This window comes from Pipistrellus kuhlii, unplaced genomic scaffold (assembly GCF_014108245.1).
Source record: "Pipistrellus kuhlii isolate mPipKuh1 unplaced genomic scaffold, mPipKuh1.p scaffold_m20_p_5, whole genome shotgun sequence".
In the NCBI taxonomy this organism is placed as follows: Eukaryota; Metazoa; Chordata; class Mammalia; order Chiroptera; family Vespertilionidae; genus Pipistrellus; species Pipistrellus kuhlii.
In genome coordinates, this window is record NW_023425551.1 from 43,514,312 (window position 1) to 44,091,027 (window position 576,716).

Consider the following 576,716-nt stretch of genomic DNA (forward strand, 5'->3'; position numbering starts at 1 on the left):
CGTTAGACTGCCTCTGATCTCAATCCTCAAGATTTCTTCTCTTCCCCACCCATGTTCCCAGATTCTCCATGCTGATGACACACAGATTTCTATCTCTAGTCTGGACCTCTCTCCTAAAGTTCAGATTCCCATGTCTAATTTCCTGTTCAACTTTTCCACTTAAATGTCTGATGGGCATCAGAAATTTACTATATCCAAACCCAAACACTGGAGCTTTCCCCTCTTACCTGCTCCTCCTATCAGTAAGTAGAATCGCCATCATCACCTATTTAGGCCAAAATCCATAATTTCCTTTGACTCCTCTTTCTGTCATATCCCACAAGTGAATTAATACGTCCTGTTTGGTTTATTTTGAATGTATATCTAGATTCCATTTACAATTATCATTGTAGTCCAAAATTACCATCACCTCTCTTTTAGTCTATTTCTATTCCTCTGTCTGGTCTCTGCACTTCCACTCTTGTACTTCCTTCCACTGACCACACAGGATGCTCTTTTAGGAGTCAAGGCCAGGTCATGTCTTTTCTCTGAAGAAACCCCTATAAGTGTCTTTCATTTTCCCCTAAAATATAAGCCTGTTGGATATCCCTCTGGCATCGTTTCCTGCTAGCCATCTTCTAGCTCTTCTGCATTAAACACAGTGACCTCTTTGCTGTCCCTGGAGCATGCCAAGTTTAACCTGCCTCAGGGCCTTTGCACTTGCTTTTCTTCATACCTAAAAAGATTTCCCCCAGTATAGCTACAGAACTTGTCCCATAACTTCATTCCTATCTCTGCCCAATGTCCTCTCCCCTGGGTTGTCTTCCCTGACCCAAACACCCCATCAAAAAATAGCCCACCCCGTCACTCCTGAGCTCCTTGCTTTGTTTTCACAGCTCCCTTCACCTCCATACTCTACATAGAATCTACACGGTATGTGATAACATATCAGATAGATGATAGATAGATAGATAGATAGATAGATAGATAGATGATAGGAGACTCGGGTTATTGTCTGTTTCCATCCTCATCCTAGTGTCATCACTAACTTAAGAATCCTACATCCCACCTTATAAAACAGCGCCTGCTACATATCAGGTGGCTCAATAATTGTTGAACAAATCACCACCTGAAATTATTCAAATTTCATCCTTTGTTCCAAGTGTCAACAGTGCCGTAATAACTGAGGTTTTATGGCTAAGGTACACCTCAAAACCTCTGGGTTTTAAATAATAAAACCTTAGTCATAATTCTGAGGAATTTGTCCAGTGAGTAAAATTCAGTTTCTTCTTAACAGAACTTCTGTCACTATGTTGGCTCCTCCTGGCTTTGGCATTCTCTCTCTAGCCCTCCGACTCTGATCTCTCCCATTGATTGCTAACTTTGCCCTGTTATGTCTTACTCAAGGTACCATATTTAAAATTCTGCCTACGATTCTGCCTTACATCATCAAATACTGTAACAGGATGCCGGAGAGCAAGAAAATTGAAGACCCCAGAACGGCTTGCTTCTTTTTTTTGTCTTCCTCTCCTCCTCTTTTTGTTTCCAGGATATTTTAATTTTTCCTATTCTATAAAATCAAGGTGATTAATAGAAATAAAGTTTACAGACTTCAATGCTATAATACAAAGTTATTGTCTTGGAAATTATATTCTGCTTAGAAATGTATTACAGATGAAGTCCGTGTTCTGGACCAGCAAACACATGTAATTATGCAGGAAAAGTATATCAGAGAAGGTTGACTGTTGCAGGCATGGGAAATAAGTTGACCTCTACTCAAGTTACTGCCGTGAATACACAGAAGGAAGGACCTGCATCTGTTTCTCATTGTAAATGCCTGCAGTGCCCAGAGCAGCACCACAAACCCCAGGAGTGGCCAGCAAACATCCTCAACGAGGGTGCTAAGGCTGACCACAGCCTCATCCCTGTGGTCATATTGTCAAAACAGTGTCCAGTACTTGACTTGCCATCCTAAGTTCATATAATTCTGAATAGGCTTTACAGGATTCAACTCAAATAACCCACTTCTAACTTTGAAAATAAAAACTAAAGCATTAACCCCCTGCTGGAGTTTAAGCTCCTCTAAGGCAAAGATTTTGTCATATTCCCAGCCACAGAGGCACATGACTGCGGTACTGGATGTGTCTTCAAGGTCAACTAGTCCTAATTCAACCTCCTTGAATGAGTAGATAATACAACCTATCACGGTTGCATTCCTTGTTTGTTCGTTTTTGTTTTTTTCATCTCTAATTGCTGTCCCATCTCATACTTAAGGATTTCAAACTGAAAACGCTCCAGCTTGCATCTTTGGCAAGTGAATTGAAATGACCACATGCATAGCCTTTGTCATATCCACTTGGGACCAGAAACAAGGTGGTAAGGTCAGCTTGCAGCAGCATCTCCCCCCCTACACACACTCCCCTTTCCCCAATGCTGATGTGCCTAACTCCACTCACAGCCAGGCAGCCATGGCCTGCTTGAAAAGAAATGAATTTACATGACACTCACTCTTAGGGATCTTCTCAAGCCTGGCTCTTGTGAGTAAAACATGTAGCGGTGCTTATTACAATGCATAAAGTTATCGTGTTGACACTCACATACTTAAAAGAATGATGAATACAGAAACATCACCTTCCATCAGATTATGGCCTCACCAGGGCAGACCAGGGATCAGTATTCTCTGTTCTTGTCAGGAGGCCAGACAGGGACCTCAGAAGCAGGGTGTTCCATCAAAAAGGGCCTCGGACCCCCAGCCAGGGCACCTAGTTCTGAAGACTGGAGAGGCTAGCAGAGAAAACCACCCGGTGGGAGGGGACTGACACACGGAGGCTCTGCTATGCTGTTAGAAACAAGTGAGCTTGCCCCCTCAGCTTCCTTTCCACCATCCCTTAGCTTTCCACACAGACATTCAAAACGGGGCCTTTTATTTTTTAAAAATATATTTTATTGATTTTTTACAGAGAGAAAGGGAGACATAGAGAGCTAGAAACGTCAATGAGAGAGAAACATCGACCAGCTGCTTCTTGCACACCCCCTTCCGGGGATGTGCCCGCAACCAAGGTACATGCCCCTGACCAGAATTGAATCTGGGACCCTTCAGTCCGCAGACCTACGCTCTACCATTGAGCCAAACCGGTTTCGGCTTTTTTTAAGGTTTTTTTTTTTAAATTATTATTATTTTAATGATTTTTTACAGAGAGTAAGGGAGCTAGAGATAGAGAGCTAGAAATGTCGATGAAAGAGAAACATCGACCCAAAACGGGGCCTTTTAAATCTGTCTTCACAGGAAGGTGGTTCAGCGCAACACTTCAGCTGATAGCACAAGGCTCCCAGGGCAGCGCTTCGCTGCCTCCTCAGCATATGCCAGTGCCCATTTTACAGGGGGGATTTATGATCCTCCTCTCAGTAGAGCGAGTCAAAGTTTTATAATATTCATTAAAAAATCAGCACCACACGTAATAATATGGAATACTGCCTGCACACAGGGGGGCCGGGTTATAGGTGTTCGGGGGAAACGTGGCATAATTTCCTGGCCTTGGCGGGGTAGATTTGCAGGCACCAGCATTCTACTAGCACAACCGTCTTTTTATTGCAAATGTTCGTTCCGTCTAAGTCCTAATTACTTTCTGTAAAACCTTAACCACACCATCAGGCTTTCTTCTGACAGGGCAGCCACACGATGGCCTTCAAGTGCAGGAGCAGCACCAGGGCAGCCTCCGGATGGAGAGGCAGGAGAGAGGCTGGGTCCCTGCAGAGGTGGAGGCTGAAGCTGGGAAGACTGGCTTTTCAGGGATGCTCCAAACTTCTGGCTCCCCCCCCCCCCCCCAAAAAAAAACACAAAAAAACCCTGGTGTGGGGACTTAGATGCTCCCTCAGTGGGACACATTGAGACCCCTCCACAAGGACCCAAACGCCCCCGTCCTAGCCAGGAGCTACCCTTCTTCGCCCCATCCCCACCCCAAAGGGTCGGCTTAGTGGGGGGCCCGTATTGCATCTTTTCTCGCCCCTCCTGGGAAACGCTAGACAAGGCAGCAACCCTCGGAGGGACTGGAGGTCCGGCTCCCCTCCCAGGATGTTGTGCCCAGAATTCTGCCCCCTTCGTACTTGCCACATCGGCCCTCTCCACACTCCACACTCCACAGGACCCCAGCCCTTGCCTCTCAAGGCCCCGGAGAGTCCCGGGCCCGGCTGGACAGGGCCTGATGGTCAGCCAGGCCTGGAGCAGCGGGGGGCTCTCCGGGCCGCGCGGCCACACAAAGCGGAGAGAGCGTTGGCGGAGGAGGCGGCGGTGCGAGGCGCGCCCCCTCCCGCGAGCCGGCGGAGCGCGCGTGCCCGCCCCCGCCCGCGCCCGTGCCCCCGCCCCCGCCCGCGCCCGCGCCCCCGCCCGCGCCCCCGCCCGCGCCCCGCGCCCCGGCCCTCGGAGCGCCATTCGCGGAGCGCCTTACGCCGGCCGCCGGGGAGGTGCGCCGCCCGGCTCCCGTAAAGTTATTGTGAATGGGGAGCGGTGACGTCAGCGCCCGAATGTCAACAATGTAGCGATTGAGAGTGTGGGCGTTCCGGGGAGAGCGCGAGCCGCGCGGAGCCAACAGCGCCGAGCCGCCGCCGCCTCAGCCGCCGCCGCCGCCGCCGCCGCCGCCGTGCAGCCCGGGCTCCGATCGCAGCAGCAGCGCCCGCCGCCCTCGCCGCCCGCCCGCCCGCCCCCGCGGCCGCCGGGCTCTCGCGCTCCCCCGACCTGCCCTCGACCCCTCCCCTCCCCTCCCCCCTCCCCCCGGCACACTCTCGGGGAGCTGGGAACCAGCTGCCATGTGATGCGCGTCCCCTCCTCGAGCTTTTGGTGACCCCCGAACCGCCCACCGCGCCGGCCGCCGGGAGGGGGCTGCGGGCTGGGAAGACGCCGAGGAGAGGAGGCGGAAAAGGGCGCAAAGTTCTCCGCGGAGGTGAGTGCCCGGGCCCGGCCCCGGCGCCGGGCGGGGTGGCGGGGCGGCGGGGCAAGTTTGAGGGGGGCGGTGGGTGCGCGGGGAGGCGTAGGGGGGCGGCGCGGGGAGGGAGCCGCTGCCCCCCCCCCTCCTGGCGCGCAGCGGCCGGCCGGGCGCCCCGCCGCGGTCCCGGCTTTTTCTAGGAACGGGAAGGCGGTGGGAGCCGATCGTGCGCCCTCTCGCCGGCTGTTTACGAGGCGGCATTGTATTGGGTTCGCCTTGTCGACGACGGGTGTTTTGGAACGGCCGGGGGAGGAGGAGCGGAGGGCGATAAGTCAGGCGCGGGGAGGGCGGGCTGCAGGGAGGCGCGCTTCTGCGGGAGCCGGAGCAGCTGTCAGACCCACGGCCCGGCGAGGCCCGGCGCCCCGGCCCCCGGCCCGCGATTTCCTCGCGGGGCCGGACGGCCTCCAACCTGCCCGCGGCGGCGGCGGTGCCCGGGACTTGCTCCGGGAGCCCCGCGGCCGCCGCGCTCTTTGCGCTCAGCTGTCAGTGGCCGCGGGGTATCCGGAGCCACTGAGCCCGGCAGCGGGGCATCAAAGCCCAAGTTTAGAGTTCCCGGGAAGCGTCAGGTTGGGGTCCCCCAGCGCCAGAACTCGGACTGATCGCTGGGTGGGACCCCCTCCTAGCCAATGGCCAGGTTATCGGGATGCGTCCCTGGGAAGGCAGAGCGAGAGGCTCCTGCTATCCGAGAGGGGGATCTTGCAAGATTCTGCATGAAATCAAAGTGCAACACACACCCCCTTCTCTCTCCCCACACACACCCGTCTACAAGCCCCAGAAGCTCCATCGAAGGAAAGGGGTTTATCCAGGGGACACCTCTCCGTCTCCCCCCGTGGAGGCGCGGGGTGGGGGTCTCCCCCGGCGGGTGCTCACTCAGGAGCCGAGCGCCCCCGGAGACAGGGCGGTGGGCGGCGCTCATGGACTACCCCGGCTGCCCACGAGAGGGGACTCTCGCCAGCTTCTCGGTGACCTCCGTCTGGCCAAGGATTTGCAGGAACTCGGACCGTGGGAGGAAGCAGGCAGGGCCGGGGTTTGTGTGTGTGTGTGTGTCTGTGAAAGCGGCCGCGCTCTCCTGACTCGGTGGGTCGTGGATGCGCGGGGTGTCCCCGGCACGCTTTCGTGTGTGTGTGTGTGTGTGTGTGTGGGCGAGTTTGACAACTTGGGGGAAGTTGGAGCCCGGCGCTGTCAGGATGGTTGAGTCTGTGTAGCTCCTTGCTGCTCTGCTCCTCGGAGACCCGCGGCCCCTGGGAAACGATGGGAACGAAGACTCTTCACAGCCCCAGACTCCCTCCCGGGGGAACCGCGGAGGGCGAGAGCGGCGTTCCTCCGTTTTCACTTTCTGTCTGGTGCTGCCGCCCCTCCCTCGCTCTCGGTGTCAATGTTATCTGTTGAGTCTTAACTAAAAAGGGTAATTGTTTTTAGATAAAAATCCTTTCCTGCCTGGTGGGAAGCTTGGCGGAGATGGTGCCTAATGAGATATTTTGCTTTTGTCTTTTTTTTAAGAGTAAAATTAGAGATGTTAGCTGATAACGGTTTTCTCCGGTCATTAAAATGTAACGTGTAGGAAAGGCATGCCGGGCTGCGAAGGCTCCGGCCGACATGAAAGAGGCTGAGGAGCCGGAGAGGGCTGCTTTTGGTGAGAAAGGAAAAGTCTCACTTAAAATGTGAGGTTGCTCCACCCTGCTTCTTCAAGCTGCTCCCCAGCAAGCGGCATTTTTCATTCTTGCAGGTAATAATAAACGGGGAGTCAAAATGACATCTTGTTAGAATTAGTCTTTAAGTCTGTAAGAGCGATTGCTAAATTACAGTGTTGCATTGAGACTGCTCCCGTGAAAGGTCTGTCAGCGTTTTCATTATACATTCAGTGTTTAGGAGTTTATAATTTCACCACAGAACTTTGAGTGGCTGGATTTTTTTTTTCTCTTCTAGTGTTCTGGTTTTAAAAAAATGCATGGGGGGAAAATGTGCATTGATTGCCCACTTCCATCCTATTTGCTATTCTGGAAACTTCAATATCATTCAAACAGGACTCCCAGAAATGGCATACACAGTCATGGAATAAAGTACTTTTTGTGAAAGCATCCTTTATTTGTGTAGAGCAGTAATTTCATTCTGGATTTTGGAAGGCTTTTACGTTTGCCATTTGGTAATCATAAATGTGTTGAGCTAATTCTTCTGGTATCTGTCGATTCTGCAGGTGGATTGAAATGTCAGTTCAGATTGTATATGCCAGGGTTATATTGAGGAACAGTCTCCTCATATATGTGTATGTCTGAACTCATGGCTAAATTATGAACCACTCCTGTTAGTGACTTCTCAGTGCTTTGTGTGTGTGTGTTGCCAGTGAGGATCTGCCATAGAGAAGGAATAAGGCAGAACGTGAGGGAGGGAATCTGGACCCCCCCCCTTTTCCTCTCCCCCCTCTCACTTTCCAGTATTACTAGTGCCTGGGAGGAAGCCATTTATTCTTTCTATTGAATTATGCCTCTAAGTCAGTGTCTTCAGGCAAGTCCCTCACCTCTGGCTGCTGTGTGCAGGGCTTAATTATTTGCAAACTGCCTTGAAATCCCTGGATGAAAGGCGCTGCCTAAGTGCAGAGTATTGTTATTCAGATATGGAATTTAATGATCCATTACAGTTCATCAGGAAAATGCACTTTGCAGGGATGGTAGGAAATGTTTCTACCTGATAGAGGGGGTACTAATAACTGCTTAAAAGTAGGCTCAGATTACGGATGAGACAATTAACTCCAGCCATGTGCTCTTCAATTTGTTGCAATTCATTTTTGTGATCAAAGTGAGTCGCAGAGAGAGCCAGATGGTCAGGTTCACGTTCAGATTTCTCCTAGACCAGCCCTTCACTTCTGGGCTCGCTGTCTGCAACAGCCGAGGGGACTTATTCATTAGCGCTTGTGAATTTGTGATCAAGGCTCCAGGGGTGCCAACAAAAGGGCTCAGATCAATCTGTATTGTTGGGCGCAGTTTAATTTCACTTGGATTAACGTGTGCTTGGAGTCCCTCCTATGGGTCCAGCCTTCGCCAGGGAAGAGAGAGCAGCTGCCAGTGCCTCTCCAGCTCAGTTGTGCAGGGGACCACTGCCCTACATTTTGTACCTCGGATTCCAGGTGTCTGCTTGTTGTAAATGCTGGCTGATGCTGAATGGAAGACAGAACACCTAGGGAACTAAATACCTTTCCTGTTTGGCTGAGAGGGTGGGAAGCGGGACCAGCTTCATGGGCATGTGACCTGCACCATTGCACAGAGCGCGCCCCCCCCCCCCCCCATCTGCTCAGGAGGACCTCACGCTGGGCTTAATCTTCTGCTGTTGCCTTCTTGAAATCTTTGGTAATTCTTGAGCATGGAGCCCTTCATTTTTATCTTCCACTGGTCCTGGTGAGGGAGGGGGCATAGGGTGGAGTGGCAGGTAACGGAGACCCTGTCCCAGCTTCTTTTTGTTGACTGTTGCCAGGCAGGAATGGGTTGGGAATACTGGCTTTGTGTTGCTACGTTGACTGATTTTTCCAAGGAAAGCTGGGTGTCTAGATTTTTATGTGGAATCCCCTAGTTTTTAAAAACATTGGATCAACATTTTTTTTTTTTAATGTGGGGTGAGAACATGAAATGGGCTAAGGCATCTTCTTGTTTAATATTTCTGTATGTAGCCATTTTCTAAAGGCCTGGCACATAGTAGATGGTTTGTGAGTCTCCACCAAATGAATGACTACAGCTATTGGGGAAATTGAAAGATATAAGAAAAGCAAAACTTGAGTCCCACTCAGGGATTGGTAGCTTTCTCTTTAACAGAGAATATGAGTTGAAAGACCAACAATTAATACCAGAGGTGGCACCATGGGGTCCTCTGCAGGTAAATCACTCATTGCTTATGAACCGTCTGCCCTCTATTTAGTTGTTATGGGCCAGATGGGGCACCTTCGCTATTTAATGCTTGAGGACCTCCATGAAAATGTGACATTTGAAAGCGCCCACTAAAACAATAGCCGTGATTTATTGAATGCTCGCCATGTTCCATGTAACTCACTGACTCCTCACAGGAAAGCTGTGACGTAGGCGTGGCGCCCATTCTGCAGAAGAGGAACCTCCTCATTTTTATGTTGAAAAGAATGACATCAAAATGGAATGAGTATTTTCTTGACTGTCTAAGGGTTATTTGTCATCCTCTATACCCAATCTAGCCCTGAGGTAGTAATGACTGAGCGTAGGGTAGAGAACATAGCATACGGAGAACCTAGTCCCTACCCTCCTGTACAAGAAACAGAACAAAAAAGGTGTACAGGTTTGTCAAAATCTGTGATTCAGACAGCAGTCACTCCTTCCGCCTCCCTATGCCTCTCCTTTCTCTTCTATATGGATAGCTCCAGTGACACACGACCCTGTCAGAGACACCAGCAGCTCAGAAGTCAGGGCTGGCTGCCAGAATTGGCATTTCCCCTGAAAAAGAGGTAACTTTTGGCACACCTGGAGCTGTGTTAGGAAAAGCAGCACCGAGGCCTTGGGGGACAACGAAAATTGCACCTGGATTATCAGTGACAGTGTGTGACCCATTCCTGCTCCAACTTTACATTTTACGTAAATATTTACAAATTGTTCAAGGCCCAACTGAAACCTGATGCATTCTGTAAACTCAGTAAGATTGCCCAGAATATTACTCCTTTTGGGGGTGGGGGGACCCAGGGTGACATTTAATAGAAAAGTAGTTCGTTCTTTGTCAGTTCAAGGTTTTTCTTTTTCCTTTTATTTTTCCCCTTCCTTTTTTTTTTTTTTTTTTTTTTTTTTGTTAATTTCAAATGTCAGTCTACCTGAAACAGAAACTTAACCTTTCCATCAGCATGCTACTCAGCTTTCCTTAACGCTGGAAGTATCCTTAGAATCACCACCATGTCCTTTTCAAGGACCATTTCTTTTCTAAAGAATCTGGGAATTGAACCTTGTCCTACTAGTGGCACTGCTTCAAAAATCAGCAGGAATGTCTCCTTTGTTTTTCTTGAGCTATTCCCCCCCACACAAAAAATAATAAATCTCCCCAATCTGAAAGCATTTCACGTACTCGTTCATTGTAGTCATTGGAATTACAGCCAAAATGTCTCAGTCTTCCCCAGTGACTTCATAATCACCATTTCTCCAGCTTATTCCCTGGTTAACTTCTCTTTTGTTCCTTAGCCCTGATAATAAATTGTCCTTTGGTTCTGAGACGTGTGCCTTTCCTCCCTGACCCTTTTGTTCCTCTCCCGAAGGATGGAGGCTGTAGGACACACTGTGGTGCCTCTGAGAGCGGGCTGTGTCAGTGTTCATTTTCTTCTGAGCTTGTAAATCCTCCGCTTTCCAGGCCTCCCCTATTTCTTGTTACTGTCTTGATTCCTTCCTCAGCCTGAAACTGGCTCCAGGTCAGTCTCAGAAGAAAGGTTTTTGTTTTGTTTTTTTTGCGTTTCCAGACCCTCCATCAGTTCGTCTCCCATCATCCTTCTCCGTCCCATCACTTTCAGCAGATGCACCAGGAGTTAGTTAGTTAGTTTCTTTCTTTCTTTCTTTCTTTCTTTCTTTCTTTCTTTCTTTCTTTCTTTCTTTCTTTCTTTCTTCCTTCCTTCCTTCCTTCCTTCCTTCCTTCCTTCCTTCCTTCCTTCCTTCCTTTTTTTTAAAAAATATATTTTATTGATATTTTACAGAGAGGAAGAGAGAGGGATAGAGAGTTGGAAACATTGATGAGAGAGAATCATCAATTAGCTGCCTCTTGCACACCCCCTACTGGGGATGTGCCTGCAACCAATGTACATGCCCTTGACCGGAATCGAACCTGGGACCTTTCAGTCCGCAAGCCGATGCTCTATCCATTGAGCAAAACTGATTTTGGCTCCAGGAGTTTCTTCAGGAGTCCACACATGGCTTGGACTCTCACCTTGGAGTGTAAAGAGGAGAGAGCCCAGCTTGCTTATTCCATTCAATAAGTAGGAAAGCAGAGAGAAGGAACACACTCAGCAAGTGTCCTTAGTATCCCCGTATCCACAGATTATTGGCTGTTTTTGTTTCCTTCCCATCATGTATTCTCCTAAGCAGCGGAAGTTAATGGGCACCACCAAATGGGCCACATGTCCAGAAATGCCATTCTTTAGAGCACATGTGTCAAACACAAGGCCTGCGGGCCAAATCCGTCCCGCCAGGCCTTGCAATGTGGCCCGCACCGCGCTGTCATCACTGCACTCCGCTGCGTTTCCATCACAATGACAGTTTATGACTGTTCAGTAAACCATTCGGCCCGCGATTTAGGCTGGATTTTAGATTTTGGCCCCTTCTCTGATTGAGTTCGACACCCCTACTAAGCAAACGTACACTGACTATCTCTTTTGTGGCAGCCATGGTGGTAGCCAGTCGTGGGCTGGTGGGGAGCAAACCCATTCCTGGTCCCTGTCCTCAGGAAGCATACCGTCTAGTAGGAGAGAGGACGCTAACCAGATAGCAACAGGTAACCCATTGCATGTTCCCTGAAGGAAAGGTTTCTACGCAGCAGGGAGTGTAATGGGGGCATGTGAACTGGCTGGGAGGTTGAGGCAGCACTCCCTGAAGAACTGTAGAGTCAGCTGCCATTGGGGCCCATCTAAAACTTAGGGCTTCCTCTTTCTCCATAGCCTCCTGGTCCTATTAATTCGCTGCTGTCTTTGGCCCTTTGGAGTATTGCATAATCCATGATATAACCCTTCGGGCCAGTTTGGCCAAAAAAATGGTTCTTGTATACAGAGTCCAGAATTGATTTATTTACCTGTGTCTTTAGAGCCTGGTAGAAACAGAATTGTTAATTGCCAAGAATACTGTTCACTTTCATACGTGGAAAAACATGCGAGTTAGCATTCTGATTGTGAACATATTTAGGGTCCTTTTGACAATGTTGGAATGACTAGAGGCTACACAGACATTCCCTCCCAGGTGGCTGGTATGTTAGCACCCAGGCTAGGATCTTCCTTCCGTGCAGGTGTGAGTCCAGCTTCCTGGGAAGCCCCTGCCTCCCCCAGGGCACTAGGGTCTGGAGGCTCTGCAGACCAAGAAGATTTTTTAGGCTATTCTTAGCACAATGTAGGAGTGCTGGCAGTGTCTATTTAAAACAAATTTTGAGTATGTGATAATTAAAACACCTTCATTTTCTTTTTTCTTTGATGATAGCTAACCTGTGTTGGGAGCTTCCTGTATGTTACTCAGATTAATTTATTCAGTCCTAGAAACAATCCAGAGCTAGGTGTGATCATTAGAAGCCAAGGGACAGATGTCGCCCAGCTAATGAGTGGTGGAGCTGGGATTGGAAACGAGGTGTTCGAGGGCTGCAGCCTGCTCTGTAACCACAAGGCCGGTCCGCCCCCTCTCTCCTCTTCTTCACTGCTCTCCAGCAGTTCTCAGAAGTGGAAATACAGGCCAGTCCACGAAAACATTGGCTGTTTTGTTGATGTCTCTCTGAAAGATAAAATAATTTCTCAGTGACCTTGAGTGAATGTGTCTCCTATCTTTCACACGGCTCACTTTCTAAAATGACATTCCTCAGGTCTAAGTGTCCATTTGGGGATCAGAAAGTGGAAGTGATGACATGTAAAGACAAAAGAAGAACTAAGTAGAACATGAGTCCCCTGGCTCTGTTCCTGAGGTTTTCCTGTAGTTCAGACTCCTTCCCCCTTGTTACGTGAAAAATCTGTTTTTTGGTTTTTTAGTTGTGTGTTTTTTTTCTGATGAGGTAGAAAAGGTGAAAGAAACCATTCCCTATAATAGGTTGATTATTCTACTGCGGAGGAAGAATTGCATTCAAACTCAATTCCATTAGAGCTCCTAATAAGAAATATTAGCCACTAGTAACAGATAAAAGCAGGTAACCTTTGCTCTCATTCTAGTCAATTTCAGGAAGAGATTATCTTGCCAGATTAGCATGTTGCAACTCTCAACCAGAGATTTGAATGGTTTTGGAGGACTCAGCTTTGGCAGTGACCCCAGTTACCTCGAGGTTGCAGGGTCACTGTTTGGAACACTGACTGAGCTCTGTCCTGGGCAGACACCCTCATCTTCAGTCAGGAGGCATTTTTCTTGGGAGCTGCTGGAACATTAAGTGTCCATTTGTAGCTCCACTTAGGAAAAGATCGAGTGTATGAATGGACTGTGCTTATTTTTTAGTATTTAGTTCAACTTTTGGAGATGGCTAAGTGGGGGGATGCTTAGTGTGTCACTGTTGGAAGTTTTAAGTGATTAAGAAATCAAGCAGATGAATGCATAAAGATATCAATGCAAACAATGATGAGCTTAAATTAAAGCTGCTGATTTAGTACCAGCATTGCTTGCATTGATTTGTGGAATGTCTACATGGGTCAAGGTTCCATATTGTGCAAATGAATGAGTCCTGAAGAGTCAAACTCTGGGAGGAAAAATTAAATGAACTCTAAAGGATATTATTGCCCATTCAGCCAGAGGACAGTGTAAACACACTTAGACTTAACTCTTAGTTTTCATGTATCTTCTTGAGAAGATCAGCATCAGGGGTGATGATCTTTGCTGCGGGTATGAAGAAGCCAGGCAGGGTTTGCTCTCAGCCCTCCCAGTGGCTTCTTTCTGTCCTTCCTCACTCCGCTCGTTGCTGCCTTTTGACCACCCAGTGCCCTTAACATGTGCCCCACTTCTCTTTCTCCCCCCCCCCTAAATATATTTTATTGATTTTCCACAGAGAGGAAGGGAGAGGGATAGAGAGCTAGAAACATCAATGAGAGAAACACATCGACCAGCTGCCTCCTGCACACCCCCTACCAGGGATGTGCCCGCAACCAATGTACATGCCCTTGACCAGAATCGAACCTGGGACCTCTCAGTCCACAGACCTATCTACTGAGCCAAACCGGTTTTGGCCACTTCCCTTTCAAAAGCTATCTCAGGAAAGGATTTATGAAAAAACGTTTTACTAAAGTATAAATAATGAAACATATTTAGTGAATTACTTCTTTGTGAAAAATCGGCATATTAATAGGAGACAAAGGCAAAGGAATAAAATGCTAAAAATAGTAAATAGTAGAATTGCACACCCTGGTAGCCTGGTGATGGGAGAACATTTTTGAGCGGAGAAGGGGCTGTTTATAAACCCAACCTTGGACAGAGAATATAGGCAAGCAGATTAGAGGATATCAAGCACTGTGATATTAAAGGTATAAAGGGCAGATGCTTTTTAATGTAATGATATGTTTGTTTGTCAGTGATGTACTCACATAAACCTGTATGGCAAGATTGTGTGTTATTTGACATTTAAACAGAGCTTCAGGGGAAGTCACTGGGTCTATAATTAGGAATTTTTGTCTGTTAGTCAGTAGCAGTGAACCTGAAATACTCTATTATCTTTAAATGTTGAATTTTAAAAGGGTGGTGGTGGTGGGGGGGGGAGCATTGGCTCTCACTTATCTTCATCCTCAACCCACAGTTTTATTGATAAAAAATGAGTTGATAAATTAATTTCAAAATTGGCATGCCCCATCTTGTGGATGTTGGTGACATCTGGACATTTGCAGAGGTTGATTGATTAATGAAACCATGCTTATTTTAGGTAGAAGCGTTGCCTGCTAAATAATACCCCGTTGTGGGGAGTCTGAACTGCCTTCCATACTACCCTTTGCCCACCTCGAATGTCTCCAGCAACCATGCCATGTTGAGTTGATGGCGCCATCTAGTGCTAGTCTCTGGAACTGTCCTAATTGACTCCCTAGCTAGCTCATGCTTCCTTTGCTGTGGGTCAGATCACTGAGCTTCTAGCCTGATGAAAAGAGTCTCCCCTCTCCATTCTCCCCTCTCTGGGGGTGAATTGTCTAATGGGGGACTTCTCTCAATTCCTACTTTCCCTCGTCTTCGTAGTTTAATTATCTCCCCCATGCCTTCCTTCCTGCCTGACCCTATTTCTTTCTGTTCCTCTCTGGTATCCCCTCTTTGTAGCCCATCTTCCTCCCTTTTTTTCTCTTCTAACTTGTTTAAATTTTTTTATCTTTAGACCTAGCTGGTTTGACTCAGTGGATACAGCATTCGCCTAAGGACTGAAGGGCCCCGGGTTCGATTCTGGTCAGGGGCACATGCCTGGGTTTCAGGCTCAATCCCCAGTCTGGAGCATGCAGGAGGCAGCTGATCAGTGATTCTCTCTGATCATTGATGTTTCTCTCTCTCTCTCCCTCTATCTTCTTCTCTGAAATCAATAAAAGTATAATTTTAAAAAAATGTTATCTTTATTGTTGGAAGTATTACAGATGTCCCCCTTTTTTCCCCATTTTCCCCTTCTCCACATACCACCCTCCCCTCAGGCCTTCACTGCACGATTGTCTATGTCCATGGGTTATGCATATAAGTTCTTTGGTTAATCTTCCCCATCCCCTACACACACATCTTCCCTCTGAGATTCCTTATCAGTTCCATGCTTCTATGTCTCTGGATCTATTTTGTTCATCAGCTTTCTTTTAACTCTTAAAAATATATATGTTTTTATTGGTTTAGAGAGAGAGAACGGGAGAGAGAAATGTTGCTGCGAAACATCGGTTGCCTCTTGCACACCCTCTTCATTTTTACTTCTCTTATCGATACTTTTGATCCATTTTTGGGGGGGGGGGAATCACAACTGATAAATATGAAAATTGTCTAATGATATTAGGGGATGCCATGCATTTTAAAGTGAAATTAACCATGAAGTCCTATTAAAGAACCAGAGTGAAGACGACCTTGTCCACAGTCTCACTCAGAAGACCATTCTCATCTTCTTCTAGATTAGGGGTGTCGAATTCAATCAGAGAAGGGGCCAAAATCTAAAATCCAGCCTAAATCGCGGGCCGAATGGTTTACTGAACAGTCATAAACTGTCATTGTGATGGAAACGCAGCGGAGTGCTGTGATGACAGCGCGGTGCGGGCCACATTGCAAGGCCTGGCGGGACGGATTTGGCCCGCGGGCCTTGTGTTTGACACATGTGTTCTAGATAGACATTTTCTCAAACAGGCCATCAATAGTGTTTTCTTTAGTTTTGGAACTATTGTTAAGAGTATCGCTTTTCTTTTTAAATTGTAAATTTAACCTCTCATATTTTAAAATTTGAGATACTTTCAGGAAATATCCCTGGAACATCACGTCATTGGCATGGCGTCGTTTCTATGGGAAAATGTGTTCTGAGTTCCAGACACAGTGTTCCTGCAGATATTTTGGATTCTCTGTTAAACAAGAGAACAAAGATGAAAGACGCGTAGGTTAAAGCCTGAGATGTCACTACTCCATAACGTTTGTGGGATCTGAATTAGTGTACAGGTTTCAGTCTCCCACATCAAACAATAAATTTTAAATTTCCACTTATGTTAAGCATCTCGATATTGTGGGTTTGAAAGTAAGTCCCCTCTGAAAAACAGGAACTGTGCTTGTCTGTTACCGGTTCTTGTGGTCGATATGGCAACTATTTTGATTTTTTCAGAAGGGAGGAAAAACAGTTAAATCCAGTTAAAATTAAAGCCAGTTAAAATTAACTAGCTGTGAGATTCGAACACAGCTGTTCCACACATCACAGCACAAGAGTTGTTTGTTTATGGCCACTACTAATCGCTATCTGTTGCTTCTACTACTTCTTAGTCACATAGATTATTTATATTTTTGGTTGAACCTTGGAGAATAGGAACTATGCAAGGGTAGAGAGGCTCCTGTTTGCTCATTTGCATGTACCTTGTTTTTGTTTTTGCCAGGTAGGTGTGTGCACTTTCTATATGCAAGAGTAATTTAGCCTGTCAGCAGTTTCCTACAAGAAGTGCCTGCTGACTCATGCGGCTGGTGCAGTGCTCAGCTGGCCTGACTGTCAACTGCCCACAGCGCCAGCGCTGCCCTGGGAGAGCACCAGGCGGTTTAGCCGCTGGAAGGCTATTTTCAGACCTGTGGTCACTGCCGAGCTGGGTTCCCTTCTCCCAGCAGCCAGACACAGCCTTCTGGTTGCCGGGTAGAAACTGGACATACATCTACCTTTGTAGAGACTCTGCATTCGAATCAGCACTTCTGGAACTCTCTCGGGAAAATCGATTTTTACTTCATTTTAAGTTCCTGGAACTCTTTAAAGGGGAGAAGGGAAAGGAGAGGTAGTAAGGGAAAGGGGCGTGCTGCTGTTTTCTTCTCAGCACCTGAAGGAACTCTCATGAACCTTTAACTTAGGCTTTCTTGGTGTAACCGAAACCTGACCCACTTCTCCCTTGGGTGAGGAGAGTGCGTCTTGAATAGGGAAGCAGCAGAGTGAGTGCCGAGTGGCAAACCGGACCTTGTTTTGTGTGGCTCCAGTCCTTAAGCAATGACAGACTTTGTTGGTGTCCGTTGCAAATTATTAAGGTTAAGAAAAACAAACAAACACCTGACCTCGGGTCATTTTGAAGCTGGCATCTGATTTCAGAGATAGTTTTGCTGTTGCTTTTGGAGTTCAGTTCTGTTTATTTTCATTGGTCAGTGTGAAATGGAACTTTTTTGAGGTTTCTCAATAAGCTTCCTTTTGTAGTTACAAACTGATCAAGTCATCCTAAACTGTCTTGAGCAGTGAGGTCGGCTGGGGAAAAAGCTTTGCACACCCTAGGGAGTTCTCCTTCTTCGTCTTTTTCTTTTTCCTTTTCTTCTGCTTTTTTTTTTTTTTTTTTTTTTTTTTTTTTTTTTAGCTTCAATAAGCATTCTGCAGCCCCCTTTTTGACCAGTAATAAAGAAAAAGCCAAGCCACAGTGACTGTGTGTAACATGATGTTGATGGAAGTTCTTGGTTTCCGCCGATACAAATGACTCATCAGTATCAATAGAATTGTGACTTCTAATAATAACACAGTGCAAGACCTTCAAAACATGTGGTTTTTAGCCCTAGCTGTTAGTGAAAGGTTGGAAAATATTAGTTTAAGCATTTTTTTTTCTTCTGATCTCTTGATAGCACCCAAGTATAAAGTTGTTTTTTGTAGGTGTGATGCTCACAGTATTGTTTTTTCATCTTACTGTTTTTAGTTTCGTTATGACTACGGAGCCAAACTCAGATCATTTCATCATTTAGAAATCTGTGCAGTAAGCATGTCCTGACACAGGGATGTGTTTTGAGGGAAATGTGGCTGAAAAGCAAATGCTCCCTGAACAGAGAAAGGAAAAAAGCTGGTACAGATGACAGTCCACTGAGCGGCTTGCCTCCTACACAGCATCGATTGCGGAGGGCTGTGGTATTGCTGACTGGCCCCATCGCCCCGTGACTCATTGCCAGAGGATCCCAAGAGGAAGGCTCACAGAAAGTTCGAGTCAGAGGAGAAGGCCGGGTGGAGACGGAGCCGCTATCACAGGAAGGGGGGGGCGGTAGGAGGTGCAGCCTCTTTTCCCCTGCTGAGGGGCTGCCGGGAGAGCCTGAGCCTCACCAGGGCGTTAGGCGTATGCCCCTATTTTGCAGCCTGTTTCCTTGCGTCTCCATATGGGAGCATTCTTGTTTTGTTTTGTGTTGTTGTTGTTGTTTGTTTAGTTTTGGTTTGTTGTTCCTGCAATTTGGCCATACCATTCAAGATCATTATCTTCGCTCTGTACCACAGCAATCTTACCCAAGAGCCTTTTTCCTTTTTTGCATTCTGTAGTGAAAGCAACCAAATTTCCAGAACATGAGACCAACAGATACGTTTACATTCATAAAGGTGTTTTTTTTTTTTTCCTTTTTTTTCTTTCTGAACACTTCACCTTTAGCAGGGTTCTGTTATTTGTTTCCTAGCTACTAGGGCCAGAGGCCTTTGTGTCTTACGCGCTATGTTAGCCTTGATCTGGGAAATAAAAGCTTTAAAGGGAAGCTGAAAATTAGAATTGTGTACCCTGAGAAGGAGTATATCTGCCAAGAAGGACTCCTTGTGGTTAAGTGGGGCCCAAATTAATAACCAGAGGCTAGCAGCCAGAGCTGATGGAGGCCTTTCCGATGTACTGCATCTCAGGGAAAAGTCACAGACTGAGCCACCAAGCCTCCTGCACTGTATTTCTGTCATCCGGCCCTCATAAAGAGGTTCTTGGAATCGTCTTTCAACCAATGGGCTGAGACCTGCCCCTTCCAGTCAGAACTGTGCAACCATCTATACTGACCAATCAGAATACCTGATTCTGGCCAATCGGTACCATAATATTTGGACCAATTAGAACTGTGTGATTAGGATTCCTCATTTGCATAGAAATGGACCAATCAGAACCAGGGCAGGCACTTTTTCTATAAAAGTGGCCTCCCCTTTGTCTATGGGGAGTGTACTTTCGGTTTCCTCCAGAGCCTGCATTTCTCTGGTTTGCAGATTCTTCACTTGAATAAGGTTTCTCCTCTTTTTTACACCTCAGGTTGGGGACATTTGTTGACAGAATTTTGTTAGTTCAAATTTTATGTCAGTCTTGCCTCTCACACTTTTAGATGGACTTGATTTTTTTTTTTTTTTTTTTTTTTTTTTTTTTTTTTTTTTTGTCTTGCTGTCATCTCAGCGTTTGGGATTTTTTTGGTGCTCATCCTTCCCTGTTACTCTTTTGACCCTTGTTTCTTGCTGCCTATTAGAGTTCCTTTTCTAGGTGTCTTTTCCTTTTCCCTGTCTTGCATCATTTTTTTCTGTTCTCTTAGATTCTGTTGGGTCCTGCCTGCATGCCCACACCCTTCTCACTCCGTTTTTGGACAGATTTGAGCATGGCACACACATGCACTTAACTGTACATACGTACGTGTGCACCCAGACAGTGCCACTCTCTGACCCAAGTCTCTTGCTCGTGAAGATACTCCCTAACAGCCTCAGCTGTTACTGTTGCCATCCCTGCCAGCAGCCAGTTTCTAGAAGGGGTCCTTCAGGTGGGAAAGAAACCAGAAGGAAAGTCGGACTAGCTTCTGGCCTGAGACTGAGAATGCATCCTCAGACGGAGGCTGGATTCTGAGGAACCAGGAGAAGGCCCAAGAGAGGTCTGGCTTCAGAGGCCAGGTTGGGGATGAGGCTGGGCTCAGGGATAGCAGCAAAGGAAGGTAAGACGTTGAGATGGTTCTGCCATCCAGCCTGGAGTTGGAGATCCTGTCAGACTTGCATTTGGATGGCATGGGGTGGCTGAGGAGAAATTTGGGGGAGAAGGAGGCTCAGAACCTAGGGTGGGAAAGAGGACTAGGGTCTTTGAACCGCCCTCTGGAAGTTAACATGTACTGACAGCCTGGTAGGTCCATGCGAACAGGCGAGAGAACCCACAGGACACAGTGAGGAGTAACACTTTCCCCAGGAGGCCTTCCCTGCCTGCCCTGTGGAGGTCAGGGACTTCCTTCCTTCCCCAGGCGCCCCACCCCTTCCCTCTCCTTTCTTTTCTCTGCAGATTTTATACCCTCTTACATGCTATATGTGCTGCTTGCTTGTTTATTATCTGTTTTCCTCACTGTGACTTCGGCTCCAGGAGCCCAAGGGTGATGGTTTCCAATGTCTGGCACTGAGTAAAGGTGCTCAGTCCCAGTAAATATATATTTGTTGAATGAATAAATGAATGAATGGATTCATTGACTCTCTTTAAAAATCACCTATGCCTTCCTGCTGACCACAGAAGTCTAAATTTCTTTTTGGCAGAATATTTAAAGCTCCTTATAATCTGTTCCCACGCTGTCATTTCAGATTTATTTTTCACCAGTGTTTTCTTCTTATTGAACTTCAGTTTAATTTCTCTTGAACCAATTCATGTTTTTATTTTGCCCGGTTTCCTAATGCGTGAGATGTATACATTGAAGTTCTTTTAATATATCATAAGATTATTCTTGGATAAATCAGTTGGAATAGAATACCAGAATAATTGGTTCCTGTCTATAGGGAGATTGTTGTTTTATATTGGCGATAATGTATATAAAGGGACATAAAGCATTTGAAGTACAGGGCAGGGCAATATGTCTTCAAAAGCCAAGATGAATAGTAGAGGTAAGTATTGCAGGAGTTGAAAAAAAAAAAAAATACTCAGCAAGGTTTGGAGGACTGGGAAGCTTTAAAAGGAGTTAGATCTAGTATATGTCCTCAAAATAGGATGGGATTGGCTAAATTGTCCTTAATTTCCTAATTGACACTCTTCATGATTTATAGATGTCAGTTTCATCTGCTTTTTGTTCCATATTAATCATTGTCAGCACAATGTGCCTGGACCTTTCTTTTTTTTCTTCTTTTTCTTTTTTCTTTTTATTGATTTCAGAGAGGGAGAGAGAGATAGAAACATCAAGGATGAGAGAGAATCATTGATCTGCTGCCTTTGCATGTCCCCCACTGGGGATGGAGCCCGCAACCCTAAGCATGTGCCCTGACCGGAAATGGAACCATGACTTCCTGGTTCATAGGTGGACACTCAACCACTGAGCCATGCCAGCAGGACCCTTGCCCATCCTTAAGATGCCATGAATGGAGGGATATGTACATTCTAAGTGCAGACTTCTGAAATGCTTTTACAATATAATAGGATCAAAGGTTTAAAATATATGAGAAGTCCTTCACTTTCATTGTTTGAAAATTATATGAATAGAACTGTTCACTAAAACATGAAGAATGAGAAAACAAGCCCAAAGTAGTGGATGAAATTTGTGGCACATATATAGGACTGGCCCAGAATATGTAAAACAAAAAACAAAAAACAGACACAATCTAGTATATCAGTAAGAAAAAGCCAGATAACACGACATGATGATATACTTAAGCACTGCATCAAATAAATCTAAATGACTAGTTTAATAATCAAATGCATCCAAATTAAAATCACAATAACATACCATACACATTCTTTGATTGGCAGAAATTAAAAAACCTAACAATACCATGTGTTACAAGGATGTAGATGGATGGGAGTTCTTGTATAGAGCTGGTTGATACAATTACATTGGAAAACAGTTTGCTATTACCTAACTAACACAAGTTCAACCTGCTAATAACTTAAGCAGTCTTACTCTTAAGTATACATATAGGAAAAATTCTTAGCCATATGCTTAAGAAACATGGACAAGGATATTCAAGGAAGCATTGTTTATAAGAGCAAAAACCGAAAACAATCCAGATACCCATCAACATTGGATTGAAGTATATTGGAATACTATTTGTAAGTGAAAAATGAGCTAACACCATGTAGAGGAGGTGGTGGAGAGGGAGCATGCTTGGTGTTTAAGAGCAATGATTCTTGCCTGTGTCCTGGATTTGGTTCTGCTACTTAGTTTGTGACCTTGGGCAACTTTTTAACCACAGTTTTCTCATCTATACATTGGGGAAAATAATAGTGTCTACCAGAGAAGATTGTTAGGAGGATTAAATGGGTTAATACTTGTGACATGCTTAGAAGAGTAACCAGCATGCAATACTGTTAAACAAATAAAAATACATGCATCAGTATGGATGAATCTTACAAACTGGATGTTGAATGAAATAAGCCAGACAGAATAATATATACAACATGATCCCATTTATGTAAAGTTCCAAAGCACACAAAACTAAATGTATTATTTAGGCTGCATATGTAGTTGGTAAACTAATAAGAAAATTAAGAGAATGGTTTGTCATACACACACACACAAACACACACACACACAAAATGAATATAGCTGTGAACTCCCACAGGTGATGGACTGAGGTATGGGGAAGAGGTTCCTTAGGTGCTTTCCAAGGTCCTGGCAATGTTTTGTTTCCAACCTGAATAGTAATCCCAAGGATGTTGTTTTTTTAAAATTATTTTTTAAAGCTGCATGTTTTTTTTTGTTTGTTGTTTGCTTGTTTTGCATATGTATATATGCATGACGTATTAGGTAATTACATGCTGGTCACTCTCCTAAGCATGTTACAAATATTAACCCATTTAATTCTCTTAACAATCTTATCTGGTAGACACTATTATTTTCCCCAATGTATGTATGTGTGTGTTATATATATATTGCTTTCAGAGAGAAAGGGAGAGGGGGAGAGAGAGAAACATCAATGATGAGAAATAATCATTGCACTCCCCATACTCGGGATCAAGCCCGCAACCTGAGCATGTGCCCTTGGTCAGAATCGAATCTGGGATCCTTTAGTCTGCAGGCCGATGCTCTATCCCCTGAGCCAAACCACCTAGGGCCCCCACGGTGCAATTTTAAAGGTTTTTGTACGTTGTTATTTTCTGAAAATATTTCTGATTTGATCTGTTGTTTTAAAATTACTTCAGAGACTGCCAAGCCCAAAGCAGCAAGATGACATTTAACAGGAATAAATGTAAATTTCCACATTTGGGTTAAAAAAGATATTCAAGTACAGAATTTGCACACACCTGTTTGGTACCAGTTCCCACACAAGATTGTGAGGCGCTAGCCCAGCATGGTTCTTTGGTTCTTATGGGAGGAGACATCTCCTTAGAACCTCAGGAAGAAAGCTGTCCTCTTTAAGTCGGGCAGTGCAGTGATTTTGCTCAATTATTCTCAAGCCTGATTTGTCTTGTGCATGGAATACTGTGTCCTCTCCCAAAGGGCTGTTTGGGGAAGAGAGATGCTGACCATAGAGGGAGCATCCTTTGTGATCGAGATGTTTGGGGATCTGGAACTGGCCAAGGAAGCTGGGATGTTTACCATGGGAGAGGAGATGTAGGGAGATAGAGGGTATCTTCTGTCATTAGACAGACTTCCTTTGTTGCTCCACAAGTAGACCCCTGCCTTGTCTATTGGTGGAGGCAGGTTTAGCTCCTGGTCCAAGCTGAGGCACGGGACCTCCCTTAGGCTTGAAAAGAGCCTTGCTACCTGACATACAGTCCCCAGACCAGCAGCATCAGTGTAACCTGGAGATTGTTAGAATGCAGAATCTCAGGCCCACACCACACTTCCTGAATCACAATCCACATTTTTATCAGGATCTCCTGGGGCTCACATCCACTGGGGTAAATGTTTCTTAGATCCCTCTTCATAATTCTTAGGATTCAGTTATTTTATTTAGTAAACTGAAAATTACCAGTTCATTTCTAATATCAACATAAAATGCCTGGCTGTTGTTAATTATGCCGTGATGTATATTTGAAAGTTTCTAAGAGAATAGGTCCTAAAAGTTCTCATCACAAGAAAATTAAATTTGTAACTGTATGTGATGACAGATGTTAGCTAGACTTATTCTAGCAACCATTTCACAGGGATGGGTAGCAGTAGGTTTACAGTTGTGAGTATGTGAGTTTCTTCTTGCATTATTACTTAATAGTTATTATATTATTTCCCACATGAACAACTATAAGCCTACTTTTGCCCAGCCCTGTATATGCAAATATCAAATCACTGCATTGTACATCTGAAACTAATATGTCAATTATAATACATCTCAATTACAATTTTTTTAAAAATAAAATGACCGAGTATATGTGCATAAACCCAAATAAGTATTTGTTGCTCCATTAATTAGAAGGGGATTTGTCCATTCTCTCCCTAAAGTAAAAGTTAGGTTTCTTATGTATTTGGTCAGCTTATAGCAATTAAAATATGTGTTTTTTTCTTTTTAACATTTAGTACTAAATTATTGCTTAAAATTGTATTAATTTCTTCAGTTTTTTTCTTCTCTATTCATTTTTAAAAAAATATATTTTATTGATTTTGTACAGAGAGGAAGGGAGAGAGATAGAGAATTAGAAACATCGATGAGAGAGAGTCATCGATCAGCTGCCTCTTGCACACCCCCTACTGGGGATATGCCCGCAACCAAGGTACATGCCCTTGACCGGAATCGAACCCGGGACCTTTCAGTCCCCAAGCCGACGCTCTGTCCACTGAGCCAAACCGGTTTCGGCTTCATCTCTATTCATTAAAATTTCTAGATTAAGATTAAGATTCTGAGTATCTGATAAGAATATTCAAAATAGATATTTAAATAATAATAACTTCTCATTATACATTGATTTGATACTTAGCCTGTTTTTTTTGTGTGTGTGTTTTTTTTCTTATACTTATTCCACACTTTGATATTATGGGAACCTTTGAAGTATTTTATAGTAATTCTCCACAGTAGCGCTTATCTTTTAGATTTTAGATCTGAGATCAGGCAAGTAAAACAGTTTTATCTTTTTTCCTCTCAAAATACCATGACTAACTTGAGCTCATCTCTTTTTTTCCTTAAATATTTGCTACTTATCCTTTTAAGTTCAGATGGAATCCATGATTCATTTCATATTTCCCCCTTTATGTAATTAGTCATTTATTCTTTTGATGTTTATAGTAAAACTAACATTTAACATGATAATTATAAAATTCCAAAATAGAGAAGTTCTTAAATGACTTGTAGTCAGGATATAAAATATGGCAAAAATGAATGGGGAAAACTTTTTATGAATAAAAGATGTTCTTTAAGGCCATGTAACCATGCGTTATTTGTTTTACAAACATATTTTCATCTCTGTTTTCTTTTGTCTTATAGAACAAAGAAACTTTGCTCTGACAGGTGGCTTAGATAATATTTGGTTTATTTATGTCATCTAGATGAGATAATATATGACAAATGGCCTTATAAAATAGTAAAGTGCCATAGACATTTTCATAACTCTTGTACATTATAATTATATTTTAATTTTAGTTTAGCAGGGTTTTATAGGACTGACTTTTTTAAAAAAAAATTAGTTTTGCCTTAGTGAGAGTCTTCCTATTTTGATTTCTTAATTCATAAATGATTATGAACAAATGAACCATGCTCTATCATAACAGTAACTGGCTGTGAGGTGGAAGACTAGGCTTTTTCTGCCAGCTTATTTGCTTGCTTAACTTGTTCATTCATTCATTCACTTTCTCTGTACAAAGCTCTGGGCTGAGTGATCTGGGAAGGACATAAAATAAATAAGACAATGTTGAAAAATTTCATAATTAATAAGTTTATTTTTAATAACTGTAGCACCTCACCAAATTTTAATGATTAGATCACCATTTTGAATATTGAGTAAATAGGAGGTTGATGTTGAGCTACATAGCTGTTAAAAATTGCTTGAAGTACAATTAATTTTTAAGAGTGAGGTTTAGGAATATTATTACATATCCCTATAAGGTTTTTCCAGAATGGTTTGAAATCACATTTTTCAGTCTAGACTCCAGTGTGTGTGCTATCCAGTTTGAGAGGCACTCCCTACATGCATTGTGGCTTTTGAGACTTGAAATGCAGCTAGTCCATATTGAGATGTGCAGTGAGTACAAAACGTATGCTGATTTCAGAGATATAGTATACAAAGAAGAAAAAACACACACATTTATTGAACAAATTTTCAGATTGGTTACATGTTGAACTGCTAATACTTTGCACATGTAAGGTTGAGTAAAAATGTTATTTTTACCTGTTCCTTGTTTACATTTAAATGTGGCTACTAGACAATTTAAAATGGCATATGTGGCTCACAGTATGTTTCTGTTGGGAAGTGCTGGTCTAGACTGTCAAGTGTGGAGTGACTGAGAACTCTCAGGGAAGAGATCAGAGCTTAGCAGAGCGCCTTAGAAATGAGATGCCACCGATAGGATCCACTTATTTGAAGAAGTCCCAGTCTGCACCTTTGCCCTACTTTCAGAGATGCTTGCTTTCCTGAACCCACAAAAAGAGCATATTTCATGTAACAGTGATAAGCATTTGTATATCCTTTTTGCTAAAAAATTCACTGTTATGTCATTTAATCTTCGTTGTTCGCTTCATTTTATCAGAGTGAAAGCTGGAGAAGCCAAGATAGCATAATTAGCAGTAAAATCTTGAATTTGAGTTCAGCTCCTTAGCTCCATTTTGCTATACTGAGTCACTGTAATTTTCACACCTATAAATCCATTTCTTGAGAGAAACAGCTAATTTCATTTCATTTGAAATTTAAATTAAATATATTCTACATTGAGAAACGTATATACTTCACATACATTCATCATATTGATGAGTTTTCACCAAGTGAATACTGATCTAACCAGATCTCAGGTTAAGTCACAGAATATGACTAGTACTTGCCCAGAAATCTCCCCCGATCCCTTTTTAACTACCCCTCCCATGGTAACCACTATGCTGACTTTTAAAAACATAGATTTGCTTTACTGTTTTTAAATTTTACACAAATGGAGTCATATTGCATGCACTATTTGGTGTCTGGCTTCTTTCATTCAATAATACGTTTGTGAAATCCGTTTATGTTGTTGCGAATAATGGTCAATTTTTTATTCTAAGTACCAGATTGTATTCTATTGTGTTACTGTACCATTATTTATCCATTTGTGTAGTTTTCAGGTTGTTTTGGTCATTATGAATAGCCCTGCTATTGAACATTCTAGAACATGTTTGTATGAACCCACATGCATTTTTGTTGGGCATATATGTAGGGATAGAATTACAAAAGCAGCTTACTTATTAAGTTATCTTGTATTTGAGGCTGAAATTTGGCTTTATGAAATTCTTTTGAAGAAAAGAAGTAAAATTTTTACTTTTGGTACCTCAAATACTGTGCCAAAATAAATATTAAGGCGGCCATTACAACAGGATGCAAGGAGAAGGCATTTTACTGCCTTACACATTTCAAAAAGCAGAATGAAGAGGAAACAGTAAACTCCTTCATCAAGATAGAGTTTGAAAGGTTAAGATATTGAAATACAGGCATACTTTGGAGATATTTCAGGTTTGGTTGGTTTCAGACCTCTGCAATAAAGAGAGTATTCATAATCTTTTTTGCTTCTGGAGGGTTTGGCTTCAATTTATAAGAAACAAACAAACAAACACACACACACACAAATTGCAACATCTGTGAAGCACAATAAAATGATAGTGCAATAAAACAAGGTATGTCTTTACTGAATTTGTATCACTCAGTTTCTCTTACAATTATACTTTTTTTTTTTTCCTCCAAGAGAAATTCTGGCAAATGATAGAGAAAAATTAAGATGAGATTGTTACCAAGATGCCATTATCCATAGACTAAGGGATGAATAACAGGTTGTCTTTATTAGGGGAATGAAGAAATGGAGGTGAGGTACATGGTTGGAAATTACATCCCAAAATCTATAATGAAGGTTACAGCTTTCAAAATTTTACTGAACTTTCCTCCATCCCTTTCTCTTTTGTTTAGGGTAATCTGTAGGCAATCGAATCTGCATTCTTGCAAAGAAAGCAATTATAGATTCTCCAGCCTATTTTTAGAAAAAAATGTTGGGGTGCCTGTTTATCCAGTGGCATCCTGTGTGAGGGAAGTGTAGTTCCAGGATTTGCTAACAGAGTCTACCTTTGTAGTTCATTAACATGAATGATCACTTAAAGATGTGTATCTTATATTTAAACTTAGAGGAGTTGTCTAACGTAAGCACACTGGGCAGAGGAAGAAATCTTCCAGTTTTCCTCACTGGGACTCAAGATGGCCCTAGGCAAGATACTTGGGAAATGGAAACAAGGGGAGAAATACTCTGATAGTTCCTTTGGCCTCCATGGACAGAGAAGGTTTTTGCTATTATTAGTGGTAAAATAAACTTATTTTATAGTGGAGAATGTTACATTAAATTAGGACATAGCTCTTCTAGACGGAGAGTTTTGTACCCGTATTGCTGTGGTGGCTCTTCCTTGCATTTATAGAAAGCCCTTCCTTTTATTGTGAGGTCAGCATGATTACCCCATCCCCCAAATACTGGCTGAACTTTGGGTTATGGGTAGATGCTGAAAATCACATTTTCTTTAATGCCTGTTGATTTCTTTAAGATTATAAGTTATGGGTCCACATTTTTGCATATTTAATTTTTCTTCTTGCTTTCCAAATTAAATATAAAATGAGAGCATGGGGGAATCAAATTATTTTTAGGTTATATCTGAAGAGCAGGTGTGTTCTCTCATGATTTACACTGCAGGTGCATTTTTATTTAACTGCTTAAAATTACGATTAAAATACTATTCAAGTGGAGCAAAGTAAAGTTTTAAAAATTCCTTGAAAACAGTTGCTTTAATTATTTTTCTGTGTTTTTTTTTCTCCACTTGACTTAAATAATGTGAATTTCTGAAGCAGCCCCCTTCAAAGAATACTGCTCCCAATGTTTGAATTACACTCATTCAATGAGATGCAGCCTTTTCATCTATAGGACAATGTGGGATCCCGGGCCATGAGTCTCTCCTTTGTCTAGCCTGATTCTAAGGCAGGAGCAGTCCTCTCTGCTTTTTAACATATTTTCAGTTGTCATTGAACACCAGGGGGAGGAGAACTATAGCCCACAACATGCCCACCCTGGTCCCTCTACCCCCTACCAGAGGATTTGCTGCTTCAGCCTGTTAAGTGCCCCCAGAATTTCATCTTTGGATCGTGCACTTGTGTAGCCAGTTCTCAGGGTTGTGTGGGTGTGTGTGGAGGGGTCTCCTCTGAGCTTAACTTCTGGCCTTGGTAACAGAATCTAAATAACACAGGTTACTCATCAGGAGCTGAAGATTTTCCCCTTTTCATATTGATGCTTCTGATACAGTTTTATACGTTGGCTGATTCTGTGTGCGTACTTTGTGGCTCCAAGATGCAGCTGGAAAGTGTGTGGGGGTTGTCTGCTTCCTCTGAGGCTGCTCCAGGTGGTCAGGTGGGGGCGGCCATGATAAAGGTACAGCACCCACTTCCGTCAGCTAGTCTTGTGCTGTAACCCACTGCCTGAACCCGAGCTGCACTTCAACCCAGTTCTCTCCTGGGTACTTCATCTTTCACTGCGTCTGATTTGCCTGGTGAAGGTTTATGACTAAGGTTGTGGTTAAAAATTCCCTTTTTAGGTATGAAAAATCTTTCAGGTTACTTTGTGTTGCAATTTGCTCTTTCTTCTTTTGCTGTGGACTTTCTGCATTTTGTAAAAACGAGTCCTAAGTAAAAACAAACAAAAAAAACACACCTTAATATTATGTAAGAGTTAGATAAAGGTTAGGTGGATAATATGTTCCCTCATTAGAGCAAAAAGAAAATCAGTGTAGGTTCTTGGCAGATTGACTATGTGAAAATTGTTTTATGATTTACATTTTATGATATGGAAAAGCCCATTTCAAAATATCGTCATAGACTCCTTAGATTTGGAATGAGTTTATTTCTTCCGCCTGCCATTCACCTGCCTGTGTTTAATTCCTGCATAGTGCTGTCCTTGGAGCTGAGAGAATTGTGAGCTCGGGTTTACAGTCTCGCTAGAAGAGAACGACATTTATTAATATGCCCGATGAAGTGATAGGAACTTGACATGATCTTATTCAGTCTTTGAGGAAGCCTTCTGAATGAGATAATGTTATAACTTTTTCAGAGAAAGAAGCTGAGGTTCAGAGACATTAGGCACTCACTTAGGGGAACCCATTGTCAAGAGTCAGGCCACTGGCTCCAACACCAGTGCTCTCTAGGGTGTGGGCTGCCTCTCACACTTGCTAATTTAAAGAACAGCCTGATGTAGGGACATCCAATAAATAGGAGTTCAGGGGCAGGAACGATGGGTTTCAGTGGGAGTCCCTAGAGACAATGACACCACCAGGTACCCTCCCAGCCCTAGATCAGAATTATTCCAAATTCGTCACATCTTTCAACGAATCCTATCTTCACAGCAGGCCTCTGAGGGCAATATTGTGATGATCAGCTCTATTTCATGGATGAGGAGGCCTAGGCGAGCAGTCACTCGGGGGTGGCATTGGGATTCAGAGCCCAGCCATCAGGCTCCAGAGCCTGAGCTTGAGGGGGCTCTGCTCCACTTACCCCTCATTACGTGGGTGGTGGTGAGGGCCCTTGAATAGTTGGGGACGGTGATGGAAAGATAAAAAGGGCAGGGATGGTGATAGAAAGGTCAGAATGGCAGCAGCAAGCTGGCCCATTTGGAAAGAGGAAACAGGAAAGAAGAGAAGCAGTTACTCTGAGCCTAACAGGGCCTGGTCAGGGCAAGTAGGTAGGTGAGATTTAAAGCATCAACATGCCTCAAATGATTGGAATTAAAGATGAAGAAGAGGCTCCCTAGGTGGCTGGAAGGACAGTGCTGCTATTGAAAAAATAAATGGGGTCAAGAGGGGAACTCTTTTGTACAGGCTGTAGCACCAGGGCAAGAAGTGAAGGCTTCTGAGTGGGTTACATATGCAGTAGAGGCACCACATGCTAGAAAAACTGTTCACTGGAGAGTTGAATATAAGAGAGAGTCCAAGGGAGAGGAGATTTGCAAGGAGAGGCATAATGAATGGTTTCTGAGAGGGATTGATGGAGGGACAGAGAGGGGGGAGGGAAGGGAAGGACATGGAGGGGAAGGGGACTGAGAGAAATGTGTGCCCTTGGGAAGTGCCCTTGGTCAAGCAGAGGAAGGAGAAAGGAGAAGGGAACCATGAAGGAAATGGGAGAAGCAGCTTACCGGAGGAGAGAGGATAATTAAAAGAGAAAATAAAAAGCTGCTGAACAGTATCCAATGCTGCAAAGAAGTCAAGGGGAACAAAGACTGAAAAGGGCATTGGATTTGACAAAGAGGAAGGCCCTTTGTGCCCTGCATGGGAGGCTGGCGGGATGGGGAGGGGAAATCCATCTGGACTGTACAGATTTGGGTGTTGCTGAGTTCTTCCTCAGTGGGTCTTTTCTGAATGCTTAGTAAATACCACTTAGTTGACTGATATTGCAGTTAGTTACACTGAGCTACCTTACCTAACACCTTGTCATTCACACAGCTCCCAGGTTCTGACTGTGGAGGTGTTTAATTGATCACCACCTATTGAAGACATCATTTCAGGGTCAAGTTGATGAGCCCTTGAAGCAGAGGAGAGGTAGAAGACCATCAGTTTTGAACCACGCTTTCGAAGTTCATATAGCGGCCCAACCCCACAGGGCCATGGGCTCATTTGTTTCTAAGCCTCTTTTTAATACACTGATTGTTACTCGGCATCCAAATGATATCATACACCACCACCTCACACAGGATTCCTTTTTGTTTTCCGGTTTCTTTGTCATGTAAAGTCTAACTGATATGAAAATACCGACAAAATAAAATGTTTCCCAACTTCCCAGGAATCCTCAAAAGACCAAAATGTGTTATAGATCCAATGCCTGCGTACCCTTTGGTGAGAATCCAGGACTCCCTTATTTCAGCCCACAGCTGTGGACAGTGGCACTCACAGTTGCTTTTATTAAAGCTGTCAGATTTGGAGATGCACCCCACTTTCACATGAGTTGAAACATTTTAGTGAGGAAAAAAGAAATTTGCATTTACAAATGATCATATTTTTTTTTATTTTAGCTTTTGGCTAGAAGCCTTTTCAGTCCTTTATTGTTCCAGCCAGTTTTTGTTGGTAATGATAACTTGGTGCATTCTGATTTTAGAAAATAGGTCACCACGTAGAAAACTCAGAAGACTTGGGAGAAGGTAACTTCTTTCCATCCCCTTGGCCCGTCCCCCCAGCAGAGAGCACTTGTAAGTGAAACTTAAAATGCAGTCAACGCAGGAGAGCTCTCAGACCCCACCTCCTGCCCCATCAGGCCCCCTTGCATCTCTTTCTTACTGTCTTCTGTGGCCATTAGCATCTTGACTCAGAAGTATAATAGGGGAGAGAGATAAAAATCAAGTTAACTTGTTTTTTTTAACTATAGTTTTAACAAAAGTTAAAGTGTCTCTGGCTGAACCCTTGGTAAGTAGTTTTTGTAGTTGTCTGGGGTTCCATTTATTCTCCAGTCTTCATTTGTAAATGAAATTTGGAGTTCATTGTTCCTAACAAGAGAACCAACCAGCTTAGCCATTTACTTAGAGTAGTTAAAAATTAGTTCTGATTACCAGAAAGTTTTCATTTAATCTATTTGGTATATTTTTGTATTTGATTATCTTAATAGAGTCCAAATATGTTTAATAAAATTTAATCTTCTGTTATTAAAGTTCCTAATATATTGCTATATTTTGTTACTAGGAACATCAATTCTCATTGTTCAAAATTGTGCTTCTCTGTTTTGTTAGAGTCATGAGCTGATAATGTTATAAAACACAATAAAAATTAATTAGTAGAAAAACGAAGTTAAAAAGTCATAAAAACATAAGCCTGATTCATTTTTAAAAATTGTTACATTCAATGGACATAAAATTACTCTGGAAAACTGCTTTAAATGTCTCTAAATATCTACTCTCAGTTTCTGGATTGGATCTGGGATGGGTCTGCAGGTCCCACTCTGTGGACAGAATAGACAGTTTAGGAGCCTGAAGATGAATCTCAAACATGTATGCAAGAAATAGTGACAGTCCCCCAAAAACCTACTCTGAGAGTATGTCCTGAGGTTAGTTATCACTCATATAAGTCAAATGCAGAAAAATGCTGTTTATTTAAACTTTGTCTGTTTTAAGAAACATCACAGGACAATAATGATTATTGCAATGTTTCAAACAATATACAGATGAATATAGAAAAAGCTCATTGTGTTTCTACTTCTCAGATTATTTCTTTTTCTTGCTCTTTATACAATATATACACAAACATATATATAATAATTTTTCCTCCTTCTATAAAATAGAATGGAATCATAAACAATGCTCTGCAACTTTATTTCTTACTTAATAGTTTGTCACATCTTTCCTTATCAACAAATATGTCTTTTGAAAATATAAATGTATGTACCATGGTTTATTCAATTATTTCTCAGGTGATGGGCATTCAGGAGCATTTTAGGTTTTACTATTCCCAATCACACTACAGTTAAAATTCTTATACTTGTATTCTGATGTATGTACTTTGATATTTGAAGGATATATTCCTAAAAGCTGAATCAAAGATAATACCAGATGGCATTTCAAAAAAGTTGAAGTACCTGCTGCCTCCTGCAGCTAGGTATTAGGATTTTTTAAAAAATTTCCCCACTCCTATGGATGAAGAGTGATTCCTATTTGTTTTAGTTTGAATATCCCTGGTTACCAGCAAGATTGTGTGCCTCTTTTCATATGTTTAAAAACCTATTGTATCTTTTTTTTAATTTGGAGGGAACAAACCACAGCAGATTTCATTTTATCATAAGGTCTTTTAAGTACCAATTTTTCTGTATGTGATGCACTCTGTGCTGGAGTTTATGTTTGTTTTTGTGGGATGGAGGAGATAGGAAGGTGACAGAGTTGAATGTTGAGTTTTGTTTTGTTTTGTTTGAGATGGCTTAGTTCTCATTTTCTTTCTCTAACATTTTTTTCCTCAAGATCAGCTGACTTACAGGAAATCCGTCTGTCTATTTGCGTGTAATGTAAAAAGAGCCCAGGGTGGGGCACCTCTATGGCTTGGCACACGGTGCATGGTTATTCAAGACTGCCCAAGGACTGTGCATTCATACTTGTACATCTTGTACTGAAGTCAATCATATAACATAACATTAACCCTCTTAAAAAGTATACAATTTAGTGTTCAACAATCTCTTGTCTAGTTTCAAAACATTTTCATAACCCCAAAGGAGGCCCCATACCCCTTAAAGCAGTCACTTCTCATTCCCCTAATTCCTCATGCCCTGGAAGCCACCAATCTGCTTTTTGTTTCTAAAGATTTACCTTTTCTGGATATTTCATATACTTGGAATCCTATCATATGTGATTTGTTTGTATCTGACTTCTTTCATTTAGCTTAATGGTTTTGAGGTTCATCATCTTGTAGCATGCACATATCAGTACTTCAGTCTTTCTTGTGAGTGGAAAATATTCCATTGTATGCCACAAATATACCACAGTTTGCTTATTGATTCATCAATGGATAGACATTTGGGCAGTTTCCACCTTTTGGCTCTTGTAAGTAGTCACACATGTAAATTTGGACCCCAGTTAGTCATACAGAAGGATGGACAAAGGACAAGAAGGCAGGCAGCTGAAAAGAGCCTTTCAATGGTTCTTTCTAGAGCTCTCTTCTCTCTTGGTGATTGGTCATTTACTGGATCTATAGAAGGCTGGTTCAGTCTTGAGGTCAGATTGAGGATTAGTGTTCAGTGGCGTTAAGATCTAGGTTAACCTGCAAGCAACACAAAGCCTCCCAATTGATCACATCCTATTTATTTATGTATTTATTTATTTAATTTTAACTTAAAAAACATTCTCACCTGTGGATATTTTTGTCATTGATGAGAGAGATTGAGAGAGAGAGAAGGAGAGGGAGGGAGGAAGGGAGGGAGGGAGGGAGGGAGGGAGGGAGGGAGAGAGAGAGAGAGAGAGAGAGAGAGAGAGAGAGGAGAGAGAGAGAGAGAGAGAGAGAGAGGAGGAGGAGGAGGAGGAGGAGGAGGAGGAGGAGGAGGAGGAGAGGAGGAGGAGGAGGAGGAGGAGGAGGAGAGAAGAAGAAGAAGAAGAAGAAGAAGAAGAAGAAGAAGAAAGAGAGAGAGAGAGAGAGAGAGAGAGAGAAAGAGAGAGAGAGAGAGACAGACAGACAGACAGACAGACAGACATTGATGTAATGTTTCCATTGATTGCCTCCCCTACACACCTTGCAACCTGGGTATGTGCCCTAACCAGGAATCAAATTCACAGCCCTTAGATGCGTGGGACAATGCTCCAACCAACTGAATCACACCAGCCAGGGATATATCTTCTGGATTTAAAAAGGAACTTACTTGCCACATGAGGGATTATTTTCCCCACCCAGGCACTGGGTTGCTTTAGCCTCAGTGTATTCATTGGCTAGGAGGTGATATTCACAGCTGCTCCAGTTAAGGTGGGCACCTTCACCTCCAGCTTTTGGTTTGGAGCTTGTGGAATGTGACCAGAAAGAGGAACTGTGCCCATGTTGTGCTTGACATAGGTGGATTCAGTTCCCAACTCAGCAATCTAGAATCTCGATCAAGTTTTGTACCTCCCAATTCTCTCCTCTGTAAAATGGGGTTACTGATACTTAGGTCTTACGGTTGTAAAGAGAGCTAAGTGGGATGATGTTTAGAGAGCACTGCTACAGCGCCATATACTAGTGCTTCACAAACGTTCTTTTCCCTCTCAGAGCTTCCTTGTCCTCTCCTCTCTAATGCCTACCTATCTCACTGTGTGGTAATAAGAATAAAATGAGCTAATATGCACAGATTGGTTCCTAACTCCATGCCTGCCACATTAAGTAAACACTCTGTGTAGATAGATGGAAAGATACCTTACCTTGCAATTTGTGTCTCTCATTGGAAAAATACTGTCCAGTTGATTATAAGCCATTTAAACTGCTTAGATGGTACAGATTTCACCTGGGTACACTGAGTTGTTCTGTACTTTTTTTGGTCTTTATTACCATAGTCATATCAGGCTAATTAAAAGATAATCATACTCTGGGTATATGGACTCCAGCTAAGATCCTGATGTGTGAGTTAGGAATTTAGCATCCTACTAGCACAAATACATTAAAGAAAGCTATGTTAATATCAAATTGTTGCATCCCAAAGAGAATAGCCTGTGGATAGTGTGAAATCATCTCTTTTAGAAGCTGACACAAGACCTGGACTTAAAAATGGTCATTTAGCACCCTGTTTTGAGTACTGGTTTTGGTGCTGCTATTTCAAAATCCTGTTTTAGGGCAAATGAAAAGTGATTTTAGAAAAACAGTTGAAGAGGAAAGGATTAGGCCACCCTACCTCTCAAACTGTGTAACAAGCATGCTCTGTAAGGTTGACATAGACCACCCATCTTTCCTGATGTGAGGGCGTGTTTATCATGCTTCTTTTCACAGGTGCCAGGGTAATTGAAGGAGAAAGCTCATGTTTTGTCAGAAATAAATTATTTCTGTAGTTACAATCTTTAGTTTGTTTGACCAAGCCTATACTGATTATAATAGCAGATTGCTTGCACAAAAATTGTACAAATAACTATTTGAAAAAGCATGTTAGACTCAGCTGAAATTTTGAAAGCATTTAAGAATATTTATAATACAAATATTTTAAAATTAGTAGGTCTGACATTCAGTTATTTATTTGGCATATATGTCCCAGGTCCCCTTAAATCCTCACTGATTTCCTAGACATTTCCTAGGAGACACTGGTGAGCACTGGAGAGAGGGCGAGTGGAACAGGATCTCACCAGGAGATAAGAGACCAAGAGACCCTGCAGCCCCAGCTCTCTGGGGCCTTTTGGAGGGAGATGCCTGGATTATGGATACATTCATCATGCTTTTTCACCTTCATCTCACACTCAAATCACAGCCACTTCCAGAAGGTGCAAATTGAATAAGGTTGTGCCTGTAGAAGACAATCAAATGTGTCTTTTATTGGTCCGGACATATCTTTAGAATAACTTCCCCCAAGTTTTAGATTTGTGATGCTAAAGACATGCATTTACAATTTGAAAAGCTGGTACTTGTTAAAGTAATTCTTTTACAACTTTTTATTTCTTTTGAAAAAATTCAAACCTAGAGGGAAGATGAAAGTATAATACTTCTACTTCCTCAGCTTACATTCAGCAATCATTAACACTTGCTATTTTATTTATGTGTAGTTTTGTATATTTGTATTGGGGAAAGAGGTATGTATTTTTAGAACCATTTGAAAGTAAGTTGCATACCTCGTGGTATTTTATCCCTAAAACATTTCAGCATCATCTATGAAGAATAGGAACATTTTCCTACATAACCACAGTACTATTATAAAGGAACTAGGGGCGAAATTCCTATGTGTGTGTGTGTGTGTGTGTGTGTGTGTGTGTGTGTCCCTCAGCCCAGCCTGCACCCTCTTCAATCTGGGATCCCTCTCACAATCCTGGACTGCTGGCTCCTAACTGCTCACCTGCCTGCCTGCCTGATTGCCCCTCACCACTCTGCCTGTCCCCTCCCCCCAGCCTGATTGCCCCCAACTGGCCTCCCCCTGCTGACCTGCTTGCCCCCAACTCCCCTCCACCCTCTGCCCGCCTGATCACCCCCAACTACCCCTCCTCCTGGCCTGATCGCCCTTAACTGCCTCTGCCTTGGCCCTGCCACCATGGCTTTGTCCAGAAGGACGTGCGGAAGGTCTCCCGGTCTAGTTAGCATATTACCCTTTGATTAGTCTGAATTCTTCATTGAAAACTACAGACACAGAACAAAAAGGGCAGACATTGAACAATACTGAGACTGAGCTTGAAATGTATAAAGAGAAATACAGGGAAGCCATTAGAATTCCTATTTGGTTTGTTAAAGAATAAATGTTGTATATACCACTGAACCACCCAGTTGGTGCAGAATTTTCCAATATATTTATTTAGTTCAAGGAGTTCCTCCTGACTTTCTGAAGTCGTTTAATGTTTTGACCAGGGTTAATTGCCTTTTGGCCTGCAAATGAATTTCTTTAGCCTCATCAGTCTAATACCTGAGAAGCGACATCTACTTAGACTTGTGGTTTCGAGCAGATTCTAAATGCCATTGCATTGAGAACATGGGCCCTTCAGTGATTACAGTCAAAACTGTTTCCTAATGGGTAGTAGGAGTAAACATGGAAGTCCTTTCCTGACATTTTATTTACGTTGGAGTAAAAGCTGATGTATTAGGACACTATTTTGAGAAATAATTTTACTAGCCTGGCAAAATGTTAAGCTTCATGTCATCACAGACCTTTTGCAGGTTTAGGCCTTAGGAGTCAGTTCTAGGAAAATGCTACTCTTATGAAGCTGAACATCAGGGACTCAGTCAAGTGGATGTTACGTTATAAGCACCACTGAATTGTGTATTTTAAAACAAGAATATATATTTTCTTGATAACATTAGCTCATAGAACATTAAATAAATTAAAGGCTTTCTTTGGACTGGTTCCCTGAAGGCATCTATCTTTAGCAGAATTTAATATTTTATAAGAACTGTTTGGGGATTTTTTTTTCAAATTAAAAAAAAAAAGCTATTTTCTCTACACTTTGATATGGAAACTATGTTAAGCCACCTCTTTGAATACAGGAGTGGGGAAAAATGGGTTTAAAGTTATAATGCAAATAAATAACAAAGTAATTAATAAATAATTCAAGAGTAAAATGTCATGTACTCACAACTGTAAATCTACTTTTTGTCTATATGTAAGTACATCAAGCATTATCATGTTAAGAAGGAGAAGAAAGCATGATTCCTTTATTTTTATCTGTTTATTTTTAAAGATTTTTAAAAATATATTTTATTGATTTTTTTTACAGAGAGGGAGAGGGACAGAGAGTTAGAAACATCCATGAGAGAGAATCATTGATCAGCTGCCTCTTGCACACCCCCTACTGGGGATGTGCCGGCAACCAAGGTACATGCCCTTGACCAGAATCAAACCGGGGACCTTTCAGTCTGCAGACCGACACTCTATCCACTGAGCCAAACCAGTTTCGGCTATTTTTAAAGATTTTTTAATTGAATTTTTTTAGAGAAAGGGGAAGAGAGAGAGGGAGAGAAAAAACATCAAAGTGAGAGTGAAACATGCTTGGCTGCCTTCTGTTATGCCCCCTACTGGGTATCAAGCCCGAAACCCAGGCATACGCCCTGGCCAGGAATTGAACTGGCAAACTTTTGATGCATGGGATGACACTCAACCAACTGAGCCACACCAGCCAAGGCGAAAGCATGCTTCCTTCAATAGCAGTATATGTCATAAAGTTGTTGGACCCACGATTTTTCATGAAAAGGTCCATTTTCAGTAAACTCTCATATTTATCTGGTGCATTGAATTTATTAACTGGCCTCCTACTGATCAGGCACGTGGGAGATGCATCCCAGAGGGTTAGAAACTGTGTATTTTATCTTTCATTTCCTCCCCCACCCACTCTTTTTACTTTCAGTGGCCATGGAGATTTCTAATTTTAAATTCCTATTTACATATCAAATTTACAGGCTATAACTTTTAGAATAATTTTTTGTACTATATTCTGTGAACAAGTTACAACAGCATTTAATGTAAAATGCATGTGTGGCTTCTTGTGTATCAAAGCCATGGTTTTCCTTTGCCTAGCTTAACGGTCCCATTTCCAATTTATGTTAGAAAGTTCCCTGTGAAATGTGAACCCTGGTTTATACAGTTACTAAGAATGAATGCATGTCCCTTGAGATGATAGCCCTTGAGCTATCTTTGTGGCAATCTTATGTGGAATATTTGAATCTTTCTCCTCTAATGCCAAGTGCTTACTTTTCACATGTAAATTGAAGATGTCACTGCTTGAACTTGGCTACCGGTGCATGCATATAATGTTGATTAGCATCATAATGGTTTTTGGCCACTCTGTGAAAATTTTTGTTTTTAAGAGGCACATTTTATCATGCCAAACTCAAGATAGTAGATTGGATTTGTTCATCATTCATTCTTTCAGTCAGTAAACATTCATTAAGTACCTACTTTGCATTATGCCATTCGAAAAAGAAACAGGATAAAATTGCTGTCCTGGAATAATTGTGGCAGGTGCCATGAACAGATACTAACAAGATACAAGAGCCACTTGAGGAGTCTACGGTGGAAGTGTGGGGATGGGTAGGGGCCACATAGAAAGGTGAGATAGTCAATAAAGACATCACTGAACAATGAATCTCACAATAAATATTGAAAGAATGTGTTGTAAATTCCCCCAGAAGGAGAAAGATGGAAGATACATTCAAGGCAAAAGGTATGTGCAAAACCATAGAAGCACAAAAGCACAGATGACAAAGTGTAAAATCAGTTCAATATGACTAGAGTATGGGGACATGGAGAGAGTAATGGAGGTAGGATGGGCTAAAACATAATTGGGAGTCTGATTATGAAGGATCTTATATACCATTCTAAGGAGATTGCCCTTATTCTATCCACAGTGAGGAACCATTTCTGGAATTTTAATGAAAACATGATTAAATTTGTGCTTTAGAAATACTGTCTTAGAGTTATGTGGAGATGCGACAAAGGAGAATGGTTAGAGAACCAATTACTATGCTCTATACATTCAGTCCCATCACAAGAAAAGTGATGGGACTGAATGTATAGAGATTAGCAGATGATGGTGGTGAGAGCCAGTTAAGAAGTAGAATCTTCAGAATTTGTTTTGAAAGAGCGTAAATAACTGAGGCAACTCCCAAGTTTCAGGTTTGGGTGAGTGCCTCGGTGACAGTATCAGTGTATGGGTATTCAATTAAGTCATGAGATTGGGGGGTGAGAGATGGAGAACAGAGAGAAACTATGGTAGAAGCTCTAGGAACTGGACATTTAAGGAGCAGACCAATAAAAAGAAGCCTAAAAGAAATTATCTGTGGGGAGGAGTAAAACCTAAGGATAGGACCCAAAGCAGTAGTTTCCAGAAGAAAGGAGTGGTCGGAGTGTAAAACACTTCAGAGAGGTCAAGCAGGGATTCTGAGATATGTCAGCTTATGGGTTCATGTAATCCTAGTGAGAGCAGTTGTTACACAATGAAAAAGAAGAGACAGTCCACTTTACACTGCTCTTGCAAGAAGCTTAGATGTGAAAGGAAGGAACATGTTTTTTCATCTTAGTTTTTTTGTTTTGTTTTGGGGTAATCTTAGTTTTTAAGGTTGAAAATCTTGAGCATGTTTACTACAGAATAAATAGGATCCAAAGAGAGGAAGAGGAAGGAGATAGCAGAATAACATCTGTAAAAAGATCTGAGGACATAATAGCTGGAACACAGCAAGAGATTAGTCCTGTCCTCTCGGGCTCAAGTCAAGATGATACCTCCTTCATTATTTCCCCTCATTTGCCGGAGCAGAGCACCTCTTTTCTCCTTGGCCCCATGAATCTTGGCTTCACCATTCAGGTGCCACTTGGATGCCTTGTGAGCTGATGATTGTGTATGAGTCTTTTACCTGCTAGTAAAACTTGTTGATGATTGGACTACAAATTTCTTGTGCCATCTGTCCCTATCACAGTGTCTTATACAGAGTAAAACTTTAATAAATAATTTTTGAGTGTCAGTGAATAGATTTTTATGATTTTGGAGAGGCAGATAATGAGGTTCAATTTGGAAAACCAGTCTGTGTGACCACAAATCACATGAGGAATATAAAACTACTTATAAACCCCTTCAAATAATGTGTTAGAAGGGAGGGAATGGCTTATATTGATTTCTTACCTCTCTGCTGGTTATAGAGAAATAATTTGTCTTATTTGTGGGGCTAGGCAGGAGACACATTATGGTTTTGAAGTATGAATTCTATATGCACCCACCTAATAGTGGGTAGGTACAGTATAAAAGCCAGTCAGTTGATTGGGAACCCACTATTTTTATAATCTTCACTTATTTTAGAGTGTTAATGGAGGCAAATTGAGATTTTGCTTGGCTGTAGGGAGTATAAGGTATATTAATGCTCAAGAGAATAGTTTTGAGTTTGAAACATTATAACAGCTCCTTCAGTACTTTTAAAATGTAAAATACTTGTAAGTGGAAGATAATGAATTGACAGGAGACCTCTTTATACTGCTAGACAAGATCAAGTTGTTACTTTTCTATAAATTCCCCAGCACATGGGTTTTTGCTGGTACTGTTTTTGTTGTTTCTTGTAGGTTAAAGATCCAAGAAGAAATAGTTCTTAAATAAGCTATTACTCTAAATATAAAATACAGACACCGGTTGTAAGGAATGCCCTTTCTGCTCCAGGTCATTTTTATTTTCTCAAAGCCAAACACATTGTGGGTTCAAAGAGGTGGAGAGCAATTAATAAAACCTGGCTTGAGATCACCTTTCCCCTATTAAGTATAAGGACATTACACCTTTGGGTGGTCCAGCGCTTATACACAGCAGAGTATTATTTTATTGCTGCTCTTATAGAACGAGTCAGTCTACTTCATTTTATCAGTGTGCTAATGTATCAGGTGTTTTTTTGTGTTTTTTTTTGTTTTGTTTTTTTAATATTTTTAAGTAATTTAGAAAAGATCTAGGAAGTCTCACATACTCAGTTATTTTTCACAAACTATGGTCTGTGTTTAATTGAAACTGTCAGTAGGAAGCATTTATTTCTATTCACCAACTGTTTGCCAGGCTCTGTTGGATATTGAGATTACGGTCTGTTGACTTGCTTTTCTCCAGTTTTCTAATGCCTTATCTTTTTGGATTTTTTTTTCTTTCTGGCCCTAGATTCTTTTACTTAAGCTCTTTTAGCTGTTTGTGATTTCTTGCATTTAAATTTTTAAAATGTAGATATTTTAAAACTATTTTTTGTAGAATTGTAAACAGTAAGACAAAATAAAGATAAATTGCATTACTGTGTACATATGGTCTTTTAGAATAAGAATTCTTTGTATGTTAAAAGCAACTTATTCAACGATAGCTTCTAAAACTAGTTATCCATGATGTTTTTTATTTATTTATTCCTATGTACACATTGTGTGCTTGACCACAAAAGTCCTTTATGATAATTAGGGCTTCTGTGTGGTCAGTTTCGGAACAAATATGAAATATATGGTGTAGCTACATCTCATCCAGGAGAGGTATTAAAAATACTTTGACATCTTCATTTGCCCTTTCACTCACTCGCTTGGCTAGAAAAGAAGAACTCCTGCAATGCATGATGAAAGTCTCCTGGTGCACCTCCAGGCAATTCCCAGTGTTTGATTTCATGAAGAGGGTGGCACTTCCCCTCCAGGTATTTAGAGACCATTAGATTGGCCAAGACCTTAAGCCTCTTCAGGTTTAGTACCACCTAATGCAGATGCCTCCTCTAAGAGATCCTATTTTCTGCATAGTGAATAAGTCTGGTTATCAATTCACTTAGCACATCTTACGTTATGTAAATGAAGACAACATCATGACTTTTTAAAAATATATATATAATTTATTGATTTTTTTATAGAGAGGAAGAGAGAGTGATAGAGAGTTAGAAACATCGACGAGAGAGAGACATCGGATCAACTGCCTCTTGCACACCCCCTTCTGGGGATTTGTCCGCAACCAAGTTACATGCCCTTGAAGGGAATCGAACCCGGGACCTTTCAGTCCGCAGGCCGACGCTCTATCCACTGAGCCAAACTGGTTTCAGCAACACCACGACTTTTGTTAAGTCTTCTTTTTCCAAGCTGGTTATGTTCAGTTCCTTTCAAAATTCCTCATAGGATATTTTCTTCATCATTGTTTCTCTCCCCTCTGAACATTCTCCATTTTATGAGAAATTGTCTTAAAATGTAGTGGGCAAAATTTTAAGCTGTTCTCCATGAATAATTTGAAGCTAATTGTGGTGGGACTTGTTGGCTTCACTGGTCTTAAGAACAGTACATTTAGTCATGTAACCCAAGCGGGTGTTTTAGCAGCCCTGTCACACTGCCCTTGTGGAGTCAGGAGCTGCTGGGCCCCTGTGGACTCACTGTGCAGAACCTTATATTGAAGACTAATAAACTTGACCATATACATTTGGCCCATTTGTAACCTTGTAAGGACTTTTGGAATCCAGTTTCCGGCCTCCCTAAAATTGGGTTTTGATACCAATGTCTTTAGGATTTTTTTCTTCCCAGTCATTAACAAAAATAAATTAAATGCCAACCTCCATCCAAGACAATACCTACCTACTTCTGCTTTGGATAGAGTCTTACTGTTGATTATCTCTTTTGGGGGAGCCAGAAGAAGTCCTGCTCTCTGATAATTCCAAATTTTACCTCTAAGAAAAGAGATTTTTAAAAAGTTAAGCTAAGTAGGAAATTTAGATTTTATTCGCATTGTCTCATACATCTTAGGAGACCTAAAATTATTAAAGGGGAAAAAATGGTTGCTCTGGAGCCAGTTATAACCTTTCCTTTGGGGGCTCATAGCTGTGGGCTGTGGATTACAGATGGATGACTCAAAGTCCAGGTTTGCTGAGAACTATTGTCCTGAATTAATTGATGATATCCCCTTTCACTCTTGAAAGTGTTCTATTTAGAAAGTCCATTACATATTCACACTAAAGCTCTGCCTTTGTTGAGTCTTTTTAACATAGATTTTTTTTAAAATATATTTTTATTGATTTTTTACAGATAGGAAGGGAGAGAGACAGAGAGCTAGAAACGGCGATGAGAGAGAAACACCGACCAGCTGCCTCTTGCACACCCCCTTACCGGGATGTGCTTGCAACCAACGTACATGCCCCTGACCGGAATCGAACCTGGGACCCTTCAGTCCACAGACTGACGCTCTACCACTGAGCCAAACCGGTTTTAGCAATATAGATGTTTTTAACCACCTCTCTTTGGTTGGGGTCAGAGACCCAAGGAATTTTGATTACAGCGACTGATGTTATAAAGTCTTTATCAAATGTGACTGGAAAGAAGAGGCTGTTTGGTACCCAGTTGTGTGAATCTTGGTATTATTAAATAAGGATACCCAGGCATCGTAAAGCCAGTGCCTCACATTGTTTGGGCTTTAAGGTTCTATGATGTTTATGTTTGTCCAGGCTGGCTACTTCAGTTTTGTTACAACATAGTACTGTTCACACCGTAGTTGAAAGTTTGATGCTCATGTATGGGAACATAGTAAATTCCAAGTAAATTATTTCTTTTTTTCTCCTCCTTTCCCCCTTTCCCCTTCTCATATTCTTATGAAATTTATGGATTTTATTTTCCCATCCCTGGAAAAACCACCTGTATCTCCACCGTCACCTTCCCGCATCAGCACAGATTTACACCACATGTCCTCGTATCGCTTCTGTAAGTGGCAGAACAAAATTACCTTCCCATTAAAATCCCAGCAGTTGTTATAAAGAGTCCTCCTGTCTGGGAGGCTTTTCTCACGTGCTGAGGGGAAAGTTGCATCTTCATAAGTTACCCATGACTTAGTCCAGGTGTCACCTTCTGAGTTAGAAAGAGAGGGGGCCACCTAGCACAAAATGCCCTGGTGATATATTAGGCTTTTAAGGGAGAAAAAAATTGTGAAACCGAAAGAGTTTTCTTTTTTATGTGACTAGCAAAACAGTGTTGATTAAGATGAGTCAAGCAGGTGCTGGGTATGCGCTAAGCTGTTTAATGATATTCAGAGCACTGAAGGGCTATTTTTAAATGTTTCTATATTATCTCAGCCAAGTGCTGGATGAAAAGTACAAAGGGCTAAAAATATTTACAGTTTCAGTAATGTCTGTTTTAAAAGAAACCACCCTGTGTGATTTTTTTTTCCATTGGTTGGAAAAGAATATTATGGCTAAAATAGAAGTGGTAAAAGCATAATGTTTAACGCTTAGGTTTTTAGGAAAAAGAACCGAAAGAACAGTAAGTTGGGTTAAAAATCATTACGATTTTTAAAAACCAAATTGAAGAATGAAGACAGGTTGATTACAATTACTTTTACTACTATTACACTTTTAAGACGGTTTTTGCTATTCGCATACGATTATAGTTCTAGTTGAAAATAGTATTACTTCTTTTTCAAACTTTTTATGTATAGTTAAGAGACAGGTTGCTGGTGTCAGATTGCTTAGGCTTGGGCCTCAACTCCATCCCTTGGACATGTGATCTTGGGTAAGTTGCTTAGTCTTTCTTTGCCTCAGTGTACCAATCTGTAGAATAGGGATAGTAAGAGTGCCTGCCTTCTAAGTTTATTTTTTTAAATATATTTTATTAATTTTTTATAGAGAGGAAAGGAGAGGGATAGAGAGCTAGAAACATTGATGAGAGAGAAACATCGACCAGCTGCCTCCTGCACACCCCCTACCGGAGATGTGCCTGCAACTAATGTACATGTCCTTGACTGGAATCGAACCTGGGACCCCTCAGTCCGCAGACAGACAATCTATCCACTGAGCCAAACTGGTTTTGGCTAGGTTTAAATGAGACGTAACTCTGGTTAGAGTAGAACCTAGCACTTGGTAAATACTCATGTTTATTTTTGACATTTTTTTTAAAGAATTTACTTTATTTTAATTTTTCAATTGTGGAGAAAAAAAAACCAACCACAAGATAAAGTCTTAACCATTTTTAAGTGTACAGTTCAATAGTGCTAACTGTATTTACATTTATAATAGCTGTCTAGAACTTTTTCATCTTGAAAAACTGGAATGTTTATTTTTATATTTTTAAAGCTTTTTCCTCCACAACTCTGTGGGCATAAAATGAAAATGCAAGCTCCTTTGGGATAGGGATTTGAGACTGTTTGGTTCACTGCTGTGTCATCAGTGTCAAGGCCAATGCCTGGCCTTTAGCAGGGGCTCAGTCAGTGTTTGTTGACTAAATAGACCAAAGGATGGAAGGATGGATGGAGAACAGTGAGGCTTTATTTGACATAGCAGATGTGTTTTTAAAAAATTACTTCTTAAGCAGTTGATCCATTTTTATAAATGATCTTAAATATACATGGAAAACTAACTCCTTTATAAGGTAACCAGATTTTTAAAACAAATAACTATTTCTTAACTATTTACTGGGGGAAAACAGTATAGTGTATACACAGTACACTAACAAAGAGGATATATTAAATGATTTGTCTAAAATTGGAACAGGTTCAAGCCTGTTTTACTTTCTTTCAGATCTGGCCACCAGACCTACTTTTTCCTTAGGTGTATGTGAATCATCTTGTTCTTTCTTTTAGAAATCAAAAGTTCAGGTCTAGATCAGTATTTACCAAAATTGGTGGAACACTTCCTTTCCACTGAGCGCGTGTGTGCATCACCTTTTTAAAAAAGAGTATCAATTGAACATTATCTACAAGTGGCCCAAAATCCGTGGGTGGAGAGAAAGGAAGAACATGTCTCTAGTTTAAAAACCTACCACTTACAAATTGAAATATGGTCTTGTACTCTGGCGTTTTCATTTAAATGATATATTCTGTTAGGATAGACAATGTGAATTTTGTATAAAACACTCATTGTTACTTTTCATTACTTAACCTTAGATTTTATTTTTATGACATTTTATTGTATTTAGGTATTACTTTAGGCAGTGAGCACAAACTGTGGTGTATGCAGAGGTCCACCTCCCTGTCCCAGGAGAGGGGACCTGGCATTGCTGTGGACTCTGAAGTCCTGGGACAAGATGCTAGGAAGCCATGCCACCTGCCCAGATTTCTCCTGGGACTGCTCCACACACAGCTCCTGGCACAACCAGGAGCAAGAGGGCCTCTCCCTCCAGCTGATGACACTTGGCAAACCCTGCCTCTGCTCCCACGGCAGAGATGGTAGCCCGCCTTCCTAAATGTGGTTCTTGAGTCATTTCCATTATGGTTCCGTTATGAGTCTTTTTCAAAAGTGATGAAGGAAAATGCTCTTACCCAGTCATTCTTTCCCATGCCACAGGACAGTGCACTTCTGAGACGGAGACCATGAATCTTCTGAAATGCCATAGTATCTCTCAGTTAAAAAAAAAAAAAAAAAAAAAAAAAAAAAATATATATATATATATATATATATATATATATATATATATATTTGAATTTTCTGAGAACAGGAAAGTATGTAAACTCTTCTCAATATTTTTTCAATTCCCTTTTGACTTAAAGAGGAACATAGAGTGAATAAAAGGCAGTTCCATGGTCTGGACCCTGAGAAGGACAGTAGTGAGCAGTTAGCTTGTCCTGTTCCTCCTCTGCCCTAGCATGGCTTCCCGCATGCAGAGAATCCAGCATCCTCCTTGGAGCCTGTGGTGATCTGCTGACCTGGCCACAGCCATGCTCTGGGCCAGTCTCCCTGGGGCGTTTCCCCTTCATTGAGCTCACACCAGCCACTCTGACCGGAGGCCAGGCTCTTCCTGGAGGCTGCTGCTTCTACCTGAAATCCCCACTGCATCCCCACTTTTCATCTTTCTGACTTTTGCTCATCCTTCAGCCTCATCTCGGTATCACTTCCTCTGAAAAGTCTTCCTTGATCCCCACCCTTAATGAGCACCCTCAGTTCCTACTTCCTCCTCTTCTGCCTTCCATAGCCCTTATTAGAATGTTAATTACATACATACCTCTGGGTTATATATTGAGTTACATTCTCTCTCATTTGTCAGTAAACCCCATCAGGGATCCGTAGCTATTTTGTTTGCTTTTTGTAATAGCCAGGTAACATTTTGAAGCCTAAGGTAGATGATGGTGAGTAGGGAGAAAATTAGGTAGGGGTTATACTTGAAAGGAATGAAAAAGTCCTTTGAGTTTGGGAAAGGATTATTTTAATTACCTCAAATAATGAAGTGGTGATCTTAATATTGCTGTTCGATAGCTCTTAATAAATTAGTGCCTGACTGAATGCCTTGAGTGCCTGATGCACTGGAGCAGTCCTCTCTGAGTGAGAATAAAATGTTGGGCTTTTCAGCGGCTTGCTCCAGCAGAGACTGCAGGTCAGTAACTTACACACGGTCCTGTTTAGCATTTACCATAAAAGTAAAACCAGTAAAAACATTTTTGTGATAACCTGCATTTCAAAGCCCTTTTCACATTTGTAATATCAAAAACTTGACTCCTTATCAGAGGGGAAGGGGATTAGGGGGAGTTTTAAGAGGATAAAGGAGGTAAAATATAGAGTGGGGGAAAGAGACTAAGCTTTGGGTGAATAGCACACAAGGCAATATACAGATGATGTATTATAATATTGTACACTTGAAACTTAGAAATTCTTTTTTATAACCTTTATGGTTGAGATTATTACAGATGTCCCTCTTTCCACTCCCCTCCACCTGGGTCCCCTTCTGCCCCAGGCCTTTGCCATCCTATTGTCTGTGTCCGTAAGTAATGCATATGTATGCATGTAAGACCTTTGCTTAATCTCTTCCTGTCCCCGCCATCCTCCCCTCTGAGAATCATCAGTCTGTTCCATTTCCATGCATCTAATGCTATTTTATTCACCAGTTTATTCTGTTCATTACATATTTTATTCATTTATTTTGATTTTTAGATTCAATTGTTGATATGTATTTGTTGCCATTTTGTTGTTCATATTTTTTATCTTTTTCCTCTTCCTCTTCTTAAAGAATATATTTCAACATTTCATATAATACTTATTTGGTGGTGATGAACTCCTTAGGCTTTTTCTTGTCTGTGAAGTTCTTTATCTGACCTTCAATTCTAAATGATTGCTTTGCTGGGTAAAGTAATCTTGGTTGTAGGTCCTTGGTATTCATCACTTGAAATATTTCTTGCCACTCCCTTCTGGCCTGCATAGTTTCTGTTGAGAAATCAGCTGACAGTCATATGCGTTCTCCCTTGTAGGTAACTAGCTGCTTTTCTCTTGTTGCTTATAATATTCTCTCTTTGCCTTTTTCCCTTGGCATTTTAATTATTATGTGTCTTGATGTGGTCCTCTTTGGATTCCTTTTGTTTGGGTTCTGTGTGCTTCCTGGACTTATAAGTCTATTTCTTTCACCAGGTAGTGGTAGTTTTCTGTCATTATTTCTTCAAATAAGTTTTCAGTATCTTGCTTTTTGTCTTTCTCTGGCACCCCCATAATGCGGATGTTGGTACGCTTAAAATTGTCCCAGAGGCTCCTTACACTATCTTCATATTTACTATCTTCATATTTTTGGATTCTTTTTTCTTTTTTCTCTTCTGGTTGGGTGTTTTTTGCTTTCTCATATTTCAAATCATTGATTTGATTCTCAGGACCCTCTAGTCTACCGTTAAATCCTTGTATATTATTCTTTATTTCAGTCATTGTATGCTTAATTTCTGACTGGTCCTTTTCCATTTCTTTGGCATTCTCACTGAGATCCTTGAAAGTCTCACTAAGTCTCTTGGAGTTTTCTAGAACATTCTTGAGTAACCTTATAGCCGCGATTTTGAACTCTATATCCAGTAGTTTGCTTTCTTCCATTTTTTTTTCATTTGTGACACGTTTCTTTGCCTCCACATTTTAGCTGCTTCCCTGTGATTGTTTCTATGTATTGGGTAGAGCTGCCATATCTCCTTGAGTTGATAGAATGGCCTTGTATAGTAGGTGTCCTATAGGGCCCAGTAGCTCAGCCTCGCCAGTCACCTGAGGTGGACAATAGGTGCACCCCTTTGTGGGCTGTGTGTACAGTCTTATTGTAGTTAAGCCTTGATTGCTGTTGGTGTCACTAGGAGGAATTGACCTCCAGGCCAACTGGCTATGAGGACCAGCTGTGTCTACACTGGAAGAGCTTCTGGGCAGGAGACAGCCCCATGGAGCAGGATTTGCTTCAGCGGGGTTTTGGTGCTCACTGAGTCTGCCCATTGAGTGTGTCTCTTACGGATGTGAAGAGTTGTAATCTGGTATGGTCTGACTCTGACCACTGGATACACTGGCACTTGGGTCTCCAGGGAAGTACAAAGTCAGCCACTGTCTGGGGCCACCCAGCAGGAGTTATAGAGAGAGCTCGAGATTCCTCCTCTTGGTATTAGGTTTGGAAGTGCCCAGAAGAGGCCCAGTTGTGAAATAAGGCAGGCTGGTACTGGTGCTGGTACCAGGTCTTGGGCCTTTATTGATAGGTTTTGGGTTCCATGATCCAGCTGCAGCTTGTTTGACAGATTTTAGCCTAAGCAAGGATGGACCTTGCAGCACACAGGTTAGGCAGGGCTGCAAATTAGATGGGGCAGGGACTCAGGGAATCATCAGGGCTGAGCAACAGAAATGGCTGCCAGTCAGCCCTAGACCGGGAAGGTCCCAGCATAGGAACGTGACTGCTGCACGCACTTCCATCTGAGAGAAAGCCATCCCTGAGTTCCTGCCCTGATGCCAGACAACCCAGTATCTCCTCATATGTGTCTGTGTTCCCCAGAGCCTTGCCCTGGTGCTGGAGCTCAGAGAAAGCAGGACCTTGTAAGTTCAGTTTGTGTGCCAGACTTTTAAGAGGAATAGCTGGATCTCCATCAGCCTCTGTGTCACTGAGCCCCAATCTGTACCGGTTTTTATAGTCCATAATTATGGGGACTTCTTTTCCCAGATCTAGGACCCTAGGTGTGGGGCTGGAACCCTTTGCTCCTCGGGGAAGCCTCCATAGAGATGATCTCTCTCGATCTCTCTCCTATATTATGAAAGCGGCACAGGTGGGTGCCAGATCAGTTTCATCTGTGCCTCCACGTCTCCTACCAATCAGTCTCTGTGTGCTTTCTGCTTTACTTTTCTAGCTATAGGACTTCCATTCAGCCAGCTTCTGGCAGTTCTGGATGTTGGTTGTTCTGTATTTTAGCAGTAATTTTAATGTGGTTGTGGGAATCAGCAAGTACAGGTGTTTGCCAGCACCACCATTTTGATCTCCTCCTCACTTATAAATTCTTATTAACCAGTGTCACCTAGTACATTTAAAAACTTGACCCTTAATAGATATCCTAAATAGACAAATACACTTTCTATATGTATTGAAAGGGAACTTTCATAGAACTTTAATGTCAAGTTTCTTCTGATTACTGACACATGCTATACCAAACAATTTCACTGTAAATTTTCATTTTCCTGATCAAATTCTGTTTAATTGCCATGATGGTGTTTGAGCAGAGGTAGCCTGCTTTATGGAGTATCTGTATCTTAGAAAGTTTGTTACAAAATATGATTTTATAAATAAGATTGTACGATAAAATATTTGGTCACTTTTTATTAAATATCCTTCAATAAACTCATTTATACCATCAAGTAATTCATCTTTTATAAGTTCAAATTTTAATTACACATTTTCCTTGAATTGGAGGTAATCCTATAAACAATAAATGAAGTAAATGCCTTTTTTTTTTCAGTCTGTGTCTTTAAGAGAATATATTATTTTCTTTTAGGTGAATGTATGTTAGTTCATACAATGCACTACTTCAGGTAGTCAATAGGGAGGGATGGGGGAGGGGGTTTGGGAGGGATTGTGGAGAGAGGCAGAGGGAGCTCAGCACCAACACAACTGACTTTTTCTTTTGTCTGGAAGCTTCACTTCCTTAAACAATTCTTTGCAGAAATTGAAGGATGAATCTGAGGTTTTCAAATTATTTGGAGGAGATTATTTTCAGTGAATGGCAGTAATATAAAACTGGAACAATTATACTTTAAAAAGATATATATATATTTTTAAATATATTTTATTGAATTTTTTACAGAGAGGAAGGGAGAGAGATAGAGAGCTAGAAACGTCGATGAGAGAGAAACATCAACCAGCTGCCTCTTGCACACTCCCTACCGGGGATGTGCTAGCAACCAACGTACATGCCCTTGACCGGAATCGAACCCGGGACTTTTCAGTCCGCAGACCGACGCTCTACCATTGAGCCAAACCGGTTTCGGCTAAAGAAGATATTTTATTGTAACTTTTAGAAATTGATCATTTCTACTGCACACATTATAAATATACAGTCATTTGCTCTATACCTATTTTGTGCAGATTATTTGAAGGGCAAGAGAAGGTGGTAGAGGCACAGACTAAAATTAGAACCTTGGGAATTACGTATATTTAAGGTGAACTTGAACTTCGTTGTTCCTGCTTCTCACCATCCTAGGTTGAGTAAAGGACCCTCTCTGTTCATTCTGTTCCAGCAATAATCACTCAGAGTCAGCCTGCCAATTTGTCCCTCCAGTTGAACTTCCGTCTTTTCTTCCCTTGATAGCTGCTTTAGCTGTCATCCATCCCACCTCCAAGTGCCTCGTTATCCTGTCACTGCCACTGCCTGTCATAGAATGAGGCCTGGAGGCCTTTGAAACAGATTCCTGAAGAGTGAGCCTTCATAGATCTTTGTCAACTCTTCCTGTTCCCACCTCCTTTAAAAAAATTTAAATACTGCGTTTTTTAAAAATTCAGACTTTTCTTATTTCGAATTCAAATTATTTTAGGTCACCTCATAGCTAGGTCTGAAGTTCATCTCCACAGGAATGGAGGTCACTACACTAGTGCATAACAAAAATGAGTGTGTAAAGAATATGCTTACCTACTTAAGAGGACAGATTACTTTCAGCCAGATGTTCACTTACTTTAGGAAATGCATTTTATATATATATATATATTTTTTTTTTTTTAATTATTGATTTTTAAATATATATATTTTATTGATTTTTTACAGAAAGGAAGAGAGAGGGAGAGAGAGTTAGAAACATCGATGAGAGAGAATCATCGATCAGCTGCCTCCTGCACACCCCCTACTGGGGATGTGCCGGCAACTAAGGTACATGCCCTGGACCGGAATCGAACCCGGGACCTTTCAGTCCGTAGACTGACTCTCTATCCACTGAGCCAAACCGGTTTCGGCTAGGAAATGCATTATATTTTAAAGAGGAGTTTTCAATGCTTACATTTTAGCAGTTTATTTTTAAAAAAAATCACAAAAAAACTATTTTTAAAGCAAAACTTATTTTAGGCATTGTTTATTCTTTATAGTTCTTGCTTGCCTAATTTCAACGGATTGAGGAAGATTACCTGGAGCTAGAAGGGGCCTGTGAAAATAGATGAGCCAGTTACATTTTGGAGGCTGTAGAAATCAGGCAATTTGCTCAAGGCGCGATAGGAACAGCTTCTGGGGGGGAACCAAGGCCAGCAGGTGAAACATGTGATGTGCCAAATACAGTACCAGACATGGTCCCTATAGCATAGGCAGCATCTATGAGGCACAGCACAGAGGACACATATGGGCATGATTATGTGTTGTGCACAGGTGTGTGCATGGAGAGGGGGTCCTGACAGGTGGGCAGTGTACACATTGGAGACTCCAGAAGCCATTGATAGTGGTCTGTCCAAGCAGGCAGCAGTGTCTATCCACAGGAATTTTGGACCGACCCTATTACCCAGGAGCTCCTGCGAGGGAGGTTGGAGAGATCACAGCAGAGCCCCTGCTGGCCTTTTTTTTTTTTTTTTTTTTTTTTTTTTTTTCACTTCTGATTCTGTGAAATGGAAGAGATAATAGTAATTACCTAAGGGGATGGTTTTGAAGGAGAATTAAAAGAATATACATGAAGATACTAGAATAGCATCTGGTACATAGTAAGTACGTAGTAAAGGTTAGCTATTATATTTATATGAAAGTAATAAAACCATCTCTTTTTAAGTGTTCTAAAACTGAGTTTTATTATTCCCCAATTTAGTTATTTGAGTCAATGAAATTTTACTACTTTGTAGGAAGATAACTTCTGGAGGTTTTTTTTTTGTTTTGTTTTTAGGGGTGGGAAAGGGAACTATTTCAGTAGTAAATTTGTTTGTGACAAAGAAAACTAAATGCTGAAGGGGAAAATTGTTGGTTTTTTTTGGGGGGGGGAAACCCATCTGCAGTTTTGCTAATCCCTGGAGTTCTTTTCCAGTGGTGCCAGACTTCAAAGTTCATGGGAAAGAGTTCAGTTACACCAGAATATTAGGAGAGCTGTAGAAGTAAGGGGTGGACACTCCGTAAAGACCATAAGTCTAGTCAGAAAACGTCTCCAATGAAAAGTTAAGGTTTTCTTCTGCTAGCAGGACAAAACTTTTATGATTTAAAACCAAAACAGTAACAAAAACAACAGCTTAACAAATCGACATGGCTTTCACTCTCCTGATTATTAACCCTTTTCTCCAAAATCTCAACTACAATTGGTTGAGGTTTCACTGATAATGATACCGAAACAAGTTAAAAGTCAGATGAATTATTGACATCACAAAATTTATAATCACGTTCTGAGTAACTGCATAAAAATCAATAACTAAGGAACTTTTAAAAGATGATCTTCATGACTAGTTACATTTTTGAGGCTGTAGAAGTCAGGCAATTTGCTCAAGGGCAGCAGCCAGGACTCTTGAAATTAGTCAGCTTGTCTCACAAGTTTGGTCATCATACTCTGGAAATGAACTATCCTTCACTTAGATAGTCACATAATGTACTAGGAGTATTTATAGTCATATTGTGGAGATACAATAAGATGGACTTTGGTACATGGGTTTTTAAATATTACAGAAGGTAGATTGGTACAGCCACTTTGGGAGACCTCTTGGCAGTTTCTTACAAAGCTCAGCATAGGCTTACCATACAATTCAGCCTTTGCAGTTCTAGATCTTTACCCAAATGAAAGTTATGACTGCACACAAATATGTACATGAAAGTTTATAACAACTTTGTTGATAACTCCCAAAAATTGCAAGCCACCAAGGTGTTCTTCAATAGATGAATGCATAAAGTGATGCATCCTTGCCATGGAATACTACTTAGAGCTAAAAAGAAATGAGCTATTTAGACATGGAGGAACCTTAAATACATATTAGTGAGTGCAAGAAGCCAGTCTGAAAAGACTACATACTGGGTGATTCCAGCTACAGGAAAAGCAAAAGTACACACAGTGAAAAGAGGCTCAATGGGGGAGAGACAGGATGAGTAGGTGGAGCACAGTGGATTGTTAGGGCAGTGACACTGCTCTGTGAGGTATTGTGATGGATAGACACAATGCATTTGTCAAACCCATATAACTGTGTGACACAAAGAGTGAACCTTAAAGTAAACCATGAATTCTAGTCAGAAATAGTGTATCAATATTGATTCTTAGTTGTTACAAATACACCAAACTAAGGCAAAATGTTTGTAATGGGAGACACGGGGAGGAGGGGGACCTTTCTGCTCAATTTTCCTATAAACCTAAAATTGCTCTAAAGAATGAAGTCTAGCCCAGCCATGGGCATGGCTCCGTGGTTGAGCATCAACTTATGAAGCAGAATGTCATGGTTGCAGGCTCGATACTCAGTAGGGGGCATGCAGGAGGCAGCTGATTGATGATTTTCTCTCTTCATTGAAGTTTCTATCTCTCTCTCTTCCTCTCTGAAATCAATAAAAATATATCTTAAAAAAAAGAATAAAGTCTATTAATAAAAATGCACCAAAATACAATTAAAAAACTAGATGGTAGTCAGCTTCAACAGTACACCCTAGGTATAACTTCTGTTATAAAGTCTACCACTGCCAATGAATAGTTAAAAGAATAAAGAGTCAGTTTGGCCATTCCCTGTGGCAGTCATTTCAAGTTGTCAGGGGCAGGTTGTGAGCATGAGAACCGCCCACCATATGAGTGACAGGTTCTCTTCTTCCTGCCCACATCCTGCCTTCTTTTCCACTCACCCTAGCTTTAGTTAGGTTCCACCTGGCTTTTGATAGCAAACAGGAATTGAAGGTGAAAATGGGGGCTAGTAGCTATTGTGCTTTTTTAGCATTGTGCTGTATGTTTTAACCTCTCAGCAATTCCCATTTTGTAGATGAGGACATGGGATCACGGGAGGAGAGATCTTACCCATGCAGTCGGACTGCTGTTGACCACTAGGCAACATGATTGGGGCGGACTCTCTGTTGAAATCTGTCCCCCAACTGCCCGTGGGAGTAGGTGAGAACGGGAGTCATTTGGAGAAGTTGGTCCCACCCCAGGTGTCATTTAAGGGATGAGGTAGCAGGACTTGGTTGATTTTAGCTGTAAGAGATTGAAACCAACCCAGAGACCAGTTGCTGCCATTAAAAAGTATCATCTCAGTATTTTTAATCTGTTATTAAGTGATATATTATCATTTATACCTATTTAAATATAGTTTATATTATGTAAGAACTGTACATTCATTTAGTGAACTCTTAATTTCTAGTCTCATAGAGAAGAATGATAGAGTTCCACTGTAATCTATGTGGTTTTGGAAATAGCATTATATTTATTTTAGTGAACACTAACAGATTTAGCTTCTTAATTATGCTTGGCTGGACACAATATTAACATTTGATTGTCTTTTGTAGTTTGCAAATGTTTGTGATGCAGGAGATAGAGACTTGGTCCCTGGCAGGGTAAAGCAGATGTGGCAGTCAGAGCTCACTCCAGCTAAGCCACAAAGTCCGTATCTACATGCTGAGGATTAATAATTGATTTTGTGTGGACTGTGGATTTGAAAGTCAATTTGCTCTCTTATTTTGTGATAAGTATTTAATATGTGACTTTTTTTTTTACTAATAAATTTTTATTGTTCAGATTATTACAGTTATTCCTCTTTCTCCCCCCCCCCCCCCCCCCGCACCATAGCTCCCCTCCACCTGGTTTCCACCCCACCCTCTGACCTTACCGTCCCCCACCCCGTTCTCATCCATAGGTGTACAATTTTTGTCCAGTCTCTTCCCACACCCCCTACACTCTTTTCCCCCCAAGAATTGTCAGTCCACTCCCTTTCTATTCCCCTGATCCTAGTATATTAACCAATTTATTCTGTTCATTAGACTTTTTATTCACTTGATTTTTAGATTCACTTGTTGATAGATATGTATTTATTGTCACTTCATTGTTCATAGTTTTTGTCTTTACCTTTTTCTTCTTCTTCCTCTTCTTAAAGAATACCCTTCAGCATTTCACATAATACTGGTTTCGTGGTGATGAATTTCTTTAGCTTTTTCTTATCTGTGAAGCTCTTTATCAGACGTTCAATTCTAAATGATAGCTTTGCTGGGTAGAGTAATCTTGGTTGTAGGTTCTTATTATTCATCACTTTGAATATTTCTTGCCACTCCCTTCTGGCTTGCACAGTTTCTGTTGAGAAATCAGCTGACAGTCATATGGGTACTCCCTTGTAGGTAACTAACTGCTTTTCTCTTGCTGCTTATAATATTTTCTCTTTGCCTTTTGCCCTTGACATTTTAATTATTATATGTCTTGGTGTGGTCCTTTTAGGATTCCTTTTGTTTGGGTTCTGTGTGCTTCCTGGACTTATAAGTCTATTTCTTTCACCAGGTAGTGGAAGTTTGTTGTCATTATTTCTTCAAATACAGTAGGTTTTCAATATATTGCTCTCTCTCTTCTGGCACCCCTATAATTTTGATGTTGGTATGTTTGATGTTGTCCCAGAGGCTCCTTACACTATTTTCATATTTTTGGATTCTTTTTCCTTTTTTCTCTTCTGGGTCGGTGTTTTTTGCTTCTTTGTATTTCAGATCTTTAACTTGATTCTTGGGATCCTCTAATCTCTTGTTGAATCTCTGTATATTATTATTTATTTCAGTCAGTGCATGCTTAATTTCTAGTTGGTCCTTTTGCATATCCTCGAGGGTCTCACTAAACTTATTGGCGGTTTCTAGAAAATTCTTGAGTAACTTTATAACTGTGGTTTTGAACTCTATATCCAGTACTTTGCTTTTCTCCATTTATATCATTTGTGATCTGTTTCTTTGTCTTCTCTGCATTTTGGCTGCTTCCCTATGTTGATAGAGTGGCTTTGTGTGCTAGGTGTCCCATAGGGCCCAGTAGCTCAGCCTCCCTAATTACCAGAGGTGGACACTCTTTGTGGGTTGTGTGTACAGTCTTATTGTAGTTAAGCCTTGGTTGTTGTTGGTATCACTGGGAGGAATTGACCTATAGGCCAGTTGGCTGTGAGGATCAGTTGTGTCTATGATGGGAGAACTTCTGTGCTGGTGATACCCTTATGGGGCAAGACTTGTTGCAGTGGGGCTTTGGTGCTCACTAAGCCTGCCCCCTGAGTTTGTCTCTTATGGATCTGAAGAGTTGTAGTCTAGATGGTCTCTCTCTGACCCAGGATACATTGGCTCTTGGATCTCCAAGGAGAGATGCCACCCAGCAAGAGCTACAGAGAGATATACAGATTCCTCTTTTTTGTTTGGGGTTTGGAGGTGCCCAGATGAGGCCCAGCTGTGAAGCAATGCAAGCTGCTGTTGAGCCTTGGGACTTCTTTTGGGGGCTCTGGGGCTTTTTGAACCAGGTGCAGTATGTTAGGTTTCAGACTGCAAAGGGCTGGGCAATTAATATGCAAAAGCCTTTGTGTACAAATTGGGTGGGATAGGGTCTCAGGGAATCACCAGGTGGAGCAAACAGCAATGGCTGACCGTCAGCCCTGCCTGGAAGAGATCCTGTGGCTCTGTGTCCTGCGGCGCTGTGCAGGAACAATGATAGCTGCAAGCACCTCTGAGAGAAAGCCACCCTCAAGTTCCGCCCTATGCCAGACAGTCCAGCTTGTGTCGCCCTCCTGATTAAGAAAGACAACAGTGTACTCAGTTGCCAGCCCTTTCCACACACCTCTGTACCTCTGCACTTCACTTTTGCACCTCCACTCCTCCTCTGAGTCTCTGTGTGCTTTTCTTTTTCCTTCTAGTTGTAGAATTTCACTCAGCCAGCCTTCCTGAGGTTCTGGGTAATACCCGTTTTGTCTTTTAGTTGTAGTTTTGAAGTGGTGGTGGGAGGCAACAAGTTCAGGTGTTTACCTATGCTGCCATCATGGTTTTTCCTATGTGACTTCTTATTTAATATGTGACTTCTCATAAGGTTCTAATATAGAGGAACAACTATTAGTCTACCTGTGTTGTTTTTTTAAAAAATATTAAGAATTTTGTAACACAGATAATAGCAAGGTATTTCCTGGCTAAATATTGTAGTTTTAATTCTAGATCAAAGCTAAATATTTTTGAAATGTTAAAAAAAATTTATTATCACATAAATTGTACTTAACATTCATATCATTTAAATTAAAAATCTTGAATGCAGGTAGTAAACCTCCTTGAAGCATTAAACATTCCTCATATGTTAGAATTACATCACAACCAATTTTACATTTTTATGAGGCAAAATAAACTTTCAAAAAGATTAGCATGTATTAGGCTTTTTAATAAAAATTTCAATATTGAAAAAACACAGTATTTTTATTTAGTTCAAAATGTTTTGAATTAAACTTCTTATTTGACCTAGTAAATAACTAGTACAAAAGTTGAACTTTTAAAGGTTAGGACATACCTGTGACCTATAAGATTAATTTTTATGTCTTTATTTTACTTAGCAAGTCTGAAGTAGTATTAGAGGTGTACTCTGGGATTGATTCATGTATTTATTTTTCTAGTCATCTCACTGGACTAACTTTGTGTATTTGTTTGTTTTTAAGTCAGAGTATTTATATATTTAATTATTTGTATTTATCAAAGGAAAAAACCCCCACAATGCATGACCTTTGATTTCACCAGAGATAACTATCACTTCTTAGTCATATAGGAAAGACTTATATCTTAATCATATATAGCTGTAGATAGAAATATATGTCTATTGCCAGAGATTATTGGCATATATATTATTGACTATACTGTATATAGTTTTTAAAACAAAAAGAAAATCCTAATGCTCTATAGAGTGGTTGTGCTCCTTTAATCCTTTAATGTCTTGTTGGGACCTTGCTGTAATTCTAGAGCCAGGACCTGGCTCAGGTTCACTCATGACATTTTCAGTTGATCTTTCTCTTGTTTTCTTTCCTAGTTGACCTTCAAACAGAAAGTTCATAGCCTCTTCTCAGCTGTTAATGTGATTTACTTCTTATGTCTGGAAGTCAGGATTGTTGTTGAATTCATTGTTTTAAGAGGATTGAGATTTTTGGTTTAATGCCAGGATGTTCCTTGCTAACAGAAAACTGAACTCCCTAACTCCCATTTCAAAGATTGCTGGGTTTGTGGCTCAGGGACATTTCAGATCCCAGATCAAGCAGTTGTCATTAGACTGTTCCTGGCACACACCATACATTTTGGGTTGTCTGTTGATTGTAATCCAAGGGTCATTAAAGCATTGATCAGCAAACACCCCAGTGGCTTTCAGTCAGAAAAATTTAGTGCACCAACTAATCTGCTGTTCCTGTGCTTCAAAGACAGCATTTGAGTTAATGTTTGCTTAACTTAATAATTTGAATCTTATATAAAAATGTACAATTTTGTTTAAACTTTCAAAATAGTAAGTGCAGTGTGTGTTTTTCAGGGTCCTAAGGCTCACAGCAAGTACATTATTAAATATAAATGAGAAGAAGACACCCGATGAGCTCCACATATGGCAATATTACAGCTCTCATTCCTTCAAAAGGAAACATGCCATCATTTCTTACATTGTGAGAAAGAGCCATCTTGTAGAAAAACGAGATATAAGTATCAATTTAATTGAGAGCAATTTACCAGAGTTGTCACCTAGTTAGTTACCACCAATGGCTTGAAAACCACCAGGAGCCTCTCCCAAACAAGATCAAACTGGTTCCTTAGATTCCTGCTTTTATCACCCTCACTTTAGCTTTTTCCCAGGATAAACCAGTGGGGAGGTAGAGAAATATTTTTAAAAATCAGCTTATTAATAAATAATTTTTTTCTTTATGGATAGTAGTAACCTGAAAGTAGAGCTAGCTTAAGAATTTTTAAAACATATAATTTAAAGTGGACATCATCAGTTGTGTTGTTATATATATGTATTTATATATATATATATATATATTTTTTTTATCAAAAGGCACAATTTCTAAAGAAAACCTACCAACTCGTTTCTATGGTAACCACTATTGAAATGTGTCAAGCTGGTGTGTGTCTTCCCATAATTTTTCTCTGAGAGTTTCAGGGAATTTATTATATTTATTTTCCTAATGTAGGTAGGCAGGGAGAGAGAAAGATAGATATACAGTGATAGATAACATGTATATATATATATATTTTTTTTCCACTGGGGTTGTGAGACTTGTAAAATTCGCTTAGATTCATATAGAATATTAATTCTTTTTTTGCATGAATATATTGGGCTAAGGGACAAGTCCATTGTTTTATAAATTTAGTTTAAAGTAATACTGCAACCAGATAAATATTGATTTCCAAATAAAGAGATTGATCTTGCTTCCTAAACATTTTCGAGTATTTATATATGGAACTGTGGGACTCAGTACATGCTGAATTCTAGAATAGATAGTGTCCCTTTAAAATTAAAATTCATTGGGCTGTTTCTACAAGACCCTACAGGAGGTGTTAGATGTCCTCCTTCATCCCTCTTTCATCATTGTCTTTGTTACCTACAGGCCAGGGGTCTTCACCTTAATGGAGTTCTGACCTGGATTTAACTAATTCTCCTCATTACCATTCTTCCTTGTCAAAGTTGTATGTGAGAAGTACAGTGGAAGTCACTACTTATTTATTTGAAGATCTCTCCATATTTTCTAATAGGTTCATTTGGAAAAGCTGATTATAGTGTAACCAGTGAGTTAGAAGGAATTTCACTGAATTTTGTGAAGACAAAATTTTGACAATTTCCCCACCTCTTTCATGGCCTAAATGTCACAAAACAAGCAGATGTGTTCAGATATTTTTATTGTGGTGTAAAAATGCATGCTCCTCGAAGGTATTGATATTATGACAGGGCTCATGGCATTTAACTAGTTAAATTAAAAGGGAAGATATTTTGCAAGGTAAAGTGGCAAGAAATAGATACTGAGGAAATAAACCTACACTGGCCCAACAATGGGGAGATTTCACTTAGCCCCCATGGATGAAAAGAGAAGCCAGGATGCCTCTGAGCCTGTAGGCATAGTAATTAGTCTTACCACCTTTTAATTGCTTGCTGAGGAGGGTTGAGATATGGAACTGTGGGATTTAGTATGCATTGTCTTTCTCCGTCTTCCTATTGTTTCATATTGGGAAGAAGCTAAAGGGAGGGTGGCAAAGGCCCTTTAATGTAAGAGCTTTTTCTCTGTATTGTCACCCAGGTTTCTGAAACAAGAGCATTGGCACTTCTGGATCGTGGAGAATGGCTTTGCACGGTTTCACAAACCACCGACACATTGTAAGCACATGTAGTCCAGTTTTAATCTGTAGTCTCAGCTCCTTCAAGGAGTAGCTGAACACAGACGGGTCCACTATTCTGTCCCATGAGCTGGATTAGGATAGCTTTACAGAATCCAGGGTCACTTGTTCTTTGGAATGCCAGCGCCTCTCTGTTCCACTCCCTCCTGTATTCCCGCTGTGTCCAGATTTTACTCTCTCTCTCCCAGGTAAAGCTCTTTACTGACCTTCCAGTTTTCACATATGGCACCTTTGTTCATCTTTTGTACAGCCAACAAGAATGATCTTTCTAAAGGCACAATTTTGCTTAATAAAGCCTTGCAAAGACTTTTCCTTAGCAGAACACCTTCCTATGCATGGCACTTGGAATATGCCAGATTGATTGGGACCTATATGTTTTTTCAGTCTTCTTTCCTTTCCCCCTCCAATCCCTGTGCTGTAGATAGACTTTGGTTTCCCAATGCTTTGGGCTGAATACATGAATCCTCCCTGCAGGCCTGAAACTCTCTCTCCCGGCACTGTTTTCTAGTGGTTAGTTGACTTACCTTTTCACTAGACTAAACATCTTGGAGACTGTTTCTTGGATGTGTTTGTTTGTTTATTCAGCATCTGACACACAGCAAGTGTTCAATAAAAGTTTATTATATGAATGAATGAGTTAGTGGTTGTATCATATGTAAAGCAGACATGAAGGATAAGCTGTATTTAATTAGCACATAAAATAGGCTTGAGTTACAATTAATATGGGCTTCAGCGAGAGGGAGGCTGGGGAATAGCGATTGGACAAACAAGAATTTTTATATTGGTTCTTGAGAGAGGTGACTAGTGAGAATGAACATATAATTAAATTTGTGACAGATTAATTCATAACGAAGATGCTCTTGAATTCCTTGCCAGTGAGGAAGAGGATGATCTCCCGATGTGGATCGTTGCTCAGGCCACAACCTCTTGGCCAGTAAGTCCACTCAGGCGGCCAAATAGGAATGCTTGCTGAGTTCTAATATGAATAATTAAGTTTTTTCTAATTGTCCTTAGGGATTTTCCATCATGCTGAATTTTTCTTGAAGAATGACTCCTTTTATTATTGAAGTGCATTTCTCTCTAGATCAGTGACTTCCATACTGTTCTTGACAATGGGAATAGCTCTACCATTGGAATTATAATAACTAATTTATTGAATATTTACTGCATGTGTCTCACTGTTCTAAATGCTTTATATACATTTATTCAGTCCTCACAACCCTTTGATGTAATTACTATTATTAGCTCCATTTTTACAGACAAGGAAACTGAGAACAAAGATACTGAGCAATTTATCTTAGGGGTCCCTTGTGAATGAAGCTGGGATTCGAACCCAGGCAATCCAAACTCCAGCATGTCTGCTGATGTACATTGCTAGCAATGCAAGCACCGTTACTTGTGTTTTCTTTACATTATTTAAATTTAATTCTCAAAGCAGCTCTCGCAAATGAGGTGTGTCCTTTCACTGAGCTGTCTTTGTGTCTCGGGCTGGGCTGTGAGATCAGGCTCCCCAGTTGTTGTGAAAGGGCAGCCCTTCACACAGAAGTGGACGCCAGTGATGGACAAACAGAAATCACATACATGAAGAAGCAGAGTTCAGAGAGGTTAAGTAACTTGCCCAAGGTCACTCAGCTAGTGAATGGCAAAGGTGGAATGTGAAATGGGCTTTCCACTTTGAAGATAATTCTATGTCCACTCTGAATCTGTATGAAACCTATGCAGGCTGTACATCCTTCTCCCTCTCTTTCTTCTCCATGTCATGGTATCACTGACCAAGGTATTCTCATTATTTTGTTTTGGTTCTAAGGACACACCGTAGTCACCTTTGGCAAACCTTGCTGTTACTCACATGTCATGTGCATTGCTTTCTTTAATCCTAAACTGTCCTTCAGGATAATTATGTAAACAGAAATGCTCATTTAATCATTTTACTACTTTCTACTTCAGAGAGTAAACTTTTTCTCATCAGTCCCCCAATTCTAGAGAAATCTCTATTGAAGGCCTGTGACCAAACCAGAGCTCTTTCAGGCTAAGGCTTATGCAAAACATTGGCCTTCGTGGAAAATTTGGTTCTTGCTCACTTGGGTCTCAGTTCATGGAAGTGCTCATCAACCCAAGAGGCAGGTCATAGATATCCAGGAGGCAGCTTATGCCCTCTCTCCCCGTCACCTTACAGCCCTACTGTATCATTTCTTAGTAGGCAGACTGTTCTTTGGAAGATGGCATATACTTTGCACTTCTGCATCTGTGTATGAGGAAATGACAGTATTTTACAGCATTTGCACCACCACTGACTGAAGCTTTGATCCTTGATGTGTTTAGTTTTTACTTATGCTCATCTCTACATCAAAAACAGAGGAAGCCACAGGAAATTGCTGCTTGTATTTCCAGGAAATAGAACTACCTCACCGGCTCCCCAATCCGCACAGCCCAGAAGACCCGGTGCAGGCATTGGCATTGCTGATGAGGGTGCTGATAAGCAGCCGGGAGCCTTCTCGTTCTGCCAGCAAAAGCCTGAAGATGACAGGCTCTTCAGACTGACAGGAAAACTCTTAAATCTCGTTCCTTCAGCACTCAATATCTGAACATGTAAATGCTATGCATGAAGAGTAGTGGGTCCTCACCTTTTCTGCTCAGGTGTGGCTCCTCCCACCTGGTGCCCAGGGCAGTGGCCAGCGCTCCCTCTGACCACATGGAAGTGGAACCATCCTGGGAGAGCTCTCACACTCACCTGCTGATGGACTCGGGAGATAATGAAGACTATGAAGTGGTGCTGGCCACCGACCCTTCTTTAAAGAACGATTTTAATAATGATAACAACTAATATTTATTGAGTGTTGACTGTGTGGTGTGCCAGGCATTGTACTAAGGATCTAGCATGAGTTGTTTTATTTAATTCATAGAGTGTTTAATGTCTTGTCCAGGATCACATAGCCAGTAGAGAAGGCAGAATTCAAACCCAGACCCCAGTAATTCCAAGCCATCCCGTAAATACTAGTAGTCAAGTAGATTTCCCTAGGGGTAGGACTGGGCTGGCAGCCCAAGTACATGGGCAAACAGAGCAGACAAGAGCCAATGAAGCAGGCTGAAGAGTGTGCCCAGGGCAGGCTTGGTGTGGAGCTGCCCAGTAACACGCTCACCTGGAAGAAAGGATTGGGTGGCAGTCCAGTGAAGATGGTACCAAGGGGATTTTGTGCCTCTGGGTGCCAGCCAATGTCATGAATGCCAGCTTCCAAATACAAAATGGTGCCTTCTCGCTGCATCATGATTCCAGCTTCCTAACAGGACTTTCTTTTCTATTTAGTCTATAAATGCAAACTGTGATTAAAACAGGTATGGGAAATGGGTGGTGTTTCAGTTTCTCTGTGAACTGAAACAAATTTTCATTTAAGCATGAAGTCTCATATCTCACAGATTAAGGAGGTGCTCTGAGAGAGAAGTGCCCGTAAATATTTGAGGCTTACTGAAGGCTGTCTATTTAACTATACCCCACATTATTGTGAAAAGATGTAATTTGACTCCAAAGATGCAGCTTGTTAAAGACCAATAACAAAATGTAAGAACATGAGTCTAGGAGTGAATAAAAGATAACACGAAGACCATTTGTGGACTGGCTAGAGACAGGTCACAAATACCGTTTTGAACTTCCTAGCAGGTATTGTGAAGATGAAAAAGGAAGTCTAGTGGAAATGGATTTTCAAAACTGAAAAGGAGAGAGGTTCTCTTAGAATTTTTGCAGAAAAATAGTTTGCAACTCCACACAGGTGTTGGTTAAAACGTTGGTATGCAGCCCTTCTGTACATCTCTCCACATGCCACTTATTTTTAGGATAAACAAAAAACAAAAAACCACAAACCTACACAGTGTGATTTATCACATGTCTACTTCAGGATTGATAATCTGGTTTGTGTATTATCTATGTCTTCATTTCTCTTTTGGGCCTGTTGTTTATGTCCTGGACATTTCTCATTAGTATTTCTGCTAAGTGATAAGCAGGGAAAAGAAAAAATAAACACACAACTCTAGCCATCAGTTTTGTTATTTACAGAGGTGCGTTCTGTGCTTTTTTAGCTAATGGGAATTTCAAGGGAGCTCTCTCTGTTTTAGTCTACCAATAGAGCTCCCAACTGTGTTGGAGCTCAGCTGGCTTCTGTGTGTGTTTAGTGACCCCCACCTGGGCCACACGTGAAGGCCAGCAGGGCAAAGAGGCCCGCAGAGGTGGGTTTGGCCCCATTATACCCAAAGTGAAGGCCACTCCTGAATATATACAGAGTGTGAAAGGGTGGGAACTTGTACTTGTTTGCTAGAGCTGCCATAGCAAAGACACCGGGATGGTGTCTTAAACAACAGAAATTTATTTTCTTACACTTCTAGAGCCTCTAAGGTGTCAGCAAGGTTAATTTTTTTATGAGGGCCTTTCTCCTTGGCTGATAAATAGCTGAAGATCATGTAATCTTCTTTCTGATACATGTTTCTCTCTTCTCCAGTTATAAAGAATTGAAAGTCTTACAAAATACCCTGTTGTATATTTGTGTCCTTAAACATTCAGGATCTCAGTGAGGATTTACATGTATGCATATGGGTTTTTAAAAATATATATTTTTATTGATTTCAGAGAGGAATGGAGAGAGAGAGAGAGAGAGAGAGAGAGAGAGAGAGAGAGAGAGAAAGAGAGAGAGAGGGAGGGAGAGAAACATCAATGATGAGAGATGATCATTGATAGGCTGCCTCCTGTATGCTCCCTATTGAGGATCAAGCCTGTAACCCAGGTATGTGCCCTGACCAAGAATCTAACCGTGACCTCTTGGTTCATAGGTGGACGTTCAACCACTGAGCCATGCCAGCTGGGCTATGTACATATGTGTGTTTTTTCTTTTGAATCAAATATACTGTGTCTATTGAAAGTTGGAAGATCAGTGCCTTTCCTCTGGTTCAGCAAATAACAATGCCTAGCTTTTACTAGTGTCCTTTTCATCTCCAAGGCTCTCTTAAATATTGACTAATTAAAGAAAAATGGAGTAAGGCTAGCTACATAGCCTCTCTTTGAGAACCAGCCCAATAGACTTAGAATACACAGTGATTTGCTATATCTTTAAAAACAGAAGCAACTAGAAATCTTTTATTATTGGCTATAATAGCAAGTGGCATCTCTTATATGTTTGGCAGCTGACATATCACATTGCATTTTAGTTGGTTGTTATACATGAAATAGTAGGATGTGAGTAGACTAAAAGTGAGAATGTACAGCCTTGGGACTTGAATATCTGACATCTGGGAGTTACCATGACAACTCATCATGATGTTGCTCTGTAATCTTTTGGATTAGGTTCCAGGCCAGGATCACTGGATTGGAATTGGAGGGGGGATTGGTAATAGGACATGAATGTTTTACCTTTACGAAATGGTATTTGAATCTGGTCATGTTGCTAAAGTCAAGTAGAAATGGCTTTGAGGGAATATGTAAATTCTACAGACCCTAGACAAGGTCACATTTGTCAGCAAGAATATTCAGATGGAGTGGTCTGAGACTCAGCAACTGAAAGACAGGATTTCCTGTCCTTGGTCGCTGGATATAAAATATGCGCATATCCCTTAATGTACATCCCTGAACAGTTATATGTAAATGACAATTTAGGAAATTAAACCCTTTTTATAAGTGTTATAAAGTTGGAATTGAACATGCCCCCAGAAAGTGATTTGGCCACAGAGTAAACCACAGCTGCTTTCTAGTGTTCCATATCCTCCGCCTCAGCCAGAAATGGCCTGCAGGGTGTGGAATTTGTACCCTGGAAGGGAATTGCGCAGAGTGCGGAAGGAAGCGGTTAGAAAACCGGGCACCACATTCCTCAGTCCTCACGTTGGCCTTGGCCACAAGTACCACATCTCCCAGATGACAGTGTGCCTCTCAGACACATTCCTCTCCAGGGATCATCGATGGAAGCAACCTGGAAACTAAAGCGCTTGGCCCTCAGTCTGCTCCAGGGTCTGCCACTGACTCTGTGATCTTGGACAAAACCTAGTTCATCCCTGGGTTCCCCCTGGAAATGAGTTTTCTCTGCTTTCGAATCCTGCTTTTTTATCATCATGTTGGGGCAAGGACAGGTCACCACATTTCTTTGCCATTAAGCCCACATTTTCATCATCACTTTATAGTAAAACTAGCCTTCCATGGTGACTTGGGAACCTCTAATAATTAAGAGAGAGCAAAAGGATTCCTCCCTATCCCCATCATTTTTTGGGTTTTATTTCTGAAGCAAAAGCTGCCATGCAGTGAGGAGAGGATGAAATCCTAGACAGAAGACAGCCAGTTACGATTAGTTTTCTCACTACTTTGTCGTCAGCGTCAGCTTACCTAATATCTGGTGAACATTTCTATATGGAGAGAGTGCTAAGCACTTTATATACATTATACAACATATATACACGTGTGTGTATGTATTACAGTATATAAAATTTAATTACAACAAATACACACGTACGTATGTATATCGCATGGCATATAAAATTGAGCCTTTGCCGTGTGCCTTTTGTTATGTTGAAACCTCACAATAATCCATTGAAATAGATAAATAGATTGTCACTTAAGCATCACAACAAAGGAGGTGTTATCAGTTAGCTCCATTTTTACATATAAGGAAATCGAGCCATAGCTAATAACTGGTAGAGCAGGGATCTAGTGAAGTGGTATAGCCTGAGAGTCCTTCCTCATAATCTCTCTGCTGGTGGTTCTCCACACTCGTGTGACAGTAACAGCCACCTGGGGAGCTTTTAAAATGTGTGGATCCCAGAGCTCCACTCAGCATCAGTCAGATATCTGGGGTTGGAGCTGTACCTGGGTATGCGGATGAGCAGCCAGAGTTGGGAATCACTGCCTCAGATAGAACACTGGGTTATGCGGTTGGGTAGTTGCCTATACCCCACAACCAGCAGATGACCAGCCTAGACCTTACATCCAGGGTGCTTGCTTGAAAGCCCAGAACCTTGTCAGCACAGTGGCCTACATTCCAGCTATCATTGTTGTTATCAGGGCTCATACCTGCCATCATGCCTTGTTATCCTTTCCTAGTCTAAATCCCAAAGTCACAAATTCATTTAGAGTCTTTTAAAGACTATGTGATAGACCACAGAATGTTAATCAGAGAAAAGACTTCTTATTTGAACCAAAGTAGTGATTACACACATAAAAGTGTCAAACTTAACTCATCACCATCACCAACTTTAATGTTATGTTATTGTGCTCTTTCCTCATTGAATGGAACCTCCCACCAGTAGAGTCCAGGACAGTGGCTCCAAAGCCTTGAGGCATTTTTCAGTCACTTGGGTACCTTTAAAAACTCCAGCCTGGCTCCTGCCTTAGACATTCTGATTTTGTTGGTAAGTGACCTGGGAAATGGGATTTTTTTATTTTTTTTATTTTTAAAAATATATATATTTTATTGATTTTTTTTTTTTTTTTTTTTTTTTTTTTTTTTTTTTTTTTTTTTTTTTTTTTTTACAGAGAGGAAGAGAGAGGGATAGTTAGAAACATCGATGAGAGAGAATCATCGATCAGCTGCCTCTTCCTCCCTCTCCCCCCCCCCCCCCCCCCCCCCCCCCGCAATCCCCCACCTCACTGGAGATGTGCCCGCAACCAAGGTACATGCCCTTGACTGGAATAGAACCTGGGACCTTTCAGTCCACAGACCAACACTCTATCCGTTGAGCCAACCGGTTTCAGCGGAAATGGGATTTTTAAAAGCTCTCCAGATGATTCTGATGTGCAGAGTTTGGATGAGTGGTTTAAGAACTTGGTCTGTAAGGTCACAGATATGTTGACTGTAGTGTCACCTCTAGGTACTGAAATTACTTTTCACCTCTCTGAAAGTGTCTCACCGTGGTCCTCTTTTTCATTTTAGCCATCGTGATTAATTTGTATTATATTTAATTCCTCTCAGTTTACTACCTGATTAGGAATTCTACCTTGATGTCAATTGATGGTTTCTTTCCAAAGTTGTTCTTAGGGTTAGGCTCTTCAAGTGATACTGGTGACATGTCTGTGAGATATCTTTGTAAGGTTTCAGCCTCATTGGACTCTCTTATTTTCAGTATGTGATGTATTTCTTTTTAAATGGTCTTACCTTTTAAAACATTTTTATGAATATAATAAATGTCACTTTTTTCTTCCAAGGGCAAAATAAACATATCTACATAATGCTGAAGGATAATAAACCACTTAGGGATCTTTTCCCAAACCAGTTGACGAGCAGATTTGACTATTGGGAGACAGCTCACATGCCTATAATGCTTAACAGTTGATAAAATCTTACAGCTAGAAATATGGTGGAAAGTTGGAGATTCAGACTTAATCCTCAGAGAACTTAGAAATTTAATCAACTAAAAATACACTTGAGTTATTAAAGCAGAAGGGTAAATTTGTTGACAAGTTTGCAAATGTATGTGATTAATCTGGAAATTCATTTTGCAATAGATACTAGGTCTTAAACTGAAGTTTTTAAGAGGGTTTGGTTGGGTGGGTATGGGGCAGGGAATTTGCAAAATAGACCAACTTTTGGCAGGCTGGAAGACAGAGAATGGAACATTGCAGGACTGTCGGCCAGAAAGGCCAGAAAGGTATAGCTGAGTTGGAGCTAGTTGTGTGAGATTTAAAACAAGAATACTTCGGAAGAGCTGGGGGGGGGGGGGGAAGTATATTAGAAGGTGCTTCTGTTTTCCTTCTTGTGGTTGGCAAAGTTCAGTTGTCCTATGATTGTGTTGATGTTATGGATCCTGAAGAAGGCATGTCATTGGGATTGGTTATTATGTTTTTCTTGAGGGAAAGCCTTTTGAAATTCTTAGGTTTAAAAATTTCTCATTCCGAAGCCTTGTCTACATCTTGCTGCTGTAATTCCTAAGCAAAGAAGAGGGGGCAGGACGCCTCACTTTTGAAGCACACGGGTCAGAGCAGGAAGGGGGCTGTTCGGGAATTAGAACATGTGAGCAAGTGGTTCCACCCCTCACTTTGTGAGCTGTTTTCCTCCGATATTTCCTAATTTTTCCCATGACGTTTCAGCCTGTTTCTTCACAAGAGTGTAAGGCCTGAAAGACCCCATTGTTTTGCAGGAGTGCGAGCCCGTGCATATTTGCTGATCTGGCTGGCTGGGGTCTGAGTGTGGGTGGGACGTGGCGGAGGGAGAATGCAGACTGGAGAATGTGTGGAGCATATTTCTGATAGTAGCAAACACTTTCTGTTTATCAGGAGCTTATAGAGGCTCCCCCCTCCCATACTTCTAAAATATTTTTTTGTAAATGACAGTCTGCCCTGATGGACAGAAATAGGGTAAGGAACGTTTCTCAAGTCAAATCAAATGGATGAAGGCCTTATCCAAACTTCACTGCTTCTGCAGATAAATGCAAACTTTTGTTCTTGTAAACACACACACACACACACACACACACACACACACACACACTCCTTGAAGGCCTGCCCAGGATTCATGTGAGCTCTTGGAGTTTTGCAGCCCTGCATATTCTGCATCACAAATCTTAGAACAAACTTCTTGAGGGTACAAAATGTTTCTTCTCGTGGGAGGAGAAGGGCAAAATACAACAAGAGAGAAACCCTAACTAAATCTAAATAGATTTTTTTAGCAAAAGAAATTGGAGGTTAATGCTAATGCGGTCTTATTTAAATAAAATTAGAAATATATTGTCTTTATGTCAGATTTACAAAAGTCCACATCATTTAAAAATGTCCTCACAGGCAGCAGTTACCTTGACCCTAAAGTTAGTGTTGTGCATTGATGGTGCACGTCTCTTCGTAACTCCGAGTTCAGCGAGTGGTGTGGAAAGCCTGCAGTCATCCCGGGTGGGAGTATTTACACCATGGAAATCAGCAAACACTCCAAATGGAGCTCTCACCATCAGAGCCTGTTTTTCAACATTTAGCAGCCCGCCACTGCCCGGAGTGGAATTTAAAATTCAAGGAGTCTTCTCCTGAGGCAAGTTAATGTAGTATTACCACGCAACATAACAGCCCGTGTGAACCTTTTAAAATATAAACCAGGCCTTTTGGCTTCTCTGCCAGGAAACCCTCCATGGCTCCCCATTTCACTGGGAGGAAAAGTCTCACTGACACCTGAGAGCTCCCTGTGCTCTGACCGCGCTTGGCCCCTCTTTCCTCATCCCCACCGCTCTCCTCCTCCTCCTGTGCTTAGCTCCAGACCCCGCTCCCATCCCAGGGCCTCTCCTCTGTGCGTCAGAATCACCTGGAGGGCTTGTTAAAACGTACAGTTGGGCTCCACTCCAGAATTTCTGAGCCAGTAACCAATTTCCAGATTATGCTATGGTCCACTGCTCTGTTCAAGACCCACTGCTCTAACTCACCTTCCCTTGGTTTACCTCTCAGCCCCTTAAACTCAGTGGTCCACTTTTACCTCCTCACCCACACGGACCATTCTATTTAAAATTGCAGCCATCCTCCACTCCATTTCCAGTTCCTCTGTCCCCATTTTTTTTTTTTGCACCTATACATTATAACAAAAATAACTTATGTGTTGTGTTTTTGTTTGTGCTTACTGTCTGTCTCTCCCCCCTCCCCCCCCCTTTTTTTTTTACTGGATTCTAAATTCCACAAAGGTAGGATATTTTGTCTTATTTTCTTCACTAAGTATCCCAGGTCTCTAGAACAGTGTCTGACACACAGTAGGTGCTCAATAAGTATTGTGGAATGAATTAGAGAATGAACAACATTGACAAATGAATAATGAACTTCAGATCTGGGCCCCAGCTTCCTTAATTCTAACTCACTAGAGAATCTTAAAACACGTTCTGCAGTTTGTGTCATAGCTTCACTCCTATTAGGACAATGAGGGGATGGTATTTGCCCTCAGCTAAAGATTGGGAATGACTTGATGATCCTTAAATAATGGGTGCACTAAAATATTGCTCTTAGATTTAAACTTTAACCTCAAAAGCCCTAAGCGAGAGGTCTTCAAATCCTGGTCTGCACAAGTTCCCTGAAGATACTTGAGGGTCTCGGGCAAACGTTTAATTTGCATTTCATTTTTAATATATTTTAAACAGTGTTTATAGCCATAATAAAAACATGTACATACTTTAACATATTACATATCAAATTTTAACTCAGTTGGACTACCAATGCATTGAATTGGACTATCGAGTTAAGTTTGAAATTAAGTGGTTTTTGCTATTTTAACTTATAGATTTTAACTGCTCATAAATGAGTCATTGATAAAGAAGTCTTATACCAGTGTCTTTCAGCTTTCAACCTGATTAGAAAGTGAACAAGGACATACCTCCTGTTGGACATGGTCAGCACGTCCAACTATGTGCCAGGCAGGATTCAGGAGCCTCTGTTGTGTGTAGGCCTCTGTGTGGTGAGTGGCCAGTTGTACTAGCTTTATTTAATGCAGAACACATCATTCAGTGACACATGTTGTTCCAGGGTCCAGGTTGTCCACTCCACATTCTGCTTGCTCCTAATTGCCAGGTTATCATTAGTGATTAAAAATGAAATTTAAAAGATTCTAACTACTGCATTTTTGCAGACTTTTGGGTTAGTTCTTGAGGCATGTCATGAGATTACAAAATCAGTCACTAAAGAACTGTTATCATCTCCAGTATAACTATTCCTGGCTGTTTCAATCCACTCATTTCCAGAACTCAGATAGGAAATTTCCAAGAGTGAGTTCCAATAGCAAGAATACAGAGTTATTTGTGTCAATTTGATTTCCGAGCTTCAGATAGTAAGTAAGAAGAGCGGCAGATAGCAAGAGATTTATTGGAAAACTTGTCTGGATCTGTTTGATCCCTGAGTTTAGAGAGCTGGAATTCATTCGGAGAGTGATACCTGTAGTTACTCATGACTAAGGATTTTCTTAACACTGTGCAACCAAATGCAACTTCAGAAGTAAATCGTGTGCTGCATCTGTTGTAAAAGTCAGTTAATAAGCCTCTGATTATCCTAAAGTCCCTCTCTGTGCTATCTTAGAAAGTGCCATTGAATGTGTTATGGGAAATAGTTACACTTTATGGAACATTTTGTAGGCCTCCTTTCTATATCCATGTCTAGTAATGCACTTAATACTTTGTTGTTGTTCTGGCTCCCACACTATGACTGGGCTCCTTGAAAGGAAGAATTGTGTCTTATTCGTGCCCGCATCTGGCCTTGCCTGGCACGTGGTGGGTACTCAGCACATGTTTGCTAAGTGGCACTGCACTCCACTGCAGAGGGGAGCAACCCTGAAAGGGTTGGTTCAAGCTCCTATTCAATACATAGTAACTTCTCACACTAAGCACACATTGTCTCACTAAAAAACGTATTTGATGGTTCTATGGTTCCTTCTCCTTCATCCCTCATGTGCAATCATTTTAAGTTTTCTGAATTCTTTCTAGAAATGCCTTTTGACCTGACCCTTCCATGCCACCTTGCAGCTACTCCCTGGTTCCTCCTTCTCTTCATCCCTTGCCTGGACTGTGGAAGCAGCCTCCCAGCCCTCCTCCAGCCCAGGCCTCCCCCTCCCTCTCCCAGTGTGGCCGCCCTTGTCTCCTTATTAAACAAGTTCCAGCAAGTTCTCTGGCCATACAGGTATCAGCCTGTGCTGCCCAGGACAGTATCCACTAGCCACATGTGGCTGTTGAGCTCTGAAAATATGGCTGGTCCATATTTTAGGATGTGTTAATGTGGGTAGCAAACCGGCACCCTATTTTAAAGACTTAGTATGAAAAATGTAAAATATCTCATTAATAATTTTGATATTGACTCCATGTTGAAAGGGTGACATTTTAGATATATGGGGTTAAATAACATATTAAAATGAATTTGTGCTGTTTACTTTTACATTTTTAATGTGGCTACTGGAAAATTCAAAATGATGTGCATGGTTCACCTTATATTTCTGTTGGCTGGTGCTGGTCTTAGCTGCATCATGACATTGAAAGTTTCTTACAATCCGACCTCAGTTACCACTTCAGCCTCCTGTCCCAGCCCTTCCTGCCCTCCTCTGGCTGTGTTTTATCCTATATTAGGTTTGTTTATACTGATGGGTTTGTTGTTTTCCCAAATTCTGTTTTTCCAAGATTCTTCCTGAAATGTCCTTCTCTTTCTTTGTTAGCTGTACAATCCTGCCAGATGTTTAGCACCTGACTTAAATGCCCCGTGTGGTGAATTTGTGCCCTGTTCCCTCCTTCTCCCCATAGCAAGTTCTTGGCCCTTCCATTACTGTGTTTTCCTTGCCTTTCTGCCCTTACCTGTCTTCTTAACTAGGCTTCTCAAAGGAAAAGGCTGCTACTCAATCCTCTGATGACCCCTGAGAGACAGTAGCTGGTGTGTACTAGGCATTTAACTGACATTTATTGTATGTGAATTAATTTTATCCTACTGCACACATTGCTATTTTTACGTGAAACCAACCTTGATCATCTGAACCATTGGCTGTGGAAAAGTTGGGTGCTGAGTGGAGAGCCCTGGACCTCTCATTCATAGCCCCAGTTTCAGATTTTTTGTGTTCAGTAAAATGGCTTCTTTGTTCTCCCAGGTTGCCTTACACATTTGAATTTATGAAATCCATGGTGATTGTGCAGAATGAGAATATACAATGACAGTATAAATTGCCACTTCTACTATTTTGTTCATAGGTATTTCATGTAAGCTTTTGTTTGATTGGAGATTCCACTTTTAAACAAGTTTGGAATCCACTGTTCCAATCCTAAAATTCATTTACATTTTCATTTCAGAGGTTTCATTTTGGTTCTGATGAGGTGGCTTCTGGTATCACCTGCGTTCTAATAGAGCAAGACCTGTCAACTCTGGCTGCATGATAGATACACTGGGCAGCTTTCAAAAATACAGGTACCCTGACCCACCCCTAGGGATCCCCATAGAATTGGTCTGGTGGAGGAGGGCCTAGACCCCAGTATTTATGAAAAGCATGAATACTTTTTAATAAATTGATTCAACAGTGCTTAAAGAGCCAAGTAAACTATGAAAGTGTTGACATTTTGAATTGATCAATTTTCTTTCTTTTTATTAAAGATATTATGAGTACATATAATGCATTTTACTATGATTTGGGGGTTAAAAACAGTATTGAATTGAACCCGTCTTCTGTGGACAGTTTTCCAAGTTTTCTGAAATGAGAAAGTTCCTTTTTCTGCTGTCCTTTAAAACCTACATGCAACAGGATTCTGATGTCCTTCGTTGGTAGAAAGAGGTAACAAAAGACATGTTTCAGGTTATGGAAATGAGGACTGACAAGGACAGTGGGTGTAAGAAGTTTGCACAGGTAGTGGCCTTTCTGGTGTCCTTGTTAGCCAGGATAAACAGTATTCCCCTCACAGAACCTCCTAGCTCTGCCCCATTGATAAGATCTGACATTTTGCTTAATCACTTTTTAATGATATTCTTCCTTTCTAATGATATTCTTCTTCGGTATGTGAGAAACAAGTTCTGATTTTTTTTTAAAGGGAAGAATCCACTTTAATATCTTAATTCAGTAAAATGGGCTGGCAATGCATATATAATTCTTGTGAGGACAGCATGAAAAAATCGCCTAAATTCTGTTTATTAAATGTCTCATCATTTTAAAAAATTTATCTTTATTGATGAAAGAATTACAGATGTGCCCCTTTTTCCCTCCATTGACCCTTCCCTCTTTTCCACACTATTGTCTGTGTCCATGGATTACGCATATGAGAATACTAGAGGCCTGGTGCACAAAATTTGTTCAGGGGTGGTGGTGTCCCTCAGCCCAACCTGCACCCATTCCAATCTGGGACCTCTTGAGGGATGTCCAACTGCCCGTTTAGGCCCGATCTCAGGATTGGGCATAAACGGGTAGTTGGACATTGCTCTCAAAATTTAGGACTGCTGGCTGCCAACTGCTCGCTTGCCTCTGCCTGATTGCCCCCTAACCCCTTCTGCCTGCTAGCTTGATCATCCTAACCACTCCCATGCCAGCCTGATCAACGCCTAACTGTTTCCTGGCTAGCCCGTTTGCCCCTAACTGCCCTCCCCTGCAGGTCATCTTGTGATGGCCATCTGTGTCTACATGGGAGTAGCCATCTTTGACCACATGGGGGCAGCCATCTTGTGTCATGGAATGATGGACAATTTGCATATTACTCCTTTATTAGATAGGATAAATTCTTTGGTTAATCTTTCCACACCCACCCACTACTGGCCTTCCCTCTGTTCCCTGCTTCTATGTCTCTGGATCTTTTTTGTTCATTAGGTTCCACATATAAGTGATGTCATCATATGATACTTGTCTTTCTCTGACTGCCTTATTTAATAGTCTCCAGATCTCTCCATGTTGACCCAAAGGGTAGAGATACTTCTCTTTTACTGCTGCATAGTATTCCATGGTGTAAATCAGGGGTGGGGGGGGAACCTTTTTTTCTGTCAAGGGCCATTTAAATATATAACATCATTCATGGGCCATACAAAATTATCAACTTAAAAATTAGCCTGCTATATTTGGCCAAACATTTAATTCACTCACTCCCAATGCCTTAACAGGGCTAGACCAAATGAGTTTGCAGGCCTTATACGGCTTGCAGGCTGGACGTTCCCCACCTCTGGTGTAAATGTACCACAGCTTTTTAACCCACGCATCTCCTGATGGGTACTTGGGCTGTTTCCAAATCTCAGCTATTGTAAAGTGTACTGCTAGGAACATAGGGGTGCATCTATTCTTTCTGATAGGTGTTTCAGGTTTCTTAGGGTAGATTCCCAGAAGAAGTTGTAAAGGGCCTGAAATCCTGTAAAGGAGATAATCTGGGAGTTTTTTTTTTTTTTTTTTTTTTTAAGACATTGTAAGAAATCCTGTGCATGGCATGCTCCAGGTCATTAATGTGCACTGTTAAAATGCAGATGTCACTAAGCGTAGGATTTGCAAATTCTCAATCTGTTGAAAATGGCTGTGTGCTCTTAGTCTTCTAACGCGTCATCCCTTTCAGTTTGAGCTCTTTGGGGGGAAAAAAAAAAGGAAAGAAAAGGGAATAGAATCCTTCAATAATTTGGTTGCTGGCAGTTGGTATGTCTTCTGTGTGAGACTGATGTCATGCCGACTGAATGCAGAAGCAAACTTGGGGTGTGTGTGTGTGTGTGTGTGTGTGTTAAAGCCCTACACCTACCTAGAATGTGAAGTGAGTGTGAAGGGCACCACAACAACCCCTGGATCTGTCAAGAATGTACCTATTTTTAACACGCTGGATCAAGTGTCAGCACTCAATAGGAGATGAGGAAGGAGTAGAGACCATGTTGTCCGCGGATGGTAAATGGCCCTCTGGCGTGTTTACAGTACAGCTGTGCATTCTTAATGGCTCTGCCGCTGCCATGTCAGGTAAAGTTTTCTTTGCACGTGATGGATGGCAGAGAATTTTTTAGCAGAGGGAACCAAGGAAGCTGGACGGAGGAGAGGGGAAGGGGAAAACGGGGAAAGGGAGAAAAAGAAGCACGCAGCTCCGGAGGGAGATAGTCTGTGCTTTGCAGTTGCTTGTGTGGATAGAAACCAGATGGTAAGCTGGAACACCCGCTTGGCTATCTGAGGAGCCAAACATATGGTTAATGGTCGGGAGAAATAGCTTTCAGAGCCAGGGCTTTGCTGACTGCTTCATATTACAGATTGTTACAGTGTGCCATTACATTGCCAACCTAAGTGCTTAATACCCGCTGCGGGTGCTGGGCATACACTTACAAGAAGGACTTTTAGCTCTTTGCTGGCTCTGAGTGCAGAAGTGACATCATAGGGAGGCTTAAAATGCCTGGTGTTGGGAGGCAGGGAGAGGGGTAATTCTGTAGTGGAAACAAGATTTTTTTTTTTTTTAACAAGCCAAGCCTCAATCCACTGAACTCTACTGTTTTTCTGAAAACCTTTTTATATGAGATGAAGTGCTCGCGCGCGCGCGCTCTCTCTCTCTCTCTCTCTCTCTCTCTCTCTCTCTCTCTCTCTCACACACACACACACACACACACACACACACACACGCGTGCATTTTGAAACAGAAATCTGAATAAAACACAGGCCATGCTTCCCTGCTCCAGTGGACTTGACAGCCCTTTTCACCTGGAAGCCACATCACTGTGCTCACAGGCCCCGCATTTGAAGTTTCTGTTTGGGGAGCTTTGGGCAACAGCAGGCCCGTGTTATCTAAGGAACTGCTGAGCCCATTCATCTGCTTTTCACGGCCTGCTTCCTTTTATTTTTAGCCAAATCCGTCAGGCCTGACAGGCGGGTAATTCGAGCCAGAGAAAGGGCAGAGCTCCAGGTCCTTTCCACAAAGCAATTCTTCTCCTCCCTCCTGGGAGGGCTCCAGACTTGGCCTGCTTCAGGCAGATGGATTTGTTGAGTCATGTGAGATCATTTACACAAAAACACAGTGAGGCAGTGGAAATTAAAAAAAAAAAAAAAAAAAAAAAAAGGAGGGTGGGGAAGAGGAAAGAGGAGGGGAAGCCAGGGGGAGTGTGTGCTGCTGTGGCTGCTGGGGAGCGTAGGAATTTGCAGCGAGGCAGCTAGACTGAGAGGAATGCCGTAGATTCATTTGTGTATAAGGTAATGTCTAGTTTACACAGCGGGGTGGAGCCAGGCTGGAGAGGCGCCTTCAGCAACTCGCCTGTATTCAAAAGAGGAAGGGGGTGTGGGCAGAAAATTTTTTTTTTTAATTTTTTAAAAACAACACCCACCAAACAAAGACCACAGTGTTGACAGCCTTGGGTTTCAGTAGCCGTAAACTACCAACAGGATGGTTTATAGAAAGTGAGTTTGCTCTGTGATGTAATACAAGTTTGCTTTGTCCTGACTCCAGCATGACTGAGGCAGCCGCCGAGGGAGGAGAGGAAACTTGGAAAAGGGCTCTCCGTTAATGGTTTCCAGAAGATTATGTAGCTGGACTTGAGGGAGGAAAGTGGGATATTGTGGAGAATTACTTCGAGCTGGGCCATAATTGCGGTAGGTAAAATAAAGTCATTGCTGAGGCTTCCTTGCTCAAGAGGAACTGAGCAATGATTTTGAAATGCCAAGGAAGGTATCATTTTTCCCTACCACAGTATTCATTTTCCTCTAGCTTCTGGGACATTAAAATAAAAAAACAAAATGAAAAAACACTGAGTCTTGCATCAGATAAATAGTATTAGCATTTAGTGAGTCAGGTTTGTTTATTGTTTATACCACAAGCCTTTAAAACAGTCCATTAAAAAATAGCCTTCTGCTCATTCATGAAGTTCTTTTTTTTGTTTTCTTCTTCAAATTTGCTTACATCCCTGAGCTGTACTTGGATGGGGACCTGTCCTTCTTTTGCTAGAATAAAGGTGTGCACGGGAGAATAATGACTGTGTTATCGAAATGTACATTCTTACACCAAATTTACAGAAAAATACACTAGGTAGGAGAAATGGAATATTTGTAAACTGGAACAGAAAATTAGGTTGGGGAGTATTTTAAAATATACACCAAGATTATTTTCATCGTAATACATTTACACAGTTCTGCATTTATTTATGCACTTTTTTTAGCCTCCCTAAAATGTAGGTCAACATCACCCTGGTTCCTCATATTCTGTTAGTATTTTAAAAGTTAACATTTTGCCTTTTTTTTTTTCCCCCCCAGACCTAGATAGACTCAGGCTGCATGTACAATTTTAGTAATTGTGAAACCCAGCTCATAACTTCCTTCTGTTAGTACTCATCACTGGCTTGTGATAGTAAGCCCTCGGATCACACCTTTCCTTGGAATAAACACAGCACTCACAATGCTGCTGCTGATGCAGCCTCATGATGCAGCTGCTCATGTTTCCCAGGCAGCTCTGATGATCTGACTCCGTGTAGTTCAAAGGCAGCTTTCGTTTTCTTCCTCCAGGTGAGAGCTGATACATTCTTGTGGTTGTTAATTGTGTACCTTTTGATTGCATATCATCGTTATTGTAATGGGATTAAGAGTTGTCGTTATTTTAAACCTACCCACATCCTTGAGTGTTCCCTCTGCATCGGGGTTTCTTAAATTCAGCACTGCTGATATTTGGACCATATTACGGTGAGGGCTGGCCAGGGCCTGGTAGGGCACTTAGCAGCATCCCTGGCCTCTAACTCATTAGATGCCAGCAGCCCACTTTCTCAGTCTTTGAGACATTGTCTCCATACCTTCCAAATGTCCCCTGGGGGCAAAATAGGCCCTGGCTCAGAACCACTGCCCTATTCTCATTTTGTTGTGTGTGGGTTTTTGTTTTTTTTTAAGGTTCATTCTCTAGCTACCTCAGGAACTGGGCACTCAGTTACTTCTGAGATTGAATTAAAGGGCATAAAATAACATTTTTCCTTCCTGCCATTTACCCTAAAAGTGGGAACTCCATATTAGGTAAAGCTTTCCAGAGCTCAAGCAAGCAAGGATATTTAGGGGGGGAAATGTTTTCCCACCAGAAGACCTAGGGTTTTGTTACACAGAACAGTCTGCCTCTTGGAATCCTGGCGGTAGCAGGTGGACCCCTTCAAGGCTGCATTGTAGTGACTTTCCCAGAGCAGTGGAGGAGGAAATGGCCCCACTGACTGGGCTTGGGGATGTTGACATAAGAAGAGAGGGACCGTCTCTTTAGGGACAGGAGGAGCAGAGAGCCCAGGCCCCAAGCACAGCTGTGCTCGCCAGCCTCAGCACCTCCACATCGGCCCCAAGAGGAGGGGAAGGCAGCGATGACAGTCCTTTCTCTGGAACAAAGCAGACGTCCTCTCCATCTGGGCGGCTGTGGTCTCGGAAGCTGGAACTCTCCTTAAACCCGGAATGTGGAGCTCTCCACAAGCGAAGGCAGGCATAAATTTCCTCTGTTTGTTTTGAGAGGACTAGTGTCGACTGCTGTAATGAGATCAGAGACTGCCCTGGGGACGAGGCCTCCAGGTCGGCTGCCGGAGCCGGTGTCTGTGGCTGTGCTCTTGGCTGCAGTTGTAAGAACGTGGCGACTCCACAGAGCGTGGGGGTGACGTGGTGGGGTGGTTGTGCCCTTGTTTCATTCCTTGCCATTCTTGCCTCTCTGAGGCTACTAACATGTCAGCGTGCAGTCATCCAATTCTAAACCCTGGGAAAATTAATGTAAGGCAGAGTCCTTTCCTCCGAGCCGAGGACAGACTCAGTCCCGTGCAGGACGTGCAGCCATGTGCAGGGAGGAGTCTGCATCCTCGGGGTACCTTCCTGCACTGCTGAGGGGTATGGTTTTCAATGCCTGGCTACCCTTACGCTCTTCCTCACCCAGCATCCCTCTGTTAGGAGGAAGAGTTAGGGTATGAGTCACAACAATGTAGCTTATGCTACGAGGAATATATTTCTGCCTTAAGCCTGGACTACAGCTACATGGTCACATTCAGGACCCTAAATATAGCAGAATTCAGGGAACCCAAATGTGGACAGTTAAGGACCCCAAAACTAGACATTTCTGGCACCATCCTATATGAAGCTGATACAGGCTGGCCAACTTCTGACACCCCACCCCAGGCCCACGCCCGGGGCCAACCCAGTTGTTAGGTATGTTGGATGACGGAAAACAGTAAGTGCACAGTGAGCCCAAAAGCAGGAAGGGGAAATTGCCAGGTGCCAGAAGACATTGGTGCCACTGGCTCCTGAGTGATTCAAAAGCTGGCACAGGCTGTAGGTTCTCGAGGCTGCGCTGTTTATATTCACACAGGAACTGTTTGCCAAAAGGGGACAAGAAGAATTTCCCCCAGAGTCTCTGTGGGGCTTTGAGTGTGTATGTTTGGGGAGATGGAAGTCCAAAGGCGACGTTGTTCCGCTACCTGCAGGATGTGGGAACTCCGGTTATTTTGACACAAACACTAAACTGGTTCGAGAGCACGGAAAAGCCCAAGGGCCCTGGTAGAAGCAAACACTGGATCCCTGTGGGGAAGTTAACAGCCCAGGATGTGGTATGCCCTCACAAAGAGCAAGCCACACTAAGAGCCCGGCATTGGAAGTACCGGGACCCTCAAACAGCACAGGTTTGAACTGTGTGGGTCCACTTATATGAGGATGTTTTTCAATTAAGGATGCACAGTAAATACCATAAATATATTTTCTCTTCCTTATGATTTTCTTAATAACATTTTCTTTTCCCCAGCTTACTTAATTGTAAGAATACAGTCTATAACACATATAACATGCAGAATATGTAGTAGTGGACAGTCTATTAGTAGTTAACTTTGGGGCAGTCAAAAGTTATGCCTGAACGTTTTATTTTGCGGTGGGTCGGCACCCCTAAACCTCCCTACTGTTCAAGGGTCAATAGTAACAGGTCTCTACCCTCTGGAAAGCCGAGATTAACGGTGAATCCCTAAAATTACTTTCCATCAAGCCAAATGGAGCTTTCTTCTGTAGATCAATGAAAGTTTCTTTTCTGAGGAACAAGATACCACCTCCCCCGGGGGGCTTACTAAGCAGATGCGTTTGGTTGTAAGCACTAGCCCCCCAACAAGGGGACGGCCCTCATTACAGCTTGTCCTCAAGGTATTCTTGAGGATATTTAAATTCCTCACTGTAAACCTTCCGTTGGAGAAAGAGCTGGTCCCCAAGGGCTTCTTTAAAGAGAGATACCTTCCTAGTGATTTCCTTTGTCATTGCTTCCTTTTCAGTGGGTCATTCTGAAGTAACTCACTAACTGGGCTTTCTGTTGAGTTATTTTAGCTTCTTAGCAAATCACAGGAAATGTGTTTGCCTGGATTGTTCAGCAAACCCCCAAGGGAGAGGGAAGCTGAAATTGTTTGAAGGTCTGTGGGATTCTTTCAGCATAAAAAATCAAAGAAAGGGAGGGGGGGGAGTGGAGGGGGAGCTGGTTGAGAAACCTTTATCCCAGATGAATACAATTCAGCCTTCTCAATCCAGTGGACAAATGGTTGGGGATTGCCCAGGACTCTGGCTGGCCACCAAGTACACACCGTGCAATGACATGCACTGTTGGCAAACATTGCTTGAGGATGCTAAAATTAAAGCATGATTCTTTCATATACTTATTAATGGAGTGATGAAATCACTTGTGTTTATTTATTTTTTTCTTCTGAGACATGTGAAGAGTATCCAAATAGTACCCTGCTGACCTAAAAGTGATGCCATATTCCTCAAGAGAAAACTCTCTAGTATTTTATTCTTAATTTGGACCTGTTATTTTTTCATTTAGTCTCAAAATATTCTGTCCAAAAGAGGAGTAGATATTAGACATTGATGCTAAGACATCATGAGGATAGAATGAGAAGGAGTGGGCTCAATTGGTGTCAGGTTTAAGAAAGATCTGTTGTAGCATGATACCATAGATTGGGTGGCTTAAACAAGTTTCCCACAGTCTGGAGGCTGGGAATCCTAAGACCAGGGTGCTGGCCATTGTGGTTCCTAGTGAGGGCTCTCTTACAGACAGCTACCTTCTTGCTGTATCCTCATGGTGGAGAGAGTAGAGTGAGAGGGAGGGATGGAGGGAGGGGGAGAGGGAGAGGAAGGGGGAGAGAGAGAAGGAGAGGGAGAGAGGAGGAGAGAGGGAAAGAGGAAGGGAGAGAGAAGAACAAGCTCTGGTATCTGCTCCTATAATGGCTAATCCTGTCATGGAGAGTCCACACTCATGACTTCACCTAAACCTAACTACTTCCCAAAGGCCCCACCTTCAAATACCAGCACATCAGGGATTATGGGTTATAAAGGCAATATATGAACTTTGGGGAGACACAAATATTCAGTTCATAACACATTATATAATTAAAATTTGCATATTTTGAGAGCTGACTATGTCTAAAGTAGTAGGATAGGTGCTGGAGATATATATATATATATATATATATATATATATATATATATATATATATATATATATATATATATATATCTCAAACAACCAGAACACCAGAACAGCTTGTCGCTATGACACACACTATGGTGGCCAATGGGCCCTATTGGGCACTGATTGGCCTCCCAACCTTCTGCATCCTCTTTTACCCACCGGCCCAGCTCCAATCAGCCCCATTGGGGTGAGCTGGCCAGACCCCAACCATGCACAAATTTGTGCACTAGGCCTCGGGTTTAGGCATAAAACAGACAAGATCTCTTCACTTGAAATACTTACAATCCAGTAGGATGATTGAGAGGTAAATACCTATGTGCATTTACAAGCAGAATGAGGTTGTGCTGAATGGTGATGGGAGAACAGAAAAGGGGAGGTGCCTTATCTTTTTTGAACAATTCATTGAGTACTTCATATTACTTCATTTAATCTTTAAAACAATCTTAGGAGGCATAAAGAACCCCCTCTCATTTTATGAATAATGAAATAGAGACTCAGAGAGGGTTCATAATTTTCCAAAATCATGTGCCAAGAGGCTAAGTTGATATTCAGACTGATATTCAAGCTCCACCAGGCTTGATGTACCCAGTGAAGCCACTGGAGTAGGACCCTAGTAGGGCCAGGAGACAGGTTGGGAGTTCTAGCCTGGAGAATTAAAAGAACAAAGAATCCACCAACTGACAAGAAAGGTGTATGGGAAAGGATGCAAACTGGCTAGCCAAATCCAACCATTATGTCTTCCAAAGTATTAACATAAATTGCCAACATTAATAAAGCCAATGATTTTACATATTCTCTGCATTTTCTGCCTTTCTTGGATACCAGAAGTTCTGATATTCCTACTTCCCCGATGCTCCAGGCCCTTCCACTCCTCATTGTCTTCTCTGGCCTGAACATTCACTCATCTCATTCTTTTTTGACTACTGTAGGCATCTGAATTTGTGTCCCCTGGTTTAGATAGTCACCCAGGCAAGAGAAGTAGGCTGAGCTGGGTAACCTCTTGGTAGCTCTTCTCTACTGTGCCTTTAATTAAGATACTCCTAATCACTGGGAGACCAGTATTGACCTTTTAAAGAGTTATATCCTTAGACTAAATGTTAGATATCCTGATTTAAGATTTGACCAAGTAAGGGAAGCCTAAGCGTGTGTGACGGAAGTGGTGACATGAAAGCAGTGGACTCTTGACTGCTTAGCACTATTTGCCCTCCACCGGCCGCTATTCCTCCCCATCAAGCTCCCAGGGCAAATTTTTGTGTATACCAGCAGTGTGTGTCTTTATAATTTACAACCTCTCATTTCCTCTTTCTTTTCACAACTTCCTGTTGAACCATGACTCATATGCTAGTTAAAAATCAGAATATTAATTTTCAAATTGCCTAACCTACCCTTGGGAAAGATGCTGTGGATTATGCTTGATGGGAAGACACTCTCATCTTTCTGGCTTGGGCTGTGTGTTTTTCATGCCATGTGGAGCAGGGGCAGAACCAAAATGGGTCTGCAGCCAAAATGTGGGGATGGTCAGAACACAGAGGACCTGAAGAACCAGAGCCACTTGTCTGCTGCAACTTTGAGGATGGAGAGAGAGCTGCTCCAGTCCCTTCTGCTCTTCTTCAGAAAGAAAGGAAGGGGCCATCACTTGGGAGAGGTTATGTGCCTTTGAGGTGGGGACAGGATCATTTAATAAGGAATAGCATGCCCCTGATTATGGAAGGGAGGGATTGGCCTGTCAGTAATTAAATAGTTTTTTTTGTTGTTGTTGTTTTTTAAATCTGGTCTTGCACAAGGATTCCAGGTAAAGGTTGTCAGTAGTACTTCAGGGACACATGAATTGCTTCAACCCATGAAAACAGGGTGGAGGACATTAGGGTTCTTTCTCTCATCTGTTCATCTGATTTCCTAAGCTCTTAAATTTTTGATTTGGAGAATTTCTTCTAAACCCTTGTCCTCTTGCCTTCTCTCCCCTTCTCTTCAAAGCTTTTTTGTCTCTTTATAACTATTTCTTCTCCACAAACTCTTGGGTCCTCTGCTTAGGCTGCTGGATTTGGTGGTGGGGTGGGGAGTGACCTCAGGATGCATTATATCTAAAAGCTAGCAAGACCTTTAACACTGTGAGGAGTGACCTGCTCACTCTGGTTGGCTTTTCCCCATAGGAATGGCTAAGCTACCTATTTTGAATTGTATAACAACAGACTTCTGGAATGCATATCTTGGAAGGGGATGAGGGGTTTGGAGTGGTAGAAAAAGCCCAACTTGTTATATTTCATTTTATATTGGCAATAGGTATTAGTTGCATTTTCAAAGGCCAAGAAATAATACAATCCACACACACACAAATAAAACAGCTCTGTGACAGCTTTAAGCTTCTCTTTAGAGGAAGGAGAATAAAGTTGGCTTATACCTCTGTACCACATTAGCAGTGATCCAGGTGAAATAGACTTTTCTCTGTGGTAGGTGGAGGTTGGTGGTAAATAAATAGTGGTGAAACAGGTAGGCCCAGTCTTAACTTTACTCCAGCTCCCACTTGCTGACACCCAGTCCATGGAAGTGTATGATATAGAGAAGCCATAGGATGTGGCGTGGTCGCCAGGAGCTCGAATCTCTCGATCCCGTCCATAGTGAGGACCTTGCGGCTGAGGGGCACTTGGCCACAGCGCTCAACTGTCTCTAGGTATCTGTTTACTTACCTGCCCTTTACTTTTCTCCTTTCTTTGTAGCCTTTATCTTTTCATTTGCTTGATGGTCTCTTCTTGCACTTACCCTGACTCCACCTTCCTGCTTCTCCCCACCTGGAAACATGAATTACGTTTCATTAACCTTTTGGAAGTGTAAGGTTGATTTGACCACAGGTTCATTGCCCATTGAACCAAATCTGCTAGGGCCAGCTGAGTGGAAGTCACACGTTGGTTTGTGGGGCTCACTTTCTCCAGGCACCCTTTAGAGGTATCACTACTTCTTGTGTTTTGTTTAGTATCAGAAGAATTCATAGACGATTAAAAAGAAACACTGAAAATAATAAGGAAAACTTCCTCCTTAATTCCACCATGGTAACTCAGATGTCTTTTTTCCTTAATGCTTTATTTTTAAGATGTAATTTCCTTGTCTGTGTGTGTCCTTTATATTGTGTGGTGTTTTTTTTTTTGTTGTTTTTTTTTTTAAATTTAAATTCTTCATCGTTGAAAGTATAAACATATATCTCCTTTTCCCCCATTGACCTATCCCGCCTGCACCCACCACCCCCCAGTCTACTTTTTTGAGCTGTGGATTTCCGGAAGCTTCTTCATAAACTGAATTGGCTGCAAAACAATTCAGGTTCTGTCTGTTTCAAAGGAGATTGAAAGTACTTGGTCGAACAAGGCCAGTCTTTTAGGTTGCTGTCCAGAAGCGAGCTGACCCATTTTCTAAAACTCATCTGTTCACTGAGGTGTTTCTGTTAATGGTTGTCTTTGAGTGAGTGAGTGAGTGAGTGAGTGTCTGTGTGTGTGTGTGTGTGTGTGTGTGTGTGTGTGTGTGTGTGTGTTACTAGGGAAGACTTTTTGTGTGTGGTCTTTGTACATATTTTAATTCTATAGTATCTTGAAGTCATTTCTAGCCCAGTGTCTATTCCAGCATGACTAAGAATTCTTTTTCCTCTCTGTATCTAGCTTCTTAATTAAGAAAACTACCACTCAGATTGATATCAGTACTACATGAGACTATTAACATAAAGTGCATTATACAATTTCGAGCACTGTACCGCTGTATGATATTCTTAACATTCTTTAAAAGATTTGCCATCCTGGACATTAAAGGATTTGCCTTTAAAAAGAAACTGAAGGCAATCTGCAATGATAATCAACATTGTTTTGAAGACCTACATGAAGCGTCTACATCATCTTAGGCTCTGTGAGAGCAAAGAAAAAAAATCTATTCATAATATTTACTGAGAAGTTTATATGTGACCTAATATTTCCCTCAGTATTGTCTGAGTTTTTTAGTCTTGTCTTTAACACAGGACCAACAAACATGAAAATGACCTAAGAACACATGGAGGGGCAAGGAGAAGGATCCATAATTAGTTTAGTGCAATCTGTCTACCCACATTCTGAGGGAATGGGGATTGTGGCATCATTGGAGCTGGGTGGGATTTCCTTGGGGAAATTATTCCAAGAATTCTTGTCTGTTTATTATTATCTTTGTGTGCCCACCTTTCCTGTGTTGATGCCAGTGTGTACATTTGAATGGAATTCTGACATCAGGCATTTCTACAAGGCTTTTGGACAAACTTCCCAGTTACTTGCTGGGCCATAGCTTTTAAGTGAATCAACAAATACATATATTTAAAGGGAAATAACATTTATGAAGTTGTTTAGGTGTTTAGATGTCTTTTAGCTACGAAGTGAAATTCCAGGGACTCTCCCATGTTGTACATCATTGTTAAAAATGGTATTGCTATGACTGAATGGGGTATTTTCTTTGGAATCTATGTGTCTCAAATAGCCAGGGAGTGGCCTGCAATTTTCTGTCTCTGTCTTACTTATAAAAGGAACTCCATAATATTATGCTCACAGAATAGTAAATGTGCAGAGTAGAAGTTTATCTTTTGAAAATCTAAACTGTAAAATTATTTCTTAATGATGAAAGATATTAATATCTTTGACCTCTCTGTGTCCTTGACTCTGTCAGCAGTTGTGCCCGGCCCCCTAACCATTCTCCAACAGAGCAAGGATGATTGCTAACAACTAGAGGTGATTATGGCGAGCCAGTGGGATTATGAGTCCCTTTTCCTATTGAACATTTTCTATATTGTTATTATAATTAAAAAGAATAGATTTTTTAAAGCACTGTAGTTCCATTCAAACTTCCAATTCCAGTGTTAACGGAAAGGTTTAGATAGATAAATGCTTCATAGATGCAATCTGAAAAAAAATACAGTAACAAGGTGATTATAAGGAACCTTATAGTGTTTATTCTCCTCTCAAATCCAACCATAAAATATTTTTCAATATTTCAAAGTGGCTACAAGTCTAGTTAAGTAGTCAAAGATATTTTATTTATTATTTGCCTTAATGTTTGACAAATTAAGAACCCTGGAATCATACTGTTAGGTCTGATCAAATAATTGAATCAATTCCCTCTCCCCTAGGAACTGACCTTTAGACCACTTCACTGGATGTGCCCTTTTCCTTAGACCATCTTCCACTTGCTAAGACCATTATCTTTCCCTCAGGACCCACCCAGAGAATTTCTCTACCATCTTGGCCTCGTGTGTTCCTCCCTCGGCAACCCTAACACATACAATAACTGTTTTACCCTAAAATTTAATTCAAGCAAATTAAAAAACCTACCTAATGAACCAACAGCATGGATAAAAGCGTGGACCCTTATTCCATTTGAGGGGGAGCTGGATCGTCTGGTTCACTTGGCCCTTGGAAAACTGACCCCCTGATTTGCCTGATGGGATACTTCCTCCCAAGGACTTCTGTGGAAGATCTGTTATCTGTTTGTCCTAACAATGATCCAGTCAGGCTCCAGCAAATGCCTTGTCATTCCTTTAGGTTTTGTGGGCAGCAGGCAAGGCATTGAGGTCAAGGAACACAGTAGGTGCTGCTCACATACTAGTCCTTTCCCTTCCTAAGGAAGTCAAAGTCTGAACTAGAAACTCTTATATAACTGACTTCTCTGGCAGTGCCCAGACCTAATAAGTACTCAGAAAAAAGTTAGAGTGAATTAGTGCTCTTGTTTCTATGTATCTGCGTTCTCTCCGAGCATATAATATGCAGCTTTTCCTTGGCCACTTATATGCTCAGTATCCGTGGCCTAAAGACTCTTGACTTGACTCTGTAGACCTGCACCGTCCAATATGGTAGCCACTAACCATATATGGCTGTTTACCTTTAAATTTCGTTAAAGTTCCATAGAATCGATTCCGTTCCCCTTTGCACTAGCTACATTTCTATGCTCAGTAGCTACCTGTGGCCATAGTGGCCATGGAGCATTACCATCACAGCAGAAAGTCAGTCTCATTGGACACCAGACTGCTCTGTGCCTTTCTGGGCACCAGCTTATGGATCTCCATTATCTGTGTTTGCAGGGCAGCTGCCTGCTTCAGGAAGGGAGGTCTATGGGAACAAGGAGAATCTTCAAGGACAGCCTCGCATTGTGACATGCCTGATCCCTCACTTCAGGCCCTGCAGTATGAACAAGGTAAGATGCTCTCACTTGTGTCTTCTTTACGGTACCATGATGTTTAATGGGTACACAGTGTCTTTCTATGTTGTGAGGAGATTACTTCTCTTGCCCAAAGCATTCCAGAGGTTTGAGAATTGTGTGACCTGAAAAAGCAATGCTTGCAGTCTAAGGTCACAGGAGCTGGTGGCCACTCTATGGTGGTACCGTCTTCTGGAGGTGTCATTTGTGCTTGCCCGTGCTTGGCCTCTAAGTTGCAAAATATTGGTTATTAGTATTATTGTCTTGACATGAATATTGGAAGATTGAGACTCTGGAACGAAACTACCTGGGTTTAAATATCAGCTCTTTCAGAGGGTAGCTTCAGTGACCTTGGAAAAATGTTATGGTTTTCTGTGCCTCAGTTTCCCCATCTGTAAAATGTTGGTGATAATGGCCCCTGTCTCCCTGTAGTATGTATGAAATGAGTTCATGTGTGCACCAGTGCTTAATATATGTGCCTGTACTCATTGCACGCATTTGATTAAATATTTGCTGTTTGAACCATGTTTTTATTGGGACACTGTTATCCCTTAGTCATTGTTGCTAAAGAATCTTCAGTGCCTCTGCAACATTTCCATGTATTCCCTGATTGGCTCGGCAGGCAGTGATTGATTACCAGGTGGGCACGCTGGAGGCGAACGCTGAATGGGGTCTTCAGCGGGTGACAGATCATTTGGGGGTAGTGAGGCTGGTGTTCTAATGCAGCACGTACCAGAAGCTCTGGAAGTTCAGGAGAAGGCACATCTGACTCTCAGGGACCTGGAAAGGACAGTATGGAGGAAGTGACATTCTGAATTGGATCCTGGGTGATAAATAATCCTTTCTTTGGACTTAGAAGTAGGGCAGGTAAAGGAAACAGCCTGTTTAGGGTCAGAAGCACATGAGAAAGTCTGGCATGTTTAGAGAATGACAAGGAGGGCATAATGTCTCAGCCTCAACACTGCGGTCATTGGGACCAGGGAATTCTCTGTATCCTGCATGGGAGGACGCATCCCCCTCTCCTGATGTCAGTTGTGATAACCAAGTGTCCCCCTTGCGGGGACAAAAATAGCCCCGGTGGAAGATGGCAAATAGGAGCTGGAGAAGGAGGGAAGGGTCCCGTTCTGAGAGTGACTGAAGGATTTAATTCAGGGAGAGACATTTCGGAGGCCTGCAAAAGAAGGCCACCTTATCTTACCACCTTATCTCTGGGTTGTGGCAGAGTTGGACAGTGCTTTCACATGATTTGCTCTTACAAAGAAAGGTATTAGGGAATCCCTAGGCTTTTAGAAAGCACATTTACCTTATTGAGATTCTGTTACTAAGTGCCCCTTTCCAGGGGAAATTTTCCTCCTAGCCAGTTGTTTGGCCCACTCAGTGTCTGCTGCTTTACTCCATCTGAAGAGACCAGGAAAAAATAAGCAATTATTTTTTTCCAGAGGTTTCCATTTAACTGAGCCAAGGCAAAGAGAAGGAAGCCTTATGTTGACACGGCCCTCCCCGGCTTAAATACTTACTTTAAGCAGTCTTTGAGGAATGAGCTATTGGAATTCTGGAAGATTATGATTGGAGGTTGCGAATGAGAGGAGATTCATCATTGTGGCCATTGCAAACCACAGCTTGTGCTAGAGTCTGGTATACTGAAGAATTAAGACAACTCTTGGAAAGGCTCTGATTAGCAAGCACGATGTAGTAGGACAGCCCTGCCCTACATTTCTCCAGGGCAACTCAAGACTTGATGTCATGGTTTGGCTCTTGACACACAGCTGGGAACCAGACTCCTTAGACATTTCAAGTGTCTCAGTAGGTGTGTCTGTGGCTTGGGAAGTTATGTTCTGCCCGAGTGGCCCAGCAAGTACGTTATTTTATATTACAGCACTTTAATTTAAAGTGGTGATTAAGCATGGTGTGTAAGCATCACAGGTCAGCATTTTTCCTTATGGTTTTCTTGGCATTCAACAAAGACTAGGGAAGGAAACAGATCTTCTTGGCACAAATAAAACTAGAGAATCATCTCAGGAATTAGAGAATGTAAGTTAGAATGTAGGAAATATTTTTTGTGGGTGTGATTGGTTTTCTAGGGAGATTTGTTCCTAGAAAGTTAGAGACCTTTGCCGAAACCGGTTTGGCTCAGTGGATAGAGCCTTCAGTCGGCCTGCGGACTGAAGGGTCCTGGGTTCGATTCTGGTCAAGGTCACGTACCTTGGTTGCGGGCACATCCCCAGTGGGGGAGGGGGGAGTGGGAGGCAGCTGGTTGATGCATCTCTCTCATAGACATTTCTAACTCTCTGTCCCTCTCAATTCCTCTCTGTGTAAAATCAATAAAATATATATATTAAAAAAAAGATTTAAAAAAGAAAGAAAATTAGAGACCTTCGAAGTGTGCACTTTCCACTTCCCTGGAGCTATACCGTAATAACTCTCCTTCTTTCCCAAACCCCAGCTAGCTGATGGAACAGACACTTCAGTTAGGGAGGTGTCGGGATGGGGATTGGTCGCAGCGTTCTGGGGGTCAGTGCGATTCCTGTGAAAGTGACAGGGCACCTTGGATCCCATGCATTGACCGCTCCCTTTGGGGTCAATCAAAGACGACATCCCTAAAACACATAGGCATGGCCCCCATGGCACAAGGGGTTGGCAGTTGGACTCCTTTCACAGGGCTAACCTGACAGCCAGTGAACAGCTGCCCTTGAACGTCTGTCTTTGCGGGGGTCTGAGAACACACCTGGAGGGGCTGCAGCTTCGGCCCTCAGACACCGGCATGCCGGTGCCTGTGTGCTGGCAGAGAACAGAGTGAGGGCATCCCCCGGGCGAGTGCTTCGCAGGAGTCCTGTGTCCTCCCCTAAGGCCAGAGTACATGGCACATGTCCGTCTGATTTCCAACAAACACATAAGGTTTATACAGAGTAGATGCTTTCCTGGTTATTCACCTTTTTAATATTGTGAGCAGACTTTAAGGGCTGTACAGTGTGGGCTTTGTGTTCTAGCCTTACATGTTAGAGAAATTGTAGTGCACAAATTTTTCCTGGGAGCTCCTTCTCCCTGGCCCTTATGCAGACTTGAAGACCATCTTTCCAACTTCCATACTCTCCTTAGGTCTGTTTTTCAGGAGCTGACGTTCCAATCTTCACATGGATTAAGAACTTTTATCATCAGGACATAACTTTAAATTTTGTCAAAAGTCTTCATCTTTCTTGGTCATTCTTTTGTTAATATGTATAAATATATTACATTATAGATGTAATATATTGTGAATTTTTACTAGTAAGAAGGATTGTTTGGAGTTTGTTATTATGCTGTAAAGAGAGGATTTTAGTGTTACCTTAAAAATCATAGCCAAATGGGCTGAAAACGGCTTGGCTCAGTGGATAGAGCATCAGCCTGCATACTGGAAGGTCCCAGGTTCGATTCCAGTCAAGGGCATGTACTTTGGTTGCGGATACATCCCTGGTGAGGGGTGTGCAAGAGGCAGTTGATCAATGTCTCTCTCATCGATGTTTCTAACTATCCCTCTCCCTTGCTCTCTAAAACATCAATAAAATATATTTTTTTTAAAAATACAAAAAACAAGAAAAAATTATAGCCAAATGGGAGGCAGGTTGGACAAAAAGGGGTTTGGGAGAGGCAAATTGGGCAGGATAAGACACATTCATTACATACCACGATGTAAGCTAACAAACCCACACAAATAGGGACAGGCTTCCTCTCTTGAAAAATCTCTCTTCCTAACAGCAACCTTGGAACTAGGATCCTAAACTCTTTCCCTTGTGGTTCTAGTTTCCATGAAGGCATATCACATGGCATTTTCTACCTTGAATTTATGAGGACACTTCATCTGATTGAAAAAATAATTGATTTTTCTGTTATTACATAGAATGCTTCTCTTCCTCTTCCCACAGTGAAAATGAATCTTCCTGAAAATCGCTTCTATCTTGTTATGTTCAAATAAAGCCAGATCTGATTGTTATTGCTTTGGACAAATGCCATGGCATCAAGTGGAGTAGAGTGGTGTCTCTTATTTCTCTTGATGGGTGGATGCCACTGTTTTGCTTAAAATCTGCCCAACAGAATCTTCTTCTCTGAATAGATTCCAGTATTCAGCACCATATCCTACTGTGCCAGGTTTGAGGCACTTTCATCTTTACACTCAGATCAATATCTCTTCAGTCAACTAAAAAGTAAAACTGAAATTTACTGACTGCCTTCATTTGGAGGTTTTTTTGTTTTTTTTTTTTTGGGTGTTTTGTTGTTGTTGTTGTTGTTTGTGTGTTTTTTTGTTTCTTGTTTTTTTTGTGTGTGTGTGTGTGTTTAAACTTTGCACCTCCTTAATGCAAAGCAGTAAAGCCCAGAACTCATTACCTCTCGCTATCCTGCCCAACATGTAGCCTGTACACAACTCTACTTGACTAAATATCAGCTCCTCCATCACATATCTATCGAGTGCATGCTATGTGCCATGTGAACAGTACAACAGTGAACAAAACAAAGGTCTTTGGCCCTTGGAGCTTCCGTTCTGGCCAGGTGAGAAGAGTCATCAAATCCCAGAGGTTTAATATGAAAATACAAACCTTATGTTAATTTTCCCCCCACATTTTAAACTTCTTTCACTGAAAGAGCTGGTTAATTAAGCTATTGGATGCAGTATAAGGAATTGGTAAAGATTAGACATATATGATCTCTCTCTTCCTCTTCCTAGGATGCGCTTGGTAGTTCTACCAAATGATCAGTCTGCATTTAGTGAGGCAGTACTGTTGTTTTTCTGAAGGCCACAACCAAATCCCCCTTGTGGCAGACTTTGAAGAAATACCACACTCCAAAAACTGTGACAGGGAAGAAAATACAATAAGTATTAAATGATCTTGGAGTAAAGAAGGCCTTGTTAATTTCTGGTGGCAAAAATTATAAAGGAAGAAAATGTATGTAAAACCTGAAATTTTCATCAAAAGACATTCTGAACTATCCTCAAAGACAAAAGACAAAACCAGGACAGTATTTACAACATATAAGACTGAGTTAACTGAGCTAATTTAGTAAGAGTTCTTATAATTAATAAGATAAAGATGATTATTCTAACAGAAAATAGGCAAAGAACAGAAAGAGAAAACCAATCAAAGGAAGAAATAGGATCAGTAAATAACATGTAAGAAAATGTTCAATCTTGATAGTTATCAAAGAAATGCAAATTAAAATGATGAGATGGTTTTTCTACTTATACAATTGAGGATCTGTAAAATGTACTCAGTGAAGGTAGGAATGGGAACATTAGGCTTTCTCATATACAGTGAAAGAACATGTTTCACCTTTTGATTCAAAAATTATATTTCTAGAACAGTTACTCAAATGAAATGTCAAGGAATATATAAAAATTTAGCTAAGACATTCATCAATATTGCTGTAATATTGTAATAGTAATTTTTCAAAAGGAATAACCATGGTACAGCTATACAATAAAAATACCAAGGAGGGATGAAGGGATATTTAATGACATAAAAAGGTGTTCTAAATTCGGGGTGTCCCCCAAAAGATGTATATGTACTTTAACAGCTGATTCTATTACATTTTATTTTATTTTTTTTAAAATATATTTTATTGATTTTGTACAGAGAGGAAGGGAGAGAGATAGAGAGTTAGAAACATTGATGAGAGAGAGTCATTGATCAGCTGCCTCTTGCACACCCCCTACTGGAGATGTGCCCGCAACCAAGGTACATGCCCTTGACCGGAATCGAACCCGGGACCTTTCAGTCCCCAAGCCGACGCTCTATCTATTGAGCCAAACCGGTTTTGGCTGATTCTATTACATTTTAAAAATGAAATGTATTTTAATAAATATTGTTTAATAATTATTCAGAGTGTGGATACATTTTTGGGGACATACTGTGTACTGTGAAATGTCAAGTTACATACCAATATGTACAGTTTTATTATTGTTTCACTTTTAAAAATGTATATATATATATATTTTTTTTAATATATTTTATTGATTTTTTACAGAGAGGAAGGGAGAGAGATAGTTAGAAACATTGATGAGAGTCATCGATCAGCTGCCTCTTGCACACCCCCTACTGGGGATATGCCCGCAACCAAGGTACATGCCCTTGACTGGAATCGAACCCAGGACCCTTCAGTCCCCAAGCCGACGCTCTATCCATTGAGCCAAACCGGTTTCAGCTAAAAATATGTTTTTTATTGATTTCAGAGAGGAAGAATGAAGGGGAGATAGAAACATCAATGATGAGAGAGAATCATAGATAGGCTGTCTCCTGTATACCCCCTATTGGAGAATCAAACACACAACCCAGGAATGTGCTCTGACCAGGAATTGAACAGTGACTTGCTGGTTCACAGGTCGACATTCAACCACTGAGCCACACCAGCCAGTTTATTATTTCACTTTTTAAGGTACATGTCTGCCCACAGAAAAAAAAAGATTGCAGATACACATCAAAATATTAAGAGCATTATCATTTTTTGCTTGTATTTGTAAATTTTCTTTAGCAATGTACATTTTTTATGCTAAAAATTATACCTTTTATATATATAAAAGGCTAATATGCAAAGTGTCCCTGTGGGAGTTCAACCTGGAGACCGGGATTTTGATTGCTCGCTATGGTGTGGTCTTACCACCAGGGAGCGACATGGAACAAAGAAGGCACGGACCGGCAGCTAGAAGGCCCTGATTGGCCCTCATCGCTGGCCAGGTCTAGGGACCCTATCTGTTCACCAATTTAGTATACCAGTTTCCAGTTTTAAAATAAAAGACAAATTAGCTTTAAGATGTGAGCTTTACTGTATTTTTTTTTTAATCCTGAGGATTTTTTAAATCGAATTTTTAGAGAGGAAGAGAGAGAGAGAGAGGGAGGGAGGGAGGGAGGGAGGGAGGGAGGGAGGGAGGGAGGGAGGAAGGAAGGAAGGAAGGAAGGAAGGAAGGAAGGAAGGAAGGAAGGAAGGAAGGAAGGGAAAACTGAGTCATTTGCCTCCCATATGTTCCTTGACCAGGGATCAAACCTGCAACCCAGGTATGTGCCCTGCCTAGGATTTGAACCCACAGCCTTCTGGGATTGGGATGATGCTCCAACCAACTGAGCCACCCGGCCCGGGCAAGCTTTGCTGTGTTTTTAAAATAAATGTGATACAAAGCCTGGCAGGATATTACAGTGACTTTCTCAGAGGGTGGGGACATGCATTTGTTTCTTTTTTTAATAAAATATTTTTCTGTATTTAAAACTTTCCTATAATAAGTATTGTGTATATAATTAACAATCAAGAAATAGGCATTTTAGCTGTCTTACATAAGTGCAACTGGATATTTAGTGAAGATACTTGGTGGATAGATAGAGAAAAGAGCCAGAGCCTTTGGTTAAAACAGATTTGGACTCAGGAGTCCTTCTATTTGGCATATTACCAGAAAGGAACATGTTAATGAATTAATGATACCAAGACATTATTTCCCTTTTCCACTCTCCTCAAGGATATGACAGTTTTTCAAGAGGCTACATTACATACCAATGACATTATTTCTGTGAAGGCTGTTGGGATGTGTGCTTATGTGTTCCAAAGTTCCTCAGTTTTTCTTTTTAAAATGATAAGCATTGATAAAAAAACAAAAGCAAAACTGATATAAACAGAAGCTCTTTAGGGTCTGCAATAATTTGTAAGTCTGTCTTGAGACAGGAGTCTGAGGATCACTGGCTAGACTGTGCCTATATTTGGCCTAAACAGTGTTTGACCGTCCTCAGTCTAAGGAGCTGGGCCCCGGGCCCTAAGCACTGAGTGCCTGGCATTGTAGTATATCTGTTCTCGCCTTCTACGTCTTTAAGGAAAAACTGGCCTTAGTCCTTATTTTTTAAAACTTTTATATAGATTTTGTGAGGATAAGTGGAACATTTTTGGCATAAGGCCAGCCTAACTCCTGTATTACATATAAATCAAATCCTGCTGAATGTAGGGTAGATGGAAACAGCAAAGTCAGCCCTCCAGTCTCTTCCATAGAGATCACGCTGGGAAATCCAGTGCATGTTTGGAAGAAAACAAGGCTGTCATTCCCTCTGAGAGGTATAGGAGTGCAGATTTAACATAAAACTAACCATGCAGTCCAGTAGATGGTCCATTTGGTGTGAAGTAAGGAGAAAAAGACAGATTTCAAAGAATTAACAGAATATGAGAATGCTCATTTGTCTTTAAAGTGTGTGCATGTATATAATTTGTATAGTATGTGTATGGGCAAATAAACAGAAAACATACACATGCTATTGGAGAATAGCTTCTTAAGTTATTGTAGAATTATCTCTTTATCTCTTTATATGGTTATTTCTACAATAGAAGCACCAACAATGCCTCTATTTCAGCCCTAGTGTTCTCCCCCTTTCTGCTCAACCAGAAACAAAATTTAGTGGGTCCCATGTGTACACACTAACCCCTGGCCCTCAGAGCAGCTCATGATGGAGCAATGGTTGGTGCCTACTTCTCTGAGAAGCAGTCTTCATGGTCCAAGGTGTAAGTTGGAAATCTGAGTCTTTCTGTAGAGAGAGTTGGAGCATCAGATGAATAATTGTGGTAGAGTGCCTGGAAATCAGCTCTAGCCCGAGAGACCCTGTGTACCCCCTGCAGTATTCACACAGACATGGCGGTGCCTTGGTTTGAGGCGAAGCGGTCAGAAAAGATGAAGGAGAGTCTGAACAGGGCAGAGGTAAATTAAGGCTTACATGCAGAAAGGCTGGACATTCGGTTTAAGACGTAATGACCCAGAGCCGCAGAAGGGATAGGTTTTGACATGACTATAATATAACTTCACATCTGAGCGACCTCCCTGTGAATCATGATAAGCTCTGTGAAATGTGGCCACAGTTCCTGACCATAAAACAGGTCTCACTTGGAGGAAAGAGGACATGTGGTCCCATTCTGTTCTTTTTCGTGGCACTTCACACGTGTTGTGATTTAGAAATCTCATCCATCCTTCCTGAGGATTTAAAGAGGAGTGCCTAGGATTTTCTTGACTAAAACAAGTTTTGCATTTTTTTTTTAAATTGACAAAAGTCTCGGGCCAGCCTTCACGAGGAGCCTTAATTGAATGTTGACTGAACGGGTGGCTTCTCCTTCCGCATGGCTGTATTGAACTAAGCCCACACAGCCCCCCCGCATAATCAGAGGAACCCTTGGACACGTGATGTGTGCTTTGACCTCTTTCTTTGATGCGAGTTCTGGCGGAGACCCTGTAACAAAGGGGCAGTGGATTCTGCCCTTTATGCATCACATAGAGGAATGCTTCTGTCTTCCAAGTCCTCAACTCTGCCCTTTTTCTCTCAATTAGTAATCTTTAGTGGATATAACGTTACATCCTTTTTTTGTGAATTGGTGATTGGAAACATGACTAGTTACTCAGTTCATCTGTGGCTTGTCCATGTTTAGAATTTTTAACAATCCGCTTGATTGGCCTGATTTTGTGAACATATCATCTTGAACAGTGGAACTGCTGTGTAGGAAGGGAAATACGTAACAGAGAGATTGCTTCCAACCCAGCTTTTTAATTTGAATTCCTGATAGTTTCAATTGCTTCCCCACTTCCTTTTGTGCTCCAAAAGCCTTATAATGTAGCTGTTTTCTGATAGTCTTTCCAGCTATCTATTATCTTTTGTCTCTATGAAATAAGCCCAACATTATTGTTTTCTATAAGAGGTTTTCAGAGAACATTGTACTTTTGGAAATATATGCATCATTGGCTTCATTTAAAAAAAAAAAAAAAAAACACCTCATGTGATAAAATAATTGTACTAGATAGAGATGCCCGAGTAGAATATTGAAACTACACACTTTGCAGAAATTCCTCAGTTAATGTTCAGAAGACATATTTCTACTCTCTCATAAATGACAATGTTTAGGTTTAAATGAGAACATTTAGATTCGATTAATCACAGTGTATGTTCTTCTAGTTTTCTTTTGTTTTTTATGGGATAAAATAAAAAAGTCTTCAGACTTCAATAAAGTGGCATTATCTTGAGAGACTAGTCTCAGTTAGATATAAATATAAGCAATTAAATGTTGCAGCCCTAACCGGTTTGGCTCAGTGGCTAAATATAAGCAGTTAATGAAGATAACCAACACTATCCAGAAAGGTAACGCGTCATCATATGTTACAGTGAGCAAAGAGCACCTGTTAATTAGAACAATGGGCAAACTGCAATGAGTTATGAAAAAAAAAAAAAAAAAAAAAAAAGATCGGGTTTAACTTAGCAATACCTGCGTCTCTTGTTACGTTTTGACTCCAACCCATAAACAATTTGTTGTGACAGCTCTAGGCTGGGATTATGGCATTTCGGATGAGGCCTGATTATAGCTAAAAATAGACCCGTGTATTGAAGATCAGAAGAGGAATATTAAACAATTGAAATTTTGTGAAAGACTGATGCGGTTTCATTGTAATAATTTCCCCAAAAGGCACATTAGTAATGCTGCTAAATACAGACTTTAATAGACTTTAATAATGTGTACTCCAGAGGCCCTGATACACAAAGGAATAATGTATAAAACATTCATTATGGAAAATTGCTACCTTTTTTTATTTAATAAGAAATCTGTTAAAACAAAACCATTCCTCTGTCTATGGCATTACGTTCCTGGGTCTTAGCAAGATGACGAATAATTGCCACCTTCTTTTATGTTTTCTCACCTATCCTAATCAAGTTGCAATCATACTTACTTATTTGTTCCAAGAATGAAAATAGGGTTAAAAAAAAAACACACGAAAACTTGCATTGGATGGGCCCTTATTCGGTTTTTGCTCAGCCGCTCATTACCTGTGTGATCCTGGGAGAGCACCCTAACACCCAAGATCCGTGTCTTCATTTGCAACCGAGGGATTGTTCTTCAGCTTACTTCACAAGGTCGTTGTAGATGTTAAATGTTGACACAGTGGAGCTTCACATAATAGGCCCTCAATAAATGCTTCCTATTATGATCCGTTTCTACAGCTGTTTCTCTTTATGTTGCTGTTTCTATGGATGACATCGTGGGTCAGTGGTGGGGGTGGAGAGGAGCAAAAAAGCAATTAAAAAGAAGCCTCGGTAAGCAGCACCATCGCCAAGCCTTGCATTGGATTTCAATTTGATTGCAGTGTGCTGCTGCTGAGAGCCATGCTGTTGAGGAGAGAGAGAAGGGTAAGAAGCAGGTGCTCTTGGGAGAACAGAGGAGCATTTATCTCTTTTAATGAGATAACATCATTAGAGTGACAAAGTGCAGCGAATCGATACTCGAAATGGACTGGTGCTATCTTCCCAAAATGTGCCTATTGTCACACTTCCCAGCCTCAAAAACTGCTGAATCACGGATTCTGTCTTATCTGTTACTGGAGCCACTGACTTTGATCTCACAGACTGGATCCACACCGTAGGGATCTCCACAGGAGGAGGAGACGGACTAATTGGATAAATGAGAATGGTCCAGGGTGATTTATAAGTTGCCTTGTAGTCAAGGAGCCTCAGAGAAGGAGGTTGGGCTTCTTTCCCCTCCTCGATGTCTTTAAACGGCTGCGCATCCCAACGCCAGCCCCCCCACCCACTCTCCTGCTCTCCCGCTCTCTGTCTCCTTCTTGGTGTAATGTCAGAAACTCTAATCATGTCAGACTGTGACACTGGCAGCCCTGACATTCGCAACAAAGAGACACGGAGGAGAGAGGGGAAGAGAGACCGAGGAGGGGGAAGGTGAGGAAAAGCAGCCGGGGAAGGTTTTTTTTTTTTCTTGTACATAAAATCCATAGCTGCAAAATCGCCAGGGTCCTGGATATATCACACCCAAGGAAAATTAAGGAAAAGAGCAAGGTGAATTCTGATGGAAACGGAATTGGGCTGGGAAGATTTTGTGCTACTATTTTCCCCTGTAATTTTTAGATTTCATTGTGTAACTTAGATTATAGTTACTGTGGCTGTTATTTCTCCTAAAAAAAAAAAAATTAAAAAAAATGCCCCCTGCCATTACCCTAGTTTTTCTCTTTGAAAGAAAGCAAAGTTGAGCACCCATCTTAACAGGAAGGGCTGCTTTCTAAAGGGTTCCTGTGGTATTACCAGATTCCCATGGTTTAATCTGAACAATGGCTGCTGGTTCAGGAAAGAAGTCATTGCTGAGGGATGTTTTCTGTCTGTGACAAAGCTGAAGAGGGGACAGACTGTCCGGTGTCATCCTCCTGCCGCTTACCCTTGGCCTCCCACACCTACCGCTGCAGAAAGTGCTGAAGTTACCTGGCCCCTGGAGTGGGCCGGCTGTGGCCAGCTCCTCCAAACACCTCTGAGGCTGCTCTCCCCCTCACACGTTCTCCACGTGGTGAGAGGTCTCCAGTCTCCATCCTGGATCAGCCCTGGACTGAAACCTGCTGCCACATGTGTTGCATCCAGATGCTGTGATCTAAATTGGGCTCTGAGCTCAGCCCGAATCATCCTCGCTTTTCTATAAACAGGGGACCCAGCTGCCAGCTCAGCTTGTGAGGTATTGTGAATTACAACTCTATGTCTTCACTGGGTTATATTCCCTTTTGCTTTTTCAGCATGCAAGGGAAAAGAAAAGAATCAAAAAATGGAAAATGATGTATTCATCCCATATTAGTTACCCTATCTTGAAGGAAGTACTTTTTTTGGTCTATATTTGAGGGCAGAAGGTGTTTCATGGTGACTTCTCTTCAGATGGATTGAAATAATATCAACTGAAAACTTGAGAAAAGCCTGGGCCTCATAGTATGGTATTCTTGTCCTTCGAACCCAAGGGTAACTTTACACACTGGGCCACGTGGGAGAAATGCTCTTCTGAATTTGAAAAAGAAAAAAGTAAATTATAGCATGATTTGAACTATGGATAGCAACCCTGACATATGGCTTATTCAGAATTCTTGAGGAAATTCTATTTCTATTGGCAGAGGAGAGGACATTTGTATCCTGGGGAGGATTCAGGGTAATTGCCCTAAAATATAATATCTTCCTGTAAACTCAAATTTTCCTTGAAGTTCCTTTTAATCCTAAAAGTTTACAAGTTCACCCAGATAATACATTGTATTGTGACCATGGTTCTTTTTCTTTACTTTTTTTTTTTGTTTGAAATAATTTTAACAATTACTTGCCAGGTAAATTAATTAAATCTCATATTAGGCAATTTAGCTGTTAGAACGAACAAGTCTTCAACATTCAGTGGTTTGACACGATGAAAGTTGGCTTTATTGCTCAAGTGTCAATCCAATGTAGGTCTTTCTGAAGGGCTGGAAACCCAGCGAAGGGCTTTCCTGAACTCAGGATTCTCCGTCTTCTGACTTACCATCTATATTAGGTATCTAGGCTGTTATAACAAAGGACCACACGGGGGGTTGGGGTGGGATGGGGGAGGCTTTACCTAACCAAGGTTTTGTTCCCGGTTCCAGATGCTAGAAGTCTAAAACCAAAGTTGGACATGGTTGACCCTTCCGTGTGCTGTGAGATAGTCTTTATTCCAGACCTCTCTGCTTGGCCGGTAGATGGTGGTCTCCCTGTCTCTTCACATAATCTCCCCTCTGTTCTTGTTGCTATCCAAATTTCCCCTCTTTATAAGGACAACCATGATGCTGGATTAGGGCCCATCCTATTCCAATATGACCTCTTCTTAATTAATTACCGTATTTTTCAGACCATAAGACACTCCGGACCATAAGACACACCAGTTTTTAGAGAAGGGAAATGAAGAAAAAAAGATTCTGAAACAAATAGTGTCCTAAAATATTTTATGTGCATTAAAACCCAACATCACAGTCATAAACACATGTAATCAACCCTGTAAAGTAAACAGCAGCATTTAGAACCATTTTAGAGCCGGGCAAGCACACAGAGACCACACAGAGCCGGGCAAGTAAAAAAACTTTTTTTTTAAAGTATATGTGTAGGCTATATTTGGACCATAAGACGCAGGGACATTTTCCCCCCCACTTCTGGGGAAAAAAAGTGCGTCTTATGGTCCGAAAAATACGGTACATTGGTAATGGTCCTGTTTCTAAATAAGACTGCTTTCTGAAGTCCTGAGGTTTAGGATCTCAACATAGGAATTTGGTGGGTGGATGGGATGCAGGGGACACACCCAATGTAACCCAAAATGCCTCTGAGGTCTCTGATTGTCTGCATCCAGCTAGTGGGGGGGAAAGATAGCATGAAGAAGGAACACTCACTTAAAAAAAATATATATATATATATATATATATATATACATATATATATATATATATATATATATATATATATATATATCTTTATTGATTTTTTACAGAGAGGAAGGGAGATAGAGAGCTAGAAACGTCGATGAGAGAGAAACACCAATCAGCTGCCTCTTGCACACCCCCTACCGGGGATGTGCCTGCAACCAATGTACATGCCCCTGACCAGAATCAAACCTGGGACCTTTCAGTCCGCAGACCGACGCTCCACCACTGAACCAAACCGGTTTCGGCAAGGAACACTCACTTCTTAATCTTATAGCCCTGAAGTGACGCAACATACTTTCTCTTCATATTCCATTGGTAAGAAATAGTCACATGGTTCCCCCTGCGTGCAAGGGGTGTGCAAGTCTCTGGTTGAAGTAGTGATTGTGCTAAGTGGCTCCAGACACATGCATGTGCACATGAGCTACTTCGTCTTTCTAGGAAAAGTCGTCCTGTGCATCTGGTATTTGCCAGTGTTCCTGAGCATGCCCATCACAGAGCACTGAAATAGGTTTTAAGTGTATCTAAGTTTGAAAATCCCATTCTGGCATGGTGAGAAATGGTTTTCAATTAACACTCCAAGGATTTATATGTAAATGAGTACCTAAGGCTTACTGTTTTGTTTTCTAAAGAATCCAATATATTCTCAAGAGAAATTTATTTACACTATTAATGGGCACTTTTTCTCCTTATGAAACCAGTGAAATGCAAATTAAAGAAGTTTTACCCTCCACCAAAAATCTAGCTTGTGGGTAGGATTATTTCCTACAGTACATTAACTTTTCTTTGTAACATATTCTATTATTACTGAAAAATGATATACATCTGGGGGAAGGGGGGGATTATGAATGAAGAGGACAATTACGTAACCTGCTGTGTTTATCGCTAGTGGCTAGACTTTAGAATTTCATTATAAAAGTCTTGTCTCTCCTATCAGTTTAGTCATTATTTCAAAAGTTGAATGTGGGTTTTATAAGTGACTGAATATTGCTTTGTATGTTCCTTTTCAATTACAGTAACAAGTCATGAATTCTCTACATTTAGAACTACTAAAATTATTTAGATTTGCTTGCTAAATAGGTTTATTCTAAAAAAGGACTCAGGAAAAAAATTCTACTGTAAATTTTTGGCTTCAAGTAATTTCTCATGAAAGAGAAAGTGATAGCAATTTGAAAAGGATAAGTAGGTGCATTATGGAAATCTGGGTAGGTAGTGTGAAAACACATTAAATCTGAACCATAATATTTTCATTTAAGACTTTAGTCATGAAGTTCCATATCAAGAAATCATTCTCTTGCAGTTTTATTGCTCTATTAGAGGCCTGGTGCACAGATTCGTTGCGGGGGAGGGAGGGTGTCCCCTCAGCCTGGTCTGTAGGGATCAGACCAAAACTGGCTCTCTGACATTCCCCGTGGGGTCCCGGATTGCGAGAGGGCAATTCTCTGTTTCCTGTTGTGTTACCTGAGAACCGCAGCTGCCAAGTCACCACAGCTTGGCAGCTCCTGCATTGAGTGTCTGCCCCTGGTGGTCATTGCACATCATATCTAACGGATGGTCCTAACGGACTGTCGCCCAGTCAGCCGTTGGCGGGTTGCTTAGGCTTTTATCAATGTTTTCTTTGATTACAAAATCCGCATTATTAACCAGTTTTTACCTGGTAGATTACTTGAAAACACTGATGTTAGCTAATGACTTAAAACCCAGGAATAGTACTATAGATTTCCTTTGGTCAAAGTAAACAAAACAAGTATTTGAGTCATTTTAAGAATGAATTAAATCCTCATTCATTTAGATTTTATGAATTCAGATTTTGGAGAAGGGTCTAAGATGGAATTTATCCTTTGTAGAAATTTGATAAACAGTTATTACAGGCACATCTCATTTTATTGCACTTCACTTTATTGTGCTTCCCAGACACTACATTTTTACAAGTTGAAGGTTTGTGGCAACCCTGTGTCAAGCATGTCTGTCAGCGTCATTTTTCCAACAGGCTCAGATGATGATGGGCATTTTTTAGCAATAAAGTATTTTAAATTAGATATGTACATTGCTTATTAGACATAATGCTATTGCACACTTAAGCAACTACGGTAGAGTGTAATCATAACTTTTATGTGCATTGGGAAACCAAAACATGCATGTGACGCGCTTTAAGTAGGATAGCATATTTGCTTTACCGCGGTGGTCTGCCACCGAACTCACAGTGTCTTTGAGGGATGCCTGTATTTTAGCTTTTGCCATCTCCTTGGCTGCCTTATGTTTGCCAGATATTGCATGAGTTCCTTTTACAATAGATGTTATTATTGCTAATTCTCACTGCCAACTTGAAAAGTAGGTGGTACTATTCCCACTTTACAGATGGGGGAAACTCAAGAGATGCTTAAGTAATGAGGCCAATAACCCATGCTTGGATATAGGGAATCCAGTATTTGAATTCAGAATCTGTTGATTCCCAAACCCATGTACATGATCATTCTGCCGCATTGCCTCATATGAGAATATTTACTGCCTGAAATTTGAAATATATTAAATGAATTTGATAAGCCAAAAGGAAATGCAACATCCTGAGTAATGTTTTAGTTCTTGAAAGAACAAACTATTTGCAAATCAACAAATTAGTGTGGTGGTTGGAAATGATTCCATCTAATCATTAAAGCAGGTCTCAAAAACTTGCTAGCACCCTGGTGGACTACCACTTCCTAAATAAATGAGCCATCTGTGATTCAGAACACTTCCCAAACACCATTATGTGACTAACTTAGCATTCTTTAGAATTCAAGCGAGGTTCCTGAAAACTGGTTTCTAATTCATAGTCTCTCACACTTGCCCTCATTCTGACTGTGCCAAAATTATGCAGGTTTTATTGATTTGCTGAGGCAAACAGAAAGAAAAAAAAAAATGCAGCTCTCAACCGTGGGTGGGCCTGGCCTGAGGGCAAGATGAAGAAAACCTGCCTGTTTTCTAGTGAGAAACACAGCTAGAACCCTAGGATAGCAGGAAGGTATATTCCTCTCCACACAGGTCACCTTCTCACCTTTCTTAGCAACACAATAATAAGCTGACTTCTGCTGAAAAGGATGGTTTGGGGTTTTAAGGGGTGTCTGCATTCATTTTCAGTTTCACCCCCTTTACTTTGTTCCTGATTGTGCTGTGTGACTGGGGCCAAGTCGCATTCTCTGTGTGAAACTCGGGGTCTCCATGTGTGTGATGAAGCAGTGGGAATAGTTTGGGAGGTGTTAGCCTAGTGCAGTGGTCCAAAAACTCATTAGTCAACAGAGCCAAATATCAACAGTACAACGATTGAAATTTGTTTTGAGAGCCAAATTTTTAAAACTTAAACTTCTTCTAACACCACTTCTTCAAAATTGACTCGCTCAGGCCGTGGTATGTTGTGGAAGAGCCACACTCAAGGGGCCAAAGAGCTGCACGTGGCTCACGAGCCGCAGTTTGCCAACTACGGGCCTAGTGTCTTAGCTTGGGTTTTATGCCTCTAAAGAGTTCTATAAAATGGTAGGAATTGAGTCCACGATGTGATGTGCATATGCATTTTTCTGGAGAGAATGGTTGATAGTTTATATCAGATTTTTCAGGGCTTCAGCACATAAGAAAAATAAATAGGCTGGATTATTTAGAGTTTCTGGAGTTTGTAGAGATGCTAGCATACTAGGTCTTAATAAATTGTATTATTTATTAGGCTATCATGCGCAGGATAGATAAGAAAATGAATGCATTCTATCTCCTTTCTGCAGTATGACATGTCAGGGAAACTTGCAGTGTTTTTATTGCAGACAACTGCTTCTCTGTTCTCTGAGTGTTCTATGTATAGCATATGTTCAATAAATGTTTGTAGATGATGACAAAATTCTTTTTATCAGCAGATAAGCAGAAAGAGTCAACCAGTTAAAAGTTGGTGATGAATGAATATGTTCTCAGGTCTGAACATTTCTTGTAGTTGTCAGTGGTAGTTTAAATCATCATTTAAAATAGCACTTTCTTAACCAAAACACTAATTAGAAAGAATATATGCACCCCTATGTTCATTACAGCATTATTTACAACAGCCGAGGTATGGAAGCAACCCAAGTGCCCATCAATAAACAAGTGGATAAAGAAATTGTGGTACATAAATACAATGAATTATTACTCAGCCATAAAAACATAAAGAAATTTTACCATTTGTGATAGCATGGATGGACCTCGAGGGTATTTATTATGCTAAGTCAAATAAGTCTGACAAAGACAAATACTATATTATTTCACTTATATGTGGAATCTAAAAAACAGTAAATGGTTAAATAAAATAGAAACAGACTCATAGATACAGAGACTCGACTGGTGATTCTCATAGTGGTTGGGGTTGGAGAACTGGTTGAAAAAGGTGAAGGGATCCCTAGCTGGTTTTGCTCAATGGATAGAGCGTAGGCCTGCAGACTGAAGGGTCCCAGGTTTGATTCCAATCAAGGGCGCCTATTTGGGTTGAGAGCTCAATCCCCAGTAGAGGTGTGTAGGAGGCAGCCAATTAATGATTCTCTCCCATCATTAATGTTTCTATCTCTCTCTCTCCTCTTTTTCTCTCTGAAATGAATATATATATATATATATATATATATATATATATATATATGCACACACACACACACACACACACACACACACATATATATATATATATATATATATATATATATATATTTTTTTTTTTTTTTTTTTTTTTTTTTTTGTAAAGGTGAAGGGATTAAGAATTACAGATTGGTAGTCACAAAATAGTCAGGGATGTAAAGTACAGCAGAGTAAAGATAGTCATTTGTAATGACAGTCAATAATATTGTAATAACTATGTACGGTGCCAAGTAGGTACTTGAAATATCAGGGGACCACTTTGTAAAGTATACGATTATCTAACCTCTATGCTGTATACCTAAAACTAACACAAAATAATATTGAACGTAAACTATAATCGAAAAATAGAATTTATTTAAAAGAAAGAAAAATAAATAAAATAGTACTTTCTTATTTGGAGTCCCCTACATGTGGAATGTTAATACCTACAGGATGTTCAGAGTTAATTGATGTTTCCCACAGCCAGGAAACAGAGGCTCGGGGCGAGGCAATGGACAGAGTTGCTTCTGTGTCAGTTCTTCTGCTGTCGTGCCTGCAGTGTGGTTAGCATGGGGTCCTGCCAGAGAGCCTTCTCACCTGTGTCATGGCTCAGCAGATTAACCAGCCTGAAGCAAAGGTCCAATTGCTCAGCACATTAACCAATGGGAGAATGAGAAAAGCATCTAGTACCTCCCACTTTTGGTAGGGAATTAAAAAAAAAAATAGCATCCCCTATCCACCTGTTCATTTTGAATCCAATGGAAAGCCACTCTTGAATGTGACTCATGCATTCACTGTTTTAAAACAATATGCTGCTCTCCAGAAAAATCTCAATTGCATTAAAACAAACAAAACCACCATTTCTTGGATGCTTAGATATACCTTTCAAAGAGTCAATAATGTTTGCCTACATTATTACTTCTCTCCAAAAATAGTACTACTCTTTTTCTGTTGGTGGGTTTTAAAAATTTGCTTTTGACTCCTTAATATAAGAGTGTGGGTGTGGGTGTAGGTGAGTGGGTGTGATGTTGCAACCACTTACCTTCTCAACTTTGTTTAAAGTTTAAGCATCTTGGCTTTGTTCTTTTTGGAGACTTTGTAAAAAGAGAGCAATCAGGCCAGCCAGTGTGGCTCAGTTAGTTGAGTGTGGTCCCATGCACCAAAAGGTCACAGTTCGATTCCCCGTCAGGGCACATGTCCTGGTTGTGGGCTTGATCCTCAGTAGGGAGCATGCAGGAGGCAGCTGATCAATATTTCTATCTCATTGATGTTTCTATCTTTTTCTCCCTTCCTCTCTCTGAAATCAATAAAACATATATATATATATATATATATATATATATATATATATATATAATTTTATTTGTTAATGCTAAAATCATACTCAGAGAACCTCCTTTTGTTGTATTATTGTTTTTATTTTAGACTAGAGGCCCGGTACATGAAATTCATGCACAGAGATCTGGCCTAAACTGGCAGTTGGACATTTCTCTCACAATCCAGGACTGCAGGCTCCCAACTGCTCGCCCGCCTTCCTTCCTGATTGCCCCTTATTGCTTCTGCCTGCCAACCTGATCACCCCTAACCACTCCTCTGCCAGCCTGATTGATGCCTAACTGCTCCCCTGCCAGCCTGATTACTCCCTCCCTTGCAGGCCTAGGTCCCCCTCCAACTTCCCTTCCTTGCAGGCCCAGTTACTCCCAGCTTTCCTCTTCTGCCAGCCTGGTCACCCCTAACTGCACTCCCCTGCAGACTTGATCACCCCCAACTACCCTCCCTTGCATGTGTGGTCCCTCCCAACTGCCTTCCCCTGCAGGCCTAATCACCCCCAACTGCTCTCCCTTGCAGGTCATCTTGTGGTGGCCATCTTATGTCCACATGGAGGCAGCCATCTTTGACCACATGGGGCAGCCATCTTGTGTGTTGGAGTGACAGTCAATTTGCATATTTTTTATTAGATAGGCTTACCAGTCTTTATTATACATATTTAAGATGAAACTCATGAGTATAAGTCACTTTCTAGAGTTCTCTGAGCTAGATTGGTAGTATGAAGTAACTATATCAAACTTTTCTGAAGGAACAGAAGAAATAGTATAAAATATTATTAGCTCTGTTCTTTGACTTAGTTTTTACTGAGATAGGTTTACAAATTATCAGTGTCTCTTTTAGTCATGAATGCATTTACAGTATGAGGCACATGGTATTATGAAATGCATATTTGTATGTTTAATAGATATAAATTAGTGGCCAAGTAGCAAACAATGAACACCCTCAAAATTTGAATTTCAAGGAACAGTTGGCAGAAAAATATCTTCACTTGAAACTGAAACTCTCAGACATCAACATAAAAATGACCGAGATTAGCTGTGTGGAAAATTCCCAGAATGTAATCCACAAACACATCTATTTTTTGGTCTCCCATTAACAAAAGTCAAAACAAATGTTAACTAAACTTAACATTTTAGAAATTATGACATGTTAATGTCAGAAGCAGGTAGCCAGTTGCTGGTCTGTGTGGTGGCACCAAAAGGAGCTAGGGAGCCTGAGATTGGTAGAGAGGTCCCTGGCCCTGCAGGCCAGTAGCCAGCTGTTACGTGGCCCATATATTTTAAGTCCCTAGGTCTGATCACACCCACCTAGGATGTGATGATCCTCTGCCAGCACTTCTGAATTTAACATCTTCCCATCAGTGAGACCTTGGGCCTCAGCACTGGGGATTGGGCTCTCCCCGAGTCTCTGCTGCTCCTTCCACCACGTAACCTCAGCTCTAACATATACGCAAAAGTTATTTCAAAGGTTTATTGTGAGAGCTTGATGAAATCACTGATGTGGAAGTACATATGACCAATCCTACCCATGGTAGGCTTTCAGTAAACGTTTTAATTAAAAAACAACAATAATCAGGCCCCAGTCTTATGCTCTTTTGGGAAGTAATATTTGTTAGAAATTATATTGGTTAGTTCTGGTTTGTAGGACTTTGGGCAGAATGAGCCTTCTCTATGTGAAGAGATGCAAACGACTCCTCTTTTCTGCCAAGCTGAGTCCTCCGTGGGCCTGGCCTCCTGGTGATCCATGATTTGGCAGAAGTAAACCCCTCAGAGAAACTAGTGGGAGCTTTCAGCTGGCCTCCTCCATTCTATCCCTACAAAATGTGGGTTATTCTCTATCAGAGTTTTGTAGATTGACTTGAAAAGGGTGTGTGTGTGTGTGTGTGTGTGTGTATAAACAGGCCTGAAAAACTAAATATATGCCTGTACTACAGCAAATGAGAGAAATATGAATCCCACTCACAATGTATTTTTTAGATGTTGTGAACTGGGTTTATTTTTGCTTTGACAGATACTTCCGTTTAGGGGGTGCTTTCCACACACAGATTCTATTGTGCAATAGAAAATTCGGTACATTTTGCCTCTAGGTTTCCTCCAGATATCGCAGGTGACCACACCCAAGCCTCAGTATTGCCATGTGCTCAGTAAGAGACTTGAGTTATTACTTTTGCAAGTGATCTTCCCCTCAGGAGGTTTTTGTTGGCAGAACTTGTAATCTTCTTTATAGGACATCTTAATATAGAGAAGACCAACTATGTGTATGTGGCAGACTCAAATTAAAAGTGGCATAATTGTGTTTATCCACTGCTTTTTATTTCACACTTCATTAGCTCCCTGAAGTCAGTATGTGGTTAAGTTAATGGTTACGAGTTTGCACCCAGTGTTCAAATCCAAGTTCTGCCACAGAGAAACCATTACACCTTGGGCCAGCTCCCTAACCTCTTCCTCAACTTGTCATCTCTAAAACGCTGATAAGAAACACCTCCCAGGGTTCCTTTGAGGATAATGTTAGATCATGGCCACTTACTCTTAGACAGCATCTGGTGAACACCTGGTAAATGTTAGCCCCTGTGATGGATGGGGAAGGGATGATGACAGAGCTCTCAAAAGTGACTTCTCTGTTTTAGTTTAATATAAGCTCTTGGGATTTCATGTTTACCTGCCTATTTCATGATAACCTTGGAAAGAACTAACTCACTTGGGTCCAACTTTATATATGGCACAGGGTCAGGCAAAAGTAGGTTTACAGTTGTCCATATGGAAAATAACACAATAATTAACAATAACATAAGAATAAACTGTATTTCATGTAGTCACAACTGTAGACCTACTTTTGCCCCACCCTTGTGTATTTTAAATTTCTAATAAGAATATCAGCTCCAAATACTGACAATTCATAGTGTCTTTGTGCAGTTCCTGCACTAAAAACAGTGGCTTTTAAGCCGCTATTTGTAGATAGCCAGGCACAGCTTGCGCATGTTACAGTGATGCGGCTTATATTTTGGGGAATCCTTGGGAAGTGCTTCGGGAGGTCTAGAAGACACTGAATGGAAGCTGCTCCATTGGTTAGAGCTTCAGTGTTATCGGCCGACAGGTTTGGCTTAGGGCTTGGTTTTGTTTCATAAGTGGAACAATTCTTTTGTGTCTCTATATTAATTCCAGGAGCTGAGTCAGCGGTGAGTCCAGCAGTTGAATTAATATGGAATTCAAACTCTAAGATAATCCGTAGGATTATATCGGTTATGTAACACTGAAGCGGGCTAGCGCAGAGTTTCTCTCTCCACTGCACTGGTACCATGGTAGAGGGCCCGTCGTCTCGGAGAATGTACATTCTGCATAAAAGCATTTGATTTTACCCTCACACGAGGATATGTTTTACTGATTATTTTTTTGATTTTTTTTTTTTTTTTTTAGAGAGAGGGGAGGTGGCAGTGGGGAAGGAGAGAAAGTGAAACATCTATGTATGAGAGAAACTTCAGCTGGCTGCCTCTCTCATGTGCGCTCCAACTGGGAGTCGAACACTTTCTTTTCAGTGCACGGATGACACTCCAATCAACAGAGCCACACTGGCGAGGGCAAAAAGTAATTTTTAAACGGGTTTTTGAAAAGGGGAAAAAAAAAAAACCTATGTGCTTATTCTACGTTCCTGCCTAGGCATCAGTAACACTAAGGAATTTTCCAAGCCAGCTACCAGAGTGAACAAGAACCAGGTGCATTTGCGTAATCATCATAAAAATTATGTTCTATCTGCATTTTTAATTAAGCCAAACATCATCACACAGAATTAGACACAGCCTTTGCTCTCTGGGAGTAGAGAAGATAGTCATGTGTGTAGACATGAAGACAAATTCGTGTCTACATTTTATAAGCTTTATGGATGGTTCTATTTTGTGCCCTTGCAAGCTTTTCCAACCATGGTAACCATCCATGTGTTATTCATGTCAGTTTATCTATGGACTAATTTTTTTAAAAATTAAATAATATGGTGGAGTTTTTTTCTATGGGTTCATTTTAGAAAAATTGGAAAGTATAAATAAAAAAAACCCAAAACAACATATAATTTCATTACCCGGAGAAAAGAACCCAGTGTATACTTCAGTGACATTTTTACTTTATCTTTTTAAATGTGTCTGTATATTTTATAATTTTTGTTGTGCCATTTTCACTTAACATGTCTTTGCATGCTTTCATATTACATATTTTTTTAAAACATAATTTTAGTGGTGTTATACTTTTTAGGATGATTTGAAAGTTGAGAATCCAGCTTCTTGTCCCCTGAAACAGACATTTCATGTAAAAATAGTCAAAGGCTCTTTCTAACTGTTCACCCACCCATCCAGACCTGCTTCCGAAACAGAGCTATTGTTCACCTAAAGTGGAAACTCACCCAGCTCTGCATATTTCCTCAGGCAGGGCCACTGTTCCGTGTCCATCTTTCCTCATTGACTTATCAGGCTCTGTGCACACATGCACATTTGTTTATAGCAGTCTTCCTGATATGCAGCCTCGGCATGGGGTTTGGAAAACTGCCCAGCCACATACCATTCATACCGGCTGACTTCAGCTTCTGGTAGCTAATTGGATACTCTGAACTCCTTCCATCTCTGAAGAGCTCAGCCTGTAATACCACGGAACACCAAGCGAGCACGCTCACTAATTCCCTGGGTGTTTATATTCATGCGCACAAGTGAAAAGAGATGTGTTGGCCCACACATTGCGAAAGGACTGGGGTTCCTTGTAAAAATTACCATCCCCTTAGCCATACCATAAACAACTACTTGAGCTCTTACTTGTTCAAGCCTATAAGCTGATGTTTCTCGAGGCGCCTTGGAAGCAGGGTGGAATCTGAAAGGGTTTCCAAGGAGAACGGAGACCAGTTTCTGCCTCTGGACGCTAGACGTGCCCCCTGGGCTGGGGCTGGGGCTGGCTTGGGAAGAGTTATTCCATCTCCCTGAAGACATCCCTTCAGAAAATTCACCGGGGCCTCCCCTTCTTTCCAAACAGCCTGCTCGGCTTCATGCTTCTATTTCTTGTGGGGAAGGAGCATCAGAATAGAAAGCCCAGTCTGGCTAAGTGGTAGGAAGGGAATGTGAAAAGGCAGATGGAGGGAGGTTTTGCAAAGGAATAACATTGCCCATGAATATTGGACGAGGTTCAGCATCTTTTCCTCTATCTCTGCAAGCATTTATGTTATTTTTCCCCCAAAAAATGTTTACCCCCTTACATTAAACAACCTTCCTTATTATATGCAGAAATCTAGAGAGGAAATAGTCATAAGAGTAAAAAAGGGGGAGCCTAGATAAAGAGGACATGCTAAAGTAACATTTATTCTATTTACACATATATCTCCACTGAACATGCTTTAGTGGTTAATCAGAGCTTTCTTGCCTGGCACTTTCCAAAATGATATCATTATCTTGCTTGCTATTTCAGCAGTTTCCAGGAATACCTTGCCTGTGGGTCAGGGTACTCAGTTTCGTATAAACAACTCCTAAGAGCCCTTTATAATTTCAGAAAGACAAGCAAAGAGAGAAGGAATGGCTATATAAGTTATGTGGACCAAAATAAATAAATAAATAAATTTGTCAACATTCCTTTTCTAGCACAGACAACTGAGAGAAGACGCCCTCTGCTACCTCTCATGGCTAAATGCTGTTTATTTGTTTCCCCTCAAACCACGCTGAGTGTAGTCTCTCAGTAGACTGAGGCACCTTTGAAACTCCATGGGCAGGAGACCATGAGGTACATGCTTAATTGGTTCGTGCATTGTGTGAAGTCTTGGAATGAAATCTAGCCATCACCCACTAACTATTATAGCTTGGCTTATTAAACCTTGACAGCTAACAGAACTCAGCCAAACATCCCTGATTATTGCAGGCAGCACACAGAGCTCTGGGGTTGGTCAGGGTGAACTGGAAAGAAGCATGAGTTACTTCAGTTTCATCTGTTTGAATGTATCCTCCTAAAATCTAAAGGATGACAGAAGATAGATTTGCCCAATGCCTTTCTTGTATCACTGATGACGGTAGAAACAAATAATTGACCATTATCTTAATTGGAATACTGTTCACTTTCATTGTTAAAACTTTTTGGCTTGCTTAAATCTGTTTATACTAGGCAGTAAGGGATATGCATGTTATCAAGTATGTTTGGATTTCATAGATCTTGCTTCTCATGGCAAGTTCAGCTAGCATTTTCAGGTAGGGACACGTAGTCAGGGAACAAACTCAACAAATGATCTACTGCAAAATCAGTGTCAACATGTACATCAGGTTGACTGATTTGCTCTTTGCTTCATATCACAGATCAGATAATGTCTCTGAAAGTGAATACATTGAAAGTGTTAATCAAACATCAGTGACTATTATTTCTGTAAATGATTTCACACATAGGAGGTAAAGATTGGTCTGAATTAGGGAAGAAGCATTCTGAATGTATATGCTTACACACACTTGACACTCCAGGTTCAGTTTCACATCTAACGCCAGCATTGAAAGGTTTTTTTCAGAACTTTTAGCAGCTTGTCCTGCTGAGGCTGAGTTGGGAAAAGGCAAGAAGGAAAGTACACCTGTATGAGTTGTATTTTTTTTTCCTGGTAGAGACATGGATATTATTCAGAGGCAAGGGCTTCTTGGCCCTGTGCATAGAAGATTGAATGTTGATTTGCCTGCATGTTGGACCTATTGCTTATTCACTTTGTTAATTAATAAGCTCTCAACGTCACAGTTCCTTGGAACTGACATTTTATTGAAGGCCTGTGATGTGCCAAGCATCATACTAGCCACAGGGCAAAGTGAGGGTGAGAAATGGTAGAGTGATAAACCCATAATAAAGGTGAGAACTGCTGGGAGATGCCTGTCCTAACGTATGGACATGCAGAGGGTGAAACAGTTCTGCCTGGGAAAGGCAGGAAATCCTTGATGGACAAAGTGACATTTGATCTACATCTTGAAGAATGCAGAGTTTCCCAGGCAGAGAAAAAGGGGGAGGGCATTCCGGATAGAGGGAACACTACATTGGAGTTCTAGAAGAAGGAATCACATTGTTCATTTGGAGATAGGCAAGATGTTTCCACTTTCAATTTACATGAGAGAGAGGAAAATGATGTTTTTGAAAAGGTAAATAAGAATTACAATGCAGTGGTGATTAAAATTATATGTCTAGGGCCCAGCCAGCATGGCTCAGTGATTGAGCATCAACCTATGAACCAGGAGGTCACGGTTCAATTCTCAGTCAGGTCATATGCCCAGGTTGCAGGCTCGATCCTCAGTAGGGGGTGTACAGGACGCAGCCGATTAGTGATTCTCTCTTTTCATTGATGTTTCTATCTCTCTCTCCCTCTCCTTTCCTCTCTGAAGTGTGTGTGTGTGTGTGTGTGTGTGTGTATATATATATATATATATATATATATATATATATATATATATATATATATATATATATATATTAAGTTATATGTCTATGGAACAGAGGTTGTGTCAGTATCAATCAGAAGACTCACTGCTGAGGTCTGTCTGCAGCATCTCCCATGCTGCACTGTTCCAGCCTGGAAGCAAGACGTGTGAAGGACAATAGGTTGTTTCAGAAAGAGCTCCAGAGGTCCACGAGTAATGGTCTGGAGCCCCCTCTTGAAGCTGCTGGTATCAGGGTTGGTGAATCTCGTCAGCGTGATCCTCAGCCATGGAAGGTCGGAGAGCCCCGTCCTCGCTGGATCACGGAGTAGCACAAAGCCTTAAGTACAAGTTTTTGGCTCTTCTGCTGTTTACTTAGTGTGGTTACCATAGCACCCAGTCCCTTATCTGTAAAGTGGGGAAGCACATACCTACTTCCTAAGGCTATTTCAGGGAATCCTGAAGCTAATATAGCATACCATGTAGCTCACAGCAGGCGCTGGGTACGTGAATGTGCATGTGTGGTCCAGTCCCCCAAAGAGCCAGGCTGACCCTGGCGATAAAAACATGTGCTGGTCTAACAGTGTCTCCCAGAAACGCAGGGGGTGGGATGTGAAAAATAATCCTCATGGACACTCATGCCAAGATGCCTTTCGGCCAAAGCAAGTATTGATATACACAGCTCCTTGAGTAGAAGTGAAATTATAGGAAGGCTCGCGGCACTTCTAGGGGCTCTGTTTTGAGTGACAAGTTTATAAACCACAGTGAATACTTTTGTTCCTGCAGGGGTTTGATTGAGAGGAACAGCAGAAAAAACAATTCAGTTTCTCTTCCTCCAAGTGTCTTTTTTTGGGAGATGGGAAGGAGTGGTCATTTAAAACCAGTAGTGTGTGTAAACACGAGCAATGTGTATGGTTAGCGTTGATGCACAACAGCTAATAGGCGAGCCCCATAAGATGTGGCCGGGGAGACATCTATGAACAAACAGATTTTTTTGCCCTTCAAAAATGTTACAAATCTTTTCGTTTTTAGCAGGAACAGCTGCAGCATTCAGCTGTTTGTTTGTAACATGATGTCTGAGTGAGAGATGATGTTTAACTATAGTGTATGAATATCCAAAATGTCATCTTAGGTAATAGCAAGGTGGTGGTGAGGTAAGTGGAATGGAGCCAGGAAACTCAGTTACAGCTGACATTTCATCCTCCCTGAGGTTTGAGAAAGGCCACAGCTAACTTTGCATTTCCCCAGGAAGGAGGGTGGAGGCTCCACCGGTATCACACCCTGCACATTGCTTAAACACAGGGTTGTTCATTTTCTCTTCTGCGAAGAGCGCTTACCGAAAGTGTGTCTCTGGCCAGCCCCACGCCGCATGCGGCTCTTCTGGTCCGCAGTCCTGAGGGAAAGGGAGAGTGCAGGTGTGTGCTCCGGCCCAGAGCAGAAGCAGACACTTTCCTGAGCCTGCCCCCAAATGGCCTCTGGCATCCTTCCTTCAGAAACAGTTTTTCAGTAAAGGAAGAGATGCTTCAAGGCCAGTAACTAGAAGGAATACCTAGACTTATGATCCATCAGACTCTTACCAACTTTAGAAGGTCTGAAGAGTGAGTATGTGATGTGGAATCTGTTAAGGACGAGGTCCTCCCTGGTGAGGAAAGTGAGGCCCAGAGACAGCCTGGGGCAGCCAGCCCTGAGCTACATGTAACCAGAGACAGAACCGGGGAACCCGGAGGTCCTGACCCCTCCCAGCACTCGACATAGAGTTCACAGCCATCCACCTGTGGCGTACGCGGGGTGAGATGTCATATCACCTATTTCACATTTCATGAGTTATAGTTCACCAGAGGTGCACGCTGTTAACATAGGCCATGGAGTCCAGGGGACCCAAGTTCTAATCAAAATTCTACCACACACTAACTAGAGGATCCTGAGGACATTAACCCCTAAATCTCAGTTTCCTTGTTTGTAAAAAATAAAAATAAAAAAATAGGATAATTACAGATCATTGAGTTGTTGTGAGAACTCAGTGTAATAACGTAGAAAGCTTGGTCCAGGTCTAGTATACAGTGGGTGCTCAATAGATGATAGCGTTTTATGGGCCAAGTGCTGAGCTACGTACTGGAAATGTAAAGAAAAATAAGATACTGTCCCTGAGTTCAAGTAGGCTGCAGTGTCGTTGGGAAGACAGAGCTACAGATAACTAAATCAGCATGTGTTCATTGTAATGACAGCAACATAAAGAGTGTAGACTAGAGTGATTTGGGAAGCCTTCAGAATGGAGGTGTTTCACAGATTTTTGAAGATGAATAATAATTTTGAGGTAGGCAGGGTTTTTAAGAAGAGAAAAAAATATACAGTATTCTAATGTATGGGCCCATTAAATAAAACTTAATATTAACATTAATTTATCATGTTCATGTTACAGTAGAGCTGCAGTTGATTTATAAGGTTGTGGTCTAAAGCATATAGGCACTGCCAAGCCAGTGTGGCTCAGTGGCTGAGCGTCAACCCCTGCACCAAGAGGTGCTGGTTTAATTCTGGGTCAGAGCACATAACTGGGTTGTTATCTATCCCCAGCAGGGGTGTGTGCAGGAGGCAGCCAATCATTTATGTTTCTGTCTCTCCCTCTCTTTTCCTCTCTCTCTAAAGTCAATAAAAACATATTTAAAGCATATAGGCAGAGAAGCAGACAGGACAGTAGAAAGAGCACCATATTCTCAGTGGCGTAGAGGCTCTATTCTGTGTGGATATGGGTCAATACTGAAAGATTTTTAAGCTGGGAAGTAGTGGGGTAATATTTGTGTTCTGTAAAGATTGCTCTGCAGAGGGATAAATTGGAGGAGGGGCAGCATGAGGGCTGGCGGGAGATAAGCAGTGAGTCTGGCTTGGGTGACCTTGTCACCCAAGACTGAATTTGAAGGGTTAGTAATGAGTACCATTTGGGATATTTTGTGTGGGGCATCCAGATGGCTGGATCATCAATATCATCTTAATTATATTGGCAATTTTAAAACATTTTATGAAAAGGGAAAATATTTTCAACTCTTTCTGACATTGATTAGCTCATTATTTTTGTGCAAAATTTCTCTTTTAAGAATTATTCTTTAAAAGAAGGGATTAGGTCTTTTCCACTGAGAATTTGTTTTTAATATAAGAATTCAAGCCTTTTTGGCATTACTTATTAGTGAATGTTCTTTCCTTAGCATTTGTTCATTTATTGTTTTTCTTCTGTCATATGCAGGCAATTATGAAAACACAGTTATTTTGCTATGTACATTTGAACTCTATATACAAATATGAATCACTACATTATACCTGAAATTAATAAAATGTTATATATTGGTTATACCTCAATAAGATATTAAAATAAAATAGCCAATCCAGAAAAATAAATACCTGTCATGAGACTTTCTTATGATTTCAGTGAATTAGGAAAATCATTGTATGAATGAGGACTCTCAACTTTTCTATAATGTGTTAAGAAAAATAAATATTAATTTAAAACTTACATACAGAAAAATAACTTCCTAAATGTCTGTGTTTTTTTACTTGAAATAATATTGCAATACTTTAAAATGTGCATTGTGACAAAGTTCACTCAAGTTCATTTAATTCTTTAAATTAGGAAGAATGCCATACATATAGAAGGAACATATAGCATATTGACACACTTAAAAAATAATAATAAAGGAGACATCCATATCTCTACTCATCATCTCAAGAACATCTCAAAAAAAAAAAATAAATAAAGGAGACATCCATATCTCTACTCATCATCTCAAGAACATTATCACTACTATTGGAACCCATGCACACCTTTCTCCTCTTCCGAACTACCTTCCTGGATTTTGCATTAATCACTCTTTTTGCTTTTCTTCCATATTACCACATATGTATGTATTCCTAAACAATATACTATATTATTTTAACCTTTATATAAATGGAATCATAGTGATTATTTTGTCACTTACACCTGCCAAGAATTATGTTCTGAAAGTTATCCATATTGATGTGTGTAACTTTTGTTAACTCATTTTCATTGCTGTGTCATGTTTCATTGTGCTTACTACACTTCAATTGGTGTTCAAACCATTTTACTGTTGAAGGGCCCTGCATTTTACCATGTATATATTGATAGTAGCCTTATTGGCCTCTTTATTAATAAAAATAACTTGTAGATTCTTTATGGCTTTCTGCTTAAATAATTATATCATTTGTAACAAATGTTAGCTTTGTGTGTGTTTTTTTTTCTTTCCTTTCTAATTTATATAATGTTAATTCCCTTCCTAATTTGAGGAAGTGTCATTCTATTCTTTTATCACTCAGAGTTTTAATCACAAATGATTGTTCTATTTTATTGAGTGCTTTTTCTGCATCCGTTGACATCATCCTGAGTTTTCTTCTCCTTTAATCTGCTAATGTAATGAGTAACATTGGTTGATATTGAAACAGCCATGTATTATGGGAATAACTCAAACTTAGGCATGTAATTTTTCTTTGTAAATTACTGGATTTGAATTGCTAACATTTTTTAAAGATTTTTGCACTTATGTTCACAAATAAGATGGTCTTATGATCAGTTTCTCCATGAGAATCTATGAATTTTGGTTGTTTTCTTGGTGAATTACTCTTACTAATATTCCATAACCCTCTTAATCTCTTTGCCTAAAAGTAATTTTGTATGTGTTTAATTTAGCTAAACCAGATTTTGGGGTTAGTATTTACCCACAAATATCTTTATCCAATTCCTTATTTCAACAGCACAAAAGGTTTTAGATTTGAGTTTTAGAAATAGCATAACTGTATTTTTTCTTTCTTATTAGCTTTGCAAAGGTATCATTTATATACAGTAAAAGTCACACATTTTAAGTGCACAGTGGGGTGAATTTTGACAAGTGTATACAGTCATGTAACCACCACCACAACAAAGATATAGATCATTTCCGTCACATCAGAAAGTGCCTCATGCCCTTTGCAGTCAGTTTCTTTCCCTCAGCTCTGGTCCCCAGAAACCACTGATCTGCTTGTCATCACCACAGTATTGTTTTCTCTAGAATGTCATATAAATGGGATCATATAAGATGTAGACTCTGGTGTTCGACTTCTTTCCTTTAGCATAATGTTTTTGAGATTCATCCATATTATAACATGTATCGGTGTTTTATTTCTTTTTATTTTTGAGTGTAATCCTATTGTATGGATATACCACAATTTGTTTAACCATTCACCAGCTGATGAACATTTTGGCTGTTTCTAGTTTTGTGCTATTATGATTAAAGCTGCTAGGAACATTCAAGTGTTTGTGTGGACATGTTTTCTGGTTTTTAATTCAATCAGACAGTCTTTGTCTTTTAACCAGAAATTGTAGTCAATTTCTTTTGTTCAGTAGGTTGCTTACATTTGTATTTTCAGTCAGACCTAAAATAATACTGCATTTGTATTCATCTTACATTTTGCTTTCTGTTTGTCCTACTTTTTCTGTGCTTTATTTTTTTTTAATTGCCTTTGTTTAGGTTGAATGAGTTGCTTTGTTTTTGCTTTTATAATTTCACTAGAGGCCCAATGCACGAAATTTGTGCAAGAATAGGCCTTCCTTCCCCCACCGGCTTCCCTCTGGTACCTGGGACCGGGATTTCCCTTGCAGCTCCTGCTTCATCTGAGAAGGACATCAGGTCAAATTACACTTTAATTATTTTAGATGTTTTTTCTTCTACAAGTTTGGCAGTTTTATATACTATTTTTTTCATTGCTTACCCTTGAGATGTTAGTGTACTATTTACCATAATTAGTCTTATATTATACAGTCTCTTCTCTCTTCTCCCAAACAGTTCAGGAATCTTAGAACTCTTTAATTCTGATCATTCTTTTTCAACTTAGTATGCTGTTGTTATTCAGTTTTTAGTTTTATCTTATTGTTATATTATACATTATTACAATTTGTGTACAGTCAGCATTTTTAAAAATATATTTTATTGATTTTTTACAGAGAGGAAGGGAGCGAGATAGAGAGCTAGAAACGTCGATGAGAGAGGAACATCGACCAGCTGCCTCTTGCACACCCCCTACTGGGGATGTGCCCGCAACCAATGTACATGCCCCTGACTGGAATCGAACCTGGGACCTTTCAGTCCGCAGACCGACGCTCTACCACTGAGCCAAACCGGTTTTGGCCAGTCAGCATTTTTATATGGTTTACGTTTATTTAAATTTAGTTAAATATTTACTGTTTTCTTCACCCACCATTCTTTGGTTCATTCCAAATCACCTTGCCTTTTTTCTGAAGCATGTCCTTTAGACGTTCCTTTAATACATGCTTTTGGAAATAAACTTGTTATTTTTTGTTTGACTGAAGATGCCTTTATTTGCCATTGTTTGTGAAAGGTAACTTTTAGTACCCAGTTCTAGGTTCAATATTACTTTATCTCAATATTTTAAATACATCTTCCCCAGACTTCTCTTCTTATACTGAGAAATCAACTATAAATCTAATTTTCAGTCATTTGAAGGTAATCTGTTTTTTCCTTCTGCCTGTCTTGAAGGTCTTTTTTTGATGATGGTGTTCTACAGTTTTACCAGGCTTTCTTGGGGTGAAGATTTCTTTTAATGTGTTCAGTTTTCATGGAATTTACTTGGCTTCTTGAAGTTTTGGTGATTGATATTTGTGGAAAATCTCAAGTCTGATCACATTTAATGCTTCCTTTCCTCCATTGTCTATATTTTCCTTCATACTCCACTCTCTATAACTTATTATCTTTCTGTTTTCATTTTTTTTCTACCTCTGTGCAAGCTTGTGTACAATTTCTTTATCTATCAAATCACTAATCCCCTTTCAGCTAAGTCTAGTTTGGTAATGGACTCGCCCACTGTATCTCTAATTAAAAGTATTGTATTTTTCATTCTAGAAGTTATTTTTAGTTCTTTCTCAAACCTGCCTACTTATTTTTGGTATTGCAATTTTAAAAACGTGTTTAATACCATTTTCTTTCTTTGAAAACATGAACCATAACTGTTTTTTTAATTCTATATCTGATACATCCAATATCTGCATCCCTTGAGGGTTTGATCTCACTCTTGTTCATGGCGGCTTACTTCTTTGTGTGTTTGTGATTTTTTGTGTGTGTGAGTTCATTTACTTATGACTGTGTATGAAAATCCTTCGAAACTTGGATTTAAAGTCCATTGTACCAGAAAGGCTTTGCATTTGTTCCTGCCCCGTGTTTGGGCGCTGCACCATAGGGCTCTGTGGCACTGCTACCTAAATGTTTGTGTGTGATCCCAAACACTATAAGAGTGGCCTTGGAATTTTCTGAGGAAATGTTTTTCTTTTCACTCTTTCTCTTCCATCACTAAGACATAACCTTTCTTTCTTCTCCCCTGGGAGGTGTGTGTGTGTGTGTGTGTGTGTGTGTGTGTGTGTGTTTACCCACTGAGGATTTTACCTTCCAACAATATTGGCTTCAATGTTCATATCCTGTGTGGGTCTTAGGCTTGTCTCCTATCCTATAGAGTAGACTTTGTCCTTTAAATCCCTCAGCTGGGATTGGCTGATATCTCCCTGACTTCTTGTCATTTATGGCCTATAACAGCTACTGTTACTTTCTTTCACTTGAGCCATAAAAATTTTAAAAATGTTTTTAATGCTCACCCTAGCATTTTTGCCAGGTGTTCTACATGAATTTCTCATGCTTTGATATTCAGAAGTCCTCTTTACTTGAAAGTCAACATAATAAATTAGTTAGTGTCTGTAATTTGTGGATTTTAGTGAAATCAATAGTTGACTTTGATTTTCACCTCCAAAAATGTAATAGTTGGTTTGCATGAATATCAGTGTTCATTTTTAAAGGATTTTCTCTTCTTTGGTCCTCTAAAATGGAATTATAAAATGTATTTAAAAGTTAGTCACTCATTCACTTTATTTTCAACAATAACCTATTGAGTGCTTGCAATAGCCAGGCTGTTTTACATGCTATAATATATCAGTAGTTGAAATAGACAAAAAGCTCTGCCCCTTTTGGACCTACATTCTAGTTGAAGGAGATAAGATAAAGAAGTACAGTGTATGGCATGTTAAAAGGCATAAGTACTGTAGGGAATAGCTATGCAGGTAAAGGAGGATTGGAAGATCTTACTTTTCTTCATTTTTAAAAGAATATATCTAAGACTGTTAGGATTCATTTCTATTAAACTTCATGCAAAAATTTACTTGAAACATTCTACTACTGCAGCATTATTAATTCTAACTTAAATTTATAAAGGTTACGTTATATTTATAGATGGCCCTAGATTGGAAAAATAAGTTTATTTTAAGTAACTCCTTAGCCACTTCTTTAGTAACCAAGTAAATGATTTGAAAACATTGATCACAATAAAACTTCAATGCCAAAACTTTTGAATCCTCAGGTTTTAAAAATAGCTTTAAAGTGGAAAATATTCCTTTTGGGGCACCTACTCGCACAAGGGATAAAACAAACAACTAAATGCCAACGGGGGTGAAAGATCTGTTATACTCATTCGGTTCTGAAAGTTCCAATTGTTATAAAAGCCATTCATTTCTTTGGTGCGAAAACTGACAAATGGCAGAAGTAACCAGAAGGACAAAGGGCAGTGGAGGCCTTTAAAGACACAGCAGTGGACTCGGGGTGAACAGCAGCAGGCCCTGTTTCAAAGGGATCCCCATTAACCTGGAGACGGCAGCCCTGCAGACCAAGAGCAAAGGATGGCATGCAGCTGGGTTCCCACGAGGGCATGACCGTGCTCTCTTACAAGCACATCAGCTGGGGGACAGAGAGCCCATTGTTACACTATCGTAGTGGCCACCCGCAGGAAGTAGGGGGAGCGCCTGGGTTAGTGTCCCGACACCCATGACTTCACAGATCCTATCTGTGCACCAATCGGGGAAGGAGGGTTCAGCATAGTAAGAGCGATCGCACAACGTTTGTCAGGAGTGGAGTTTCTAGGATTAAGGCATCATCCAAGACTTTCAATGGTTGATGCTGTTTATGCTTAGACTTTTCTAAGAGTAAAAAATTTAGGAGAGCGTTTTAAGGACAAATCAAGTTTTCACTGCAAGAAGACAGGAAGGGGTCCTTACCAGCCACCTAATTGGCTGGGGCCTTCATCTTAGACTTCTAAGCCTCCAGAACAGTGAGGAGTAAATGTTTGTTGTTTAAGCTAAAGAAAAATAAATTTCTGAAAATGTAAATCAGTAATTGTGTAATGGTTTTCTTCATTGTGAAAAGTAAACATGTTTATTGAGAAAGGTTCAGACAATCGCTTTCTTTTTTATTTGTTATTCACTCATAACCTGAGAGGAAGTATTGTTAATATTGTTAGGTAGCAGCCATCCCCAGTCTGTGTGCCAAGGAGATTGGGGGCACCACAGCAAGGACACAAAGTTGCCACAAGGTACTTTCTATCATCAAGGAAAATACATCTAGCCAGCACCTTGCTGGAGGTAGTTCACAGTTTCAACATTAGATCATACTCCATTCTTTTTGATGAATATTTTGCAAAAGTGAGTTTTCTATGATAGCTGAGGTGTTTTGTTCGTTTGTGTTTTTTTGTTTTGTGTGTGTGTGTGTGTGTGTGTGTGTGTGTGTTTTATTTTACACATTTTTATTGATTTAAGAAAGGAAAGGGGAGGGGGCGAGAGATAGAAACATCAATGATGAGAGAGAATCATGGATTGGCTGCCTCCTGCATGCCCCACACTGGAGATCAAGCCCACAACCCAGGCATATGCCCTGACTGGGACTTGAACCTGACCTCCTGGTCATATGTTGATGCTCAACCACTGAGCCATGCTGGCCGGGCATAGCTTAGTTTTGTTTTGTTGTTTTAATGATTAAAAAGTCAGTACCATGTGCAAACCAGTGTGGAAGAGAAAATGAAGGTAACACTGTCCTATCTGATTCCAAAATCTGAAGTATGCATGCCCCACAGGTACACACATTCTATTAATAGGTTTTGGGGCAGTAACAAGGAAAAAATAGTTCAAATAGCTACTAAGTCATTAGGACATAAATATTTATTAAGTTGTTTGGACCTAACTACTTAAACAGAACTCTGTTAGATACTTGTTTTGGCCTGGAGTCACTGTCAAAAAATTATGAGACTAAGTAAGAGCTTCCAGAATCATTTGGGAACCTCTAATATATATTCCTCAGACTTTTTCCTATGTACACTACATATACTTTTTAACATAACAATAAAAAATATAGAAATATTCACATTTCAACTAAGATAGGTCTCCATCATCATTTAAAATATTAAAGGCAGTATAGATTTCCATTGTTTGACTCCATTATTTCATTAACCAATCCCCTAGTGTTAGAGGTTTAGCAAAACTTTACTTTTATAATCAATGGTGTGGCTAGGTTTCTAGAAAGAAATTTGCTGGGTCGAAGAGTATGTACATTCTTACACTTCGATGTCCAGAAAGAGAGAGGGGGCACTCCAAATTGCCCTTTCAGCGAGATTGTGCCAGTTTCTTTCTACCAACAATTTATAGGAATACCTTGCCAAAAAGAAGTGAGACATTGGAGAACTCCCAACCTTCAGAAATGAGATTTGAGAACTGACCACAGACAGGTCTTTTCCCCAACCACTGAATAAGCTTCCTTCCAGGAAGAGAGCTGGTAAGTGCATCTTGGCCCTGAGCTCTGAGAGTCTCTCCAGGCGGAAGCCTTAGCTGTCAGAGGGAACTGGCAGCAACATCCAGGCAGATGCCCACCTGGAGAACAGAAAAACCAGGTGTCAGGAAACTTCTTCAGCCCTTGGTTCACTAACTAGTTTTTCAAAACAACATTGAACTCCCCAGAAAGTCATGCTGCCTCTGTAAGGAACATAAATTTGAGCCAAATAGAACTTGACAACAGGATTTTTATTTATTTATTTATTTATTTATTTATTTATTTATTTATTTATTTATTTTTGGACAGGACAGATTTCAGGATATGATGATGGTCAAATGGGATCCTTGCTGTCCCATGGTCCACAGCAGATATATTATTCATCTATGACCATACATGTTCCACATTTTAAACTACACTTATAGTTTATGGTATTTTCAATTATAACTTACCAAGGAAATAAATATGTGTGTAGGGCCTGATCATGGAGATATAAAGATACATGGTGTACTTTGGAAATATTTCTATCTTGAGGAAACTCTGGAGTTCTTCAGCTCTCTGGGAAACCAAGCTGTTTACACAGACTCATTCCTGAAGGGTCATGAATGGCTAAGAGTTTTTGTAATTTTACATAATGGCAGTGTATATTACTTTTTTTAAAGATGAAGACCTCTGGCCAGTGTGGATCAGTGGTTGAGCATTGACCGATGAACCAAGAGTTTAGGGGGTTTACAGGAGGCTGCCAGTTAATCTCATCCATGTTTCTATCTCTCTATCCCTCTCCCATCCTCTTTCTCTAAAAATCAATAAAAACATATTAACGAGGAAGACAATATCTACTTTTGTTCTCTATAAAAATTTTTAAGTTTTATAAATTTATAGTTTAAATACTCCTGTTAAAATAGCACTCTAGATTAAAGTTGTTTGAAAAATTAGTTCTTAGATAACTAATTCTGAAAAGGTGAATGGATCCTTTTAGGCCTTCACACTTTATTTATTCCTTTCAATTTGAAGTAAAAATTATGGAATAGCAAAAAATGTGCTGAGAAATTTACTGTAGAGAAATTAAATCTGCATTGTAAATATTCATCACTTTGTTGTTTTTACCTGATGCCTTTAATACATAGAATCAAGAAGCTATTTCACTTATGTGAGAAGAAGTAAAAAGACCAGCATGGTGTGTTTGTCAAGCAATTGCTGCATGGAGAACCTGTCCTTCTTTGTGTAGATGGAGACTGTCTAAGCTGTTGGAAGTCTTCATGTGACTCTCTACTAAATGCCCACTGGACAATTTTCCAAAGTCTTCTGTGCATGTATGTGTCATCTTCAGAGAAGTTGATTGTATTAAGAGAGAGGTGAGCCCTGGCCAGTGTATCTAAGTGATTAAAGTGTCAGCCTGTGCACTGAAAGATCGCAGGTTGGATTCCCAGTCAGGGGCATGTAACTGGGTTGCAGGTTGGGGCCCATACAGGAGACAACCAATTGATGTCACTTTCACATCAGTGTTTCTCTCTCTCTCTCTCTTTCTCTCTCTTTTTCTTTCCCCTCTTCCTTCCACTCTCTCTAAAAATCAATAGAAAAAATATCCTCAGATGAGGATTAATGAAACAAAAGAAAGTGCTTTGTTTATTTTGATTGTGTTTTTGCCTTAATTAGTGACTGGTATGCTTAGGAAAAATAAGCTTTTCAGGATTTTAGAAGAATTGAAGGCCATATCAATTATTTTTACTTGATCAGCCTGGTTCTCTTTTGTTGTTTTTTAAAAACCAACTACATAACTGTTTTCAAAACACAGGACATATTTACAGATTTGAGACACGTGCCAACAGTGGACTGTAATTGTGTAACCTCATCTGTCATGCCCAGAGCATTGATCCTTCAAGATAAAAGGATGGATAGCAGCGGTGATGTGTGGATAGTTCCTTAGCCCTGTAGGTTTTAAGTAAAGAATATCATGATCATTCTTTGCTTCCTAGGAAATTAAAATCCATATTAATGGACAGATCTCTGGTCCCTGAATTTTTTTTGAGATAAGTAAAAACATTATTTCTTTTAATCCGTGCCATTTTCATCAGATCATCACCAAATTAATAAATTATCTGATAGATGAGATCATTAGTAACTTAAATAAATCCAGTATTTACATTCATTCATTTATTCACCAAACATTTATTGAGCTCTACCAATTCTGGACTCCAGAGATGCACAAGACAGAGAAGGACACTGTCTTTACGTTTATGACTGAATCAGGAAGCTTTCTAGAAAGCTGGTGTCTGAAAATCACTGAGGATGTGCTGTAGTGGAGATTCAGGAAATGTTTTGAAGTAGCATTCCTGAGCTCAGCCCAGGTTTCAGAGAAGCTTCCGTAATGAACTCCTGGTTGGTCTGGGTCTTAAAGGGTTAGTAGAAGTCAGTGCACTCCTACCGTTAAGTTCAAGTAAATTCATCTGTCCAGGTGATCCACTTCTTCCAATATACATATTCAGACCTATCCCTACCACACAGATGCCAGTTTGTTCCATTGCTTGGTTATATGATGTCTTCAAGTAGTTCTGGACTTATCCATCATGTCTGTGGTTGACATGGTGGTTTACCCACCACTGCTGGATTTTCATCTGTTACATTTAGCAATGGGAAGGTGAGATTTTAAACATTCTGGTTTTTTTGTTTTTTTAGAATAATGTCAACTGATGATCCTAACCAGGTTACCTAGATTTGACTTGATTGGTTTTTTGAGTTAGCCCTTAAATGACTTTGTAATCAGTTGTGCAACTATACCTAATCATAATACTTTTATATTGGCATAGGCAAATAAGCACATATGTACGTTATTGTTTATATATATATATATATATATATATATATATATATATATATTTTTTTTTTTTTTTTTTTTTTTTTTTTTTTTAATTTAGAAGTTCAACATCTGTGATTTGGGGTAAATGGTGAGGAATGGTATCAGTCTTGCCATCCGGAAGTTTTGGTTAACAGTAGCTGTAATTTACCTAACAGGGATTAAATATGCAATGTTTACAAATGCTTGTGTTTCATTAGAAAAATATTATTATTGTGGTCATGAATAAGATTTTCAAATCATTAGTACTAATCACAGATAAATACATCTACAGAAAAAGTCACATTTCATACAAATCATGACTCAGATGGCTTGAACTTTTTTTAATCCCAAATTTTTATTGTAGGATTTGGGGGAACATAGCCCCTTAAAATACCTAATTTGTTTCCTCCCATTTAGGGTGATGGCATTGTCAAAGGGCAGTGTGATCATTTGACCTTTTCTGGGGAAAGCCCTAGAGTGGAAATCCTTTCCTAAGAAACAAAAAATTGTTTGATTAAAAAATCCAACTTCATTGTTGTCTCCATGGGGTTCCTTTGTCTCAAGAGGGACCAAAATCTGAAGAGCTGTGGTCTAGTCTGGCTGAAAACTGAGTGGCATTTTTGGAATGCCGCATAAAAGTATCTAATAAAGAGGTGGTATTTGTCTTAGGTATACTGACAACTATGTATTTTGAAAAGTCTGCAATACACAATTCCCATGTAGTTTGTTGGTTTTGTTTTTTGTTTTTAGCTTGAGTCTACTCTCATAATAAAAATAAAGCTATTTTTGTCAGGGCTGCTTCTGGTACTTGCATTTACATTTTAAAAGAATTCACAGAAAGTAGTCTATAGTGATAGCTTGTGCAATGCCCAGATTGTTGCAGAATTGTGTTTTAAATAAATCTTTTTATGGTGGCTGCGTTTCAGCAGCATCACAGGGTTTGGCTCACATGATTCCAACCCCCAGCCCTTGACACACACACAACAATGAGGCCTGTCGCCCCTTACTTAAAGTACTTGACTTATTTAATTTGTGTATTTGTCCAGTGTGTGTGCTGACTGTCCTTTATGCATTGTCTGCGGCCTCATGCTCACACACAGACACTGAATAAATATCTGTAATGACAGGTCCCCTTAAGAGACAACGAATCACTCTTTCGGGGAGTCATGTGTTTCTATGGAAACTGCCTTTCTAAAACTTTGAATTTTACCCACATGTATTTTGCAGATACCAAAAACAAGCTTGTGTTTAATTTAAAGAAGCTTTGTTGAAGAAGAGGAAACTGTAAGCTCATCAGCTGATGTCAAGAGTATGCACACTTTGTTCAGAAGCTTGTAGGAAAAAAATTAAGATTCTTTTTGTACTTGACACTTAACCAAGTGACCAACATTCCATTCAGATAGCCTCTTATTGTCAGTTTTTTATATTGCTTATGATAAAGATCTCAAATATATATATATGCATACATATATATATGTGCAGTTTGATTGAATTAAAGAGGAACATAGTGGGTACTGTGTGTGTGTGTGTGTGTGTGTGTGTGTGTGTGTGTGTGTGTGTGTTTTCGGCCTCTCCCATCTCCCTAGTTTTGTACGAAATCATATCACCAGCTCGTTGAATTACCTGTGCTTTCATCATCCATTTCCTTTTCTCTGTGTTACTACATCTATGGGTTCTTGGTTACCAGCTACATCTGATCTATCAGAAACAGGTTATGTCCCTATTTCGAAAGGAGAACCTCTCCATGGTTCAACACTATGCATTTGTTTGCGGTTGGGATTCTGGAAGACACATGGGATGTATTCCTGAGTGATAAAATATATGTATAAGGACCACTTACTAATTTTGTAGGATAATTCAGACAAAGTAATTTGTGTAGTCTGTGGGGTCTGTGTATGTGAGTTTTACTTTGCTCTTTGTGGTCTTACTTTGCTTGCAGGGTGTTTTGTTTCATATATATATATATATATATATATATATATATATATATATATACACACACACACACACACACATACATACATACACACATATATATATACATATACATATACATATATATGACTCTAAGTAGAGCAACTGGAAGTATTCACTTTAAAAGGACACAAATGTATATATTTGTGTGTATCTTGACTCTCCCTTTCTTCCTGAAACACAGATTCAGTTTTCTTAAAATCAAATCAGTTGCGCGGCTGGTGCTGTTTTGCTTCATCCCCATGTGTTAATTGTTCTGTGGCTTGTTTTGTTTACTGTTTTTGCAGACCTGATTCGCCATGGTCCATGCCTTTCATTCCACTACACCACATAGTTGATTTCCCAGTGGGGAAAAGACTGCCTCTTCACCCGGTAATTAGTTATCTCGTTCAAAAGGGCCAAGCTTCTCCGAGATGACGTTGTCACACTTTAAATGCCTGCTTTGGAGAATGAGAGCTCATTTAGTTACATGCTCATCCAAGTGGTAGAAGAAATGCATGGTTAGTCACCATGGAAATTCTTAAGCATTTGAAGGGCACAGGACGGTTAATTAGACCATTTATACTCAACTATTGAGAGATTATGCGTTAGTTTATAGTGATAAGGAACCAGAGTAAGAGATAATATTTTTCAGCCCCATGAAGAAGTGGTAGTGTTATTCCTAGCGTGTATTTTTTTTATTTGCTGAGAGAAGACTGTGCCACTTCATCTTGAATAAATTTTGTATAATCTCTTGCTAAGTAAGCAAGCACATCCCCAAAAAGCACAGAGGTAAACTGAGTTCTGCAATCTCACTGTTGTTACCTCCCCCGAATACAGGAAGGATGTAAAGGCTAGCGTTTCCCCTAAAGGTATGGGATGGAGATAAGATTGCCCCTCGGCAGAGTCCCTCCATTCACGATGCTCCCGGGTCTCCCTGCAGCCCCTGCTCAACCTCTCACATTTTACTATTAACCATATCTAGGCCTCTTTACTTATTTCCTTCCTGTCCGAGTCTGTGATGACTATGTGGCTTCATCGCTCTTCCCAGGCTCCAGGCACATCCCTGCCTTGCCTCCTCACCCCCGTGGCCCGGCCTTTCTTTCCATGGGACTCTTAAGTGAAGCCACTGGAAAGACACAGACACAGTGGCCATTTAATATGCTCAGAGCATCCGTGCACTAAGATGTTTTAGAGCTCTGTTTTGTTTCAAATGATGTGAACAAAAGGCTTATTAATATTTGTTAATATTTTCTTCCATTATGTAGTTCAACTCATGTGGTCTGGCTCCTCTTCAGCTTCATCTTGCTCCAAACTCACCCCCTGTCTCTGTCTGGGGACCATGTTTAGATGTGTTATATTCCCTCTTTCCCCTTGGCCACTCCATATGCTCCCTCTGGTGGAAATGCATCTCCATCCTCGGTTGCAGTAGCTCCAGTGTCCCTTCTCCAGGAATGCCTTCCCTACTCCCCACCCCCAAAATCTAACCTAAGTTTTCTTTATTATGCTCTCACAGCATCGTGTACCTTTAAAGGATAGCATTTATTACTGGTTCATGTTTATCTTTATTTGCATGGTTATTTCATAAATGCCTGTCTCCCCCATTATTCTCTAAGCTTCTATAGGCAAGCAGCTCCTTATCTTTGGTTTCCAGTTACCAGCATGGGAATGGACGTGTGGCAGGTGCACAATGACACTTGGTGAGGGACCATCTACAGCACATGTGTCAAACACAAGGCCCGCGGGCCAAATCCGTCCCGCCAGGCCTTGCAATGTGGCCCGCACCGCGCTGTCATCACTGCACTCCGCTGCGTTTCCATCACAATGACAGTTTATGACTGTTCAGTAAACCATTCGGCCCGCGATTTAGGCTGGATTTTAGATTTTGGCCCCTTCTCTGATTGAGTTCGACACCCCTAATCTACAGCTATCTCTGGCAGCCCTTCCAGTGGCCATGAGTCCCTTGCCTCCCAGCACACCCTGAGTTGGTTGAAGTATTTGCTGGCCTCCAGCTGCTCTAGTGCAGCTGGTTCCAGCCCCAGTCCCTGACCCAGGAGGTGGATGTTTGGTTGGTCCAACCAAATCAAAGTAGATGCAAAGATGGAGAGAACCTGGGTCCTTAGGATGATGTTGTTGAGCTGCTAATTTAAACCCATCCTGGGACAATGCTACCTCTAGGCAACTCTTTGTATGAGACAATAAACCTTCTTATTTGTTTAGGCCAATTAAGAGTCTTCTGTTTATGAAAATATCCTGATACAGAATGTCACGAGTGAATGAACATAGGAATCAACGAACAAGTTCATCTCACATCTTCACAAGTCCCTTGATAATTCAGTTATATTTCTCTTCATTTCCATGAAGTATTGGGCTATTAGCGAAGATGTTGACCAGTATTGAGTCCAGTGCTGAAATCCAAAATAATTCCTATATGTTTGGAAATTGTTTCCTTCCACTAAATGCCACATCCCCTGAACTTGAACTCACATTCTGCACCTCTCACCCTTTGGCTCCGCACTATGTTCACAACTTTTTGGGGCAAGCTCTTCTCTCAGGAGGTTGAGAGTCAGGTTGTCATAGCCGGCAATTTCCTGTTTGTGAGCTTGAAGCTGTAGAAGAGTGCGGGCCAGTTCAACAGAACCTGTAGGTGTTTTCAGACGCTGAGCTGATTCATCCCCTTTGGTTGTTAATTCTCCCCAGCTACCAAACCATCTCTTCTCTCTGGATATTGCACCGTTTCTCTTTGCTTGGCGATGAGAGTCTCAAGACCTGCCCATTCCATGCTCAATGTCTTTCTGGGTTTTGGTGAGTTGCATTTTAGGTCCCTTCTTCCCCAGTGTTATCGAACAGCTTCTGCACAGGAGACTTTTGTTTGCTTTTTCTTTCTTTTTAAATATATTTTTATTGAATTTATTGGGGTGACATAGGCTAAAAAACTAAGTGGGTTTCAGATGTACCATTGTATAATATATCATCTGTACACTGTATTGTGTGTTCACCACAAGTCAAGTCTCCTCTGTCACCACTTATCCCACCTTTATGTTCGTCTTTCTCCCACCTCCGTTTCCCTCTGGTAATAGGCATACTGTTGTCTGTGTTTAGGAAGACTTTTTTTTTTTTTTTTTTTTTTTTTTTTTTTTTTTTTTGCTTAATCCCTTTACTTTTTCACCCAGCTCCACAATCCCCCTCTTCTCTGACAGCTGTCAGTCTGTTCTCTATCTATGAGTCTGTTTCTATTTTTTGTTAGCTTATTTTGGTCATTAGATTCCACATGTAAGTGAAATCATATGGTCCGTGTCTTTGTCTGACTGGCTTATTTCACTTAGCATAATGCTTTCCAGGTGTGTGCATGCTGTTGCAAATGGCAAGATTTCCTTTTTTTTTTTTTCTATGACTATGTAGTATTCCATTGTGTAAATTTTCCACAGCTTTTTTATCCACTCATCTATTGGTGGGCTGCTTACAAATCTTGGCTATTGTAAATAATGCTGCAATGAACAGAGGGGTGCATATATTCTTTCAAATTAGTGCGTCAGGTTGCTTTGGATATATTTTCAGACATGGAATTGCTGGGTATATAAGGCAGTTCAATTTTTTAATTTTTTGAGGAAACTTGATACTGCTTTTCACAGTGGCTGCATTCATCTGCAGTACCACCAACAGTACCCGAGGGTTCCTATTTCTCCACATCCTTGCCAGCACCGGTTTGTTGATTTATTTGTGATAGCCATTCTGACAGGTATGAGGTAATATCTCATTGTGGTTTTAATTTGAATTTTCTCTGATGATTAGTGATTTGGGGCATCTATTTTATTGGATTGTTTGTTTGTTTTTGGTGTTAACTTTGTTAAGTTCTTTATAAATTTTGGATATGAACCCCTTTCCAGCTCTATCATGAGAGAATATGTTCTCCCATTCAAAGAACGCATCTTTTTGTTGGGGCAGAGCTTGGAGTGCGCCCTGTACACCTAGGTTGTGCGTCTGATGCCTTTCTTTTTCACCGACCTCCAGTGTAACCTAAGAAACGCAGAGTCCTAAATAAATACCATCCGAATGCCTGCTTGTTGGGTAGCAGAGACTTCGGAGTTCTCTCATTACGTTCTTGCTCTCCCAGCACTTTGGCAGGAAATCACAGGAGGTGGGCAACTAGGGCCCCGCCTTTGGGAGGGTTACCTTTGGCCATGCCACGGGAGGGGAGGGGGAGGTACTGAATTAGTATTTGCTTTCTTAAAGCAAGGCAGGGATGATTCACCTTAGCCCACCACCCTGGCAAGTAACATACATATCTTTGAGATTCAGGGAACTCTCTTAACTGCCTCAAAGTGTTGTTAGCAGCAAGCTTAGGGTCAGGAAGATACAATGAAAGTGTTTCTTTTGCCTGGGGAAGTGCTATACAAAAGTATTAATATTACAAGGCTACCAAAGACAAACCCTTGTAAAGTATCTTTACACACTGCTCGGTGTCTACCTCAGTTTCCCTTCCCACACCCGAATATATACAGAAGCAGGTCATCAGCTTGGCCCCCCCACCTACGGGGAGATCAGTTCCCCTGGAACCTTTAGAGTGAATCACCTGCTTCCGATAGCAGACATCCCTTGCTGACCTCTGAATTCGAATGTTCGTATTTTTTAACTTTGGTTATTTCTACTGAAAGAAATTCCTTGTAGTGCTTTGTGTATAGTATTAACAGCTCATCACGTCTTGTTCTGACTCAGCCATCAATTTTTGCACACCTACTGTGCGCCGCACATTTTTCTAGACATGAGATATTATACATCTATGAACAAAGGGGACAAAAATTCCTGCCCTCTGGTAGCTTATATTCAAGAGGAGGGAAACAAAAAGTAATCAATAAATAAGCAAATTATGGTATGTGAGAAGGTGATAATTGCTATAAAAAATAGAACAAAGTAAGAGGAGTGTCAGTTTGGGAATGAGGAGAGGCTGCAGTTTTAAATCAAGTGATCAAGGTAAGCCTCCTGTATTTCTAGCCTTTCGCTGTTGTTTTGTTGTTGTTACAAAATGTTGTAATGATTTAATATTGCAGGTGAATCATCTGCATAAATTAAATATTGCCTGAAATAAAAGCAGTTCAGCTGAAGGCTAAATTGATTGCTAAATGCTTAGAAAAGCATGAGAAGGTGCATGAGCCCTTGTCTGGCACTTTCAGGTTATCTATTGTTAGTTTCCTTTTCCAAAAATAGGACTTATTTTATATAGTCTTCCAATGGAGTCGCTCTCCGACACCTACTGCCATGTGCTTTTAGTTAAATGTACAATAACTAGCGGTCATACAAGACTAAGAGGTTCATCCAAAATGTTTCCTTTAAAAGTTCTAAGAAGTCCCTCCTGGTTGCTTTTCTTGCCCATAACAATGATGGATTTTGCAATCCTGCTGGTCCAGCCATGTAGGAAAACCTCATGTTGTGGGTAATTCTCTTTAAACACATATTTTGTGTTTTAGTAGCGGTTGTTCAGCACTGTTGTGTCTTAGGCATGGAGTTTATTATGTTCCTATAAATTATAGACCACAGACAACCCCACCCAGAACAGCACTGTGTGTATGATCCTGCACTCCTCTCCTGCTGTGTGACCTGACATATGGATGAGGCCTCCTTTGAGTTCTGGAGTTTTGTACCTATGTACCCTCTCCCTGCCTGGCTTGTGTGTCCTTCCCTTTTCTGCATTCCACCATCATTCTTTCCCTGAATTAGCTGAACCTTGGGAGGGGCAGTGTGTGGCTCCTCCTGAACCCATAGACTAAAGGCCTAGAGGCTCTCAGCGGGTCTCTCTCCATGGACTAGACCATGTCAAGATAACACTGGTTTTGCCTCCTGTCCAGAACTGACTAGTATAGTGCTATTCAAAAGGTAGACTGGAGCTAGGGCCATCAGAATGAGTACTTTTTTACTTAAAGTATAGTTGGCATAAAATATTTTAGTTTTGGTTGATTTGACATTTATCTACCCAACGCAGTGATTTGACATTTATATACCTTACAGTGATCACCGTGATAAGTCCGGTAACCATCTGTCTCGTGCAAAGTTATTACAATATTATTGACTATATTACATCCTGCTGACTTAAGTATTTTACAACTGAAAGTTTGTACCTCTTATTTCCTTTCACCTTTTTCACCCACCTTCCCAACTTCTACCCTCTGGCAATCATCAATTTGTTCTGTGTATTCAAACCATCAGTTTGAATCTGTTTTGTCTTGTTTGTTTATTTGGGTTGTTGTTTTTTTTCAGATCCCACATATAATTGATTTCTTATGGTATTTGTTTTTCTCTTACATATTTCACTTAGCATAATACCCTCTAAGTTCATCCACATTGTTTCAAATGGCAAGGTTTTCTTCTTTATGGCTGAGTAATTTTCCATTGTGTGTGTATATGTGTATATATGTGTATACATATATGTATACATATATACTATACACATGCATATACATACCTATATTCATCTATTGATGGACACCTAGGTTGCTTCCCTATCTTAGCTATCTATAATAATAAAAGCATAATATGCTAATTAGACCAGACAGCCAAACTGTCATTTCGGATGAAAGTGTGGTGGCGGGGGGTCCAAGGCAGAGGCAGTTAGGGGTGATCAGGGGCAATCAGGTAGGCAGGCAGAATGGTTAGGGGTGATCAGGCAGGCAGGCAGGAGAGCAGTTAGGAGCCAGCAGTACCAGATTACAAGAGAGTGTAGGCCGGGCTGAGGGACAACCCCTCTCCCCCCCCCATGCACGAATTCCATGCACCAGGCCACTAGTTGTAAATAATGTTGCAGTGAACATAGAAGTACATATATATTTTAGAATTAGTACTTTCTTTTTCTTTGCATAAATGCCCACAAGTGGAATTGCTGGGTTGTATAGTAGTTCTATTTTTAATTTATTTAATGTTTAATTTGTTTTCTGCTTTCCATAGTGACTGCACCAATTTACAATCACATTGGTGGTGCACAAGGGTTCCCTTTTCTCCATATTCTCACCAACACTTATTTGTTTATTTTTATTTATATATATATATAATAGCCATTCTAACAGGTGTGAGGTGTTACCTCATGTGGTTTTGATTTGCATTTCCCTGATGTTTAGTGATTCAGCATCTTCTTATATGTCTGTTGGCCATCTACATGTCTTAGAGAAATGTGTATCCAGGTCCACTGCCCACTTTTTAATTGGACGCTTTGTTGTTGTTTTATGTTGAGTTATATAAGTTCTTTATATATTTTGGATATTAATCCTTTATTGGATATATTAGTCTCAGATAACTTCTTCCATTCAGTAGATTGTCCTTTCATTTTGATAGTTTCCTACAAACCTTTTTGTTTTGATATAGTCTCATTTATTTATTTTTGCTTTTATTGCTCAGAATAAATACATTTTGAGCATAGGCAGATGTCCTTCTATTCCTTACCTGTTGTTTCCTGTCACTCACCTGAGTCAGAGGGTGTGGAGATCATGAGAGCAAGCCACAAGCCTGGAACACTCAGGGAGTGGAGCTACCCTGGCTCATTGCAAGGTTTGGCCCTGGACCTGTCACTCATTACTCTGAATTGTGCAGTGTGTGCTTCTGTCACCTTCTGCAATAGAATGCTCCTGAGAAAGTCATATACTCTCTCTAGGCCTGTTTCCTGGTCTGTTAAATGAGATTAGTCTCCAAATAACCTTTAAGATTGCTCTCACCTCAAATGTTCTGATGCTATTAAGACACTATTTATGCCCTTTTCCTAAAAGTCGACTTTTCTCTCTTTTTTTTTTTTTTACATGATTGGAATCTTCCACTTCTATCCCTTTAATCTTGTCTAATTCTCCCCATGAATTCATTTTATTCATTTCAATGTCACTTGTCCTCTATGTGCTTTGTAACCCACATACTCCCATCTTCTGGCGTATGTCTGCCACTGGAACCTGTGCTCTACTCTGCAGAGAGCTGTGGTTGCTTCCTCCTGTGCTCCCCACCCAAAATGCTGCTTTTGTGTTGGTATCTCTGAGTAGGGAGTTGAGCTGTTGAGAAAAACATCTTTGTAGTCCAATGTCTTTATCTTAAAAAAGACAGAGAATGGAATAATGTGTTCTTTTTTGACTCTTCAGGCTCTGATGACCACAATCAAAATAGATCTGTACCCAAGCAGTAAAAAGGTAATATATGTGCATTTTCTCATAACAGGAGTCCTAACACAAAAGCAGTGTAAACATAAATTTTATAGTCTGTACCATGATATTTTAAAATTTTTTCATTTGAATCTTGAGGAGGAAAATATACCCCAGTGGTTAAGAAAGCATTGTTTTCTCTAAATTCCATAACATAGAGGAAGTATTTTTCATTTTTTTCAATGCTTTGTGCCTGGGAATTTTGAAATGATAGATTCAGCTGTGGTATTAATAAAGTTCTACAGTAAGAATCAATGTGGAGAGCGATTGCTATAAATACAGTAAAGTGCCTGGATTTTAAATATAAATTCTTTGTCAGATTGCTATTCACTTAATTACCACAAGCTAAAATTTATCTATTAGCATTTCTCTTCTAATTGTTACCATTGTGATAAACTATTTATTTAGTACAATTTACTTCAGGACAATAAATAAGGATTTAGTATTGAAACAAATTGTAGGAATCAAATATTGCTATTGCTTATTTATTCAGAATATAACTTATTCAACAAAATTAATTACACTTTATTTTGAAGATTAGGTAGTTAGAAATAGGATTATTTGTATTTAATTGGAAAAGAATCTGGATCTTCGAGGTAAAATGTCTGGCCCCAAACCACATAATAAATGAGAGACAAGAATTAGAAGTTACTTCTTTGGTATTTAATTCTTGTCCTTGATTATCTGAATTGATATAAATATTTTGTGTGAAATATCCATAATTCAGAAAATTATGTTATTTTAGATATAACCTTAGTAAATATACCTCTCTTTCAAAGACTATTGGAATCAATTTTCCTGTCTTTATATGGGCCATAGTTAATAGTGTATGAATTGATGAGATTACATCTTATTCTTAAAGACTTCCAAGGGTGAAGGTTTTCTAACTTCTCTCATTAATCCATTTATTATCTATCTAACTTAAATCTCTCATGCTGTAGCTTAAGTCTGTTTTCTCTCACTCTCTCTGGGATATTAAAAGCAACTAATCACCATTATCCACAATATTTATGAATAATTCCATATATTTGAAATACATGGCAGTAAGGATAATTCCCAAATATCAGTTAATTTTAACATAGAGAAGATGGACCAGCTTGTAATAAATGTAGGTGACATGGTAGTATTTAGTTTTGATGAATGAATAATGCTGTGAACTAATGTGACTTAAGCAGACTAAATGAAAAGCATTCATCTATTAACTCATTCACTTAAATATTCATCCTGAGCCTACTTTGTGGTACTGTGTTATGCTATATTCAGAAGTATGAAAAATAAAACATAGAATCAAGCCAATTTCAGTGCAAGGGATTTTTTTAAAAATAGAATTTATTAGGTGGATTGTAAAACTTATTAGGTATATTAGTTAGAAATGTGAAAAATAGAATAGCTTAATCTTAAGAGGATAATTCTGTGTCCCATTTAATGACTGTGTGGTATTTACAACCATATCTGGAGGTGGGCTGAAAAAATATAGTCTAATTATGAAAACATTTTCTCTTTACGACTGCCCCATTACTAAAATCTGTATTAGGCACCAAATGTTACCTTGGGTGGCCCCTGAGCTCTCCATCTGGAAGCCCCTTTGCTCTGGTGTTAATATTGAAGAGGTATCTGTGTCTTCCTTCCCGTGTGTATTCGGACATGTGTGAGCACTGGCCAGTGTAGGACAACAAGAGGTTTATCATTGGAAATAAATTACAGACTTGTGAGGCATGAAAATGATACGCCTGGAATGCAGAACAAGGGTTGCCTTCTGCCTGCTTTCTTTATCAGACAGCAGAAAGGAGAAAATGATTTATTCTGGAGCCATTTGACACTGACCAAGCAATGTATAACAGATAAAATGCTGATTTATTGCTGCAAAGAGAATAATGGCTGTTCTTGCTAAAATGCCATTAATAGTTTTATTGTTTAAAGTGCAAATTACATTTGGCAATTTGTTAGTCCCCTTTTGAGGCGAACTTGAAGTAATTCAGTGTAGGCTTTCAGCAGATAAAGGACAAAGCAATTAGCAAATCATAAAAGAAGTCATTCACCAAGGTTGGCTCTTTATGAATTCTCTGTCTGAACTATAAAGATGTAGGGGGGGGGAAAATTTGTCTTTAAGTAATACAAAATGATGCAAGTATTTGTTTAAAACAGAAATGCCATAAGAAAGTTGATGTTGGCCCTCGCTGATTTGGCTCAGTGGATAGAGCATCAGCCTGTGGACTGAAGAGTCCCAGGTTCAATTTCAGTCCAGGGCACATGAATGGGTTGTGGGCCTGATCCCCAGTAGGAGGTGTGCAAGAGGTAGCTGATCAATGATTCTCTCCCATTGATGTTTCTATCTCTCTCTCCCTCTCTGATATCAATAAAACAGAATTTTTTTTTTAAAAAAGAAGAAAGTTGATGCTGGCACACTCTGTAGAGCTGATGGTGTGCCTTCCATGGGCGCCTGCTGTATGCATAAGACATTGTGCTAATCACCGAAGAGAAAACCAAACCAAAAAAAAAAACATAGTTCCTGCCCTTGGGGATCTGATGGCAGGAATGAGATAATTCAAAATGAATTAAAATATATAACCAGAATTTGGTCAGAATCTCAAGGAAGGTACACATGAAGAGGTTCCAAGGAGACGATAACATTCAGAAGGTGACAGCTGAGGTCACTTTTAAAAGATGCCTAAGATTTCTATAGCAGCAGTTGGTGCTATAAAGCAGCTCCAGAAAGAAGGGATGTCGGAAAGTGGAAAGATCTGTGCTGATGAACATCGAGTAGGTTCTTTGGTACATAGATTGTGGCAGCATGATCACAAATTTCAGTTTGCCTGGGGTGGTTCCTGCCATCACCTGTTTTGTTGTGTGTGTGTGTGTGTGTGTGTGTGTGTGTGTGTGTGTGTGTTTTTCCCTGGCCAGGTAGCTCAGTTTATTAAAGTATTAAAGCATCATCCCAGTACACCAAGGTTTCAGGGGTTTTTCGTGTGTGTTTTGTTAATCCTCATCCGAGGATATTTTCTCTCTCTCTCTCTCTCTCTCTCTCTCTCTCTCTCTCTCTCTCTCTCTCAATTTAATAAATCTTTATTGCTCAGATTATTACAGTTGTTTCTCCTTCCCCCCCCCCCGCCCAATAGCTCCCTTCTACCCATTTCCCACCCCACCCTCTGCCCTTTCCTCCCCCCCCCCCATTGTCCTAATCCATAGATGTACGATTTTAATTCAGTTTCTTCCTGCACCCCCACACCATTTTCCCCCTGATAATTATCAATCCACTCCCTTTCTTTGCCCCTGATTAGATTATATTCACCAGTTTATTCTGCTCATTATGCAATGAATGACTGTGGTGGCTATAAAAATGCACCACTCACCTTTCCTGCTTTAGGGAGCACACCTGGCTGATGTCCCCCGCTGTGGCCCCTCTAGGCGCACTGCATTTTGGCCCCATGGCCATGCTTCCCAGGGGCCATTCCCAACCAGCTATCATTCTCAGTGAGGGGGCTAAGCTGTGTTCATTCCAGCAAGATGGGGTCCTCCATGGAGACACTTTGTGGCAAGGACTTGCTTTGGCAGGGCTGAGCCTTTCTGAGAAGTGCACAGCACTCTAAGACGTCCCACTGCCTTCCTTTTCTCCTCTTTCACACAGAGCCAGGCCTGCATCTCGGTCGGCAGACTTTTCCTGCCTACCCCTGCTCCTTCCCCAAGAAACCTCTTACAGATCTAACCAGCAGACCTGAACTAATGCAGTGGCCCTAGTTATTGATAAGTTTTAGATAGTAGACGAGGATATGACTACAATTAGAAGGGAGACAATACTGTAGGCAATTTTGAAAATGACTTTGAAGAATTTAACCTTAATTCAGGAGACCATGAGGCTCCATTGAAGATTTATCTGTCACAGAATAATCATTAATGATTTGGTCCTGCTGATGATAGAGAAGGAGAGTTGAAACAGGGCGACCAGTTAAAAGGGCACATCAGTTGTCCATTAGGAGCCTAAAGAAGAGTAGTGTCTGAGATGACAAACACTGGCATGGGTCTGAGAGACACTGCAGGGGGGAGGTTGGCGAGTTTGGCTATGGTGGGACAGAGGAATCAGAGATTACTTAGTCTCTCTGTGCCTCAGTTTCCTCATCTGCGGTATGGGGACGGTCACAAGATCTATATCACTCATGGAGCTATAGTGGGGATTAAATGAGTCAGTAGATTCCAGAAGTTCAGAATGGTACCTGCCATGGAAGAACCCAAGTGTTTCAGAATTTGTTTATCTGTTGCTCTCTAGCCGCCTTGTCCTATAGGACTTTCTGCGGTGGCAGAAATGGTTTATATCTTTGCTGTCCGGTACAATAGCCACTAACCACAGATGGTTATTAGCACCTGAAATGTGAATAGTGTGACTGAGGAACTGTATTTTTAACTTCACTCAATTTAAATTCGAGCAGTCACATGTGGCTAATGGTTACCATTTAGAAGTCGCACCAATTTCTAAAGTACTAAGTAACTAGCATGAAGGGCACAGCAAAATTATAGTCCATTCTTTTCTGCGAAAAAACTTGGCCCGGCTGGCGTGGCTCGGGAGTTGAACATTGACCTATGAACCAGGTCACGGTTTGATTCCTGGTGAGGGCACATGCCCGGGTTTCGAGCTCAACCCCCAGTGTGGGGCATGCAGGAAGCAGCTGATCAATGATTCTTTGTCATCATTGATGTTTCCCTCTCTGTCCCTCTCTCATCCTCTCTGAAATCAATAAAAATCTATCTTTTAAAAAGTCTTTTGTACTAATATGACTTACTTTTAAGTAAGCCCACAGGTTTGGTTGCTGACCAAAAGTCAAAGGTAAGCACAGAGAAGATGTGGTTCTAAACAGACCCCTCTGAGAGAATCAGAGCAACGAGAAAGGGACGAGAAGTAATGTTTTTACTAACCCTGCAATGAGACAAGTACTCGAGGGCTTGAAAGAGAGTGATCATGTGTTGGTTTCTGCAAGTACCTAATAATAGGTGGCTAAGACCTCCCATTTAATGGGATCTGGACTCTCTGCTGTCCATTTCCAAGGCCAAAAGAGAGGAGATAATTCGGTGCCTGCTATAATGCTCCCTCCAAATAATAGCCAGGATAGCGCTGCTATTACCTAAGGTCACTGTTAATGCTGCAGCTGAGGACTCTGGTAGTTCAAGGACAGCACTAATTGGAACTCTGAGGGATGTATTAGAAGGAAAGGGGCACACGTCTCTTATTATCTGTAAGGGGAGGATAAAAAGGCATTAGTGTGCCGTTCTATCCGAAAAAAAAGGATTTTTGAAATATCACTCTTTCCCTTCTCTCTGTTCTCCTGCCATGCTCAGGGTGAGCTGGCCTTCCCAGTTCCACGAATATATCACTGCACAAGGCAGGCTTGGGCCTGGTGTTACTGTGGGCATCCCCCACATTACTGACTCACCAGTTGAGATTGTTGACGCCATTGAAACCCCAGATGCCTCAGTTGATAGGTACCCTGTGTGGTTCAAGGTATTTATTTCTCTCAGGAGACAGAACACCACGGGAGGCAACGAGTAGCGTGGAGTCCACCCTGAGAGCACACCACAGCTCTGTCACGTGGCCGATGTGTGGCCTGTGCCAGTGACGTTAAGTTTGGTGTCCTTACTTGTGAAATGGTGTCCTTACTGGTGTCTTCTGAGTTATTTAGAGGATTGCATAAGTTAACGTGAGTCTTTAACGTGGAAGTGCTGGAAAATGTTAACTCCCTGCCCCTGCCATATCTCTAGTCTCCTAATTTCCTCAAGTTCCTATTCATCATCGCGCCAAAATCGAGCATGAGCCAGTACTCGCTCTCAACTCTATCGAACCTCCTCTGCGCCCAAATCACACATGCTTCTCACTTCCATCATGTTGACCTACTCAGCCCTTGGGGGCAGCTTTCCCCGGCCTCTGTTCCCTCCTCGCCATGGCTGCATCACCTCCTTTCCCGAGCATTTCCGAGGCCAGGACCTTCCTGTCCTGCATGCACTTGGCTCTTTGCCTGTCAAAGGAAGGAGGCCACTCGGGGCTCAAGGCCCTGCCGGCTCCTGACATTTGATAGGTTTCTGTACATGAGACCACCACCTGAGTTTGCTCCCGTTAAAAAATGTTCCTCGGTTTTTCTCTTTAACAAAAAGCACCACCTTTTTTTTTTTTTTAATTATTATTATTAAAGATACCTTTTTTAAAGAAGCAGATAAGGAAATACTCAAAGCACTCATCACATGACCGTCCCTAGGAACGACTGTGTGCATCCTGAGAGTACCTTACAATGCTGAGTGTGTGTGTGAAACAAAAACTCAATCACTGCATTCCCACTTCTTAATAACACCCTGCTTCAGTGTCATAATTTCATGCTGTAAATATCCCTCTACAGCGTCATTTCAAGTGTCCTCCTAGACTGCTGCGTGTGAATGGATTATGGTTTATTACCGGACACCTACGTGGTTTCTGCTTTCCTGCACTATTTCAAACAAGGCAAGGCATTATAGAGAGAGCACCAGATAGCACCCTCGTACACATGTCTTTTCACACAGCCTTGAAATGGAATTATCAGAGCGAAAGGCATGCACATTTTTAAGGTTTTTGGTACCATATTGTCACATCGCTCACCAAAAGGATGATTTAGTTCTTTCCTCCCCTCAGGGCACAGAAGGCTTTGACCACTTGGTTTCTGGTGGGACCAGTAGAACTACTTGGGGAGGAAAAATGAGAAGGAGAGAGAAAAAATAAAAAAATAAAAATAAATAAAAAAAGTGCTTTTCCCTACTCGCTGGTGGATCCGGTTCCCCGTCCGCTATGCTTTTCAACTCTCCTAGCAGAGGGCAGCTCCCCGGCTTCTGCGGAATTCTTGCTGATTAGCCACTTGCTGCCTTCGCCCCCTCCACATTGCCCCCTGTAAATCAACGCACTGTTTCTTGGAGGCATTCCCCCCACCCCACCCCTGGGAAGAGCCTTTCCGTACCTGTCTCATCCAACCGGGAGAATCTCATCTGTGTCTCTTCCTTTCATCTCCTCTCATTTTGCAACAATCTTTTCTCCTTCCTCTGTTATTGGTCTTTTGATTTAATACTTTAATTTGGCGTGTGGGTTCATTGTATCACTGTTCCGGATCATTCATGCCACTCTAGACTGAATATTATGAAACATTTTCTTCAAATACTGTGTTGTGAAAAGATGTCTCACAGACTCAAAGGCTCACCCATTATATCCTTTTTTTTTTTTTTTTTTTTTTTAGAAATGAAAAGATAAAAAGCAGAGCGTGTGTGGTAACTACACAACTTGATTCTTTTCCAAATGCTCAGGAGAAAATTGCCTGTTCTTTTTATCCAACAGGATGAAGACAAGGACAATTTTTATTTTTTTCTACTTGACTATGTGGGACACAGATTGTGGCCTCTGTAGGTTGATCACAGCACGTTTCATAATTCTTAAGGACGTGAACAGCACACACTCCTCAGAGGGAGAGCTGGTGGGTCTGCTTTGCAGATACGCACACGCTCCCTCCTCCAGACAATGGAGCTGCAGCCAGAGTGCCACCCGCCTTGGGCCAGGATTGGGGACCCAGTGAGCAGCTGAACGGCTTCCTTAGTGTAGGATTTCAGCAGCTTGTGGGAAGGCTTACGGTATAGTGATGTGACAAGCTGTGAACAGCAGATCAGAGCAAAACGTGAGTTAATTTAATTGAGGAGCTTGGTGAGAGGACAGCTCTCAAGGGCAGAGAGCAGGGGCATAGCAGAAAGGGCATCTGAGGAAGGGATAAATTATGAAATCGCATTCTGAGGACAATGTGAAAAGGATGCTTCCTCATTTCTCTGGCAGTTTAGGTCAATTTCCTACCCTCGCATGCTTTGCAAAAAGGGAAATAATTTATTTTTATTACTGCCCCATTCTTGTTACTGCAATTTTTAATACCGCATAGAGTAAGTCACCCATTTCTATGTAAGGGACTGACTTCCTCTTTTCTCTGGGTTTGGTATTTACTATTTCTGCCTCTACCCCTTTGGGGGGAAAAATGCTTTTTTGGCTGTTGTTTTTTTCTTTCTTTTTAAGTAGTAGTAAAAATGTGAGACTAGTAGTAAGCTATGGTGTATTTTCTTTGACTTTTATCTTTTGGAGGCTATTGTAGGCCTTTTTACTTCTTTTGTCATTGGCTCTAAATTCTGATGTGGATTGTATTTTTTTTAACCTTTATTTTCAAACCACTTCTTCTGAGTTAGTTTTATGCATCACCCCTTCTTATTCACTCTCAGACTGTCTTTATAAGACAAGTGGTGAATTTAACATTACCTAGTCTCTTAGTACATTTCAACCCTAATATCCATCCTGGGCACTTAAAAAAAACACACACAGAGAACTCAGAAATGGCTTACTTGGGTATACTAAGGTATTTGATTATTCAGGTTGAAATAATGCATCTACTTACTAATTTTTTTCAGGTTTTTCTTCTTAACTTCTTACTGTGTTGAGACCAATTGTCTGTTTTAAGTATAGGTGTCCTTCTAGTTTAGAACAAAGTTTTAGCTTGATTATCAGCTTTGGATCATGAGGTCGTTAAGGCCAGTTTAGACACTTCTGCCTTTATAGTTCATTTTAGAGAACTTTCACGCTGTCAGTGACAGAGTCAGTGCCTCTGTTTAAAACCATCAACTGGAGTCCTTGAGGGCAGATACCACTGGAAAATAAGGAACATCTGGTGCATACACACACACACGCACACACACACGGCCATGACCTGGGCCAATACAGGATGACTTGGAGTTGAACACGGTGATGTTGTAGCATCACTTCTGTGTTTCTGTGGGTTTGCTTTGGTTATGCATGGTCATGCGAGAATATGAATTCCAGCACAGAAAAATTTAACTTCAAACTCACCATCCCTGAATTTAACCTTTTAAGAAAATCTTTCATCTTTCCACTCTTTGGGATTCTCCTTCAGTGCACATACATCTATACATAGAATTTAATGTAAAAAAAAAAAATTTAAAGCAAAAGTTCTCATTTCAAACTCTTCTTCAAGTTCAAGTTGTTTCCAATTCCACAGTTGAAATGGCACAATTGAAAATGTGTTGAATGTCAAAGAGAAAAGGTCTCAAAATGGCTTAGCCAGTCGCTCACAAATATTGTCATTTCTCCCAGTTTCTCCCCAGCTGCCTTCCACACCTGATCTTATCTCGCTTAAGCCCAGGTGTTTTCCCTTCCTGGGCAAATCTGTTCATGTCCTGTTGGAAGGTGACATCCTTCTTTCTTGGCGGTACCATTCCTTGCAGCAGAGTGGGTCAAAGGGTCCAAATTAGTCAGAGGGATACTTAATGATGAGTTCACATATTTTAATACGAACGACTTGACTTAAGGGCCTGGCACATCAGTCACAGTAGTAGAACGTCACTCCCTGCGGTTTTAGAGGATATACCTGCAGGGAGAGACCCTCGGGGCCTTCAGGGAAACTTGTCCTGCATTTTTTTCATCATTCTGAGGGAGCTTTGTGCATGCTCGAAGTGTCTTGCACTTGAAAAGTTTTCTGGGTGGACTAGTTTTGTAAAAAGCTGACAGGCATGGAAGGAAGGAAGAATGGAGAAAGGAGAGAGAGTTAAATGAAAGTTTGGGTGCCAAGAGAAAAGCTGGAAGTGAAGACTATTTTCCCCAAGATAGCTCTCCTCTCCACTCCCCACCCCCCACACCTTCCTAAGTTTACCTCCAAATGCTTTATATCACCCAAGCACTTACACAACATTGCAGACATTTTCATCTAAGCTAGTAGCAGTTAATTATCTGTCTTTGTCTGTGTTTCAGCACTTAATGTTATTTTGACAGGGGTTGCATACTCTCTGTCTTTTTTTTGTGTGTGGAATTTTTAAAGTGTTCTGAGTAATTTGAGAAATTCCAAGTATAGATGAGGTGATCTGTTCTCTCCTTTGTTGTCTCTTTAAATTTAATTTAAAAAAAAACACACACACATTAAAAGAGGACCCACTGTGTGCTACACAGCATGCTCTGGTCACTCCCACATACATTGTCTAACTTAATCTCTTATTCCCCTGAATCTGCACCTTGAATCACCACTGTAATTGCTGTATGTGTTGGGAGGGGCGGGGGGGGGGGCGGGTTTCGGGAGTGGGCAGAGAGGTCATGATCCCTGGGTGGTACATCCATGTTTAGCAGAGATTTCAGTCTGCAAGGACACTGCTGCTTCCCTCTCTGTTTATAGTCTAGGGAGTAAAGCTCCTGGTCGGTTATTGGCAGAAGCGCTAATTTACATCCAGGACGATCTCTGGGAAGTTTCAACATGAGTTGGTTTCTGTTTCCTTTCAAAAGCATGTGTTTGCTCACCTGCATGGAAGGTGAATAGGAGGTTCAGCTTGCCAAACGGAGTGTGTCAGGAAGGATTACTGATTTATTTATGCTTGCTTCCAGGATATTTGAAGAAGTTGGCTTTAGTACTCCCTTCAATGGGGCTTACTCATCCAGTCAGTGTCTGCGTCAGCATTTAAATATCTCAGGCCTGTCATTCTGGAAGAGGGGCGTTCCGGAGGTGCCTTCCCTATCCTGTGGAGTGAAACTTGCCTGGTTGCAACAGGCCCAGCTAGGATCTCCCTCTCCTGGCCTGATGCCACTTTCTCCTTTGGGGCCGGACCCACGTTTGCTCTCAGCTGCCTGAGCTTTAGCTGTCTTGGGAAAAATAGTCTTCACTTCCAGCTCTTCTCTTGACACCCAAACTTTCATTTAACTCTCTCTTTTCTTCTCCCCTTCCGCTGTTCTTCCTTCCTTCCATGCCTTCAGTGTCTATTGAGTGAGTACCGAATACCTAGCACTCTACAAAATCCCAGGGATTCAGACCTAAACATATAGGCCTTTCTTTGTGTTGTACACAAGGAATAATTGGTGTTTTTCCAAAAGGCAAGCAAGCCTTAGGTACAAATTCTTTTTAATGAAGGGGAAAATGTTATCTTTAAATGAGTCATCTCCATTCTTACAGATAGGATTGCTCACACAATTATAAGTATTTTCTAGCATGAGTATTCTTCAGGACAACATTCGTCCATTTCATATTTATCGAGTGCTTAGTGTGTCCAGGTATGTACAGAACACAAAAAATATAAAGCTAGATAAGACAGAGTCCCTCTCTCTAAAGACTCATATTGTAATAGAATAAAGAGTTCTATAAAGTCTATATTAATGCCATAGCAGAGCACTGGGCATGCCGAGTGGTAAGAGATTATGAGCACAGAGTAGGACAGGGGACAGGACAATGCCTACACATAGTAGGTTCCTAGTATTTGTTGACCGACCAATGGGGTTAGCCCACACTCAGGACCTATTATGAATAAAGCATTGTCTAGGAGGAGAAGAGCATTGTAGGCAGTATGAGCAAACGTGGAATACTTGGAAGTGGCTGAGGGCTTGCAGAAACAGCATCAGGATGCTCCAAAGGAAGTGTTAGAAAGATGATTCCAGAAAGGGCTGGCGGAGCCAGATTGTGAAAGGTTGGGAAACTTTGGCCTTTTTCTTTTTGGCCAGCAGGGCAAGAAGACTTCAGTCATTTTGAGCAGTGAAGTTATACCAGATCTAGGTTTTAGGAGGGTTATCTATCCTGTGTAAGATATTCTCTCAAGTAAGGAGAAACTGAGGAGGGGAAGCCTTGATTGACGCGGGGTCCAACCACAGCAGTCCGGGTAGGAAGAAAGAAAGCAAAATTGAGAGGAACTGCAGCATATCCCATGTCAAGAGATGAGGCTGGGAGAAAGCAAGGATGACTGCAACTTTCAGAGAGTGCACATTACCCATGTGCCAACTCTGCAAACTTTTCTGCAAGTTACTTCCCAGTGCCTCAGGTTCTAGGTCTGTAAAACAGGCACAGTTGTACTTACCTGGTAGGATGGTTGTGAGAATTTGCTGAGATAATGGTGGTCTAAGCATTGAGTATGGCCCTTGGCCTGTGATGATAACCAGCGTTTAATGAACTTGTACTGAGAGCACATGCTTTACATGTACCTACTTACTCAAACCTAACAACCTTATGAGGGATAAATGGTTCTTATCCTTATCCTACACTACCTGTTGGTGTTATTGATTATCATTCTTTACTGTGCCGCCTCAGTCCTCCTATTTCCTGGCTGCCAAGCTTTGTGAGAAGTAGGAGAGAAGGGGTGGGTCTGTTATGTGACCTTTCTGATCATCTCACATAAAACTGACCTGTCCCTGACTCATTCCCTCAGGACTCTGTTCAGTCACAGAAACTAATCTGATAAATGAATCTACTGTGAATGGAATGGGATGGTGGATGAATGAGTCACTTTTCTAGAAAATACATCTACATTTTAACTAATTAACATGCAATGGCTGTCACCCAATGGAATGACAAATTTTAGGCCAATAGGGAATTATTTTTGAGCTGGAATACCTTAAAGCACACCCCATGGCTGGCTTAGCCTGCCTCTGCTCTCGTCCTGTGTGTTATTTATATAATGTCTCTTCTTTGCTTTCTTTTTTTATTCTTAATGCTGTCTTCTTTTTTTAATTATTTTATTTTTTAATTTATTGAGAGAAAGAGAGAGAGAGAGAGAGAGAGAGAGAGAGAGAGAGAGAGAGAGAGGAGAGACATCAATTTGTTGTTCCACTTATTTATGCATTCATTGGTTGATTCTTGTATGTGACCTGACATGACTGGAGAGTGAACCTACAACCTTGGCTTATGGGGTGACACTGCAGCCAACTGAGTTGCTCGGCCAGGGCCATATTAACATTGTTTTCTTTTTCTTCTTCTTCTTCTCCTCCTCCTCCTCCTCCTCCTCCTCCTCCTCCTCCTCCTCCTCCTCCTCCTCCTCCTCCTCCTCCTCCTCCTCCTTCTTCTTCTTCTTCTTCTTCTTCTTCTTCTTCTTCTTCTTCTTTTTAATATATTTTATTGATTTTCCACAGAAAGGAAGGGAGAGGGATAGAGAGCTAGAAATGTCGATGAGAAAGAAACATCGACCAGCTGCCTCCTGCACATCTCCTACTGGGGATATGCCCACAACCAATGTACATGCCCTTGACTGGAATCGAACCTGGGACTTTTCAGTCCGCAGGCCGACGCTCTATCCGCTGAGCCAAACTGGTTTCGGCAACACTGTTTTCTAATTAAGACAGTCATTCTTGTTCATTGAAGAAACTTTACAAAGTAAGGATAGCAAACAAAAGGAAGTTTAAATCTCTCAGAATAATCTTCCTTCTCAGGAGTAACCATGTAGAGATTGCCCTTCTAATCTTTTAAAATCTGTATATGTCTGAATATTGGGCAAAGACTCGTTATGCTAAAATCACCTTATTCAGTCAGTGAAAGTTTTAGGTAGTTGTGTAAGTTACCTGATGGAATTGCTTTAAAAGTAGGCAATGAAATTCAACAGAAATTTAGCCATTTCATGCAAGAGCATGACCCCACAGCCTGGGTGGGTGCTAGCAAGAACAAGTCTTTTTAAAAGAGCATTTTAAAGAGTAACACGATAAGTGATTACATACTGGATACCACATGTAGATCAAATGATAACATCAACTTTCAAAATATATTATTGATTTCAAAGAAGAAGGGAGAGTAAATCATTGATCGGTTGCCTCCGCACGCCCATCTTCTGGGATTGAGCCTGCAACCCAGGCATGTGCCCTGACCAGGAATCAAACTGTGACCTCCTGATTCATAGGACAACACTCAACCACTGAACACACCAGCCAGGCTATACCAGCTTTTTTAATATGATGCAAATGGATATTTCTTGCTTGGGATCAAATTTCCAATGACAGCTTTCATATATAAGTCAAAGACTGTATCTCTAACAATGAGAAGTATTAGATGACTTGTAAGGGATTCTAGCAATGATGAAAATATTGCAGATGAATGTGAAACATTTGGATAAAATATGATTAAAAAATTACAAATCAATTATTTCATATAAATATAATTTAAAATATGAGTGTGAATTAAATATAAAAAGATAAATAATTATTTCATCACATTTCTGAAAGCCTAGAAATTCAAGTTAGCAAAAGTGGGGTTTTTTGTGGGGGAAGGAGATTGTATTCTCATTGGTAAAATGGAAAATCTCTTATTTGAGGCCACCTTATTTTCAAGTATATTAGTATATATGTACTTTGGTTTTTAAACAAAGAAACAGGATCGCAGTCTAGTTGTGTTTATAATCTATTTTTTATACTTCATATATTATGACTATTGCCCATGGCTTAATTTTCTTAACCATATCATTAGTAATGGCTACATTAGCATGGGTGGAGCAGAATGTATTTAACTAGTCCTTTCTTGTTAGATATTGAAGGGATTATTTTCATTTGTTTAATGTTATAAATAACCCGGATGACTAGTTGTGTAGATAACTGTCTAAGTATGTCCATGGCTATTTTTCTTAAGTTAGATATCTATAAATAGAATCGCTGGGTCAGGGCCTTGCAGAATTTTAAGGTACTTAATATAAATTGCCAGGTTGCACCAACCCGTAATACTCTTAGTACATCTTGGGGAATTATTCAATTATTGTCCCCTTGTGACAGTGTCTTAATTAATTCTGAGTAACTCTTTAGCAAGATCATTTCACTGCTGTCCAAGGTGTTTGTGCTATCTCCCTCTTCTGTCAGCTTCATGACACTGGATTAGTGTTAAGTACAGTTTAGAGGATTTCATGTATCTTTTGTTGTCCAAACCTATGGATTGAAAAGGTTTGCTCCCACTGGGATCAGTGAGGTGTCTCTGAGGCACCATGTGAAGTGTTATCCCTTTTCTGTGAATGACATTAAATTATTAAGAAACATCACTGAGTCTTATGAGATAGAGCATTCATATGTGACTTTTTTCAAATTCAGTAGAATGCTGTCATAGTAGTTTACTATAATAGTGCTCTTTTTGTTTCCATTCGTTGCATGTGCTGTGGGTTTCTATATTATACAACCGCAGAAAATAAGACAGCTTGCAAAATATTCTTTATTTTATAGACATATAACATATGTTGGACACCATAGAGCCTTCTTCTTGCTCATCAAGTAACAGAATCCCTTTTATACTTGAGCTGCTAACCAAAAAGCAGCTTTGCTGCTAGCAAGTCATTTTCCCCAGCCTTTCTGGCCCTATCACTAGGTTATAGCCAATGGACTGTAAGGAGAAGTGTGTGTGTGTGTGTGTGTGTGTGTGTGTGTGTATGTGTGCATGCACACTTTCAAGGAAGTCTTAAAAGGAATGGACCACACCCTTCTTCACCCCTTCCTCCCTCATGTTTCTTGGAACATACATGTGATGGCTGGAGTTATTTTGGATTTGAATGAGAAAGACCACATTATAGAACTGGCAGAAAGGAAAGCTGGAAAGAGCTTGAGTCCTGATGGGTGAGGAACCTCAGTCCTGGACTGCTTGCCTCTGACTTCTCTTATATGAAAGAGAAATAAACTTCTGTTACTTAAGCCCCAGCTTTGTTTTGTTTTTTGGGAGTTGTCTCTTTACCTGGAGCCTGGCTTAATCCTGTCTAAAATAGTGATATTACCAATTTTATGGCCTTCTAATTTCCTCTTCTCTTTTCTATATTTGTTTTTCCTGTCTCATTAACTAAAAGATATTCCTTAACAGAATTAATTTTTAAATTTATGTTTATTGATTTCAGAAAGAAAGGGAGAGAGAGATAGAAACATCCTGATAAGAGAGAATTATTGATCGGCTGCCTCCTGCATGCCCCCTACTGGGGATCAAGTCCATAACCCAGGCATGTGCCCAGGAATCTAACCATGACATCCTGGTTTATAAATCAATCACTGAACCACACAAGTTGGACCAGATTTAATTTTTAAAAAAATGATTTTCAGAGAGAGAAGAAGGGAGAGGGAAAGAGAGAGAGAAACATTGATGTGAGAGCAAAACATTATTGGGTAGGCTGCCTCCTGCACTCCCCCCCCTGCGGATGGAGCCCACACCTGGGCATGTGCCCTGACCAAGAATCAAACTGGCGACCTTCCGGTGCACAGGATGATGCCCAACCAGCTGAGCTACACTGGCCAGGGCCTTAACAGACTCAGACGGGAAAGTACATGGGTACGAAAGATAAAGACAGCATCTGAACACAAGTTATACAAACACATTTCCCATGTTCATTGACAAATGTTATTCGAGATCTGCTGGTTTGCAGAACGTCCCCTCTCTTCCCATTTTTCTCTCCAGAAAAGAAGGGAGGGAGGTACATATACAGAACTAACAAGGAACTCTGTTCTGTCAGGAAGTAGGCGAGGCAGAGGCCTCCTGGACCTCCAGGCAGCAGTTTCTCTGTCACTGACAGCTTTGTACAGTGAGCCTGAGCGTCTTTCCAGGCCCGTCACCCTGGATGTGAAGCAGCTGCAGGCCACGTTTCTCTACCTTCGCCCTCACTTTTCTTTTTTAATTTCAGAAAGGAAGGGAGGGAGAAAGAGAGAGAGACATCAGTGATGAGAGAGAATCATTGGTCAGCTGCCTCCTGCACACCCCACCCTGAGGAGTGAGCCCCGACGAGAATTGAACCGTGACCTCCTGGTTCGTAGGTCGAAGCTCAACCACTGAGCCATGCTGGCCATGTGCCCTCGCTTTTCTTTCTTATGTTATTGGTATTTGTCAGGTGTTCACCAAACAGCTCAAGGCATGCAACATTTTACATGCAACATTAAATAGTGTAAAGCTGATTCGTGAGAAACATGGCAAGGAATCAATAAAAGAGGACAGAGAGAAAGAGAAAGGGTAGAAAAAGGATAGAAGATCCAAAAATTCCAGATTTCGGCCGTGCACAAACAGTGACACTGTGAACAGACCTTTTTAAATCCGGTAAGATAACAGTAAAGGCTTTGATGCCTGTTTTTCAGGGAGGTCACCTTGAGAGCAAACACGGAAATAGAAGGGGCACATCCTGCCTATTCATCTTGCTAAGTGAGTGCAGTGAAGGCTGATGGAGTGGAAACGTCATTCCTTCAAAAATGCACATCTGGTTCTGGCTCATCCTCCTTGAGGGCAGCAGGCTTCGCTTCGCCCACCATTCTTCCCGCCCTTGCTGTCTTATTACTGAAACGTGTGGTGCGCGGATTAACACAGATGAATGGGTGAGGGCAGCGGTCGGCAAACTCACTAGTCAAACCGAGCCAAATATTAACAGTATAACAATTAAAATTTCTTTTGAGAGCCAAATTTTTTAAACAACTTCTTCTAACACCACCTCTTCAAAATAGACTCGCCCAGGCCGTGGTATTTTGTGGAAGAGCCACACTCAAGGGGCCAAAGAGCCGCGTGTGGCTCGAGAGCCGCAGTTTGCCAACCACTGGGTTAGGGGCATTGTGTTTACTCTGTCCTACTTCAGTGTGTGTGTTTCATCCCGGGGTAGAGCTGTGGAGGGTTACTATTTAGCGGCAAGGCGTTCGTAGCACCGGAGGGTAAGCCTAGGAAATGCCTCCTCAGTGTAGTATGCTCTAGCTCCTCGGGAAGTGTCCTCTAGTGTGTTTGATGGCTTTCCCTCAGTTATTCATATTGGCACGTAGTCTCCAAGCTATGGTAGTGATTTTTCAAGAGAAAGACTTAACTAGATCCCTTTTCCCTACCCATTATTACATTTGTCTCTCTGTCCCTGGTGATGTCAATTGACTCTCTCTGTCCAGTTCATGTCTATGTTTCTCCCGTCGTCTCTTTGATTAAACCTAGAATGGGGCTTTGGCGTGGGCTTCATCGCATGTACACACGTGTGCAGCATGAACGGGAGGTGGAACATCATAGAGCGGTGGGGTGAGGAGGACCTGAGAAGGTCCGCTGTGTTTACAGGTGCAAACTTTGGGTCCCAGAGCAAGTGCAGTCATTGGCCCAGCCACACAGAGCAGATTTAAGCCTAGACCCTCTTGTCCTTCCCACAATCCCACACCGCCTGGCTTTGCAAGACAGCAGCCGAAGCTTGTTAGAAGTCCAGGCATCGAGGCCTCCCCGGTTTAGAATTGTTGTGGAATAAATCATGATGGGGAAGAACACCAGAGAATTATAGAATCCCACAGGCTTCTCACAGATAATTCACTTTAAGCTGTTCTCAGTAAAAGCCACATAAACGTGTCCAACAAATCACAGAAAATGATCTCATGGAGTAGTGTTGAACCACAAACTTGAATAAGAATCTGTTTGTCCAGAGATGAAACTATGTAGAAGATATTTTCAAAAGTGTGGCAAGTAGTAAAAACTGGGAGAAGAAAAAGGCTGGGGCCTGGTTTGGTTCTCATTATTTTTCTGGGAAGGAACGGAGAAATGGTTTCGATCCAGTTCTGCTTGCCCACCCTAATTTTCAATTTTCTCAGAATTAGTTTCTTTGAAGTTCAAGCTAATAGATTTATGGCAGCTTTAAACAGTTGAAAACCATCACATTCACTCAAGCACACATGCTTTTTCTCACTCCAGCAGAAACATCTGAGTGTTCTGCCTGGGGATTTTGCAAAGGGCCGGTTCCCTCTAAGTTGGTGTCTAGTTCAGAGAGGACTGCACTGGAGTCATTTTCTCTGCTTGTCCTGCAGGAGAGGAAGAGCTGACTAGAAGGCAGTGAGACTATTTCTTAGGTAACATTGTGTCTTGGGTTTAAAAACAGCAGGTGGAGGCCAGACAAGCCTGGTCTTCTCTCTGTCTGTGGCACATTGTTCTCTCCATGGCTCCATGCCAGCGGGCCGTGTGTGTGTGTGTGTGTGTGTGTGTGTGTGTGTGTGTGGTAGGGTCACAAGATGACTTGGCGTACAAGAACTGCCGCATCTGGTCTAGGCTTTTGCCTATTTGTCAGTGCTCCACATAAGGCCACGCTTTTCTCACACCCTGGCTTCTTTGTAGGACACTTTTTGAAAAGTAATAACATGGCTTAGAGTTCATTTTGTTGTAGGGCCTGGTTCTGCTTTCTGCTGCTCCTGTGGAGCTAATTTTGTTTCCTTTTATCACCTTATCTCTAGATTTTTATAATAGACCAGCCCTGGTAATACGAATGCGCAGAAAATCTGTTCATTAATATCAGTTTTGCTTAATTTTGCCAGTGATATTCCCTCTCCTTCCTAACTCTTGACTGCAGCCATCTTCTGGGTTACCTGTGTAGATGGGGGGGGGGGGGGGGGGGGGTGAGGGAGTAGGTCAGACAAGGAACATTTCTAGAGTGCCTTCTATGTATAAGGCTTTTTATATATTGAAACCTTCTCAAACCCAACATATGGAGTAGGAATTGCTATCCCCATTTTGCAGATGTGGCAGTTGAGTCCAAGAAGAGTTAAATGATTTGACAAAGAGGCTACAGCTACTGATGCAATTGATCAGGATTTGAAACCAGGACTCTCTGACCCTAAAGCCAGCCTCAGTTGCCTACTTTAACAGTCCTATCTATATATATAAAAAGCCAGTGACCATAATAGCCCTAACGACCATAACAAAGTCACTATTTCACCCACTGTGGCCAGCGAACCAGCCGGATGGGGGGGAGGGGGGAACGAGCTGGCTAACCTTGCAGCCCCTGCCTGCCTGCCTCTGATCAGACTCTCCCACCCCAATCAGGAGTGGGCCCACGGCCAAACAACCCCTCCCTTTCCCCAGGCCAGCCCTGACCTCATCAGCCCACCCCACCACAATAGGCCTACAGTCCTTCCCCCCACAGCCAGCCAGGCCCTGATCACACCCCCCTCCCAATAGGAGGTGGGGTTGGCCAGCCAACCTCCTGCAGCCCCTCCTCCTGGCTTGCCATGCCCCTAATGGGCCCCCATGCCCCTGATGGGCCCGCAACCCCTCCCCTAAGATGGCTCCACCCCTAACACTCCCACCCCAATAGGGAGTGGGGCCAGCCAATCAACCTTCGAAGCTCCTCCCCCTATCTGGCCCCATTTCATATCTGCCCCTCCACCCCATTAGGGGAAGGCCAATCATCCATGGCCCCTCCCTCAGGCCACTGGCTCCCTGATTGGCACCCCTTACCCCATTCAGAGGCAGGGCCAGCCAACCCACCACCCACAGCCCCTCCCCATGTCCAGCCCTGCCCTTAATTGGTCCTCCAACCCCAGTCGGGGGTGGGGCCCGCCAGCCAATTGCCCATGGCCCCTTCCCCCAGCTGTCCTGGCCATGACTGGACCCCAATCAGGGCGGGCCAGATGGCCAGCCAACCTCCCAGCAGCTCTTCCTCGCGACAGGCCCAGGCCCAATCCACCCAGATTGGGGCAGGGCCAGCCAGATCCCATCTGTGCACGAATTCATGTGCTGGGTCTCTAATTTATTCATAATGGAACTGATCCTAGAAGTTTGAGGAGGGGGGGGGGGGGGCAGAAACATAAGAAAGTAAGGTACGTGAAGAAATGCAGCCTTAACAATGGCAACAGCAGAAAGTAGTGCAGAATTACAGTCTGGGATTATGCTTGCAGGACAGACGGGCAATGTTCATAGAAATTAGAGAAATTCTGGGAGCTTAGACAAAGTGATGAGAGAGAAAACAGGAGGGACAGAGCAGTGGAAAGCAAGGGATAGCCAAGATGGAGGGAAGAGATGATCTACTGGCAGTAGCTAAGGTGAGAAGCCCCAGTGGAGGGGGTCGCAGACCCAGGGGAGTGTAAAAGGTGGAAACAATCATGGGACTCTGTGCATCATCAGCATTCCACCAGCAGTGAGACCTGAGTCAGCACAGAAATGCTTAGCGAGTGTGGGAATAAATAGGAGGAGAGTTCATGAGAGAGAAGACATGGCTTCTAGTAATCTTGACCATAGTTTAATTCTGTTTTAAAGATTGTGATCAGAATCTGATTAACATCAAATATTCTGTAAAACTCAAGGGGGGGCGGAGGGGCAGCAATCACCTTGGGGTCGTCGATGCAGAAGCTTCATTTTCTCAACTCCTGGTGCAGATTCTCAAGATGTGAGCGGTAGATGGGTGGGTAGCGTGGCAGGAGGGAACAGAGCATCACTGTGTTTGTGACAAAGAAGCCGAAGACACTGTTCGAGTTGTCTGTGCTGGCGACAGTGACCACAACCGGCAAGGAAGGCATGGCTGCTCTGGAGGCTTTCATTCCTCATTTTCATTCTCATGTTTGCAAAAAGATTGCTACACCATGCTGCTGGAGAGGTGATCATGTTGCCAAGTCATCACTCCATTGGGGAGAAGGAGACAAATGATACAAGTAAAGGGTGCTGTTGAAATTATTCTAAAAGTATAAATCTCAGGACCACTGCCAGCGTCTGGATCTACTTATTCCACGCTTCATATCATCTGCTCTGTGTCCACAGCCACCGTCTGTCCCAATAACTGATGGATGGAAATCCCAGGCCCCAGATCTCCATGTAGCCATCTAAGTAAATAACCTGATGGTAAGGCATCGGCCCCAGCCCTTCTCTTCCTCCTCAAAGGCCTTCATTAAAGCAAAGACCAGTTTTTTGTACAAAGTTTCAATTCAATCAGAGCATGTAGCTCTCAATTTAGATATACACACCTACTTATATTGAAAACCCACCCCCCCTTCCTTTGCTCTGAAATGTAAAATGCTTTACTTCAGTGGCCACCACTCTGGAGATGATTGTCATTCAGATTATTCTTCTGTGCACCCCCTTTCCTGCTGCACAATCATTGCTGCCCCAGAGAAACATGGCCTTGGAGCCCCGACCAGCTGAGCTGCACATCCTGTGAGCCCATCCCCACCAGGTACTTCACTGTACTCCAGCAGGATTGACCCCATCAACCAGGAAATACTCCTTTCCATTCATCCTTTTGTACAGTAACTGCCCCCGTTTCTCTGCATGTCTGGGTTAATGCTAAACCCAGACAGGGCAGTGAGGTGCATTGTCAGAAGAAAATGTCTATAATGGAAAATATCCTATATAATAAAGAGGTAATATGCAAATTGAACATCACTCCAACACACAAGATGGCCACCCCCATGTGGACACAAGATGGCCGGCAGGGGAGGGCAGTTGTGGGCAATCAGGCCAGCAGGGGAGGGCAGTTAGGAGGGACCAGGCCTGCAAGGGAGGACAGTTGGGGGGATCAGGCCTGCAGGGGAGGGCAGTTAAGGGTGACCAGGCCTGCAGGGGAGGACAGTTGGGGAGGACCCAGGCCTGCAGGGGAGGGCAGTTGGGGGTGACCAGGCTGGCAGGGGAGGGCAGTTAGGGGTAACCAGGCTGGCAGGTGAGGACAGTTAGGGGCAATCAGGCCTCCAGGGGAGCAGTTAGGCATCAATCAGGCTGGCAGGGGAGTGGTTAGGGGGTGATCAAGCTGGTAGACAGAAGCAATTAGGGGCAATCAGGCAGGCATGCAGGCGAGCAGTTGGGAGCCAGTAGTCCTGGATTGTGAGAGGGGTCCCAGATTGGAGAGGGTGCAGGCTGGGCTGAGGGACATCCCCTACCCCCGCATGAATTTCATGCACCAGGCCTCTAGTTTATAAAGAAAAACTAGTTTAAAAGGGCAGGCATGTATTTAAAGAGTTGAAGGGCAGGAATGCATTTCTTTGGAGGAATTATTTTATTTCCTCCTCTCTCGTACATACTGAATTAGATGTCAACCCTCGAGTTATTACTAGATTTAACACAGGTGAGCGTGTTTGGTAGTGTCACAGATTTGCTGACAGCAAATTTTGCTGCCACAATTACGCTGGGTTTATTCAGTTCTGTCGTGTCATCCACCCAGAGGGGACCAGTTACATTTCCACTGAATTTACTTTTACATTCAACTTAGGTTCCCTCCTTGTTTCTCCTCAGGACATACATAAAAAGAAGTCCTTATTTTTTGCAGTAGTTACATGGGTTGTGGAAGGAAGAGGAGGAAAAGGACTAAGGGTGGAGTAGGCAGAGATGATTACAAAGAAATAGAAAATATATAGTCTTCTGGGAGGCATAATAAGTCTAGTTGAAGAGACAAGAAATTTACCAATTTGCATTTAAATAGCACTAAAAGCACTAAGTGCGATAAAAGGGGTCCGAGCCAGTGACCAGGATCAGGGCTGCATGTTCCCCTGGAGTGGTCCTAGCTCTTCCTGGAGGAGACATGTCTTACCTGGGCCTCGGTGGTAGCCAGACCGAAGGAAGAAGGGGGCATTTAGGGAAGGAAACGGTGGAGAGAAAAGGCATGGATGCAGCAGGGGAGGGGGTGGCACAGGGCAGGAGTGGAACAGGATTGGAGAGGCAGTTTGGTACCACGCTGCTGAGGGCCGCGAATACAAGCCGCGTTTGAGTTACACCCTGGAAGGCTGTCAGAATGGCGTGGTGGTGATGTCCCTGACAGATTGGTGGGGCAGAAACCAGAGGCACAGAGCAGTCAGAAAGTTCTTGTGATGGTGTGGCCACAGATAGGAGAGCTGGGGGGACAACCCTGCAGAAAAAAAACGATGACCATAGGAATAGAGAGTTGAGGATAAAATCTAGGCACATATCAAAGGAGTTGTCCGTGAGGCTTTGGTGAATGCTGGATGTGAATATCGATGGAGTCAGGACAGAACAAGAAACATAGGGATCAGAGAAGACCCAGGGATTGGCGGGCATAGGAAGGCGAGAAGGGTGGCTGGCTGGTACATAAGCCCAGCTTGTTCTAACACTTCCGTTAGATTTGCTAAAAAAGAAACAAAAAGCCATGCAGGGGCTGTGGCCAGTCCTGTTGCACCCCGGAGAATGATGTCTGCCTTAGGAAAAAGCAGATGAGGTCCAAGGCCAGTTAATCTGGGGAGCAGCATTCTTACCTGTCCACCCACTGCTCTCCACGGGGAGGCATAGCCACTTGGCAGAAGACTGTGGTTTCCCCTCTCTGACTGGGTGTGGTGTCCAGGGTTTAGATAACTTTCTCTCTTACCCCCCACCACTGCCCTGCATCCGTCTTTGCTGCCAAGTCATGGAAGCGAGTTTTCATTTACTGTCTGTTAGCCAGCAATGCGCCTAGATGTCTCTAAATGAGACCAACCTGAATGTGGTCATGTCCATCACCAGCCAGGGCCCGGGCCTCCTGACCTCCTGGCATGAGCCTGTACTGCCAAGGGGAAGCAATCCCCGAAGCTCGATTTCATTTAGGAAAGCACTCCCTTTCGGTGGCTGGTATCACAGTAATGAGCTCGCTTCTCGTGGTGAGCCAAGGCAGCTTGCTCTTTGTGCGTGGACTTGGCATTCTCCTTTGCGTGGCAGCTGGCCCACTGACCTCATCGTTTGGGTTCCCTGTTCTTGCAATGGAACCAACACCACAAGAGTGAAATGCTGTATTTTCCACAGACTTACGCTGCATGTGATTGTTTGTTTACAATGACATAATGCTTTGAACTTTCATTCAACCCTCCCCAAAACAGCCACAAATGTGGTGGTTTGAAGGGTGAGCTCATGTGCAGAAAAAAGGACTGAGACTCTCAGTCATAAAGGGGTAGACTCATAGCCGCTGAGATGCAGGCCGTGAGCAGAAGACGTTTAGCAGCCTCCTGGCTGCCCCTGGGTTTCAGCAGCGTGGGGTTTGGAACTATTTGGGAGATGCTCCTGCATGTTGGAATTGTTGCAAAATGAGGAACTGACTGCACAAAGGTGACCCTCTTATTGAACCCACACTGCAGTGTGCAAAGGCACACATGTAATCATCAGCAAGGCAGCGTCCCCTCAGATTGCAGGGAGCAGCAGCTTGTGATTGCGAAAAGATCACCTGCTCTGAAGGCATTCAGCGTTAACCTTTCTCATCCACACATTACAGAATCCACCTGGTTGGGTTGTTTTGGGGGTCAGACCTTGTTATTACGCAGTGTTTCCCAAACTTTTGACACATGTGTACCCCTTCTATAATTTTCGTAACGCTGAGTACCCCTTGTACTCATGAGAACGTAGAATTAGGCGCAGCTAAGCACGGTGCAGTGCATATCCCCACCAAACTCTTCCTGTACTCCTGGGGGTATGCATACCACACTTTGGGAAACACAGGGAATGCCCCTCAGAGCCTGCTTCTGCTCCCTTTTCCCCAGGGGTCATCCTGAGAACCTGGTCCTGGATGGTTCAGTCAGGCTAGCGGGTCCCTCTGTGAAAGTCAGTCTTCTGTTCTCAGAAGCCACACTTCCCATGCAGGGAATATTAGCAGTAACAATGACATCTCACAGTTTATGTTTCCAAAAACATTTTTCATGTGTGTTATCTTATTTCATGTTCCCAAACACCTCTGTGAACCGGGTAGTATCAGGTAATTTTCTAGATGAGAAAATCAGAGTGCAGAGATTTACCCCAGGTCATAAAGCGAGCAAGTGGCAGGGCCAGCATTCTAACCTGATCCACCCCATTCAGATTCCGTGCTCTTCCTCCTCTCCCTCATCCGCGTGAGAAGAGCCATCTGTGTCTGTGGATGGCCTGTAGTTCTCTTAGCATCCTACCGTGGTAAGTCCAGGGGTGCTGGCCTGCCCCGGCTGCTCATCAGTAGATGGTTGACGTTGGCATGAAACCCCTGGAGGCGGGATAGAAGGGCACTGGTTCCAGACTCAGCTGGTTTTCAATTCCAGTTCTGCTATTTTTTTTTTTAGCTCCTGTAGTCTTAAGTTATCTAACCTCGTAAACCTCAGGTTCATAAACCTTGGTAAGGGAACATAGCAGAACTACTCACCCTCAGGATCGCTGGGTATTGGATGAACTCCCAGCACAATGCCCAGCCCAGAACAAATGCTGCAGAATGTTAGCATTGTGTCGGTGGCACCATCATTGGTGGGACCAGCGCTTGCTAGTCCATGGCTTTCTGCGTCCGGCTTGACTCTCCTGCTGGCTGCAGATTCACACCTGAATACTGGACTCTGGTCTATGCAGGGGAAAGCAGAGCTTCTTTCTAGATGTAAAGGCACCCCACAATCTCCTCTCTCCTCTGTGTTTAAGACTTCTCCCTGCATCTCCTCACACCAGCAGGAATTCCACCAACTCAGGGGGCCCCTGGGGAACCCCCAGAGCCCTTTTGAGGGTTCTTTACACCACCAGGCATTGCATTTTAGTATGGATTCTTTCCACTGCGTTCTTCCTAGCACCAAATGAAAGGGAGTCTGATGATGAAGAAAGAGAGGGAGGGGAAGTGTGGACCTGGGAAGTGGTGAAGGCAAAGGCAGAGGAGCTCTTTGGCTAACTGCAGACCACCACGGCGGGAAAGGAGAGAGAGAAAAGTTCACGGGGAGTCGGTGAAGTGGCCTGGTTTACAGTTTTGGTCCCGGTTGGCTCTACACAGGCTTTATTTTCAATTGTTACTTAAATATAGCCCTTGTGAAGAATGCTCTTGCACAGTTGAATATCAACTTCTGGTTCTGAGAAGCACAGTCACAGAGTTAAATACTAGCCTTCATCTTCCATGGCATGGGGCTCCTCATGGAGGGCACACTGCTCCAGGGGGATCTTCAAACACAACCTCTCTCCACAGCCCAGAGCTGAGCCAGAGTCTGTAAAACACCGCCCAGAGAAGGCCCAATATTTGCTATCCCGCCTGGCTTCATTTTTTTTTTTTTTACTCTAATTATCTCAAGTGATTTGAGATAATTCAATAACACTGCATTCTTTCTGATGTTTAATGTAAATCATTTCTTTTTTTTTAATTTAATTAATTAATTTATTTATTTTTACATATTTTATTGATTTTTCCCCCTCCTTCCCTCCCACACATCCCCTCCCTCCCCAGAGCTTTATGTCCATTGGTTGTACTTATATGCATGTATACAAGTCCTTCAGTTGATCTATTAAGCAAGCAAACTTCCCTGCCCCTCAAAGGAAAGGAGTCAAGAACTCGTGAACTCGGACAACAGTCTGGGGTTTGGGAGGTGGAAGGGGTAGAGGTGGAAGAGGGTATAATGTGGATAAATGGTGATGGGGAAAAATGAGGGGGGAAAAGGAATAGGAAGATGAATTATTTGTGCTTGCGAAAGCTGCTCTACTGGCAGCCTCTGTTGCTGAGGAGGTATATAAACAGTCCCCCCCCCACTTCCCACCGGGCGCCTGAGGCTCGCCCTGGAGGGAAGTATCTCTTGAAAGAAAAACAACCACTGTGGCCAACCTTAGCTGAGGCTGGGCCAGAGGCTTGCCACCTTGTTCGCCCTCAAAATGAGGGTCCATTTTCTTCTCACGCCCTTGACCCGGAACCGGAAATATGCAGCTGCAGGATGGCATTCACAGTCTCAGACACACTTCATGCTCTGGCTGTGGAGCCACTTTTGTGTGTATGGGCTGGAAAAGAGGGAAAGTGTGTTACTTTTTTTTTTTTTTTAATCTAACAACTTGTAACTGTGTCAACACATAAGACAGTCTGTCAAAGCTTTCTGCTGGTGTTGCTGCTGTGAATTCATTTTGAGCGTCACTTGTGAGCAGTAAACACTTTTGCAGTGTGAACAACTCTCTGTGCAGTAGGAGTTGTCGACAGCTTGCCGCCCCCCACGTAAGGCGGAACGGAAGAGAAGATGCCTCCTCCCTGACAAGTCAAGTCGGCTGGGTTTGCGGAGCCGAAACCTGCCATCATGCCCATGGTGTAATCTTGTCTTTTCGTTGGACCACTAGACCTAGATTCTCAGTCATACTGGAGGCTATAGCCATCAAGTGTTGGATTGAGATTCTGCCTGCACCACCAGGCATTTGGCCACTTCTTACTACTTTAGAATTGACTCTAGAATTTGTGGTCCACATTATTTCTGTCCTTAAATTGTTTAAAAAAAAAAAAAAAAGTTAAGAGCAAGACATAAAGAACACACAGCACATGTGCCAAACACTGACTTGGGAGATATACTTCCCAGATTTTTACACTCATTATTCATGTTCAATATTCAATTGAATGCTATCCACATGGTTAAAACAGTCACTTCACTCTGGTTGATTTTATATATATATATATATATATATAGTATATAATGATGTATTTGTATATACATAATATCATTCTAATAAAAGGCCAAGAGGCGTCATGACCAAAATGACCAAACAACGGGTCACCATGAGGTGCATGGAGCACCTCTCAGGCCCTCCCTGCACGGCCCACAGGCTCCCATTGGAGCAAGGCTGGAGGGCAGGCCGGCAGGTGGGTGTGGTGAGGCTGGTGTGTGTGTTTGGGGTGGGGGGGGGGGTGCACAGGTTGGCAGGGCTGTGAGATTTCACATGCTGGGCCTCTAGTCTATATATAATTCATTTTCACTCTTCTGTTCCTTTTTGTTTAAAGATTTCCATTCTTTCTCCTCTTGGCATCTCTTACCCACATAGTAAAGTCTACACCTCTCCTACTGTGGCAGGCCCCAAACCTCCCCTCCCTGCTGCTCTGATCCGACCGGAGCACAGCAGAGTATCTCATGACATTGTAACAGTGAGCTTCCTGGACTCTGACCCACATTTTTGAGCATTCCTTACCCCTTAAAGACCCGGAAGAACCTATTGTGCATAAATCCCCCTTCTAGCAGCTACTGAAATCTCTTCGAGCCTGGTAAGGTTCGTGCGGTCCACGTGTTTACACAGGTAGGGCCTGCTGTAAAAGGTCAGACGTCTTTTTATCCTCCAGTTCCTTTCTTCAGCTTTATAATGAGGCCCCCTCGTTCTAATATCCTGAAACATGTTGAAAAAGACAGTGTTTTGCCTGTTCACATCCTGCAGATTGCATAGTGGAGTCGGGAGACTCCCTCTCCTCGTCTCCTCCATTCCTCTGCAGCCCTCCCCCTCAACACCTGGCACCCTGCTCTTGCCATATGTGGAAACGCTCAGTGAGTGAAGGTGACTGATTCATCTCCATTCACAAAGGAAGCCGCAGCCAGCAGAGGCTGGCAGGGTGGATGAGGTGGGGTTTCACCGATTTGGAGTCATCTTTAGGTTGAGGGAGATGCCGGGCTCCCTGTGAGAAGACCCCTGCCCCCTGTGCGGAAGAAAGGGTCCGAGCGCCATGTGTGCGGTGTGGAGCCCGTGGGGTCTGTGACAGGGTGCGTGAAGGCTGCACACGCCCTGTGGAAGGAGGACGGTCTGCCTGTGCTACTGCAGTCCAACCCGTGCACGTCTGACCCCTGTGGTTTTCTGTTGATTCTGAGCGGGGAATCAGTGTTACACCCAGGGATATAGATACAGCTGTTCGCTGAAAAGGGAACGTTTGAGGGCACAGAAGGGTTCTTTGTTAGAGGCACACGTGGGATTTCTCCTGCCTGCCCAGGAGAGAGGCGCGCTCTCCCATTCCCAACCATAAGAGAGATGCTAGAGAGGAACCCGTGTTTTTGCCAGCCTTCCAAGAGTTAACTAATGATGTTTTTAAAATGGGAATCACGAAATGCATGTAACACAAAAGGCAAATGCAAAATACTTAAATGACAGGTGGCATCATTTGAAAAGGATGTGGGGGCTGATCCTGGATCTGTGATCATACGCAGCTGCATTAATTTGCCTAATCGCGGGATTGCTGTAACCAGTGTCTATAAATAAACACACAAACTAATCTTTTGATTATCCTTTTTATGGCACATTTTCTTCTCCCTTTCTCCTTTTTTACTTCCTCGTATCATCTCATTGTGATTAAACTATATTTCTAGACTCTGTAATTCCACAGATTCTTCTGTATTATTTTAAATAACCAAAATTGTTCTGGACAACTCACAAAGGGAGAAATACAGATGACCAATACATGTATGAAAAGATAGTCAGCTTTTTTATAGTCTTTAGGGGGGAGGGAAATGCAAGAAAAATATCAATGAGCCGTCATGTTGAAGAATCAGATAGGCAAAAGTTAAAATTATTGGGAAAACTCCCATGCCGGCGAGGGTGTGAGGAAGCCAGCGTTGGGCAGAAGAGTCCCTGCTGGCACGAGGGTTATGCCAGGGCACCCTGGCCTTACCTACCAAAATTTTAAGTGTGCGTATCATTTGACTTATCACAGGCACTCCTGGGGATTTACGTGAAATTAAGAATGGCAAAGCATACAGATGTATCTTCAAGGATGTTCTTATGATAGTGTTATTTGCAATCGTGGTAGAAAATGGGAAAATAGAAATCATCAAAAGGGGGTCTGACTAAGTAAGTTTTGGTACATAACAGAATGCCATGTATCCCTTAAGGAAGATCTTAAAGGTCTATACTTATTGCTAATGACAGATGCTTACAACACCTTGATGTGTGGAAAAGCAAGTTACAGAATAAGGGAAATAGTATGTTTTTGATTATAGTTAGCCAATGCTCCTCACTTGCCCATCTGAAAGTTCTGAGGAGGGCTGGGGAGGGACCTGAGATTCCGCACTACTCACAGGGCCCCCAGGATTGCCAGTGCTGCTGGCCTGGGACCACACTTTGAGTCACAAGGTTCATATACACCCGTACATCTGTGTGCGAGTAAATATGCCCGGAAAAAATTCGTGGGAGGTTCCAGAAGATGATGAATCTGGGTGGTTTTTACTTCCATCTCTGTGCTTGCTCCTCTGTATTGTTTAATACTTCATACTACACCTACATTTGCTTTGCATAAATGATAGAAATGGTTTTTAAATAATAATGCCTTTTAAAATAAAATCAACTTCAGATTTACTTCTCGAACATTTAAGGGAGGAACAGACCACCAGGTCAGTCATTTTAAAGGAGAATGGCTCATCAGAATCACACGAGAAACTTTTGAAAAAACACAGGTGCTCGAGCCTGACCCCCAGAAATTCAGATCTAGCCATCCTTAAGTGAAGAATTTAGGATTTTTTTTCAAGTCCCCCAGGTGTTCTAGTACAGACTCGGTTTGGCCACTGACCCGGCCTCCAGATTCTTATACATCCAATTTTGGGGCCCAGCATACATTTAGAGGAGGTTCCCGCCCTCTTTCCTGCTTCCTCCCCCTTCAGGAGCATTTACTTCGGGGCTGGGAGTTGATACTGGTATTCATACATGAGACTTCCGTTTCCACTAGATGTTTCTTGACGTTTCCCCACCAGCCTCTCCTGCTTTCTGTGTTCCTGCCCTCGGGCTGCTGCTGTAACAGATTGCCACAGACAGGGTGGCTTGAAGCAACAGGAATGTGTTCTCTCACGGTCTAAAATCAAGGTTCTCCCTTTTCTCCTAAGGCCCTGGGGAAAATCCTCCCTCGCCTCTTCTAGCTTCTGGGCAGGCTCCAGTTCCCTGGTGTGTGTGGCTTTATTCCCCCAACCTCTGTCTCTACTTCACATGGCTTCCCCCCGTGTCTGCCCTCCACTCTCACAAGGAGGCCTGCCGTTAGGTTCAGGGCCCACCCATTTAATCCAGGGTGATTTTATCCCAGGAACCTCCATTTATTATAGCTGCAAAGACCCTTTTCCCAAATAAGGTCACATTCTCACGTTTTGAGAATGAGGATCTTCTTGGGGGACCACAGTGCAGCACCCTGCGTACACCTCCTAAACAACTCAGCAACAGTTTTGAAGTAAAGCGAAACGTTCTGGATTTGCCATTCTATTTTTCTCTGAGGATGAGCTTTTGGCTTTATTTCCCTTTTTTTAGGAATAGCTATAAAAAGTTGAATGGTTGCTGTGGGCAGTCTGACTGTCTACTCCAGCAAGGCAGCTGCCCTGAACAGGGAACCCAAATTCTGCCCCAGTTCTGCCCCTTCTTGTCCAGCAGTCGTCAGAGAGTCTGGGGGAACGAGTCACACCCATCTCTCACTGACCACATTTATACTTCCTGATGGATGTGCAATCTAACATTCATCCTTTGTCCAGGCTCTCCTGAGATGTGGACAGTAGAGACAGGTTTACTGAGGAATAAAACGAATGCCTCCGTAGACGTCTTAGAGGATGATCGCCCCGTTCTCTAAGCACAGCGAGGCTGTGCTCAGCGGGGCTCTGAGCAGATTCAGGGCCGGTTTTCCCCACCCTGGCCCAAAGGGGGAAAGAGAAGAAGTAAAGGTTGAAACGAGTCTTGCCAGGTATCCCATCTCACTGCTCTCAAGCAGTCCGTTCCTGTAAACCTCGGTGTGTTCTGAGAAGGGAGGGCAGCCTGGGTTTGATAATGCGACCAGCAAACATTTGTCTTTTTTAGGTGTTTTACTGACTTGACTCTTGTTCAGTCCATGGGACCGGTTTCTCACAAGGGGTATTTTCATTTGAGGAGGAGGTTTCTCAAAAGTGTTTTGCCAGTGTCTGGTCATGCACGACCCCTGGGCATCCCCAGCCAGATGCTGTGAGTCACAGCCCCTGCGGCCCAGGCAGAGACCAGCTTCACCTGGACTTGCGTCGTTTCCCAAAATGTGCAGGAGGACCAGATTAGTAAAAGGAAACCTTGTTCACTGCTGCCCAGAGTCAACCTTGACCCTGGAAATGTCCAGCGTTTGCTACTTGGGGGATTCAACTTAATTGAACCCCAATTAATCTGATCTTACAAATAGTGCCATCTTACAAATAATAGCAAGTCTTATCGCTGTTTCTTCCAGAAATAGGGTTGCAAAACGCAAAATGACAATGTAAACAAAGCATGAGCAAAAATACTTGATCTTTTCTTCCTTTAAATATACAAAGGCTTGCTCCAGGATGCCTAAAACTTACATTAAAGTATTTTTAATTAAATGAGCAATGAATGACTATTGGGGAAAATTAGACAATCAAAAATCAAAAATCAGAAAAACAAAGAGAAGAAACTTCGTATTCCCAGAGATTCCAGGAATTCATGGCTGGTTGTACAGTCATCTTAGCTAACCTGACTGGGCCACATGTTTTCTGGTTAGCTAAAAAAATCAGTTAAAGGATGAGTAATTCTTTTTTTTTATTTTTTTTTTTAAGATACGACATAGCCTATATAACATACTGACCTAAAGCTGCCGATGAAGAGTTATTTGCCAGTCTCTGGATGTGAGCCCAAAGCTTCTCCTGGGTTCAGGTTTGCTGATTAAAAGCTCTGTGTCATTTTTTTATGCGCATTCATTGCATGGCTTTTGTGTTCAGTCTCTTAAAATTGAAATAATTTTTAAAGGCACTTGCAATACACTCTGAGTGCAAAATCATTTTAAATTCTTATTATTTTCCAGTCTTTCACAATTATCTTATTCCTGAATTATCTTATTCAATAGCAGATTTCCTTCGGCAACTTGCTCCTTTCATGTCCTTTATTTCACTAATTTTTCAGAAAAATAACTTTATTTTCACATTTGTATGTCATTGGCCAACATACTATTTAATTAAATTATGTCATTACAGTGACAAGCGCAGCTGGCATTAATAGTGTAAGCATGCGGTTCCCCGGGTAACAGAGAACAGCCTCCAGCATTCACTGACCAGTGTCCTCAGTATATTTTATAGGCTTATAGTTGTGCAGATATTTGGCTTCTTCTGCGGGGCCAGTAAACATATCAATGTATTGTGTAATACATTGTGGAATAGGCAAGCTTTGCTCTGAAAATCTTGAACATAAGAGAATTCGTATTCCTAATTGTTTATTCTGATAAAGGACTGTCTTGGTTTTTTTCTTGTGATTTAAATTTGTGTAACACATAGGATGTTCCCAGTCTGGACCTTAAGGTAGAGAAAGCAGGTGTTTCTGTTCTTATTCCGTGGATCTTTATCAGAAGATGGGCCCAAAGACAGTTCGCTCCACGAGAGTCGCGACCTGCATGGACTTTCTATTGTGATTATTTGGTTTCAATTCCTTGTCTTGTTTTTGGTTCGTCCCCCCCTCCCCTCATTTTTAGGGTGCTAGTAGGGCCTTATTGAATAAGCTCTATTGGGGGCATGTCTGTTTTGCATGTTGATATCCCTAATACCTGGAATAGGGAATGAATGAATGAGTGAATGAATGAATGCACGAATGAATGAGGAAAAGTCATACAGCTTTTATTTTTTTTTATTTTGTTAAATAGATTTTATTGATTTTTTTACAGAGAGGAAGAGAGAGGGATAGAAAGTTAGAGACATCGATGAGAGAGGAATATAGATCAGCTGCCTCCTGCACACCTCCCACTGGGGATGAGCCTGCAACCAAGGTACATGCCCTTGACTTGAATTGAACCTGGGACCCTTGAGTCTACAGGCCGACGTTCTATCCATTAAGTGAAACCAGTTTCGGCTCATACAGTTTTGTTTTTTGTTGTTGTTTTTTTAAAGGTATTTAGAGCCAGCTCTTCTGACTCTTCAGTGTGTATCTTTCCACTGAATTAGAATCTCTGAGTGCTTTGCTGACTTTTCTGAGTCCTTAACGTTCCTGAGACCTGAGAAAGACCCATTTATCTAGTCCCAGACAAACTGACAAGTAATATAAAGCAAGATGACCAACTCCCTGATTCTTACATTGTTTCAATGGGAGGCAGATCACATGTTTTCACACACATCTATGTCCAAGTTAGTACTTTTCTTTTCAAGTGAATGAATACTATATTTTAAGAAGTTGTTTTTGCCAATAACTAAATATTTGTTTTATTTAAAACGTTTTTACCCACTAAGACTCTTCAGTAAATGTTAATTATATATTTCTAGCGACTTTGACAGTATTGGGTAATATCAAATTGTGAATATTTTCAATAAATAATTACTATTCCAGCTGCTGGAATATTATATAATTTTAGAAGGTTATTTCAGCAGCTGTTTATCTAGGGTCTATATTCAAATCTCAGCCTTTTTAGTTTAAAGTAATGGATCAGTAAACCTACATCACAAATCAAGTGGTAGGTTAGACTATCATTATACATTTCTCTATAATGTGTGCCATATTTTAAATAATGTATTTTGGACATTATATCAGTGTTTAACCTGATTTTTGGCATCTGTGAATTATTATTATGTCCTTCATTAAGTCTTCATATTTTAATTATTGATTGAAACTAACATGATTAACTAAAGGCAGAATGGGCTGGGTTCCCAGGAGACCTTGGAGGGATCATAACTTAATCACCATCATTAAATGTAGCTACATGTGCATGACAGGTACAAATTCAAACAGTCCTTACCGCATGGAGACAAAAGTTCCCAAATGTACTTTTTCTCAGGGACGCTCACAAGTGTCACATAAACCCTTACATGTAAAAAAATTTTTACATTTTGTATTATAATATGTCACATGTTTGTACAAAGGGGAATAAAACATAAAATATGATATTTAATTTCAGTAAAATATTCTGAAGATTTGCTGTGTACTTGGGACTGGACTCAAATTTCACTTTATTATCTCTTTCAATCCTCACAAATAAAACGCTGTTTGGTAAGTACTATTATCCATTTTATAATACTGGGCATAGAGGAGTAAAATAACTTTGTCTAGATACCTTATAGGCAGGCAAACCCTGGATCCAAATCCAGGCCTGGTTAGGTCCCAGAGCCCACACTCTGGGCTATGCTGCTACCTGTTTGAATACTTGCAAAGAAGAACAAATGATCCTTCGCTCATTCCACTTTAAGTTTAGATACTTACAGTGGCCCTGTTGCTGAATGTTGTCAGATTGTCTTACGAGTGCATATTGGTCTTTTCGTGACTAAGGCTTTTCCACTCACCAAATGTATATCTGGCTTAATAAAAAAAAAAAATGAACATTAACAGGATAATTGTAGTTTATGTGCACTGATCATTGATATGACTGTATACACAACAGGTAATTACAGACACAATGGAATTCTTTATCACAATTCTTATCAGCTATGGGGCTGGATCTTTCAAAGGAATAAACTCCCCCAGTGGGATTAGTGATATACTTGGATGCAATAACAGGGCCTTTTAGAAAGCTGTTTTAATCCCTGGAGAGTAATTTTTTCCTAATTTGCAATCCAGTTGCTTGAAAGAGTTATGTACTCATGGAATATCATTGTCCTCTCATCTGGTCCGCATTATCCCCAGAGCACGGAAAACTAGTCCATGGCAAGAGAAGTTAGATGTGTGAAGCCCCTTTCCTACTCCCTTAGTATAAATAATACATGGTTCTCCTTCGGGTTTCTTGGGTAGCATTACACTCCTGGAAGATGTCCTCAGGAGATGGCTTTGTGTTAAAGATTTTAGCTTAAATTTTAATTGCTCTAAGGCACCAATTTTCAACTTTTTTCATCTCATGGCACATATAAACTAATTACTAAAATTCTGCGGCACACCAATAGATACAGTTTTGCCGATCTGACAAAAAATAGATATAATCTTGTTTCATTCTCACCAGATGGGTATTGTTGTGTTGGCTGTTGTCATTTTTTATTTTTGACTGTCTAAAGGAAAAGAAGTCAGTGCCCCTGACTAGCTAATCAGGCATTGCATGTTTTAAAAACTCTTGTGCCACACCAGTGTGCCATGGCACATCATTTGAAAATCAGTGCTATAAGGAACTTTACCTTGTGTGTTAGACTTAACTATCCTTAAACATGCTGTACAATAAATGAAACTATAGTGAATCATAAAAGAAAACTATTATAGTTAGTAATAAACACAACAGAGGAATAACTGTAGATGCTTGTAAACATGAGGTAAAGTAGAAGAAAGTGAAGGTGAAAAGACTTTAAAATAAAAGAGCCTAAACTTAAATAAGGTAAAGAACACTTGTTTATTCTTGACTGGTATGTAAAGCAAAATAATGGAGAGCTGTATGTTGATCCAAAATATAACTAAAGACTAGAAAGCTGAAAATAAAGTTCAAAAATTAGGAAGAATTAAAGGTTTAAAAAAGAGAGAAAAATTAAAGCTAACCACATATGCATACTCTAGAATTATTTCTTTTGTCTTTTATGGGATTCACGTGTTCACTGATTTGTTCATTAATTCTATAATTATTATTGAGCACATATTGTGTCAGGTGACACGCTAGGTGCTAAGGCACAATGATGGACAGTTGAGCACAGTTCTTGCCCTCAGGGGGCTTGTAATTGAGTGGAGGAGACATGCATGAGTAAGTGGCACCAATATGACAAAGGTTGTTATTGCAGAAGTATAGCATGCTGTAAGATTACCTAGAAATAAACCTAATCCCGACAGGGAGGTTCAGAAAATGTTCCCAGAGGAAGTGCTCTCTAATTTTACAGCTTAAGGATGACTTGGTGGAGGGGAAAGAAGAGAGAATAACTGCATGAATCCTGAGATATCAGTGCCTGGTGCTTTAAAGAAAACTGAACTTCAGGGCAGCATGGACCCAGGTCAGAGTAGAAGCAGCAGCCAAAGAGGAGGCTGGAGAAGGATCAGCACCCCAAAATCATGAACAGCCTTGGAAGCTGTGTTCCAGCTCCATCCTAAAGTCAATAGGAAGCTGGGAAGTGATATAACCGGGTTTTTGTGCTGAAAGGTCACCTGAGTTGTAGAGGATGGCCTGGAGAAGACAAGGACTGGTGATAGACAATGAAAGCTGGACCCTTGTTTCATCTACAAAAATGGAGTCAGAGTGACACACCTTCCTGGAGTGATGATGTCATCAATGACTTGTTTTAGACGTCATCTATGTGGCATGTTATTTTTCTTATCTTATATGTTTGTATGTTATATTGCAATACACAGAGGGCTTTCCAATATAGTATCATACCGTCCATTGTTACCCAGGTATGCTTGCCTCAACTCAGCAGATATTAGCCAAGGGCTAGAGGGTAGTAATAGAGTATAGCGCAAGAAACACGATTCCTATCCTGGTGGAATTCACAGTCCACTTCAGGAATGTAGACTATAAGCCAGGAATCATGTTAATAAACAAGATGATTTCAAAGAGAGCGAGATAAGTCCTATAAAGGCAATAAAATGGAGCTATGTGATCAGGGAGAGGGTGATTATGGGGAGGTATGCCTAGGAAGGTCAGGTAATGACTGACACGGCAGCTAAGACCTGCATGAAGAGAAGGACCTTGCCATGCCAAGACCTGGGAAAGAGCCTTCCAAGCCAAGGCATAATAAAATGCAAAAGCACCCAAGCAGACAGGATTTGGGTCGAGGCATGGCCCGCAGGATGAATGAGGAGAAGGGGCCTGGCAGGATTCTATTCTAAGAACAGGTTGAACTCTTAAAGGTTTCAAGCAAGAGGGTGCTGGTAGGGAGGGTGGTAATAAGAATCCTGTTTAACCATGCTGTATTTGAGATGCATGTTGGGCATACCGTTCTAATGCTGAGTGGGTCGTTAGATATGGATATTGGAGTAGAGGTCAAGGCAAGATAGAATAAAACTGGGAGCTCTCAGCTTAGAGGTAGCAAAAGCCATAGGCCTGGGAATGAGTGTTATTAGAGAAGACAAAAAGTCCAAGGTTGGATCCCTGAAACATGCAACCATTTAGAGGGGGAGCCAGCCGAGGAAACGGGGTAGCAATCACAGGTGAAGTGAGAAAGTAAAGCAAGAAGGTAGGACAGTGTGGTGCGAACCCATGGCTGTTTCATAGGGGTGAGAAGCTGAGTGAAATGATGCTGAGAAGTCATGTACGATGAAGAGCACATGGAACTGGGAAGATGGAATCATTGGTGACCCAGATAAAAGCACTTTTTCTGAAATAACACAAAACTGACTTACACCAGCTTAAGAAGGGAAAGGGAAAATCCCGGCAGCAAGTCTAAACAACTCCTCCGAGGGTCAGAGGAAGGGTGGTACCTAGAGAACTTGTGGACCTAAGAAGGGGCTTTGAGATGAGTGTTTTAAAAATGCTTGTGTGCCAATGGTCCAGGAGAGGGAGAAATTGCTGTCATGGGGAGAGTGACGATAAATGCAGGAACAAATCCCTTAAATGAAGGAGAAGGGATGGGTCCAGACCTCAGGACTAGCGATTGATTTCTGGTAAGAGGAAGCAGGGCATACAGGATGCTCAAGAATGGAGCAGACTATCCACATGTCCTCACTAAAAAGGCTGGCAGTAGAAAACAGCCAAAAAAATGGGAGAAATTTCTTTTGAGGGCTATTAGACAAGAAAGATGGAGGGTCTACCTTTATTTGTTTGTTTTCACTTGTTTGAGTTTGGGGAGTTCTTCCCCACTCTTTCTGGGGAGATGGCAACCGTTCACCACTGCCCCGGCCATCGGTTCTCTTCTTTCGGCTGCAGGAAGGAGACAGCCCACCTGAAAAGCAGCCTGTGTATTGGATAGGCCCTCTCTCTCTGACCTGTTAGCCAGGCTGCCTCCCAAAAGCCCGCGGTGGGGAGGTGGAGGGAATTTCACAGAATGCTCTGTGATTGCTTTGGTTATGCACTTTCAGTAATAAGCCATGGACATGTAGCCCAGTTGTCCATTCATCTCTGACTGGACCCTTCTTGACCTCTCCTTGTTATGTTGATTAGGAAAGGAAACAACCCTGGAGTTGAAAATCTCGTTCCTCCATTGGAGACTGGAGGGATCAGCCGCTGGAGCCCATAAGCTTAGTCAGGGCTCAGTTTCATCCCAAGCAAATGCTGTTCTTCTTCCCAGGATGATATTTTAAATATTATTGTTGCTAATGGGAATGATTGCCAGTCATTGCCTTCAGTATCTCAGGTTAGTGATACATGTCTTAATTCTGTGTCATCTCAAGACATCCCCAAGGTGAGGGGGTGGTTTCACAAAAAAAGGAAGTGAACTGTGTCTGGTTTCATTATGAGGCTGGGACTTGTATCGGTCTTCATACCCCAGGGACAGGACACTGCGCAGAGCAGAATTCCTGAAATCTGTTTCATCATTAAACATCCTCTTGTCTTAATAGTTCTCAGTAGAAGAAATAAGTAAATATGGTAAATATTTGTTCCGAGTTTCCTCTCGGAATTGACTAAGCAGGATTCAGCACAGAACACATTCTGAGTCAATTCTCAAATGTATTGTTTGCTAAGTTAGTTCTCACCCTAACTACCCACTGCTTTGTAAGCTTGGTACAATTTCATGATTTAAAAATCTCTTGAGCACAGTTCTCTTTTGTGTATTCCTTTGCCTCTGAGTGGATAAACAAATAAAGAGGGGGGGCGGGGGAAATGGTGTAGAGTAGACATTGAATAATAGGAATAAATGTCAAGGTACAGTTGTAGACACACACACACACACACACACACACACACACACACACACACACATAAACTTCTCGAATAGAGAATATGGGGAATAAAAGGCAATAGCAATATGTGAAATGTCTTTGTAGGCTTTAATTCCTACAGGCTCAATCCTAGTCAGTGATGTTAGGGAGCTACCCAAAACATTAATGAAATTGTGATTTGTGTTGCAGGACTAAGAAGGCAATAGATTATTCCGTCTGCCCCTCACTGTTAAAATTAGGCTATATTTGGGATCACATTTTGATGGACATATTGGTAAATGTGCTGTTGGCTATTGTGTGATATTAGATTTAAGTAGTTACTTTTAAGTTTAGAGCATTTTTCCAAAGGACAATGGCTAAGACAGTGACGGTATGAGAGCGTGAAACCATGTCCCAAGTGACATTTGAAGGAACTGGAACCAACTACTTAGAGAAAAGACTTAGGTTGAAATGAGATGGAGCCATGATTGCTACCTAGCACATATGTAGGTGTTGTCCATGCTCTGGACACCCTGGTGGGCAGACCAGAGTTTCTAGGCTACAAGGAGGCAGGTTTGCCCCAGAGAGAACTCTCTAATGATATCTGCAATGATAATGTGCATGTAATTCTCCAAAATGGACTATACTGCTTAGGAGATAGTACCTTTCTTCACCTTGGAGGTGTTTAATCAGAACCAACCACTTGATGGTCAAACCTTTGATGGTAGGTTGTACTGGCCAACCCTGAAAATGCTTTTCACCCTGCTGTGGTACTTATTGGTGTTTATTTCAAGAAGAGTGTAGGTTCACTTTTCATTAACCATCTATGTTATTAAAATGATGAGCAGTTGATGCCAAATACAAGAAGTAGCCAGGTCTCCAGAGCTGCTGCTGGCACCTGAGGGAAATTTTATTGAATAAATATCTCCTAAATACGCCAGTGTTTATGAAACTTTGGCTTCAGAATATGAAAAGGTCTTCTTATCTCAAGAAAGAAAAGGGAAATGTGTTGACTACAGACCAAAGCCAATGAGCGTTGGCCCTGTTTTCCTCTTTCTCTTTGCTTTAGTAGGGAGCCTTGGAGAGAACAGGAAGCCTATATGGTTGATTCAAGTTAGTTAACTCAAAAAAAAAAATATTGGTGCAATCTTATGGTATAATATGGAATGAATCTTAATTACTTTGAAGCTTAGAGCCCCAAATTTTGCGATCTAAAAATAAGAACTTTTAAAGCAGATTGTGATGACTAAAGCCAGGAAACTTGCCCCATCCTTCACTTTTCTTCTTGTTCAGTTGGTAACATTAGACTTGCCACCCCCATCAATAGATAAAAGGACTGAAAAACAGGAAGCAACATCAAATAGTTTTAAATTACTTTGGGAAACTCCTGAAAGTGGGTGTAACATGTATGGGCCTTTAAAAATGAATCATATTTATGCATTTGATGTATAGCTACTTAATTATTTCTTACAGTTCAGCCTAACGATCGCTGGCATTTTTTTCTTTTCCTGGCTACATTTGTTCCTTCCTTGATGTGTGTTACTGCCTCTGGTTTGGTTCCCACTAGTACCAAACCAGCTGCTGATAAATGTGTTACAAAGTACTAGTATGTATGGGGGGAAAGAACCCACAAGAGATAAAAGAATTCGATGATTGAAAAAATATTAAAATTTGGTTAGTAAACCCATAGCCAGACCCTGATATATTTGGCTACAGAGCAGCCAGATGGGGGAAAAAAATGTGACTAACATGTTTCAGAATAGTCTCCCCAAACAACAGTGAAGGGAACCTTTGTTGTGTGTTCTGAAAGCCCCTTGCAGCCACCTCCACTTCCTCATCCAGAGGGTCGGTGTCTATGACCCTCCCAAGTGCCCACCTACAGTCTGCAGGCTGCACAGCCCTGAGTTAGCTGCCCCCGGAAAGGTCTGGCCCCACCGTGGGTGCAGATAGGGCAAGAGTACAATTGAAGCTCATGTGCTCATATATAACTATTAAAGTTAAAAGAATCAAGCTAACAAATTGGTTGCATGACTTATATTCTGTCCTTCTACCTTCACACAATGTCCTTCAGAGGGCCAGCTTCTTCACAGGCTCCTTGGAGTTCTGAGTTGGGATATGGTGTATAGGGAGAGCCATTGAACACCCTGACCCTTCTTTCCTGTCCCTTCTCCTCTCACTCCCCTGCTCTGTCCCACACTACAGGGGCCTAGAGGCATGCATATGGACACAGCAGCGCACACACATCTACAGCTCCTTCAACAGCTACCCCTTGGCTGTTTGGTCATCCCTCCTGGGGTGTAGCCCATCAAAAGGGGGAAGGGCCTAGGGAAATGTTCTTCCTTGACCCTGGAAGATCCCCTGGGTAATTCTTTAGTATTGAAGGGGGAAAGCATTAAGTTCAAAGCTTAGGGCGGGAGAGGCGCACACAGATGTTCCTTAGCCTGGCCAATGGGGCTGTACTGCCTGTGGGAAGTTCTGTGGAACCTGCCTGCTGCACCTCCTGTTCCCTCCTGATGACAGTTACTTCCCTCCACACAGTGATGGCTCTGAGGGCCAGAGCCAGGCAGTGCACCCTCCACGAGAAGCATGGTGCTTCTGGGCGTGGCAGGGGCAGGTGCAGGCTCCGTGCTGAGGTTTCAGTAGAGCATTTTGCCTGATTGTGCCTGAGGTCTTCCTGTTCGTTCAGCCTCTCCTTCCAGCTTTGTTCCTGTCCCCTTCAGCATGCTCCCTCCTTTCCATAGATCTCTAACTCAGGGCCCAGATTTAAGGATTGTTCATCTTTAGAGTCCATCACTCAGCCCTTTTGTTCTCTCTTGTGTAAGTGACCTTAATAAAATTGCAGGAAATTGTAACACTTTGTGGAGGGGGAGGAGGGGAGAACACTGAACCCTCCATACTTGACGATTGTAAAGCAAAAGGCCTGTGGGGTACCCTTTTTGCCACTTTCTTAATCACTGACCAAGCCACTTAATCTCTCTATATCTCCTTGTCCCCGTGGTCAAGAATGGAAAATAATGGCTGCCTGTTTCTAACCGCTTCAAATGGATGTCTTCAGGACAAATCTCTAAGTCTATATTTGCAGGGCCATCAAACTAGCCCATCGAGTCCCCTTCCAGGAGAACTTCACTTAACTCTCCAGTAGCTTTTTTCTATGACAAGAACTATGATTCTGCTTTCCCTTAAGTTGACAGAAAAGCATAAAATCTGTTTCTAACAGATGTTCCCCCATGATCCCCCAAATGTAAACATGTTTGCAAGACGATAGTGAGACAACCTGTTTACACAAGGAAGTACTCAAAAAAAGCAAACAAGAAAGCATCACCCAGGGCAGCCACTGTGATCAAAGTGCCGTCAATTATTAGGGTGTAAAGGGAACTGATGACTCAACTTAGCACCACCGCGGTCTCCAGATTTCAGTTTCGTAACAGTTTCTTTTCAGGAATATTCTTCATTTACACACACAAATCCGATTTTCTTTCTAAAATGTTTCTCGATTTTTGTCAAACCGAAATACCAGGATCCCTTCAAAAGATGACTCCGATACCCAGCTTATGCTCAGAGGAGCGTCCTGCCGGCACGCTCTGCCATGGGGAACGGAGGGGTTTACTCCCGGACCTCGGTGCCCGAGAGGGAGGGACAAGGTCTTCCAGGCAGCAGCTCCCGGCTGTCTGCTGCTGTGCCTCCCTGGTTAGTCAGACGCAGCACAGAAACTCTCAGGCTGCACCGTGGTAGAAAATAACTTTCTGAATCAATCAAAGTGTGATATTTTGATACTTTCACATGCCCGGGTATTCTGGGCAAATGCGTGCTTAAATCAGTGACTCATGGATCAAGATGCAAAGTAGGTCTCTGCCTGCTGGCTGGCTGGAAATCAGTATTTTTTTAAAACTGAAGCAAAATATAATCCAGTAAATTACATGTGTCATTTGCGTCACGTGTGGCCATTTTGGCGAAAATAACCACCACCCTCCCTCAAGGTAGTGCACACTGGGAGGCTGTCCTGATGTGATGAGAAAAGGTGTACGTAAGGAGATGTATCTACGTGAAAACCCGTGAGAAGTCCCTGCTGCGGGAGGTCCAAAACTCCTTGAGGATGTGGTTTCTCATAGAAGCAAAACTTTTGAGAATGGTGAGGCCAGACCCTGTGACATCCTTACTTAATGATTCCCATTTAAACAGATCTCAGGCAGCAGGCCGAGATCCTGGCCTGGCTGTATAACACCACTTCAGTAATGCCAGGTAGCCTGGTCTCAGGAACTCTCTCCGAGTCATCGTACAGGTTGCCAAATTATGACCCAGGAGCAGGACCATCACTCAGTACCAAGGGAAGAGGAACTAGGAGTGTGTGCTCTTAGTATTGGCAGTGCTATTTAACCGCTCCATTTATGTTCTAGGATCTACCTGTGCTTTAGAATACTTAAAGATACTTAAACTCCGATCCACAAAACACACACACACACACACACAACTGTTAGAATTAGCAAGCAAGTTCAGTGAGGTTGCAGGATAAAAAGTCAATGTATAAAAATCAATTTTATTTCATATACAAGCAATGAAAGATAGGAAATTAAGAAAACAACCCTATTACAATAGTATCAGAAAGAATTTCTTGGGGCTACATTTAACCAAAAAAAATACAAGAGTTATACACTTAAAGCTTCAGAACATTATGGGAAGAAATTAAGAAGACCTAAATAAATGGAAAGACATCTAATAGATTAGAAGATAATATTATTGAACCACCTAACTGATCAACATATGGTACATATTCAACACAATCCCCCAAATACCAGTTAGCTTTTTTGCATAATCGACAGGCTAATTTTAAAATTTGTATGGAAATTCAAAGGTCTCCAAACAGCTAAATTACACTGGAAAAGAGCAAAGTTGGACAACTTTCTGATTTTAAAAAGGTACTAAAAGTTTTGAAGTCAAGATAGTGTTAATCAGGATAGGCAATGAATAGAATTTGAGAATCCAGAAATAAACATTTGTAATCAGTTTTCAAAAGGGTGCCAGAACGATTTGATGGGGGAAAGAACGGTCTTTTCAACAAATGATGCTGGAGTAACTGAATATTCACATACAAAAGAATGAAATCAGACCCTTACCTTACACTATATACAAAAATTTACTCAAAATGGGTCATAAAACTAAATGTAAGAGTTAGAACTATAAACCCTTAAAAGAAACATAGGAATACATTTTTGTAACCTTAAATTAAGCATTGGTTTCTTAGCTTATGATACTTAACAGCACAAGACGCAGAATAAAAAATAGAACTTCTTAAAATTAAAAACTTCTGTCTTTCAGAAACCATTAAAAAAAAATGAAAAAGATGGCCCACAGAATGGGAGAGAATATTTGCAAATCCTACATCTGATCCAGGGTTTTGTACAGAATATATAAAGAATTCTTACAAAAGATAAATATACCAATTAAATAATAGGCAAATGAATAAAATAGGTATTTCTAAAAAAAAACAAACATAAAATAAATAAACAAATAAACACCATACAAGTAGCTAGCACTGTATCGTACAATAAGTGCATGAAAAGATGTTCAGTATAATTTTTCATTGGGGAAGTGCAAACCAAAACTACAATGGAATGCTAAAAAAAATAAAAATAAAAAAAATCTAAAGGTTGGTATTTGGTCCCTATTTTTTCATGTTAGGAAATTGAGCTTTCATTTAAATTAGGTGGCCAGAGGCAGTCAGCTGGGATGGGACCGAGTCTGTCTGACTTCGGGCTGTTCTCTTCCCACTGCTCCTCCCGCAGAACCCTGTCTCTGGCTGCACAGAGACAGCAGGGCCTGCAGCGGAGAGTGGTGGGCGTATCATTTCCAAGGGGCAAAGCTTTGAAAGGTTAAAGGATGCTTTTGGAGAAAAAGCAAAGGATTTAAAAACAAAATTGGAGATTGTCACTTTCATAGTAAATTAAAAAATCAAGTTTAATTTTTTAAGAGTGCCATAAAAGGCCAACAGGGAAAGAGAAGGGGGCGGAGAGGGACAGCAGACTCCATGACAGCAAATTAAAGAGCAGGACCCAAGAATATCAGGGTGGCACAGGCACGGAGATGGCGAGGAAGATGAGTATCAGCCGCGTGGCCACCCACATGGGGAGAGGCACAGCCGTGCTGACAGCGGGTTTGACCAGAAGCCAGGTGTGGATGTTCCTAGAACCAAAACAAGAAAGGTCATTTCTCATCCAGGGAATGTCACCTGGGGGTGTGCCAGGGATCAGGATTCAGTATCAGGGCCTGTGGATAAGTGAACTCGGGGGATTTTAACCCGGGTTCACGGATTCCTGTGGATCCATAGATTCGCAGGCTTGTCAGGGCCCAGAGCCCTTCCTGCGATGGTGGCAGGTTTTGTGTCTGTGTGTCTTTTTCTGGGGAGATCGTCATCTGGTTGTTAAAGGGCCTATAACGGGAGAAGGGTTTTTTGGGTTTTTTTAATGAGTTTAGATGTTTCTCTTCAGGTGCCAGGCTAATTTTCCGGCTGTGTGATAGATTGTGTCCTATGGTCTGGCACTCCTAATATTTGGAATAAAAATGAATTCTTAGTGAATGATCTCACTGCCTGCAGTGCTGTCTGATTCTGCCCTGGCATCTGATAGAACTTGTTCAGGGATTAGGTAAGACAGGATGTTGGTACATTTGAGGTCATTAAACTGAGAAGGGGAAAAAGGAATCTCGCTAAATATATTGTGGAGTGGAACTCGACATTGAATAGCTAAGGGACATTCTTTGTGCTCTGTGCCAGTGCTTTGAAACTTTGCTTGGTAACAGACTGGAGTGGCGGAGACAGCTCCATCTAGATGTGGTGTGTTGGTAAATGCCTGTCTTTCCAAGAAATACTGTTTAACTTGTCCTTTTATGGAGGAAGTGTGGAAGTTGTACTGTCCTAGTTTGCCCAGCATTTTTATAAGCTGATACAATAATACAAATCCTAGAGAAACAACAAAAGCTACTTTTTCACCTGGTGACCAGCGTTCTCACCGTCCCGGCTTCAGGACTCTGGGAATAATGGGGAATACGTCGCAGAGGGCAGACTGTGTATGCAAGGTTGTGGTAGATGAACTGTATCCCCTACAAAAGCTTATTTCCTACCTGTCTTTTCCTACTGCCTTTGTGCTTGGTCCTTCGATCTTATTCTAACCGTACTATTCAGAAAATACCCATTTAAACGTGTGCTGGGCTGGGTAGTGGTGATGGTTTCACAACAAAGTGGGTGTATTTCATTCCACTAAACTGTACTTGAAGGTGGTTAAAATGGTAGATTTTACATTTTGCATATTTTACCACAATATAAAATGTATTGGATAATACAGAGGGGGAAAAAAACATTTTCCTTTTGAGATGGGAATTCCAAGTACCTTCATCTGCTAAATGTCAAGCCCTTTCCTATTGTGATATGAATGCGTACGTAACAGGCAAAAACGTGTGGGATGAAAATTCTCATTTTCGTGCTGTGTGGTCCCAACTCTGCACTCACTGGTGTGGGACCTGGGACGGTGTTTCCAAAGCAAGACAATAGGCCCTCAGTAGGTGCTTTCTCCTTCCTTCCTTCCTTTCCTCACCTCTCAGTGTCCTCCCTCGTAAAATGAGTATGTTGGACTCGTGGCTCTCCAAGGTCCTTTCAGTTCTGCTGATCTGTGCAGTATGAGAGAAAAAACAAAACAAACAACAACAAAAAACACGTTTTAAAGGTCTGCAGAACAGTATAACCTCCATATGGACAAACACAGCCCCCCCCCGCCCCCCCCGCCCGCCCCGCGTGTACACACAGCAGTTTCTGCTGCTTCTCACTTTCGCTCTCCTCTGTCTCCACTTCTTTCTCTTCCTCCGCCTGCCAAGAATCAGCCAGGAGCTTGGAAATGGGAGTGGAGAGGAGAAAGGATTGAGGTGACCTGAGCCTGAGGGCTAGGACGTCGGGCTGGGTTGAGGGGCCGCAGTGAGCTGGACTTGGTCCTGACGGTGCCACGTGGTTGTGGGCACGGTCGCATTCAGGGCTGCAGTCCCACATTCTCTGCAGGGTATGTGACCACAGCAAGATTAAGCGCGATTGATTTTTATGCAAGGCAGATGGTGCAGGAACATGGAGACTGTAAATCCAGAGAGAGAAGCTGAGCTTGTCATGTGAGGAAGAAGCAGCAGGAAGCAGAGCCTGTGTGGGAGAAGACGTCTGGTGGGGAGATGGCAGCTGGAGGGGGAAGGGCGGGCAGGTGCGTGGCCAGAGTCTCCAGTCAGGGTTCGAGCTGGGAGCCGATTAGATCTGGCTGTAATAAATCATAGCCATGAGTACCAAAAAAAATTTTTTTTGAAGGAAAAGACAAGTAGAAAATAAACTTTGGGGAAGGGGAAAAGGGAATTGAAAACAGAGACCCCAGTTGCCATGATAGTAGGAGCCAGCCACGTGAGAACTGATGATGATGGCAATAGAGACACAGAGGGGTGAGCAGACTTGAGATATAAATTGATGATAGAATCGAAGCACTTGCTGATGGATTAGATCACATGTGTCAAACACAAGGCCCGAGGGCCAAATCCGTCCCGCCAGGCCTTGCAATGTGGCCCGCACCGCGCTGTCATCACTGCACTCTGCTGCGTTTCCAACACAATGACAGTTTATGACTGACTGTTCAGTAAACCATTCGGCCCGCGATTTAGGCTGGATTTTAGATTTTGGCCCCTTCTCTGATTGAGTTCGACACCACTAGATTAGATGGTAGAAGTGAGGAGGAGGTAGGAAAATCAAAGATAACTCCTAGTGTTTGGGTTGGGAAACAGGGTCGATGATAATGCCTTTTCCTGAAATGGAGCTTCACACTCCCCTTAGACACCACGTGTCTCCCATGTATGTCGTCGGGGTCCTTGTCTGGGCTGGCAGACCTCACCCCTGCTGCAATGATCAGCTCCGCAGACTCCACTAGCCTCCCAGGGGCCCGTCCAACAGCAGCTTGTCTTGTGTGTGAGCCATTGGGGAACCTGGAGGTCAAGAGGTACCTGCCCCTGGCAGATGAGGCTGCAGGCATGTGCAGCTCCCCAGGAAGAAGTATCGTCTGGAAGGTGAAGCACACAGAGAGGCTGAGTTGTCAGCTATGGAGAAGGCGCTCTGCTTCCTTCGAACCCTGGAGGAGTCAGGCACTGTAGAAGCCCATCCGAGGTCTCAAGAAACTGTCCTTCACTACGTTGACAGGCAGCCCCTCCAGGGAGCACCCACCTGCACTTCTGCAGACCAACTTGTCACTGTCTGCATGGCTTTGTACATGATCTTTGACATAAGGATGGAAATTACGGTATTTTGAATAAATAAATGCTTCGGGCATATTTTGCTAAGGCAATGCAGGAATGGTGATGCTCTTCAAAGACTGGGACCCAGAGTGAAACGCCGGAGACATCATAATCCTAAGCTTATAACTTGCCTTCAGAGAATGATCTGGGTCATATTTTGTAAGACCTGATAGCACTATTTTTTAAGAAACCGCAAATTTTAATATACTTCACTTTTAATATACTTCATTTTTAATATACTTCATTTTCAATATAATCATTTTAGTACTAACAAGCTAATCAACTTTTTTACACAAATAATTAAATTGCTGTAGGACCCAAAGCTTTATCACTTTACTTTGACATTTTGCTGGCAGCAGGTGTAAAAGAGGTTATGTTTTCTTGGGGGAGAGGAATGTCATCTCCCAAATGGTGGATGGCGGGGTTGCACAGGAAGAGGAGGGGACCCTTAGAGTCAGGAGGGCATGGTCTCAATTGCATCTCATCCGCTTTCCCTGAATGTGACCTTAGGCAAGGCACTTTGCCTCTCTGAGCCATGATCTCTCATCCACCATATGGGCCAATAATACCTGTAAAATTTCTAGCTTAGTTCCTAGCACATAGAAGTTTCAGTAAATGGTAATTACGATTATTATTATTTATAATAAATATATGCCAGTATTCAATTTTTATAATGTGAAATCTACAGAAACTCAAAAAATGAATTTCAGGTTACTTTTTTTTAATTTTTATTGATTTATTTTGAGAGAGGAGAGAGAGATAGAGACACTGATTTGTTGTTTGAATTATTGATTGCTTCTTGAATGTGCCTGACCGATCAAACCCACAACCTTAGCCTCTTGGATGATGCTTCTAACCAACTGAGCTACCCTGCCAGGGCTACACTTGTTTCTTTTTAGCTTTTCCTTTTCTGGATTATCAATGGCACGTAGTTCTGATTGCATCATCCTGTTATGATACAGGTGAAAAATCTGAGCTAGCTCTTCACCATTCATTGGGAATTTAAACATCTTGAATATCAAAGAAGTGAACTTTCTAGCTGTGGTTCTCCCACCACAATACTTGGTCCCAATACCTGAGATGTGTAAGTGGAAACTTTCAGAGATGGTTTATCTTCATTTTCTCCATCCGGTCTGAAATGGCCAAATATCCTCCCCACTTCTTTCTCTGTTGCAGGAAAAGAAAGGAAGAAAGATAGAAAGAAAAAAAGAAAGCGCACTTCTTTGCATCATCTTTCCATGCTAGTAGAACAAAACACAAAAGCCACAAGTCTATGATTCAGAGGCCTCTGCTTTACACAAGTGACTATTTAAATTCTGTTTGAAATGTAGATTTTTAAAAATTTCATCTCTGTAGTTTCCAAAAAATTAACGTCAATTAAAAACCCTTCTGACCAAATGGTGTGTGACTCCTCCACCTAATGCTTCTGAATATGATGAATAAGGACTCCAGAGCCACTCACAGCATGTTTATTACTGAAGCTGTCACCAAATTCTTAGTAATATTTTTATACAGCATGGGGCCAGCAGAACATTTGAGATTTGACCTTTTCTAATAGATGATAGTCTCTAAATGCAATTTGTATTATTAGAACTACATTTTGAACTCTTTGTTTTCTAACCACTGTAATTTCTCTTTCTACTCAATCCAGAGAAAAAAGCAGTGTGTGTGTGTGTGTGTGTGTGTGTGTGTGTGTGTGTTTGTGTGTGTGTTGTGTTTGTGTGTGTGTGGTGTGTCTATGTGTGTGTAGGTAGGTAGGTATGTAGATGTGCAATAGTCATTTATTAGCCCTAAAAATCAATAGTGTGGCTTTGGGCAGGGGGACCAGAATGGCATTTTGAAGCCAGGAGGTCAGATTGGCTCATTGCTCTCATCCAAGTACAGCCTGTTGGGATGCTGAGCAAAGTCAGCTTGTTTTGCTTGGTGAAGCTTTCGGCTAACATGATAATATGCATGATGTCACCGTTCTTTTGTATTTAGGCACTCGTGGATTCAGGTTCAAACAAGAGTATGAACCAATTCTGAATGTTTTGTCTTCTTTTCTTGGTATTGCTTTAAATCCCAGTAAGGTAGAAAGAGGTGATTAGGTAGAAGAGAATTGATAACAGAAAATTCATGGGAAGCAATATTGGAAATCGGAAAAGCACTAAATCAAACCACTCTTATGTTTCTTAGAAACTATGTTGTTGGTATTAGACCTGCGATGTAGATAAAAATACATCCACCTGTAATTTCCTGGGGAAAAGCAAAGAGGGCTTTTCGCATCAGGTCCCATGAAAGCAACTAAGGAAACCTTAGCTAGGAGTTGAGTTGGAAGGACAGAGAATGCAATCAGCCTGACTTATACCAGAAGTACCTGCTAGAAAGCCTGATCGTTTCACAGCTAATTGGTATAAACGTTTCTTCTGCCCACCGCGTGCAGCTGGAGGCCCACTTATACTTTTATGACTATTGCCGTAATTAAATGCCATTTACTTTTTTTCTTAGCTTAGGAATGCAGGTCCCACTGACTTTTTCTTTTAAGTAAATATAAGTATGTGAAAGAGGAAATTACTTACAGATGATTTCTCATATCTGGGATATGCTACTTTTATTTGTAAGTGAATGAATGGTGACCATTCAGCTATCTCTTTTTTAAACTTTCCCCCGCTTCTGTAACAGTAAATATGGAGAAATGAAAAAGAAGCGCTTTCACGCTTAGTGTAGCATTACCGTCGCTCCTCACCCACCTTTTCCTAAGAGCGGTCTGCTGAAACGCTTCAAGGCTCTGTGAGGCGTTTGGACGTCAGTGTAGCTGAGCAGTGCCAGGAGCGCAAGGTATCCGTAACTCTCTTCTCCATCATTGCTCTGTCAGTAGGTACTTGTTGAATGAATGGCTGTGGGCCAATGGGCTTCTGGGGTCTGAAATCTCTCCAAGAAAACGAGCATGTGAGGCAGCCCACACAGACCTGCACTGCCCAGTCAGGTACCACTAACCACACGTGGCTGTTTGAACTTCAGTCCATGTAAGTTGGTTAAAATTTAAAATTCAGTTCCTCTGTCCCCTTAGACACCTTTTAAGATCCCAACAGCCAGGTGTGGCCAGTCACTGCCACGATGAACAGCACGGATCCTGAGCGTTTTCCTCATTGCGGGAGGTTGTGTTAGCACTGGGAAATGTCACTAGAAAGGTCCGGGTGAGTGGCCCGATCTTTGGAAAGTGAAATTGTAAGCGATGTGCACTCACACTGCATACAGTAGCCCTTTGACATCTCCCCTCAGTGCTGTAGGAGCTCAGCCAAGAAAGGGGGTGGCCCCCGGAGGTGACTCTCGCTTTGAAACTGATAGCCAAACAGCAGTGGGGCTGTGAGCCACACGGATAATCCAGTAGTATGCACTTACTTGGCTACACCAGTTAACAGAGTCGGGAAATACCTGTATCCATTAATAAAGAGCTGCTGTTTCAAGAGCGTCCAGCGGCTCCTTCCTCTGCCTCAGGAGCCCTGGCCATTTGCATAGGATGCCCCCGATCTTCCCTTAATTACACAAAAAAAGTTAGCTGGAACCTATCCCATCCCTGGGAGTAGGACGCTGCCAAGGGCCCTGACCCAGCACTTCAGCCTCCGATGGTGGGTGCTGCCCTTGGCCTCCGGGAGGGACTGCTTCCTAAGGGTCTTTCCTAAGCCCATCCCATCTCTAGCAGGGCCAAGTCACAGGTCCCAGAGCCATCTGCCTCAAGAAGACCTTAAAATCGCTGAAACCGGTTTGGCTCAGTGGATACAGCGTCAGCCTGTGGACTGAAAGGTCCCAGGTTTGATTCCGGTTAAGGGCATGTACCTTGGTTGCAGGCACGTCCCCAGTGTGTGTGAGGGGGGGTGCGGGGGGGGGGGGGGGGGGAGTGCAAGAGGCAGCTAATCAATGTTTCTCTCTCATCAATGTTTCTAGCTCTCTGTCCCTCTCTCTTTCTCTCTGTGAAAAATCAATAAAATATATATTTTTTTAAAAGACCTTAAAATCATTTTTTCCAACCCCTTCAAATTACTGTAGAAATCAGGGACAGAGTCACTCAGCCAGCTCCTGGCTACTTCAAAGATAAAACTCAAATTGCCTGATTCAGGTGGGGTGGGTGGGGGGGGGGGTTGGTTTGGGGGTGGTTGGGTTTTTTATTTCTGTATCTTCCTGTTGTCAGTTTTCTTAACTGTGGAATGAGGATTCATCCCTCTATGCCTCACAAAGGGGTTAGTAAAAAGAATAATGATACCCAACATTTTGTGTATGACTTATAGTTTGCAAAAATTCTCTTGGCTGCTTTTTCAGTTCATCCTCACAAGAACCCATGAACCGTGTGAGACTCAGAGTCAGTGAGTGACCTGCCCACGAGAACAAAGCCACTGTGAGTGGCAGAGGTCTGAGTCCCTTAGGGCTTGGGAACCTATAAACTCGTGTAAATGTAACATAATATAACCACATGGCATTACTATTAATAATTTTCAGCTTGTGGTATTTTTGCAGTTGAAGATTTAGTGACATTGAAAGTGGCAACTTTGTTCAAGCAGTGCTTTTTTTTTTTTTTTTTTTTTTCCTTTTTCTTTTGCTTTGATAATGTGCCAACTGCACAGGCTTTGGTTCAGCATTGAAACTGAAGTGGGCTGCTTCGAAGTATATTTTTAAATGAGAGAATCCAAATTTGTAATTAGCTTTAGAAATGCTAGTTGGGTAGTGTGAGTATCTGAAGAGCTTCTGACAGTCATTTCTGTTATTGCTAGTGGTTAACTCTGTATATGCCCCCACCCCTACTGCAGTTGGATCCTTTGGAAAAAACAAAGTATCTTCTTTGATGGGTCATTTCTTTCTCTGTTACCACTTTAGTTTTCACATCCTATAGTCCTGGTATACTTAGACAATATTTGATCCTGGCAAAGAAAAATCATTTAGAAGTCATTCTACCCACCAGACACCTAATAGTAGCAGAATGAAGTTTAAATTGTTAAGAGAAGCCACAGGGAAGGAAATGGTCGACTTCTTGATAGCCTTTTATCTTTTGGACTTTTGATAATTTTGATAGAAACATTCCTTACTTTTAGATAAAATTTTTGGGAAGATCAATTCAACTCACTTCCAAATTAAATTGAAATTTTTTGACATCTCTCTTTTTCTCTCTCTACTTCAGCCATTTTATACTATATGCTATATCCCACTAGGCAGAAATTGAGTTTGTAGATAAGGGGAAGAGAGAAATCATTTCATTCTATGCAATAAAGAAATATGTCTTCAATATTTTCTTATTAGCTTATAAAAATTGTGACTCTCTCCATACCAATTATCCCATGGGTTAAATACTCATAAAGGGAAAAGAGAAGATTTTTAGGAAAATCTCACCTTCTTATAATATGCATGAAAAATTAGAAACAAAACTCTGAGTACTTGTGCATGTATGAAAAGAGAATAGTGGTCCACAATCCCTTTTTCTCAATTCTGAATCCAAAAGGTTCCAAAACCCGAAAGGTTTTTTTTTGTTTTATTTGTGTGTGTGTGTGTGTTTTTTTTCTTGGTAACTTCTTTGATAGAAAAACCTGACCTGAACTAATGTGAGGCCCTGTTTTATCTGACTTAATAGGACTGTGCATATGTTTTGCCACAGAAATATTTAATGATTTTGTGGAGTGCTGCTCCAGACTCTGAAGGGGGTATTATATGATAGGTGGTAGTTCATCATAATACTCTCTAAAATTCAAACAAATCTGAATGCTGAGATATATCTAGCCCAGGAGTTTCAGTTGAAAGGATCATAACAAAACATCATCAGTGATTTATCAGGGCCAAGCTGATCTTTATGTTTTGCCATATCTTCCAAGTATTCTGTAATAGGCATATGCACTAATTTAGCATCAGAGAAAAAATAAGTAATATTTGTTCAAAAATGAACATGGTGAAGCCTCAGAGAATCATTTCATTTCAGTCAGAATTCTCGAATTTATCATTTGTTTCCTGCATTGCCTAGTTACTGCAGCCACGTGTGTCTTTTAAACACAGGTGTTTTGATTGGTTGAAAGAAAACATTCAAGAGATGAAGTAAAGGAGAAACGTCCCCTAGCTGCCTTTGGGCTCGGGACAGCGCCCGGTGAGGGGTGCTCACCAGGAGGAAGTACTCGGGAATAGGGCTTCCACCGGGCATGAACACCTATTCCCGAGTACTGGGTATCATGTTCTGTTGCTGTGGATGGGTCCGGGGGCACACAGCCAAGGGCACAGTAAGTTAGCTGAGAGGTCATAAATCGGGGGCGAGAAGGGGCAGGACAGCAGGAGGGATGGGGAACGTTGACAGGCAAGGCTCCCTCTGCTAATGGACAGCTCTTCCTCCCCAATCAGGTGGACACTCAATGACCTGTCACGAGGCTGCCCCACAGAGCTTTGGGGTTCATGTCTGAATGGATTGCTGTGGCCTTCTCATCTCTCCCTTCGCCCAGTTCCCTGCCTCCTAAGACTCGAAGCCAGCACAGGACCTGGAAAGATTACATGTAAGTTTTGATTAAGGTTTCTTTTCTCAGACAAAAACAGTGGTAAAAATTTCCTGAGGTGATCATCACAAATAGCCGAAACGCACATGAATGACTTTTAACAAAAGCGTCTTGAGAATTAGAATTGAGGAAGGGAGGGGGTTAGATTCTGCATTTTGGTGGTGCCTTAATTCACGGTTCTTAAACTTGAGCTTGCATCAGAATCATCCGGAGGGCTTTGTTACAGGACAGCTTTCTGGGCCTCGTGCCCAGGATTTCTGACTCCGTAGGTCTATGGCGGACTGGGAATCTGCTTTTCTAACAAGTGTCCAGGCGATGCTGAGAAAGGTCTGGGGACCCCCCTTTGAGCATCGCTGCTTTAGCTCCTGCGACTGAGAGGAGGGATGTTAAAGGTAGAAAAGTGCATTAAACATTTAGTGCTACATCTCACTCATTTAAGGTGTTTGGTGTTCCACTTAACACGTTGATTCATCTCTTAGAGAAGAGAATTTTGAAGTCTTCTCATCACCGTGGCATTTGAAGTCCAGCCAAGTCGATGTCCTAGTTCTGACCATTTTACTCCAGAGTCACTAATACCAGTCATTCGTCGCCCTTGGTTTCAACAGGGCTGACTCACGGTGTTGTTATTAGGCTAAAATGACAAGGACTGTCCTTTCGTACGTTTGTTTGCCGTACTTTTAGATACTCTCCAAAGGGAAACATTTGTTTTCCTGGGGTGGGAAACATATTGCTTCCTTTCAAAGGGAATACCTTCCCCCTCCCCCCATACACTTAAATGTGACTTGATTCTACAAAACACGTGTGAGAAGGGAGTCACCGCTAAAAAAAAAAAAAAAAAAAAAAAAAAAGACCAAGTCAGCTAGTTCAGGTCTGCGCGGGTTATGAGTTCTCAAGACTGACAAGTTCTGAGGATCAGCATGTTATTATGTTATTGTTTCGGCTTTGGAACCAGCCAGTCACCTCTCTGCTGAGGACAAGAATAATTGGTTCCATGTTAATAGAAAAAAGTAGGAGAGCTTGGCTTAACAAATACACCCTTGGGTATATGTGAACATTCATGTAAATGTGCATATGTGTGTGAGTGAGTATATATGCATTTCCTACATTTCTAAACTTGCATTGTAGGTATTTTTAAACCTTTTCTTTCCCCTTTTGTTTCATTAAGTCAATGTGAGTGTAAAAAATAACATGAGTAATGCTGTCCAGGAAATGTTTGAGAAACTTCTGGGCATTTTAAATCTGTGAGTAAGCACTGTGATTTATAGCATGTTCCTTGGGAATGGTAAATGTTATCAATCAACGTATCACTTACAGTGCTTTTATTATAATTCTCTGGAATTGAGAATAATCACTGTTAATAAAGCAGTTCCCAAGCAGCTGCATAATGAAGGAGCCATATCTGTTGCGTAAACTTAGCAGAGTGCCAAATCCTGGAGATAGATTTCGGTGCATATGTTTAAAATAAAAACCACAAAATCAGAAAAAATAAGGCAAAAAAAAAAAAAGCGATTGGTGATGAGAGAGTTTCATCAGGAATTAATTCAAAGCTATCTTCAGGGGGCTGTGCAGTGGATACCAGGGCTGATGCTAGGGCTGACGAGGTCGTGAATGATGTGATTATTTATTATCACTTAACCCTCACAAACTAAGGCATCCCTGTCAAGCACTGATTAGTTACTCTGCACAGCATTCTTGGAAAAGAAGATTTTCAGTTTGTAAAGGGTCTTCACCATGAAGGGGAAGAAGTGGGTTGGATCAGGTGCGTGTTAATCCCTCTCGTGCGTTGGCATGTGTGAGTGTCCACATTTACACATCAGGTGTTCCTGTAGGACGACCTTTATGTCACTTTCGTGCCCATAGGCCAGGGAAGGAAGAAGGCTCTCGTGACGCCTCAGGTAATCGGGGCTTCGAGCTCCCACAGGACCGGGCTCACCTGCCAGGGTCACTCCTGTGCCCTCAGTTGAAGCACTCGAGTCACCAACTGCTTAGAGCAACTCTGTGCAGTTTCCTGCGTGCGTGGGGACCATGGTATATGGGAACCATCTGTGCTTTCCCCTCCCTGACCTAAAACTGAACTAACACAAAGTTTATTAATAAAAAAAAATAACTAAATACCAAGTAGTATGACAATTCCTCAAAAAGTTAAACCTAGAATTATCACATGTTTAAAAACACTCCACTTCTGGGTATATGCCTACCGAAAAGAAGTGAGAGCAGGGACTTAAAGATATTCGCACACCCACGTTTATAGCAGAATTATTCACACTGGCCAATAGGTGGAAGAAACCGATGAGTATATTAAAAACAAACAAACAAACAAAACACGTGGTATGCGTATACTATGGGATATTATTGAGCCATAAAAACATGAAATCCTGACACATAGTAAACATGGATGAACCATGAGGATACTAAGTGAAATGAGCCAGACACAAAAGGACAAACACTGTCTGATCCCCACTAACGTGAGGTGCCTAGAATAGTAAGGCCCATAGTCCGGAAGGAGACTGATGGTTGCCCGGGGCTAGGAAGAGAGGTGAATGGGAAGAGAGAGTTTGATGGGGACAGAGTTTCACTTTGGGAAGATGAAAAAGTTCTGGAGGTGGTGGTAGGGATGGTTGCACAGCGATGTGAATGTGCTTAGTACCATTGAACTGTGCTTTCAAAAATTGCTAAAGAAGTAAATGTTGTGTGTATTGTGACACAATGAAAAGAACCTGAATACCCGAGATCACTTTCCTTCCGAGAACACTGTGCAGAGTAGCTCGTGCTTACCAGGAATGTTACCGTCTGTGAGGCTGGAGTAAGAATGGGTGACCTGTCCCTCACCCCTCCCACAGCCTCATACTCACCCGGGCCTGCTTTGGGGCCAGCGGGCGGGGTCTGCAGAATGTTCTACTTTAGTCTTGGGAATGAGTTTCCTATCAGGGCAAGGTCACATTTTTCAGAAACTACCAGGGAAAATGGCCACCAACAACTGTAATCTACCAAAATGGCCTTTACACCTATAGGAAAGCGGCTTCCCTGGGACGGAGGGACCGACACCTCCTGTGCTCCTGCGTTGGGGCTGCTCCAGTCCATCGGCACCGTGTGCTCACGAAAAGCCCAGGTACAGGCCCCGCATGCACGCAGTGTCGGAGCCATGTGCACAGCTGTGCCAGCGCCAGGTCTTGATCAGTGCAGGTGGACATGGAGGCAGGAACCTGATGGAAGCCTAACAGAAAATGAGAAGTCTGGAGGAAAACCAATAGCACATAGTTCTCCTTCACCAGGGCTGGCCTCAAATTATCATAACACTCCAAATGCGTATAATGTATCCCCCGTCACCAAATCTCCGTAGTAGTACGTATTACTGGATCCACAAATCACAGAATGACCTGCAGTCCTGTGAGTAACATGCCAAACTGGACCTATTTAGGGCAGCCCATTCGAGCCTCACATTTTGGGGATTTTGCTTTTTTTATTCTATGTTTCTAAAAAGCCGGCCTTAGAGAGTGATTCTGGGACTTGGTGCCCTGTTTTCTCGCCAGGTTTCCTTTACTACTTTCAAGCACTGCTCTGGGCCTGGCCAGGGAGTGTAATTTCTGAAAAGCAGTGCGTCAGCGTTCATAGTTTTAAACCTGTGCTAAACTATCTCACTTCCTCTAATCTTCACGTCTATGCATGTGAGTATACATTATATACATATACATTCATGTGTGTGTATGTATGTGTATTTGGCTTAAGGAAAAGGAATAACCAAAAAGGAGGTAACAAAAGGTCCTCGAAGTTAAAGTACAATATATACAAATTAGTCCCCTCATTCCCACCCCAGACTTTTCAAACCTGCTTAGAAATAAACTCTCTATGCTCTTCACTTGGGTGATGGAGACAGGGCAAGGCAACAAAGGTTTTGAAGTCAGTTGCCATAGGGAGCTGCTAAGATGTTAAAAAAATAAAAATAAAAACTGAAACTAACGGTTTTTATAGAAAGAAAAACGATCTTTGTCAACAGTCTGAGAGAGAGAAAGGTAAGTGCTTATTTCTCCTTGATATCCACGTGGAGCTACCAGCACCCTACATTTAGTTGAAACCACATGGATATAGGATCTAATCAAAATTAATTCAGGCCTTGTCTGGCCAGAGTGGCTCAGTTGGTTGAGCATCGTGCTGTGTACCAAAAGGCTGCTGGTTCAATTCCTAGTCAGGGCACTTGCCTGGGTTGTGTGTTCATTGTCCCAATGGGGCATATGCAGAATGTAACCAATTCATGTTTTTTCTCTCACACATCAATCTCTCTCTCTCTCTCTCTCTCTCTCTCTCTCTCTCTCTCCCTCTCCCTCTCCCTCTCCCTCTCTCTCTCTCTCCCTCTCTCTCTCTCTCTCTCTCTCTTTCTCTCTCTCTCTCCCTCTCTCTCTCTCTCCCTCTCCCTCCCTTCCTTCTTCCCTCCCTCTCTCTCCCTTCTAAGCATATCCTTGGGTGAGCATTTTTTGAAAATTTAATTCAGCTCCATGACTTTAGCTGGACACACTGACGCATGTTTCTCCTAGAGAGGACCAGCAAACCAAAGTGACCCCGACGGGATGACATGAGGTAGCAAACACCAACAAAGACAGACCCTAGGGGCTCTCCTTACAGCTCTCTCGTGTTTCCCAGCAATCAGTTGTGCCTGGTCCAGACACTGAATTCATGTTTAGTAATGGCTTAGCTACCTGGAACCCAAATAACCAGAACCCTAAATTAACTGCCCTTTCTACTTCCCCACCCCCGCAACACCCCCTCCCACACACTCCACCCTACCTTGCACATCCCACTTCCCTGTTTCAGAAATAAAGGTTCATAAAACAAGATAGTCTAGTTTCGAAAAAATGAAGAATAGCTGTACCTTGGAAGGTAGGTGTAGCTGACCTGCTGAATCAATGAAATAGTTAAGTTTCCTAACTAGGAAAAGAAACTGCTTTGGAAAGATCTTCAACAGAAAGCATTTTTCCGCTGTCTGTCAATTAACCAGAAAATTGAAACAAATAAAACCTTATCCGCAAATAAGGTTTTAACATCTAGTTTATTGATGTTAAAATGTTGACTTAGGATGAGAAAATATACCATTCATTTTTATTCTTCTTGGGAAACTGTAAGTTTGGCTTTTACTACCTTTCCAGTGCCAGAGTTTAAATTTTGGAAATCTTTCCTTTACTACCTTTCCAGTGCCAGAGTTTAAATTTTGGAAATATTTTAAAGTTATTCTATTTATTATGTTTGGAGGCCCTCAAAAAAGTTGTGATATTAAGAGTGATACATAATGTCATGCATATATATGTTTAGCTCCTATAGTCATTGGAGAACCATTGGCAGAGTTTTGAAATCAATTCTATTAGAATGTGTGATATGATTATTTATAACATCTTACTTCACAATTATGTTCTGCTCAAGGCATCATCAAAATTAATTTTCATAATCTGCACACACACACTAATTGTACAAATAGGAATGATGTGTGGTTGGCAATATACATTAATATATAAGGCAAAAATTTCACATGATATTCCCTGTGAGTCTCCAAACAAACTCAGCCACGCATCTGTAAAGCTGCTTACCAAGTGCTCTCAGTCATAGCACAAATAGTTTATTAACTTACTCTAATGTCCAGGCTCTTGTTTTTTAGCAATTATTTGTGTGGTCTTTTTTTGGATACTCCTGTCCCCAGTGAAGTAACACCTCGCTCTGAGCTGTGATTTAACCTAGGGAACGGCACCACACTCTTCTGAGGAATCCCCCTTGACACTGGTGGTTGTGGGCCTGGTGCCCAGAGCTGCGCTGCAGCTGGACAGTGCACGGACCTCGGGTCACACTGAGGGAGAGGGTTTCTGCTCTTCTTTCAAACAATATTTGCAGAACTCTGCATGTAGTGGGATTTTAGAGTTCTCGGAATGCTTGACTAGATGATATAATCTATTGTGTCTAGCAGATTTTTGCTGTATTTCATGTCTCGTTTGTCACCAGGCAGATTATTGAACTTAATCCCCCTTGAGTGGTCTTACTTACTAGAAAGAGCAGAATCAGAGAATGATTAATTATTTCCTTATATTAAAACAGAAATACCTTTTTTTCCCTGATTGTAAAAGCAATGTCTGTTGTGCATAGTTTATAAAATAATAGAATAGAATAAAGAAGAAAATACATTACCGGTGTTCCCACTGCCCAGATACAAGCTACATGTTTACTCATTCTTTTGTGTATTTTTGCAGACTTTTTTTCAATTAATCAACTTAATTTTAAACTTACAAGCAGTACAGTAAGTCCTCACTTAATGTCCTTGACAGATCCTGTGACTTTAAGCAAAACTTCTTGCAATACCAGTTTTCCTATAGGCTGGTTCATATGTTATAGTTAAAGGATGTCAGTGGAGCTTAGGAATGATGACATGAGACATTTTCCAGGGCCATAGCCTTCTAGTTGCTTATTTTTCTCCCTTCAAATTGCACTAATCAATTCATGTCAGAACAGACACCTGTGTGCATTCACCAGTGTGTTGATCAAGAGGAAATTGCTGTTAACTGGTTCTTTTCATTTCTACATTCTATCAATAAAAATGATTATTGTGTAGTCCTGTAAGGTCCTGGTGGGCCTCTGGAATCATGAAAGGAGATCCAATTATGTACAAGATGGCTTTAGTGTTAGATCAACGGATGGTGTTCCAGTTCTTTAAAAATTAATAATCAGTATACTCTAAGGCCATTTGGCGGAAATGGAAACAGTTAATTAGCCAGTTAGATTCCCCCATTTCCCACTCATAATCTAAACAATATGGACTCTAATAAAATTCTAACTTTATACCTGATGGTGACAAAATGCAATTCAAATATAACCCTGCATGTGCCACAAGCCAGAGAGGTTTCCTTCAGTTGTGCATCCTTTATCCCCCTTTAAAGAAATGTCTCCTTGGATCCCGCTGCCCTCTCTGTGCTTTCCTTTGAGAGCGCCAGGACTCTGGATCAGGATGAATCCTAACACTGAGCCAAGGTCCAGAAGGGCTTTGAGCACTGGAAGAAGACCCAGACGAAGTATCTACAGCCAGCAGCTACTAAAGGAGATTTTGTTTTCAAAAATGATCTGAATTTGGCATTGGGTGTGACTAGATCTTATCATTCTCTCTTCCAGATGGAGGTTCTTTGAAAGCAGGTTCTTCTAGGTTCCTCTCACTGCATCCCTTCACATCCTTTGTGTCCTTGTATATAACAGGGACTCAGTTAATATATATTTTTGTGTCTCTTGAGTGATGAATGAATAAGTTCAATTCAGATAATTGCATTTTGCCTCTTCTGCAGCAGACAAAGCGTGTTTTGATAAGTGTCCGTGATTGCGTTGAATGCCCAGGTGTAGGGAAGTGGTGTACAGTACTTTGATCCTGTATAGAGGGAGATGCGAATGTGGATAATGAGACTTTGGTTCTTTGTCTTTGGTTTCGATTTGACCTTCTTGTTTCACTGAGTCACAGTGTTCTCCCTTTTGGCAGTAGGCACGTCACTGAAGTCTGAGACTGTCCCCCTTGGACTGTTTCTGACCCTGTAGCTGAATTCCCCCATCACATTAACGGCCCGTTGTCGGTCATAAAATTTCAAGAACGTGCTAAAAGCCAGTTGATTTGTAGTTGACATTGAAATTAACTTTCTCTAACCTAAACCAGTGAAAACTAAAATGCTCCTCACCACATAAAAGTTTTGCTTTCGCTGTGTTCAAACCCCTCCCACCTTGTCACAGCACAGTCATTCAGAGTCTAGTTTGGGGGCGGTGTGGTTGTATCTCAGTGGTGTATGACCCACTTCTTCGCACTACTTAATTACCCGTGTCTTTACAACACTCGTCAGAAGTCCTGACGACAGTGGACTAGAACCCGAACAGGTTTCTGCTGCGTCTGATCAGCGCTGCTCTAGAACCCGCATTATCGGAAGAAGGAGTCAGCTCTGCAGGGTGTGTTGACTACCGGAGGATGACAGAACACTTCCTCTAGTTTCTGGATAATGAGCAAGCACACAGGTAAAGATGCCTTTCTCAGAGTTGACTCCTTTTGCGCCTTCATTGTTGTGTCGAACGGACTTGGACATATTCATCGCTGCCTGCAAATGTGTTCTGTGGTGCTTTGCAGAGGGCTCAGAGGAGCAAGCGTTTAAATTGGTACCCTGAAACCTTAATAACTTAACTTTTCATTGAAAGTCTAAAGAGATAATGATGGAAAATACCCTCATCTCTTCCTCTCTATGGCCCTAGAAAACTTCTTGTTCGTCGGGTTTTGTTTTGTTTTGTTTTGTTTTGTTTTCTTATTTGCGGTCAAAGTGCTTGTCTGTCAATATCAGCTTCTTTCTTGGCAGCGATGGCCATGTGGGTGATGCCGGATGAGCGGCCGGAGGTGGGTGGGACTGGGAGGGGCAGAGAGAAGTGCACAGGTGCGAGGGATACGAAGGCACGGGACGCTGTGCCCTAGTGAGCTGCAGTGTGAACTAAGAGCAGGTTTGAGACAGGGATACTGACCTCCTGTTGACAAAATCACCCGATTCTGTTTCAGAAATGTTTGCTTCTGATAATCACATTTGTGCATTTGAAGAACTTCTCAAACACTGTCCTTGTTTCCAAACAAAAATGTTGTAGGTATTGTCTCCCAGAACTGACAGACACGTGCTGGGGTGCACGTCTCCCTGAAAGTTGGCTGGCATGTGGCTTGTGGCAGGGTGGTGCCCGTGCCGGGCGGATCACCCGTGCCTGCGCGCTGAGTGACACGCCAGCACGGAGTGTTTGAAAATGCCCGAAGATAAGTCAATGTTGTTTTCCCTGAAAGTCCTGATGCAGAAAAAGAATGAAAGTACAAACACTGACTGGAAAAAGTGTCACACATGTTAGCCACTTTGCATCCCTTGTTAGTTCAAACCCTGGCTTGGGTTTTTTTTACATTTGTGAACTTGTGCGGTAGGTGGAGCAGTGTGGGTGGCCCAGAAAAAGTAGCGGTTAGAATAAGATTTTCCATTTATTGCCCTTTGTGCATGGCTAAAAATAAGATTCATACAAATCAGAATATGTAGTGCAAGCACAATCACTCTGTTAATTCTGATGACTGGCTTGCCCACATCTTTGCATCTGTCTGATAAGTGGTGCATTGGGAAATAAATGTGTCTGTCTAAGTAGCAAAAGGCATCCAGGGGTTTGCGCTGTTTGTCTACAGGTGATAGTTTATCAGCATTTTCCCCTTCTGAAGGAAGAAAGACACAACTCATACATAAACAAATTGTGTCTGTGGAAGTTTGGGGGGAAATCGGTGATAGAATCCTTGAATCTTTTTTGTAAGAAGCAATTGCCTTGTTTGAAATGCTGTTTTACAACCTCCATCTTCTGGGCTCATTGTTAGAAAGTCGCCTCTTGTAGAGTCAGAACAGCAAGGGAAGGATTTTGTGGTGATGTTGCCGAGAGATTGGAAAACTCTTTTGTTTATGTAGGAATGGGGTGGTGGGGAAGGGTCGGGGGGGCGGGGGGGAAAGGGTCAAGGATGCACGCAGGTCTGCCGTGGAGGACCCTCTATGGACACAGATGCAGAGGGGCAGTTAACCAAGTAAAAAACTCCCCTCCATCTGATTGCTGAGTCTACTGCAACCACAGTAAAAGCATGTCAGTTTGTGGCTAGAAGAAACACCAGAGAGAGGTGGTGTCCGCATTCACAGGGAAATTTCTACCTTCGCGATCCTAGTGAGGGTGCTGTCCCCACGCCACTGGCTGAATGGCTCTGGCATTTCCAAAGAAGGAGGATGTCTGCAAGTGCACTGAGCCCTTCAGTTTAAGGTAATTTTGTGAAATAAGATGAGTCCAGAGGACAGTCATTCCAGAAGCCTCTGGAAATTGAAGACTGCAGATCCCATTTCTCTTTGGTGTCTCCGTCTGGGGCAGACAGAGAGGCATGGTGAGACAAGAGCTTTGGGAGGAAGGACTCAGGATCAAATCTTAGCTTAGCTACCTGTTGGCCTTGATCTATTTTACTTAACCTCTTCTAGTCCTAGATGTCCTCATTTGAAAATGGGAAAAGGGATAGTCCCTACCTCATAGGATGCTTGTGAGGATCAAATAACACATATGAAGCACAAAGCCAGCGCTGGGAAAAAATGATGGTGGTTTTATTCTTATTTCTACCGCTGTATCACAAGAACATGTTGGGGGATTTTTAGGCCCATGGGGTTTCCATTCCCCTCTATGCCTAGGGTGCAGATGTTGGAATTAAGTGGACAGAAGATCACCCTCTCGTTCATTGTTTCTGGATCAGAAGGTTAAAGGTCATTTACAGAGTAGCTGGGTTTTTCATACATTATTAATGCTATCTACCTGGAGGGTCATTGTTTAATTTTGTCATTAAATTATACCATGTAAACATCTCTTTTTTTTTTTTTTTTCTGTGTTAACCCTCACCCAAGTATATTTTTTCCATTGATTTTTAGAGAGTGTAAGGGAGGGGCAGAGACAGAGAGAGAGAAACAGAATCGAACCCAGGATCCTACAGTTCACAGACTGACACTCTATCCACTGAGCAGAATCAGCTAGGGCAACCTCTCTTTTCTTTTAAGATTAGTGCTGGGTTGAGGATATTCGATTATTTTTACTTTCTCACATGTTTTTTATTTAAACATGAGTATTTCAGTTCTAACATCTGTGCATGTTAATTGCGGTATCTGCTAATGTACATTATGGAAGAGAAAGCACTAATGTAATCAAGTAAGGTCTTAAATATTTCAGGTGGGCATGGGTAGAAGTTCAGGAGCCTTTAGTTTCTACGGTGGTACCATTCCCTCCAGAAAGCATTGCATCTGCTACCATTCTGGTTAAAGACCAACCCAGGTGCTGGCCAGCAGAAAACAATTACTGCTTCTCTTACTTTATATTATTTTTGCAAATTATTTTATGTCTAATGTAATGTGCACCTGCTCTTTTAGAAGTCTTTTTCTGCCCACCAAAACTTTGCATTAAAAAGCAAATAGAAAAAAATCTAAAACATAGTTGATAATATTAAATATCTGAATTGCCTTGTTTATAAAATAAAAAAAGCATGTTGTATTTTTCATAATAAGGTCACAGTTGCTAGCATCCCTTAACTTTTTTTGTTAACCTTTAGAATTAGATGCTAAGAGCTCAGATCAGACTCTTCAACCTCCTCCATGACCTTCCTGGGATGCAGTTCCTTCATTTATCAAATTAAAAAAGAAATCATGACTACATCTTGACTTCCCTCACTGGGATCTGGCTAGTAGTGATAAATGAGACCAATAAGCCAAGGAATTAAAACACAGTACAGATATGAAACAGTGATGGCTTGGCTTTGTCAACGGATATATTTTGCTAGCTTTTTAAAAAACTTCTCTCCATTTTTCTTTTCATAGTCTGTTCTGCCATCCCAATCACAGATACAACTTCTGATTTGTAATTTACATATTGACACCATCATCAGATTTCCTGGGTTTTTAATGTTAGACCCCCTCAGTCTGAGTGGGGACGGTTCTCAGGTCAGCTCCGCCGGCAAGATCTGTCTTTTATTAGAACTGTCCTTTCAGTGCGCCCAGACAAGCCTGCTTTCTGCATTTGTTCTGTTGCGCACAAGAGGAGAGCAAGTCATTCTAAGTGGCTAACCAGGCTCCCAGCATTGCCCTTGCAGCTTCTATCCCCTTCATGTACACATGCGCTCGCTGCCCATTCATTGCTTTTGCCTGCCTTTCTGCCCTTTGCTTCAGGCTGGAGTTTCTGTAGAAATCATAAGGAAAAGAAGGTGATAAATCGGGCTCTGGCTGAGATTCCCTCCCACATCTTCCTAAGGAATGGCAGAGATTCAGAAATGCATCCCATTGATATATACCGCGTGCCTCTTCCTACAGTGTTAGCCTATCCTTCATGTGCAATTGGAAGGTACTGCCAGGCCAGCCTCGTTATTCCTTTGATTGAATAATGTAAAGCATTTGCAATGGAGATTTACTCTAATGATGTGAGTGCCTGTCCGCCTTGCTGGCTTAATGCACTCAGTCATGGAATGCTTTAGAGTTTATTGCTAATGGATGGATCCCCAGGAAAATCGAAATCTTCAAATAAGATTGGCATTTCGAGTGAGAAATATAAATCTAACGAGAACATTTCAGCCCAGGTTTGTAATTAGGGCTGGATGGAGTGAATGTGTACACGGGCACCACAGAAGGGCACTGCGGAAGGTGGAATTGCACGCTCTGCTGTGAATGAGGGATGAAGGCCGATGTGTCAGTGTCAGGCACGGCACTGTGGAGTATAAATGATACTGTCACCAAGTGCTGCTCGGGGTACCCAGGGAATTACACTCCAGTAAATTACATTACTTAGGCAGACCTGAAGGCATTGTGTCGGAATGCAGGCCGGGAAGAGAAGGCTGTCAGCACCATGCAGAAGATATTACAGTACAACTGGCTGCAGGGCGGGTAGTCCCTGGTTTCCTGTCTGCCTGACTGTTTTATATTCTCCTTGGTTAATTAGTTTTCAGAAGTTACCAATGTGTGCGTGTGAAAGCACACTGTGTCTGCTTGGGATATAGGTTACAACCAACTGACTATAAGGGAATAAATGTAAGTTGATTTGTATAAACTGGTTAGTGTTATATTTTCTCCCTCCCTCCCCCCCTCCCTCCCTCCCTCTCTCCCTCCCTCTCTCTCTCCTCTCTCTCTGTCTTATAATTTGTGGCTGGGTGACATTAGATGTTCACTATGAGCTTGCCCTGCTTTTCTTTTCGTCAGAATCCAACATACATCATTCCCTCTATAACGCTGTTTCTTTTCGAGCCCTGCCTTAATAAGAACATATGTGTCTTTAATCCTCCCCTAACCCTTGTGTCCTCTCATCACCTACCACTCCCCCTGAGGGAAGCAAGTTGTGCCAGTGCATAGCATTGCATTTTGTGATAGAACTCAAAGTTAAGAACAGCCGATACCTAGAGAGCAATTTGTGGAGAAAAAAACTATTTGTTTTCACTTCTATTTTCTTTCATCCTTGCAGGGAAGCCAGGCACCCTTTCTGGTTGATTTGTCATGCCATCTCTGAGATAGGACTAGGGAAAGAACCAGAGCATCAATTGTCCCGCTGCCTTCTAGGTCATGGAGGGCGTGTTAGTCACCATTGTCTAGTGTGACTTCCAAAACCAGTTCTTGAAAAAGCCAATACCCAGCCCTCTGGAATTAGTCCTGCTCACTTCTCAACTGGAAAATAAGTGTCCTCTCCTGAATGAATAGAGGTTTGAACACATCATCCATGCTGACTTTCTTAAATGTGTGTTACACTCTGTCCTTAGGGAAACAAACCTGATCAGCATCTCTGATGATCTGTCATTTGAGAGAGCACGTAGTTTTCTGCAGTAAAGGTCCCTAATGGCATCTTTGGAACAACCTTTCTGAAATAGGCCACAGATAGATAGCAGTGAGAGTAAGATCTTGAATTTGACTTTCATTCTTTTCAAAATAATACCCCATTCATTTCAGGGTATCACAATTTAGTCTTTATTTTGTAGCCAAAGTTACAGTCTTATTTTATTCACCCAAGCATGAAACATAAAACCAAGACACTTGGAAAACTAGTTTTGGGGGAGAATAGGAAAAACCTTGATTAGAGGTAAGATAGTTGATATTTCTGTTTCATGTAAGATACCATCACTTCTTTTATTTTGACTCTTGACCTTCTTCCATCCAGTCTCCTATCCCTCCCTCCCCTCTGAGATCTGCCAGTCTATGGCATGTCTCCATGCCTCTGGTTCTATTTTGTTCGTTACATTCCTCATATAAGGGAGATAATATGGTTTAAAATGTTGTTTGTTGATGATTCTAGGATAATAACTAGGGGCAAGGTGCATAATATGAAATGTCTTTGAGCCATGTGGAGGCTCAACATAGAAAGACTATGCTTATAGACTTTGCTTTATTTAGTAGAGTAATACCAAACGTCTAGGGCTCATAGCTGTATGGGAAATGAGTGTCTCTCCCTAAATAAACTCACTAGAATTCTTCCCTCTTTTAATTATGTTAATTTTTATGGTAGTATGTGCCTTCTATATTTTCTTTTTTATCCATGATATCTATTGGGAAATCACATGTGTTCTGTTATTTACCACAGTAGTACACACGTGACATATCCCTTTGTCCTGGCCTGTCAATACAGCATGCTGACAGACTATGACTTGGAGTTTTTCTGAACTGAAGCCTGATGGAAGGAATTTAACAGCATATAAAATAGAAATGGTTTGGATGTTCCTCCATTCTGTAGAGGGTCCTTTGTTCCCTCTCATATGTGACTATATTCTCTTCTTGTTCTTACATTAAAATTGGAAAGGGAGAAGGGGGAGCTCCTTAGGAGAAGTAGGCCTTTGGAGAATTGTGAGTGCTCATTCAGAAGCTATTCTTAGTTCTGACGGATATAATGAACTTGAGCTTTGAGTCCCGCGCAATCTCTCATTAATGACCCCACCGTCAGCACCACCTCTCCACCTGATTATGTTTTCCCCAAAGACACTGTGTTTGTCCCTTAACATTCTGAATGGGAGCACCTTCCAAATAAAACACATCTTGGAAGGAATTGGGTCCTGTTGCCCAGCAGCCCTGACTCTTTGCAAAAACCATCCTCTGGATGATTACTGATTGTCCTATTAAGTAGTTCTATTTTGTGTTACCTTAATGTCTGCTGTAAGAAGAAACTTTTCCATAGGCCTTGATTGACTTGTCCAAAATCAACCTGTGCACATTAGCACTTCACTTACATTATCATTATGGTGTTTCCAACTGACAACTGCTGCCACACACTGCCACGTTGGAGTTCCCAGTGCTGCAGAGAAAGAGAGACTTTTGTTCTGACTTCATGGGGGGAAAATGCAAACAACAACACCAGCTCTACCACCAGAGAGCCCATAAAGCTGTGTTCAAATGAACAATAAGGTCATTTGTTCGCATATGACATAAGGATATAAGAATTTAAACAATAAGACCTCTTGTGAAATGTGGCAAAATACGCACCACAAACTTGAAGTCTTAGAGAAAGCAGTTTTCACATGGGCTTCAAAAAACCCATTAACACATAAACCACCCTTAAAAAAAAGCAAAAGAAAAAAGAAAATCACTTGTCTTGCTATAACATTAAAGCAATTTCTGTTCTATGGAAAGCCAAAATGCATTCACTTATATAAGTACATGCACTATAATTTTTTTAATAGTACTCTATTAAGAAATGCGTGCCTCTTCCCTCCACCTGAAATGAGAAACTCATATTTTATCAAGACCCTTCTTCCTTTGAATAATATTTACTTCTTCAAAAATTCTTCCGATTTCTTGGATTCAAGATGGAGTTTTTAAAGCATGCTAATCGTGCTCTAAATCCTCTGGCATTGGTGGATCATAAGGAGAGAATAATCCTGCATTGAAGGGAAATATAAATTGAATTTTCTACTTTTGTATTTGAACCCTATCCTTTTTTGAGTTGTGCCTTTAAGAAAGGCTTGGTATATTTGCAAACCCCACCAGGGCTATGGCAGAAAAAAGCAGAGATTTTCTTGTCAGCTTAGGTCAGGATCTCTAACAATGCCCCTAAATTGTTCCTATTTTGATGACTCAGATGTTTAAAATGTGACCTTCCAGGAGAAGTAGGGTGGGAAAGACCACTATTTAACTGACCAAAGGTGCCCCATGGAGCTAACTTTGTATTCAACTCTAAAGACTTCTAAGTATTTGCAGATGGTTAAATATACAGCATTCTTGCAGAATCCTCCTAATGGAAGAAATGTTTTATCTCTATCTCTGTTGACAGAAAAGATTGCCTACTGATAATTGCTTTGCTTAAGTGTCTGATAATATGCCAGGAATGAGAGCATTCTGTGTTAGGTCATCTTTAATTATGCATGTACCACCTGTCAGTTCTAAATCAGAACCAGATTAGATCCTTCAGGAGTCAGTTGTTGGGGGAAGGGGGTGTGGAGGGAAGCTGAGGTGATCTCTTTTAGAAACAACAAAAATAGCTAGTAGTAAACATGACTTATAACCTGCAGCTTTTTAAAGGAGCCTCATCTTCATTGTTCCCGAGCTGGAATAAACGATTGGTACATCTGAAAACTGAAATGTTGCCCAGGCTACCTCAAGTGAAGATAAATTACTGCAGAGAGGATGGTAGTCCCATCTGTTGCATTTCCTTTTTGTTCCTTCTCATCGTTGTCAATGAGCCAGGGAAAAGCTCAGAAGCATTTTTTATAAGCTATGCAAGGACAGGAAATATGTTAACGATGTTAGATTTCATATATTTCAGGGATTTTTTCAGTAGTTGGTTGGCTTTTTTTAGAAGGACAAATGTGGGTTGGAAATCATGCTTGTTGCCCTCTGTCAGCTTTTGGTAGTTTTATTCTCACTTTTCAGGGCTGTTTGGGACTTTCTGGTGGGGTGTTTAGGGTTCTTTACTGAAGATTCTTGTTCTCTGTTCTATCCTTTGATAGCATGGGTTTGTGCAACAAGGTGTTTCTCTTTGTTCACCTGTCAGAGGTTCAAGGGAAGGCGTGGGTTATTACACGCTTTTCACAGAGGAGGGAGTTGGTTGGCTGAGAGGCTGAAGACAGAGAAGAGACAGGAGGAGGAAATAGCATGTGGGTGAGTTACCACGTGGTAAGTCTCTTGGACTCCCTGGCGAAGCTGAGAGCCTGTCTGCTCTGCAGCCTGAGAACACTGCCTCCATCAGTGTCTGTAAATAATAACTGTGGAGACAAGAATTTGACTAGAACCACTGGAGAGAAAAACAGAGAAGCAGATAAAGGGACAAGGACCTCCCACCCCTAGCAGTTCTGCCCGAGCACCTGGTCCAGACCCTGGTTCTCAAGGACCTCGGGCTGCCTTCTGATACCTGAGGCGCCATTTACCTTTCTACCTTCATCAAACAGTCCATGGAGGTAGAGGTACCATCTAAAAAGAAGAGCAGGATCATACTTATGGCTAAAACATTGCCAGTGCTGTGCCTATTTAACATTCACTTAATACTTGACATAGGCAGGTGTTATGTAAATAGCTTCAAACTCCATGTGATGGAGAACATAGTATATATCCATGCAGGAGAACATAGTATATATCTTAGGCCTTACAGCAAAGGACATCAGAGAGGGAAGCAAAGCTAGAGGAAATCTGAAGAAAGGAATTGAAAAGAAGAGAAGAGGGGGTGGGGCAGTACTTCCATCTTCTCTCATGACAGCTCATCTTTGCAAAACCTTTCCCAGCTACCTAGAAAGCTCTTCCACCTCCTTCATGCTTCCTTCAAGTTCAAGCATCACCTCTGAGAAGCAGAATTAGCTGCCCCACCTCTGTGATCCCCGACTGCAGTGTCTGCCTCCCTCGGAGCACTTAGCATGCCCCATACTTCACGAGCTTGTTTATTTATCTTTCTACCCCACAAAGTGGTTGCTGGAAAAGCTAACATTATCTTAATTGTGACAGTGGAGTCTCATGCCCAGAGAAAGAGCAGTCATGATTTCATTGGACTCCGTGGTACTTAGAGCACATTAAGAGTATTAGAATCAATTTTTGACAGTAAATTTGACCAAAGAAATAGATAAACTTGAATACTTCATGAACAGATACCAGGAATGGAGAAGCCGTCAGAGAGTGTCTTATAACCAGTGGCTGAAGAAACTGCAGAAAGTTAGTCTGGAGAAGAGAAAAAGGAGGGAAGACACACAAGCTATATTTAGGTATATGAAAGACTTTATGGTTCTAGAAAAGATCGAAGTTACAGAGAAAGAGATTTGGGCTCAGAACAAGAATTTTCTTGCAGCTAGAGCTGGTTTACCGTGGAACCCATGGGAGCTTTTAGGGCCATTTGGGAGCTGTTAGAGACATATCGCCACCCTGCACGGGAGCAAAAAGCAGATAACGCCACCATTGTTCTTAAAGCTCAGACTATCCTGCGTGGGTTATCAGCCCCAACCTCCATGTCCTCATCTTCCCACATGCTATTGGCTGGAATTAGGGAATAGGGAGACAGGAAGCTGGCGACTTCCTCATGGAGTCTGTACAGTGAAACAGAAGGTGCTGGATGTGTCCCAGCTCCCATGCATCCTGGCCTCCGGCTAGCCGTGTGACTGGGGGTGGCTCCTTCCAAGCCTCCATTTCTTGACGTGTAAAATGGACATAATATTGTCCACCTCAAAAGAGTGGTTTTGAGGCTTAACCAAGATCATGGGGTACTTTATGGGCAGCAGGGTGCTTCCAGACCCCCACCTCCACCCCTGGCAGGCTCTGTATTCACCAGTCCAGTGGACATAGCTGCCTGACTAAAGACGTTGCATATAAAAGCACCCAGCACTGCCACAGAGTAGGTCCCGCTGATTGCCACCCTCTGGAGCTGGGGAGACTAGGAGAAGGGAGTCCTGTCTCACCCACCTCTGCTGATCAGGTCCTCAGAAGGTTCTCTTTTACCTGCTGATGCTCATACCCCTCTCCTGGCGCCTAGTTATCTCAGCACCCAGCCTTCTCCGCCTTTTCCCTCTTTTTCTCCTTCCTTGTCTACTTCCATCTCTCCCTAACATTCTTTTATTTTCCTCTAGCTAATCTCCTCCTGAGAGGAGAGAGAGAGAGAGAGAGAGAGAGAGAGAGAGAGAGAGAGAGAGAGAGAATACATTCTGGGTAGGCTTATTCTGATGTGCACAAAGTTTAAATAGTATTTTCAGTAATCTTTTTGTTTATAGTGAGGTTTACAGATTTTTTAATTTTTGAAATTATGTTTTTATTAATTTCAGAGAGGAAGGGAAAGAGAGAAATAGAAACATCAATGATGAGAATCATTAATCAGCTGCCTCTTGCACTCCCCCTATTGGGGATCAAGCCTGCAACTTGGGCATGTGCTCTGACTTCTGACGGGAATCAAACCGTGACCTCCTGGTTCATGTGTCAACACTCAACCACTGAGCCACACCTGCTGGGCTAAAGCGAGGTTTTATGTAGATTTGCATGGGAGAGGGTGTTCTGAATTTGCTTGAAGTTATTTTCTTTTTAATGTTAACATCTTCCCATCCTTCCATCTCTTGGGCTGTAGTCACTAACTTGCCAGGCCCAGTAGCTGAATGTCTTCCTGACGTTGCTGGAGTTAGGGCAGTGCGCTCACAGGGAATCCAACCCATATATTAACTCAGAGCATATTGCTAAATAAAGAGCTCCTGAATTTAATTTGCTTCTCATTCCTATCTTCTCCCATTGAAAGTGGGTGCTGAAACAGAAAAGGCAGTGGACTGGGGAAGGGACTACCAACCCTTTTACTGAGTCAGTATTAGAATACTGCCATCCCGATTCACATACCTCATCCATCCATCTTCCTTCCTTCCTTCCTTCCTTCCTTCCTTCCTTCCTTCCTTCCTTTCTTCCTTCCCTCCTTCCTTCCTTCCATCCATCCATCCATCCATCCATCATTCATATATCCATCCATCTATCCATCCATCCATCCATCCATTCCATTTCAGGAAGCAGGTCCATGTCTGAGACCCAGCATGAGTGACATCTTGGACAGGCACTAGGCGAGTGATAGGCTCCCTGCCCTCAGCCTTTCTCCCATCTATTCTGCTCTCTCAGAGACTGGCACAGTGGCTCATTTCTTCTGTACGCCTGGCTTCCCAGCAGTCCTCACAGGACCTAGGGCAGTCAATGTGGAGTGACAGTAGGAGCTGGGAGACGGAGGGAGGAGAAGGACGAAGAAGGGAGAATAGTCAAAGGAAGAAAGGAGATTGTATGTTCTATAGTGCCAAGGTATGTCAGTGCAGTTTAATGATTGCAGTGAGAAACCAGGGAAACATCACTATGTACAGAAATTTAAATAAAGTTTACAGGGAAGTGATGCTAATTATCTTCATCCATGGAGAAGTCAAAATGGAAGCTGCACCTTATTTTCTGGGTGCATTCCCCTAGAACACACATTTTTCCGGATTTTTCTCACACTAAGCTATGTCGCTTTTTATTTAGCAGAAGAATGCAGCTTTCCCCTCTAGTCATTTCTGTTTTTTAAATCTGAAACAATTCTTTCAGTTCAAGGGAAAATAAGAGAATATCTACTTCTTCCCTCCTCCCTCTGATCATGATGTTACTTGGGGCTGTTGGCCTAGTGGGAAGAGCACTGCTCTTAGTTCTGGGCTCAGACTGTGACTCAGAGCACCGTGCTTCGCTCACCTCCCTGGACCTCGGTGTCCTCATAGGGCGGGGGGAGGGGAGGAGGTTGGTGTGCGAGGAGCAGTGCCTGCCTTGTGTGCACCCCTGGGTTATCCTGACAATCACGTGAAAACAGATTTTATATGAAAGCACTCAGACAACAGAGGTGCTGAATATGCTGGGAATTTTATGATGAAATATAAAGATGTCAGCTTTATTGTTTTCACAGTACATTTACTCGTTGCGTAAAATCTTAGCATAACGCTTGAAGTCATTTGCTTTCTGCTATACAGTCAAAGAAACTTGCAACATCTTAAAAGAGAAAGAATTTTCTTGTTTTTTCCAGAAAATTCTGTGGACTTTTGCCTTGTTTACCAATACACATATGATATTGTATGTTCTGTTCAGTGTCTTACAAAATCTCTGTCTCAAAATTAATACCCCCATTTTTTTATTGTTTAAAGTATTACACATAGTTGTACATATATCTTCTTCTTTTTTTCCATTGACCTTCTGCCAGCCTCCCCCACCCATACCCCCATCTAAAAAATATATATTAACTTAATTCTGTACATAAATGGCATGTTGGACCTTTTCAGGGTATTTCTTCTGGCTTCAGGAAGCATTCTAAAACTCAGAACAAGCAGAGTGGCTTTGTTTCTGCCTGGAGTGTAAATTGAATGCAGAGAAAGTTCAAGAAACTCTCCCTGCACCAGGAAACATGGCTGTTCCCGTGTGCAATTTGGGTTCCCTTTCCTTGTGTTTAATTAGGTAACAGAAGCTTCTTTTAGCCAGCACCCTATATGTACAGTGATTTAGCCACTAACTGGAAATTATATACTTACTGCTGGATTTTCTAGTTTCCCTCGCCCATTATTAGAATTTATAAGCTCCATTGGTGCAGTAATACTTGTTAGATTCCTTGATATATCCCCAGAACTATGCTTGGTCTGTAATATGTGCTTAATAAATATTTGCTCAATGAATGTGTCCAGTCCCATTATGGACTCTGAGCTACAGTGATGAGTACTGTGTAGTCTTTGCCCAGGAACCCCAAAACCTAACCAGGAAGAAAAGCACATGAAGCCAGCAGTCACTACAGAGTGTGGGAAAACAATGATGAAGGTAATGCAAAGAATTTATTTCTATTATTTAAGGGTTGCTGTCAACTTGAAACAAGAAGCATCAAAGCACAATCGGCTTTCATCACTCGTCCTATCCTTCCATGTTGCTAACCTTTGTCTTAAACCCCATATGTCCTGGGTGGTAGAAACTCGTGAAAAGCTCCAAGACACAGTCTGGGCTTGAGGTGCGTAGGGAATAAAAGTGCACACCCAACTTCTAGGTCAAAGCCGGTCGACATTGCTGGTTTGACATTGTCCTTTCCAGCCTCCTGCCTACTCTCGTTTCCTTTGCACTTCTTCCTCTTCCCCCTCCCCTCTTAAAGGTCCTTTGTTCCGTAGCTACCTGTTGAGTTTCAGCAGCCACCTAAGTGCTGAGGGATTGGCTATGTCTTATCTTCCGGTCTGACTTCTCTCCTATACTTTCTTCCAAACTATCCACTGGAGGCTCCTCAGGGATTTCATAGTCAGTCTGGCCAAACTAGCACTTGTAATTTCTCCCTCCCATTTCCTCTGTCATGAATAATCCTCCCATGTGCACACAGACAGGCCCATGAGTCATCCTTCCCACTGCATGCTCTCCATCTAAGGAGTCCCCAGCCCTTCAGCACTCCCTGAAGCTCTGGTCCCTGTCCCTCTGCAGTCCACTGCATCAGTCCACCCGGTCTCGGCCTTTCCCCTCCTCTAACCTGTTGTCTGCAAAGAGGCCAGAGTGATCTTCCTACAGCACAAATAGGAACCCTCACATCCTAAACATCTTAGTGCAACCTGTGGTCTCTTGTGACCTCCCGTGTGTCTGCTCCTGCATTTCCCTAGTCTCTATCTTCCTGTCCAAGTGCCCAGGGCTTAGACATTGAGATGCCCATCAGCCTGCGTGCAGTGTGGGTTTCCCGCACAAATAAAAGAGCTGAGAGGAGGAAGGGCACTTGGGTGGGAAACCTGACCAGGGAGGGCGGAGGTAGGAATCTGTGTGGTGTGCTCAAGAGGGACCATTGTCTCAGAGAGAGAGGACTTATGCTGGGGAGTAGGTGCTCGAGCTGGACTCAGACACACACCCCCCTCGCCCTTTGGCCACATCACACTGTCTGAGGTTTCTCTATGTGCCCTGTGGTTTCACAGCTTCATGCCTTTGCTGCTCTCTTGGACCCTTTCTGCCTCATCCACCTGACACACCTGGCGGGCCACCTCCTCAGGGAGGTCACCCCTAACCTGACCTCTCCCCAGGCTGTCTCTCACGCCTGGAAGTACAGTGATTAACCCACTAACTTCATGCTTATTCTAGACTGGGTAGGGTCCCTTTCTTATTCCTGGATTGTGGCAGATTCATAAACGCAGAAATACTTGCGTTATTCTCTGATGAACCCCCATGTGCCACCACCGTGCCCACATCTGATGCGCACACCCCACGTGCCACACTACACTGCATGCTTTGTGTGTCCGTTGCTCCCTGGCCCCAGACTGGAGAGGGGCCCTGTCTCAGGCATATGTGTGTGGAGACGCCGTTTGAAATGGGCACACAGCAAACAAAGCTGGGTGGAAGTCTGGCTGGGAAGAGGAGCATTCCTGTTTCATGGTGAATCAGCTCTGCCTTCTCCTTGCCCAGCCTCGCTGCTCACCAGATTCGGTCAGTCCTTCCTCTGCAGTTCCCCCCTTGCCACAGTTCCCACCACCCCCTGGGACGGGCACCCGTTACTTCATGTTTGGCCTTGGCATTCGTCCCTATGTCCTCTACATCCCTCTGCAGGCCTCTCTTGGTTTCATCTGTCTTAACCACCACTTTGATCCACTCATTTGCCTACTCAGGACCCTCCAACAGCACCTCATTACTCACCGAGGAATGTCCAAACGCCTCACACCCTGGCACGGAGGCCGGTCGGGGCTCCATCTCTGATCAGCTTCCCAGCCTCACTCACACCTCGCTGCAGCCAAGCTCAGTGCCATCACATTCCGAGGATGGCCTTCGCCTTCCCGCCCTGCCCCTGCCACATGTCGCTCTCTTTCCCTGAAACGACCTTTCCCTTTCCCTTCCCCCACTTGTCAAAATCATGCTCGGATTTTACTACCGAAAGAAAATGCTATTCTCACTCAAATCCAGAGTGAGGGTCCCAGCCAAGAGGGATTCTCCTTGCTCTGCACAAGGGCAGCACGCATGTGTTACCTGGTGCTTTCATTGGGCGGATGGGTTACACCAGTGCCGGCTCTACTCAGGGCATCGAGCTGTGCATGTCCTGCCCTTTCTATGGCTCTCACCCCCACCCGAAAGCAGAACACCATTATCGCTGGCGCTGATTTGTCCAAGATCACACAGCTGGCAAGGGTGGAGCCGGGCTGAGCGCCCCATCTGTGTCTCAGCACCGCCCACGCTGGCAGCTGCCTCACTCTTATCCCTGGCTGTCTTGTGCTTCCCCTTCAGAAGGGCAGGGTCCTGGGCCTTACAGAGTTTGGTTCCAGCGTGACATAGATCTGTTGATTATGTGTTCACCGTAGGTAACTCAATACCTCGTACACGGTCCATGAGGCCTGGAAGAATGCCTGAGATGTCCCCTTTGTCTTGTACTGTTTGTGCTGGGGCACGTGCTCCACTCGGAGAATCTGCATCCGCCCAGCCTTCCTATTCCCACTGGCTTCCGAGCTAGTCTGTCTTCTCACTCCTGAGTTACTCAATGGTCTGTCCTGCACTCCTTGCCTGGAATCCATCCTACCCTCTGCCACAAAGCTAATCTTCATAAAGATCAACTTGGTCACTTTGCTCCGGGGACATTTGGCTTAAACTCCGATGGCTGTCTTCCAGGGTCCTTCCCTTTGCCTTGTCACCTTGCCCTCCCTACTGCCCCCTCCCCCCAAATCCAGAATCACATGTCCTGCTGTATCTTCCACCACCTCCCCCCCCCCAGACACACCCCCAATCCTCTCTCTGTGCCACTGCTCTCCTCTCCTGAACAGAGCACACAAATTTGTCCCTCTCCCTTTAGTTGTGAGGCTTAGTTTTCCCACATAAATGCCCTCCCTTATTTCCACCTCTGGGTGTATTGGCTTGTTCCGTAGGTGAGAACTAAGCCCCTTGCTAGACTCTGGGAACACGGGAAATAGAAAACAAGGCACGCTCTGCCCTCAGAGGCCGCTCAGCCTGTTGAAGTGGATAGATACAAAAGCAAACAGCATCAGAAAAGTCAATGAAAGGAAAACACAATTGTTTGGGTAGCTATTGCATTCTATCTATCCATTAATAGCTTCTCAAGTCTGTTTTTTGGCCCAAATTTTTCTCTTTTATAAGCCTTTATGATACTAATTATCCTGTATTGTACATTTTGACTTTTAATCACACATTGCTTATATTGTTACGTGGGTCCTGCCCATATCCTACTCCAGCAGGTGGATTTTAAGTACCTTGAAACAAGGCCTGTGCCTTATGTTTTATGTCAGCTGTGTCAGTTTGTGCCTGCTGTGTAACAAAATATCCTCCCCCCATTCCCCAAACATAGTGGCTTAACAAACATTTATTTTTCACAATTTTATGAGTTGGGTGGGCAGTTCCTTTGGTTTGACTGACTTGATTGGGGCTAAATAATCTAGGATGGAAATAGATAAGCTATAGCTATAGGGCTGCCACCTGTTTTTTAAACTAAGCCTTTTTTGGGACATGGCCACACCCTTGTAGTGCTTTCACAGAACAACAGCAGATTTGAGTAACTGTGACAGAGACCATATGATCCACAAACCTAAAATATTTACTTTTTGGTCCTTTGAGAAAGAGTTTGCTGGCCCTGCTCTAGATGGCCTCACATGTTCAGTGCTGGCAGGTGGTTGGTCTGGGGAGGCCTCACCTGGGATGATTCATCTCTGTGCTGCACAGCCTCTCATTTTCCAGGAGGCTGTCCTGGAATTCTTTGTATGGTGGTGTCAGGATTCCTGAAAGTGGCAAGGGAGGGCAAGCCCCAACATGCAAGCATTTTTCAAGTCTCTGCTTGTATCAATTTTTCTGTTATCCTTTTGGTAAAAGTTAGCCCAGAGTCTTTGGAGGGACTACCCAGGAGCATGCATTAAAGAAGGGAAATTATTGTAGCCAGTTTGGAAAGCAGTTCATCACACCAGCTCACTCCCCACAACCACTGTTCCTCTAACCTCCATCCCTAGGACTCAGTACATGCTTGGAATCAAATTAAAAGCATAAATGGAATATTTGGAGGAAGGGGGGATGACAGGTATTATTGTGTAACTACAGTGTGCCAGGTACTGCCCTAGGCCCTGGGACACAGTGATGAACAAAGCATGCAGTTCTGTCCTCAGGGAGCATGTGGCAAAACATCAACTCATTGTGTCCTCCCTGTCCAGCTAAGAAATGGACGTCTCTCTAAGATTCCTGTTAAGGATCTTTAGTATTTAACTATGACTCTTCCATCTCTTTGTTGTCTTCTTTCTACTCCTACTGCCACCCAGATTCGGCACTTCTCAAGCCTACCCATGGTCTGCTTCAGGATGCCCCTGCTTCCCGCCCCTTCCCACCCCTTCCCTCTAAACATCACCAACCAGCTGATCCTCCCAGTGCCCCTATTTGATGATTCTTTTTCTTGCTAAAAACCCTTAAACATCCACCAAATAAAGCTCAGACACTTTTCATGTCCTGAACAAGCACCTCAGCGCAGTCTCTAAGCTCCTTCCTGTCTAGATTCCTTGCCATTCTCTGAATATACACCGTGCATTCTTTAGTCCGTTCCCAAATGTGCCTTTTGTAATACTACCCACCTGTCAAAGCCAGGCTTAAGTGCCACCTCCTCCACGCTGCCTCCCTGGTTGTCCCTATTGAAAGCTACTTCCTCTTTTGTGCTCAAAGGATGCCGAGTTTAGAATAAACTCAAATGACACATATCACATACTGTTTGGCATTTGGGGTATCCTGACTCATCCACCTTATGCATTGAGTTATCCTTGAGATTAGTGACCAGGTCTTATTCATTTTCATTTCCTCCTGAATGCCTTGCACCAGGGAGACTTTTAGTAAAAGTTTGTTTATGAGTAAACTAAAGGCCCAATGCATGAAGTTTGTGCAAGGAGCTTGTCCTCGAAGTCCCAGATGCCTCGGCCCAGCTTTATCGGGAAGGTCATCTGGATGGCCATTCTGCTGTTCGGTCTAATTAGCATATTAACTCTTTATTATATAGGATTATTGGTATTTGCCCTTTCTCTGTAATGGGAGTGTCAGAGCCCCCACTGGTTGCCATCTGTGGAGCAATCGAGGAGGCGATTGGGCCCCCACACTGCTTTCTCAGCAACACAATAGGGCCCTGCCCTGCTCCCTCAGTGCCTGGAAGCCAGGCAGTGGCCCCACTCTCTCCTGCTGCTGCTTGTCGCCATCTGCGGGGTGATCAGTGGGGCAATTGGGCCCCCACTTGCACCCACCTTGGCCTGGTGCCACCTGCTCACCTGCTCCACCATCTGCCATTGTGTCTTTCACAGTCTTCTGCAGTCCTGCTCTGTAGGGGCCCATTGGGGGCAGTAGCGCCTCCACTGCCTCCCGCTACCAGCACCACATCGCTAATGCCCTCCATGTCCTGCACTGCCCCCTGGTGGTCAGTGCACATCATAGCAAGCAGTCAAACTCCCAGTCCAAGAGATAATTTTCATTCTAGGCTTTTATTATATAGGATGAATAACTGACATCTCATCACACTTTGCCATTTCTAAACATTTCTATCTGCCATATTTCTAAGAGGCCACTGATTTAAATAAAATATTTTATGCGCCACTAAGAAAGAAAGAAAGAGCTATCAATTTTAAGATATGTCGTAATTTCTAAAATATTATTATGTGGGAAATGCACATTTTAGAATCAAAGCAATGCAGAATATTAAATTCAATTCAGATAGATATAGGTATACAATTAAATACTTCTAAAACACCTACGTGTGCTGGGCATTAGAATCTCACAGCAGCCATATCGGAGAGGCGGAGTGGATAGTACTACTTCCGTTTTACAGAGGGGGGAAATTACAGTTCAGAGAGCTACAATACTTAGTCAGAGTGAAACAAATAAAAATAAGAAAGCCAAACATTATGTTGGGGACATAGCTGCCTTCCCAAAATCACCTGTGGATATCAAAACCCTTAGGTTAGCTCTAGGTCTAATTGTCAATATATACCCTTTTCTTTCTTTTTAAATTAAGGTATATGCACATCAGTTGGCCTTTCAGGTTTCTTTCCCCAACTGTATTGTTTTGTCATGTTACCCCAGGAGCATCCTGTTACTTGACATAACATAATGTAATGTGATGTGATATTTCATGCTGCTTAGCAAGAATTAGAATGATTGCTGGATGCTTAGATTTTCTCGGGCAGTAATTACCCGGCAGAATCTCTCTCACACACACCCAGAGGAGTTTCTCAACCATCCATTAGCTTCAAAGTAGTAGAAGGCTTTCCAAACCCAACACTTCGCTTAATTGCTTTGTCTGAATACTTCCTTTTGGATTTTAAAAAGCAAAGCATTTTTTTATTCGTGCATCTAGATGGTTGACACACTTTAAAAAGAATTGGTATGTGCAGATTTTGACTTACGTAGAGATATCAAGCTGATTTTCAAGAACAGGTACACTAAAAACTCTTTCCTGTATATGTCAGGCTGTTTTCATTTTATTCAAATTGCTAGGTAAAAAGAAGAGAAACACAAGTGGGAGTGTCCCCAGATCTGCAGGAACTGGAATGCGGTCAAGTCTTGGCAGAGTCAGCTCCGGCTTCATCCATCCAGGGAGATGTGTTGAAATCCCCCACTGTTCTCAGGATTACTCAGACTTTATTTGAGTAGCTTGTCGATTTCTGGTCATTGCCCTTTAAAAAAAAAAAAGCAGTTGGAAAGAAGGAAAAACGTCGGGAAGACTAGCCAAATTATACAAAATAAGATCTGTGCAAGAATATTAAGAGAAAGAGGTTGTTTATTTTGGAGAAGAAAAAGTGACATTAATTTCTGTCTTCAAATACATAAGGGGTTGTTTTTTATTTTGGTAAAGAAAATAACAGGTCAGCTATACTGTATGACCACTGACTGAGCACAAAATAAGAGGAAATTGACTTCTGTTTATGTTGGACACGTTACATGGTGACAAAGTTCTGGAAATGGTTCCTAAGGGATTACCATGAAGTGTCCATCCGAAGACCTTTAGGATTCACTTGCCTAAAGTGGGTAGGAAACCAAATTAGAAAATCTCTTACGGCCCCTTTAGCACTCCGAGTGAATCTCGTACTTTCATAACTACCACAAACAACTTTGGATCATGATTACCAGAGATGTCATATAGCTTCTACCGCTGGCTGCTTGACGTGGGTAAATGTAAAGACAGGATGTAGTAACCCTCATGGAAACTTAACTGTAATTAAGATTACAGAATTTCCACATCAATAATAATAATGATGATGATAATAATAAAATCTAGCCTTTCTGTCCTGTAAATGATATATATGATTCATGCCATGCACCAGGTCCAGATCACATCTTAAAAGACTTTTGGGCACTTGGCCTTTTCAAGAATGTTGCTCCTAAAAATGTCCCCTTTTCCAACTATGTGATTAGATTCTCCCTTTGTACTCCATCTTTCCCAGGGGCATATAAAATCTTTAATATCACCCATTGAAAAAAACACTTTCTTTTTTAAATTTTATATTTTTATTACAGTTTACATTCACTATTTTTGTGTGTTAGTTTCAGGCATACAGCATGGTTCCCCTGATATTTATAGTGGTCCCCCCTGATATTTCCACTACCCACCTGGCAGCATACATAGATAGTTATTACAATACTATTGACCGTATTCCCTGTCTGTACTTTACATCCCCATGACTCTTTTATAACTACCAGTTTGTACTTCTTAATGCCTTCACCTTTTGTACCGAGTCCTTCAAACCCCCCTCTGGCAGCCATCCGTCTGTCCTCTGCATCTGTGAGTCTGTTTCAGTTTTGTTTATTTGAGGGGAAGCTTGTTCTTTAGATTGCACACATAAATGAAATCAGATGGTATTTGTCTTTCTCTGATTGACTTATTTCATTTTGCATAATACCCTTTAGGTCCATTCATGCTCTCGAAAATGTTAATGTTTCTTTTATTTTATTTTGTTTTGTTTTTCAAAGATATTTTGTCTAGAAGAGACGGGGGGCGGGGGAGGAGGGAGGAAGAGAGACATGGATTGGTTGCCTCCCACACGTGCTTCTTCTACTGGGGCTGCAGAATCTGCAACCAAAGTGCCCTTGACCAGGAATGGAGTCCATGACCCTTCAGACCAGGGGCCAACGCTCTAACCACTTAGACAAACCAGCCAGGGCAATATTCTCTTCTTAAAAAAAAAAAAAAAAAAATATATATATATATATATATATATATATATATATATATATATATATATTTCTTATGCCATATTGTCCTCTACCTTCTCCACTTTACTGCTTCCTTTCACACAAAATACCTTGAACTTTTTATCTATAGGCATAATCTCCACTCCCTCATCTGCTTCTACTACTCCACTGAAACTATTCATACCAAAGCCACAAATGACCTCATTGTTGGCTCAGCTTTCTCAACTTCTCGACAGCATTCAACAGTCAACTACTACTTCTTCCTAAAACCCAGTATTTTCTGGACCTGCATGACAGGAACTTCACCTAGATTTTGTTCCTTTTCAATCACCACTATTTTCTCCTCTACTTCGTGTCTGACTTGGTGTACCCTACAGCCCAATCCTGAACCTCATCTTTTCTCTCTTTCTACAATCATTTGACATCTCATATTCTTCCAAAACTTCATAGTACTGACTCCCCAAGTATATATCTGGCCCTGGACTCTCTCTCTTGAATATCAGACGCATATATGTAATGGTGTACTGCCATATGCACTTGGATATTTGATACTCATTTCAAACTTAACATATCCAAAATAGAACTTGGGTACCCAGATTTTTCACATAGTAAGCTCTTATGAGCTCTCAAAGATTGTCAAAAAAGGAAACAAACCACCATGAGTGAAAATCAGCACAAGAAACCAATAATACATTGCATACCTTTTCTCCACCAAAAACCTCAGATGTTTGAATTACCTGATTTTTTTTAAGGTTCCATATATTTTTTAAAAGTTTAAGATAAAATGCAAAAATTAGCAAACAATAATGGGCTCTCAAAATTGCCAGACACTTATGAAAAAGAACCAAAGAATACTTTTATAAATGGGGGAAAAAATTGACTAACAAAAAAATCAATGGATATGCTCATTTGTAATGAATGAATTCATGAACTGGAAAACAAAACTAAAGTAGTTTCAGACAATAGGAGCACAAATATATAAGGAGATGGTTAATAGTATGGAGGGCAGAATAACAAGCCTACCAAGTTGATTCAGAGTCACAAAAGGAAAGGAAACGTAGGATGGGGGTGAGACAATGAAGTATACAGTGGTGCCTCACACAACGAACTTAATTCGTTCCAGGAGCAAGTTTGTTATGCGAAAAGTTCGTTATGTGAAACGCTTTTTCCCATAACAATGCATGTTAAAAAAATAATTCGTTCTGTAGCATAAAATATGCTAAGATGACATAAAAAAAGATAAATTTTTTGTTATTATTTTTATTTAGATACATCTAAAAACATAATTTTTTTAAAAAAAAAACACACATTTTTTTAATTTTAAGACAGACTAAGTAGAGTCTACCGAATCTTGCACATCTTCATCCATTTTCTGCTTTTTGGCCAATGGTTTCATGAAAAACCTGTCCAAAGTCATTTGTTTTTCTCTTTTCTCCAACATCTGCCGGAAATAACGGACAAGAGTATTGGAGTAAAGACGTTGATCCTGTTTGCTTCAGCTGAATCCGGATAGTGGGCATTGGTAAACTCCTGAACTGCTTTCCATTTGACCAGGATGTTCTTGATGTCAGCAGTTGGGATTGGTTGATTGTTTGATTGTTGCTCCTCGTTATCAGATGACGCTTCCCTTTGAGCATTGTCCTGTTGCTGGACCAGAAGTGCTTGGAGCTCTTCAGTTGTCAGCTCTTCTGCGTGTTCCTCAATAAGCTCCTCTACATCCTCTTCCTCTACCTCTAATTCCAACCTTTGGGCCACTGTGATGATGTCCTTCACCACTTCTGTGTCATCAACTACTGCTTCTTCCTGGGTCCACGAAGGCACAAGCATCTTCCAAGCAGAAATGAGGGTCCTTTGTGACACTTCTTCCCAGGCCTTCTGTATAAGTCGTATTGCCATAAGGACATCAAATTTCTCCTTCCAAAACTTTCGGACAGTCATATTGTCTCCACCAAACTCGCATTCTTCAAACACCTTATTAAAGAGGGCTCTAGTGTAGAGTTTTTTAAAGTTCGCAATAACTTGCTGATCCATTGGCTGAAGAATGGATGTGGTGTTTGGTGGAAGCTCGGGCGAAGCAGTCGTGGAAGCTCGGGCAAAGCGGTCGTGGAAGCTCGGGCGACTTCGTTGTGTGAAACGAAGTTCGTTGTATGAATCATGAAATGAAGTTCGTTGTGTGCAGCGTTCGCTGTGCGAGGCGTTCTTTATGTGAGGCACCACTGTATATGGCTGAGGTTTTTTTCAAATAAGATGAGAAACATGCATCCATAGATACTGGGGGCAGTTTATACAAAGCAGACATTTTTAAAAGTATACATAACCTTTTAAAGCATAATGGGACTGCAGATCTCTGAAGACAAAATTGTCTTAAAAGGACCCATAGAGAAAAATGCAGATAATACCCACCAAGGTACAATCACTAGACTGACAGTGAACTTCCCAACAGCAACAATTGAAGCCAGGAGACTAAAATAATATTTTCAAGATTCTGAGAGAAAGTAATTTTCAACTGAAATTGGGCACTCGGCAAAAGTAACTTGCAAAAATGAGAGTGAAATACTGTTTTCCTAAGAGGAAAACCTGAGAGATTTATACTGAAGGAACTTCAAAGGATATTCTTTAGAATGAAGGTCAGGGATAGCAAAAGAAAAGTCTGAGATACAGAAAGAAATGGTAAGCAAAGAAATTGGTAAACATGCAGGCAAATCTAAACAAATATTGTTCATTTAACACAATGAAGTCTAATGTAGTGGAAAAGGTAAACTACAGTACTGGATAAAACTCTTTGTGAAGAAAGATATTTCAGCGTTAGCATTATAAAGACCTTTTATTGTCCTGAAGGAGATTATGATACTAATTTTAGACTTCAAGGATAACTACTAAAAAAGTAAAAATATACCTTCAAACCAGTATTTTAAAAGTCAAGCAAATTTAAACACAAAAGTAAAGCATAGAAAATGCAGGATTAAAAAGCAAGATTATAGAAACAAATGCAGATATATTAGCAATCACAACATATGTAAATTTTCTGGCTAAAAGACAAAGTAAAATTAAGATAAAAAATAATAATAATAGTTCAACTATACAATATTAGAAAAGAATCCCTTACATGGAAGGACAAATTAAAAGAACTGAAAAAATATATTCTAGCAAATTCTACAAAAAGGAAGCTAGGGCAGCTTTATTGACATCGGTCAAAATAGAGTTTAAGACAAAAAACACATTTTTAAGGTTTGAGAGCGTACTATATATTTTGTTAACAGTTTTAACTCACTGGAAAGGTATAACATATCTAAAATAAACTCAATATATATTTTTTTAAACAAAAATTGATAAAACTATAAGGAAGTTCCACATGTTTCTCCAAGTTATTGCTTGGTCAAATAGTAAAGATAATGATTTAGGCAATACAATTAACTAGCTTGATTCATAAATATAAGGAACCTTGCAACAACGTTTACAATACATATATTCTTCACAAGGAAGATTTATAAAAATTGACCTTATCTAAGCCATAAAACAAGTCTCACCAGATTTCCAAGAAAAATAATGACCATGTTCTCTGATCATACTACAATTAAATTAGAAGTCAGTAGCTAAAAAATGAACCCCAAAAAAATTTCCCTTATATTTAGAAATTTAAGAACATTTCTAAATAACTCATTGATCAAAGATATCATAATGGAAATTTTTAAATACTTAGAATTGAATGATAATGAAAATGTTATATATCAAAACTTGTGGGATGCAGTGAAAGTTGTATTCAGAGGAAAATGTATAGCCTCAATTGCTTTTACCAGAAAGGAAAAACAAAAAGTGAAAATAAGCTAACTTTGAGATAGTAGAAAAATACAAGGGAGGGAGGATGAATAAAGATAAGAACAGAAATTAATTAAATTGAAATTTTAAAAATCAGAGGATCAAGAAAGCCAAAGTTGATTCTTTGAATGGGTTTCATAATACAGAGTTTTGTTAAAAGGCAGATAATAAATAATTTTTCCTCTGTGAGCAATATAGTCTCTTTCACTCAACTCTGCCATTGCAGCGTGGAAGAAGCTATACACAATACCATATAAATAAGTTGATATGTTCTGTTCCAATAAAATTTTATTTTCAAAAACTGGTGGCACTGTTTGGCCTGTGGATCACAATTTGCCAGCCACTGTACCAATAAGTAATAGGACGGATGTACAAAATATAATCAGAAAGCTTAGCAAAGTGGCTGGATCAATGTACAAAAATCTGTTGCCTTTTTACACACCAGTAACAGAGCAAAGTGATTTTTTAAAAAGTTGTCATTTATAATAACAAAAAATTTAAGTACCTAAGAATAAATTCAATAAAATTTGTGCAAGACCTAATGAAAATAAAATTTTATTGTTTAATCTGCCTTATTCTCAGATCACTGCTTTTCAAAATTTTGGTTCTAAACCCCTTTATACTCATAAAAATTACTGAGAACACAAGAAAGCTTTTGTTTCTTTGGGTTTTATACACCTATATTTAGTTTGTTAAAAATTAAAACAACATCTAAAGTATTAATGTAAAAATAACACTAATAGACCCACTACATTTATTATAAATGACAAGACTTTATGAAAACAAAAACTATTTTTCAAGACAAAAAAAATAGTAAGAAGAATGGCATTAAATCTCTTTAATATCTAACATAACAGAAGACACTTGGATTCTAAAATTTGTTTTAGTATTCAATCAGTTGTGACATGCAATTTTGGATAAATTAGATGAAGAAAATTCAGTCTCAGTAGTTGGGAAAGTATCAACTATTTTAATTACCTTTTCAAATAATTGGGCATACTCTTCTTTGAGACTACATCAAAATTTACAAATGATAACTTCCAAAGGTTAGTTGCAATACAGAATCTAAAACCACATCAATGAACTTAGTACTCCATTACATTCATTGGTCTGCCTTGCATATTGAATGGATCTATAATATTACCACAGCATGATTTTTTTAAGGCTATGATAGATTATTTTGGGAAATTGTGGTTTACTGAGTTATACAGATCTTCAAAATGGTGACACAGTTCATTTTACGGTATATTAAAAAAATCATAATATTACCACCAATCTCACCAGGAAAGTTTTAAGTTTTCGAAGCTAACAGGCTCATAGTAGCAGATACACATTTTCCAGAAATCTGATTTTTAGAAGTGTTGATTTTTAACATCAACAACAAATTCTACCAGTTGTTTTCCTTGAAGTGAAAGCTCACCTTTATCATTTTCAAGAAAATATCTGCCAGCTACCTAAATCTGAATAACCATAGTTCATGGGGCATTCTTTCGAGTAAAAATGATGTTCTATGAAAGTGATTTGTTCAACTTGCAACTCAGACAATCCCACAAATGTTTTTTCCTTGAGAACAATTATACCCCAGTATGCAGCAAAAGTGCTTTATGCATATTTGCCATACAGAACGTTAAAATGATGTATACTCAGATGTTGAGATTGAATATAAATTTAATGCAAATAATAATTCTTACTGCTTGATCAAGCTCATTCCTAAGTGAAACTAGCACTTTGTTTGGCTGTGAATAGTGGTGAAGGGCTAGCACAGTTGGTGACTCTGCCTTATGTCATGCTGAGGCACCAGCAGTCTTAGCCAGCATTACATTTGCACCATCTACGCAAATGTCAACCTGTATAAAAGACAAACAGCATCTTAGTGTTATTATGAAAACAGTCGTGACTTCACTGACTTCCTAAAATGGTCTTGGGGTCCCCAGGGGTTCCCCGACCGCAGTGAGATCAGTTGCCGTAGGCCTTCATGCGGCTCTCTTCTTCATGTCCTTCAGAGCTCAATTCAAATGTCATGACCTCAGAGAGAACTGTTCTGCATAATGCCCAGTGACTCCCTCGTACATCACCCTTTGCTTTTTAGCATAGTACTTATCACTGCTTGATAGTTTATTGTTTGTTTACTTACGATGTTTATTTATATCTGTTTCTCTCTCAACTAGAATATAAAACCTGAGAAGGTAGGAACTTTTGGCTGTCATGTTCAATTTAATAACTGTGTCTCCAAACCCAAAGTAGTGTTTGGCACCCAAACTCTCAACAAATGTTTGAGGGATACTGAATCAGTGGAGATGTTGCACAGGGAGCTGGATTCTCGTCATTTCTCACTCAGATGGCCTTGTACCTTTCACTCTAGATTTTGTGGATAAAAACATAAGGAACTTGAATTCCGCATTTTACATGTATATTAACTCAGTCCTCACAAGAGCCCTGAAAGCTAGACATTTACCCCTTTTTTACAGAAGAAGCATCTTAAGATCAACAAGAACTATTCTAAATCTAAAATCTCATAAGCATTAGAGCCAAAAATTAAATTCATAACCTTCAGCTTCCTCCCAAGGGAAACAGTAACTCAATGGATACAACATTAAGACATATTCATTAAGTATTTCTCAGAGTACCAAGGTTTCAAGAATTGGCTGCCAAATGATGAGGCAGTAGTCATTCAGAAAGTGTGTTTGTTACAGGGAATTTTTAAAATAATTAAAATTGAAACTCTGAAGTTACAACAAATGAGCGGCAGATTTTCAAAATTAACTTCTTTGCACATTTTAGAAATGTTTGCCCCAACCTTCAATTCCCAGGAAACCATTGTATTTCTTCAGTCTTTTGCCCTAAAGTTCGTAGGATCTTTCATAGGAACTGCAGCAATGGCAAGTGAGCCATGAAGTCCTCGTGTTACAGTCATATCAGAGATCTTTCCTTTGCCCTGGTTCCTGGCTGGACAAAGTGTATAATAGTGCGTGACAACGTGCATGTCAGCATGAAGACTTAGTTCTGAACCTAATCTCAGCTATTATGTCTTTACTTAATAGATTATGCCACAGAGAAGCTATTACCAAATATCTAGGGATCACACAGGAGTCAGCAATAGTCAGCAACATGGAATACAAGTCAATCCTCTTACTGTCTAGACAGATGTTCTGTTTGCTTCTGGTTTTATGTGAAATCTGTAGTCCCAAGGAAAAATTTACCAAGAGACCTTTGAGAGAGCTTCTAGACTAGCCTATTAGACACCCAAGAAATACAAGATCTTTGACAATCAATTCTCTGTGTTTGCTAGCCCTGAGCTCTATGACTTGTAACAAGTATGGTGGTGTGCCAATGAGAACTATCCAAGTTCTGTTTTTAAAGTGTGCCAATGAGAACTCAGGGCCAGCTTACCCGTAAGGGCAATGACAGGGCCTTTCTTTTCCACTCATCTGAAAGTTCAGTTATCTGCTAACTTAATTTACCCTCAATTAGTATATAAGTACTCCTAGGATTATCAGCAGAGGTTATAAGTAAGTCACAACTTTCTGAAAACTAACTTAAACTCTAAACACACAAAGGTGCTCAGCTTCTCCAAGGAGACTGCCTAGTGAGAATAGAGGGAAGAGAGAAATGATTTTGGCAAATGGAGGTACAAAGTAGGGAGTCCCATCCTAGAAGAACACAAATTCAGGAGACAGAGGGAGGGAAGGGGGATAATGACTCTGGAAAAGCTTTGCCTGCCTCAGTCTTTCCTAGGACAGACCATAGAGATGCCAGTGTATTTCTAGCCAACAATGAATTCTCACTAGCAACGGGAAAGGAACCTGCCAGATTAGCACAAAGCAGCTATATTGCAGATCCTTCCCACTGTCCTGGCCCCAAAGCACCCAGAGGGTAATGATCTGTAGAAATAACATGACCAGTTGGTCAAAGCATAGACTTGGCATCTGCTATTGACTTGCTTGGTCTTAAGGATATGGTTGAGCTTCACTGTTCCCTTAATTCTCGTAATTATGGTATAAGAACCAGTCACATAATCACCTCTTAAGCATAGTAATTGCAAAGTGTACAAAGGAATATTTCCTGAGTTGATAAAACCATATTCCCTAGAAGGCTGTCTAACTCTTCTTGTGCACATCCCACTAGCAACACCATGTCTATAGTTTGTGATATAAAATTAATAGGTATGTCAGGAAACTATTCTTGGACTACACATGTCCCCCACTCCCACTGCACACCCACCATGGAGTGTCTATTCTAGTGTGTGTCATGTAAATTCTCTGTATAGTACCTACTTCTCTTGGTACTTTGCTTGATCCATTGTAGAGTTTGTATTAATCCTTTTTTTTTCTGTAATATCTGTTGAGATTCCTGCCAAGATTTAAGGAGTCTCTGGCTTCTGAAGGGGAAGCATCAAGCCATAAATATGAGGGACTGTGCCCAACCTGGTAGTGTGTGCAGCTGATTGCACAGACCATCTCTGCCGGGAGATGCTAATGGTCATGTTCATATAGTCATGGTAATGTTTAAAGGCTTAATTAACTGATACTCAGATTCTCTTTTTTCTCATTAATAACCATGCCTAAAGTAAATTGTAGACCTACCTGGAGAGATTCTAATACCTCTGATCAGCCCATTTCTGATTGCCCATAAAATTGATCTTTTTCACAAAGGCCTATCTGTAGAAAAGTGGATAAAACATCAGAAAGAGCCCATTAGTCTACTCTTCAGCAACCATGGTATCTTGATATTATTTATAGGGGACCCAGAAAAATCTGATGTTTACTCCACACAACTCCTTAGAAATTTGAAAATCGTTACTGTGTCGTCTTATTGGGAGGAAGTGTATCGTTGTATTCATCTTTGTTTACCTAGTTCCAAGCTTAGGAGGGAAACTAATTAGGGATCCACAAATATTAGTTGACTCTTTCCTGTAAATTGTAGTTGATCTTTCTCTCACCCTTCCCATAGATAACTCCTACTTTGTCATTTAGAATTTAGCTCAAGCATTGTCATTACTGGGAAGGATACCAACTGTGTTTGAAGGCATGCTGAAATGCCTCTGCAACAGCCCTTATGGCATGGTATCAATTTGCCTGGTCAACCTCTGTATCATATGTTCCAGAGGCTTGTGTTTGTGACCCAGACAAAGCAAAGTGGCTAGAATGTGGTAGATACTCAGTAAACATTTCCCAATGTTTACATCAGTGACTAAAATTTCAATCTTTCCAAAGTTCCATACAATTTTGCTCTTTTGTGTGTGTTTAGATTGTTTCAAGGCACAGCACCCACAAATCAACACAGTGATATATGTAGTTGGAGCAGCTTGGAGTGGAGCAGACAAACTCTCACTGGCAGTCAACAATGATTCTAGAACAAAGCTTTGCTTTTTGGGATGTGGATAGAACACTTAACAACACACAGATAATAAGACTTTGGTTTGGGTCTTTATTTCCAGTTTTAAGATTACACAGATAGAGATGAAATATCTGTGATCTCAGTGAAGCAGCAGAGCAGATATGAGGAAAGTGCTAATGATTTTTAAGTGAGAAAAGCCTGGAACACTGTGGGAATGAATGGGGATCAAAAAAGTCAAAACAGGCTGGAGCCTTTAAATGCCAATTTTTAATGCCTCCCAATGAAAAAAAATTAATAAAAATAGAGAAAACTTGTGTACTTGGAATGAAATAGTAATTTTAGAAAGTATGTAGAAGATGTTTTTTTACAGTAGATACCTCTTACATCATCATGCTTTTAGTGTTTTTCTAATGTGATTATATTCCTATGGGCCTGAGAAGCTATTAGTATTGGGTAATATGATATTCAAAGTAACCAAAAGAATGTGGTGGACCCACTGACCTGCTTTTGACTTCTGAGAAGTACAGCTTCACTATCTCAAATTCTACAGAACTTTTCCTGGGCTTATGGCAAAAATTATTTTGTCTTAGTTGTGGAAGGTCGCCTGCCTGTTACTTCAGTAGAGACAACATGGTTACATAAAAGTTGTTTGCAAAAATAACCTTTTGGATTTGTGATCTTACCTCCCTTCTAATTTGAAACACATTGTGTGGATCTGTCCTCCTCTTTTCATTCCAGGACTCAGACTCATGGCTTCCAGCCTGCACCACTTGCTCTGATAGGGGCTCTTTCAGAGAGGTGCTTAGTTCTCAAGCAGCCTAAAGGAGGTTGCCGCATCTTATCCACATGCTGAGCAATGGTAACTTGCCCTAGAGAGACCTATGGTCCACTGCGTCGCCCAAATAATTTGAGATACAGGCTCTTCTGAGAACAAAAAATAAGTAAATAAATCTGAATTGGCCGCCTAGACAGAAAGAAAAATCCATTCTGTGCACTCTCAACCCTCTGTGTGTCATTTCTCTGTCCAATCTCTACAATCAGATTTTGTGGACCTGTTAACATCTTCCTTCCTGCACAAAAAACTTGCATATTCATTCATTCAGCCCGCTTGAGTTTACTCCGTCAGTGATCTCATCCAGTCCTGTGTCTTCTAAATACTATCTCCATAGTAATGACTCCCAAATTTATATCTCTAGAATCATCCTTGCCCTGAATCTTAAATTATGTGTTTAGCTGCTTATGTAGTATATCCATAGTGCTGGCTAGTAAGCTTCTCAAACTTAGCACATCTAAGCCAATGCTTGTCCTCACCCAGCAGATCTGGTCCTCCCCTGAGGTTGCACATTTCAGTAAATGACACTCCATTTATCCGGTCACTTAGCTGCAATCCTTGAAGCCATCTTCAGTCATTCTCTCACATTCCATGTCCAATCCATTATCAACGCCCATCAGCTTTTCCTTCCAAATATATGCAAATCCAGCCATTTGTCACCACTTCTTCTGCCCCACACCAGTCTGGTCCATCCTTATCGCTCACCTAGAAGCTGCAATAACTTCACAGCATGCTTCCAGTCTGACTGCAACAATTCACTTTCTATATAGAACCCAAATAATCTTTTTTTTTAAATATATTTTATTGATTTTTTACCGAGAGGAAGAGAGAGGGATAGAGTTAGAAATATCGATGAGAGAAAATCATCAATCAGCTGCCTCCTGCACACTCCCTTCTGGGAATGTGCCCGCAACCAAGATACATGGCCTTGACCGTAATTGAACCTGGGACCTTTCAGTCCACAGGCCGAAGCTCTATCCACTGAGCCAAACCAGTTTCGGCCCGAATAATCTTTTAAAAATATTAATCAGGTCCTAGCTGGTGTTGTTCAGTGGATAGAGCCTGTGGACTGAAGGGTCCCAGGTTCGATTCAGGTCAAGGGCACATGCCAGGGTTGTGGGCTCAATCTCCAGTAGGGGGCGTGCAGTACCCAGCCAATCAATGATTCTCATCATTGATGTTTCTTTCTCTCCCTCTCCCTTCATCTCTGAAATCAACAAAAATATTTTTAAAAATAAAAAAAAGTATTAATCAGATCTTACCACTTGCCTGCTGTGGCTTCCTATAGCACTTAGAATAAAACCCAGACTCCTGCAATGAATGCAGTCCCCTCTCTGTCCTGACCACCTTGTAGCCTTCTCTGGGCACTCCCTCCAGGTGCTCTGGCTCATGGCTAGCTATTTAGCTGCCAGGAAGATTCTTATCCCAGACATCTGCATATTTTACTCAGTTACTTTGTTTAGAATCCGCTTCAATGAGACCTTCTATTGACCACACTTTCTAAAATAGGACCTCTCAGTTCTCATCCTTTAGTTCTCTTACCCTGCCTTGTTTTATTTTTTTCTCTTCAGTACATTTTATTCTAGATCTGATTGTGTATTGCCATCTCCCCAATAAAATGTAACCTCCTTGACAGCATGACCTTGTTGTGTCTCTTGCTGTATCCTCAGGCACCTAGAACAGTACATTACATCACATAGTGTACATGGTGAATATTGTTTGAGCATGTGAAAACACTTATTGACTAGACATCTTTGTTTCAGGCAGCATGCTCTAGAGAAAAGAAAAGAAAGGGTTTCTCTCCGCGGGGGACTTACCCTGAGTGGCAGAGACAGACACAAAAGCAAGTCTGTGGAAGTGATAAGGCTTCAGTGCTGGAAAGCTCCAGCAAGACCTCCCACTGTGCCTGCAGGAGTCAAGATGGTAACCAGAGGAACTGACATTATTCTTGAAGGGTGAGCAGGTGTTTGCCAGACAGAAGAGTGGGAAGTGCACTTCAGGTGTGGACACAGCACATGCAATAGCATGGATCTGGGGCAGGACAAAGATCTTGAATGTGGCCAACTTTTGAGAGCCATTTGAAGTTTAAGCAGATGAGCTGTCAGGAAGTACAATTTATTTCAATGCTCGCCCCTAAACATTATCCTCCTCTGGGGTTTTTCCTTTTAGTAGTGACACCCCATTCATGTAAAGCCCATGAGGAAATTCTCAAAGTCATCCTTTTTCATTCTCTCACACACCACATCTAATCCTTTAGCAAATCCCATCAACTCAACCTTCCAAGTATATGCCGAATCAGCTTCTAGTCACAAAAATAACATTGTCATTGTGAGCTGCTGATGAGTTAAAACTGGAAGAGCAACTTGGGTCAACTAAATGGATTTCTATTAAAATTTATGTTTTGAGTAGAAGGAAGGAATTATTTTCATGTCAAAAATTGTATCCTCTTTATACTGGTATGCCTTATCCTTACGGTTATGTGGTATTACGGTATCTGATAGGGTTCATATGTGGGGTTTTTCCCTTAAAATGGAAAACCAGAGACCCCTTCCTATTCCTCTTTGTTCTCCCAGCATCCAGCACTGTGCCTGGCACGTAACGTGGTCAATACATCGTGAATGTCTGTGAAAGAGTTGTTACAGCAAGCTCACTGTTGGATTTCTTCGGTGAGCTTCCCTACCACATTTGAAATGGTCACTTTATAAAGCTTATTTTATATTCAATTATTAAGTAAACAACTACTACCTAAACCAACTAGCACCCAGGAAATGCAGTTAAAGTAGTGGTCAGAAAAAAAAGTAATAGCCAGAAACACTTACTTTGGTAAAGAAGAAAAAGAAAAATAAACGAATTGAACATTTAACTCAAAAAGTGAGAAAAAGAACAATAAAACCAAACTTAAGAAAACCATCAGGAGGGAACTTAGAAATTTAGAGCAGAAACCATGAATTCAAAAAATGAAAAGTTAAAATTGACAAACGCAGAAAGCACATTACTTGAAAAATTACAGGAAACTTTACTTAAGTTAATCAATAAAACTAAGGGAAATAACAAAAATAAGGTGACTTAAAGTTATATTAAAAAGCAATCATGAAAGTTTTTTTTACTCAACTCTTCCAACCCGCTTTTACAAGTAAATTTGAAAACCCAGGCAAAATTATAATTATCTAAGAAATTATAATTGACCTACTCTGACTTCAAAAGAGAAGGAAAATCCATCAGAAAAATTACTGTGGAAGGGCACTAGTGTAAAATTCTAAATAAGATATTAGCAACAGAGTCACAGAACATTTTCAAAAAAAAAACATATACCATGATCAAATGAGGTTCATTTCAGGGGTGCACGGATGAGATGTTTTTGGTAAATCAGTTAATATAATTTGCCATATTAATAGGTCTTTATAGAAAACTCATTTGATCATCTTCTTATATGCTATTAATACAAAGATTGATGGAACTCAGCATCCATAGTTAAGAAACACTTTACAAAATAAGAAGTGATAGCTACCTCCTTAACATATATGATAAAACACATGTACCTCACCACGAATGGAGCATCATGCTTGATAGCTAAACACTAGAAGCCATGTTATGTCAGAAAGAACAAAGACAAGGGTGTCCGTTGTTGTAACTGTTCTTTAACATTATTCTGAACGTACTGGCCAATGAAGTACTAGAGAAATTGGAAGCACAACCCTGGCTGGTTTGGCTCAGTGGATAGCTTTAGCCTGTGGACCGAGGGACCTGGGTTAGATTCTAGTTAAGGGCAGGTATCATGGTTATAGGCTTCTCCCCAGCCTGGGCCCTGGTCAGGGCAGGTGAAGGAGGCAACCAATCAATACATTGATATTGCTGTCTTTCCCTCTCTTTTCCACTCTCTAAAAAAATCAATGGGAAAATATCCTCAGGTGAGGATTTTAAAAATCTTTTAAAATAGATAAATAAATAACATTTAAAAATCAATGAACAGATCCTCAGGTAAAGATTGGAAGAAAAAAAAAAAAAGCACACAGACAACAATGTAGTGATTGTGGAGCGGGAATGGTGGAGGTGGAAGAGGGTACTAGTATAGGGGATAAATGATGATGGGGAAGAAATAAAAGAATAATCAAGAATTAAAAAAGAAATGAGAGAAAATTGTTCTTTAGACTTAAAATATATAATAAATATATGTATTTTAATTAGGGCATTAATTAGATAGGTCGATGGTACAGTGTAGAGTCCATGCATTTGAAATTTTACTTTACATTTAAAAAATCATCTCAGATCAGTGCAGTAAAACTGGATTGTTCAATAAATGTTGCAGGAATCGTTAATAGCTCTCTGGAAAGAATAAAATTTATTGATAATTCAAGATAAATTCTAAATAAATCAAAGACATAACATTTTAAAAACAAATACTTACAGAATCCTGGAGGGAATTGTTTATATCCACAAATGAGAAGGCCTTTCAAAGTATGATACAAAATCCAGTAGTTAAAAGAGGAAAACCATAAAATGAATTCAATTATATAAAAACCATAAATTAAGGCAAAGACAAGTAGCAAACTAAGAAAAATATCAGGTCTAGTAATAATTAATGTCGTTTTTAAACATTTGTTTAAAATCTTGCTTGGCGTTGACTTGTATTGACATGACCTTCAAACACGTGGTATCTACAGAACATGTGAAGTGCAATTAACAAGTTTTGCTTGAAAAAGTTTGTGTTTGGTTTGGTTTTTGTTGCAAAACTAGGGCTAAGAAGATGGCGGATTAAGAGCATATTCGGCACTGCATGCTTTACGAGTTCCAATTAGGAAGAAAAGCAAGTGAGGCTGCAAAAACATCTGTAGTGCTCTTGGTCAAGATGCAGTTAGTGCCAGAAAATGCCAGCGTTGGTTTGAGAAATTTCACGAGGGAAATTTTTCGTTAGATGACAAGAGTGGTCGAGGCCGTGTGTCCAATTTTGATCAAGAAGCTCTTCAAGCTCTTTTGGTGCAAAATCCTCAAATTACCCAACAAGAGCTTGCGACAACTTTAAATTGTTCACAAAAAACAATTTCCAATCAATTGCGTGCACTTGGCAAAGTCCAAAAGTTTGGAAAATGGGTTCCTCATGAGTTGACCGACAACAACCGTAATCAAAGAGTCACAATTTGCAGTTCGCTCCTCTCTCGTCAAAACCGTTTGCCGTTTTTAGAGCAAATTGTTACCGGAGATGAAGAATGGGTGCTGTATGTTAATTTGAAAAGGCGGCCTCATGGTTGGACAAAAATGAGGCTCCGCAGCCCACGCCAAAACCTGACTTGCATGCGAAAAAAGTGATGTTGTGTGTTTGGTGGAATTTAAAGGAATTCTTCATTATGAAGTTCTCCCTCAACCTGCATATTCTCCTGATATTGCCCCTTCCGATTACCATTTGTTTCGTTCTTTGCAAAACTTTCTTCTTGGAAAAAAATTTAATAATGAAGAATGCCTCAAAAATGCATTGACCGAATTTTTTGCATCAAAATCACAAGAATTTTACAACAGAGGCAATAAAATGCTTCCTGAGCATTGGGCACTAGTAGTAGAAAACAACGGCAACCATATTGTTGATTAAATTTTGTTGTATTGTTCAAATAAATTCGATTTTAAAAAAGTATTAGAAAACGACATTAATTATTACTAGACCTAATACTTTGCAACTCATATAAGAGAATGGGCTGATTTCTCTAATATGTAAAGAGCTTCTACATGACACTAAGAAAAATGACCAACAGTGCAATAACAAAAAAATAAATTATTAACGGGAATTTACATAAAAAGGAAATATCAACAGCTGCTCAAAAACACATGAACTATATCTAGCTTTGTTTTATTTAAAATGTAATGCAAATTAAAACTATAATGCGATGCTATTTTTACCTACCAAGCAGGCAGATTTTTTTAAATACATATTTTTATTTATTTCAGAGAGGAAGGGAGAGGGAGTCAGAACACTGAGGATCGAGTCCACAACCCCAGCATGTGTCCTAACCAGGAATTGAACCATGACTTCCTGGTTCATAGGTTGACACTCAACCACTGAGCCATGCCGGCCTGGCCAGGCAGATTCTTTTTGTTAAGTTTGGTTACACAGTCTATTAGAAAAACTATGGATAAGTACATTGCTGGTAGGAGTTTAAATTGGTACAATCTAAATGGAGAACAATTTGGCAATATCAAAATGACTAAAGCTTATATACTTTGATGCAGCATTTCTGTTTTGGGGACAATATATGAATGCGCAAAACTACAAGGTTCCACATTGCAACCTTGTTTATAATAACAAAAGGTTGACAGCAACCCAGATGGCTATCAATAAAGATGGTCCTATGTTCTCATAGATTGAATGCTATATAGCCATAAAAGAAGGATGAGAAAGCTTATTTATATGTTGGTACCCAAGATAGATTGTCAAGTGAAAAGCAAGATGCACAATAGCATATAGTATGTTAAGTTTTGTATTAAAGATGGAGAAAGATTTATGTATAAATGTATATATCTTTGCATACATCAGCAAAAATCCCTTTAGAACAGCAATTCCTTTTCCATTTCATGGCACACACAAACTAGTTAATAAAATTCCACAGGTTATCTGACAAAAAAAAAATAGCTATAATTTTGATTCATTCACACTGGACAGCTACTGTTGTGTTGGCTGTTGTCATTTTTTTTATTTGACAATTTAAGGGAAAAGATGTCAGTACCCCTGACTAAATAGTCAAGTATTTAAAAATTCTTGTGGCATCCATCAAATTGCTGCTCTAGAGGGATACACAGAAAACATTATTGTCTCTAGGAGGAGGAACTATGGAACTGGAAAGCAGGGATGGGGAGATTTTGGAGACTTTCACGGTATACCATTTGTACCTTTTGAAATTGAACTAACTAAAACAAACAAAAATTTAATGCTATTTTTTTTTACATTGTCTTCAGAAAAAAACACATACTATTACACATAGTATGGATGAATCTCACAAACATAATATGCAAAAGAAGCCAGACACATTTAAAAAAATAAGTAGTTTATTTTCCTATACACGTAAAGTTCAAGAGAGACAAAACTCATCTTTGGTGAAGGAAGTTGGAATGGTGGGGTATGAAGGAAACTTAATGGCTGGGGGGAGCGAGGGGGGCGGAGACACATGAAGGAAACTCCTGGATTGCTGGTGATATTCTTGATCTTGGTGGTTGGTGGTTACTTGGAAAAATCTATTGATCTGTACCTTTATGGTTGATACAGTTTTCTGCATGTAAGTTATGTTTCTGTTGTTGTGGTTTTTTAATTATCAAAAAGAGAAAGAAATCTTTTTTAGAGCTGTATTCCTTCCCTGGGGCTTTTGTAACCAAGTGGGTGGTTTAGACCAGAAGACATTTATTGTCTCGCAGTTCTGGCTGCTAGAAGTCCAAACTCAAGATGTCTGCAGGGTCGTGTTTCCTCTAAACCTGCAGGGAAGAGTCCCTCCTTACCTCTCCCTAGCTTCAGGTGGTGGCATTAGTCCTTGGCTTCATTCCTTCACTTGTAGATGCATCACTGATCTCTGCCTCCATCTTCACATAGTGTTCTCACTGTCTCTTCTGTCTTACACGGAGTGCCCTCTATGAAAACATCAGTATATTGGATTATGGACCCACCCTACTCCAGTGCCACCTTATCTTAACTAATACATCTGCAATGACCCTATCTCCAAATCAGGTCACGCTCTGAGGTGCTGGTGGTGAGGAGGAAGGGGGAATATAATCAATGCAGAACAAGGGTTAATGAAGAATTTTTAAAGAGGATTGCAATTGCTATAGAACAGTGTTTTAATACAGTTTTAGTGACTGATTTGTGGAGTATGCCATAATTGAGCTCTTGCTGAGCGAAGTAACCCAATGCTGTGTTAACCAAGGCGTCATCATCTTGATAGTCATGCAGGGCCCAATTCACTGACTGCCCATAGTTAGGTTCAAAGAAAATGAACAGGAAACATTTTTGGCTCTTTGGTAGCCTCTTTCTATAAAACTAGGGGCTGGGTCTTCATCGGTTATAGCTTGACGCACTGTGGCCATTCATCTCATCATAAGCAATCTTCTTTATCACAGAGCCATACCATTGGTCTGAAGGTGGGCTTTTTTTTTTTTTTTAAAGCCTCCTCATTTTTCTGACTTACTCCAAAAATCCTACAGAGCCCCACTTTTCCGCTGGGCATGGGCATGGATTTTATTTGTTTGTCAAAGAGTTAGCAAGTTTCCAGATGAGTAACGGACACAGGGTGTGGCTTTCCTTCTGGTTGTGTATCCAAATCACCCTTGAAATATAATTAATCCCACAATTCTCACCACCATTGAAGTTATTTTTCTACTTTTATGCAATAATTATTTTGTTGTCACTGGATTCCATTGCACATGGCTTATTGTGGGTGCTCAATAAGTATTTTGTTGACTGGAGGAAGAAAAACAGAACAACATTTAGCCACTTAACTATTGATGGAAGCCTAAGTTTTAAAATTCAACCATTCTAGGGCAAACAAAATTAGTCTGTGTTTGAAAAACAGAACAGTGATTGCTTCGGGCAATGGGGACTGACTAGGATGGGGAATCTTTCTAGAGTATTTATAGTTTATAGCTTGACAAGATTTGGTTATGTATTCATCAAAGCCCAGTGAGTGTGCACTTAAGATGTGTATGTAAATTTTAGCTCAAAAGAAAAAAAATTATAAGCTAATCTAGAACTCTAGCAAATGATATGCACAGAAACAATAAGATAGATTGACAGATGGATGGAGTGATGGGCCTAGATGTTGATTTATAGGTGTTCATTGTAAGATTCTTTAAACTTTACTGTAAGTTTGAAATTTTTCATAATAAAATGTTAGAAAATTCAAAGTACAGGACCTTGCAAATGTGGGACCAAAGTCTACTTGCCGATATTTATTCCCTGTCACAAGCTTGAATGCCCACTACTTAAAACAGGGAACAGTATGGCCTGCTCGGAGTCTCCTGGTGAACCCATCAACAGATTTACAGATATATGGAGGGAGCCTGTTTGATTGCTCTGCTGGGAGCTTTGGAAAGGGAGTAGTTGAAAGGAGGGGGGGACATTTACATTTCAGTGTGGCATCATAGAACATGATCATAAGCCAGCTGCCTACTCATGGCCCAGAAAGGAAGCTGATTAGGCTCCATCCAAAACAATGCCTTGTTTTATAATTGCACTCCTGACGCAAGAAAACCCCCTTTATTTGGCTTAAGGAAGACATGAAGAGCTACAGTTCTATGATGTTCTCTTAGACTTACTCTTCCTCTCCCCTCTCCCTATTTTATACTTATCACCCTTGTGGAAATTCAATGTAAATAAAAGGGCATAAATTTGGAACAAAAAAATAGTTTCCATGTGCTAACCCATGCCCTCCCTCTTGTATTTTCTAATATGATATAGTAGAAGCCTGGGGGTCAGAGATTCTTAGGTTCTCCTATTTCTATTTCTAAATAGTTCTGGAATCGAATAAAGCAATATATTTGAGCCTACATTTCCACAGTTGTAAAAGGAGCAAATTCCATCAGATGCTCTATCTAAAGTCTTTCCCGCACTGGAAAGCAGCTTTGTGTTTTTTTACCTGTCTCCCTAAATCATTTTGGGGCCATCTGTAATGAAATACTGAATCCTGACCCTGGCATACTCTAGGAGAAATCTCCAGTCCCAGCAAGACCCTCGAAGGACTCTGCTAGGAACTCTTTTAAATGAGGCTTAAGGTTTTAGTCCTTATAAATTTTTCACCTGTTTCTCTGTATTAGTCAATCATGAAGTTAGTGGAATGTTTAATGCATTCAAGAGAGAAAAGCCACATGTGTTTAGCTATCTCTTCCAAAAAGTATCCAAAAGAGCAGAAAAGAAAGTAATTTTTTTTATTCATGGAATTGTATGTTTCTTTTATGTGGACTGATCCTCATGTGGAAATTGCATTCAAATACTGATTATGAGAAGAATTATCAGTTGTTAGCCAGGTATTTTTCCCAAGGAATGAAAGCAGAACAGAATAAGTATTCCTAGCAGGAAGAGTCTATTTTCATTCTCAGGGTGTAATAGAGCTCAAAGACAAGAGTAGTTTGTTGTGTCACAATAGGTAAACAACCCAGAGAGGATAATTGGATAAACTTTGAATCTTCTCATGTGCTATTTACTCTACAGTCTTGCCAAAGGCAGAGACTCAACTTTCCTTATGTGGGTCCCTTGGCAGATCTAATTACCTGAGGGGCAATTACACAGAATATGTGTGTGTGTGTGTGTGTGTGTGTGTGTGTGTGTATTCATAGTCACACCACATAGAAGTTGTATACCAACTTTAGTGGTATCCATGTTGTATCTTATTTATGACTGTTTCCGTGTTTGCATATTTCAGCATGAATACCTACATATTTTCTCCTTTCCATCTACTGTAACCAAATGTGAACAGTGGGGCTACTTAATCAAAAAGGCTAATTATCAAGGACTTGACTTTACTAACGTACTCAAGTTGGTGATGTTTTAGGTGAGGAGAACATGGGCAAGCCATCTGATTTGCTCCATTATTATATTTTCAATTATCCTTGGTGCTCAAAGAGAGACATTAATATAGCTGAGGATGACATAGCAAATTACCACAGCTCTCTAACCTTTTAAATTGCTAACACTGTTGTAATCTGTAATTATAGAAATCAGTGTGAGAATTGTGGCACTGCATAATTATCTTTCCTGATACTTTATTGCTGAATGAATTATTAATCAGAATCAGTCTTGTATAGTATTTGCAGCAACTCAGAAGAATAATGTATAATTAAATTTCATTATTCCCTATTTTTGTGCTAATGTTTTATGATGTTGTAATTGGTAATTAATTGGCCGAAAACTCACACACTACGACTTGAGAGATTCAGGTGGCTGGAAAATGTTCAGTATGCTGAGTTCATTAACTAAATAATGATCATCCTGTAAAGACCACAGGTCTAGTCTAGTCTAGTCTATATGAGAGAGCTTTTGAAATTAGTGTATTAATCATTAAGCCTTCCATGTTTTCTTAAAAGAAAGCAGTAACCGTGGGCACATATAAATAATTAAGAAATCTTAATAGGTTTCAAATCTGGTCAAACTTAAGTACTCAGATGATGGTTATGAATATCAGGTTGATGCACTAGATACAGTTGCTGTGCTTCTCTGTGGGTCAGCTTCCATAGTAATTAAACAGCGATCAGTCTCTATATAACCACAATTTCAAAAACAGAATAATAGTGCCAGTTCCCTCTGCCTTTGATGAGCATAACCCAGGGTGCAGCACATCTTGATAGACAAAGTCTGGTCTAATCTTCTTTTCCAATTGTCCTAAACCCTAAATGGCGATTCCCTCTCACAGACACACGGAATTCAAAATCTGAAGGGATTATGAACTTTTCCTTGACTGGCATTCTTACGAAGGATTCCTGGTGTGAGTCTCTCTTAGTGTCCTTTGCAACCTAGGTAACCAGCCAACGCTCCGGATCCAAGAATGTCTTCCATGCAGCCTGAGTCCTATTGAATAGAAACTTTGTGGGCATTTTATAGGAATTTCTGCTGTGCTATTTTTTTTATTTCAAGAAAATGAGGCTTTTTTTTCTGGTTTTCAAGTGTCTCCTGTAGAAACATATACCTAAGGAAAAAAAGAAAGAAAGAAAAAAGAACAGATGAACATCTTTTTTCTTTCTGGGGAATTTTGAAGGCATTGTGAGAGGGCACTTTACAATGCATATGCTGTTTTTCAATCAACCCCTTTCTAAGCTGGTCAGAAAACCATCCATAGCAGATTGTTCCTGGGGATTACAATGCAAAGGCACCTCCACATTCCCAGGAAGATTGTGAGGGGTTTGTTTTTTCATTGGTTGTGTTGGATCCAAGGTCATAATTTCCCAAACTAGAAATTATTAAAGAGGACCGTGTCCTCAGACCACTGTGAGCAGAACTAAGGCACCTTTCTGTAGCATTTGAGGGAGAGTTACTCAGTGCCCTTCGTGCTTGTCTGACTTTGGAATGAAGATCAGAAACCTTCCTCTGACCATCGTCCCTGATCCCCAGGCCCTTGAGAGCCATGGGTGGTCCCAGAGCAGCAGAGGCCCGGGCAGTGGTCCTGCCAAGCTTGGGCGTACCCTGGAAGCACTGTCCTGAGGATGCCAATGGAGGTCCTGAGTGCCCATCATCTCCTGAGGGGTTGGATGCTTAGGTGCTGCTGACAGGGAGGGCATGACTGGTCCTCTGGCAGTTTGAAGTGGGAAGCTGCCAACTTACAGGGAGGGAATCACAGCCATCTTCCAGAAGGGGAAGTGAGGAAGCTTTTACCAAGATAGAACAGCTCAATTATACTCTGCAAGGACCCACACTATACAGAACCAATGGATAAAGAATATGTCTCACTATTTGTGAATAGTCGAGCCCAGAAAGCTTTGGAAATACAGCACACTTAAGACCCTTGCACTGAGAAACTCTATAAATGTTCGCTTTTCTTTCATTGTGTCAGTCTAAGCTTTTCCTATGGCTTTTGTACCGTCCCATTATCTTGGTTGCGTATCTTGGAGGTCATATCATTAGTTTTCTCTAACATTTGTGTTGCTCACAATAGACTTAAGTTTTCTGTGGATAAATGGATAGGCAAGGTGACCTGAGTGGCCCAGAAAAGACACAAAGAAAGATGTGCGAAGCAGAGGTTTGAAGGAGACATCAGCAGAAACAAAAGTAACATAAAGCCGGGAAGGAGGATTGAGCCAGCAGGAGGCTGGGGTGGGGTTTAATAGGGTAGCCCAGGAGGCTTTCCAGAGAAGCTGACTTGTGAGCAAAGACCTGAAGGAGGTCAGGGCTCGAGCCATCACCTGTCAGTCTCCAAGCAACCGCTTAGGAGGCAGGCTTTCTCTTCCTTTCACCCACAGGAGACAGAGAACGGAAGTAGCTGGTCATGTCATTGAGAAGTGGCAGGGTGACATTCCCGGTTTGTAGGGCTGCCTTGAATCAGTTGCCATGCAGGTCAAAATGCAGATTTCCAGCCCAGCTCCTGTTGCCCTAAATCCATGCGATTTGAGAAGGATTGTAATTCCAAGAGGCAGGGAGGTGGCTGGGGGAGTGTGAGCTGGGCAGGCAGGGATAAAGCAGGAGATGCCCGTGTGAAAAAAAGGACGAGTCATCGGCAATCTGGAAATAAAAAGTGAATGGGAAAAGTTGGTGTGGTTGAGGGGAAAAAAGCTAATTTTATTGAACACTGTATGTTGAATGAGTGAATGAATGAACTAATGAATAAACACATAGGTGTCGTGTTTTAATCCTCACAACCCTACCAGATAGGTGCTCTTTATCATACTGTGTTTGTACAAGTTGGGAAACTGAGGCACAAAAATGTTGGGAGTCTTGCCAGAGATTTTGAAGCTAGTGAGTGGCACAGTGAGGATTCAGAGCCAGGTCAGGTCAATCCTGATTCTCAGTCCTCACACTACACTGTCTCTGTTAACCATAACGTACACAGTATTTAGTGGAGTGCTTTCTACACTCAGAGGGATTGTTCTTAAACACTTGGCATTTCTGTGCTTTAAATTGCTGGCTCCTCCTAGCAATTGGATTACCTTGCTGAGAGAGCAGGCAGTTTGTCTGAGAGGGCATAACGTAAGTATTCAGATGCCTGCAGGCTGGCTCCAGAGCATGGCTCATCACCACTGCACCTCACTGCCTCTCACCATGAAGAAGGATACTGATTTGTATGAAACAAATGCTAAGGTAGCAGAGAGAGTGCACAGGGAAAGCCTGTAACAAGAAGGTAGAATATTCAGAGCACACACACTTAGCAAACAGGAGGGGCTAGAATCATTTAGGGAATGTTATTCGATAGGAAGCAATACGAGTTTCCCATCTGTCAGATGACTTCTCTTGGCATGGAAGAGAAGTATATCAGGGTTAAGTGCCCATAAGAGCAGACGTTCTTGGTATAAGCATGTGTAGAATTAGGCAAATGGTAGTGAGGATAATCCCTGATGCAAGCAGATCCACTGCCTTATTTGACCTTCACGGTCAGTGTGGGATATTATGGAGGGAAGGCTGCCATGGTGTTGTTGCCAAAGTTGCCAGAAAGTGCCAGATCCCACATATTGTCCCATCATTTTCTCATAGGCCACGGACGGAAATCAAGCGAATTGGTCTTTCCCAGGGTGTTTAAGCAGGAGGATCTGGCAAAGATATACATTCTTCATGCAGCCCAGGTTTCCTCACTATAAGAAACGCTCAGTCTGTGCAGAACTACCGTTAATATACTATGCAAAGGGATTAGTTTTCTTTGCCTAACAATAGCTTTTATTTTTGGAATGTCAACTGTAAAACAAAGACCATCCCAAACGCTTACTGCTTATCTCGTTTCATTTTCATGTAGCCATTTTGCAGATGGAAAGACCAAGGATTACAGAGTCTGACTGATAGACCCAATGTCCTACAGCTAGGAAGTGGGAGAACCGGGACTCCAATGGAGGCCCCTGTCTTGGGATCTAAGAAGCGGGAAGCAGGTGCATTGCAGAGTGAGGAGCCGCTGAGATGAGTCTTCCTGATTGGGTGCCTCTCTGTGCTTGTCCGGCACCACATGGCCATAGGCCTGGCCCTTGTCACACCCTTTCCTGACCATTTGGAAAGAGAGCGTTTTCTCCCTCTGGCAGTGCAATTTTGACTTTTTATGAGTGAGTTAGAAAAGAATTCTTTCTTTAACATACTTTGTGTGATCCAAAGCATATCCTGTAGGGCGAGGATGGTGTAGGTGAGTGGTGGTGTAATATAGGCATATAATAGGATTTATATTTTTAATAGCATACTCAGTGTCGGGAAGCATTTGTGTCCCTGCCTTGTGGTAACCATCGTCATTACTCTGAGAAGCTGCAAGGGACAGGACAGGGACTTCGGAGGCTCCGAGCACATCCTCCCCCACCCCCACCATCCCTCTTCCCTGACCTGCCTGTTCCCATACTCCCAGGAGGCCATTTCACACGTGTGTTAATATTCCAATCCCATTTGATCTCCTGGATGGTGACAGATGGTCCAAGTGCTTTTATTTCCTGATGTGGGATTTAACAAACTGCCGACCAATGGGCTGTCCTCCTGGTTTTAATCATTCTTAAATGGAAAAACAGGAGTGAGGGTACTCAGACTTCAGTGGAAATTCACAACCTTTCCCAGAGCATTTCCCAAAAGGACCCTCAGGCTGATGACTTCTCTGCCCCGATTAGATGCTGCCTGCCTGGGTGTAGAGTTTTGATTGTTCTAGTTACCCGGTGAACCATCTTGTGATCTAAACTTCGCCCATCCCAGCTTGCACCCCTGCAGAGACGATATTTCAGAACAGAACCGCGTGGTCCAAAAGATCCTGATGCGTGAAAGAAGCAAGTTTCCTTCCAGTAAGAACCTTTTCTGTGAAAGCTGTATTTTTGCCAAACCTCAGCGGCTCACTTCTGTTTTCTTTCCTACCTGTAAGCAGCATGCCCTCTCAGGAAGCCGAAGAGGCGTTGGTAGAGATCACAAGGATGAACAGCCACAGAACCATAGATATCCTTACGTACTGGCTGACCTTTCTGTCTCAAGTGCACCTGAAGGTCATCCCTCTGAGAAAGAGTCAGGTTTGCTAATCCAGTCTTTATCATCATAATTCCTGGTCGGATGAGTCCCATAGCAAGTCAGCACCTATAAGCAATAACTAGCCCAGGAAGCATGCTGGGAACTATGGCATTGCTAACATTGTTTGTTGACTTTACATGGACACCCAACATTGTCAGGAAGAAATTGCACAGTAAAATCTTCTGAAGCTAATTTAAGGAGCCAGAGTTTTTAAGTATAACACTTAGATGTTCTCTTCTTACCTCTCTCCTTCCTTTCTTCTTCCTTCTCTCCCTACCCCCTCTTTTTCTCCCCAATCAGATGCGAAGTCCACTAATGTCCGAGTTCAGTTTTTACAGTCTCAGGTTGGACAGTAACGCTAAAGATGTAATTAGACTTGTGTCTCCCCTTTTTTTCTGCATTTGACTATCTGTTGTCTTTTCTTAGTTTTTGATTCTCTGTTGTGAGTTTTGACTTGGTTCTTTTCTAACACAGAATAATTTCTGTCAGGTTCTGGGAACTCCCCTCCCACCCAAGGGAGAAGTTTTGGGAAGATGCGCGCCTTGTGTTGAACTGTGCACTCGGTACAAGTCTGCAGCGCCTTCTATTAAAATGTAAAATGATCCGTTGAGTCATCCTCCCTCTGGTTTGACTCAGATGCTTTATGGTGCACTTTGCATGTCATTTCTCTGTAATGATTTCCCCATGGAGAAGGGTGTCTGATAGAATCCAGGCAGACTGAAGATTGCTCTGAGTCAAATGGATCTTTTATTCTTTTAGTATTAACCCTTATCTCTCAGTTTCCCGTCCTTGCATTTTCCCTGAAGGAGCCTTAATGAAGTAAATAGGTTCCACCACCCTCATTTAGCCTCCTAATCACTGTTCATAATTTCTTCTCACATTAGCAGCATGAAGCTCTAGGGTAATAGTTCTTTGTCTGGAGGGGAGGAAGGGGACACTGGGAAAAATATTTCACACAGATGCCCTGATAAAGAAAAATGTAGAAAAGGAATGACTTTTCTCTGTCCTCTAACTCCTAATAGGCAAGAGGCAAATGCTAATAGGAAGCAGAGATTGATGTATGAGAAGTGAATATAAATGGAGGACGCAGATACAAAGAAGTGGCACCAGAGACAAACTGGGAATGACAAATTAGAAAGGAAAACTTGCCAGGAAGAGAAAAGGACCTACTCGGCAAAATAAGTGAGGGCTTTGACTGCACTCTTAGCTGGGGGCTTACTACCGCAGAACCAAAGGCAAGCATCAAAATATAGACAAGAGCACATTGTCTTGTGGGGAGGTGATCACAAGCTACACATACAAATCTGCCAATCCCTAATCCCAGGCTTCCTCCCTGCCCACCCTCCTCTCTTGGCCACGCCCACACACCCCACCATCACCCAACCTCCATTAAAAATAATCAAGTATCTTAGGTGACCATTTGACCCACTGATTTCAGAGCATGTATGTCATGGTTTCATCTAGAGATGACAGTGCATGCCCTGTGTTGTTATTGTGCCCAAGCCACAGCCTTCCTCTGACCCCCAAACAGTGTGTCTCCCCTAACTTCCCTGAGTGGAGACTTGGACAGAGGAGAGGATGGACACCCGTGTCCATAGCCATGTATCTAATACAGCCTGTGAGGACCTACGCTGCCCACCAGAGCACTTTTGGGGCGGGGCAGTGGGGAGAACAAAGTGCTGAACCATCTCTCAGTGCTTACGGCGTTCTGCTCCACGAATATGAGAAAATTGGTCCTTGGTTCGAGTTGACTCCGTTTATAAGGAGGAAAATGTCAAACTGTCAAACTCCCTTTCTTCTTCGTCTCTTCCAAAAGCTATGGGATAGCATTTTTTCCTTCCAGCCAGCTATATTATTTTGGGCATTTCTAACTTTCTTAAAAAAAAACAAAAAAAAAACTGTAGTTAGAGAAGCTCATGTTTCAAGTTTTTCCTAAATTTCTGTACTTTCACAGAACCGTGGAACTAGAAACGCCTTGTCGGGTCACCGGGTGCATTTCCTCATTTTATAGCTAAGGAAGTGAAAGTGCATTGAAGTGATTTGGTTTTCATGAGAACGAAGATGAAACGAGGGATCTCAGAAAAGACTTTCTGGGCTCAGATTTCTCACCACCTCCCAAAGGGCTTTGTCCCGAATTCTGCCCACTTTTACAGTTTCTGATTTAAAATACACAACTTGGAATCAGGCCGATTGGATTACCCTTAAGGACCCTTCTGACCTTAAATTATAGACTACGTTGTGGGTGTGCGTTTTCATTTAAAAACCCAATTCCACCCTCCATAATTAAGTCATAGAACCTAAGGCAGATTACTTGAGTTGTTTACCCTTTCCTACAATTTTTAGTTGGGGTAGCTGGATATTTTTAATTATAAAATACTAGTAGAATATACATATTGAAAGTACATAAGGCAAATATATAACTTAACACAAAGTGAACACACATCTACCTATTACTGATGTCAGTAATAGGACCTATGACAGCACCCCAAAATCCCCTAGTGCCACTTTCCTGTGACAGCTCTCTCCCCATTAAAGGAACCTCTGAGGTTTTCCTTTATAGTTTTATCACCTATGTATATATCCCTAGATATTTAAGTTATAGTTTATTTTGAAACTTCTTAAAAATCAAATTCAATTGTATGTTATTATTTTGTGTCCTGCTCCTCTGGATCAGTATTCAGCAGTATTCAACTCTAGGTTTGTGAGACCCATGCATGTTGTTGCATGTGGCTCACATTTGCTTTGTATTCTTATATTCTTGCACTGAGGTCTATTATGAACAGCTGCAGTGCATCCAGTCATTCTGCTGCTGACAGACACTATGTTGTTTCCATTTGGGAGCTATGCTGAGCAGTGCTACTCTGAACGCCCTTATAGAGTTCCTGTTGCAGCCATGCAGGAGTATGTCCTGTGTGTAACCTAGGAGTGGAATTACTGGGTCATAATCTGTGCACTTCTTCAACTTAACTAGATGCCAAACTGTTTTCCAAAGAGGTGGAACCATCAGTGTATGAGAGTCCTGTTGCTTTACATCACATGTGTCAAACACAAGGCCCGTGGGCCAAATCCGTCCCGCCAGGCCTTGCAATGTGGCCCGCACCGCGCTGTCATCACTGCACTCCGCTGCGTTTCCATCACAATGACAGTTTATGACTGTTCAGTAAACCATTCGGCCCGCGATTTAGGCTGGATTTTAGATTTTGGCCCCTTCTCTGATTGAGTTCGACACCCCTACTTTACATCGTCACAAATACTTGATACTGTCAAATGCTCTTTAGTTTGGTTTGTGTGCAATATATCTTTAATTCTTTATTTCCTTTAGATTATTATATATAGCCTGCTACCAACAGTCTAATATTTCTTCTAGCTCAGCCTCTGTATCTCGTCACGACTCTTCATACAATTTACACTTACATATATATGAGGCTGCTCTGGAGCAGAGCAAAGGTAGGAAGGTGCCAGCCAGGGGAAGGAAGGCCCATTCTTGCACTGATCTTCATGCATTGGGCCTCTAGTGTGTACACACACACACACACACACACACACACACACACACACGTAGTTGTCACTTTTATTATGGGATATTTTGAAAGTGTGGATTATTTTTTATTTTAATCTGTTTAAAAAATAAGTGAAACAATGTCAACAACAAAAATTACCAAAAAACTGGAGTTTATTGTGGTTGTCCCTAATTTTTTAAATATTTTCCACTGTGCAATAAAAACATTATCGCCAACTATGTCAGTAAATTGAACTTCCTCCTAAAAGTTCAAGGAGAATGGAAGTTTATATTGAAGCACAAGAATCATTCCGAGCTATTAAGGATCTGACGATACAATTGCAAGTGCTTCCTCCTAACAACAGCCTTAAATTTCAGTTCCCTTGGCACTAACTAGTGCACACGCAGATGGAGTGTTTGAGTAAATAAAGAACATGGAACATTTTAGCTGCTCCGTGTCAGGCTCTTACTTTAGCTATCCAAAGCATTAGAGACATTAAGTGACAGACACTGCACTTTTCCATTAGAAAATACTGGAATTGGATTGCTTTCTACTCTAAGTAAGAAGTTGAAGCCTTGCTGCAGTTGAAAGGTGTTTCCAATCCAAAAGTAATAACGTAGTAATTTTAATGGCACTGTGCACTCTAAAGTTTCTGTAGACTCGACAACTTTCTTGTATAAAAACTAACCCTTCCCATTTCATAGTAAATGACTTTTTTAAAAGGCTTGCTTGATAAGGGCAGAATTTACTGAGCAATTACTAAAAAATTTAGTGCTTGATTCACAGAAGTATTTATTTAATGCACTGTTTCTAGAGGAAGTGTGGTTGGAATTTCAAGTGAAATGGTTTATAATTTGGTCTTTTTCATTACCTGCAAGGCATAGTCATTTCTTTTCATCTGAAACATTCTAGACATGACAAGTTGTCTAAAAAACTTAACTTTCTACTCTTTTGTGAATTACAGCTTTTCAGAGTTCCCATTGTAGATTTTTTTTTTTTCTTGTTTTGGTTCTTTGACTTACTCTTTTACCTTCAGAATGGTTAGATACTTAATTTCTGAATAGGATCCAATAATGAATGAAGAGTGAATGAATGCATTAACAAGTAGTTTGCCTTCATTAATATTAGATCTCTTTCTGATGAGAGTTGTGGTCTGTGTAGCTTTTTGAGGGGATGAACACACTATGATAAAATAACAGTAACTTACTTTTACTGCTGAACCATGTGATAAGATGATTTGGTACATGTATATGTACATGTGCAGCTGGGTTTTTTGGCCTACAAAAAGAAGAATGGGATCCAGCCAAGACCCAAAATCAGAACCTTTGGAAGGCTTCCTTACAATCTGATTTCAGTTAATGTCTACACACTTTAACACATTGTCTAATGCTTAGCCTGAAGACTGGCTGTCAGACTCGTACATACTATTTTGGGCTCTGTTACTCACTGCCGAGTATCTCATTCTTATAGCCCATGAATTCTGCTGAAGATTTCAGGATTTGCTGCATTAGAGATAAAATATTGTTTAATTAATATTAGTAAGGCAAGTGCAAAAGGAAAACGGAATGAAACCTAATGCAGTGATAGGGGAAACAGATTTCAGGTTGGCATGAGTCGGTGAAAAACAGGCAAATTGGAGGAATTCCTAGAAGAGCACCCATGATAATCAGGGGATGGGGCGGTCTGAATGATTTCTAGAAGAGGAAGAAACAGTATGTCCCATTATGCTTGAAAAGGAGCCAACAGGGAGGGAAGTGATGAGATCCAGTAGGAACATAAAGGCAAAGAGGAATAGAGTGGTGCTGGCATGGCATAAGGAAAGATTTTCCAGGAATAATGTCATAAAAGCAAGAATATCATCAGTCAGGTTCAAGTCTAACAGCAGCTTCCTGGAAATGATAGATACTAAATTATACCATTTGATGAACCATTATGATATGTTTTCAATGTCTTCTAAAACTCTCTAGAAGGTTTAGCCCAACAAGCAGATGCTCATGGGGCTCTCATAATCTACTTTATCAACTCAGGGGCACATAGTGCCACATCTTCATTTTCCCAAGCCGGCCCTCTGACAGGATATGGAGTCTTTTCTTGAGGCTCCTGCCCCAGCTTCCTTAGTGCCAGAAAGAGACGATCTTGCCTGTGAGCTGGAATCTGAGGCACTGTGGATGGCTGCTCCTACCTGGTAGGCAGGCCCATGCCCAGTGCTACAGGACAGTCCTCCTTGGATCTCAGTGGAACTCCACTCTGGGTTATACAAGGGTGACATACTCTTTTAGTGTTTATTCCCTTAGTCAACATAGTTCCCAGAACAAACCTCTGGGCTAAGATAACCAGTACTAGAGGAGCTAATTGCATCCTCAGGGTTATCAAACTCTGTCTCAACAGATCAGCCCAATTTGGCATCTTATGGGAGCCAGGGACTCAGGTCCTAGTTCCTTTTCTCCCAGAAGTCTTTGGTTTCTTCCTATATATTGTTCACTCCATTCTCTGCACCCAGCTCTGCGATATCCACAATGAAAGAGGCTCCATAGTTGGCCTCTATAAAGTTACAGAAAGCTAACTTGTCTCAACTAAAATGACAGTATCTCACTCTAATGATCAGTTAGGTATTTCTTTTATAGATTCTTAGACTCATAGAATTGTAGATTGGTATGAAATTTGCTGGTCTTCTAGTCAAGACTTTTTATTTTACAAACATGGAAGCAGACCCAGAGAAAAGTGAGTCATGAGAATCCACAGAGTGCCAGAGCTGGGTTCAAAGCCCTGCACCCCTGTCCACTCCTCGTTCCATGGCACCTCACTTTCATTTCTCTTTTGATTTTATTTAATTTCTTGTTTCACTGAAAAACTTACAGCTTTGTGTCTGTTATAATAAGCTTCCCTCTTTTTGGTATAGGTGCATTAATAAATGAATTTAGAGAAATTAGATGTCTCATAAATCTCCTGCTTCTTATGAATTATGCACACCATTTATATCCTTGAACATTAATTGTTCCACCTAGTTGTTTTTGGGTTTTTTTAAAATATATTTTATTTTATTTTTTTTACAGAGAGGAAGAGAGAGGAATAGAGAGTCAGAATATCGATGAGAGAGAATCATCGATTAGCTGCCTCCTGCACACCCCACACTGGGGATGTACCTGCAACCAAGGTACATGCCCTTGACCAGAATCAAACCCGGAACCTTTTAGTTCACAGGCCGACGCTCTATCCACTGAGCCAAACTGGTTTCGGCCCATCTAGTTTTGAGTGCTGCCTGATAACAAAATGTTAGGAAATGGAGTCTGACAATGTGTAAAAAGGCACATATATTATGATCAAGTGGAGGTTATCCTAGAAATGCAAGATTGGTTTAACATTAAAAAGTAAATCAATGTTATTTTCCTTATTATACACATTTTAAAAAAAATAAAATCTAATTATCTCTATAGATGCAGAAAAAAAGTTTGTCAGAATCCAGCATCCATTCCTGATTTTTTACATAAAAAAAACTCCCAGCAAATTAGAATAGAAGGAAATTTTCTCAACTCGGAAGGGACATCTATGAAATACTTAAAGCTACCATCATAAATAACAATGAAAGATGGAGTATATTTCCCGACATCAGGAACAAGGCAAGGATATTTGCTCTTACCATTTACAGTTTACACTGTATTAGAGGTACAGTGCAGTACCAGTACATCTAGCCAATGCAGTATGGCAAGAAAATGCCTTGAAATCATCCAGTTTGGAAAGGAAATAAAATGTCTTCGTTTACAGACAACATAATCTACATAGAACATCCATGTGATCTACCAGCACAAAAGGTTATGAAAACTAATAAGCACCAGCCAATATTGCTCAGTGATTTAGCACTGACCTATGAACCAGGAGGTTATGATTTGATTCCCGTTCAGGGTTGTGGCTTCAAGCCCCAGTGCGGAATTTGCAGGAGACACCCAGTCAATGTCTGTCTGTCTGTCTGTCTCTCTCTCTCTCTCTCTCTCCAACACTCTCTAAAAATCAATAAAAAGTATTTTTCTTTATAGTTAGACTTACACATACCAAATGATTTTCCATTCTACCCCTAGGTATTATATTTACACAAGAGGAATGAAAGGATATGGTCATATAAAGACTTATACACTAATCTATAGCAGCTTTATCTGTAATAGCCAAAAACTGGGAGCACCCAAATATCCACCTTTAAGTAGATAAATGGATAAAAAATTGTGCTATGTCCATACAATAGAACACTTTTCGTCAATAAAGGAACACACAGTTGGAGCACACAACATGGATGAATCACAAAATATCTATGCATCATAAAATAATCCAGAATTAAAAGGATATAGTCTGTATGATTCCATTTATATAAAATATAGAAAATGACAACTAATATATAGTGTCTGAGCAGACCTATGGTTTCAGAGAGATGCAAGGAGGGACTATTAAGGATATAAAGAGATTGTTGTTGATGAAGGATGTGTTCATTGTCTTGACTACCAAAATACATTAAACTGCACACTATACATTCACACCTCCCTCACAGTTGTCCTAAAAACAAAAAAAACAAAAAAAAACAAAACAGTCTTTCTCTCTAACTCTTTGAAGTTGTATGTTGAATGTTAACTTTACTGAAGTTGTATGCTTTTCTTTTATAAGATTGATTTGCCTATGCTTTTTGTTTGATTGTATGTTTTTGTTAGCTGGGTTCTAGTCACCCTATTGGTGGTTATTAATATCGCAAACACATTTCTATTCAGTGCCTTATGTGTTGTACCTGGTTGTGTTGTATTTTTTGCCTTTAAATCAAAGCAGGAGAGAGAGAACTACACAACCAGACATCCTAGATCATGGGGAGACCAAAAAACAGCCCGCATATGAAAGAAAAGCAGGCTTCACCAGAAAAGGAAGTAAACGATATAGAGGCAAGCAACCTACCAGAGCAAGAACTCAGAGTAATGATCTTAAGATGGCTAAAAAGAATGGAAGACAAATTTGACAATATGAGTAAGACCCAAGAGGAAATGAAAAAAAACCCAAGAGGAAATGAAGATGATTCAAGATGAAATGAAAAATGACATCGCTACTATGAAGAACTCAATAGAAAGCATCAAGAGCAGACTAGAAGAAGCAGAGGATCGCATCAGTGAGCTAGAAGACAAGATGGAAAAAAATACCCAGTTAGAGCAGCTTCTAGAAAAAAAATTAAAAAGCAGGAGGAGAGCCTACGGGAGCTTTGGGACAATGCAAAACAAAACAATATTCGAATAATAGGGGTTCCGGAAGGAAAGAAAACCGAGGTAGATATGGAAAACGTATTTCAAGAAATAATGACAGAAAATTTTCCTGAGATAGAGAAGAAAAAACCCACACAAATCCAAGATGCTCGCAGAGTCCCATGCAAAATGGATCCCAGTAGACCGACGCCAAGACATATTATACTTAAATTGGCAAACACCAATGACAAAGTTAGAATCTTAAAAGCAGCCAGAGAGAGACAGAAAGTTACATATAAAGGAACCCCCATCAGACTAACAACTGATTTCTCAACAGAAACTTATCAGGCCAGAAGGGAATGGGATGAAATATACAAAGTCATGCAAAGAAAGGGTCTGAATCCAAGAATACTGTACCCAGCAAGACTATCAATCAAAATTGAAGGGGAAAACTACACACTATAAATATACGCAGTTTATTATATACTTGAGGCCCAGTGCACAAAATTCATGCATGGGGTGGGGGTCCCCTCAGCCCAGCCTGGACCCTCTCCAATCTGGGACCCTCAGGGGATATCTGACTGCCAGTTTTGGCCTGATTCCAGGGATCGGGTTGAAACTGGCAATTGGACATCCCTCTCACAATCCCGGACTGTTGGCTCCTAACTGTTCACCTGCCTGCCTGCCTGATTGCCCCTAAGTGCCCCCCTGTCAGCCTGATCACCCTTAATCACCTCTGCCTGCCAGCCTGGTCACCCCCAATTGCCCCCCTCTGTGAACCTTGTCTCCCCTAACTGCCACCCCTGCCGGCCTGATCACCCCTTAGTGCCTCCCCTGCCAACCTGGTCACCCCCAAATGCCCCTTCCCCCATTGGTATGGTCATCCCCAACTGCCCGCACCCCCCCCCTTGTCCTGGTCACCCCTCATTGCCCCCTTCTGCTGGTTTGGTCATCCCTAACTTCTCCTCCCCCGATGGCCTGGTCACCCCTTATTGCTGCCCCCACCAACCTGGCTGCCCCTCCCTGCCCTCCCTGCTGGCCTGGTTGCTCCTAACTGCTCCCCCTGCCAGGCTAGTTGCTCCTAACTGCCCCCCTCCACTGGTCTAGTCACCCCCAACTTCACCCCCTGCCAGCCTGGTTGCCCCTCACTGCCCCTCTTGCTGGCCTGGTCACCCCTCACTGCCACCCCTGCTGGCCTGGTCAACCCTTAGTGATCCCTGTGCCAGCCTTGTCACTCCACACAGCCTGCTGGCTAGTTGTTTGGTCATTCTCGCTATCACCCCTGCTGGCTTTGTTGGCCCACTCAGCCTGCTGTTCGGTTGTTACTGTGAGGGCATCGTGACCAATTTGCATATTACCTTTTTATTAGTATAGATTAGAGCTGTTAAAAAAGTAAATAAGCATAAAGTCACAAAGAAAATAAGACTCGTTGGAATTCATACTAGTAGGAAACATTACTAAAAAACTACATTATGTAAATTACTTACAGATACTATTATTTTAAATATGTCAGTGGACACTTTCTAAAGCAAAGAATCTTTTTTTTTTTTTTGTAAAAGTGATCTTCACTGTTGAATACATCTTTGTTATAACTCCTATTGTGATATGTTGTGTGTCCTTAAAGAAGATGTACATCAAATCCGCGGATAATGACAGGTCCATTCCACTTCTTTTCAAGAGCTTTTCATGAGCAACAATGGCATTATGTTGATTGTACTTTGTCTTAAGGTAGCCAAGGGCAATTGCAATAGCTGGCTACATCTACTCTTTAGTACACAGACCTTTTAGATCCCTTGTTAAATTGTGTATTGTGATTAAACATTTGGTATCTTAACCAAATTTCAACTTAGCAACTTACATGTATTTAAATCAAGAGACCATTACAAATACTTCAAAAAGTGATTCATTTCCTCTTAACACAAAGCTCAAATGAAAACTTGAATTGGGACTGTGTATACATGAAAGTTTCTTTTCAGTCAGCCAAAAATAAAAAAACTACCAAGTTTTAAAGCATGTATGTATTTTAAATGCTTTGCGTGTTCCGTTAAAGATCTGGCTTCAGTTCCACGGGGTAAAAGGACGCAGTAAAATGAAAACAGTAAAGTCAGCCATAAAATCCGACTCTCCGGTATGTTTTCTGAGCTCATTGTGCTGAGCATGAAAAGGCTAATGAGCAATTGCCCCTTTCAGCCTGGCTCATGGCCATGAGACTCAGGAACCATGAAGTTCTTTCTCACCTTCTCTCTGTGACTCAGATAGAAGTGACCCGGCCTCTCTTTCTTTCAGGGTCTGAACGGCATGTCTGTGGATGAGAAGCCTGACTCCCCCATGTATGTGTATGAGTCCACAGTCCACTGCACCAACATCCTCCTGGGCCTCAATGACCAGCGGAAGAAGGATATTCTCTGTGACGTGACTCTGATCGTGGAGAGGAAGGAGTTCCGGGCCCACCGGGCTGTGCTGGCTGCATGCAGTGAATACTTCTGGCAGGCGCTGGTCGGACAGACGAAAAATGACTTGGTGGTCAGCTTGCCGGAGGAGGTACAGTAGTTTGGCTTGATTGTGTGTGTTGCTAACGGAGACATATTGGCTTGTAGACAGTTGGCTGGATGGGAGCTAGAAGGTGGAACCTGGGCCATATCCCCACTCGGGGGCTGATGTCCAAGTCACCTACATGTTAGGTTTATGTCATAGCCAGTTTCTGTTTGATGCATTTGTAAAGTCTCAGAGGCACGAATCTGAACAGAGCATCTTTCTTAAAGGGAACTGAACCCCACATGTGGCTCACAGCCACTACATTTTTGGTTCACTTACTCTTCAGGTTTTAGTAGTTCACAGCCAAAGATTGGTACAGTCCTAGATGTGGGATCTGAATCACTGGGACTGTTGCTATGATTTCTCTGTTTCAAATGATTTAAGGAGCACTTGAGTTCCCCTGAGAGTTAAAGAACGAGAGTATTCACAGCACTGTGCTTGCTTGGGGAAAAAGTAAAAAGCAAGCTGTAATTTTGACAGTTAATATAGTAAGATTCTAAGAAGCGTAAACTTGTTTTTCTCACCATTGTTGAAAATACCCTACTGAGGTTTCTTAATTACTTCAGTAAATTGAGTCATTTTTGTCTATTGAGGACACTAGTGGCTGAACCTGGTCCGTCCAGAGATGACATGCAATTGGATGGTTTGAGCTGCAGGAATTCAGATGATGGGCTTCACAATAATGACAAACCGCTAAATTGGCCACACTTTGAACTGTGCATACATTGTCTCTTCTTCCATCATCCTGGTTCCCCTTCATTTCCATGGGACCAAGGATAACACTGAGCAGCCTTAGTCTTTGTGTTCAGGGCCAGAATCACTCCCTGTGCACCAGCACAGTGCACACCACCACGGCCACCACCACTGCACAGCTCCCGGGGGTGAAGCTCACGTCCATAGTTTACCCCAGAGTTGAGCAGTGACCCACTGAGCAGCTCTTCACAGCAACCCAGGAGAAACCAAAACTCCACCACCATGATGTGGAGTTCTGATGAGGACCGCCAGCATTAAGACCCAGGGTCACAGACCCCAGTGCCTCCAGAGGCCTGGCAGATCATACAAATGAGTAAAGAGGCTATGTATAAGACAATAGGAAGTCGTGGGGCAAGAAAGTCATCTAAATTCAACATAAAAAAAAACAAATAGCCAGACAAGTAAGACATGGGGGTCGGAGAGGGTCAGAGAAGATCAGCAAACCCAGTCCCCTGTTAAGCAACATCTGCCATGACTCCTGCTGAACGGGAGAGTGGCCATCTGATAAAGTGAGACTTCACAAGAAGTCTCCTTACTCCTCCTCACAGCACTTACAAATAGGTAACTAGAATGGTCCCAATACTAGAAGCCAAAGGACAAATCAGTTGAAGGTGATGAAAATGCATTTGCAGATGGCCCAGCTGGTGGTTGAGTGTCAGCCTATGAACCGGGAGGTCACAGTTCAATTCCTGGTCAGGGCCTATGCCTGGTTGCTGGCTTGATCCCCAGTGTGGAGGGCATGCAGGCAGCAGCCAATCTATGATTCTCTCTCATCATTGATGTTTCTATCTCTATCTCCCTCTCCCTTCCTCTCTGAAATCAATTGATATATACATAAATGAAAATCATGTTTTATGTAATCAGCCTCTCTTCACTGTCTGCTGGCCATTTTGAGACTCCCTAGACCTTGTGCCGGAAGCCCTGCCTGCCTGGTTACCTCTGGGAGTCTGATCTAGGCACTAAACCTCTGTGAGCCCCAGTTCTTATCTGTAAAAGCCCCTAAAATTCTGATGTCTTTGAATTATTTATCATAATACGATGCCAAGTCAGTGAAGTTTAAAGGAAACCGAGATATGAATGCACACAGCCATAACCTGAAAGTTTCTTTTTAGATCAAAGCCCTGGCAGTATCTTATTTCCTTGGCATGGGGCACTCTTTAAAGTAAGAGGCACCAGTGTAGTCATCACACAAAAACCTGCTATTTGACCTTCATTATTGATTGTGTTCCAGTTAAGGGGGAATATGCGATGTGTTGATTTTCCTTTTTCCTAGCCATGTCCCTATATTGTCTGCATTTCCAAACTATGAAAGCATTCTGGTTGCTCAAGTACCTGAAACCTTCAGACATAACTAGATACTTATTTCTTCCTGTGAAACACGAATTCCTATTGTCCATAACCCAGCTCGGCATTTTCCTGATGCCTGTCATTGTTTCTGAAGCCTCCTTCCAGGAGCCCTGTCCCCCTGCTCAGAGCACCCCTTGTGGCCCCCAGCGGTGGGCTTTGTTTTCTTCTCCTTGCTGTGTACACACTGAAATGTCCTTGCAGGCTCTGTGGTCACTGTACCTCCTAGCTCAGTGAATGACTTCATAGAATTTGAATTAAGTGGTGAACAGCAAAAAATCCCAAACACAACCTTGGAAAGTAGCTGCCTGGAACTAACTGGCATTTGGTTCATATGGTGTAAGGAAAAGCATTTGATTAGCCCCTTGGAAATCTTTGAACCTCATCATTCTCTCAATGAATTCAAATCCGAGTCTGGCCCTGTCCCAGCCATGTTCACACACGGCCCACCTCTACACTCCCTGGCCCGACAATCATTGTGTTTCCCAGGGGCCAGGAGGACTAAGTCTGAGAGCTCCTCCTTGGACTAAGAAACTTCCAGATACAGACGACCACCACTCCTGCTCAGTCAGTTTAGGCCAAACCCAGCTCTGCTTCCAGCTGCTGTCCAATCGTACATTTCTATCCCCAAATCCTGAGTATTGATGGGCAAATTACCAGCAAATCAGAGCCACAAGGCTGGTGTAGCCTCTTAACTGGAAGGGGGAGAGACAAAAATAGAGACCTCCTTCCAGAAGCCCAGAAGTAATTGAACTATCTTGCTTTCTTCCCCCTAAAATGGAGTGGCAGATAGTCCCTAGAAGTTATATGAGTTGAGTGTTGGCTCCCCACTGAAAAACACCCAGGAATGTGTGGCAGCCAGCAGTGGAAGAGGAGACATTGTACTTAGTACTTTCGTTAAATAATGAAACAGATAATTTAATTTATAATTAGTAAGTATATTTTATGCTAAGAGATGAAGAGAAAGTGGTTGCTGTGCCAAGCATTGCAAGGCCATTATCCCACTGCTCATTAGTATTAACGTTGGCTCAACAAGCACCTCCTTAGCTATAGTCACTAAAACCGTTTTGGGCTGGATGCCGACCATGTTGGAAGTGCATCACAATCATGAAGCTCATTCTTACAGTGTGTCAAGTGGAGAGGGCAGGAATGGGGTGTGCTTCCTTAGAAGACTGGAGCCCACAATGGGTTTGCCATTCCACCCTATTCATATGAGGCTGCTTGGCTCTCTTCCAAAATACTAGGGGAAGAGCAGCTGTTAAGAGGTTTTTGCCAAGGTCTAATATCAAAGAATCAAAAGATAACAAGTGCTGACGAGGATGTGGAGAAAAGGGAACCCTTGTGCACTGTTGGTGGGAATCTAAATTAATACAGCCACTGTGGAAAACAGTATGGAGGTTCTTAAAAAAAATTAAAAATAGAACTACCATGTGACCCAGCAAGCCCAGTTCTGGGTATAAATCCAAAGAAATAAAATCACTATTTTGAAGAGATATCTGTACTCCTGTGTTCATTGTAGCATTATTCACAATAGCCAAGATTTGGAAACAACCTAAATGTTTATTGACTTTGACTGGATAGAGAAAATGTCACATACATACATACATATATATACACACTGACATATATATACATACATACATACATACAATGGAATATTATTCATTCATTAAAAAAAAGGAAGAAATCCTACTATTTGCAGCAGCATGTGTAAACCTGGAGGACATTATGCTAACTCAGTGGTCAGCAAACTGTGGCTCGAGAGCCGCATGCAGCTCATGAGCCGTGGTTTGTCACTCTGTTGACTAATGAGTTTGCCGATCACTGGTAGATTAAATGTTACCATGTAGTTGGAAGCTGTGAGGATTAGGCAGTTGTGGCATATTGTGTGCAAAGAGATAAAGGGTAGTATAGGACAGTGGTCGGCAAACTCATTAGTCAACAGAGCCACAGTTTGCCAACCACTGTGCTAAGTGAAAAAAAAAAAAAGCCAGACCATAGAGAGACAAATATTGTATCATCTCTTGTAGCAATGTGAGATCATGTATGTAGCATCTAAAAAAAAGTAAACTCATCTAAACAGAGAGAGTGCATTGGTTGGGTACCACAGGATTGGGGGTGGGGGGAGGAGAGGCAAAAGGGGCAATAACTCTCAGTTATAAGATGAATAAGTCCTGGAAGCCCAATGTACATCATGATGACTGTAGTTAATAGTGTGTTTACATACTTGAAATTTGCTAAGAGAATAGGTCTCAATTGTTCTCACCACACACACAAATAACTATGGGAGGTGATCGATATGTTAATTAGTTTGATCCTGGTAATCATTTCATAGTTTCTACATATATCAAAATATCACTGTATACCTTAAAATATACACAATTTTTATTTGTAAAAAATAAATATTAAAAACTAGAGGGAAAAGAGGTTATTGCCAAGGCTCCACCACCTTTCTTTTAGCTTTTTCCCATGTCCTTTCACCCTCTGGAGAAGGGGAAGGGTTCTTGCAGAGAGTAGCTACAGATTAGGGGTAAGTATGGCCCCTTCAGGTGGACCTTATGCTTTCTTAGGTATAAATGTATTTCAGACTTCTGCTCACTCACTCTCTTACCTTGTCTTTTGTTCTCTCTCTCTCTCTCTCTCTCTCTCTCTCTCTCTCTCTCTCTCTCTCTCTCTCAACATTTTAGGGCAGATCTTGTTTTTTTTCAGTGCTAAGCAAAAAGGACAACTGACCAAAAAGGATTCTGAAGAAAAGGCATTTGTTGTTAAGCCTCAACCACAGGGTGCAATAAAGAACATTCCTGTGGTAGCACTGCCAAGCATAGAGGAAATTATGGCATCTTCTTGTCTGAAAGTTTTCAGAGGATATGAAAGCTGTTAATGTCTCCGGGATGGCTTAGGTCCAGACCTTTAAAGAAGTAGTAAGACAGGCATGATTGTCTTTGAACAGTCTTTTCAGTATGCAATACTATTTAACGCTGCAGTACAGGATGCCAACAGCATTCTGAGCCTAGGTTTAACTATGGGAGGTGAGATTTGGTGAAAACAATGGGTGAGGTCTTTGGGAAGTGGCATAACCAAGATAGGAAGAACAAAACACTCACTTACCCCAGCATACAGTCAGCCCTTTGCCCTCACCCCTTCACCACCTACACAAAACTCTTAACAGGCAAATTTTGAGATCTAAGGAGCATCAGTAGTGACTCGGGAAAGCAAGAGTCTGGACCTTGACACTAAATGTATGTAAGTTCTTGAGCAAGCCAGTCAACCTCTTTGGGCTTGTTTCCTCACTCATTTATTCATTCATTCAGCAAATATTTATCAAGGCCTACTATACAACAGGCATTGTTCTAGATGCTGAGTGAACCTAGTAAACAACAGAGAGCTTACTTTCAAGTGGAGAAACAGAAAACAAACAAATATAATATGTACTTTATTGGATGCCATCAAGGAAAATAAAACAGAGAAGGAGGTTAAGGAACACCAGGGTACAGGTATTGCCACTTTAGGCATGGTGGTCAAGAAAGGACCAATTGGGGGATGACTTTTAAATAAAGGCCTAGAGGAGGTGAAGAAGCTAAGCTCTGCTGGTATTTGGGGAAAGAGTAGTCCAAGCAGAAGGGATAGCAAGGGAAAGGCCCCGAGGCTGGCATGTTTGACACACAGGAGCTGAGTGAGCAACGAAATGGGAGGAAGCACCTGAGAGGTAACAGGGCCAGGCTGTGAACCTGTTGGACACATTACCTTTTCTTGGAATGAGCTGGGAGGCCATTGGAGAGTTTCATAGGAAAATATCATTTTGACTTCTGAGTGAAAATTGATGGAAAGAAGGCAAAGGCAGAAATAGGCATGGCATGATGGCCTAGATCAGGATGATAGCAATCAGATCAGTGTCAGATTCTGGTGACATTTTGGAGGTAAAGCTTATGGGATCTTCTCTTGGTTGGACAGAGGATGAAAGAGAAAGAGAGGAGGTGGGATATCTTCAAGGTTTGGGGCCTGAGCTGTTGGAAGAATGAAGTTGCCATTCATTAAGATTGGTGAAGACTGGGAGAAGTAGGTTTGAGGAGGGGGTTGGAATTATGAATTCTGGTTTGTACATATTAAGTTTGAGGTGTCTGTTAAATCTAAATAGAGAGATCTAGTACACAGGAGGATACATGGCAGGCATCCATGAGAGAAATCTATCCAAGAGGTAGAATTTTTAATATCAGAGTTTTGGGGATATTGAAAACCACAAGACAGGACTCAATCACCAAGGGAATAATTGTAGATAGGTTGGGGGCGGGAAAGGGAGGAAGGTTCCAGGATTGAGCCTTGGGCTTTCCAATATTCCAGTATTAGGAAGTCAGGGAGAGCCCAGTCAGTGTCACTCAGTGGTTGAGCATTGACCCATGAACTGGGAGGTCACAGTTTGATTCCTGGTCAAGGCACAAGCCCAGGTTCTGGGCTCGGATCCCAGTAGGGGGCATGCAGGAGGCAACTGATCCGTGATTCTCTCTTACCATTGATATTGATGTTTCTCTCTGTCTCTCTCTCTGTCTCTCTCTCTCTCTCTCTCTCTCTCTCTCTCTCTCTCTCTCTCTCTCTCTCCTCCCCCCTTTCTTCTCTGAAGTTAATAAAAAAAAAAAAAAAAAAGTCAGGGAGATAAAATGGAACCAGCAGAGTAGACCAAGAGTGCTGGAAGCCAGGAAAGGTATTTCAAGGAGGGAGAGCAATCAACCATGTCAAATGATGCTGTTAATCAATTAAGACAAAAGCTGAGCATTGACTATCCAGCAATTTGGAAGCCATTTGTGATTTCATTGAGTACTACTGGGGAAGCAAGTCTAGGACAAAGACTAATTCAATTGTATTCAAGAAAGAATGGGAAGAGTAGAATTTGAAAATGCTAATGTAAGCTACATTTTTTAGGTCTTTGTTTGTTGACACTATTATAGATGATCCCCATTCTCCCCCCCCTCCCCACTTTGCCCACCTCCTCCAAACCCCTGTGTCTCTCCCTCCCCTTGTCTTCACTTCACTGTTGTCTGTGTCCATGGGCTATGCATATACTAGTATGTCCTTTGGCTAATCTTTTCACCTTCTTTTATCCTGTCCTCTCCACTTCCCTGACATCTGAAATCTGTCCATCTGTGCCAGGTATCCATCCCTCTGGATTTGTTTTGTTCATCAGTTTATTTTGTTCATTAGATTCCACATATAAGTGAGATTATATGGTATTTCTCTGACTGGCTTATTTCATTTAACATAATAATCTCTAGGTCCATCCATGCTATTGTTAAGGGTAAGAGATCCTTCTTTTTCACAGCTGCATAGTAGTCCATTGTGTAAATGTACCAAAGATTTTTTACCCACTCAACTACTGATGGGCACTTGGGCTGTTTCCAGATCTTAGCTATTGTAAGTAATACTGCTATGAACATGGAGATGCATAGTCCTTCTGATTGGTGTTGTTGGATTCTTGGGATTTAGTCTCAGAAGTGGGATAGCTGGGTCAAAAGGCAGCTCCATTTTTAATTTTTTGAGGCAACTCCATACTGTTTTCCAGAATGGCTGCACCAGTCTGAATTCCCACCAACAGGGCATCATCAGGGTACCCTTTTCTCCACATCCTCACCAGCACTTGATGGTTGTTATTTATTGATTCATTCTGACAGGTGTGAGGTGATATCTCATTGGGTTTTAATTTGCATCTCTCTGATGATCAGTAATGTTGAGCATTTTTTCATATATATATATGTCTGCCTTTTAAGTGAAAGGGAGCAGCATAGTTCAATAACTGGAGGAAAATGGTCTCAAAAGAGGTTTCCTTTGTTTGTTTTTGTTTGGTTGGGTGTTTTGTTTTATCTTGTTTTGTTTTGTCTTGTTTTGTTTTGTGTTAAGTACAAAGAAATTTCAGCATGTTTTCACTCTGTGGTAAAGATTATCAGTATTCACCCATTTCCAATCTTCTTCACTCCTGAACTCACAGGAAGAGCAAATTTGCAGTCAGGTATGTTATGTGACTAGAACTAGCTAATGAAATGTGAATAGAAGTCATGTTTCAATTCTAGTATGAGGCAGTTAAAAGTAGGTATGAGTTATTTATGTTCTTTTCTGTTCATGTAACTGGTATAAAAAAAATAAAACAAAACAAAAAAAACCTCTAAGGTGGAGCTACTAATTTATAATTAGTAAGTGTATTTTGTGCTAAGAGGTGAAGATAAAGTAGTTGATGTGCCAAATTCAGGCAGCCCAGATCCCCGAGTCACTTTTTGAGGAGAGCCATCTGACTCAAATCAGATCTGACATGAATGAGAAATAAATTTTATGTTAAGCCATTAAGATTTGGTGTTTGTCAGTCACCACAGCAGAGCCTAGCCCATGCTGACTAATACTTGAGTTGATGGGAAAGTTCCAAAAGAGAGAGAAAACTTGCTGATACAGGAGACTGAAAGTCATTTACCAAATGAATGCCCTTGAGAGGACAGGATCTATTGACCAAGGGTCAGACTCAACTTAGCAAAGGTACGTCTCTATCTGAAAATGATGGACTCTGGCTGAATGAACTCTGAAGTCCTATCCTGTGTTATGTATAAACTAGAGGCCCGGTGCATGAAATTGTGCACTGGGGGGGATGTCCCTCAGCCTGGCCGGCAATGACACCAGCAACCCTCACACCAGTCTCTGGCCAAAGGCCCCTCCCCTCCCTCTGCACAGCCGAAGAGTGAATGCTGGACTAGTGTTGCCAGGGTGATACTACCAGAGTCCCGCCCCAGCAGCTATGGCTGCCTCCAACTTTGTCATGTAGTGATGGTTAATTTGCATATTGCTCTTTTATTAGATAGGATTTGTGAACCTGGGAACTTTTCTATATCCCTGCTGGAGGGAGAAAAGAAATTCTGCTGAACAAAAAGAGAGGAGAGATGTTGGGTTGAGAAGGAGGGAAGAAAGACCGTGGAGACTGGTCAGAAAAGAAGAGAACCAAACAACTTCAGAAGAGCAGAGAACTCGTGTCTCTTACCTTTGTGAATATTCCCTGACTTTTCAGAAATGGTCTTATAAAGAGTTCACAGGAGATGACAGTGAAAGAACTGTAGAACCACTATTGGATGACCTAGAACCTAGGCAGATTGCAAAAAATGCAGATCATTGCTCTGTAACCATTTCAGAAGGTTTTAGGATTTTGGACACAGTATCTTACATTTAATGACCTCAATTTCAATAGGAGTGTGCAGGGAGTAACAATACCAGTTACTAGCTTGGCATGCAGAGCTGCTGTTCGGATTAATGAAATGGGATATGTTGAACTTCTTGAAAGGATGGTGCTATATAAACAGTAGTTGTTGTTATTCCCATGAAAGGAAAGCACAGTCTTGTCTGATGAAATGACTCTTACCTCAGAATGCTCATTAGAAGCTATGGTGCAATTTTCCAAGTTGCATTAGTGAGACTTGGCAGCAGATGAAAAAAAAAAAAAAAAGCAAATAAATAATAAGTCAAAATATTCCAGGTAACTACTTGCTGGCAAGTAAGAAATTTTCAAGTCCTAGAATCGTGCTGATAATTCTGAAATGCCTAAAGGCAGAAGTTATTTATAGTAACGCAAAGGTGACTTCCAGCCCTGAAATCCGGGCCCCAGTCTCACACGGGGGCGCAATAAAGCAGAGCCGTGAAGAGAGGAGCTAACACTGTTGCGATTCCACCTCTGAAGGCTGCTCCGCGGTGCTGATACAGAGGGAGGAAAATCTGGTGTGAAAATAGTCACAGCAATAGCTAATTTTAAAACTGAAATGCATAAGCTGTTTCCAAACCTCTTACAGTGTTTAAATCCTGAGGCCAATAAATCCTATTTCAAGAAACTTATGTAGAAATGTTCCTATTTGGGCAAAGTAGAAGTTGAATAGACAAAAACTAAGACATATCTAAAAATTATTTTTAAGTGACCTGATTTCAAAGCCATGTTTAAGGATTCTTTCACTCTAACTGTTTATCCCTGTATAATAAAAGATGGCCACAGTAACCAACATTTTAAGTGGTTCTGTAACAAAGCCTCTGACAGTCCATTTGTTTGCATTAAACTTTAGTTACCACTATATCTATTCATTCTAAAACCTCTTCTCTGCGTATGAATTAAATGTCCCTTACATTTTTCCTTTCCCCTATTATGTAGTCTCCTAACGATTTCAATTAAAATTAATAATAACCTTAAAGACAAAGTTCAGAGCTGTGAAGTTCCTCACTTGATCAGTAATCATAACTATTATTTTGTCATATTTAATCATAGAACCTAGGCCTTTAACAGGATACTTAATTAAACTTTCAATTCATGATAAGAAGTTAAATAGCACTTGGGAAGGTTTTTAAAATTATTTCCACTTCCCATCCAGATTACAAAAAAAAAAAAAAAAAAAAAAAAAAAAAAAAGGTGTGATAGAGAGACAGGATGGCTGTCAGCCAAGGGTATTGTAGGTCATGCCAACATGAGCTGGCAGCAAGCCATTGTCCAATTAGTATGGCTTCATCGTTGCAGAGTAATCACTCTTGAGTAGATGGTTGAGTCACTTGTGATGTAGTGGTACTTCACTTGAGCCAGTACTTCTTAGAATAGCTTTCTTGTTCACTGTTATTACCTGCCCTACTTTGCCAATAAAAGTGCAGGACCATTTAGGCTGAAAGCCGAACGGAAGAGAAACATCGATTATGTATCTCATTTCTCTTTGCTTCCTGAAAACTGACATTGTAATTAAACAGTGAAAGCATGGTGTGTTTTTTAAATGAGTTACAAGAAAATACAGTTTCCACACCAAAATACTTCGAACTGGAATCCAAGAGCCGGTTTTTATTCTGTCTTTTCTTTGGCAGCTTTAACACTTGGCACAAATTTGAGGATATCAGTAAAGTTACCTAATAATCTTAATGGATTTACATTCCATTAAAAACTTGGAATGTTACCAAACTGCTTCAGGTTTCAGCTCTATTGTTGGGGGTGTCCATGACATTTCTTGTGGATGTGCAGTTCTACAAGCAGGCAGCTTTTGAAAGAGGCCGTTCTTAGGGGTGAGAGCACCTGGAATCTTGGTTGGACAAGCTGTAAACCAGGAAATTGATTCAGGAATTTCTTAATAAAATGGATTCTATCCAGACATTGGAGTGGTACATACTTGTCAGTAGAAAAGGCTGTTCTTAGAAGCACAAAGAAAGTAAAATTAAACCATTGGCACTAATCAGTTAACAACCCTGTGTTTACATTTTGTTTGTTTTGGTTCTTAACCAAAGCACAAACTGGATAAAGGGTTGTTTTTACTTTCAGAAGTGGAGCAATTAAGTAATGGCACTTTTGGTTTCCTAATATTTCAGAAGTGTTCCCTTTTTCTATTAACTAGATGTATATCGTTAAATTTATCACTTTGCCAGAGACTCTAAAATACATTGACAGTCTTTCTAACTGACATTGACACCACCTCCAGACTAACCGATGATTCAGTGAGCTTTGCTGTTGAGATGGACTTCTGTGTGCAGCCTGGCAAAGAGGCCGTGTGTGAAAAAGTTAATGCATTCGGCACCCTGGGTGGGATGGAGCCAGGCCTCCAACGTGAGCACATTTTTTGACTGACTGGCAGCAAAGAGAAATACTGGCAGCTGTTTCCAAGCAAGTCAAAAGTTGGCCCGAGGGTGAGGGGGGAAAAATGCTGGTATTTAGCCAACAAAAGATTCCTGAGTTTAGAAGAAAATCAAAGGAAGGATACAGAAGGCCACATTTACAGGCCTCCAGCTTGTTGACTTAACAACTCTTTCATTTTATCTTCTGCTTTATAAAGGATAGTATTCAATGTCATTGCTACTCACTTTTTATCTGATTCCTTGTATCTGTCTTCATTTCTATTCTACTGATTTCTTTATTTTTTAATATATTTTTATTGATTTCAGAGAGGAAGGGAGAGTAAGAGAGATAAAGAAATATCAATGATGAGAGAGAATTATTGATTGGCTGCCTCCTGCACCCCCACACAGGATCGAGCCTGCAACCTGGGGATGTGCCCTAACCAGGAATGAAGCCCAAGATCCTTCAGTCCGCAGGTTGACGCTCTATCCACTGAGCCAAACCAGCTAGGGTGATTTCGTTATTTTTTTAAATTCCTTATATGCAGAACCAAGTGATGGATTATTTTTCTAAAAGTGTTATATAGATGATCTTTGGGGAGGTGGCACCAGCAACCAGCAGTGATTGGGGCAGCGCTGGGAGAGCAGTGGCTACACGTGTGCCGAGCCGTGCTGAGTGATGTGGTTTGGGGTGGAATTATGTGTTCAGGTCACTTCAAAGATCTGTCCAAAGAGGCGTTCTACAACCTTAGAACTTAGGTATTTTCTTGTTTCATTCGTTACAAAAAGAGAAGGGTGGGGGAAACGAGAAAGTTACTGAAAGTCCAGGAAAATGTCTGCTAAAAAAGAGGACCTCAAGGGTCTTCCCCTGTAAAGATGGGCACTTTAGCACCAAGAGAGATATTTTCTTCCTCCCAGTGGACACCTTGGACCATGTGTGAATATTATTTCTGCCAAATGGAGCTGTGGAAGCCCATTTGATGCTTTACAGAAAGGAAGATGGAGAGATTAAAAATGTGGGACACCAAGGTTCAGGATAAAACTTTCATGGTTCGGGGAAATGAGCAGGATTCTAAGAGAATATCTGAAGCACAACTTTTGTAGATCTGGGGCTCTGGGGGTAAGGGGTAAGTTAAATTCATCAGATTTACGAGATGTTCATGTAGAGAAATGTGATGACCTTTCAAAGTTCTGTTGAACAAAGTTTCTCCATGCCTCCTGCTTAAGGCTTTATAGTGGGTGTTGACCAGGTGTTCTCATTCACTAACCGCAGAACTAGCGTCCCAGCTGCATGTGAGGGATTTCAGCTATATTAAAGGAAAATTTTATAGTAGTGTATGATACTAGACACTGGAGTAAGGTACAAAAAAATATAGAATTACCTTCAGAGGAGTTATGTTGTGTGCATGTGCTTAAAACTCAAAAGGTCAAGCAAAACAATAAAATCAAAAGGTCAAGGTGGCTTCAGTACAGCCCTTCATAGAGCCAGAGGAATGTAACACATGGCCCCTTCAGAGGTGACTTTTTTTTTTTCACCCAAGGACATTTTCCCAATGATTTTTAGGGAGTGGAAGAGAGAGGGAAAGGCAGAAACATCTATGTGAGAGAAATACATCTATTAGTTGCCTGCTGCATGAGCCCAGGCGGGGGAGGAGCCTGCGCCAAGGTATATACCCTTGACTAGAATCGAACCCAGGACCCCTTTGGTCCATAGGCCAACGCTCTATCCACCAAGCCAAACTGGCTAGGGCCAAAAGTGACTTCTTTGGGATATTAATTAAAAATATAAAGCAAGACCATTTCTTTCCAAGAGCTTACAATATAGCTGAAGAATCAAGACAAAATTATAGAAATCGAAGGTGAACAGTTCAAGAACACGTGTTGTAAATTACAAGATGTATTGGCTATTGTTTGTGCTGCAAAGGTTCAGATGGAGGCGTGAACAAGATTTCCTTTGCATCTCCTGCACAAAGGTTAGGCCACCTACATGTTAACTGATAAGACTGTCTCAGGGAACAAGTGGGGAGAGATCCTGCAGGGGAGGGCACTGGTGTGACAGAGGCCCCAAATGAAGCTCTCAAAGGGCATTGAGGAGCCCGCTTTGATTAGCAAAAATGGTAATTTGGGGAAATAATTCAAAATACAGTCAGATTACTTGGGTATTTTCTGTGAAAGAATGAAATTTAGACAGAAGAATTCATTCTTGATCAAGCCAACAGTAGGAATCCACTGAGACAGTGTGAAGTGTCATGCTGAGAGACAATTTAAGGAATATTTGGTAAGCAATGGAATGCTTGACAGATGGAACAACAAACCACTCCAGACAGAGGACACAGCCAGGAGACACACCCTGAGTCTAGCATGAGCCAGAAGAAGGTCTGGGCTTAGGTGACGACCTGTGAGAATGATGGTGCCTTTCAGAGATGCTGAAAATTGGGTATGAGAGCACACATGTGGGGAAATATGCCACCCGGCCTTGATCTGCATCTATAGTTCTTTCTATGTCCACTGAGAGTGCAGAACTGAAGAAACACACGTGAGGCACCACTAAGAATTCCTCTAAGGAAAGAGAAGAGAAAAGAAGGCAGGGCTGAGATCGAGCTCCAACACTTACACTGCCATTGCTGGTTCTTGTGTGAGGAACAGTGTACTCTGGACTGCTGGTTTTAAGTGTCTTCGTCTATTTGGGAAATACCCAATCTCCCACAGTCTATCAGACTGAGGATACACGGAGCTCTTAAATTACCTTTTAAAGGAGTATGCCTCCCAAGTGATACTGTGAGCACCAACCCTTACTTAGCACAGGTGCATACAAGAACCTGCAAGGAGAAGCCTAATTTCTAGAGGACAAAGCCTTTGCCTCAAGGTTATTTATAATCCACATATTTTGAAATGTCAGGAATAAATGTAGACAAAGATGATCACTTAGAGTTGAAACTATTACGATGTATGTTTGATGGGCATCAGTGGAGTAGCAAAGCAACACACAGAGACACAAAGTAACACCCCACACACACTGCCTTCACACTAACCCAGGTGGGTCAACTAGGTATTAGATATCTTCTCATGCAAATATTCATAAAGTGCACAAAATCCCCAATGATATATTCAGTGTAGTATAACTTGACGTTATAAAACCTTTTGATATAACTTCCAGTTAGAGGAAAATCAAGGATTAGAGAAACGAGCTTAACAACACCATTGAGGAAGCACCAGGACCAATCCACAGGGTGGGATGTTATCAGGCCAGAACAAATGGCCTGATTTCTTTAACAAGTCAGGGTCATATAAATGGGACTATGCTAAATTAAACAAGATTTAAGGGATTTAAAAACCAGATGCAGTGTATGGTCCTGGGGTGGTTACTGGTTTAAACAAACTAGTTATAAAGGGCTTTGGGGAAGGGGCTGAGGATTGGAGAAATTCAAATGGGTTTAGATGAAATTTTCCCGAGATGGAAAGATGGTTATGGAAAAGGCAAAGTGAGGAGTAGTATGCCCAATATGATCTCGGTTTGATTAAAAAATATAACTATGAGTGTGTGTGTGTGTGTGTGTGTGTGTGTGTAAGGAATCATAAGGACATGTCCTAAAGTGTGAACAATGGTGATCCATGAATTGTGGTACTGTGCATTTCCCAATTTCTTACAGCATATATTATTACATTTTTCTAATAATAAAAGGGTTGTTTGAACAGTTCAGTGGATAGAAGGGAAGGAAGAAAGGAAGACCAGGTGAAGTATGGAGCATAATACCCCAAAAATAAAACTCTACTCTATGGCTTTATGTGTGATTTCACAGGCCTCATCGGTTTTCTCCCTAAGAGCACCAGCACTACCCCATGTGTCCTGGTCCTTCTGCCCAGCTCAGGGCTCCCCGTCATCCTGTCTATGATACTGAATTTCTTAACTTGGGCTGAACCAATTTGTACTCACAGTCTCACTGGTTAAATGAAAATCAACCCAAAAAGCAATAAAGGGAATAGATTTCTTCTAGTGCTTTCTTATTAAAATACTCCATTGCCTTTCCATCTCTGGAAATTACTGGTGTTATTTTCAGCAAAAACAGTTCAGTTGTTTTCCAAGTGCCTGAGCCTATGCATCCCCAGACAGAGAAGGAATTCTTACCATCTAGTCAAATTCTGTGCGACTATGAAGGACGTAGGGGATGTGGGGCGTGTCGCTCTTTTCCTGCCACCCTGGTATATAAGTTCTTAAAGTACTGATGAACAGGAGAGTTCTCTCGTGGGTATTTTTAAACATGCATAAATATTTAAAAGGTATGCTTTAGGAAGTCACTCGATAAGCTTAGAATTGACTTCAGGCTCTAGTTGTGTTCAGGCTATATCTGAGTAGCTGCTTCTTTAAGGATGTGTCAGAATATTCAGTAACAAGGACATGTTTTTATATTAATGAGATGTATGATGACATTTTTAAAAAATAACAGTAAAAAAAAAGTCTGATTCCATTCTTAACTAAACTTTATTAAAAGATAACACCATCACCAGTAACTAATATAAAACATTGAATGTAAACTGTAATTGAAAAATAAAATTTAAAGTTCTTTAAAGAAAGCAAAGGGACACCATAAAGACACCCTTGCTCCTGGAAAGCCTGGGCCCCTGGGTGTCCCTACAACTCACACCACTCCTTCCTCTCCACGTTTCCCTGTATCAGAGGGCCACTGGGGGCCTTGCAGAAAGAGGCCGTTTAATATACGTGTCAGTTGACTCCCAAAGCCTGAAGGAGTCAACTGACACGTATGTGATTGAGATTTCAGGAAAATGAGTCAAAATAGAAATGATGCTCCAATGGATCTGCACCTGGGAGGCTCACACTGGAATTTAAACCAATTTAATGCAAACAGTTACCTATTCTGTGGTCAGCAGAATGCTGGTTCTTTCCTACTTCCCCCTCAGGAGCCTCCAGAAATGAGTGTGTGTGTGTGTGTGTGTGTGTGTGTGTGTGTGTGTGTGTGTGTGGTTTTCTAAGTGATTATATCTTAAATTGATGTTTATTTTGTTTGAATGGGAGACCTATAGCATTTAACTCCTCTGATACCCATGTATTAGTCTTCTCAAGGTGCCATAACAAAATATCACAAACTGGGAGCTTAAACAACAGAAATTTATTTTTCCATAGTTCTGGAAGTCCCAAGATCAAGGTGCTGTCAAAGTTGTTTTCTGACGAGGCCTCTCTTCCTGGCTTGTAGGTGGCCACCTTCTCCTATGTCCTCACATGTGCACAGAGAGAGAGAACACTGGTGTCTCTTCTTCTTTTAAGAACACCAGTTCTAGCTGATCAAGGCTTTAGCCTTATGACACCATTTAAGCTTAATTACCTCCTAAGTATCCTTGTCTCCAAATAGAGTCACATTGGAGTCACACTTCAACATATGAATTTGGGGGTGGACACAATTTAGTTCATAACAGCCCACTAAAATACAAGACAACATATGTGCAAGATCACCTACATATATGTGTGTACAATCGAACAACCACATAAAAAAGAAATATTGCCATGAACTAATGTGGATGGTGACCAGTATTGTAGAAGACAAAAATAGGAGGCAGGAGAATACATACACTTTATGTGATATGCTTCCTTTTGTACAAGAAACAAAGGAAAATAGGAATATATATTCACAATGTATTAATGTATATCTATAATTTGTAAGTATATACACATTTGCACATTTTGTAAAAAGAATCATAAGGTAAGATAAAAATATGAAAATGAGGGACTCCCCCTCCTCATGTGGGAGTCTGTGCTTGTTTCTCAATAAATTTCCATCTTTTGCTAAAAAAAAAAAAAAGAAGAAGAAGAAGAAGAAGAAGAAGAAGAAGAAGAAGAAGAAGAAGAAGAAGAAGAAGAAGAAAAAAGAAAGAAAAAAAGAAAATGGTGACCTTTGGAAAGTAAGCAAAACAAAGTGAAAGAACTTGGAATGGCAGCGACTCTCTGAAAGCATCTACTTTATGTTCACTTTTGAATCTTTTGGGTGTTTTACATATCAGTAGTTAACAAAATTTAATCAAGAAGATGAAAAGTGACAAACCTTAAAATGTAAATCAAATGGAAACATGAACTCATTACATATTAAATTGGTTAATTAACCACACAGAATAAAAGAATAAATCAGATTAAATTTTGAACACACTACTATGGCCTAACACCCTCTATGGGACATTCTTCAAGACAACTGGCTGGAATTTTTCCTGTCATGAAAGTTCAAAATGATTGGGGAATGTGCTAGAGTAAAGGAAACTAAATGAGAACAAATAAGGGATTTTGGATTGGCTCCCAGATTGGGGGGAGGAAATCTATAAAGGACATCATTGGAACAGTTTAGAGAATATGAATGTATATTGTGTTTAAGTTTATAATATTGTGTCGACATTACTTTTCTCAAGAAGTAAAATAAGCTTGTTTTCAAGAGATACATGCTGAAGTTTTTAGGGGTAAAATGTCATGATTCACTTTCAGATTGGTTCTGAAAAGAAATGTGTACCAGTGTATACACATGTATAGAGAAGAGAGAACACACAGTTAGCAAAATTGAATAGTTGGTGAATCCAGGTTAAAGATATATAGGTGTACATTTTCTTCATCTTTTGTATCAAGTGAAAATTAAAATTAAAAAAACAAGTTAAGGAAAACAAATTGGGTTGTCATGAAGGTTCTCTGTTCATTTATGAAACATTTCCTGAGCACTTGCTCTGTGCCAAGCCCTGTTCTAAGTGCTGGTGAGGATAGGACAGAGCATATTGGAGTTCTCCTGGGCTACATTTAATGCAAAAGGCAGAAAAGAAAACAAGATAATTTTATTGTGAAAAGTGCTAGAGGAAAAAATCTAACTGGTTAGAAGTGGATAGGGGAAAAGGAACAAATCCAAGATGACTGAGGTTTTGCACCCAGAAGGATGAGATTAGCCAGGAACTGAGGTGGGAGAGAAAGACTGCCAGAAGAGCAATTTGAGAGAGGACACGGAGTTGGGTGGGTGGATGGCACGACCAGGGGGCCATCAGCAGTCCAACAGAGGGAAAAGGCAAAAACTGTACTGAGAATTTCAGAACAGACTTGTGCTAAGTTAATTAGGATTGCCTTGTATAAATCTTTCCACATAATTTTTTTTCATTTATAAATTAAATTAATGTTAAGTTGAGCTCTGTTGGCTCAGAGGAAGAGGGTAACCCCCAGTGTGCACTGACTTCTGCCTCTAAGAGTCTAATTCCTACAGGAGCTTCTGTAGCAGCCCCCGTCCCCACCCCCCTTGTTCTGGGTGCCGGGTGGAAGTTTCTATGGGAAAGAGGGGATTTGTGCTGCAGATGTGGCCCTCTTCACAGTGACATGTGAGGCGTTGTTGGTGGGAGTGGCCCTGCAAGGTTCAGGCAGAGTGTGCAGTGGTTCCCAGACATTTTTTGCCAATGACCCTTATGACATGTGACTGAATTTCACAGACTGCCTTTCAGTTTTGAACCCAAATTTCCCTTCCTTCTATGCTCCACGCCTGCATTCGTGAGGGACACGCATTCTAAGCATAGTTCGTTCCTCAAGAGCAGGCTCTGGCAGCTTTGAGACTATTCATTCACATTCCATTGCCCCTTCTGCTCTCCCTCCGAGATTCCTACAGAGCCTCCTCTTAAAATAATGAGGCTTATTTATTCAGATTCTTCCTCCCCCAGGAAGATGCTGAGCACTTTTCGTGATAATTCTTGAAGAATTGCTGAGGTTCTGTGGCCTTCCGAGAGCCCTTGAAATGGGAACTCCCCAGTAGACGCTTATTGATGGAAACAGTGGTCCTTGAACCTACTTGGCCAGGAGGACCATCTCTGCAGCTGCCAACTGCAGCCTGGCCTAAGAGAGCACTCCAGGGGACTTCCTTTACCGCCAACACCAGAAACAAATGGGAGGTGGACTTGCCCTCTTCCTTCTCCCTCTCTTTCTTCCCACCTCCCCGGGTTTGTTTTAATGGTTATTGGTGGAAAAACTTCTGGATATTTATTTAAAAGCCATATTAGTGTAATAAACCAGTGACAAAACGACAAATACTGTGGGATTGCACTTATAGGTATCTAAAGTAGTCAAATGCATGAAACAAATAGAATGGTGATTACCAGGGGCTGCTGGGTAGGGGGAAAGAGGAGTTGTTTAATGGTTATAGGTGGAAAAACTTCTGGATATTTATTGCACAGTTATATGAGTATACGTCACTACTGAGCTATACACTTAAAAATGGTTAAGATGGTAAATTTTGTGTTACTTTTTTTTAACCACAGTTTGTTTGTTTTTAAAAAGCCACATTAACAGCATTGCTTCATTAAAGTTAAAGAAGTTCTAAAGTATGGGATGCCGTAGGATATGGCAAAGAAATAGAGTCCAAGGGGTAAGATTTTTTATGTTATAAATGTAGATATTTCTCTTATCTATCTCCCCGGGACTTTGCTGGAGATGGGGGGGGAGGGGGTATGCGCGCGCGCGCGCGCACGCGCGCACACACACACACACACACACACACACACACGCATGCACTCCAGCCTTTTGTAGACAGCTATGGGTCTTCCATGAGTGGTTATCATTATCATTACATCACAGTAAAAAGGCTTCAAGATCACCCTTGAGATACCCAGGCCAGTCCTCTGCTAGGTGTAATATCAGAGCAGCAGTCTAATGCAGCTCTACTTCAGGGCAAGTTTCTATTCCAGCTCCTACTGTTCCTGAAAACACAACTGTATTTGGTCCAAACATTCCTGAGATTTGTCCTCTTTTGTGCGTTAGACACTTGGCCCCTTTTCTAAGCAGTTGCTAAATTGTGTGATTCCCCAGGTCCTATGGAGTCTGGCTTCCATTGTTCCCTCAATCTCTACCAGAAGGTTATTTTTGGACCTTGGGATTTATTTCAGTCCTTTTTGGAAACAAAAATGTATGAAATATGTGTAATTGTAATGTGCTCTGAGTTAAAGGAGATTTCTGAAAGAGCACGATTATCTTACTATCCAAGGCTTTCTTTCCTGCTCCGTCTTCCAGAACTGGAGGGCGGCTTCTGCACCAGCGCGGCCGTCTGTGATCAGGGATCAGTGTCAAGAGAAGGTCCTTCCAACGCCAACCTCACAGCATGAGGCCTAGGTTCAATTGTTCACCTCGACTTTGTATCTAAGGTTTGAGTTAGAATTACTAGTTACATAACAAAGTCATAGACCTGGGAGAAGGAGCCAAAAAAATTCCAACCCAGAATCTGGTCCCAACCATCAGCACAGGAAACAGAATGGCTTCCATGAGCTCAGGTGCTTCCAGCACTGCATGGGCATATCTTTTGCCTCTGTCTCAAATCGTTGGTTCAGAACTGTGTTCTCTCCTAAGTGCTTACCATCCTTGATAAATTAATAGATATTTATTGACTGTCAGCCATGAGTAAACTGCAGTACTTGTTGCCATGTTTCAGAGTAGGTCCTTCACCCTCGCCCCACTTGTTCATGGCCCTGCACCCTCCATCTCTTCTGCTTATAGTCAGGTCTTCTGGTTTCTTTACTACTCATTAGTAAAGGTTTCGAGATTGCCCGGTTCAGTTCTAAAATCTGTCCAAGAGATTATTAAGGAGGGAAAGGCTTTGGGCTATTTTCGCCTGCCATGTTAGGGTGTAGAGAATGGGAAGGTGTGTACAACTTTTATGATATTCTTAAATGGCTGCTATTATGTCAAGTCCAGGAAAATACAAGATGGGGCATGCTGCTATCCATTGAAACTAAACCCGGGATCCAGATGACTGGCTGAACTAGCTCCCCTGACAGGTCTGAATAGAAAGGGCTTACTTGTTCAGCAAGGGAAAATCATGCCTGGAAATAATGCCTGTATAAATGTCTTGAAACTCAGACTGCCGAGTCTGCATTTATTTAATTTTAAGGTACTGCAACTGTACAGTTGAATTTTTGTTGAATAGGTATGATGGCCTTTGAAAACTTACATATTTAGGAAATCACTGACTCCTTATATTTTTTAATACTGCTGTCCATTACATCCTACCAAGGCTCCCAGTGTTCTCCGCAAATTGTTCATGATCTCAGCAGACTGGTTGGAGTAGGTCAGCATTCCATACTAAAGTAGCTTGAAGGGTGTGTCATTCGTAGACTTATAGGAGACTTGGGAAAGTTCTAGAAAGCTCTTTGGTTTTGTCAGCTTACAAGTCCATATATAAACACTATCAACCTCATCTTTCTTCCTTGTCAATTTTTATCCAAAGTGCTTAAGCAATACTCAAAACCATAACTCCTCTTATTTATTGTGGTAGAAAGTGAGGAGTGTCAAGGATTGAAGTTTAAAAATAAGGCATGGTAGACATAGTCTAGTCCAATATCCCATCCAATTTGGAATCCTTTCACAATAATGACATCAGTGCTTCTTCGGTGTCTGCTGGAACACTTCCAGCAATTGAGAGCTCACCACCACTTTAGAGCCCTTCTCATTCTACACAGTTGTGATTATGACAAAATTTATCCTCATTTTTAGTAGAAATCCACCTCCCTTAAATTTTTATTATAGCATTATTTATTCCTTCTGGAATGGAAGGGAACAAATTTTATCTCTTCTTTTCATGAGAGCCCGAGCTCTCTGAAGATAACTCTTGAGTGAGTTTAAATCTCCTTTTCTCAAGATTTAACATTTCTGGTTCCACATACCTCCTGAGACATAGATTCAGTGCTCATCCTGATCCTTATTGATCAGGCCTGCCTCTTAAAATACAGGAGTTTCAATGTGATATGAACACTAAAGAATAGAGTGACGATATGACCCAGTTTCTACATAATGCGTCTATTTTTTTTTTATTTTATTTTAGAGAGGAAGGGAGAGGGAGAGAGAGAAACATCAGTGATAAGGAGAATCATTGATCAGCTGCCTCCTGAGCATACCCTACTAAGGAGAGAGCCTACAACCTGAGCATGTGCCCTAACCAGGAATCAACTTCCTGGTTCATAGGTTGACACTGAACCACTGAGCCACAACAGCCGGGCCATTATGCGTCTCTTGATATTACCCAAGATTGTGTTAAATTTCCTGGCAACTGTGTCACGATACTGACCCATCTCGTTAAGCCAGGACTCTTCCATCCTGTCCCTACGAAGCTGATTTTATAACTCCCAGTACAGGATTTGATGTCTGTTTTTACTAAATTGCATCCTATACATTTACCCCATAATGTCAGCTTGTGGTCATCATTTAGGGTCTTGATTCTGACTCCTAGAATATCTTACCAGCTTGCCACTCAGATCTTCTCCAAGTCAGAGATAGAACTGAAACATCACAGAGTATGGGTCTCATGACCAGACCGTGTTTGTCAGGTTGAAGTTGACATGGATCCATCACCCAGCAACTGATTGCTTAATTTTACTATCTCCCAGACCCCATTTTTTTTTTTCATATTATTCAGAGAGTGACCTAAGAGATCAGCTGCCTTGCTAAAATCCTGGGATGCTGTTTACTCTTCATTCTCTGAGCGGTAATCCCATCAAAACTAGAAAATGAAGTTATTTTAGCATGACTTGTTCTTAATGAAGCTTGAATCATCTGCTACTTTCCTTTCTAGGTTCTGAGTGGGTGATGCTTTGTTTGCCAAACCCAGAAAGATCAAGTGTACAATTCAGATGTAAGTGCTGTTTGAAGACGTAGTTTTACTCATTAAGAGCATCCAAACTCCCAGAGAGCAAGTGGGAATATTTAAAAGGGCCACAGGCACACCTGGATTGAGTCACAAGGAAAATATCAGGGTCAAAAATGTTGCATTATGTGTATACATTATACAATTAAAAAAAAAAAAGTCTCTACAATTCTTAGGGAAATGGCTAATAAAACTAGGATATTATTTTTTTTAAATGACAACAACAAAGAACTTTAGATCCCTGAAGCCCATAGTGCTACAGATTTCTATTAGAGAAAAAGCAAGTTGAATAGAAAGTCAATAGGAGGCAGCCCCATCCAGGCAAGGCTATGAGTCAAGGGGGTGGGGCTCCTGAGGTGAAAGATACCAAAAATGATTCCTTGGCCATGGTATGGGCTTGTAAGTCCCACAGAATGAAACACACAAAGACACACACCAAAAAGTGCCGTCCTCTCAAAGCTCCTGCAGTGTTCCAGCCCAGGCACTAACAGCCCATCCCTCTGCGTGCAAGGGGGCTGAGTTCAGTTCACCGCCAGCACCAATCTCCCTTACCTTGTCTTCCCGTTTTCCTGTGGACACCAGGTTTCTGAGACAGGCCGTGTAAGTGCTGCTGTGACAGGGCTGGGCGTGTGAGCAGAGCCCAGTGGCCCTCGACACTGCAGCCCCCTCGCAGTTTCAGAGAGCGGTACTTTAGTTCCTCAAGTTCCTTTTCGGCATCAGAAATGATTGAATCCTGGAAAATGCTGCTGTGGAGTTATTTCTGGCTCCTTTCCTTCCAGCCCTGGTGTCTGCTTGCTCACTGACAGCCATTAACAGCTGTTAGGAAGGGCTTTCAATTGCCTGGCTTCTCGCTGAAGTGCTGTAACACCAGTTTTCTAAGCGCTCAACTACACTGCAGAGGCGAGAAAGATGGCAGGAGAGTTACATAAAATCCCCTTCATTTGGGGAGTCGGGTGCTTCTCCCCTTTTTGCAGGAAAACTAAGCCTCTGGCTGAGCTGTAGAGGTGCTGTCCGCTGAGTCCCTGCGGAGGCTAATGCGGGGTCACCTCTGCCAGCCCAGACATGGCCCTATGTCATTCTCAAGGACACGATTTAAGGGTGCTGGACATTGGTGCATCCTTGATGTGTGAATTCAGCATCCCACCCTCCCTGAGCTGCTGCCACCTCACTGCATCTGACGTTCAGGGCCAGACAGAGAGGCAAGGGCCTGCACCAGAGAGGCTGGAAGCTGCTGCCAGGGCCTTTTGAGGTCCCCACAGACCTGGAGCCGTCAGCGCCTCCACAAGCCCAGTGCTGCCAGTGAGGCTCCCAGGTGGCCTCCTCCTCAGTTGTTACTCCCCGACAAAGGGCTGAGGACTAGAGTGGCCGTTTGGAAAATTCTGTGCCTGCAGTTTGGGCAACACTCCATAATGCAGTTTTCTGTCCACTAGTTCTGTCTGTCTTGTACGATTTCTACTCACAGAAAGCCACAATGGCATTTTATTGGGCACACAGGGTCATGCCTATTTTCATAAGTTTTGTTTAAAATATAGGAACAGGCTTTTTGCATTAAGTACATTAGGATGAAACCACTTCGTGTGTGTGTGTGTGTGTGTGTGTGTGTGTGTGTGTGTTTCTTTCAATCAACCATTCCTGGTTGTCTGATTTGTGTATTTCTTCCAAAATATCCTGGCCCTCCTGCTTGGGTCCCTCAGCAGCTATGCTGCTACCTCACCTGTTTCTGAAGCCCTCCTTATGGTGAGGTCAGAGAATGATGCTCTCCTTCACTACTGCTGTGTGTTACAGAATTTATTCAGGACTACTTTAGGTGGTTTATGCTTCTATCTCAGTTCTCTGGGACCACACCTCTGCCTCTCTCCCTCCTTCTGATGTTTCAACCCAGCAAAGTTCTAAAGAAGGCCTATTTGTTTGGCTGATGTGGAGATTCTAATCATTTTAGATGTTCTGCCAATTAATGGGTATGGATGGCAGTGGGTTTGCTATAATAACCTTGTTTTCTGTTGCTAAAGTGTAGGGTAAGGAGAGAACATGGAAGGAGACAAGGCAAGATAGATCAGGTATAAACAGCCTTGAGTCCCAGCCGGTGTGGCTCAGGGGTTAAGCGTCAACCTGTGGAGCAGGAGGTCATGGTTCAATTCTCTGTCAGGCCATATTGCCCCAGTTGGGGCTCGATCCCCAGTGTAGGGCATGCACCCGATCAATGATTCTGTCTCATCATTGATGTTTCTTTCTCCCTCTCCCTTCTTCTCTGAAATCAATAAAAATATTTATTTAAAAGAGCCTTGAGTGACATGCTGAGGGGTTGGGTTTTATTCTGTAGGAAGCACGGAGACAAAATGATTGGCATTACGAAAATGAATCAGGCAGCAATACAGAGGAAGAGTTTAGGGAGGAAGCAACAATGTCCAGGTTGTTGCAAAGGTCTAAGCAAGAAGCAATAAAGCCACAGAATAAGGCATGTTTCTTGGAAAAGAGCTAGGTGGCTTTTAAAGACTGAAGAAAAACAGGGAAGACCTAAATTGCATAATTTTCTGTTGTACATTTCTTAACTTATTTAGTTGTTTCTTACCAGCTTCTTCTTCTTAGGTCAAGGTTGTCCAGTAGCATTTTCTCTGATGATGAAAAGGATCTGTACCCGCTAGCCACATGTGGTATTGAGCACTTAGAATGTTGCTTCTGCGACTAAGGAACTGAATTTTTAGGTTTATTTAATGTTAATTAATTTAAATTTAAACAGTCACTTGTGGCTAGGGACCACCATCCTGGACAGTGCAGGATTAGAGACAAGTTCCAGCATCGTGCCTGCCTGTCATTCTGTTCTTGAAGCCCAGAACAGTGAGCTTCTTCATGTTTTTCACCAACAAACTTGGTGGAGAATTTTCATTCCCACTTGAAACAGAAGAAGGAGAATGGAGATTTCTCATACACATATAGGGTATCTCCCACACATTTAGAATGAAGCTTTCAGCGTGTGCAGGTGGAGGAAAATCACACCAAAGGGGACAGGTGAACATCAGCTGTGTGGTAGGAAAATCCAAGTTCAGGGTCTGTGCTGTGGTCCCTGCCTTCTTGGTCTTCATTTCTGGCTCTTACAGTACACAATGCTCACACTTTTTTCTCAAAATGTGTAAAGGTAATAATAACAATGGGGAAAGCATTTTTAGAGGGATGAGAAAAAGAAAATGTGTTCAAGTTGCTTTGTTAGAATGCTATAGTGATGTGGGGGAGATGGCACACGATCTGTGAGGAGCTCAGGAGCCCGTGACCTTGGCCATGTTGCATAAACTCTCCAAACCACAGTTTCGTAGAAAATGAGAATAAGAATCATAACACTTCACTTAACAAATTGTTTGGAGGAAGAAATAATGTAGTAGAAAAAAATTGTGTTTTATAATCCACAAAATTCCATTCAGATGTTGGTTATAATTCACACATACTGGAATTCTATCCAAATGCATATCTGAAAGACACAGTTATGTTAAAACTAGAGGCCCAGTGCACAAAATCTGTGCATCGGTAGGGTCCCTAGTAGCTGCTGACGGCCATCTAGGTACTCCCTCCCTTCCCCTGGCCTCTTGCTGCAGCCGCCAGCTGGGGCCTCCCTCCCTTCTTCCAGCCAGCCATGCCCCCTGCTCTTTATAACCTTCCCTCATCTCCCCTGCTCTGTACTTTCATCACCGTCTCTATCCCTCTGTGTTAGCAATATATTTAGACGCTTTTCTCCATGAACTGACCTCCCCAAATGCGCACGTTCTGCATTAAGAAACCTCTCTAGCAACCCGAGTCCCACAGAGCACCACGTCCCCCCCTCCTCCGCCCCCGCTCGCCTGCCTTCAGTCTCCATGATTATAGCAAAGTTTGTATCATCCCACCGATACTCACCACCCACAGACACGGGGCTCTGCATAACCTTGCCAGACAATATCACATTGACACCGGTGTATCAAATCACACACTTTCTGTAAGTAACAACTACCTACAGGAAAGGCAAAACTTGGCCAAGTGTCAGGTTCTCATGCTGTGCCCCAGATCCAGGATTTTTTACAGGGATTTCTGCTGAAAATAGTTATTAAGTTGCCACTAGATTATTTCCTCACAGTACAAAACCCATTTAATAAGACTTTCTAAAATATGACATTCTTTCTGATCTCTTTGTCATTTTATTTCTCGGAGTGTAATCTACTTATTAAAATAAGAGGTCATAACTAAGATAAATGCTCATCAATTCAAGGAAACTGAATATTTGTTTTCGGGTTTTACCATGATATTCTTCAGTACACTTCCTCTTGGAGAACATGTTCTCTTTCTGACTGTATTTAAAGACAGGAATCACTCTAAATCCATTGGCTTTCAGCATATATACTTAAATAATTATTTTATTTCTTGCATTTCAGTTATATCTTTTTTCTTCCAAAAATATTTACATTAATAAAGTCTAACTAGAATTCAGAGACCATTTGTCATATTTAAATTTTAATTCTAATTTGGTTATCACACAAAGGATAAGGCCACACTAACTCCATTCATTGGTAAAAATACTGAAAATGAATGGGTCTGCAGACAGCCAATAGTAAGATACTTGACTGTATTGATAACAAAAGGGTAAAATGTTAAATACCCTAAAATTACTTTTTAAAAAAATAAACAAAATGAAAATAATATATTTTAGAGCCCTATAATATTAAGAAACAAAAGATGTATGGACTTTATAAAAAAAGAAAAGGCAGCAGTACAAGTGCAGGACCCAACACCTTCTAATGAAGGCCAACAGGGCTCTGCAGATGCACAGTTAGGCGATTCACACACATACGGTTCTCAGGCAGCATCCTCAGGGCTGAAAAGCCATAAAGAAAAAACACATCTGACCCTTCTCCACCCTCTGGAGGGTGGCCACTCAGACTTGGTACCTGGTAGTAAGGGTTAGCCCCCGTGGTCTAGCTGTGTTTCCAGATCCACCACTGTGAACAGCATAACCTGATGATTATCTTCTTACCTAATAATAGACAAACATGTAAATTGACCGTACCTCGGCTATGCCCACAGCCAATCAGGAGTGAGTATGCAAATTAACCTGACAAATATGTAAGGTTAATTTGCATATACAGGTGCAGAGCGATCAGCCAGTGCAGGACGCCTGCTATGAGGCAGAAGGAGCTACAGGAGTGGGGCTCTGGCTGGGAGCAAGGACTTGTCAACTCCCAGGTGCCCTGAGAGCGGGGACTTGGCAGCTCCTGGGTGGCCAGGAGTGAAGCTAGGGGAAGGAAGGCTTATTCTTGCACAGAAATTGTGCAACGGGCCTCTAGTAATCATAATAATACATCAACCCAGGTTCCTTATAAAACACTTTCATACATGGTGCTAGGTACAGCCAGACATAGTCCCATGTTCCTATACAAGACCAGGTGTGCTTTTCACTTTTCTTTTCACCAAGGATGGGGTAGGGCAGGAGTCTTCCCTGAAACAGATTTGTTTTTCATGTGCAAGTTACATGACTGTAGAAGAATCCTCACTTCACATTTGCACTACTTGAAACATTTCCATTGTCTCATACACTGGCCATGCAAATGCAAGTTATATTTTTTGATGGCCCAGTGTCTAAGGAACAAAAGCTAGAACTGACAGTTTGGATAAATTGCACTTCAGCAGTTTGGTAAGAAATTAGTTGTTTGGCCTTAGCCAGTTTTGCTCAGTAGATAGAGTGTTGGCCAGCAGACTGAAAGGTCCCGGGTTTGATTCTGGTCAAGGGCACATGCCCAGGTTGTGGGCTCGATCCCCAGTGTGGGGTGTGCAGGAGACAGCTGATCAATGATCCTCTCATCACTGATGTTTCTATCTTTCCCTTCCTCTCTGAAATCAATAAAAATATTTTTTTTGAAAAAGAAATTAGTTGTTTGAAAAAAAGTAAAAAAAAATTTTTAAAGAAATTAGTTGTTTGAACTCAGAGTATATTTTTTCCTGGAAACAGGTTATGAATAGTGGTTAGTTTCCTAAACCATCTTCCAAATCTCATCTATCACCTTGCATTATTTTAAATGTATTCAGTGAATAAATATTTATCATTATGCAAAGGGGGAAGGAAATTAATTCCATAGTCTAGGAATAAGTGAAGGGCCATGAAAGTAGAAAGGAGGAATAGATCATCCTAATGAGAGAAGACTTTGTGTAGGAAAGAAGGTATGGGTAGGATTTCAATGGGTGGGAAAAGACCATTTGAGTGTAGTATCCCTCATTACATACATGTAGTGCCTTCCTATATTTATGTCATAGCAGCTTTTGCATTGTATTGTCATTGAATCATTGCTTGTCTTTTCCTCATTTGTGCATTAAGATCCTTGTACAAGATTTCTGAGTGGTGGTGATGGTGGTGATGTTGTTTTCAGTCTTAAAATTGACCATCTAGATAAGAACAATGCCAACGTGGGAGCCATTTGGTTAGCGTCTGCCAAATAAATGAAGGATATCCTTTACAAAAGTTCTGGAGGCAGGAAAGTGTGTAGTGTACATTAGATGAGAAGGAGAGGGAGGATTGGAACCAACTCACTGAGCGCCAGAGGCCTGAAGGCCAGCAGAGATGATATCACTGGGTTCCTGTTCTGATGCATTTTTTAAAGCCACATTTAACTACTATTGACATCTTGTGTGTTTTTTAAATGAGAAAATTATCTGGGGTTCCACCCAGGGAACCCCTCTTCTCTCAGTATCAAGGGTGCACCAGCTTCTTCCAGAGAGGGCTAGAGATCTTCGGGCAGCACTATTTATCTCCATAGATTGGGATATGTGAGCCCATGGATCTGTCTCCACCAGCCACCCTAAAAGTTCACGACAGAGAACAAAGGGCAGTTGCTCCCAGGAGCCTTCACGGTGTCTTGCCTGCCGTTCACCTTCAGTACGGCTTATTCATACAGTGGAAGCTGTTCATGAGTCAGGGACAGCACGTGTTTTATAAAAATGCTTTCGGTATCTGATTCTCTTTATTTCCACCACGTGTGCAAACATACCTGGCTATTTTTGCTCATCTTTTCTTTGCATTATCAATTTCTTTCCCTCCTCCCTTTTAAAGCCTTAAGTTGATGTTTTTATGTTTATTTTGCATTTTTTCTAGGTTAACACAGCCAGGCCAGTAAATTTAGGTTGGAGTAGCACTGCCTTAGCTGATGGCAAATAACCTTGAATGAGGGCCTGGGCAGCCTTCTCTGGCTACCTGAAGAGTTGGCTCTCCAGGCTTCAGTTTCACCACTATAATTATGAGCCAGAAGCCGATCGTTAATTATGACGACGCATGAATGGGAGAAATTCCAGGACTTATTTGCATTGGTTACTTGCTGGTGGTTTCTCTGTTGAGGTCCTCCATCCTTGTTTTTACAGAGCTTTTGGCGGGTTTCTGCAGTTGGTGTGTGAATTTTTATGATCTGTTGCATGTTATTCATGCAATTTCCTGCCCCGTAATAGTATCAGTTTTCCAGGCGCAGAGGAATACAGAGTAAAACCCAGGAGCCTGCATTAGCATAAAATGTCCTAGTTCTGTCACTTTGATTAATTTGTCTCTTTGTCTCCACTCTATATGATAAGTGCTATTAATGGTTGCAACACTTCATATGTCAAAGTCTTTCTTCCTAATGACTTGAAAATGCGGTTTATTTCCCCCTTTTTGTATTATTTTTCTCATTTAGCATTCCACTCAAGTATAGATTTATGCCATGCTCTTTCATTATCTTACTGGTTGCAGCACTGGAGTGATTACATATGGTGTAGAGTATGCGTAAAGATGTGATCCCAGGGGCAGCAGCTGCTGATGCAAGCTGAAAATAGATCCAGCGTGCGCTCAGCACTTTTCCCAGAGGCCTTTTATTTATTAGTAACAGTCTTGGTACAGGACAGCTTGGATCCTCATTTAGCAAGATGACTTTTTGCCTTTCCGAACACAGCAGTGACTTCGCTCTATTTACTGACACTGCTGTGTAATTTTTTCTAACTGCCTTGTATCTCAGCAATGACTTAACCCAACAGAAATGGTAATATAATCTCGATATATAATGAACTCAAGAAGCGACAGACTCCATTTGAAGTAATGGAGCTTGACAGATCTAAGGTTTAAATTAAATAATCCTATTTGTAAGACAGCATTTGTACATGGTACACTGCTTTAAAATGAATTTCTATTCTTCTCTCGTGCTTCTTACACCGTTTTTAGTATTCTCCCTTTCAAAGGGAACTTTTTCCCCAAAAAAGAAATGCATTGTAAAGCCAATGGCTCTTTTATAAGGAGAAATGAAATGAATTTTTTTTTTTTTACCCATTTCAATCACTGAACTGGAACCAACAACACTAATGATTTGAGATGGGTAGTTATCAGTCCAAGCTGGCAAATCCAAATAGCTCAGTCTTTTCTATCAGCACAGAACATCTGTGATATAAATATAATAGTGGAATTTGAGATTAAGATAATAGCTCACCTTCTGCTCATATTTTGGACTCAACTAGGTATTTTTTCACAAATTTCAAATGACCTAGTAACGAATATATGAATTTCTTTTCTGAATAAATCCAGGCGTGTTGAAATGGCATTCTGACCTTTGAGAGGAGGCTTATGACAGAACATGGAGGAAGGTCGCTCTGTGTGTGAGCGGAGGCATCAAGACAGCAGTTCCTCGCTGTGTGATATCATTTTCCAAAGTGAAAATATGATAACACTATAAGTTATAGAGGAACAATAATGTGAGAGTATTATTTATTGGCAAGACCTTGAAGAAAAATGAATTGAGAGAGAGAGAGCAGGCCTCTTTTTGGTGAAGTTGGAAATAGACGAGGCAAGTTAGTAACGTTGCTTTTTGCTGTGTTGCCTGTGATTTTACCTGCCCCAGAATCAAGAAGGCCTCCGAAAAGAGGAGGGCATTTCCCTCCTTAAATTTGCCTTTGCCCTGAGATAGTTCCGTGAGTCCTTCTGCTTGGTAACGGAGATTTTATTAATTCCATGATGGAATGAAAGTAGTATGGGGCTAAACATATGATTTCCCGCTGGTCTGGGTTAAAAATTAAAACAGGATTCACGATAAAGAAGTAAGTGTGATTGTTTCATTTTAGTGGGGATATGCCCCATGATGTTGTTGAAAGAGCAGTAATTCAAACCAGTCCTACAGTAAGCACGCCAAGGGGCACTCAGCAGAGCAGAGGAGAAGCCCCCCTTTGCCTGCCCATGTGCACAATGGCAAGAGAAAGCATAAGACCACGGTGTTTTATCAGCTCTGATCATTACAGTTCACGTATTCTTCCCGGTTTGTTTGGGAGTGTAGACTGCTGACCCGGGGCAGCAGCCTGTGCCCCGCCTATGAAGATGCCCACGGCTAATGTGCCTGCTTTCTCAGTCTCTTCATTTTGCCTTCCTTTCTTTCCCTCCGGCCCTGCTTCCCGTTCTCACACACAAAGAGCACCCAAGCTTGTTCTCCAGGCTTAGCCTTAATTCCCTCCGCTGTGACACAGTAACGTGATTGCCAATTTCATTCTCCGTCTCATAGCCTCAGAACAGTGGGTGATCTGCTTGCTATGGGAGAAGTGATACTCAGGCATGACAGGATGAATTAAGGATGGGTTTAAGTATTAACTCTTAATTTCCTAGCCATTGTGGGTCTAAATTAGATTCGGTGTTGCTATAATTGGGAGAGTGTGAGCATTTATATGGATGTGTGTCTGTTGCGGAAACTGTGTTTGATCAATTGAATTGACCTTGTTTTTCTGGTGAAACACATCGACTGCATTGTGAAACAAGCAGACCAAATGGAGAAAAACATTTCACATATCTTGCCAAATATTTCCCTGGGACCTCTGCAAGCTGATATTTCCCTTCTGCTACCAGATCTGAAATGAGACAAAAGCACTTCATTTCAATAAGTGGGACTTGTTTTTCTCTGAAACCTTTTCATTTCCGAGCTGTCTTATGAGAGTTACCTGAGGTTGAGCCAAGCTTCCAAATAAATGGTGTAGTCTGGCCAAAACCAGTTTGGCTCAGTGGAGAGAGTGTTGGCCTGTGGACTGAAAGGTCCCGGGTTCAATTCCAGTCAAGGGCATGTACTTTGGTTGCGGGCACATCCCCCAGTGGGCGGTGTGCAAGAGGCAGCTGATTGATGATTCTCTCTCATCAATGTTTCTAACTCTCTATCCCTCTCTCTTCCTCTCTGTAAAAAAAATCAATAAAATATATTTTTTTAAATGAAAATAAAAAATAAATAAATGGTGTAGTCTGAAAGAGGCTCTCAGAGTTAGTTATGAGCAAGTAGTTTATAAACTAAAGACTCAAGGAACACTTGCATTACCAGTTAGGGGTCAAGCAGATCAAGAAGAAGGAAGAAATTGCCTTTATTGAGCACCTATTGTATGCCAAGTGAACATGCAAATAGTATGAGCAAACGAAAGTTTTCCCATCAGAGGAAATAAAAGAAGATCAGTAGACTTGCAGAGTTGGGATTTTTTTTAATGGAAAAGTATGTTTTATAGAAGTGCTTGAATCAAAGAGAAAAAAGACAAGGGTGGGGGAATGAAATTGTTAAAAATCTATCGAAAAATATAATAGTAAGGTGGGAGAACTTCAGCCGCTAAGACAAAACTACTTCAGTTGAGTTTAATGCCAGGATCGTTGCTAATAAGTAGAAGCATAATATTCATTTTTGTTCCTGTATTCCATTCGTAAATTCTGCCTCTACAGATTATTTTAAAAATAAAGAAGTCTACATCTGAAGCTTCACTTGGCTCTCAGTCTAGTGTCTGCCTCACCCAGAAAACATCATCAGGAAGCCCAAAATCAACGGAATTTTTTTCAGTAGATAACTTAAGCCAATTCTGAGTCTGGTTTAAAATTCACTGTATAAATCCACCCAGGCTTGCTACAGCTGTGAGTGTCCTCCCTTTCTATTGCCGGCTCTCAGAAAAACATACATCCACTCCACTTCCCACACTTCAGATTTCAAGTGGAAGAGAGCTATTGGAAGGCCCTCGTCTCAAAATGGACTTCTTGGACCTTGTAGAACTTGCCTTAAAAGCTACCACGAGTATAGATGTATTATGTGCTTACTGTTTGAAAATGATCTTTGACTCAAGAAAATTACAGCATTTCTATTAATGGGATGCAATTATGTGCTGAGCTTTCTTAAGATACTATTGTACACAATCTGGAGCCCCATGTCCCTCCAGTTTGGGTGATATACCCTGTGCTACGAAAAAGAAACGTACGCTTCATTGAGCTAAGATTTATTAGTGAGGCCAGCAGGTGATAATGGGACAGTAATTTTTACATCGCAGCTTTGACTTGGTACCCTTAATTGGCAGCAAGGAGAAATATTAAAAGATCTTGCTGACGCAGCATGATGCATGGGAAGTGAGAATGTCAAGGGAGTTTATTTCTTCTGTGATATATTGGAAATCATAAAACGCTGGTCTTAAAAATCATCTGACCCAGCACTAAGGAAAAGGGCTGTATTTTACCTTTTGTATATCCCTTGTGTCCGGTATGGTGCTGTGATGATTAAAAAAATAATAATAACAAGAACCTTTACTGAGCATTCACCACGTGCCAGGCTCTGCTCCATGCACTTCCCATGTTTAACTCACTGACCCTGAGGGATTGCTGAGTTATCTCCATGTGCCAAATGAGGAAGCCAAGGCAGGAGAGGTTCATTAACTTGCTCAACGTTCAGCTCCTAAATCTAGGAACATGAGTATAAGCCTTGCAGCCCAACTTCATAGCCCAACTTCTTAAGCCCGTGGCTCAATGATGACAGTAGTAACATCCATTCAACATGCACACGTCTGTGTTTTCATCAGGGGGGAAAATGCAAACCAGTGAGCTGTAGATGTGGGGACAGCGAGTGTCTCCAGCTCTTGTTCAAGGTCTCCTGTGCCACATAGAAGTCACCATGAACCCAATGCTACGAATTTCCCTTTGCAGAAGAAATAATGAAAAAAGACGCTGAAAAGGTTGAAATGTACAGTGATAGCAAAAAAGAAAATATCTGAAATAAATGTCATCCTTTTTTTTTTTTCTTTCACTTTACCCATTGATGACTCTTCAGCTCATGCTCCTTGTTCACCTAAGGACCTTACTGTCTAGATCAGCTTGACTTACCTAAGGAGCTGCCTGCCTGCCTTTGTCTGAGACCTTAATTTTGAGGCACTAACGGCATAAGACACATAATAATCCCATGTAATAGGCAAAAAAACAGCCCTCCCTAAGATGTCCACATCTTAATCCCCCCTAAAAAAAAAACAAAAAACAAAAAACCTGTAAATATGTTACAAGGCAAAAAGAATTTTGCAGATGTGATCAACTTAAGGATCTTGAGGTGAAAAATTATTCTGGATTATGCACTCAGGTCCAACAGAATTGCAAGAGTTCTCATAAGTGGGAGGCAGGAGGGTCAGAGCCAGAAAGTCCACTCTGATGTTGAATTTCATTCAGGTGATGATGGAAAAAGCTTCCAGGGACCCAAGTAGAAGTCCTGGCCTCAAAACTGGGCTGCTCCACAATTATGACCAAAATCGATGAACAAGGAGTTTCCCATCTCTGACCATAGCTGTTTCAACAAGTCATTTCATAGTATACTAGTTTTCTATCTTCCATTCATCTTTATTTTAAAAAAATAAATAAATAAAAGGGCTCTCACATCCGGTAAGAACTTGCACCACTTTGCAGACCAGAATGATTTATTGGGCAGGTTTGCTTTTTTTAAAAAAATTCTGCATCACGCAATAGTTAAAACAACTGACTAGCATCAATAGTTGTCTTCCCTTAAATAAAGCTCTAGCTTACAGGATTTTGTACCATATCCTCCTCAGTAAATATGACTCTGAGTCCCAAACTACCTTGGTGACTCCTGTGAACCTCTATCTAATTCCTATTGTAACAATCATGCGGTAAAGTGTCCCAAATGGCTTCCAACTGGAACCTTCTTTTCGCCACATTGGTATCCAGGTTATAGCTTTGGTTAATTAGTTCGAAGCAATGTGACCTTTTTAAATTTGTTCACATCACCAACTCCTCCTCCTAGTGGCCTCTCTAATCTGTCTACATCTTGCCAACTGTTCCAGCCACAGTTGGTGCTTGCCTGGACTTCTGTGACCGGCTTGCCCCCTGCCCAGCTTATTCCCCAAATGCAGCCAGAGGAATCTCCCACGTAATCTCCTGCTCAATTCACGCCATGGACTCTCCGCTGCTGGCCAGCCTCCTCCACGGGACATAAAACCGCCTCCCTGGCCTTCGCCCTGCTCATCTCTCCAGGGTCACCTGTGGCCCCCCCCAACGCCAAGCCACATCGTGTGCTGGATTCTCTCCTTTGTCTTTGCACACTCCTTTCCTTCCACATGCAACACCTGTTCTCACTCAGTACCTGGCTAGTCCTCACTCAGGCTTCCATTTGTATGTCACTTCCTGAGTTAGATGTCCCTCTGTCAGCACCCATACTCCCCACCACCACCACCCCCGTTACAGCTCTTACCACGCTGTGTTAGCTGTTGACTTGTCTTTGTCCCATCTGTCTAGAACCTCTCAGACCAGGTACCCTCCCTTCCTTGTTCACTGTTGCATCCCCCACCCCCACCCCCCAGCACCTGGGACTCTGCAGAACCGTGGGAGGAGATCAGTATGTATTTGTGGAAGGAATAAAGTGATCTGTGCCTTATATTGCAAAGGTGGTCACCAGCAGCATGCCATATAGGGAATTCCGAGTGGGGAGAATGCCTGGTCTCACTGCCTCATGCTGGGTGACGTGGACTCCTGAACTACAAACCTAAGGCAGCTGAGCACTGTCCTGTAGCAGAGATCCGCCTGGCTCTGCATCACGCTGCACCCTTGCCATTTTGACGCATCTGCTCCCTTGTCACTGTGTGATGGAGGTGCGCTAAAAGGGGAGTGGCTAGCTGTAGAGTGTTCTTCATTGCTGACATATTCAGCAGTTCATAAGGCTATGTTGTCATCCAGGACAAACTGAGAACAAGAAAAATAGCTGTTGGTCTCCAGTCAATGTAATCAGCTCACGTTTTATTCTCTGCGGTGATCAAACAGGTTTCACGTTCCTTTTTCCCCCTAAAAAAGGACACTTCAGAATCCACATATATTTTTGAGGCAATTTGCTTCCCTTGCCTTGCCCTCTTTCTATGACTTGCCCTGTGACCCAGATATAGAAACATCTTGCATCCTTGTGCTCCCTCTCCTGGTCTTGTCTGCCCTGCAGCAAGACCATGCTTCTAGGATTGTGCCCCTGCCACTCCTCAGGTGGGGGCCTGGCACGTGAACAAAGAAGCCAGCCAGCCTGCAGGGCACGTTGTCAGATCCGTAGGGGGCCAGAAGCAGATCCGCTTTTTCCTTGTTTGCTGTCCAGCTTCACTAAGTGAAAAAGGGCCACTCTGGCGCCCAGCAGAAACACGCCTGGCATCTTTTTTTGAGAAATGAAATGCTTTCCAGGAAAAAAAAAAAAAAAAAAAGATAATAAAATGCACTTGATAGTACATATTTGGAATTATGCCTCCCTGGAGATACACAGATTCTCGCAGGATGTGCCCTATCTGCTCACAGGGCTAATTACCTAATTATCTGGTCAGGTGCAATAAAAACCGCTTTGACGTTCTGTTCCTTCCATATGCCAGATAACGTGTTCTGGTGTTTGCTGTGGGCCTGTTGTGAGGAGCACACTACATTCTCTTCCCACCAAGAGGAGGAGTATGGGATGGTCTTCGGGGCTGGCTGGGCGGTGCCTGCCTCGGGCTGTGAGGCAGTGGGAGACCCCATCACAGAGCTGGCAGGATGACTGGCCCTCAAGAGACAGACCAGAGTTTGGAGGACTTCTGGATCCCCAGCATCCTCTGGCACGACCTTTGAGTTCTGACTCTGCCTGTCTTCTTTCTCCTGTTGCAGTTGTTTCTTAGACATTTCCTAATGTTACCTATTTACCTTTTTTCCCCCTCCATTTGACTTTCTGAAATACCTTCCTTGCTAACTATGTCATTTTTCCTACTTTAGTAAGGGGATTCTGCTTTTTCTCAAGCTGGTGTAGAAGAGTCCCCTGTACAATTCTGATATTCCCCTGAGCAGACTATGGAAGAACCAGTTTTGCCCACCACTGACCTCCCCCAGTCTTCACGTTCAAACCAGCCTGCAGTCCTGTGTGCTCAGTCCTGCAGCTCCCACGGCGAGGGCCTATGTCCTCTCCTGAAGTCCCATCTGTCTTGCTCTGTGACTCGGTGCACTGTCAGCCTCTTCCCATGGATCGTTCCTTTTCTGCCGTGGCAATGCCTTTTACGAGGCTCGGGTGAGGTTTCACTTAGATGGGGGATGGGCACTGGTTCTCTCCGTAGAGTAGGGTGTTCAATCCTAAGTGCTTATGGAAGATCCTTTCCTAGAAAGCCCCCAGGCTGTCTTGACAGGATCCCAGTACGTGGAGGGCAACGGAAGGCCATATAGGTTTTGTGCCACAGTCTTCCAGCTGCTCAGATTCAAGCTTAGTGCTGTCAGACAACCCATGCTCTCCAATTTCCCTGTCTTCTGTTGCACCAGGAATCTCAGCAATTTAATTATTCTCTGACTGTAAATAAGGCATTGTCAGTTCCTCCAGGGAAAAACTGTATGTTTTGCTTCTTTCAAATTCACTTCAGTACCCAACATAGCAAATGCTCAAGTAAGTCTTTTTGGATTAGTTACTTAGTAGTGTTTTGTTTATGCAAGATACCTGGTATATACACAAAAGGGTTCATGGACACCGCACTTCTCTATGTCCTAATCATTTCCTATTGTTTAATCTTTTTCTAGTACTCCAGTATTAGGTTGGCATGAAAATGTGACCTTTTGGTAATTCTTTTTATTTTTTAATATATTTTTAAAATTTATTTCAGAAAGGAAGGGAGAGAGAGAGAGAAATAGAAACATCAATGATCACATAGAATCATTGATTGGCTGCTTCCTGCATACTCCCCACTGGGGACCGAGCCCACAACCAGGCATGTGCCCTGACAGGAAATGGAACTGTGACCTCCTGGCTCATAAGTCAACATTCAATCCCTGACTCACTCTGGTCAGGCTATTAATTATTTTTAAATGTGTAATATTAATTGCCTTCTAAAAGTAACAAACAAACTCCTCTTTACAATGCAACTATTTAACAAATTTATCAAAATACATGTAGATATCACGTGAAAATGTGTAAGACTTGGTCCTTAACGTGCAGGAACTTCTAATCAAGACAGGCACAACATTCAGATAATAAAGCAAAACAACACTCATGTGATTAAAAGCTAACCCTGGTGGTCTATGAGAAGCAGCTACTGTCCAGGGGGTGTGGGTGTCCAGTTTAGTTACCACCTCCTTTGCAAGGGTTTCCCTGGCCCTGGCATTTCACATTGTTGGGCACATATGTGACAGGTACAGTTCGAACTAGAGATGCAAAGTGAAGACTGCATCCCGGCATAAGCACGACTTGAGCAAATGCTAGAAGGCAGGAGAGGAGCCGGCAGTCTGGCTCAAGAGGATCACAAGATGAGACTAAAAAGGAGTGCATTGGGGGAAACCGGGGAGATCAGGCAGAAGAGCATTAAGTTTGCTCTCTAAAGCAGGGAGTTGCTGCTTGAAACACAGCCCATGTCAGGAACATCCCCCAAAGACTCTCCAGCTTCCCTGTGATCACCGATCCGGAAAGATCATCTAGGTGCAGGAGGGAGGAGAGGTGGTGTCAACCGAGAGGAGAGGTCATGAGCAGAGAAGTGACAGTTTTCCCTTTTGCTTTGAGTCTTAGTACTTTGACCTCAAGGATGACTCTACCTAGAGATTCTTGGGCCCTGGCCGCCTACGCTTGTTCAAGAAAGAAATGACGATGGTGTTGTGACACCTGCTAGCTCAGCTGAGGTTTCAAAGCTACACTGTTCTGGAAAGTGGCTAAGTTCTGCGATCCTCCCTCCCACGAGCCAAATACGTCCCGCTGTAATGGTGCAAGGAAGCGGGAGGGCTTGCTTCCCATTTGGTGTGTTAGCTTTCTGACATCCAGCCTCGGTGACTAGGATTCCATCAACACCCTGGAACCCCCCTGGGCATTGCCGTTACCTTAAGGGGCATCATCGTAAAGGAACACTCAATCTGATGCATCCTGAACAGGAATACCTGGTGTTCTTAAGATTTGGTCTTTGTCAAAAACCAAAGATTCACTTCAGGATGTTTGGGTGTCTTTATTTGCAGGGTTTTCTTAGTTAGGCGCTATAAGGAAAGAGGTCTTTTATAACAGTTCAAAGTCACCATTCAAAATAACCCAGAACAGCTTCCAGGGTGCAGCCTGGCTGCACCTGTGACTTGTGTCCTTTCATCACCGTCTTCTGAGTTAGCATGGAAAGTGTGTTTCAGCCACACAGAAAGTGGACACAACAACTCATTGCTGGGCATTTCTGTCTCACCCGCTTCAGCAGCAATGCTGCCGAAGATGACACCGTGTGAAAGCAGAATGCTGCCTTCATCTCCAGCACTCTGGGGTCTCCTCAGCAAGGCCTGTTCCCAGTCCACAGTGATTTCATTTGCCAGCCTAGAGCCCTAATGTCGCAGGAAAGCCTGTGGAAGGCTGCAGGGCAAGAGACAGATAGACCTGGGCACAAACAGCAGCCGTGGCCTTGCTGATGGATAGAATCCGCACCCTCTTTTTTCCCTCCCTTGACCACAGGAATCACAAATAGAAAAGATTAGGATTCAAGGGGAGGGGAGGGGAGTGTCTGAGTGACAAACCAGGAGTGAGGGTGTTGTACCATAACAATTTCCACAGCACTAATGGCTTCAGAGCCTAATGTCCTGTCTGCTAGTTCCCAGCTCAGGGCAGCCATTGTCCAACACACACATGGGGATATTTTGTTGGCTGCTGTTTAAATCCTCCCAGAGCACAGATGGTGCTTGCATAGTATCAGCAGTAACTCTTCCCATTGTGGAAACAGGAGAGACGAGGAGAAATCAGAGGGCTATGGTCCCTTTGGTCTGATTTCCACATATGCACTTATCCCACCCAACTCACTGGACAGCCCTGGGTAACCAGACTCTGCTTCTGTTATGTGGTGGTGGGTAAAGGATTTCAGTGAAGGAGAATGTAGAAATACAGTTGTTGCTGTTGTATAAACCATGTCTATAAGGTGAAATCTGGAGCTTTGTTCATGTGGAAGGCACAGTAACACCCCCTTCCCCTGCGGAGGAAAGCCTACTGCCGGAGGAGATGATGCCCATCTTAGTGCTTGTGTCTCGAAAGCCCTTCAAGTGTATTGTCTGCATTTCCTCAGCATGTGCTTATTTATTTCTGCTTTGCAAATGAAAGGGGGAGATGGCAGTGGAGTTTCTCAAGTAATCAGGGTGGGATTACCTTCCCCTCTTACAGACCAGGGGTCCTCCCCTGTGGCACTCTTTCTGGCCCCTGGAGTAATCATGGAGTGTAGCAGTAAACCCACTTGCTTCCAGAGGTCAAAAAGAAAATAACATTTTTCATACGAGATGTGCAATCTGTCAGTTCTTCGGTTTTGATTTCAATGGAAAATATTAAAATATAACTTAGGTTTTTGAAGAAAAAAAATTTCCCTAACCAGGCACAGCAGATGTCTTCAAATGTGTGATGGATCGCCGTGTGAAAGAGGGATTCGAATTGTCTGCTGCCGTGGGCATTACTAGGGTTAGTGCAATTCACTTCAACTAATAGTTACAGAGAACCTACAGTGCACAAGGCCCGTGATGGAAATAGAAGGGGGTTGCGGGAGATGAATATCCTGCTAAACTCATGACACCAATTATTACAGAAGCAAGCAGGTTTGACAGTGATATGAAGGTGTGAAATGTTTGGTAAATAATTGGAATAAGCCAAGGAGAAGGGGAATACAAAAGCAATTCTTCTAGTCTCCAGTGTCAATCCAGCAATGGGTGAAGCAGAAGTGATAAAAAATTAAATTGGCCTCATGAGCATAGTTGAGCAAAGACCTATGAACCAGGAGGTTATGATTTGATTTTTAGTCAAGGGCACATCCCTGGGTTGCAGGCTCGATCCCTAGTATGGGGTGTGCAGGAGGCAGCCGATCAATGATTCTCTTTCATCGTTGATGTTTCTGTCTCTCTCTACCTCTCCCTTTCTCTCTGAAATCAATAAAAATATATTTTTAAAAAATTAATTAGAGATTATCACCAGAATAATAAGTAGAATTTCTGAGGTAACCCGAGTTACCTGATGAGCAAAAGGATATCACATTGAAATATGGCTATGAGGAGGAATTTTATATCCACTGGGAAGAAATGCAGAGTAATAATATATATCCACAAGCTTTATAAGGAAGTCCAGAAGTGTAAAGACAGGAGCCCTCAGAAGGGTAGTAGAAGGAGAGGAGAAGAAAGAGGGGCAGCATTGCTATTGGTATAGGAGTTCATTTGGTATTATATAATGAGGGCCATTTCAGATTCCATGTTCCTATTTCCACTTACAAAATTAGAGCAAAGGAGAGGCATGGTGCAGAACTTCAACTGTGTGAATAGCTACCAGAATTCTCTTCAACTAATATAAGAATACCTGAGTGGTTATTGATTTGCCTTATTGGTAATTTCACCTCCCAGAAGGTGGACAATTCAAGGGTAGAATTGCTATTTTGTTCCTAGTAATAGTGACTAACTACAAGGAATTTACAAAAGTACTAGCACTGTAAAAGAGATGTCATCTCTGGTAACCACCAATCTACTGTCTGGATCAGAAGGCTCTGAGGGACTGAACTTCTCATCACTAGAAACCTTAAAAAATGTTTTGTTTCTGGTTGAATTTAATTCACATTTTTCTAGTGATTAATGATATTGAGCACCCTTTCATGTGTTTGTTGGATACTTTATATCTTCTTTAGAGAAACATATAAATCTATTAAAATTATTTGATATTTTTATCATTGAGTTGTAGGAGTTCTTTATATATTCTGGGTATTAACCTCTTATCAGACAAATGATTTGAAAATATTTTCTCCCATTCCATAACTTGCCTTTTTACTCTGTTGAGTTCTTTGATGCACACAAAAGTTTTTAAGTTTTATGTAGTCCCACTTGTCTATTTTTGCTTTCATTGCCTATACTTTTGGTACCACATCCAAGAAGTTGTTGCCAAGTCCAGTCTCATGAAGCTATGTCCATTAGATGGAAAAGTGAGAAAAACTTGTAGAAAGAAATGGAAACCCGAGGTAGATGAACAATATGAAAACATCTAAGCTCACAGTCTGGATGAAGTAAAACTCCTAAACTACAGGGGGAAATTAGATATGATTATGGCACAATTTGTTATGGTCAATTTCTTTGAGGAATTGTGGAATCCAGGAAAGCATCAGAAGTCTATAGACCAGAAAAGTCTGTAGACCAGAAAGATTCACTTTCTTCCTTGTTTTTGTAAGAACAAAAACAAGAAAGTGAATCTTAAAGTGTGACTGAAGAGCAACTTGCATAATCTAAATATCTAGACAACTATGTACTCTTGGGTCAAAAAAAATCAATTTTGCAAGTTTATGATGGACATGTGGCTTATCAGTAGCACATGCTGAAAAAAAAGCTCAGAGATATTAATTGACAACACCATAATAAAGAGGCAATATGCAAATTGACCATCACTCCAACACACAATATGGCCACCCCCATGTGGTCAAAGATGGCTGCCCCTATGTGGACACAAGATGGCTGGCAGGGGAGGGCAGTTGTGGGTGATCAGACCAGCAGGTGAGGGCAGTTTGGAGGGACCAGACCTGAAGGGAGGGCAGTTGGGGGCGATCAGGTCTGCAGGGGAGGACGGGGGGGGGGGGGGGGGGGGGGGGGCAGACCCAGGCCTGCAGGGGAGGGCAGTTGTGGGAAGACCAGACCAGCAGGGGAGGGAAGTTGGGGGAAACCAGGCTAACAGGGGAGGGCAGTTAGGGGCAATCGGGCCAGCAGGGGATTGGTTAGGGGCCAATCAGGCAGGTAGGCAGGCAAGCAGTTGGGAGTCAGCAGTCCTGGATTGTGAGAGAGATGTCCAAGATTAGAGAGGGTACAGGCTGGGCTGAGGGACACACACACGCACAAACACACCGCCCCCCCCCCATGCACGAATTTTGTGCACTGGGCCTCTAGTAAGTAATAAGTGACAATTAAAAAAAAATCTTTGTTGGTATTCATAGAAAATAAAACCTAAACTCAGGGAGGTGAAAGTTCTGTCTTTTATACCAATGCAAACCAAGGCTCAGAAGCTACCTGAGGCTCTTTGGCCCCTTGAGTGTGGCTCTTCCACAAAATACCACATGTAGTCATGCACGTACAGTGCAATTAAAACTTCATGGCCCTTGCACAGAAGTCGGTTTTCGGCCCGGGTGAGTCTATTTTGAAGAAGTGGCATTAGAACACTCAAGGGGCCAAAGAGCCACATCTGCTTTATACCAATGATGGAGCATTCACTCAGTCCAGATACTCTGTAGTCCAGATATTCAGCATCTCCCCCAACTATAGTCAAACTCAAAATCGGTTCAGAGGAGGGTACTTCGGTGTCAGGGGTGGGAATTTTCGGCTTGAGAGAAGAGCCATTAGAAGGCTCTGATGAGGGACTGAACTTCTCAGCACTAGAAACCTTAAAAAATGTTTTGTGTTTCTGGTTGAAGATCAAGTAGTTGATGGTGGGTTTGAAATGACTAGAGGGATTGATGAGGTAAAGTCAAACCTTTACTCAAAGAAATTCTGGTCTAGGAAGACCACTGATTTCCTGAATGGGGAGAGGGTCCTTTAAAATGGAAATTAGGTAATTTTTAAAATCATTTTTAAAATAGTTTTCTGTTAGAGGCAGTTTTTCAAATGAAACTGTAAACTTAGATGCAGGTTTTACTACTTTCTGGCTGGTGAGTGGGATGCTTTTCACTTTCATTTTACACTGAAAAAGGTAAAAAGTGACTACCATTCTTATACCTATTTTAGGATCTACACTTATACTGAAATTGAGTTTTCAAAAATTATTCCATGAAGTTCATTATATAATGTTTCAGAAGGGAGATTTTTCTATTTTATTATATGCTTTTAGCGTAAGTATGAAAACAGTACCTCATATTTGTATCATATGTAACTTTTGCCTGTCACTTCCCTGGGAAATATAACTATATATATATGAGTGAGAAAGTAATTAAAGCCACAGATGAAGGGGTGGTGAAATGAAGTTAAGGTATTGCTAATTCTCAGGAAAGACAGTAAATGTTTGCTTCCCCTTCTCTGCTCTCATCCACCCTGTGACAATCAGATATACACTGAGTGGCCAAATTATTATGATCTCTGAATGCATAATAATCTGGCCACTGGGTGTATATTCTATATAATAAAAGGCTAATATGCAAGTTGTCCCCCTAACCAGGAGTTCAACCAGCAGGTAGTCCGGCCAACTGCCCATGTCCCCTCCCCTGGCAGGCTAACCGGACCCCATTCATTTATGAATTCATGCACCAGGCCTCATATATATGTATATAGATAGACAGATTATTATGCCTTTAGAGATCATAATAATCTGGCCACTCAGTGTATATACCTGTGGAGCAGGTCCAGCTGATGATGCTGAGCTGACTGACATAGATGGGGACACATGCCATTCCCTCTCAACATCAGCTTTATCAGGCTGCTTTTCTACTTCGGAACAAAGCTTCGGTGCCAAGGCTCCCCATAGAGAAACGCATTTCCTCTTTCATGCAGTCCAGACTTTAAGGACTGATGCTGAGCTGATCCTGCTAATCTACCAAATTTATATGTGATAAAACACTTCCTAGGGTTTACAGGGCAACAGAGAGACTTAGCCATTATCTTCATCTTTTAAGAGAAATCTAGGCACTGATTCTAAAGAATGCAAATAATTTTTAAAATCTGCCGAAGCCGGTTTGGCTCAGTGGAAGAGCGTCGGTCTGCGGACTGAAAGGTCCCAGGTTTGATTCCGGTCAAGGGTATGTACATTGGTTGTGGGCACATCCCCGGTGGGAGGTGTGCAGGAGACAGCTGGTCGATGATTTCTCTCATCGACGTTTCTAGCTCTCTATCTCTCTCCCTTCCTCTCTGTAAATATAAATAAAATATATTAAAAAAAAAAAAAAAGCTTTGAAAAAAATTTTTAAAAATAATAATTTTTAAAATCTTTTAAAACTACAAAAGAATTTTTAAGTGTTTTTTTGTTATTGTTTTTAATCACAATGCTCATTCATTCCCAAGAGAGAGGATGAGGCATGAAACAGTAGAGATCAATGTTTCTTTCAACAAGTTATTGTGCGAAATAAAATAAGTGCCACTACCTCACCGACCAAAGTTTAACAAGGCACAAGAATCAAGTGTAAGATTCACCCTTTTTCATAGCCACGGAAGGACCACTTCCAATTGACCAGCCTCCTTTGGATGGAGCAATATAAAACTGAATATTTGAAAGGTGGGGGGGGGGGGGGGAAATGCCTGAATGTTTTAGAGAGTGTCATAAAACTCACAGTAACGTCTTTCCATAGGAAATACATTTCTTTCCTGGTTCAGTTCAGAGAAAGCAGCAACAGATGGGAAGGGGGCATGACAGTTGAACTCTGCAGTCAGGAGACTTGAGTTGAGCCCTGGCTGACCAGCCGAGTGACTTTGGGAAACTCCCGTCACCTTTCTGAGCTTTCTGGGCTTCACCTTTTGGCTTTCTTGATTGAGAAATGGATGAGGATTGAGTCAGGGAAACAGAAACCATGCCAGGTGTTTCAAAACAAGGGGATATAAAACAGGGAATTGGTTACACAGGTGTTGGGAAAGTGGAAGAACAGAAAGGGGAAGGAGAATTAACCCAGTGATTAATGACTGCAGGAAGCAGCTACCCCTGCTAGGGCAGGAGGGCACAAAAGGGACCTGTGAGCACGGAGGAGGGGGGCCGATGCCTCAGGAGCTGCATCTGTGGAGGAAATGTTCCCTTACAGGCACTCCAGCGGGAAGTCCGGAGCAGCCTCTTCCACACACACCACTGAGGGAGGGATTAAGGGTGGGAGGGAGGGAGAGAGGAAAGAAAAGAAACCTGGGCATTGCTTCTGCTTTCCTCCCACCTTCTGATCTCCCACCAGTGTCTTTTATTGGCAGAATCCAATAACATGGAGCCAGGGAGCCCCAGTTTATAAACTCCGAGCCTCAGCATTACAAGAGGAAACATGACAAGAAGGGGCATGAGGCAGAGAGACAATGAATAGTAAAAAAGCAGCTTACGAGTTTATATTGTCATATATTAAAGTTAGTAGTTGGTCACAGCTACTTAGATTTTCCTGTTTGTATTAAAATAATGCTATTTTAGTACATAGATCAGAAGGACGGATTTGGCTTTGACCTAAACAATTTTGGAATAATTTTAAAGTTTTTATTTTTTTTAAGAAGTTTGTATTTCCAGATTTAGGAGAACCTAAAAGATGTACATTCTGCAAACCCTTGAGCCAGGAGAAATTATAGGGAAAGTGTGAGTTATTGTAGGGTCCATCCTACAATAATCCCAGGAATTAATTTCAGGGAATCTCAAATCATGCCTCATGATAATGGGGACTCAGGTCAGGTCATTGTTTGCTTAACCTACCTGGTTTTCTTTTTTTTGAACTAATGCCTGTTTTCCCGAAAATAAGACAGTGTCTTATATTAATTTTTGCTCCCAAAGATGCACTAGGTCTTATTTTCAGGGGATGTCTTATTTTTCCATGAAGAAGAATACAGTACACATTTATTGTTAAATGAAAATAAAGAAAATTTATTACCTATATATGGTACGGTAGTATGGTAGTTGTCAACACAAACCAGACAAACTGTAAATCCTACAATATCAAGAATTTACTCATTTATTCAATGACAATCATGTCATCATCTTCTGGAACATCATAACAATCCAATTCCTGAATTTCCTGGTAAATTTCTTGTGACTCCATTTCTTTCAGAATCAGTGGACCAAATCTCTCATGTTTAGCCTAGGGGTGCCTTATTTTGGGGGGGATGCCTTATATTTCACTCAGAGGAAACCTGTATGTAGGTCTTATTTTTGGAGGATGTCTTATTTTCGGGGAAACACAGTATTTCAGTTCAAGATACCCATGATCCTGCCAGTCACCACCAACCTACACTGTGATCACAATAGCATGCCAGCTACCCTTTGGGGCTTAACTCAAATACTAGTAGAGTTCCATTGTTTGACCTCCACCCGAGGATGCCATCACCTCCACTGAAATCAGGGTACCGGTATCAACTGCAGAGGATAGGTAGTGTGTGTGTGTGTGTGTGTGTGTGTGTGTGTGTGTGTGTGTGTGTTGAAAGGGCCGGATTCATGAGCATATGACATGTACAATTGCACAGGGACCTGTGTTCAGAAGGATCCCGTACTTGGTTTGAGGTTCTGCTGTCATCATCTTAAAATTTGTAATAGTCCCTGAACAGCACATATGTTCACTTTGTAGCCAATCTTGGTGTTAGGGCAGAGGAGGGCACTTATGACCAGAGGCCCCGGAGAGGCCTCACTGAGAAAGCTGCATTTGAGGAAGAGCCTGAAGGAGATAAAGGAGCAGCCATGACTTCCTTTAACTTTTTCTGATGAACTTAAACTTGGCCTTCAAGATTCGGGGCAAAGACCACCTCCTCTAGAAAGACTTACCCGTATTTTCCGGCGTATAAGACGACGTTTGAAACGAAAAATAGTCAACCGAAAATCAGGGGCAAAAGACCAAAATTGCACAAAAATTACCTGCAGATCTTGACGGCAAAGTAAGTCTTTTCTTTGAAGTGGGGGGGGGGGAGTCTTATTCAGCGAATATAGGCCTAAACCTATGTTTTAACTGTAAAATTAGGGGGGTCATCTTATACGCCGGAAAATACAGTACGCTGATACCTCTAGTAGCTACGCTGATACCCCCAGCACGTCCTTCCTTAGTGCCCTGCAAATACCTGTAACACACTCAGGTTCCATTGTAGACATTTGTATTGAACGTTTGTCTCCCTGGTCACCCTCTTAGCTCCGTGGAGAGAGAGACTATATAATACTTTAGTTTTCTTTGTAACAACAGCTGTAGTAATAGTTGTCACTCAATGCCAGACCCTGTTCCAAAGGTTTCACTACAAGGCAGGCACTGCTGGTGTCCCTGTCTTATAGTCGGAGAACCTTAAGCACAGAAAGGTTAAGTCACAGCCCAAGTTACACAGCTGGTACACAGTGGGCCTGGAATTTGAACTTAAGAAAGCTGGTTCCCCAGACCTCACACAGTACTCGGTGAGTGCCTGATACATTGTTGATAAATGACTGGATGAGTAAGCGGAAAAATAGGAACTAAATGACCAAGAGCTTTGTTGAAATAATTAAATTAATTTGGCCAGTATGTCCTGAGCATAGTATGCTTGTATAGCTTGCTGCTTTGGGGAGATGAGTGTGATAATATGGGTATAAATCATAGGAAATTCAGATTAGAAGTGACAGCTCATTGCTAATTCGGTCTTCATCCTACTGAATGGGATGCAGTGCAGTGTAGGAGTAGGAAGGAAGAGTGAGTTGTCACCTGTGTTTTCTTTATCTCACATGTGCCTTGCTGTGCAGAACTCAACCGAGAGGGGTGGTCAGTGGCTACAGTGTTTTCAAAAGCTCATCAGTACCTGTTTTGTGTGGCTCAGGGGTTGAGCATTGACCTATGAATCATGAAGTCACAGTTCGATTCCTGATCAGGGCACATGCCCAGGTTTCAGGCTCAATCCCCAGTGGGGAAGGTTCAGGAGACAGCCAATTGATGCTTCTCTCTCATCATCGATGTTTCTATCTCTCCCTCCTTCTTCCTCTCTGAAATTAATAATAAATATTATAATAATGATAAGCCGGTGTGGGAGAGATCCAGCTTCATCAGGGAATGTGCATGGTATTGCTGAGGGTAAAGCGTTCTCCGTCGTGTAAGGATGTAATTAAGGGATCTTGAGTGTGTATCCTCTCTCCTGGGAGCAGCCACCAGATCTCCTGATTTGTCGAGTCAGCCGTCTACAGCTGGCTCAATGCTGCGGCCCTGTGTTTACACTGCCGGAACCAACTGAGGAGATCTTAATCACATGGCTTAAGAAGAGAATGCTGTTCCAAGCCTCATAAAAATTTCCAAAGCCTGATCTCTGAATAGTCCAGAAAGATGAGACTTAGAAGTTCCCTTTCATAAGCTCTGTCCAGCAGCAAACTGGGCACCTCCTGAGAATGAGTGCCCCAGCTCTGCCAACAGCACCCACACCAGTGCCCCCTGCCAGTTCAGTTTTCATCAGTTCGTCTTCCTTCCATCAACAGCATGAAGATGATACTTCACAGCCCAGGGAAATACAGGATTAGGGTCACCATTTCTCTGAGTCAGATTTTCAACACATTAGCAGCATGTGGACTCACACCATTGTGCTTTGACTTTGGTAGTCTGACCTGACTTTTTGCAGGCCTAAAACCTGAAGGTCAGTGCCACTTGCCTTGTGTATGCCGACTCCCAGATGAGGGCATTGCCTCCTTGGAAGCAGCCAAGACCTCTCCTAGGTCTTAGCCCCCCATGACACTCCTTTCTACCTCCAGTGTGTGATTCAGCCTCATTTAGAGCACATTATGGAACCAAGTAGTTATTTATTTAAGAAAAAAAACACACTCTTCATCACGTTCCATTCAAAATAGTTCATTCAAAATGCAAGACTGTTCTCCCAAGTTGTCACTAATAGTGTATTTTGCATTTGTTTATCATGCCTCTAAGGCCATTCCTGACTAGTGAATTTTTACCCTAGATACGTCTGCTTCTCTTAGAACAGTGGAACACAGTCCATTAACATCAGTGGGATAAAACTAGTGTGCTATTTTTAGTTCACTTCATTCCACTTTAACTTCCTGATCATTACCTTTTTAAATAACATTTTTATGGGTCATTAGTTTTGTGGAAGATTCTCCACCACCCATCCCTTCTTATTTTTTCCCATTAGCAGAGCCTTGAGAAAGAAAGAAAAAAAGAAAGGAAGGAAGGAAGGAAGGAAGGAAGGAAGGAAGGAAGGAAGGAAGGAAGGAAGGAAGGAAGGAAGGAAGGGGAATAAAAGAAAAGAAAGTAAATAACAAGGCTGACATGTAGTTACAGTTTCATAAACATATATCTTATGGCTTCACATTTGCTTTATGAATATAATTGGTGACTTTAATGAGTCCTAAAAATGGAAAGATAGTGTAACCTACTCAAGATAGAACTAAACCAATATTTAGAAAGCCTCTGGCTGTAGGTGTGTGATGGGCACTTGCTTTCTGTTTTGTGCACTTGGAGGTGTTACAGTTGGCCTAGGTGCACCAGAGATGGGTTCCTGGGAGGGACACCTGTGGCAGTTCAGAAGGTACCCGTGGTATCAAAGCAAGCCGTGACACAAAGAAGACATAGACAGCGGGAATTTATTGCACTCCAGGTTGTCCTGCTCACCAGTGTTCATGGGATTCCTTCTCAGTAGTTTCCTCTTCTTCTGAAGCTGCTCTGGATTTCTCAGTTTACAATTAATTACGTAATTGTGTGAGAACCCTTCCATCATTGGTTTACCTTGTGACTTAATAGTTAACTTTTTATTGTTTTAATACCTCTTCTACAAAGCTGAATTGCAGATTTAGTTAACTTTTTATTGTTTTAATACCTCTTCTACAAAGCTGAATTGCAGATTTCATGAGCATATGGCTGGGTCTTGTTCTTATCCATTCCTCACAGCTCTAGGATTGGAATCCCAGCTCTGTGAACTTGGATGAATTCCCTCACCTCTTTCTCAGTTTCTTTGACTACAAAACAAGGCAGCCCAGCAGTGTGGCTCACTTGGTTGAATGTCATTTGATGCATCAATAGGCTGCTTATTCGATTCCTGGTCAGGGCAAATGCCCAGATTGCAGGCTTGATCCCCAGTAAGAGGTATGCACGAGACAGCAGACCGATATTTCTCATGGACGTCTCTATATCTCTCTCCTTCTCCCTTCCTTTCTCTAAAATCAATAAAAAACATTTTTAAAAGGCAATCATGGTCGCCTTGCAGGGCATTATAGAAACCAGCTAGCGCAGTGATGGGCCCCAGGAGGTGCTTGGTAGAATGAGAACTTTGACTCACTAGACAGAGCCTGCACACAGAAGCTGAGCAATTGAATATGATAAAGCAGGATTAAACCTATGGTGGGAGAAGAGCCAGTTATGGACCAACTCTTGAAGTTGCATGGTGAGGGCACCATTTCCTCTGACCTTGGGCTTGGAGGACAGCGTATAGCCCTGTTTTTACTCATGACTCTTTCATGACCATCTGACGATCACTTCAAGCTCATCCTGCTCCTAAGTCCAAAAGCATTGGTGATTTGACTTGGGATGTGGAGACTGTGCTCATAGGCACCCTCATCCAACTGACATATTGAAGCATCAGCTCTTCCCAGAGTGGAGAAGCTTTTTCTAGCTCCTTGCAGCCATGAGGCAAGTGGTGACTCCCAGGACCAGTCCAGTGATCCCTGTGGGTGTCTATGACTTATTTAAGAATTGCCTTTAAAAGCAACCATAGTGGGGGTTGGTGGTGGGGCCTACTAAGACGAAGAGCATCAAAATAAAAGAGAGATGGTGATAAGAATGAGAGTATGAGGAGGTCTGTATAGAAAACACAAATAACATTGCGTTTTCCCCACTTCCAGAATAGTGAGCACATCTGCCAAAACTAAAAATGTGCATTATCCACGCAGCCTCTGGCAGATTGCCTAGGAGCAGAGCAGAGATGCTTACTTATGGAGGGTCACCCCTGCCTTGATTCTGCCATTCCTCTCTGTGGTGGAGCTATGTCACAACGAGGAACTGGCCGTGTGACATTCTCGTTGCCGTCTTTGGTTACTTATAAATACACATTCTTTGTCTTGCATCCCTTTTAAAGTTTCCTAAGAGAAATGGCAATAAGACAGTATTACATTTGTTGAATCTATTATGATATCAGCTTAGTAGACCACATAACTGTAGGTTAGATGAGTTCCTTTTTAATACTAATTCTAGGGGACTGGACAAATAAGGACTGTTGCCTGTGCTGCATGCATTGGTTAGAGTTGGTATGTTGGTTTACTCGATGCCTTGCCCTTACCAAGCAGGGTTGTCAGCTTCTGTAGTTGTATGTTACAGGCACATTTAGACTTATGACATACTCAATAATACGCAAGTTTTCTCAGGCATTTATCATGTTAGAGAGACCCCAGTTAGATGCAGAGTTACAAAGAGAAATTAAACAATCCATGAACTGAAGGAGCTTGTTGTCTTATGGTAGAAATAGACCCAATCCTATCTAATACAGAGGGAATATGCTAAATCATCATAACTCCATCACAAAGATGGCTGCACCCACAGCTGAGGCCAAGTTCTGATAAGGAGCAATCACCAGGGACCTGAGGCTACACCCTCCCCCTACCCGGCAGAGCTTGACAGGGACCTCAGGCCACACCCTCAGCCCAGTAGTACTTGGTGAGGGACCTCAAGGTGTGCTTCCCTTCCTGGTGCTTGGCTAGGGGACCTCAGGCTGCTCCCCCCCGCCCCAGCACCAGACCTCAGGCTGTGCCCTCCACCAGGTGGGGCTTGACAGGGACCCTCAGGCTGCGCCTCCTGCCCCCGTACTGGGCCAGGGGACCTGAGGCTTCACCCCCCTGCCTGGCTGAGCTTGACGAGGGACCCTCCGGCCATCCTCCCCACCCGGTGGGGCTTGATGGAGGACCTCAAGACACACTCCCTGCCCCAGTCTGGGCTGGGAGACCTCAGGCCATGCCCACTATCCAGGCACCAGGCCAGGGCACCTGAGTTTGTGCCCCCTGCCCAGCAGGGCTTGACAAGGGTGGGACTGGCCAGGTCTGGATCTAGCCCAATGGGGGGATAGTGGTGGCGGCCAGGTCTGGGTCTCTAGTGATTTTGAGGTGCATGTGGAAGGGCAGGGACTTGACTCTGGGTCCCATGGTGTGCCCCAGACTCTGACAGGAGGAAGGTTTTCATATACATTTTACTAATTTTCTTTTATCTCTGAAACTTCTATTATAGAGAAAGGGCAAATAGCAATATTAAATTATTTCCTCTAATTAATTCCCTTTTAATGTGCACAAATTTCATGTACCAGGTCACTAGTTAAGTATAACAGAACTGAAATGGCAATGATTTCCCTTGTAAAAATATCATGTGGTGCTAACAATCGTGGCTTTTGTTGTATTTCTTTTTTAACCAAATATCTCAGGACTCCTTATCTGACAAGAGTTTTTTTACTTAGAATTTTATTTAAAGTCCTTCGAAATTCTTAATAATTAAAATCCCATCTAAGAAATTTCCCTTACGGAAAAGAATGCAGCGATATAAAACCAGTGCTGGCCTGGAGGATCCACATTGCCTCACTCTGGCTGTGGGGCTACGAGGGTGTGTCATTCCTTCTGTCTAGGAGGTTTGGAGAGGGCTCCCAGAGGAGCTGATGTCCGAGTTGGATCGTGAACAGCAGATATAAGTCCTCGTACGAGTTTTGGCTCTGTGTGCTGTGGTGAATTTAATACATGTGGAAGTCGTTCACAAAGCTTGCCAGTTCCTCTTGCTCTACGCCTTTTCCCCTAGCAGATATTTCACTTGTACAATGGCTTCTTTTACATTACCCTGATTTGTGCATCTCAGCTTGTAGACTGCTGCCCCTCCCAGTGGGGTCAGCAGTGCTTGCAAGAACCTCAAGGATGCCTGGCTTTGCATAGACTGCAGGGGTCTTCAAACTTCTCTCATTATGAGAATCACCTGGTGGAGTTGTTAAAACACAGATTCCTGGATCCCAACTATAAGATATGCTATCAGGAAACTGTGTTTTAACACCTCCACCAGGTGATTCTCATAATGAGAGAAGTTTGAAGACCCCTGGCATAGAGGGTGAGGAACCCTGCCCCACATACCAGCAAGTTTAATCTGCTTCCATCCGGAGAGAGAAAACAATTGGCCTTGGGCAATGTATTTCTAATTATCTAAGTTATTTTCTGTGTCTGTGCATAAATAGCACATTTTCAATCTGTGTAAAACACAATGGATGCGCAGCACATGACAGCAGGCTTAGCCCCCGGTTTACCAGGAAAGACAGCTGCGTGGCAAAGCTGCTGCTGATCATTAAGGAAGGACTGGCCCCTGCCCTGTGCCACTCAGCAGCTTCAGCCTTTCCAGCCACAGCCAGTTTGTTTAGTTCCATAACCCCCATCCTTTGTGGGCTGGGAGTCCATTTCCTGCGGAGAAAGAAATCCAAACACGGCTTTGGATTGTCATCATCTCCAATACCCTTGTAAGATCGGGTATGACGTGATGACTGGAAAGTCCCAACTAGAAGCCGTGATGAATGAGCGAGCCGGGAGTCGCTTTTCATGTCTCCCATTACTTGAAAGACTATTTTGAAACCCTACAGGCTTTCCGTTTTGAACAAGGCCACCCTATGGGTTATGAGGTCCACAAGCAAACTGGAATGCTGTCTTTTGGCTCCCGTCAGCTGCAACCAGTGTGTCAGGGAGTCCCTGATGTAGCTGATAGATTAAATAGAGAAGGTAGACCAAACAGAGATCGGGATGGCAGGACACACACAGGAGGGAAGAGTACCCCTGCCGGCTGCTTCCACGGAGAGGGGCGGAAGAGAGCGAGAGCTGGGTGTACAAGCACCTTTAAGGATAGAGGGCGGGGCTTAGGGCACTCAGCACACACTGATTGGTGATTAGGGACCTAGGGACTTAGGAATGGGGGCTTAGGGTATTTGGCAGGTGCTGATTGGTGGTTCAGAGCTCAGGAATATCTGGCCACAGGTGGGCTTAATGTCAGTCCATAAACTGGAGGAAGGGAGGATCTATCAGTAGCAGGGCCCTCCACAGGGCCGGCTGGGAGGGACCTGAACAGGAGTCCCATTGTCACCATGCATCGCCAGGGTGTTTCATTAGTGCAAACACTGCACCCGTGGTCGTCTGGTGCAGCTACTTGACCCTGGTGATCCCCAGTGCTGTGTGCCCCTGATGCAACCGAGCAGCCGCCTGCGCGAGGCAGGCTGCTCATTATCAGACGCGGAATCGCTGCTGACCCGGGACAGATTAGCTGCTCCTTTTGCAGTCTTTGTTCTGGGACATTAGCCCCGTCTGGTTATCTGGCTTCAGTTGAGGGGTTCGGGACAATAGCGGTGCTGACGGTAACTTGAACTTCATGGCCCTTTCCCCTGTCTGTGCTACAGGTCACGGCCAGGGGCTTCGGGCCGCTGCTGCAGTTCGCCTACACCGCCAAGCTGCTGCTCAGCCGGGAGAACATCCGCGAGGTCATCCGCTGCGCCGAGTTCCTGCGCATGCACAACCTGGAGGACTCCTGCTTCAGCTTCCTGCAGACGCAGCTGCTGAACAGCGAGGATGGCCTGTTCGTGCGCCGCAAGGACGGCGCGGCCTGCCCGCGCGCCCACGAGGACCCGGAGAACTCCGAGGGAGAGGAGGAGGAGGTGGAGGAGGAAGAGGAAGAGGTGGAGACCATGGAGTCGGAGACGGCCAAGATGGCCTGCCCCAGGGACCAGGCGCGTCCACACCCGGGCAGCTTCGAGGCCATGGCCGCCGCCGCCGTCGTCCCGGGAGCACCGAAGGAAGAGGCTCTGCTGGTGCCTGAGCCCGACGGGCCCGCGGACACCAAGGAGAGCTCCGACAAGGACGCCTTGACGCAGTACCCGCGATACAAAAAGTACCAGCTCGCATGCACCAAGAACGTCTGCAACGCGTCATCCCACAGTCCCTCAGGGTTTGCAAGCACATGCAGCGAGGAGAGCTCCGGCCACAGCCTCAAGCCCGGGCTCGCCGCCGCCGCCGCCGCCGCGGGGCAGATCAAGAGCGAGCCTCCCAGCGAGGAGAACGAGGAAGAGAGCATCACGCTCTGCCTGTCCTCCGGGGACGAGCCTGAGGTCAAGGACCGAGGAGCCGGGGACGTGGAGATGGACCGCAAGCAGCCCAGCCCCGCGCCCGCGCCCCCCTCGGGCGCCGCCTGCCTGGAGAGGTCCAGGACCCTGGTGGCCTCGCCCTCCTGCCTGAGGTCTCTGTTCGGCGCAACAAAAAGTGCCGCCGAGCTGTCTGGCCTGCCCGGCACGTCTCAGCAGCACTTTGCCAGGAGTTCCGCGTGCCCTTTCGACAAGGGCATCACTCAGGGTGACCTTAAAACTGACTACGCCCCCTTCGCGGGGGGCTACGGACAGGCCCACATGGGCCAGAAGGATGCGTCCGGCCTCCCGCTGGGGTCGCCCCTCAAGGGCCCCGGGGTGGAGGCGCTCTGTAAGCAGGAAGGAGAGCTGGACCGGAGAAGTGTCATCTTCTCCTCGAGCGCTTGTGACCCAGTGAGCAGCACTTCGGTGCATTCGTATTCCGGGGTAAGCAGTCTGGACAAAGACCTCTCCGAGCCGCCGGTGCCAAAGGGTCTGTGGGTAGGGGCCGGCCAGTCCCTCCCCAGCTCGCAGGCCTACCCCCACGGGGGGCTGATGGCCGACCACTTGCCAGGAAGGATGCGGCCCAACACTAGCTGCCCGGTGCCAATCAAGGTCTGCCCGCGCTCGCCCCCCTTGGAGACCAGGACCAGGACTTCCAGCTCCTGCTCCTCCTACTCCTACGCGGAGGATGGGAGCGGGGGCTCGCCCTGCAGCCTCCCGCTCTGCGAGTTCTCCTCCTCACCCTGTTCCCAGGGAGCCAGATTCCTTGCCACAGAACATCAGGAGCCAGGCCTGATGGGAGATGGAATGTACAACCAAGCCCGACCCCAAATTAAATGTGAGCAGTCTTACGGAACCAACTCCAGTGACGAATCCGGATCGTTCTCGGAAGCAGACAGTGAGTCGTGTCCTGTGCAGGACAGGGGCCAGGAGGTAGGGAACCCGCCTCACTTCAAGCATGCCCCCCCCCCTCTCGCGCTCTCAGTCCTTTACCTGGACTCTCCCTGCCCCCCCCACCACCACCACCACCACCACTCACAGGGTGTTCTTATTTGCCAAGATTAAAGGTTACGGTTAAAGGGTCTTGCCTTCCCTTTTCATGGATGGTTCAAACTGGATCCAAATTAATCACTTTTGTCCTAGAAAGCGCTTGGAATTTATCTAGGTTTACTAGTCAACTAGCAGGTGCAAACTGCTTATGGAAACAAAAGCATGAAAGCATGCCGGGGCCCTTCAGACCTCCCTTGCTCCTTCCCCCTCTGCTCTGAAAAGATGCTGCACCCATCACCTTCGTCCTTGCTCCTCACCCCTTCTGTGTGAAGGGAAATATAGAAACACTTTAAAAACACACACACACACACACACACACACACAATTAAAACTAGATAAACCCACACTAAACAAGTGCTTTTCTAGCTCCCTTTACATTTTCCTTATCAACAGAAGGCCCTGGGGCCGTCCCATGTCCATAACGCTGCGGAGGGACAGCTCGCCATCCCTTCTGGGCTCATGGTCCTTGCAGAAGCGCTGTAATCAGTCGCACGTAACTTAAGAACACACCACTCCCCAGGCTCCCCACCAATGGGGAGACATTACTTTGGGGAGCCATGGAGGTGGACTGCCAGTTTCCGTCCACTCTGAACCCAAAGCACTTTGTAGATAAAAGTTGCCAGACCCCATCCATGTCTCACCAAGGCTGGGAGAGGGAGCAGGCACAGCAGCAGCCACATCGTCCACGAGACTCACGTGGCTCAGGAGAGAAAGAACAGACACCCAGTATGTTTTCCCCTCCCCCCGTGACCTCAGGGGCCCCTGGGAAGAGAGGAGGGAGTCTGTGCCACAATCTGGCACTGCCTAACCGGTTGATAAGGAGCCAGCCTGAGTCTGCCACCTCACTCAGAGCTAGAGTGAGCCAGTCCAGGGAGAAGTCCCTCTTCAGAGCTGCTCATTCAGAAAACACAGAAGGAGGCAGAGCATGGTCCTCAGGAGGCCTGCGCTCCCTGGATGCCAGCCTCTGGTCAAGCAGGGATGCTAACCCAGCTGAGGCAGCGGGAATGCCACGCGGGTGAGGTGGCTTTTCACAGAGCCACGTGCTGTCCCTGCAAGCTTGGCGAGAAGCACCCGAGGCTTTAGTTCGGGCATGTTCTGAAAATGGATTCCAAAGCCCTCGGTGCCAACCGCAGAAATAACCTGGGGTCACTGCCTTGTTTTGCTGGATAGCCCTCTGTTTATTTTGCCCGGGGGGCGGGGGGAGGGGGGGTGGGGGGGGATGGAGAAAGGCTTCAATTGAGTTAAGGGAAACTTGAATGGGAACTATTTCTACTCACTGTATCCTATCCCCTAAGGTTTGGGTGGGGGCTTGCGCCAAGCCAGAGGCATATCTGTCTGTGTCTCTAGCCTGAGAGGACGGAAGTCTTGTGGTAACGGCCAGAGGTGGTGCTCTCTCTCCCCTCGCTCACTCCTTTCCCTCCCGTCACTTCTGTGAGGTTGTCGTCTTTCCCCCTGAAGCTTTCCATAAGCGCCCCCGATGCAGAGGCCTCGTCCCTGGGTCTGGTTTGTCCACAGAGTGGTTTAATCTCCCAAAAAAAAAGCAATAAGCCTCCAAATCTTTGGGGGTTTTTTTGTCCCTCCCTCAGGAGGAGCCCTGCCGTCAGGCTACACGGGCTGTGTTTTTATGACATTTGCACATGCTCACTGAACTGTCAGTTTCAGATAAAGCTCTGGGATTTCTCTACTATCTCAAAAAAGAGCTGAAAGCCACTTCTTGGAACGAAATGCCACCAACAAGAGCCCATGGTTTTCCTTATGTTTGGGCCGTATCTTTCGTCTGCCTTAGAGCTTTTCGGTTCTCCACGAATCAGTTTAAAGGAGGATTCATTCAACCTATAAAAATAGCCATGAGCCGAAACCGGTTTGGCTCAATGGATAGAGCATTGGACTGTGGACTAAAAGGTCCCTGGTTTGATTCTGGTCAAGGGCATGTACCTTGGTTGCGGACACATCCCCAGTAGGGAGTGTACAAGAGGCAGCTGATCGATGATTCTCTCTCATGGATGTTTCTAACTATCTATCCCTCTCTCTTCCTCTCTGTAAAAAATCAATAAAAAGAAAAATTTCTTTTAAATAGCCATGAACAGGACTAGTCTCCCCTTGAAAAATGCCACTGCTTTAAGAAATACTTCATGTTTACTTATTTTTAATTGGGGTTTTTGCATATCTAAACAGTGGAAGAAGTGACATTTATCAAAGTTCGGTGCCATTTCAGAAATCATACTTCGCCCCTCTTGGTGTATTACCTTTAGGACAGGACCAGTACAGGAAAGCTAAGGTTCTTCCCAGTTTCACATGTTAGTTTTCCTAGAGTAGAGGAGATTAGGTTTTCCAAGAACTGGTTCAGGAACGCATCATCATGCTCCTCTTTGAGTTCGTAACTTGCTTACGGGAGTTTCTTTGAACCCGGTGGGAGTGTGGTGCCCTGTCATGACACTGAAGGCAAATCCTTTACAACGTGAGTCATACCTCGTTTCCCTGCACTGATCCAGGAGAATCCAATGTGCACTGGGCTGATTCTGCCCCAGTCTGCTCTTGTGTAAGGTGCAGGTAACTTCTCTTCCAAGTAACTTCTCTCCCAAGGAGAGATCAGAGTCAGAAGCCAGAAAGAGTTCTCACCTCAGCCAGGCGCCTGCCTGTCCAGTACTGCAGCTCAGCTCTGTGAGGAGCAAAAGAGGTGTTAGCCTGCTTTAACACGTTCTAGCTCTGCCCTGTTAACTCTCTCAGCTCACCAGCGTTGACCTCTCTCATCCTTTCTACTGATTCCCTAGCTCTGAACAAAGCTTAAGTTAGCACAATACTATCCTTTATCCACAATCAGCTTTTTAAACTTGCTTTCTTTAAAAAATAATAATCATCATCATCATCATCAAACAGCATACCCAGTTCCTGACATACCAAATTCCCTGTGCCTACATCAACATACAAACACATATTCACGTCTCTAGAGGCTTGAGTTTTACTTTCATGGCATTTACAGTATAATTACTCGGTGACTTGCTTTTCCACCCAGCTATCTCCTGCATACATGCTGTAGGTCCATCACATGGGGCTTCTTTAGCATCCATCAGTCCCATAAACCACAATTTATTCACCTGTCTTCTCTAAACAGCCATCCCAGTGGCTTCCAATTCCCCCCCTCTTATAAACGCTGCAGTAAATGTTTTTGTGACTATATTTAGGAGTGGTGCTTTTATTTTTATGGGTTAAAGTTCCTGAAGTGGGTTACAGGTTATGCTCATTCATTACATGCTGCCTAATCCTCTCCCCAAAGGCTGCAGCAATTCCCATGTCCTTTAGCAACTTCCTCCTGTTCTTGCCAGTAGGAGTGAACGTCCTTTTGATTTTTGCCAAACAAAAAAGGATGACTGCTAATGAGGTTGACGTCTTTGTCCATTTTTTTTTCGTGTTGTCTTTAAATCAATGTATAGAATCCTTAATCCTTAACCTTTCTGATAAATGTTTTCTATATTTTTTCCAATTTTTTTTTAACTTATGGTGTCTTCTATATAAAAAAAAATTTAAGTTTTATGTAGTTGTTATCTTTTCTTTATGACTTCTGGGTTTGCTATTTACATGAAAAGTCAGTTTGGAAAATTTTTTTTCTTCCAATGATGAAAAAATGAATAGGCCATATGAAGTACAAAAGTAACACTTTGCATAACAAAGTCTTAGTTTGACTGAAAATGGGAGGCAAAGTTGGGGAGAAGGAGTATAGGGGAAAGTTTCATTTCTATGTATTTCTATAATTTTATTATGTATATCTCATACAGGTTCATTTTTAAATTAAGATGTAATTCACATACCATGAAATCCACCCTGTTAAAGTGAACAAGTCAAGGGTTTTGAGTGATTCACAAAATATTATGACTATCACCAGGACATTTTTATCACCCCTGAAAGAAACATACCCATCGGTGCCCTCCCTCAACTCAGGAAATCACTGCTCTGCTTTCTACCCCATAGATATGCCTAAGCTGAACATTTTATATCAATGAAATCTTACACTTTGTGGCCTTTTGGTCTGGCTTCTTTCATTTAACATAATGTTTTCAAGGTTTATTCTTGCCATTGATATGCCCCCCAATGTCATGTATCAGTTGCTTCATTTCTTTTTGTTGCTGAATAATATTCCACTGTGTGCATGTACCACACTTTGGTGATCCCTTCCTCAGTTTGGTGACATTGGGTTGTTACGCTTTTGGGCTATTGTCAATAATGCTGCTGTGAGCACCTGTGTGCAAGTTTTTTTGTATTAGATAGATGTGTTTTCAGTTCTCTTCGTTACATATCTGGGAGGGGAATTGCTGAATCACATGATCACTCTATTCAACCTTTCCAGGAATTATCAGAGTGTTTTCCAAGGCAACTGCATCATTTTACATCCCCACCAGCAGAGTATGAGGGATCCAGTGGCTCCACATCCTTGCCAACATTCGTTATTGTCCATCTTTTTTATGATAGCCATTCTAGTGGATCTGAAGTGGTCCAATCTTGTTTTGGTTTACAGGTTCATTTTTAATAAAATTATGGAAAAGTCACACAAATATTTTCTAGGTAGGAAGCTTCTCAGTGACACAGTTTTGTACCACAAGCATTTCTAATCCATTGTGAACTTTAGTCAGAAAATACTGGAAAGATGGACAAAAGTACTGATTAGTTGTGTTTGCTTTATTAACATGGATCATGTTAAGAGGGAGCAAGTATGTGAGTGTGTGTGTATCCTTGTGTGTTTCTATAGGAGCCAGGGGCCGGGAAAAATGAGGCCTAGCACCAGCACTGACACAGAATCACCCAGATGAGCTGGTCTGGCTCTGACTCTCCCGCCCAAATGCTGACTTCCAGACACACGTTATTCGTAAAATGTTTACAGTTGCTCTAGTGGATTATTGAATCAGGCATCTTTTTTTCACATGTCTGTAATTGATCCGCCTAATCAAAAGAAGGCCTTGCTGGGCAGCATAGATGGCAGCCGTATTTCTAACTAAAACACATCCTTGTGTGATGTCTAGAAAGCTGTGCTTAGCATCTGGAATTTCAAAGCATACGGGATGTCTAGAGTAAGGAACCATGTGACAAAGAAAAATAGAGCTAATACACAGAAGTGACAATATTATTATTAACAATATGTCAGATCTATAAGGCAATTCCAACTTTTCAAAGCACTTTCCCCACCGCCTATCCAATTTTAGTCTTTGCAGCAGTCCTGTAAGACGAGCAGGGCATATGTTGTCTCTGACTCACAGACCGCACAGAACTTCAGGACAGAGAGCAGGGGAGACTTGCCTGCAGTCACCTGGCTAATTGATTGCAGCGTCACAACTGAATCCCAGGTGTCCTGCGTTTGCCCATGAGACTCTAGGGTAAAAGGACAGTTGTTCAGGAAACATTTCTTAGTCTGGGAGGGAGATGTTGCCATTGGCATCTGCCCAGCGCCGAGCTGACTGTCCCCATGCCAGCAGCACTGGCGTCATTAGCCCCGGTGGGCACCTTGCTTCCTCCCCGACAACTCCCAGAGATCTGGGGTCTTGTAAGAGCGTAGGTGGTAGACGCATTGCAGAGCTGGATACTGTTAGTAGGATCGACTCCTGTGCCTTCTACTCGACTTCTGGTACTGAAACCGAAAAAGCAGATAGCAAAAAAGACTCACACTCCAGCTTCCACTGGGATTTCTAGAGGAAATAGATGCTTGTTTTTGGCTTTTTCTACAACATTTTACCTCCGTCCTTCTCCAATAGCCCCCATCCAGCCACCCAGAAACACCAGGCACATGAGATGTGTTAAGAGACACAGGAGGTGATGACAACCCGTCTCATTAAAACCCCGTAAAATATTCAGAGGAAACAAGATCACAGGGAAGTCCACCAATGCAAGAGTGTTACTGTTTGGGGAGGGGAATCTTTCCCCCTTCTTTTGTCTCATATTTGAACTTTCTGTAAGAAGTTACATTTCTCATATAATTTATTTTTTTAAATATATTTTATCGATTTTTTTACAGAGAGGAAGGGACAGGGATAGAGAGTTAGAAACATCAACGAGAAAGAAACATGCATCAGCTGCCTCCTGCACACCCGCTACCGGGGATGTGCCCACAACCAAGATACATGCCCTTGACCGGAATTGAACCTGGGACCCTTCAGTCCATAGGCCGACACTCTATCCACTGAGCCAAACCGGTTAGGGATTCCTATTACTTCTTAAATGATACTTTTTATATGCGAGGGAGGGCTCTAGAAGCTGGGCAGCTGCTTGCAGGGGAGGGGCGTGGAGCCGCTCACTAGTGTTCAGTGAGAAGGTCGCACTGGCACCCCCTGGCCAGGCCCATGATTTCATTCACCCTCCAGAAGTCACCCGGCATTCTCCCACCCTTTGCCAGCCTCTGGGGCCAGAGGTTCCTCGGCACACGGCAGGGCCACTCATTCCCCTGACTGATCGGGAGCTGGGGCCCCAGAGGGTCTCACCCTCCTCTGGCCACTGCTGAGCCAGGCAGTGCAGAAGCTGAGCTGAAAGACCTCTGTCCTGTTCCTCCCATCGTGCTAAGAAGGAACCTAAGGCCAGGTCAAGCCAACGGGGGCAGACCATGCACACTGAGGAACTGGCTGGCTCCAGTGCCACAGGCCCTGGGCTTGCTGACACTCAGAGTCTCTACTGAGAACCAAAGCTCTGGTGGCTCTTACACGGCCCCAAGCCTGAAGAGGAATCAGGGCCCTCGATCCCATGGAAAAGCCGCAGGAGGGCCCTTCCCCTCCTGTGCAGCCTGCTCAGCCTCCTGTGCTTAGTCTCATATGCCGTGGCTGACAGTGTAGCTGCAAGGCCGGTCATTCGGACAGGGGCCGGCGGTAGTGGGCAGGACCCTCATCTTGTCTGGTTGGGTGTTTTTGCACTACCCGCGGAGTCCAGTGAATGAAAGCCAAACCACTGCTGAGAAGTTAAATCTCGGAGGAATACGTGTGAGGAAGAATAATAAATAAGATGGGAAGTCCTATTAGGCCTGTTTGGGTTGTAAGAACTCTCAGGAGGAAAGGGAGAGGGCCTCAGCCTCCTCGGTGTGTTTCGGCGTATCCAAAGGCCAGGTAGCATTGGTGGACTTTGGAGCCCCATTTGAAGAGTGCTGGGGTGCCTGCGAGCTTGAGAATGGGGTGTTCCCTCAGCTCCATGAGGGGTCTGTGCCCGCTCTTCATCTCGGGGGACCATGCCCCTTGGCTTGGAGCTCACATCTCTGACCATAACAAGCAGCCGCGGTGAGTGACCAGGGAGCCTCTCAAGAACACCTCTGGTGTTGGTGGAAATTCTCCCTCACTATAGGGGAAACAGCGCCTTTTAAAAAGAAACAAGAGTGTTTGCGTTTTGCTTTGTCGCTTTCCCCCCCTCCCCCCCCTCACATTGAAGAAAGTCTATGGCTGGCTATTTTCTTTTCCTTTGACCTCTTTAAAAAGCAACTGGCCTTGCAACAGCTCTGCTGAAATTTTATATGGCCTTTTGCTTCAAGGACTTTGAAACGAGCATTGTTGATTTTTCTTCTTTCCTGTCAACCTCTGTCCTATTTCCCTAGTTTTTTATATCCACTGCCTGGATGCTTCTGAGTGTAGTATAACTCTCGCTACAGAAGCCCTTCTGCCTTTCCCTGTGGCCTGAACTATAGGTATATTTTCTTTCTGAAAATCGGTAAACACGATTGAGAACAGAAGCAGAACGGCTTTGTGGCCGGCAGGAGGGGAGGCTCCATCCAGGCCCCAAACTGCTGCCACCTCTGCTGTGCAAACAAGCCTTCTGCCTGGTGTGGAAACATCCGTGTCCCCGCACACAGACCTCTGTGTTATTTAGGCACCGTCCAGGATCTGAGTGTCTGTTTGTCATCCAAAGGGTATGAAAGGGAAATCAAACATGCTTTCATATCAGTATAAGCCTTGTGCAAACACAGCCCCATGGACAAAGCCCTTTCCCGGGCCCGTAACAAGGAGCTGTTTGTCCTGGCTGCCCGTCTTCAGCAGACGGAGCGGGGATGAGCGGAGAGTGGTGCAATGTGTGTCGTTGTGATTTTGTTCTCTCGGGCCAAGAAAGTGTCATAGGTGCCAGGGGGCAGAGTTCACCATGTGCAAGTCGAATCACAGCGCTCACTGGCAGCCTTCGGCAGATGCCGCGTCCGGTGGGCTCAGAGCAGCAGAGAAACCTGACAAAGCAGTTGCACCCAGCCGTGGAAAAGCCACATGATCGTTTGTGATTGCCTTTGTGCTCGGGAATTCTCTAGTCACAGAAGCCAGGATCTGGGGCTCCTGTCCGCCTGCATCCGATGTAACCAAAGATAAAGCTTGAGCTCGGGACAAAATGTCTTCATCGCCCTCCCCTCAGCAACGCAGACATAATACTGCACCTTCTGAACACTAGCAAGGGCTTGGTTTCCTCATCCGAAATCATTTTGATCAGTGAAACTCAGGTTTAATTGACCTATTTTTCTGATTCCTCAGTTTCGTTCGAGTCCAAAACAATAGCCACATGTGGCTGTTGAGACCCAGATTTGTGGCTACTTTATGACACGTTGTGGGTGTCATATACACCTCGGATTTTGAAAATTTAGTGCCTCCCTGTCCTAGCCAGCTTGGAATAGAGCGTTGTCCTTCAGACTGAAGGGTCCCAGATTCGATACCGGCCAAGGACACACACGTGCAGGAGAAAGCTGATGAATGATTCTCTCTCATCGTTAATGGTCCTACCTCTCTCTCCTTCTCCCTTCCTCTCTGAAATCAATAAAGAAATATTTAAAAAAAAAAGAAAGGGAGGAAGGAAGGAAGGAAGGAAGGAAGGAAGGAAGGAAGGAAGGAAGAAAGAAAGAAAATGTAGTGTCTTCCATCCAAAAAAGTAAAATATCACAGTAATTTTCTGTTAGTTACATGTTGAAATATTTTGGCTCTTATGGTTTCATTCAGTGTTTTATTAGAATTAATTTCGCCTGTTTTCATCTCTTTGAATTATTGTAATCAGGGGCTACTAGCAAACCTAGGATCACAGATGCAGCGGGCATTGTTTGCATTGGACAGCGCTGGGCTGGCGCTTGAAGGAAGTGCAGGTGCCTAGCGCCATCTGCTGGTCTTCTACAGCAAACTCTAGTGGAAGCAAGCGCGAAGCAGTCTGGGCTGGGAAACTCTCCCGGCAGAACAAGGTGCTGCCTTCCTTTTCTAGGGGCTTCTTACACAGAAGCAGAACGGAATCCCAAAGACCGTACTAGGGTCTTCATGAAGGATCTTGGGGAGGGTAGTGTCCAACTGCCGGAAGCTGCAGGCCCGTGTTTACCTCATGAGTGCTGAGGAGACTCTAGAAGGCCGTGGTTCTTAAGTGCTGCAGACCGTCACAGACAAGGTTGTACCCAAGCATTTCACAATAGGAGGAGGACACAGACCCATCCCTCAAGAGATGGGAGTCTCCTCTTTGAATAATGCTGATTGGCTTTGATGTGTCAAGAGTTTGAAAGTGAGGATCTTGCTGATAGTAAGATCTGCCTCGGGGAGGAAAGGGGGAGGCCACACGGTCAGAAAATCGACGTCCTGGATGGCTCATTCCTGTGACTGGCAAGGCGATGCTGGTTGTTGGCCGGAGGCGTCAGGTCTTCTCCACGTGGGCCTCTCCACAGGGCGTAGCTGGTTCCCTCCACAGAGAGCCATCGAGGAGGCCTCAGCGGAAGCGGCAGCACCTTTGATGGCCTGACCTGCGAAGTTACACCGTCGCTCCTGCCGCCCTGTGTTGGTTGAGGCAGGAACGTGCATCCTCTCGACAGAAGGAGGTCAATGTCACGTTGTAAAAGAAAAAGTGAGGTGGGGTGGCCGTTGCCTTTTGGAAAATACAATCCGCCCAAGAGCCTAACACCTGAGGAGCACTGGAAGCCTAAAAGGCAGGGCCCATTTTCCAGATGGAGCACACTGAGGTTTAGAGAAGTGGAGTGACTTGTCTGAGGTCTGCATCGGGTAGGAATGACAAAAGTCCGGCTCTAACTCCTTGTCCATGCTGGAATAGCCTATCCGATAATAAGCCCTGTCTTCCTTATGCCATGGTGACTGAGCGTCACGCCGATGGTTCCATCTTTCCAGCATCGTCAGGGTGTGTGGTGCTCCCTTCATTCGAGGGTTTCGGACCATGAGTTTAGATGGTCTCTTTCTATACAGAGTCGTTTTATTGAGTTGAGGCTCAATGGAAGGTTTCCGCCAGCTAGAGAATCCTTCTTACCGCAGTGCTGTAGCAATGAAAACGTTCAGGTGTCCCAGTGTTTCCCATGCTGCCTGCTTCAAAAGTCTCAGGGATGATAAGCACCGTGAAATCTGTGTGATCACACTCTGTTTGATTATCTGAACATTACATCGTATTTATACTTGAAGCAAGAAGGGATTAATCACAGCTTGCTTTCAGTAGTTCCCATATTACCTGGTCATCTTAAAAAGAAGGATTTTTTTTTTTTTTTTTTTTTTTTTTTTTTTTTTTTTTTTTTTGCCATGCTTTGATGTTCTACCTGCCAGAAGGAAAACTAAAAATCCAGCTGCCATAATCATCGTTTGTTATTCTTGGTTCCAGGTCAAACTCCCCTTTCCTGTAGATCAAATCACAGATCTTCCGAGGAACGACTTCCAGATGATGATCAAGATGCACAAGCTGACCTCAGAGCAGTTGGAGTTCATTCACGACGTCCGGCGACGCAGCAAGAACCGCATCGCGGCCCAGCGCTGCCGCAAGAGGAAGCTGGACTGCATTCAGAACTTAGAATGTGAAATCCGCAAACTGGTGAGTCGGCCCTCTCATTGCTCCCTGCGCCCTGGAGAGGCCGGACGGGTGCAAAGTTACAGCAGGGACAGCTGGAGGAGCTGGGGTAAAGGCCGCCATTCAGGGGAGTTTGAGTTCATTTGTAAACAAGTTTCTCAGCAGAAATAATAGCTTTATATCCGCAACGGGTGTGTCTGTGAGGGCGAGTAATCACGCGTCGTCGATATTTTATAGAGAGATAGTTCTTTCCGATTTTCCATTCAACGTGTTCTCATAGCTGGCATTTGTCCCAGGCCTGTGTGGACCAGGTATTATTCTGAAGTATTTCTGCAGGTTAATCCTCACAGCATCCCTACGACTTAGATACTATTTTATCTCCATTCCCAGAGGCAGAAAGGAGAGTGCAGAGGGGTTAGGTCACTCCCCACTACGTGGCATAACTTGGCTGCCCGCCCAGTTATCTGATTCCAAATCTTGCTTTTTCTCCTGCCTCCCACAGGCAAGTGGGTTAGCGGAAGGACGCCTGCCTCCTGAGACGCAGCTCAGCTGCTGAAGCCCTTCCCTGTCCCAGGGTCCTTGATTTTGCAATTCCACCTCCACGTGATTATCACATCCTCCCTGTGCCTTAGAGTATTTTGTCTCAGGGAACAAGCTCCCATCCCCCAGAACTCTGTGCCCCTTCTTCTTGAGACACAACCTTAAGCTACAGGAAATAGATCCAGGTGGCCTCACTCCCCACCAGCTTTGCGGGCAACCAGTGCAACCTCATTCAGCTGGACCTTTCTGCTGGCCAAATCCTGAGTGTGTGTCAGGGAGGAAGAGGGAGGCCACACAGTGAGGCCATGGTCTGCCTTTGGGTCTTCAGGCTGCACGCAGCAATTCTTTGCCTCCTGGTAAGCCATCGTCCTAAAGAGAACCTAAGAGCCAGGCATTTGAAAAGCATGAATAAATGTTACCAGTTATTTCTTAAGACTTCACTTTTTATATGTATATTTTTTTTATTGATTTCAGAGAGAGGAGAGAGGGGGAGATAGAAATATCAATGCGGAGAGAGAATATTGATCGGCTGCCTCCTGGGGATTGAGCCTGCACCCCAGGCATGTGCCCTGACAGGGAATCGAACCATGACCTCCTGGTTCATAGGTCAATGCTCAACCACTGAGCCACACTGGCAGGGCAATGTTATGGGTTAGTACAATAGTCCTGGACCTCAGAGTCTTTTTTATTATTTAATTAACACCCACCAAGCAGAGAAAACCTGCCTATCTTCACTGGCTCCTGTCACCTACAAATGAAGCCCACACTCCTCAGCGGGACAGCTGGTGCTCTCCATGATTCAGTCTGTCTTGCTCTCCAGCACCCTTCCACTCTCTGCCTGCAACTTGACCCTTAGCAAAATCAAACTGTCTGATTTGGCTTCTTACCCAACATCTCCTACTCTTTATATTATACTTCTGTGCTTGTGCCTCTGTTGTTTCCCCTCCACCTCGGACATCCCCCTGTTTATCTTCAGTCACTCTGCCCTTGCTCTTTAAGGCACAGGTAACGTCCCTCTCTCCAGGAAGGCCCTTTCCTGAGCCTCTGTGAGGCTGGCCCCTGCCCCTGGAGCCAGCCTAACCTCTGGCTCTGTGCTTGTCACATTAGTAGTCGTGCATTGTCTGTGTGTGTCTGCCGCCCCAGCCCCTTGCCCGAGCCTGTAGGTTCCATGCAACAAGGACAGATCAGTGATCATCTCTGAGTGTCCAGGACAGACCCATGGACACCCCTCAGGAAATGTCCGTTGACCTAAAATTGCTAGTGGGTCGTAGGATTATGAATTACGTCTTTGTTTCAGATTTTCTATAATGTCTTAAGCACAGCAAAACGTTTTTAATGTAAGCTAAGCCCCACATGGCTGCTGGTGAGTGTGGGTCTTCTGAAAGCCCACTGGGCTTCGGGGGGGGGGGGGGGGGGACCGGGCCAGGATGGGCCACGGGTGCCAGACGGCAAGGTCCTAGGCCCCGGTCTGCAGGAATGCCGGCCTCCACTCTCCTTCGGGCGACAGGCTAACTCCAACCGCCCATGTTACAGAAATGCCCAGTTTTTGTCCTTAGCATTCTTCCCCATGCGACTGTGTGATATGCACAGATAGTAAGTCTACGCCACACACCGGGCAGACATCTAAAGCTCTTGCTAATATTGTTCAGTTGGGAAGCCAAGAGGGCATCTGGTTCTCCCCCCGCCACACACACCCCCCACCACCACCACCACCACCACTTTTTTGGAAACCCCTTAAGTAACATGCGGCATTTCACCACCGAATGAGTTTCACATGCTCGTCCGTGAACAGCTAGCTGTGCCCGAGAGCTTCCTGCTTTCAACCAAGTCTTGATGTGTGCAGTGAGCCAAATCACTGGCGCACGAAGGGTTTCATCCTCCTCACCCCAGAAAGTGGCCCCGGACATCTTGCAGGTCAGCGGATGCGGAGGGGTCAGTGGTGTGGCCAAGATGATGGGGCAGAATTAAGATTGGATTCCCTCAGAACCCCCTCCCAGGCTGTGTGGCGTTTCCTCTTTAACAGCCTCCCAGGTTACAGCACAGAAGGTCCAGGCTGCTCAGCTCAGATGGTTTGGCTTCTGACCCACCGCCTCTGGCTGGGGAGCCGCGCCCGCTCGCCCGGCCTGCTACGTGGCAGGTGGCTCAGGCAGGGCCAGCTCTGGTCCCGCCCACACGTCCCCAGCAGGACACCCCCCTCCCCACTCCCACGCTGTCTCCGGCATGCCACTCAGCTTCTGCAAACTTGCATAATGTATTTCTCTCGAGTTGCACTTGTACATCTGTTTATTTTTCATTTTTAAAACATGTTTTCTTGGAAAATTTATAAATATTTTAGCAGGTGCCCTTTCCCCATATAAATCTCTGTCTCTGACAGACTCGTACACGCTGCCTGCCGGGCTGCATTCGCGATGGGCACGTGCAGCTGGTGTAGGAGCCCCCACAGGGGATGTGTGCACCCCCCTCCCTCTCATTCTGTCCCCCCTTCATTTTCTCTCCCGTCCTCTCCTCACCACTCCTGCCCACCCATGCTGGCCTCCATGTGTAGTTTCCCCATTTCACTGCGTGCCCACCTTGGAGCCTCCTGACCCTCTCTCCTCGCACAAGTAGTTGTGGTAAAGCCTTAACCCCTCTCCCCTCTGGTGCTAAATTCATCTCTCTGAGGGGGTGATGGATTTGAGAAGCACAGGAGCTTGTGTGGGATTTTCTTGAAGGGAAACATCTGAGAACCTCTGTCTCCACAGCTCTGAGTGCCCTCTTGCTGTCCAGGGAGAGGCAGCTTCGCTACCCGGTTGGTGCCCAGCCGCCCTGACCAGCGTCTGTATGCTCAGGGGCCTGCAACAAAGGCCCCTGAGTCTGCTGAGGTTGGATGGAACCATCTGGAATTGCCAATAACCACATTTTTTAAGTTTTCACAGTTTAAATATTTTCAAGAAGTTTTAGGTTCATAGCCAAATTGAACAGCAAACCTAATTCCCATAGGCCCCCTGCTCCTTCCCACTCCCAGCCTCCCCCATCATCAGCATGCCCCACCAGTTCCATGTGTTACCATCCGTGAACCTGCACTGGCACATCAGAATCGGCCAAAGTCGCCCTGATGGGTTTCACTCCTTGGATAGAGCAGCTGCCCATGGACTGAGGCTCCCCGGGTTTGATTCTGGTCTAGACCACATACCTCAGTTGAAGGCTCGATCCGTGGCCCTGGTTGGGGCCCACGGATTGATGTGTCTCACTCACATCGTTGTTTCTCTCCTTCTCCCTCTTCTCCCTCTGCCTCTCCCTCTCCTTCTTCTCCCTCTCCCTTCCACTCTCTCTAAAAATAAATGGAAAACTATCCTCAGGTGAGGAGTAACATACACACACAAAAAATCACCCCAGTGCACAGTTTATATGAGGGCTTACTCTTGGGGTACAGTCTATGGGTTTGGACAAATGTATAATAACATAATACCATGTATCTATCACACAGGATAGTTTCACTGCCCTAAAAATTCTCTGTGCTGTGCCTATTCATCCCTCCCACACCACCCCAACCCCCTGGCAATCACTGGTCGCCATAGTTTTGCCTTGCTCAATTATTTTTGACCTTCCAAAATAGCAATCTAATACATCTGGGGGAGATTTTCAGATCTTGGTTTGAGACCAAGAGTTTTCCAGTTGATTGCCTGCAAACTCCAAATTCCAAGAAACAGGAACCTTGACTCCCAGAAGTGGTCTGAGCCCTAGCCAGTTTTCTCAGCGGACAGAGCGTCGGCCTGTGGACCAAAGGGTCCCAGGTTCAATTCCTGTCGAGGGCATGTTCCTTGGTTGCAGACTCCCAGCCCTGGTCCACAGCATGTGTGGGGCGACCAATAGATGTGTCTCTCTCACATCTGTGCTCCTCTCTGTCTCTCCCTCTCCCTTCCACTCTCTCTAAAATATATATATCAAAGGAAAAAAATGTCCTCAGGTAAGGGTTAAAATATAATAATTTTGGAAAAAGAAGTGTTCTGGTTGGTGGTGATTTTACCGGTCACTTGGCCAGGCCACCGAGAGGGACAAAGAGCTGCCATGGGGAGGTAGGGGTGGGGGTCAGGATGGGTGCCTGTCCGGATGGGCAGCACAGAGAGGCGACCTGGGTGCATAAGTTTTGAGTTTCTGGATCCTGGGAAGCCCAGCAACGAGGTCTCAGGTCCGGCGCAGGCTTGACCGGCGTCTCTTGTTTCCCCGGTGTCCAGGTGTGCGAGAAAGAGAAGCTGCTGTCCGAGAGGAACCAGCTGAAAGCGTGCATGGGGGAACTGCTGGACAACTTCTCCTGCCTTTCCCAGGAAGTGTGCCGAGACATCCAGAGCCCCGAGCAGGTCCAGGCCCTGCATCGGTACTGCCCCGTCCTCAGACCCACGGGTCTCCCCACAGCCTCCAGTGTTAGCCCCGCGCCCCTGGGCGTGGAGCAGAGCCTGGCTGCCCCTCCGTGTGCGGCTGGGGACACGGTGCCCTGCTGTTTGGAGCAGGGCACAGCTCCGCCCGGGCCCCCCTGGGCCCCCGGCAACGCCTCAGAGAACTGCACCTCTGCGCGGAGGCTGGAAGGCACTGACCCTGGAACCTTCTCAGAGAGAGGCCCTCCTCTGGAACCCAGGAGCCAGACGGTGACCGTGGACTTCTGCCAGGAGATGACTGACAAGTGTACAACTGACGAACAGCCCAGGAAAGATTACACCTAGAGAGGCGGCCCGCCTCCGCGTTCTCACACCTCCCCGCCAGGTGGCGCTGTCCGGCTGTCGTCTGGAAGAACCAAGAAGGAGTTGGGTGCACACTACAGCAGCGGCCTCAGCAGCAATACTGTTTCCAAGGATTCCCTCCTCTCTCCACGCAGGAGCGATCGTTACCTTCACAATGGTGCTACCCCTTGCCCCGGCAAGGAAAGAAAGACAGCAGTGACGACACTGTCTGTCTGTGGGTTAATTGTCAATCTTAACAGGGATGGACGATAACACCTCTAGGACCCAACCACGGATTTTTTTCTCAGTGGCCCATGTCACAAGCCCTATCTCAGGAATTTCTTCTGAATGTTCAATTTTTTTCATTGAAGACAGCTTCTATACACATCAAAGTTTTATAGCTAGACTGTACATATTATATATATAATATATATATATAAAGTATATATATATATCTCCATATGCAAAAGTCCTGCATGCCTCAGTTTTCTCATCCCAAAACTGGAAACTTCATTTCTCACTGACAGACAGGTTCCAACATTCCTCTTCTTTTGTCTCTGATGCTAGAACTAGTTTGGTAACTGTTAACATGGTCAGTTTTGTTTTTTTTTTCCTTGCTTCACAGTTCAACTTCAATTTGTACTTATTTATGGACAGAATTCGATGTCGGGAGTTTTCATTTTAAGGTTTTTGTTTCAGACAGCCTTTTCTGTTTGGTTTGGGTTTGGCACCGTCAGGTGGTGCCATCTGAGTTTGTGGGTTTGTTTCTGCAGACACTGTACAGTCATGGTCAACTTTGCCACTTGCACTGGGTTTTGGGTCAAACCTATTTTGTTAAATGAAGTTGCAACTTCCGTATAACTCGAGTATACTGTATATTCTTTGCTTTTAGTTTAAAAGTAAAACATTTTAGCTCATTAAAAAAAAAAAAAAACAACAACCACTCAGGTGATAATTATATAGGAAAAAAAAAAAAAACAACAACAATCTTGCCAAATAATGAATTCATCCTAGGATGTGTCGACAATAATCTGCTTGAATATTTTTCTATCTCACCTCCTCCCCACCTTTCCTAAGCAGAGTGGAAATGCAGGTGGAGAGGTCGGAGTTGATGCTGGATGCTCAGATTCCCACGTGGGGAGAGAGTTTGGGCATCTCACTCGGAAGTGCATCGGAACAGTAGGTGCTGGCTCCTGGAAATAAGTCAGAACTGCTTTCTCACCAGGGAGGAAGTCCTGTTCATTTCAACACTTCACGCGGCCTCCCCCGCCCTGGGGGTGCAGTGTGGCAGCACCTTCTCCCTGGAAGGCCGTGGCTGAGCAGGACTGGCCTCCTGGGAGAGCTCACCTGCAGGGTGATGGGCAGCCCCAAGGCCCCGCCTCTGCCCGGCTGCCCTGGATCGGCGCAGCTCACCCAGCGTAGGAGAGAGCGGGTCGGAGCGAGCCTGAGGTCTGTCCAGGACACCAGGGAGAGCATTTCTCCCTCCCTTTCTTCTCCAAATGCTTCGAGCTGAACTCTGAGGTTTTCCCCGCCAGTCTCTTGCCCCCAGGCAGATTTCATTCTGAGTCTTTGGATGTGGTGTGGCCAGGAGCCTGCCCTGCCCCTGCCCCCCACCACACACACACACACACACACCTGCCCCTCACCTGGTGATCACTTTCTTCTCTTGCTGCAAAGCTGGTTGGTTGGCTTGCAACCCACAGAGAACAGCTTCCCTCGGCTGGGGGTTTGGGGGGAGGGGAGGGGCGGCGGGTGTGGGCCCCTGGCCACGTTTACAGGAGAGTGTGCTGAGACCCCGCGCCAGCCAGCCGCAGAGGAGGAGGAATCAGCTCCCTCGCTCCAGCAGCCGGGGGCGGGGGGAAGAGTCCCTGAGGGTTTGATGTGGGGGATGGGGTGGTGGGCACCGGGGACTAGATGGTTGACTTTGTTTCTTTATTTGTGCCATTGTTTGGACAATAATATTAAAGCTGCATGTAAAAGGGGGAATTAGTATATGATGTAGGCAAAAGTGAAACCATAGTAACATGTTTTAGTATTATTAACTTCTGTACAAATATTAGCGCTTAAACGTTGGAATATGTATGAATGCCGGAAATACGTTGGTTCATGCCGTAGGATTAAAAACACACAAAAAAGGCTTTTCTTTTAAACTAGCTCCACTTTTAAAACCTGCCTCTGGGTTTTCGTGTCGCGCGTGCGTGTGCGTGTGCGTGTGTGTGTGTGTGTGTGTGTCACTGAGCTCCGTACCAGCGCTGCCCCTGCATCGCGGCTGTTGGCATTTCTCTGCCTCGTAGACAGGCCTTGTGCTTCACCAAGGGGTCCGCCCGCCTCGGTGGAAGGCTGGTGACAGCTCGAATTTACACTCAATGCTAATTGCGTGACCCATCCCAAGTCTGTGCTGTGGTGGAGTCAGCCAACAGTATTTTGTTTTTGAACACTCTTGTTTCCTTTTTTACGTGACCTCTTTTTCAAAAAAAAAAAAAAAAAAAAAAAAAAAAAATGTTTTCTGCTCAGATCATAACCAGGTCCAAACAACTTGTTGGCATCAGTTATCCATTGGTAACAACTCACGTGCAACTGGTAGTCTTGACCACATTCTGTCCATCCCTCCCTGTGGGTCCGTCTGCACACACCTGTGCCACGGCCACTCCCAGGGGGAGGGACTCTCTCTCTTTCTCTCCACCCCAACTCTGTCCACCCCCTCTTCCTGCCAGCCCCCTCCTCGCTTTTATTCCTCTCCCCCAACCAAACCCTTGCTGTAGGAACTGGTTAAAAACACTGCTTGAAAAAACTGTCTTTCGATTTCTTTTTCACAAGTTGTTCTGATTTTGCTCACCATCCGCCATGAACAGCGAAGAACGCTGTGCAATGCGACATGTCCCTGTCTGGTACTGCTCTGAAGCATGTGTTTGTCAAGATTATTCCCGGGTCCATTCAAAGGGAGGACTAGCTGGGGACCAGAATCCAAACTGCCTCAAGTGGAATTTTTAACACCAGCCTGTTCCTTCCCCAGGGCCCCTTAGTGAAGCCTGTGTCTCGTAGGAAAAGGAAAAGCAAGTGAACTGGGAGGAACAGCGTTCTTTAAGGTCTTTCTTACCAAAATGAAGGACCCTCCCCCCCCCCCCCCCCCCCCCCCCGTGGGCTGGCTAGGGGGATCCCTATGCCAGCCAAGTCGGAGCTCTGAGTGTCTGGGTTGCGGGGGCAGAGGCAGTGGAGGTGACGGGCTAAGAGCTGCCTGAATCTAGTCCTCCCCTTGCACCTACCTTCGTTCTGTGTGTGTGGCTCCCGATGGCCTCACTTCATTCAGGCTTTGAGCAGGCGAGTGCTTTGCTGTATGTGTCTGTTTCTCTGCGTTATCTGGGGGTGCCTTGAATTAATGAACTTCATTACATACTGATTCTGGAACAAAGCAGTTGCAAAAAAAAAGAAAGAAAGAAAGAAAGAAAGAAAGAAAGAAAGAAAGAAAGAAAGAAAGAAAGAGAAAAAAGAAAAAAGAAAAGAAAGGAAGAAAAGCTGGCAGCTCCTAGGCCCTCCTGCTCCTTCCCTCTGGGTCCCTGGCCATGGCTGCGGTGTCAGAGGTGAGCTGCAGAGAGGTGTGGTTTTGTATAGTGTACAAGTAACTTATTCACTGTCTTTCTGAAGGTATGCTGCTCTTAAGATGCACTATAATTTTGGATTTAATCCTTGTCTTGCTTTCCCAAGGGACTAAAAAATAAATAAATAAATAAGGCTGTTGATTAGTCAGCCAACTGCCCCTTCTTGAAAAGGAGAGCAGGGAGCCGAGAGAGCAGGGAGCACGGGAAGACTGCTCAAGGTCAGGTGGGCACAATGTGACGGTCTGTGCTCTTGCCAAGCGGTCCACACCTACACTTTCTCCTTTAATGCTTTGTGATGGCCATTCGAAAAGAAGAAACAAAAGTGTAAATGGGATAAGCTACCAAATCCTGCCCTGTGAGCAGACTCACTGTGGGCGGCATAATCCTCTGAACAGGAGCAGAAGCCTGCCAGGCTCTCTCAGAGCCCTTTTGGCTGCCTAGTTCTGTACATCACACCCCATTCACACTGGGGGCTGCTTAGGCAAGGACTTCAAACTGCTCCACTGTCGCTTAGTTTGGAGGAGTCAGCTCTAGAAGGAAGCAAGAATCAAGTTTTTTCCTCATCACTGTAAATAGACTGGAGAACATGGTGTGTGTGTGTGTGTGTGTGTGTGTGTGTGTGTGTGTGTGTGTCTGTGTGTGTTTAAAGACTAAAGCTGTTCACTGGATCGTGAGTTAGTGTTTCTTCCCCAAGTTGAGGATTTTTGTTGTCGGTTCAGTTTCTGGCAGGCCAGTCCACAGCGCAGTGCCCTGGGTGGCCGTGGGGAGGCATTCTGTGTTCGAGCTGTGTGTTTCTAACACTGCCCAAGCCATCTCATGACCCAAGCATCAAAGACGGATGCTGCAGAATAGGAGATATTTGCACACACACGTGTGCAAATAGTATTTGTACATAGGAAATGACTATTGTGGCAGATCAAGGATAAATTATTCAACTGACGGTGCAACACATTTCTTGCAAAGAAAAGTTAAATGTATAGTATTTTTTCCTACACTCCACCCTGGGAGGTAATATTTATATCAGATGACTATCAGTGTGTTTTCATTGTGATATGGAGATGATTTCACAGCGTGGTGTGGTGTGTGCATTTCAGTACCAAGCAACGGACAGACAGCTCCGACTCGCACGTTCATTCCAGGTTATTGACCTCAGAGGAAGCCGCGGCCCTCCTTTGAAGCAGAAGTGCACTCAGACCATTCGCTCATTTCAGGTAGACTGGCATTCAGTGCCAAATGCTCCCGTGGGGTGGTCCGACTGTATGTGTATCAGGAAAGGGGAAAGGGACTTGGACAAAGAGGGGTTTTCCTACAGACTGATGCTAAGACTTCTACCGAAACATGTCTGGTGTGGCTGACCTCCGCCTGAGTCTTCACAGTGCACTTTGCATGTGTGAATGCCAGGTGCCCATGCACGCTGGGATGTAGAAGACCTGCAACGTCTAGCGAGGAACCAGGAAGGTTCCAGATGCACTTGGGAGCTCTGGGTGCTGGTTAGACCCCCTGAGCCATTCTGGGCAAGCGCCCGCCTTTGCTTGAGAGGCCAAGAGGGCCTGTGAGAGTTTGTTCCAGAACCAGTCGGATGCAAGTGCACCTCTCATATATGCCTTACAAACTCCAGAGGCCATATTCAAAACAGGGTCTTCTCAGTGTATGCAAGGGGCCGCAGCCCCGCTTCTCCTCCTCCCCAGGTCGAACAATACGGACAGTTTTCACACATATCTACCTGTATAACCCTCTGTACCTCTCATAACTGGTCAACGACTGTAACAGGTTACATCAGGTGTTTTTCTACATACTTTTTACACAGATTCTATGCGATTAATGTAACTTAATTCAGTGCATCGGTTTATTATACTAGTTCTTAGGCTTGTCTTTTATTTCCTAAGTGATTGTGGTTTTTCTTGTGGTTTTTCTTGTAAAGATGAAAATGGCTGTTGATGCTTATTCTCTGTAACTAAGAATTTTTACCTTTTTTTTCGGGGGGGGGGAAGCATTGCTATGAACTAATGAATTAAAACTTCATTTACTCGTTGTAAATACACTATTGTGCAAAAAAAATTTTTTCACTCAGTTGAATTGCTAGTGTTAACTAAATTTTGTCTAGACACCATTTCTGTTGATGAAATAAAGACATATCATTATGCATTGTAAACTGGTTTTCTCTGCCTCGGATCCCTGTTACAGCAACAGAGCTGGTGGCCTGAGGAAATCTCTGCTCCCAGAGAAGTCGTCTCTCCCTCTAGTTCACACCCTTACCGGTTACCTGGTTGATCTGATTAGAAGTCTGTGATCATGTGATCATGCCAAAGTGATTCCTCAACTCTGAATTTTCAAAACCCCTAGTGCCTATGAGAGCAGATGAAAGACATTAAACTCATTTTGGTTTGGTGCTATTGCCTATGTCACCACTGGGGGGGGAGCTGTGGGAGGTGTTTTGTTTTTTTTACTATGACGTGAACCTGCAATTATCTCAAACCAAAAGCTAAATGAAAGTAAACAGAGAAAAGAAATCAACAACAAGATACAAGGAGGGCCCTAATTTGTTTAGCTTAGTGGATAGAGCATCAGCCTGCAGACTCAACGGTCCCAGGTTCAATTCCAGTCAAGGGCATGTACCTTGATTGCGAGCACATCCCCAGTAGGGAGTGTGCAGGAGACAACTGATGGATGTTTCTAACTCTCTATCTCCCTTCCTCTCTGTAAAAAAAAATAAAATAAAATAAAAATAATTTAAAAAATGAAAAAAATCATATAGATAGATAGATAGATAGATAGATAGATATAGATAGATAGATACAAGGAGGGGCAGGGCAAGGAGTTTCTGGTTTAATTAGAGTTTCTGGTTTAATCCCCGAGATTCTGGTTTAATTAGAATCAGGTGAGTCCTGGGCACTAAAATAAGTAAAGCTCTCAGATGATTGTACTAGTAACTTGTAGCCAGAGTTGAGAACCCTACTGTGGTTTGGCATAAGGTCCTGAGCACCCATGCATTGATACTGAACACAGTCTCCTAGGTAGATGACTGGTCACTGGCAAGAAATGAGTCTCAGTTTGAGAAAAGCATTTTAGGAAAAATCTAGATAGGATGATTCATAGTTGAGGTATGGCTTTGGTGCAGTAAAAACAAACAAACACAAGTCTAAATTCATAGGAGATATGAAACTGGGTTAGAGGGATTCGGTCACTATTAAAAGAAAGAGAGAGAGAGAGAGAGAGAAAGAGAAAGAGAAAGAAAGGAAGGGAGGAAGGAAAAACCAAGTGTGTGAGTTTAACCAACTGAGCTTAAGAGGGAAGTTCCACCTCTAAACCTGAAAGAGTTGTTTAATGAACAAAAGCAGTTTGGAGCAGTGGGTAAAGCAAATGTCATTCTTTTTTATTTCCAGAATTGAAAAGAATCTACAATAAATATCTATTATGTCTTACAATGGTCAGGAATGTTTATTCCACAGTGGCTTTTCAGAGAACAGAATTAAAATCGATATGATATTGATTTTGGTCTTTGTGAGATATATCCCCAAATATTTGTATATGACTTTTAAATGCCAGAGCTGTGAAAACAGTGGAGTGGGACAAGGGCAACTCAAGGTTACAACAACCCCTCCTCTGTTCCATTTTCCACAATGTGGCAGGAAGAGCTTTCTAATGTGACTCTGCTGCACCTCCTTTTTGAGTTCTCCATTGCCTCCATGCTCCCTTCTCCAGCCTTCCCTCTCTCACGGCCCTCCTTCCACCCTGTGCACCACCAAACATGACTCCCCAGAGAGCCCTGCTGTCACACCTCCCCTTTTGTCTGTGCTGGAATGGCCTCATTCATGGACCCCAGTTCTCTTTGGCCTGGAAAACTCACATCTTTGACAATGCAGTTCAAAAGTCACTTCAACTATGAAGCGTTATAAGATGCGGTACATATGTACAGTAGAATATTACTCTGTCACAATACAGAGTGAACTCTTACCACTTGTGACAAGCATGGATGAACCTAGAGGAATTATAAGTGAAATAAGTCAGAGGACAACAAATAGCGTATTTCACTTATACGTGGAATCTAAAAAACAAAATAAGTGTACAAACAAAACAGAAACAAACGTATAGATCCAGAAAACAGACAGGGTAGCCAAGTGGAAGGGGGATGGAGGCTGGGTGAAAAGGCGAAGAGATTGAGAAGTACAAATAGCAGTTAAAAAATAGTCGTGAATGTGAAGTACAACCTGAGGAATATAAGCAATAATATTGTTATAACTTTGCACAATGCCAGGTAGGTACTAGACTTATTGGGGATAACCACTTTGTAAGTTACACAAATGCCTATCTTACGACTGCACTGTACACCTGGAACTAATACAATCTTCAATGTCAACTGCAATTGAAAGGTAAAAATAATGGAGCCTCTTCTGACCCATCCATAAAGAAGTGACCACTCCCCGTAAGATGCACCTTACACATGATCACATTTACATGTTTTCCTAACTTTCCCTTTTATGGCAGAGATAGTATTTTATTGATTTACATACCCGGCACCTAAAAGTCACATGGATATAAAGTTTTCAATTAAGGTTATTTCGTGAGTTGAATTTATTGAATGAATGAGTTTAACTTTCTATAAATGAACCTCCCCTTCCTCCTCTCCCTCTCTCTCAGCACAGATATATGCACACCATGAAGAAAGAAATGGAAGGCTATGAAGGGGCCAAAGTAGTTCCTTGATCAGTCAGTCTGTCTTTGCTTACCATTGATGTTCTGTGCCCAGTGGCTGAAGGCAGAGCAATGGGCTGTTTTCCTGATGCAGAAAGCACAAGCTAGTCCGAGAACTGAAGCTGCCTGAGTCACTGTGCAGCTGTCCGTTTTCAGATAGCAGCCTGGACAGAAAGCTGCCCTTGCGACTGCCTGAGCGAGATCTGTCTGTCCAGACTCCACTCTGTCTCACACTGCCATCGCTGTCTCTGCAGTGACTGTGCAAATCTGAGAGGCTCCCCTGAGCGTTGCCAGTCCTGGGACTGCTCCCAGGTTCCTATTGCATAGGATGGACAATGTCTAGAAGGCATCATTGTGCCTACCCAGTACTGGGAACATGGTAGTCTGTATGCCAAAGAATGGTCTGGTTGCTGTCCCGGGTGCTGAATTCCAGCACAGTCATCCCAGGGACATGAGCTGTGGACATAGAGCTGTCCGCTGTGCTGACCCTTCTCTGCCCAGTCCTTTTTACTACAGCAAGGAACTACCTCAAGTGGCTTGGGTTGTGGGATTTGTCACAGGTTTTAGACTTCGGCACACTGACTTGGATGACTTGTTGCTGGTTATTGGCTTGAAGTAGAGAGATTCTTTCAGACAAGGGGGAGCAAATCATGTACTGTTGGGGCACTGAGTATTTTCTTAAATGTAAAGGAGGGGCCCTTTCATCGTCAATGCCCTCATTGCCTGACTTCCCATAAAATGCCCTCCTGATTTTCCTGATTCCCAGGTGAAATATTTCTAGTACATTAAGGAGCAAAAAAATGGCTGCAATGCTGAGCATAAAGAGCATGAAAATGGTCTTCTCTGTGGGCCTGGATACAAAGCAATCCACTGCACTGGGGTATGGATTTGTAGAGGGAGTGCATTTGAAACCCACAGAGAATATACTGGCCTACCATAAACCCTATTCCAGTACAGGTCTGATCAAGATGTGTAAGACAAGTACGCAGTAGACATCTTTTCAGAGGGACTTTATGGATCCTCTTCTGCTTTGTAACCTCCTCAGTTTCCTATCTATCCTTTGTTGCTCCTCCAATTCCAGCACTGGATTCTGCATGTCGGTTCTAAGGTGTGACTTTTTCCTCTGCCTCTCTTTTTCAAAGGCTCTGAGTCCATAAAGGACATGACCCATATACACCAGAGAGGGAGAAGACACGAAGATGATCTGTAAAACCCAAAATCTGGTCAAAGAGATAGAGAACACATCATCATAACAGATATTGTTGTAACCTGGCTGCTGGGTGTTGCAGGCAAAGGCTGACTGTTCATCATTCCAGACATCTTCAGCAGCCTCACCAACTAGCAGCATTCAGAAAATGAAGAGGATGGTCAGCCAGATTTCCCCCAAGACAGTTGAGTGGGAGTGAACTTCCTCTAGAACCATCGTCGGCAAACTGAGGCTCACAAGCCACATGTGGCTCTTTGGCCCCTTGAGTGTGGCTCTTTCACAAAATACCAAGGCCTGGGCGAGTCTATTTTGAAGAATTGGCATTATAAGAAGTTTAAGTTAAAAAAATTTGGCTCTCAAAAGAAATTTCAATTGTTGTACTGTTGATATTTGGCTCTGTTGATAATGAGTTTGCTGACCACTGCTCTAGAATGTCACCCAATAAGTTCCAGTCCCTCATGGTAAGAGACTAATGCCTGAAATATAGAGAACATGGAGGTTAATAGCACCCCTGAATGCAATATGTAAAGACTCAGGCTCATTAAAACAGCAGGTTGTTTTTGCATGCCAGTAAAATTCTGAATTGTTTCCCAGCCCTAATATTTATGGACCATGCTTGAGGAAATAGGATGGTTCCAGGGAATATCCAATTTTGAAAAAACACTAAAAACTCTCCACAATCTGATCCAATATCCTTCCTATTCTGTTCTCTCCCAAAGTTGACTGTCATTCTGACATATGCATTGGCCCTCATGCTTGTACAATGCCATCTATTCTACCATTTTACTTATTTTTCTACAGTCTAAGATGCCCCATTTACCATACATCCTATACAATATTAAATAACTCTTACTGTGGCACTGTACCTAACATGAGCTGTGTGATGGTTGTAGCATTTTGGTCTTTGCACACAGAAGGTATCAATAATAGCAGTGGGCTGAATTGTCTTTTCACTTTAAAACTCAGTTCCTCTCACAGAAATAATCATCAGCAGAAAAACAAAGGTCCTCATTATGTATTATCCATAGCACCCATTCAAGACTAAAAGTACAAGTAAAGAAAACAGAAATTAGCCAAATAAACCCTCAGAAACTGGCACAGAATAGCAGTAAAGATTAAGAAGACACAGAAATAATAAGCAATGACATATGATTACATGTTTTCATGGAAGCTTTGCTAACTTAGAGGAAAAATGAATATAAATTGCTTCTCTAACAAGCTTGAGATCTGGAAAAAAATGGAGACAAAGCTGACATGAGTAGGTTATTTGGTTCACACACAAAAAATGTAATTTTTTCAAGTTTCAATAAGGCTAAAATACTTGGTAGATTAAAATCCTCTAAGATGTGGAAGACTTCCAAATGTGAAATATATGGAGGAAAAGCAGGAAAGTGTTATTGGATTAAAACAAATAAATGAAACAATTTTTCTTTCCACAATTCATTCCTTCATTATTTACCAAAATCTTGTTGGCTTTTCTTTCACTAACAAATGTTGTTAGCTCTCCTTTGTAAAAAGCTGGTGTTTCTTTCCTAAATTGTATTTCAGATGCCATCTTTCTATCCCCACAGGAATTTCCTATATTTCTCATAAACAAGAACATCTACATATTGACCACTTACTTTATAAGGTGGACAAAATAATAACTACTGATTAAAGAGCCTTCAAGTTGAACCATGTCTGGCTAATTAGGGAACTGCGGCTGGTTGCCAATATAAAGGCTCTGATTAGCTGGCTGTGGGGCTCAATCCAGAAAGAGCACAGTAATTTTGATCAATGAAGTCTAACCTAGTCCTCTCCCAAAGTCAAAATGTTGTTTCATGCTTTGCAATTCTCTTGTAATATTTTTTTCTAATTGATATTATGTCGGAGCCATTCCTAGAGTAACATATTTGAAAATTAAAAAACGAACGAGAATTTTCCTTTTTCATTTATAAATAATTACAGTGATTTGAGTGCATTTCTTTCAGACGATTAATTGCTCTGGGAATTGATGTCACAAATCGATGGGTGACACCTGATTTCATCAATAACTGCTCAGGGTGAGACTACTAGCATTGTCAAATGTGAACACGTAATAATGGAATGACAGTCAAGCCCAAAGTGTTCTTGCGAATCATGCTGTGCTGAAAGAAGAAATATCTCAAAAAGAAATGAAGCAATTTTAGAACACTGAGATGTGGGCTGTGTCTCTATGTAGGCTGTGTTCTAGTAATTTTCTGTTAGGCTGCAACAGACAGAGAGCTCAGGAAAATTTATTTCTTTTTCAGTAGAGAATCTACTGAAAGTGACAGGAGCAAAGAGAAGGAGACTCTCCCTTAACCTCTCAGTAATAATCTGAAATGTCCTGATGAGGTAAATAATCCTGGCACTGCACTGCTGCTGGGAAAAAGAAGGGGCTGTCGACTATCTCACCCCAGTCTCCAAATGAGCACACTAAAGGACGAGAACCACTGCCAGAGACTTGTCTCCTGCACAGCAAGACATAGAAAGCTACAGTAATTAAGAGTGATAACATGGGTGCATGATTACACAAACGGGAATCAACAATACAGATTCCAGAAAGGAACCTACACATTTATGGTCACCCAATTTGTTGGCAAGGTGGCATTAAAGAGCAGTGGGGTAGGAATAGTGTTTACAACAAATGAGACTTGTTCAAATTGGATGTTTTTTAAAAATTGAAAAAATGTAAGAGTATTTTTTGATTCGAGAAAGCAGGAAACACAAATGTGAGAAACATCAATCAGTTGCAGCCCACATACACTCCAGCCAGGGATTAAACCCTACAACCTGGTTATGTGCCCTGGCCAAGAAATCAAACCTGTCACCTTTTGGTGTATGGAATGTTGCTCCATTAACTGAGCCACACCAGCCAGGGTGAAACTCTTCATTTCAATATGTGTCTAGATGCAGATACTTCCTTCTCTATCTTATTTGGCTCTCTGGTCCTTCAATCTTTTTTCCTCTTCTGGTCTTCTTTTGTTACTCTAATACTGGCACATCTATCTTTCACCTCACTGAAATCTGCATTTGTATTTACTACCTTATTTGGTTTTGTGTACCTTTTTTTTTTTTAACTTCTAAAAGTTTCTCAATCTGATTTTCAAACTAATTCATTCTTCAGCTGTATCCATTCTATTATATTTCTACTCCATTTTGTTATGTTCTTTATTTAATTATGTTTTCATATATTCATACTTGATTATTTCTTTTTTATTTTTTTATTTTATTGATTTTGTACAGAGAGGAAGGGAGATAGTGAGCTAGAAACATCGATGAGAAAGAGTCATCAATCAGCTGCCTCTTGCATACCCCCTACTGGGGATATGCCCGAAACCAAGGTACATGCCCTTGATCGGAATTGAACCCGGGACCCTTCAGTCCCCAAGCTGACGCATTATCCATTGAGCCAAACCGGTTTCGGCCATACCTGATTATTTCTTATTTTTGTATTACATTACCAAAATCTTTTCTTTGTTTATTGGGTTTATTTTTAATTTCTGGGGTCTTATTTGTTTTCTTTGAAACAGTAGCATCTCTTAATTATCACTTTACTTTGGCTTGTGAATTCATTTAACCTGGTGGTATGGGCTCTTCTGAGTGATCAGTAGGCACTGGGGAAGAACTGAGGGCCAGCCCTCTAGGCCAATTCTGTACTGCCTGATGTTAGCTGAGGATACCTGCCCAGAGGTCTGCTTCTCTCTGCTGTACCTGCTGTGAGAAAGCAGGCAAAGGCAACTGTTTTTCTCCAATGAATTTATGCACAGACATTCAGCCATCTGTATCATCACCAAGAACAACTTCACAATAGCCTCCCATGTCCACTGTGAGTTTTACCTTTTAATTATCTAAACACGTTTAAAAAAACAACATCTAATCAAAATATAACAGAACTTTACACAGTTTTATTTATACATTACTGGTATTGAAAGCAAACTTTATACAAAAAATTATACATATAAAAAATTCCTTGGCTAGGCAAAGCCATTTATGTGTATATACACACAAACACAGATACACGCACACAAAGTATTTTACATAATTTTAAGTATACATATTTACAGATACACTATTTAAATTACTTTACAATTTACCAAAATGAGGCCATTAGAAAAGCAAATAAAAATATATGAAAACAAACTAATTAATGGCTAATTTAAAAATGCTACAAAACTATTTTTAAAAATCTAGAAAAGAAACTCATTTCTTTGAAATATCAAAACTAAGGTTTCAATATTATATTGTTGTTGCTTTTATTTTAACAAATTCTAACCTGTTTAAAAATAAGTTTCTTGACTAGTAAGAGATAAGCAAATCAGACTGATGACTGGAACAAGCTGACTTGAGAGTAAAGAGTCAGCAATTAATAACAAATGTAGATAATTTAGTAACCCATGTCTTAAACTGCCCTCTACATCCCCATTTAAAACATGAGGAATTCCAAGCTTCTATGTAGTATGCAGCATCAACTGCGACTCCAAGGAATTCAGCAACTTATCTGTAAGAAAAAGCTAAAGTTATTGTTCTATTTTTATAATATGACCATTTCATTAGTGTTGTTCTTTTAACTGAGTTCTACTTAGATAATACTGATGTTTAAAACTAGCTTTTTACAGAATCAGTTTGGAAACCTTATCATTATACTCTGATTTGAAAATAATTTAATAAGATTATACTACTTGGAGGGAAAAAATCAGTTAAGAGACAAGCTAGCAATGGAGCAACACATGCTATCATGCAAGCAAATAAAATCTCAAGTATCAAATCCAATAAAAGATTTATAATGGAATTTGAAAATTTCAAATAATAAGCATGATTTCCAGATACAAGTTAATTCTTCCATGTATGTACATTATTTTCTCGAGAACAGAAGGCATATTTTAAGAAAATATTCAAGTGAAACAAAAAACTCAATTTAATTTCTTAATGGCGGTGAAGAAGTATAGTAAATTTGAAAATAACCAGGTCATTGTTGCCTTAAACTATTTTAAAGGTCTTTAGAACAAGCTCTTTCTTCAAATTCCCCAGTATTAAATCTCACATTCTGAATTATATAAATAGAATTTTAACTTCACAATAAACTACTAAACATCTTCTGAAGATCTTAATAGCAAACTAGTTGCTTTGAGAGGATACTGAAATTATCAGTTTCTAAAGCAGTAATTTACAACAGTCTAGAAAAAGATTTATAATTCAAATATATTGAGAACCCTTCACATTGAGGTCTATGGCCAAATATGGTTTCTATTCTGATTTAATTTTTAAAAATATATACTTTATTGATTTTTTTACAGAGAGGAAGGGAAAGAGATAGAGAGCTAGAAACATCGATGAGCTGCCTCCTGCACAACCCCTACTGGGGATGTGCCCGCAACCAAGGTACATGTCCTTGACCGGAATCAAACCTGGGACCTTTCAGTCCGCAGGCTGATGCTCTATTCACTGAGCTAAACTGGTTTTGGCTATTCTGATTTAATTTAATCTGAACTTAATTTAACCTAAAATTGGATGTTTTGCATTTAAATAATCATGACTACAAATCAACCGAAAAATAATACCTTAAATATCTTTACAATTTTTCTTATGTAAAGTCCAAATATTTAAGCAACTGGTGGAGGTCTTACAGGAAAATCCTGCTGAAAAACACTGTTGCCTTACTAAACCTCTATAAAAATGGCTTTTAAAAAAACCGAGGGGGGCAGGTAACTGAGGAGGGTAAAAAAAACAAACTGAGGAAACATGCCTGTGAACATTATTAATAATTTTACTTGGTAAATCATGTCATCTATTCAGATGATAACGGATTCCAAGCATATGTTTCCTATTTTAAAATATTAAAAAAATTTATTAATCATCAAATGGATTCCCTCCTTAGACCCATCAGCAGTTGGAAGGTTAGGGAGGAATGCCGTGCCGATCTGAATTGCAACTCTGAGCACATCCTGTGGGTTTGGTGATCTCAGAAGCCTGACAAGCAATCCTCCTCCAACCTGTGCCTGAAGCAGGACCCCAACTGGATGCCTCTCACCACTACTCACACCTTTGATGACTATGGGCCATTAACTGCAGAGTTCCAATATCAAACATTTATTTTACTAATCTTCTGTAGTACAACCATTAACTACCTGCTTTTTGACTTTTCAAAGAGCTTCAGTAGTTGCTGGAATCTTTCTGAGACCTGAAAAGTAAAAAATGAGTATTAATTTTAAGTATTACAATGAGATTTTTTTCTTTTTTTTTTTTTTTTTTAAACTTTTAAATATATCAAAAGGCCTGCTTTAGTGACATGCTAGTCCCCCAGAAAATAACCCAATACCCTCTTGTCAATAACATATATGCACAAGTTGACCAGCCAACTCATGTGCATGCATGTGTCTTTACAAACCAAAGCCATGCAGCTCAGGTGTCTGCTGCTGTTTGTTCCTGTTAGCCAACACGTGTCCAGAAGGGTAGGCAGGGCACAGAGAAACCCTTAAATGGTAGTGAGGGTTTAACAGTCCCAACAGCCAACTTTTCAAGCACCGTCAATCTCCCCCTGCCCTCAAAATGAGAGCCTTATTTCTAACCAGAATTCTCGCCTCAAATTTGGCTCCCAGTGACCAGATGATTTTTCCCCTTTAAAAAAAGCAGACATAGCCAAAACCGGTTTGGCTCAGCAGTAGAGCGTCGGTCTGCGGACTGAAAGGTCCCGGGTTCGATTCCGGTCAAGGGCATGTACGTTGGTTGCGGGCACATCCCCAGTAGGGGGTGTGCAAGAGGCAGCTGGTCGATGTTTCTCTCTCATTGACATTTCTAACTATCTCTCTCCCTTCCTCTCTGTAAAAAAATCAATAAAATATATTAAAAAAAAAAAAGCACACATATCTGTGTACACCAATATATATAATTTTGTTTTTGTATTTAAATATAAAAATACTACTCTGATTTGTGATATAAACCGAGAACCAAGCAATGAGAACTTTTTCTTCAGAGGTCGGGCTACCCATCCCGTCCCTTTATGCTGAGCTTGCCTTCCAGCGAGGGCACTCAGCCCCAGACCAGGAAAGCAGGTCACTGCAAAGAGGCCACAGTTGGCAGGTAAAAGGGCTTCCTGCCTGCTGCCTCCCACCTTTCCTGGTTCTCACTTTCTTTAGAAAGCTTCTTAAAACCTTTTATGGAACTTCCCAACCAAAGGGAGTATCTAACCTAATCGAAGAGCAAGCCCAGCACTCCTACCCGCTTCAGCTACCTCACAGAAGAAAAAGGTCCTTCCCAACCCTTCACAAATACTGTGCTCACTGTCCAGATAGCTACGCCTGTTGGACAAACACCTGATTAAGTGAAGCAGTGGTTATGTGCCCTTCCCTTCTCCACTAACATAGTAGAAAGCATTAGTGATAGGGGGGAAAGGGTGTGTGTGTGAAGAGACTAGCCTGGCCAAAGAAAGCAAGAGATATTAACTGGGCACAAGAAATAAAAAAAGACCTTGATTTTCTGCCCTTTGAGTTACATTTGTTATGACAATTGAGGGGCAAGAGTGGGATCTGGATGAAGAAGTAATTAGGAGGAGCTGGATGGCTGCAAGTCTAGTCCACTTAGTTCTTGTACTGGAAGGGCTCGCTGCCAGTTTCGTTGAGAAGACATGTGCGGATGAGGACTTCTGTCACTGCGAAGGGGTCACAGTTGGCCGAGGAGCGCCCGTCTCCAAAGTACCCCTTTTTCTCCTGGCCCACAACCCAGCGAATGCGGATGCTAGCGCTACAGTTGGTCACTCCAGCGGAGAGTGGTTGATTGATGTTGGAGGTTTCTGTGGGGCGCCAGGCATTGTCCTGGCCCCCCTTGGGATCATAGACTCGGATGTGGTTCTGGAGTCTCAATGGACTCCTCAGTGTACTTCAGTCCGTTCTCCTCTCACATAGCCTTGGTGCTGAAGTTGTTGCATCCTGAATCATCCCAGTTTCTAAGAATGGCGTGGGATCAAAAGTTGCTATCACTTCAGAGACTTCACACACTCGGTGCAAACAGGCCACCCAGAGATATCTCCCATGTCAATTCCTTCACAGGGTCCTATTTGGAATTCCCACTGGGCGGACATGACCTCGGCTTGATGCTAGCATACAAGCATGCCGCAGGAGTATGGACATTGGGGTCCAAGGAAGCCACTGGAGGGCCAACCAAAAGGTGCCCATCTGTGCCCATGAGTATATTCCTGCTCCATTGCAAACCATGGATGCTGATTGCTCACCATGTGCATTATCCGTTTGTAGGTGTATCTTAAATTGGTCTCTGCAGGTTTGTGGTTGTACCTGAAGACTTCACAGAACACCAGCTTTTTGGGGTCCTTGCAGAAAGGGTCCTAAAACATGGCAGCAGGAACAAGATACATGTCACTGTTGGAGCCTTCAGATTGCATAATACTAGAGCCATCAAAATTCCACTCAGGCAACTCTTCTGTATACTCTTGGGCTCACTGTCCAGATCAGGGTCTTGCATCACAGTCCTTCTCCAGGACAGTCAATCCAGACATACAGAGCTTGGACTTTTTCACCCGGAGGCTGGGACTTGCACATCTGCTTGATGCCTTTGTTCAGGTGGGAAGTTGCTGCGGTGGACATAGTGAAAGTTGCTCTGGGGGACGAGCACATGGCAGGGGGGCATGGTGGGCAGGCTGTGAGAGCGAGGTACAGACAGGAGAAGAGAGGAAGCTGGGAGTGCTGCTTCTCCCATCCTTGGCTCTATGAGATCTTTTTTTAATGATTATTTCCACAAAACATCTTAAGAAAGTTACTGTCAATAATAAAGAGATGAAATAATATCTGGAAAAATAAAATATCTTCATACTATAGGTGATTGCTAGTCTAACTTTCAATATTAATCTTTTTTTTCCCAATTGTTGGGTGATGATAATAAAATTATATAGGCTTCAGGTGTACAATTCTATTATACATAATCTGTGCATCATACTGTGTGTTCACCACCCCAAATCAAGAATCAATGTTAAACTTCCCTAAACAGTAAACATTACAAAATTGTTCAAGATCAAATAAGTAAATGTAAGACAACAGAAAAATAAATTAGAATTGTTCTTCTACAATCACCAAGTGTTTAACAGTCCAACATAAAAAGCCATACTTTTAAAAAAGTTGGCAAATAAGTATCTACCTATTTTAAACATGTTAAAATGAAATCTATTTAAGTAGTACATCTGTGAAACTATAAAGATGTAAAAATTGGGAAGTTACCTGAGATGAATTTTTATTCAACTTGGCAGCTACGTAAGAAAATGTTTCTATTGATGGCCCGCTTTTCTGACACTCCAATAAAATTTCCCGGTCATCATTTCTACAGGGAGAAAATGTTATTTAGCTTTTATAGATTAAAGCAGAAAGGTACCAAAAATTCCACTGTCTAATGTCCATCAACAGGAGGTGACATTTTTATTAAAACCCATAGGAAAAAAAGTGTGTATATCAAAACATTGACAATCATCTCTGAGAAATAAGATGATGATTTTAATCTGTAAGCACATATGTATTTCCAAAATTTTCTAAAACATACTCATTTATTATTCCAATGACAAAAGTATAGGTTTTTTTGTTTTTTTTTAATTCTACCTTTAATGTATATAGTACCTTAAAGATTAGGGTCAAACATGATGACAGACTCAATAAGCAAAAGAACAAAAGTAAAATAGAAGCAGCCGAAACCGGTTTGGCTCAGTGGTAGAGCATCGGTCTGCAGACTGAGGGGTCCCGGGTTCGATTCCAGTCTGGGGCATGTACGTTGGTTGCGGGCACATCCGCAGTGAGGGGTGTGCAGAAGGCAGCTGGTCGATGTTTCTCTCTCATTGACATTTCTAGCTCTCTATCTCTCTCCCTTTCTCTCTGTAAAAAATCAATTAAATATATTTAAAAAAAAAAGTAAAATAGAATCAAAATCTTCCAATTCCTAGGCCTCTGCTTTTTGTACATGGTCAGAACCAATGTGTATTATTAAGATCTCTAAGATTTTACTGTGTCATCTCCAAGTTACCAGAAATTAAGGCATAGATGATTATGGTATTAAATAAAAATAATGACCAATTTCAACAAAATTCAGCTTCCCTCATTATGCACTCTAGATAAGCCTGCAGAACATGAACCTCTAGTGCAGGGGTGGGGAACCTTTTTCTGCCTAGGGCTATTTGGTATTTACAACATCATGAGCCATACAAAATTATCCATTTAAAATTCAGCCTGCTATTTTTGGTCACACACTTAATTAACTCTCTCCAGGCAGGGCCAGGCCTTATACGGTCGATGGGCTGGACATTCCCACCCCTGCTCCAGTGCAATGGTTTACATCTGTGGCTAACCTCATGTCTGAAATGGGGTCCTGAAATCGGCATTTCTCAAACAGCTCACGTAAAAGTCAAAAGTACAACCTGTTTATGAACTTTTTTGAAACTCGTAATTTAGGGAAATGCTCAAATTATAAATGCTCACACTTTTTGCCCTATTTCACCACCCCACTTGTCATTCTTCCTTTCTAAAATGTAATACCAGTTCTTTACAAAGAATCATTTTTTAAAAATTAACAGTTAGGTTAAAACACAATGAAAAGTTCTATTCATGGTGCTAATGCACATCCCTGGTTAAGAGCTCCTGCTATAGATGATACCCTAGAATATATTCCCTATTAACGTTGACTACTTTTGAAGTCATCGCTTCCCTTATTTTAGGAGAGGATGTAACTATGACAAGACAGAATAGATTTCTGGCCTCCCAAAGTTTCCTGCTGATTTAATGTCTCCTAAGTGCTCACTTTGGCAGCACATATACTAAAACTGGAACAATACAGAGATTAGCATGGCCCCTGAGCAAGGATTAAAAGAATAAAAGTAAAATGTCTCGTAAGATCCTTACCTTGTCCATGAAACTACAATTTCTCCTTTCTTTTTAATAATATTCTTTGCAGAAAGGTTTGCAGAAGTGCCAGACGCTGGTGACAGGTCCTTACTTCTGGGGCTCGGCTTTAACGATGAGGGATCTTTCGTCACCGTCAATGCAGGGGCCTTCTTCTTACTGGCTTTCCTTTGATGAGCGTCTCCATTCTCACCCGAATTTTGGGTAATTTTCTTGGTCTTTTCCTTACTGATTAAGTCTGTTTCCGTTCTCGGTTTTTTCTGACAAGAATGATTTAGACTAGAAAGTTTTTTCCTCTTTTTGTGAGCATTATCTGAAGTCGCCGGCAAGTCTAAACTATCAGAATTTGATACCGGTTCGGATTTTAAATCCTCCTTTTTTATTTCACATGAACTGGGAGAGTCTGAGGTCAAATCAATACAGCTTTCCACAACCATGCATTCCAAAGGCTCTTTTGCTACTTGCACCTTTTCTTCCTCACAGTCTTCATCCACACAAAACACCTCACACCCCAAGGGTCCAACAGCTAAAGCTGGATGGTGATCTTCACTTTTACTCTCACTTGAAACATCTTGTGTCAAATCAATAAAAGCATCTACAATCTCAGGCTGCACACTGTCTAATATCTGAGTATTTTTATCCAAATTGCTACCAGAACATCCCAACTGATTAATGTTTAAAACTTCTACTTCTATCAACTCCCCCAAGTTTTTAGTCTCAGTCACTGGATCTTTTGTGAGGTCTACATATGTGTTTGGAAGCTGACCCTCAACAGAATGTGGAATTTCTTCCATGGGAGGCAACCCTTCAATGCTTTCAGGCACTTTTGGTTCCCATACTTGATGCAACTTGAAGCACTGATCAGCCACTTCATTACTATGACCCACTTTACCAGAAGCATCTTTAAGGAATTCATATATATCAGGAACCTGTGTTTGTATCATACAGCCCTGTTCTTCATGAGCGGATTTACTGCCGTCAACATTTTCATTGGACTGTTTCAGTTCTTCCACAGGTTTAAAAACTGTGTTCTCACATGAAATACATTCCTTCTCTGCTGCCTCATTAGTTTCCTTTCCCGCTCCAGGCAAAGACGTCAGTGACTCACCAGCCACCGTATTTTGATTAAGACTGGAGGGAGCAGATGGTGCTGCGTGCCGTATTTTCACAATGAAATGATCATTGGACTTTTCCATTATGACAGCATGCATGGGTAGATTAGGGTGGTACTGAAAGCCTGGAGCAACGGACCGGCTTGTCCACGACGAAGAACAGCTCGATTTGCTGCTGGAATTGTCAGACTCCAGAGCTAAGTGAATATCTTGCTCCGACGCGTCCTCTTCCTCGAGCAAGGCATCTTCACTGAAATGGGCACTGATCACCTCTTCGGGGGTCGAATTAGACGAAACTTCAGGCTTTAGAAAACTGAGATGGCCATCGGACTTCAGAGGTGATGGTACTGTTAAAGATACTGCTAGATCTTCAAGCAGGATGGAAGAAATGCAGGGCTTGCTCTTTTCTGAACTGCAAACATTCTCTTTACTTAAAGCTATGTTAGTGGACACTTCAAACATACAACTTTCATCCAAAACATCAGGATGAACTGGCAACGAGAGTCCTGAAGACAGAGATGGACCTTTCTCAGATGACAATAAGGACCAATTATCATCACTGATCATTTTAGGACATGGAGAAACCACCCCTGAAACTAACTCTTCAGTTGTACAAGCTGGTATAGATTCACACTTAAGACTCTCCAGCAGCTGTTTCTCTGGAGTCTTTAACTCCCACTCACTTTTTTCATTACAATTAACACTGTTGTCCAAAAGATCAGAACCTTGCAACAAACTTTTAAAAATCTCACCCATCTGTGCATCACTCACTAAATTAAAAGTGAGGCTAGATGCTTGCTGTTCAGTAAGAATCTCAAAACAGCGTTCTGGCTTCAAGGATGCATGCTGGGACGTCTGTGTATCCTCTATGGCGGCGACTTCCATTTTTCCTGGCTTTGGGGTACTGGGACAGTTCAGTTCCAAGGAGTGCTCTTCAGATGGAGGGCATTTAATATTATCAAAGCAAGTGGTATAGCTTTTCTTAATGTCATTCTTTACTGTGTTCATTTCAGAGTTATTTTGGCCTTGATGTTTGTCCTCAGATTTTTTACATCCTAGTGAATACCTGTAATAAACAGAATCTTCTGATTTTGAGGATTTCTCTTTTGGCATTTCTTTGCTGGAGATGACCACATTCCCCTTCTGACAATTTGAAGATTGTGGTTTCTCTTTACTTTTGTCCAATTTCCCTTCATCACTGTCACTGCCAAAGTTCGTGAAACCACAAAACTTTATTAAGATCTTCTTAAGCTTTGCAAATAAATAATCAAGTTGTTCATCTACAAATTTCCATGCTTTCTTTTTCATATCTGGTAGTTGTTGTTCAAATAAACGATCCACTATGCCATTCTTTTTAACTTGCTTAAGTTTGGCTTCTATAACATCACAGAGATTCTTCTTTAAAGTAGTCACTGACTTAGAGATTTTGGATAAGTCAAGGTGTTTAATGAGTGATGTAAAACTCAAAATTGCTGACTCAATAATTCTATGAAATTGTTTTAATGGAAATTTTACCTTGAATTTCATGTAGTTTTTCCTTACATGTTTTCTTATCATTCGTAACATGTGCATAACCTCTGGTACAGAAGAAGGTACAGCAATAATTGGAACTATTTTTTCCAGAACTGAGGTACTCATTGTCTTATCTTTTTTCTCTGTTTTTGAAGACCTGCTAGACTCACTCTGTCTCTTATTCCAATTCCTTTTGTTCTGCTGAACTTTTATAGATGTTTTCCTTTTGTCTTTATCCAAATGCACAGTACTTTTCTTATTTCCCAGACTACTTTTTCTGTTTTGCACTTCTGTAGAAGCTCTAGGTTTGGCAATTTCTTCAAAACTATTTTGTGGTTTAGAGTTTTCACTGTCGCTTATAATTTCTCCTTCTTCTAATTCAACTACAGATGAATTCTTATGAGAGTCTGCCTCTGTAAGTTTGTCAGACTTGCAAACAGGCTTTTGATTTTCCTTGTTGAGATCAGACTGACTCTTGGAGGTGGAATGAGCTGAATTTGGTGGAAACACATCTGTGGAAAATAAAAGTATATTATAATCACATGACCTTTGAAATCATAGTCATTTGACATTTCTATACTAAATATTAACCCCCCCAAAATTAAATACTGAAGCATTTCATTATTTTAATAGCTTTTTGAAAAATGTTAATGCCTAACACTTATTCATGTCATCGGTCTTTACTGTTCTCAGAAGGTATTCAGGTGTCTGACAACAGTGATAATGTAGCGTTTGTGTTTTAGGATAACCATCCATCTACTGTTCAGGTATATTTACTTCAGGTTAGCAGCATTTCCTACTCTATGACATCTGATGATGCTTTTGAACAATAAAAACAGATCTGGCACTAACCAGTTTGGCTCAGTGGAGAGAGTGCTGGCCTAAGGACCAAAGGGTACCGGGTTCGATTCCAGTCAAAGGCACATACCTTGGTTGCAAGCTCCTTCCCAACCCGGGCCCTTGTCGAGGCTCATGTAGAAGGCAACCAATCAATGTGTTTCCCTGACTTCAATGTTTTTCTGTCTTTCCCTCTCTTTTACTTTTACTCTCCCTAGAAAATAAAAATAAAATATAGATCTGAAAGCAAGCAAAGAATATCTGAAATAATCTGTTCTTCCACTCCCTTTTTTTTGTAGAAATAAGAATTACTGTCCAGCCAGTGTGGGTCAGTGGTTGAGCATCGACCTATGAACCAGGAGGGCTTGATCTCCAGTAAGGAGCATGCAGGAGGCAGCCAATTGATGATTCTCTCTCATCATTGATGTTTCTATTTCTCTCTCCCTCTCCCTTCTTCTCTGAAATCAATAAAAGTATATATATTTTAAAATTACCTAAATTAAGACAAAAGGCTCAATTTCTAGTTAATGTAAGTGTGAATGTGTTATTTAAAAAGAAAAAGCACTACACCACTTCATCTTGTTTATGCATTTTACAATCGCAAAAAAAGGTTAAGTTATAAAAGAAAATATAAACTATTACCTTTATGATTGTTATATAATGGAACTTGAGATGGACTTTCCAATCTAAGTACTTTTGCTACAGGTCTCACTGGACTACTCAGAGGACTAATGATTTCTGGAATAGGTCTTAGCTGATTAAAGTCAATGCTCAGGACTGAGTTCTCATCATTATATATTGAGTTTGTTTCACCAATTTCCAATTTGTGATCCATTAACTCAGTATGCAGAAGTGAAGATTTTAGAGTCTCTTTAGGTAAACAAGGCTCCAGATGACAAGACTTATTCTCAACCAGTGATGTTTCTACAAGAGAAGACTCAAACTTTGGATTATCAACTTCTGAAAGTACTGGCAAAATGTCAGCTTTTTCAAGTGAAGGCTTCAAAATGCTTTCATTGGAGTTGGCAGCTTTTGTTGAAAAAGCCTCCTTCATTTCCATATCTTCAGAAACACTACACAAATTTAAACTGTCATTTCTTTTAGTATCCAATTCCATGCCAAAGTTTTGAGAAACATTTGTTTGTAATATGTCCAGTGCCACAGGTACTGTTGGCCTTGCACCATTAATGGTTTGTTCCATTTCTGCTGCTGAAGGAAACAAAGATTCTGCTTGTTCCATTTCCACAGGTTCTGAAGAAGTCTCTGTACCACAAATGGGCAAGTCACACTGCATAGTATTCTCAATAGATTTAATTGACAAACTATTTTCTTCTTCCATTTTCCTTTCTGGAATACTGGTCCTGGGTTCAGCTGATGCTGTTGGAAGAGCATCCTCTGGTTCCAATAACTTTGATTTAGTTTCCTCTGTGATATGTTCACTCACAGAGGGAACACATATCACTGATTTATCCTGTACCAAAGTCTCCAAATCACATATGACACTGGATTTGGAATTATCGGTTATTTTATGCTGATTATTCTGAGGAATAGGTTGCTTTTTAGCAGGAGAAAGAGTTAAGTTCAACTTTTCCATAAAACTCAATTTTAAGTCTTTGTTTTTTGTTTCATTTGGACCCTTCTCAGCTTTAATTGCAAGGTCTTTACTATCTGTGTGTTCAGAAACATCATTGCTAGAGACTTCACCTTTATCATTTTTCAGTTCATTCTGTTTCTTTAAATCAGTAGTGGTTTGCTTAGTTTCTTTGTTAATCTTCTGCAAAGGTACTGTAGATGTCCTTTTTTCACTTCTCATATACCTGTTTTCTTCTTTGCTTTCTTGTTCTCTTTTCCTCTTATCTTCAGTTCTATGTCTTTCTGCTCCTAAAAGTGTATTTCCCCTTTGGTGCACAGCATCAACTTCCTTGGAGTCAATGTGTTTGTGAGTTCTACTGGTTGAAAAGGAGGATGAACATCTTCCTTCTTGAAAACTATGATTACTTACACCTCGGTCTCTTTTACCATCTTCCCTGTCTCTTCTCTCTTCTGGATGGTATTTACTTGAATTATGAGATTTTATTTCATTCTTAGAATGAGGAAGAGATGATACTCGTTCGGACCTTCGCCAGTAATCTTTGTCTTTTACTACTGATTTGGGTTTTTGATCTTTTCTTTCTTCTTTGTCTTGTGATTTAAGTTCTTTTTTATTTGTATTTTGTGATCTTTCACTCTGCCTCTCTAATTTTCTATCACTTTGAGATTCTACTCGAGTATGTGACCTCTCTCTAAAGGTCTCTTTCTGCCAGAAACAGCCAGAGCGTTCATTTTTATAATCCAAATCTGTGTTACTTTTAAACTTTGAATTTTTGCTTTCAGCCTTTGATTCACCTTTACCATATTTCTCAGAACGTCCTTGTAGCCTTGGACTGGCCTCTAAGTTCCTTGGTTCACCATCACCACCGCTAGTGTGTAAGTCTTTTCGTATTCTGTCAGTTCCTCTACCATAATGGCTATACCCACTATCTTTCTTTCCTCTTCTACTATCCTCACTTGAGCTACTCTCACCAACCTGATAATGGGAACGTGACCAAATGCCATTGGTGCAGTGTTTTTCAACAGACGAAGGTAAATGCAAAGTGCTTTTTTTTTCCAAATGCAATTTTACTTCCTTTTCAGTGTTTGGGAGTGAAGTGCTATGATGTCCATCTTTAGAAACCTCACATTTCACCTTGTGATCAGTCTTTGCACAATCATCCAAATGGGGAGGTCTGGATGTAAAGTCTTTTGTTTTAACTGTATCTGACGTCCTTGCAATTTTATGATTATTTCGAAAATGTGGAAACTCAGACAATCTATTAAGAAATAGAAATTAACAACAACAAAAAAACAAAAATTATTGCTTTTTAATGATCCAAATTTTAATCATACTTAATACACTTTAAAAGTCAGGGGCTAGACTTTTAAACACTAGAAACACTAATTTTACTTTGTATAAAGGCATGAGTAATAAGAATTTATCAATTTCCAACTAAATGGGCCAGTTTTCAAATCATGGAACTCGCTTTCATTTCCTTTTTCAAACAAGCTCTAGAGAATGTCTCAGTTCTATCCTAGCACTTGCCAATGTCTTTTAGACTTTCTTCACCACAGGCACATAACTCCAAACTAACAGCAAATTCACTTCTTTTAGAACAGTGACATTATTTTTTACCCGCGCTCACTGTAGGCCAACTGAAACAGAAGGAAGATGAAACTTTGTGGGACAACAGAGATGATCTGTTTTACATATAATCCACAGTAAACCAAAGCATCAATAGCCATCTTAAAGTAGCACATACTGCATAAAGAAAAAGAATAGAGTTGTAATTCTTTTCTAAGAAAATGGTGTTTATTGTTTTGTGCATCTTTTTAAAAATCCTAAGTCTTAAGGTTTTATATCAGTGTTTCAGAAAATTAGCAGTTTTCTTAACAAATATGTAAATAACTAATTTTAGTTTATAGTAAATTGATTTTCCTGAACTTCCTCCCAAAACTTCCCTGATTTTCCACAAATCTACCCCCAGTTAATACTATGTGTAGAGATAGGGGGAGATTTTTATATAACAAAGGAGGGCATAGGAGACCCACAACCTAAGGCAATAAGTAGATCTAATATAGATCTTGTTTGAGTTCACTGTATCCCCTCAAAATTCATTTGTTGAAATTCTAATTCCCAGTACCTCAAAATGTGATCTTATTTGGAGACAGAGTTTTTGCAAAAGTGCCCTGGTTTGGGCAATAAATTAAATGGTCATTCTACACCTAGATCTCTAACTTACACCAGCTGAATAAATGACAGGAAATCCATTCAGCTCAATGAAAGAGGTTCTATCATAAATTCAGTTTTGGATGAGGTAATTTTAAAAATTTTATACAGATATGAAGTAGTAATTTACATATAAATGGAACGGACATAGTATTAGTAAGATTACTTCATAAGAAAATACTGAAAGACACAGATTTGAGCTTTGAGGAATTCCAACTTAGCCAAGTACAGAAGTGTAAATCTCAACTTAGGAAGAAAACTAAGAATTATGGAAGCCAAGGGGAGAGAACTATTTCAGGAACGGAGGATCAACTATGCCAAACAGCATGTGAGTATAAGATAAAATGAGAAATCAAAACTATTTGATGTATTTAGTGGCAGTTTGTGCTAACCAAATGGATAAATGGAAACAGAAGTCAGCATATACTAGGTTCAAGAGTTAGTGGGAATAGAAAATGGAGACAAAGTTTATATATTGTTTTGAAAGTTTGACTACAAAGGAGAAGAGAGAAATGAAATTCTCTGGAACAGATTTCTGGCCCCAACGAGAGAGAGAGAGAGAGAGAGAGAGAGAGAGAGAGAGAGAGAGAGAGAGAGAGAGAGAGAGAGATTGAGTTAGTTTCAGAGTAATCTATTGATAAGAGATTTGAGCACAGATTCACTCTTGATACTTTAGTAACTTTAGTAATGGAGGCCTAGAAGAACCCATAACATATATACAACCATCTTCTCAGGAGTAAAGAATACCAAAGAAAAATCCCAGTGTATTAGAAAACTAAATATATTCATAGAGAGCTATGTGGCAATATTCTATTTAATAATCATATATATCATTATAATATACCATTAGTCACAGTAAAATCTTACATATTTAATAAAATGCATCATTTTTATATCTTTACAAAGTTAAAAATGTTACACATATCAACACCAATGTAATTTATAGATCCAAACACCTCAATTATACCTTTGGTGAAGGCTACTAATTTCTTCATCCTTGCGGTTTATTTCCATTCTAGCAGTTTTGATAAGTGCTGAAATATTCTTCTTAAGAGACTGGTTTTCAGTTTTTAGGCTGAAATTCTAAGCATCATAAAATATATTTAATGAAGTATATATTACAGAATTATTAAACTACTACTTTTAATAGCTAATGATTATTTAATGCTAACTATATGCCAGGCATCATATATTACACGTTATGTAATTCTCAAGAAAGTCCTATGAGAAATGCTGTTATGCTCATTATGCAGATGGGGCAGCTGAGATTCAGAGAAGATAAATGGCACCAGAGAAAGTCATTTAAAGTGAAATTACTTAAAATAGGAATCAAAATGAAAAAATGCACAAATAAAAAGTTCTCCCAGGACCATTATTTTGAAAACTAAAAATAAAAATGATAAAAATCAGGTTATATTTAACAACTTAGCTTTAATGTGCAACAATGTACTAATTCTCAGATGAACAAAGAATGAATCTAGGATTGACTGGTTCTTTGGGGGAAACAGAAAAGAGAAACATTACTAAAAAATAAAAATCAGAACAAAACATGACATTCCTGATTTTTGTAGCATGATCACAAAATCACATTGGCAAAAATACTAAGGGCATCACCATTTTCCCCAAGAGCAATCTAAATCTTTACTCATCAAACCATTCTCTTTTAAAACAACTAATCTCATCTCTATGAATGTTCTATTATTTAACTGGTAACTACCTAACAGATCTTTTATGTAAAAGTCATTTAACAAATCAAGCAGTTTTTCTATATCAGTTGTATAGGAAATTATGCATGTTTTGACAGATTTCCTATTTCATTTAATACTAAGAAGAAAATTTCCTTCTAAAATGCCAGCACTTTAGAATTTGAATTTCAAACCATTTTTTTATATTAAAATAGGACAAAAATAAAATATTCATTATAATAGTACCTGTGACTGTATTTCCTTAAACTTTTTCATCAGCTCTTTCATTTGTAGTTGACATTTTCCATATTTTATTTGCAACTGTAATATATAAGATTAATTTAAGCACCATTCTAAATTATTTTCTTAGCTTAAATGACATTTCAAAATATTTAAAATTTAATAAATTAACCCACTAAAAAGGGGAGATGAGTTCTAGTTCTGCTAACAGGGATTTAGTAAGATTACTGGTTTTAAAGTTGGACTTAAACAAAGATAAGAGTATGGTGATTACAAGAGGGAAAAGGTGTGGGGTAGGTGGAAGAGAGAAAGAAGGTAGGGTAGGTGGAAGAGGATAAAGGGGGAATAAATGGTGATAAAGACTTGAATTTGGATAGTGAATACAGAATACAATATATAGATGATGTATTATAAAACTGTACACTTGAAACCTATATAATTTTATTAACCAGTTACCCCCAATGAATTCAATAAAATTTTAAAAATAAGTAAAGTTGGCCCTACCAATAATGTATTTTGTTTGGTTTCAGATTCACTCTCCAAACCTTAAATTCAAATAAGGTAGAAAGAAATTTCTAATTTAAGTCTTAGGATATCTTATAACTTACAATAGTACAAAATCATGAAAAGATAAAATGTTGTATCACACTGATTGATGTTTTATATATTTAGACACTTACATTTAATCAAACAAAATTGTAACTAAATTTAGACAAGCATTCAGAAAACATTATTTAGAGAGCAGATCCAGCCCTAACCGGTTTGGCTCAGTGGATAGAGCATCGGCCTGAGGACTGAAGGGTCCCAGGTTCGATACCAGTCAAGGGCATGTACCTTGGTTTCAGGCACATCCCCAGTGGGGTGCAGGAAGCAGCTGATGGATGTTTCTCTTTCTAACTCTATCCCTCTCCCTTTCTCTCTGTAAAAAAATCAATAAAATACATAAAATAAAATAAAAAGAGCAGATCTAAAGACAGAAACTGATATCTATTTTTTTTAGCCTAACAGTTCTTTCCTAAACACAGAATGTTTTTCCAACCATAAGTGAGCCATAAAATGTAAAATAACTGTCTTTAATAATTCTGACAAGCCATACATCATTATATGTTGCCTCCTTTGCAGTTCCTTCTTCAGTAAGAATTTCTTCATATAAATCCAAACTATTTCTGGATGGTTCACAGGACTTAGAACTGTCTAAAACAAAAAAAAAAACACCTTAACATTAAAATATGTCTTTCCAGATTCAATGCAATACTATTAAAATTCCACTGTCATTTTTCACAGAAATACGACAATCATAAAATTTGTATGCAACCACAAAGACTGCAAATCACTAAAGCAATTTTACAAAAGATCAAAGCTGAAAGTATCATAATTTCTGATTTCAAACAATAAAACACACCTATAGTAATCAAAACTATATGTATTGGCATAAAAACCAACATATAGAGCAAGGAACAAAACAGAAAGCCCAGAAATAAGCTCTCACAGATACAGTCAATTAATTTACGACAAAGAAGCCAAGCATGTACAATAAGGAACGGATAGTCTCTTCAACAAAGAGACTGTTCTGTTCAAAACTGAACAACCGCCTGTAAAAGAATAAAACTGGATCACTATCTTATACCATATGCAAATATCAACTCAAAATGGATTAAAGACTTGAATGTAAGACCTGAAACCATAAATCTCCTGCGGGGGGAGAGGGGAGACATAGGAGGTGATGATTTTTCTGGGTTTAACACTAAAAACAAACACAACAAAAGCAAAAATAAACAAGTGGGACTACATCAAATTAAAAAGCTTCTGCACAGCAAAAGAAACCTTCAACAAAATGAAAAGGCAACCTACACAATGAGACAAAATATTTGCAAATTATTTATTTGATAACAAGTTTAATACCCAAAATATGTAGTTCAGTAGTTGAGCATAGATCCAGAAACCAGGAGGTCAGTTTGATTCCTGGTCGGGGCACATGCCTGGGTTTTGGGATCGATCCCAAGTGGATGGCATGCAGGAGGCAGTTGATCAATGATTCTCTCTCTCTCTCTCTCTCTCTCTCTCTCTCTCTCTCTCTCTATCAATAAAAATATATAGAAGTGAAAACAGGATCTTGCAGATATCTGCACTCTGTATGTTCATTGCAGCATTATTCACAATAGGCAATATATAGAAAAAACCGAAGTGTCCAACAATGGATGAATGAGTAAAAAAAGATATGTGAGCATGTATACACAACAGTAGAATTATTATTCAGTTGTAAGAAAGGACATTCTGTCATTTATGACAACATGGGCATTGAAGGCATTATAGTAAGTGAAATTAACCAGAAAAAAACACATACTGTGTGATATCACTTACATGTGGAATCTAAAAAACCAAATGCACAGAAACAGAAACTAGAATGGTGGTTAGCTGGAGGTTGGGATGAGGAAAAAGATATGCTGACCAAAGTACAAACTTCCAGTGTAAGATAAGTTCTGGTGAGCTAATTTACAGCATAGTCTTTAGAGTTAATAACACTATATTACATAATTTAAAGTTGCTAAGAGAATAAATCTTAAATCACGCCACAAAAAAAATATAGTAATTATGTAATGTGATGCAGGTGTTAGCTAATTCTATGGTGGTAATCATTTTGCAATAAAAAAATGTATCAAATCAACACATGCACACATTAATCTTAATTTTATGATAATTACATCTCAATAAAGGTGAAGAAATATATGTATTTAAAATTTTGGATGTTGTGTCTATCACAACTCGAACTATACATTTCTCCATCTCCTCCATTTCATCCATATATATTTTAAAATATATTTTATTGATTTTTTTTACAGAGAGGAAGGGAGAAGGATAGAGTTAGAAACACTGATAGGAGAGAAACATCAATCAGCTGCCTCCTGCACACCCCCCACTGGAGATGTGCCTGCAACCAAGGTACATGTGCTTGACCAGAATTGAACCTAGGACCCTTCAGTTCACAGGCCCAGGCTCCATCCACTGAGCCAAAGTAATTAGGGCTCACCCATATTTATAATGATTTAATAAATTAGAGTTGGAAAAGCAATTTACCTAAAATGCTGTGTCAACAAATTTGGTATGAGGGTGATACGTGTTCAAAGCCTTAGAGTTTTGATCATGGAAAAGCATGAAAAAGGTTTCCAATTTGAATAGATCATGAGGCTCTCTGCATTTGAAAACATTTATAGTAACTATCCTTTTCAAAAGTCCTAGCATCATGTAACCTATGGTAGTATGAGTAGTAATATGTGTGGACAAGACCATGAGTTGCTTTTCAATGGTACAAAATATTTTTGCACAGGTCTAGTAAAATCTGATATCTATAATATATGAATAACAAACCTGAGAACTAAGTTGTTTTATTGATCAAGCTTTGGGCAAGATTACAATTACCTAAGTGTAATAATTTAAAAAATATGGGGAGATAGTTCAGGATGTATGAGTTATTTTAAAAATTAGTAACAAAATAAACTTTCAATAGACTGACCAAACAAAATGAAGCTATTTTATTACAGAACCAGAGGCCTAGTGCACAGATTCATGCACCGCTAGGGGTCCCTCGGCATGACCTGCTGGGATCTGGCCGAAACCCATAGTCCAACATCCCCCGAGGGATGTAGTAGTGCGAGCAGCAGCAGGCAGCTGGGGAGGAGCTGAGCTCAGGCCTGGTGCCACTCCACTCCTGTTCATTCCAGCCCCACTGCCACTTGGTAGGCTCGCTGCAGTCACCACGCACCTGTCCTAGGGTGATACTGGTGCACCCATGACACAAGGGACCACAGGCTCATTCCCAGTCAGTCCTGATGTTGGTACCGGTCCAGATGGGGGACAGGCATGCACAGGGGAGTGTCATGGGAGAGGCTTGCACTGCCACAGCTGCACTTGCCAGCTGTTGGCCCCTCATCTTGCGCCCACTGGTCAGCTGAGCAGCACTCCCACTGTGGGAGCACATGGACCACCAGGGGCAGCTCCTGGGTTGAGCATCTGCCCCCTGGTGGTCAATGAACATCATAGCAACCGGTCAAATAGTCATTTATGCTTTTATATAAATAGATTGACTTACATACCGGAAACAGCACTGTCCAATCCAGCATATATGTCCAAAGAACCTTCATCATTATTTTTAAGAGGAGAAGCTGCAAGAAAATTAAATTAAAGACTAGTTAAAACTAGTTTATTTTACTTAGGGAAGGTTTTTTTTTTGTTTGTTTGTTTGTTTGTTTGTTTTAAATCACTGTGTCTTTATTTCTATTCTGTTCTAAAACTTCTCCTGGGGAAGTTTTTCCATTCCAATTTTGAGGAACCAGTGAAAGAAAGAGACCTTATTGGTTTTGCACCAAAAAATAATTATTTAACAGTTTATTCAGCCTTATAAACAGGAAGATCTTTGCACCTAGGCTTATGACTCTATTAACTCAGAAGTATACTTAAAAACTCACTTTCAAAACATACTAATGAGAAGATTCCAATTTTCAGTAATAGCAGAGTAGTGTCTATCAGACCAATCTTCCTATAGATGACTATAAACTTTAAACAAATTATCAAAAATTATCTGCAGTCAAAAGCTATACCACTAACTTATTTGATCATTTTGCAATATATAAAAATATCAAATCATTACTGTGTACACCTGAAACTAATATGTCATTTTTAAATTATACCTCGTTTAAAAAAAAAAAAGCTAGCTGAAGAATTGAACAACTAAAGAGCAACTTAAAACATGAAATAATTAGAGGGGAGATGCCGTATTTTCTGGCCTATAAGACGACCACTGTGTTTTAGTAAGAAGCCTGCTCAGATTGGCCAGAGTCAGAAAGGCGGTCTATTAAAAAAAGAACTGGTGTTGCCTCGGAAGTGGGGGGTAGTCTTATACAGCGAATATAGGCCTAAACTTACGTTTTAACTGTAAAATTAGGGGGTCGTCTTATACACCGGAAAATGCGGTAATACTAAAAGAAGAAACAGTGCTGTGAGAGCTCCCCTATCCCTCTTTCATTACAATGTTTTTGTGGAAGAAAAGGTCCTACCTAGTTGAAGCCACACTGGGCAATGAAAACTCAGATGGAAAACAGGTTGAAGAACCAGAGAAAAAACTTCAGAAGTAGTAACAGCAACTAGAAAGTAACATAGGGGATTCCCCAAATTGTGCCCAAAACTCTGAGAAACCCCTCCCCCCCACCAAACTATACAGATAAAGATTAAAACTACAAAAAGTCCAGCTAAAACTAAAAATTCTGATCACAGATTTCAGCTGCTACCCACCACAGGGTCAAGTTAAATACATGCTAAAATTTAAAATAAGCAATTCTTCAGAGAAATAAGTATAGCAGAATCCAATGTCTCTATAATCATAGCATTTACAATATCCAGAAGGTAATCCAAAATTACTACATAGGAAATCTTGATAGAGAAACAGAAACAAAAGAATCAAATTAAAAGTCCTATAACAGAACATAAAATATCTAATGTAAAAAGATTCATTGAATGTGCTTTTGACAGAAGAGCCAGTGAACTTAAAGAAAAATCTAAAAATTATCCAATTTGAAGAACTAAGAGGAAAAGAAAAACAAAAGTCTTAATATCCCATAAGACAGTATCAAAAGTTCTCAGTAGATAATAATTTAATAAGAAAAAAAATTTAAAAAGTTCTCAGTGGGGGTGAGGGGTGATAGAAGAGGATAAAGAGGAGATAAATGGTGATGGAAGGAACCAGGTCAGGTGGTGAACACACAATACAATATACAGATGATATATTGTAGAACTGTACACCTGAAACTTATATAATTTATTAACCAATGTCACCCCAATAAAGTCTATAAAAAATAAAGTTTAAAAAATAAAAAGTTTTCACATAGTATACATCTGGATTTCCAAAAGAAAAGAGAGAGAATGGGGAAGAAAATAATACTAAAATTGCCCTAATCAGTTTGGCTCAGTGAATAGAGCACCAGCCTGTGGACTCAAGGGTCCCAGGTTCAATTCCAGTCAAGGGCATGTACCTTGGTTGCAGGCACATACCCAGTAGGGAGTGTGGAGGAGGCAGCTGATCGATATTTCAAACTCTCTATCCCTCTCCCTTCCTCTATGTAAAAAAATCAATTAAAAAATATTTTTAAATGATACTAGACTAGAAGTGATAAAATAAATAAACATCTAAGATGCACTATTTTCTCTTAATTTATCTTAATTCCTCTTAATTTATTTAAGATACATAGAACAATTAAATAAAAATCATAGCATTATATTGTGGGATTTATGACATCTTTAACATAGGACATGGATGGAGATTAAATGCAGTTATAAGTACAAGATTACATGAAAAAGTACAATATTATTAAGTAGTCTGCAAATGTTAAAGATATTGCAAATCCTTATGCAACCACTAAAAATAATGCAGAGGTATAGTCAAGAAACTAATACATGAATTAGAATGGAATTCTAAAATTCATTCAAATTATTTGAAAGAAGCATGAAAGTCAGAAAGAAAAAATTCATGGAGACAAATTAAAATATTAATATAACAAACATAAATCCAATCACAATAACAAAGGACATAACTGGATTATCAGGATAAAAATTGCAGACTCAATATTGTATCAGTATAGAATTTAATAAAATTGACATTTTGCTGTTATTATGCAATAAACCAACTTTTTCTTACAAAATACACAATGAAATATTTGGGAATAAAGGACCATAATACATATAGCTTAATCTCAAATAGGTCAGGAAAAACTGTTTGTGTGTGTATTTATAAAGAGAGTATGGCCCTAGCTGGTTCTGCTCAGTGGATAGGGCTTCAGTATGGATTGAAGGGTCCCAAGTTCGATTCAGGTCAAGGGCACATGCCCAGTTTGCAGGCTCCATACCCAGTAGGGGGCATGCAGGAGGCAATAGATAAATGATTCTCATCTTGATGTTTCTCTCTCCCTTTCCCTTCTTCTCTGAATCAATAAAAATATTTTTTTAAAAATAAAATAAAGAGTATGTACACAGTGATAAAACCACTGGTATAAAATAAAAAGCAAATCTGGAAGAAACTAGGCAAATGGATTTTTATATGTTCTCATACTTGCAATTTTTCTGTAAGCTTGAAATTATTTTCAAACAAATATAATAAAAACATAATTATGAAAATGTTAAAGGAATAAAATGTTTCATGAAATCATATTAAGTGTTAAAAAGTAAAATTGTCACTGTGACTGTAGCTACCAAAAAATATATGTATGTAGACAGGAACTTGTGAGAGAGTAATATGTAGTATATAGAAATAAAAACAGCTATTTCCAGCAAATGAGATTAACAATGCAGTTTGTCCTTCCAAATATAAGAGTTGCAGATACAGTAAAAGTTAACTATTTGTGAATAGACATAAAAAGTAAAAGGTTGATTATATTATACTTTCAATTTTTCTTTTGGTTTAAAATATCTCAAAGAAAAAAATAATAAGAGAAATGTATATACAGCAGCATAAAAATGTAAAACTACAAAAAATAATTACATAACACACACACACACAAAAATAATACTATCCAGAGCAGTTATGTAGGCCATATTTTATGTGAATCTTTCCATATCTATGAATAATTTTTTAAAATATATACTTGAGCAAAACTATTCTACTAGACATGTTTTACAACTGTCACTTTCATTATAGCATAGTAATTGTAACTCTAGTAAATAAATATACATTTATATTGTAATCTCAAAAAATGTAGTGGGATTGTCATAGCATAATTACAATTAAGACAAAAGAACTAGTAAATGTTACATCAGGATCTGGAAGTTTACATTGCACATATTACTTAAAATATTTCCACTTTATAAGCTTATTTTACTATACTATGTCTACATTTACTGAAAGTTTTCACTTCAAGAGTAACAAATACCTATCTTATACTTTTTTGGATATAACAGTAAAAATCATTACAACTTAGATTTTCAAAGTTGCTAATTCATTACATTTAAGAGACTTGAAAGCATACAATAACTAAAAAGTTCACATTTACTAGGCACTTCCTATTTGCCAGGCATTTTATTGTATTAATTCATTTATATGTGAAGAGAAAAAGTTGATAATTGGTGTTTTCAATGAGAACAAGTAAATGGTTTTGTAATTAAATAAATTTAGAAAAACAATTACAATAAGCGCTTACCAGAGAAGACATCAAATAAACTTGTTCCATCACCATTTTCATCATCTGCTGCCATGATCCTATTTCCTTTTGATAGTTGCCATCTAAAGTATTAAACATAAAGATTTTCTACTGTTTTTAAAAGCAACCTCATAATTCAAAGAATAAACCTAGCTTTAAGTTAAAAAGCAACTTTCAAATCTGGACACCCTCACACTGAATGAGTTCACTCTCTGTCATGATAACAAAAAAAAAAAAAAAAAAAAAAGGCTAACATTTCCCAAAAGCTGAAACTATAAAACAAAAAATTAAACTTTATGATGTGGTTAAGCCATGTCACAATGTAAATGATGCTAATTTAATAAAACAGACCAAAATACAAGGCAACGTTTATACTAAAAAATAAGCCAACTATATGGTAACCACTGTGAGTTCTCAGCAAGTCATCAAATTTGGGAGTGCTCTTAGAGACATCAAACATACATGTTTTCACCAATAAGATAGTAAGATAGGCAAACAGCAAAGAATTTGATATTACATTAGGTTGGTAAAGGTGTGGGGAAACAGGTACTCTCACACATCACTCAAGTGTATACTGGTAAAAGCTCTATGGAAACAATTTCATAATAGCTATCAAGTTTTTAAATGCAAATATTCTTTGACCCAACAATGTCATATCTAGTCATTTGGTTGGCAGATATATAAGCATGTTGTTATAAAAATGTTAAGTATGGAAATATTTAGTCAGGGCTAAGACTGAAAGCAAAATAAGAACCCAAAACAACCATGCTGATGTGGCTCAGAGGTTGAGAGTGGACCTGTGATCCAGGTCATGGTTCAATCACCAGTCAGGGCACATGCCCAGCTTGTGAGCTTGATCCCCCAATGTGGGGTGTGCAAGAGGCAGCTGATCAATGATTCTCTCTCATCTCTGGTGTTTCTATTGCTCTCTCACTCTCCCTCCCTCTCTGAAATCAATAAAAATATTCTTTAAATATTTTTATAATAAAAAAATAAAATAAATAAATAGCTCCATGAACCACACTTACCAGTGCTGTCCAAAAGAATTTTCTATAATGATAATGTTACATATCTGAGATGTCTAATATGGCAACTACTATCCATATGTGGCTATTGAGATGAAAATTGCACAGCATGACTGAGTATATTAGTTTCCTTTGCTGCTCTAACAAATCACAAACTCAGTGACTTAACACAAATTTATTATTTTACAATCTTATTTAATACAAAACGCTCACAGGAAGGATTTCACAGAGCTGTGGTTATTACAATTTCAATAACACCTATGTAGCTCTAAATGCTATTGAACATTTACAAAAATATTTTTGAATACATTTTCCCCAAGGAGATGACTTCATGGACATCAATATCTTTTCTACAACAAAACAAAAAGGGGATAGGAAAAAAGAGCGGGTACTGCCACAAAAAGTAGGGATACCCACTTGGATTTATAGGTTCCTCTGCTGTCCCTCGATTATATGAAAACTAGGGGTCCGGTGCATCAAGATTCGTGCACAGGGGGTGGGTCCCTCAGCCCAGCCTGCACCCTTTCCATCTGGGAGCCCTCTCCAATTCAGGAGTTTCTATCTGTCTTTGCAATCATGAGTGAATTACCTGAGACCCCAACTTAGTTTAGTTTGTTGCTCACAGAATAAAAGAGGCTTTTTTTTTTTTTCTTGCTTCACTGGTGGAGATTTCCTGGAAGCTTTAGGATATCTTCCCTTTAATTTTCCCTCGACACTCTGATTTCACTTACGTCTCTCACCTTTGCTTTCTCTCCATCCCTCACCGCAATAATATCTTGCTCCAGGCTCACTTTGCTCTAGTGTCTAGGAGATCTGTTTGCCACCAGAACTGTTACTTCCAGCATTCCTGGTGCTCCAGCGCTCTGGGTTTTCCCCTCCTGCTCATTCTCCATCCCACACCCTCCTGCTCTGCTAAGTCCTCCAAACTGCCAGCTCTCCCTCTCTGCTCTCATCTGGCAGCTTGGGAGCCAAGTTCAAGCCACCCCACTCTCCTCTGGCTCGCCTGCTCTCTGTCCCATGCCTGTGTATGCAAATTAATTCACCATCTTTGTCAGGTTAATTTGCAAACTCACTCCTGATTGGCTGGTGAGCTGTAGCAGAGGTACAGTCAATTCACATGTTTCTCTTTTATTACATAGGAGGATTAGGAATTATCTATACTAAAATACCAACCAAAAGTCAACAATAAGATGCTAAAGTTAATAAAGTAAACGCTTTCCCTTAAGTCCAAGCTCACCAAATCCAAAACCAAAGATCATCTTTCCATCATCTGTCACCTCCCAAACCCTCTACTTCTTTGAGTAGCATCAGCATTCCCTAATATCCTACTGGTGCTCCTCTGCAATGTTCCTCCCATTAGTCCTCATTCTGCCATTTGAATTTGCAAGTCCAAACTCCTTACTTTGATATAATACTCAGTTGCCTTCCTTTCTAGCCCATCATTCTTTATTCCAAGGTCTATCAAGTGAAACCAAGTTCCTGTTTGCAAACACAATTCCTGACAGCATCTTCCCACCACATCTATCCATGAGCTTATGAGCAAGTCTCGATGTGAATATCCACAAGATTAGAAAGTAATAAATAATAAGGTTCTAAAAAAGACAGGTAATATATTACACAATTAAAATACTTAAGACTTTTCCTGGCTGATGTGGTTCAGTGGCTGAACATCGACCTATGAACCAGGAGGCCAGGTTCAATACCCTGTCAGGGCACATGCCCAGATTACGAGCTCCAACCCAGAGGGGGGAGTGCAGGCGGCAGCTGATCAATGATTCTCTCATCTTTGATGTTTTTCTCTCTCTTGCTCTCCCTTCCCCTCTGGAATCAATAAAAATAATATTTTTTAAAAAGACTACATACAGGGGACTCTTTCCCCCTCCCCACATGGAAGTCTGTGCTTGGCATCACAAAGGCCAATGATTGTCCTGGAAAGGAAGAGAGGAAAAAGAGGAGGAGGGATTATCTATCGGCATCTCCTGGGAAGACGAAGAGGGGCTTCTGCACACTTGCTCTCACCTTTCCCCAACTGAGGATCTCAATATACCATGAGAGTTGATACTGATAAGAATGTTGCACCTATGAAAACTGTAAAAGCAAAATTTGAAACATTGAGAAACATGATATGAAGGAGTTACAAGATCACTTTTTGAGGAACAACTCCAATAAATTCAGATATGAAGTTGAAGTAGATGAGAGAAGGATCACCTAGCATTGTGATACGATAATGCCTTAAAGAGTTGAAAGGAAAATTTATTTTTTTAAAAATAGAAGAGACCTAGATGTGCTCAGTGGGTAGAGAGTTTGTCTGCGGACTGAAGGGTCCCGAGTTCGATTCCAGTCAAGGGCACATGCCTGGGTTGTGGGGGGTGTGTGTGTGCAAGAGTCAACCCATCAATTATTATCTCTCATCATTAATGTTTCCATCTCTCTCTTCCTCTCCCTTCCTCTCTGAAAGCAATAATAATTAAAAAAAGAATAAAATAAAAGAGAGAATGCAATAAGCATTTGTAGAAAAAAATAGGAAAAAGCCAGAGGAGAGGAAGAGTGTATTTTGAGGCTCATGGGAAAGGCTACCTCTAAATATAGCAAAATTCCTGAAGAATATGTAAGGAGAAAATAACAAACACTACATTTAGTGAACCGTACATTTAGATAGCTAGACACTGACCCAAATATTCCAAATACGTTATTAAATTACTTTAAAACCTCCACAAGTCCTATGAGATGTCCTATTAATTTTCCTTTTTACAGATGGGTAAACAGATACAGATGATCAAGAAATTTACCCCAAAGTTAAAGAGCTGGCAAGTGGCAGGTCTGGGATTGGATCCCAGCTGTCTCTAAAGCCAGATGACAAAATCAAGAATATTAGGGAGAAGAGCCATATATATATATATATATATATATATATATATATATATATATATATATATATATTTATATTTTTAAAGGGGGCCATCTCCTTGTAAAATGGCAAGAAACGCTGGAAGATAACTGGGGTACGGGGGGGGGGGGAAGGAGAATTATTGCCCTGAATGCCTCTATTTCCCTCCCAAGAGGCACTGAGTGAGATGGGAAAGGAGCCTTGAGGAGAGGGAAAGGTTTGGAGCTGGAGCTGAAAAGAATGGGAATATATCAGAAAAGAACCTAGGAAAGACCAGGGAAGAATGAGTCAACGCCAATGAATGGATCCCTGAACCATCGATCCTGAAATTCTGCAAATTCCACATTAACATCTGAGTTAGGGCCTACTATGTGTCATGGTTCTAGGCGCCGAGGAGATCAAGAAAATTCTCTGGGCCACACAGTCTCCCCAACAACCACGCCCACGATCACCCCAATTGGCGCTTAGGAAGACCCATTCCTCCAAAGAGTCCCATCCGAAAGCCTTTAAGAGTACATCCCAAAACGAAATTGTGGTTTTTTTTGGTGGGGGGCCTCCGGGGGTTGGAAAAAGGGCGGTCGAAATCGCAGCTCCTGCTTACACTCGCCCCAGCACCAGCCTGGACCCTCCTCCAGGAGCGAGGGCGAGCCCAGAGGCTGCAACCGAGGGCTACGGGAAGCGGCTGCCCGCGGGCCCCGGACACCGGGCGCGCCCACCACTCCTGGCCCCGCTGCTCTCCTTGAACCCCCGGCTCGCGGCACGCCGCCGGCCTCCGCTCGGGGCACTACCTCGCCATGCAGCCTCTTCCCCCGCAGCGCTGTTCGGACCGGACCCAGTCGGCAACTTACCCACCCGGTCCGGCCCAGCACAGCCCGGAATCCTCCTCTCTGCACAGCGAGGTCCCCCTGGCATCTCTGCCCAATGCCAGAGCTCAGCCGGGACGCGGAGGCGGGACTGCGCGCCCCTGGCCAATCAGGCCCGACGCACAGCACGTCCCGGCGCATCTCACTAGTTCCCGCCGTCCGCCGGGGAGGCAAACCCACGGTTGGCGCCAAACTCCAGCCAGCAGTCTGCGGGGGCCGGGCAGGGGGAGGGCGGGGCCGGGGTGGCGGGGAAGGCCGGAGGGAGCTTCCCTACGGAAGGGGTGGAACCTCGACCCAGGCAGGGGCGGGCCTGGGAAAAGCTCTTTTCGCGAAAAGGAAAGTAAGCCCCGAAAAGGTCTTGTCTTTATTTAGTCCTTCACCCCCAAAATTCTATGGGTTATCACCCACGTTCTAGACGTGGTGCTGGGCACTGCGCTCGATAACGATGGATTAGCGCTGTTCTAGGCCCTGACACTGCCCTGGATGGTAGGCAAACCTCTGAGCCCAGAGGTTGGAAGTTTTGAGGAAGGATGTCAGTCCGGTAGGGGGAGGGAAAGGATGTGTAGAGGGTGAATACCTGAATGGTTGTTGGATAGAACCTGCAAGAACCCAAGGTGCCCGTAGGGTCCCCGCCGGAGGGGAAGTCTGCACCCTTGGCTGGTGAGGAAGTGAAACAAAACCAACTTCCTCTGCTACTTCTGAAGGGAGGATCTATCAACTTCAAATTGCAACTGCCATATCAATTTGTTACATATTTATAACTTTTCTAAAAGACCCCCATGTGGGAGAATGTTTGGGGAGAACACTGGCTTCCTAGACCCCTCCCCCAACCAGCTTAGCTCCTATGAAATTCAAGATACTTAAGCATTCCAGATAGTGGAGGTTGGGAAAGAGTAAAGGGCCACTACCACAAGGCTTTCATTCATGCTGGAGCGGAAAGCCTGGAGAGGGAAGCAGGAATCAGATCTTGAAAGGCCATATAGATGCCAAAGAACTTGGAATTTACCTTTAAATGATGAGGCCTGGGACCACGGAAGGATTTTAAGCTTGAGGTTGTAATGATGTAATTTACATTATTAAGATCCTTTGGCCTTGCTGGCCAGTGTGGCTCAGTGATTGAGCTTTGACCTTTGAACCAGGAGGTCAGGGTTAGATTCTGGTCAGGGCACATACCCAGGTTTTGAGCTGGATTCCAATAGGGGGCGTGTAGGATGCAGCTGATCAGTGAGTGATTCTCATCACTGATGTTTCTATCTCTCTCTCCCTCTCCTTTTCTCTCTGAAATAAAAACAAAACATACATTTTTAAAAAAAAGATCCTTTGGCCTTGAGAAGGAGGATTCTGAAATGTTCTTGTAGTGATGCATGTTAGAGAAATGAGGATCTGAAGATGATAGGTAAGAAAGGGGATAGATTTTTAAATATTTAGGAGATAACATCAAGGAAATTTAGCAAATGATTGAACATTGGCTTTCAGCATAACACTCATCAAAAATATTTATTGAGAACAGATACTTCAAAAATAAGTAAAGATTTCCCCAAAAATTATCTTCCAGGAAAAAGTGACCTTATTATTGAAATTATTACAAAGTCTCTCATTTCCTTGGCACTCTCTTAAATACGTTATATTGAATAAAAAATAGTGATTAATTTAAAAATGTTATCTTGAAAGATCTCAACCAGTGCCAATGTTCAAACTCCATAAAACAACTGCAAATTGCTTTTAAGAAAGCAATTTCTGCTCAACCTGGTGTGGCTCAGTGGATGGAGCGTCAGCCTGCGAAATGAAGGGTCCCAGGTTTATATATAAAATCCTCTAGTGAGGATTGACAACAACAAAGCAACTTCTGCCCTACCAGTGTGGCCCAATGAGTGTCCAACTATGAACCAGGAGGTCATGGTTCAATTCCAGGTCAGGGCATATGTCCGGATTGCAGTTGTTCAATCCCCAGTTGGGGGGGGGGGGGGAGTGCAGGAGGCAGCTGATCAAGGATTGTCTCTCATCATTGCTGTTTCTATCTTCCTCGCTTCTTCATGTTGGCAGAATCTTCAGTCTACTGGTCCTGCAGCGCGTCATCTCCCCACTTCCCATCACTAGGCCCAGGAACCGGGTGAAATAAGCCCATTCTGCTAGCATTCCCTCTGGCAACTGACACAGCAGTAACGCCGGACGTTTCCGCTGCCGAGGAGGCGGGGCGGGAGCAGGGGAGGAGGCGGGGCCTCCTGGGCGGCGTCGGCGTCGCGCGGTGATGACGCAGCGCGCCGCGTGCTCCCCCACGTGTGCCGCCGCTCTCCCAGGGTTCGCGGGGCTGCGGCGGCCGCTCTTCTTGGGGGGCGTAGTTGTCGGCATCCCGGGTTCAGGAACCCCGGAGGCTCTGGGGCTCTGAGCGCGAAGCCGGGAGCGCCGGTGGCCATGGAGCACCTCTTGCTGGAGGTGGCGGCCGCGCCGCTGCGTTTAATCGCTGCCAAGAACGAGAAGAGCCGCAGCGAGCTGGGCAGGTTCTTGGCCAAGCAGGTAAGAGCCCGCGCGGGAGGGGGGATGCCCAGCCGCCCTCCCGGGCGCCCCGCGCGCGGCCCTGCCCCGCGACGCGCTGCTTTGCGCGGAGAGAGGCGCGGCTTCTGGTCCTGCTGGCCCCATCCTCCCGGCTGGCCGGCGGCGGAGGCGTCCGCGCGCTTGTCGAGATTGGAAAGAGCCTTTGTTTTGTTTTTTGTTTTTTTATTTGGGGGGGCCCTTCCCTTTCTTTCTCCACCGACTTGCCCCATGCGGCAGACCCGGGGGGCAGACCTGGCCTTTGGGAAGAAATGGGTGTTTTCTTTTTTTCTGTAAAGGAGGTGGAAGTCTGCCCTTTTGCCGTGCGTCTTACTTCAGTGTCCCGGGTACAGCCCCCTCTGTGTGTGGATGAGTACGTTTCTGTTCTGCCCTGTCCATTCCTTTGGGCACTTTGACAAGTATTGATTGGGTTCCTGCTGTGCCTAAGGCACAGTGTGGTTTTTGTGGGGAGACAGATGAATAAATCCGTTACCGTCTCTGCTCCCAAGGAATTTAACATTTATTTTTGGAGACAGTTCATGACCAGAAAACGCCTGAAGGGGGAAAAAACACACACACAAAAACAAGACAGTGCTAAGTGCATGACACCGTAATAATTACGAGGTAAATTAGAGTTTTCTGGGAAACGGGTCTTTGGTCTTTTAAAAGCCTTTGGCCTCCCTTCTACTTCTCCACCCTCCCACTCGCGTCTGTTTTGAATTCTTATCACGCTTTTTTCATTTTTCATTTTAATTTCCTATTTTATGCTTCCCCGGCCCCAGTATCTGTGAGCTTCTTCAAAATAGAATGTACTCCCTCCCCCCAGCCCCTAACTCCTGTATATAGAACTTAGTCACAGATGCATTGTCTTTATATATCCCATTGCTTAGGAACCTATGCCAGTATTTTGGGTCTGGCGCTTTTTGGATCTGGAGCGGCGGAGAACTAATATGAGAGGCATTTCTGTTTGGAAATGACAAATTGAACATGTGAAGCAAAGAGGAGGAAGATGTGGAAAGTATTCCTGGGGTTTCTGGTCTTGAGCCCCCAGTGAAGGAAATCACTAACACAAATGGGGAGGTCTAGAAAGAAAATTGATTTTTGGTGTGCTGGAGTAAGGAAAGACATCAGTTTAAATGAGCTGAGTTTGTGACAAGCTCCTATTTATGTATTGTTGCTAGAGGTTATTATTATTTAATGTAAACGGGCTTTAGAATTTAGCAGAGGTTCTGAATCTAGGGATCACAGACCAGCAACAGGGGATTTATGATTCCATACTGAGGGGATGCAAAATTGGTGTTTACATATTGGGAGCAGGATGGGGAAATGGTTTTAGGAAACCATATTAGCAGTGTTATTGGGACCACTTGCCTTCCTTTTCTTTGCCTCACTTGTCTGCAAGTTCTGTCCTGTCTCATATCTTTCAGGTTTGTTTCTTTCCATTTCAGATAAGAGTTGATTGTGTTGCCAATTCTATTTTCTCCTGTTTTTGGAAACAAAATGATTTTTTTAAAGAATATAATTTTATTGATTTTTTACAGAGAGGAAGTTAGAGGGATAGAGAGTTAGAAACATTGATGAGAAAGAAACATCTATCAGCTGCCTCCTGCACACCTCCCACTGGGGGCGCCCGCAACCAGCTTATATGCCCTTGACTGGAATCGAACCCGGGACCTTTCAGTCCGCAGGCTGACGCTCTATCTACTGAGCCAAACCGGTGAGGGCAGTTGTTGGCAAACTGTGGCTCCAGAGCCACATTTGGCTCTTTGGCCCCTTGAGTGTGGCTCTTCCACAAAATACCTCGTACAGTGTGATTGAAACTTCATAGCCCAAGCAAAAAAGTCAGTTTTCGGCTCTCAGAAGAAATTTCAATCGTTGTACTGTTGATATTTGGCTCTGTTGACAAATGAGTATGCAGACCACTGAGTTAGGGCAACAAAATGATTTTTATTGGCAAGTAAAGATTTTTGAAATACTGTTTTCTCATTTGAGTTTGGTATATGAATTAAGACTTTTTTTTTTTTAGGATTGTGCTACTTCCAGTGTTCCTTATTTAAGCTGGTGACATCACCCTCTCCATCGAGTCATATTTTATAGAGAACTGAAGGTCGTCATCATTCTTTTTCCTTCACATACAGCCAACTTTTCTTGATTTTACTTTCTCAGTGTTGAATCTATTCTTTCCTCTTCATTTTTACTATCCCTACCATCCTACAATTCTCCAGTTTCAGCTTGTGGATTTTCCAACACCACCAAGCAGTGTCATATAATTTAATTCAAGTCTAACTTTTTCTACCTGAAGATAGCTTCAGATCGCACAGGTGAAGGGCTCAGTCCTATAAGACTGCCCTTCTGCTCCCACTTAGATGCTAATTGCAAGAACTATTGTCACTTATCTTTCTGACCGCCTGTGGATTGGAGGTGTTAACTATCCTCTCCTTGGGTTTGATTAATTTCCTGGAGCGATTTCTAAAATTCAGAGGAACATTTTACTTACTAGATCACCAGTTTACTATAAATGGATATAATTCAGAAACTGTCAGATGGAAGAGATGCATAGGGCATAGTATGCGGGAAGGAGTTTGTAACGTCCATGCTCTCTGAGTGCGTCACTCCGTCCATCTGTTCATCAACCCAGAAGTTCTCCATATCGTGTCCTTTTAGATATTTATGGAAGCTTCATTACATAGGCATGATTGATTAAATCTTTGCCCATTGGTGATTGATCTGTTTCTAGCACCTCTGTCCTCCCTGTAGTTGGTTGGTTCTATCCAGCCCTAACTTGGGCAGCTTTTAAAAATAAACCTCATAAACATAAGGGATGACACTTTTATTCCATCACAGGAAATTCCAAGGGTTTTGGTAGGTCTACGCCTGGGATAGGGTCAAAGACCAGATATATATTTCTTATTATAATTTGTAATATCACATATCCTTATCTCTTTGATCACTATGTTCTGGAAGAGCAGAGTGTTTAGGGTGCATGAGTACGAAGTATAGCTAAAAATCAAAATAATTCTCTTTAATTGCTTTTGGGGACTTTTTTGGAAAAGTTACTTAATACCTCTAAGTCTCAATTTCTTGATATATTTCACATATTAGAAACAAAAAACTAATAAATGAATGCCCATAAACATTTAAAAATTTATGAGCCTCTTTGGTCATCAGGGGAATGCCTATAAAACCACCCAGATACCACCGGATCTCTTCTAGATTGGCTAAAATTAAGACTGACAATACTGTGTGTTGGTGGGTTATATAGCAACTAGAACTCTCAAACATTGCTAGTGGAGGGTAAACTGGTATAACTAATTTAGAAAACAGTTTCTTTTAAGCATGAAAAAAAAATTTTTTTAATTAAAATTTACTATCTGTTGAAACATACAATTGCCCTATAACCCAGCAGTCTTACTCATAGTTAATGAAAAAGATTAAGAGTGATGAATATATGTCCATAAATCTCTTGTACATGATTGTTCATAGTAGTTTTATTGATGATAGCTGGAAACAGTGAAAATATCCATCACCTTATAAATGAAAAAACAAATTGTAATATATTCATACAGTGAAAAACTAGTCAGTAATGAAATGGAATAAACTATTGAAGCATACAACTACATATATGATTACCAAAAGCATCAATACTGAGCAAAAGAAGCTAGACAGGAAAGAGTACATACCATATGATTCAATTTATGTAAAGGTCTAGAATAGGCAGATCTATAATCTATGGTCATAAAATCAAGTCATTGGTTGTCTAGAGTGAAGGGGTTGGCTGCAAAGGAACTTGAGGAAACTTTGGATTGATATTTTAATTGGGGTGGAGGTATCACAGTGTATACATATTCAAAACTCACTCTAGTATAAATGGCTGCATTTTATTGTATATAAGTTATATTATAAAAGCCAATAAAGTTGATTTTTAAAAAGTTAAATATCTGTTTCCTCTAACACAGTTTTCTAGATTTCCTTTTGAAGAAAAAGTTGATTGCATAATATTTTTTGGAGTTTTTTTCCTAGCTCACAAGTGTCCATTTGAATAACGTTTAATTTTCTCAGGTTGATGCAGAACATCTGTAACAATAACCACTGAACAATGAGCCAGGGCTTTTTATCCACTTTTAAATTGAGTTGTTCATGTATTAACTATGATGCTGGCCAGGTTTCTATAGATGTTTGTATTAACCCTGGGAAATTAGACATGTTATGTTTGTTTATTTTATAGATGATAAAATTTTTATTTTTCTTTACTGAATAACCACTTAATATATTACTGTTATTTTATTTTTTTATATTTTAAAAATATGCTTTTAGGGGGCTTATTTAAAGGGACATTTGGCAGTTGAAAATGTGTGAGGTCATGCCTCTGTATATCATAGCCAAATCTGTTGAATTTCCTTGCCTCCATTTTATGAGGTCCTTAGGGTGGCCCCTATATAAACAGAACTAATACTGATAGAACTTGTTTAAAGATAATATTCTTTACCCATCAGTGCTTTATTCACAATTAGGTGTTTTTATGAAGAGAAGGCCCAATAATTTGGGAGACTTTGTAAGAGCTCTGGGGAAGGTGAATTTCTTTTCAGAATGATAACTTTGGAAAAATTTGTTATGTTTTTGCATATGGTGTTTAGATTGTGCTCAAGCTGCACTCTTATAGATAACTGTTTAACTTGAAATTCCTTAAGATAAATTTATAGCATTGGGCTTGCTAGGTTAAAGGGCATGTTGCTTTGTCTGACAGCAAGGGTTAGTGTCCTGCACACACTAGCAACATGAGACCTTTTATACACTTTACAGTTTCCCTATCATGGTTATGGACATTCTGAGCCCAGGCACCAGAATTTCGTAGTGTATTTCATCTTGTATATCAAAGTGTAATTGTCTATTTTGCATTGTTTTGTTTGTTTATTAGAGGATGGAGGCTTTATAGGGATAGCTTTATTTATATTAAGATATTGATTTTTTATTTTTATTGATTTCAGAGAAGGGAGAGGGAGAGAGATAGAAATATCAATGATGAGAGAGAATTATTGATCGGCTGCCTCTTGCATGCCCCATGGTGGGGACCAAGCACACAACCCAGGTATGTGCCCTTGATTGATTTCGAACCTGGAACCCTCCGGTCCGAATGCTGACGCTCTATCCACTGAGCCAAACTAGCTAGGGCCAGGAATTGATTTCTTAATCTCTACCCTTTCCTCAAGAGAGTTGGCAATTTTGTTTAAAAAAATTTTTTTGTTTTTGTTTTAATTTAATTCCTATATTTTTCCTCAAGAGCAAAGGAGCCCTGGGAGAATGTTTTGACCCTGGAGCATAGATTATTTTTCAGAGAAGCTGTATAGTATTTTACATGGATTTACTATTAGTCCTTTTATCTGGAACTCCAGTGGACCTATTGGTAACAGCCTTTATATTAAATTAACTGTAATCCTCTATTGCAAAAAAAAACAAAAACAAAAAAAACAACTGTTTTTTTAAAAAATTTCTTTATTGTTTAAGGTATCACATATTTGTCCTCATACCCCCAATCCCATCCCACACCCCTTCTCACTCATGCCATCACTCCCCTATTGTCCTTGACCACTGGTTAGGCTCATATGTATGTACACAAGTCCTTTGGTTGATGTCTCTTTTATCCCCACCCCCCCTCTGAAGTCCAACAGTATGATCCATGCCTCCTTGTCTCTGGGTCTGTTCTTGTTCATTAGTCCATGTTGTTTATCATTTCCACTAGATGAATGAGATCACGTCCTACTGGAAATACACTTACAAGAACCAAAAATGAGATAAGAAATAATGGCTATGCTGAAGGGCAAATAAATCAGTCTGTAGTGAGTTTCTTTCTGAACCAACAGTTCTTTTGAGACCCAGTTTCAATGTCAAAAAGTTCAATGTGTATGTCAGCAATTATATTTCAGTTCTAGATGTTGGACAAATGGTGGTAATGCAGGTCTGACCCTCTCTGGTTTGGTCCTGGGCAACCTGCAGTGACACACAGCTGCTGAATGCTATTATGGCAAGGCAATGTCAGCGTCTTCTATCTCTGGACTGCTTCTCTTCTGTCTTTGTGGCTGGAGTAGTCCTGTCAATCCCTCTCTGTTGCCGGAATCCACATGGTCTCGGAGTTGTTTCCTGAAAATACACAAACATATTCTCAACCAAAAGTTAGTAAAGGAATATTTTCTATAAATTTGTCTTGGGATCCTTTTTCATTTTTTGCCCAAATGATTTTCCTTTGGCTAGTTTTGACATCTTGTGTGTTTTTCATGGGTGTCTTGCTGTAAGCATTACAATTAATCTTCTAAAGTACAAATTTTCTAGATGTAATTTACTTACAGGATATTTTTTCTTACATGATATTCTTCTACTCCCCCCCCTTTTTTGATTTAAATATTAGAAGGCTTTTGAAAAAATTTTAATGTACTCTTGATAGCTTTTAAATTTTAATTTTTTGCACTGTAATATTAATGTTTTAGGTTCATTACCTGTTATGAAATTTTATGAGATGAACTACCAATAAATATTTTAGTCAACACTTTAGGAACAGCTTTTTGACCAGTACAATTAATTTTTCTAGGGTATTCGCTTATTTAAGTTAGCCAATTTATTAGGTCTAGTAATAATTAATGTCGTTTTCTAATACTTTTTTAAATCGAAAAACAATACAGCAAAATTTAAACAATACAACAAAATTTAAACAATACAACAAAATTTAATCAACAATATAGTTGCCGTTGTTTTCTACTACTTGTGCCCAACGCTCAGGAAGCATTTTAATCCCTCTGTTGTAAAATTCTTGTGATTTTGATGCAAAAAATTCGGTCAATGCATTTTTGAGACATTCTTATTAAATTTTTTTCCAAGAAGAAAGTTTTGCAAAGAACGAAACAAATGGTAATCGGAAGGGGCAATATCAGGAGAATAAGCAGGTTGAGGGAGAACTTCCATTCCAACTGGCGCAGTTTTTCAGCAGTGATTCTTGCAGTATGCGGTCGTGCGTTATCGTGGTGAAGAATTACGCCCTTCTGATTAATCAGCACGGGTTCTTTTTCTCTTAAAGCTTGGGCTAACCTTTCCAATTGGGCACTATACACTGCACTTGTAATGGTTTGGTTAGATGGTAAAAGTTCATAATGAAGAATTCCTTTAAAATTCCACCAAACACACAACATCACTTTTTTCGCATGCAAGTCAGGTTTTGGCGTGGGCTGCGGAGCCTCATTTTTGTCCAACCATTGAGGCCGCCTTTTCAAATTAACATACAGCACCCATTTTTCATCTCCAGTAACAATTTGCTCTAAAAACGGCAAACGGTTTTGACGAGAGAGTAGCGAACTGCAAATTGTGACTCTTTGATTACGGTTGTTGTCGGTCAACTCATGAGGAACCCATTTTCCAAACTTCTGGACTTTGCCAAGTGTACACAATTGATTGGAAATTGTTTTTTGTGAACAATTTAAAGTTGTCGCAAGCTCTTGTTGGGTAATTTGAGGCTTTTGCACCAAAAGAGCTTGAAGAGCTTCTTGATCAAAATTGGACACACGGCCTCGACCACTCTTGTCATCTAACGAAAAATTTCCCTCGCGAAATTTCTCAAACCAACGCTGGCATTTTCTGGTGCTAACTGCATCTTGACCAAGAGCACTACAGATGTTTTTTGCAGCCTCACTTGCTTTTCTTCCTAATTGGAACTCGTAAAGCATGCAGTGCCGAATATGCTCTTCATCTGCCATCTTCTTAGCCCTAGTTTTGCAACAAAAACCAAACCAAACACAAACTTTTTCAAGCAAAACTTGATAATTGCACTTCACATGTTCTGTAGATACCACGTGTTTGAAGGTTATGTCAATACAAGTCAACGCCAAGCAAGATTTTAAACGAATGTTTAAAAACGACATTAATTATTACTAGACCCTATAAATTAGCCTGAAAATTTGTCTACTATTTTACTGTCAAATTTATTCTCTAACAGCAATCTTATTTTACCCTGTAAATATTAGTGGAAAGGATTATTTGCCTTCTTGAGTAGGGCCTGCACATTCCTAGTGGTAGGCTGGGTTTCTTTCTTTCTTCCTTTCTTTTCTTATTTATTTTTATTTTACATTTTTTTATTTTTTTATTAAATTATTATATGTGTACATATCTTACCATTGCCCCCCCCCCCCAACTCCCATACATAACCCTCCCTCCCCAGAGTTTTGTGTCCATTGGTTATACTTATATGCATACATACAAGTCCTTTGGTTGATCTATTATATCTCCCCCATATCTCCCTAACCTCCCCACTGTAATTTGACAGTCTGCTTGTTGCTTTACTGTCTCTATCTTTTGGTTCATCAGTTTATAATGTCCTTTATTATCCATAAATGAGTGAGGTCATGTGGTGTTTCTCTTTCATTGACTGGCTTATTTCACTCAGCATGATGTTCTCCAATTCTATCCAGGTTGCTGCAAATGATAAGAATTCCTTCTTTTTTATGGCAGCATAGTATTCCATTGTGTAGATGTACCATAGTTTTTTTATCCAATCATCTGCTGATGGGCACCTAGGCTGTTTCCAAATCTTAGCTATTGTAAATTGTGCTGCTATGAACATAGGGTGCATATATCCTTTCTGATTGGTGTTTCTATTATAGTTTCTTGGGATTTATTCCTAGGAGTGGGATTACTGGGTCAAATGGGAGTTCCTTTTTCAGTTTTTTTGAGGAAGCTCCATACTCTTCTCCACAGTGGTTGCACCAGTCTGCATTCCCACCAGCAGTGCATGAGGGTTCCTTTTTCTCCGCAATCTCGCCAACACTTGTCATTTGTTGATTTGTTGATAGCCATTCTGACAGGTGTGAGATGGTACTGCATTGTTGTTTTGATTTGCATCTCTCAGATAATTAGTGACTTTGAGCATGTTTTTTGTGTGCCTCTTAGCCTTCCTTCTGTCTTCTTTTGAAAAGATTCTAGTTAGGTCCATTGCCTGGTAGGCTGAATTTAGATATCAAAAACCCACTTCCCCTCATGATGGGTACAAGACAACTCAAACAAGTCTTGTAGTGAGAGGGCAGCTGCTGTCGGCCAAGTCTCTTGTCTATTCCCTTGGTCCTGATTTGAGCTGGGCATGGGAAGTTAAGCAGCCATACCCACTGTGTTTTGTTGTTTTTTAAATTTTATTTTAAAGAGAAATATTGTGTGAGAGGGAAACTTTGATTGGTTGCCTCCCACACATACCTGACCGGAAATCAAATTCTCAACCTGGGTAAGTGTCCTAACCAGGAATCAAACCCCCCACCTTTTGGTGTACAAGATGAGGCTCTAATCAACTGAGCCACACCGGCCAGGGTGTTATGTAAGATAAACTGACTTTTGAAGTCTGGAAATTGATTTTTTTAATTCCAAGCTAGAACTCTTGGCTCTTCTATGGCAGTGCAAACAAATCTATATATATAAATTCCTAATATGCAAATAGGCTGAACAGTGGAACAATCAAACAGCAGGTCGCTATGATGTGTGGGGAAGGGGGTCGTGCGTGGAACATGGCAGGCATCGGCCATGGGATGGTGGAGCAGGTGGGCAGAGGTGCCAGACCAGGGCAGGGGGCAGGTCACTGTCATCAGGGCAAGTCTCTGGTGGTTACTGAAAATTCTTTGCTCCCGCATGCTGTGCTTCCATTCAGTGCTCACACCCGCTGCCAGCACTGGCCCCATTCGCTCTGCGCCTTCAGTGGATAGGTGTGAACAGGGCTGGCATCAGCTGCAGCAGAGAGGGGACTGGGGGCTGCGGTGGGGCTGTGGTGGATGGGGGCATGTGGGGGCATGGAGAATGAGCTGAGACTCGTCCCTGTGCCCATTGCAACCTTGAGGCCCACAGTTCCTTTCAATGTGCATGAATTTGTGCACTGGGCCCCTAGTATTGTATATATAGATCTTTTGTATGGCTTTTCTCTTAGGTATGGACACCTCAAGATCGCCAGTGTATCCTAAATACCTTAGCACAGTTACTTCTGGATAAAGACTATACTATTCTGATCGGTCGCCAATTCCGCCCCATCCTTTTGGATTTGCTGGAAAGGAATGCTGAAGACATTAAAGCTGGAGGCCAAGTCAACCATGATCTACACGAACGACTCTGTGTGTCAATGAGCAAGCTCATCGGTAGCCATCCTGATGTCCTCCCGTAAGTAACAGTATTATTCTTCATGTTTCTCTTTGCGGAGGTAGAACCTGCTCTCTCCTGAGAAGTAAGGAGGAGTCTTAGCTGAGAATGGAAAAGGAAAAATACAGGAAAGAAAGATAAGTGGTATTGTATTGTAAAAATAATCAAAGAGACTCTTTTTATCCAGCTCAGTTCAGTAACCATTTATTAGGTTTCTCTTAAGTCTTGGTCATCAAGACAGAAAAATGGCCAAGCTATGTCTCTTACTTCAAGGGTTATATCATCTGGCAAGACATGCATATAAGGCATACTTAAATAAGTTTTAGCTGCAGCTCTTAAAGCATCCACTTCAAATGTATGAGCTTTGTGGCTTGCTAGAGGAGCTGAGGGTATGAATTAGAGGTCTAGTATCCATTTTAGCTTTCTATAAAATCTGTCCAAATCAGTATGGTGAGAAGTTGTGTTAGAACTGTATTCTAATGTATTTCTCTTTTAACCTGCTCCATTTCCAATCTGGGCTAGTTCACCACTCATTAGAAAACATGGTAATTCTCCCACTCCCAGGAATTACCATATTAACGCTGAATTTATTGCATAACATAATAAAGCGTGGAACTTCTGAGCTTAAACAAGCCTCTTGTCTCAGCTTCTGAAGTATCTGGGATTATAGGCATATTCCAAACACATGGCTTTCTCTTCCTCTCTTTTTAATCTTCACCTGAGAATATTTTTTCCATTGATTTTTACAGAGAGTAGAAGGGAAGGGGGATAGAAAGAGAAATTTCTATATGATAGAGACACATTGATTGTTGTCTCCTGCATATGCCCTGACCAGAGCTGGGGATGAACCTGCAACCAAGGAACAGGCCCTTGATTGTGATTGAACCCAATACCCTTAGGTCTTTGGGCCAATGCTCTAACCACTGAGCAAAATCGGCCAGGGCTCTCTTTTAAATTGATAGTAAAATATAATTTGTGTGGAATAGCCAAAAGAGGCAGGAAAATGACTTTCAATGTTTTTTTAATTGAGAAGGTAAAGAACTTTTACCCTAAACGTGAATAATGTTATTTGTACTAATAGGAGCATCTCTTATATCCATCTCTTATGTATTAGTTTTCATCAACACAGTAAGTACATTTGGCTTTCTTGAAAGTGTGATCTCTAGTTTGGTCCTCAAATGAGGGAATAAGAAATGAAGGCTGGGGGGGAGGGGCATAATTTTTATGAGCTTTTTTCTAAAAGGGAAGAGGAAAATAGGCCTAGTTGTATTAAACTAGAAAATATTCAGCAAAGGAAAGAATAGCATCATATGTGGTAATCAGGAACACGTGGTGTGGTTTGATTGAGGATTGAGATTATGGCCTTACTTGGTAATCATCTAGGTGTTCTTGACTTTGTACTATTTCACAAGGTGTGCTAGTCAGTTCTGTAGGATTGGCATGTAGGTAACTTGAATCCCAACTTCTCTTTAAGGCTTAAAGGTAGAGTGCTTCCAGAATCATTAAAATGATGTATGATCTACATCTGGTCTTCCATTAGCTTCACATTTTATGTTCTTATTAAATGAATGTGAAGTACATACTTTTTTAATTTACAATTTGCCAGGGCAGTATATTTTATTTATGCTCCTACATTGTTCCAAAATGATATAATGCAGCTTATAAAGGTACAGGTACCTGTGATAGAGTAACTTAAAACCAAGCCCCCTCCCTCGCCCCCCAAAAAAGAAGAAGCTGTGCATAATGTGCAGTGAACTAAAGGTAGTAATGTGGAATGAGATTTTGATTTTTAGTTCTAAGAAATGCAGATGATTAGTTTAACATGTGCCTCAGATTTACATAGAGGAAGCAGGCCTAATGTTTTAGGAATATACCTAACATATTTAGATAGGATACAGTTATTTAGTCAGTAGATTCATATAGAAGGTCCTCTCTTTTAAGCGCTAGACCATATCATGGGGGTAAGAAAATCACATATAATGGGCTCCTATACTTGAAAAGTATTGAATACAATGTTAAAAAAGGTGTGAGCCAAATAGATAATGGGAGCAAGCAAATCATTAAAGCAACAGAAATGAGTGTGTTATCCTCTTGGAAATTAGATAAGGTTTTATATTGTGGCAGATTGTGGAGGAAGAATGAAAAAAAAAAGAAATGTGATGGGATGGAAATCTAGAGACTGGGACAGGAAGAATCCAGTCAAGCTAGGGTCCCCAAGCCATTCATTTCTGGGTTCACACTTCTTTCTGAGGCCTCGCTGTTAGTTTATTTAGAGTTCTCATGAAGTTCCATGGTAGTCTTAAGATGTTTTTATGTGGGGTTTTTTGTTTGTTTGTTGTTGTTGTTTTGTTAATCCTCACCCGAAGAAGATATTTTTCCCATTGATTTTTAGAGAGTGAAAGGGAGGGATAGAGACAGAGACAAACATCGATGTGACAGGGACAAATTAATTTGTTGGACTCCTTGGGTTCAAGTCCAAGTTCATTTATGATAATAGTATCTACCTCACGGGACTCAAAACAGTGTCTGACATATTGTGGGTGCTCAATAAACAAAATTTTCTTAAAAAAAAAAAAAATATATATATATATATATATATATATATATTTTAAATTATATTTTATTGATATTTTACAGAGAGGAAGGGAGAGAGATAGAGAGCTAGAAACGTCGATGAGAGAGAAACATCGACCAGCTGCCTTTTGCACACCCCCTACCGGGGATGTGCCTGCAACCAACGTACATGCCCCTGACCGGAATTGAAACCTGGACCTTTCAGTCTGCAGACCGACGCTCTACCACTGAGCCAAACTGGTTTTGGCTAAAAAAGTATATTTTTATTGATTTCAGAGAAGAAGGGAGAGAGAGAGATAGAAACATCAATGATTAGAATCATTGATTGGCTGCCTCCTATACACCCACTACTGGGGTCGAGCCCGCAACCCTGGCAGGTGCCCTTGACTAGAATCGAACCTGGGACCTTTCAGTCTGCAGGCTGATGCTCTATCCACTGAGCAAAACCGGCTAGAGGCCACCCTGCTTCCTTTTGATTATTATTTGCATGGAATTAAAAAAAAAAATTATTGCCTCACAGGTGTCGCTCAGTGGGTTGTGCATTGTTCCGTGCACCAAGCAGCCATCAGCTTGATTCCCAGTCAGAGAGAGAAACATTGATTAGTTGCCTCCTGCACGTGCCCTGACTGCAAATTGAACCCACACCACGGTATGTGCTCTGACTAGGAATGGAATCCTCCATCTTTTGGTGTGCAGGACAGGAAGATGGTTCAACTGAGTGAGCCACACCAGTCAGGGCCAGAATTATTATTTTTTACTTCTTTACTTTCAGTGTGCTCTTGAGTCCAGAATGAGTTTCTTACAGATTGTGTGTAGTTTGAGCTTTCTTAAAAAAAATCCATTCAACCGATCTATGTCTTTTGATTGAAGTTTAAACCATTTACATTTAAAGTAATACTGATAGAGAAGGACTTCCTCTTGCTATTTTGTTAATTTCTTTTGTATGTCTTGAAGCTTTTGTCATTCTTTTATGATGTGACTGCCTTTTGTTTCATGAGAATCTTCTCTTCATCTTTAATAAGCAACCAAGGTTTCCTTGACTCCTTCTTTTATGCACCTCTCATTGTTTCTGTAAGTGGCTGTCTTCCTTACTAGATAGCAAATTCCTCAAGGAAACTATCTCTTTGGTTTTGTACATCCAGGATTTAACAGTGCCTGGCTTAATGTTTGTTGAAAACAAGTGCATTTTCAGTAGTAAATACTTGCAAAATAAGTACCTCTGGTGTTTGTATTCTCTTAGTCAGGTATCTCATGCCATGATCCTGGTTCCTGAACTTGAACACATATAATCTTAGGGCTAGGGAGCTTTATCATCTGTCTCTGTTTGTTCTCAGTCCCTGGTGAGTTCTTGTTATGTTCTGCTATCCTGTCTCAAAGTGAAGATGTATACATTGAATTCCTCACCAATAAATAAAAATTCTCTTTCTGAAGGTTTGCCCTGAGGTATTTCAAGGACACTTCTCCAGTCTTTCAAAGACTCTTCCTAGAGAGTTCAGATGCTAATCCAGTCCGCTACGGGCGCAGGCGGATGAAGCTCCGGGACCTAATGGAAGCAGCCTACAAGTTTTTACAGCAGGAGCAGTCTGTGTTCCGGGAGCTGTGGGACTGGAGTGTGTGTGTTCCTCTCCTCAGAAGCCACGACACCTTGGTCCGCTGGTGCGTAGCTGTTGGATTTTTCCTGTGCTCTAGAATGGGGATGTTGGGGAGAGTATAGCATTGTGTGAGTAAGGAGGGAAAAGAAACCATTTGATATGTTATCTTTGTGCTGGTGACTTTTGAGTTCTTACTTTCTTTCCTTACTTGTGTGTCACACCAGAGGAAAATGAGATGATTTGAGTGGAATTTTGCCTGTTCCATGTTCTGTCAAGTGAATTCATTATGCCTGATTTATGTTTTCTGTTAAATGTGTTATTTTAGTTCTACAAGATTTCCTTTTCTAGCATTCAGTTGGTTATCAAATTTTCTTAATTCTTTAGAATCACCTGCAGGTCTTGAATTGTATACTTTGATTTTCTCCAGGTACATAGCCCACTGTCTTGCTGTGGTAACTTGCATGAATGAGGAGCACAAGCTATCATTCCTTAAGAAGATTTTTAATAGTGAGGAACTCATCCATTTCAGGTTGAGGTAAGTAGGAACATTTCTGGGGACCTTGATGTGGTTTACTCTGGATTGAGGTTATTGATGAGATCCTCATTTCACTCAGGTTACTAGAAGAGGCCCAGCTGCAGGACTTGGAGAAGGCCTTGGTTTTGGCCAATCCAGAAGCTTCCCTGTGGCGTAAGGAGAAGGACCTGCAGTACTCACAGGGACATCTTGTTTCAGCTGACCTCTCCTCCAGGGTGACTGCTGTCTGTGGTGTGGTGCTGCCTGGGCAGCCACCAACCCCTGAAGAGCAGGTATGTTGGCATCAGTAGGATGTGTGCCCCTTCCCCTCCTGAGCACCAATAATAGGCCAAATCGAGTTTCCCAATTTGCTATTCCATTTACAAACGATAAAGAGACATTTACTCAGGCCCTCCTCCCTATTTAATGGTAAATTAGAAACTATAACAATACCTGTGTGGCACTCTTAACTTTAGCAAAGCTCTTCTATATATCCTCTCATTTATTTACTATGACAACTGTGAAGTTGGGTGACACAAGTTATAATACAATATTTATGTAAAACAAAGACAGACTGAATTGCCCAGAGACCCCTGGGTTGCACATTGGCTGACACAGGGTTAGTCCCGGGTCTAAATCCCAGCCACCTGTTTCTGTGAGAATTTTCTCTTTGTTATGGAGGATGCTGGTATCTATAGAGAACTTCGCCCTGCCATATGAAATGGCCTTTCCAAGAAGTGTGGCTCTAGACCACATTTTGGAAAGACTTAACCGTTTATAATCTGATTCTATAATCTGGAATCACTGGGAGCTGTTCTGTTTTCTGTTTTCCCCCCCAGCAGTCTTTTTTGTTTGTTTGTTTGTTTGTTAATCTTCACAATGGATATTTTTCCATTGATTTTTAAAGAGAGTAGAAGAGAGAGGGAGAGACAGGTAAACATCCATGTGAGAGAGATACATCAATTGGTTGCCTCCTGCATGCACTCCCACCAGGGCCAAGGGCAACCAAGATATGTGCCCTTGACCAGAATCAAACCTAGGACCCTTCAGTCTGGAGGTCGACACTCTATCCACTGAACCAAACTGGCTGGGCCTCCCTAGCAGTCTTTAATAAGTTGTTAGTTGGGTCAGACCTACCCAGTTTTCTTCTTGGAAGAAGTCCTGGGTTGTTCCTTGAACCATCCGTTATGTCACTTTGTAGTGCAATTAAAAAACAAAAAAGAAGTAATACAGTATACATGTAAAAAGCACACATGTTAAGTGTACATTTCAATGATTATTCATGAACTGGATATATCTGTGTAACCACTTCCAAACCCCTGTGTTTCCCTCTAGTCACTAAAACCCATCCCTCTTAACCATTCTCCTTACATAGGTTATGTTTGGAAAATTAGAATTTTAATATAGGAATGATTCTGGTTGGAGTGGGCTTGATGTTGGGTAGCAATGGCAGGGCAGTGGGGGCAGAGTGCTATGGCCTAACCCATCTGCTAAACTGCTGTAGTAATAGCCCTTCAGGAAGTTGCAAATAACTTTCAGCCCTGAATCTTAATTTATCCTCACATATTTTTAAGGGACTAGCCATGTTAGAGAATTATTATTCCTCAAAAGATAATAATCGTCCCACTTTTCCAAGAGATCATTTTTCCTCTTTTATGTCAGGTGCATTGTTACTTAAAGAAATTTTGTAATGGTGGTAAAATACACATAATATTTACCATCTTAAACTTTTTTTTAGTGTGCGTGTCAACAGTGTTAAGTATATTCACATTGTTGTGCAAATTTCAGAACATCTTCATCTTGCAAAGCTGAAATCCTGTACCCATTAAACATATTTGGCACATTATTTTATTATTTTTAACTTTTTTGTTATGGAAAATGTTAAACACATTCTAAAGTAGAAGCAATGGTGTAATGAACCTCCATTTACCTACCCATCACTCTTCAATAATTATAAATTTGTGATTAAATATTTTATTGATACTTTTTACAGAGAGGAAGGGAGAGGGAGAGAGTTAGAAACATCAGTGAGGAAGAAGCATAGATCAGCTGCCTCCTGCACAACCCCTACTGGTGGTGTGCCTGCAACCAAGGTACATGCCCTTAATCAGAATCAAACCTGGGACCCTTGTGTCCGCAGGCCAATGCTCTATCCACTGAGCCAAACCGGTTAGGGCTTACATTTCATTGTTATTTCTGCACTTTTTCTTTATACCAAATTACTTTGAAAGCAGCTCCCAGATGCTACATCATTTCATATCTAAATATAATATTTTAGAGTATATGTAAAAGAAAAGCACGTATATCAACTGGCTGCCTCCTACTCGTACCCTAACCGGAGATCAAACTTGCTACTTTCTGGTGTATGGGACAATGCTTCAACCAACTGAGCCACACCAGCCAGGGCTTTTATGCATTCTCTATCTTTATTTGAAACACTAGGGTATGGTGAGAGGAAGGAAAACAAAAATAATCCAGTTGTAGTTTGTCCCCATCGTTTGTGTGTCAGCTTTTTTGGCTTCTGAAATTTTGGGAAACTTCTTAAATTTGTTAGTGAATTTTTTACTTTCTCCCCCAAAGGCAGGAGTTGAGGGAGGAAGAAAGGAAAGAAAAAGAAAGTCAGATCTTTACTTTGGATAATATATCTATTCTTGTGCTTCTGGTATTACTAATATATTGGCAGAGGTTTATATAAAGATCAGAGGAAGCATTGTAGAAATTTAATTAACCTTGCCTTTTGGAGAAAGGACTCATTTTTAACATGCTTTTTGTTTCTCACTTGCCTCCTTAGGCTAGTAACAGGAGTTCTTCTCATGAACAAGAGCTGGCCTTTAAGTCTTATGTACTGGTTGAGTCAGTCTGCAAAAATCTTCAGACCCTGGCTATGGCAGTGGCTTCTCAGAATGCTGTGTTGTTGGAAGGACCAATAGGATGCGGCAAAACTTCCTTAGTTGAACATTTAGCTTCAGTGACAGGTAGAAGGAAACCCCCCGAGCTTCTCAAAGTTCAGCTTGGAGATCAGACCGACAGTAAGGTAATTAAAAAGTGGCAGTTTTGGGGGAATTCACATGCTGCTTATAACTGTTTGCACTAAAATATTGTTTTTGCTAAGAGACTATGATAATAGTTACTGGTCTTTCAGAACTGATGGGATCAAGCTCTAAAAACCTCAAATACTTGTTTATATTACTCCTATAGGCCTGATGCATGGGTTTGTGCACTGGTGGGGTCCCTGGGCCTCGCCTGAGGAATTGGGCCAAAACTGCTCTCTGACTCCCCCCAAGGGGTCCCAGATTGCAAGAGGGCAATTCTCAGATGAGTCATCCCAGGTTTGGGCTTCCTCCTGTCTGGTTCTGGGTGCATCACCCTAGGACTGCAGCTGCCAAGCCATTGCAACTCTGCAGCTCCTGCATTGAGCATCTGCCCCCTGGTGGTCAGTGTGCGTCACAGTACCGGTTGGACAGTCCCTTATGCTTTTTAATATATAATATCTGATCACACACTACATATATATTTAGAAGTTTAATGGAATTAAAAGATATAGCAGTGATACCTCAGATGTATGATTTGAGTAATTTATTGTCTTTCTACAGATGCTGCTGGGAATGTACCGCTGCACAGATGTCCCAGGAGAGTTTGTGTGGCAGCCTGGCACCCTGACACAGGCAGCCACAAAGGGACACTGGATCCTACTGGAGGATATTGACTATGCCCCCTTAGACGTGGTATGTGGCTTTGCTAATTCCTTGTCTTTACAGAGCATTTGTTAGTGATTCTAGGGGATAATTTAAACATAGGCGTTTGATTAAAGAAATGTAAGAAGGTCATTCATTGTTACCTACTTAATCTGGTTTGAGGTCTTGGTTTACTTGACTAGTTTCTTATTCGATAAAAAAAATTACTAAAATTCATATTATACTGTTTCCTTTAGTAGTAGAATGTGACCAGTTTCACAGAAGTTTTTTCCCTCCTTTAGTCAAGTATGTGTTCAGTCTTTCCATGAATCAGCCCAGTGGGAAACATCTTACCTCTGTTACAGATACACTGAGAACTTTGAGACTCTGCTTCCCAGTTATGGCATCTGTAGAGCTGTGGGCTGAGGATAGATGCTGTATTAAGAGTGTACTTGTCTTTGATCTGTTGAGGAAAAGTTATAGGATATAGTAGTATATTATTATTTTTAAAAAGATCACTTTTCTATGTGTATAAAATATAGCTGTAAAGGCAGTCCATGTTTTCTCTGTAGTCTATAAACTATGACAAAGAAAACAAATTATAGAATAAACATGAAAATAGATTAAACAATATGAAAATAACAAGATATGAGAATAACAAGATGGGGTTGGGGGGAGAGAAGGACGGAGAGGAGGAGGATAGGGGAAGAGGGGGAGGGAGATATGAAGGAAAAAGAGTGTCTGTAAATTCATGTGTATTATGATGATTTTAGTGTCTACTGAGGTAAAGATGTAATGGTATTATTGGTCGAGGCAGAGCCTCAGTTTGATCATCACATTTTAAAGTCAATACTCAGTTTTATAGGGCTCATTTTTCTTAATTAGCCACGGCTGATTCCTTCCAATGAGACTTAAAAATAAAACTGAATTATAAGCTACCAGGTAGGTTTAAAAGCATTTGTTGATACTTTTTCCCCTTTCTAGTGCTCTTTCCTGGGCAATTTTTTTCAGATATCAGGGTACCTGAAAATCATTAGAATGGTGGGTGGTGGAATTAGAGCCCAAGAAGGTAGATTAATCTGAGTGATATTCCATCCATGTCATGATAGAGCCTAGGGATCTATCACTATCTTATTGCTAAGTATATTCTTTGATGACAAAGCCCAGATTCAAGGCCAAACTGATGATTTGTCTTGATCTTTTGGCAGTGTCTGATAAACATAGAAAATTCTTGTACTTTGAGTTGCATTTTGTGCAGACCATTCCCCTTCTGTTAATTTGTTTTCAGAAGGTGTGTTGTTCAGTTGATTTTACTTAAACATAATTATCATCATAGTGAAGGTGTGTTTATTTAAAACCATACTTGACTCTTGATTATTTTGTTGTTTTCAGAATTTCTCAGCTAATATTTTAAGGCAGCTTTTACAGATCTCCTTTAGGGTTTATTTTTGTTATCGTTGTTGTTTTTAGTTTCAAGTTTTGGCATTATCTTGGAGTTGCCCCTATGCTGTTTTGGGCTTTCCTTCAGCTCCTGGCCATGTATAAAACAATGAAAATTATGTCTGATAATTTAGAACCCTCTTTTTTGGCTCTTTGTTTTTTCTTTTAAACTTCCCCTGTAAACTCACATCCCCAGATCCATATATGCAGTCCTCACTTTTCTTGAAAAATCTCTACTTGGATGTTCCTTAGCTAGCTCAAATTCAAGTTGTCCAATATGTCTGCTCATTCTCAAAACAGCTTTTCTGCCACACAATTACCAAAGGAGAAGTTGGACGTCTTCCTCTTTTAGTCTCTCCCTTAGTCTTACATTTCTCAGACTTTCTATTCTATTCTCACCTATCCCACTGCCTTAGCCCAGGGCTCTTTCCTTTTTTCCTTTCTTTCTTACCTAACTGCTGTCCTTTTTCACCTCTTTCGCTCTGCTCCAGGCTAGCTCTTTAGTTTATCTTCCATAATGTTGCACAGTTGGTTATCTAAAATAAAAAAATGTAATTTCCCTCCCTGCCTCCAGACTAAAATCCTTTAAATACCTTCCATGAAAAAACTCAACTTCCTTAGCTCAACACAGGAGTCCCTTTTTCATCTGTCTTTAAGCCTTGTATTTTTCCACTACTTCGTATGCACATTCTGCCCTAACCATAACATAGTCCTTTCTTGCCGTACCTAGGCATATACATTTTTATCCATTTGAATATTTTGCCTGGAGTGTATGTGCCATTTCACGCCCATCAAACCTGGCTAATCCCTACCTGCTTATACTTGCAGACTTGGTGAATGTCATCACCTCTGGGATGGCTTCACTTCTGATTTACAGCCACTCTTTGTACATCACTTTGTACATCTCTGGGTTCACACTGGTCATGTTGTGTGGTGCTTTGCATAGCTATCTCCCATTAGCTGCTAGCCTGTGAAGCTTCAGTCATGTTTGAACTTTGAGGGTCTTGCTTGCTTCTGGTCCATAGAGGCACTCAGGGAATGTTGAAAGAATAACTTGTTCTGGAGTGGGGAGGCTCAGCCTTTCCCATCTGCCTTTTTATCTTTGTTCACACTATGAGAGCTGGGGTTTTAAGAATGTGTTTATTATTTGGAGAAGGTTGGCATTTTTGTTTTTGTTTTTTTGTTACTTTTGTTTTAATAGCTTTTTCACTGGGTTTTTGTGATTTAGGTTTCCGTACTGATCCCTCTCTTGGAGAATGGAGAGCTCTTGATTCCTGGCCGAGGTGACTGTCTAAAAGTGGCTCCTGGATTTCAGTTCTTTGCAACCAGAAGGTATGTTACATTAACCTTTCAGTTTCCATTGTGGAGCCTCTTCCTCAAAAGTCTGTAAAGCAGAGCTGTGCCCAAAAGTCCTAGAATAGCCTTCTCTGGGCTCTCTTTAAGTAAGGTTGGTTGAAACTGATGGCAGCCAACCTTCTCATTCCTGACTACTTTTATATTTTATTGATTTAGAGAGAGAGGATCGGGAGAGCGATGAACATCGATGTGAGAGAGAAACAGATTCATTACCTCCCGCACATTCCCCAACCAGGGATCAAACCTGCAACCTTGGTATGTGCTCTGACCCTGAATCAACCTTGCAGCCTTCTTGTTGTCCTGGCCAGTGCTCCAGCCAACTGAGCCCCTGGCCAGGCTTCATTCCTTATGACTTTTACTCTTTGTTAATCCTTACTGAAGGATATTTTTCCCATTGATTTTTTTACAGAGAGCGGAAGGGAGGAAAGAAGGAAGGGGGGAGAGAGAGAGTGAGAGAGACATACACATCCATTGGGTGCTTCCTGCATGTGCCCTGACTAGAGTTGGGGATTGATACTGTAATCCAAGTACATGCCCATGACCGGGAACCGAATCTGCAACTCTTTGGGACCAGGGCTGGCGCTCTAACCTTTACTCCATGGTGGCCAGAGCCCTTATAACTTTTAATGGAGATAATTAATTTAGATCATAAGGGTGTATGTGTTTTCTATTTAAAAATAAGTAGCCAGTTTAAAACAAAACAAAACTGTCTTCATGTTTTCAAAAATTATCAGAGGCAAGATTATTGTCAGATAGCCCTGGGTTTGAGTTCTGAAGGTGGTACTTTGTATCTGTTAATAATACCTATTATACTTTACAGTTTAGTGTAAGTTGTAAAGATTAAGTGAAATGACTTGCATTAAAAACCTTTCACAGCCCTAGCTGGTTTTGCTCAGTGGATAGAGCATCAGCCTGCAGACTGAAGGGGCCCAGGTTTGATTCCAGTCAAGGGCACATGCCCCTGTTGCCAGCTCAATCCTCAGTGGAGAGTGTGCGGGAAGCAGCCAGTCAGTGATTCTCTATCATCATTGAAGTTTCTATCTTTCTCTCCCTTTCCCTTCCTCTCTGACATAACACAAAATATATTTAAACATAAAAAAACAAAAAACTTTTCACATAGTAAGTGCCCAACTAATGGCTAGCTATAATGATGATGATAAAGACTTACAGATTTTAAGCAGTTATAAAACTTAATTGAATATAAGCATCAGCATAGGAATAAAAACCAAAGCAAAGTTTGTATGTGTTCCTTCTACAGCGTCTAACAACACAAAGGCAGTGGCTTATTTCCTGGTGCTGGTCTATACCTGTACAGGTCTTAAAATTCCCAAGAGTGAAACTAATGTCACATTATACTTAGTGATTATATTAGTGTTTATTATATCTCAGTGGAGTATTCATTCCCAGATGGAATGTGGCACTAACCTAACAGTTCTCAAGAAACACCTTGTGAGGTCCTGCTGATTTTAATAGACCCTGATTTTATTTATGGGGATAGTAAAGTACTCTCCTACTAGGTACATTTCCCAGAAAGTACTGGAACATCACTTGTTGGCTCTGTCATTTATAGTCGTAGTTGAGCGAGCCAGGGGCATTATTCTCTTTCTCTTACTCATGTGTTAGGAATAAAGAAGGGCCTGATCCCCCAAGACAGTTGTAAGGATTAAATCAAATGGCTTTGGTGTATGTGGTTTGCCCAAAGTACATGCTTCATGAATATTCCTCCGGACATTTTTAATGATTTTGGATATGTAGCTTTTGGTAATAAGTAGTGAACTTGAATGCTGTAAATCTTTCTCTTTCCTGAAATCATGTCTTAAGGAAGAGAAATGTGTTGTTGAGATTAAATCACCTAATAGAATATTTTCAATGACTTGAAATAACTTGGTTAAAGCTCTGTTACTCCCCTGAAGGAAATGAGTCATATTTGGGTCTTTTGACAGCCTTTCATTTGTTATCTGCCCCAGAAGTCCAACATAGCTCCAAAAGGGATGTGAGTTTTATTCGTATGTGAGATAATGTCTAGCAAGGCATAACCAGGGTTGTAATTAAAGATTAAAATTGGGACTTTTGTATTACTTTGTTTTGTTTTATTTTCAATTTTGAAATAGACTTTTGACCTGTGGAGGGAACTGGTATCGACCACTAAGTAGTCATGCTACTCTGCTAGACAAACATTGGACCAAAATTCATCTGGATAACATGGATAAGACAGAACTGAGTGAGGTATGTGGTTATTAGAAATTATTGATGCTTTTCTTTTTTGCTTTTTATTATTAAAAGTTCCAGACTTACATGTAAATAGAGGAAATAATATAATGAATCCCCAAAATACTTATCCTAATTTGCTGACAGGTAATGTGCTAACATTTTTGTGTATTAAATTCATCTAATATTTTTTATTTGGTAATATATTTGAAAGCTTCGTTTGTTGTAGGGCTCTGTCATAATGCAGCACGTTCTTTTGCAATTGTGGACATTTAAGATGTTTAATTTTGAAACTTAAATTCCTTCCAGTCTATTCTATAAAGGAGAGAACTAAAGTTCATACTTAGGTGTGACTTATTGGGGATTAAGAGGATGAGAACATTTGACAGCTACTCTTTTCTTAGTTTTGGTGTATGTACTTTAAATTCAAGCCAAAGCTTATCTTTTTGTTTTTGTCATGCATTGCAGTGAGTCACTCTGCTCATAGGAAGCACAATGGGAGCATTCACCTCTTCACTTCCATGATATATATCATATTTAGACAGTTGACTTTGAGAAGCTCACTTGTCATTTCTAGGCTTTTGGACTTACTAATAAATCCCAATAACACTCTCCTGAATAAGTGACTAGTGGTAAAAACCTTGTGTGCATTACTTAGGAAATGAAATAATCTCTTCAAGGAACTATATTTCTGTTGCTGCCAACCACAGTGGTCTTATGCTCAGAAAGTTTTTTTTTTTTTTCTTGCTGAAATAAATTATACTTTTAAAAATGAGCTATTTATGTAGTGCTATTCTCATACCTGGTGCATGTCAGAACTTTAACTCCGGCAGTTTCTCAGATGTCGTCTCCCCCTATACCTTGCATGTGTCCAGATGTCTTAGGTGCTGGTGCCGTAGATGGCCTGTTTTCTCTGCTTTCACAGCCTCTGCTGACCTCTGCCAGGTGCATCTTATGCCCCATGAAACTTTTTCTGCATCTCCCAAGCAGGGCTGACCTTCATGTTATAAGCTTGATTTGCTTGTATATCTGCTGCTTATGCCAGATGGAATTACTTAAGGGTGGGCTCCATTCCTTATTTGTTTTCCTTTCCCTGGAACAATGCCTGATATAAACTTGGTACTTAATAAATGCTCATTAAAGGAATGAATATCCAAGAATGCACATCATTTGATAATAGAGCCATATCATGTCAGATTAGTTTATTAAATGATATTATGTTTAAATTTTTATTTGTGACTAGTGGCCAGGTCCACAGAATTCATGCATGGAAGAGGGTGGGCTTCCTGAGCCCAGCCTGCATCCTCTCTAATTGGGTACATCCCTCTGTCAATCTGGGACTGCTGGCTCCTAACTGCTTGCCTGCCTGCCTAATTGCCCCAACTGCCTCTACCTCCCTGCCTAATCGCTCCAATTGTTCTCCCCTGCCAGCCTGATTTCTCCTCCTACTGCCACTGCCTGCCTGATTACCCCTAACTGTCCTCCACTGCCAGTCTGATCTCACCCCCAACTGCTCTTCTCTGCAGGCCAATTTGGTTCTGATTGGTCAGTTTCTATGCCAGTCATTGTCAAAAGCTCTGCCTCCTACGCAGCCATTGGCTCCTCACAGTTGATCCAGATTTGGTTCTGATTGGTCAGTTTCTACACCAGTCAGTGTCTCTGGGCCTATCAACATGGCCTGATCAGAAAGGCAGGGCTGATCAGAAGCCCTGGTGGAGGCCTGGAGAGAAATGGAGGCCTGGCTGCTGCCCTGGCCTAGAAAGAAAGAGGGAGACAAGTTCTGATCAGCAGCTGCCACAGAGGCTACGGATCAGACCTTGCTTCTCTCTTCAGGCTTCTCTCCAGGCCTAATTCGCAGCCCCCTCAGAGTCAGTGCTGGGTCACTGCACCTGCAGCCGCAGCAGTCAGTACTGAGTCCTCATGGCAACCCAGCGCTAACTGCTGGACTGACTTCCAGTTGGTTGAGCTTCCGGTTGTGACAAACCCAGGGTTTTTATATATTAGGATAACAACAGATATTTTTGGCTAAGGTAGACAATAACTGGTTGCTGAGTACAGACAAATCTTTAATTCAGAATTTTTCCTCACATTGCTGAGATGTTTTACTAAAGTGTTAAACTCGACAAAAAATTTTTCCAAGTAAAAATAGCTTTTTGTCACCTTGATCATAAATGTACATAGTTATATAATGAAATTACTTATACATGTAGTAATGTCTGGATGAATCTCAAAAACAACTTGAGTAAGAGAACCTGCACTACACATGAATCCTGTATGATTCCATAAAAATGACATACTTAAAACCATGGAACCAGATTCGTGATTCCCAGGGCAGGGGGTGGGGAAAGGGATTGATTACAAAAGGGGTGGGAGGGAACTTTTTACTTTAGGGGTGAAATAGTTTATATTCTGTGGTGGCCAAGGTCATAAACATATAACAAATTTTATAGGTGTTCCCTTTGTATACAAAATGTATACTCTATATTTGAAAGATCCACAAGTGTAACCCTTCAATTGCATTTGTTTATTTAATTACTCTCTTGTCCTTATTTAATTTTTAAACCAGCTGAAGTATGTTTTCAACTATATTTGTTATGAAATCCTCCGATAAAACTAGATATGAAGAAATAAAATCTGAGTTTTCTACCACTTGAGACGATTTAATATATATTCAAAATGTGGATATTTTATATACAAATTGGAATCACAATACCATTTTTTTCAAGCTTATTTAAGTATTTTGGATGGTAATATTACTAATATACACGGAATATTTCTCTTCTCTAATAGATTTGACTGATCAATTTTATATCATAAACCTTGGAATCAATATTATGTGCATCAAGTATTATATTGTAGAAAACCCTCAGTTATCAAAACTGAACAGGATAAGATCTTTTCAAACTTTATTGTTTGCTTTTTATTTATTTTTTAAAAATATATTTTATTGATTTTTTACAGAGAGGAAGGGAGAAGGATAGAGGGATTAGATAGAAACATTGGATAAGAGAAACATCGATCAGTTGTCCCCTGCACACTCCTCACTGTGGATGTGCCCACAACCAAGGCACATGCCGCTGACTGGAATCGAACCTGGGACCCCTCAGTCAGCAGGCTGACACTTCATCTACTGAGTCAAGCTGATTAGGCCAGTGGTCGGTAAACTCATTAGTCAGCAGAGCCAAATATCAACAGTACAACAATTGAAATTTCTTTTGAGAGTCAAATGTTTTATTTATTTATTTATTTATTTTTTAAAATATATATTTTATTGATTTTTTTACAGAGAGGAAGGGAGAGAGAGACAGAGAGCCAGAAACATTGATGAGAGAGAAACATCGACCAGCTGCCCCTTGCACACCCCCTATCGGGGATGTGCCCGCAACCAATGTACATGCCCTTGACAGGAATCGAACCCGGGACCTTTCAGTCCGCAGACCGATGCTCTGCCACTGAGCTAAACCGGCTTTGGCTACTTATTTATTTTTTTCTAAATATATTTTATTGATTTTTTACGGAGAGGAGGAAAGAGGGATAGAGAGCTAGAAACGTCGATGAGAGAGAAACATTGACCAGCTGCCTCTTGCACACCCCCCACCGGGGATGTGCCCGCAACCAATGTACATGCCCTTGACCAGAATCGAACCTGGGACCTTTCAGTCTGCAGACCGACGCTGCTCTACCACTGAGCCAAACCTGAGCCAAACCTGTTTTGGCGAGAGTCAAATTTTTTAAATTTAAACTTCTATCGCCACTTCTTCAAAATAGACTCACCCAGGCCATGTATTTTGTGGAAGAGCCATATTCAAAGGGCCAAAGAGTCATTGTTTGCTTTTTAAATATCAGCTGCTTTTGATCAGTACTTAACATTAGCTCCTTTTACTGTGGTTTGCTTTTAAAAGGTCTTTTCTTTCTAATTGACTGCTTCTAATTTGCTTTTGGCTGAGAAATGACACAATGAATCTTACTTGAATCGTATTTACAGTAAGTAAATAGTACTTGCAAGATTCTTTAGTGAGTAAATTCCTGGGAGTTGGGTGTATAAGTTGCTCTAGAGATCTTTTTCCTATCTGGCTTCTACTCCCTAAGCTCTGTTATAGATGGTGAGATTGCCGGACAACTGAGTTCAGGGTAGAAAACAAATTAGAGTCTTTGAGAGGGAAGGGACTGTAAGTAAGGAGAAAATTCTATACTTTGGTAAAGATGAAAATTTCATAGAGCTATTTATTTTTTGGTTGACTAGTGTCAGGAACAGTTTACATGTGCTTTTAAAAATCACTGTGTCTACTGCTAAATTTTCTTTGCTTTTTTTCTCCCTCTGTCAGGTTCTTCAGAACAGATACCCTAGCCTATTGGCAGTAACTGACCACCTGCTTGACATTTACATCCAGCTTACTGGAGAGAAACACCACTTTCGGGATGATAGTTCTGTTGGATGTGAACAGGTACCTAAGGAAGTTTCAGAAGCCAGAACAGAAAACAAAAGACTAAGCCTTGAAGGAAGAGAATTGTCTCTCAGGTACTGGACTAAATACCTTTTTGATTTGATATTTTAAAAACTGCTTTACTCAAAAGTTCTTAGCAGTTAGAACTAAATGTTTACAAGAGGTCAGGTTTGAAATTAGACTTCTGGGCTGTTTCATGGTGTCAGGTCCCTCTTTCAGGTCTATAGTTACTCGTTAGGATGACTTATGTTGTTTTCACTTTGAAAAATAACTTTTAAAGCCAGTGTTGGGAATAGTTACTGATAATTCTTTTCACTGGATATCCATTTGTGATACCTGCAGTCTTAAATATCACTCTTGTAGTTTGCCATATATACTGAGGTATGTGCCTTTTCTCTTTATTCTCCATGGTTGACTTGCCCTTTGAGAAGTGAGAATTAGAAATGGGCAACTCCTGCAGTTTCTTCTGAGAGTTGCTCCCTTTCTCCTGCTACTTGTGTGGATGGATGGGGGAGAAATGAGCGATAGGTCACTTTCTGGTAGGGTTAGGGACTGGGACCACTCACTTATTCCTTCCTCTGACACTGTTTGTCTTCACATTGTCTGAAGAAAGGAGGTAGCTGTTTGTTATTAGGTGTCTCCAGACATAAGGACCAAATAAACTGATTTCTTTGATGTTTTTAGCCTATGGTTTTCTATTTCTTGATTTTTTTTTTTTAAAGGGATCTACTGAACTGGTGTAATAGGATTGCTCATAGCTTTGATAGTCTGTCTTCATCAGCGTCATTGAATATTTTTCAAGAGGTAAGATACAGTCTTCTTGTTTTCTCTGTGTTCTATCAAGCTGTTGATGTCCATTATGTCCATTGTTATTTTCTGTGTCTTGACTGCTAAGAGTTTTTCTTTTGTGAGGTTATTGTTATTATCCTTAGCTAGTTAAAAGTGAACTAATGTTGCCTTAAAACTAATTGAGCAAATAAATGTTTTGTGATTCAAATAAGTATAGTTTGAGATACAATAAAACAGGTACTAAAAGGTAAAATGAAAAAAAAATCTCACAGGTGACAATAATGTTATAAAATATAAAGTTTTTCTAAACACTTGTTTAATTTTTAAATATTTACTCTTATGTGTCTTTTTTTAGTCTATATGTTGGATTTTTAGGGCTGTAGGCCTTTTTAATTTTAGTCCAGAGAAATTTATGTGGAGTTTGCAAAGTGAAACCTCATATACTGGGCTTGGGACAAAATGTGATGGGCAGAAGGAACACATTTCCTATAGAATAGAGCCTTTTGAATTATAGCTCTGCCATATTTAATAAGAACACAGATTTATTCCCTTCTGCTTAAGAATAAAAGTGGTTCTATATTTTCTTAAGATGTTCAGTTTTTTTTTTATTATAAAGTGCTTTGATTCTTGTCAGTTGGGACTGAGGAGAGAATAGTGATCCAATTTGATTTGCAGTATCTCTTTGTGTTTGGTAAAGTTACTTTTGAGTAGAAAGAAACCTCATTTGGCATGTATATTTAAGCTCAGCCTAACCCTGACATGCGGTGTGCCAGTCCTTTAATCTCTTCTTTTCCAGCGAACTTTTTCCATTTTCCTACATTTTTTATTTGTGTTATAGGTAACCGTGTTTTGTACTTTTAAAATAAAAGTGTAACATTGGTAGGAATGCTTTTATCTTCTTTAATTCTATTTTAAGAGTTCATTATGTGTTTGTATATAAAATCACTTTATTGAGATATAATTCACCTACCATAGAATCACTTTTTATAAGGTGTACAATTCAGTGGTGGTGTTGTGTTTTTTTTTAACTGAATTATGCAGTCATCATCACTATCTAATTTTAGAAGTCACCCCAAAAACAAACATTGTACCCATTGTCCATCATCTCCATTTTTCCTTCTCTATAACCCCTGACAACCACCTGTCTACCTTCTGTCTATAGACTTGCTGATTCTGAACTTTTCATATAAATGTGTGACCTTTTGTATCTTTTTTATTCAGCATATTCTCTCAGTTAATTCATATTAAATGTAGCATGAGTCAGTACTATGTACTGTTGGAAATGGGAAAATATATGTAGGCAAAATGATTACAATATATTCCCCTAGCCAGGGATTCCCCAGCACTAAGAAATTGGTTTATCTTCCAGGTCTTTTACTATGTCTATACGCTTAATAATGCTTATTGTATCAGAGTCCTCCCTTTAAGGTCTCTACCATATTGAAGACATCAGGACAGTTGTTTTGCAGAATGTTCCACCTCTGGCTTTATCTGGTTGCTTCTTCGTTGTTCTGACATCACTTGGTATTCTGTAATTCAATCCAATTCTGATACTATGTGGATTAGTTTAGACCCCATAGGTTCAAGGGCTCAGTCTTCCACAAGATTGACCCCACTTTAGATTCCAGCTGCAAGTGTCTGGGGCCAACCACACTGTGACCTACTAGCTATAAATTCAGGGTTCTCACAACCTCTCAGGTTCAGTAATGGACTCACAGAACTCATTGAAAACACAATTTAGTCCAGGTTACAATTTAAAATGAAAGGTACTAGTGGCCCAGTGCATGAAATTTGTGCATGGGAGGAGCGGGTTCCCTCAGCCCAGTCTGCCCCTCACAATCTGGGGCTGCTGGCATCTAACCACTAACCTGCCTGCCTGCCTGCCTGATCGCCTCTAACTGCCTCTGCCTGCCTGCCTGATTGCCCCTAACCACTTTGCCTGCCTGCCTGCCTGCCTGCCTGATCGCCCCTAACCACCTCGGCCTTGGCCCCTGTCGCTGTGGCTTCATCTGGAAGGTCATTCAGCTGCCCAGTCTAATTAGCATATTACGCTTTTATTATTATAGAAGATTGGCTATGTGATTGAGCTCAGTCTCTAGCTTTCCCCTCTACAGAGCTTGAGGCTAGAGATGAAAGTTTCAACCCTCCAATCAGACATTGGCCTTATTGGCCTGGCCAGCTTTATCCTTAAACTATCTAAGGGCCTCATCCTGAGAATAAACTCTGGTATGGTCCAGAGGGTCTAGTGACGAACAAAACGCACTCCTTATTCCTGGTCATTCCAAGGGTTATTGAAGCTCTATGCCAGGAATTAGGGACAAAGACCAGATACAGTCTCTCTTATTTAAATGCTTGTGTGATGTTTATTGATATAATATACTTGGTGGTGGCAGAACCAGATACAGTCAGTCCTCAATTAATGTCGTTGATAGGTTTTTGGAAATGCCAACTTAAAACGACAGATAATGAAACCAGTTTTATCATAGACTAAGAGTTATGTTTCTAAAGCATATTCCTGATCACAAACTTTTAAATATCTCAAACACTTTTAATATTAAACATTGAAGTAAATGTGAGCTATAAATACATTTAAGAAGATTAATAAGTAAGATAATTATTTTCTAACCCACTTGTTCCAGTTCAGGATCATGGGTGGCTTCTCTTAGCAGCTCTGGATGCAAGACAGGACCCAATGCTGGACAGGATATCCTTCCTGATAGTGTGCATTCATACACACACACACACACACACACACACACACACACACACTCAGGCTCAACTTACTAACATGCACATTTTGGGGATGTGGGAGAAAACCCACACGGACAGTGGCCCCAGCCGGAATTGATTATTTTTTCTCATCAACATCATAATGAAATGATGTTAAACAAATGATATTACTTGAGGATCTGTTATCTACACTCACGGTATCCTTTCCCTTGTCATTTTATCTGTCTTCTCTCTTGTAAATATAAGTTTAACACAGTGCTTGAGGTATTAAAATTCAACTTTTTGGGGAGTAGAATCCATTTTTGGTGGTGATATGTACTTTTAATTTTTTATTACATCAGAAGATACATACCTGGTTGGCCTATCAGTAGTTGCTAAGGTTGAGTACTGAGTTAAAGTACAGTAAGGCAATGGATTCCTTTATTGCCTACCAGGAGTTTTCCTTTATAGATAAGTAATATTTTGGTATTACTTGCACTGTCTGACAATAAGTTTCCCTGTGGACCATCCCCCTGATGATGAACACTTACTGCTATCTTTACCTAGTTCCTCCCCTTCCCCCACACTAATTAACCAGTACAATCTTAGTAAAGGCTTCACATTTGTGTCCTGCCTCTATAATGGCAAGGCCCCTGTATCTAGCATTGGTATCTTATTTGGACTCTTATTAGATTTGCAGAAATGTTCCTGCTGGATTTTATGTTCCTGTCTTTTGTAGCCAAGAGATTAACACTGTTGTTAATGTTTTATTTTAAACATCAGTGGTACTTATGTTAGTTATTTTAATAGGCTCTGGACTGTTTCACAGCAATGCTTTCCAAGCATACAAGCAAATTGAAAATGGCAGAAGTCATTGGGAGCAAATTGAACATTTCCAAGAAAAAGGTATGCTATTTTTACTTTCCTGTTGAAAGGAAGCTCGGGTATTTAGTTTACTTGTTGGTCTCTGGTCTTACCTGGAACAGCTTTTTCAATAACTGCCACCTCTATCAAAATTGTTAGTGTCATTTCTGCCTCTTATGGCCATAAAGCTCTCCTACCTCCTACATAAGTACTTTTCCATGTGTTCTACATTCTTAAAGTGAGCTTTCTGATGTCCTATATCACATGTGTTCCTTTTCTCCACTATTGTTGTTTCTTAAATATATTTTTATTGATTTCAGAGAGGAAGGGAGAGGGGGAGACAGAAGGAAATATCAGTGATGAGAGAGAATCATTGTTTGGCTGCTCTGGCATGCTCCCCATTTGGGATTGAGCCTATAGTCTGGGCATGTGCCCTGACAGGGAATCGAACTGTAACCTCCTGATTCATAGGTCAGCAGTCACCCGCTAAGCTGCACTAGCCAGACTATTCTCAGCTGTTTTAATGAGCGTGTTATTATGCAGATTATGGACTAATAACACTTCTATAGTTTTATACACAAGTAGATTTTTTTTTCCAGTTCTTTATTACTAATATCTTCAAACATGGGAAAAGTTTAAAATAATAATCTCAATGAACATCTGTGTATACACTGCTTGGGTTCATTGCTAACATTGTTAATATTTTTTTGCTATTTTTGTTTTATATCAAAATACATGTGTTTAGAGGGGAGAGCCTTTTAGCAGTGGTGTTGGTTACTGGAGAAGTATCTGGAGGCCATCTAGAGGCAGATATCTGGCATTCCCAAATATTCAAAAAGCCTGTGTCAAGAATGGAACCAGTTAGAGGTGTTCCTTAGGCTTCTGAAATTGTTGAGATGGTTTTGGCTGCAAGTAACACAACACTTACTTAAAGGGGCCTAAACAATAAAATTAATAGTAGGCAAGAGAAATGAAAGTATCATTGGCTTTGATTGGTCAGGATTCATCCCTTTTTATTAAAACGGGGATTACCTTCCCTGAGTACTTTGCCCCTCTCACCTTCCCAAGTCTGATCAAAATCTGGGTTCTTTGGGTTGAAGACAAGGATGAGAAAGAAATGGCAGCTGGGTAGATGCTCTGGAACCAGTGTCACAGCTTCTCTTTCTGCTTTGGCTATAGTTAGATGTACCATAGTTTATTCAGGTCAGTGTTTCCTGCATTATGTTAGAAATTTAAAATTGAAAAAGGCATAGCTGAAAAAAATTTACTTTGATTTTTTTCCCCATATCTTTTAGTAGAATTTCTGTTTGCTCTATTGGGATATGTCTGTATTCACCTTAGATATAGGTAGATCTCTAAGTAGGTTTATTTGAATGAAGAAAAAGTGCTATTACAGGGAAACATTCATAACCAATGTTTTAAAAACATTATCAATTTATAAAATGAAAATATAAAGTAATTTAAAGCTAACTTGCCTGTCTTGGAAGTACAAAGTATCTCTAATTAGTAAAGGACTAATTAGAGGGTCACAGTAAGCCTCGTGGATGAGGAAATGTTAGAAGAGGAATCAAAATGTTACTTAGGTAAAATCTTTCCACTCCCATAGGCTGAATTCTTCTGTCAACTTTATAAACCAGAAATTGTGATCAATGAGCTAGATGTGCAAGTGGGTCGAGTGCGGCTTCTACGGAAACAAAGTGAGGCTGTTCATATACAGAGGTAAGCAGGGTTCCTATGTAATATGAGAACTGTGGAGTTGTTAGGAACTTGATAGAAGGTTTAGTTCATCCCCTTTGACTAAACATGTATCTGAACTGTGATCTCTCCATTGAATGGGATGGTAAGGTGTTTTCCCAAAGTATGTTCTATGAAACTCAATGAATTTGGGGGAAGGCTATTCAACCCATTACAGCTAGTAACTATTACTATCCAAATTTTACAGGTGAAGAAACTGAGGCTAAGAGAAGTTAAGTAATTTGCTCAAGATAACGTAGCTACTCTGTTTCCCCGAAAATAAGACAGTGTCTTATATTAATTTTTTCTCCCTAAGTTGCGCTAGGTCTTATTTTCTGGGGATGTCTTATCTTTCCATGCGCTAGGTCTTATTTTCGGAGGATGTCTTATTTTCGGGGAAACACAGTAGTATATTGACTTATTTTACTGGTGTTCTGAATCGCCAGAGCCTGCTGAAGTGCCACATGTGTATTCAGTGTTTGTAGAATGAATGAGTTTTGCATTTCATATGTTGTAAGAATATCTGTTAGAGCATGCAGACATTTACTCCGAGTTGTCCTCTCACTCTTATTTGTTGAATCTAGAAACTCTGGCTCTTCAAAGCAACACCAAGAGAAGCTTGTAGTCTGCTTTTCTTAACTGCTTGCTTACTTTCCCCTTCTCAGGGAGAAGTTTACTTTTGCTGCTACGAGGCCATCCTCTGTTCTTATTGAGCAGCTTGCGGTGTGTGTTAGCAAAGGAGAACCAGTATTGCTGGTAGGAGAGACCGGGACTGGCAAAACCTCTACTGTACAGTACTTGGCTCACATCACAGGTAACTCCTAGGGGCAGGCATTCTGCCTCCAGAAAAATACACATTTCACACTAACTGCCTTCCCCCCCCCCCGAAAATAAAGTCAACAGAATACTGGATTTAAAAAAGTGCCACCACTCCACTTTCCCTAGAAATAAACACTGTTAACAGATTGACATTAACCTTTTTTTGTTCTGCTCCATAGTCTACAAATGCATATACATATGAATTTGAGTTTGTTTTGAAACAGATGGGGTTGCGCTCTGTGTTTTGCATTTAGTTAATGAAATTGGACATCTTTAAAAACAACTGTCTCATTTCTTTTCTGATGGCTAAATAATATTCCACACTGAGCATTTATTTCATTCTAATTTGTAGACAGTGACTTGCTAAAGGATTTTTGTGGTTTTCAGTTACCTGATGGTAGAGCAATAATATACAGTGAATCTTCATATACCTATCTCTCGGGGTTTGGTGAAATTTTAGAATCCTAAAAGCCATAAAATGAGAGGATCAGAGCAAATACACATTTATTTATTATTTATTATTTTTAAATTTAAATTCTTTATTGTTTAAAGTATTACATGAGTCTCCTTTTTTCTCCCATTGACCTCTCCCCGCTGCTTCCACTCCCCGGTACATGCCTCACCCCTCTACTATCTGTGTCCATTGGTTGTGCTCATATGCATCCATACAAGTCCTTTTGTTGATCTCTTGCATCCTCATCCCCCACCTTCCCTCATCACTTGGATATTCTGTTAGATGCATCTATGTCTCTGTTTCTATTTTATATGTTGTTCATTATATTCCACAAAAGAGTGAGATCATGTGATATTTATCCTTCTCTCACTGGCTTATTTCAGAGCAAATGCACATTTAAAGATTTGCCCCATGCCCATATCGGCACATCCTTAAGAATCACACTGGATTTTATCAGTCTTGAAATTTTCGGAATGACACTTTTACCCTTTCTTTTTTAAAGGCCACCGTTTGAGGGTTGTCAATATGAATCAACAGAGTGACACTGCAGACTTGCTTGGAGGGTAAGTGCAGCTTAAAATTGTTTTCTTATTTTGTGTTCACTGCTTGAGGTATGAAATACTATTCTCTTACATAGCTCAAAGCTAGCCTTGGAAAAATGTTTAAAGTCGTCCTGAAAAGTTTTTGGTTGATCTTAATAAAATATGTTTTGTCCTTGAATCCTATAAATCAGCAGTTGCCCAACCGGTGAGGTCCAAAAGGTTGATGACTGCTGCTATAAACGATGTTTATTTAAATGTTAGAAAAATAAATGACAGGCCTTTCAGTGCCCAACTAGGAGTTTCAAAATTTTTAATAATGTTTATGTAATAGTGATTTTTACCTTTAGTTTATGCCCTTTAAGCACATTGTGGAAAATACGTTGTAATTTAAAACTTTAACATAGATTTTAAGTATTTTGGTATTATTTCTGATTTTGAGTAAATGAAATCTAAGACCTATTCCTATTTTCTGAGTTATGGTTTTTAAGTTCTGTTGTCTTTAGTAGTTTTTCAATCACATTTGCCATTTGTTTTAGTTACAAACCAGTGGACCATAAGCTTATTTGGCTACCCTTACGAGAGGCATTTGAGGAACTCTTTGCCCAGACATTTTCCAAGAAGCAAAACTTTACATTCTTGGGGCACATTCAGACCTGTTACAGGCAGAAACGATGGCATGATCTCCTCAAACTAATGCAACATGTGCACAAATCGGCTGTCAACAAGGATGGAAAAGAGAGTGAAACTGGTAAGAATGTGACCTAGGCTACTAGTGAAAGGGCATGAGGCTGGGGCTCAATTAGCAGAATCAGGAGAAGATTTGCGGAGAAGACTGAAACTGCAACTTGGAGTTTTCCAAGACGTAGGGCAAAAAAGACTAATTTTGAAGTATTGCTGTTCCCATGATCCTAGACATGGTTCCCATAAGAATCAACAGATTTCCTTAAAAAAAGAGGTTGTTTCCAAGAAGTATGATTCCAAGAGGCTTTTGGTAGCTTAGTTACCTTTTCTGTGGTTTCTCCTGTATTAAGTGGAAATAAGAGTACCTACCTCAAAGGGCTGCTGTGAGGGACGATAAGTCAGCTAACAAGTATGTGTACGTGTGCATATGAAGGAGTTATCTAATATAGTGACTAGCACTTAGCAAGTGTTTGGACTTACATTTTTAATATTGCTAAGACATTTATTTTTTGTGTGTTTAAGTTATACATATTACAATTCAAAACGTAGATTAAATGATTGTCTTCATTCCTTTCTAGGGTTACTCCTGAAAGAGAAATGGGAAGCTTTTGGTCTTAGACTTGACCATGCCCAACAGCAGATGAAAATGACTGAAAATGCTCTGTTGTTTGCATTTGTAGAGGTATATTGCTTTAGTTATTAAGGTTAAGGGACTTGTTGATTTGATGCAAAATGCAAGTATTAGATAGGCGTCTATTTTGTATTCTCTTCATATTGTTATTTTTAGTGCTTGCTGCTCAAGACTTAACACTTAATTGAAATAATGTATTGGGGGAAGATTTTGAAAAATTTTCTTTATTGAAATTATAGTCATGGTAAACACTATAATTTTTATTTATTTTTAACACTATTATTTTAAAAGATGTAAGTTGAGGCCAGCTGCTGAACTCTTTATTGTTTCCTAGCTCTTTGTGTGTGAGGTGTGAGAAGGAGAGCAAGCCCACTAGGTTTGGGTCCATTCACTTTAGGCCCCATTTTTTATTCCAGTGCATGGGTAGCTCTACTTTTTTCTGCCCTGTGACCCTGAGGGGAAGATCAACGTAATTAAATGTTCATGACCTAAGCTTTAAAAATTCTTTTTGTTTCTGTGACACTTTTTTAGACCACATCTTAAGAGCGGTAGATAGATCACAATCTTACTTGAGATAGTGTTTTGGTATAAGAGGTCACTCAACCATATGTCCCATCTGTGTGGGAAATTTGGTCATTGGTGTTTAATCTTGCTATGCTTATTTCTAAAACAACCAATTAAAATGTCAAGTGCTCTCCAAAGTAGGGTTTAAACCTATTTCATGACTTAGCATTACACTGCAATTCAATACTTTTTCTTTTTTTTAAAGAATAGTTTATTAATTTTTAGAGAAAGGGAGAGAGAGACAGACAATAGGCAGGCAGACATTGACCAGCCACCTCCTGTATGTCTAATAGCGGGGATGGAGCCCACAGTCTGGGCATGTGCTCTCACTGGTAATCAAACTGGCAGCTTCTTTGAGCTTGAAATGATGCACAACCAACTGAGCAACACTGACCAGGGCTGTCCTTTAAAAAAAAAAAAATTGTAGATAATTTGTCAGGATTATTATGAAAACAAAAAGTATAAAGTTTTGATGTTTTTTTAATCCTCAACCAAGGATATTTTCCCATTGATTTTTAGAGTGTGTGGAAGAAAGAGGGAAAAATACTGATGTGAGAGAAACACAATGATTAGTTGCCTCCTGCATGCACCAGACCAGGGTCCATGTCAGGGAAGAACCTGCAACTGAGGTTATGTGCCCTTGACTGGAATCAAACCTGGGATCCTTCAGTCCTCAGGCTGATTTTTATCCACTGAGCTAAATTGGCTAGGGCTTGTATAAAGCATTTTAATAACAGTAAAACAGTTCAGTTTATTACTCTTGGAATAGAACTTTGAGACAAAATCTGTAGAGAAGAGTTAGGAAAGATTAATTGTGATATTCTTCAACTGTGAAAGGCTAGGTATTATAACCACCACACATCCTTGATTTAATCCTTTATTTGGTTGTGGTATAATCATAGCTTAACCCTATATTTATTTATGTTGAGTGCTTTTAATAGCCATCTAGGCACCCCCCCTCCCCTTTTAAATTGATTTTAGAGCTAGAAATATCAAATTGTTATTCCACCTATTTATGCATTCATTGATTACTTCTTGCATGTACTCTGACCAGAGATCAAACACACAACCTAAGCATATTGGGATGATGCTCTAACTTAGCCACCTGGCCAGGGCCATCTGGATACCTTTAAATACCTGAATACATTGCTATCATTTATCTCACATCTATATAATGAGATGTTCTAGTTTATTGTATCTCACTGTTAGGCTCAAAGATATTCTCTTAATCCTTTTAAACATTTGAAAAAGTTAACTTGGTCTTAATTCTGGCACTCAGTCAGTGGCCATTTGGCATTTAGGACATCAGGTTGGAGAGGTTTGCCCTTGCTTCTGTTTTCCAGTCCCGCTTATATAACTTTTTGGTGAGTGTGTCCTTACTTGAAATGGATTCTTATCGTTATACTTTATCTTCTTCTAGGGTACATTAGCTCAGGCTGTAAAGAAAGGAGAGTGGATCTTGTTGGATGAGATTAATCTGGCTGCTCCAGAGACATTAGAATGTCTCAGTGGTTTGCTCGAAGGCTCTTCTGGCTCCCTGGTATTGCTGGATCGAGGGGACACAGGTAGGACTTGAGCCCCTAGAGGTCTGACTTGCTGCCAGGTCTTTTGGCCTCTTTTAGAGTAAGAATCTATTAGCTAGGTGGATTACAGGGGCCACCCAATTGGATTTTTTTATTCCATAGATATTTATTTTTTGTAAATGGCCTATTGTTAGGTGGTATGAGGAATTCAAAGAATATAATTTGTCAAGGCATTTGAGTATTGGGTAATAGACATGCACAATTAGTGAGAAACTGTATACTGGAATAGGTGATAAGACAAATGACAGTGAACCTATAGAAGACAGTGGAATGGCAGCATAAGATTAAACAGTGTACATCAGTCTGATAACTGATTTCAGAAAAGGCAGGGGAGGTTTGACTAGCCAGTAACAACTTCGTTGAGCCTGAGGCAGTGTTTTGTTTGACCTGGGTTCCTATGGAGTTAGATGGTGTTCCCCCAGGCATCTGTGGCTGATGACTTAATTTTACAAATTGTTGAAATTATCATTTTCTCTTAACAGAACCACTGGTTCGTCATCCGGACTTTCGTTTGTTTGCCTGTATGAATCCAGCAACTGATGTGGGCAAAAAAAATCTCCCACCAGGAATAAGAAACAGGTAAGAGGACATGGCCTGATTCCTAAAGACTTTTTTAAAAGTTCTTGCCCTAGCTGGTTTGGCTCAGTGGATAGAGTATTGGCCTGTGGACTGAAGGGTCCAATTCTGGTTAGTGGCACATGCTTGGGTTGCAGGCTTGCTTCTCAGTAGGGGGCGTGCAGGAGACAGCCAATCAGTGATTCTCTCTCATCATTGATGTCTCTCTCTACCTCTCTTCCTCTCTGCCTTCTTCTCTTTAAGCAATAAAAATACTTAAAAAATAAAAAGTTCTATTTTAATATATATATATGTATATATACATTTCTTTAATTTCAGAGAGGAGAGAGAGAGACATTGATTGGCTGCCTCCTGCACGCCCCCCACTGGGGATTGGGGAGAGAGAGAGAGAGAGACATTGATTGGCTGCCTCCTGCACGCCCCCCACTGGGGATTGGTCTCATACATGAATCCGTGCATTGGCTCTCTAGTCCTATATAATAAAAGCATAGTATGCAAATTGTCCCCTTGACAGGAGTTCTTCCAGGAGTTCAATGCGGGGGGCAGAGCCAGCTGGGGAAGGGAGGGAGTAACCGGCTGGTAGCCAGCACCACTAAGGACCCTACCAGTGCATGAATTTCGTACTCTGGTCCTCTAGTAACAGTATAATAGCATAAGTGCAAGTTAGCAGCAAAGTCCTCTTGAATAAGTCTAATGATTTTTAAAAGGTCTTTTAAATTACAGTTTTCATCATTAAGCACTGATTGACCTGAACAAGGTTCTTAGTTATTGGTGTTTTATGTATGTAGCACTTGGGAAAAGATAAATGACCTTATTTATTATTGGTAACCTTTTGTTGAGTTTTATGTTTCAAAACAGTGTTGAAATTGTATTAGACCCCTCCTCCCATTATATCCCATTAGACCCCTCCTCCCATTTTTAAATATATTTTTATTGATTTCAGAGAGGAGGGGAGAGGAGAAGCAAGATAGAAACATTAGTGATGAGAGAGAATCAGTGATTGGCTCCCTCCTGCATGCCCCACACTAGGGATCGAACCTGCAACCCAGGCATGTGCCCTGATTGGGAATCAACCATGACCTGGTTCATAAGTCGATTCTCAACCATTGAGTCACGCTGGCTGGGCCCTGCTTCCATTATTAAAGGAATAAAACTTCCTAAGAAAAATTTACAAACTACAATTATATATTTTCCTTTCCTCCAACCATTTTATTTTTCACAGTGAGGGGCCTTTTTTCATGTTCTTTTGTATTTTTTAATGCTCACCCAAGTAGTGAGTATATTTTTTATGAGCCCTTGACTAGGACTCAAACTGGCGATCCTCCTTCCTCGGTCCAATGCCCCAACCACTAAGTCAGACTGTCCAACGCTATTCCATGTATTTTTTATTACATCTACTTTTGATGAAATATACCTGAAAATGAGGGTAAATAAGTCTTAATTTTATAGCTGTTTCTTATAAGGACTATAGAAAGAATACTTCATTCCAAAAAGAAATAATGGTAGATTTTTGTAAAAAGCGAAAGATTTATGCGATCTGAAGAGAAACAAGAATATAATGATGGTAGATTTTTGGTAAAAGTTAGATTATTTTTTATTTTGAAATGGTCAGTCTATATTTCAAGTGTATAATTATTATATTTTATATTGGAAACAATTAAAATTAGTTTATATTGTTTTTTCTTTTTTTTTTGTCAGGATAGTTGTATTAACTTATAGTTATTATTTGTGATAATAAAAGCATAATATGCTATTCGACCTAACTATTAAACAGCAGAATGACCTTCTGGACGGAGGCGGGGCTCCGAGGGCCAAGGCAGCCAGGGCTGCTAGGTCCCAGCCTCGTGTATGAATTTTGTGCATCAGGCCTCCAGTATAATAATAATTGTCTTACAGGTTTACAGAACTTTATGTAGAAGAATTGGAAAGTAAAGAAGACTTACAAATTCTTATTGTGGATTATCTGAAAGGATTGAGTGTGAGCAAGAGCACAGTACAAGGAATCATAAAGTAGGTGGTTCTCAGTTTCTATTTATAAACCTTTCCTCTGAACATAAAATTGTGTGCCTCATTAATATAATTGTTTCCCTTTTTTTTTCTTTTTGCTTCTAACTGGAGAAAACTAATGTAAAGATTATTATTTACATTTCTCTTTTAAAGTTGGAACTTTATGAAATACCTTGGATTTTCCTAATAAAAGAGAGAATATATACCGTATTTTTCGGACCATAAGACGCATTTTTTCCCCCCAGAAGTGGGGGGAAAAAGTCCCTGCGTCTTATGATCCAAATATAGCCTACACATGTACTTTAAAAAAAAAAGTTTTTTTACTTGCCCGGCTCTGTGTGGTCTCTGTGTGCTTGCCCGGCTCTAAAATGGTTCTAAATGCTGCTGTTTACTTTACAGGGTTGATTACATGTGTTTATGACTGTGATGTTGGGTTTTAATGCACATAAAATATTTTAGGACACTATTTGTTTCAGAATCTTTTTTTCTTCATTTCCCTTCTCTAAAAACTGGTGCGTCTTATGGTCCGGAGCGTCTTATGGTCCAAAAAATACGGTAGGTAGATTGGAAATATCCAAGCTAAAGCCCATTTGAGTAAGAATTTGGTTTTTATCTGTTACTCTTGGTTATACTTGATCTTGTGGTAGCCAGTCATAAATTTCTTGCACTTTATATTTCAGTCTGAATCTTTTTCCATCTTGTCACCTTCTAACTTTTTTTATATGTTATTATTATTTTTATTCACTTCAGAGAGGAAGGGAGAGGGAGGGTATGCAGGAAGCAACTGAAGAATCTCTCTGCCCACATTCCCCTACCCCCGCCCCCGGCCCACTCCCTTCCTCTTTTTAAAAATCAATTTAAAAAAAATCACCTGAAGTGCATCCTTTTTGTAGCTTCTACAGAGATGTGCGGAAAGAGTCTGGGAGAACATTGGTGGACGGAACCGGCCATAGACCTCACTACAGCCTTCGGACTCTCTGCAGGGCCCTGCGATTTGCAGCCTCCAATCCATGTAGCAACATCCAGCGCTCGCTCTATGAGGTCTTTCCAAAGTCTGGGTTTGGGTGGACCTGGTGGATGGGCTCACCATGGGAAGAGAGGGAATAGAGAGGGATGCATATTCCAAATTTGCAATACTTTCCATTTAGTCATTAGCCCGGAATATTTTATACCAGAGCTATCTTAAACTTTTTTCTACCATGATATTAAAAGTTTTTCTGGGAACCAGCCCCACTCACGAGGTGGCATTTTGTTTTTGAAATAAGTTGTCCTGAAATAATTTGTGTTACGTATTTCTGTGTTTTTCCTAGGGCTTTTGTTTGGGTTTCCTAACACAGCTTGACAGGGCATCACACCCAGTAGTTCAGAAGCTTATTTGTCAACACGTTGTCTCTGGCAGTATTAAAAGTTTGCTGAAGCAGGTATGTTTGTTTGTTTGTTTTGACTTGTTTAATAAATGAAAGGCTATATTATAAAGTTTTGAACTGTTTGTTTTTTTTATAGGTCTTGTTTCTAATTACAAATTTGTTTCAGAAAGTTAAACTGTAGATGGTAAACATTCCCAATAATCTGCCCTGGCTTGTGTGCTCAGTCATTAGAGCTTTAAACCAAGCACTGCAGGATTTTGGGGTGTGATTCCTAGTCAAGAGTACATACCTGTTTGCAGGTTCCATCTTCATCCCTTGTCAGGGCTTATGCTGGAAGCAATCACTGTGTCTCTCACATTGATGTCTCTTTCTCTTTCCTCTTTTCCATTCCTTCCCCCCCTCCCTTCCACTCTCTTTAAAAATCAGTGGAAATATATTATTCGGTGAAGGATTAACAACAACAAAAAAATTCCCAATAATCCTATTCTTTGGAGATTTAAACCTTGTAGAGAGTCCTTTCCATCTGAAATTTGATAAATGGCCCCGGCTGGTGTGGCTTGATTTGTTGGAGTATGGTTCCATACACCAAAAGGTGGCAGGTTCAATTCCCAGTGAGGGCACATTGCCTGGGCAAGTACAGGAGGCAGCTGAATGATGTTTTATCTCACACTGATGTTTCTCTATTTCTTTCTGTGTCTCTCTCTTCCTCCCTCTAAAGTCAATTTAAAAAAATTAAAATTAAAGATAAATTCTGATAAATGTATCAGAATTTGTCTGTGTACATCTAATACGTATCTAATTAAATTACATAAATGGGACCATCTCATAAGAATGTTCTGTAGTTTCCTTTCTTAGCCTAACTAGATGTAGTAGCTTCAAGTCAGAGTACTAAGTGTATTGGAAGAGCACTTTTTCATAGTTATAAACCTGGCCACTAACCATTTTGATCCATAAAAATAGCAATTTTGAGTAAATCAACTTAATAACTTTCACCATATTTTTAAAAGATTACAGTATTATCCACAGTGTTATCTGTAATAGGTTAGTTTCTTGGGGGGGTTGGTCACTTTTATTTTTAAAGTCTTCTGGGGGATCCAGATAAAATAATGCAAAGCTCCCTTCTGTACAACACTAGAACATGGTTTTTATGAAATACATGCTTTTGACCAAAATACTTCAGAGTGGGAGTTTTAATAGGTAAGAGAAGATAAACGAATCATAAACTGAGAAACTATTTTGATTTGATATTCCTTCATATTCACCTAACTCCAATTGAATTTAAAAACCCATACTTGTCATTATCTTGTTTTCATTCCTCAAAGTAATTTTATTTTCATATTAAAACCCATGGGTTTTAATGTCGAAAACACGCAGAACAGGGCAGCATTCTTGGTGACAACTTCTTTTCCCACTCTATCTGAAAGAAAGCGATACTTGCTGTGGAACTGTGGCTTATTTCCTTAACCTTGTGTCTTTCAGCCTATTCCAGAACCCAAAGGAGGTCGGCTTATCCAGGTTGAAGGCTATTGGATTTCAGTGGGAGACAAGGAACCTACAATTGATGAAACATACATTCTTACATCTTCCGTCAAGCTGAACCTAAGGGATATAGTCCGAGTGGTCTCTGCAGGGTGTGTGGAACTTTCCTCTGCTGATCTGAAGTTTCATCATCATTGACATTGATGACATTCTAGTCTGTCTTCACTTTCAAAGTGCTTTATAGTTATTCATTGACTGAGTGAGCTGTCACTTTTCTTCTGGCACAAATAATTTTTTTCTAGCTGCACCTTTAGTGAGGTCAATATGAATTCAGATTATTTTGGCCATCTTTTAGGTTTGCTTTTCATTATTTCGTTGATGAGTACTCATCACCCATTATTTGTTAAGTGAGGAACAGCTAGTCCCACTTACTGTTTCTTACAAGTAGTACAATAGATGTTTGAATTTTTTCTCAGTATTTTTTCAGAAACCATTTTTATATATAAATTTCTCAGGGCATAAGAAACATTCCATTAGTAGTATGTCCTGTCTAATAGTAATATGCAAATTGACTGTCACTCGCAACACACAAGACACAAGATGGCTGCCACAAGATGGCCAGCAGTGGAGGGCACTTGGGAGGGACCAGGCCTGCAAGGGAGGGCAGTTGTGGGCAATCAAGCCTGCAGTGGATGGCAGTTAGGGGTGACCAGGCCGGCAGAGGGAAGTTGGGGTCGACCGGGCCTGTAGGGAAGGGCAGTTGTGCGGGACCCAGGCCTGCAGGGGAGGGCAGTTAGGGGTGACAAGACTTGCAGGGGAGGGCAGTTAGGGGCAATCAGGTTAGCACAAGGAGGAGTTAGGCATCAATCAGGCTGGCAGGGTCATGGTTAAGGGGTGATCGGGCAGCAGGCAGAAGCAGTTAGGGACAATCAGGAAAGCAGGCAGGTGAGTGGTTGGGAGCCAACAGTCCTGGATTGTGAGAGGGATGTTTGACTGCTAGTTTAGTATCAGGGCTAAATGGGCAATTGGACATTCTTCAAGGGGTCCCAGATTGGAGAGGTTGCAGGCTGGGCTGAGGGACATCCTCCCCGCCCCCCTTTCCGGTGCACGAATTTGCGCACTGGGCCTCTGATAAATATATAAAAATGTTCCTTTATAATGATGTTAAATGATATAGTCATTCTTTTAAAAAGCTGCTTGAATTAATTTTGTTTTTTTATCTTTTTTTCTTTAATTGCTTTGTTGGCTGATCTTTTAAAGAACCTATCCAGTGCTGATTCAGGGGGAGACATCAGTTGGTAAAACCAGCCTGATCCGGTGGCTGGCTGCAGCTACTGGTAACCACTGTGTGCGTATCAACAATCACGAACACACGGATATTCAAGAGTACATCGGTTGTTACACATCTGATTCCTCAGGGAAGCTTGTGTTTAAAGAAGGTAGGGTTATTATTCTGTTTCATGAGTGTAGATGTTCATTCTTTCAGACCCTTTCCCCCAAGTATTCTTTATCCTTTCCAGTTGAGGTACATGGACTGCTACCATTGCTGCTGGTCTTTTTTTCTTCCTGAGTTGCTTGGTGGTGAAGGAATGGTGGTAGGGCTCCAGCTATATTTGGACCCCAATGAAATCTTGTCAGCTGTAGTCAGCACCAGCACCAAGTTTTGAAGAGTATAGTTGAACTCCTACTTCATTTCCTAGAGACTCAAGAGAATGGGGTGAACACTGAACAGAAGGAAGCTGAGAGCTGATATAAAAATGTGATATAAATAAAAGTAAACTGCAAGGGGGGAAATAAGTTGGAAATGTGATATTTGTCAGCCTTGACTCCCCTTCTGTATGAAATAGGCCATTCTAATGAAAAATTGTGCTTCTTTGATAGTCAACATCACAATTATTTGGGCGTGTGACTAGCTACAGAGAGTGATTTGCTTTGAAATTTAATAATAACCTAGAATTCTTGATTTGTATACAACTTCTAATTTATATACTAATTCTGTGTTTATTTCCTCCAAGGTGTTCTTATTGATGCTATGAGAAAAGGCTACTGGATTATTTTAGATGAATTGAATTTGGCCCCTACTGATGTGTTAGAGGCACTGAACAGACTGCTTGATGATAACCGTGAATTGCTCATAACAGAAACACAGGAAGTTGTTAAAGCACACCCTCGGTTTATGCTCTTTGCTACCCAGAATCCCCCAGGACTTTATGGTGGCAGAAAGGTGTGTGGCATTTCCCCCCTACTCTTAGTTATTATTGCCTTGAGTTGTAAATTTTTTTTGGAAAGGCTGAAATTTTTTACCTCGTTTGAAGGGTTTTTCTTTTTTGTGGTCAGTAGCAGAGTCTCAATTTTGTAGGAGCTTTCTTTTCCTTTTTAAAAAATATTTTTTTAAGCACTTATTTGAGCCCAAACTGACCTTATGGAGAGCAATATCTCAATTGCTTTTTTTTCCTTAGGTACTTTCCAGAGCATTCAGGAATCGGTTTGTGGAATTGCACTTTGATGAATTGCCAAGTTCTGAGTTGGAAACAATCTTGCACAAGCGGTGTAGTTTGCCACCCTCTTACTGCAGCAAGTTGGTTAGAGTTATGCTGGACCTTCAGGTAGATGTCCTCTCCATCCCTGAACTTAGTTTCTAATGGAATGTGTTGATTAGACTCAGCCAAATTTTATAAGTTCCGCAGTTAGAAACAGCAGATCACTCATTTATTTTTTCTGAGTAAGGATCTTATCTTTTTCTTTTCTTTTTCTTAATATATATTTATTGTTTAGATTATTACATATTTATTTATTGTATTAGATTATTATTACAATTTTTCTCCCCCCCCCATAGCTACCCTCTATCCAGTTCTCCCCCACCTCATCCCTCTTCCCCCCCCCCCCCCCCCAACTCTCCCCATCCTTAGGTATATGATTTTTGTCCAGTCTTTTCCTGCATTCCCCACACCCCTTTCCCTCTGAGGCTTGTCAGTCCACTCCATTTCCATGCCCCTGATCTACCACTGGTCATTCTGCTCATCAGTCATTTTCCATGTTAGGCTTTTGTTATATAGGATGTTCCCTGAATGGATATAATTAAAGAGGCTCTTTTTGTGTGGCGCTTCCTTGTCAAAAGCAAAGCCACAATCGTTTGTTTGTTTGTTTGTTTTTTCTCTCTCACTTTTCTACTCCCCTTTACCCCTAAAATATCCCATTTAATTTATGGGGTTAACAGTATTCTTTATCAGAATTATGCATAGTCAAATTACTTTTCTGAATCATTTTCACTACTATGCTCCTACATTATGGAATTAATTTTCCTGCATGTTTGCTCATATCTGTATTTGTGATTTTTTTTTTTTTGTATGGCCTATGAGATGGAATTCCATTGTTTATTTACATGATTTTGCATTTTTCTTCAAATGATTATATCCCGTTTGCACTTTAAAAAAATTAATTTTAGTGGAATGAATAATTTTTATGGGAGCTTAAATTTATTAAAAATTTTATGTATGTTTTACTATATGCTTGACATTGTTCTTTTCCATTTGTTTTCATACATTAATAGTCCAAACGTAGAAGTTCTTCAGTGTTTGCTGGAAAGCAGGGCTTCATCACCCTTCGAGACCTGTTTCGATGGGCTGAGAGATACCGATTGGCTGAGCAGACCAAGGAGGAGTATGACTGGCTACAGCACTTAGCCAATGATGGTATGCTTTCAATCATCTGCGCTCAAACTGACATTCTATCAAATGTCAGCCTTTTTTAAATTTTATTTTTATTTTATTAAAACAAACCTTTCCCAAATTGTGATCAATATGTAGATTTTACTAGGTACACCACGAACTGAGTCTTCTCCTTTAAGTCCCAACTGCTTTTGTAAGTGCTATTATTTCTACAGACCTCTGTGCTAGCTAATATGTTTTGGTTTCTTAGGTATTCTCATTATTACCTTCAGGTGACCACATGTAGGAGTCAGGATATGGCCATAGTACTGTTAATTCTTTAGGCAGATGGTTAGTGATGTCTTTTGGACCATTTGTCTGCAATGTACTGCCAGTGGAGAGGTGTGCTGTGCCTTAGAGTCAGAGAACTGATAGGTCAGATAATATCAGAGTTCTGAGAGAAGTCAGTAATGTCACTTGAGATTCAGAATTGGTCATACTGGTTTAATCCATGGGAAGAATTTACATGTTCTTTATGGTAGAATAGAAAATACTTCAGAATATTCTGATTTAAAATATGCTAATGAGTCTTTAATGGATTGGTTAATAAGCAAGGTTAGTAAATAAAACTAGCTTGTAGGAATTTCCTGATAAAGAATAGATAGAAAGAGGAACACATTTAAAAGCGAAAACACACACACACCTTTTAAATTGAAGTATAACCTATAGTAAAGTGGGTGAAGTACTCACTCTGTTATATCATGAACAGCTTGATAGCATGTAAATTACTACCTAGGCCAATATTTAGAATACTAGTACCACAGAAGAGTCCTTCATGGCTCTTGTTGGTCTTACTTCCCTTGGAGGTAACCACTGCTTTGATATTGATCACCACTGATTGATATTTTTCCTGTTCTTGAGCTTCATCTTAATAGTATCATGAAGTGTACTTGGTGGGAAGTAGCATTCTCGGTCTGGCTTCTTTTCACTCTCTAATGTAAGAATCAGCCATGCTGTTATATATATCAGGTCTTTATTTATTTATTTTTTTAATTATTGTTATAACCCTTTTACAGTATATGGAGATACTATAACATGTTTAGCCATTCTCCGTTTGATGGATATTTGGATCCACTGTTTAGCTATTATGAATGATGCCTGAGCATTGATGTCTATGTCTTTTGGTGCACAAGTGTTCATTTGTGTTTGAGTTACTTAGAAGTCGTGTTGCTGGAGCACAAGGCAGGCATACAGTTAGGTGAGAGTTGCTATTGCTTTATGTTCTCAGCATCCCTTGGTATTGACACTTGACGGTTCTTCATTTTTATTTTTTAAGGTTATATGCTTCTGGCAGGCCGAGTCAGGAAACAGGAGGAGGTTGATGTGATTCAAGAAGTCCTTGAAAAACATTTCAAGAAAAAATTGTGTCCTCAATCCCTCTTTTCCAAAGAAAATGTCCTAAAATTGCTAAGTGAGTAGCTAAAATTTCCAGAGGAGAATGGAGTTATACTCATATTAGAACCTAAATATTTATTCTACTTTTGATAGGTAAATTGTCTACTCAGAAATCTACATTGGAGTCCAAGTTCAGCCATATCGTGTGGACTGAGAGCATGCGGAGATTGGCCGTGTTGGTGGGAAGAGCCTTGGAATTCAGTGAACCAGTACTGTTGGTTGGAGACACTGGGTAAAATTCTGCGACAATACCGGTTATGAGGGTTCAGTTCAATTCCATAAGATTACTTGACTTATCTCTGAAGAATTCATCAGGAAAGCAATCTTTATTTATTTATTTATTTATTTATTTATTTATTTATTTTCTGTTTCCTATTTTCTCCTCCTCCCCCCCCTTTTTTTTGAATGAAAATGGCTAATTGGCATTTAATTGATTTGCTGTCTTTTTTCAAATTTTTTATTTAATCTTCATCTGAGGATATTTGTCCTTTGATTTTTAGAGAAAGTGGAAAGATAGAGAGTAATATCAATGTAAGAGAAACACATCAACTGGTTGCCTCCTGCACAAGCCCTGATTAGGGCTCTATCCGGGGTGGACCATGCAACTGAAGTACACGTCCTTGACCAGAATCGAACCTGGAATCCTTCAGTCTGCATGCCGACGCTCTTTCCACTGAGCCACACCAGCTAGGACTTCCCTTTTTTAAGAACCACTAAGGGATCTACTATTGTTTATTTTCCTCTGCCTTAGACCTTTGTGATGAAAAAGAATGGATCTTTTAAAATATTTTTGATTGATTAGTTTTAGAGAGAGGAAGGGGGAGAAACATTGATTTGTTGTTCCACTTAAGCTTTCACTGGTTGATTCTTGTATGTGCCCTTACCAGGACAATTGAACTCTTGGAGTATCAGGAGACCTTGGAGTATCAGGATGATGCTCTAACCAACTGAGCTACCCAGCCAGAGCTAATTTTTTTCTATTTATTTATTTTAAATCGTGACATTCGTTTTATAGATTTGTATGGGAGAAGAGCACATGAGCTAGTGTGTCTTGAAAGTCTGTAAGGATTGGCTTTCTTTCCCTTTCCTAGGTGGTGGCTCTGGTAGGAGTAGGAAAGGATGGAATTCATGCTGTGTGTGCCATTCTGGATTAGGAATATGGGAGGCTGCTGGTGTTTGGGGGAAGTGGGTCCCAGGCCAGGGGTAAGACATCCTGTGTTAGCCAGCAGTGCTGCTGCAGTGAGGCTCTCACCCCTCTTTTGCTGACTTGGTGTTTATGAGTGTGTATTTAGAATTCATGCTCTATGTTAATCTGGTGTCTGTCTCTGACAGGTGTGGGAAAACGAGTATCTGTCAGGTGTTTGCAGCCTTGGCAAATCAGAAATTATACTCAGTCAACTGCCACTTACACATGGAGACTTCGGACTTCCTGGGTGGGCTGCGGCCGGTGAGACAGAAGCCAAAGGACAAGGTTTGTCCAATAGCAAATGATGATGTGTACATTCCTTTAAAGGATTCAGTTAGCTCTGTGCCCCAGTCAACTGTGGGATTTTGTGCCTGGTAGGGTTTTGGATTCCAGATTTGATATGTATCTACATATTTTCACTGGTCCGAAAGGGCCTCATGAGCATCCTGTTGTGTAGCCTGTGTTCCTGGTTCTCAGACCTTTGCATGAGAAGTGGCAGAATGGCCACTTCATTGCAGCAGACACCAGCTAGCCATATGTGTGTTGTCTTGTGGACACACGCCCTTTAATTTTACCTCCTTTTCCAAATTGTAGGAAGAAATTGACACATCTCGGCTCTTCGAGTGGCATGATGGGCCTCTGGTTCTGGCCATGAAGGAGGGCAGCTTTTTCCTCTTGGATGAGATCTCCCTGGCTGATGACTCTGTCCTGGAAAGGCTCAACAGGTACTGTCCCTGTGTTTGATGTTTTTGCTGGTCTTGTTTTTTATAGATACTAATTTTTGTGCATAGTAGTGTTCCTCTTAGGTGCATAATAAGTATTTGAATATAATAATGAATTATTACTTTTTTTGGCTTTAGCACTTGGGCTCTCTTTTAAGGGGACTGCTTTTTCTGTTTTATTGTCAATAATCGGAAAGATGGGACTGTGAGATGGCTGGTTAAACAAATGAGGCTAAATTAAAATTCTTAAAGAACTAGAATCGGTATCCTAGATATTATGGCTATAAGGCCTCTCCAAACCTCAGACCAATATGAGTCTTGATGTATACCTATTTTTCTCTCTTTATTTGAGTACTAGAGGCCAAGTGCCCAAAATTCGTGCATCGGCAGGATACCTAGGCTTGGCTGGCAATCAGGACCGATCAGGTTCCCCACCTCTTCCTTCCCTCATGCCAGTGTTCTGCCACCTTGCAGTTCCCCACCTCCCTGACTCCTCCTTCCCTCGCTCCCTCAATGCTCTGTAACCACCCCTGGTCGCCCGCCATGCTCTGCACTGCCCCCTGATGGTCAACGCATGCCATAGTGAATGGTCGAACTCCCAAAAGGATACTTTGCATATTAGCCTTTCTTATATATAGATATAGGTACATAATTTGCATATCATAAAATGCACTAATTTTAAATGTATAATTCAGTGAATTTTAGTAAATCTACTGTTTTGCAACCACCACAATCCAGCTTTTCAACAATTCCATCATCTCAGTAGGATCCCTCATGCCTATTTAAAGTTTATCTTTGATGCCACTTACTGCTACTAATCTACTTTTTGTCTCTAGATTTGTCTTTTCAGGACATTTCATGTAAATGGTCTTTTCATTTTGCATTGATATTTTGAGCTTCATCCATGTTGGTTGTTAGTAGTTTGTTTCTTTTTATTCCTAATAGTGTTTCATTGTGTGAAGGTACCATATTTTTATCCATTTAGCACTTGATAGTATTAGGAGTGTTTCTGCTTTTATGAATAATGCTGCCATGAACATGTGCATGCAAAACTCTTATTTTTAAAACACATGCTGCAATAGCATAAGTGGAAAAGGGAGTTTTTTCTTTTTTTCTTTTAATCAGAACTATTATTCCATCACACAGCTATTGGGATAATGAGGCATTTTAAAATGTGTTGTAGGAAACCATTAACTAAAGTGAAAGCTCAGCAGAGGAGATAACTTTTTTAAATATATTTTTTTGATTTTTTACAGAGAAGAAGGGAGAGAGAGAGCTAGAAACGTAGATGAGAGAGAAAGATCGACCAGCTGCCTCCTGCACACCCCCTACTGGGGATGTGCCCGCAACCAAGGTACATGACCTTGACCGGAATCGAACCCGGGACCTTTCAGTTCGCAGACCGAAACTCTACCACTGAGCCAAACCGGTTTCGGCTTTATATATATATATATGAAATGGGCTTCAGAGAGGAAGAGAGGGAGAGAGAGAGAGAAACATCAGTGATGAGAGAGAATCATTAATTGGCTGCTTCCTGAACATTCCACACTGGTGATCAAGCCTGCATTCTGGGCATGTGCCCTGACCAGGAATTGAACCTTAACCTCCTGGTTTACAGGTCAATGCTCAACCACTGAGCCAGCCTGGCCGGGCTCTTTTTCCTCTTTCAAGAGCATTGGAGACCACAAAATAGGAAGACTACATGCTAAGCCTTTTTAAATCTTATATTCTTCATTTTTTTTCCTGTCTTTTAGTGTCCTCGAAGTAGAAAAGTCCCTGGTATTAGCAGAAAAAGGAAGCCTGGAGGACAAAGAAAATGAGGTAGAGCTGTTGACTGCTGGGAAAGAATTCCGTATCTTAGCAACCATGAACCCTGGGGGCGACTTTGGAAAAAAAGAGGTAAAACTATGTTCCTAAAGTATACTTTTAGGAACAAAGTATACTTTTTTCTTTTTTTTTTCTTTTTTACCATATCTTGTTAGCACCCTTAAATGCAGTATGTAAAAATACATTTTTGAATTTTTATGTTGGGTATGAACTGGGTAAAAGGTGAAAATCAAGAAAGATATTGTGGAGTTATTATAAGGTTGAAAAATAATTCCTACAGATAAACATTTTATTTATTTTACATCTCACTTTACGTATGTGCCTGAATTTTAATTTTCAGTCATTTGCACAGTTCTTTACATATATTACTGTAATAAATTATCGAAAGACTCTGAGAAAGTTATTCTACTTTTGTGGATGAGAAAAGCTGAGACTGAAATTTAATCTCCAACTCTGTTTCTACAGTCTCCTTCCTTAAACATGAGTGTGCTTTATGAGTGATTTTAAAGTCCCAAAATAGAAATGCCAGCCACGAAAGTTTTTTGGTTTTGCAGGTGGAACATGTATATATGTTCATGTATATCTTGTACCACTTATACTCTACATGACTTTGAAGCTCTGTACCATGTCTATCAAGAAAGTGATGTGTTGAAAAGTGTGATGGAGATTAAAGAGATGACATGGAAGGAGCCAGGACAAAGCAGCGGTTGCCAACCTTTTGGACCTCATGTACCAGCAGTGGTCTGTGGTCCACTGGTTGGTGACTGTTGCTGTGGGTCACCTCAGAATGTTAGAAATAAAAGGCTACCTGAGGTGGATACTCTTGGTGCACCCTTTATAGACTGTGTATACAGCCTTGTTGTAGTTAAGTCTTGATGTTGTTGGTATCACTAGGAGGAATTGACCTCCAATTGGCTATGAGAATCAGCTGTGTCTATGATGGGAGAACTTCTGTGCTGTCACTGGCCCACGGGCCTCCAGATGTCTGTCTTTTGCGGCTCCCCTGAGTTTCCGCCTGACAGTCCAGATTCTCCCCGTATAAGCCTGGGTCCCCAGGGTCTCACCTGGAACTGGGGTTCAGCGCAGTCAGGAGCTTTTGTCTCCTTCCCACTAGAGAAAGCCAGCCAGGCACTCTGCCGCCAGCATGTGTGTTTCCGTACCTCAGCCTTTTCCAGCTCCTCTGATTCTCCGTGTGCTTTCCTCTTTCCTTTTAGTTGTAGAATTTCCACTTAACCAGCTTTCTTGGGTTCTGGATGATGTTCATTTTGTCTTTTTAGTTAGTTTTGAAATTGTTGTGCAAGGCAGCAATTTAGGTGTTTACCTATGCCCCCATCTTGGTTTTCTTCAACAGCTAATATTTTTTTAAAGGATTTTTTTCTAGCTTTTCTCATAGGTAGTATATTCACAACGCAGCTTGTGTTCCTTACAGCTGTCTCCTGCCTTAAGAAACCGGTTTACAGAAATATGGTGCCCTCAGAGCACAAACCGTGAAGATTTAAAACAGATTATCAGCAGTAATCTTCGTCCAGGATTGTCTCTGGGCAGAACAGATCTTAAAGGTGAGAGTTTTTAGGTGATGGTGGTAGTGGGATGGAGGGGCTGTGTGCTGAAAGTAAGAGGTGTGGTAGAGAACATCAGCAGTGTGTGTATATGGTGTATTAGGAGAAGGGGGGTCAGAGAAATAGGAACAAAGTAGTCCTAACGAAATGATACTAACCTATTACCATCTATTACAGTGTCCCTTCTTCCCATTGCCTCCTTCACCAGGGTTGTTAAATCCTAGCTTCCTTAGTGCTTCACCTGTTACCTAAAGATGAGAAAAATTTTACTTAAATTTCAGTCATTTTCACCTTTAGAAAATGTTCATAGAATTTTATTTTTGTTGTTGTTATTAATCCTCACCCAAGGATTATTTTTTTTCATAGATATTTAGATAGAGTGGAAGGGAAGGGGGAGAATGAGAGAGACAGAGAAAGGGAGGGAGAGAGAGAGAGAGAAATTTCCATGTGAGAGAGACACATGGATTGGATGCCTCCTGTGCATGCCCCAACTGGATCCGGATCAAACCTGCAACCAAGGTACATGCCCCTCTGGTGTGTGGTCTGATGCTCTAACCACTGGGAAATACTGGCTCAGAGTAGGAAATGTTAATGGAGTTTAAACTGTATTTCTTTAGTTGTCACCAGCTAATTTACTACTTCACTTTATTAAAAATATTTTTATGAACAATTTAAAAGATAAGGAAAATAAAATAGTATTAAAAAAACTCCTACATGTGTAATACTAGATTTAACAATTTTTAAGATATCCAGTAAGAGTCAAAACATTTATGTGGTTCCCTTTTTCTTTCTTTCTTTTTTTTTTTTTTTTTTTTAGAGTTCTTAGTTTATTAATCCTCTAATGAAAAATCTACACAATCACCACAGATAATGTCACTGAAGAACCTTTACTTCTTCTTTTGCCAGCACCAACACTGGCCTTGTATTCCCCTGACTTTCTTTATACAAGGCCATGGTCTTGCAAGTCTATGTTTGGGTTCATTTTTCTTTGCGTAATCTGAGGAATCACAAATCATGCCAAAGCCAGTATGGGTTTGCCACCATCAAAATATGTTCTGAATTCAGACACAAAGATGACATCTGGTTTAGTCTCATACAATTTTGGCCAATATTTTCTGAATTTCTGTGTTACCTACTAATTGCTTTCCAAAGGTGAAGGACATCAATGACTGTTTCCACTGAAATAGTCTGTTGGTCAGGAACTTCCTGATCCAGATAGTTCCTGTGTTGTTCCTGATGGTGGCCAATCTCCAAGCAGCCAGGGAGGAAGAACATGGGGTTCTTTTTTTAATTTTAGATTGATTTGATAATTACAATAAAAAATTTTTATTAGGTTATGATTGACATACATATTATTGAAACGTATTAGTTTCAGGGGTACAACATAATAATTTGATATTTGTATGTATTGTGACATGATCACCATAGTAAGTATAATTAACATCTGTCTATATACATGTATATATACGTATATACATGTATCCTTGAGTTGTTATTTCTAAAAGTAGAAATAAAGTTCTTCAGAGATCCCATTGGTTATGTCCAGCTTCTCCAGAATGACACTCTCATTCCCAATGCTTGTCAGCAGCTTAGCCTGCTTCGCACAGTAGTTTCAACATGAAGTTTTTATTTTTTAAAATACAATAAAATCTATTATTTTATCCTTGTTAACTTAATGTATATTCCAAAATTTAATTTTCTTTCATTATTAGTGATGTGGAGCATTTAAAATATGTGTGGCGTATTTTAAAAGAAATATTAATCATATGTTAGTATTCATTATGTATTTTTGGATAATATTTTTTATTATATTTATCACGTAGGTTTCTAAATTGTTACCTCTTAATATTTATTGTAAAAAAATACATGAACCCATTTACTTCATCACTTTCTGTTTAATAGTCATGATTTAATTCTTTACTAACAATGAATAAAGTCACCCATTTTTTATTAAGTCCTTGATGTACCTCAGATTTATTTCACTCTGAAATGTGGATCCAAGTACTCATTTAATATCTAGTTCAAACAGCGTTTAATTTCTTCTATCATTTTTCCTAGAATTTTTAAGTTCCTTTTAAAAATTTGTGGGGGTTTTTCTAATTAGTATTTTTTTTTTCTGACTAATTAGTTTTCTTCTAACCCAATTCTTAGTGTAGTCTTGAAAAATGTTGCTGAAGGTTTGTTTATATTATAGCAGTGTGGGGTCCTGCTCCTCATTTTTTTTTTTTTTAGAAAATATTCTTTAGCATTTATATATACTTTTTAGAAAGATGTTTACTATTTACTTCATAACTTTATATAGAGTGTTCTACTAAATTCAATTGGCCTTCTTTCATTTATATATAACTACTTAAGTAGTTCATTTTGAAATATTTTATAGCATGAAATTATAAGTAGAATAGCCATTTAAATAAATAATGAAGTAAAATATATGAATTCTGTAATTTACTGAATTCTGATTGTTGCATTGATTTAAGAAAACAAAAAGCCTGAACTAAATGGCACTAAAAATGTGGCATTTCCCATTCTAGTGAATCATTTTATAATATAGTAAAATTTGTATATTTTCCTAAGATTTTTGTGTCTTAACTTCAAAAATTATGTCTGAATATGAACCAAATGAATATTTCTTAGAGTTTTCAGAATTTAAATTTTTAGGCCATAATACATACTTATGTATTATGGCCTAAAAATTTTTGTATATGTAGAGTGTATTTATGATCCCTTTGGAATGCAATAAGAGCTATGAAATCATCCCCCCTCCCCCTGCCCCAGAAGAAACATTAATGTGAATTCATAGAGATTTGCAGATAATCTCACGGATCATAGAGTAGCTTTAGGCCACCTGTAGGCCCCAGATTCAAACCCCCTGTTTTGGGTGTTCCTAAGCGGTAAACACTTGCTTCCTTGTGTTTTAGGGGCTGACATAGCTGAGGTGATGCTGGATTTCATTGACTGGCTGACCCACCAGGAATTTGGCCGAAGGTGTGTGGTCAGTATCAGAGATATCCTGTCCTGGGTTAACTTCATGAACACAATGGGGGAGGAAGCTGCTTTGAAAAGGCCAGAGACCATCTCCACTGTGACAGCTTTTGTCCATGCTGCATGCCTGGTGTACATAGATGGAATAGGTTCAGGTATGTTGTCTGTTAGCTGGTGGGAACAAGGGTTTAGGGTAAAGCAGAGGATGAAGTAGAGCAAATCCAGACCTCTTAGCCAGATACTTTAGAATCACTTACTCTAACAAAATGGCTTTTTTGTGTGCCTTACTTCGAGGCACAAAATGGCTTTCCTTTTCTTTATACTCTTTTTGACATGTGGTTATTAGTATAAAAGATATGCCCAACACTTCTCATTACTTATAGGCAAACGACTTAGTAAACATGAAGTGGTGATTCTGAGTAGAAAGAAGCCGGTTAGAAATGTCCTTGCTCCTAAAGGACTGGATAATTATTTTTAAAAATATATATTTTATTAGTTTTTTACAGAGAAGGATGGAGAGGGAGAGAGTTAGAAACATCAATAGGAGAGAAACAATGATCAGCTGCCTCCTGCACACCCCTACTGGGGATGTGCCTGCAAGCAAAATACATGACCATGACTGGAATCTAACCTGCAACCCTTGAGTTTGCAGGCTGACGCTGTATCCACTGAGCCAAACCTGTCAGGGCTGGATAATTCTTAACATGAATGGTTATTTATAGCTAATGGGACTGAGTCCTTTATCCTTTATTAGTTTAAGTTTACTGTAATTTAATTAAATTCAGTATTTGGGTTCTGCTTCTCAGCCATGAAGATTAGAAATATAAACCAAAATGACCAGTACTCTTATCTCCATGCTGATCTATCATGGGTGTCGGAAGCCCTTTACTGACTAAGTTGCTGCTGAATTGATGAAATTGTGGGGAGAGGTTAGCAGTTTTATTTCTGCTGTAATTCAGCTAGGGCTTCATTTCCCCAGGAAACTTCCCTAGAGCTCCTGGTGAATGGATGTAAAGCTTGGTGTTGTGCTGTTGTTTGATGGACTAATCTATCTTTTAGGAGTCACTTCCTCTGGGTTTGGTACGGCCCTCTTGGCTCGCAAGGAATGTCTGAAATTCCTAATCAAGAAACTTTCCAAGATAGTCCGACTTACAGAATGTCAGAAAAATGAATTAAAGATTTATGACAGACTCAAGGCCAAGGAATTCACTGGGATAGATAATCGTTGGGGAATTCATCCATTTTTTATACCAAGAGGTAAGGAGGATTATAAATAAATGAAGATTCTTTTATATGTCATAGGTACTTGACTTTTACTATGACTTTTTGTTTTATTGTATTATACTAATAATGATTTTTAACTAGTTATCTGAATTAAATTAGCTGGTAGAATCTGACTTGGCATAATCTTAATTGTGAGTAGTTAAAAACATGTGAGTTGGCATGTAAAAGTAGGGGAATATATAGTTTTAATTATGAATAAATTGTCTTGCAAAATTGCATTTGTTTATTATTTGGTGCTCAAAACAAGAGCTTCTTATACTAACAATAGCCTCATCACCTTAAAAAAAATACTTTTGTGAATCCTTGAGGGCAGGTTTGTATCACTCATTTGTCCCTGGCATCTGATATGCAGCCTAGCAGTCAGTCATAGGCATTCAGGAAATGTGTGCTGATTGAGTGAATGGATGGACAAATGATTGATTAAATGGAAAATTCAGGTAATGCATTCTGAATTGTCTTGGTAGTCTAAAAACCTTGAATGAAACTGTTTAATATGGGACCATCTATGTTTATGCCTAGTTTACATTTGACTTTAAGAAAAATATCTAATTGTAAGTTAAATTGTATAAATACCTGCAGTATTTCTAGATATATATTGTGAAATGTCTAGCTTTCCTATGTAGTAGGTATATGTATAGGTAGAAGAGATGGAGAGATTTGTACAGTAGACACAAATAAAGAAAGTATGCTTCTGGCTATTCTGCTAAAGCATTTTATGGGCCCCAAAGTGGGGAAATGTTGAAATGGGGTTAAGCATTTTCACCACAGATGGTATCTCACTGACAGTCCACTGGTTGGATTCTCAATCTTGGGTTGGCATGTGTATATGATTTGATGATGTCCAGCTTAAATATGTGGATTTTTTTTTTTTCTCTCTCTTCTTAAGGACCTGTCCTACAAAGGAATAACATTTCGGACTATGCACTCAGTGCAGGAACGACAGCTATGAATGCCCAGAGGCTCTTAAGAGCTACAAAACTGAACAAACCCATTCTCCTGGAGGGCTCCCCTGGTGTGGGCAAGACAAGTTTGGTGGGAGCACTAGCAAAGGCTTCGGGCAACACCCTTGTTCGAATCAACTTGTCAGAGCAGACGGTAAGCTCAGTAGTCCTACAGCTGATGAGAGGATAAGTATAGGGAATAATGTTTGTATATGTTTATAATCTAATCAGTGAGAGTGATGACATTTTCAGTATCCCAAATACTTCATAGCTATGAAAGACCATAGCAACATGACCTTCCAAAATAATTCTTTTGAATTCATTAATAGGTGACATATGTAATAATATTCTCTCTGGATGCTTTATTCTCTCTTTTGAGAATTATTTCAGTATTTATTGTAATACTCTAGAGTCCCAGTGCACGGATTCATGCACCAGTGGGGTCCCTTGGCCTGGCCTACCCCCTCTTACAATCCAGGACCTCTCAGGGAATGTTGGAGAGCCAGTTTCGGCCCGATCCACACAGAATAGCCTAAGGGACCCCACCGTTACACAAATCTTTGCACCAGCCTCTAGTATGCATATAAGACCTTTGGTTAATCTCTTCCCGCCCTCCCCCTGACCCCCCATCTTCTGAGATTCATCAGTCTGTTCTATGTTTCCATGCCTGTGCATTGAGCATCTGCCCCCTGGCGGTCATTGTGCATCATAGCTGTCAGCCAGTCGGCCAGTCCCTTAGACTTTTATATATATAGATAGCCTCTTTTTATTTTTGTCCTTTCTAAAATAAAAATTAGTAGAAATAAAATGACCTTTAAACGACCTTATGAAAATGTGGAACAGAGATGACAAATGAGAATCTCTTGGAATGGGGTCTGAGAGCAGGGCCTGGGCATTGTTGTTAGTTTTTATTTTTATTTATTTTTTTAAAATATTATTATTGATTCTAGAGAGGAAGGGAGAGAGATATACAAACATCAATGAGAGACCATTGATAGGCTGCCTCCTGCACACCCCCTCCTGGGGATTGAGCCCACAACCTGGGCATGTGCCCAAGAATCAAACCTGGGACCCTTTAGCCCACAGGCTGAGGCTCAATCCACCGAGCCAAACCTGGTAGGGATTTATTCTATTTTTGTGTGTGTGTGTTTTTTAAAGCTCGCAAATTAGTTTAAAGCTCTAAATTACGTATAGCCACAGTTTAGAACTACTGATGTGGAGCTCCAGGTTCAATTGATGGGTACGTGGAGCATTGTGATGAGAAGGTTCTTGGGGCATGTCTGGAATCCTGGTAAAGAATGCTGCAAATTATTGATTTTGACTTGGAAGTAAGAAGGAAAATGGCACAAAGCACAAGTATTATTTTAGATTTTAAGTCTTGGGATCTAACTTTTATATAATTTTGGCTTTTTCTCACTTCTTCCCTTCCAAAAGGACATAACAGACCTGTTCGGAGCAGATTTGCCTGTTGAAGGTGGCAAGGGAGGAGAGTTTGCCTGGCGTGATGGCCCCTTGCTGGCAGCTCTGAAGGCCGGCCGCTGGGTTGTGTTGGATGAGGTGAGGGGATTGTACACCATGCCAAGGATGGGATGGCACGTGTGAAGAGCAGTCAGACTTTTCATAGCTCTAGGGTATTTCTTTGGGTAATCATGCCTAGTAAAGACAAATTCTCTAATGAAAAGAATCTGCCATGATTTCTTTTAAGAATAAAAATTGTCACTTGTCAGAAAGCACAAATAGAAGCCCCTCTCTATTTATAATCTACAAGCTATCCTGCCTTTGTAAAGTAATCTCCAGAGAATAACTATCTTTTCACTGGTGTATTCTTGTAGTCTCTGGCAGGCTTGCTGTTTGTTTTTTATGGGTATTTTACAAACAGTGTCAACCACCTCATGTTTCATCAGTGCAATAGAGCCTGTGGAAAGTTATCTTTTTTAAAAAAATAAATTTTATTGATTTTTTACAGAGAGGAAGAGAGAGGGACAGAGAGCTAGAAACATCCATGAGAGAGAATCATCAATCAGCTGCCTCTTGCAATTCCCTACTGGGGATGTGCCCGCAACTAAGGTACATGCCCTTGACTAGAATCGAACCTGGGACCTTTCAGTCCGCAGGCTGACGCTCTATCCACTGAGCCAAACCAGTTTCGGCTGGAAAGTTATCTTAACACACGTGCAAAAATGGTGAGAAGATAATCAGTGTTATATGTGTATATTGGATAAACTAATGACCAGAAGAACAGAGTATATTATGAGACCTGTGCTAACTACTGAATCTCAGTCATTGGCAGCCAACTTGAGAAAGGAAAAGTGATATACAAAAATAAAAAATTGAAGGTTGTGTCTAAAGGAGTCAAGTCAGTTTTGGATGTGCCGTGTTCATGCTAATTTAGGAAAAGGCTAAGAAGTGGGTATGGAGCTTAAATTATTAGAGTGATGAAATTGCTACAGATGAAACCTGACAAAGGTCCCAGCTGGTTCCCTGAGTTCGGACCCCTTTGGTCAAAGGGTGTTCTGAGCATTCCTTTTCTGCAGAGCTGCTTCCTACTTACTAGAGATACTAAGGAGAAAGTTACTTTTTTCCCCCACCATAATTTTGAGAAGGATGTGTGATAGAATATTCATTATCCTGGAAAAAAGAATGCCTAATTTTAAAGCTTAAAACTTCCGACCATACTCCAATTGGATGAAAATGCAATTAGGGACCACAAGGCACTGGACTTCCGGTCACACATCACATCATCTAGAACCTCACCAGTTGGAAATCTACAGAGCAGTTTGTGCTTGTGTAAATATGACATTTGAAATTGTAATGTAGTTTGTGTTTGCCCGTTTGAATTTTATTGATTCACATTTTCCCAATTGAAATTTTCCATGGTACCTAAAACCACCCATACTTCCCATCGCTGAGCTCTGAACTCAGCCTCTGAAGATCTCCAATCAGCTCTGTTCATTTGTGGCACAAAAACCTTGTATTCATTCTTGTTCATATAACTGTTGGTGAAAGCTATGTAGATCCATTTTATGTAATTTATAACATGATTTTTAGTCCCATTTGGAGATTATTCAATATTTGAGCTGGGAAAGATATTTACTTAATATCTAGAGAGCTATCTTGCCTCATCTTTTAAAATCCCAGAGTACAAAATAGATATATCTATGTATTGACAAGTTTTTCTTGTAAGCTATGATTTATGAAGTAGGTCAATATAAGCACACATAATAGAGACAGTTTAATTTTAGAGAAAATTTAACGTTTTTAAAAAGTTCAGCCTTAATATTTATTTAGTTTACTTAAATATTGGTAATTTTTATACATCAAATCTAACATGTATATGAAAGACTGTAGGATGAATATACATTAATCCATCTCTCAATTTAAGATATGGGATGTTTCCAACATTGTTTTAGCTTCCTCCTACTGAAGATAACACTATCTTTTGTACATGTTATTCCTTTGCTTTTCGTTATAGTTACATTCATTGCATTATAACACATGTGTTTATTTTCTTCTCCGAATAGCTCAACCTAGCTTCTCAGTCTGTATTGGAAGGACTCAATGCTTGTTTTGACCACCGAGGAGAAATCTATATTCCTGAGTTAGGAATGAGCTTTCAAGTACAGCATGAAAAGACGAAGATTTTTGGTTGTCAAAATCCCTTTAGACAAGGAGGCGGGAGAAAAGGCTTGCCCAGGTCTTTCCTTAACAGATTCACTCAGGTGAGATATCCTGTTATGACAGAGACCACAGGTGGAGTGTTGGGAGTGATAAGATTGCTTGCTGATATATAGCTAGTAGGATGCCCTCTCTGAGAATGAGGGAGAATTAGTTTAAAGATTTGTTTTTCAATTCCATGACTATATATGATGAATATCAATGCAATTGCTTTTCATTATCATTTCTCTCCTGGTGTGAATCCCTTGTTCTATGTCCCAGAGGAACGGGTTTATTTTCAGTTGGAGGAGAGTAAGGTCACCATTTTCTGTAGGATTCTATTACTAGTCTCAGGATTAAGACCAGCATAAACCTTTTCAAGTGTTTACATGATCTATTAAGACATTAAAATAATTTTATAATGAAAACAATCCATTTTAATTAAAGAAAAGTTAGAACAGAAAACTACCAGGAAGAATTGAAAATCCAGTATTCTCCATACCAAAGTCAACTATAATTCATATTTGGTATATTTTCTTACTGCCTTTATTCATATTGGCAGAGATAGTAGAGAGTGAGATAGGAGAACATATGCTCAATTATTTTAACACCTGTTTTTTAAAGTTTGGTTAATCTAGTGGTTTGGAAATGGCTATAGATGTTAGCTTTCTTTAATGCCCCTGTTCCCTGATAATTAAGAACTTCCTAAGTATCTTCTGAGAATAGTTTATTATGACAAATTTCAGATATTGAAATGTTGAACAGATTTATATGTTCATATGCCTATCATTCAGAATTTTGGTAGGAAATTTTAAAAAACATACTTAAAAATGAATTGCATATTTTTTTTTTTCTTTAATTTATTTGAGTGGAGCTAACAAGAAAAAAAACCCAGTTGCTTTATATTTCAAAGGTATTATATGATTCTGGTATCTTAAAAATGAAAGAAGATTCTAGAACAGAAAAAAAGTGTGTGTGTGTGTGTGTGTGTGTGTGTGTGTGTGTGTATAGCTGATGGCTGTGTAAAGAGAAACTATAGCAACTCTCCATGTTATTTTTGGATTTTATAGGTCTTTGTGGATCCCCTTACAGTAATTGACATGGAGTTCATTGCTAGTACTCTGTTTCCAGCCATTGACAGAAATATTGTTAAGAAAATGGTTGCTTTCAACAATCAGGTAAATACCTACTTCTATTAATTGTTCTTTATTTTCCTGGCTGTAATTGAACTATTATTTTCTGGGACACTACCAAATTACCAGTCTTTCTAATATAAATCACAAGTTTATAGTGGAAGGGAAGCTACTAATTTGAGGATTACAGTAATTCAGATTTGCTCTATGTATCAGTGTTAATGCTTACAGGGTATTCCTTGTATTTAGAAGTTTAGATTGAAAAAGGAAACATCTAAATCAAGACTATTAATTTCTGTTTATGCATTAATACTATGATAATAGTATTTAATGCAGTGCTTAGCAATAGGACATGTTTTTTAATAAAGGTGTTTTCTTTTTAGATTGATCATGAAGTGACAGTTGAGAAGAAATGGGGGCAAAAAGGAGGACCATGGGAATTCAACCTCCGGGACCTTTTCCGCTGGTGTCAGTTGATGCTGGTTGACCAGTCCCCTGGCTGTTATGATCCTGGTCAGCATGTATTTTTGGTCTATGGTGAAAGAATGAGAACCAGGGAAGACAAAGAAAAGGTGAGTATCACATTTTTGCTTTGTGTTTCTTTCCACCTGGAGATTGATTTCTTCATAAGGGAAAGAAGGGGCATACTCACAAATATTAAATTCAGTAAAGCTGCTTGGAAATTGGGAAATGAAGGGAAGAGCCTATACATTTACCTACCTCAGGGTCTACTACTATAGAGTAGTTTGCGTTGGAGTACACATTGTGCTCACCCAACTGAATCCTCATGATGTAAACTTTCCTACAACAGTAGTACCTCCAGTGATAACGAATAGATTGCTATCCTCTTTCCAGGCACAAAGGAAGAAGCAACACAAAGAGACACCCAGTAGGGGGGGTGTCTTTTTTTTTTTTTTTGTTTTTATTTTTTATTATTATTTTTTAAATATATATTTTATTCATTTTTTTACAGAGAGGAAGAGAGAGGGATAGAGAGTTAGAAACATTGATGAGAGAGAATCATCGATCAGCTGCCTGTTGCACACCCCCTACTGGGGATGTGCCCGCAGCCAAGGTACATGCCCTTGACCGGAATCAAACCTGGGACCTTTCAGTTCGCAGGCTGACGCTCTATCCATTGAGCCAAACCGGTTTCGGCAAGGTTTTTTTGTTTTTAAATAAGTGTTAGATTTCAAGATGAGAACCCAAGACTCAATCATGGAGTCTCACAAGTAGCAAGTGGACGAGCCAGCTCTTAGCCCAGACCTTTCCAGTTTGCTATTCTTCTGCCACATCACAGCTGCTTAAAGCTAATTAACACATATCTGTGCATTAGAAGTAGTAACTTCCTTCTTGAAATCTGACGCTGTGGCTATCCCTAGTGCTTGTAGTTTTCACACCTTTCATTCTGCTCAGTGTCCATATCCCTTTGTATGTGGCATTCAGCATCCAGTTAGATGGTAACAACTCATTTATTATGTGTAAGTGGCTTTCTGTCATTATAAGCTGGACAGAATGTTCTGCTACTGTTGTTTTATATATTATATATATATATATCTATATATATATATTTTTTATTTTTATTTTTATTGATTTTTGTACAGAGAGGAAGGGAGAGAGATAGTTAGAAACATCACTGAGAGAGAGTCATTGATCAGCTGCCTCTTGCACACCCCCTATTGGGGATATGCCCGCAATCAAGGTACATGCCCCTGACCAGAGTCAAACCTGGGACCCTTCAGTCCCCAAGCCGACGCTCTATCCATTGAGCCAAACCAGTTTCGGCTGCTAGTGTTCTTTTTACAGCTTTATTGATATATAGTTCATATACCATCAGCTATTATTTTAATTTCTTTATTCTCTCACTAGGTACAGTGTGTAAATTGTGGCTAGACCCATGCCAGTTGTTGGGTAATTGAGACTGGTCAGGTGGTACATTACTGTAGGCTGTGGAAGGCTTCCTCCACTCATCTAAATGAGTTATTACAATTGACCAAATAGGTTTTTCTGAAAAAGGAAATTAAATGGTAAGAAACATAATAGGAGAAAGGCTATAAAAGATGGAAGGGTTCAGATAAATTAAATCTGACTTTATAAAGGAAATAAACGTAGACTGTGAAAGTATTTATAATTTTTACTCCTGTGGGTTATCAGGGAGAGGAGATGATATGTTTTAGAGTGGATTATAAAGCCAGAAATTGCTTGGACCCAGGAGTAGGTTACAAGAGTACTTTCTCCTGTCAATGTTTAGCATTGATTGTGATTTTTCCTTTTTTTCTCTTAACATTTCTGAAATCTACATATGTATATATGTATGTATGTATGTTGAGGTATAATTGACATGCAACATAATCAGTTTCAGGTGTACAACACAGTTTGATATTTGTATACATTGCAAAATAATCACAATAAGTCTAGTTAATATCTATCACCTTACATAGTACAAATCATTTTTTTTTCTTCTGATGAGAATTTTTAAGATCTACTCTCTTAGCAACTTTCAAATATGCAATATAGTATTATTAACTGTAGCCACCATACTCTAGTGATTATGTACATTATATTCCCATGACTGACATATAATAGCATTATTTTTATTTTCTGACTTAAGCTCAGTGAGCAATGATGTGTATAAGTGTTTGACACTTTGTTAGAAACAAGCAACTTGGTGTAAATATTTCACGTGGCTGGAATTTTCCTGCTGCTAAGGTCTAAATTGGTGTTTTTTATTACTCCCCCATCACCTCACCTCCTTTCCCCACCCCTACCCCAACTCCTTTCAGATTTTTAAAAGTGACCCAAAAAAGAAGTAAGGTTCATGGAAAGTTTTCTAACAGTGTTCCTGCTAAGGAAGTGATAACTAAATGTAAATAGTGAGAAAAATAACTTTGGTTGTCAGGTTACATAAATATTTAGAAAGATAATACAGTGCTTTTGGAGTCAGACTGCCTTAGATTTAAAATCAGTTACTAACCATGAGCAAATAATATAACTTGTGAATCCTGTTATCCATCTACATGTATAAAAGCTTAAATGACCTGACAGCTGGTCGCTATGATGTGCACTGACCACCAGGGAGCAGAAGCTCAACATAGGAGCTGCCCCCTGGTAGTCAGTGCTCTCCCACAGCTGATCTATGGGTGCCAGACTCTGGGTTCATGGCTGGCAAGCTCAGCTGTGGTGACGCAAGCCTCTTCCACCTCTGCGGCCGCAGTATGGAGTGGTGGCTACCGGGCAGCAGTGTCAAGTGCAATGGGACTGGCCTGGGCTTGGGCTCTTCCCCCGCCGCTGCCTGCCGCTTCACATACTATTACATCCTCCCAAAGGGTCCCAGATTGTGAGAGGGAACAGGCCAGGCTGAGGGACCCCACTGGTGCACAAATTCATGCACCAGGCCTCTAGTATCTATATAATAAAAAGAATATCTATTTTGTAAGGCCAAATTATCAGAAGTAATCTCTATTAAAACACCCACTATAATGTTTGGTACATAGTAGGTACTCAAGAAATAGGCATTTTTAAAAATAATACTCAGATTGTCCTCGTCTATCTTTTTTAGCGGTTTGCCATTGTATTCCTGCTTTATTTGAATTTATGGTACATTCACAATGGATTCTCAAATAGTTTGAGATTATATGACTGTTCTTTTCTTGAGGTTCAGTTTGCTTTCATTCTGATGAATTAAATAGATGAAATAAGAGAAAATCCTAAAGGATAATGATATTGTGAGCAGTTTTCTCACAATATTGTGACTCAAATTGCTGTGCATGTTTTCTAGAAGTATTTATTCTAGAAGGTGTGACTCAGAATTTGATAGAGTGACTTTTGTTTTGATTGTACCATCTTCTTCCTTTAGGTCATTGCTATATTTAAGGATGTGTTTAGTACTGATTCAAACCCATACATTGGAACCAGACTATTTCACATCACTCCCTATAATGTTCAGGTGAGACGACCAGCAAAATCCTTTATTCTTTTACAACTTTCTGATTTCTGGTTTCACTACCAGGCACACTTGCTAACTCTCACTGGCATGTCTTTTTCAGCTGGGCTACTCAGTCCTTTGCCGTGGCAACTATGTTACTCCCCCATCTCGCCATCCCCTGTTGCTGTTGCACCAGTCGTTACAGTCTCTGGAGTCGATTATGAAGTGTGTGCAGATGAGCTGGATGGTCATCCTTGTGGGTCCAGCCTCTGTGGGCAAGACCAGTCTGGTCCAGCTTCTGGCACAACTTTCTGGTCACACGTTAAAGATCATGGCTATGAACAGTGCAATGGATACGACAGAGCTTCTGGGCGGATTTGAGCAGGTAAGTGGTTTGATTGGTAGTCGTCTTCTGGGTTGGTGGTGACTATAAGCAGCAGCAGTCTTTGGCTCTGGCAAATGGCTGTCATGAATTCACATTCTTTGGATATTTCAGGTTGACCTTATACGGCCTTGGAGGCAGCTGCTAGAGAAGGCGGAGAGCACTGTGAGAGCACTGTTAAGAGACAGCCTCCTTGTCAGTGCTGATGATTCAGAAGTAGTCCTGCGGGCCTGGAGTCATTTCCTTCTGACATATAAGCCCAAGTGTCTTGGAGAAAATGGTAAAGGTGTCACGATGGAGATAGTCAACAAGCTGGAAGCAGTATTATTGCTTATGCAGAGACTCAACAATAAGATCAACTCATACTCCAAGGCAGGTGTGTGTGTTTGGATGTGTGTATCAGATATTTGCCATTGTCCATTTAGTGTGCATGTACAGGTAATATTTTGTAAATGTGATGCTCTTAATTTTTTTGGTGATTATTAGCACCCAAATTTTGAAACTGTTTGTCTTAGAAAGTAAACTGAAGCAAATGTGCAGGATCCACAATTGGTGATCCTAAACAGGGCAATCAAGGAAAAAATTGGCTTCTGAGTTGATGGTTTATTTTGTGTATATAATGACAAAGCTATCAGCTAGTCTTATTGTTTATTGGCCTTTTGAAAAGATGTAATAGTTTCTCAGGATTTGGCATTTTAAACTGAAGAATAATACTCTAAATTGATAGTTAGGATATGTTTAGTAGTTGAGTATAGAAAGTGGAAGACATTTCCTCAACATGGAAATTTAACTTCTCTAATTTTGTGGTGGAGCATTCCTTAGGTATCATAGCCCTATGCTGTCTGTCGTCCAGTGTCTGAAATCAGTTGTTTCATATATTTTGCCTAGTTTTCTGATTGTTGACAGTGGAGGTTAGGTCTAAATCTTATTTCTATGGTTAGAAGCAGGAATTTAATATATATTAAGTTGTTTTATGAAAAAGGGTCATATAATAATGTCTTTAAAAAAAAAGAGCAATAAAAAGATTTCTAGGGATGGGCTATATAAAGCACTAGGCAAATAAATACCAGTTGTTACTATAATCATATGGTCATTATAAAGGAAGCCCAGTTTAACAGCATTAATTCATTGTGCCAACTAATAACACTTGTTTGTAATAAGTGCAATAATTTATTTTCCTTCTGCCATTTGAGAAATTGTAGCACATAAAGATTATCACCCTCAACTGACCGTTATCTATCTATTAATTCAGAATGCTATTAAGAAGTATTTTCTGCCCCCAAACCTTTTTTCTTATCTATTCTCTTTAAACAAAAACCACAATTTTAATCCTTTTGACTCTACCATGAAACTTTAAAAAAAATCAGGGAAAGAGTTTTTGACTTTCTTTTAATAAACTTAGTTTTTGTTGTTTTTATTGTCCTTGTTTGAAATTAAGTGATGTGGCTGTGACATTTCAGAGTTTGCCAGACTTGTAGAAGAGTTCCGAAGCTTTGGGGCAAAGCTGGTGCAGTCATCCAGTGGCGGCAGCCATGGCACTTTTGAGTGGGTCGACAGCATGTTGGTTCGGGCCCTGAAGTCTGGAGATTGGCTTTTGATGGATAACGTTAACTTTTGCAAGTAAGAACCTTCTGCCCAATCATGAGTGAGCCTGACTGAAATTTGGAATATGCTTGTCAGAGTAGATACTGAGGTAGAAGTTTTGGTGTTTTTAATATGCTGTTTCTGAAGTAAAAAATGCATCCTCTGCCACGTTCTGTATACTTCTCCCTGTGGTGAACTTACTTGTTGGTAATAGACAGCTGCAAGATTTTAGTGAGCTGAACTGAAGGCTAACAGAATTGGGTTACATTTCCAGTCGTTTTTTTGAGTCCTTTTTATTTAATACCAGAAAGACCAGATAATGGTCATTTTTTAGTACAGATTTCTGAGTTACCTCTAAGTGATAATGTTGGGAAGTGTGGCAGAGGGGAGGGGGAAAAGAGAAAAAAGTTACAGTTCAGGGAATCAGCAACTATTTTGTGATTTTATTGTGTATGGATCTCTGGACTGTGTGCCTTGAGAGTGAAAGTGGGAATTGATGGGAAAGAGATCACAGTTCTGTGTAGGGGAGTGATTTGTGTTGAGAGAAGACATGGGTCAGGAGCAGTGGGAGGCTTGTGCAAGGAAAGCAGAGTCAAGGCAGCATGTCAGTCTGTCCCTCATTTTACCTTTTTCTGTGCAGCCCGTCCGTGCTGGATCGTTTGAATGCTTTGCTTGAACCTGGAGGTGTCCTCACTGTTAGTGAGAGAGGAATGATAGATGGATCCACTCCCACCATAACACCACATCCCAATTTCAGGTATGTGTGCCTCTTAAGTTTCTGCCTAAGAATCTGACAGAGGCTGACATTCAATAGGCCCTTGTAGATATTATGTTGACAACCCTGTTTTAAATGTGTTCACCTACTCATTGATTCAGTTAACAAAGTATTTATTGAGCTCTTTGCCAGGCTCTGGGGATACAGTGGTAAATGAGAGACACAAGTCCTGCAGTGGTTAGTGGTGAAGGGTAGAACCAGGGAGATCAGTTACAAGTCTTTTGCAGTAGTTCAGGGAAGAGATAATGATAGTTTATATGAGGTGGTCAGATGAATAGGACATGTCAATGGACTTGTGGGTTGAGAAAGTAAGGATGCTATCTAAGTATTTGGCTTGAGTAATGGGGTAAATGGAGGTGGTATTCACTGAGAAAGGGAAGAATGGCAAAGGAGCAGGATTTGGTGTGGGAGGGTCAGCAGGGAATCGCTGTTTAGTGTTGAAGATGTCAGATTGCTAGATGGAGGTGTTAACTAGACATTGACCATGTGATGCTAATTGTTTCAGGAAAACATAGTGATACATTTTCTGTGCTCTGTAGGAAAGTTAGAATGATAAATTACTACTGCCTGATTTGGGGAATGTCTGAAAGTTAAGAATCTTAAAGTTCTCAGATATCACTAAAGGTCCAATATTTAGTTCCTAAGGAAAATAAGGTTTAGAGAATGGATTTGCTGTATTTTGATGCATTTTAGAACTAGAACATAGAATACATGTGGCAATAGCAGACTTTTCATTAGTGGTTTCTCCCTTGATAAGCTCCCTGAAGATGAGCCAAATAAGATTTGCCCGCACCCATTTTTGCTGAGCTGCACTATTGGTTGCACTGGGATTTTAATTTTTTCCCCTTTGAATTGCTGTGTTACTAGACTTTTTCTCTCAATGGATCCTGTTCATGGAGAAATATCCCGTGCTATGAGGAATCGTGGGCTTGAAATCTACATTTCAGGGGAAGGAGATGGGAGTATCCCAGATGACCTGGACCTGAAAGTTCTGCTGCACAGCCTTGGGTTGGTGGGGGACAGTGTGTGTGACACCCTCTTGGCTCTACACAGAGAGACCCAAAGTGCTTTTGTAGGTAAGGTGCTTGACTTCTTTGCCTCTGCAGGATTTTATTCCTGTGGAAATTCACGTGATACTCTGTTGCTGGTTCAGGAGTTCTTTAGTGTACATAGACATTACCACAAAAATGTAGATGTTCCAGGAATCTCCTTCCCTCTAACAGCAGGTCTGGGGGAAGCACAGGAATTAGTTCAAAGAAGTTTCCCAGGAATTCTGATGCATGCAATTAGAGGCCCCCATTGACGAATACTGCTTCAGGCACTGAGATTGTAAAGTTTGTCCCTCATTTCTTCAGGATCATCATTTGAATTATTTAAATAGACATATGTTACTTCTTCCAAGTGTATGAGAAAAAGCAGTAACAGTAGTAATAATAATAAATGGAAACCTATTTATTGAATAACTATAAGTGTTAGGTTCAATGTCTGTTGCTTTTTTAGTATTCACATTAGTTCTGCAAGGCATATCTTTCTATTTTACAGATAAGGCTAAGAGAAGTTGAATAACTCATCAAAGCCAAATAGTAAATAATGACAGCTGGAATTTGAAAGTAGGTCTGTTGGGTTTCAGAGCACATAGTCCTTTATGAGGCCATGGTCATTTTGTCCCCTTCATTGTGTGTCCACTTAATAGGAAGGTTATATATATGACCAGCTTTGCACACTTACAGAATGTTGCTTCAAGTCCATGTTGTCTACTGAGACTCTAAAGTCCACTTAGAAGTCTTTCTAAAATAAGTATCTGGGTAGTTTGAGTGAAACGAAGTTTGATGTGAAGGGGGAATTTCTCCATTTTCATTGGAGATTTCATAGAATCTATTGGTCATAGATGACGATATTTTTTCTTTGTAGGTTCTCCAACATCATCTATTTCAACTCTGATTCAGACAGCCTTACTCATTGTGCAGTACCTGCAGCGAGGGCTGAGTTTAAACAGAGCTTTTTCTGAAGCATGCTGGGAAGCATATGTCCACTCCCAGCACTCACCAGCAAACCAGAAGGTACCATGAAGTGTTTCACTCTGCTTTCTAAACTATAGCACTCCATATTATTTAGTGCAAGGAAATTCTTCTTTGTTGATGATAAATTTAATGACCATTGGAATATTCTAGTAGAAATCTGGTATCCAAGTACTTTTTTGGAAAGTAGGTTAAATGTGAATATTACATGCTTGAAATTTATCATCAGAAAATGAAGCAGTTAGCTTATAATGTACGTTTTTGATAGAACATTTATGTTGGTGCCTATACACCATGCATTTTTATCTCCTACCAGCTCGTGCAAGCTTTACTGGAGAAACATATGTCTTCTCTGCGAGCACATGAAACCTGGGGTAACTCCATTCTTGCTGTGGGCCTATGGCCAGATTCTCTGCCCTCAGCTCTCTTTGCTATGGAAGATTCTCACCTCTCTATCGTACGAAGCGATGGACAGATCTTAGCATATTGCCTCAACAGGATGAGTCTGAAAACGAGCAGCTGGTCAAGGTTAGCAAAGCCTTGAGCCCATGTGTCTCTGGCATCTTCACTGTGTTGTTTTTTATGTAATGTTTGTCACCCAACACATTAGACCAGAATATTGTGTGGCCATTTATTACCAGCTGTCAGAGGTTCATTGTGATATTGCTCTCTATTTGCAACTAGAGGCCTGGTGCATGAAATTCATGCACTGGGGGGTGGGGGGGGGCGAGAATAGTCCCTCAGCCCAGCCTGCACCTTCTCTAATTTGGGATCCCTCTCACAATTCTGGACTGCTGGCTCCCAACTTCTTGCCTGCCTGCCTGCCCTAACCACTTCTGCCTAATAGCCTGATCACCCCCTAACCACTCTCCTGCCAGCCTGATTGATACCCAACTGCCCTCCCCTGTCAGCCCGGACCTCCCCAACTACCCTCCCCTGCCAGCCTTGTCACTCCTATCTGCCCTCCCCTGCTGCCCTGATTACCCATAACTGCCCTCTCCCAACTGCCCTCTCCTCCTGGCCTGATTGCCCACAACTACCCTCTCCTGTCAGCCATCTTGTGGCAGCCATCTTTTATCACATGCAAGGGCATGAGGGTCAATTTGCATATTACCTCTTTATTACATAGGATTCATTTGATATGTTTTAATTGTCCTCTTTAGAGGGAACTCATCTTTTCCCCAATACCTCTTGGATCCGTTATCTATAAAGTTATTTTCCTGTTTCTTTGAAATATAAAATGAAAGTTCATTCTAGTACTGACTTTGTATATTCCAATGAATTTCAGGATTCAGCCTCTTACTTTGCCAGATTTAGAGAAAATTATGCAGTCCCCCAATCCTGAGAGCCTGAAATTTAGTTCTGTTGAAGTGGATACTATTTGGATTGATGAACCAGAAGTTTTGGCCATGGCTGTTAAATTGCTCATAGAAAGAGCAACCAATCAAGATTGGATGCTCAGAGTTAAGTGGCTTTACCATTTAGCCAAGAATATACCACAGGGGCTTGGTGAGTAGAAAAGCTTAATTTATACAATGAGTGAATTTACACCTCTCCTGTTTTAGTGCCTCAGCAGCTGTGTTATTCTAATTACACTGCTACTTTACATAGGGGAGATCGCATAGCAAGAAATTTGTGACCTAGCATTACTGTTTGTGTGGTTGTTAAAAAATTAAAAATCATATCTGCCCTTAGGTGTGCCCCAAAAGTTACTTTTTTTCTGTGTAATGCTTAGCATTTCAAGGTCTGTCCACCTTCATGTCAAATCCATCAGGAAAAGTACTATGTTATGTAACTTTATTTTCTTGAACATCCTGCTTTTCTTTTATAAATAATGCTGCACAACCATTTTATCTGGGATAGGTGTTGCTTTTGGTGAATTCATTTCCCCTAGAAGTACTTAAGAGATTTACTAATTCCAGGTGCTTTTAAGTTGTCATGCTTAATATTTTTGTACTTTTTTCATTCTAAAAGAAGAAAAAACAACAGTAACAATATCACATGGGTTGTAAAGTATAGGACATGGAATTTGTTGGTAGAACTTGTTGTTTAAAATTACTTTAAAAATTTTAAGATTACATGAGCCTTTCTGTCCCATGAGAATTTATAGATCAGCAAATGAATGTGTATATTATTGTGGTAATTGTGATCTGTCTAAAAATAGTTCCTGTGTGATAGCTATTAGCCACAGGTCACAATAAAAGGTAACCATAAACTAAGGTGAAATAAAATCTAAAGTCCAGTCCCTTACTTGCACTGACCACATTTCAGTTGCTAGCTAACAGGTGACTAGTGGCTGTTGTAGAACATTTTCATCATTGTGCAGAAAGTTTTGTTGGACAGCCTGCTTTAGATACTAAAGTTTGCTTCTCCTTCCTCCACAGAGTTCATACAGATTCATTTGGAAGCCAGTGCTGCATCTCTTAGGAAATTTTACTCAAATTCTCTCTCAGCTGGAATCAGTAATGTCATCAAAATATTACAACCAAATATAACAGGTACTGTACCTGATTTGATTTCCATTGAATTCCCAGGGGAAAGATCTGTCAAAGTTACCTCTGCAACATGGTATTTTTAGAACACTCAGAGTATCCAGATGCAAATTCCACCTCTTTGTCTGAAACCAGCCATTTATCTTTCAGTTTCTTAAAAGGGATGATACACAGTGAAGTGGGAAGAACATGGTAGTTGGAAGACTGGGCTGTGTTTCCAACTTGTCCACAGACTGGCTTGTTGATTTGGGGCCCATCATCCATACTCACTGCCTTTGTGTGAAAAACATGGAAGTTAAGTTCACTTATATAGGGTCCCTTCTACTTATAGCATTCTATTACTTATTAGTACTGTTAACAGAAGATTTTTTTAAACTAGAAAGCTATTTGTCTTGAAGGGGCAATAAGGATCAATTGCTTGAAGAAATATAAATCCTTGATAAAAGTTATAAAGCTGTTAATAAAAAGTTATAAAACCATAAAAATAGCCATCTAAGCTTTCTAATCAAATGAAGTATTCAAAATTTCTTAATTAATTGGTGAGATAGAAAACTTGTTTACAGGAACAGGATAATATTAAGTTGATTGAACGTAAGCATTAATAAGAAAAATAGGGAACATTTTCACAGATAGAGGTTTTTAATTTCTCACACCCATCTTCATCTGATGTTGATCAAATATATACCATTAGCCATTTTCTTTAGAAAAAAGTATGCATGATGCCTTCGTGCTAAACCAATTCCCCAATATACACTAAAGGTAATGAGATGAATGATAGTGAAGCAGTCAAGCGATGGAAAAGTACTGTAAGTAGTCAGGTTATAGCTGAATTAAGTGGTGGCTTTCCAATTATGAAATAATTTTGGTCTTTGAGAGTATAGTTCTAGAGTAGAGTAGCAGGTTCCCTTTTTAGCAGACACCATTTTCCCACTTTGGAATATAGTAAGTCTTTTTCCATCTTCCTTTTTAACTGTAGCTCTGGACTGACTAGTCTTTCTGGATTTTGGGATATGGATTTCTTCCTTGATATGCCTTACTCAGTTGGCATTTGTCGTCTACTGTATGGCAGAAGTCTTTAAAATTTGAAGAACTGGCCTGTCTTATGCAGCCACCTTCAAGTTAATGTTAGCATAGTACCTCCCTCTGGTTCTCACAACTTCTTAGGGGAAGGTGGGGGTTTGAGACTGATCACTGCTGTTTGACAGAGAAGTGCCAAGTTTAAGCCAAATGAGCTCAAGTGAGGTGTCAGCAGCAACAAGAAATAGCTTTTAGGTGAAATAACCTTGTTTTCTTATTGAAACAAATAGTGATAGGTATTCATTCATTTTCTGCCATGTAAGTTAGTTTTTGTGTGGTTAATTGCAAAAGATTGGGTGATTAAGCCCATGAATTATTTTTCTGAAGATATGAGCAAGTGAATGCATTGGTTGGAATGTTTATGTTCCAGTGGAAAGAATTTTCAGGACTGGTAGAAATTTTGCATTTTGAAAGGAAATAGCATAAAAGCGGTTGAACCCTACTTTTCTAGTATTATGTGCTGAAACCAGCATTTCTCTGTGCCAGCTCTTCCACATCAGGACTGAATATGTTCAACTTAAAACAATGAAAGCTCTCAACAGAAATTTGCCAGGCAAGGAGTTTAAAGCCAAAATTCTTTTTTTGTTTTGTTTTATTAACCAGAAGAATTTGTGATTCCTTTGGACCCTCGATGGAATATGCAGGCTTTGGACATCATCCGAAGTTCGATGGACTTTGACCCACAAACAGACCAGTCTGAGCAGCTCTTTTCCCTTTTAGAGTCCATTGCTAACAAGTAGGTGAAGCCGCCTGTTCTGGGCGTTGTTTGCCTCACTGTACACTTTGGCTTCTCAGATTACACCTTTCCTCAGTCTTCTGTCTTATGTTTGTTTAATCTTCTGAACCTAATACCTACTTGGTGATGGACATGATTGCCTCTATTACGACTCTCCTTTGTTCTCAGAGAAGTAATTCTGACTGTGATGTCAAAAATGCCTATAATTTTTGCAGGTTCTTAATAATTAAATAAGATCCTTTAAGAGAAACACACCAGCTTAGCATTAATGGTGGGATATATTTTATGGTTAATTCTTTATCATCGGATAGTCATGTTTGTACTATTTTCTGGGTATGATTCCCTGTAGCTCCTCCCATTTTCATCTATCTGTTCTCTCACATGTCCTTTCCTTAGTCATCTGTCACATCATTTCATTTCCTCAAATGCTAGAGACATAACATAGCACCTGCATGCTCATGTTCACACTCACATATAAATTTACCTACTTGACATATAAGCTAGCCTTTCCTCACCTCTTAAAGTAATGACCAGCAGTTTTTTTTTTAATTGGCCATCAGTGCAATACATTCTTTAAAATAATTTTGTAAAGGAGGTATAATGTGATTAGAGAAAAGTATAATGCACATTAATGAGTATGTATGGATTTGATGAGTTTTCCCAAAGTGAACTCATGCATGTGATGAGTGCTAGCACCTCAGAGAACCCCTGGTTTCCTCCTCTAGTAACTCCCCCACAATTTCCCCAGGTGACTTCTAACACCTCAGATTAATTTTATGATGCTCAATTTTTAAGGTCCCAGTACAGTTTTGTGGGATCATAACAGAGCAACAGAATGAGACCTGGTCATGTACCTAAACATAGCCTTTCCAGCCATCTGTTCTTCTCCCACCAACTTTGTTGTGATCACTCTCACCTATTTCTCTGGTTCAGAGTTTGTAGAGGCTGGAGAGGAATGTCAGGTTGAAAGACATTGATGTTTTAAGGATTCTCAGGATTCAGAAGATTGAAAAGTATTATTCATCAATAATAACTTGTTATGCTATTGAATCTCATTTCAGGACAATCATATATCTTGACCGGGAAAAACGAATTTTTACTGAAGCAAATCTGGCTCCTGTTGGTAGCAAAAAGTTAAGAAATAGTGTCTTGAGAATGTCCTTTGAATTCCATAAAGGTAAGAACACTGCCTTTCATATTCTTCAGTTACACATCTGATTTCAAAATGTTGAAGTTAAGAGACATTGATTAGCTGCTGCCATTTTATTGGTTCCTTTTGATTTGCTGGCCAGATTTTAAAAATGTTCCCTTGCTTAGTACTAGTGATAGATTGCTTTTAATATGTCCTTAGTTTCCTTTACTTTTTATAACAACTATATGCTTTGGAGGCCCCATGTTCTGAAAGGGGGAAGGGAGGCACAGAGATGGTAAAGGTCACATCTCCAGTAAGTAACAGTTAAAACTTGAAGTCTAGGTCTGTTCGCTCAACAAGTACATGCTCATAAGTATTTGGTTATAGGTTCTTTCTTCCTCCCTACTTTATTTTTTTTAATTGAAAAGATATATGCTTGTTGGGGAAATTCAAACTAAATCCTATATAATAAAAACCTAATATGCTAAGTGTTCAGTCATCAATTCAACCAATCAAAGCATAATATGCTAAGGCTGCTCAACTACTCATTATGATGTGCACTGACCACCAGGGGGCAAATGCTTTGACCTGTAGGTTAGCTTGCTGCTGAGGTCTGGCCTATTAGGACTGAGCAAGACAGGCCAGACACAACCTAAAGCCCTCCTTAGGTTCCTCCCCAGCGGGCCAACCTCCCATGTCTCTCCCTGGCCCTGATTGTGCACCCTTAACGTGGGATCCCTTAGCCTGGCCTGCTCCCTCTTGCAATCCAGGACCCCTCAGGGGATGTTGGAGAGCCAGTTTCAGCCTGGCCTGCGGGACCTCACTGGTGCATGAATTCATGCACAGGGCCTCTAGTAGAAACATAAAATTGCAGAATTCAGCTTTTAAAGCTGTTACTGTTAATGGTACATTTGTATCTTCTTATATCTATGTTCTCCATTCAAACATATATACACTTAGTTTTTCTTTTAAAAAAAAATGTTTTTATTGATTTTTTCAGAGAGGAAGTGAGAGGGATAGAGAGTGAGAAACATCCATCAGCTGCCTCCTGCACACTCCCTACTAGGGATGTGCCAGCAACCAAGGTACATGCCCTTGACTGGAATCGAACCTGGGACCCTTGAGTCCCCAGGCTCATGCTCTATCCACTGAGCCAAACCGATTAGGGCCTTAGTTTTTCTTTTACTTAAATGAGTACTTCTTAAAAACATGTATTACTCTATAATTTTTTTTTTCATTAAGACAATGTGAACATTTATATGTATATATGCATGTTCTGCAAAGTTTAATAATAGTAGATAAAGAAGAGTTTAAAAATTGACCTTTATACAGGGGATAATATTACATTTCATATTACAGCTGATTTTGAAAAGGTCCAGAGATTAATTTGACTCTGATGGGATGTTTTTATTTTATTTATGTCAACTCTTAAGATCCAGAGAGCTATCAGAGCCTGCCCCATGAAATTGTGGTCAATCTTGCTGCTTTTTTTGAACTTTGTGATGCACTAATCCTGCTCTGGGTACAGTCCTCCCAGGGAATAGTGTCTGATGCCAGTGTCAATGAGGTAAGGAAAAATGTACCTATTTTTGTTCTAACAACATTTGTCTTAGCACAAAGATTCTTAGGAATGAGACTAACTTCATGGTTATGTCAAATATTATTTTAGAAATTTATTTGTTCTTAACACTTTAAAACATATATACATTTTAAAACTTTATTGGGTTATAATTGACATATAACAAGTGGCACCTATTAGAAGTGTTCAATTATATATGTATATACCTATGAGTCCCTTACACAATCAAGATAGTGAACATATATCTATTACCTTCAAACTTCCTTATGTTCTTTTGTATTCCTATTCTGTCCCCTGCCCCCACCCCAACTAGGTATATATAACATTTTCTATAAATTAAATTATGCAGTACATACTCTTTTTTTTCTGATGACTTTCATTCAAAATAATTATTTTGGGCTGCATCCATATTGTTTGGTGTATAAAGGTTTCATTAAAATTGCCTAGTAATTCCATTGAATGTATGTATTATAACTTATTTAATGTATGTGTTGCTGGACTTTGGAGATTTTAGTTTCATTTTAATTAAGCTTTCTAGACATCCCTGTCACATGTGGATTTAATTGAGATTTGAATATGGATTACTCTAGTAATTCCATTAAACTAGAATAGCACATCTTAAACCCTTTGGTCTCAAGATTCCTTTATAGTCTTAAAAGTTAATAAAGGTCCAAAAGAACTTTTGTTTATATGGTTACATTAGTATTCATTAAATTAATATATAAATCTGAGAAATATAAAATATAGTTATTTATCTGTTTAAAAACACAGTAACAGATCCATTTCATGTTAACATGAATAACATTTTAAATGAAAAAAATGAACTCTTTCCCAAAACAAAAATTAATGAGAAAGAGTGATATTGTTTTACATTTCTAACTGTCTTTTTAATTTCTGGCTTTACTAAAGAAAGCTGGATTCTCACATCTGCTTCTGCATTTATTTTTTTGCAATATATTTGTTTGGGTTGAAAAACTGGCCTCTATTCATAGTTATGAAGTTGGAAAAAGGAGTATCTAAACAGACATTTCATGTAATTGTGAATATTTTTCTTTGATACTATACCACAGTTTGACAGGTGTTGGTTTTATTATAAAGGTTACCTATAATATGGAATCAAAAAAATGTCACTAAACTTGTCATACATTAAAATCCATTGGTCTAGCTTACACTTTGGATAGACTTTTACCCTTGGGTGCATTAATAGCTGATGTATTGGTAATTTGGAAGATATTGTTCACTGAGTTATCAGATCTTCCAAATGCTGACATATTTTATTCTTCAATATAAATAAAGTCACAGTCATAAAAAATGACTGCAAACCTCATCGGAAAAACCTTTTATTTATTTTTTAAATTTATTTTTAAAAATATATATTTATTGATATTTTACAGAGAGGAGGAAGGGAGAGAGATAGAGAGCTAGAAATGTCGATGAGAGAGAAACATCGACCAGCTGCCTCTTGCACACCCCCTACCGGGGATGTGCCCACTATCACTGTACATGCCCTTGACCGGAATCGAACCTGGGACCTTTCAGTCTGCAGACGGACACTCTTCCACTGAACCAAACCGGTTTCAGCCGGAAAAACCTTTTAATATTAGGAAGTTGTTATGGTCTTAGTTTTTCAAAGTTTTAGGTTTTACTTAAAAGCTTGAATTTTATCACTGGCAGCACATACTCAGACTTTTTTTTCATGATCTGACAGATTCACTTTATTCATTTCCAATACAGTGTTTGCCAACTACCCAGTCACAGTTTTGTTATCTTTTTTTTTTTTTCTTGTACCATTAGTATAAATGTCACCATGGGAAAGAGGCAAGTAATGTGATATTATTGTTAACATAGCTTTAACTTCATGGAAACCGTGAAAGGAATCACTAATCTTGAGACTACTTGTAGTAAAAATACATTTTTGTAAGAGCAGTGTTGGGGACTCACATTTACCTAATTTGCATTCAGAACTACATAAATGAAAATAATGGGTATTGTCAGAAATGGACCCTGACCTATGTGGTCAGTTGATTTTTATTTTTATATTTTTGGGAGGCGGGGGTTAATCCTAAGAATATTTTTCCCATTGATTTTTAGAGAGAGTGGAAGGAAGGGGAGAGACATACACATACACACACACACAGAGACAGAGAGAGAGAGAGAGAGAGAGAGAGAGAGAGAGAGAGAGAGAGAGAGAGAGAGAGAGAGAGAGAAACACAGATGTGAAAGAGACACCTTGATTGATTGCCTCCTGCACATGCCCCGACGGGCTGAGTATTGAGCCTGCACCCGAGGTATGTGTCCTTGACTGGAATCAAACCCGTTACCCTTCAGTCCACAGGCCACAGGCTAACAATTCTAACCACTGAGCAACTGGCTAGCATAGTCAGTTGATTTTGTTGTTACTGTTTTTGCCAGATGTGCAAAGGTCGTTTACTGGAGAAAAATAGTCTATCCTACATATGGAACAACTAGATGTTCATATAATAAAGTAAAATGAGCCTTTATCCCTATCTTACATTATATCGAAAGATACTTCAAAATGGACCATAGCCTAATATTAAAACTAAAGCTATGAATTGTCTAAAAGAAAACAGGAGAAAATCTTCATAACCTGAGGATAGGAAAAGATTTTGGAAGATTGTTTATAAAAGTTTCATCAAAATAAAGGCTTCTGTTCTTAACAGACAGCTTTAAGAAAACGGAAACACTGGGAGCAAGTGTTAAAAAAATCATACATAAATTATATAAACAAACTAATAAGACAGCCCAATTACAAAATGAGGATAAAAAAAAAAAAAAAAGATGTTTCTCAGTAGATAATAAGAATGCCTAATAAGAACTTGCAAAATTGCAACATCATTAGTTATCAAGGAAATGGAAATTGAAACCATAGTGAGGTGGTTTCAAACCACCAAAATGGCTCAAGTTATAATCACTAACAGCAGCAAATATTAGCAAGGAAATGGAATAACTTGAACTCGCCTATACTGTTGGTTGGAAGACAGAATTAGTGCAGCTGCTTTTTAAGACAAGTTGGTGGTTTCTTATAAAATTACCTATACACTTAACCATAAGACCCAGTAATTCTGTTTTCTCTAATGTAATAGCTCTGAACTTGTAAGTACTAGGAGGAAATACTTTTTGCCTTCTCTGATTGCCTTAATGTCCCTAAAAACATTACAGTAGAATATTAGACCTTTCATATGTGCATGTTGAGTATTGGTTAGTAATTGAAGTCTTTGACTTCTGTCTTTTCTGGGAGATGTTTGTGAGTGATTTTGGTTTCCTTTGTTTTTAGATCTTGGCTTCTCTGCGGTGGCGGGACCGGTTTTGGACTGTGGCTGACACAGTAAAAGTGGATGCCCCAGGGCTGGCCTTGCTTGCCCTTCACTGGCACTGGGTTTTAAAACATTTGGTCCGTCAGATTCCCCAACTCCTGATGAACCATGAAGACAAGTAAGACTCATGTTTAGAGTTATAATGTCAATATCTACAGCACTGATGATTTTAAAGAGAAGATGGCTTGGAATTTAAACTTTTTTCTCTGGGTTATTGCCTTGGTCTATTAGTGAATGTAAATCAGATATAAAATGTAAATGATGTCTCTTATTGTTTAGCATGTTCCTCTTTCCTTACTTCCCTTCTGCCGTTTTTCTCCTTCTCTAAAGATATTACAAAGAGGTCCAGACTGTCTCAGAGCATATTCAGAATTGCTTGGGGAGCCCAACTGGTGGCTTCACTGGTATAAAGAAGTTGCAGAAGTTCCTGGGACGACCGTTTCCTTTTAAGGTAAACCCTGGAATCATATAATAATCTGAAGTTCTGGAATGTGAAACTGCCATTCAATTTGATTCCTCCTTGCCTGCAAAGCTTACCTTAAGTGTTAAGTAGCCAATGAATACTATTAACTGATTTGCTCAAGGTTATCATTTTACTTACTCTTGGGACTACTAAGGCTAGGTAGTAACTTTATTACAGTAAAATCTGAGAGCATCAGAACAAGAAAACGGTGTATTTTCTATCAGTGTGGAAATTGTTTGAATCTTTTCTCAGACATGAATAGGTTGCTTAAATAAAAACCACGTTTCTTCTTATAGTAGGGTCCCCTGTGTTTTATTGTTTCAGAACAAGCTGGTGGTGGAGTGTTTTTCACAACTGAAAACTCTTAACAAAGCCCTTGCCATCAGGGAGCGGATGGCTGCTGTGGGGGAGAGTGGATGGCTGGAAGATATTAGTCGGCTCCAAGTGGTTGCTTCTGAATGGACATTAAAGAAAAGTCTTCTATGGGCCTGGGGGCTGGTCCTCAGAGCTAATATTCTGGAAGATATCAACCCAGGTAACATACTCTGCAATGTGGCCTGCTGACAGATACTAAGAGTGTGTCTGCCACCCTGCAGCCAATAAGTTTTAAGTTTTTCCCTTAGATTTTTTTCTTTTTCTCCCCCTTCCCCTCTCCATGCCCCCATTGGTATACTATAACTATCATTAAATAAGTGTCAGGCATAGAGCTAAACTTTATATACATTGTTTAATTCTGTCATTAGACTTCTGCCGGTATTAATAACATTTCACAGATACAGCACTCAAGCTCAGGTTAAGTGACACTTTGGTTAAGCTCACAGTCATGTTACTGGCTATTGGGAATCTGATCCTGTATGATCTGCTGCTGTACAACGATGCCACATGTGTCCTTTTGTCCAGATGAATTGAAGAATCTTGTGAATGCTCAGTGTTTAGAAGTAAAAGCCAAAGGAATTTCACTTGGTTTTCTGGAGCGCAAGCCCAATGACGCTTCCACCCCATCTCAGCCAGACTTTACCTCCTTAATTCAACTCACCAGGAGTGTTCAGTTATGGCCTGCAATGGAGTATCTGGCTGTGCTTTGGCAGTACAAAGTGACAGCTGATTTTATGACACAAGCTTGGCTGAGAAGGTAAGCCATTTTCCTAGGGGAAACTTCTTGTTAGATTAATCTGTGCGTCCTACACGTGACACAAAGCACAGACTTGTCCTGAGGGGGAGTAGTTGCCGAAGCAGAGGGAGGTCAGTTGCCAATTTAGAAAGCCACAACTTCTTGAAGATTCTTGCTTATTTCACTCCACCTTTAAAAGTTGCTGGCTATTTTCCCAGTAGTAATGTTTGCTTGTTTTTTAAGTAAATGTATTCTGAGTGAAGTGTTTTTCATATTTCTGTACACAGCAGTTTTCTAGCCATTCATCGATAGTTCACAGCCTACCCTCTCTCCTTTATTTTTGGAACAGGTCCAGTAAAAATCAACAACCCCAGATAGATGAGGAAATAAGTCATCATATCTCATTTTGTCTTAAGCACACACCAGTCGCTCCTCAAGAACTTCGAGACCTTTGGTCCTTACTGCATCATAAGAAGGTAAAAACCAAAATTAAAAAGAAATAAACCTCCTTTACACTATGAGCTAATTTTATTTTTCTATGACAGGCCAGTTGCAGAGCATTTTATTTAATCTCAAAATTACATGTTGCAAACTCCATTCTTACCTGAGTTAACTTTAAGGGGGAGAACTTTTAATGTTCTTTTGCAGTAATTACCTGGGTACTTCTCAGCTCTAATCACAGAATCATCCTATTCCATTTTTTTTTCTTCTCAAAAATACACTGTGAGAGTGGATTTTACTCTTTCCCCAAGAGTAACTATTGAATGTGAAAAATAATAAACTATAGTTAATACAACTTCATTAGTACAATTTAATCTTTAAAATAATGGCTTTCTCTGTTTTGCTTTTGGGAATCAATTAATTGTTTGATTTATTTATTTATTTATTTAACCTTAAAAAGCAGATCTCTTCTTAGGTTTTTGTTTTTAATCCTCAACTGAGGATATGTTTTTTTGTGTGTGTGTTTTTTTTAATATATTTTATTGATTTTTGTACAGAGTGGAAGGGAGAGAGATAGAGAGTTCGAAACATCAATGAGAGAGAGTCATCGATCAGCTGCCTCTTGCACACCCCCTACTGGGGATATGCCCGCAACCACTGTACATGCCCTTGACCGGAATCGAACCCGGGGTCCTTCAGTCCCCAAGCTGACTCTCAAGGATATGTTTTTCATTGATTCTAGAGAAAGAAGAAAGGAAGGAGAGAGAGAGAGATAAATATCAATGTGAGAAACATCAATTGGTTGCTTTATGCACATGCCCCCACCAGGGATTAAACCCGAACCGGGTATGTGCCCTAATTGGAAATTGAACCTACGACACTTTGGTACACAGATGACCATCTAACCATTGAACAACACTGGCCAGTGCTCTTCTTAGTTCTATAGATTACTAGGGGCCCAGTGCACAAATTTGTGCACCTTGAAAGGAGCTGTGGGCTGCAAGGCTGCAGTAGGCACAGGGGCAGGTCTCGGCCCATTCTTTGCGCCCCCAACTAGCCCCTCCCACAGTGGCCCCCAGCCCCTTGTCTGCCAGCAGCCCTTCTCCCACTGTTCCCACACACTGCTGGGGCCAGCCCCACTCGGCACCCACTGACAGCCAGGAGCGATCGGGGCCAGCACCAGCAGCAGGTGCTAGTGGCACCTGCTGCCCCATCACCCCTCAGGAGCAGGAGGAGGTGGAGAAGCCCTCAGGGGTAATCAGGGCCAGCAGCTGCCACTCGCACCTGCTGATAGTGCCGAGTGATTGGGACCAGCACTGGGCACCAGCAGCTGTGCGAGCTGTTGCTCTAGTGCCAGCTGCCGGTGTGAGTGGGGCTGGCACTGACAGTGGGTCCAAGCTGCAGCTCTGGCACCGGCTGCGGGTGCGAGCCTGATGTGGGACCGTGGGTTGTGGGAGCAAAGAATTTTCAGTAACCACCAGAGGTTGACAGCAACTGGCACCCCGCCTTGTTCTGGTGCCCCCGCTCACTGATCCACCATCCTGCTGTGGCCAACACTTGCCATGTTCCACACCTGCCCTCTGGTGGTTAGCGCAAATTATAGTGACCGGTTGTTCTGGTTGTTCCACATTTTGGTTTATTTGCATATTAGCTTTTTATTATATAGGACAATCAGGGTAGCCCTGGCTGGTAAGGGTCAGTGGTTTGAGCATTGGCCCACACACTGAAGTGTCACGAGTCAAGGATATTTACCTGGGTTGTGGGTTCAATGTGTGAGACAACTGATTGTTGTTTCTCCCTCACGTCAGTATTTCTCTCCCTTTTTTTCTCTCTTCGGTCAAGTGAGAATTTAAAATATATATATGAAATCAGGATAAGTGATTTCACCAGGATCACCAGGATAGCAGAAAATTAGGAATATTAGGATTAATATCTTTAAACCCATATTAATTTTAAATGGGTCTTATTAGATAGCAGCCATATAACTTGATTTATGAAATCTTTCTCAGATGTTTGCTTATCTAATTATTCTTTATCTCTAGGTGTCTACAGAAGAAATTATCTCTTTGTGGTCCGGCTTATTTAATTCCACATTTATGTCTTTCTGGAGCAGTACTGTGACCACAAATCCAGAGTACTGGCTTACATGGAGCCCTCTGACTGTTGAGCAGGAGAGGGAGAGGCCCAAGTCCCTTTTGGACTCTACACTGAAGGTTTGTTGGCATAAAACGTAAAAATGTTTGATGATAGTGGGAGTTTGCAATAGATCCAGTAATAAATAGTTGTTGCTAGCATAAAGCAGTGACTAAGTAATTGTAGTGCTTTTTTTTCTACAGGATATTAATAAGTGTACCTTCAAAGAAGATAATTCTGTTTTAATGATTTGGGAAGTTCTGAATTAAAAAAAGGATCCTTAAAGTATTTTATCTCTATTCTAATCAAAATACTCTTTACTAATTACAAAACATTTAAACAATATATACGAGTTCATGTGTGTGTGTATATGGATGTATAGTAGAATTCTGTAGAAATAATCACTCTTTGCTCTGTATATTTTCTTTTATTAAATATGTTTTTATTGATTTTAGAGACGGGGGGAGAGAGAAAACATCAGTTGACTGCCTCCTGCACACACACTGTCAGGGATCAAACCTGCAACCCAGCGCATGTGCCCTGACTGGGAATCACACCTGGGTTTTTTCGTGCATGGGACGATGCTCAACCAACTGAGCTACACCAAGATGCTTTGTATCTTATTGACCTATATTTTATATTAAATATACACGTGAACAAAAATAAGATCATTTTTTTGTTTACATAATACATTATGGAAACCTGTACCTGTCATTCTTTTTATTAATTTAAATCCTTTATTGTTGTAACTATTACACATGTCTCCTTTATTCTGCCATTGACCTCTCCCGCCCGATTCCGCCACCCAGCACATGCCCTCACCCCCCTACTGTGTGTGTCCATTGGTTATGCTTACATTCATGCATGCAAATCCTTTGGTTGATCTTCCTACCGTCCCTACTGTCCCTTAGAGGTTTGTTGGTCTGTTCGATGCTTCTGTATCTCTTTGTTTATTTTTGTTCATCAGTTTATGTTGTTCTAACTCTTTTTAAGGTATTATTCCGTCCTTCAAATGTGCTGGAATTTATTTAATCATAGGTTTTGAGGTTTCTTGTCTATATTTCCTCCCTTTGCTGTAATCATACTGTATCAATTCCCCTTGCATAAGTTTTTGTCCCTTTGAGTATTTTTGTGGATATAAGAACTGGAATTTAACCCTTGATTAAAGTATGCACAGTTAAAGTAATTTATAGCTATTACCAGAATGTCAGTTAGGTGGTTTTTGTTTTACTTTTTAAATATTCTAGGAACCAGTAAAAGGGGAGATCATGAAGCTCTGGACAACCAAAGGAGGACTTGGGACTAGAGCACAGTTTATTATATACATGAGGGCCTGTTTCTCCATCACATTGCCATGCGGTGTTATCAACATTTAAAATTATACAGTTTTTAAAATTTCATTTTATCCATGCTCCCTTGATTATTTTTTTAGATTGAACATGATTGTGTATGTACATTGATCGATCATTTATGTTCATTGCCCATTTTGTTTAAAAAAAAAATGGGTTCGACATTTTATTATTGGATATCTTTTTTTTTTTTTTTAATGTTTTTATGATTTCAGAGAGAAAGGGAGATGGAGAGAGAGAGAGAAGCGTTAATGATGAGAGAGAATCATAGATCAGCTGCCTCCTGCACACCCCACACTGGGGATGGAGCCCACAACCCAGGCATATACCCTAATGGGGATCAAACATGACCTGGTTCATAGATTGCTGTTCAACCACTGAGCCATGCCAGTCAGCTGGATATCTCTTTACATATGGTTATTAAACCTTTTCCTAACAATGTTTGAAAATGTATTTCTATTTTCTTGTCTTGCAAGTTTTTTAATGTCTTATTTTTATGTGTTTTCATTTTTTAGAGGCAGAGGAAGGGAGAGGGCTCAAGAGAGACATCGATGAGAGAGAAACATTGATCAGCTACTGCCTACTCGCCCCCTGCTGGATATTGAGCCCATAACCTGGGCGTGTGCCCAATTCCTGACCTGGAATTGAACTTTGACCTCTTGGTTCCTAGGTTGATGCTCAATTATTGAGCCATGAGGGCTGGGCTTAATGTCTTCTTTTTAAATATGCTTACCCCTTTCTGCTTTTTGGCTTTGGTGCCGTGTTTTTTATTCATTTTTTATTTTGTCATTATTTTTAAATTTATTGGGGTAACATTGATTAATAAAATTGTATAGGTTTCAAGTGTAAAACTCTGTGATTCATCATCTGTATATGGTAGGTGTCATGCTTTTTTTAAAAAGTCTTCCTTCACTATACCTAGAATTAAACTATTCGCCCATAATTTCTTTAGTATTTTTGTTTTGTATTTAAATCAAGTTTATCTGGATATCTTGTTTTTTGAGGGAGACTTACAAATTTTTTTATTTTTTGCAAACAGCATATGATGTATAACAGCACCATTTTTTACTAATTAATCCTTTCATTCTCATTTGAAATGCCACCTCGATTATATATTTTATTTTCCCATAAATGTTTAAGAATTTACTTTTGGAGTATTTTCTGTTCTGTTACTTTATCAAAACTTTTTTTTTTAAATTGGAAAATATCTCTCAAAGCTCTTAGGTGATAAACATTACGGGACCCAGAGAGTTGTGTAGAGTTTTCTATTACATGTGTTTGACCAGCTTTATACTGTGGACAGCTACTTCTGTGACCCAGATGAACAGTTTAAAGTTTGCACAGCTTGGCCAACTTTGTCCCTGACTCTTAGATTTGTCTTCTAGTTCTTATCTCTGCCTCTGAATTTCACCTTTCTGCAGTGGTTCCAAGCTGTACTGCAAGAATGGCCTTCCTAATGTCCAGGATTGAGGAGTTTTCCTCGCAATACTGATGCACTCATTGCTCCTGTTCCTGGAGAATAGAGTCTACATTCCTTTAAGGCCTGCTAACACTTGATACCATTTAGTCCTCCTGGTCCCAGCAACCTGAACCTCTTGTCCTTTTTCTTTCCTGTACAGTGCCAGTACTACTTGTTTAAGTCTTTTTAATTAATTTCTAAAGTGACTTAACTCTTTCCATTAGGGCCCCGGCAGTCTCAGTAGAGCTATGTTCTCCAAGTGCTGCTTCGAAGTCTTGACCAGCAGCTGCAGAGCAAGTTCCTGGGATGTGAGCGGCCTCCCCATCCTATCCTCCTCGCATGTCACCCTGGGAGAGTGGGTTGAAAGAGCCCAGCAGCTCCGGGACATCAGCTCAGTGCTTTGGACCAACATGGCTGTCCCTTCAGTAGCAGAGTTCAGGTATTCCCTCCTCCTGGGCAGGCTGGAAAGCTCCTTTTGATTCTCCAGAGCATACAGCAGGGACCTCAGTCAGAAATTGCTTCTCTGGTAGCCAGTTCTGGTAGGTGAAGGCCAGGGTGTTTTCTGGCTGGATCAGCAGATTTTCAGCCCATCACAGGCTACTGTGAACTGGCCAGTTGCTCAGTTAATTTTAAGCATGTCATGATCAAGAGAGTAATGCTTAGGAAACTTGATTACATGAAAATGAAAACTGACCTAGTATTGGAGTGTAGTCTTTCATGTCATAGAGTGAGAAAGGAATGCTGTTTGATGCAATGCAAACACCTAAGTGCTTCCTTATCCCCTCAGACGCACGGATTCCCGGCTCCAGGGGCTGGTGCTGTGCCGGCACCTGGCAGGCCTGGCTGAGCTGCTCCCCGAAGCCCTACGGCAGGAGTACGTGCACAACTGCGAGCAGCTGCTGCGTGGGGACAGCCAGGCTTTTCAGCACGTGGGCCAGACTCTTGGGGACATGGCCGGGCAGGAGGTGCTGCCCAAAGACCTATTGTGCCTCTTGCTTACCTCCCTACGCCTCTTGTTCGGGGAAGGGGAGGGTAAGCGGGACCTGCCTGAGCCAGCCCGGCGGGGGAGCCTCTGGGTGAGCCTCGGCCTGCTCCAGATTCAGACATGGCTTCCCCAGGCACGCTTCGACCCCGCAGTGAAGAGGGAATACAAGCTGAGATATGCCAAAGAAGAGGTATGGAACAAGAACTGGGGCATGGGCTCCATCCACACTAAGATTTACTTAGTGTGTTAACCCTCTTACTCCCGTTTGGGTGCAAACCATTAAAGGGGTGATTTTGCATAAGATGCCCTGTGACTTCCCAGGATTGTGTTGTAAAGACTGCTTTTTCCCTCTGGGAGTTCCTCTGAGTGGGCTCAGGCCCTGGGAGAGGGGCCCTTCCTAAGGTGCTGCTGTACCTGGCAGTAGGCTGCAGTGGGCAGAGGGCACGATAGCAGCACACCTGAGGCGCTGCCAGGGAATTGCTGGTAGCCCTCACTGTCCAGACGCTCTGTTCTAGAACTAAGTTTTGGATGTTTGCTTTGGAAAGTACTTCAGACGAATATAGTATTCTATGGGTTTTGAACTTTTGTTTGGTATTGAGAAGTCCAGAATCAAGTACATTCAGATCTTATGGGTACCCTTTCTATTTGAACCAAACCAGGAACTGCCTACATGAAGATAGTGAGATACTAGTTCTGTATTTTGAAGGAAATTTGTGTTAATTGGGGTGAAGGCTAAGTTGCTATAGCAGAGTCCCAGAAGTTCAGTGTTGAAAATAAGATTGTTTCTTTTACCTAATCACTTGAGGGACCTACCTGAGCCAGCCCTCGGGTCATTCAGGAGCCCGGGTTCTCTTTGTCCAGTGCTCTGCCCTCCCCCAGGGCATTGTCCTCTTGGCATAGCAGACCAGCTTCTCCCTTTCAATTAGTTATACCAGCTGCAGTGCGAGTGGAAGACCCGAAACCTCTCGTCCCAGCTACAGACTGGAAGAGACCTGGAAGATGAAGTCATTATCAATTACTCTCATCCTCATATCAGGTAACAGCAGAGTGGTTATTTGTGTTGTAGATTATAGTCTCTCCTTTTAAAAAAAGAATTTTGAGATTGGCCTTTGTAATGTAATCACAGTGTTAGCAGAGGTGATGATATATGTCTCTGAACCACATTAGCAATTAGATCCCAAAGCCATGGTTATAGTCAGGAAAAGTTATGCTCTGTGAAAGGTGGGGCCAAGAGGGTTGAAACCAGAACTTATTCTCAACATGGAAGAAGTTGGGTGTGATGAGGTCTATTGTGTGGATCTGTTGCCTTAGGAAATACTATATGGTGAAGTGAGTTCTGAGTTCCTCTCAGAACTGCATCTGCCTTTGACTTTGGACTTTGAGTAGGCCACTTAATACCTTTAAGCTTCATTATCCATCTCTGCAAAAGAAGGATAATAGTATTACTTCAGTGAGTTGTGGTGAGATATGCATCTAAATTGCTGAGTTAACTTGATATGTGGCATGTAGTATAACTGCTCTCTATATTATTCATTTTTATTATAATTGTTAATATCATATTATTCCTTAGTAGCGGAAATGTCTTCATTCTATTTTCTTTCCAGCTCAGTCTAGATTTCTTGTTCTTCTTTTTGCATTATTTTGCCTTTAGGTTGCTTTACCAAAGAATTGATCAGCTGGAGAATTTAATATGCAGCCTGTCGAAGAAGCAGGCCTTCAGACCCCAGCTGCCTGCATATGAGTCCCTGGTGCAGGAGATCCACCACTACATCTCCAGCATTGCCAAGGCCCCGGCCGTTCAGGATCTGCTCACACGGCTCCTGCAGGTGCTGCAGATGGATGGGCTTCGGTCTGCCCAGGTGGCCCAGAACCTTCTGAAGGAAGAAGCCTCCTGGCAGCAGTCGCACCACCAGTTCAGGAGGCGGCTGGCCGAGGAGTATGCCCTGTATCCAGACACTGTGACCCCACTGCAGGCATCCATCTTGCAGATGCAACATGGCATGAGGCTGGTAGCATCCGAGGTCCACTGCTCACTCCACAGCAGCGTGGTCTGTGCAGATAGGCTGGACACTCTGGTCACATCCCTGTTGGCTTTCCCATCGGTGAGCCCCACCTTCCCCACTTACTATGCTCATGCAGATGCTTTGTGCTCAGTCAAGTCAGAGGAGGTTCTGCGAGGCCTTGGGAAGTTGACCCTCAAGTGCTCGGGAGGAAAGGAGCTGGAAGGCAAGAGCCAGCAACCCTGCCCTACCCGAGAACAGTTACTGCTGAATGCCCTTCTTTACCTGCGCTCCCACGTGCTGTGCAAGGGAGAGCTGGACCAGAGGGCCCTGCAGCTCTTCAGACACGTGTGCCAGGTAAGCCTGTCCCAGTGGGAGCCTGCCCCGCCCTCTCCTCCTCAAGGAGCTGGGAGCACCAGTGAGAGCCTGCCCCGCCCTCTCCTCCTCAAGGGGAGCTGGGAGCACCAGTGAGAGCCTGCCCCGCCCTCTCCTCCTCCAGGGGAGCTGGGAGCACCAGTGAGAGCCTGCCCCGCCCTCTCCTCAAGGGGAACTGGGAGCACAAGTGGGGTGCGCGTGCAGGACATTCCCAGTGTCAGTGTACATAGAGACTCTGACTACTGAGGCGGGGTCTACTGTTGTTTCTTTCTTTCTTCTACTTAACGGTGGGGCGTGGAGACCTTTGTTCCTCAGTTTTTAAGAGATTAAAAAAAATAGTGATATTAGCCCTTTATCTGTGTTACACACTGCAAAGAGTTTGTTGGTTTGCTTTTGACTTTATGGTAGTTTTTGTCTTATAATTTTTATTACTGTGAATAAAATAACATCTATTTTTTCTCTTACCAACAAAAGCAATTGTTCTCATTTTAGACTGTTAAAATAGTATAAATATTAGCAAAAATTATTAGAATTTACCAAACTCTGTTAACATGTTGGTATATCCCATTCTAGGCTTGTATCTATGCATATGTATGTCTATGACATTCTAATTTTATTTTAAGTCATTTGTCCCAGTGGTTTACAGTTTTTGTTTAGTAATAGAACCTTTTAAAAAATAAAAATCTTAACATAAGGACCCAATATTTAACTGATAAAATATACTCTGGTTGAAAACAATTCCATCTCCTTCATGATCCCTGAGATCAGTTCCTTAATCACTAGAGTACTATTGTACAAACCGATAATAAAGTCTATTCTGTTTTATGACTTGCTTTAAAACACCTAATAGCATTTTGTGATTATTTTCACCATAATTATGGTATTCTTTACCTGCATCATATTCAGCTGCTGCCTAGTTTTTCCGTTTGTGGGTATGTTATAAGTCATTTAAATAATTTCCTAAATTGAAGATTTATATTTCTATCTACTTCTTTCTGCTATTTTTTGGGGAAAACCCAACAACACTATAAATAGTCTTATAACCAGGTCTTTGCATACAAATTCTAGACAGCAGAATTGCTGGGACAAAGATTAACTGGGCTTTTAATACAAATTATCTTACTGAATGGTGGATGCTTAGTTCCTCAATCTTTATCAGTACTCTTTGGTTTCTTTATTTATACTTTTGCCAATTTAAGGACTTAAAATCTTATAGGTAATAGGGGATTTAGAAATGTCTGATAAGGCATAGCCCAGTTTTGCCTGATTGGTGGTGAATTAGCCCCCAAACCCCCCCACCCTCCCCCTGTCTCCCAGCCCCTGTCCTTTAGTGCAAAGCACCATTAACCCTGACTGGAAGTTCCCATAGCTTTCCTGTAGCAAGTTTTTATACCTGTATGTAGCAAGGGGGAATTTAGGAAATGGCTTGCTGTGACATGGTTTGAAAACAGGCCTTTTGCTCTCTGTTCTCTGAAAATTATTTTCTTGGATGTTGGCATTTATTTGTTTTTTTTACCATGATATTCTGTTTTCATGAGAAATTAAGGGGTAGTAAATCTTGTGCTTTTTCATTGTACATGATTCAGCAAAGGCAAGTAAACTTCCTTCTGAATGTGTGATTTTTCAGGAAATCATCAATGAGTGGGATGAGCAGGAACGCCTTGCCCAAGAGAAGGCTGAGCAGGAGAATAGCCTGTACAGATACAGGAGCAGGACTTCCCAGACAGCCCTGAGCGAGGAGGAGGAGGAGGAGCAGGAGTTCAGAAGGCAGTTCCCACTGCATCAGGTCAGAATTTGTTCTGGAATGAATTCCCTTGATAACACACACACACACACACACACACTTCATTCCAATGGTTTTGCAGTCTTTTTACTAGATCTTATCTATGTATATGAAAGGCTAACATGCAAAGTGTCCCCTCGGGAGTGAGATCTGGAAACCGGGAGTTTAATTGCTTGCTATGACATGTGCTAACCACCAGGGGCAGCATGGAACAAAGGAAGGCCCTGGCCAGCAGCTGGAGAAGGGAGGCTCCAGCTTGCAGCCAGAAAGCCTGATTGGCCAGGCCTAGGGACCCTACTTGTGCATGAATTTTGTGCACCAGCCCTCTAGTTGCGTATAAGTCATTACCTCATTATTTATTTATTTATTTATTTATTTATTTTTAATATATTTTATTCATTTTGTACAGAGAGATAGAGAGTTAGAAACATCGACGAGAGAGAGTCATCAATCAGCTGCCTCTTGCACACCCCCTACTGGGGATATGCCCGCAACCAAGGTACTTGCCCTTGACCGGAATCGAACCCGGGACCCTTCAGTCCCCAAGCTGACGCTCTATCCATTGAGCCAAACCGGTTTCGGCACTACCTCATTTTCTTGATCACACTCCATCTTTTCCTTTCCTTTTATTCTGATGAGAACTGAATTTGATATTTCTTTAAAGTTCAATGGCTTTAATGTTATTTACAGGACTTCGCAGATATTTTAATAGAACCAACACTAGAGGAGAAGGGAGCGTCAGATGGGCAAGAAGCAGCAGCAGCCACTGACCCCACCGTCTTCTCCCCAAGCTCCATGCAGGCTGTGATGCTGATTCACCAGCAGCTGTGCCTCAGCTTTGCTCGGTCCCTCTGGTACCAACAGACTCTGCCATCGCATGAGGCAAAGCACTACCTCAGCCTGTTTCTGTCCTGCTATCAGACCGGGGCATCTATGGTGACACACTTCTACCCCCTAATGGGTACGGCTGTTTACTTTGTTGTATTCTTGGGAAATCAAAATGAATAGATATCATTGCTACTTCTGGAACCATTACCTCCCCGTTTTTCCTAGATTTAAAAAAATTATTTTTCTTTTATTGATTAGGGTATTACATATGTGTCCTTATGCCTTCATTGGCCCCACCCTCACCCCCCTGCTCGTGCCCTCCCCTAGTGTCTGTGTCCATTGGTTATGCTTATACTAGTATGCATGCATACAAGTCCTTCAGTTGATCTCTCCTTTTTTGTCCCTACCCTTCCTTTCCCTCCCTCTGAGGTTCAGTGGTCTGATCGATGCTTCTCTGTCTCTAGATCTACAATATTTCTGTTCATCAGTTTATGTTGTTCATTATATTCCACAAATGAGTGAGATCATGTGATATTTATCTTTTTTAAAAAATATATATTTTATTGATTTTTTACAGAGAGGAAGGGAGAGAGATAGAGAGGTAGAAACGTCAATGAGAGAGAAACATCGACCAGCTGCCTCTTGCACACCCCATACCAGGGATGTGCCTGCAACCAAGGTACATGCCCTTGACCGGAATTGAACCTTTCAGTCCGCAGACCGATGCCAAACCGGTTTCGGCTGATATTTATCTTTCTCTGACATATTTCGCTTAGCATAATGCTCTCTAGATCCATCCATATTGTTGCAAATGGTAGGAGTTCCTTTTTACAGCAGTGTAGTATTCCATTGTGTAGATATACCATAGTTTTCTAATCCACTCATCTGCTGATGGGCACTTAGGCTATTTCCAAATCTTAGCTATTGTAAATGGTGCTGCTATGAACATAGGAGTGCACATATCCTTTCTGATTGGTGTTTCTAGTTTCTTGGGATATATTTCTAGAAGTGGGATCACTGTGTCTCAAGACAGTCTCTTCAATAAATGGTGTTGGGAAAATTGAAAAGATACATGCAAAAAAATAAAATAAAATTAGACCACCATCTTACACCATATACATAAATAAACTCAATATGGATAAAGAACTTAAATGTAAGATAGGAAGCCATAAAGATATTAGAGGAATCCACAGGCAGCAAAATCTCAGACATATGCTGAAGCAATATCTTCACTGATATAGCTCTCTTAGGGCAATGGAAACTAGAGAAAATAAATCAATGGGACTACATCAAAATAAAAAGTTTCTACACAGCAAAAGAAAGCATCAACAAAACAAGAAAGCCTACTGCATGGGAGAACATATTTGTCAATGTTATATCTGATAAGAGCCTAATCTCCAAAATTTACAGAAAACTTGTACAATTTAACAAAAGGAAGATAAAAATTCCAGTATAAAAATGAGCAACAGACCTGAATACGTACTTTTCAAAAGACATAAAGAAGGCCAAGAGACATATGAAAACATGCTCAACGTCACTAATCATCTGAGAGATGCAAATCAAAGTGACAATGAGGTACCATCTCACATCTGTCAGAATGGCCATCATCAACAAATGTCAAGTGCTGGCAAGGATGTGGAGAAAAAGAAACCCTGTGCACTGCTGGTGGGATTGCAGACTGGTGCAGCCACTGTGGAGAAGAGTGTAGAGTTTTTTTTTGTTTTTTTTTTAAACTAGATATATTTTTTCATTATTAATATAATTTTCTTAGTTTAAAAGACTTAAGCTGACTCAAAAAAAAGGGCTTAAAATTCTGTGATAAAGATGGATTTTCATCATTTGAATGCTTTGGGTTTAAGGGATTAACAAAATAAGGGTGTGGACTTAGTTTAAATGGTCTTGTTTTTCAACATTATTTCTTCTAATAGCTTCAGTGCTTTTCAAATGATAACATGTATTTCTGGGAACTCAGAAATTAATCTCCCTGAATATGGTTTGATGTAGTGTTCTCCATGACCTCATGAGTTATTCTATGCAAATAGGAAGGAGTCCTTAAATTTCATTTATATCTACTGAGAACGGCTACAGAAACTCTGATTCTGAATCCATCAAGCCAGACTCTTGATTCACTTAGGTCATATCCAAGTTCTTCGGATATAACCTAGGAACTTGGCATAGTTTCGTGGCTGCAGCAGCAGTAGTAGGTCACAGTCCTCTAGGCCTATGTTGCTTTGGTTGCAAATGGCAGTGAAGTATCAGCTTCATTAGTTCATTATTTTCTAGCATGTTTCTAGCATGTTTTTAACTTACTTTTGAAATTACTGAGTCCACTGACTTTACTATGACGTTAACTTCACAGGCGTTGAACTGACTGACCAACTCTTGGGCAGCCAGCTTTTGGCCTGCACCCTCTCCCATAACACTCTCTTTGGGGAGGCGACGACAGACCTGATAGTGAAGCCAGATGGACCCTACGACTTCTACCAGCACCCCAACGTCCCAGAAGCACGGCTTTGTCAACCTGTGCTTCAGGGTTTCTCAGAGGCTGTCATTCGGCTGCTGCAGGATTGGCCCGAACATCCGGCGCTTATGCAGGTAGGGTGGGTGGTGCGGAGAGGGCACGGAGGATGTGTCCTCTTGCCATCCCTGCAGGAAACTTCTGTGGAGGTCTCTTTTCAGTACCCTGAGACTTTGGATGATTGATATTTACACTGAAGTAACCCCAATTCTTTTTTTCCCTGAAGCTGACGGTTGTAATGGACAGAATTCGTAGTTTCCCACTTTCCAGTCCCATCTCCAAGTTCCTGAATGGGTTAGAGATCCTTCTGGCAAAGGCACAGGTATAATGATTCCCCCTTTTCCTCCTCATTTTAGTTTGTGATCAATTGAAAAAAAAGTATCTTGTGGCACCATTAGTGTTAGAGGGACAGAAACTTACAGTCTGGGTAGGAGAAGGATAAACCTTGTGTGGTTTTTTTTTCTGGCATTGCAAGAGAAACCATTACCTCTGTGAGGCATGTAAGGGACCTACCTACCTCACCTGTTCTGGGTGGGATGCAGCATCCATGGACACTGAGGGTTTCTGGGCAGGACTTCTAGGTGGGCCTTCAGATTGACTTAGTGTCTTCACACACTCTCCCCCCTCAGTCCTCTCACAGGGAGGTAGCTGGTGCTTCCCTGATAGTCAGATTAGGGCCCTGAACTTTGCAGGGGTCATGGACTAACAACAGGAATTCCTGCCCAGGTCTCCAAATCGGTGCTTTTTGTCTGCCTCTAATCTTGGCTCTGCTGGGGTTCTGTCAGGTTACCAGAAAGAACTGGAAGCTGGATGTAAACTCATGGGTCTTGGTAAATCAGCATACGAGTTGTTGAAGGACCCAGTGGTGTTTACACAGGAAAAGCCCAGGATGTTCTTGAGGGAGGAGGTGATGAGGAGATTGATTAATGGCCATAATAACTCTTACTTTTGTTTCTGTAGGATTGGGAGGAGAATGCGAGTCGAGCTCTCTCTCTGCGGAAACACCTGGATTTGGTCAGTCAGATGATCATTCGTTGGCGTAAACTGGAACTGAAGTAAGCGATACATTTGTCACTTCACTTCCTGACTGTGTCACAGGGACGTGAGTGTTCATTTCTTCTTGTTTGTATAGTACAGTTAGAGAATATGCTTTCAGCCATTAATCACAGCATTAAAAGCTGGGCATTAGAACGACCTTAGTAGAGACCAGGTGACAGCATACCATCCTGAGGCAGCAAACTTAGAGCTTTCTCCATCTTCATGTAGCTGCTGCTTCTGTTGTTCTGGATATTTCAAATGGATTTCCTTAAATGTGACCTTGGCCTCTTCTCTCATGTTTCAGCTGCTGGTCTATGAGTTTGGATAATACCATGAAGCGCCACACTGAGAAATCCACCAAGCACTGGTTCTCCATCTATCAGATGCTTGAGAAGCACATGCAGGAACAAACAGAAGAACAGGAAGGTAACACCTGTCAGACACTGCCTGCTTATTCAGAGGGCTCAAGCTAAACTCAGAGTGCTGCAAAGTGTGGGATTTACCTGCACCCATGTCCCCTCCTGCCACTGCTTTCACATAGGAAGCGTCATTTGACCTCATGGTATTTCTGAGCTGTCAGCCAAGAAAGACGTGTAGTTCTTCTCTTAATCACAAAAGAGGGTTAAATGACTTTTTCCCGAAAGTAGAGAGTTAGTCATAAGATAAGGTTTCCTTAGGCTCCATGTCCATGAAACAAGTCAAAATGAATGATGCTTTCTTGGTAGGTAGCAGTTAATGTGCTTGAGCTTAAAAGTGTTTCATTTCATACTTACAGTGAGCATCTCATAATTCAGTTTCATAATTTGCTGGGAGTGCATTTAATACACACCTTGAGTGCAACTTTGTACATCAGCTTGGAATTTAGCTGCAATCCTTGCTTCAAAGCTTCCTTGTGATTGTGATCTCTACTTGACTGCCATCCCTCAGTGGGTCCCCTAGTAGACTGCGTGCATGTTATGAATAGGGAGTGATGGTTGCAGGCAGTTGTATGTTTTCCTCTTTGAATCTCTACAGATGACAAACAGATGACCCTGATGTTGCTGGTCAGCACATTACAAGCATTTATTGAAGGATCCTCACTGGGAGAATTCCATGTACGCCTTCAGATGTTACTGGTTTTCCATTGTCATGTGTTGCTGATGCCACAAGTTGAAGGAAAAGGTAAGGAGACACCTTTTTTTTCCTTTTATGCTGCAATGTTAAAATGGATTAGACTTTGAATTCTCCTCATGATACAGGTATCTTATTGCATACCAGGTTTTAAACTTCTAGTCATCTTTTACTTTAATGTGATGCACTGTAGATGTAGAGATAAACATTCAAAGTAAAGTACAGGCTGGTTATCAGTGAAGCGCTGACTGCTGAACTCTGGCAGAGGTAACCTGCCAGGTGCAGAGCTCAGGCTCAAACTGGCAGGCTGAGGCAGCACACCTTTCTGTCTAGACAGTGGGTATGTCCTGCTGAGCTTCTGCTTGATCCAGGCCATTGATAGGTTCTTTGATGTAATGAGAACAATGCCACTCATTAAGCACCTGCACACAAAACTCCTACTGTCAGTTACTTTCCCCTGACTGCAGCAACTTGGATAATACTCACTGTAAAATGAGTATAGAGTGTATGTGAATGAGCAGTCAAGGTGAGCCTCTTAATATGCCACCTTTTAAAACGGGCTCAGTTTCTGCTGACTTTACAATAAGATTTAGATAAAGCGTTTGAAATTAAATTTAGCAGAATGTCTGAGTACACCATCTTTAAGAAATAGTGCAACAAGAAGTACAAGCTGAAATGAAAAAAAGAGTAGTTGTTGACAGCCTGCCTCTGATGGGAACTGCTAAATTCAGTTAGGCTCCCTGCTGAGCCTATGAAACACATTGTAAACTTACGACCTAAAGAGGAATGAGGAAGGCACATCTCTGAGATGTGACACCCCCAGGTGGAGCCAGTAGCACATGTAGCAAGTGTGGTGTTTTTCTTTCCTTTTTATTTCTTCCAGATTCACTTTGCAGTGTTCTGTGGAATTTGTACCATTATTACAAGCAATTCTTTGACCGGGTCCAGGCCAAAATTGTGGAACTTCGTTCCCCCCTAGAAAAAGAACTTAAAGTAAGATGAACAACTGTCATGATCACTCTTGGGAGAGCAAAATCAGCAGATTGTTTTTATTTAGTTCTGTTCTTTCATCTGTTTAACAATGAGGCAGGGGCTCTGGGGAATGGAGGCGAGCATTGCAGCTGTTCAGCAGGATGGCAAGATTTACACTCTGTGGCATTGGTTCCATTGTGACCTAGCTCAGTTTGTGAGGGGCCAGTGGAGTAATCCACCAAAGACTCCTTAGGAGAATTGCCTTAGGTGTCTGTTAGTGCTTACCCGGCTGATCTGCCAGCTCAGAGGAGCACTGACCATGTGCCGTGAAGTGCCACAGGGTAAGGAGGACCCCCCCCCCCCTTTTTTTTTTTTAAGTGTTTAATTATTTTAGAGAGGAAGGGATAGATAGAAACATTGGTCAAAGTGAAACATCAGTATCAATCTGCTGCCTCCTGTATGCCCCCTGCTGGAGATTGAGCCCACAAGCCATGCATATACCCTACCCGTAATCAAACCCATGGCCTTGTGCTCGCTTCGGCAGCACATATACAAACCCATGGCCTCTTGAGCCACACTGGCCAGGCATAAGTACCCTCTCTCTTTTATACTTTTAATAGTGGTGGAACCAACCCTGATATGAGCCAGAGTACATATCAGGTGACCTTTTGATTGTGGCAGTAGTCCTTTTCATTCCTTTGAGACAAACACTGGTCCCTTTTTTAGATGTGTTTTGTTCACTGATATAGCCCTATGTTTGGATGGAGTGGGTTCTGGTCTTTGGCAAACAGATGATCTTAAAAAACAGAATGAGAATGATACTAGGTTTATAAAACCATCCTTGAGCTTCATTTATTTTACAGGAATTTGTTAAGATATCCAAATGGAATGATGTCAGCTTCTGGTCCATTAAACAGTCTGTGGAAAAGACACACAGGTAATTCATCTTTTAGAACTAAGGGTGACTAAAGCTCAGAATTTGTGAATGATAGGCAGCAAGATTACATTGCTATAAAGGCCTGACTTAGTGCTGCCTGAAATTATTATTATAAAACACAAGATTATTTTGGTGTGGCTTTTCAACACCATCCCCTACCACCCAACGCCTGGTCTACCAGCAGGCTGGATTGGTGTGCCTTGAGGTAAAGCTGCCTGTGTGTTATGAAAGGTTGAATTCTGCCACCCACCAGCTGTTTTACCTTGAGTAAAGTGATCCCACAATTTCTGGCTTTAATTTTTTCTCCTAGAGAAGAGATGACAATACTTGTCATAATTATTCTTTTAAAATATAAGATGATTGTGAGTAGCTAATGGAACTCATTGTATACAAAAGGTAAGTTATATGTGTACATAATATGATGTTATTTTTATATTTCCTGACTTCCATCCATTTTTCCCTCCTCATCTCTGTTATTACCTGGGGCCAGGACCCTCTTTAAATTCATGAAGAAATTTGAAGCTGTCCTCAGTGAACCCTGCCAGTCATCCCTGGTGGAGAGTGACAAGGAGGAACAGCCTGACTTTTTGCCGCAGCCAACAGGAGCAGCCATGAGTGAAGCATCTCCCATTCAGAATCTGAACAAGGCTCTGAGGGAGACCCTGCTAGCCCGGCCAGCAACTGCACAGGTACTAGCTTGAGGAATTCCTAGGCCAGTCAGATGGGATTTCTGTTTTCTTTATAAGGAGTGTTCTTAGAACTAGGTGAGGAAATACCTTTAAATTCTTGCTCTTTGGATCTATTTAACATTTGTATGTCTGTCTGACTTCACTACAGAATAAGACAAAATGCCAGGATCCTGATGCTGAAATCTTAATGCTAGCCTAAGATAAATAAGTGTGCTTACTTGTGACCATTTCATTTACCTAGACAAAAAATTCGAAGCATCAGTGTAGGAATATGCCATTGGAGCTGCCTTTGGGTGCTAATATTGAAGCTGCCGCACCAGGCGTGAATGTATGCAGTAATGTGCTAGTTGATAGTGGTTGTTATGACTATGGTGTAAATACTCTCACTGTGGCCAATTTCAAGCACCAATAGTTAAGTGGTGGCTTGCAAAATTCTTGAAAATGTATTAGTCATAGAGACTTTGAGTGAATAGGTCTATTACAGGATGGGTGTTCCTGCTTTCTATTCTTGGTTGTAGGGAGATCCAGGATTTGGGGAGGAGAGCATGCCTCAAGAGAGGAATCACTTTTGCCTTCTTACTGTACTTCCCACCCTGGATCCATAGAGGGAGCAATGGAGTTCTTCAGAAATTGAGCATATAGTCATGAAATGGCTCTACAGCATATAGTCATGATATGGCTATATAGTCATGATATGGCTATATAGTCATGATATGACTCTACAGATAAGATGGTTGCCAGGTGTTCTTTTCTTTTTCTTTTTTCTTCTTTTTTAATTTGTCAGCTCACTGCTTTCCCTACCACCCCTTCTCAGGCTGTCATGCTGACCTAAAGCTTTGATATGCTATTAATGATAACAGGGATTTCAGGGATTCTTAGGAGAGAAAATAATGAAAATATGCCCCTGTGGATGAAAGCTTTCCTCTTCATCTGCTATCTGAGTTCTTGATATTTGAACTGGAAGTGGCAGGCCAGGAGGGATGGCAGTAGAAATAGGATTTGGCAGATCAGTTTAGCCTTGCTGGGCAGCACAGCACCTCAAAGGCAGCATGCATATTCATCCTGCTGCATCCAGAGATCAGAACCATAGTCTCCTATGGCTGGCACTGTTGTTGCCAGAGGTGGGGTGGGGTCCTTTACTGCTGTGACTCATGGAACAGCAGTACAGTTTTCTAAATATCCACAGTTCATGCCTATTTTAATTTCGGTTATGCTACATTTGTTCCTGTGAAACTTCAGAAGAGAGTTTAATATTTGCTGAGCTAAGTGTGTGTGTGGAAGGTACAGCACTTACATTTAGTGCCTGAGCAGTTAGTGCTATTACTTGTGTTCTTGGCAGGAAAACCAACCCATGTTCTGTCTCATAGGCCACAGTTCCAGAACAGTGTCAGGGAGCTCCTTTCCCCTCGGAGGGTGAGCTTCTGTATCGCTTGCCGAAGCTCACGAAACGAATGAGGAAGATGTGCCTGATGCTCATGAAGGAAAGCCGCCTCCCTCACCTCGTGGATGGCCTCGATCAGTTCACCGGTAGGTGCCTGCAGCCAGGGGCCAGGGTTGGGTTTGCTCTCTCTGTTTTTCCCAGTGGCCCAGCAGCGCTGGGAATCTGTCACCTATGCCCTTTTTTGACATCTTGAATACTGTTGAGAGTTAATTGAATAAACAAGTGGGCTAAAAACTAGCCGAGCCCAGATATAGGAGCCAAATGAAATGACACAAACCTTCAATTTTCCTCTTGTTCTCTAATCTAAACTAGTGCTGTTATGCCATTTTATAGCTGTTAGGCCGTTTTATAGCATCCTTGTCTGTATCAGCTCCTGTTGGTTGTGGCCATGAGTAGACGGTCACAGAGATGGATTTCCCAGAGTTTGGAAGTTGTCCCTGCCTCTCAATATTCTGTCTCTTGAGTTAAAGAAAAAGGAAGATTCACCCACAGCCCTCTTGCTTTCTTCACTTCAGAGTGGAATAGCAGTTTCATCTCTTGAGAGCCAAGATTTGCTCAGTAGTATAACATCAGCGGCTAGGGAGAGTAATCCAGCATTTAGTAGGCTGGTTGGATGCTTGGCAGCCCTTTACCACTTCCCCCAGTGTGTATGGTGTCAGAGTGAGGCTGGTCCTTCTTTAATTAGGTTATGTTTTAATTTCAGGGAGCTTCTTATTTTGAAAACTTTTAGAATAATAGCCTATTATTATTGCTCAAGATGACTTTTCTCCCTTAGCCTCATGATAAGGTCTGTCTATAGAATACAGGTCCCATATGCGTCTTCTGGATAGGACACCCGCTCTGTGTGATGCAAAGCATTCTCCCCTCCACTTCCTATGTGGTGCCAAGGGATTGCATGTGGTGCGCTTGCCCTCACCTGGAAGTTCAAACTGCCTGTGTTAGTCTGTTAGGGCTGCGTTAACAAAGTGCTACATATTGGGCAGCTTAAACAACAGGTTAATTTTCTCACAGTTCTGGAGGTTAAAAATCCAAGAAATGTTTGGCATCTTCTGAGTCCTCTCACCTTGGCTTATACATGGTTGTTTTCTCACTGTGTCTTCATACTGTCTTACCCCTGTGTATATCTGTGTTCTAGTCTCTTCTAAGAGCACCACTTATACTAAATTAGGACCACCCATTGACCTCATTTTACTTTAATTACTTCTTTACAGGCCCTGTCTCCAAAAATAGTCACATTCTGGTGTACTATGGGGTTAGGACTTCAACATGCATCTGGGAGGATACAGTCAGCCCAAACATTGTTTTGTGGCAGGTGCCTGTTGCAGGTACCTCTTGGTATTCTGGAAGGCAGCGTGGTGCTGGAGAAAGAACTTGGGCTTTGGAGTTGGTTGGGCCAGGGTTCAAGTCCTGTCGGCAAGTCCACTCTTTAGCTGACTGGCCTTTAGAAAGAGAGAGACCTCTCTGAGCAGCTACAAATAAGTGCTTCTGGAGTTGTGCAGGTGAACACGTTGTCTACCAAGGAGCAGGTACAGAGTAGGAGATCTGTGTGTATCATATTTACAGGAAATGCACTTCAGATTATTTAAATTCCTATTATCAATTACTGCACACAGTTGGTGCTCAGTAAGTGCTTTTTGCGTGATTATAAAACCCCTAAAAAAAGAACTACTTTTGAGTTGTCAAAAAAATGAAATCCCATATGTTTTTATTTTTCTGTTGTCATGCTGGATATAAAAATAACATCTGAACCTCATCACCCAAAATGTCCTTGGTCTTGGGGTACTTGTAGCACATTAATGAGGCTGGGGATTTCCATATTTCTGTTTCCCCCCCAGGTGAAGTAATTTCCTCTGTGAGTGAGCTGCAGAGCTTACAGGTAGAGCCCTCCGCAGAGAAGGAGAAGCAGCGTTCAGAAGCCAAGCACATTCTCATGCAGAAGCAGCGAGCGTTGGCAGACCTCTTTAAGCACCTTGCAAAAACCGGTAAGGTTTTCACTTGAAACCCAATGGAGTATAATCACCAGCTTTTAGGGAGATAGATGATTTGAAGGAATTTTCTAGTAACAGTGGAGACAATGGGAAATAGAAGGTGGCCAGCAAGGTTTTAAAATGCCATTTTAAGAGTTCCAGTCTCACAATACAAAATCGTGTGATGAACTGTTTGTGATTTCCAAATATTTTCAATTTTGTAATGAGATTTCTCAGAAATCGTGTTCTTTATTTTCATCACCATATGTTGTACAGCACCCACCCTTCCAGGATCAGAAGATCAGAGAGCAGTGCTTCTCAAACTTCAGTGCTTGTACAAGTCACTTGGGAAATCTTGTTAAAGTGCACAAGTAGATTCTGTTTCGATGGGTGTGAGGCAGGGCCTTGCCATCTGCTTTCCAATAGGCTCCTTGGCCAATGCTGTTCTGAGGACTTGACTTTGAGTAACAATGGCATCGAGGGCAGGAGCTGGTCAGAGCACATCCACTCTCTGCTGAGCATCTTTACTCAAACACATGCGACTTATTTCCTAGGTTTGTCATATCGTAAAGGTCTTGCCTGGGCCCGTTCAAAAAACCCTCAAGAGATGCTTCATCTTCGCCCGTTGGATCTTCGGAGCGCATTGTCTATAGTCAGCAGCACTCAGGAGGCAGATTCTAGGTTTGTTTGTTTAATTATAAATGGAGCCAGTCATGCAAGCCTCCATGTCCTCATTTGCCAAAGGGGATGACAATACCTCTCTCCTAGCATTGCTCTAAAGATAGCATTTAGACCTATGCCTGGCTCAGGATCTGGCTCCTGGTGAGCATTTAGCAAGTGTTAATTTTCTCCCTTCTTTTTCCTTTCTCTTTGCTCGTCTTTGCCTCTTTCATTATTTTTTGGTTCTTTGATTTTCCTGAGGTCTCCTTACTTCATTGGAATATGCAAGTGAAAATAGAGTACAGCCACAGTTTTGGCTCTTTTACAAATATAAACCTTTCATAAATTGTAATATATTTTTGAATTTGAGAACCTAGAATCCTTGAGACAGAGCTGCCTCTATTAACTACGGTGAGGTTGTTGTAAATGCTGATTTGCATGAACTGAGTATTGCGTACATTTGTGTTTAATTTGGTTAGTAGCCTTCTTGTGCTTTAAATTCTAGTTCAACACAACATTGTAAACAGTACAAATTTTCTGTAAAAATTCTGGATTTTCCATTTTTTTAGGAGAATTTGGCCAAGTGGGCTAGCTTTCCCATGTGGTCAGAAGTAGGCTCTCGTCCTTTGACAGAACACATGCTCTCCGGTTCACAGTGCTCCCTAACAAGCCCTGTTCTCCCACGAGGAGGTCAGCTGTCATTGCCATGTATCATTTTCTGCTTGGCTCTCCTTAATCATGTGACATCTGCTTGGCCCTTGTAGGCATTGAGATTTATGACCTAGCCTCCTCTGCCAAGATAATTACAAAGTTTCCATTAAGGAAACCATATGATCATCATAATTTATCTTCCCATTATACTTTCAGTGCTAAGTACATGATACATCCTTTGCATAAAGGACTCATGAGTGCCTCGTAGAAATAAAACTGTTCATACTCTCAGCTTTTGGTTGTGGCTAAATATATCAATCTCTCAATCGTTAGGATCTGGGGTGGGATAAGTGATTTTAATTAAGTAAATAATGTTTTAATTTTTTTCTTTCTTTCAGGCTGCTTACAGAAATCTCGACCTCGTGGGACGGGTGCCAGAAGTATTTTTATCGTTCTCTTGCACGACACGCCAGACTTAGTGCAGCCCTAGCAGCTCCTGCCAAGGTTAGAGCGGTAACCCTTCAGAATTGCCAGGGCCCGGGGAGCTCTGTCATCCCAGGGCAGAACATCATTAAACTTGCAATACAAGTCAGTGTAATTTTGTGCCTAACTAGAGAGCATCTTGTAATAAATTTTGTTACATTTGCCAACAGGGCCAAATGCATAAGAAAAATTATGAAACATAAACTTCCAATTCAGAATACCACCTTCAGATCTTTTTCCCTTATGAATTGAGAAAAGACCACTAATACCCAATTTTGGTGTGAAACCTTTCTGTTCGTGGAATGTCAGTGATCTGTGGGAGTATAGTTTGAGAAGCAGTGCTCAAAGGATCAATGTGGCTCACGCCTCTAAAGCACAGCACACCAAAGGTTACCTACTATTTCCCTGGAGTTGGGCAGCAGCACCCACAGCACCTTTCCTTCTCTCCCTGCCAGGAAGTGGGCGTGGGCAGCATCGAGCGGTGTAAAGGGTTCTCGGCACATTTGATGAAGATGCTTATCCGGCAGCGGCGCTCCCTGACTACGCTGACTGAGCAGTGGATCCTCCTCAGGTAACAGTGGATTAGTTGGGTTTGTGGCCCGAGTTAGCAAGAATTACGTGGGGTCAGCTCAGGGTTTCTGCATGTGCTGCTCTCAGTTGTGAAATTAAATCTGAGACCTGAAAAGACAGGTAGGGTTTCTCCTAGTTTTTGGTGATGCGACTCTGCCCCCTGGTTCTGAGAGTACCTCTCAAGAGAAGGGGTCTGGGAGATGAGTTCAGTGCTGAGCCAGACAGTAAATATTACCATGGCTGAACTGCACTGGGTCTAGAAAGAGGGCATCAGAGGCTGACAGTCTATCTGGGCTGGATAGGCCATCCCAGACTTGGCACAAATCAGATCTGAGTCTGCTTCAGTTTGTTGGGCTTTTTGGATCACAAAGTTTCAATTTGCTCATCAATACTTGGATGCTCTTCAATGGAAATAGATATTTAAAGGGTGAGGACAGTTGGGAAGTCTGTCATCATCTAATGAACGTTGAGAGGTAGTATTTCCAGATTAATCACTTCAATTTTAGGTATTTGCTGCCCACTCATAAGGGCTAATTGAGCAAAGTATATTACATTAACTAGGTTGTTCTTTTAGAAAAGTGGTTGAAATCATTGCATTGGAGTGATTTGCATGTGAGAGGTGTAAGGGGCCAGGTGATAGGCAGTAAGTTTTTATGCTTGTGAAAGACTGAAGGATGTGTCTAGATGCTTTGGAAGGCATTTGAATAGATTTCTTACCTATTGGAGGGATCCTCCACCTCCCTTTAAAAAAAAAAAAAATGAAAAAGCCCATACTTGCTTTAGAAATGAATGAATTTACTGTTAAAAAACAACGTGGTGACATAGTCTAAGGTGCCTTGTGTTTTTCCATGGCTTTCTCTGCGCAGAAACCTCCTCAGCTGTGTGCAGGAGATTCAGGGCAGGCTGACAGAGCCACTGCTCTACCCCGTGGCCTTCCCCCCCCAGGACGGCGTGCAGCAGTGGACAGAGAGGCTGCAGCACTTGGCCATGCAGAGCCATATCCTGCTTGAGCAGCTCTCCTGGCTCTTCCAGTGCTGCCCCGGCGCAGGGTCAGCTCCAAGCCAAGGTGATGCCCAGGCACAGGGTCAGCCTTCTATCCTCTTCCCGGAAGGACCAGAGCTCACCACGGGGCAGCTTTCCAGTGCAATGCCGGACCTCAGCCCATCAGATCTGAGCTATCCATCCCCAGTACCTGGCAGTAAGCTGCCCTCTGGTTGCCGGATGCGGAAACAGGACCAGCTTTGGCAACAGTCAACTTCGAAATTAACAGAGATGCTGAAGACCGTTCAAACAGTGAAAACTGACATTGACAGAATTAGGCAGCAGTCTTGTGAGAGACTCTTTCATTCTTGGTGAGTGTGCTTATGCCTCTGCTCTCCTCTGTGTGCTTGAGTACATGCTCAGAGTGTATTGATGGGTAAAATTATGCAAGAACTTGGACTTCAGTTCTCGATTTTTCAGCAGACATGCATAGTGCTTTGTGTGGCATATGTGTAGCAGTTTCACATACAGCGAGTTTTGCTCTGCTTCCGTTTTAGTTGTTGGAGGAAGGATTGTGTGTGTGGCAGGGGGAGGTGGCACATATCCCTTTCCTTTCAACATTGTGGCATTTCTGTTGTTGCAGGAAAGATTTTGAAGTTTGCTCTTCTGGGCTGAGTTGCCTGTCCCAGGTGTCAGCTCATTTGCAAGGCCTAGAGTCCTTGTTCATTCTTCCAGGGATGGAGGTTGAGCAAAGAGACCAACATATGGCATTAGTTGAGAGCCTGAAATATGTCAGAGGAGAAATCAGTAAAGCCACAGATGACTTTACTACCTGGGAGACACATCTTCTCACGTCAGGCAGCCAAGGAGGTAAGGACTGTTATTCAGTAAGGGAGGAAAAGCCCAGCATAGGAATGATCTTATAGACAAAGTCTAGATTATACTAAAGACACATACTATTTCATTCTAAAATAAAGACACATACTCTTTCATACTATTTCCTATCTGTCCAGGGTTCTAAGACAGACAGGTGTGGTTTGATCCACAGCTCTTATTTTCCTACACTCATCCCTTGTCTTTGGATTGCAGTCACCTCACTTTCTTTGTAGCACATGTGAATGGAGAAACCACAGGCTCCCTCAGCTGTTACAGACAGTTCTCCCTTATACCGGAAAGCTGATGGTGGCATTTGACTAAGTGTTTATACACACCATCTAAACTGTTACTTTCATACTTTTTACATTCTTTTAGCAAAATTGTTTTAATATAAGACTATATTGTTTTAATATAAGACTATAACCTTGTAGCTTTACTTAGACTTTGTCTCATTCATCTTTTTATCCATCATAGCTTGGCACAGTGGCTGATCCATAGTAGGTGCTTACAGGTGACCATTTGTTAAAATAACAAGTAAGCATTGCCATTGGTTTCCTGACACAAATGATCAGGTTTTTTGATTATTTGTACCATTTACTTAATAGGAAACCAAATATTGGATGAAGGGTTTGTGGAAGATTTTGCGGAGAAAATGGAAACTGCCATCCGGTCCATCCTTTATGCCATCCAGAACTTAGCAGAAAGAAATAGTAAAAAGACAGACGAAAACACTGACCAGACAAGGCCACAGGAAGAGGATGGTATGTCTGAAATCAGGCAAACATTAGTTTCATATTTGATTTAAATTTTCAATTTGATGATTTATCTTTGTGACTGAATATTTAAGGACAGATATTGAAATAAATGACTGGATGAATGGGGATGAAAGGGTTTATCTTCAGTTATTCATCATGTTGTTCTTTTCAGCAGGCTTTGAGAGACTGCAATCAGGACATCTAACAAAACTCTTAGAGGAAGACTTGTGGGATGATGTGAGCAATTTGCATGTGCAAAAAATAATTTCTGCTGTCTCTGAGCTATTGGAGAGACTGAAATCGTGTGGTGAGGACGGCACAGCAGCAAAGCACATGGTAACCAAATGTTCTCTATAAGCTTCTTGCTATTGGGAGTAGGCTGAGCAAAGACAGAGAGGGGTTTTTGCCTTGCTATGTGGATGGTCCTAAAGTAGGCCTCTGTGGCAAAATCAGTAGGAATTTGCTTGCTTTGTAGATGTAAACGCCATTGATAAACTGAAAAGCTTAGGGTTTGTTAGCTAAGAGTTACAGTTGTAAGATGCCTAAATACAAAAATGCTAGCAATCCAGGATATTCATTATCTTGGTATTTTGTATCTTAACCACATTCTCCTGAGTATTCGATGTTCAGTTTGCTGCCATTAACTGAAGTTTAGTGGCCACACGGCAAATACCATCTTTTCCCACTAAGCCAGCTGTCAAATCCATTAAGTCCTGAGAGGCAACTTACTTTGTAGGATACTGAATGTCATTCTGTATCATTGCCTCCAGTGCCAACTTTGATTCCCAATGAAATTTGTTCATAAACATTTTATTTTAAAAAAAAACACAAAAAAACTTTGTTAATTAAATGAGACTGAAGTGACTGAGAATTTAAAGTGTACGTTGTGTGAACAAGGAAGAAATCTCAGTGAGCAGGTGTTTGTGCATGTTAAAAATACATAACCCCTACCAGTAGTGACATTTAGTACCTTGAATTCATAGTGTTGTTACAACCAATTTATTATCACTCCAAGGAAAACCCAGTCCCCCTTTAGCAGTGTGACCAGGCCTTCTGATCTGCTTTGCCCCCAGTTCTTCAGCCAGTCTTGCTGCTGGTTGGTGCGCCTGCTGCCCATGCTCTCAAGGTACTCGGACCTCGTCCTCTTCTTCCTGACCATGTCTTTGGCAACTCATCGTAGCACTGCAAAGCTTCTCTCTGTGCTCACCCAGGTCTTCTCGGAGCTTGCTCAGAAGGTAAGGACTGCTCATGTGGAGCACCGTGGGTAGCTGGAGCATTCTGTACCCATTAGTGTTTGTTGGACGGGCTTTTATTTCAGACCTTCAAATTTGCTCTCCCTGTGGATTATTAATGTAAAGCTTTGCCTGGCACCCTTTTAATAAGCCTATTTCAACTGTAGTCTTGGAATCTACAGACCCTTCACTGATGATCTCCCTAGACTCCAGAGGCTGTCTAATGGCTGCAGCTTTTCACACCCTTCTCTCCTTGTCCCCAGATTGAAGTCTTCTTCAATTAGCTCCAAGCTAGATTTCTAGAATAGATGAATCTGTAAGGCTAAGTTTTCTTTAAATCATTTATATGTAATTATGATGAAATGGTAATGGGGCTTTTAATTTAGCTAGAGCATTTTTTTTTTAATTGGGAAATCTCTCATTCATGCATTCATTCATTTAGCCCCTGCACCCAGCAGGAGACAGCCAAATCTAACAGACTGAGCATGGTGTGGTAACCTGATTATGATTTCTCGAGTTACTCATTTGACCTCTCTAAACCTCACTTTCCTCATTTGTAAAATGAGAACTGGCTATACACTTAGCATTTTTGTGATAATTTCAATTGAATGTGTACACTTTTGTTTTGTTTTTATTTCTTTAGTATTCCAAGATTTTCTCCAAATCTAAGTACAGTACAGATGAGACTCATTTGAGGGAGATAAAAATTTACAAACTGAAGCTAGGGTCTAGGTTTCTTAAACAGTTGAGAGTTCCTAGTTCTGAGGATCTGGAGTACTGAAAAGGGTCCAAGAATGGAAGGCAAGCACATGCCTTGTTTCTAGAGGATAAATATGTATATTTGTTGAGTAATAAATAAATGGATGCATCTCTGATTTGCCCCCTCTGTCTGATGAGCACTAAGCCAGTCTTACACATCCCATCATTTCTTGGTGGTGGGTGACACACATGCAAATTACGGTAGCAGGACAATGTATGGTGAGGGTGCCCTGGTATTTGGGTTAGCTGCGTTTTGTCTACTTGCACATTGTATTGGTCTAATAGGTTCTAGAATGATTTTGGCCTTCTGACTTGTGTATACGTTGGGGTGTGTTGTGGAGAAGGAAGTGGTTCTGATATAAGCAAGGTGTTGGGAGCCCAGCGGCTGTCCCAGCTGCAGCTACTGTAGTGGAGTGCCCTGCAGGACATCTGAATCTTTCCTGTGTGGTCTTATTCTGCCTGCATCTGAATGTAGTTTTTTAAAAAATAATGTAGCTCAATGGGAAAATTAGGTAAGTTAACAAAAATGTATTTTCAGTTGACTTTCTAAGAATACATATCCTGAAAGTGAGTTTGCCTTTCCTTTATTTTTATGTCCATATTGAATTTATTCGTATCCTTTCTGAGTAGTGCTGAGGGAACTTGAAGTTGGTTGGACCAAAGAGCTTGTATGTGTATATGCATAACCCATGGACACAGATAATAGGGTGCTAAAGGCCTGGGGTATGGGTGGGGAACTTGACGGGGCAAAAAGGGACACGGTATGTCATTCTGTTGAGAACCGCTGCTGTAGAGCCTAAGACCATGGGAAAACACAAATATTTACATTACGATTCATAACAGTAGCAAAATTGCAGTTATGAAGTAGCAACGAAAATAATTTTTTGGTTGGGGGTCACCACAACATGAGGAACTGTATTAAAGGGTCGCAGCATTAGAAAGGTTGAGAACCATTGGTCTAGACTCCACATTGTTCCAAGTGCCAGGTGGCAGCCAGGGTTGCCATGTTCCCCAAGAGGGACAGGTTTGCTTTAAGAGCTGGGGGAAGTCATATTTTTTAACATATTAAAATTTTATTTAAGGAACATTGCCCAAAATTTCCATTTAAAAAAAATTTAATTCTCACTAAGGATATTTATCCATTAATTTTCAGAGAGAGGGAAAGAGAAATATCAATGTGCGAGAAACACATTTATTGGTTGCTTCCTGTATGAACCCCAGCCAGGGCCTGGGCCAAGGAGGAGCCTGCAACTGAGATACATTCCCTTGGGACCCTAGGAACCTGGGACCCTTCGGTTCACAGGCCAATGCTCTATCTAGTGAGCTAAACCAGCTAGCGCACAATTTCCATTTTTCAAGTAAAAAATGAAACCTCCCTCTTGTAGCATCTGCTTTAAGTTGTACCTCCAGGGGTACATGTCTTCTCCCTCTTTTCTTAGGCTTACTAATTTCAGAAGAAAATAAGAAGAGAAAACCCCTTTGGGATTTAGACATTGAGAAGTCTACTCTCTGACTTGCTCCTTTTAAATACTTTCCCTAATATACATTATTCAAATTTCTGTCTTGGCAAAATGACAAATTAACCACACACTAGAGGCCTCTTCAAAGTCAGAACCTCATATATTAAATCTGATGTCAGGCTTTGAAACTACGTACCGTGTTTCCCCGAAAATAAGACATCCCTGAAAATAAGACCTAGCGCAACTTTGGGAGAAAAAATTAATATAAGACACGGTCTTATTTTCGGGGAAACAGGGTAATAACTGTTATCACCAAGGATGAAAAGAACGTCAAAGGCCTACTGTATTTTTATCAGATTTAAAATACTGAGCTAGGAAAGAATTAAGCATTTGTTTTAATTTTTGTGTGTGTGGTAGGACTGAAAATCCCCTTCTGTATTGCCTAACTGTTCACTCTTTTATGTTCAAGGGATTTTGCCTGCCCAAAGAATTTATGGAAGATTCAGCAGGTGAGGGGGCAACTGAGTTCCATGACTATGAAGGAGGTGGAATTGGAGAAGGTGAAGGCATGAAGGATGTGAGTGACAAGATAGAAAATGAAGAACAGGTACGTTTCACATGACTGAAGCATAAAGTTTACAGAAGACCGATCCTCTTCCCCTTTCTTTTTAATAGTTAAATTACTGGCATAAATGTCAATGGTTTTCAAACTGAAATCTGTGGACCTTGAAGAATACTCGGGTGTGGTGAGTGGGTGTAAATAAAAAGTATAAAGATCACAGAAAGGAACTTTGCAACTCAGTCACTGCTTATGGCTTTGAGAGAGAGGTGATTTAAAAGTTTTAAATGGAAAAAAATAAAAGTTTTAAATGGGGAAATTGTTGCTGTTGATTTTTCTAAAGTATTTTTGGTAATAGTCCATTTAAAAATAAAAAGGTTGGCTTTTGGCTTTTTTTTATTTCTCAAGTCTAACTTAACATATAGTACTTTGCTAATATTAAGAAATTTAGAGTAAAAAAAGAGTAAGCTTAATAGAAAAAATACAACCCAATGCAAAAAAAACAAACAAACACAAAACAAAAAACATGAGGCAGGATTTTAAAAAAAAATTGGCACTATATAATAAATTTTAAATTGTGTTATCTTCTTTGACTTAGGAATTCCATTTTTTATAGAAATGCTAATAAGGATCAAAGATAATATGCAGAGCAGTCCTGTAATGAGTTAGATTTATATGTATTAACATGGAAATATATCTAAAAGACATTTTTTAAATTAAAAAAGCAAATCTCCAATTTGTAAAGTATTAATCCTTTTTTTATTTAAAAAGATGTCAGGAGGCAGGTATTGATACATAACACTTGTATTAATATTTATGATGTATTCATGAATAAAAAGATGCACCAGAATGTTATTGATGGTAATTTCTTTGGAAGTTTTGGAAGATGGTGGTGCCATGGGAAACTTAACTCTTTACATAGTGCTTAGAATTCTTTTAATAAGATTTTATTACTTTTGTATTTTAAAAAAAAGGACTTTAAAAATTCATTCACAATGAGAGAGATAACAGTCATGAATCTTTCACCCCAAGTATCACATAGAGTATATAGGAATATATAGGTTAAGGAGAAGTGAACAAAGTTGCATTCATAGTGTGTTACTGTCTATGAGAGTGGTGCATGAAATTGGTGCACAGGTAAGGTCCTGAGTTCTGCCCAGCGATCAGGGCTGATCGGGGCCTTCCAGCTGCCAGCTGGGGCTTCCCTTTTCTGGCTGCCAGCTGCTGACCTGTGCCTGCCTTTGTTCTGCACCACGCCCTGGTGGTCACCACACATAGTGAGCAATAGAACTCCCGGTCGAACTCCTATGGGGACACTTTGCATATTAGCCTTTTATATAGAGAGATATGGGCAGTAAGATTGATGAATTTTTTTATACTACAGAGAATACATATTTTTATTTTTTATTTTATACTACAGAGAATACATATTTTTATTTTTAATTTTCATTTTATTTATTATTTATTTTGCGGGCACCAGGACCAACGATCACCAGCTGCCCAAGTACCAAAAAACTATGCTTCTGAAATCTCTTGATCCTGATTCCACATGTAGAGCAATTAGGCTGCTCTTCTTGTGCCACTCAGGACAGAAGCCCTTTTCACATATTCTTTTTAAATGTCTGGATTCTTTAAAAAAATTTTCACTTAAAACCACAACAAGCCAAAACCAGTTTGGCTCAGTGGATAGAGCGTCGGCCTGCCGACCGAAGGGTCCCGGGTTTGGTTCCAGGGCATGTGCCTTGGTTGCGGGCACATCCCCAATGGGGGCTGTGCAGAAGGCACCTGACCAATGTTTCTAACTCTCCATCCCTCTCCATTTCTCTCTGTAAAAAATCAATAGCTGAAACTGGTTTGGCTCAGTGGATACAGCATCGGTCTGCAGACTGAAGGGTCCCAGGTTCGATTCCAGTCAAAGGTTAACTATAGAAACCTCATAGCAAATGAGAAATTATTGTGTGGTTATCTGTTCTTTTTCTCTTCCCAGAAATAACTTTATGCCATTAACCTTAGCATTTACATACATATTTATATTCTATTTAAAACTGAATAAACATTAGTTAACTTACATTTGTTTGTATTTTCTTTATGCTTTTTGATGCAGGCAGAAGATACATTTCAGAAGGGTCAAGAAAAGGATAAAGAGGATCCTGACTCAAAATCAGACATTAAGGGAGAGGATAACGCCATTGAGATGTCAGAAGACTTTGATGGGAAGATGCATGATGGGGAGCTTGAAGAACAAGGTTTGAGACTTATCTCACTGCATTCTTGCTTTTGAAAAATAATTTTTTAAAATAGAAAGTTATGTGTTCCCCAAAAGGAGCCTGTTGTTTTATTAGAATCTTTTGGACCAAGTTGGTTATTCTGCATAACTACAAATGAGGACATTAGCAGTTAGCATGCACCATCACCATCTCCACCCAGGTGGAGGTCCATAGGCAGTTTTGATGATTCTTCTCTTAGGAACCTGAGACATTGGCTGGTGCTCCTGCTGCTTCATTGCTAAATGCAGTGTGTGAAAGGAGAAGTCAGGAGAGAAAGGAGGCAATCCTGGTGGGGCCCTTAGCTCAAAAGTAAATTGTTCAGGATAGTTTTTAAAGCTAACTTTTCCACCATAAATACAAAAATAGTAGATATTTATTGTAGACTATTTGGAACAAAAATGCAGGAATGAAATAGATACATACCCCTTAGGCCTACCCTTCAAATCATCCAAATACTCAAACACACACACACACTAGTGACCCTGTGCATGGATTCATGCACATTGAAAAGAAATTAATTAGAAGATGGCCAATGCGGCAGGACTGGGAGAGACAGGCTGGTCACGCCCTTGAGCCAACCTTCCTCGGTCCCTTCCCAGCATCTGCAGAGTGAGCAAGGTTCCTCCGGTAGGTGGGGGTCCCTTGGCCTGGCCTGCAGGGATTGGGCCGAAACCAGGTCTATCAACATCTCCTGAGGGGTCCAGGATTCATGAGGGCACTCTGCAAAGTTGCTGTTGTACAGGGTGTGGAATGCAAATGCAAGTGTGCAATAAACCAGATTTGGGGCCAACAGTGCCCCAGCAACAACATAACCCATGGCTGAAGGTGGAATCATGCGGCCCTATGAGGAATCGGGCACCCTTCTCTCTAGTTTTGGGATGTGTCACCAAGAACTGCTGCCAAGTCACTGCAGCTCAATAGCTCCTACATTGAGCACCTGCTCCCTGGTGGTCAGTGTGTGGCATACCCACCAGTTGGATGGAGAGACACTTAGCACATTAGCCTTATATGTAATATATATATATATATATAATCTATAGATAGATAGATAGATATACACACATATATACTAGAGGCCCAGTGCACGAAATTAGTGCATGGGGGGGGGGGTCTCCTCAACTCAGCCTGCACCCTCTCCAAATCAGGACCTCTCAGGGGATGTCTGACTGCCAGTTGGACATCCCTCTCACAATCTGGGACCACTAGCTCCGAACTGCTCGCCTGCTTGCCTGATCACTCCTAACTGTCCCCTGCTTCTGCCAGCCTGGTTACCCCTTCTGCCGTCCTGATCGCCCCTCACTGCCCACCCCACTCAGCCTGCTGTTCAGTCCTTTGGTCATCCCTCACTAATCCCCCTGCCAGCCTTGTCATCCCCCACAGCCTGTTGTACGGTCATTACTGTGAGGGCATCCTGACTAATTTGCATATTATCATTTTATTAGTATAGATACTAGAGGCCCAGCGCATGAAATTGGTGCACGGTTGTTGGGGGGGAGGAGGCCTCAGGATGTATGACTGCCAGTTTAGGACTGATCCCTGGTGGACCTCACAATCTCGGACCACTGGCTCCTAACTGCTCACCTGCCTGCCTGATTGCCTCTAACCACTTCTGCCTGCCAGCCTGATTGCACTCTAACTGCTCCCCTGCCAACCTGATCGCCCCCAATTGCCCCCACCTGCTCTCCCCTGCCGGCCCAATTGCCCAAAACTGTCGTCCTCTGTCAGGACCCCTGCTTATGTGCAGAGCCACAGGACCCCCAGGCCTCACTGTGCGGAGCAGCCACTGGGTCCCACCTCCACTGTGCACGTGGCCATCCTGTGATAGCCTTCTTGTGACGATGTTGTACACGAGGGCCACCTAGGCATTTATTAATGTATTATGAACATTCCCCTTGTCATTAAAAATTACTTGAGAATATATCCTGTTTCCCTGAAAATAAGACAGTGTCTTATATTAATTTTTTTCTCCCAAAGTTGCGCTGGGTCTTATTTTCAGGGGATGTCTTATCTTTCCATGCACTAGGTCTTATTTTCAGAGGATATCTTATTTTTGGGGAAACATGGTAGTTTCTTATAGCACATCATCATCTGTTATATGTTTGTTCCATAGTTCAACTATTGCCCTAAGTTTCTGTCCAAAGATGAATTTGAGATATAGTGTCTTTTTCTAAGCAAATATCTAGCAGAAATGCAGGGTGACCTCAGAGTAGAAGTGTGTACACTTGCCTAAGCAGCATTTATAAATATAAAAGCATAAGTGACTGAACGACTGGTCACTATGAGGCACACTAACCACTAGGGGGAATTTGCTCAATGCAGAGGCTGCCCCCTGGTGGTCAGTGTGCTCCCATAGCAGGAGCACTGCTTAGTTGACCCACGGGTACCAGATACAGGGCTCACGGCTGGCTGGCAAGCACTGCCACAGCGAGCCTCTCCCAAATGGGACTGACTGGGTGTGAGCCCACAGCAGGTACAGCAAGGCTGGGATGAGCAGGAGCAGTAGGTGGCGTTGGACTATTTGGCCCGATCCCCACCAGTGCATGAATCCATGCACCAGGCTTCTAGTAAGGTTATAACTTTGACATAGTGGAACTTAAGCAAAGATAGTGGCAAGAAAATTCTGATTAAGCTATGCACATGATTTTAGGTGTTGGATAAAACCATAGATGTATAGTATATTGGGGATAGGGAAGGGACTTTGGAAATGTAATAGGCCAACTCTTACCATTTTACAGATAAGAAATTTAAAAAGTATGGTTGCTGAGCCCCTAATGAATGTTCCCCCAGCACCAGTATTAAACATTCTGACAGCTATTCTACCGTCCTTCTAATGGTCTGTTAACATGGCACACTACAGACTTCCTTGTTTCTTTAGTTTCCGAAACGCAGTAGGACTACTGCAGCAGATCTGAAGGCTTCTGCCAGTAGAGTGCTCTGTAGAAGCAGGCAGTAAGTCCCAGACTGGGCTCTTACCAGGTAGTAGGTTCAGGCCTCCCCTACACACACAGGACCAGGTTTGCCTAACTAAGCTCAGTGCCTTCCCTTTCAGAAGAGGAGGATGAGAAATCAGACAGTGAGGGCGGAGACCTGGATAAACAGATGGGCGATCTGAATGGTGAGGAAGCTGACAAACTAGATGAGAGGCTTTGGGGTGATGATGATGAGGAGGAAGATGAGGAAGAAGAAGACAACAAAACGGAAGAAACAGGACCAGGAATGGATGAGGTAATGCAAAAATTCCCCCATCCCATAGCCCCCAGGTTGAAGGGAGATCGTTTTTCCCAGCCACCACTCCCTCTCATTTACTGCTTTTCCTTTCCTTTGTTTTGCTTCTCTTTCTTCTATCTTTTCTTTTATCTCTGCTATATATTTTACTCATTGATTCAGAGCCAAAAGAGTAGATTGACCTAAGCTATCCCATGTGTTATAAAGAAGGGAAGTTAAGGAAACTCCATTTACATGCTCTTACTCTGCTGCTGGCCATGGAACTTCTCCAGCTTCCTGTTTAGAACCCCCATGCTTGTCCTGGACAGTGTGTATTAGTGGTTAGAGCGTCAGCCTGCACACTAAAGGGTCTTGGGTTTGATTTCTGGTCAAGGTTATGTAACTGGTTGTAGGTTTGATCTCTACCCAGGTTGGGGCACATTCAGGAGACAACCAGTTGATGCGTTTCTCTCACATCGATGGTTCTCTCCCGCTCCCCTCTCTACCCCTTTTGCCATCCTCTCTCTTCTCCCCCTCCCCCCCCCAAAACCTCTCTCCCTTCCACTCTCTCTAAAAAATCAATAGAAAAGATATCCTTGGGTGGGAATTAACAAACAACAACAGTAAAAGAACTCTCAGGCTGGATGTGACACTGTAGCAGCTCAGCCTGACCCAGCATGCTGTTCACACACCTGCTATTACTGCTGTCTGGACAGACCCAGACTGTTCTCTCCAGGTCATGGACGATGCCCTGTCATCTGGATACTTCAGAGGATAGGCCCAGCAGACAGGAATTCTACACACCTAACTGCTACATTAGGTAGAGCCAGCATGTGTCAGCAGTTTTTTAGATCAAGAGTGATGATTCTTTGTGTTTTCTGCCTGTGACATTTAGGAAGATTGTGGACTTGTTGCTAAAGATGACAACTTGGATTCTGGGAAGTCAAACAGAGATAAAAACCAGCACGATAAGAAGGAAGAAGCAGAAGCTGATGATGATGGACAAGGCCAAGACAAAATTAATGAACAAATAGATGAGGTAATGAGGATTCAAAACAGATCCGCTCTCCTCACTCTAGGCCAGGGCCACTGCACCACACACACACATGTGTGTCTCAAGGCCTTTTTTCTCTATTCATCCACTGTGTTTTTTGTTTCATAAATGAATGTGTTAGAGAGCCTCTTAACAAGGCTTGAGATATCTAGCTATTGGTTATCAATGAGGTGGATTTCGTACTTTTGGGGCTTATGCTGTAGTTTGGGAGCTAAAACCTACAATCCTTAATTCACATAAACTTCAGATTCTACTTTGAGAGCAAGTAACACAGTACTTCTTACTTCTTATCAGTGGAGAAGAAGCACAGAAAGTGAGGTTTGACATATATGCATAATCCATGGACACAGACGGTAGTGTTTTGAAGGCCTGGAATAGGGCTAGAAGGGATCAATAGGGAAGGGGACATCTGTAATACTTTCAACAATAAAGATTTTTAAAAAGAGGAAAGTGAAGTTTGAAATTTCTAAATGAAAATTCTAAAAATATCAGAAAAATAGGAATGTGTGCTGCTAATGTTAGGGCAAAGACATTGTATTCTCTCAGCATAACTACTTAGAGCTAATTATGTGTGAAAACTACTTCATAACAAAAGAAAAGCAGTTTTACGTTTTTGTTATTTTGTCTGTTCTCTCCACTGTCCAAAGAGGGAATATGATGAGAATGAGGTAGACCCTTACCATGGCAACCAGGAAACGCTGCCAGAGCCTGAGGCCTTGGACCTTCCAGAGGATTTGAATCTTGATAGTGAAGACAAGAACAGTGGTGAGGACACAGACCATGAAGAAGGAGAAGGTATGTCTTTAAAACCTAAAGCAATCAATGGGAACTCACTGAAAATAGCAATAACTGATTTATCTTCAGGTCAATGTCATGGCCAAGTCATAAATCATGTTTGGTCAGCTTAATTCCATCTTGCAAAAATTGTTATTTATAGTGTTTCTCATCTGAGTGGACCTAAAGCTTATGAACCAGCAGTTCTCTCTCTATCCTGTCATTTCCATCCTGTATTTTTATTTTTTTAAGTATTTTTATTTTTTAATCAATTTTAGAGAGGAAGGGAGAGGGAGAGAGACAGAGAAGCATCAATGATAAGAGAGAATCATCAATCAGCTGCACACTCCCTACTGGAGATCAAGCCTGCAACAGTATGTACCCTGATCAGGAATTGAACTACGACCTTTTGGTTCATAGGTCAACACTTAACCACTGAGCACACCGGCCAGACTCCATCCTGTTGTGTCTGGGTGGTGCTCCATTTCCCCACAGCCATCACTATGTGCTACTCCATGGGTTAATGGAAACACTGTGATTTGGGTATACCTAGGCTTTTTGTGCAGCCTAGCACCAGCCTTTTAAGGAAATGATTGTTTCAGTTATTGGTTGCTGTGTGTATGTTGTGTGTGAAGCCTGAAATGTGAAGTTATTATAATGGGTAATGTAGTTGAATAACCCAAGGGAAATCGATCACAGAGCAGGCATATGACCATAATCTTGTGCCTTGTCATTGTTCCACCTGGTGACTCACCTAGGGCGTGTCCTCCGGTATTGAAGCACTGTGGGAGAGTGCTGCTGTGATCGTGGCCTCCATCCTGGAGGGGAACAGACAGAAAGATGTGAGCTAGCCTCACTCTGCTTCCTGATTAGTCAGTTAAAAAGTTATTAAACCTAAAGAAATACTACCATATTGGGACATAAATAGAAAGGTACAAAAGAATAAGGTATATTTATCTAAAAATTTAATTCAGGAAAGTTTCATATATGATTACGAATACATCAAATGTATAGAAACATGGGCAGGAATAACACACAACAGCTGCGGGTTAGATGACATCTAAGGAAGGAGGGAGGGCCTCCAGAATCCAGATTGTTGTATCCAAAACCCTTTGTTTCTTAAAAAGAAGCGACAGAAGTTTGACACAAATGTGGTAATGTGTTAATACCTGTTAAATCTAGGAGGTGAGTATATATGGTTCTCATAAATGTAAAATGCATTCTCCATGTTTAAAGTATTTGAGAATTAAAAATAAAGTTGCGAACTTGCAACTTCAGAACCACTTGGTTAAGGCAGTGGTCGGCAAACTCATTAGTCAACAGAGCCAAATATCAAAAGTACAATGATTGAAATTTCTTTTTTTGAGAGCTAATTTTTTTTAAACTAAAGCTTCTTCTAATGCCACTTCTTCAAAATAGACTCGCCCAGGCCATGGTATTTTGTGGAAGAGCCACACTCAAGGGGCCAAAGAGCCGCATGTGGCTGCAAGTCGCAGTTTGCCAGCCATGGGGTTAACTTTCCTCATGCTCAAAACATTCTTTGTGAATCTCTGTTTTTAAACATAGTATATAGATTATTGCTTCTGAAGGTATTTTATTAATTTAGAATTTTGAAATCTGACTTCAACTTTAAATTCAACAAGCAAGCATAAAACTAAGAAAGTTAAAATCCACTGAGAGTGTAGGAAGACATTTGACCTAGAAAGACACTCAGGCTCATTTTAAGCTACTGCTTATATAAACTAAGGAGTAGTTATTTTAATTATTTGCTGACAAAGGAACTGATTTCTTAAGTGTCCATACTATATAAAACCTCTTTAAATAAAACTTTTTCAAATAAGATTGTTTCCATTTGAATTTTGTATTTTCTGTGTATGACAAAAAATTATGTCCATAAATTATTTCCAGTAATAATTAAAAAATAGATTCTCATTTCCTATCTGTGATCTAAAATGTTCCTGTTGTAGTGGGTTTTTATAATTTCTTAGTGACTTATTTTAAAAAATGCACCATCTGATCAGTTGTATGTAATATATAAGTATGGTTTAGATTAGGGGTAGGCAACATATTAGATAGTAAATAAATTAGATTTACAGGTCACAAATACTTGGTTCTGATATTGTAGTGTGAGAGCAGCCCTAAGCAATACAGAGTAGATGGGTAAACACATAAGTGACTGGATGTGGCTGTGTTCAGGTAGAACTTGATTTACAGAAACGTGTAGAGAGCCACAGTAGGCCCACAGGCCATCGTTTGCCAACTCCTGTTTCAAGTAACAAAACACCTAGGTAACCATCACAACTTAAAAAAATGATCTTACTGGTTTTTTAAAAATTGTCTTTTTGTTTGTTTGTTTTGTGTACCCAGAAGAGAATCCTTTGGAAATTAAAGAAAAAGCAATGGACACTGAGGAAGCAGGTCATGAAGCTGAGGAAATAAATGAAGAGTCTGAGGCCAACCAGAATGAAGATCAGGGTCAGCGGGAGCCTGAGGAAGGCTCCGGTGAAGATGACAAGGGGGAGGGGGTGGAAGAGATGGACACAGGAGCTGGTGACCAAAACAAAGATACGGACCAGCCTTCTGAGGAAAGCTCAGAGGAGGAGGAGGCGTCTCTGGAGGACAAGGACGGCACTGAAGCCAGTGAGAACTGTGCGGAGAATGGCGTCTCTGTTGACCAAGGTCTCCAGCCTCAGGTATTAGGGTGGTCTGGTTTGCCTTGGATTAGAAATAATGAGGAGAAATTCTTACTCCCACTGGAATGTCCTTCAGGATAGCAGTTGCCAATCTTCGGACCTCATGGACCACGGTTGGCGACTGCTGCTTTAGGATACTCCATCACCAGGTGGTGCTGCTTTCATTTTCTGTTTAAGACCCTCCCTGGTTGATGCCCTCCCTGCAGACCCCTCAATGAGGAGTGAGGTGTTTGCTTGCTGCAGGGGTTCCCTACTTCATGTCCCTTCCCCAGAGCACTTAATACTGTATTTGATTTCCCTGCAGGAAGAAAAAGAAGAAGGGGAGGACTCTGACACAGAGGAGCAGGTGCCAGAGGCTACGGAGAGGAAGGAGCACTCCTCCTGCGGGCAGACTGGGGTGGAGAACATGCAGAGCGAGCAGGCGGTGGAGCTGGCCGGGGCCGCGCCTGAGAAGGAGGCTGGGAAGGAGGTGAGGGGCCCTTCCAGCTGCCCAAGGAGAGCTGCTGCTTCCTGTCTGAATTCACAGTAGCTGGCTTACCTGTGATGTTTGTTTTAGTTGACATCTTAAAGGTCATTTTTCTTTCTTGAGAAAATGATTGTAGATCTACTTTCATATGCTTCCCTAAACTAACCCCAGAATATTTGCTACACATTATATTTAACTGATAGGTTTAATGAGAAAGTTAAGTAGTTCTCTGGGGGAGGAATCAGGTTCATGTTATTTTTTTTACTGGAAACCCAATGCACGAAATTCGTGCAAGAGTAGGCCTTCCTTCCCCTGGCTGCTGGCACCGGCTTCTCTCTGGCACCTGAGACCCAGGCTTCCCTCCGGTTGCTGGCAGGTACCCAGGATCTGGGCTTCCCTCACAGCCCCGGCTTCGTCTAGAAGGACTACCACTCTGCTTAGCATATTACACTTCTATTGTAGAGGGCTGGTGTGGGATCCCCTTTCACGTCCCGCGTGGTTCAGGGTCCCAGTTCAGGGTTCGATTTCTGAAGAAGGGCTGCACACAAATGAAAAGAGACTAGAATAAATTTAATTTGGCAATATGGGGGGCCAGGCGGTAGTCCAACTCTAGTGGGAGAACTACTCGCTGCTCTGGCCCTGCTATCCCTTTTATTGAGGCTATGGGGAAAACACCCATAGGCTTAGGCAGGAAATAACAAAAATGTACATAGGACAAACAGGGATGGAGGCTGTTTCAGCTAACAATGTCTCAACTAAAGGGTGAATGGTTAGAGCAATTAATGTTATTGACAGCCTTCCTGGCTTCCTGTCCACATCTATTAGTGAAACAGTAATTGGTTTCTGGCAGGGCAGTGCACGAATTCTTGCACTAGTGGGGTCCCTTGGCCTGGCCTGCGGGATTGGACTGAAACTGGCTCTCCAACATCCCCTGAGGAGTCCTGGATTTCGAGAGGGCACAGGCCAGGCCAAGGGACCCCACTGGTACATGATTGGGGCCAGGGAGGGACACAGGCGGTTGGCCAGCTGTGGAGGGCTCCAGAGTGGGTCTGGCTCGTCTCACTCAGTTTCAACAGACCAGACCCCAGCAGCAAGCTTACCTACAGTTCTGAATGTCTGTCACCTGGTGGTCAGTGCACAGCATAGTAAGTGGTTGAGTGGCCTTAGCATTGGGACAGACCAGACCCCAGCAGCAAGCTTACCTACAGTTCTGAATGTCTGTCACCTGGTGGTCAGTGCACAGCATAGTAAGTGGTTGAGTGGCCTTAGCATTGGGACAGACCAGACCCCAGCAGCAAGCTAACCTACAGTTCTGAATGTCTGTCACCTGGTGGTCAGTGCACAGCATAGTAAGTGGTTGAGTGGCCTTAGCATTGGTTGAACGTCCGACCAGACGACTGGACACTTAGTATATTAGGCTTTTATTATATAGGATTTTTTATTGATTGATTTTTTTTTATTTTTTTTATTTTGAGAGAGAGAGAGAGGGGAAAGAAGAAACAATGATTTGTTGTCTACTTAATTTACGCATTCATTGGTTGATCCTTGATATGCCCCGACCTCCTAGTTCATGGGTTGACGCTCAACCATTAAGCCACACTGGCAGGGCAGCAATTGATGTTTTGACCTGGGTGACATGCTCTGTATGTGGCCACAGCTGGGGTCGCTGGCATGCTATGAGCGCTCTGGGTCAGACGACCTGCTAATGCAGCAGTGACTCTACCAGTTCCTGGAGCCTCTCTCAGCCCATTTTCTCCCCAGTAATTACCACTGCTTATATACTTACACCTCCACCCCATCAAGCACCCATAAGGTGCTAAGCATTTTCATTACTTTAGCAAGTTCTTATAATAGCCCTTTAAGGTAGCTGATAGTGTTCTTATTTTCCCCATTTACAATAACACTTGAGCTAAATAGCCTTCAGGGAAGTTAAAAGATAGTCTCGAGTGTATAAAGCTGGTTGCTGATGAAGCCTGCTTTCTAATCCGATCTGTCCTGCCTGGCAGAGTGAGGTCACCCGGAGTGTTGGTAACGGGTCCAGGTCTAGATGCTCCTGTTTCTGCCCACAGGCCAGGCTGTAGTCATAGATGAGCTCCAGAGCAGGCAGGTGTGACAGTTTCTCTCTGAGATGAGAATAATGGTGAGAGAAGTTGTGCACAATGCAGCACAATAGCCAGGTGCTTGGCAGCTTCCTCCATCCTCATTCTTTATGGCTTGGCTCTCATAGGAACACGGGAGTGGAGCTGCGGACGCGAACCAGGCAGAAGGCCACGAATCCAATGTCATCGCCCGGTTGGCCTCCCAGAAACAGACCAGGAAAAACACCCAGGTGTCTTATCACTCTTCCGCTAAACTAAAGGCTGCATGTAAAAAAAAGATACTCTAAACATGGTGATTTAAAAAAAAAAAAAAAAAAAAAAAAAGCCACATTCTTTACCTTTGCTGTCCATGTTCGACCAGACTCTATGGCAGCCCTGGTGAGTAGGCCACAACTTTGGGGCTTTCCCAGTGGACTGTGCAGCATCATGGACACATGGACACACACACCACCACCCCATTCCTGTTATAGAGCCTAAGATCCTGGTGGTGCTGCCCAGCGCCAGCCAGTATTAATCTTTTCAATGTCCATAGTCTTTGGAGTTTAAAAGGTGTTTTTTTAATGGGGTGTAATTTATGCACATAATACAAAATCTTTATATACATCCTATTACTGTTCTCAAGTCACCCAAGGAAGTGAGTACTACCAGTTTTGTCTTCTTAATGATGTCTGCAAATGTGGATATGTGTATGTAAAGAACTACCTGTTTTTTATAACAGCTATGTTGAATTCCACTTTTGTATGGCTGTACCTAATTTACTTAACCAGCCCCCCAGGGTCGGGCACTGTGGTTATTTTTAGTCTTTTCCTATTAGACAAGGCTCTGATGCATTTCTTTCCTATTTCCCAGAGTTTTAAGAGGAAACCTGGACAGGCCAACAATGAACGCTCCATGGGTGATCACAATGAGCACGTGCACAAGAGGCTGAGGACTGTGGATATGGACAGCCACACACAGGAGCCCACCCCGGTCCAGCCCCAGGACCAGGCGGAGGACGCGGCTGAATTTGAGCACATTAAACAAGGGAGCGACCCTTACGATGCGCAGACCTATGGTAGGTGCAGGGAAGGTTTCTTTGCTCACTGAGCTCTCAGAGCTTATGCTGTGTGACTGTGTGCTGCCAGCTGTTACTATAAATTTATCTTTAGGAGGGAGAGGAATGGCTTTTGCTTTTTGTTTAAAGGTATCTGTGGCCAAGTGCATATGCTCAGTGTTTCTGGGTCTAGTGTAAGTTTTTAAAATACCTTGGATAACTATTGTATCCAAACCCAGCACTGATCTAGGGCTTTCAGAGTCCTAGAAATTTCTTCATAATCACCTTGAGGCTGCTCCCTGCAGTGGCAGAAGTCATAAACTTGAAATACATGTGTTTTCTTTACATGGAAAGGGAGTAGTCATTTGTCAGTCTCTCTAGTTCTTGGTGACTTTCCACGGTTTTATTCCTAATATGTGAAATACTATTGATAATATCTACCAATGAGGATAGTACAGAAGCAATTCCTCTACAATAGATTACTTTTCTCCTCTTCTGTCCCTACCCCTTAGGAAAATAAAAAATAATGGTCACAGCTACCATGTATTGAGCTTTTACTTGTGCCAGATACTAAACATGGTTATGGATTCCTCTAGCCATCTCGAGAGTGGGGATATCTCAAGTGTATAGATGAGAACACTGAAGCCAAAGAAGTTTAAGAACTTGTCCGAGATCAGGATGCAGGGATTCCCATATTCATGTTTCTCTGCTAAGTGTCACCATCACTTAGTAATGGAAGATGATGCCCATAGCTGCTCTGAATCATGTGCCATGTATCCAGCCTGTTTATTCTGGTTCAGCTAAACATCCTACTTCTGTGGTCACATGTGTAGTTACATGATAGGCTTGAGGAGGTGGGATGGAGAGAATAGAAGTTACATAATTAGGTTAGTAGGACATCTTGGGCACAAACAAGCCCAGCACTGTGTCTAAGGCACATAGCCCATCAGTGGCAGAACCAGCATTAATGACAGAAACCACACCCACTCATGATTATTTTGTTCTGCAAAGACCTAGGCTTTCTATGTGTGTGTACACTGTTTTAACAGATGTAGCCAGCATGGAGCAGCAACAGTCTGCAAAAGATTCCAGCAAGGAGCAGGAGGAGGAAGAAAGAGAGGACATCTTCATGGACGTGGAGGAGCAGGAGGAGCTCAGAGCAGTCGACGCGGAGCAGCTGAAGCCAGAGGAGGTCAAGTCGGGGACCACAGCAGGCTCCGGTGAGTCTTACAGAAAACAGACCCCTCCTAAGCTCTCTTACTTAGAGAAGTTGCTTCTCTTGCACTGTATTTTACTTCCACATCCTAAACCCCGGCTTAGACATTTGTTGGTCTATAATGTCACTGTATCGTGTTTCATAGTGGAAGAGTGGTGGTGTAAAACACTCTTTCAAGGAGACCACTGAAACTTGCCTTTCAGACAAAATCCCATCCACCTTTTTAAAACATGCAGAACAGAATAGAGCACTTATCCAATTGTGGCAAGAAGGTATATTCTTGACTATTAGAGAAATGTTCTCTATTACATGAAAATATACATTAAAAATGTTATAAATATAGAATGGGGACAATACATGTGAGAAAGTAACAAACTTCCTTACATACAGTTCAATTTCATAGTTGACCAATGGCTATTACAAGTTCTTTAAAATATATTCAACACAGTAAAAAATAACTCTCAGCCCTTGCCAGTTTGGCTCAGTGGATAAAGTGTCAGCCTGCGGATTGAAGGGTCCCAGGTTTGATTCCGGTCAAGGGCACAAGCCCACGTTGCAGGCTTGATCATCCCCAATGTGGGGTGTGCAGGAGGCAGCCTATCAGTAATTCCCATCATTGATGTTTCTATTTCTCTCTCCCCTCCTCTCTGAAATAAAAAATACATTAAAAATACCAAGCCCTAGCTGAAACCGGTTTGGCTCAGTGGTAGAGCGTCGGTCTGCGGACTGAAAGGTCCCAGGTTCGATTCAAGGGCGTGTACATTGGTTACGGGCACATCCCCGGTAAGGGGGTGTGCAAGAGGCAGCTGGTCGATGTTTCTCTCTCATCAACGTTTCTAGCTCTCTATCTCTCACCCTTCCTCCTCTCTGTAAAATATCAATAAAATACATTAAAAAAAAAAAACAACCAAGTCCTAGCTGCTTGGCTCAGTGGATAGAGTGCTGGCCTGCAGACTGAAGGGTCCCAGGTTTGATTCTGATCAAAGACACATAACAGGCTGTGGGCTTGATGGGGGGGGGGGGGGGGGGGGGGAGGGGCGTTCAGAAGGCAGCCAATCAGTGATTCTCTATCATCATTAATGTTTTTATCTCTCCCTTTCTCTCTGAAATCAATAAAAATATATATTTTTTAAATGCCAAGAAATGTAATACGCCGAGACCGGTTTGGCTCAATGGATAGAGCGTCGGCTTGGGGACTGAAGGGTCCCAGGTTCGATTCCGGTCAAGGGCATGTACGGTGGTTGCGGGCATATCCCCAGTAGGGGGTGTGCAAGAGGCAGCTGATCGATGATTCTCTCTCATCGATGTTTCTAACTATCTCTCTCCCTTCCTCTCTGTACAAAATAAATAAAAAATATATTTAAAAAAAGAAAAAAAAGAAATGTAATACTATAAGCAGTGTAAAAATTAACTGTCAGTAATGGAACAAAGGCAAATTCAAAAGAGCTTGCCAAATTAGAAAACTTTTTCTTCCTCCTTCCCGTCCTCTCAGGGGTGTTGCTGCCATGGATTGACTGGCCATTATCTGACGGTGGGAAGGCACAGCTCTGTGATTGACTCGCAGATTCAAATCTAGACTTTGCCTCTTACTTCACAGTTAAGGCAAATTATTAGCCTCAGTTTCTTCATCTATAAAATGGAACAATGAATTATTTTAGTTTTTATTTTTATCAAAGCTCTACATGCACAGTTTAAAGAATCACAATTTTTCAGGGCTTGTCAATGTGAACTATCATCTCCCCTATTTCCACCTTCCCAGAACAGCTGCCTTCAATATCAAGGTGGGGAGAAGGAGAAGTTAGGGGAATAAGAATTGGTAATGACCATTACAGAGTGGAAGAACATGTGGAACCATTAAGTGGAGACATGCTGGGGAGTGAATGAGTGAAGTCTGAGTAATTGTTAGGATTGAAAGACAACCATGAAAGCTGCCTTTATGTTAATATGGTAAGTAACTCTGTCTTTTTATGAAAATAGGCGTTGATGAGATGGAGACCAAAACTTTTAAAACAGAGGAAGACCAAGACCCCAGGACAGACAGATCCCCCAAGGAGGCAGAGAATGAGAAACCTGAGAGAAGCCGAGATTCAACCATTCATACAGCCCATCAGTTCCTCGTGGACACGATTTTCCAGGTACTAAAACTTGCACAAGTAGGGGTAGGGTGATTAGGGTGGGGGTAAATAATCTTTCAGAAGTCACTACTTCACTAAGTTGACAAATGTAATTATAAATTCCTTTCAATCATTGTCTTTAGAACTTTATGGAATACCTGTTTGTTTTGGGGTATCATATCCTTAACAGATTTCTTAGGATCACTGTTGGTATGACAGGCGTTCTCTAAGCAGATAAAACACTGTTCTAATGGTTAATCCCAGGGTCACGGCAGGTGATTTGTGCCCTGACCTGGGGTGACGGTGGATCTGGTCCTTGGGCCTCCAGCTGTCACATCTTTTCTCATGTCCATCCTGTGTAAGGAGCTGGCAGGAGGGTTAACAGTTTGTGTTGGTTAAGTAACAGGATCTTTGATTTAATGCCTGCATTTAGGAAGAACAGAATAACCAAGTTGTTTCCCTAATTATTTGACTTAATGGCAGTCTTAATTAATCAAATAATTATTTCATTATTGATATCTTCTTGGGCATTTGGTTTTGTTTTGCTGGATTCAGTTGATAAAAGTTAACATTTCCTTTATCCATCTTGTCTCAACAAATGGGAAGCAGAAGGATTGTTGTCTGGTATCTCCTTACTGTGCCATTAAATTTGCTTGTGTGTTGCCCTGGCTGGCTTGGCTTAGTGGATACAGCATCATCCTGTGGACTGAAGGGTCCTGGGTTCGTTTGCAGTCAAGGGCACATGCCCAGGTTGCAGGCTCGATCCCCATTGGGGGGGGGGGGGGCAGCCGATCAATGATTCTCTCTCATCATTGATGTTTCTTCTCTCTCTCCCCCTTCCTCTCTGAAATCAATAAAAAGATATTAAAAATTTGCTTGTGTATTATGTCTCAGAGGTTTGCACTTGGATTCATACTGCAGAGAAGAAGGCAGCCTGACTGAGTTTGTGATTCCAACATGGGCTGCCTCTCATTTGTGGTTTTTCTTCTTAGTCCTTTTTAAAAGATGTTGATGAGCTAAGACAGGAGCTGGAGAGACAGCTGGAAAGGTGGCAGCCACATGAACCTGGAAACCCAGAAGAAGTAAGTCACTGGCCTTTTCATACAATATCTTGACTTTTAAGATACAGAAACTTAATAGATCCTTAGCTCCAGAATCCTTATAAAAGGGACTGAGTACATGGAGTATAATTATAATCCTAAAGCTCTCAAGTTTGTCCCTTGCCTGCTTTGCCACTAGACCTTTAATTTAAAACAGAAATGATGTGATTAATTTTTTTAACTTCTGTTGTTTACTCTGTAATGGTTGTTTCAATGGTTGAAAACGGGGCAAAGGGATACTATATCATTCTCAGGCCACCTGGAGCATTAGCAGGTGGTGTATTACGGAAGTGTAGATCAATCAGAAGTTTCACTTTTAATTTTTTTGCATTCTGAATTTACTGTATATATACATATTTTATTTGATTTTATGTCTCATCATCATCCCCACCACATGTTGGCAAAACATAAAACATGGAGCTTTGTTTCCAGGAAATAAGCACACTGTTTAATGTGTCACTTTTGCTTTTAAAACATGACCCTGAGAGCCCACAATTAAGGGGCTGGATCTGTTGAGACCAAAATTACCCATTCACAGCTCCCTCTCCACATGAAGGATACAGGTTATACTCTGCAGGTGATGTGAGGAAGGCATTGATTTGGTCATGTATTTCAGTATTTTACAGTTTGAACTGTGAATTGTGGTTTTTGTGGGAAGGGAGACATTTTTAATCAAGTAAATTAGATAGCAGCTAAGAAAAACTTTGAAGTGTTTCTTAGTGTCAAAGCTTCACCTGGTTGTAATGACTGGTCAGCTCTGACATTGTGAAGGTAATGTACATGTTCTTCTGTTGTCACAGGAAAAGGCTGCAGCTGAAATGTGGCACAGCTACCTGATCTTAACGGCACCTCTTTCACAGCAGCTGTGTGAACAGCTTCGTCTCATACTAGAGCCCACCCAGGCAGCCAAGCTGAAGTAAGTCGTCTCCCTCGGGTACACTTGAACAGCCCTGAAATAGTGCCACATGGCAGTATCGCCTTTTCCATTGAGCGCAGCACTTAACCACTTACGGCTTCGGATTGCCATTTCTGGTGCACAGGCTCCAGCTTAGTGTTCCCTAGTCTGTTGTCTACCACAGGATTCAGTGAAGTTTGGCACGAACCCAGTTCCTTTGATTCATGAGTAACTGATGGGAAATTGCTGAGCCTTTGTGTGTGCTGCTTATATTGCTGCTGTATGTCGGGTTATTCGCTTGTTGCATGTTACTCACCTAGATCTTTTCAAAGATGGGTCCAAGATTATAGCTGTAGAACAGAAAAGAGAATGCAAACTTTTTTAATTTAAAAAAAGTCTTAATGTTTTTGGATCTAATTTTTATTGTCACATACATAGCCAGTTTTTCTGGTTGCTGATCAGGAGATCCTGGCCCTTAAACCTCAATTGCAGTAACACTTCACTGTGCCAGGTCACTGGTTATTTTTTGTATAACTGGGGATAATGTATTTTTAAAGTTTTCAAAGGATGAGCAATTTTTAATCTTTGTCCCATTTGGGTAAATTTAATAGAGGAGACTATCGAACTGGGAAGCGATTGAACATGCGGAAGGTCATCCCATACATTGCTAGCCAATTCCGAAAAGACAAGATTTGGCTCCGAAGGACCAAGCCCAGTAAACGCCAGTATCAAATTTGTTTGGCTATCGATGACTCCTCTAGCATGGTAGACAACCATACCAAACAGGTAAGAAAGAGAAGTTAACTAAATCAAACCCTGTGCCCTGGGACATCAAATGCTTTAGATATGACCTAGAGGAAACACCAGGTTTGTCTTTCTTTCCTGAGAATGCAAATACCATGTTTAAGAAGACCTAAAATTTAAAGAGTTCAAAAGGACAATTTCAAGATATCTCAAATATTTTGGCTCCTTACTGTTATATGTTTTTAAAATTGTTTTATAGCCATGCTATGCTATTGTCTAACTGCAGAATAAGTAAATCTGACAATGTGTATTTTCCACAAAATGTTGTGTACTGCCATTCTTTAAACCATGCACAACATATCTTTTTTTAAAAATGTATTCATCACACCTTTCTATTAAGTTTGAAATTATCTATGGTTAGAGTTCTATCAGTACCAACAAGGCTTAGGAGCCTGAATAGAATTACTTAATTATATAGAAAGTAATATGCACACTGAAGAGTGTTGTTTTTTGCTGTTATACAACACAAGCCAACGAGCAACCTAAAATGTACATGTAGGCTCTGCTGGAAAAGTTTAGCCTCTGAACCTGGGTTCAGCTCCCCACTACCACGTGACTCTACTACTGTGTGACTTTGGGCAGTTCATCAGAGTTAGAGTTGTTAGGAAAACTAAATTGAATGGATGTACAATACTTGGTTTAATGTGTAGCACTTGATAGGTATTTAGATGTTAGTTGCCATATGTATCATCGTAATCAACATCTTTATATATGAATTTAAATTTAAAACTAATGCAGTCATATATACATAATTAAAATTGTGGGGTTTTTTTATTTTATTATTATTACTTTCTATGTCACCATAAAAGTAAGTTTTTAAAATTTATGGAACAAATATCTCAAGATCACTTTTGTGGAATGATGTCTAGAGCAAACCTTTTCTACCAGTGTAATGGGTTTCAGCATATGTGGTATTAGCCAGGGTCCAAGGACACCAAGCTTCTGGGTTGGTTGTAAATAGCCGTATTAATGGGCTATACAAAAAAAGAGAAAAAAAGTCTTTTGTTAAGAATCTTGGTATAAAAAAAGATTGATATTCTGATTCCTTCAAACCCTTAACTATTTCACAGCTTGCGTTTGAGTCTTTGGCTGTGATTGGAAATGCTCTAACCCTTCTGGAAGTGGGTCAGATTGCAGTGTGCAGGTAAGAATGCCTTTTAATCACATTGGGAAAACTAGTCTTCTATGGTTATTTTGTGCACGTGGCAAAAAATAATCTTCATTATATTTGGCTTTTCCCCCAAGTTTTGGAGAGTCCGTAAAGCTATTACACCCATTCCACGAACAGTTCAGTGATCACTCGGGGTCCCAGATTCTACGGCTCTGCAAATTCCAACAAAAAAAAACCAAGATTGCTCAGGTATGCTTATGACATCAAATGTCTCTGCACAGATATTCTCGTTTAGTGGAGGCATGATTTTTAGAACTCCTTCCTCCCAGTGTGGAATAAGGACAGGCAAAATTTACAATACAGAACAGTCGTAAACCCCAGCCTGTGTCCTGCTGGGATAGAAACTTCCTGGCACTCATTAACGGTGTATCCTCTTTTTCCTCAGTTTCTCAAACGTCATTTTTGACTTTGTATCTTTGATTTTTCTGGCTCCTTATTTCCTCATTTTTTTTTGAGAGGTTTGGAATATTAGGCCTAGTAATAATTAATGTCGTTTTCTAATACTTTTTTAAATCGAATTTATTTAAACAATACAACAAAATTTAATCAACAATATAGTTGCCGTTGTTTTCTACTACTTGTGCCCAATGCTCAGGCAGCATTTTAATCCCTCTGTTGTAAAATTCTTGTGATTTTGATGCAAAAAATTCGGTCAATGCATTTTTGAGGCATTCTTCATTATTAAATTTTTTTCCAAGAAGAAAGTTTTGCAAAGAACGAAACAAATGGTAATCGGAAGGGGCAATATCAGGAGAATATGCAGGTTGAGGGAGAACTTCCCATTCCAACTGGCGCAGTTTTTCAGCAGTGATTCTTGCAGTATGCGGTCGTGCGTTATCGTGGTGAAGAATTACGCCCTTCCGATTAATCAGCGCGGGTTCTTTTTCTCTTAAAGCTTGGGCTAACCTTTCCAATTGGGCACTATACACTGCACTTGTAATGGTTTGGTTAGATGGTAAAAGTTCATAATGAAGAATTCCTTTAAAATTCCACCAAACACACAACATCACTTTTTTCGCATGCAAGTCAGGTTTTGGCGTGGGCTGCGGAGCCTCATTTTTGTCCAACCATTGAGGCCGCCTTTTCAAATTAACATACAGCACCCATTTTTCAATTTGCTCTAAAAACGGCAAACGGTTTTGACGAGAGAGGAGCGAACTGCAAATTGTGACTCTTTGATTACGGTTGTTGTCGGTCAACTCATGAGGAACCCATTTCCAACTTTTGGACTTTGCCAAGTGCACGCAATTGACTGGAAATTGTTTTTGCTGGGTAATTTGAGGATTTTGCACCAAAAGAGCTTGAAGAGCTTCTTGATCAAAATTGGACACACGGCCTCGACCACTCTTGTCATCTAACGAAAAATTTCTCAAACCAACGCTGGCATTTTCTGGCGCTAACTGCATCTTGACCAAGAGCACTACAGATGTTTTTTGCAGCCTCACTTGCTTTTCTTCCTAATTGGAACTCGTAAAGCATGCAGTGCCTAATATGCTCTTCATCCGCCATCTTCCTAGCCCTAGTTTTGCAACAAAAACCAAACCAAACACAAACTTTTTCAAGCAAAACTTGTTAATTGCACTTCACACGTTCTGTAGATACCACGTGTTTAAAGGTTATGTCAATACAAGTCAACGCCAAGCAAGATTTTAAACGAATGTTAAAAACGACATTAATTATTACTAGACCCGATATTTTTGAAAAATAAACCATTTCCCTTTTCAGGGTCAGGGCCAATCTCTCTCCCCGGTTAACTTAGAAAAGAAATGATGTAAAATAAAGCCACATGACTTGCTCATGATGACAGGTTCTCAAAACAGCACGAGACAGTAATTCTGATGTGGACATTTTGTGTTTAAAGACAGCTGTTTTGTTCGTTTGGAAAGTTAATTCACTTCTTATCCTCTAGTAAAAGTATTTCTTTTCCTTTGAGGTGTCATGTAGAACACTAGTGGGGTGTATGCCATATTTCAACGGTGAATACCAAGCAGTGGTCTGGACTGCAGGTGACTGAAGGGATAATTAGGTTGCCTGTAGAATGGGAAGAGAGTTTAATTGTCTGTTTCAGTTTCTAGAGTCGGTAGCCAACATGTTTGCAGCCGCTCGGCAGCTCTCACAGAATATCAGTCCAGGTGAGCTGCATTCCCTTACCTTTGTTGACAAAATGGTTTTCTGTTATCTATATTTGCAAGTTGCCTGCTCCATCTCGCTGCACCCATCACCATCTTTTAATGTGGATGCTCTACAGGGAAACCAAGAAACAGGAGAGGTATTAGCCATTCTGGAATTTTTTTACTCCTTTATTTAGAAATTTTTATTAAACCCATACCCAGGAGGCTTATAATAAATGAAGGAATTAGATACTACTGAACTAGTATACACTTACTTGATAGATTGGATTGAGAGTTATGAAAGAGCAAGTTATAAAATATTATAGAATATTCATACAGAGGAGGACATAATTCAGAAACCAGCTAACCCAGCCATGATTGATTTGGGCCTTGAAACACACCAGTTCTTTATCTAGTTCTTCACAGAAATCTCTGTTATGATAGTATCATGAAGAACTGTTGGAAGCAAGTCTTTTTCATACATCTCAAGACTTGGTAAAGGTCTTTGACAGAGAAAGACAGCCCACCCTCAGACACTATAATCTTTAGCTGATAACATTATACACTGAATATTTTTAAACATTTTAATTCACCATTTATTTTTTAATGCCCCCCCCCCCCCCCCCGAGTTTTTAAAGGGAAAAAAATAAGAGAAATCAGCAAAAATTTTAGAGACAGCCGAAACCGGTTTGGCTCAGTGGTAGAGCGTCAGTCTGCAGACTGAAAGGTCCCAGATTCGATTCCGGTCAAGAGCATGTACATTGGTTGTGGGCACATCCCCAGTAAGGGGTGTGCAGGAGGCAGCTGGTCGATGTTTCTCTCTCATTGACATTTCTAGCTCTCTATCTCTCTCCCTTCCTCTCTGTAAAAAATCAATAAAATATATTTTTTTAAAAAATGTTTTTGAGAGACAGGTCCAGGTTTTTGACAGACACTTTCTTCTAATATCCTCCTCAGTACTGCATTTTTATATTTTAATTAGAGGCCCGGTGCATGAAATTTATGCACGGGAGGGGTGTGTCCCTCAGCCCAGCCTGCAACGTCTCCAATCTGGGACCCCTCAAGGGATGCCTGACTTTCCTCCCACAATCCAGGACTGCTGGCTCCTAACCGCTCACCTGCTTGCCCCTAACTGCTTCTGCCAGCCTGATCACACCCTAATCACTCCCCTGCTGGCCTGATCACCCCTAACTTCCTGCCCCCAACATCCTCCCTTGCAGGCCTGGTCCTTTCCCCAACTGCCCTCCTCTGCTGGTCATCTTGTGTGTTGGGGTGATGGTCAATTTGCATATTACCCTTTTATTAGGATTCTCCAGAGAAGTTGATCTAAATGTGACATCCCCTGAAACACTACTGGGAAACTGTTTTATTCCCAGAAGCTTTGTACGTATGCCGTCCCTGACGCAGGCATCTGAAGTAACATCTAAATAGAGGTCCCTTTTACTTATGCCCAGAATGTATCGGATCCAGAGCTATTTGATGTCAATAATACAGAGAAAGCCTATACTGATTTGTCTTACTTTAGGTAGTTTTGAATTATTGTTAAAGATGGATTTCGTTGTGTTCTACTACAGACACTGCACAGCTCCTCCTGGTGGTCTCTGATGGGCGCGGCCTCTTCCTCGAGGGCAAAGACAGAGTGCTGGCGGCAGTCCAGGCTGCCCGGAATGCGAACATCTTCGTCATTTTTGTGGTGTTGGATAATCCCAGTTCCCGGGTGAGTGGCTACGAAAAGCCACTTTTCTGGGGATAACGTTGAGGTGGTGGTCTTCAGCCTGTTCTATCTGAAATATGGCCTGGGTTGCACCATCACACTCAGAATTCCTAACACAGTGTTCTGTCAGGCCCTGCTCTAGGAGTTTATAATTTTCTCATTTAACTTTGCAATAACCCAGTGAGATGGGGATTATTCCCACTTTAGTGAAGGACAGAATTACTGATTAGGAAAGGTGATGAGTAGGAAAGGCAGCATTCTGGCTGACTCCAGAGAGCACCCCTTAATTACCCATACCAGCTTTTGATAGTTACTCATACCTCTGCAGTGCCCTCCTCCCAACAGGAAGATCAGTTGCCAAGTGAAAGATGTTAGTCCACAGCCAGTTCTGTTTCAGGGAAGCATGGTCTCTGCAGGCCAGGTTAAAGCCTAGACAGCAAGTTGAAGATCTAATGTGAATAACCCAAGTTGAGAATGGAACACACTCGTCACAGGGAAATTGGGTTTTTTTATCCCCCTTTCAGTGCCTATTCTAGAAGGGGTGCTCAGAAAGACTTTCCTCCTTAAGGAGTCCTGAAAGTTTGTTTTACTTAGTAATGAAAGCTGCTCTCACAGGCAGGAATTACATGCGGGAGGCCTAAAAAATGGTGAGAGAGAGCCTGGAAGAGCTAGCCAAGGACACTGATTTATTTCAAAATGTCTTCTGTTGGCAGGATTCTATCTTGGACATTAAAGTGCCAATATTTAAAGGACCCGGAGAGCTGCCTGAAATCCGATCCTACATGGAGGAGTTCCCATTCCCCTTCTACATAATTCTTCGCGACGTGAACGCACTCCCCGAGACGCTCAGCGACGCTCTCAGGCAGTGGTTTGAGTTAGTGACAGCCTCTGACCACCTGTAGACCAAAGCTGAGGCTTTAAACCACGGTCAAGAGCTACTTCTTGCCCAGGTGCTCCTTTCTGGACACAGTTTCTGAATTGGCAGCTCTAAGTTTTATCTTAGGTCTGATTTATAAAAATGTATTGCAATGTACATTTTGACATGATTTCAGAGAAAACTTGGGTTCCTTGCTTGGCCTAGGCTACTGTTCTTATAACAGGTGGGGCAGCGAAGGAGCAGCAGGCATCTGGTCTCGTACCTGAGAGACTGCCCTGCCAGCCCATCTTGGAAGCTGTGGCCTGAGAGGAGGCCAGCCCGTCCACACCGTGGGCCCAGCTGTCTGCTTTCCCTCGAAGGGACCCTGGACACCTGCCTTGAGGACTTGCTGCCAGGAGCCCGGAGCTGTGCCAGTCCTTTGGCTAAAGGCCTGACGGGAGCTGTGCTTTTGACCCCACTCTAAGGTTTGGCTTTGCCAACCCATAAGTGTAGACCCAAAAGCTGTCAAGTGGCTGAGACAGCTGCAGTCCTCAGAGGCCGAGTGTGCTTCCTTCCTGTGCTTCCCGTGAAAAGAACCGCCTCCTCTTCGGAAGGTGTGTGTGTGCTCATGAAGCCACCTGGGCTCCAGGGGAGCTGATCCGGGGGCTGCGTAAAAATGAAGTGGCTTTTCAGTGTCCTTCACATTTGCTGCTTCGGGAGACTATGCAATGATGGGAAGATGATTATCCCCTTGTGTATTCCATTCTCTCAGTGCCATAGTCCCTGCTGTTGTAGTAATTTATTTAGTTAGTTCCTTTTCTTATCAGTTAAGGGGAAGAATCATTCCTTACACTGCTTTTAAGCTGGACTGAGCCAGTTTTATTCTGGAAAATATATGCTGTATCCAGAAGAACTAAGCAGCTACATCTATTTTTTTCCCCAGTCAAAATACATCAACGGTTTTTACTTGGCCAGAAAGCAGTGCTTGAATACTTGAAACTGTTCTACTTAAGTTCTGACCGTCAGAATGTTGTTTTGTAGACAACATGCCATGATGTAATTGTCTATCTCCATGTCTGTTATCAAGTTACACTGTGAAGTTTGCCACTCTTTTTGAGGTGGTCAACAAAGACACAGATTGCTTGTTGTTTGTTTAACCAAGAGTCCCAAAGCATGTACCTGATGTTATATCATTTATTTTTTATTCTAAAAAGCTATGCAGCTTATATTCTGAAAACTATTAAAAAATATATCAGTGGTGATATAATTTGTGACCATTCTTAATGGAACACAACAGAGAAGTGCAAAGGGAATGGTCTTATCTGCTGGACCAGTCAGCTGTCACTGCCTTAGACTGGCATGACCCCACAACATCAGTGGCTTTTCCTACAGTCGCGTTTATTTCTTACTTGTTTCCATGTCCACAGAGGGTGAGTTGCGGGCCTCGTGGCGATGGAGAAATGGCGAGTTGGTGGAAACAATGGCTCGTAAAGATTCTGTTCCAAAATGACACATCTCTTCCATTCAGATTTCATGTCAAAGCCGTTTATGGGGTAGGATTGGATCTGGTAGGGGAGAAAACGACATGACAGTGATGCAATAGTCTCCCTCTACCTTTAATTGATAGGACCATCTAAACCAGAGTGCTGCACCTGGTTTGCTAGGATAGTGACTCCCTCAGCCCTGGAGCAGCTGGTTGGGTCTGGGACAGTAGGCATTCCAGTAAGCAGCTACCCAAGAGTGCCCTTTTCAGCTTGTGCTGTGATGGGGAAAGGGTTAGGAAGCATGGGAGCAGTCACAGGAGACCTATCAGGGATTGGGGGAGGGGGACAGGCAGACCCTGGCCCAGAGTACAAAGCACACATCACTTAGAAGGTTCCGAGGACACACTAGTGCTACTCAGTCTTTACATCTGCCTTTTCTTTCTTCATCCAAACCCTAGTCTTGTCTGCTCTAACTTCTAGGTGTTTATCTTATCTGACTCCTCTGATGGCATTGTAGCGGGAATTCTTTTACTGTAGCCAGGAGTATTAAATAGTATCCTGTAGTAATCACTTCACTTCATCCTACTCACAATATCCAAGGAGATCTTTCAAAAGTTCCTCCAGAAGTCTCCGCTGTGAAGAGGGCATTATTAGGGTGCCCTGACTCTGCTGCCTTGCTCTCTCTGAATCCCTACCACACTATTCCATCTATCACAGCAAACAACAAGGATTCTAGAATCTGCCCTGTTCCACACATTCTTTTCTGGAATTCTCTTACCTACTTTCCTTTCTGACAAACACATGGCTCTGATAAACCCTCCAGGAAGAATGAGCCCCCATATTATGAACCTTGACATCTGTATTAGACTTACATGTCTTCCCAAAGTGTGGGGCTGCGGACAGGGAGCAAACATAGCTCATGTCAGCATTACCAGTGCCTAACAAGCAAATGTCTGGATGGGAAGAAAAAATGGGGTAAAAATGTCTGTTCTCACACATTTTTTAATTTACTAGAAGCCCAGTGCATGAATTCATGCATGGGTGGGGGTCTAGAAATACAAAATATTTCTAAAGGTTTTCTACAGAAGATTAAGATTTGGGCAAGAAACTATAAGGGAGTCTTCTTGCCAGATAATAGATAACACAAAAAAATTAAAAACTAGTCACAGGTGAAATAATCCTGGATTATTCAAATCCTAAGAGAATTTACCATATAGGCCTCATAAAGTCCAGGAAGAGGAATAAACTATTAAATGGTATCAAAAGTATAGCTGAGCAGCTGAAAAAGAACTTAACATCCACATCATGCCATGAATCAAAATAAATTCTAGTTGGAGTAAATATTTTAAACATTAACAATGAAAAAATTAAAAATTGAAAAGCCTCAAAAAATACACATTATTGTATAGTATAAAGAGTTAAAGCTACATAAACAACCAAAATTAAAAAAAAAAAGTCAGCCCACATAAAATTAAAATAAAAGTCCTTTAAACAATAATTTAAGTTAAACGAATTAATTATATATAAAAAAAAGTTTTAATCAGCATTAATGGACCAAAGTCATACAATTCAAAATAGAAATGTAACTAAAAGTAGTCAGGGAGCCGAGACCGGTTTGGCTCAATGGTAGAGCGTCGGTCTGCAGACTGAAAGGTCCCAGGTTCGATTCCGGTCAGGGGCATGTATGTTGGTTGCGGGCACATCCCCGGTAGGGGGTGTGCAAGAGGCAGCTGGTCGGTGTTTCTCTCTCATGGACATTTCTGGCTCGCTCTCTCCCTCTCTGTAAAATCAATAAAATATATATTTAAAAAAATAAAAGTGGTCAGGGATATTTAACTTCATTAACATTTAAGTGTATTTTTATTGATTTCAGAGAGGAAGGGAGAGGAAAGAAAGAAACATCAATGATGAGAGAATCATTTATCAGCTCCTGCACTGGGGATGGAGCCCACAATCCAGGCATGTGCCCTGACCAGGAATCAAACCATGACCTCCTGCCAGCTGGACAAACTTCACTAATTAAAGGGGGGGGGGGGGGAAATCAATGAATTGCTATTGCTAATTAGTACACAAATTTTGAAAAAGTGGTCATGGGGTAAGCCTGGTAATGTTAAAAAAAAAAAAAAACCTCACCATTAGCGTGCCTATATGTGCCACACCCTGTTCTCAGTGCATTACACACACAAGGGCTCTGAGGGAGATGCTAATCATCTCACTTCAATGGGAGGTTTAGCAGCCAGAGCACAATTTGGAAAAGGAAGCACCAAAAACGCGAGGCAACAGGTACTTGAACATATTTGTAAAGGTTCATCAAGTAAACAGATCACTGAAAGATCCTGTTTGGTTGTATTTTAATTTGGAACACCATATTTAGAAAATAAATACAGCAAAGATTCACTAACCCCCTTATAGTATTATAATCTAAACACGTGTGTGTTGGAAGGACAAGATAATTATGAGGGGATGAAAACAGGATGTGCATTTCCTTGTTATTAGGGATACAGCGTTCTTAAAGCTGCAATGGGGCAGCCATTGAAAGCCTGGTAATTAAGGATCGTGAAGACTGCCACCTGGCAGGAAAATGATTGCAATGAAAAAGGGCAGGATGAGAAAAAGACGAAGAGGGCACAAATTTTAAAGTAAATTAACATGTAAGCTTCTAGTATTCCCAATTGTACACATTCAAAAAGTTCAAAAGGAGTACACCAGAATAATTTCCCCCCTCACCTCTAAAAAACTGAACTTCCATTTAATGAAACTCAAAACCATGTGTCAGGAACTGAGCTAAATGCCTTCCCACTCACTCCATTCTCAGCCGTCCATGTCAGAAACTGCCATCCCATTGAACCCATGAGACTCAGGCTAAGACCCTAGTGGACAAACTGGCTCGCAAGTCACATGCGGCTCTTTGGCCCCTGGAGTGTGGCTCTTCCACAAAATACCACAGCCTGGGCGAGTCTATTTTGAAGAAGTGGCGTTAGAAGAAGTTTAAAAAAAAAAATTGGCTCTCAAAAGAAATTTCCGTCGTTATACTGTTGATATTCGGCTCTGTTGATAAGGAGTTTGCCAACCACTGGGCTAAGACAACAAACTGATTCCCCGGGCTGCAAGCTGATGGCCCAGCTACAGGCGTCTCCCAGGAAACCGAACTCGCCCCGCCCCCTCGTCCCTCCCTCCACTTCCGCTCCTGCGCACTGTGACTCTAACAAACGCGCAGTGTGGAGGACATGGCTACTTCCCGCTTACCTCCAGCGACACTAACGCTGAAACAGGTACCGGCTATTCTCACGGGCCTTCTAGGACAGCGTCCCCAGGTCTAAGCCCAGTCCTCCGTCTCTCCCTGCATCCAACCTACGGGGCGCGTCTGGGGAGCAACTGGGCCCGGTGACCCCCGCAGGCAGGCTGGGAGGGGGCGGGGCCTGGGGAGGGCTGGAGGGGCGGGGCCTGGGGAGGGCTGGAGGGGCGGGGCCTGGGGAGGGCTGGGAGGGGGCGGGGCCTGGGGAGAGCTGGGAGGGGGCGGGGCCTGGGGAGGGCTGGTGTGGGGCGTGTAGGCAGAAACCAGTCCTGTAGGACAGAGAAGACTGGGCAGGCCCTTGATCTGGAGCCCTGAGGCTCTGCCAATGATATTGATCTGCGGAAAGAGCAGATGAGGTTACAGGGGGATTTTCACAACAGCGGGCATTTAGAAAAAGTGCTTTTGTTGTGGTTGCAGTTTTTCTGCCCAATATTCAGCTCTCCATTTTAAGGGCTCTTATGGTTGACAGAGCAAACAGCCCAAATAAACTTGTTTTCTTAAGAGAAAAATAGAAGGATTTCTCTTTGTCTTTTCAAAATGAAGGGCCAAAGAGAAGTGATCTGGTTACAGTTTGTTTTGCTACAGTGGAGCCCCCTGGGCTGTACATTGCGCGGTTGTAATGGCTATTTCTCCTCCCCTGCACAGTTCTTGAGAAGGCAGCAAGTTCTCCTTCTCTACAGAAGGATTTTGCAAGCCATTCGGCAAGTTCCAAACGATTCTGATCGCAAATACCTGAAGGACTGGGCCAGGGAAGAATTCAAAAGAAACAAAAGTGCCACCGAGGAGGTAAGAACAAGATCATAGTAATGACAGTTGCCAGCCCTTTTTTGTCTTGTTTGGTGAATCTTAAAAAACGTTCGGTAGACATCTTGGAATATAAAAGTCACTGAGATGAGATAACCTTTTTTTTTTTAATATATATATATTTTATTTATTTTTTACAGAGAGGAGGAGAGAGGGATAGAGAGCTAGAAACGTCGATGAGAGAGAAACATCGACCAGCTGCCTCTTGCACACCCCCTACCGGGGATGTGCCCGCAACCAAGGTACATGCCCTTGACTGGAATCAAACCTGGGACCTTTCAGTCCGCAGACCGATGCTCTACCACTGAGCCAAACCGGTTTCGGCTGAGATGAGATATCTTGATCACTGCTCTAATGTTACTGATTTTCCACTTTCTTAACTATTTAAAATTTTACAATCTTTACTGTAAGTATCTACATTCTACACTAGCATCACCAGACTTTTCTCTTAACACTCCTTTACCCCCAACACACACAAAGGAAAATATTGTCAATATTATGGCAGGAAGGTCTGGGAAGTATGACTGACATTCACCGTGCACTCCTGACTGTTAGATTTTGGCTTCCCTAATATGCAGCAATTTGAATTCTCAGCACTGGTTCTTAACTTGAACAAACAGAATAATACAGCTGCACCTGGATTAACCGGGTAAAACAGTGACCAGATCTCACTTTCTCTTACAGGTTACAATCCGGATGATGATTACACAAGGCAATATGCAGCTCAAGGAGTTAGAAAGAACACTTGCTCTAGCAAAATCTTAACTATAGCATTATCCTGAAAGATTTTCAAAGGCTCCATGTGTTTTTTGAGCTTAGGCTCAACGACAGGCAGCCCAAAGTCAAGTCAAACTGTGTGTACAACACTCCAGCAAAATATCAGAACACGTCACAGAGGGCAAAGAAAAGCCGCATCAGAACAATTGCCTTAGCACTGAAAAACATATCCTGCATTTTGAAAATGTTTCTGGATTTGTCAGCAGATTTTATAAGAAGCAAAAACCAGTACAAGAAATGGTCAATTAGCACATAAAAAAGATACTCATCACCATTATTCATCAAGGAAATGCAAATCAAAACCATATGAGATACTACACTTCCACCACATGCACTAGAATGGCTGTAATCAAAAAGGGAAGTAACTAATGGGAGAGATGTGGAGAAATTACACCCTCATATATTGCTGGTGGGAACATAAAATAGAGCAGCTACTTTGAGAAAACAGACTGTCAGTTGTTCAAAAGGTTGAACTTGATTCAGCAGGTTTACTCCTAGGTTTACAACCAACAGAACTAAAAACACATGTCCTCAAAACATTGTACACAAATGTTCATAGCATTATTTCATAATGGCCAAAAATAATCCAAATGCCCACCAACTGATAAATGAGTAAATAAAATGTAGTTTATCTATACAATAAAACATTCAGCAATAAAAAGGAGTAAAGTACTGATACGTGCTACACACAAATGAACCTTGAAAACACTAAGTAAAAGAGGCCAATCACAAAAGATCACGTTGTAGGATTCTGTTTATAGGAAATGTGTGGGATAGGTAGATCAGTGGTTGCTAGGGCTTTAGATGTAATGGAGAGTAACTGGATATGGGGTTTCTTTTTTGGGGTGATGTAAGTATTATAAAGTTAGGTTTTAGTTGCATAACTCTGAATATACTAAAATCCATTAAAACGTATATATGTATTATATGTGAATTATACCTCAATAAAGCTGTTTTTTTAAAAATTAAAATATAACTGGCTTATAACATTGTATAAGCTGTTTTGAAAAACAGTATGATAAGTAGGATTGGGCGTATACTGACCTCAGGAGATAACCTGGAACTTTATTGAAAACCCCTCCCGTATTATCCCTCAGAGCGGTTGAGGTATATTCTTCAGATGTGTCATGATTTAATATTGAAAAAGACCACCACTGGGAATCTACTCTTTGTTGGAGAGGAGAAACACCTTGAACACCAAAAGAAGATGAAACGAATGCAATTACCTTAACATCCATGTTGAAGTAGCACAGTAAATCATTAGGGAAGATCTTCAGTGACGTAGGTTCTCCAGTGTCAGGAAAAAAACAGAGCTTAAAGAATACATCAGAGAAAGCCGTGGACTTCGGAACACTTTTGAAAGAGACCAAATGTACTATAACAGTTAATGTAGTCAAAGAGAGTCTGTGGCAAGAGGCTGGAACTGGCAGTCCCGCAGCCTGAAGTCCTCTGTTCATCTGCAGAACAGATCTAAAAAATTAATCCAAGAATCTGACCAGCACCTGAAAGATACAGAAAAGATTACACAGAATGACAAACGGTGGCCGATGGTGGCCCATGTCCATGACCACAGCCAGGGTCCACCTCCACGTCCCACAGCCTCGGCTCTTAAGACAAAATATTCCTGTATACTTTGCCACAGGGTAATCTACTCTTTCTAAATGCCGCAATGAGACAATTTTTATATTTTATAAAGATGTGCATTAGCCAACCTACTTACTGCAAAGCCATCTGATGAAAAAGCCATTTGTGAACAGTTTCTGAACAGAGAACTCGGTAAAAATGTTCTTTGAGTAGCATGACTGACATACATACTCAAGTATAGGCTGTCTCTAGAAAACCTAAAATCTCAAAGCTAAAAACCATCCTTTTAAGATGTGAGGAAGTCAGTGACTTGCTGTTCTTCCTAGCAGTGGTGTATATGGAAAATATAAGAGCATCTGTGGTTTGAATTTGTAAGATGCAAATACCAGAGACTTCACAAAAAACAAACTGTAGTTTGGTTTTTAAAATGGGTAAGACACAAAACTTAATTCTTACCTTATAGAAGCTAAAATTATAACTGACAAGCTTTTACTTCAATTATTATAACTGACAAGCTTTTACTTCAATTTATAAAGAACAGTTTAATTTTATTAGTTCACTTACATGCTTTGAATATTCCCTCTGAATAATAGGCCAAGTCTGTTGTTTAGCCTAAGACTTATTTAGCAATTTCTCCTCACATATGAAATGATGGTCATTAAGAAAGATGTTGGCCAGAACAGAACTGCTGGTGAAATACGTTTTTTTCACCATCTTAATCAGTATTCTGATAAAGACAAGTTACCTTCCTGGGTATGTTCCCTGTAAACTACACTCCTGTTTGAATGTGCAAGTCTTGTTCCTAAAGTGTAATTTTAAGAAGTTTGAATGTTCATTTTATGTATTTGAAGAATAAATCTTTAAAATTTTAATACAAAAGCTTTCTAGCATAGGAGAAGTGGCTAAGGCTATTTCTTATTTAGCATATTGACTGCCCTGATGTCACTGCCCCCTTTTAAGTGTGCCGTCAGGTTGGAAATGATAAACTCTTGGCAATGCTATTGAAGGTGCCTGCAGAGACACAGAACTTGAAAGTTTGAGGACAGTAGAATATTTCCTGGTACGTATCATGCCAAAGACAGAGAGCTGAGAGGCTGAGACCCATACTTACCTAATTCTCTTTGATGAAGGAAGGAAAATGCTTGTAAAGAAAAAAAAAAAAAATAGCAAAAGGAAGCTGCTCACATCAACTTTGAAAACAAAATTAGGGTTATGAAGAACAAGATCCAAAGAGAATAAAAAGCAAATTGTCACTCAGTGCCAAACTAGAAATTACCCTGAGCTACTTCCTTCCTTGAGTCAGGCAGCTGAGAAATTATACTAGAATTAAGTTAATTGTTTACTGAGAAGAGTGAATCTCTTTACCCATTTTGTATTAAAAAAGTGCTTTGCTGTACTGTATCTTGCTTCTGTGTAATTAATTTAAATTAATATATTCACATTTATAATAATATTTGACTTACTATGTAGAAAAAGCATATTTCCCTTTAAAGTTACAACAAAATACATTTTAATGCTTTTTCTTATTCATAAGACATATTCTAAAAAGTTCATTAGCTTTTTAAAACTGACTTGTCTTTTAAGTCTTAATTGATTGGCTTTTATATTACAAGATTAATTATATTTAGCTTTTAGGTACAATTTGTTAGTTAAAAAAAATGTTATCTTTGTCTGCATAAAATGACAAGTAATGTTATCCTTCTTTGTTCAGTATTTTCCAAAAGGTCAACAGTTTAAATAAAACATTTGTTTAAGCTTGCACTGAGAAATCTTTCCATATTACAACAGGCTTTTTAAAATTTTTTTTTTTTTCATGCAGTTCACCTGATCTCTAAAGCAAATGTATTAAACTATACTTTTATGGAAACAGGGTGAAGTGTGGTTGCGTGAAGGCACTCTTTCAGGAACCATAAAATTCGGTTAGCTACACAAATGAAAATGTAGGCTAAAATAAATATTCACCCTTTCATGTTTTAAATAAGGAATCTCGTATCCATAGTGTTGAGAACCAAGTCTAATGCCTGGAAGCAACACAAATTCAAGGTGATAAAAATGTTAACAGAAGACAACATACCTCTCAAGTATCAATGCTTGACTGAAAAAAAGAAGATATAACAGGAAAAGTTCACTTCCTTTATTTTGGGCTCCCAAAGTCAAAAGTAAGATTAGAACTGATATTCATTCTAATATTACTGTACTCAAATGCAATAACACACTAGCAACAACAAAAAACAACATTGCAATACTGTGATAACTTTGATGCATTTTACATCACTTTCTCCACAGCTACTGAAAGTTCCAGCCTCAGCTCGAAACATGACCTACATGACCAGCTATAAATAGTTAATAGTTCTGCTTCTTTGGAAAAGTACTATTGTGGCATTTGCTCATTTGAGCAGATAGCACAAAGACAGAAGAAAAGCCACATCGGACCCACAGCTGCGTTTTCTGACCAAAAGGAACAAGAGAGACCAAACGCAGGTGCCATCAAAGCCACTGCTTTGGTCTCGAGAGGTTGCCCTCTATCCCTGGGCAACCTCCACCTCCTGCTCCACCTCCCAGCCTCTTATACAGGTTTTCCCACTTTGAGAAACAAGATCTGTGTACTCTGCAGATGAGGTACCTTCGACCTTCCTCATTCCTCCCTCGTCTCGTCCCTAACTGCGTCTTGGATGGAAATATCCAGCTCACAATAAGAAGCTGCCTGCTCCTGGTGGGCAGGAGGGACATAATCAGAAAATTTCCCACCAGAGCATGCTATGGTCTGAACGCGCCATCTGACCAGCGCTGTGATTCTGCACCAGGAACACGAAAAGAAGTACCTCCACAAGTAGCAATCCAGAGGTCTCTGGGAAGACTAACTACACAGCTACTGAGGAACAAGACAAGCTCAGGAGCATGAAAACAAGCTTGAGAGCATCACATTAATTCCCTACCCAGGTTCAGTAATGCCGACATTCGTCTCCATTTATGAGGAATGTTTATATCCATACTGTCACTATGAAAAACAACAGTGAGTGTGGAAGGCAAAAACCCCACAATGGGCCTGAAAACATACTTTGTTTTTTTTCTGAGTATTTCCATGTCAAGAAAGTCATTCTTTTCTCTTTGGCTCAATAAGCAACCTTTTATTCAAAATTACAGACAACAGTTACTCGGTTCCTGTGTTTATAGAAATAGAACGGAGGTTTCTATGCATACATGGAATTTTGAGGAGATGAATATAATCCCACATTCCAAGGGACAAGCTGTCTGAAGGTGATTAAGTTGAAAGATGCAACACACCGAGCCAGTTCTGTGCCGGTTATCCATAGAGCAGAGCCAACCCTCAGGGCTCCGGGAGGCTGGGCTGCTGGGGTCTAACTCAGCTCAGTCACTGCGAAGCAGTGCGAAAGCTTTTAGGGTTTTTGAATGACAGAACTCAATTAAAAATGAAATACTTGCAAGAAATAGCCTTGTTTCTTTATAAAATACAGATGCATAAACTCAAATCCAGAAAGGTACTCTAGATTATCAAAATTTCAGGTAATTATTATGTGACTCCACACAACCCCTCCCCCCATTAATCTGCTTTAAAATCACAAGGGTTAACTGAAAATATAGTATTTCTATATTTTGGCTGAAAATATAGAAACTGTGATCAAATGGTTTGAATCTTTCTCAACTCTGTTCGTTATTAACAAACATTCCCAGTGCTATTATCTGACGACTCATTTTTTAAACACTGACTTTTAAAAACATTTTAAGGTTATACTGCATCTTGTGACATTATGAAAATCTTTCTCCTCAAACTCTGTTGGATAAATTTGGAATTTATGCTGGTTAGAATGTCAGCATTCTGAGAATTCTGCATTTTAGGGAGGTGTTTCCCCGTCTCCGTCACAGCTCTTACGGAAAGACACTCTTGTCTAGGCACAGCAGGTGTGTTTACATGAATGGTGACTTGATTGGAGTCCACAAGGGATTAACTTTTTTTTTTCTTGCTTTTGATTTATATTATTTTGTACATCCTGAATTTTAGGGTTTAGGCTTACACATCATTGAGCATCTGGGTGGCTCGCTTAATCTGAGCTTTTGAACTCCAGATGAACCTGGGCTGAGGTTTTAAATTTGTGATGAAACCTGAACCTAAGCAAGCTTTCCCTGGTTGCAGTTTAATTGTCCATGTCTTCATAACTAAAGGGCATAGGAAATGTGTGTGTCTGAGAACTGACTGAGAACCCGGTGGTTTTTTTTTAAAGGCAAGTCTGCTACATGCACTCTGACACTTGGGTGCAGCTACTCTGCAGCTGCTACACCAGAAATCCTCAGCGATGCTTTCTTGTGGATCCACTTCCCAGGCCCTAATTTTCCTTCTGCACCTTCGTCCTTAGTTTAGCAAGTTCCTCTTCTAAACTTTTAATATGTTCCTTCAGGGTGGCCTTGTCTTGCTGGGCTTTCTGACTGGCTTGGCTTCGTGCTTCTTCAATCTTCCTTTCATACCACTTCTCCATCTGGGTAGCAACAGCCTCAAAAAAGTACTGGGTAATCTCCAGAGCTTGGGAGGCGTCTCGGATGTGAGCGGCAGTCTGCTCGCTGCCTGTGGCTGGCGGTGGCTGCCCGCAGGTGGCGCTGGGTGCTGGCGGCTGGGCTCGGTGCCTCGTCTGCCCACTTTTCCCAGACTTCTTGGTTTGGGTGCCTCTGTGGACACAGGGCCCGGCCTGCTGGGCACACCTGGCTGCCTCTTGTAAGGGCAGCGAGGCGGTCTGGACCTTGACGCTCCTCAGCCGGGAGCCCGTGCAGTCCGAGGAGGACAGCTCCTGCTGGAGCCGGAGGGCAGCCGCGGAGCCGAGTCCCTTCTCCTTGGGCCTGACCACCCGAGGGGAACTGTCAGAAGCTGCGACTGGGCCTGCCGTCACCACTGATGGATCCACAGCTGGTTTGGGAAGGAAAGCACAAGTCAGAGCAAAGGTCACAGTCACATGGCTGTAGGTCAGCCTTGGAGAGCCCCGAGAACCCTGCAGACCACCAGCCTTCCCATCGCCAGCCAGCGAGCAGCTTCTGCTCTGCCCTTCCTGCCCCTTCGCTCCTGATCACCACCTGGCTTGTCAAGGCTGTCAGGGCTACTGTTAGCCATGCTGGTGGCATCTAAGCCAAAAATGTGCTGGCCTTCCTTTTAGCCCAGTGGTCGGCAGACCCCTTAGTCAACAGAGCCAAATATCAACAGTACGACGATTGAAATTTCTTTTGAGAGCCAAATTTTTTAAAGTTAAACGTCTTCTAACGCCACCTCTTCAAAATAGACTTGCCCAGGCCGTGGTATTTTGTGGAAGAGCCACACTCAAGGGGCCAAGGAGCCGCATGTGGCTCGCAAGCCACAGTTTGCCAACCACGGCGTTAGCCTGTCTCAACCTACTCTGGAAGGCTCTGGGCACCATTTCCTGACGGCTAAGGATGGCACAGCTCACCAAGTGTCTCAAAACATACCTGGGTATTTGCCCATGAGAATGTATATCCGTTCCCACACCTCAGCCCCAGGTACTGGACCCTTGAGCGAAGCTCCAATGAAGAAAGGCGGTCCTATCCCCCCTTCTCAGAGCTCCACGCCAAGCTCCGTCACCACCCCCCGCATGAAAAATTTGCCAAGGATTTTCGCCGTTGTCACGAGCATAAAGAAGATAAAACCACAGTCCCAGAGATGGTCTGTGGTAACAAAAGACGCTTAACATGCCAAAATCCCCCATGGAAGCCTAATTTCTAAGTCTCGGAATGTCCTCAAAGCTATCACTGCGGGTAATCACTGAAGAGGTGATTTGCTGGAAGCATCCCTTACCTAGCACCTGAGGCAGCTGCAATATAGGATGTGCACTCAATGAGGTCTCATAGAGTAGGACAAAGATATACGGCCAATCACACCGGAGAAGAGGGGAGAAGAGGTACAGGCACCGGCTGAGGAGACGGATGTCCATTCATCACCCCTCAGGACGGGGTCCCCTCTACACTGTCGGCACTGTACCTGAAGCACTTGCTATCAATGATCAAAGCAATTCTTTTATTCCTTCACTCCAGTGTGCTGGCCGCTTAGATCAGAGTGCTTCCCTCTGCACAGGACCTGCGTGTACAGCAGTGAGAACACCTGGTCCTGGCCCCTACAGTTTGCCCTGCCATCCAGTTTTCCACAGCCTATCCCAGGGACCGCCTCCGAACGCAGGAGAGAACAAGGTTTGGGGGTTCTCACCACCGCTGGGTGGAGTGGCTCTCTCCCTGCAGGAGGGTTACCTGTGGAGGACTCGCAAGTAGACGGCGTGGATTTAGCTCGGGAGGCCCTAGAATCTCCGGAAAGCTTCAATTCCAGATTCTGAATCTTCAACAGGCACCAGGTTTTTAATTCATCCACCAGGGACATCTGAAAAACACCCACAAAATAATCAGGTGAATTTAAGAGTCTCTCATGCTCTCTACAGACTGAGCTAGCCGAGCATCTAAATCAGGTGAATTTAACCCATGGTTAATGAATAAAACATCAAGAATGGACTTTTAAACTATGATAGCTGAGCATACCATCTTGACAAGCCCAAAGACTGTGGATAACTCACCCTCCCACCAGCCACACACAGCCTCTTTGCTTGCCCTCAATAGATCAGGATTCACCCAACACCCAGCTGACAGTGTCTATAATCTTCACTAAGTGCCGAAACCGGTTTGGCTCAGTGCATAGTAGGGGTGTCGAACTCAATCAGAGAAGGGGCCAAAATCTAAAATCCAGCCTAAATCGCGGGCCGAATGGTTTACTGAACAGTCATAAACTGTCATTGTGATGGAAACGCAGCGGAGTGCAGTGATGACAGCGCGGTGCGGGCCACATTGCAAGGCCTGGCAGGACGGATTTGGCCCGCGGGCCTTGTGTTTGACACATGTGGCATAGAGCGTCAGCCTGCGGACTGAAAGGTCCCGCGTTCGATTCCAGTCAAGGGCATGTATAATACCTTGGTTGCGGGCACATCCCCAGTAGGGGGTGTGCAAGAGGCAGCTGGTCGATGTTTCTCTCTCATCGATGTTTCTAACTCTCTATCTCTCTCTCTTCCTCTGTAAAAAATCAATAAAATATATATTTTTTTAAAAAAGAGGTTGAAAGACAAGTACAATATAATAAAATGTACATAAAAAAATCTTCACTAAGTGACTTAGAGCCAAACACCCAAAGCTTCCCACGTCTTCCCAGCTGAGCGGTTCTGCCTGCGTAGAAGCACGGGCTTTCACACACCAAGTGCTCATTTATTTCTGTTGTCCCACATGGACCACACACTCCCTGAGGGCGGGAACCAGATCTCGTTCACTAGAGTAACGGCCCAATGAGCACACTACACATAGACGTGGTTCAGGGTAGACATCACATTCCCCCTCAGCATGTTGTAGGAACTTTTCAGTGCCCACCGAATGCCGGCACATTCAGCAACAAACATGAACTGAACGGCAGGTCCTTCCCCATGGATATCATCGCAAAGGGATGCAAATGGCGTGCTATGTGCGGCAAACCCTGTCAGGGGACCGCAGCCTCTGAGTTTTCAACGATAGGTCTCTGTCTTTTAATTCCAGGAGAAGTGTGGCCCATCACCAGGGAAGGACTGATGGGGACTGGTTTTCACCTGGCGTTTCTCGCCCTCAAGCTTCTCCGTGTCCGAGTGCTGCTGCAGGCGGCTCAGGCACTCTGTCCTCTCGGCCGAGAGTCGCTCAACCATCAGCTTGTCCAGAACACGCATCTAGGATTCAACGGGCAAAGACTGCATGGCTGAGATTCCCTGAGGAGGGGATCTGGGGTACCAGACAGGGACCAGAGAGAAGGCAAGCAAACCTCCACCCTCATTCTATCCCATTTTCACGCAGTATTCACGGAACTCTCACTTCTCAGAATTCTAATCAGGATTCCATGTAGGCCAGTGTTTCTTTTTTCTTACTTGTTAAAGTCCCCAAGGGGTTTAAGAGACTATGAACATACGGTAATTATAAAATTTGAGCCAACAAAGACCTTGTAGGTACAAGGGAAATTTTATGATTAAAAAGAAAACTATTTCTTAAAGTATGAAGCTATTCTCCCCCTTTTGTTTTTTAAAAACATATTTTTGTTTATTTCAGAGAGGACAGGAGAGGGAGAGATAGAAACGTCAAGGATGAGAAAGAGAATCATTGATCGGCTGTCTCTTGTGTGACCCCTAATAGGAATGGAGCCCGCACACTTAACTGGAATCGAACCTGGGACCCTTCAGTCTGCAGGCTGATGCTCTATCCACCAGCGAGGGCTCTTCTCCCCCTTTTAAATGTTAGTGGCTACCTGAGAGGTAGTGAAAGCAGCTGGATGCTCATGGCATTTATCCAGCCAGTGCACAAATCCTCCTGGTGCTTCACTCAACACGGCCAAAGCGAGCGTGAGGAAGGCTGTGGAAGGGGTTCCACGGGACTGATCAGAGAAGAAATGCCTGTCACCACCTCTCAGTCACATGCCCGCTGGGTCCCCTCTTCATCTTGACACTTCCCACAGGGCCCTCAGGGCCAGAACCTTCCCAGCTTCGACAGGGTCCAAAGAAGGGGGAGCAGTGGCTGTGAGGGGGCCATCCCGCCAGGGCTCGCTGGGAGCGCCTTTCCTGGCAGCACAGACAAGTCGTCCCACCCTGGGCTCAGTTCTGCCAGACGTGGGAGGACCTTTAGTTTTGTCTGTTCAGCCCTCGTTGGTCTCTGTGAACTGTTCTCCCGCCTCACTCTCCCCCACACAGAGGCTCTGCCAAAGCGAACGTGCTGACACGCAGCTCTGTCCCCTGCACGTGGGGCTGGCCAGGCAGGGCACCTGGCGCATGCAGAGCCACATCCTTCCCCTGTGATCTGGAATCAGGACTAAGAGTCTGTGCCCCAACGGTCACCTTCCTTGAACCAAAGAGAGGTCCTCGAGACATCTCAGCATTCCCCAGCTACATTCCTCTTTGGGTCTTCACTAGCTGAAGTGGGCTTTTATCCACAAAACAGTTTTAACCAGTACATTATGGCTCCAAGAAAAGATTTCTTCAATGGGCTTTCCACTCAAGGCAAATAGCAAATAAACCTTAAAAACGTTCATCCTCTTCACTGATATGTGGAATCTAAAGGACAGAATAAGCGAACATGTGAAACTGAAAGAGGCTCATGGATATAGAGAACAGGCTGATGGCTGCCAGAGAGAAGGGGGTTGGGAGAGAGGTGAAAAGGTGAATGGATTGAGAAGTACAGATGGGAATTCACAGCAGAATAGTCACGGGGATATAAAGTACAGCCTAGGGAATACAGTCAATAGTACTGTAATAACTAGGTAGTGTGCTGGAAATACCGGGGGAACACTTTGTAAATTATATGAATTCATGCACCAGTGGGGTCCCTCAGCCTGGCTTGGGGGACCAGGCCATAACTGACTCTCTGACATCCTCTAAGGGGTCCTGGATTGTGAGAGAGTGCAGGCCAGCCCAAGGGACCCCAATGGTGCACGATCAGAGTCAGGGAGGGACCGCAGGAGGGCTCTAGGGCAGGTCCAGCCTGTCTCAATCAGTCCTGATTGGCCGGACCCAGCATCAAGCCTACCTACCAGTTGGAGTGTCTGCCCCCCGGTGGTCAGTGCACATCATAGTAACTGGTTGACTGGTCAACTGTCTACCTCCTGGTGGTCAATGCACTCATAGTGAGCGGTTGAGCAGCCTTAGCATATCATTAGCATATTATACTTCGATTGCTTGAATGGCTGACTGGCCGACTGGACACTTAGCATATTAGGCTTTTATTATATAGGACTAGAGGCCCAGTGCATGAAATTTGTGCATGGAGGGTCCCTCATCCCAGCCTGCACCCTCTCCAATCCAGGACCCCTGTGGGATGGGGCCAGTCAGACATCCCTCTCACAATCCGGGACCACTGGCTCCTAACCACTTGCCTGCCTCCCAGCTTAATTGCTGCCTAACTGCTCCCTTGCCAACCTGATGGCCCCTAACTGCCCTCCCCTGATGGCCTGATGGCCCTAAACTCCCCTCTCCTGCTGGCCTCATGGCCCCAAACTTCCCTCCCCTGCCAGCCTGATGGCCCCCAACTGCCCTCCTCTGCTGGCCTCCTGGCCCCTAACTGCCCTCCCCTGCTGTCCTGATTGCCTCTGCCTCTGCCTCTGCTCCCACCATGACTTTTTCCAGAAGGAAGTTGTGTGGTAGGAAGATGTACGGTCCCCCGGTCTAATTATCATATTACCCTTTTATTAGTATAGACATTATATAGGACTAGAGGCCTGGTGCACAAAATTCATGCATGGGGCAGGGGGTGGGTGTCCCTCAGCCCTGCCTGCACCCTCTCGCAATCTGGGAGCTCTCAGGGGTTGTTCAACCAGCAGTCAGACATCCCTCTTGCAACCCAGGACTGCTGGCTCCTAACCACTTGCCTGCCTGCCTGCCTGATCGCCCCTAACCACACTGCCTCGGCTTAGTCTGGAATGACATCCGGAATGACAGCCTTAGTCTGGCTGGCTGTCCTGTCTAATTAGCATATTATGCTTCTATTATTATAGATTGGCCTGGACTCTTTAAAAGTTAGTATTACGGGGGGGGGGGGGGGGGGGAGGAAGGGGGGGAGATGGACCTGAAAGAATCAGGAACTGTTCTACAGTAAAAGAGACCCCCAGAGATAACACAAATGCACAAAAGATTCACTGGATCCTGGGCTGGTATTTAAGATAAAAACCACTGTGCTGTATACCTGAAACAAATACAAGGTCATATGGAACGTAAACTGTAATTGAAAAATAAAAATTTAAAAACAAATCAGCTATAAAAAAAAATAAAAAAATATTTTGGGAGACTTGAGAAAATCTGAACTGGATATTATGCAATTTTTACTCATTTTCTCAGATGTGATGATGGTGTTGTGTTATGAAAGTGAAAGTACTCATTCTTAGTCAAAGCACTTGAAAATAGTTAGAGGTGAGGTGGCAGGATAGTCTGCAAATAAATCTGTCAGTTCAGCCAGAGGAAGGTGTATGAGTGTGGCAACACGACACTGAGTCTATGGGGGGACACAAGATCACATACTATTATCTCAACTTCTATGTTTGAACATTTTCAAAATAAAAACTTGGGGAAAGGAAAAGCTAGAGACATGATAACTTTGTATGTAATGGGAAAGAGGTGTGGAGCACACAGACATATAAAAAGACTGGAAGAAAATAAACCCGAATATTAACAGTGCTTACTCATCACTATTAATAGGGCTGATAGGCAACTCACTTTCATAATTTAAAAAATGCTCTGTAATAGGTATATATTACTTTCATAAGCAGAAGCATGAACATGTTCTTTAAAGATGTAAATAAACAGGCTTCAGCAAAATCACACGGGCAGGCCCCTTCCTGCCAGCCCACCCCCGTGCTGAGGGCAGTCTGCGAACAGGAGGGCGTGCCCAGGTGTCTCCCAGCACGTTTCCACCAGAAACCCGTGCCCCAGGAGGCCGGGCGCTCGCTCACCTGGTGCTGCGTCTTGCTCTCCATGTGCCCCAACTTCGTGTTCATCTTGTCCTGGACCGACCCCAGCTCCGCTCGGATCTCCTCCACCGTGGCCTCCAGCTGGTTCTCCAGCTTGTTGATCAGGGGTTCACATCGACAGCCATTGATGGGTGCCTAAGACGGACACAGAAAAGGGATCGCTCCTACTCGTTTGGATCCTTCAAAAACTGAAGCTTTGAATGCCCACCACATGCCAGCCAGCAGGGCGGGGGTGCTGAGATGAAGACCCAGGAAGAATCAGGGCGGGAAACAGAGTCCCAGGCTGCTTTTATCCACTCTGGGCCTCGGAATTACTAAGCACCTCAGGGCCATGCAGAAAAATCCGTAACCACCGCTTGCCTGGGCCTATGCAACAGGAGGGTCTCTCCCTGTCTAGGTGGGTCACCTGCCGCCTCCTCCTCCTCCTTCTTCTTTTCTAAAATATATTTTATTGATTTTTTTTTTTTATAGAGAGGAAGGGAGAGGGATAGAGAGTTAGAAACATCAATGAAAGAGAAACATCGATCAGCTGCCTCCTGCACACCTCTTACTGGGGATGCGCCCGCAACTAAGGTGCGTGCCCTTGACCGGAATTGAACCTGGGACCCTTCAGTCTGCAGACCGACGCTCTATCCACCGAGCCAAACCGGTTTCAGCACCTGCCTTCTTCTTAAAGCTCATGCCCACTTTAGCCAATGCCTCAAGCGGATATCAGCCCAGACAGTCCTGCCGCAGGCCAGTGGTCCCACATCTGGCGGGCTCGGCTGGTACCTGCATCACTTTCCCATCCTTGCCCCGGTACAGCGTGTAGAGCTGGTACGCTCTGAACTCGTGGGGAGGCGGTGGGGGTGAGCATCGATGCCTGGGCCTCTTTTTCGGGTGATTATGAGCATGTGAATTCTTCTGGTGTCCGGGCTGTTGGTCTGCCGGTGGGGTGGGGTCGGAAAACGCTGAGACCTGTGGGAGGGGGAGAGGAGATGGCACCTTCAACATCGTAACAACCGCAAGACAGACCCCCGGCCCGCGGCTCCCGTCTCACCAGCTCTGGGCAGAGAACCCCGCCCGCCCGCCTCACCTCGTGGAGTTCTACGCCAAGCACCACCTTCCAAAGAAACGCATCAGCAAGCTAACCTCGTGACTTCACTTCTGTGCTCTGGCTCCACACCAGCCCGCCCAGGGAAGGCGTCTTTGGGCCACTGGGCAGGCGGCTGTCCCAGGGCCCTCGGCCAACCGGCTCCCAGCCCTCTCTGGGCGGCTTTCACGTGCCTCCTGACCTTGGGCCTTGACTTCCTCCTCCTGTCGTCCTTGGCTCGGGGCTCTGGGGAGGCCGACAGGAAATCTTCTCTGGCCTCTTCTTTCCTGGGTGCGGCCTGGTCACTGCTAGGGGTGTCTCCTGCCGAGACACTTCCCTGCAGAGAAAAAGAGCCCAGAAATCGGTTCTCCTTGCCCCCCAGGCCTTTTTCAATAATGTTGTAAAATTCTGTTTGCAAGACTCCCTCCAGCACAGGACCCGTGGGATCCTTGCCGATGACCAGTTTCAGACACGGGGCACTGCTTGGAGGTCTTAACCGACCGTGAGCTTTTCCCAGGCCGTTGAACGTTTGGCTTTTACTTTATTTATCAGGTGTCAAACGAAACACTGTCGGATCTAATTCAATGGGAACTTCAGGAACCTCAGCATTGGAGATTTCCGTGTGTGTGTGTGTGTGTGTGTGTGTGTGTGTGTGTGTGTGTGTGTTTTCATATCTCAACAAAACACCCCCCTCCCCTCATTCTTTGCCCGTGGATCCTCAAATCATAGCAGAGAGAACCCCCTGAAATGGAGAGGGGGGAAAAAGTGTTTCTGGTCCTCGTGAGAACTTTTATAAATGAATATTTACAGCTGAAATAGAAGAAGAATGAGTACTTGGTATAAAACGTTATGTGCCCCAAGCTCGCTTGCGCGCCCTCTTCCCCTCTCCACCCCCCCCCCTCCTTGTCTTCCTCCTGGGAGTGGTTCCGTCCAGTCCAGGCTGCCGTGTGTAGCAGTGCGAGCTGTTCGCTGCACACGGGCACCTGGCACGGGGGTAAGTGGGCACAGGGAGCTGAAACCCAACTCAGACCCTAGTCACCACGTGTGTCCCTGCTGCCCAGAGAGCATCTGTTTCTGATCTGCACAGCCTCAGCCCACTCCCTACGCGGACAGAGAGGAAGCAACCTTCGCCGGTGGTTCTCAGAATGTGACCACATCAGAGCCCCCGGGAGGACTGTTCAGACAGATTGCTGGGCCCCAGCCCGTTTCTGACCTCATGAGGCCCCACACCCCGAAAAGCACTGCTCTCCATGACCATGGGCACACTGACTGAGAGGCAGTGCCAGCCACAGGGCACACAGGGCCACAGGCACATGGGCTGGTGACCAGCCTATGACGGGGCTGGGAAACACGGCAGCACACAGGCAGGCACACAGCGGGAAACACGGCAGCACACAGGCAGGCACACTGTGGGAAACATGGCAGCACACAGGCAGGCACACTGCGGGAAACACGGCAGCACACAGGCAGGCACACTGCGGGAAACATGGCAGCACACAGGCAGGCACACAGTGGGAAACACGGCAGCACACAGGCAGGCACACAGTGGGAAACACGGCAGCACACAGGCAGGCACACTGCGAGAAACACGGCAGCACACAGGCAGGCACACTGCGGGAAACACGGCAGCACACAGGCAGGCACACAGTGGGAAATCCGGGGAGAGAGGAGGGCATGTCGCCAAGGGAACAGACTGGCACTGGTCTGAGGGACCCCAGCGAAAGGAAGAGACCACAGGGCATGGCAGCCGCCAGATGAACCTGAGGAGGCAGTTCCCACCCCCGAGAGCGGGCGGAGCTGGGGAGGGGTGGGAGGGCTGCCCCCACCTTGCTTTGTGCCACCTCATCTCTTGGCACAGACTGAGCTCTCCTCTCTTCCTTGAGCCTCTCTCTCTTTTTCCTCAGACTCCGCCCACGACTGAAGCGCAACACCTGAAGGAGGCAAGAGGCATCGTTACAACCGGTGCAGCACAGGGGAGAGAGGATTCTCCTCGGACCCGGTGCTCGGACCTGAAGGAACTTCCAGCCCAACAGGGAGACCCAGCGTGGGCATCGACCACCTTAGACCTCCTGCAGTGCCTCCTGCTGGCACTTCACAGACCCAGAGATGGACACCGTCCCTGACCTCAAGCAGCTTGCAGTCTGTGACAATAGCTGGCATTTGTGTGCCAGGCCAGGGCCACCACGTCGGTGTGCAGGCTGTGCCCGGCCAACCTCCAGAGAGCAGATGAAAGACTGGGACACGCATGGCGTCCCTGGAGCTGTCCGTGAGGCAGTCCCAGGCCGGCACAGCCTCACTCACTAGCTTGGTGCACTGGACCCAAACTACCCATCAGAGTGTCTCCTGGTCAAACCATATCCAATTCACGTACAATTTGGTGAAATAATATTGAGATGCATCTATGACCCATGGTAGCCAGCATGGGGAGGAAACTCTTCCCCAAAAGGAAGCACTGGGTCGGCCCCTTGGAGAGCTGGAATGGGCACAGGAAGGTACATGGGGTCCGACAGGGATGGTACCCAGCAGCTGTAGGGTCCCTGGGCAAGTTATCTGACACCCCTGTGCTCTGTCTTCTCACACGTGAACACAGAAGAGTTGCTGGGATTAATCAAGGAGGTGGGTGGCGCACCTTGGACCCTCAGTCACTGCCGGCTGCCTCCACGCCCAGAGGATGCGTAACCAGAGAACAGGTGTTTGAGCTGGTGGAGACGGGCACTGGCCCAGCTCCACGCCTTTCCCCCAGCCCCTATTCCCACTTCCAGGGTTCATCTCCTTTCCCCAAGGAGATCCAGGAAGTGGAAACACTTTCCAAGGTCACACTGTCTTTCTGAATGTTATTGTTGTCTTATATAAGCAGACAAGAGCTCTCTGACGTTCCCCAAAGTATTTTTCATCTGTTTTAGACTTTCTTCTCCTGTTCATCATGTCCAAGTGACACCCTTACAACAAAAAGAACCTTTATGGGCAGTGGGTATCACATAAAGGGAGAACCCCTGACAATATCTGCCTGCAGATAAATCTGATTTTTAAACCCTCTTCTCACCGCCGGAGCCAGCCGTTCTGAAAGCTTAGTGTCCCTGAGATGAAGACTCTAATATGAAGATGATGTGGGCCCTTTTCATTCTCACTCTCTCCCGAGTGCACGGGAGCACTCACCAGAAGCTGCATACGTGGGAATGCGACAGACAGCGGGCAGAAATCAGTGAACCCTGCTACCTCTACTAGTAAGATGGACAGTAGGAGATCTGCACAAATGTAAGACAAGGCTTCTCTTCTCAATTTTTGTTCTGAAAGATTTTTTTTTTTTTCACAAGATAATGCTATTTCTATGGACACAAAATGGATTTCTAATTTGTAAATATAAACATCTTTACTCTTTCTCAAGTTTAATTTGAATTATGGTATCTACTGATGAATAAAATTCTCATAAACAAAGCTCCTTGTCACCTCCAAAATATTTTAAAAGGGTCCTTAAACCAAAAGTCAAAGAACCACTGTCCTGAGCCTTTTCCAAAGCTAAGTTTAGATTTATTAAAAGTCGAGTCTGATAAAAGGAAGTGACTCATTTATGAACATTTACAACAGGATACAGTACCAGGTTCTGCCTGAAGTTCACTCTCAGAAGCACCATTGAATCATGTCAATCAAAAATGAGAAGTGACACTCAGAGGTCACCCAAACTAAAAATAATCCTCAGAAAATTTCCTTCCATAGACCATGTTACCAGCCAGTGAACAATCATATAACCACCAAATGAAACATCATCGATCTTTCCCAATTCACAGAAATCAGCGAATATTGCTCTAAAGCCTTGGAAAGAAATATCTTTGATTCTGCTGTGAACCATCAAAATCCATGGCCGACTAAGGCACCAAGGCAAAGGGATTTCTTATTTCAGACAAAACAAACAGTGAGGCTATTTCTGTAGCAAAAGAACAGCAGGCATATAATTTTATGCATATTCCGAAGTTCCTTCTTTGTGTTGAGAATAGGGTTTAGCATGTACAATTATATAAAATAAACTTTCATAAAATGTCATCCTATTTGCTATTCAATGTGGGCGTGGAAAAACTTGCTTAAGTCATTTTTTTTCTTTGGTTTGTTTTTAAAAAATATATTTTTATTGATTTCAGAGAGGAAAGGATAGAGAGAGGGAGAGGGAGAAACATCAACGATGAGAGAGAAACATTGATTGGCTGCCTCCTGCACGCCTCACAGTGGGGATCGAGCCCACAACCCAGGCATGTGCCCTGACCGGGAATCAAACCGTGACCCCCTGGTTCACAGGACAACACTCAACCACTGAGCCACGCCGGCTGGGCCTGTGAGTTGTTTTTAAATGGAAACACTAAAGGAGAACTGCACAGGAAAACTGTCTGTGCTAACTCTTCCTGTGGATGAAGACCCTTGGGCTCTGGAAGAGCAGGTGGGTCGTAGGCCCACCAGTCTCTCTGTGCCTGGGATCATCCACCCACAGTACGTGATGAGCTTCAGGTGACTGAGCACTCGCTGGCTGCCCACCAAACTGCCAAACACGGAAACGCAGATGAATTCCGATACTTAAGGTAGCACCTCATGCTTCTTAGTCAGTGGAATCAATCCAGGGTTCATGAACTGATTCCACTGACAAGTTCTTTGTAAATAACTAGAGAGAAGTGGAGCCTTTCCCCAGGGAGCACGGACTTGCACCTGCCAGGGGCTCCGTGCACTTCCAGGGACCACTGAGAAGGACCAGCTCCACGCACAAGAGGGTGATCAACGTTGCGAAAGACAAAAATATTATCCACGTCCAGAAACGGCTTCTAATGTTTTTAAATGCAACAAAGGCCGTGCAGAACCCTGGGCTGGCTGGGGTTGAGCCACGATGCAGCAGGCTGGAGTCCAGGTCCTCCTCGGCTCCCAGGCACTTATGTTCTTGCCACAGTAGTCAGAATGAGGCGGAAAGCAAACCAGTGTTTACGATAACACAGAATAGCTCCAGTTGGGAAATAACCTAAGTTAAGGAAATGGTTTAACAAGATATAGACCGCAATAAAAAACAATACTGGGCCTCCATTAAGATGAGTAAGTGTGGTGACTGCAGAGCATTTTCCCATTACAGTTAGAATAAAGGGCACACTAGAAAAAGTGCATACATTTAGGCACAATTATGTAAAAATTACGTGTCCGTGCAAGGTGATAGGAAGAAACAAACGTTATTTCGGGGTGCTGAAATTATGACTAGCTTATAAATTATCACTATAAGTTGTCTTTATCACTTAGATCATTTCAACCTCAACTCAAATGATATGTCATCTTTTTTTTTTTTTTAATTGACTGGTTACCAAAATACCACTCTTCAATAAAAGGGAAAGAAAATGATTCCGTACTTAACTGCCTCCATTTACCGCTTTGTCTGCTCAGAATGGGCCCCTCCTCCCACGTCTCTGTAGAAACAGCCCCGGACCACATGGTCCAATGGAAGTGGCCATCTTCTTACTACCCTATTTCCCTGAAAATAAGACACTGTCTTATATTAACTTTTTCTCCCAAAGTTGCGCTAGGTCTTATTTTCGGGGGATATCTTGTCTTTCCATGCGCTAGGTCTTATTTTCGGGGAAACACGGTAGAAAAGCCCCTGCCATACTTGCTGGGGGCACTTGCCCCAAGCTCTTGGCGATGTTTTAAACTGGAGCTTTTTCCTGGCCGAGTCCCCGGGGAGTTATAATCCAGGAAGCTGGTGGTGACAAAACCATGCCCATCCACGAAGAACAGCCTGCTGGGCCGAAGTCCTGGTGCTGGTCCTCCTGGAGGCCCACTGGGGTCCCCGAGCTGCCCACTGCCTGGTGAGTAAGCCCACGGGCTCCCTGTGTAAGCCAGTTTGAACTGGCTTCAGTACATTGCAACCAGAGGCCCCCAGTAACTCTGTAGCCCCACATAATCCATAAGCAGAAAATGCAGCCAGTCCTACCTGAGGAGCTTTAGTGAGGAGAAGAGCAACTTCCCGGTTATTGTGGTCGCGGGCAGCCTCCAGCGGGGTCTGGCCTGCCTGAGGAAGGGCACAGGGAGGACAAGTGAGCACTGGCCACCAACCCAGCACACACAGAGCCCATTTGGGACAGTCACACCAGCACCCGAAACACACATAGACGTGGCCCTGTTCCTGAGCCTCCTCCCAACAAGGGAACCGAGTTCCACCTGCAGCCACAGCAGGAGAGGGTCAGCGCTGACCGAATGGACAGTAACTGCTCCAGGAGGCAAAGGTCAGGGCCCTGCCCGCCTCGGAATGCTTTCTGGAAGGCGAAAAGCAGTCAGGGCCCAGGTGGAAGATTTCAGTTGAGGAAACGCCAAGGGTCACAAAATCCAGCCAAGCAATGACATTTCCCTGGAGAACAGGAAAGAAGACACCTGGGCGGGCAGGTGAGGGTCCAGCCAGAGTCTCAGGAACTGGATTGTGAAAACGAATGAGGAAGCTCTGGCCATAAAGGAGGCTCGGGGAGGGAAGTGGGGTGCGGGGGGGGGGAAGTGGGGTGGGGGGGATGGTGGTAAGCCAAACACCAAGAGTTGAAAACAGTGGGATTCCAAGCATGGGGAAGGTGTTCTAGGCATCATGGGAGAGGTGCCATAAGGTACCACCCACAGGTATGAGAACCGTGAGGAGGAAGGAGAAACTACTCACAGGAGCCTTCACCGGCTTCCCTCCCACACACACACACACTTGACTGCCAGACACTCACACAACTGCTCTGGCCCCTCGAGTCTGACTCAAGAGGGCACAGACCACAGAGCAGCCTGGAAAAACAGACACCTGAGCTGGAGAGAGGGAGAAGAGGGTGGCAGAGGAAGAGCGGAGGGAGAGAGATACTGAGAGAGAAAGGAGCGAGATAAGGCAATCTGGAGAAAAAGGAGTTAGAAGTTGTAAGGATGGTTAATCTGATGACCATAGGGCCATGTTCTTGAGGACCACGCCTGGAAACAGTTAGCATCTCTTCCCTTAGACATCCCTGGCCTCTTCACACCAGGGTGTGCACACGTCAGCCAGGAGTCTAAAGATGAGTCCCCAGGGCTCGTCAGCTGGTGGGGCAGCTAAGCTCCAGCGTCTCCCAAGTCCACCCAAGGGCCCCAGCGGTTACGGCCTTTAGAACCCTACATCCTTCCAGAGCGAAGCCGGCGAGGCGCCCTCAGAGCCTGTAGAAGGTGAGGGAGCACCAACATGCCCACCCTGCAGAGGGGCGGGAAGAGCTTTAAAAACCACTGCGGCAACTCGACTTACGTTATTAACAACGGTCACGTCTGCTCCAGCTTCCAGTAAGATCTTAACCACCTTCTTGTGATTCAGGGAAGCAGCAACGTGAAGGGCTGTGTCTCCGGCCTGCAACCAATCAGAAGAAAGTCTGCTGAGCCCCATCTGGTCACGGCCCACCGCCCTCCAGCTCTTCCTCCCATGACCTGCGGGTGGCTTTTCAAAGTCAACCTAAGATTTGCCTGAGAAGGGGGGGCCCTGTGCTCAAGTGTTAATGTGGTTCTCTCTAAAGTTGGTGGAACTAAATGAGCTTGGCACAGTTATCACATTCCTTTTTGACTGGAGGTGCCAGAAATCGCAGGTAAAAGTAATGCTGGGCTGGGCTGGGCTGTTGAGAATGGTCAGACCTGGGTCCTCCACAGAGGCAGATGGCAGGCAGCTGGGGGCTGGTGGGCAGCCACCCCGGAGCTCTGGGCCATGCCCCACTGCCCCGCAGGGAGAGCACAGAGACCCCTTGGTTTCTGAGTGCTAGAGTGAGGACGTGTGGGGCTGCTGGGAATCACTTGCAGGCTCACAGTGTCCTCTGCCGAGAACCCATGTTCACGGAACACCAGCTGTTTCCAACTTCTCACCACATAGCCGGTAGGCTCATATTTTCTTTACAAAAGAAAAAAATGTTTTTAGACAATCAACTATGAAAGGAGGATTTGGACAAATGCAGCGTGGTGAGTCATTTCCAAATGCAGATGCTGGTTTTTTGTTTTGTTTTGTTTTAACTCCAGACAGAATAATATAAATAAGCCAGTTAAATGTGGGAGAAGTAGAATACTTCATTCTCCACCATCAGGTGGTCAGGGAAAGCACTCTAATACTTGTCTCCTGACAGCATGAAGATCCAGTCAAACCTGTGGACTTCCTCCCCGTGTGTGCCGGGGGACTGTCTCACTGCTGAGTCACTGGGCTGTGTGCTGGGGGTGGGAGGTGTGTGCTGGGGGTGGGAGGTGTGTGCTGGGGGTGGGAGGTGTGTGCTGGGGGCGGGGAGGTGTGTGCTGGGGGCGGGGAGCTGTGTGCTGGGGGCGGGGAGCTGTGTGCTGGGGGCGGGGAGGTGTGTGCTGGGGGTGGGGAGGTATGTGCTGGGAAGGGGGGGGAGGAGGGGGGGAGCTGTGTGGCAGAGGTTTCCAATCTTGGCTGCACACTGGAATCAGGTGGGGAGCTTTAGAAACTACTGATGCCTGGTCCCACCCCAGACATCCTGGGAAAGGTCTGGAGGGGGTGGAGAGGTGGGCATGGTGATTGTTAAAGCTCCCAGGTGACGGAAACATGCACCACGCTGAAGAAGCTCTGGTTAGTGGGGGCTGGGTGGGGTAATCTGATGAGCCAGAATCCCCTGGGAGGCTGTAGAATGACGATGTGGCTACTGAGCTAGGTCAGTGGTCTCAATCCTATCTGCACGCTCAGGCCAGGAGCTCTTTAAAAATCTCATTACCCGGCCGAAACTGATTTGGCTCAGTGGTAGAGCGTCGGTCTGCGGACTGAAAGGTCCCGGGTTCGATTCCAGTCAAGGGCATGTACGTTGGCTGCGGGCACATCCCCAGTAGGGGATGTGCAGGAGGCGACTGGTCGATGTTTCTCTCTCATCGACATTTCTGGCTCTCTGTCCCTCTCCCTTCCTCTCTGTAAAAAATCAATAAAATATATATTTTTTTAAAAATCTCATTACCCGGATATTCTGGATGTTTAAGCTGGGGTGGAATTCAGCATTGGTATTTTTAATTCCTGTTGATTCTTATGTGCAGCCAGGGTTAGAAACCACCAAAACTGGGTGTATTTAATCTGAATAGCCATCTGTGTTTTACATTTCAGATATATGTACCCAAACTCAGAAAAGCCAAACAATGCATCGCTCAGGTATCAATAAATATCAGGACAACGTTTTTAAAAAAAAAATCTAAAGAACTACTGAAAGTCAAGCACATTTCTGCGCACACTGCAATAATCACAGCTTTATTTCAAAACCCCCCTTGTATGGCACAGAGATAGGTCATGTGCCCAATTTCACAGGAAACAGCAACTCCATCCGCTCAATCAAGTGGCAGAGCAAGGCACAGCTGCCTTTCCCTTGCTTGTTGACTAAGCCACATTCTTGCCAGTTTCCTTTGTAAAATCACATTAAAAACAGAACCCTCCCCACCCCCACCAGGATCTCCAGGAGATGTTCATATGCAAATGTGGTGGTGTGCACTGGGATGGTAAGGAGGCAGATACACCAGGGCCACCAGCACCTGCCGAGTCCCAGGCGGGGAGAGGCTCCCAGCAGCCTCTGCGCCCATACACCCGCCCGTTAGCCTTGTGGGAAGGGGGCGGGCAGCCATGGGGCAGGTACATGCACTGACCTGGTTCTGTTCATGGACAGAACAGAAAGCACTGAGGAGGAGCTTAATGATGGACAAGTGATTATAGCGCGCGGCAACGTGCAAACAGGTGTCGCCTGCCTGCGGACAGAAATCACACTCTGAGCACAGTCTGAGCGGTTACAAAACAAGACAAAGTAAAAAGGGCAGAGCATCCAAAAGCTGGCAGACTAGCATATGTTCTGTAGAGAGCGTTGGCCTGCGTGATGAGCGTCTCTTTCGCCCACGGATGCTCCCCTCGGGGGCTCCCAGCCCTTCGCTGCTGTCTGCAGCCCCGCTGATCTTGTCTGCTTGCAGGTTTGACCCTGGATGCATGCTCCCCGGGAGACCTCCTCAACAGCCAAGGCAGGTTCTGCTCACCCGGCTGCTGGTAAGGATCCGCTGGCCCCACCCTCTCCTGCAACCCGGACTCAGGAGTGCCCGGGATGAAGACCAGGAGCACCGCTCTGGGAACGAGCCTTCCCCTCCATAGATCTGTCACGGCCCTAACGACAGGGCAGCCGGGCAGGTGGCAGGGTTGTAAGATCACACGTGTTCTAAAACATTCAAGGGCCTTTCCGTTTTAGTCGGACCCCAATATCCCACCTGGAGCAGCAGTCCGGGGAGCTGACCCAGGGCACAAAGAGAGGAGTCACACAGACTCCGGGTCACGGCTTTTCTTAGTGGTCACAGGCCAAACTGCCCCCGAAGACAACAAAACTGGAGACAAAGCCGTGACCTGACATGTCTAACCCGGGCCTTCTCCTGACATTTCCGACCCAGTGCTGTCTAGCGATAGTGGCCATTCAGGGAAACTTTCTCCCCAGATGAAGAAGGAGCCAAGTCTAAAGCTGAAATGCAGGGCATCTGAGAATCCCCTTAGAGGAGTCTGCCCCGGCTAAGGCCATTTCTTAAAGAGATGCCGCAGTCAGGCTCCCCATCGCGTGGCCGGGGCCTGGGACTCGGAAAGGAGAGGCAGCTCCTTGTGGAGAGAGGGACACCACGTGACCTCTCAGGTCGGCGTCCTCTCAGGCTCCTGACCACCAGCTCATCCCAGGGAACTCCCCTGCACACATCTTTCAGTATTTGCTACCAGTACACACTGTGGGCAGAGACCTTCTTAAGACACCTAGAGGTTTCCTAGATCCATTCACCAGCACACACTATGGAAATGATAAAACAAATCGAGGTTGAGGAGTGAGATGAAAAGGATGGGGGTGGGGGGGGAGAAGCACTGTTCCCAAGTCTCTTGATTCCTCCTCCCACGCTCCTAAATGACCCTTTAAGGAAATTACCAAGCAGATAAATACTTTATAGATAGTCCCCGCATGCCTTTTGTTTTTATTTGCTAGATGTTAACACTCAGGTATGCGTTCAGGGTTATTTTCTAAGAGGACACGAGAGCGTATGACGGAAGCCGGTGTTGTTCACCCACGTTATTTTTGAGGTCGGCGCGGGACCCGCCCAGCAGGAGGACACGCGTGCTCTGGGCGTGGCTGTTCTGGCAGGCCAGGTGCAGGGCCGTGTTCCCCGCCTTGGAGAGAGGCAAGAGAAGGGAGGACACGTTAGCAACTCGGCGCTCCACAGCCCCACATGGGGCAGACCGTACAGAGGGGCGATACAGAAGCAAAGTCAAAGCGGATGTGAATCCGCTGCTTCCTCATGGGCAGCAGACCCAGCAGGGTCTTCAGTGGCAAGAGCATTTAATCAGGGATCCAAACAGGCAGGGAGTCACCTCCGTCATAAAACCTGGTTCCACGGCTTGGCTCTGCCACGGACAGGTTGGCAGGCACTGGTCAAGGCTCTGCTCCTCTCAGCCTTGAACTCCTTACCTGTAAAATGCAGCATGACCCTGTGATGCTGAGGCTGTGAGGATGGACTCGAGTGCCCGGGAGGGGATTTCCTTACTGGCAAAAAGCTGTGCACATGCCTCTGGTATGCCCCTTTTAGAGAAGACTGCAACACGGATAAAAGCTGTGGCTACAACACTATCAGTGAAGTCAGAGAGGGCAAAACAGGCCACCTCCCACGTGCATGCAGGCAAAAGGAACCTAAGATTATACTGTAGCCTTTTTTCAAATCGTCCATTCTCATATTTTTCTTGAAACAAAATTCGAACTAAGAAAAAGATCCCCACAAATGCACTTGTCACTTAGCACACAGATAGGGACCCTCTACCTTCAACATGTCACACCACAAGGACAGCCCAGGTCCGAATAATGCCCACAGCAACCTTGTAGAGAGAATTCACAAGCAGAACTCTGAGAGACTGTGGGGGAAGGGCCTGTAAAGCTGCTGCTACCCCCTAGAAAAGGAACCAAGTAAGCAGGCAGCGTGAGGAGAGCTTTGGGGTCCGTCTGAGTGAGCCTTGGTGCTCTCAGCAGGTGAAAGACAGTGTTTGTCCGGCCGAGCTTACAAGCCGGGTCGGGACTGCAGCTGAGTGAGCTCCAAGCTATTACCCTGCCTGTGGATGGCTCTTCCCTCACCTAGTTCACTCCTTCTGGACCACGGTGCACTGTCTGCCCATACTCAAGAATGTTATTTCCTTACTTTTGGAAAAGAGCAAGGAGTTATTAAAAATAAATTTAAAAAACAGAGGAAAACTGTCTGCTTCCAGTTCACTTACCTCCCTTCTCCTAACCTTCCCTCTAACCGGCCAGGTAGGACTTTCTTCCTCACGGTGCCTCCAGGAAACCGGAGGCGTGAAAGCCTGAGGGTTTGGTGAGCGCAGTGGCTTTCTGCCCATAGGAATCACCTGGGCAGCCTGCAAAATGCTGCCCAGCTGCAGCCCTGCGAGGGACTCTGGCTTGCTCAGCCTGGGGGCGGAGCCTGGCTGCTCAGGTGTTAGCACTGAGCGCCAAGCATTCTGGGAAACCCCTCAGGCCAGGGCAAATGGGGACAGCTGGTCACCCAAGCCGCCATCAGGCTAAATTCATTTTTTAACATTTTTTGTGGTTGTTTCTCCCCGGCCCCCCCCCCCTTTTTTTGTTTGTTTGTTTAAGGTTTCCCAGGAGAGTTTAAAGTGCAGCCAGAAAGAGAAACATTGCAGGCTTAGGTCTCACACACAAAGGCTCTGCCCGCATTTCAAATACACCGTTTCACGCGAAGGGGCTCAGTGCTTGGCTTGCCATGATTCCCATCGCCCACATAGCTTGTCTCAACGTCACTGGCTTCCTGAGAGTCATTAAATGTGTTGAACAAATGAGTGAAATAAAAGAATCTGATGGTGCTAGAAATATATCATGCCAACATTTATTTTGCCAGTAAGAAGATATCAATTATGCTGAAAAGCATTTGGTTCAAGAAAATGAAAAACCATGGGTAAGCAAAAACAAAATATGGTACATTCATGTAATGGAATGTTACTCAGCAATCGAAACCAATGAACTAATCACCCACGCAGAGTCTTGAAAACATTACACTAAGTGAAAAAAGCCAGACACAAAGTCTGTGTCTCATGATTCCATTTAGATTACCTTCTGGGAAAGGCAAGCAAATTGGTGGTAGCCAGGGCTTGGGGGGGGGGGTGAGTCACTAAAGGGCACAGGGGAACTTTTTGGGGCGATTCTTGATGGTGGTGGTGGTTACCCAACTGTATACATTTATCCAAATTCACAGGACAGTATACCTAAGAAAGATGAACTTTACTGTATATGAATTATACCGCAAAACCTACTATTTAAAAACGGGATCTGGGCAGACATTCTGACAGACATTTTTCCCACTCTAAAGCACAGATAATCCCCCCACCCCCCAAAAGCCAGGGCTGCTAAGCTCACGGAGTAAGAAGCACACTTCTTACACAATGGAATGTGATTTTTGTCGTTAAAAAGAAAAATCCTGGCGTTTGTGACAACGTGGATAAACTAGAGGACTTTATGCTAAGTAAAACAGGCCAGGCGGGAAAAGACAAAATACTGCATGGTATCCCTCTGTGCGGAATTTAAAAAAGAAAATGTCGAACTCCGAGGAACCAAGAGTAGAAAAGTGGTGGCCAGGAGCAGGGGGAATGGGATGACATTAGTAAAAAGGAACAAACCTTTAGTTCTAAGGTAAACGAGGTCTGAGGGTCTCACGCACAGCATGGTGACTGTAACTGATAACACTGTATTGTATAATATAACTGGAATTTACTCAAAGTAGAATCTAAGTGTTCTCACCAAATAAACAAACAAATGTAAACATGTGGAGTGACGGATGTGTTAATAAACCTGTGGGAGGAGTCCCTCCACAACATATACACTTGAAATATGTGGAGGTTTACTTGTCCGTTATCCCTCATTAAAGCTGGCGGTGGGTGGGGGGAGAAGAGCCTTCCCAGAGGTTTCCCCAGAGGCCCTGGCTGGTGCAGAACGTACAAGCCCCTCTTTTGGAATGGCCCCTTGCCTGTGCTTCCACCGTCTCTGCTGTGTTGCCTGGAGCGAGACCTCTCAGCTTCCCCCAAAAGCTAGGACATGAGGCAGTGGGCAGAGCAGACAGACCCCGGCTAGGCTACGGCCCCAACGGACTCACAAAGGAATCGTATGTTTCAGTCTCGGATGTATTGGCTCCCCCTTACGCTTCCTTACCCATGAGCTGGAAACCGCCTACTTCTCAGAGCTGGTATAAACTCACCAGCTCACGTTTCAGACCCTGGACCTGTTCGGGGGGAAAGGGAGCGGCCACCTGCCTGCCGGGCAGCGAGCCGGGCATTACTGGAGATATGAGGGGACATGGCTTGCTGCTTTCCCCCAAGCTTTTGACCCAAGAGGGAGCCATGAAAAACATGTAACCAGGAATGACAGCACAGAGTGTGTGCAGTGCCCAGGGATCGCTGCAGAAAACAGCCCCGTGATCTTCCTTCGGGGGTGGGGAACCCGGCCTGGGGAAGGGGTGGGGGTAACAGGCAGAAACGAGGAGCAGGCTACCCTGATGGGCATGGGCCACCAGAGGGGACAGTGAGCCATGCTGAGCACACAGGAGGCACATGCGGGAAAGGCACAGGAAGAGGCTCCAGACGTGAGCGGAGGCCACCCTGGGGGAGGCCTGAGACAGCGTCTGGCCTCGGGGCTTTCCCCCAGGGATGCCAGGCGGCAGGCAGAAGGGATTAGGTCAGCTGATGAGGCTGCTGGGAGGCCTCTGAAATCCAGGGACACATCAGCCATGAGCACGGAAGGAGGGATGGAGTGAAAACGGGGAGACGTGGAGAGTGACGGGAGAGGGGGCAGAGGAAAAGAGGATGGAGCAAGCTGTGGTCCTTTCCTGCCTCCCTGAGGACAACCACAGGCGGATAAACCAGTGGCAAAGCAGGGAGAGCCAGGGGGGCTCAAAGGAGGCCAAAGGCCCCCGGGGTCCTCTCGCTCACCAGGCAGACTCTGCTCCCCAGGGGCTTCAGGCTGCCACTTCCCTGCAGGCTCCGTGCTCCTGGCTCCGAGCTCCGAGCGTGCTCTGCTCTGGGAGGAGGAGCCAGAGCCAGCCTCACCTGTGAATGAGTTCTAGCACCTGCCGAGCCTCACCTTGTTCTTGGCAAGCACGTTGGCTCCTGCTTTAACGAGCAGCTTGACTGACTGGCTGAACCCGTGCCAGGATGCTTCGTGCAGGGCCGTGTTCCCGTCCTGAGGAACACACAGAGGGAGAGAGAGAGTGAGAGAGAGAGAGCGTGTTATCACGGCCTTATTCGCCTCGGTAAAGTCAGTGCATCAGAGTGAGTTTTAGGGCACCCCCCAGGCTTCTCCATGGGGGTTTCTCATCTGCATCCCCATTTAGGCCTCCACATGCCATCACTTCTAGACTTTTTTTTTTTTGAGGGGGTGGGGGGTACCATTTACGGTTATGTGGTTGCCACTGCTGCCATAGAACAAGGGGAAAGATTAAAAAATAAAATTAGCCTTGGCCAATGTTGCTCAGTTGGTTGGGCATCGTCCCGAGCACCAAAAGGTTGTTGGTCTGGTTCCTGGTCAGGACACAGGCCCCGGTTGCTGCCTTGATCCCTGGTGTGGGGTGGCAGCCAATTGATGTTTTGCTCTCACATTGATGTTTCTCTCTCTCCCCCTCTCCCTTCCTCTCTCCCTAAAAATCAATTTTTAAAAAAATTTTTTAAATACTGACAAATTAAAAAAAAATTTTTTTAATTTGCTAGAATAGCAGATATTCTAAGTACATTTGGTCTGGTTTCATCACATTAAATCATGAGCGATGAGACTCAGGGATGATAACATCTTGCGTGTGGGCCCTCAAGCTGGCACGCCCCACTTCACCTTGTCTTGTCGGTCCAGGGCACAGCCCTCCTGGGTGAGCGCCGAGATGACCTCAGTGTTCCCCACCACGGCCGCACGGTGCAAGGCGGTCTGCTCCCCCTGCAGGATGACATGGAGGCAGGCACAGGGGTCAGCTCTCCCAGCCACCCCCCCCTCCCTCCGACACCGGGCACCGCCCACGCAAAGCAAACTGGTTACCACCACGGGCAAGGTGGGCTTTGCAGTCCGGTTAGTAGACAACACAGCAGGCGGAGCAATTTTATTCAGTGGGAACATTAAGCCAACCGCAGAACAGCCTTTGGCTGCAGAGCGAACCTCGGAGTGAAGGCCAGGCCCTCACCTGCCGTCAGGTGTGCCGGTGCTCAGCTAGCTGGGCTGCAGCCGTCACCCCGGCAAGGAGTGGGTCTGACAGCACGGCTGCATGTGCTACGCAAAGAGGGCAGCAATGCCGGAAGTTTTACTCCCTACGGAGTCCCCTAGCTCCCTGCTCTCAGAGAAATCGCCATTCTGCCATGTCAGTTGGCAGCCCTCGTGATTTGACAGTGGGTGTGTATTTGCTGACTGACTTGGACTGGCCACGAGCAATGGCGGGGTATATGGTGTGTCATTGCAGGATTCCAGGGATGCCAAGCCGTCACTGCGCATCTCTACCAGCCTCTTGTGATCTCTCATGACAACACCCCCACTGCTGTACGCTGCACTGGACCCCCTTCTCTGTGATCCGATCCCTGAACCTGCAGACCTTCCCTTTCTCTATCAGGGCGCCAAAGGGAACTTGGCTCTTTCTAATTGCAGCTGGGAAAAGGAAAGTATGCTCTTGGAGGAAAGATAGTCAGGACTATCATAAGGGAAAGTTCTGAAGTGCCCTCTGAGCACATCTGAGCTCTGACAAGCACTCGGCAAGTCAAGCGGAGACGCATGGAGTCCAATCTGGGTCCAGGTTCACAGGGGAGGTGAGTGATCAAGGTGAAATGTTCCTTCACTGGTAAAAGGAGGGGTGGCTGATGCTTCCCTTCCCTTGGGTTCTGCGATCCTGTGGTAAGGGTTTTGCATAAATCAAGTTTCCTAGAGGAGAACCAGAGGGGCAATTACATACCCGCCTAGGGGCATCCCTGTCCCTTAGCCCAAGAGAGGAAAGCGACACGATTATTAAACAGAAAACCGAAAGATTTTTCAAAGAGGAGTGCACTGCTACCTGTCAATAACCCTAATGAATTCTGGGTCTACTTACTAAACTCCCTGGAATATAGAAACAATACACTTTAAAAGCACTTAATTGGAAAACATGTTCTGGAGATGGATGATCGTAAGGGTTGCACAACATGGTAAATGTACTTAATGCCACTGAGCTGGTTGGTTAAAACGGTCAATTTTATGTTATGTACCTCTTATCACAATAAAAAAGCACTTACTGCCATTTAAAATTCAAATTCACTTTCTTAAGATTAAAAATTCCCTCCCCCTTAGAAATCCATGAGAAGCGACTTTTATTTTCTTCTTACTACTTTTTAATGCCTCCCAACTTTTTGTACTCAACATTTAACTTTTAGTGCCAGGAAAACCAGCTACTGGTTAAAAGTCTGGGCTGTAACGATGTATCGGAAACGGACTGTGCGGCAGAACCCTTGCTCAGTGTTCATTCGCAGAACCTGGGGGAGATTTCCGCAGTGTCAGCCAGGACATCGAGCCCGGTTACCAGGGCTTCCCCCACTGTCCACAGGTCCCTGCCCTCAGCACCCTACACTATTATTCCCATGATAAATTACACGTAGACTTGGTTCTCCCCACCTTCCCAGGCCCCTTGCTCAGAGGGGACGCTGTCTTTGGGACATGCAGGCAAAAGAAGACCACGGCCAGGGGGTCAGCAGCTGCAGGTGCGACAAGCCATTTCACATCCACTTCAGACGTCGTAAGAAGTATTTCCAGCTGACATCTGCTCAGACAAGTGGTCATAGGAAAAACTGCCCGTGTCTTAGTCTTTTTTAAGTTTCTATAAGAATTTCTAAAACTGCCCATTTCCCTACCAGAACGGTGATGGATTTGCACCAAAGGGACCTCCAGTGCCATCTGTTAATACCGATCTGCTCTGGCACTCTGTTCTCAGTCAGAAAGGTGAGGGGGAAGCTCCCTCTTTCAGTGGACATACTGACTTGGCCAGACTGGTCATGGTCAGAGGCCTTTTAATATTCCCACAAACTGCAGGCACTTTAACAAACACTCCTTGGACCCATCAGAACCACCTTTCACAGGACAAAACTTAACCACTCCGCCCACCCTGTGCGTAAAGTGTGAGCGGTAAGCCCTGGACATGGTGCATCAGCCTCTCCTGCCACACAGTGGCCTCACAAAGGGCCTCTGCAGATTAGGGCACCGCCTACCCTATGCATTGCTTTTGGCCAAATGTTTTATCGTGTTTCACAAGCTGCCACGAAATCATGAATTGAGGCAGCTTTGGAGCCAGAATGTACCATTATTTATTACTTCCTTTTAACATGAACCTACTGTGTATATCCCTCGAGACTGCTTTCCTTTGTGAAAGTCTAGCTCAATTCAAGAAGCTAAAATCTAACTTTTAGTTCAGCCCTTAGGAATCAATTTCTAGATGCATTATCAAGACTCAGAGATCTGCCCAGCCAGCGTGGCTCAGTGGTTGAGCATCTTCCTACGAACAAGGAGATCATGGTTCCATTCCCAGTCAGGGCACATGCCCAGGTTGTGGGCTCGATCCACATTGTGGGGCTTGCAGGAGGCAGCCTATCAATGATTCTCTCCCATCACTGATGGTTCTCTCTCATCCTTTCCCTTCCTCTCTGAAATCAATAAAAATACATTAATAAAAAAAATAAAAATAAAAAAAAGACTAAAGAGATCTAACAACAGTATGAGGCTGCAGTGAGAACACAAAATGTCCCCAATCACCTGACACAGCTGTTTCCTGCATCTCCTCTTTCTCTGTGGAGACTTTTGAGTGGCAATGCCTGTCTCCAGGCCACAGCCCCCACCTCGACTTTACTCCCCTCAGACAGAGCCCTCCTTCAGAGCCTTCGTCCTTGCCTTCCGGGTCCATGAACACTGCTGAAAGCCAAAGTCAGCCATTCCCCACCAGAAGAGGCCGTCCTTCAGCTGCACCATAAGTTTTGCTCGCACTAGATGGGGTGGTTCTGGGGGACTGAGGGAGACACTTCTCTGGTATAAACCCAGCCACCCTTAAATTGCCAAGATGAGAAGTGAAGGCTCTGAGAGACTCTTCCCCAGAGCACAACACAAACAACTAAACTTGAGAACAAATTGGAGCAGAGTCAATTACCTGCAAATCCACTTTCCTCCTATAAAGCGAAAATTTACTGTTGAAATATTTCCTCTTCAAAATAGGACACAGAACAGAACAAAATGTGTCCTCCATAGACACTTATTAACATACCCAAGAAGCAAGTGTGACATAGCCCTTATTTCTATATGATTTAAACATGAAATTCTGAAACTTTGAGGAAATTAAAAAAACAACACCACAAAAACTGGAAAAAGTATAGCATTATCAACAGCATTTACTCTTTATTTATTCTGTGAATACTTATTGACCTCTACTATACTCCAAATGTCATGGCATCTCATTCCTTCATTTTACTGATAAAAGAAACCAAGACTCGGTGCAGGTCAGCGCCTCACTTAGGATAAACAAGATAATTCAGGTAGCATGGATGGGTGAGAATCCAAATGGTTGAGGCTCTCTGCACTCACCCCTACCTGTTTCCAACTTGTGAGGCCAATTAACCTTCGGACAGGTCTTTAAAAGATCAGGTACCTCAGTGGGGTTGGGCTGCCCTTTACAGCATCATTAAGCTAAGTGCTTCAGTGCAGTGCCATGGCCTCCCTAGGCGCCCACAGAGTAGCTGTTGGATGATTAACTACAAAGAAGCAGAAGGGAAAGTGCTGCAGCTGGAAACTTGCAGTTCGGCACTTTCATTTGGAACACGTTGACCTGTTTGTAAAGTACATGAGCTGCCAGTTCTCAATTTTCCCGACATCAGTGTTCATTACTCGGAGATTTTTAAGAGGTTTGGAAGCTCTGAGGTCTAAAAAATCTTTGTTCTGATATGCTTTTAGTATTCTCTCCTACAGGGTGAGAAAGAGCGAGCAGATCCTAAAGTGAAGCTCATGGAAGAAACCCCAGTCATGCAAGGGTGGAACATGCCCCTCTTCAGGGGGAACCCCTCCCAGGTGACACAGGCAGACATGTGGCAAGGAAGCTCAAGACAGGCGAGGCGCACAAAGCAAGTTGCTGACCTCTTTTTCTCTCTCTGATCTTCTAGGGTTCTTCCTAGCCTTTCTTCTCTGGTTTCTCTTATTTTTCTCATCCTTCATGCCTTTTACCGTGGCCACAGGGTCCTGGACTATCTCTGGGGCGGGGGCTGTGTGACTGCTCATTGACCAATCAGAGATGGCGTTAGAGCTCCAATGAGAGTTGACAGGATTGACGAGAGGCAAGAGGGAATTTGCTCCTGCGGTTGCATATTCTAAAGAACTGGTTTCCACAGGTTCAAATTCATAGTAATCCCACTCCAGGCCACTGGAGGACATTCTTCAACTAATGCTCAGTCTTTACCATAAAGCACAGTATCTGCAGAATATGAAGTTAGGGGTAAATGCTTCATAACATTGACATTCTCTATTTCTATCCACCATCCAAGACAATGTCTTGGGTAACAGGCAACTTCTGAAATGATTTTTTTTCAATAATGACTTTTCCAGCTTCTTTAAAGAGCACCCATAAAGAAGAGTTTTCCTCCTAAAATTCTTGCATAAGTTTTAAGACTGGTCATCAACAAGCACGGCAGATACACAGAAGACAGATATGAACCAAATCTGGCAAATGCATTGCTTCAGAACTAATGAATGTCCATTCCACCTTCTCCACCCTCCCGTTTTTACACTGTTTTACTGTTGTGCTCTTATTTTGTTTCATATTGATTTTTAAGTTATCCGAGAGAAGCAATGTATAGATTGTCCTGTTTAAGTGAAAAAGATGAAAGAAAATAAATACTGATTCCAAAAAGGAGAGAGGGTGTTCCTATTAAAAGCAGCACTGGCTTTTCCTTCGGCTAACAGAGCTATGTTGACACGGCTCCCCTTGGTTACCTGGTGAGAACTCTGGCCTGTTGGGAGTTCTTATCTTGTCTGATATATAAATAGCAGAAGTCCTAGGGGATTAGCATGGCTTTTGCTGCATTAGACCTCAGACAAGAGTGCTGGGTTGGGTTAGCTCATCAGCCTGGCATGGCAGCCTTGCCATCGTGACAAGCAAGGGCTTTAATCACCCCAAGATGTGTGCACCAGCATCTCCAAGGCCTGCCTTTTCTGTGTCAGAATCCCTTCTCTCTCCTGGTACTTTTGCTGTCACCTAAGAAAGTGATGTAATCATGAATGCAGTGATGGCTACAGTATGGGAAAAATTTTTAAAAAGCGTTATGGCCCAAGGTGGATATCAACAGCTTAAAACTAAATCAGTATCTTTTGAAAATAATGTTCTTGATGACTCAACAGATTCCAAATATAACCAGATATTTATGAAAATCTGACATTGCACAGCCTTCTGCCCATCATATAACAACAACATACTTAGTTATTTCTGTTTGCCAAATTTTAGAACATTACACAGAGGCCCAAAGAAAACTAGAAGCCTTTGGTAATGTAAACCCTGACATGCCTGAGGATCTCAACGTTGCTCAGACTCTGTAACTGCAGTTATTAAAGGTGAAGCTGGAAGATGTTATAAGCGCAGACTCTCCAAGATGCTGTGTTCCTTACAAAGGGGCTTATTCCTTAGAGTCCCACTACAAAAACTAGAGCTGGAAACAGAACTAGAAACAGTTTCCAGTCACATTATCATAGGACTTTTTCCTAATAGTTAACTGGAGAACAATTTACATAATCTTTTCAGATCCCCTTCTTAGAGAAGCCACCTTTCCCAAAGGCCTGATAGGGCACCCCAGGTACTACGTGACCCCACCCCACCACTGCTGATTGGCTCAGAAACGGATACGTGACCCCAAAGGAGCCAGTTGGAGCCTCTACCGATAATCTGAGTGAAGAGACTCAGAGGCTAAGTCTCAATCATGGTCAACACCAGAGAGAGCTCTATCTGGAGGCCTCCTTTTTCTTAGAGATCAGTTTCGTTTTCTTTGAATAGGTTGCTTTAAGCTAAATGTACACCGATGAAGAGAAATCAAGGTGAGAAAAGGAATAAGATAAGTTTTTAAGCCCCACCTTTCCTCCAATGGTAAGCTTGGTCAATACTCACGAGTGTGTTTGTGTGTGTGTGTGTGTGTGTGTGTGTGTGTGTGTGTGTGTGCACGCGCACGCGCGTGCGTGTGGGGCTCCTTCATACTGAGACAGGACATAGACAAAACGCCCTTTGAAGCTCTGTACTTGAATGATGCTTGATAGGAGATGAACCATGATGGGAAGTTAGCACACCTTCCCAAACTCTAATTTGCCATTGAGAATGGGTCCCAGAATAGGTCTTCAAGAGTAAGCTCTTCCCACCATGGGGACCAAGACGTTGATAGAAGGTGCTCAAGAGCATCTCCATCCCACCCTCCTCACAGCTGGTACGTGCTGTTCTGTGGATCTCTAGGCAGACAAGCTCCTCTGACAACCCACCCCGATAGAATGGTGGCTTCTACTCACATCGTCCTGAACATCGAGGTCGCAGCCAGCCTTCAGCAAGATCTGGACCACAGCAAGGTGACCTTTATGGGCAGCGAGATGTAGGGGGGTCCGGCCATGCTGTTGATGCAAAGCAAACACCGATTTCAAAACAGGACCATCGAAATCTCGCCCCTGGGGCAGGTTGCACAGTGGCATTTTATCCCTTCCCCTATGGTTTGATATGATTCTTGTGGATTTATCCAGAATTCAAGTTTGTCTCCGTTAACCTTGGCTATTGGCACAGTCATCAATGAACAAAACAATCTCAAAATATGAATATTTCCCTTAGTGCATAATTCCTACTCCCACTCATTAAAGCAAGCAGGAAATAAGAGGGTCTATATTTTCTTTTGTTTCCCCACCTGTGCTAATACTCAGGGACAATGAAGTGGCCACAATGCACTTGATGAGGTGAGATGGGAGAAGACCAAAATTTCAGGCTTATCAGCCCTGGGAAAATCTGGTTAGTAATTACTCAGAATTCAAACTGCTCACCCAACTGATTAGAACTGATGCTCCCCGTTTTCATTTTTAAAAACAAATTTGGACATTACAAAATTATTTCAGCCATTCAAAATGATGAATAATATTTTTATATGTACATGCCACTATCTACTTTTTTAAAAATTAAGGAAACCATAGGCATTCTTTGTGAACCCCTCCCTGATCTTATTTTCCCTCCCATCCCAGAGGTAACCACTCTTTCAAAAAATTTTCTTTAATTAATTTATTTTTTAAAAATATGTTTCTATTGAATTTTAGAGAGGAAGGGAGAGGGATAGAAAGATAGAAACATCCATAAGAGAGAGACATCAATCAACTGCCTCCTGCAAAACTTCTAAAGGGGATTGAGCCCACAGCTTGGCCTGTGACCTGACCGGGAATTGAACCAAAGACCTCTTTGTTCATGGGTTGATGCTTAACCACAGAACCACTGGTCTTACATTTGACATTCCTTTTATTATAGTTGCCTTTTATTGTATTTCACTACATGTTCGTAGCCATAAATAATATATAAACGTTGATTTGTTTTCAATCATTACATAAATAGTAAGTATTAAACTGTACAATATCATTTGGCAATTTCTGGGTCCAACATTATATTTTTGATATTTTTCCCCATATTCTCACATGCAGCTTCCGTTCTTTTATTCATTGTTCACTCAGTCTCCTACTCATGGACATGCAGGCTGTTTTCAGTGGTTTGCAGATCACAACTGTGTGGACATCTCCTTATGCACCTGAGAAGGCTTCTTAGGCCTATTATTGGCTCATAGAGATGACCATTCCTTTCACCTGGCCTTAAGCATGCAGCACCTCATATATGACATTGAGGGTAACACCCAGAATAATCCTCTTCGGTATAAAACAGCTTCTGAGATCTGACTGTCCCAATCTCCGAATTCTCCTAATTCTAAAGGAGACATTATGTCCCCTGTGATTCCTCCCTCAAGTTCACTGTGAAGATAGCACCCCACACCCCGCAATTTCAAGCACCATTTCACCCCGGCCCCCAGCCATGCAGAAACATACTGAATGATTCAGATCTCATGGGGCCTTAAATCCTTTTTAGCACCACAATAAGACTTCCCAAAGACCTTTACTGATATTCTAGCAGGATACACCCATTTATGATTTCAATCAAGTGTCAGTTTGCCATGGGCAACTAGCCGTGGAGGAAAACAGATAGCAAACAATAGAAGATCTTCATTTCCACCCATGAAATGCAATCAAAACACTGGAATGATTTTGGAAAGAGGTCGGAGCTCACTTTAAAATTAGAATTCTTTTTTTTAAAATATATTTTATTGATTTTTTTAAAATATATATTTTATTGATTTTGTACAGAGAGAAAGGGAGAGAGATACAGAGTTAGAAACATCGATGAGAAAGAGTCATTGATCAGCTGCCTCTTGCACACCCCCCACTGGGGGTATGCCCGCAACCAAGGTACATGCCCTTGACCGGAATCGAACCCGGGACCCTTCAGTCCCCAAGCCGAAGCTCTATACATTGAGCCAAACCGGTCCCGGCTTTTATTGATTTTTTGCAGGGAGGGAGAGAGAGGGAGAGAGATAGAGAGTTAGAAACATCAATGAGAGAGAATCATCGACCAGCTGCCTCTTGCACACCCCCCACTGGGGATGTGCCCGCAACCAAGGCACATGCCCTTGACCGGAATCGAACCTGGGACCCTTCAGTCCGCAAGCCGATGCTCTATCCACTGAGCCAAACCGGTTTCGGCTAAAATTAGAATTCTTAATTAAGAAAAAGTTATTCCCAAGAAAGTGGGATATAAAAAGCCTTTATAAAAAAGCAGTGTCTGAGATGAAGAGTGGCCGTCCTTGGTTGATGACTCAGCGCCTGCTACGTAACCTCGATTCTTTAAATGAAATGTCCACGACCGATCAGATGGAGCAAAATGACTGGGTGCCGCTCACTGGCCCTGTGCCAGGCCCCGTCCGTCATTGTGTGTCCTTGTCAAGGACGCCAGGCATTCTGCAACACAGGAGAAACATGTGCAAGGAAAGCTGACAGGATGATGGGACAAGAGTGTGTTTGAGTAATTGGGAAATACAGATGGGGGGGGGAGCCAGGGGAAGGGGGCAGAGTTGCCCCAAAAGAGACTGAAAAATCAGTCCCAGGCCGAGGGGCCACTGGGTGTCAGCGGAGCCCCGAGGGACATCCTCGTCAGCAATCAGATATTACTGGTGGAAAGCAAGGCCCAAGGCGGCGAAAGTGTTGTCTGAGTGAACACAGATAATCAAGTCCGGAGAAGGAATACTGCTGCTCACACCAGGTCGCACCAGGCGGGCACCAGAGAAACTCTGGGCCACTGACAAAAGGCCCTCGGTTGGAGATGCCCTCCTAATCCACAGAGAGTAAAGGCCGAGGAACTATAGCCGGACAAGCCTAATTCAAATCCCAGCTCTGAGTCGCACGCCTGTGTGCTTCTGTGCACCGCACGCTCCCATGCCCGTCTCTTCAGCTGTGAAATAGAAGGGCCTCCACCCCCACTCACAGGACTGAGCAGGATAAGTGAGGTAACACCCACCACCTACCACGGATTCCTTTCCCTCCAGCTGTCCTCGGCCCTAACCCTGAAGCGCCCAACTGCTCTGCTCCCTCTCCTCCTTGACACCCCACAGACTGGCCTCAGCCAAGACTGGCCTCAGCCAAGACCAGTGACATGTTTTCAAAGGCAAATGCCCTGGGGCAGAGTTGGATCTCGGGTCTCGGCAGCCAGAGGGGCCCTCGCAGGAGGGCGGAGGTTCTACCAGCTGGTGCTGATCCACTCGCCCACGTCCACTGTTGAAGCACAGCCCACAGTTCCAAGACTCTGTGTAGCTGCCAGGAAAGACTCCTTTAGTGGGAATGTCCTCCAAACAATGCCTTCTCCGATTCTCCAAGAAGAAACGTGTCTGGCCTTCCCTTCTCTACCCCCACCGCGCTCAAGGTCCCTTTTAGGGAACTGCCACATTCTGTTTTGGGTGTCCCCCTCCGTACAGACTTCTCCCAACGAGGTTGTGATCTCCCCAAGGGTGGATCTTGGCTTCTCTAAATGCTGAAGCAAGTGGGCGCTGGGGTTGGGGAGCGGTGTGTGTGTGTGTGTGTGTGTGTGTGTGTGTGGTGTGAGGGGAGGGTGCTATCCCGTGTTCCTCAACCACAGGGCGGGCTGGGCTGCCAAGGAACCTGAGCAAATCTCCTAGTTCCAGGCTTGGCCTCAGAGGAATGAAGAGCTTGGGATGGCGGGGATGTCAGAGGAGACAGACATGCCGGGGGCTTCACAAGCAGGTAAGCAGCTGCACAGTGACATGGGGGCTTCGCTGAGGAGGTTTGGTGTCCCCCTCATGTGTCTGGAGACTTTCTGGTATCGACATCACAGCAGCCAAGGCAGCAGTGTCTGTTTCTACTGAGCCAAAAGCTGTGCACACCTTCCCTGGGGCCTTCCTAACAGAAGACCAACCCCCTTAGACACACACATGCTTATTCACACTCACACACCACTACCACCACCACCACCATCCTCCAAAGGAGGACAGCGAGAGACGAGCAGAAATGTACTTGGTCTTCCAGAATATTCTGTAGTGAAAAAAAAAAAAAAAAAAAAAGCAGCCGTTCCCACCCAGCACCCAGATGCACTCCCAGGTCACACCTGACACATGGGGAGGCTGGAATGTTTCACATGTGAGGATGCAGATAAAAACTGTCAACGGAGTCCTGGAATGACAGACTCAAGGATGCAACTGCTCTCACCTCCAGGCCCCTAGCCCTGGCCAGTGGGAGAAGTGGGGACAGGAGAAAAGACTAAGAACTACGCATGAGAAGAAGACGTTTTAGAAGCATCAGTTTGTTCTGGGTCCTACCCCCCATTTTCCTCAAAGACCAGGAATGCAGGCCGGGGAGGTCCAGGGAGAACAACAGTAATGAGGACAAGAGCAAGGAACAGAGGAGCTAACATGTATGAGGCACACGGTAGGCCTTATCCTAAGAATTTTACATGTACGTGCCCAATGACCTATGTGGTAGGCAATATCATTAAGCCCATTTGACAAGTGAGAAAACTGAGGTACGGAGAGACTCTTGCTGGTTCTATGTCACACCACAGGTCATTAGAGTCTGGACTCACCCTTAGCTGTCTGATCGGGCCCTCAGGCGGACCCCCCATTCTGCTGCTGTGGGGGCAAGGCTGTCCCCTGGCAGAGCGGCTATGCCTCACCCTCAGGAAGCTCCCAGACTCCCACATGCTGACCTCGGAAGGTGCTTGGAAATAACCTGCTTTCCTTAAAATCCCAAGGGCAGAGGGAGGCTTTCCATTCTCACTGTACATGAGAATCACCCGGGGAGGCTGGTCCATGTGTCCGTCTATTGCCTCTGCTTTTCCCTGAGCCCCTTCTCCAGAGGTTCTGACCCAACTCCCTGTGGTGGGCCTCAGGCACCATTTGTCATACAACCTCCCCAGGTGGTTGTAATGAGTGACCCGGGCTGAGAGCCGGGGCCAGGCTAACCCCCCCTCCCCCCAGCAGCTACAGGTCCTCGGGCGAACCACACCGTGGTGGGCCTGTCCAAGCAAGAGCCATTCCTCCCGCTCCATTCTTCATGGTGCTCTCACGTGCACCTGCCAGCACAAAATGCTAAAACCCCACCTCACCACAACCCAGGGCTTCCTGGATCTCAAAAGAATATACATAAGCAAAGAGGGACATTGCTAAAAATTTGAAAGGTAAACCAAAGTCGTCTGTAACACAACCACCCAACACAATTAGTGCCACTTTATCCACACTTTTCAATGCATCTTTCCTATTTATGTGTGTGTGCAGTTACAGTCACAGGTCACCTAAAGCGGACTTGCTTTCTGCATTAACCTTATGCCTTAAACCAGGGGTTCTCGAATGTTACTGGGCAGCAGAATCTCTTGGAGGCCTTGTTCACAGGCATATCTGGGCCCCTTTATTGGGTTTCAGGTTCAGTAGGCTGAGGTGCAGACGGAATTAGCATTTCTAACAGGTTTCCAGGAAAAGCAGATGCTGCTGGTATGGGACCACGTTTTGAGAACTGACATAAACCACTGCTTTCCAACCCTATTGCACATTAGTTACCGGAAAATTAAAACAAAAAAAATCTGAAACCTTACTTCCAAATGGTTGAATTCCATCAGCCTAAGGTTGGGTCTGTTGTGGGTACTTTTGAAAAAATATATATTTTTTATTGCTTTCAGAGAGGAAGGGAGAGGGAGAGATAGAAACATCGATGAGAGAGAATCATCCATCGGCTACCTCCTGCAGGCCCCATACTGGGGATCGAGCCTGCAACCAGGACATGTGCCCTGACTGGGAATCAAATTGTGACCTCCTGGTTCATAACTCCAAGTTCAACCACTGAGCCTCGCTGCCTGGGCTGTTGTGGGTTCTTTTTTAATTCTAGGTGATTATAATGTACAGCCAGAGGTTATGAACCTCTGCCTTTCACCCTTTGAAGATGCTAGTTCCTCCAACTCGCTTTAATATCAGGATAAGCCATCTGAGACGGGCAGGGGTGAGCGGACACAGGACCCTGAAGAGAGCATGCGTTTCCCTTGATCCAACCTTGAAGAGGCCCAGACCCAGCAGTCTGTTCACTTCCGGGGAACTGAACCGCAAAGAGCCTGGAGATGTTGCCAAGCAACAACCACAGAAAGGTGGCCCTGCTGTCCCCAGCTCCGGGCTCTGGTCTGGGGTGCTGCTCGGTTCTGCCAGGTTGAGCCTTGTGGGTCCCGACTTCCAGCAGGACTGCTGCACGAGAAGAGCAGAGCGAGTCCTGTTCAAGCAGGTGACCCATAAATTACCCGAACAGGTGGTCACAAAGGGGGCGCAGAACAAATGGTCCCTGCTGCACAGTTTGAAGAGGCCAATGCCCACCTGGAGGGCAGGACTATGTCAGGGAACATTCCAGGGGAGGATTCCTATTCAGATAAAGACCTCATGTCAATGGAATGACGAGGGAGCCCAGCCAAAAGTAAGCAGCTTAAATGCACCTTGAAAGGAAGTGGAGGTGTTTTATTCCCAGCACCTGTGCAGATATGCAGCCTAACCCTCTCACTGGTCAGCCCCAGGAAGACGTAGGTAGGCAAGGTGTTTATGTAGGAGAGACCTCCCTCGGGAGGGGCTGAGCCCCAGGGAGGGGGTCCAAGCATCAGTCGGAAACCACAACCCACACAAACAAGCCTGGAAAGACTCTTCCCTCTCACTGACTCTTTGGGCCTGGGAGCCCTGGCCTGAGATCTGGTCACTCCCTAATCTAGCAACGAGAGATTGGGTCA

At 41.9% G+C, this 576,716-nt stretch overlaps 6 protein-coding genes, 1 long non-coding RNA gene, 2 other non-coding genes and 1 pseudogene across 35 annotated transcripts in view; 4 read left to right on the forward strand and 6 right to left on the reverse strand.

Moving 5' to 3' along the window:
* The first annotated feature begins 4,421 nt into the window (after nt 1-4,421).
* Nucleotides 4,422-342,439, forward strand: BACH2 (BTB domain and CNC homolog 2). Of its 4 annotated transcripts, none has more exons than XM_045572691.1 (8): nt 4,422-4,916; nt 91,953-92,065; nt 198,575-198,723; nt 206,568-206,736; nt 264,933-265,187; nt 321,708-323,360; nt 334,035-334,241; nt 338,972-342,439. In XM_045572691.1, exons 5-8 carry the CDS (start codon nt 264,945-264,947, stop codon nt 339,452-339,454), a joined length of 2,586 nt encoding a protein of 861 aa, XP_045428647.1. In that variant the 5' UTR covers nt 4,422-4,916; nt 91,953-92,065; nt 198,575-198,723; nt 206,568-206,736; nt 264,933-264,944; the 3' UTR covers nt 339,455-342,439. The 4 variants fall into 4 exon arrangements, with proteins under 4 accessions (XP_045428647.1, XP_036270012.1, XP_045428646.1 ...); XM_036414119.2 differs by having other exon boundaries at nt 206,602-206,736; XM_045572690.1 differs by lacking the exon at nt 206,568-206,736.
* Nucleotides 342,440-347,583: 5,144 nt separating this feature from the next.
* GJA10 (gap junction protein alpha 10) lies at nt 347,584-349,152 on the reverse strand. Its single transcript, XM_036414134.2, is given in 5 exon segments — nt 347,584-348,014; nt 348,016-348,295; nt 348,298-348,626; nt 348,628-348,769; nt 348,772-349,152. Coding segments are annotated over 5 exon segments (1,311 nt in total). The 5' UTR covers nt 349,088-349,152; the 3' UTR covers nt 347,584-347,770.
* Nucleotides 349,153-352,503: 3,351 nt separating this feature from the next.
* On the reverse strand, nt 352,504-382,065 carry CASP8AP2 (caspase 8 associated protein 2). Of its 5 annotated transcripts, none has more exons than XM_045572689.1 (11): nt 381,961-382,065; nt 377,201-377,283; nt 373,112-373,180; nt 370,117-370,214; nt 369,027-369,101; nt 368,063-368,178; nt 363,936-366,142; nt 359,833-362,968; nt 358,171-358,270; nt 355,075-355,127; nt 352,504-352,663 (listed from the first exon to the last, which is right to left on the reverse strand). In XM_045572689.1, the coding sequence occupies exons 2-11, from the start codon at nt 377,253-377,255 to the stop codon at nt 352,519-352,521; spliced, it is 6,054 nt and encodes a 2,017-aa protein (XP_045428645.1). In that variant the 5' UTR covers nt 377,256-377,283; nt 381,961-382,065; the 3' UTR covers nt 352,504-352,518. The 5 variants fall into 5 exon arrangements, with proteins under 5 accessions (XP_045428645.1, XP_045428644.1, XP_045428642.1 ...); XM_045572688.1 differs by having other exon boundaries at nt 381,901-382,040; XM_045572686.1 differs by having other exon boundaries at nt 381,965-382,038.
* On the reverse strand, nt 356,401-357,593 carry LOC118705385 (annotated as a pseudogene).
* Nucleotides 359,724-359,827, forward strand: LOC118706197. The gene has a single exon (XR_004983933.1). It is a non-coding gene; the product is annotated as a U6 spliceosomal RNA (small nuclear RNA).
* Nucleotides 382,066-384,232: 2,167 nt separating the features above from the next.
* Nucleotides 384,233-528,100, forward strand: MDN1 (midasin AAA ATPase 1). Of its 11 annotated transcripts, XR_004983670.2 has the most exons (103): nt 384,244-384,489; nt 394,445-394,671; nt 398,656-398,880; nt 399,244-399,351; nt 399,431-399,623; nt 402,122-402,364; nt 402,924-403,055; nt 405,673-405,776; nt 407,912-408,026; nt 412,334-412,527; nt 413,176-413,257; nt 416,762-416,857; nt 418,422-418,534; nt 419,215-419,363; nt 420,325-420,385; nt 420,901-421,112; nt 421,624-421,727; nt 423,661-423,805; nt 424,306-424,402; nt 426,296-426,409; nt 427,300-427,447; nt 427,717-427,827; nt 429,253-429,404; nt 430,513-430,691; nt 431,268-431,476; nt 431,712-431,858; nt 432,803-432,944; nt 434,236-434,370; nt 434,448-434,586; nt 435,687-435,825; nt 436,135-436,265; nt 438,017-438,161; nt 439,519-439,648; nt 442,567-442,785; nt 443,690-443,887; nt 444,801-445,009; nt 446,290-446,412; nt 448,377-448,574; nt 449,580-449,687; nt 450,026-450,214; nt 453,499-453,588; nt 453,689-453,952; nt 454,064-454,325; nt 455,410-455,569; nt 456,174-456,290; nt 457,176-457,384; nt 458,220-458,368; nt 458,643-458,854; nt 459,615-459,835; nt 460,711-460,824; nt 462,499-462,631; nt 463,693-463,808; nt 465,197-465,330; nt 468,638-468,795; nt 469,008-469,128; nt 469,465-469,675; nt 470,041-470,272; nt 470,601-470,727; nt 472,735-472,905; nt 475,858-476,072; nt 476,421-476,808; nt 477,545-477,654; nt 478,270-478,975; nt 480,621-480,779; nt 481,464-481,737; nt 483,964-484,199; nt 484,349-484,444; nt 485,083-485,177; nt 485,465-485,586; nt 486,175-486,321; nt 487,154-487,263; nt 488,106-488,179; nt 488,670-488,868; nt 490,236-490,395; nt 492,145-492,291; nt 492,831-492,957; nt 493,986-494,091; nt 494,526-494,641; nt 495,507-495,992; nt 496,265-496,491; nt 497,103-497,258; nt 497,425-497,588; nt 498,326-498,487; nt 501,173-501,310; nt 503,367-503,508; nt 506,579-506,754; nt 507,629-507,772; nt 508,435-508,582; nt 510,929-511,254; nt 511,559-511,723; nt 513,948-514,049; nt 514,669-514,873; nt 515,902-516,072; nt 518,046-518,203; nt 519,175-519,264; nt 520,083-520,198; nt 520,789-520,963; nt 522,052-522,125; nt 522,227-522,341; nt 524,221-524,284; nt 525,838-525,980; nt 526,691-527,395; nt 527,448-528,100. XR_004983670.2 is itself a non-coding variant. In XM_036414103.2 (102 exons), exons 1-102 carry the CDS (start codon nt 384,388-384,390, stop codon nt 526,877-526,879), a joined length of 16,788 nt encoding a protein of 5,595 aa, XP_036269996.1. In that variant the 5' UTR covers nt 384,243-384,387; the 3' UTR covers nt 526,880-528,100. The 11 variants fall into 11 exon arrangements, 10 of the variants coding, with proteins under 10 accessions (XP_036270002.1, XP_036270003.1, XP_036269996.1 ...); XM_036414103.2 differs by having other exon boundaries at nt 384,243-384,489; nt 506,582-506,754; nt 526,691-528,100; XM_036414107.2 differs by lacking the exons at nt 526,691-527,395; nt 527,448-528,100 and adding an exon at nt 526,572-526,686 and having other exon boundaries at nt 384,243-384,489.
* LOC118706248 lies at nt 502,732-502,865 on the reverse strand. The gene has a single exon (XR_004983966.1). It is a non-coding gene; the product is annotated as a U11 spliceosomal RNA (small nuclear RNA).
* On the reverse strand, nt 519,138-534,725 carry LOC118705387. Of its 2 annotated transcripts, none has more exons than XR_006740029.1 (6): nt 534,420-534,725; nt 528,243-528,398; nt 526,298-526,406; nt 524,304-524,394; nt 520,494-520,527; nt 519,138-519,247 (listed from the first exon to the last, which is right to left on the reverse strand). It is a non-coding gene; the product is annotated as an uncharacterized LOC118705387 (long non-coding RNA). The 2 variants fall into 2 exon arrangements; XR_004983672.2 differs by lacking the exon at nt 534,420-534,725 and adding an exon at nt 531,564-531,703.
* LYRM2 (LYR motif containing 2) lies at nt 531,431-536,534 on the forward strand. Its single transcript, XM_036414135.2, has 3 exons — nt 531,431-531,589; nt 532,258-532,398; nt 533,101-536,534. Exons 1-3 carry the CDS (start codon nt 531,545-531,547, stop codon nt 533,179-533,181), a joined length of 267 nt encoding a protein of 88 aa, XP_036270028.1. The 5' UTR covers nt 531,431-531,544; the 3' UTR covers nt 533,182-536,534.
* Nucleotides 536,535-537,884: 1,350 nt separating this feature from the next.
* ANKRD6 (ankyrin repeat domain 6) overlaps nt 537,885-576,716 on the reverse strand; it is a 129,737-nt gene continuing 90,905 nt past the window's right edge. For 2 of the 9 annotated variants that reach the window (XM_045572953.1, XM_036414127.2), the window contains exons 3-16: nt 569,897-569,995; nt 563,210-563,308; nt 562,469-562,567; nt 558,409-558,507; nt 556,977-557,075; nt 554,614-554,712; nt 553,312-553,389; nt 549,188-549,292; nt 547,564-547,698; nt 547,061-547,246; nt 546,272-546,424; nt 542,403-542,516; nt 541,036-541,162; nt 537,885-539,692 (exon numbers count right to left, since the gene is read on the reverse strand). In XM_045572953.1, coding sequence (XP_045428909.1) covers nt 539,121-539,692; nt 541,036-541,162; nt 542,403-542,516; nt 546,272-546,424; nt 547,061-547,246; nt 547,564-547,698; nt 549,188-549,292; nt 553,312-553,389; nt 554,614-554,712; nt 556,977-557,075; nt 558,409-558,507; nt 562,469-562,567; nt 563,210-563,308; nt 569,897-569,995 — 2,064 coding nt within the window. In that variant the 3' untranslated portion in view covers nt 537,885-539,120. Of the gene's footprint in view, nt 539,693-541,035; nt 541,163-542,402; nt 542,517-546,271; nt 546,425-547,060; nt 547,247-547,563; nt 547,699-549,187; nt 549,293-553,311; nt 553,390-554,613; nt 554,713-556,976; nt 557,076-558,408; nt 558,508-562,468; nt 562,568-563,209; nt 563,309-567,493; nt 567,828-569,896; nt 569,996-576,716 lie in introns of those variants that run through there. The other 7 variants (XM_036414126.2, XM_045572954.1, XM_036414130.2 and 4 more) reach the window with 7 other exon arrangements.

Excerpts from the sequence above, each read along its gene's own strand:
- LYRM2 (XM_036414135.2), top strand. The coding sequence starts at position 531,545 with ATGGCTACTTCCCGCTTACCTCCAGCGACACTAACGCTGAAACAG. Across the intron at positions 531,590-532,257 it reads CGACACTAACGCTGAAACAG|TTCTTGAGAAGGCAGCAAGT; the intron begins GTACCGGCTATT and ends TCCCCTGCACAG. Across the intron at positions 532,399-533,100 it reads ACAAAAGTGCCACCGAGGAG|GTTACAATCCGGATGATGAT; the intron begins GTAAGAACAAGA and ends TTTCTCTTACAG.
- BACH2 (XM_045572691.1), top strand. The coding sequence starts at position 264,945 with ATGTCTGTGGATGAGAAGCCTGACTCCCCCATGTATGTGTATGAGTCC. Across the intron at positions 265,188-321,707 it reads TGGTCAGCTTGCCGGAGGAG|GTCACGGCCAGGGGCTTCGG; the intron begins GTACAGTAGTTT and ends TCTGTGCTACAG. Across the intron at positions 334,242-338,971 it reads AATGTGAAATCCGCAAACTG|GTGTGCGAGAAAGAGAAGCT; the intron begins GTGAGTCGGCCC and ends CCCGGTGTCCAG.
- CASP8AP2 (XM_045572688.1), bottom strand. Across the intron at positions 362,969-363,935 it reads ATTATATAACAATCATAAAG|ATGTGTTTCCACCAAATTCA; the intron begins GTAATAGTTTAT and ends TATTTTCCACAG. Across the intron at positions 352,664-355,074 it reads TTTGAAAAGTCAAAAAGCAG|CAGGTACAGCAGAGAGAAGC; the intron begins GTAGTTAATGGT and ends GCTTTCTCACAG.
- MDN1 (XM_036414101.2), top strand. The coding sequence starts at position 384,388 with ATGGAGCACCTCTTGCTGGAGGTGGCGGCCGCGCCGCTGCGTTTAATC. Across the intron at positions 408,027-412,333 it reads ATAAGACAGAACTGAGTGAG|GTTCTTCAGAACAGATACCC; the intron begins GTATGTGGTTAT and ends TCCCTCTGTCAG. Across the intron at positions 516,073-518,045 it reads GGGGACCACAGCAGGCTCCG|GCGTTGATGAGATGGAGACC; the intron begins GTGAGTCTTACA and ends TTATGAAAATAG.